Source organism: Narcine bancroftii, chromosome 5 (assembly GCF_036971445.1).
Source record: "Narcine bancroftii isolate sNarBan1 chromosome 5, sNarBan1.hap1, whole genome shotgun sequence".
In the NCBI taxonomy this organism is placed as follows: domain Eukaryota; kingdom Metazoa; phylum Chordata; class Chondrichthyes; order Torpediniformes; family Narcinidae; genus Narcine; species Narcine bancroftii.
This window is the reverse complement of record NC_091473.1, coordinates 63,384,495-63,961,210: the sequence shown is the minus strand read 5'-3', so window position 1 is coordinate 63,961,210 and position 576,716 is coordinate 63,384,495. Positions and strand designations below refer to the sequence as shown.

General features: G+C 43.9%; 8 protein-coding genes and 3 long non-coding RNA genes across 26 annotated transcripts; 6 read left to right on the top strand and 5 right to left on the bottom strand.

The window, feature by feature from the left end:
* Positions 1-49,783: 49,783 nt before the first annotated feature.
* On the top strand, positions 49,784-151,730 carry LOC138763450 (retinoic acid receptor RXR-alpha-B-like). 5 transcript variants are annotated; one of them, XM_069937615.1, is made up of 12 exons: positions 49,784-49,927; positions 50,100-50,163; positions 104,909-105,168; positions 119,111-119,249; positions 124,223-124,402; positions 127,678-127,838; positions 132,136-132,265; positions 135,065-135,197; positions 138,064-138,155; positions 140,442-140,547; positions 143,539-143,623; positions 150,693-151,730. In XM_069937615.1, exons 1-12 carry the CDS (start codon positions 49,799-49,801, stop codon positions 150,792-150,794), a joined length of 1,581 nt encoding a protein of 526 aa, XP_069793716.1. In that variant the 5' UTR covers positions 49,784-49,798; the 3' UTR covers positions 150,795-151,730. The 5 variants fall into 5 exon arrangements, with proteins under 5 accessions (XP_069793716.1, XP_069793717.1, XP_069793720.1 ...); XM_069937616.1 differs by lacking the exon at positions 143,539-143,623; XM_069937618.1 differs by lacking the exons at positions 49,784-49,927; positions 50,100-50,163 and adding an exon at positions 57,530-57,691.
* Positions 151,731-161,221: 9,491 nt separating this feature from the next.
* Positions 161,222-166,939, bottom strand: LOC138763451 (uncharacterized). The gene is made up of 2 exons (XM_069937620.1): positions 166,717-166,939; positions 161,222-163,092 (listed from the first exon to the last, which is right to left on the bottom strand). The coding sequence occupies exons 1-2, from the start codon at positions 166,862-166,864 to the stop codon at positions 162,746-162,748; spliced, it is 495 nt and encodes a 164-aa protein (XP_069793721.1). The 5' UTR covers positions 166,865-166,939; the 3' UTR covers positions 161,222-162,745.
* A 548-nt stretch (positions 166,940-167,487) lies between these two features.
* Positions 167,488-200,940, bottom strand: mrps14 (mitochondrial ribosomal protein S14). Of its 3 annotated transcripts, XM_069937623.1 has the most exons (5): positions 200,629-200,923; positions 196,045-196,212; positions 170,012-170,102; positions 168,979-169,072; positions 167,574-167,638 (listed from the first exon to the last, which is right to left on the bottom strand). In XM_069937623.1, exons 1-5 carry the CDS (start codon positions 200,686-200,688, stop codon positions 167,629-167,631), a joined length of 423 nt encoding a protein of 140 aa, XP_069793724.1. In that variant the 5' UTR covers positions 200,689-200,923; the 3' UTR covers positions 167,574-167,628. The 3 variants fall into 3 exon arrangements, with proteins under 3 accessions (XP_069793723.1, XP_069793724.1, XP_069793725.1); XM_069937622.1 differs by lacking the exon at positions 168,979-169,072 and having other exon boundaries at positions 167,488-167,638; positions 200,629-200,940; XM_069937624.1 differs by lacking the exons at positions 167,574-167,638; positions 168,979-169,072; positions 170,012-170,102 and adding an exon at positions 190,580-191,229 and having other exon boundaries at positions 200,629-200,758.
* Positions 200,636-201,536, top strand: LOC138763453 (uncharacterized). The gene is made up of 2 exons (XR_011357571.1): positions 200,636-201,209; positions 201,393-201,536. It is a non-coding gene; the product is annotated as an uncharacterized lncRNA (long non-coding RNA).
* Positions 201,537-205,143: 3,607 nt separating this feature from the next.
* Positions 205,144-235,142, top strand: LOC138763449 (ankyrin repeat and SOCS box protein 12-like). Of its 5 annotated transcripts, none has more exons than XM_069937611.1 (3): positions 205,144-206,056; positions 212,898-213,006; positions 234,962-235,142. In XM_069937611.1, the coding sequence occupies exons 1-2, from the start codon at positions 205,237-205,239 to the stop codon at positions 212,999-213,001; spliced, it is 924 nt and encodes a 307-aa protein (XP_069793712.1). In that variant the 5' UTR covers positions 205,144-205,236; the 3' UTR covers positions 213,002-213,006; positions 234,962-235,142. The 5 variants fall into 5 exon arrangements, 4 of the variants coding, with proteins under 4 accessions (XP_069793712.1, XP_069793714.1, XP_069793715.1 ...); XR_011357570.1 differs by lacking the exon at positions 212,898-213,006 and adding an exon at positions 233,602-233,726 and having other exon boundaries at positions 205,145-206,056; XM_069937613.1 differs by lacking the exons at positions 212,898-213,006; positions 234,962-235,142 and adding an exon at positions 213,174-213,274.
* A 35,815-nt stretch (positions 235,143-270,957) lies between these two features.
* On the bottom strand, positions 270,958-389,312 carry LOC138763448 (uncharacterized). Its single transcript, XR_011357569.1, has 3 exons — positions 389,093-389,312; positions 272,743-272,957; positions 270,958-272,634 (listed from the first exon to the last, which is right to left on the bottom strand). It is a non-coding gene; the product is annotated as an uncharacterized lncRNA (long non-coding RNA).
* LOC138762698 (uncharacterized) lies at positions 326,344-331,471 on the top strand. Its single transcript, XR_011357062.1, has 2 exons — positions 326,344-327,236; positions 329,762-331,471. It is a non-coding gene; the product is annotated as an uncharacterized lncRNA (long non-coding RNA).
* On the bottom strand, positions 361,855-363,411 carry ier5 (immediate early response 5). Its single transcript, XM_069936291.1, has one exon. The coding sequence runs from the start codon at positions 363,209-363,211 to the stop codon at positions 362,456-362,458; it is 756 nt and encodes a 251-aa protein (XP_069792392.1). The 5' UTR covers positions 363,212-363,411; the 3' UTR covers positions 361,855-362,455.
* LOC138763447 (syntaxin-6-like) lies at positions 382,009-430,223 on the top strand. 2 transcript variants are annotated; one of them, XM_069937608.1, is made up of 9 exons: positions 382,009-382,178; positions 389,198-389,509; positions 392,424-392,593; positions 402,551-402,645; positions 405,882-405,944; positions 408,017-408,139; positions 409,084-409,190; positions 414,872-414,966; positions 418,955-419,169. In XM_069937608.1, exons 2-9 carry the CDS (start codon positions 389,475-389,477, stop codon positions 419,035-419,037), a joined length of 771 nt encoding a protein of 256 aa, XP_069793709.1. In that variant the 5' UTR covers positions 382,009-382,178; positions 389,198-389,474; the 3' UTR covers positions 419,038-419,169. The 2 variants fall into 2 exon arrangements, with proteins under 2 accessions (XP_069793709.1, XP_069793710.1); XM_069937609.1 differs by lacking the exon at positions 418,955-419,169 and adding an exon at positions 424,127-430,223 and having other exon boundaries at positions 382,013-382,178.
* On the bottom strand, positions 405,815-576,137 carry kiaa1614 (KIAA1614 ortholog). Of its 3 annotated transcripts, none has more exons than XM_069937605.1 (7): positions 575,098-576,137; positions 574,150-574,222; positions 559,322-559,462; positions 546,326-548,232; positions 534,903-535,128; positions 427,026-427,103; positions 405,815-406,167 (listed from the first exon to the last, which is right to left on the bottom strand). In XM_069937605.1, exons 1-4 carry the CDS (start codon positions 575,993-575,995, stop codon positions 547,281-547,283), a joined length of 2,064 nt encoding a protein of 687 aa, XP_069793706.1. In that variant the 5' UTR covers positions 575,996-576,137; the 3' UTR covers positions 405,815-406,167; positions 427,026-427,103; positions 534,903-535,128; positions 546,326-547,280. The 3 variants fall into 3 exon arrangements, with proteins under 3 accessions (XP_069793706.1, XP_069793703.1, XP_069793704.1); XM_069937602.1 differs by lacking the exon at positions 405,815-406,167 and adding an exon at positions 410,548-410,890; XM_069937603.1 differs by lacking the exons at positions 405,815-406,167; positions 427,026-427,103 and adding an exon at positions 513,992-515,610.
* Positions 470,428-496,693, top strand: LOC138763446 (uncharacterized). Of its 3 annotated transcripts, XR_011357568.1 has the most exons (4): positions 470,428-471,615; positions 476,846-479,418; positions 495,614-495,681; positions 496,524-496,693. XR_011357568.1 is itself a non-coding variant. In XM_069937607.1 (2 exons), the coding sequence occupies exon 1, from the start codon at positions 471,816-471,818 to the stop codon at positions 473,058-473,060; it is 1,245 nt and encodes a 414-aa protein (XP_069793708.1). In that variant the 5' UTR covers positions 471,624-471,815; the 3' UTR covers positions 473,061-475,947; positions 476,852-479,362. The 3 variants fall into 3 exon arrangements, 2 of the variants coding, with proteins under 2 accessions (XP_069793708.1, XP_069793707.1); XM_069937607.1 differs by lacking the exons at positions 470,428-471,615; positions 495,614-495,681; positions 496,524-496,693 and adding an exon at positions 471,624-475,947 and having other exon boundaries at positions 476,852-479,362; XM_069937606.1 differs by lacking the exons at positions 470,428-471,615; positions 495,614-495,681; positions 496,524-496,693 and adding an exon at positions 471,624-475,947 and having other exon boundaries at positions 476,846-479,362.
* Positions 576,138-576,716: the final 579 nt, after the last annotated feature.

The window sequence follows — 576,716 nt, the reverse complement described above, 5'->3', positions numbered from 1 at the left end:
CTGCACTGCAGTTGCTGAAGCTTTTAATGCTCAGCAGGATGTAGAGCATGCCAAGCTGCCTTTGCATCGCAATGCCGTTAAAGGTGCTCTCCATTCCCAAGAAAGCAACATATCCCCGCCATCCTGGCCACCGACTGCATTCTTCTTCATTCAACCAGCAGATGCTAAGAAGAGAAAGCCAATGATATAATCAGGAAATATTTTAGAGGCATGACAATGTCACCAAAAGCTGTCCACATTCTGTCACTGAAATGATAATGAGTTTATTGTCATAGACATTGTACAAAGTACTGATGTACTGAAATTTTTACCTGTTGGACCTGAACTGGTGCTTTGGAAATTTACAAATGACAAAAGTATAACTAATTAAATTAAAAATATACAATAAATACAAAAGATGGACACTTTAATCAGTAACGTGATCCATCACTGCAATGACTTGCACGATCCATCACTGTAATCAGTAACTGTAATCACAATAAGTAATGGGATCCGTCACTGTAATCAATCGCAATTTGTCACTGTATTCAGCAACATGAACCATCACTGTAATCAATAACTCGATCCATCACTGTAATCAGTAACGTGATCTGTCACTGTAATCAGTAACGTGATCTGTCACTGTAATCAGTAACGTGATCTGTCACTGTAATCAGTAACGTGATCTGTCACTGTAATCAGTAACGTGATCTGTCACTGTAATCAGTAATGCAATCCGTCACTGTAATCAGTAACGTGATCTGTCACTGTAATCAGTAATGCAATCCGTCACTGTAATCACAATCAGTAATGGGATCCGTCACTGTAATCAGTAATGTGATATGTCACTGTAATCAGTAATGTGATATGTCACTGTAATCAGTAATGCAATCCGTCACTGTAATCACAATCAGTAATAGGATCCGTCACTGTAATCAGTAATGTGATATGTCACTGTAATCAGTAACGTGATCTGTCACTGTAATCGGTAACATGATCTTGGGGTACATGACCTCACACCCGTGAACCTTCTTCCTGATGGGAGGGGGTGAAGTGAGCGTGGCTGGGGTAAGAATAAGTTTTGTAATATATTGGTAGTTTTTCCAAGGCAGCAGGAGTTGTCGATGGAGTTGATGAAAGGGAGTGGGGTGTGTGTGATAGTCTGAACTGCATTCATAATGTTCTTCACTTTCTTGTGGTCTTGAGCAGAGCACTTCCCATCCCACTCAGTGATGAACCCTGACAGGATGCCCTTGACAGTGCACCTGTAGAAAGGGTTGAGGGACACAGGTCACACACCAAATTTCTTTTGAGGCTGTCGAGGTGCCAGTGTGCTTTCTCAGCCATTCCCACAGTTGGACCAGGACAGGTAGTTGGAGATGCCTGAACAGGTCATCCCCAATCCGAGGTGACCCTCAGTGATCCATGGCTCCTCCTTTGGGACAAGGAGCTGGAACATAGAGCAAAAGAAAGAACGGGTCAAGATGGGGCCTGCTCACAACTTCCATTCTCCAGTATGTCACTGCACAGGGGCAACATTTCCCTGGGAAATTATATTGTAGGGTTCAGAGAAGCTAAACAACCTACCCTGCCACCTCCCGGTGCTCGTGCTGAGGACCCTCTTCCTCTCAGCACTGAGGGAAGCCACTGTTTCCTCCCAAATATTCTGGGCAGGGTGATTCATTAAAGAGGGAGACCACAGGTAATCTGGAAGGGGTGGTGGGGAAGGAGGAGGAGATTGCACAGTGGCCAATCCCCCCTCACACACACACACACACACACTCATTCAGCACCCCCTCCCCCACTCAGGGCCTCTTCTGATTGAAGAGACTCAACACAGTGATCCAGTGGCTGCGAGGAAGAGGCTGTGTCCAGCTGCAGTCAGGCCTTGCACCACAAGCAAGCAGCAAATGCTCCTTCCCACTCCTTGCTGGGGTCGAGTGGCAGGTGAGTGGGGGATGTACTCGTGCTCCATGGACACGAGGACCGACTTCCACCTAGGTGAGTCCCGCTTGCTTAACTCTTTGATTCAGTGTTTTCTGGTCCCCAGCGTTTGCATTTTTGTCGGGTTTGTAGTGGTATGTGGGGAATGCATGAAGCCTGGCTCTGTGTGTGTGTGTGTCTGTATATGGTTGTGCATATGTGTGAGTCTGTATGTACATACGTGTGTATGTGAGTATGTGTGTGTGTGTGTGTGAGTGTGAGTGTGTACATGTTATATTTGTGTGAGTGTGAAATGAGTGTCTGAGGGTGTAAGTGTGCATGTGGTGAGTATGGATATGTGAGAATGTGTATATGGGTGCGTGAGTGTATATGTGTATGTATGTGTACAGGTGTATATGTGAGAGAGTGTACATGTGCGGCTGTGTATATGGGTGTGTGATTGTGTATACACGTGTCAGTGTATAAACTGGTGTGTGAGTGTGTATATGAGTGTGAGTATATGAATGTGTATGTGCATGTGGGTGTGTATATGGGTGTGGGTATGTATACGAGTCTGTGGGTGTGTACACAGATATGTGGGTGTTTATACAGGTGTGTGGGTGTTTATGGGAGTGTGGGTATGTATAGGTGCATCTGGTGTGTACAGGTGTGTGGGTGAGTATAAAAGTTTGTGAGTGTGTATACAGGTGTGTGGGTATGTATCTGGGTATTTAGGTATGTATACGACTGTGTGGGTGTGTATACAGATGTGAGAGTGTGTATTTGGTTGTGTAGATGTGTATTGTATAGGGGTGTTTAGGTGTGTATTCAGGTCTGTGGGTGTGTATCTGGGTGTGTAGATGTGTATTACGAGTGTGTGGGTGTGTATCCAGGTGCGTTTATCAAGGGCACATCCTCTCGGCCACACAAGTGCCGAGGGGGATGGGTTCAGGCATGGCAAGGCCCAGCATCATCAGTGACCCCTGAAACATCCATCCCCCACCCCCCCCACACTGGTGCAGTTCCATCATGGGAAAGAGATGCTCATTTGGAGGGAAAGAAGTGTTTGCTAAGGTGCAGTCAGGCGACTCATGCTCTTTCTCCACTTTAACCCTGGCCCCAATGGGTTAAGTACACCTGGGAATGTGGAGATCCAGCTTGTTCCCGAAGCCAATTGACTTGGCTGGGCTCTCTCTCATACACAAATATGTTAACTCAGACAAACATATACACACTCATTCCCACATACACATGCATATCCATTTCATATTCACACACTTGTCTACACACTCACATGCCCGAATATATGCACACACATGCACACACGTACACACTCACATATTAACGCTCACACGTCTATTTACATTCTCACACCCTGTATACACACTCACCCCCCCATATACACATTTACACACACACGCACACGCACACACACACACACACACACACAAATTTTAGGGTGGCAGTTAGCATAACGCTTGTACAGCTTCAGAGACCCGGGTTTGAATCCAGAATTATCTGTAAGAAGTTTCTACATTCTCCTCGTGCCTATGTGGGTTTCCTCCAGATGCTCTGATTTCCTTCCATGTTCCAAAATACATACTGGGTTGTAGGTTAACTGGGGTATTTGGGTGGTGCAGGCTCATGGCCTGGAAGGGTCTGTTACTGTGCTGTATGTCTAATGTTTTTAAATGTACGCACCCACATTTGAATCTTTGGCTTGGCTTCGCGGACGAAGATTAATGGAGGGGTAATGTCCATGTCAGCTGCAGGCTCGTATGTGGCTGACAAGTCCGATGCGGGACAGGCAGACACGGTTGCAGCGGTTGCAGGGGAAAATTGGTTGGTTGGGGTTGGGTGTTGGGTTTTTCCTCCTTTGTCTTTTATCAGTGAGGTGGGCTCTGTGGTCTTCTTCAAAGGAGGTTGCTGCCCGCCGAAGTGAATACACATTGAAGAAAGGAATGATGACGGATAGCACAAAGGAGGCCGAGGTGGAGAGAACAAGGGAGAGAGGGTTGGGAGGCGAGGTCAGAGCCTCCGAAATTAGCTTTGTCACACCTGAGACAGGCTGCAGTTTGCCAGTGATAGGCAATGTGCCTGAGCTTCTCATCAGTGAGAAGAGGTTGTTCAGCTGCCTTAAACTGTCTGATAGAGGTGTAAATAGAAGGAGGTGAATAAGCAACCCCTCAGTGAACAATGAAAAGAAATGGAAAGACTCATCATACTAAAGGACCCATCACACTTTACTCCCTCCTCCTGAAAGGGAGAAGGCACGAGAATGTGAAAACTCTCACCAACAGGCTTAAAGACAGTTTTATCCCTGCAGTCATCAGGTTTCTAATTAAGTCCACAACAGTGCTCGTATGCTGGCCTTCCATTGTACTAATCTGAGGCAGAGCCAGGATCACAGAGTATCCGTGCCTGATTTGTACGTAGAAAAATGCCACCAGTCCTAAGTGGACAATAGGTACACCATCTGCGATATTATTTTATAAATTTACAGACTACCATATTAGTTTGGGCATAGACAAGGGAAATAGTCGTTTTTCTCCCATACACCACCCGCCCCCCCCCCCTCCCCGCCCCCCACCAAGGTCAGGGAATCTAAAACTAAAAGGTACTGATTTAAGGAGAGAGGGAAAAAGATTGATAAGGGACCTGAGGGGCAAATTCACACAGAGGGTGGTGGTGGGTGTGTGGAACAAGGTGCCATAGGAAGTGGTGCTTTTTATGCCTCAGCAATTGTGGCCATTTAAATGTATACTCTTGGTGGTGCATCATGGGTACCTGTGGGGCTACAACAAATAAGATTATCAGTGAATCTGTGCATTGTACTTTAGGTATTTGACAGTGAGTGAACTCTCATTGATTTTGAAATGGGCAGGCCATGCCCCCCCAAATGAATTATTGTGCCCCCCCCATCCACCCACAGCCCTAGGGTCACTAGCGTTATGTGGTTTTGTCTCCATATGTTTTAAGCATGCGCATTTGACTGTTACCTCAGAGGGAGGGGGAAGTGTGCCGGTGGCGCACAGAGGTGGTTCGTGGTAGGTATGGCACCTGCCCCCCCCCCCCCCCACCATTGACTGAGTTTTCGAATGTCAGTTTGTGCTCTCCATGGTTACTCTAATGCCCCCCCCCCACCCCACCCCACCACCCAATTAGACGTTCTGACGCTGACTCTGGAGATGGATCTAGCTTGGTCAGCAAGGCCAAGATAGGCTAAAGGGCCACTTCCTATGCTATAGAACTCTATGACCATGACTAATTGGCCAGGACCTGAGGGATTTGTGCCTGTGCCTTCAGAGGAATCAAATCAAATGAATAATTGATAGCGGTGCAGCCAAGACACAAGTTGGCAGCTATGAGTGCAGTTGTACAGACAGGGTGATTGTACAAGCTGGATGAGATACTGCATAATCAATGAGCAGACAATGAGATTGTGTTGACAGTGAGTGGGCAGTGTGAAAATAAAATCAGTAAGTTGACACCGTGATTATTGCACTGACAGTCTGATTGTGCCATCAGTGAGTGGAAGAGTGATTGTACAAGTTCTGAACTGGAAGTGTGATTAGTGAACAGTCAGTGTGATTGCACAAGCAATGAGCAGATGGTGTAATGGTACAGAGATGGTGTTGAGAACCCTTTTGCTCTCCATGCATTTCCTGATGTGTTGGTGCCACAGTTGTCATTGGACTAGCTCACCAGAGACTTGAGTTCAAATCCCACCATGGCCGTAGGGAAATTTAAATTCCCCTAATGATCTGGAGTTTGGATCACTGACTCATCTTCAAGAAGAATACGAGGATTAATAAAAATGCATCTTGTTTCCTAATGACTGTCCAGGGAAGGGAAGCTACTGTCATCCTCCAGTCTAACCTGTCAGTGTCTCCAGAGGCACAAAATTGTACCATTCCAGCTACTGTGCAACATTCAGTAGAAGAACCCCAGTAGTTGGTGAAAGCACCTCACCACCTCATCAACAAAGGCAGGCATGAACAATAAATGCTGCCCTCACTGCTGAAGGCATGAACCCAAAATAATGAGCACAGCAGTTGGGATATCAAGGTACAACTGTAAAAGCCCTTGGTGAGACCACACAGAGCATTGTGCATAGTTCTGGTCACCCAGCTGTAGCAAGGTTGTCACTGTGCTGGAAAGGGTGCAGAAAGGGTTCACAAGAATGTCACTGGGACTGGAGAGCTTGAGTTATAAGCAGAGACGACATAAGCTTGGGGCTCTTTACCTCCAGACTCGGAGGATGGGAGATGATTTTATTGAGTTTTGTAAAACCATGGAAGGGTTTGAGAGGAACACAAATAAGTTGAAGGCTACGAGAGTCTGAAACTAGAGGGTATCAATTGGAGGAAAGAGGAGAAAGATTTTAAAAGGACCTGAGAGGTACCTTTTTCACACAGAGGGTGGTGGGTATGTGGAATGAGCTGCCAGAGGAAGTGGGATAGGTGGGAATATTGTAATGTTTAAAAGACATTTAGACAGGTATATGGATAGGAAAGGTTTAGAGGGATATCAGCCAAATTGCAAGCAAATAAGTCCAGCTTCGTTAAGCACCTTGGTGGGCAGGATGTGTTGGGCTAGAGGTCTGTTTCTGAAGTTTTTAACTCTTATTATTCTATTTCTACACATTGTTCCCTGCAAGAGTTTTATGTGAAATTCAGAGATACTGCAAGTTAACAGGTAATTCCAGTTAACGAGCCCCTGCCACCCAAAAACACCCATGTGACCAATTAACCCACCAACCCCGTAATCTTTGGAGCATGGGAGGAAACTGGAGCACTGGAGGAAACCAATGTGGTCACGGGGAAAACATACAAACTCTTTACAGACAGTGCTGGATTCGAACCAAGGTTCCTGGTACTGTAATAGCATTGCACTAACTGCTATACTAACCGTGCTGTGTTCGCTGCAATATACCATCTGCTGATTTCCTTTCCTTTCACCTGTCTCCACTTCTGTCATCTCCCTGACCACGTGGTTGATCTGTGTTAATCTCTTTGCAAATTCTTCAAATCATTTTCTACACTTAGGTTTGTGTCCTCAGCTAAAGAGTACACCATTCTGTCCTATTAATCAAGTGTCAAATGATGAGACTCTAATCCTGATCTTTGAGATGTCTGATAGAGGTATACCAAATTATCAAGGGAATGCAAGCAGACTTTTTCCACTAAGGTTAGGTGAGACAAGAACTAGAGGACATGGGTTAAGGGTGAACGATAAAATGTTTAAGGGGAACATTAAAGGGAACTCTTCACGTAGAGAAGTGAGAGTGTGGAACGAGCTGCCAGTGGAGATGGTGGACTTGATTTTGACATTTAAGAGAAGATTGAATAGGAACGTGAATGGGAGAGAAATAGGACTATGGTCTAGGTGCAGGTCAATGACATGAAACAGAATAAATTGTTTAGCACGGACTGAATGGGCCAAAGGGCCTGTTTCTGTGCTGCAGTGTTCCATGTTCCTGTCCAATAGCAGGCTGACATTCCTGTCACATGGTACGCAGCCTCACAATCCCATTGGAAGCAGGGGGCTGAAGGCAGTAGCTGACAGCAGATTTTCCAGTGTACGTGCCAGGGAATCTCAGCAAGCTCCTGCTCAAGTGGAGACAAGTGGTGGAGCACAGCCAAGAAATGCCCATTGGAGATTCTCCAACAGGCTTGGGATGATGCCAGCATTTATTCTGAGAAATCTCCTGGGCTGCTGGCAACAAAATGACAGTCCAAGCGGATGGAACCTCTCACTCATGGATCTGGAGACCCCTGTTTGATCCCAGCCTCTGGTGCTGTGTGGGTGGAGTTTGCCTGTCCTCTCCGGTCGGTGTCTTCCCATATCCAAAAGATGTCAAGGTTGGCTGGTTGATTAGCCACTGCAGGTGCACTGTTAGGTTGGTGATGATATAGAACATGGAATATTACAGCACAATCCAGGCCCTTCAGCCCACAATGTTGTGTCAACCTGTGTGTACCTACCCTACAACGATCTAACGCTTCCTTCCCTCATACCCATGCGAGTGGGTGTGTAAGGGTGTATTGGTTACAAGAAACCAAGCAGGGGATTGAATTGATGCGATCAGTGATGAAGATGGCATAAACTGAAAGGAACGAGGCAAAATCCACAGGCCAGTCCAGCTTTCAAAGAGACTGGTCATTACCTATTAATCAATGGTTTCACAATTGGCTCTTCCAATCTGATGGGTCTGATCCAGAGTCTCTGAGGGGTCTTGACAGAGTGGATGTGGAGAGAGAGTTTGTTTGCGTAGGAGAATCTCAGAGGAGGAGGGTCACTGTTTTAAGGATAAGGTGTTCCCCATTCAGGACTGAGAGGAATGGAAATTTCTCTTCTCAGAAGGTGGTGGATCTTTGGAATTTAAAGTAGAGGGGAGAGGTGGACGGTGGGGGAGGGGGAGTCTTTAAATATAATGAAGACAGAAGTCATTAGATTCTTGGTAAGCAAGTAAGAGAGTAGATGGAAATGTGGGGCTGAGGTTACAATTACTTGACACATCACATCATAGAGTTTTACAGCAAGGACACAGACCCTTCAACTCACCTCTTCCATGCTGACAAAGTTGCCTAAATGAGCTGGTCCCATTTGCCTGTGTGTGGCCCAGACCCCCTATCCATGTACCTGCCCAAATGCCATTTAAATATTATCATTGTTCCCGCTTCTACCACTTCCTCTGGCAGCATGTTCCACACACCCACCTCCCTCTGGGTGAAAATCCCGGCCTTTGAATCTTTCCCCTCTCATCTTAATTTCTGCCCAAGAGTTTTAAACTCCCCTGCCATGGAAAAAAGACTAACTGCCTTACCTATGTCCCTCAATATTTTACATACTATTAAGAAGCCCTTCTTCCTACAATCTAGGAAACAAAGAACTAACTTTTAAATTTAATTTTTTTATGTTTTAATTTATTTTTAAATATAAATTTAGACATTCAGCACAGTAACAGGGTGCTTCGGCCCACGAGCCCATGCCATTCAATTTACACCCAATTGACCTACAATCCCTGGTACGCTTTGAATGGTGGGAGGAAACCAGAGCCCATGGGAAAAACTCATGCAGACACAGGGAGAACGTACAAACTCTGTTCAGACATCACAGGATTCGAACCCCAGTGCCAATTGCTGGCACTGTAATAGCATTTCACTAACCACTATGCTTGCCAAGCCACCCTCAATTAGCCTTTCCTTAAAACTCAAGCCCTACAGCCCTGGCAACATCCACGTGAATCTCTCCTGCACCCCTTCCTGTTTAATGACCTTCTGCCTGTAGCTGGGTGCCCAGAACTGTGCAAAACACTCCAAGTGTGTGTCCGCACCAATATTTTGTAACATCATGTCCCAATTTCTACATTTAATGCCCTAGCCGATGAAAGGAAGCATGCCAAAAGCCATCTTCGCCACCCTGTCTACTGTGTCATCACTTCATGGATTTATGCACCTGTACACCTTGGTGTCCCTGTTCTACAACAACACCCCCACCCCCCATTCAGGGCTCTGTCAATTACTGCGTAAGTCCTGGCCTGGCTTAACAAAATTACATCACTTCACATTTAGTTTTAGAGACATATAACATTGTAACAGGCTCTTTTGGCCCACGAACTCAGGCCACCCAAGTACATCCTTGTGACCAATTAACCTACCAACCTTATAGTCTTTGGAACATGGGAGGAAACCAGAGCACCCGGAGGAAACCCACGCAGTAATGGAGAGAACATACAAACTCCTTTCAGACAGCGAGTGATTTGAACCTAGATCAGTGGCACTGTAATTGTGTTGTGTTAACCACTACACTAACCATGTTGCCCGCTAATTGGATTAAATTCCATCTGCCATTCCTTGGCCCAATTTCCCAACTGATGTAAGTCCTGCAGTAACCTTAAATGACCTTCTTCACTGTTCATTATTCTGCCAATGTTGGTGTCATCTGCAACCACCTAATCATGTCAACTACATCTTATCAAAACCATTAATATAAATGACAAAAAACAACAGTGGACCCAGCAATGATCTCTGCGGCACACCACTGGTCAAAAGCTTCCAACCTCCACTACACCCTCTTTGCCCTGCCACCAAGCCAGTTCTGTATCCAATTGGCCAGTTCACCCTGGATCCCATGTGATCTGACTTTTCGGACAAGCCTACCATGATGCTGGGCTTGCTAAGGTCAATGTAGACAACTTCCATTGCTTGTCCTCATCAATAACCCAATCAAGTATCCTACATGATCTCACTGAATGGGCCAAGTGGCCTTCTCCTGCTCCTAATCCAGATGTTCATATCAAAGATTGCTGCAAACATATCCATTATCTCTCCAAGCACCTCCTTATAATGATTGGCCAGATGATAATACAATGATTGGGTGATGTGATGATATCCCTGTTCCCTGTGTTGGAGCCGCTTCATTTTACTTTGTATATAAATTATTTGGATAATGGAATAGATGGCTTTGTGGCTAAATTTGCAGATGATATCATAATAAGTGGTAGGGCAGGTGGTGCTGAGGACATGAATAGATTAGGAGAATGGGCAAAGAGGTGGCAGCTGAAACACAATGTTGGAAATGGTACGGTCATACACTTTGGTAGAAGAAATAGACAGAGAGACTATTATTTAGAGAGAGAAAATTTAAAATTCCAGGATGCAAAGGGACTTGGGAATCCTCATGCCTAAATTTTAACCTGGAGCTGGTGCTGAAGAAGGTGAATGCAATGGTTGGCATTTATTTCTAGAGGAATAGCATGTAAGAGCAGGGATGTACTTGGGAGACCTCAGTGGAGTACTGTGTACAGTTTTGGGTGCCTTATTTGAAAAAGGATGTGTTGGTGTTGAAGAGGGTTCAGAGAAGAATGATAACAAGAATAAAATGGTTAGCATACAAAAAGGAGGACAGAAGGATGAGGGGGGGACCTCACTGAGACATTTTGAATGCTGAAAGGCCTGGATGGTGTAGATATTGCAAGGCTGTTTCTCAGTGTAGGGGAGTCTAGGACAAGAGGGCACAACATCAGAATGAAAGGGCATCAATCTAAAACAGATTATGCACAGAAACTTCTTCAGCTGGAGGGTCGTGAATCTGTGGAACTTGTTGTCACAGGTGGCTGTGGAAGTGAGATTATTGGGTGTATTTAAGGCAGAGATTGGCAGATATTTAATTAGTCAGGGCATCAAGGGTGATGGGGAGAAAGCAGGGTTGTGGGGCTGAGTGGGAGGATAGATCAGCTCATGATAGAATGATGGAGCAGACTCGATTGGCCTACTCTGCTCCTGTATCCTGTGATGTTCTGATCAATAATGATTGGATGATATGATAGTACAATAAATCAGTTGATGTTGATGAAAGTTTATTGTCGTACGTATAAGTTAAATGTTCAAATGCACTGGAATTCTTATTCACTGCACGTAAGCTACTCTAATAAACAATCTGAAAAAATTGAATACGAAAGAGAAAAAAGGGACAATAAATATAAAAGGATAGATACATATTCCCAGCTGCCATTAGAGCAAAAACTATGATGTTTCAATAGTGCAGACAGATATTTTTCGTCGTCCCAGAGTAGTGCTTGGATGTTATATACTGAGGAAACTTGGGACTATTTTATGCTAGAACATGAACACTAACACTGTAAGAGCCACATCATGCTTAGAGTAGTGCAAGCGTGGTTAGACACATTGTATCTATACGCGACCCAGGAGCTGGATGTACTGTTAAACTTACATGCCTTTCTAGTGTTTATTAAGATCTCTGATGGTACAACCCAGACACAATATGGTGGCAGCGATGGGATCGATCAAAACCCACACCATATAGAAAAAAATTTGAAATAGACACAGAGAGAAGGAAACAAATAAAAAGCAACATTATCTGATTACCAGTGCCAGAAAAGAAAATGGCTGCAGCAGCAGTGTTGCACTCAGTAATGGACGGGGAAGCTGACGACATCATAGAGGCTTTCAAAAAGTTCAAGCAGGAGTGCAACCTGGCATTCAAAAGTCTCCTCAAGGGAGCCACACCAGAGGAAAAGGTTAGTTACATCCTTCTTTGGATGGGGGGAAGCGAGGACTAGACCTGTTTACTGGCTGGGAGCTGGCTGAAGAGGAAGAAAATAACCCAGAAAGGATATTTGAAAAATTTTCCTCTCATCTGGAACCACGATCCAACCATAGAATAAAACGATACGAATGCCAGCGATTAAAACAAGAGACTGATGAGTCAGTAGATAATTACCTCACAAGACTAAAGAATATTGCTGCGAAATGCAAGTTCAAAGAAATCGAGGAGAGAATAGTTGACCAACTAATCTGGGAAAGCGCTTGTCCTGAAGTGCAGAAAGCCCTCATAGAAAAAGAAAGTTGACTAACATACAAGAAGGATGTCATCAACATTACAACAAACATTACCAGAACTCTTCACAGGACAACATGTGTATGTTCAAGAGCCAGCGATAAAAATGTGGAGTCCAGCAAAGATTGTTGGAAAAGCTGAGACGCCAGGGTCATACATCATCGAGACAGAATCTGGCAGGTAGCTGAGACAAAACAGGACCCACATTCACCCAACACCAGATCTGACACAAAAAAGTACCAGAAACATCAGCAGCTTCTGTAATTCTAACAACTTGTGAGGGAACGTGAGGCAAAACCCCAACCAACAACACTGCAACAACTGCACAGCAAGAAGCAGGAGAACCTCAGAACCAAACAGTTGCAACAAGGTCTACAAGATGGAGAAGCAACATCCTACCACCAGTGCTGAAAAGAATATAGAACTGGAAATGTGTAAATAGAATAGTTAATTCTTAATTGCAATTGCAGATAAAGAAGCAGTAACAATTTATTTTTAAGAACAATATAAAAGCATAGATACATATTCCCATTTCCCATTAGAGCAAAAACTGTGATGTTTCAATAGTGCAGACAGATATGTTTGGTGGTCTCAGAGTAGTGCACAGTGATGGTTATGGTCATACAGGGAGGTTCACAAGCCTGATGGCGGTTAGCGAAAAAACTGTTCTTGAGCTAGACTTGTTTGTCTTCAGGCTTCTGTACTTTCTGCCTAAAGGTAGCAATGAGAAGAGGTTGTGGTCAAGGTAATTGTGATCCTTCGTGACATTGAAGACATTGAGGTGCTTCCTGAGGCAGCACCTCACATAAATGAATTCAGTAAATGAGTGATTGGTGCCTGCGATGGGCTTGGCACAGGTTTGTCACTTACTGAAACTTTCTGCTCGAGTTTCCAAACCAGGCCCTGATGCAATGAGTCACATATTGTGTGTTCCACAGTGCGCCTGTAGATGATCGATAAAGTATTCAGCAACATGCCGAATCTCCTCAGACTCCTGAGCAAATAGAGAGTAATGCATTATTTTGGAGCTATGTATCATAAACAAGGCCAACTTACCAGGCTTTAATGCATATCTTCAGGTGAAAAGAGGCAGGTCTCAGGAAGGTATGGCAGAGCTCAGGGTCTAGGCTATTGGTGAAGCCAGTGGTAGAGCAGACAAGGTAAACTCAGAGCTCACAGTTTACTGAGGTTTCTCTTTCCTCTATTGACAACATTCACTGAGATCTTTATTAAAATAGGGCACAAAGAATTATCGAGGACCCTTTACATCCTATCTTTGACCCACTACCATCAGGAAGGAGGTACAGGAGGATCAAAATCAGGACTGCCAGGCTGGGAAATGGCTTCTTCACACAAGATGTGAGATTAATGAACAGTATCCTGTAACCGAGTAAATAATTGCAAGACTGATTGCAAGATATATATAATATACACACACACACACACACACACACACATATATCTAAATATAATTGTGTTGTGTATTGTGTGTGTAGGCATGTGCACTGTAATCTGAAGAAACCTTGTTCTGTCTGGTTGTATATAATACAGTCAGATGATAATAAACTTGAACTTGCTGAAGGAGAAGTGAGGATGAGTCTAAACAGTCACAAAACATAGAGGTTCTTAAAATCCAAAACCTTAAAAAGCCATGAATAGTTGGGAGTTTGATACAGGTCTGCAGTGGAATTAATGAATGTAGGTACTAGCAGTAACCTCAAGCTTACAGAGAGCAGGGCCATCCCCAGCCGCATCTAGTTCCAGCCACCTACTTCGATGCTCATTTTTCAGTCAATCTACCCTCCCTCCTTCTCCCACACCACAGTCCCCCTCACCTGTCTCTCCACCTCTCTACTGAGGCGGTCAAGACAGGTACTATTGCAATGCTTGCACCCAATCCAACAGCAATATCCCCTCACCCTCTGCCCTCAATGGTGCTACTGGATCCAGTTTGTAGCTTCTCTTCTGGACGTGTTCAAGTTTAGGAATCAACTTTCGAGTCCCTAGCTGGCCTGTGCCTGGGATTTAATCTGTGGTGCTTCATCACCCCCCCTCCCCCATCCCCGCCTCCACTTGGAGCAGTCAAGGGCTACCACAATGTTCAACGGAAACTTCTTTTGATGTGGGAAAATACCATAGCAGCGCAACACAATTAAGTCTAGGCTGTTAGACAAAGCATCATGCACCACAACAATCAATTTGCAAGTTAATGAGGCCTCCACACACCTTGGTAATGACTCTGCTAGTTCAGTCAGGCCTTGCAACCAGTGAATGCTTGGTGTGGAATATTCCACTGCTTTCCCCCTTGGATGCTTGCCCTTCTTCCGAGCTAGGAGGATTAGCATGGGGCCATGGGATTTCATTCAAACTGTTCCCACGTGCTGTGCTCAGTGGTTGGGATATTCCCTTCCTCTTCCCCAGGAAGTCAGAAGAAAAGATCTCTGATTTCTGATCTCAGTCAGCTGATCTGAACACAGCTTTCAGTTCAGGAAAGGCCTCGGGGTTGGAAAAGGAGAGTTTACGACCACTTCTCCACAAGCAGGTTATGCGTAAAGGTAAAGGTTCCATCATTGTCATGCAATACGACATTTAGAATGTAGCATACATGAAATTCTTTAACTTTGTCTACCATAAGGAAGACAGAGAGTCACCAGTTTGTCCAGTGCCCCTCACAGAAATGAGACCCTAGCAAGGAACCCTAGCAAGGAACCCAGTCTTCTAACCACTGAGCTATCAGAGCCTCTTGTCACTCTGCAGTCTCCTGTTTGTCTCCACTCACGTGTGCCACTGTGGCAGTTCCTCTATATCTTTATGTATATATGTGAATATTTCAATCTTCTTCAGCATGATGCTGAACCAAGCCATGAAAGACCTCAACAATGAAGATGCTGTTTACATCCGGTACCGCACGGATGGCAGTCTCTTCAATCTGAGGCGCCTGCAAGCTCACACCAAGGCACAAGAGAAACTTGTCCGTGAACTACTCTTTGCAGACGATGCCGCTTTAGTTGCCCATTCAGAGCCAGCTCTTCAGCGCTTGGCGTCCCGTTTTGCGGAAACTGACAAAATGTTTGGCCTGGAAGTCAGCCTGAAGAAAACTGAGGTCCTCCATCAGCCAGCTCCCCACCATGACTACCAGCCCCCCCACATCTCCATCGGGCACACAAAACACAAAACGGTCAACCAGTTTACCTATCTCGGCTGCACCATTTCATCGGATGCAAGGATCGACAACGAGATAGACAACAGACTCGCCAAGGCAAATAGCGCCTTTGGAAGACTACACAAAAGAGTCTGGAAAAACAACCAACTGAAAAACCTCACAAAGATAAGCGTATACAGAGCCGTTGTCATACCCACACTCCTGTTCGGCTCCGAATCATGGGTCCTCTACCGGCATCAACTACGGCTCCTAGAACGCTTCCACCAGTGTTGTCTCCGCTCCATCCTCAACATTCACTGGAGCGCTTTCATCCCTAACGTCGAAGTACTCGAGATGGCAGAGGTCGACAGCATCGAGTCCACGCTGCTGAAGATCCAGCTGCGCTGGGTAGGTCACGTCTCCAGAATGGAGGACCATCGCCTTCCCAAGATCGTGTTATATGGCGAGCTCTCCACTGGCCACCGTGACAGAGGTGCACCAAAGAAAAGGTACAAGGACTGCCTAAAGAAATCTCTTGGTGCCTGCCACATTGACCACCGCTAGTGGGCTAATATCGCCTCAAACCGTGCATCTTGGCGCCTCACAGTTCGGCGGGCAGCAACCTCCTTTGAAGAAGACCGCAGAGCCCACCTCACTGACAAAAGGCAAAGGAGGAAAAACCCAACACCCAACCCCAACCAACCAATTTTCCCCTGCAACTGCTGCAACCATGTCTGCCTGTCCCGCATCGGACTTGTCAGCCACAAACGAGCCTGCAGCTGACGTGGACTTTTACCCCCTCCATAAATCTTCGTCCGCGAAGCCAAGCTAAAGAAAAAGATTGCTTGGCCCTGGATCGCGATGACTCCTCGCGAGCTCTTGATGCAGCCTTCACCCAGGCAAGTCTTAAACGCTCCTGACTTGTGGATGGTGGGAAGGCCTTGTGGTGTCAGGAGGTGGGGCATTTTTCACCTGCCTCTGTCCTGAGGCTGGTCTGACTGAGCTCTGGTTCACAGTGACTGCAGGGAAGAGGATGCCATTAAATATCAGGCATTCCTCAGGAGTTTGCGGAGGAGCTAGTGGAGTTGTTCAAGTGAAACGGTACGGACTTGAAGGGCCGACATGGCCTGTTTCCGTGCTGTAAACGGTTATATGGTTATGGTTATAAGTAATTAAGTTCTCCTTTATTGAAACTGCCCATGGTCTGGCATTAGGTCATGTGAATGCTACAACTCTGGTGTATGAAATACTGATTGACGACATTTCTTGATGTATTGAAGCTGTCGCACAAATAAGGAAGGTGACTAATTGCTCTCAAGGTTACAACAGCTATCAGGTTTTCGAACCTCCCCTTACAACCTTACCATAAACAAAATATCTTATTTGCACGATCAAAACATTACTTTTTCTTGCATCAAAATGCAACTGTAAATATTTATCTACCTACCTTTTTATTTAATAATTATTTCTGCCATATCTGTGTGGCACCAGCAAATAAGAATTTTGGTGAATCTGTACATTGAACTTATGTATATGACAATAAGCTGATTAATTTTATCAATAGAAGTTTAAAGCTGTCACATTACACTTGGTCAAGTGAGAAAAGTTCTTGTGAGCAGACCAGCAAGTCAACTCGAATGTGTATACACCTGCGCCATACAGAGTAGAAGAGCAAGAACCTCCCCATTTCTGACCTTCCGCTGGAAGGTAGGTCATTAATGAAGATGCTGTAGATGGTTGGGTCTTGGTAGCTCAGGCCCTGGGGCTGGAATGGTCTCCAGCAACCACCACCATCTTTCTTTGTGGGAGATATAACTCGTGCATTCACCGTCTAATGCGGCTATAGTCTTGCTCTGACAAGATTTTGCTTATGTTTCACAGGCTGCAGGCATCCCTCCCTTGCCTCTAATTGCCCTTGAAAAGGTAGCAGTGAGCTGCCCTTCCCGAAGCAATCTGGTTCACATGGCAAAGGTGTTCCCCTCAGCTAAGTTCAGTGGGGAGATCCAGGATTAAGACCTGTGGTGGGGAATCTGCCTATCCACTTGTTCCCCTTGCCCTCTGTGTTCAAAGAGGCAGAAGTTCCAAAGTCTAATTGAACTTGTAAGAAATACTTTGTCGGACTGCCGATGGGAACTAGAGCATGGTCCTCGAGGGATCGCTTCCTGATTTTTCTCCCAATGCTTTGCACTGACAAAGGCACAGGACTCAGGACCAGCTATTTAGAGCAACCCAGCAGCCAGAGGAGAATGTCAGACCTGTCAATACAATGTGACTCACAGTCTTTGAGTCCTAGCTGAAAGCTTACCTGTGAGCCAGGCTCATGCATGCTTTAACTGAACAGAGGTATTTATTGATTGATCCTGCTGGCTGACCTCCCCTGGCTCATCCCCACTGTAGTCAAGGTTGCAGACAGGATGAAAATTTTACAAAGTTATCACAGGTTGACAATATTTCCTTTAGTTGTTACACCATGCCACGTAGGCTATGGAACAGTACAGCAGAGGAACAGGCCTTTCAGCCCACATGTCTGTGCTGAAAATCATGCCCAAACCAAACTAAAACTCTGCTGCTTGCACCTGGAAGATATTCCTCCATCCTCTTCAGAGCCATGTGTCTATCAAGAATCCTCTTAAACTTTACTATTGTTTCAGCTTCCACTGCTACACCTGGCAGCCCTTTCCAGGCACCTATCATTCTCTGTTTAAAATATTTGCCCCATACATCTCCCTTAAACGTCCTCCCCCTTACGTTAAATTCACTTTCCTGTGTGTGATGCTTTTTCCTCGGAGAAAAAAATCTATGTCACCCTATCAGTGCCTCTTCTGATTTTATAAACCTTTACAGGTGTCCCCTCAGTCTCCATGCTCCAGAGAAAACAACCCATGTTTGTCCAATCTCTCTCAATCACTCATACCCTCTAATCCAAGCAGCACACTGATGCACATCTGTACGCTTTCCAAAGCCTCCTATCCTTCCTGTAATAAGGCAACCAGAATTGCACACAGCATTCCAAATGAGGGCTAACCAAAATTTTATATCGGTGCAATGTGACATTCCTACGAAGAAGCAGGAAACAGGAAGGGTTCATGAGTGGTATATGGAAGCCAGGAAGGAGCTTAAAAAGAACGGACTTAGGAGAGCTCAAAGTGGGTATAAGAAAGCCTTGGCATACATGATTAAGGAGAACCCTAAAGTGTTCTATGTGTATATGAAGAAGAGAAAGATGATGAGAATGAAGGGGAGGGGAGCTGCTAATGGATAAAAGAAGCAATATGTGCCTGGAGACGGAGGAGGTCCTAAATGAATGCCGTGCTTCAGTATTCACAAGAGGTAAGGACCTTGATCAGGGTGAAGTCATAAGAGAACAGGCTTGTGTTTTGGACATTGGTGAGATTAGGAAAGTGTTGGATCATCTTAAAAACATTAAGATCGTTAAGTCCCTGCGGGTTAGGAATGCAATATACCCCAGGATGCTGTAGGAAGTGAGGGAAGAGATAGATGGGGAAGTAGTTAAGATCTTTGAGTCCTTTTTGGCTGCAGGGGAGGTGCTGGAGGATTAGAGAATGGCAAATGTAGTCTCCTTGTTTAAAAAAAGTAATAGGGAGAATCCTGGGTATTATAGACCTGTGAGTCTTAACGTTAGTGGTGTGCAAACTACTGCACAGGATTCTTAAGGATAAGATCTATAAGCATTTGGAGAAGTACAGTCCACTCAACGAAAGTCAGCATGGCTTTGTGAAGAGAAGGTTGTGTCTTATGAGTCTAATTGAGTTTTTTGAGGTGGTAACAAAAGAAATTGATGAGGACAAGGCAGTAGATGTGGTTTACATGGATTTTAGTGAGGCATTTGACAAGGTCCCCAATGAGAAACTCATTCACAAAGTCTTGAGGCATGGGATCTATGGAACCTTGGCTGTGTGGATAAAAAATTAGCTTGCAGGTAGAAAACAGAGAGTAGTAGTGGAAGGAAAATATTCTGCCTGAAGGTTGGTGACTAGTGGAGTGCTGCAGCAATCTGTTCTGGGACCCCTGCTCTTTGAGATTTTTATAAATAACCTGGATGAAGAGGTGAAAAGATGAGTCAGTAAGTTTGCAGATGATACAAACGTTGGAGGAGTTGTGGATGGAGTTGAAGGTTGTCAAAAGTTATATGAGGATATAGGCAGGATGCAAAGTGGGGCAGAAAAGTGACAGATGGAGTTCAATATGGATAAGTGTGAGGTGATGCATTTTGGAAGGACAAGCCAGAAGGCTGAGTACAGGGTTAATGGTCGGCTACTTAAGAGTGTGGATGAACAGAGGGACCTTGGGGTCCAAATCCATACATCCCTCAAAATCACTGCATAGGTTGATAGGATAATAAAGAAGGCCTATGGGGTGCAGGGCTTCATTAATAGGAGGATTGAATTCAAGAGTAGAGGAGGTCATGTTGCAACTCTACAAATCTCTGGTAAGACCACACTTAAAGTATTGTGTTCATTTCTGGTCACCTCATTACAGGAAGGATGTGGAAGCTATGGAGAGGGTGCAGAGGAGATTTATCAGGATGTTACTTGGATTCAAAAATAAGTCTTATGAGGCAAGTTTAGCAGAGCTGGGAATTTTCTATTTGGAGCATAGGATGAGAAGAGACTTAATAGAGGTCTGCAAGATTATGAGAGGCATAGATAGGGTGGACAGTCAGTGCCTGTTTCACATGGCAGGATTGGCAAACACCAGAGGACATGCATACAAGGGGGAGGGAAGTTTAAGGGAGGCATCAGGGGTCAGTTTTTTATGCAGACAGTTGCCAGAGATGGAGGTGAAGGCTGAAACATTGGGGGAATTTCTTTGGCTTGGCTTCGCGGACGAAGATTTATGGAGGGGTAAATGTCCACGTCAGCTGCAGGCTCGTTTGTGGCTGACAAGTCCGATGCGGGACAGGCAGACACGGTTGCAGCGGTTGCAGGGGAAAATTGGTTGGTTGGGGTTGGGTGTTGGGTTTTTCCTCCTTTGTCTTTTGTCAGTGAGGTGGGCTCTGCGGTCTTCTTCAAAGGAGGTTTGCTGCCCACCGAACTGTGAGGCGCCAAGATGCACGGTTTGAGGCGATATCAGCCCACTGGCGGTGGTCAATGTGGCAGGCACCAAGAGATTTCTTTAGGCAGTCCTTGTACCTCTTCTTTGGTGCACCTCTGACACGATGGCCAATGGAGAGCTCGCCATATAACACGATCTTGGGAAGGCGATGGTCCTCCATTCTGGAGACATGACCTACCTAGTGCAGTTGGATCTTCAACAGCGTGGACTCGATGCCGTCAGCCTCTGCCATCTCGAGTACTTCGATGTTAGGGATGAAGTCGCTGCAATGAATGTTGAGGATGGAGCGGAGACAACACTGGTGGAAGCGTTCTAGGAGGCGTAGGTGATGCCGGTAGAGGACCCATGATTCGGAGCCAAACAGGAGTGTGGGTATGACAACGGCTCTGTATACGCTTATCTTTGTGAAGTTTTTCAGTTGGTTGTTTTTCCAGACTCTTTTGTGTAGTCTTCCAAAGGCGCTATTTGCCTTGGCGAGTCTGTTGTCTATCTCGTTGTCGATCCTTGCATCCGATGAAATGATGCAGCCGAGATAGGTAAACTGGTTGACCGTTTTGAGTTTTGTGTGCCCAATGGAGATGTTGGGGGGCTGGTAGTCATGGTGGGGAGCTGGCTGATGGAGGACCTCAGTTTTCTTCAGGCTAACTTCCAGGCCAAACATTTTGGCAGTTTCTGCAAAACAGGACGTCAAGCGCTGAAGAGCTGGCTCTGAATGGGCAACTAAAGCGGCATCGTCTGCAAAGAGTAGTTCACGGACAAGTTGCTCTTGTGTCTTGGTGTGAGCCTCAGATTGAAGAGACTGCCATCCGTGCGGTACCGGATGTAAACAGCGTCTTCATTGTTGAGGTCTTTCATGGCTTGTTTCAGCATCATGCTGAAGAAGATTGAAAAGAGGGTTGGTGCGAGAACGCAGCCTTGCTTCACGCCATTGTTAATGGAGAAGGGTTCAGAGAGCTCATTGCTGTATCTGACCCGACCTTGTTGGTTTTCGTGCAGTTGGATAACCATGTTGAGGAACTTTGGGGGGCATCCGAAGCGCTCTAGTATTTGCCAAAGCCCTTTCCTGCTCACGGTATCGAAGGCTTTGGTGAGGTCAACAAAGGTGATGTAGAGTCCTTTGTTTTGTTCTCTACACTTTTCTTGGAGCTGTCTGAGGGCAAAGACCATGTCAGTAGTTCCTCTGTCGCAAAAGCCGCACTGTGATTCTGGGAGAACATTCTCAGCGACACTAGGTATTATTCTATTTAGGAGAATCCTAGCAAAGATTTTGCCTGCAATGAGAGCAGCGTGATTCCCCTGTAGTTTAAGCAGTCTGATTTCTCGCCTTTGTTTTTGTACAGGGTGATGATGATGGCATCACGAAGGTCCTGAGGCAGTTTTCCTTGGTCCCAGCAAAGCTTGAAAAACTCATGTAGTTTGGCATGCAGAGTTTCGCCGCCAGCCTTCCAGACCTCTGGGGGGATTCCATCCATACCTGCTGCTTTGCCACTTTTCAGTTGTTCAATTGCCTTATATGCCTCTTCCCGGGTGAGGACCTCATCCAGCTCTAGCCTTAGGGGCTGTTGAGGGAGCTGGAGCAGGGCGGAATCTTGGACTGAGCGGTTGGCACTGAAAAGAGATTGGAAGTGTTCTGACCATCGGTTGAGGATGGAGATCTTGTCGCTGAGGAGGACTTTGCCATCTGAGCTGCACATGGATGGAAGGAAAATAGAAGGTTAGGGGGAAGGGGGGGTTTAGTACCTTTTTAAAGGCATATATGGGACTGCACCACTTTGAGGGCCAAAGGCTGTGCTATGTTCTTTGCCACCCTGTGTAATTGTGTGGATACTTTCCATGAGCTATGATCCCTCTGCACTTCAATACTTTTAGGAGCGCAGCTATTTACTGTATACTTTCCTCTTTTCTTTGACCTCCAAAAATGCATCACCTCACACTTGTCCAGATTAAACTTCATCTGCCATTTCATTGCCCATATCTGTAACTGATTTACATCCTGTTGTATTCTTTCATAACCCTCTACATTGTCCACAATTCCACCAATCTACAAATTTACTAACTGAGCCTCCTACATTTTCATCCAATTTATTTATATTTGACAAACTATAACAAGGATACAGGGCATGCAAAAGCCAAATGTGTGCACTTACCTTGTGAGTTGGCATCCCGGTGTCCGTAGGCTGGGTGCAGCTATCTTGATTCCTGTGCGCTGCACAATACTTCGGTTAGTGCAGGTGCGGTGCGTTCGCGTTTTGGAGTTTGGTTGAGGATGTGTGAGAGTTAAGGGTGCGAATTCAATATCGTTAGGGCACTTAACTCTCACACATGTGCCAACCGAACTCCAATATACGAACCCGCTGTGCATGCTCCAACCAAAGACTCGCGCAGTGCCAAAGGAACTTTGCAGGTGTGCAAAGGAATCAAGATGGCCGCACCCAGCTTACGGACCCTGGGACGCTGACTAACAAGGTAAGCATAGACCAGAATGTGGAAAGATTCGCCAAGGTTGATTGACAAATTCAGGAAGCTTTAGGTCATTATTGTCAAATCTATGATGAAAAAATATTTGATAAAAAAGTTTGCTGTAAGATTTCGGTACTCCGTGCGTGTGGAAAAAAAATCTGACTTACATCCATTTTGAGATACGTCCGATCCTTCTCAATTACCGTTGTAAGTCGGGGAATGCCTGTATCACAAACAGCACTAATCCCTGTGGAACACCACTGGTCACAGGGCTGCAGCCTGAATAACATTCATCCATCACTTCTATGGACCAGCCAACTTCATATCGAAACTTACTATGGATCCCATGCGTCTGCACCTTCTGAATCATCCTACCATGAGGGACCGTGTCAAACAAGCACCTTCCTAAATGGGAACGTCTGAGGCCAAAAATTCCTCTCACAACTGGCAAACAGATAACTCGAGAGATTCACGGTCAGTTAATATCAAGAGAGTATTATATATGCAGGAGAAACACAGCTAGGTCTGTCACAGGCTCTGACCTCCCATCCATTGCAGACATTGAAGTGAGATGCTGCCTCAAGAAGGCAGCCACCATCATAAAGGACCCCCATCCCCCAGGTCACAACCCCTTCTCACTGCTACCTTCAGGCAGAAGGTACAGAAGCCTGAAGACCAACACCTCTGTGTCGAAGAAAAATTCTTTCCAACAGCAATCAGGCTCTAAGTAAAAACACAAAAGTACTGAAGGAACTCAGCAGGTCTTGTAGCATCCAGAAGAGGTAAATATATCCAACTAACTTTTCGGGACTGAGCCCTTTGTCAAACTATTAGGCTCTTGAATGCTCTTACCCACAGAAGGACTTTTTTTTGCACACAGCTCAGATAAATAAATATTTATTATCTGCTTTTTTTTTTGTATTTATTGGCTCTTTTTAATTCAGTTGTGTTCAATTGTCTTTTTTTTTGTCAAAGTACCTGCTCGACTGCTTCAAGAATTTTGGTGCATGTCTGCATTGGACAAGAAACACGTTATCGTTACCCCCTAGGCATTCCTGACCAAGGAGCTCACTTCTGAAACGCCGACTGCCTTTTACTTCCTCCAGATGCCGAGCAGTGAGACGCCTGGCACTCACTGGACCCCAGAATCTGCAGATTTCCCTGAACAGTGAAAAGATCCCTGAATTCAGCATCCTCTGTTCTGAGTGAACTCAGCAACAACCTCTGGCGGGAGAGACAGAATTCCAAAGATTCTCCGGCTTCTGACCGAGGAAATTCCTCCCCCGTCCATCTCAGTCCCAAGTGGCCTGGCTCCCCTGCACTGAGATCCCAGGCTCCACAACTGGGCAAGTCCTCGCTTCAACAGCTGGACGAGCCTGTGGGTTGTGAATTGCTGTGTGCTGCCCTGTCACGGAACCACAGTGTTAACGGCCGTGAATTTGTCGGCCGCAGGCTATTTCCGCTGCCTGTTGCTGCATAGACCTCTCCTGAACGGAGACTGCCTCGTAGCACTGACCGATAGGACGTTAGCCCTTCAGAAGCGGTAATTACCAAGCCGGAATATCTGCTTAGATAGCGCCCAAAGCCGGGCTTGGAGATAAGGCAGCCGGTGCTCTCTAGGGCCGTGCTCTCTCAGCACGGATATGAGAGAGAGAGCAAGACAAGGCATCCCGAGATGGGGTGGGAGAAACTGGTTAACATCGCAGAATTGTCTGCTCCTGCTGCCGTGGGTTCGTCGGAGTGACCGTCGTGGTATTCATGAAAGGTGGGGAGAGTTGCTGCTGGCTCAGGGCAGGAGGCAGTGGGTGGACTTCGGGGTCTAAGAGTGCTAGCCCCACACACTCCACACCCAGGCTCTCTCCACACACACACACACTCTCCATGCACACGCACTCTCCGCACATACACATCCCAGATGTTACAGCTACATCTGCTGAAGATACGAGACTAATGTTTAAGCCTTTAATTACAGAGCTTTTGACCTGGAGTGGCAGCTAATCCTGTAGCTAGCACAACACGGGAGTTATTAAATCGTGAAAGCAATTAGCATTTCCGTTTAATGTGGATCTTGTTTTCCCAGGGATTAGCTCCTGCTGATTGGATCAGCGTGGAGGGCCACAGCTGGATCATGAGAGACCCCTGCCCTGTCAGGACCATAGGACCTTACAGCACAGTCAGACATTTTGGCTGACCTATTGAAACCTCATCCACAGCAATCGAATTTTTCCTACCTCACACTCCTACCCCTCCAATTTTCTTACTTGCATTTGCCTACAGAAGAGTCCGGATCGCACCAACCCCCACCACCACCCCTGGCAAGGCATTTCAAGCACCCGCCACTCCCCATGAAAAAGTTTCCCCTAAACTTTCCTTCATTCCCCTTAAACACATGTCCACTGGTATTTGATATTATCTCCCTGAGAAAAAAAAATTGAGCTGCCTGTCCACCCAATCCATACCTCTCATCATCTAATATACATTAAGTCACTTTGTCACTTCAAAGAGGAAAGCCCTAGCTCTGTCAACTTTGCTTCATGTGACATGTTGTCCATCCAGACAACATCCTGGTAAATCTCCACTGCACCCTGTCCAAAGTATCTACACCACCCCCACCCTGCAATGAGATGACCAGAACTGAATGCAATACTCAAGTGTGGTCTAACCAGAGTTTTATGGAGCTACAACATTATCTCACAGCTCTTGAAATCAATCCCCTGACGACTGAAGGCCAACACATCATAGGCCTTTTTAAACACATGTCATCTCCTGCCTCCTCTTTCACTTGAGTCCAATGTACACACTCTGATCTCTTATCCAGGAGTGTGCTAGATACTGCAGGGCCAGCATTCTCACTGTGGAGGCTAAGGTGCAGGCCAACAACCATGAAAGGAGAGCCCATTCAGCCCCTGTAGTCAATCCAGACAGTTCCCACCTGGCCAACATCCCTCCCTTAAGTGGCCCCACCCATCTTCTTCCTTCAGCCATTTCCACCACCTGTTTGCCTACCTCTTATCTCCCAGCCACCTCTCCTGCTCCCCCACCTGGCTCTATCGGTCCATCATCATCATTAATCCACCAATCGCCTGCCAGCCCCTTCCCATTCTCCTTGTTAATTCCAACCTACTTTCCCCCCCATCCTTTCTCAGTCCTGACACAGAAATGCTTACTAATCACAAAGTACCTATGGCATAGGGATTACTTGAGGTGGTATGTGAGTGGAAACAAAAAAATTGAAAACCACTGGTCTAGGGGAATCTCCTTGAAATCTCCTGAACATTAAATGGACAGAATAAAGTGGACTTTGAGACGATGTTTCCAGTAGTGGGAGAGTTCAGGACCAGAGGGCATAGCCTCAGGATAAAAGGATGTCCCTTTAGTTCAGAGATTAGGAGAAATTGCTTCAGCCAGAGGGTGATGTATCTGTGGAATTTGTTACTTTCTTTGAACTAACTGCAATTGTGAATACTTATTTATCTATCCTTGTGTATTTATTATCTTTTTTTGAGATCTGAGTGCATTGTGGTAACTCAATTTATACTGTTGTTATTAGAGCTGCAACCAGAATTTTGGTACATCTGTACAATATACTTATGTACATGACAATAAACTCATTCCTTCATTCTTCATTCATGTAGTGATTAAGAAAAAGGAAGTACTGGAGCTTTTGAAGCATATGAAGGTGGATAAGTCTCCAGGTCCCAATAGAATTTTCCCCAGGACTTTGAGAGAAGTTAGTGAGGAAATAGCAGAGGCTCTGACAGTGATTTTTCAAATGTCACTAGAGACGGGTATAGTGCTGGAGAATTGGCGTGTTGCACATGTGGTTCCTTTGTTTAAAAAGGGTTCGAGGAGCAAGTCTAGCAATTATCGGCCTGTAAGTTTGACGTTGGTGATAGGTAAGTTAATAGAAAGCATTCTTAGGGATAATGTATTTAAGTATTCTGAGAGACAGAGTTTGATCAGGAATACTCAATGTGGATTTGTGCGTGGAAGGTCACGTTTGACCAATCTTGTTGAATTTTTTAAGAGGTGACTAGGAATGCTGATGAAGATGGATCAAGCATAATGGCAGACCTGGTTTAAATATTTGAATGGGCTCTTATCTTTCCTATGACAATTGGACCCTGGTGTCTTCCTCTTTCCTAGCTCAGGCATTGTTTAGACTCACTGGCCCAATGTAGTTCAATTCATTGCGCCATTTGGAGCACACAGAAGTGTTCAGGGAATGGCAAAAGACTGAGTGGGAGTATTTATAATCATTCATTTAATTATTGGACAGCTTAAATAAAAGGGTGGAACCTACGTCTTGAAAATATCAACACAATGACAGGCAGTGAGTATCCGGTGCCCAGCAGCTGTTTTACATCATGTTTGCTGGACAGGCTTTGTATGATTTTTCACAAAGCCACTCAGAAGTTAAGAGCACAGTAATGGGCTGTTCCTAGAGCCTGGGTTACTTAATGCAATGACAAATGGAGGGGCTACTTCTCAACATTCAGGGAAATGCAATTGTGTTTAAGGGATATCACATGGGTCCATTGAGGAGAAGATTTGCAAGAGCGAAAGGCATTTAATGTCATAGTTCTACAGCACAGAAACAGGACCTTCAGCCCAACTTGTCCAAGCTAGTCCCGTTTGCCTGCATTTGACCCATATCCCTCAAAACCTTTACTATCCATGTACTTGTCTAAATATCCATTGATCTTTACAATAGCTGGGTGACCAGAACTGAACCCAACACTCCAGGTGTGGTCCCACCAATGTCTTATACAGTTGTAACATAACATCCCTGCTCCTGTACTCAGTGCACTGACCAATGAAGTCAAGTGTGTCAACCACTTTCTTCACCCCCCTGTCAACCTGTGTTGCCACTGCCAATGAACCACATGCCTGTACCAAAATCTCTTTGTTCTTCATAACTCCACATTTATGTACCCCATATCTAAGGAAGGATGCGCTGCCATTGGAGTGGGACTAGAGGAATTTTACAAGAATGATTCAGAGGATAAGAAGTGTTTGATAGCTTCAGGCCCATACTCCCTGGAGTTCTGAATGACAGTGGGGTGGGGGGGTTCTCATTAAAACATTCTTAATGTTGAAACGGCTGCATCAAGTGGACATGGAGAAGATGCTTCTCATAGTGGGAGAGTGTGGGACCAGAGGGCACAGCCTCAGAATAAAAGGACTGTAGCAGCAGCTACACTGATCCTGAAAGAACACACGCAACCAGACGGGTTGAGCTCAGTGAGCAGACTAGTTTATTGCAGGCTGCTGGACTGTACTTATACTCCCAGCCTGGACCTGGCTGAGAACCGCTCTGGAGAGCGCTGACGTCACCTGGGCATCACGTGGTCCCCCAGCATAGGCTTCTGAGCCCCGTGCTGGGAGGAAGGGAACACCCCCGACAGCGCCATTTTGGCCTGCTGCCCCGCCGCGTGGCTTACAGACGGGGCTGGTTCACCCGCCTAGTGGTGAGCCGCCACACAGCTCCCCCCCAGAACCGGCGCCAATGTCCTTTTTCACCGGGCGGCCTTACTTCTTGGGCTGTGCTATGACCATGGGCTCAGTGGAATCGAGCTGTGCTGGCTTCAGCCTGTCCATGGTAAACAGCTCCCGCCTGCCGCCAATGTCCAGCCTGAACGTGGAGCTGGAATGCTGTACAACCCTGTATGGCCCCTCGTATGGTCGCTGCAGAGGTGCCGCGGTTGGGCCCCGCCGAACTAAAACGTACTCCGCGGAAAGCAGTTTGCTGGGAATGTGAGACGGGTGGGTGCCATGCCTGGGTGGCGGTGGGGGTTCGAACGAATCCAAGCGTGCCCTGAGGTGAAGAAGTAGTTCATGCGGTGACCGTTGGGGATTGTGAGGTGCATTGACGAACTCACCAGGTAGTGCCAGCGGCGGACCGTAGACCAGCTCAGCAGATGACGCCTGCAGATCTTCTTTGGGAGTGGAGCGGATGCCCAGGAGCACCCAAGGCAGTTCGTCATCCCAGTCGGGACTGGTGAGGCAGCCATATGTGCTGACTTAAGGTGGCGGTGCAGACATTCGACAAGTCTATTGGTCTGCGGGTGGTAGGTCATGGTGCAGTGTAGCTAGATCCCCAACCTGTTGGCGAGCTATGCCCAGAGCAGAGATGTGAACTGGGCGCCCCAGTTACTGGTGAGGTGACCCAGGACGCCGAACCGGGTGACCCAACCATGCAACAGTGCTCGGGAGCATGAGTCAGTGGAGGCTTCTGGCATCGGGATCACCTCAGGCCAGTGAGTGGTGCGATTCACCATCGTAAACAGGTAACGGTTGCTCCGGGAACTGGGTAAGGGCTTGTTGATGTCCACGTGAATGTGGCTGAACCGTTCCCGGACGTGCTCAAACTCCTATATGGGCGCCCTGGTGTGCCTGTGCACCTTGGACGTCTGGCAATGGATGCATGTTCTGGCCCAGCCTGTGATCTGCTTCTGCAGCCCATGCCATACGAACTGTTCTGCCACCATCCGGACTATGGACCTGATGGATAGATGTGAAAGGTCGTGGATGTGATGGAAGACCTGCCTGCACCACTGCTGGGGAACCACTGGTCATGGGGTGCCCATGGAGATATCGCACAGGTTGGTGCCTTCACCGCTCGGAGTCGGGAGGTCTCGGAACCGCAGGCCCATGATGGTGGTCTTGAAGGCCTTCGTCTCCTCATCAAACTTCTGGTCCCAGCGAGCTGGTCGAAGTTGAGGCCGGGCATCAGCGCGCAGATGGCCGGTTGCAAGCGTGCATCAGCAACCACATTGTCCTTCACCGCCTTGTGCCGAATGTCGGCAGTAAATTCCGACACGAAGGAGAGGTGACATCGTTGGCGGGCTGACCAGGGATCCTTTGCCATCGCGAGCGCCTGGGTGAGGGGCTTGTGGTCGGTGAAGATGGTAAAAATAGCGGAAATGCCGCACTGCCAGGTACATGCCCAGTAACTCGCAGTCGAAGGCACTCTACTTGCGTTCCAGTGGGCGGAGCAGGTGGCTGAAGAATGCCAGTGGCTTCCAATGTCCATTCACCTGCTGCTCCAGGACAGCACCGACGGCTGTGTCAGAGGCATCAACAGAGAGTGTCATATGTAGGTCGGTGTGCGGGTGGGCGAGCATGGTGGCCTTCATGAGGGTGTTCTTAGTGGCCTCGAATGCGGTGCAGACTTCTAGGTTCCAAGCAAGTGTTTTGCGCTTGGCTGCGATGAGGATGAATAGCGGCTGCATGATGCGCACAGCTCCCAGGATGAAGCTGTTGTAAAAGTTGACCATACCCACGAACTCCTGCAGCCCCCTTGAGGCTCTCTGGGTGTGGGAACTCCCTGATAGCGGCGACCTTCGCAGTGGTGGGCATGGCTCCTTCGGCCGTGATGGTATGGCCCAGGAACTGAATGGACTCTTTCCCGAACTGGCACTTGGCCAGGTTGATAGTAAGGCCGAAATTGGCCAGCCGGGAGAAAAGGGCAGGTAGGTGGGCCTTGTGATGCGCTTGGTCCTTGCTGCCATCGGGGGTGTTCCATTCCTTCCAACATGGGGCTCAGAAGCCCGCGCTGGGGGACCACGTGACACCCGGGTGTCGTCAAAATAAATAAAGATGAAATCCAAGTCCCTGCCCACAGAGTCCATGAAACACTGGAAGGTCTGAGCGGCGTTCTTGAGCCCGAACGGCATGCGCAGGAATTCAAACAATGCAAAGGGGGTGATGATAGCCATCTTGGGTATGTCCTCAGGGTGGACCAGGATCTGGTGATATCCACGCACCAGGTCAACCTTGGAGAAAACCCTTGCACCGTGCAGGTTGGCCGTAAAGTCTTGGATGTGAGGGATGGGGTAACAGTCAGGAACTGTTGACTCGTCGACGAGCAGGGATGCCGGCCACCGGAGGCTTCCGGGACTAGGTGGAGCGGCGAGACCCACAGGCTGCCCGACCGCCAAATGATCCCCAGTTCCAATAGGTGCGAAAACTCCTCCTTCGCCACCTGGAGATTGTCAGGCAGGAACCGACGTGCCTTGGCATGAACCGGTGGGCCCTGGGTGGGGATGCGGTGGAACATCCCATGGCCCGGTGAGGCAGCGGAGAACTGTGGCTTGAGGAATGTTGGGAACTCGTCCAGGATTCGCTGGAACTCGTCTCTTTGACATGCTGATCTTGGCTATCTGCAGTTGCTCCAAGTGGGAGGCGTCGAGGCAAACGGCCTGGAAGGTACGAACGTCCACCAGGCGCCTACCTCGGATGTCCTCGAGAAGCCCGTGAGCGAGGAGGAAGTCTGCACCCAGGATGGCAGTCAGGAGGGACGAGACGGTGAACCTCCACGCGAAATTACGTTGGCTGATCTGGAAGTGGACTGTCTTATCTCCATACGTCCGGATTTCTGTTGCGTTGGCTGCACGGAGGGGAGGTCCACGAGGTTTGTTCCTGGACTCGGCAGCCGTGGCCGGGATGATGCTGAACTGGGCTCCAGTGTCAACGAGGAACCACCAGCCGGTGACTGAGTCCCATAGGTAGAGGAGGCTGTGTCCTTGGGCAGCCACCGCAATCATTAACAGCGGCCGGCCTGGTCGTTTCCCTGGACACTTCCGAGCCCTGGCTCCCCAGCACTGGTGGTAGAAGCAGAGGCCTGGAGTGGGTGCTGTGGCCTTGGTTATGCTCTTAGGGGCCCTTGCAGGGGCCGGATGCTCTACCGCAGCGCTAGGGGCGGGCTTGGCGTGGTCGTGCCTGTACCTCGTGACCTGCTGGACCGCTGAGCCCTCCGGGAATCGTCCGAGCTATAGCTCTTGGTCCTTCTAGGTGACCTTCCTTGGGTTGGTGAAGCTCTCCTGGACCTGCAGCAGCCAGATGTTCCCGGGCATATGGTCGAGAAAAATGCACTCGAAGAGTGGACAGTTGGTATGATCACCCATGAGTCCGAGCATCTTGTCCATCAGCTCCATCAGGGACCTGTCACCCAGGGCGTCGAGGTGCTGCATCTGAGCGACACGCTGGTGTCTGGGTAGTCCAAGGGACCCGGTAAGCACTCGCTTGATGGTCTCGTATTTGTCTTCGGCAGGTGGGTGCTGAACAAGGTGCGGTACGTCTCTGGCAGTGGCCTGGTCCAGGGCAGCGACTACATGGTAGAATTTGGTCATGTCGGACGAAATCTGGCGGAGGTGAAACTGAGCCTCCGCGTGGCCAGACCAGGTCTCTGGCTCCTGAACCCAGAATTCAGGCAGTTTCATGGCTATAGCGCTGATCCCAGGCTCGCTCATGATGGGTTCAAAGATGTTTGAACCAGTCGGGGTCACCAATTGTAGCGGCGGCTACACTGCTCCTGCAATAACACACGCAACCAGATGAGTTGAGCTCAATGACCAGACTAGTTTATTGCAGGCTGCTGGGCTGTACTTATACTCCCAGCCCAGACCTGGCTGAGAACCGCACTGGAGGGTGCTGACGTCACCTGGGCGTCATGTGGTCCCCCAGCGTGGGCTTCTGAGCCCCGTGCTGGGAGGAAGGGAACACCCCGATGGCGCCATTTTGGCCAGCTGCCCCACCGCATGGCTTACAAGTGGCGCCAGTTCGCCTGTCTAGTGGTGAGCCCCCACAGGACATCCCTTTCAAGCAGAAATGAAAAGACATTTTTTTAGGATGATGAATCAGTGGAATTCTTTGCCGCACATGGCTGTGCAGGCCAAGTAATTAGATTTAAAGCAGAAGTTGATAGGTTCTCGATTAGTAAGGATGTCAAAGGTTACGGGAGAAGGGAGAAAAGTGGGGTTGAGAGGAAAAATATATCAGCCATGATTCAAAATCTGGAGCAAATTTGATGGGCCAAGTGACTAACTCTGATGTGTCATATGGTCTCGAGTAAGAGAAGATTTATTTTCTCTTGCTTCAATGTTGTGTTTAATATACCTCAGATGCTACAGTAAGACTACCATTACATCTGTACATTGTACGTATGTACCTAACAATAAACATCATTCATTCAAAGAAAGGAGGGGGACCAGGTTCGTCAATAACACTGGTCAGTAAATGTTGAATGATCAATGTCCATGGCTTAAATTTCCCATCAACATTCCATTGACAAAGCGTGACTGATATCCAGAATGTGCTGCCAGAAGTGGTGGAATCAGATACAATGCATTCAGTCAGGCACTCGAATAGGCAGAGTGTGGAAGGAAGCAACAACTGGGATATGTTAGAGGGACAAAACAGACAGCAGGAATGCAATGGGCTGAAGGGCCTCTTTCTGAGCCCTGACTTTTAAGAAATCCTGGCTAATTTGTGCCCAAACAGGGCATCAGAAGTTCCTGATGAATATCCACCCCTTCATTGCCCTGCACCTCCACCCACTCCGGTGAGGAGAGCCAACACATGCTGTGTTCCTGAACTCCTCTGGGATCCTTCAAACATCCCTCAGAGCTAAATATCAGAGCCTGGACCGAAATCAATGCCCAACTAACATCTGTACTCTGCTTGTGGGCCAAAATCTGAACTTTCTCCAACCGACTGTTTCAAGTCCCTTCAACCATTCCTACAGTAACACGTCTGTCCTCGGCCTCATCCACTTTTGGGGTGAGGTCAAATGCAAACCTGTGCAACAACACATCATATTCCTCCTGACAGCCATAAACTCAAGTGCATGAAGCTCAATTTCTTTAATTTCAGGTGACCCCCTCAGCCCCATCTGAATCCACTGCTTCTAAATCTTCTTTAACTACTCCTGTACTATTTTTTCTCTTTAGCTAACTTCCCTAATGGTTTTGTCCTTTATCTGTCTCTCCACCTTTCACACCTTCTGACCATCACTTCTAGATCCCTCCCCGAGCTTCTTCCTCCCTTTATATGTGTAATTTTACCAATTTTATCTTATTTTATCAGGGTTCCAATCTGAAACATTGACTGACCATTTCTCCCCATGGATGCTGCCTGTCCTGCTGAGCTCCTCCAGCAATTCTTTGTCAGCTCAGGTTAAGACAGTCTCTCTCTGTAGCAACCAAGGGCACAGCAACTCAGGCGATGATGTAATGAGACTTTCTTAACGGGACAATTGTTCCCTGCCAACTATGCTTTGTCGTAAAGTTTTCCAAGCCATGAACTTTCTCTAAGTGCTCCACTTGTTTCGATTCTTGAGTCATTCACTAGCACGTAAAATCTGAATCTGTGTAGGATGAGATTCTGTTGCTTCCACGACCAACTGGAGATCTTTCATTCAACTTTCAACTCGAGTGCACGCCCTCTCTTTTTCAGGGCTCCTTACTTGAGAAACAATATACTGTCCTTGGAGGTGGTACAGAGAAGGTTCACCAGGTTGATTCTGGAGATGAGGGGTTATATTATGAGACTGAGACACCTAGGACTGTACCCAATGCCGTTTAGAAGGATGAGGTGCTCCAAAAATTCTGATAGAAGCAGGGAGGTTGTATTCATTGGCAGGTGAGACTAGAACTAGGGGACAAGATTCTGTGGGGGGGAGGGGGTTTGATTCAGGAAGAAGGGCTTGATATTGCTATGAACTTACTGAATGGCAGAGCAGGCTTGATGGGGCAGATGGCTGACTCCTGCTTCTGTTTCTGATGTTCTCTGACAGCTTACATTATACCACCACTCTCACTCTCTCTTCTCATCAGATTCTAATCCCTGGCAACCTTTATCTTCACTTCACACCCTCAACCTTGTGTGACTCCTCTTCCATTTGATCCCCCCCCCACCACCACCTTTGTTTGGCAAGTGCTAATCAACTAACTCTGTTCTTCATCTTTCACCCCTCCCTGTTTCATCAATCCCCTGCAGGCCCCTATCCTACCCCTCCCACCCTGTTCTCTATACCAAATACCTCCCCTCTGCACTCTCGCTCTTGATATAGGATTCCGGCCCAAAACATCAACCGTTCTTTTACTGCCCATGGTCCTGCTCAACCTGCTGAGGTTCCTCCAGCAGGTTGTTTGTTCCTCCAGGAACAAAAGTTCAAGGGGATCTCAGCAGGTTAGACAGCAACCAGAGAAAGCAACAGGCAGTCAACATTTCAGCCAGGACCCTTCATCAAGAGTGCCCAAAATCAGGCAAACACAAATAAGAAGAGGGGGGGGGGGGTGGAACACAGGTTTGCAGGTGGATACAGGTGGGAGTGGATGAAAGGGGAAGGAGCTGAGAGGTGGTGGGTGAGAGACCTGAGAAAGGTGATCTTCGACAGGAGGAAGGAAGGGAAGATGTGGGGAGCTGGAGAAAAGAAGGTGTGGCTGACGCGCAGAGGAAAGAGAAAGGAAGGAGTCAGAGGGACTGGAGAGGGGGTACCAGAAATTTGAGTAGTCAATATTGATGCTGTCTGGTTGGAAACTGCTGAGATAGAACATCAGGTGTTATTCCTCCAATTTGCGTGTGGCTTCAATTTGGAAGTACATGAGGCCATAGGCAATGTGGAATTAAAATGATTGGCCACTGGGGGATCCTTGCTGTGGCAGCAGACAGAGCAAAGGTGCACAATATTAGTGTCTTGCTCCAGATTCCAGCATCTACAGTCTGCTCTGTGCCACCGTTGTCTTAGACAAAGTAGTGAAGAGATTAAAATGGGACTTCAGATTAACAAACAGGGTGAGTATAGCATCTGCAGAGAGAGAAAGAGCTGACCTGATGAGTTTACCTGAAGACAACAATCTATTTTTTCCTGATTTCCAACATCTGTAGTATTGGTTATCTTTTAAAAAATTGTTCACTTCAACACCTCTCCCCCACCACCTAAGTAGGTATCACTGACAACAGTGCAGCATCTCCTTGGGTCTGCTCTGAACTGCCAGTCTACAAGTTCAGACTTTACTGATGAAATGTTCCAGCCTGAAAAGTTGACTGTCCATAATAAACTACATTTTTAATTTTTTAAAAATTTAGACATACAACAAGGTAACAGCCCTTTCGGCCCACGAACCAGTGCCGCCCAAATACCCCAATTAGCCTATAATCACTGTAGAAGGGTAGGAAGAAACCAGAGCACTCGGTGCAAACCCATACAGACATAGGAATAACATACAAACTGCTTACAAACAGCGATGGATTCAAACCCGGGTTGCTGGCACTATCAGCAACTCGTACCTGATTGACTTGTTATGTGTAAGGTTTCATCACTCCAAAGGAAATGGGCCAATGACAATTTTTCTCAAACAAAATATTTCAGTAACATTTGGTTCTGGAGTAGTGATTCTCAACCTTCCCTTCCCACTCACATACAAGCAATCCCTTACTAATCACAGCATCGATGGCATAGGGATTACTTAAAGTGGTATGTGAGGGAAAGAAAAAGGTTGAGAACCACTGTGCCACACTAACCATGCTGACCATAAGGTACATATTCGTAGAACAAAATAAAGTGACTTGTAATAGTGCAAACAGTCCTTTTGTGTTATTGGAGAAGTCCATTTTTTTCCAAAAATATACTTTATTCATAATAAATTATTTACAAAGAAAAAATCTATTCAAGACTTTTTACACTCATGTCAGTCATATCCATACATTCTCATCAATGTTCTCTCAATACTCTGTAACCACCACTGTGGCACCTTGTCATTTCTCCCCCCTCTGTTGGTTGAGGGGCTTCCCCTCGGTCTCAGCACCTCAGTGCCCGGTAATGGGAGGACTCTAGACTGATGTCCTTCTCCGCAGTGCCCTTGTGTTAGCTGCACCAAGCCTCAGTGCATCAAGCCTCAGTACATCTCTCAGCATGTACTCCAGCAGCCTGGAATGCACCAGTCAGCAGCATTCTCAGACCAGACATTTCAGTATGCTTAGAGACTCACAAGTTTCACCGAGTTGATGGTCTTCCAGCAGATCTACATGTAGGACTCCGAATGTGTCCCCGGAAAGAGCCCGTAGATCAGAGAGTCCTCTGAGGCATTGCTGCTGGGGATAAACCTTGACAAGGACCCTGCATTCTTCTTCATACATCTTTGCAAATCTGCATTCAGCAAAGAGATGGGTGACTATTCCACCACAGCCATCCCGAGGACAACGTGCATGGAGGGTGATGTTCCAGTTGTGCAAGAAGGATATCACTGGGAAGGCTCCTCTCAGTGCCAGCCAGGCCAAGTCCTGGTACTTGTTTGTGAGTCCTGACGATGAGGCATTCCATCACATGACCAGGAGAAGTCTATGATTAGTGGAGCAAGGGTTTATATATTTCATTGAAGGGGCTGGACAAGATGATGTAGAGTAGATGTTTCTCTTCCCTACAACATACAGTCAGAGAGAAATGCAGTACAGAAACAGGCCCTTCAGCCCACTGAATCCATGCTGGGTATCAACAACTCACTGACACTAAACCTACTTACCCATTTTATTCTCCTCACATTCTCATTAACTCCAGATTCCACTCCTCACCTACACACTAGGGGCAATTTATAGTGGCAAATTAACTGACAGACCCACACATTTTCAGGATGTGGGAGGAATCCAAAGTTCTTGGGGTGGGGGCAATGTAATCGCAAGGAGAACGTACATATTCTGCACTGACAGCACCAGAGGTCTGGATCGAATCCGGGTTCTACGGTGCTGTGAGGCAGCAGCTCTACCCAGTGCACCACTGAGCCACCCCAAGGTCATGGTCTCGAAATAAGGGGTCAATTATTCAGGATGGAAGAGGGAAAAATATCCTTCATCCGAAGCAGATAACTCTGATTAGACTACACTTGCAATATTATATTAGTTCTGGTCATCTCATTACTTGAAGGATGTGGAAGCTTTGGAGAGGGTGCAGAGGAGGTTTGCCAGGATGTTGCCTGGTTTGGAGAACATGTCTTATGTGGCAAGGTTAACAGAGTTAAGGCTTTTCTCTTTGGTGCAAAGAAGAATGAGAGATGACAATACAGGCCAACAAAATTATGACAGGTATAGATTGGGTGGACAGCCAGCACCTTTTCCCCAAGGCGACAATAGCAAATACATCTGTATAAGTTGAGGGAAGGAAAGTTTAGGGAAGACATCAGGGATAATTTTTTACACAGAGTAGGGAGTGCCTAGAATGCACATAGGTGGTGGTGGAGGCTGACATTTAAAAGATTCGTAAATAGGTTCATGAATGTTTGTATGATGTTATGAGCTGTATTTATCACCTTTTGCAGCTTCTTCTGATCTTGAGCAGAGCAGCTCCAGTCCCATCCTGGGATACATCCAGGGAAGTCTGCTTTTGATAGCTCACCTGTAGATGTTGTTGAGGGACAGGGGTCATACTGAACTTCCTTGGTGTACTGATAAAGTAGAGGTGTTGGTACATTTTCTTAACTGTCGTGAGAACGTGTTGTCCTAGGTCAGGACATTGGAGATGTTTATTCCTGAGAACTTGGTTCAGTGATGTAGATTTGTTCAGTACACAGAGCTGTCTTCAATCTATGGAACTAAAAGCAGAAGGCAGTGAATATTAATAAGGCAGCCTGTCAACATTACCCTGTGTATTCCTCACTGTTTCCCTGCCGACCTCTCTCCTTCTGTGATGTATCAGACGACATCTGGGTGAAACAGAAGCCGCTCTGTTACAATCCCTGGCACGTTCAGAGACTAGGCCTGTGATCGTAGTGGGAAGACATCAGCACTGACCTTTCCAAGTTAGGCCTTGGTGCCTGGGAACAATTAGCCCAAGGAAAGGCACAGGTCTCCATTCACTGCCTGGGTGGGGATTGGGTCTTCACTGTAGCCGAGTGATATCACAGTAGTGTGGGTTAGGTGGGGCCCATAGTGAGCAGAGGGAACAACTGCCACACCATCCCCTTCTCAATCCTACTGCATTTCCCCCTCCCCAATCCCACCCCCTCCCAATCCCTCTCCTACTTCTCCAATCCTACTCCCTTTTGCTAATCCCATCACCTTCACCAATCCCAAACTAGCACCTCTTCAATCCTGCTCTATCCCTTTCTCCAATCCCACTTCTCCTGAATCCTATCACTCCCCCAATCCTAATCCTCTCCAATCCCACTCCCCATCATCAATCCCAAACCTTCTCCTCCTCAATTCCACTACACCCCCCTTTCTAATCCCACAGCTCATCAATCCTATTCCTACCCATTCCCATCCCCCTATTCTCTCTCCCAAATCTTCACCCCCTCTCTTCCAAGTCCCACTCCTCCCCCTCTTCACTCCCACCCCTATCCCCCAAACGTCCCACTCACCATTTCCACCTCCCTACACCCCACATCTTTAATATGGGAAACACAGCTAAATCCTTCCCCAAAAGAAATCACTCTCCCCAACATTAACCCTTGACCTTACCTCTCCCTAAGCACCAACCCACCCCAACGTCTCCCAGACCCCATCCTTCAACAGAGCCAACCAGACCCACATCCCGCATCATCACTTCTTCCCTACACCACTGATAGAATATTCCCCATCACAACCAACCCCCCACTTCTCAACACACCTCTATCCATCATCCACTCATTTAATGCCACTCCCCTGAACACAGACCCAACACAAAGAAACAGACTCCAAAGATGATTAAGGGAACGGTTGAATGTTGATATATGTTCACCATGAAGAGTTGCCTTTGTATAGCATCCTAATAGACCTGGGAAGTGTTTTGTTTAAGTAGTTAAAGAAGGGAATCTGCAGATTCTAGGGTCAAGTGCTGGAGTGTGCTTGAAAAACTCAGGTCATGCAGCATCCAGAGGAAATAAAAAGTTGTAGTGTACGTGCTATGACAAGTGTGGAAGGAACACACACACACACACACACACACACACACACACACACACACACACACACACACACACACACACACACACACACACACACGAGGAGTTGAAATTGAAGACTGCTTTATTGCACTGGCAGTTCTACTTATATGAGCCCGTGGCACTGACATCTGAGCACCCGACCTCGGGTGGGCCAGCTTTGCCACCAGAGTTCCCCGTTTTCCCGCCGTGCGGAGGTCACCTGGAACAATGGCTGGTGTCACCCCCAGGTCCACATGGTAGCCACATTCATTGGCCATCTTGCGGGCCGCTACATGGTAACCAAAATTTCAGGCCTGAGCCCTTTGTCATGAAATAAGGAAATAACCTGAATAATAAGCTGGGGGAAGGAGTGGGAGGAGAAATGGGGGAGGGGGGAGGGGGAGGAGGAGAGGAGTGAAGAAGGGCAAGGGTAGGAGAGGTAAAAGGTAACAACAGGTGGATACAGGTGGGAGAGTAGAAGAGAACAAAGTGATAGGGGAGAGGTCAGAGGGTAGCTCTCTGGTCAGAGACAGAAGTGAAGGGGTGGGGAGCTGGAGGGGAAAAAAGACAGAGGGATAGGGAAAGAGAGAGAGTGGGGGAGGGGGGTTAACAGAAATTGGAGGTCGATGTTAATGCCATCTAGTTGGAGAGTGCCCAGACAGAATTAAAGATGTTCTTTCAATTTGTGGTTGGCATCAGTTTGGTGGTACATGTGTCCATGGACAGACATGCAGAATTAAAGTGGTTGTTTAAGCAATACTGCTACATGCTTGTGACCTTAAAGAGTAAGAGCCTTCAGGAATATCACTCAAAATGTCAGGAATTGCTGAAAGATTGTCAGTACTTGGCCATTTCAGATGGTGTTTGGATTCATTGATTCCTATGACTCCTCAAAGCTAGTTCCCATGGTGATCTGCATTCACTGTTCAACAGAATGGTACGCGGAGGAAGAATCTTCGATGGAGCTTAGGAGACATAATGGTGCTTTCCATTCTGTCTGGAGGGGATCACACACTAGTCACCAGATGTGCTTCCAGTGCAACACATCTCACCATGGTCAGAGAGAATTTACATTTTCCTAGCAATATACAGAAGTGCTAGAGGAATTGAGAGGGCAAGCAGCATCGATGGTCGGCAATAGACATTTGATGTTTCAGGTTTGGACCCTTCATTTAGAATATTGAAGGGTTTTGGCAAAAAAATATTGACTATTACCTTCCATCGATGCTGCTTGACCCAGTGAGCTCCTCCAGCACCTCTGTGTATTGTTCCGATTCTCCAGCGTCTGCAGACTTCTTGTCACCCACATTCACAGCGCCTACCATGAAAGTGTGGAGCATCATTGCATTTTTAACAACATCCAAATGTACAAAATACTGCTTCCAAAGTGTACATGTTAAGATCCCACAGGCAAGTATTAAGTACAAAACCTTTAGGCATTTGTAACCTTTTACATATCGTAGAACATTTCACGCGCCTCCCCACCCCACCCCAATCACCCTGTAGTCTCTGAGTGAAAATGTGAACAAGATTGTATATGCACTGAACCACAACTCACCTCACTTGATTGCCTACTGAAGTCAGAGATAATCCACATAGAATCAGGCCCTTCTGCCCATCTTGTCCAAGCTGACAAAATGATTCCCCACACTCTAATCCCACCTGCCTGTGTTTGGTCCATATCCCTCGAAACTCCATCCTATCTAAGTATCCATCCAATTATTTTCTTAAACATTGTAATAGTATCTTCCTCAGCCACCTAGTCTGTGGCTACCATACACCCACCACGCTCTGTGTAAAAAAGAAAGTTATACCTCAGGTTCCTGTTAAATCTCTCACTTGCTCACCTTAATTCTATGTGAAGGTGAAAAGAACAGTGGCACTGCTGAGCTGCTGTAATGGCAGTACTGCCACTGGTGTGGACCCAATGGAAAGTGAGGAGTGAAGTCTCAGCACTCCCCTCGGGAGCCCTACTGCCCAGTACCTCTGCACTGGCCGTGTACAAGCTTTAAACAGTCATTTAAAGGAGACAACAGTGGTTTTAAAATCCCATGACCGCGGGGTATGGTCCGAGATAACGGTGCCTATGGAGCAGCTACGAGGGGTTGAAGACTCGAGGGAAGCGGAGGACTGATGCAGGGCACCGGAAAATGGGAAGGAGAAGCAGATGAGATAACCCACGGGTTGGTGACCTTGGCGGTGGACCAGTGAGGGGTTCTGAGGCTGAAGAACGCACAGGAGGTGGGCTATTGGTGACTCAATGAAAGGTACCCAAGTAGGATGTGAGCTGCTGGCGACTGCAGTTAAAGGACTCACATAAGGCTGGAGTCTGGCTTGGGACTGGTTGAACGGATATTAGGTATTAGAACCAGAATGTGAGAGGGTGCTGAAGGCTTCCTGATCATGGCGAAGGTGTGCATCTGGAGCTCTCGTTGCTGATCGTTCAGACTGGAGGCTCTGTGGCTGTGAAGGCTGTGGGAGCAAAGCCATGGACATTCAGTGACCCTGGTTGGAGTGTGTCCAGACTGAAGGTGTTGTTCCTCCAATTTGTGGGTGGATTCAGTCTTGCCATGCATGAGACCATGGACAGACATGTCAGCAAGGGAATGGGAAGGGGAATTGAAATGGGTGGCCGAGATGCTCACAAAGCGATCTCTAAGTTTGCGTCCAGTCTCTCCGACGTAGGGAAGACCACAACAGGAGCACAAAATCAATTCTCACCTCTCCTCTAATTAACACTCCTCCCCCTGCCAGTCTTCAGTCCTTATTCTTATGTCTTCCTGTTCTTTGCTCATTCCTTGAGGAAGGGCTCAGGCCCAAAATATCGGTAATATATCTTTACCTCCTAAGGACGCTGCGAGACCTGCTGAGATCCTCCAGAATTTCTGTATGTTTTTAACCTGTGTAAGAGATTACTCAGCTCACTGACAAAAGACAAAGGAGGAAAAACCCAACCCCAACTAACCAATTTTCCCTTGCAACCGCTGCAACCGTGTCTGCCTGTCCCACATTGGACTTGTCAGCCACAAACGAGCCTGCAGCTGACGTGGACATTTACCCCTCCATAAATCTTCGTCCGCAAAGAAGAGATTACTAGCAGGTGCATACCCTTATCAAATGTAAATTGGATCAGCTCAAGTTTCATACATTAACTAAATCATTACTCCAGTATCTCATCTCTAGACTCCAGAATTAGTGTGCAACTGTATGGTGTCTGAATGTACAGCATGTCATCTCACCAAAGGCAGTTAATGTATTTTTTTATTCCAGCCTAAGCACCTGGAGAGATAAAGTATGAAACAGGCCATTCAGCCTACTAAATTTATCTCTTAAGGAATTTGTATGTTCTCCCCATGTCCTCATGGGTTTTCCTTGATGTTCCAGTTTCCTTCCCCCTGAGCATCAAGGGAATTAGAAGGTTAATCAGGGGATTAGAAGGTAAATTGGATGTAATTGGGCAGCATGAGTTTCATGGGCTGGAAGGGCCTTCTACCATGCTGAATCGTTAAAATTAAAATATTAAAATTGAACAGCCTCTTGAAGTCAGAATCCAAAATTTTTGAAAACATGGAATTCAGGAAAACTAGCAGAAATGTTTTTTCAAATGCCTTTTTATTTGCTGCCTAGGGAATCAAGGAAATTAAGCTGCGGCTATTAGAAATTTCAGGGAAACCCTGCAAGTTCTTGCTTCTGGCACAGATGGAGCTCCCACTTGATGGAGATAGGAGTAAAAAGATAGTGGTGACCACACATCAGAGCTTCATTACCCTGGACCTATGCACTGGCTGCTCCATAGAGAACTAATGGACCTGCTTCTCCACTCTCCCCTTTCTCTCTCTATCTATCTGTCTTTGTCCTTCTGACATTCTCCCATTTCTCCCTTCCTCCTCTTCTTTCCTCTCTCCACTCCTTCCTCTTCCCCTGCTCCCTCTGCCTCTTTCTCCTCCTCCCCTCCTCCCCTCCACCTCTCTCCCCCTCTGTCATTCTCATCTTCCCAGTTCTCCCTTTACCACCCTCTTCCCTCCCTCCCTCCTCAATCCTTCTCCTCCTCTCCCCTTCTCCTGACCTCCCTCTTCCCTCTTCCTCTTGCTTTCCTCACCCTGTCCCATCTACTTCTTACTGGAGAAGGACTGTCCTTTGCCACTGTGGACCAACGATCCAATCTCAACGGACTGTCACTTGTTCAGTGAGCATGTTTTTCAGTCAATTAGCTTTATTGTTACAGTCCTTCAAGAGAAGGTCACCTCCTCCAGCTGCAGAGTTCTGTGCCAGCAAAAATCCTGTGCAAGGTCATCAGTCCGCTTAGAAACAAGCTCAGACCCCTTTGTTCAGTGACACTCTGCTTGGCCAAATTTGCTTTATATTTCCTACCATTCAGGTAAACACAACTTTTTTCTAGCTAGAACACTCAGCACCAGATAACTCATGTCATCTTACATTCTGATATTTATTTCTGAGGAAACTAGATGAGGATTTTTGCTCTGCAGCCAGCGGAGGTGACCTTCTCTTGAAGAACCCAATCCACTGAAGCACACTATCACTCTGTTAGTCTATTGGGATTGGATCATTGATATACAATGGTTAAGGACAGAGAGTCTCCAGTGAGAATCGAATGGAGGAAGAAAGTGCACCAACAAATCGACTTCCTCAGAAATCTGAGAAAATTCGGCATGTACTCAAGATCTTTTATCAATTCTTACAGAAGCCCCTCAGAAAGTATCCTGTCAGGGTGTATCACTGCTTGGAAATGGAAATGTTCCACCCAAGACTGCAAGAAACAGCAGTCACAAAGGCAGCTTAGACCATCACACACACATCAACCTCTCATCCATGGACTCCGACTACACCTCCCACTGTCTCAGGAAAGCTGACAACATATTAAAGGAGTTAAGCAGGAAAGTCTGCACAGCTGGGATACACTCTGTCCTCTGTAATAACAGGGACCTCCAAGTGGCCAATCATTTTAATTCCACACACCAATCCCAAACTAACATGTCTATCCATGGTCTCATGCACTGCAAACTGAGGTTACCTGCAAGTTGGAGGAACAACACTGTCAGCTACTGATTGGCAGGTATGATGTGGTGGCCATCATGAAGTAATGGCTAAAGGATAGATGTCATTGGGAGCTGAATGTTCAAGGATACACAGTGTATTGAAAGGATAGGCAGGTAAGCATAGGCGTTGACCTGGCTCTGTAGGTAAGGAATAACATTAAATCATTAGAAAGAGGTGGCATAGGATCAGAAGATATAGAATCACTGTGAGTTGAGTTAAGAAATGGCACAGTTAAAACTACACTGTTACCAGTTATATGCAGACCTCCACACCATAGCCAGGATGTGGACAACAAATTACAACATCAAATAGAAAAGGTGTGTCAGAAGGGCTGTGTTATGGTAGTCACGGGGAATTTTAACAGGTAAGAAGATTGGGAAAACCAGGTTGGAACTGGGTCTCAAGAGAGAAAATTTGTAGAATGTCTATGGGATGGCTTCTTAGAATAGCTTGTGCCTGGGTCGACCAGGGAAATGGCAATTATGGATTGGGTATTGTGTTCTGAATCAGAGCTGATAAGGAAGCAGAATGTAAGGGAACCCTTAAGGGGTAGTAATCATAATATGATAGAAATTGCCCTGCAGTTTGAGAGAGAGAAACTAAAATCAGAAGTGTCATTATACCAGTGCAATAAAGGAGACTACAGACTAATGAGAGGAACTGGCAAAAGTTTATTGGAAAGGCACACTAGCAAGGAGGATGGCAGAGCTGCAATGGCTGGAGTTTCTGCAAGAAATAAGGAAGGTGCAGGACAGGTATGTTCCAAAAAGAAAAAAAATATTTGAATGGGAAAATGGCACATCTGTGGCTGACAAGAGATAATAAAACCAAAATAAAGGTAAAATAAAGGGCATACAAGGAAGCAAAAATTAATGGGAAGACAAAACCTTTTAAAAGCATACAGAAGGAAGGAAAAGATTAATTTTGAAAGGAGGCTGGAAAATAGTTGCAAAAAGGATCCTAAAAAGCTTTTTAAAGTCTATTAAGACTGCAAAAGAGGCAGAGTCAATATAGGACTGATAGAAAATGATGCTGGATAAATTATAATAGGAGAGAAGGAGATGGCAGAGGAACTGACTCACTGGACCTTCATGGGTGTCAGGGAAGAGAGGTAAGTATAGTCATGATCACCAAAGAGAAGGAGTTTGGGTAGCTGAAAGATCTAAGGATAGATAAGTCTCCTGGACCAGATGGAATGCCCCTTTGAGTTCTGAAAGAAGTAGCAATAGAAATTGTGGAGGATTTTCCAAGAATCAACAAATTGTGGTATGGTTCCAGAAGACAGGAAAATTGCAAATGTCATTCTGCTATTTAAAAAATGGAAGGAGGCGGCAGAAAGGAAATGATGGACCTCGTGGTTGGGAAGTTGTTAGAGTTGCTTGTCAAAGATGATCATGTCTGGCATGGTTACAGAGTACCTGGAGGCAAAATGTTCCCTCTAATTTTTAGCAGTCAGCGTGTGCAAAAATCTTACGTTGTGAATTTTTTTTTTCCAGTGACCAAAGTATGTGGGTACTGCATGCTTGTGGATCTGTAAACTTGAAATTGTTTCAAGATAATTTTGGCACAGCCTCTCACTCGTGGCTAATAAAACTGTATTGGTGTGTTTTAATAAAATACAAGCATGATTCCACTCAATGAAGCAATGGATTTAGTTAAGATTTTATACTATACTTTGAACTAAGTCACTGACTTTTCATGCGCACATTAATTTCCTTTGTGCGCTGGTTGCAAAGCATGTGTGCGCACACATGCACACAGCTGAGAGGGACTAGCACCTGGAGGTACATGGACAAGATAGACCAAAGTCAGTCTGGTTTCCTGAAGGGTTTCCTGTCAAACCTACTGCAATTTTTTTTGGATGAAACCACAACCAGGCTAGACAAAAGGCACAGTCAATGTTGTATATCTGGATTTTCAAAAGGCCTTTGACAAGGTGCTGCAAATGAGGCTGCTTAACAAAATGAGAGCTCATGGAATTATAGGAAAGATACTAGCATGGGTTGAGCATTGGCTGATCGGCAAGAAACAGAGAGTGAGAATAAAGGGATCCTATTCTATTTGGCTAAAGGTGACTCGTGGTGTTCTGCAGGAGTTAGTTTTGGGCCACTTCTTTTTACATTGTACATCAATAATTTGGATTACAGAACAAATGGCTTTGTGACTAAGTTTCCAGATGATACAAAGATAGGTGAAGGTACAGGTAGTAAGGAGGAAATGGAAAGGCTGTAGAGAAATTTAGATAGATTCGGAGAATGGGCAAATAATTGGCAAATGAAATACAATGATGGAAAGTGTACAATCATGCACTTTCATAGAAGAAATAAAAGGGCAAACTGTTATTTGGATGTGCAAAACCAGAGGTGTACGATCCAGTGATCATTGAGGGATCAGAGGTGGAGAGGATGAGCAAATTTAAGTTCTTGGGAGACACTATCTCGGAGGATCTTTCCTGGATCAAACACGTGTGAGGAAAGCACATCAGTGTCTCTCTTTCCTTAGTGGTTTGTGGAGGTTTGGTTTGATATCAGAAACCCTGGCAAATTTCTACAGACGTGTGCTGGAAAGTGTGCTGATCAGCTGCATAATGGTCTGGTACGGGGAAACCAATACCCCTAAGCATAAAGCCCTGCAAAAGATGGTAGACACAGCCCAGGACACCACATGCAAAACTCTCCCCACCATTGAGAATATCTATAGAGCTCTATCTGGTGGCTCTTTGCTGGGACCTCAGGCTGAGAACCCACCTTCGTTCCGGTGAAAGGCCACTCAACTCGGCACTGGGTGCTTCCAGCAGGAGATCACCCACCTCTGCCCCACCCAACCTCCTCCCCCTTCTTGTCTGGCGTTCACGGAGCCTCCCCCAGCCCCAAGTTCCCCCAAAATGGCTGGTCAGTGTGGCTTGCTCTTTCTCTTCCCACCTTCTTTTTTCTCTTTCTGCAAAGGCGTTTCCTCATTGTGGAACTGGGAATTAGTGATCCATAAACTGGCATCATTTTAGCCTGTGGCAGTTTTCCATTACTTCTGCACTTTTATCTGCCCTTTAGAAGACTCAGTGTTCAATGACAATGTGTAAATATTTGTTAATGATCATATACTGTACATAAATGGTATCCAGATGCAGCAACCTTTGTTTTGGTTTATAATGAGGTTCCTCAGAGTCACAGGTTCCCACCATCATATTGATGGTACCCTCACTTCATTGGGCTTCTGTGGAATGCTCTGCCCAAAGAAGCAGCAGAGGGTGCCTCGTTTAATGGATTTAAGACACAGATAGATTGATTTTTGCATAGTTGCCAATTAAGGACTATGTGGAACAGGCGGGTAGGTGGAGCTGGATCCAAGTTCATGTCAGGAATGATCTTATTGAATGGTGGAACAGACTTGATAGGGCAAATGATCAGTTCCTGCTTCTGTTTCTTATGTTCTTCTGTACTAGTCTTATGAACAGGGGTGCAGTGCTGCATGAGCTCACCAGAGCACCACTCTGGCACCTCTCAGGGCCACTTCATGATCTCTACGGAAGCACTCCGGCATGTCACGGCAGCAGTACCACCCCCCTCCCCCCATTGTCTGCATCCCCCCCATTGTCGGCACATCCCCCCCCTCCCCTCCTCCCGTTATCAAGTCTTGACAAACCTGATTCTTTTATAATTGGTCACTCTACTTTGTACTCCTACAGGTCTCTGTAAATTATACAGCGGCAAATACAAAATGGTGGCCACCAAGGCCAGGTCTCGCACGACCTCCTTGTCGCCATTTTGATGAGCTCCAGCTCCTAAAAATTTGCCACTTCACCCCTGTGATAGTACAGATCTATCACCAATGTATATAGTGTATATAGTTACTGTATCTAGACTGTGCTTACAGTGATTGGCTGAGAGCTAAGCCACGCCTACTGTCTGGGCCTTAAAGGGTTGTGTCCCTAGCCAGTTCGGATCATTCCGGACTGGTTGGCCACCTGTGAAGAGCTCCTGTCTTTTGCTAATAAAAGCCTTGGTTTGGATCAACAAGTCTTTGGTTCTTTCGACGAGCTCTACAACCCCTGGTTATGAAGTAGCAAGATTATTGAGGGAATACTGATTTAGGCAATCTTAATCATGGAGAAAGAAGGAGAAACTGTTTCTACTGTACTCAGAGGGCTCTGAGGAGACGAGAGTCAGAGGACTGATACAGCAAGGGAACAGCCCCTATGCCAACCATCAACCACACATGCACACCAATTCCACACTGACCCCATCATATTCTCAACATCTTCCTCCAGATACCACCTCTCACCTACAAACTAGGAGGAAATTTACACAGGCTGACTAACCCACCAACATGTACATCTTTGGGATGTGGGAGAAAATGGGCACCCACAGGGTCATAGGGAGAGCCTGCAAACTCCACACCGACAGCACTGGAGGTTAGGATCAAGTTTGAGTCTCTGACAGATCACTGGCAGCCACTCTTCCCACTGCTCTTGCTGGTCTTGCCATTGGCAAGAAACCAAGGAGAAAATGAAAAGAACATTTGGACATAGTTCTGCCAAAAAGGTTGATGTTAGCAAATTCAACAGCAGTTTTCCAAAGGGAGATGGACACGTTGTTGGAATGGGCATGGGCTTTGAAGAAAGAGCTGGAAATTTGAGATTGCTTCACCAGACAGCTAGCAGAAATGGAATAGGAGTCCCTAGCTCTAGCTACACAAGCCCCTCCTTTTAAGCAGCTAAAATTATGACAGAAGAAATTCTCAATGGCAAATCCATCCCCTCCCCCACTCTTAAGCCATCCTGTTAGCTCATGTCAGAAGATCCCTGGGAGCTGAGATTCGAGAAGTCACATCATGCTTTAATGTAACAAGATCTCCCAAACCTTTTTATAGTTTGAGCTGCTTTAGCATGCATTGCCCAATGGAAGCGGGGAGGGAGGGGTGGCACAGGGAGATAGTCGGGTGGGAAGGGGACGGGTGTGGGATGATGCGGAGTTTGGAATAAGAACGCAGTGGGGAGGTTGTTGAAATCCGAGGCTGTTCATACACTCAGCACATATGCAGCCGGCTTAATAATTGACCACGGGCGAGTGGGAGTTGAATATTGCGTGTGGGCTTTGATTTGTGGCAGTGGAGCTAATTAATGGATTTGTACGGAACACTGAGAGCCTGGATCAAGGGACTCAGTGCATCGGTCTACAGTTTCTTCACACACACCACCACCACCCCCCGCTCACCCACCCCAGAGCATCATCTGGTCTTCTGGAGGAAGGTTGGAGGGGTTTGAAGTGTGATCTGCTTTCTCTACGTGTCTATGACCTTTGCTCAAAGCTCTTCAGCCTGTTGGGACATATGTTTTCTTTCATTTTGTGCACGCAACGTCTGTGACCAAAGCTTTTCTTTTGCCACCCTTTCCCTCCAACCACACCCCCCTCACCAAGCAGTCTGAGCTACCGGTATCTACATCAGTGGCGATGGAGGACTTCTGGACCCCACGAACCTTTTACGGTAAGACCCTGCCCCACCAGAGGTGCGCTCACAAGGAGCAGGTGCTGACGGCTTGTCATTGGTTTTTACTTAATTGTTTCAAAATAGTCATTATTCACAATAAAAAATTATGCTTATGCCTACAGTGAAAAGTAATTTCCCATTCTGAATGTGATTTCAATACCCTGTTCTCTCCTTGCTCCTTGATCCTTTTAACCATCCAACTCGTTTTTGTATTTATCTAATGAACCAGTCTCCACACCTTTATGAGGCAGGAAGTTCTACAAGTTCACAGCTCCCTGAGTGAAGATGTTTTTCCTCATCTTAGTCCTAAATGGCTTCCCACTTATCTACAGATGGTTACCCCTTATCTGGGCTTCCCAACATGCGGACATACTTCCTGCTTTTAATCTCTATAATCCTGTCAGAATTTTACAGGTCTTATGATAAATTCCAGGTATATCCAGTCTTTCATTCGTCAGTCCTGCCATCCAGGAAATCAGACTGGTGAACATTCACTACATTCCCTTAATAGCAAGAATGTCCTCCCTCAGATTAAGATCCCAAAACTGTTCGCAATACTCAAGGTGTTGCCTCACAAAGGCCTCATACAACTGCGTAAGACCTCCATGTTCTATATTTAAAACCATTCACTATAAAGGCCAACATGCCATTCACCTGGGTGCAGGAAAGGTTTGATAGTTGTCAACAACTTACCTGTAAGTAAGTTGGTAAGATGGGCAGAAGGGCCTCATACTGAATATTAATTTTCTGCATGAGAGAAAGGGGTTCATGCCTGTAAGGACTTGCATAGATCAGAGGCCACACAGCTGTGGTGGGAAGCATTTGTTGGTCCAAACTGGTGCAGACATAAGTCTTCTTGAGATGGAGCTGTCTGATATCAGATTAATTGGCCGTGTGAATAGGGGAACAGGTATCCACTTTACCTTATGGATACCGTGTGACCTGCTGTGTTTCTCCAGCACATATGTGCATTGGTACAATAGGAATGTAAGGTCCTGAGTGAACATGGGTAGGTGAGGTTGGACATTCTTTGCCAAATCAATGCACGACAGATTAAAAAATCTTAACAAACCAGGCAGCATCTGCGGAGAGACAAACGATGTGATACCTCAAGTCCTGATTTGTTCATTCTGTTAACTCACTCTCTCTATCACTCTCCCTATATATATAGATAGATATCCATAGGGAAAAAAATATCCAAAGGAAAAAATATGCCAATGCTGCTAGAGCTGCTGTAACAGCAGTGCTGCCGCTGGAATAGAGCTGGGAAAGCAGAGATCAGAGACACGATGCTTCTCCAAAGGGTTCAACTGCCTACCCTGTTATCAACAGCTCCATCCAAGCTTTAAACAACCTGTTAAAGGAGCCAATGGTGTTTTATTTTAAGATCCTGCAACTGCGGGGTCTGCGTCCTGGCAGCATTATGAGGAAGCAGTGGCCCAGCACAAGGCATTAGAAATGGTGAGAATACCCTCCGTTGAGAAGGAGAAGATGAGGAGACAACCCTAAAGGTCAACCCTACTGGTACTTCCTGACATGTGGAGGAATTCTAGTGCCTATCGGGGGGGGGGGGGGGGAGGGGGGGGGAAGTTTGCTTTGGAATGTACAGCACACTTTATCTCCTTTTCTTCCTCCTCCTTGTGTTGTCACTGATTAGTTGTGCTTTTGCTTTGTTTGGTCTTCCAGCTCCCAGCACTGACTCAGTGGATTTAGAAGGTTCAAATCCCACTCCTGAGAACTGAGCATAGAAATCTTGAGTGAGGGAGCTGGTCTGCTGAGAGTGTCTTCATTTGTAAAAGGGTTCAACTAAGACCCTATCTACTCCCTCATATCCATAAAAGAATGCTCTGCCACCATTTCAACCCATGTGCTTCCTTCTGCATTATGGCTCTCAGTGAACCAACTAAGCTGCAGTTATGTTCCCATTCTCAGGAAAACACAAGAACTGCAGGTGCTGGAACCCTGAGTAAGCAGTGAGAAGCTGGAGGGGCTCAATGGATCAAGCAGCATCGTGGGGATAAGTGTTCAGTCAGCATTTCAGGTCAAGACTGGTGGGACTCAGTGGATCAGGCAGAATCAGTGGGCAAAATGGCCAGTCAGCATTTTGGGTCAGGACTGGAGGGACAGTGGATCAGGCAGCATCTGTGGGGAGAAATGGTCAGTCAATGATCAACCCTTTAATGAGATTAAGGTAGCAAGGGGTGATATCAGAGTATAGGGAAGAAGCGGGAGAGGGACTAAGAAGGCATTGGACAGGAGAGTTAGAGAGACAGAGAGAGAGAGAGAAAGAGGGAGACTGGAAGGAGACTCATTGCAAAATGCTAAGCTTGTAAGTGGTGCCATAGAGCCACTAAACTTTCTGTTCCTTCTTTATTACTTTCTGCTTGGGTAACAGCAGAAGTGGGATTTGAATAGCTATAATCCGTGTCCTGTATACGATTTGTTGGTCTGTATGTGTGCTATGTTTAGTTGTGTCGTTGGACCGAGGACTGGAGTACACTGTTTCGTTGGGTTGCACTTGTACAATCAGATGACAATAAACTTGACATGTGAGCATGATTGTTGGCTCCTTATTTGTATGGTGCTTGTCGTTTACTTCCAACACAGTATACAGCTGAGGGGAAAAAGAAGGAACGTTGCCACATTAGGTCCACTTTAAATGCTGGGCGTCAGTGCTCCATGTGGGACTGGGAGCAAGGATTCACCTCCAGTGTGCAGGATTCTACACACAGTCCATAGTGCTCTATAGGTTTGGGTTGCATCTCACTGGGAGCTGGGTACAAGAGCTAACCACACATACCTTGAGACCAGCTGGGGATAACTGGGGTCATAAGAGACAGAAGAGGCTGCTCTCTGGAGCTGAGGTCAATCTGCTGGAGGACATCAGCAGGCCAAGCATCATCAGTGAGAGTGAAGGAGGTTCTGGCCCAAAACATCGACCATTCCTTGCCCTCCTGAGTTCCTCCAGCAGGTTGGGTGTTCCACCAATTGGAGGCCTCTTACCTAAATGGGTTCCTGCGAAGGCTGATTAATCCTTAGCCCGCTGGAACCTGCGGAGAGCAACTGACTTTGCTGCCCTACCCTGTTTACAGTGGAGATTGGATTGTGTTTTCAAAATCGTGTCCTGGTTGGACAGCCATTGTGGCAGTTGTACTGCCCGGACAGTGTTTCGTGTGCAAGAGAATCAGGGAAATTAGGAGAGACTGAATAGGCTGGGTTTTGTTTTCCTTGAAATGCAGGATGGAAAGCAAGATTCTGTTGAGGTTTTTTTTTCCAAAATTAAGAGGGGCATAACCAGGGAATACAGCAAAAATCTTATACCCCTAGCAGAGGGATCTAAAATAAAATGGCAAAGGTTGAAGGTGGAAGGTCAGAATTTAGAGGGACAATTTCTTTCACCCAGAGGGAGAAGGCACTGCCTGAGGCTTGGTGGAGACAGAGACTCCCTCAGCATTTAAGAGAACATATTGAGGACAGCATAGCTGGCACAAGGCTACTGCAGGGCAAGCAACTCAGAGTCAAATCCACTGCTGTCTATAAGGACGTTGCACATTCTCCCTGTGTCATTGTAGGTTTCCCTCTGAGTACTCCGGTTTCTTCCCCATCCTCCAATGTACGGGGTTAGTCAGTTAATTGGTCACACAAATGTATTTTGGCAGAACAGGCTTGTGAGCCAGAAGTCCCTGTTACTGTGCTGTACAGATCTCCAAATTAAATTATAAATACCAACAAGGTACACACCAAGTGCTAGGGAATGAGGTTAGTATGGATGGGAACTTGATGGTCAGCATGAACAAGGTGGGCTGAAGGGCCTATTCAGTGCTGCTTGGCTCAATGACCCCTTGAGGAGTGTTGGCTGGGCATTACAATCCACTCTTTTGAGTGCACTGGGCTAACTGTTGTCAACCTTGATGGAAGCCATGTTGTAGCAAGGGCAACATACCCAATGGTCCAAGGTGAAAGTTGAGTAATTTGGGAGTACTGAATGGATTGGGGGAGTTGAGAGGAGGAGAAGGGTGTAAAGAGTTGGGGGAGAGGAGGAGAAACAGGACTGAGTCTTGGTGGTGCTAGAGAGAAAACTCAAGGGACTTGGGTCTGTGAGGGGAGCCAACTCCAGCATCACAGGGCCCCTGGGGTCAACATTTGGGGCCATGTCTCAACAAAAGGTTCTGGCCCGAAAAGTTGACCATTCCTTCTGTCCCACTGACACTACTCGACTCGCCGAATCCTTCCAGCAGATTGTGTTTAGTCTGTGAGCAGTTTTGATTGTTTGGTCCTTAATTCAGTAACTTTGAGTTGCTGCCAAATGCCATCAAGGACAGAGACATATTCCAAGAGTGCAGCTGGTCTTGTGTGTTTTGTGTGATTCTGTGTAGTCCATGCTGACTTAATGATAATGATAATGCGTTTATTGTCATATACATAAGTACAATGTTCAGATGCACAGAAATCATTACTTCCTGCAGCAGAACAGGGACGTCAGATACACCAACTGCCAATTAAATTGCCTCAGTATAGAAAGATGTTGTACATATAAAGGAAAGATAAATATTCACAGTTACAGATAATGCAAGAGAAAATGTGACATTTCAATAAGGCAGACAGATCTTTTGATGGTCTTGGAGTTGTTTATTGTTGGGGTAGTACAGGGAGGTTCAAGAGCCATTGGAAAGAAACTGTTCCTTGAACCTAGAGGTGTTGGTCTTCAAGCTTCTGTACCTTCTGCCTGAAGGTAGCAATGAGAGGGGATTGAGATCAGGGGGATGGGGGTCCTTATGATGTTGGCTGCTTTCTTGAGGCAGCACCTCATGTGGATGGGAGGTCATAAATGTTCAGAGTTCAAACCTTCACCCCAGAGCCCTGCAACCTCACTGGTCCATGGTCTTCAGCAGGCTCTTCTGACCATTGCTGGCAGTCTCAGTGACTCAGCCTCAGCGTCAGAAGACTGGAACTTTTGTCTCCCATGCAAGAATCCTGTGGTGTCATTCTGACTGTCAGTCCTGGTGCAGTTGCTGTTGGAAGTTTATTCTTCTGATTGCATGTTAAACCATGTCCTATCAATAATATCCAGCTTTCAGAAAAGTGGAGGAGAATTCTGCAGTCCAAGACTCACTCTGTCAACATTCACTCATCCTTTCTCACCCCTTAGTTACCTACCCCTGTGACCACAAGAAGTGTGACATTTTCATCTACACTTCCACCCTCACCACCATTTGTGGCCATAAATAGTCCTTGCAAGTGAAGAAACACTTCACTTGTGAATGACATAGAACATCTACTGCATCTGGTGCTCTCGATGTAATCTCCACTATGGACTGGGATCATTTCATTGAGCACCTTTGCATGTCCGCTGCAACAGCAAGGACCTCTCAGTGGCCATCCATTTCAATTCCACACACTATTCCTATACCAATAAATCTGCCCATGACTTCGTGCACTGCCAAACCAAGGTCACATGCAAATCGGAAGAGCAATATCCTATATTCCATCTCTGCATTCCCCAACCAGAGAGCATAAATATCAACTTCTCCAGTTTCCATTAAACTCCTCCCTGGTCTCTCTATTTCCCTATCCCTTGTCTCATTTCCTCCAGCTCTCCAACCCCTTCCCTTCCTTCTCCTATAAGAGAGCACCCTTCACATCCTTCTACACTCTCCCCCTATCACTTATCAGCTACTTTCTCTTCTACCCTCCCACCTTATTGTACCTATGAGCTTGTGCTCTTACCTGCCCCTTTCTTCCTCCCCCCCTCCCCCCCCCCACCTTTTAATTCAGGCACCTGCCTTTTTTTGCTTCTACCTGACCAAGGGCTCATGCACAAAAGATTAATTATCCTTTATTTCCTTTAGATGCTGTGTAACCTGCCGAGTTTCTCCAGCACATTTGTGTATCACTTGACTCCATCACCTGCACCCTTTCTTCATTAACTTAAAAAAAAGGCTTTTAGTTCTAAATGTTCTGAACTGGTATCCACTTAAGTTACAATCAAGTGATTTGTAAACATAAGTATGACCTTCTTGGCCTCAATGCAATGAACTTTATGAATTTTATAACAGTAAAAATAGAGTAAATACAAGTAGGCTTTTTCCATTGAGGGTAGGTGAAAGACAAATCATAGAACATGAATTAAGGGTGAAAGGGGAAAAGTTTAGGGGCAACTTGAGGGGGACCTTCTTCACACAGAGGGTGGTGGGAGTATGGAACGAGCTCCCAGCTAAAGTGGTAAAAATAGGTTCAATTTTATCATTTAAGAAAAATTTGGACAGGTACATGATGGGAGGGATGCAGAATGGGTGCAGGTCAATGGGATTAAGCAGAATAATATTTGGCACAGACTAGAAGGGCCAAATAGCCTGTTTTCTGTGCTGTAATATTCTATGATTCTAACTTCCATGAAGACACGAGGCGGGATTATATAGAGGACCTTTCCCCCTTAATACAGACTACTCCCAATTTAGAGTCATGAGAGGTATGCTTTTCTCAGATTACCTTGACAGTAAAAGTAGACGTGAGTAAGTAGTTTGTAACTCCATCACCACAGTGCCAGAAGATTAGTTTACACTTCATTACTGCAACTTGAAATAGCCTCAATTAGCTTTAGAAAGCAACCCACTCTATCTTAAGACCCACAAAGCATCAGTTAAAGAGTTATCATTGCAAAAAAAAAATTGTGTACATTTGCCAAAAATAAGCTTTTTGAATTTTGAAAGAGTTGGGGGGGGGGGGGGTGGAGGGAAGGACTTGCTGCTCACCAGGAGGGGAACTGTATGATTGTTCAAAGATTGCTGACACTTGGTGCCTGCCCTGAGATATCCTTCAGTCGGTGCTGGTACAAGTGTGAACTTCTGGCATTTTCATCCTGATAAGAACATAAGAAATAGGAGCAAGAGCCAGTCATCTAGCTCGTTGAGCTGCTCCACCATTCAACAATATCATGGCTGTTCTGACCATGGACTCAGCTCCACTTACCATAACACCAGTTCTCCATAACTTTTAATTCACCCAATGTGTAGAATCATAAATTCATTTAATGAGGCAGCCTTTACAGCTTTCTTGAGCAGTGAATTCCACAGATTCCCTTCTGTCTGGGAGAATCAGTTCCTCCTCATACACTTCCCCGAATTAGAGAGTGTGGACGGAAGTGGGAATTCTATCACTTTGAAGCTGCCCACCATTTTTGTCACCATTAACTGACCCTACAACTGCAGCTGTGTCATTGAGAAGAACAACAGTCTTCGTACTCACTTCGTGGAATGATGCAGTGCAGTCTTTAATCTACAGATGGAAATAGTTCAGTGTCCTTTCGGTTCTGTGTGGGGTTTGATGGTGAGTCATTTCATTTGATTCAGGGGAATGTGAACAGGACATGGTTGAGAACACAAGATATAATACGACTGGATCCATTAAGCTAATGAAAGTGAGATCTCAACTTCACTGGCTCTGTATAATGCTGCCACTGGAGCACAGTCGTCAGGCATTGCTAAGTTGGAGAGTCATCCAGATATGGCCCTACTCACCAGCCTGGGTGAGTCCCATGTGCCTACATTTGTGTTGTATCACTATAAACCTGTCCTATCCATGTACCTGCATAAAAGTATTTTGTTAACTTTTTTTCTCTCAAGTGGTAATTTATATTTATTGTTTTGTTGGTGTTTCACATACTTTTGGGGCTATGGCAAAAATTTTTAGTGCATCTGTACATTGTACAAATGCAGGTGACAATAAAATTCCAACTCATCAGCATATGGATATGTTTCAGGGAAAAACCTCGGATAGAACAGAATTTATTTTCTTTATTATAACAACAGACACAGTCAAAAGCTATTCTGGCCCATGAAACTCATTCTGCTTAATTGTACCCAATTAACATACCAACTCCTGAATGTTTTTTGGAGAGTGGGAGAAAAACATAGCACCTGGAGAAAACGCCCACAGGTCACAGGGAGAAAGGGAGGAACAAACTCCTTACAAACAGTGATGGGTACATTGTTTGTGTGAGAGAAGGTGGGGGGAATAGTTTGATGGGAGATGATAACATGGGCTTAAAAGACCAACTTCTACCTTGTTCATCTGAAATTCAGAGCATGTTTTCTATCTCTTTGGCTCCCAGATCCTGGTATTTTATACTTGTTTTCAAGACCCCAATAATTTTGTGTAGATAAGATGCAATTGGAGCAATGATTGAGGTTTTTACAGTGGCTGAAATTTGTGCAAAGCAGCTTCCAAAACTCTTAATTATAGAAGGTTTCCTCCCAAGAGCTCAAAGAGCTGCCTTGTCAACCCACCCATAAATAGTCTTCCTGAAGAATGCATGGAAGGGGAAGGTTTAAAAATTCAGATCCACCTGGGACAATTTCTCCACATTTAGTTCCCCCCCCCCGCCATTCATTGTTCCCTAGGCCAAGGTCATTTCCCCCCCCCCCCCTCCCCCCCTCCCAATACTCTTGCTGATGTTAGGGAGAGAGACAGTGGGAGAGAAAGCTGAAAGGAGAAAAGCAGGAAATGGGGTGGGAGAGAGGAAGGAAGGATAAGGAGAGACAAAATGGAAGAGAGTGAGTAAATGAGAAAGAAAGTGAGAGGAAGGGATAGAAAGGAGAGAATGTATGCATGTTTTTGTGTTTGCATGCGAGTCATGTGTTTCTGGCTGCTTTTGTTGTGTTTGTATCTCTGCATGTGTACGTGTTAGAGAATCAATTATGGTTTTTAGACTGCAATATTGGAAAATCATGGAAAAAATTAACATAATTTCTGCCCATGTGGTCATTCATACTGGGCACCTTTTTGACTGCAAGTACCTGAGTACAACAGTCCCAGTGGTTGGACATGCAGTTGAGTGGATGACTGACAATGAATTTTTCCAGTACGATTTACACTGCAGGCTTCCTCCAAAAAGTTGTAGGGGTCCTACAGAATTGATTCAAAATTCCTGCACATTCTATGTAGTGGAAAAATTCCCTGATTGTGTCATTACATGCCTGCAGTCTAAAAGCCATAATTGATTGAGAGAGAAAAAAATCAAGGGATAGAATGAGTGATAAAGTGACAACTAGACAGTGAAAGAGGTAATGGGATAGAGAATGAGGGAGTGAAAGAGAAAGCGAGGGAGGGAGGAAGGGAGCTTGTGAGTACTTTGAAAGCTATGTGATAATCCAAGCTACGGGAAAGCCTGAACTGACAGATCCTAGAGGACAGCTTGTTCCATTTTTGGACCCACAGTCTATCAAGCAAAACAATCAATTTTTGGATGCACTCATTCATATTTACTTTGAGACCAAATGCCCTCTTCTGATTAATCTGGCTTTTACATTTGTTGTTCTTGTCTTTCCATATGGCAACAGGTGCACATGTTTTATGCATTGTGTGTGGTTGCATGCATTGCCATGATGAATGGGTGTCTCCCACTGCCCAATGGGTGTCGAGGCATTTGGGGGCGAGAAAGCTGCAATTTAAATCTCCATGTTGCACCAGGATAACTAGTCATATCATAGAATTCTACATTCACCAAGCCACTTATCTGCATCTATATATCTATCTAAATATCTCTTCAACATTTCACTTCCTCTGGCAGCTTGTTCCCCACACCCACTACCCTCTGAGTAAAGAAGCTCCCCTCAGGGCAGCATAGTTGGCAAAACAATTAATGCAACACTATTACAACACCAGCGACCTGGGTATGAATCCATTGCTATCTGTAAGGGCCTTGTACGTTCTCCCTGTGACATGCATGGGTTTTCTCTAGGAGCTCCGATTTCCTCCCATGCTTCAAAATCATATGGCAATGGTAGGTTAATTGGGTGTAATTGGACAGCTCGGGTTTCATGGGCTGAAAGGGCCTTCAACCGTGCTGTATCATTAAAATTAAATTAAATAGAATTTCCCCTCTCTCCTTAAATGTGTGGCCTCTGGTTATAGATTCCTCTAGTTGGGGGTAAGGACACTGATAATTCACCTTATCCATGAACTTCATGATTTTATAAACCTTTATAGGTCCTCACTCAGCTTTGTACACTCCGAGGAGAAAACTCCCACTCTATTAGCCTCCCCTTATAATCCAAGACTTGATAAGATCTTTATGATTTTTTTTTCCGCATTGTTGTTAGAATCAAGAGTCACCTGACCTACCACTCCTCCTCTCCCCTCAAAATCCTACCACCCTAGCCAAGACAGAGGATTACTGAATGGCAATCAGCTGAGACCCATTTTGCGTTTAATAGTGGAGCCTTCCACAGCCAAATATCTTCCCGAAACTCGTGTGAAGAATGTTTTTGCGCTCAAGAATGGAATCCAAATAAAATGATTTGGATTTCTGTGATGTCTTTTATGTTCTCTGGCTGTTCCAAAGCAGAATGAATATTGATGGAATCATGGAGTCAAAAAGATAGAATCTGGCCCTTGAGCCCACACTTTCAGGCTGGACTTTAATCACCCAGCCATACCAATCCCACTTTCCAACAAGTCTCATAATCATCTACTCCTTGACAATTCAAATGCTCGTCAAAGCACTTAACTGAGTGAGATTTTCTGTCTCCATCACTCCCAATGAAGTGTTGTCACCACTAAAATATAGGAACACTGTGATATGTGTGGAACAAGTAACAGCACGTCAATAAAGACCAGATAATCTGTTGCAATAATCTTGGTTGAGGGGAATTTATGGAAAGTATAACAGTAAGCAGGTCATCCTGCTACAATATAAAACATTGATTAGGCCGCACTTGGAATACCGTGTGCAATTCTGGAAGGATATGGGGGCTTTGTAAAGGGGACAGAAGAGGTTCACCAGGGTGTTGCCTGGTTTAGAGGGTTTGAGTCAAGAGTTATGTGGTGGACTGAAATATAGATTCAAAGAATCTTAGAACATCCCTGAAGAGTTTCAGTGCTGGGAACAGCAAGCACTGGATCATCCCATGTGCCGTAAAAAGTGGTGTTTGATCGTGTGAGGAAGTAAGAATGGAAGAATCAAAGAGGAAAAGAGAATGTCAAGAATGAAGAACCACTGATCCCACAGCAATGCTGAACCCCAATGTATTTTTAAGCCAAGATGGTTGTAATCAGCCACCTTCATACACATCACATCACTAAGATTATATGTCATGGTGTTAATCTAATAAAACAGCAATATTCCAGGAAGAGATCAATAGATTTTTGTACATTAGAGGAATGGAGTGAGGGGGAGTTAGTGCAGAGAAGTTACTGAATGTCTGGTTCCTGTTTCTATTTCTTGAGCTCTTTTATTCTGACATGGGAGCAAATTTCTTGGCCATTCAATTTCATTATCACAAGTTACCAAGATGCAGTGATGGAAGTTGCTTTGCAAGCAGACCAGTTAGGCATTCATACATCGTACTGCAGGTGAGACACAGCACAGAAATTCAGAGTTGTAGAGAGAGAGAGATCAGTTAGACCAAAGGCAGCCTCATTTTACTGGTGTGAGGTTCATTCAGGAGTCTGGTGACAGCGAAAACAAAACCTGTCCTTGAGTCTGGTGGTCCATGATCTCGTACTGGGTGGAAGGGGGTGAGACTTTGACTGTGTTGGCTTTCCAAGGCAACAGTTGGAGACTAAATAAGCCCTTCTGTCTCTGGGTCTATTTTTCTTTAATATTCACCAAGTGACAACAATTCAGATGACAGAGAATGAGGTGCCAACAGTTCAGTTGTTAGGGCACATTGCAGAGTGATGGGGCAAACCAAAACTCTGAGCCTTCAAGAGTACTGGGCACAGAGCTGAGGTTGGGGCAGATTAGGCACGTTGGATGGTGCCAGCGCGTTCTATTCCCTTGAAGTGAGCCTTCCAACGGCATGGTGGTTGGGTCAGTCACCCCGAAGGGCCGAACGGCAGGTCCCGCTGCCGTCCCGCCCTTCTCCTTTAAGAGCGCGGCAGTGCGCAGCGAGGGGAGCGTTGTCAGCAGAGCTGAGTGCGGGCGGAGAGACCGGCCGCTGGCACATGTGTGGGAGCTGGGCGCGTTTAAAGCGTCGGGGAGCGGGCAGTGCGTCCTCACATGTCCGGGAGCCGAGCTGGCGGCGAGCAGCCGGCCGGAGACTCGGCTCCGAGCGGCAGAATTAACCGCCGCAAGCTATGAGACGCCGGTAGAAGGGAGGCAGCGACATGTACGGCCACTATCATCCCCTGGTGAAGCTCCCTGTCACCTACAGTGAGTAGAGTACAGACCGGCAGTTCCACATCTCCACTCCCTAATCCCACATCTTTCTCTATTTCTTCCCCCGTTCTCTCCCTCTTTCATCGATCTCTTTTAACATTCTTCTCCTTACCTCTTCTCAACCTTCAGCACTCTTTTTAAGCCTCTCTCTCGCCCCCTTCATACTCCCGCAATCTCCCGTACCATATTCTTCCAGTTCTTCCTACTCACACCACCCCTCGCCCCCCCCCGCGCACGCCCCCCGGCGCTGCCAACCCCCCCGCGCTGCCAACCCCCCGCGCTGCCAACCCCCCGCGCTGCCAACCCCCCGCGCTGCCAACCCCCCGCGCTGCCAACCCCCCGCGCTGCCAACCCCCCGCGCTGCCAACCCCCCGCGCTGCCAACCCCCCGCGCTGCCAACCCCCCGCGCTGCCAACCCCCCGCGCTGCCAACCCCCCGCGCTGCCAACCCCCCGCGCTGCCAACCCCCCGCGCTGCCAACCCCCCGCGCTGCCAACCCCCCGCGCTGCCAACCCCCCGCGCTGCCAACCCCCCGCGCTGCCAACCCCCCGCGCTGCCAACCCCCCGCGCTGCCAACCCCCCGCGCTGCCAACCCCCCGCGCTGCCAACCCCCCGCGCTGCCAACCCCCCGCGCTGCCAACCCCCCGCGCTGCCAACCCCCCGCGCTGCCAACCCCCCGCGCTGCCAACCCCCCGCGCTGCCAACCCCCCGCGCTGCCAACCCCCCGCGCTGCCAACCCCCCGCGCTGCCAACCCCCCGCGCTGCCAACCCCCCGCGCTGCCAACCCCCCGCGCTGCCAACCCCCCGCGCTGCCAACCCCCCGCGCTGCCAACCCCCCGCGCTGCCAACCCCCCGCGCTGCCAACCCCCCGCGCTGCCAACCCCCCGCGCTGCCAACCCCCCGCGCTGCCAACCCCCCGCGCTGCCAACCCCCCGCGCTGCCAACCCCCCGCGCTGCCAACCCCCCGCGCTGCCAACCCCCCGCGCTGCCAACCCCCCGCGCTGCCAACCCCCCGCGCTGCCAACCCCCCGCGCTGCCAACCCCCCGCGCTGCCAACCCCCCGCGCTGCCAACCCCCCGCGCTGCCAACCCCCCGCGCTGCCAACCCCCCGCGCTGCCAACCCCCCGCGCTGCCAACCCCCCGCGCTGCCAACCCCCCGCGCTGCCAACCCCCCGCGCTGCCAACCCCCCGCGCTGCCAACCCCCCGCGCTGCCAACCCCCCGCGCTGCCAACCCCCCGCGCTGCCAACCCCCCGCGCTGCCAACCCCCCGCGCTGCCAACCCCCCGCGCTGCCAACCCCCCGCGCTGCCAACCCCCCGCGCTGCCAACCTCCCATCTACTTGAACCCCATGTCCCCTCTCAAAGGACCTCCCTGACCACCCGTAACACTCAACTCAACCTCTGCAACCCCCCTCCCGCCGGCGAGCCCTCCCGCCGGCGAGCCCTCCCGCCGGCGAGCCCTCCCGCCGGCGAGCCCTCCCGCCGGCGAGCCCTCCCGCCGGCGAGCCCTCCCGCCGGCGAGCCCTCCCGCCGGCGAGCCCTCCCGCCGGCGACCCCTCCCGCCGGCGACCCCTCCCGCCGGCGACCCCTCCCGCCGGCGACCCCTCCCGCCGGCGACCCCTCCCGCCGGCGACCCCTCCCGCCGGCGACCCCTCCCGCCGGCGACCCCTCCCGCCGGCGACCCCCCCCCATGATGCCTCCAGTGACCCCCATCTGGTGTCCATCCCCTTCTCCGATGCCCCCCTTGAATATCCCCCTTTCCCAATTTTTCCCTCAAGACACTCTACTACTCCATCTTCTGCTTTCTTGCTCTCTCATTCTTTCTTTGTATTTTTTCTCTCTCTCTCTCTCTCTTTCTCTCTCTCTCTCCCTGTCTCTCTACTTCTAAACTCCTCTTATTTTCGCATCCCAACCCCCTCCCCCATTTCTCCTGTGTAGGTTTCGGTTTGTGATTGTTTCTAGTTTCCTTCATCCCTATTTTGCGATAACGTAATGTTTTTAATGAAATCTTTGCACCTACTTGTTTCGTGTAAGAGAGGACTTCCTCTCCCTTTTCTCTTTCAGGGTGTGTCCCCAGACAGGATTCAGGTGGGACCTTAGCATGGGAAAGGGGATGGTCACTGGAACAGGGAACTGTGGAGTCTCAGCACACCATTAGTTTTGAATTCCTGCCGCTGTTTGGCCATCCTGCTCAAACATGCCATGAATGTGTTGAGACTGGTGTCCAACACCAAAGTTCCCCTTCCAGCATCTACTCACTGCCTCCTCCTAACTTTGTAAGGGTGAGATGGGTTGGGATAACTTGTACTTCTCTCAAGAGAGACACCTCAGCCCATCTCATCATGGTTGAAATATTGGTGTCACATGGTTCTTCCTGGGGAAGAGGGTCTTCAACATAAAGTTGGACATAGAGCTGCTCCCATTATTGGAAAAGTACCAGAGTGAAATCTGGATGAAGAGTGCAACCTGAACTGAATATTAACCTGCAGCAGAAAACCATGGACGATGCTGTATAAAGGGACAGCACATGCCTGACTTACTGTATGCACCACTTCCTCTGGTGAGGCATGCACCTTTTTAATTAAAGGACAGTTGACCAGTAGGCAATATTTCTTAACTTAATGTACTAAACCTGACATAGCTGTAGCACACTGCATTGTCATCCAGCAAACATTCAGTTTTATGAATATCTGATAATCTGGCAAGCTCTGCACCTTGATGACAAACTCACCAATTATTCAGACCTTTGGGTGTTATTTATATAACACATTTAATGTTATTTTATTTTAAACGTCAACACAATAGTATACATTTTCAATTGATCTCAGTAAGTCTCAGGGAAGTGAGACTCTCCAGAAAATTTCAGGGGAGAGGGGCTCCCCAGGGAGTTTGTGGGGAGAACCGGTAACATCACCTGATGAGCCACATCCTGAAACGTCAGGATTTCCAAATGATTGGATTGCAGGTTATTTGGAGTATATTTGTACTCTGTATTATGCAGCGGGTTAGTGTAACTCAGGGCCAAGGAGACGATAAATTTCAGATTAAATCTCCATTTCAGTTGAAGTAATCTCCATTTCATGTTCATGGAAGTAAGTTACAGACTGGAGTCGACTCCAAAAGTTCAGAATAGGTGTATATATGCTTTGGTAGGTTAATTGTCTAGTGCAAGTTGTAGTGAGTGGTAAAATTTTGTTGAGGTTATTGATGGGAGTTTGGATAGATTAAAATAAATTGGTATTATGTGTTTCTGAAGGAGCTGCTTTCATGCTATATTATTCTATCAGGTCTAAAACTTACCTAGGTTGCCCTGTGGAACTGAACTGATGGGACGAATGATTTAAATGCAGAATGATAGACACACAGTTACAGGTGAAAGGTTTTCAGACTGAAATATTGACTGTCTTTTGCCTCCCATGAACGTTGGCTGACCTGTTGAGTTCCTCTAATGCTATGTATGTTTCCGTGTCCAGTTAATTTGTACAAAGTCCCAACACCTTGTCCTCTTCACTCAAAGCCTTAAGGAGTGGGAGGCCAGGGGCAGGGGATAACCACACCACACACTTTTCCTCAGTTCCTCACTTATTGTTGCTGCACTGACCGTGATTATAGGATCCTGCTTTCCAGACTGAGCATGGTTACACGTGATGTTCTGGACTATTCTCTGGCTAAAATGTGGCTGTGTGTGATTCCGTCTGCCTCCAAAGCCAAAGGAGATAAATATGATGGAATTCTATGACTCTCCAGATAATTTGTGCTCACAGGACATTTAATTGAACAAGATTTGTAAACGGCTGCATTATGCTAAACTCCAGTGTACCCAGTCTCAGAAGTTTTAAACATCTGCTCTGAGATTTGCCATTCCACAACTTGCAGGTTATGAGGAGGGAATGTAGCAGGACTTCAAAACTGCTTCAGTGGGCTGACAAGGGACAGATGAAACTTGATTCAGAGAGGAGCAAGTGAAATGTTTTGGCAGAAAGAATGAAGGAGATACCATTGCTGTAAGAGAAGCGCCTAAACTTCAAGGCACTGAAATCTTGACCAAACCATGACCTGCTAGAAGGACTCAGTGAGTCAGGCAGCATTTGTGGGGAGAGATGGTCAGTCAACATTGTGGCTTAGGACCTTAATGGAAACTGAAGAAAAAAATGGGGATAATACTACCTTAATGGGGGAAAGAAACTGGGGAGAGACCAAGAGATGATGGGATATTAGACAGTGGGAAAGACAGATAGAGGAAGCAACAGGTGGGAGTGGGGTGGGGGGGGCATGCCATTAGGCTTAAGGCTGTCCAGGAGGAACATTACTGGACAGTATAAGCCCTTTAGGTCATGATGCTGTGCTAACTAATGTAAATCTACTCCACACACCCATAATTGTCTTTTTTTGGATCTATGTGCCTACATAGCCTCCACCACTGACCCCAGCAATGCATTCCAAGCACCCACCACTTGCTGAGTAAAAAAACTTAGCTCTGTCATTTCTTCTAAACTTTCCTCCACTCAAGTTTCTCAAGTTGACGTTTGGCCTCACTCTGGCAATTGATGAGGCTGAGGATGGACATGTCAGTATGGGAATGGTGAGGGGAGTTGAAATGATCGGCTACTGGACCATGTAGGTGTTGGGCAAAGCAGTTGCCCAATCTCTGCTCAGTCTTAGAGAGAACACAATGCATGTCTGTGTCCATTTTTTGAAAAAGCACTCATTAAGTATCTGGGATGCCAAACATCATACAGAGAGTCCAAAAACAGAAAATGGAAGGGAAGATCTAGTGTCAGATGCAGCAGAGGTATTTTGGGATGGAACAGAAAAGATTTGCTGGATGTACAGTGGTACAGTTCAACAGGGTAGGCTGGCTGTCCTTCGGATACTGGAGGTTGTCACAAGATTTGGCCATGCCGTACAAGATCACGGAGGACTTGTAGTCAATAGAGAGGGAGTTGCTCCCTACAGCAGATGATGCAAGGAGGCACAGGTTCAAGAACAAAGTGTAGAGGAGGGATAGAGCCATACAAAATTGTGAGGGATAGAGACAGGGTTAAGGTTGGGTGAGACAAGAACTAGAGGACATGGGTTGAGGTGAAAGATAAAATGTTTACAGGGAACATTAGGGGGTACTTCATCACTCAGAGAGGGATGAGAGTATGGAATGAGGTGTTAGTAGAGGTGGTGGATGTGGGCATGATTTTGACATTTAAGAGAAGATTAAATAGGTACATAGATGGGAGGGGTATGAAGGGCAATAGTCTGGGTGCAGGTCAATGGGATTAGGTGGAATTTAAAAAGTTCAGCACAGACTAGATGGTCTGACGAGGTAGTTTCTGTGCTGTAGTTCTGTGGATGTGGGAAAGTGTGCCTGAGATGTGACATTGGGGCTGGTGAACAGGTTCATTCAAGACTTTCGTTTGAAATGTAATAATTAGCAGGGCTTCAGAGAAGCAGCAAGAGAATGGTATATTCCCAAATACTTTGGAAGAATGCAGCATTTTTCTCTGGCTTTATTGTACCTTTTGGAAACACAGATTATAGGATCTTGTGAGTTTTAATTTTAATTATACTGTATGGTAGAAGCACCTTCCACTCCATGAAATCCATGCTGCCCAATTAACCTACTAACCCCATGTGTGTTTGGAGGGAGGAGGAAACCCACGCAGAGAGAACATACAAACTCCTTACAGATAGCAGCGGATTTGAACCTGGTTCGCTGACTCTATAATAGCATTGTGCAAACTGTGCCAGCTGTGAAAGACAAGACCACTGATTGAGATTGATGGGACCTGCTCGATGAGGAACAGGCAAGGAATTGATGGGCTGAGTAGTCGCAAGTATGACAGGGTGAAAGTTAAACTGATCATGACCACTTCTATCCATGGATGCTGTTTGATCTGCTAAATTCCTCCAGCAATTCTTTGTCTGCTTAATGGTAAAGTAAATGGATGCAAAGCTCCTCTAAATGGGAGCAGAGTTGGAGGAGGCTCCTGTCCATCCCCATCTGGCCTTTGCCCTCACTTATCGCAGGCTTGGTCAGTTCTACCTGGTCGCTGTTGCGTTGCTGTTTTTGGAACTTGCTGCTTTTGGAACTTGCTAACTAGTTTCCTGGACATGGCAGTGGCTGCTCTTTAAGTCACACAGAGCTGAGCATGAAGTGCAGAAGGAGACTGTGAGGAGGGTTGCAGGCCCTAGTCCAAAGCAACCTCTTTCTGTCCCTGAAAGGCATCATCATTTTGAGTGCTGATGATAGAAGATGTACACCTCCAGTACATAGATATATCACCTGCAACACTTTAGATGTGTCCTGAATTCAGTCATCAAGCCTGACTTTTCCTGAGGAGGCTGGTACTTAGATAGATACCAATAAGTTGAACTAGGTGTCCTGGTACATAGGTCACTGCACACACAGGATAGTGTTGGACAGTGGTTGTTGCCTTGTGTATGGCACCACATTGAGGCCTAGTCTCCAGCTTGACACCATCTTTCCCATTGCTTGGTGACCAACACTAAACATACGACTCCAACATTGGTTGATTGAAATGTGTGGTGTTTGCGGTCATCGTAGTTTGTGCACATTGACACTGACTAGCTACTGCACAACAAATGTTTCCAGAATAGTGATGTAGTTTAATTAAGGCTCCTGTTGGCAATGTTAGTGTTTAGCTCACAGACGTGAGTCATGCTTTTCCATAATGATGCTATTCCGGCAGCAGTCATTGCAAGCCTAAAATCAGACTGGTGTTGCATAAATAACTTGTGCAGGAGCCTTCCCTTGTGGAAGGGACCCTCTGCACTTTGAATCTGGTGTGTTTGTTGCCCACTCCCAATGTTGGATCCTATAGATTTGTACTGAACAGTGGTGTAGCCTTGAAGAGCTGAATGGCCCACTCCTGCACCTATACTCTGTGAATCTATGATCCCTGTGGAAGTGAGTCTTGCTGGTTGCTTGGCTGAGGGAGTATCTAGCTGAACAGGCACCTCACACATCCAGTATCACACACATGGACAGATAAATAAAAGAGCAAAGGTTGGCCCCTGGGGTCTGATTGCTAACATCCATTCTGCTATTCTGTCTTTCCCTGGTTATCTTGCTCAATCTTCAAATAAAATATATTCAAAGACTCTGTGCATCTCCATCACCTTTTTTGGGAAAAAAATTTCCAAAGAATAACCATTCTCTGTGAAAGGAAAACAAAATGTGGCTCCTTGTATTTAAACAAGGACCTGGTCTTGTGTACTTCCTTCGTGTCTCCTCTCACACTCTTCTAAGCTCAGGGGGCACATCTTTCATCATGGGACAAGTGCCCATCTCAGGCATGAGAACATGGAATCACACAGGAGGACAGCACCCCCCCCACCCCATTCCACAATGTCAAATTGAACACTCTGCACCTTGAATGTGCTGCATGTCCCTCTTCTCTCTGCTTATCCATGGAGAAGTCTCTTCAATTCTATCTGCTTCTACTAGTACTCCTGGTTGCCCTTTTCAACACCCACTACTTTCTGTATACAAAAGTAAACCTGACCCAAAGTTTCCTTTGAACAATCAACCCCACCCCACATCCTTGTATCCTTTCCATTGGGACAATTTTACCTGGGGGAACAGATTCTGACTGTCACCCCTCTCAATTCCTCTCGTGATTTTGTAAACATCTATCAGGTCTTCCCTCAGCCTTTAATGCTCCAAAGAAAACAAACCAAGCTTGTCCAGCCTTTTCCAGGCCACACCCTGGGAAATCTCTTCTATACCCTTTCTGCAGCCTTTACTTCTTCCTGTAGTGGGGCAGCCAGAATTGCACACAGTATTCCAACTGCAGCATTAGTCTAGTAAATCTTTAAACATCTTTCCAAAGATGGGGAGACCCATCTATGTTCAATACTCCAGGTGTGGCCTCCCCAGTCTCTGAAATAACTGAAACACGACCTAATGTTTGTGTTGGCCTGAGCGCGAGTGAGCCATTTGTTCTGCAATGTGGTGAAAACTGCAACCGATGAGACGTGTTGCATTGAATTGCAATGGGATAGCAACTCCTCCAAAGGTTGCCCACCAAGCCATTCTGGTGACCTCTGCCAGCAGGGTTTGTGCAAGAAGAAACAATGCCTTATTGATTAATGTGCCTGTTGATGATTCTGAATGAAATTTCTATTTGGATCAATTTTTCCTGACGCATAACAGGTCTGGTTTCAGAGGTTCTCACTTTGCACTTCTCTGAATACTGTAGACTGAAAGTTGGGATTACAGTACAGTGCCCATATCTGAAACGCTTGGGGCCAGATGCATTTCAGTTTTTGGGTTTTTTCAAATCTTAGAACAATGAAACTAGCGGCACAGTAGCATCAGTAGAATACCTGTACCAGCGGTTAACAGCAACAACAAACAAAGGCAGGCTTTTTGAGCACTGACATGATACCACAAGTGGAAAATTCACACGAAATAATGTTTAGTACTTACCAAAAACAAAAGTGATCTCTGCTTACAAAAGAAGACCACCTCCCCAACACTGCCAGTCCCCAACAACACCTCCCCACTGCTGGTCCCTGCTCCTGTTCGGGGGCCCGAGATCCCCACTCCCGCCTGGGAGCCTGAGGACGGCACCGCACCTGATGTTGAGAATGGAGTCACCAACTCTAGCTGCAACCGATGCTGAAGTCTCAGATCCAGCTCCATTTGGCATTTTCCCCTACAGAGGCAAAGATTTCATTATATAAAAAAAAAACTGCTATTGTAATCAAACTGGCGCCAGCAAAGCGTCAGAGCTGCACATGGACAAGTCAGGTGTTGACATTTTTTCCCCCCCACTTGTGATGTCATTGTCAGTGCCTAAACGAAATTAGGTTTTTGGATCTTTTTGGCTTTCGGATCTTCAGATACCGGGTTCTCAACTTGTATTATAGCACAGAAACAGGCCTTTCCACCCATTGACTCCAACCAGCACCATACACTAACCATATATTGATCCCAAGCAAAAAAAAATGATAAATCTGTTGGAGGAGCTCAGTAAGTCAACAGCATCTGTGGAGGGAAAGAAAATGTCAGTAATTAGTGTTGAGACCCTGCATCGCCTATCCTGATGCATCAGAACAAGGGTAAAGTAAGTAATCCTTGATCTTAAGAGGCTACCAAAGAAGGATACTATAGAATGTTACAGCACAGAAAAACAAGCCATTCGACCCTTCCGGTCTGTGCCGACCCATAAAACTAGCTAGTTCCACTGACCTACTCTCATTCCATAACCCTGAGACCTCTGGTATCCATGTATTTACCAATTTATTTTTAAAACCCCAGATTGAATCTGCATTTTCACAACATCAGATGGCAGCTCATTCCCCACTCCTACCACTCTCTGAGTGGAACAACTTTCCCCTTGCACCTCTCCCCTTTCAGCCTAAGGCTATGACCTCTCGTATTTATCCCCCCAATCTAAGTAGAAACATCCTACTCACATCTACTCTGTCTATACCCCTCATAATTTTATAAACCTCTATCAAGTCTCCCCTCATTCTTCTTCATTCCAAGGAGTATAGTTCTAACCTGTTTAATCTTTCCCGGTAACTCAAATCCTGAAGACCCAGCAACATCTTTTTAAATCTTCTCAGCACTCTATCAATGTTATTGATATTTTTCCTGCTGCTGGGTGACCAGAACTGTACAAAATATTCTAAGTGTGGCCTCACCAACTACTTGAATAACTTCAACATTACATCCCAACTTCTATACTCAATACTTGGCAAAATGGTGAGGAAAGCTCACCAATGTCTCCAGTTTCTCAGAATAAGTTAGTTCACCATGTCCCCCTTGTACCTCAACAACACCTACAGGTGCACCATCTGGGATGCATCCCAGTGTGGGACAGAAGCTGTTCTGCTCAAGATCGGAGGGTGCTGCAGAAAGTGGTGAATGCGGATCAGAACATCACGCAAATGTCCCTTCCTTCCATGGACTCTGTCTACATCTCTCATTGCCTGGGAAAGGCAGCTGACATACTGAAAGACTCATCACATGCCAGACACACTCTCTTCTTCCTCCTCCCATCAAAGGGAAGACAAGAATGGAAAATTGTGCACCAACAGACAGTTTCTTCCCCGCAACCATCAGACTCCTGAACAAATATACTGAAACCTGTATTCCCCTGCACAATGCTGGAGTACTTTGAACAAATGGCTTCACAGCTCCCAGGTGTTGCATGGTGCAGCTGTGATTTGTCCCTCATTCTGGACAATGATAGTCACTCATGGAACAGTCCCACTCAGAAGCAGGCCTTTAACCTGCCCAGTCTCTGCCAACCATGAAGTCAATCTAATTATTCCCATTACTTGCACTTGGCCTGTATCTGTCTGTCCCTGCCTATTTACCTAACTGCCTTATAAATCTGCTTCCACTAACTTTCTTGGCAGTACATTCCAGGCACCTACCACTTTTTAAAAAATAAAACTTACCCTGCATATCATTAAACTTTCCCCTTTCACCTTACAAGTATGTTTTCCAGTTCTTTCACCCTGGGAATAGATTCTGACTGTCTATCTAAGCCTCTCATAATTTGATGGGTTCTGTCAGATCACCCCTCAGCCTCTGATGCTCCAGAGTAAACAATCCAAGTGTGTGCAGCCTCTCTTTGTAGCTACTACCCTGCATTCCAAACATCTTAATGAGCCTATTCTGCACCCTCTCCGAGTCCTCCCTGTAATGTGGAGAGCAGAACCACACACAATACTCCAGATGTGGCCTAACCTAAGTTTTATGCAGCTGCCGCATGACTTCCTGACTTCTGTATTCAGTGACAATATTAATAAGTGGTGGGGTGGGGGGGGGGGGGTCCTCACTGGTGTCTGATTGTTCCAGTGACGTGCAAGACTACATATTCAACTATAGGTGAAGCATTCATGTTAAAAGCCCTTCCTACTTCTGCTTGATGTCATGCATGCCTGTCCAAGGAAGTATCAGAAGAATCAATTACCCCAGTGGCAAACCTTAAATCTCCAAGCAACACCTTTCTTAATCTTGCTTCTATTCAAAATATGTGCTTCAGCAAATGCCTTTAATCTGACCCATTAAAGCAAAAAGTACTTCACAAGTGGAGCCTTGAACAGCTGAACAATGTTAGTTCTTTGCGAATTATTCAATTAAAATCAAACCCTGTTGTCAACCAGCCATGATCATGGAATGGTAAAATTTGGGATACAAGATATTAGATTGAGATCTAACCTTGTTTGATATGTAGTCCTATTCAGGATGCTGGGTTCTAATTTGAAAATAAACATCAATTTTTTTTTTCAGCCTCAAAACTGTTTAGTCAATGGATAGCAAAAATGAAAAAAAAACTGCTATAGGGTTAGGCAGTATCTGTGGAAGGAAAGGGAGAGGCGATGTTTCGGACTGAGACCCTGCATCAGATCTCTGACCTGAAACATCATCCCTTGGCCTCCACAGACGGTGCTCACTGAGCTCCTCTGGAAATTTGTCTCTCGCTCCAGATTGCAGCATTGGCAGTCTCTTATGTCTCCTCTCAATCGAAAGGTCAATGATTTTTACTTATTCAAGTTCAAGGTTACTATCATGTGAATCAAGGTGCAGCCAGAAATCTTGTTTTGCAAGTGGATCAGCTGGATATCCTGTATGCAGAGCAGTAAGGCTTGCTTATGAAGCAAGGGTTGAGTTAAATTACCACAAGACAGAAAACTAGTTGATGCATATGTAAGAATGATATATAAATAATCATAGTTGTAGTCGGTGCAAAAAAAATGGTTTCAATTTTGCAGATAGATCTTTTGGGGATCCTGGTTATGATTTGATAACAAAAGAACAGTTCAAGAGCCTGTTAGATGTTGGGGGGTGGGGGGAGAAACTGTTCTTGAATCTAGGGGTGATGGTCTTCAGGTTTATGTGCCTCTGCCCAAGGGTAGCAGTGAGAAGAAGTTGAGACCAGGGTGATGAGGGTCATTAATGACATTCTGTGCCTTCTTGAAGCAGTGCCTCACATTGATGTCTGCAATGGATGGGATGACAGAGCCTATGATGGACCTTGCAAAGTTTGTTACTTACTGTACCCTTTTGCATTCACTTAGCACTTGAATTCCCAAGCTTGGCCATAATGCAACCAGTCATAATTACCTTCCAATAGTATACTTGTTAAAGTTTGATAGAGCATTCAATGAATATCCTCTGACTCCTTGGAAGTAGAGGCAGTGGTGTGCCTTCCTTACCATTGCATTGATGTGCTGGCTCCAGAAGAGGGCTTCTGAGGGGAGTGGTAGTTAAAAGGGAAATTAGGGGATTGTTCTTCACTCAGATGGTGATGGCACAGAAAAGGAGCTGCCAGATAAAGTGGTCGAGGCAGATATATTAGCTTCCTTTAAGAGAAACTTGAATAACCATGGATGGGTGGTGGGGGGGGGGGGGTGGGGTAAAAAGGTAAAGGTTCTATTATTGTCATGTAATACTACATTTAGAATGTAACAGACATAAGGATTCGAGGGATGTGGCCAAAATGTGAACAAGTGGAAGTAAACCAGGAGGGCTCGGTGACGACATAGACAAGCTGGGCCTGTGGATTGTAGGACTATGACTTCATTACTTTAAGCCCTTGCCTGGGTGTGCATCCTCTGCATATCAAGCTGCATTAAAGACACAATGCAAAAGTAAAGTGGTTATAATAAAGGGTGAGAGGTCAAATAAAGGTCCCAGCCTAGTGTGCACCTCCTTCTGTGTAAAGATAATTAATTGATAAACTGACATCTTAAAAGCAGAGAGCAATCATTATCGCACTGGCTGCAGTCAAATAAGGGGCTGATTGACTCCAATTTGTTGACATTCTTGTGATTGGTTAAGGGTTTAATGGTGGGGATTACAAGTGAGCAGGTGCCAGATTTGCCTCATAATCCAATCAGTGGCCTTTTATTACCTGATGATGTAATTTTTGTTCTGGATAAATTTTGTGCCTGGGGTTTGAGTTGAATAGAGAACACCCCCTCCAACTGCCCCTCTTTGTCATAGAACCCAGGCTGGCCGCACTAAATGCTGAGCTTCTACTACATGGGAAAATGGTTACAATGTGGCCCTGGAACATCCATATGTACACTTGCGTCCCTGCCCGTGCACACTCCTGTGTGATGAACAAGTGGGACAGTCAGTCTTTTACAAAAGGTTGTGCTGAGTCACCTGGGATATTAGCCAAGTAGAATACCCAAAATGTGCTGGTGAAACTCAGCAAGTCAGACACAAATTGCTGGTTACCCTTTTACTTCCCATGGATTGGTGAGTTTCTCCAGCACGTTTGTGTATTGCACTCAATTCCAGCATCTGTAGCCTTATTCAAGAAATACAGGCACGATTCCCTGAAAGTAGTCACAGGTAGAGAGAAGTGTAACAAGAACTTTTGGCACATTGATCTTCATATATCGAGTTGGTGTAGGAGTTCGTTGGTATTTCTATGGTGAAATTGTGTAAGATATTGGTGAGGCCAAATTTGGACTCAAATTTTTGTCCCTTAACTACAGGAAAGATATCAAGATTGAAAGGGTGCAGAGAAGCTTTACAAGGATGTTGCTAAGATTAAATAACTGAGTTACGGGGAAAGGTTAAACAGGTTAGAACGTTATTCCTTGGAGCATAGAAGAATGAGGAGAAATTTTATAGAGGTATACAAAACTATGAATGGTATAGATCAAATAAATGCAAGCAGGCTTTTTCCACTGAAGTTAGGTGATTAGAAGGAACCTCCATGCAGAGAGCAGTGAGAGTGTGGAAAAGCTGCTTGCTGAAGTGGTGAATGGAGGCTTGATTTTGACATTTAAGAAAAATTTGGTTAGGTGTGGAGATGGAAGGGGTATGGAGGACTGTGGTCTGGGTGTAGGTCAATAGGACTAGGCAAAATAATAGTTTGGCACAAATTAGATGGACCAAAGGGCCTTTTTACTGTGCTGTAGTGTTCTATGGTTCTAACTCCCTTGGCCAAGTCGTACTTGGGATTCAGGAAATGGTTGATTCAGTTGGTTTCCATTGCCATGGCACTGCACAAATTGGTCTCACCAATTAGACCATCTGATTGTACTTTGTACAATTGGTCTACCCATTATAAATCTGTTTTGAGACAAACCAAGTTTATCTGGACCTCGACAAATGATGATGTTTTCTTGTCTGTCGTAGCTAGTATCTGGCAGTTTGCAGGGAGCAGTCAAGTAATTCAGGATACAAGCCTTCTGATGCAGAGCACGTAATGCACAATTCTCTACCCGCACTGAAACTTGTGTATTTCTGCATGAATTTCTGATTTAATTTTACATTTTTATTTCTGCAAAATGGCTTAAATTTATTGACGTTTGGGACCCTGGAGAAATCACAATATAATATAGCCTCTGATGAAACTCTCTGATTAGCGTTTGGGTTTTCTTCCATTCCAAATGAACATAGATATTGAAAGTGGATCCAACAGAAAGGCTGGAGTGGGAGTTGAGTAGTTGATGGTTTAGTGTGTTCGTAGCAAAGTTTCAAAGACCTAGGGTGTGAGAAGGTTGGTTGCTCACATGGGTGTATTTGGATGGTGTGCGCTCGAGGGCTAGAAAAGCCTGTTACCGTGCTCTCTCTACATTTTTACAAAGCAGCCATTTTGTCAACAGTGCCACAGGACTCCTCAAGCTTTTCTTCAGCACATGCTCAGGATTGAGCCTGGCTTGACAGCACTTCAATTCTGACACTGTGTGCTATTCCCACCCCCCCCTCTCCCAGCGAAGTTAGCCACGTCCCAACTCTGCTCTGAGTGGTCACGGGGCCAGAGGTTCTCAGGAGCATCAGGGATGGTACCTTTCTTCAGGGAGGCTTTGAGCATGTCCTCGGATAATTTCCTTTGGTAACTTGGTAATCTCTGCCTGCAACAGAGCTTGGAATGGAGCATCCATTGTGCAAATCTAGTGTTGGTCGTGAAGCATTTGGACTGCTGACCAAATGCGACTGGGACCTCGGTGCTGTGGACTTTGGCCAGGGAGCGGAAACAGACATTAGCTTTGTTTTTCCTTTCAGTGAAATTGGAAGAATTTTGTGCATTTGTGTTATTTTTCCATTGCCCAGAGCTGTTTGCTGTCAGCAGCCCAGGTTCCAGAGGCATACAGGAGGATGGGGATCTCTGCTGTCTTGTAAAACTCTCCTGTGTTTGAGGCCTTGATCTCAAATGCTCTCTGACTTACATTGCTAGCGTATGGAATTTTGAATGTCCTCACTGTTGTTCACCTCACTAAGAACTAAGAAACTGTTGACATTTTCCAGGACCTTGTTGTGAACCATTATAGTGAGAGGACTGTTTTGTGCAATTTGAGTTTGAGGGTTTATAGTCACACACATCATAAAGTGTACAGATGCACCCAACTTGCTGCAGGCATGCAGGTACTTAGGATAAACCAACAACAATAATATAAATTAAGTCACCATAAAGCGCCAAGAGATGTAAAAAGGATCAATATAAAGGACAGATAAATAAATATTCACAGTTGCAGTTAGTGCAAGACAATACTGCATATAGATCTTTAATCCGGAGTAGTTTATGGCTAGGGTGAATTTTAAATTTAAACATACAGCATGGTAACAGGTCCTTCCAGCCCATGCTGCTCAAATTCAAGATTATTTTATTGTCATGTAATAAAACTTGTAATGTTACACAAAATTGACTTTAGTCTGCCATAAGACAAAAATTCACCATCAGCAGAAAATGGCCAGCATCTTTAATGGTCAGAGAAAGAGAAGTATGAGAATCCCTGTGTCCATGGATTCACCTCCAACACTCCCATAGCCTCTGCATCCACACTGACTCCAGTCCAAACCACTGGCAATGTGAGCTCCAGATCCAAACTTCGAACATGATCAAAAACCTTCAGTGCCCTTGGCACTCTCTCGCATTCCTGTTCCAATATCTGATACCCCCTCAGCCAATATTGAGCCACTGTCCAGCAGTCTGTAGCCTGGTGTGAGTCCTTTGACCGCAGTCACCAGCAGACTGCATGGGTTCCTCAACTTGAGTCGCCGGCAGCCCCACTGCCTGTGTGTTCTTCAGCCACAAAGCTGGCCTGCTGCCACGTTTACTGTTCTATAGGGTCATCTCCTCTGTTTCTCCTTCTCAAATGGGGGGGGTTTCACCCCATTTTCTGGTCCCCTGTGCCAGTCTTCAACATCCCTGTAGTCGGTAACCCCTCAAGACTGCTGCTAAATACAGGCTTCTTTAACAGGCTGTTTAAATCCTGTACAATGCCATTGGTAGCTGGACTAGAATCCTGTGAAGGAGCACTGTGTCTCTGCTCCCTGCTCTCCATTATCCATGCCTCCACAGTCTCTACCTCTATTACTTTCAGAACCCAAGGGTGCAATCCATCTGGTCTGGGATACTTATTTACCCTTCGACCATTCCACTTACTGAGCATCTTCTTCCTTGAAATTGTAACTGTATTTACTTCCCTTCCCTGATCCCTTTGGACATATGGCACACTGCTAATGTCTTCCACAGTGAAGACTGATGCAAAATACTCATTTATCTCCTTTTTAATCTCCTTATCTCCTATTAATATTTCTCCAGAGTCATTTTCCAGTGGTCTTCTATCTACTCTACCTCTCTTTTACTCTTAAATGCCTGAAGAAGTTTTTGTATCCTCTTTGATATTATTTGCTAGCCTACTTTCATACTTTATCCTTTACCTCCTTGTAAGTTTATTTAGTTGCCTTCTGCAAGTTTTAAAAACTTCCCAATCCTCTATCTTCCCAATAATTCTTGTTTCCTTGTATGCCCTCTTTTGCTTTCAGGAAGCTTTAGATCCTGGTATGGTCTGGAGGATTGGAAAATCACAAATATCACCCCACCATTGAAGAATGGAGGGAAGCAGCAGAAAGGAAATTACAGAAAGGTTAGCTTGACATCAGTGGCTGGGAAGATGTTGGAGTTGATTGTCAAAGATGAGGTTACAGAGTACTTGGAGACACTTGACAAGATAGGCCAAAGCCAGCATGGTTTCCTTAAAGGAAAATCTTGCTTGACAAAACCTATTGGAATTCTTTGAAGTGACAGACAGGCTAGAGAATGCAGTGGATGTTGTGTATTTGGATTTTCAGAGGGCCTTTGACAAGGTGCCGCATATGAGACAACTTAATAAGTGCCCATGGTATAACAAGAAACATACTAGTGTGGGTAGAGCATTGCTAATTGGCAGGAAGCAGAAAATCAGAAAACAGGGATCATATTCTGATTGGCTGCCAAATGCAAGTGGTGTTCCACAGGGGTCGATGTCGGGCGCTTTTTTATGTTGTGCACTAATGATTTGGATTATGGAATGAATGACTTTATGGCCAAGTTTGCACATTATACAAAGGTAGGTGGAGGAGCAGGTAATGTTGAGGAAACTGGGAATCTGCAGAGCGACTGAGTCAGATTAAGAGAATGACCAGAGAAGTGGCAAATGAAATACAATGTCGGAAAGTGTACGGTCATGCACCTTTGGGAGAAGAAATAAACGGGCAGAATATTTCCTAAATGGGGAGAAAATTGAAAATGTCCTTATGCAAAGGGTCCTGAGAGTCTCGTGCTGCATGCCTTGAAGTAAACTTTCATGTTGAGTCGGTGGTGAAGAAGACCAATTCAATGTTGGCATTTCAAAAGAAAAGGAGCATAAGAGGAGAGTGTGATTTTTTTAAAAAATAATCCTTTATTTATCGCACTATGAACCATATCAACCAATATATTTACAGATGTATCTCTTTAAATATTCACAGTGAAATTTTCTCTTTTTTTTCCCCCCATCCCTCCTTCCTTCCCACCCACTTCCAAAAACAGTAGATATTGGAGATACAAAATACAATAAAACAATATCTTTATACAAAAGGAATACAAACAAAAAAGATGTATCATCTACTTATTCACATTAAATCTGATCGTGTTTATCTTATCATTTTAGGTGGTGGAGGTCTGAGGCCTGCTCTTTCTGTTATGTTCCATAGATAGTTTCCAGGTTTTTTCAAACATTGTAACTTTGTATTTTAAATTATATGTGATTTTTTTTTTCCAATGGGATACACTTAAACTTGGTTATATATTCCATTAATGTTTATAGTCATGGTCCAACGTAGCCATCTTATTTTCACTTTTCTGCCTCTTCACCACCTCCATCCCCTTTTTTTCCATTACTGCTTTTTAAGTTTTCCTTTTTAATCTCAATATATGACAACGCATTAAAGACATGAAATACCCCAACAATCTCCACAAGCAATAACCCTTTAACCCCAAATGAACCTCCCCTTCTTGGATTGCCTCCTGTCCTTTGACGGCAACCACAACTCCCCTTTCCATTGGGTTTGCGAAAGGAGAGTGTGATGTTGAGGCTTTATAAAGCACTGGTGAGATCTCACTTGGAGTGCTGTGAGCAGTTTTAGGATCCTCTTTTAAGAAAGGGTTCACAGGAGGTTCACGAGGATAATTCTGGGAATGAAAAATTTGACAGCTTTTGGCCTGTACTCATTTGAATTTAAGACAAAGGAGGAAGGATTTCATTGAAACATTTTGTATGTTGAAAGGAATGGACAGAATAGACATAGAAAGGTTGTTTCCTATAGTGGGGGAAGTCTTGGACAAGAGGGCACAACTTCAGGACTGAAGGGTGTCCACTTAGAACAGAGTTGCATAGGAACTTCTTTAGCTAGAGGATGGAAATCTGTGGAATTTGTTGCCACAGGCAGTTGTAGATACCAGGTCAATGGGTGTGCTTAAGGTTCTTGACTAGCCAGGGCATCAAAGGTTATGGGGAGAAGGCAGGGCAGTTGGTCTGAGTGGGAAAATGGATCAGCTGTTGACTGAATGGCAGGGCAGACTCAATGGGCTGAATTTCTGCTCCTATATCTTATGGTCACACATCTGTAGAAGTTTGCCAAGGTTTACCGAACCTCCACAGACTCCAAAGGAAGTAAACACGTTGTCATGCTTTCTTCACAATATCATTTATAAGATAGGTCCAGGAGAGGTTCTCTGAGATAATGACACCTAGGAATGTGAAGTTGCTGACCCTCTCCGCCTATGATCACCCAATGATTACTGGATCATATACCTCTGGTTCACTTGGATATTTTGTACCTAGCTGAGAGGACCCCTGGTTTAATCTATCAGTCAAACCACTACAGTTCTCCCTTGGGTTTTGTCCTGCATCGTGCCAGAGAACTTGTGAGGCATTTTAAACCCCATCTTCTAGTACGAAGTGCATCCATTGGTTGTTTCAGGTAACCATGCAGCTTTCAGTGAATCAGAAAGATGGTGAGCCTTCACTCAGGATCTATAGCCCAGATATTATCTGTAAGCATCAGAAGGATCAAGTTAATTGGAGCAGACAGCAATGATCTGTTGTAAAGCCTCATCACAGGAAATGAAGAGGGATTTAATGTTTCCTGGTCTTAATGCTAGCTGTCCCTCAAAAAGACCAAGAATTATTTCACTGGACTTGCAAGAAATATAAGTCTACATGAATTAGATATGTGTAAAACCCAAGAAACACACTGGTTTTCTTAAAAGGGTGGTTTCAATTTTTTTTTTGGGGGGTGGGATTCTCTGAGTCAGTGGCATAGTCAATGTTTTGTGCTCACTCCTTGTTGCTCTCTCAATAGAGTGGCTTGATAACCTGTTACATGGGGTGTTTCAACAGTAAGACTGGAGTCACCAATGAAACATAGGATGACGGGGTGGTGGGGAGTTAGAATGCATGCAAAAGAGATTAGGTTGCAGAAAAATGAGCAGGGGAGTGAGATTGATGGGATTGCTCTGAGGGCCAGGGTAGGCTCAGTGGACCAAATGGCCTCATTTGATGTAACAATATAAAAATAATTTTCTATAAAGATGTTGCTGAAATGGGTGGGTCTTTCTGGCAATCAAGAAGTTATTCTGGACAAACATTTCAATGCAGAGAGAAATTTGTGAGCTCGAAAGGGGCCCAATGAAATTAATTGTCTATTTTGTTCTTGCATTGGACCTCCCAAAGTGCAGCACCTCATCCTTGTCCAGATTAAACTCTATCTGTAATTTCTCTTCCCATTTCTGCAACTAATCTATATACTGCTGTATCATTTTATAAACTTCTACACTTGTCCACAGCTCTGTCAACTTTTGTGTCATCTACAAACTACCCCAACCTCCTACTTTTTCATCCAAAAGGCAGGTTCCATTGGAGTCAACTGCGGCAGAGGTAAATGCAAAAAACCCGGTCTGAAAGGGAATACTTACTGAGGGATATCTACAATTGATGCCAGGTTTCTTCTCCCACAAAAACACACAACACACCGTGCATAACAATCACAAAACTAATCAAGATAAATTTCTATTCATATTTGGGATGATTTTCATGGTTACAAGATACTGTTATCAGCCTCACAGCCTGTAGGAAGAAGTTATTCCCCAGCCTGGCAGTCCTGATTTTCAATCTCCTGGACCTTTTCAAGGTAGTGGGTTGAAGATACTGTCTGCTGGATGGAAGAGGTCTTCAGCAATTCCTTGAGCCTGAGTGTTCCCAGTATATGTCATTGAAAGAGGAAAATGAGACCCCAGTGATCCTCTTCACTTTTTTAATGATCCTTTCTATTGACTTCAGCTCTGATGCTGTGCAGCTTCCATGCCAGTATATAGAACACTCTAAATTGTGCTCTTGTAAAAGGTTGTCAAGATAGGGGTCAATAGCCTTTCCCTCCTCAACCTCCTTAGGAAGTGTAGGTGCTGCTATGCTTTCCTGACTAATGAAGAGGTGTTATGGGTCCAGGATAGGTCATCCCTTACATGCACACCAATGAGGCCAAGTATTATTGTGTCATCTGCAAATTTGATGATTCTGTTGGAGTTGAATCAGGCAGCAGCATGAACAGTAGGTGCGCCAGAACTCAGTGTGATGGGACAAGGTTTTGCTACCAACCCAGACAGATGGTGGTCTTTCCATCAAGAAGTCCAGGATCCATTTGGAGAGTGGTGTGTTGAGTCCCATTGAAGACCATTTATCTGCAAGCCTCTGAGATATTATCATGCTAAATGGCATGCTGAAGTCAATGTACAACAGCCTGGCGTATGAGGCATCTGTAACTGGCTGCCCCAAATGAGATTAAATGTAAGTAGGTGAGCACAGGCTTGATAATGTAGAGTTGCTGCAGCTTAATAATGATAACAAGTTTATTGTCATACGCATTGTACAATGTACACGTTCATCAAAATTCTCACTATCTGAATAAAAATTTTGTGGGGGATAAAAACCTTCAGCAGCATACAAAAAAGTGATGGAGGAGAAATTTAGCAGGCCTTGCAGCATCCATTGGAAGTAAAAAGTGATCAATATTTTGGGCTTGGGCCTTTCGTCAGGAATCCTTTTGAGTGGCTTTTGATGAACAATGCTGTTACAGTGCCACTGACCTGGGTTCGAATCCCCCACTGTCTGTAACAACTTTGTACGACCTCCCTTTGCGTGGGTTTCCTCCCGGTGCTCCAGTTTCTCCCACTTTCCAAGGACAACCGTGGTTAATAGGTTACTTGGTAACATGGATGTAGTTGGGCAGTGTGGGCTTGTGGGCCGGAAGGGCCTGTTACCATGCTGTATTTCTAAATTTTAAATCAAATTAAATACCTGTTTGCTTGGCCAACACAATATCTCATGATGTGTCTCAGAGATTAATCATAAAATGAATTATTCATGTTCATCAGCTCTCAATGTTAAACATGTCTACAGTTGTGACTGTACTTTACACTATAAATCATTAGTAATTGATTTGACTTGTGCTAGTCAAAAGGGGTGGGCTTGAGAATGCAGCAGAATATGTTGAATGGGAATTCTCGCAGCACTCCATCAGTCCTGCCCTTAAGATACATACATCACAAGAAGTAGGTTTTCTAAAAAGGTTTTAAAGTTGATACTTGGCATCAATGCCTCTTGTTCGTTCATTGGAGAATGAGTGAGATGTGTACTCACAAGAGCCTTCTGTAATTGTGTTCAGTTCTGGTTGCCTCATTACAGGAAGGATACTTTAGAGAGGGTGCAGAGGAGATTTACCAGGGATTTGCCTGGACTGGAAAACATGGCATATGAAGCAATTCTCCAGAGCGATAAAGGAAGAGATGTATATAAGATTATGAGGGGCATAGATAGGGTGGACAGCCAGCACTTTTTTCCTGCAACAACAGCAGCAAATGCCAGAGGACATCAGTTTATGGTGAGTGGAGGAATTTTTAGGAGAGATTAATCAAATCAGGTTTATTGTTATGAACGTGTCACAAAATTTATTGTTTTGCAGCAATTGTATTGTGTGTTACTTATGCAAAAATTGCAATAAATTATATTTCTGTAAATTTACTATTTCAAAATAAAGGAATTTGTGTAAAAGAAGAACAAAAAAAGTGTGGTAGTGTCTGTAGTTCATTGTCCATTCAGAAATCTGATGACAGAGGGTAAGAAGGTGCTCTTGTAACATTGGTCATTCATCTTCAGGCTCCTGTACCTCCTTCCTGATGGTAGCAGTGAGAAAAGGATATGGTCTGGGTGATAAGGATCCTTGATGATGGAGGTTGCTTTCTTGAGAATCCACCTTAATGGAAGGAAGATTAATGCCTGTGATGATGGCTGAGCTCCCCGCCCTTTGTTATCTTGTCCTGTCCTGTGCATTGGCACCTCCATACCAGGCAGTGATGCTACCAGTCAGAATGCTCTCCATGGTACATCTGTAGAAATTTGCAAGATTCTTTGGTGACCTGCTAAATCTCCTCAAACTCTTAATGAAATATAGCTCCTGGTGAGCCTTTTGCATTATTGCATCGACATGATGGCGCAAGGATAGATTTTCTTTTCTTTTACATGGAGTAGTGAGTCCCTGGTAGTGGTCAATATCGTTGGCTCTCCACTCAGCACTGGATCATCTCGAAAACAGCAATTCATACATACGGCTGCTCTTCATTGACTACAGCTTTGTCTTCAGTACCATTATTCCGTCAGTGCTGGTCAAGAAGCTGCAACCTCTAGGCCTCTGCAACTTGATCCTTGACTTTCTCATTAGAAGACCGCAGTGAGTATGAATTGGAAACGACTTCTCCTCCTCACTGATTATCGACACAGGTGCACCTCAATGATATGTGCTACTCGTTATGCACCCATGACTGTGTGGCCAGGCACAATTCCAATGTCATCTACAAGTTTGCCGATGACACCACAGTTGTCGGCAGAATCACAAACTGCAATGAGGGAGAGATATCAGCTTATTGAATGGCGTAACTCCAGCAACCTTGTGTTTAAAATCAGCAAAACTGAGGAGATGATTGTGGATTTCAGGAGGAGGCCAGAGACCATCAAGGACTCAGTAGTGGAGAGGGTCAAGAACTTTAAATTCCTGGGTCTCAACATCTCTGAGGATCTGTCCAAAAGCCTTCATGTTGATGCAATCATAAAGAAGGCTTGCCAGCAGCTATACATTGTGAGGTGTCTGAGGAGAGTCAGTATGTCACTGAAGACTCTCGTAAACTTTTACAGGTGTACCATGGAGAGCATTCTGGCTGGTTGCATCACTGTCTGGTATAGAGGCACCAACTTTCAGGACAAGAATAAACTCCAGAGGGTTATTAACTTAGCCTGTAACATCACAGGCACAAGACTGCACTCCATTGAGGACATCTACATGAAGCAGTGTCTTTTTTTTAAAAAAAAAGGCAGTCTCTATCTTCAAAGACCCCACCACCCAGGCCATGCCCTCTTCATTCTGCTACCATCGGGGAAAAGGTACAGGAACCGAAAGACGAACACTCAGCAGCACAAGGACAGCTTCTTCCCCGCTGCCATCAGATCCCTGAATAATCAATGAACCAAGGACACTGCCTGACTTTTCGTTCACTATTATTTTAATTTTTTTTACAGTAATGTTGTAAGATTGTTATAATATGAATGTTTGCACTGTGATGTTGCTGCAAAACACCAAATTTCATGATTTGTTCATGTCAATAAATTCTGATTCCGATTGTTGTGTAGTAGCTTTCCATAGTTTAGCGCAACATCATGGGACAAAGGGCCTTTTCAATGCTGTAATGTTCTATGTTCTTATGCTGGCATACCCCGAGGGATGCCATCCTCTTCCCCACCCCCCCCTCCCCCACCCTTGCATACTGATGCACTCCCTGACAATCACTTGTAACTTTGAGGCGAATTCTGTGGTATCTTGCTGCTTTGGCCTTCCAGAGAGCCATACTGCTTCCTCAGATGGCCAAGGGAACCATTGGAGTCAGTACTGGTGACAGAGAGGACAATGGAGCTTGAGGGTATGAGGATGCCCAGACTTCAGAAGCTTGCACTGTTAATTAATCAACTTCATTCTGCCTCCTTAGTAATTGATAGCTCATGATGACCTGCTTATTGTCATACACATTGTACACCATACATATGCTCTGGAATTCTTACTTGCTGCAGCTGAATAGGGGGCTTTGTAAATAAATAAAGAAATAGATAGATAGATAAATAGCAACAATAACATTCCTTAAATTAATTAAAAGGAGATATTAAATACAAAAGATGAAAAGTTGATAAATATTCACAATTATGTAAAGGGTGTTGCATTGTTAAAATGGTGATCATTATTATAGTAAAATTACGTTGCCTTTGCACTGGGTACCAACTGATCTCTCTCTCTCTGTAATTTCACTGAGACATCAATATCCTATGCTCGAATTTCTTTTGGAATAAAGACTAACCCACCATTTCCCTTCCCAACTTCTTGCTGTAATTTCAGAAGTAACATTCTGGTACAGCGGGCCAGGTCTCCAGAGAACGAGGTCCCATCCTGACCCCTGGTACTGTCTGTGCATGGAGATTGCACATTTTCCTCATGATTGCATGGGCTTCCTCTGGACCTTTGGCTCCTTCCATGTCCCAGGGAATGTCCTTGTTGGTCAGTTAACTGGCTGCTGCTGTAAGTCCCACCTAGTGTGTAGAATCTGGCTGGGGGTGGGGAAGGTGCTGGTGGAAGAATAAAATAGGACTCTGGTAAACGAGTGCTTGTACAACCTTTGGAGAGTCATTGGTTTTTGCCTGACCACTGAAAGCTGTCAGTGAGGCACTCGGATATAACCATTGCCACAAGCCAATATCGGAACAACATACAAGTTGGCCTTCCTGGGTTCTCTGCAAAATGGCACTCTCAACAATTTTATTCCCCGCTCTATGTGCTGGGGATTGGGGTGGGGGGGGAGGGGGGCATTCTTTTTAAAAGGCAAAGCAGATAGTTATTTTTCCAATGTTGCCTGCTTTAAGTGGTTTCCTTGGAGACGTGACATTGCTGTTCAGTGATGCCAGCTTCTCCATTGCTTGTTCTCTGACGATAACTCTGCACAAGGATGAGACATCACTAATAAGCGCTCGTCTGATTTTAACCTTGAGCTCCACCAGAAAAGACCTGTGGGTGGGGATATGTGATCTGACATCTTGTTTACACCTTGTAAAAAGCTTATAGTGAATGAATTGGAATGAGGCACAGTCCTTCTGTTGTAAGGGCAGATCCGTCTGTTAAGTAACTGGGAAAGGAGAGGGAATTTGAAGTGCGGGGGGGAGAATTTGGCTGGAGATCTGAGACCGGGAGCAAGGATTGATCTTGGGGTCAGCAGCATCCGTAGGAAGCAGCGAGTGGCAGGAGTTTTGGGTGGGAGAGCTCCATTGGGTTCACTAATGAGAGGCTCCCACCCACGATGCCACTCAACCTGCTGAGACCTCTCCAATAGTTGGCTCTTCAATCCAGACACCAGCAGCCTCCCGTGAGTCTGCAGGTCGATAGGGATTTGGTCAAATTCCAGATTCAAAAGGTATGTAGCCTGGACTCCACTACAGGGGTTGCACTGGATTAAGTTTGCCTTTCTTCTGTCTGCCGTTTCTTGTGGCTGCAGAGGGCTGTGAGCACCCCAGACTGTCACACAAACCTCCATCCCTTCCCATTCAGTGACTCAGTCTACACCTTCCGATACCTAACCAAAAACAACCAATGGGAGTCATCCCATCACAGCCACACTCTTCTCAGCACCTCCACCCCCCCCCCCCCCCCCCCACCTCTCCAATCGGGAAGATGACTTAAGGGTGTGGGATCACGCACCACCAGATTCAGGGATCGTTTCCTGCTCTTGAACCAACTTTACACCGGTGAAATAACGATGTCCTTACTCTGTTCAAACTGATCACATTGTAGCCTGACTCTGTACTCAAATCCTCACATCACAGAGTGCGAAAACAGGCCCTTTGGCTCAACTTGCTTGGGCCAACCAAAATGTCCCACACATACAAGTCCCACCTGTCTGTGTTTGGTCCATATCTCCCTAAACCCATCCTATCCATGTATCTGTCCAATGTTGCAATAGTACCTTCCTCAATCACCTTTTCTGGCAGCTTGTTCCATATACCCATCATCTTCTGTTTAAAAAAAAAGTTACTCTCAGGCTCCTGTTAAATCTCTTCCCCTCACACCCCCACCCCCGGCTAAACCTATGTCCTCTAATTACAGATTCTCCTACTCTGAGCAAAAGGCTCTCTGCATTCACCCAATCTGTTCCTCATGATTTTGTACACCCTTGTGAGATAACCCCTCAAATTGTGTTCTATTAACAGAAGGGTGATGAAAGTGAAGGTAGGGCAAGGATAAAGGAGGCAACATGTGCTTGGAGGCGGAGGAGGTTGGGGAGGTCCTAAATTAATACTTTCAGTATTCAGCAAAGAAAAGGACCTTGGTCAAGGTGAGGTCAGAATAGAAGAAGCTTATATGGTGGACTGTGCTAAGATTAAGAGGAGATGTTGGATCTTCTTAAAAACATTAGGATTGATAAGTCCCTGGGACTGTACAAAGTGAAGTGAGGAAAATTTAAGGAGACATCAGGGGTAGTTGTAGGTGCCTGGAATGCATTGCCAGGGGTGGTAGTAGAGGCTGGAACAATAGGGGCATTTAAGAGATTCTTAGACAGGCACATGGATGAAAGAAAAATAGAGGGTTATGAGATAGGGACGGTTCATTGTGTTTTTATTGATAAGTATATATGGGCTGGCACAATGTAGTGGGCTGAAGGTCTGTACTGTGCTGGGATGTTCTATGTTCAGTTCTGCTGTATTTATGGATGACTTGCTGGATAACATGCAAAATGAACCTTTTCACCATACCTTGGCAAACTTGAACCTGAGCTGGCGTCCATGGGCTCGGGTGATGTGCTCAGTCTGCTGGGAAGCAGATATGTGAACGGGGGTTCCAATCCCTCATCACCAGTTTGCGTCTGGTTAATTGAACCATGTTGTACTCCACACACCAGAGCAGTAGAAAATGGGTGCAGGAGTTGGCCACGGGGCCCCTTATCCCCGAACAACTATTCATTGTTTAAAGAGGCCCTTGAGGGACACCTTCTCAACACAGAGGAAGCAGTAGAGATGGGGACACTGAACTTGCAAAGTATGAGGTGGAGTGTTCATTGAGACCTAACAGATCATTTTAAACCCTTGTATCTCCTCATGGCTAATTTACATTTTAACAGCTGCTGTTAAACATGCCCTCCCACAGTTCAGAATCAATATCCTGTCACTTTTCTGTCATTAAACAATGTTGTCAGCCTGTGCCAAACATTATGACTCATCAAGAGCACGGAGAGCTGGAGAATGTCAAGGTTCCATTATTGTCACTTAATACTACATTTAGAATCCAACATACATGAAATTCTCTAACTTTTCTCTACCGTAAGGCAAACAGAAAGTCACCACAATGTCCAGTGCCTGTCAGAAATCTACAGCACCTGGTGTTCCTAGGCAGTCTCCCCTCCAAGCTGACCAGTCGTGTGCCTGCTTAGCTTCTGAAATCCGACAATCCCAGGCATATTCAGGTGTGCTGTGGAGGGGCTGGAGATAGGGTGGGTGGAAAGGAGGAAATCAAGAGGTGTGTGCCTAGAACTAGGGAGGGTGTGTGGGAATCATGCAGTGGAGGAGTGAGAGACAGAATAGTGAGTGGAGTCAGAAAGTCATACAGCATGGAAACAGGCCCTTCATCCCTCCTTGACCCTGCTGGATGTTGCCTGTCTCATTGGCCTGCTTTTGGCCAATATCGCTCTGAACCTTTCCTATGCATGTATCAGTTAAAAATGTTGCAATTGTTCCCTTTTCCACCCCCCACCACTTCCTCTGGCAGCCCATTTCACACACCCACCATCCTCTTTGTGAAGAAGATGCTCTTCAGGTTCCCTTTAAATCTCTCCCCTCTCATAAGAACATAAAAAGCTGGAGTAGGAGTTGGCCGTCTGGCCCGTCGTGCCTACTGCACCGATCTGTGATGCTGGCTGATCTGAACAAGGACTCGGCTCCATTTATCTGCCAGCTCCCATAACCCTTAATTCCCCTACTGTGCAAAAATCTATCTACTTGTGTCTTAAAAACATTCAATGAGGCAGTCTCAATTGGTTCAGGCAGATAATTCCACAGATTTATGACTCAATGGGAGAAGAAGTTCATCTTCATCATCCTAAATCTACTCCCCTGAATCATGAGGCTATATTCCCTAGTTCTAGTCTCACCTACCAGTGGAAACAACTTTTCTACCTCTATCACAGCAGTTCTCAACCTTTTTCTTTCCACTCACATGCCACTTTAAGTAATCCTTGTGCCATTGGTGCTCTGTGATTAGTAAGGGATTGCTTAAGGTAGTATGTGGGTGGGAAGGGAAGGTTGAGAATCACTACTCTAGATCCAATTGTAACTGAAATATTTTGCTTGTCATTGGCCCATTTCCTTTGGAGTTATGAAACCATGCACATACTGAGTTAATTAGGTATGATTGAAACAGTGGTTTTCAAACTTTTTCTTTCCACCCAGATGCCACATAATGCAATTCCTTACTAATCACAGAGCACCTATGGCTTAGAGATTACTTAAAGTGGTATGTGAGTTGAATGAAAAAGGTTGAGAACCACTGGTCTATCATATCTATCTCTTTCATAATTTCATGTTTCTATAAGATCCCCTCTCACTTTTCTGAATTCCACCGAGTCCTAGGCAACTCAATCTCTCTCCTCATAGGCGAACCCCCTCATCTCCAGAATCAACCAGCTGAACTCTGCACCATCTCCAAAGCCAGTAGATCCTTTCTCAAGTAAGGAGACCAGAACTGTGCCCTCTATTCCAGGTGCAGCCTCACCAGTACCCCATACAGTTGCAGTAGAACCTCCCTGCTCTTAAATTCAATCCCTTCAGTAATCCCATTTGTCTTCTTGATTACCTGTTGCACATGCAGACCAACATTTTGCAATTTAACCCTAAATCTGTACCCTATATTTCTAGAATCCTCTACCTTGGGGGGGGGGGGGGGGGAGGGGGGGGGAAAGACTCTGTCTGTGCTGCTGGCCATTACAAAGGTGCCTCATTCAGTGTTAATGAGAGGCTGGTACTGTCAGGACAGAAAGCGGCAGCAAAAGGTTTCAGGGGAGCTGGAGTGTACCCAGTGGCTTTAAGTGATTGTTGATTGTTACCATGTTGTATGTACAATTCTAAACTTTGGGTACCCGTTTTATACTGTGCTTTAAATAGCTTTAAGTTAAGATATAATTTATGATCTGTACAGCACTTTGGTCAACATGAGTTGTTTTAAATGTGTTATATAAATAAAATAAAATAAAATAAATGCAAGGCCTGTGACTCCCCGTCTTCACTGAAGCTGGCAGAGTGGATAGATCTGCTAAATGATATTGCTAACCTTGACAGAAGCAGAGATGTGAACTCCCTCTGTGGACATGCTGGATGAAGTCCACCCTGATAATCCCTCTCCGATGCCAACCCTGATGCCAGTCAGGTCCATGACTCTACTGAGGTCGCTGACCCATACATCATTCCAGACCTGCAGAGGACAATGCTCCTCATTAATTACCAGAGGCTCTTGGCCAAATGCAAGCCTCTCGATTTTTTTACAAGCTGATCCAATCCTTCCTCAGACACAGAAGGGGGCCATCCAACCCATTGAATGCATGCCAGCATCTTGCAGCGCCATTCACTCACTTCCATCGCCTTCTCTGTTTCCAGAATGCTGCAGATGTTTTGCCTTCAACTAATTATCCAATTTTTTTTTTAAGCCACAATTGGCTTTACATCACGAGTAAGAGTTTGAGCAGTGAATTCTCCATTGTAATGATTCACAACTTCCAAGAATAAAAACCCCTTCCTTCACATTCCCTCTGGACCCTTTCTCTGCTCTCTGATTGTTGACTTCTCTGCTCTGTTTGTCTCCATTCTCATTGCCCCAAGTCCTCTATTCAGAAGCTGAGTGGTCACATACCTTTTCTCATTGATGGGATAGCAATGGAGAGGGTCAGGACCATTAAGTTCCTGTGGTCATGTCATTAAGTTCCTGTGGTCCATGTATTGGGGGACCTCTCCTAGAGCCAGCACATTGTGAAGAGGAGATTTGGCACTCTATTAAACTTCCAGATGTGTACCCTGGAAATTATACTGACTGGCAGTATTACAGTTTGGTAACTTGAATGCCTAGGAACACAGAAGGCAACAAACATAACCAGGTCTGTTACAGGCTCTGACCTCTTGTCCATTGCAGACATTGATGTGAAACACTGCCTCAAGAAGGAAGCCAACAATATAAGGAATCCCAATCACCCTGGTCATAACTTCTTCTCAATGCTACCTTCAGGCAGAAGGTATAGATGCCTGAAGACCAGCACCTCCAATGGCTATCAGACTCTTGAACCTCCCTGTAGCACATCAACTATTAACTAATCCAGGACCACCAAAAGATCTCTATACACCATTGAAATGTCTTTTTTTTTTGCACTAACTGCAACTATGAATATTTATTTAGAATATAGAGCACTACAGCACAGTATAGACCCTTCAACCTTTTATGTTGTGCTGACCCATATATTCCTTTTTTTTAAAATGAAACCCTCCCTACCCTGTAACCCTCCATTTTTCTTCTATCCATGTGCCTGAGTCTCTTAAATGCCCCCAGTGTTTCACCCTCCACCATCACCCCTGGCAAAGAATTTCAGACACCCATAACTTTGTGTTTTTAAAAAAAAAACTTACCCTGATGTCTGCTCTAAACTTCCCTCCCCTCACTTTGTGCTGGCTCTCCACCCTATCTATGCAACTCATAATCTTATAGACCTCTATTAAGTCTCCTCTCATCCTTCTATGCTCCAGAGAGAAAAGTCTCCTCTGCTAACCTTGCCTCATAAGACTTGTTTTCCAATTTAGGCAACATCCTGGTAAATCTTTCCATCCACTTCATAGCTTTCACATCCTTCCTATAATGAGGTGACCAGAACTGAACACAACACTCCAAGTGTGGCCTCACCAGAGATTTGTAGAGTTGCAACATGACCTCTCTACTCCTGAACTTAATCCCCCTATTAATGAAGCCCAACATCCCATAGGCCTTCTTAACTATCCTATCAACCAGTGGGGGACCCCAAGGTCCCCCAGTTCATCCATATTCCTAAGAAACCAACCATTAACCTTGTACTCAGCCTTCTGGTTTGTCCTTCCAAAATGCATCACCTTACACTAATCTGAATTAAACTCTATCTGCCACTTTTCTGCCCAATTCTGCATTCTGTCTATATCCTTTTGTAACCTGTGACAACCTTCAGCACCATCTAGAACTCCTCCAACCTTCGTATCATCCGCAAATTTACTGACCCATCCTTCCGTGTTGCCATTTAGGTCATTTATAAAAATCACAAAGAGCAGGGGTCCCAGACCTGATCCTTGCAGCACTCTACTAGTCACTGTCCTTAAGGCAGGATACTTTTCTTCCACTACTACATTCTGCTTTCTACATGCAAGCCAATTTTTTATCCACACATCCAAGGTTCTATGGATCCCATGCATCATGACTTTCTGAAGGAGTCTCTTGTGGGGGACCTTGTCAAATGCCTTGCTAAATTCCTAATAGACTACATCTACCACTCTACGCTCATCAATTTCCTTTATCTCCTCAAAAAACTCAATTAAGTTCATGAGGCATGACCTTCCCTTCACAAAGCCGCGATGGCTATCCTTGAGTAGACTGTACTTCTCAAATGCTCATAGATCCTCTCCAATAATTTGTGAACCACTGATGGTTCTGTGAACTCACAGATCTATAATTCCCAGGAGTTTTCCTATTAACATTTTTAAGCAAGGGGATCATATTTGCTATTCTCCAATCCTCTGACTCCTCCCCGTAGCCAAAGAGGACTCAAAGATCGTAGGCACCAGCTATCTCTTCCCTCACTTCCTACAACAATCTGGGGTATATCACGTCCAACCTTGGAGACTTATCAATCTTAATGTTTTTCAGAAGATGCAACATTTCCTCTTCCTTCATCTCCACCTTGTCCAGCACACAAGCCTGTTCTATTCTGACCTCACCCTGATCCAGGTCTTTTTCTCTTGTGAATACTGAAGCCAAGTATTCATTTAGGACCTCCCCAACCTCCTCCGCTTCTAGACACATGTTGCCTCCTTTATCCTTTAACGGCCCCACCTTCATTCTTATCATCCTTCTGTTTTTCACATATGCATAGAACGCCTTGGGGTTCTCCTTAATCTTATATGCCAAGGCCTTCTCATGCCCCCTTCAAGTTCTCTTAAGTCCTTTCTAAGCACCTTCCTGGCTTCCATATACTTCTTATGAGCCTTTTCTGCTTCCTATTTCTAATGTATGCTTCTTCCTTTGATATTTATTACCCCCTTTTACATAAAATACACTAATGAACACTACCTGTGCAGCCACAAGCAAATAAGAATTTTGGTACACCTGTGCAATAGAGTTGTTCACATGACACTAACCTGACACCTTACCAGTATGGAACCTGCCATAACCATGCCCACCTCTCAATCTTTCCCAAAAGACGATCCCAAGCTGAAATCCCTCCTTCCTTAAAGACTCATGAACAATTCCTACACTCTCACATAGACTTTTAACCCCTCAATAATTTGGGTGCTGGACCAGGAGTTCATAAGAGTCCCACATAATTTTGTACCTTTATTTCGGAACCCAGGCTAAACACCTTTCTTGCTGTGTATCACTGCCATCAAGAATATTTGCACAGCAACACTCTGACGCTCCTTTTAAAAAATGTACCTGTTTTAGAATCCTACTTCCTCTCCTTCCCAGTTCCTTCCTCCCTTAGAATCTCACTGAAGAACACTTCACTTGGGATCCAGCTTGACACGGGTGGGTGGGAGGTGAAAAAACAGGAGCAATCTGTTTCTGATCTAATAAACGGAGACCAACATTTCAGGCCTGGGCCCTTCATCAGGTATTTTTTTTAAAAAGGCAGATGTCTGGAAAAAAAGGTGGTGGAAGGAGGCAGCAGGAGAGAAGGGAGAAAGAGGCATGGGGAGGAGCACAAACTAATAGGCAAGAGGTTATTGGTGGATGTAGGTGGGAGAATAGAAGAGAAAAATACTGAAAAGTGATGGGGAGAGAACAGATGGCTGAGAAGTGTATCTCTGATAGGAGAGCAACAGGGTGGGGAGGTGGAGAAATGGAGATAGGAATAGCGGGATTGAGAATGAGAGAAATACTATGGCCGGAGTTAACAAAAGCTGGACAAACCAATGTTATTGCCATCTAGTTGGAGACTGCCAAAATGGAATTTTAGTTGTTGTTTCTCCATTTAGAAGGTGGCATCAATTTGGCAGAACATGAGGCTTGGACAAACGTATCAGTGTGGGAATGGGGTGTGGCAATTAAATGGTTGGCCACTGGGAAGACCTTGCTGTTGCCGTGGACAGAGCAAAGAAGCTCAACGAAATGATTTCCCAATCTGCCTGCAATCTTCCCAATGAGGAGGAGGGCACATCAGGAGCACCCGATACAGTAAATTAGCTCTGCAGATTCACAATTGCTTCACTTGAAAGTGTGCTACTCCACCTTCATCTCCCCTCCTCCCCACCTTTTTATTCAGGTGCCTGTGTGGTTTTATTTTTTCTTATACCTGATGAAGGGCTCAGCCCGAAACGTTGGTCACTCTTTACTTCCTATGGATGCTGTGTGACCTGCAGAGTTTCAATGCACATTCAACCCCAACATCTGCAGACTTTCTTGTTTGCCCAATTCTGAGTTTGCTAGACCAGTACTCATGCACTTCTTGCCAGAGTATTGGGAGGAGTTATTTGGCAATTGGGATTGGTGGAGGCCACATTTCCTCTATTTTTAATTTAATCAAAACCACCACCTCCTCTCTAGCTGATTGGTTGGATAATCCAGGGATCTGTGGAAACTAAACTGGATCAGGTCAGTGATTCTCGGTGCTGATAGGAAATTCAATCCATGGTCCTCTCTGATCTTCCTGTTAATCTATTGGTTTTTTTTTTGCTCCGTTTCTTTGCAAGAGCTTTTAATTCCCACAAGGAACTGCTTCCAACCCTGGAAGTGCCTTGATGCAAAAGCAAAAAAAAAAAGAAAATGCAGAACTTTGGCCAGTTTATTGATCCATATCTGTAAATGTATAACTTCATCAGTTACGGTGTTCATTATTAACACAGTAACGTTGGAGCACTATGTAACAGAATTAACACTGTTGCATTATAATGAGGTGGAAATTTATTGCACACAAAATGCTGGAGAAACTGCGGGTCTGGCAGCATCCATGGAAGGCAATAAATAATCGATACTTCAGCCTGGAACCCTTCGTTATGCCTGGTGATTCCTGTCTGTCCATTGCCTTCTGCAGATGCTGCCTGACCCACTGAGTTAGTCCAGCAATTTTCATGTGGCGGTTTTCCAGCATCTCCAGACTTCTTGTTTACTTGGAGATGTTTATTATCATACAATGTGCTGATGTGTCAAAATTCTTGCTCCCTGCAGCTACACACATTATGTATCTTGCATAATAAGCAATCAGTATACATTTAAATTACCACACAGGAATAAAAGAAGATAGATAAATATTCCCAGTTGCAGTTAGTGCACAAAAATAACTGTGGTGTTTCAATAGTGCAGGTTCTTGAGGAGTTTAGGGATAGAAGACCTGCTAGTGGTTAGGGAAAAAACTGTCTTGAAATATTTGGGGATGTTAAGGGATGTTTTAAAAAGTAATTGTGATTAATCATTCAATTGGGAAAAAAAACAAATTGTAAGTTAACTATGGTTTTAATCATGCCATTGTAGCGGCGGCTACACTGCTTCTGCAATAACATACGCAACCAGACGGGTTGAACTCAGTGAGCAGTCTAGTTTATTGCAGGCTGCTGGGCTGCACTTGTACTCCCAGCCTGGACCTGGCTGAGAACCGCACTGGAGGGCGCTGACGTCATCTGGGCATCACGTGGTCCCCAAGCGCGGGTTTCTGAGCCCCAAGCTGGAAGGAAGGGAAAGCCCCAATGGCACCATTTTGGCCGGCTGCCCCGCTGCGTGGCTTACAAGCGGGGCCGGTTCGCCTGCCTTGTGGTGAGCCACCACACAGTAATATTTGTGAACCACTTTCCCCACCCACCTAATAGTGCATACTTATTTCAGTTCTTTGCAGTGAATATAGGTTTCTGGTGAATGTACTAAGGTTTCCAGGAAGTGTTGACGAAGTGCCTCATCAAACTAATTGCAGAAACTAAAAGCTCATGGTGTAGGAGGTGATGTAATGGCATAAGTAGGAGAATGGCCAGGTAACTGGAACCAGCCACAGGCATAAATAGGAGGCACACGAGAGACTGCAGAAGCCAGAATCTGGAGTTAAAATCAACCCACTGGAGGAACTCAGCAGGTCGAGCAACATCAGCAGGAGAGAAAGAACGGCCAACATTTTGAGTCAGAGCCCCACCTCAGCACTGTTTGTAGGCAAATATCAGACTGGTTGGCAGGTGGTGAATTAAAAGGATCAGTACTGGGGCTTCAATAGGCTTATAACCTATGTCAATGGCTCAGATGAAGACAATAGTTCTTAAGTTTGCTGATGGTACAAAGTTGTGAAAACCACACAAGGTTTCAAAGTACAACTAAAAGTTAGGTTAATGATCACATGGAATATAATATGGAAAATGATCCAATTTGATTATAAAAATAGGAATGTAGTTTTTGTAAAGACATCATTAAGCCTGAAAGGGAATGGAAAAGATTCACAAGGACTGGTGGTGGGGGTTGGCGTGTATTATAAGCAGAGGACTGAGCCTTTTCTCCCTGGAGTGTCGGAGGCAAAGGAAGGTGGGTGGGGTAGTCATGTAAGCACAAGAACATAGATAAAGTGAATGGCCATAGCCTAGCCTAGTCCCCAGGCTAGGGAGTCTCAAATCTGAGGGCAGAGATTTGAGGTGAGGGGGAAAGATTATTGTAAAGAGATACAACATGGAAACATGCATAGCCCCATTATACCCTTGTGACCAATTAACCCTCTGGATCTCTTGAGTCTTTTGGAATGTGGGAGGAAATTGGAGCACCCAGAGGAAATCCCCACAAACTCGGAGAGAATGTACAAACTCCTTACAGACAGAGGTGGGATTCAAACCTGGGTCACTGGGGCTATAATAGCTAACCATACTTAAAAGGGAACTGAGGGAATAACATTTTCACATTGTGGATACAAGAATGAGCTGCCAGAGGAAATGGTAGAGGCAGGAGCCATTTAGACATTTAAGAGCAGTTGAGACAATTATATACATTTTGGAGAGATATGGGATAAATACATGCAAATGGAACTAGCTTTTAGCTGACATGGATAAGATGGGCCAAAGGGCCTGTTTCCTTGCTTAATAAATTGGAGAGACTGCACAGATCTGAGTGGCAGAGGGATCTGCGTGTACAGTGCATCATTTACAAAAGACTCAGTAATTCCTGGAGGTCAGTGACTAGTGGAGATCTGTCTGGGACCCCAGCCATTTGTGATTTTTATAAATAATCTGGATGAAGAGGCGGAAGGATGTGTCAATAAGTTTGCGGATAATATGAAGGTTGGAGGAGTTGTAGATGGAGCTGAAGGTTGTCAAAGGTTACAAAAGGTTATAGATAGGATGCAGAGTTGGGTGGAAAAATGGCAGATGGAATTCAATCCCGATAAGTGTGAGCTGATGCATTTTGGAAGGACAAGCCAGAAGGCTGAGTAAAGGGTTAATGGTCAGTAACTTAGGTGTATGGATGAACAGAGAGACCTTGTGATCCAAATCCATTCATCCCCCAAGGTCGCCACACATGTTGATGGTATAGTTAAGAAGGCCTATGGGATGCTGGGCTTCATTAATAGGGGATTGAGTTCAAGAGCAGAGAGGTCATATTGAAACTCTAAGTATGGTCTCACCAGAGATTTGTAGAGTATTATGTTCAGTTCTGGTCACCTCATTACAGGAAGGATGTGAAAGCTCTGGAGAAGGTGCAGAGGAGATTTACCAGGATGTTGCCTGGATTGGAGAAAAAGTCTTATTCAAAGGAATATATGGGTCGGCACAACACCTTGGTAAAAATGCAGAGAGGGCTTTGATATTACCATATCTGGAGTTCTGTGTATAGTTTTGGTGACCTTATTTCAGGAAGGACATTGAAGTTTTCGGAGCTGTTCGTAAGAAGTTTAACTGGCTAACATTAATTTGTCTCTTGGGAGGAAAGACTAGACAGGCTACATTAGTTAATGCTGGAGTTTGGATGAGTGGGAGGGTGTTAGATTGAAACAAGAGTCTCGACAGGACTGATATTTTTAAAGCAGAGGTTGGTGGATTCTTGATGATGAGAGGGGGGAGAGAATGAGAGAGAGAGAGAGAGAGAGAGAGAGAGAGAGTCATGGGGCTCCCATACAACTCTGTACTGAAGGCACAACAGGTCAGATTTCAGATTTATTGTCAGAGAACATACATGACATCACATACAACCCTGAGATTCCTTTTTCCTGCAGTCACAGCAGAATTACCACTAATTGGTAGTGCAAAAAAAACACAGCGAGAAACATAAACAAACAAATACTGTAAACAGATAACCCTCAGACATCGGTTGGGTCCTTTGTTGTTCGTCATTTATATTAATGATTTGGATGACGGGGTGGTAAATTGGGTGAGTAAATATGCGGACGATACAAAAATAGCGGGAGTTGTGGATAGTGAGGAGTGAGGAGGCTTTTCATGGACTACAGAAGTATTTGGACTATTTGGAAAATTGGGCTGAAAATTGCACGTAAATCGGTGCAGACTAGAAGGGCTTAATGTAGATAAGTGTGAAGTGCTTCATTTTGGGAAGAATAATCAAAATAGGACATATGCAGTGAAGGGGAGGGCATTGAGGAATGCTGAGGAACAGAGGGATCTTGGAATAACGGTTCAGTGTTCCTTGAAGGTGGATTCCCATGTAGATAGGGTGGTGAAGAAGGCTTTTGGTATGCTGGCCTTTATAAATCATAGTATAGAATATAGGAGCTGGGAAGTGAGCCTGTTTAAGGCATTGGTAAGGCCAAGTTTGGAGTATTGTGTGCAGTTCTGGTCTCCAAATTACAGGAAGGATATAAATAAAGTAGAGAGAGTGCAAAAAATGTTTACAAAATTGTTGCTTGGATTGCAGTATCTTGAATACGAAGAAAGATTGAGTAGACTGGGACTTTGTTCATTGGGGCTTAGAAGATTGAGAGGGGATTTGATAGAGGTATTTAAAATTATGAAGGGAATAGATAGAGTAGATGTGAATAGGCTCTTTCCCCTGAGGGTGGGGGAGATTGGAAAAAGGGGTCATAAGTTAAGGGTTAGGGGGAAAAACTTTAGGAGTAATATAAGAGGATGCTTCTTCACTCAGAGTGGTGACTGAGTGGAATGACCTTCCAGAAGAGGTAGTTGTGGCAGGGTAAATTCTGTAATTTAAGAGGTTAGATGAGTACATGGATGTGAGAGGGTTGGAGGGTTATGGGCATGGGAGTGGGTAGGTGGAACTTAGTGGAGTTTCACGTAAATCGGTGTAGACTAGAAGGACTGATTATGGCCTGTTTCTGTACTGTAAATTGTAATATGGATATATAACGAATGTAAACAAACTGACTGTGCAATACAAAGAGAACAAAAAGAAAATCAATAAGTGCACGAGTAAGAATCCTTAAATGAGTCCTTGATTGAGTTTGTTGTTGAGGAGTCTAATGGTGGAGGGGTAGCAGCTGTTCCTGAACCTGGTGCTGTGAGTCTTGTGGTACCTATTCCTTTTTCCTGATGGCAGCAGTGAGAACAGAGCATGTGCTGGGTGGTGAAGGTTTTTGATGATTGCTGCAACTCTCTGACGGCAGTATTCCCTGTAGATGTAGTCAATAGTGAGGAGGATTTTGCCTGTGATGTCCTGGGCTGTGTCCACTGCCTTATGGAGGGCTTTATGCTCAGGGGTATTGGTGTTTCCACACCAGACCATGATGCACATGGTCATCACACCATAGAACACTACAGCACAGAAAACAGGCCATTCAGCTCTTTTAGACTGTGCCAAAACATCATTCCTTTTGTCCCACTGACCTGCACCCATTTCATAAACATCCAGACCTCTCCCATCCATGTATCTATCCAATTTATTCTTAAAACTTGAGTGATCCAACATTTACAATGTCAGCTGACAGCTCATTCCACACTCCCTCCAGTCTCTGAAGAAGTTCCCCCTAAAGTTCCCCCCAATCCTTTCACTTTTCACCCTAAAGCTATGTCCTCTTGTATATATCTCTCCCAATCCAAGTGGAAAGAGCCTACTTGGATTTATTTTGTCTATACCCCTCATCATTTTGTAAATCGCTATCAAATCTTCCCTCATCATTCTATGGTCCATGGAATAAAGTCCCAACCTGTTTAATCTTTCCCTGTAACTCAACAACTGAAGACTCGGCAACATTTTAGTAAATCTTCTCTGAACTCTTTCAATCTTACTGATATCCTTCCCATAGTTTGACAACCAGAACTGCACACAAGACTCTAAGTTTGGCCTCACCAATGTCTTGTACAACTTTACTATGGCATTCAAACTCCTATACTCAAGACTTTGATTTATGAAGGCCAAAATGCCAAAAGCTTTCTTTACAACCCTATCTACCTGTGACTCCAGTTTCAGGGAATTATGTATCTGTATTCAAAGATCCCTTTGTTCCTCTGCACTTCTCAGTGGCCTACCATTTACTGTGTATGTCCTACATTGGTTTGTCCTTCCAAAATGCAACAGCTCACCCTTGTCTGCATTAAATTCTATCTGCCATTCCCTGACTCATTTTTCCAGCTGGTACAGATCCCTCTGCAAACTTTTAAAATCTTCTTCTCTGTCCTCAATACATCCAATCTTAGCTTCATCTGCAAATGTGCCACATTATCATCCAGATCATTGAAATAGACAACAAACAACAATTGTGCCAGCATCAATCCCTGAAGCACACCACTAATCACAGGTCTCCAGTCCGAGAAGCAATCATACACTACCACTCTGTCTTCTCCCATTCAGCCAATTTTGAATCCAGTTCACAACCTCTCCATGCATACCTAGCATCTGAATCAACCTCCCATGTGGGTCCTTGTCAAAGGTCTTAATAAGGTCCATGTAGACAACATCCACAGCCTTTCCTTCATGTATATTCTTAGTAACTTCCTCAAAAAACTCTTAAGTTAAACATGACCTACCATGCACAAAGTCATGCTGACCCTCCTTAATCAGCCCTTGACTATCCAAATATTTGTATATCCTATCTCTCAAAACATCTTCCAATAACTTACCTACTACTGACATCTGGCTCACCAGCCTGTAATTTTTCTGGTTTACTTTTGGAACTTTTTTAAACAACGGAACATCATGAGCTACCCTCCAATCCTCTGGCACCTCACCCATGGCTAAGGACATTAAAAAAATTTCTGCCAGGGCCCCTGGAATTTCTACATTTGTTTCCCTCAAGATCCAAGGGAATATCATGTCAGGCCCAGGGGATTTATCTACCTTTATTCGCTGAAGACAGCCAGTACCTCCTCTCTTTAATCTCTATATGTTCCATGGCACTACTGTTTGTTTCCCTTCCTTCCTTAAACACTATGTCAATTTCCTGAATAAATAATGATACAAAAAAATCTTAAGATAACCCCCACCTTGTTAGGCTCCACACATAGACGACCCCTCTGATCTTATTGGGGACCAATTTTGTCATTTATTATACTTTTACTCTTAACTTACTTGTAAAAATTCTTCGGGTTTACCTTCACATTATCTGCTAAAGCAACCTCATGTCTATTTTTGCCTTCCTGATATCCTCCTTACATTTTCTAAACTCTTCTAGTAGTTTATTTGCTCCTTGTTTCCTATACCTCTTTACCAGATTGCTAATATCCCTTGAAAACCAAGGTTCCTTATGCCTGTTAACTTTGCCTTTAATCCTGAAAGGAACATGCAAACTCTGCACTCTGAAAACTTCTGATGTTATTACCAAACCTCCACAAACTTCTGAGGAAGTAGAGGTGCTGACGTACTTTCTTCATGATGCCATTGGTGTGTTGGATCCAGGAAAGATCCTCTGAGATGGTGACTCACAAGAACTTACATTTGCACACCCTCTCCACCTCTGATCCCCCAATGATCACTGGATTGTAGACCTCTGGCTTTCCCTTTCTGAAGTCAACACTCAGCTCCGTAGCTTTGGTGACATTGAGTGCGAGGTTGTTGTTGGTGCAAGTTTTCAACCTCCACCCTGTACGTTGAATCATCACCTTCCTTTATACAACCCACTACTGTGGTATCGTCAGCAAATTTGTAGATGATGTTATTGTCATACTGTGCCACTCAGTCGTTGGTGTAAAGTGAGTAGAGCAGGGGGCTAAGAACCAAGATCAAAATCAAGCTTGGATCTTGTATGGAGGAGAGAGCAAAGAGGTCAGCCTCCACACTATTACGGGGAGGGTGTACAGACCTGAGGAAGGCCAACAGGGTCCATTCTGGAAAGGGGATGAGAGTGTATGGTTTTTCTCAATCAGTCAGTCTGGTCCCACATCAGTGTCCAGATGTGAAGATATAGCATTGCCAGTGTATGATCCCCTTTAAAGTCATTGTGGGAGCTGCAAGCATTTCTGAGCTGAGGGAGCCATGTGACTAGGGAATGGTTGAAAGGTGAAGGCAAGGTTGGACCAGACTGTGTGGCTGGGCCTAGAGCTACAGGGAGGGGCTGGATGGGCTGGGTCTTTATTCCCTGGAGTGCAGGATGCTGGGGGGGGTGGGTGGCCTTGTAGAAGTTTATAAAATCAGGAGTGGCATAGGTAAAGTGAATGTTCACATTTTTTTTTCCAGGGTAGTCAATTCCAAAACTAAAAGGCATAGGGGAGAGAGGAGAGATTCAAGAGGACCCAAGGTACCACACTTTCACTAAGAGAGTGGGCTGTATCCAGAAAGAGGTTCCAGAGAAAGCAGGTGCAAGTACAAGGCTCAAAGGATATTTTTGATAGATCTATGGACAGGAAGGGAATGCAGGCAAATGGAACTGGCCCAGAATGCCAGCCTGGTCAGCACAAACATGTTGGCTGAAGGGCCTGGTTCTGTGACTACAGAGGATCTTATGCAGCCCATGTGTGCAAAATACACACAGTCCGATGGGAAGCAATTGGACCATGACCCAGTGTGGAGGTGGTAGCATTTATGGCTCGTTGAACACACTGCTGATCGAGAACTTCTCTCTCCCCGCAGACTCGACAATCCAAGTGAACTCCACGTCCACGAGCTCCTCGTCCACGCACCCATTGGTGAATTCAGTGGGTGGCCATCAGTCGATGATTGGGCCCTCGATCAATGCTCCACGTTCTCTCACCTCCCCCATGGGGAGCCTGCCATCCTCAGTCAACGGACTAGGCTCCCCATATCCTGTCATCACCTCATCGATGGGTTCCCCCTCGCTCTCACTGCCACCCACACCGGCCGTTGGATACCCACAGCTCAGCAGTCCACAGGTGAAGCCTCAACCTGCTCAAGTATTACCTTGGTCAAAGGAAAGAAGGGGTGTGGTGGAAACAAGTCCAGTAGGGGTGGGAAGATGTTGAGCCTCTGGCTGTCAGCTCTAGAGACTCTCGGGGTTTGATCCTGACCTCTAGTACTGTCCATGCATGGAGTCTGCATGTCCTCACTGTGTCCATGGGAGGTGGGTTTCACCTCAACACCCCACTGATATGCAGTTGGTCTGTGCTAATTGACCAAAACTGTGCCGTCACATCAGCTGTTTTGCTCTGTTTGCCTTGTGTTTGTAACCAGCACAGACAGAATAGTCCTTATTTTCCACTTCATGAGATTTACACAGCAAGGTAAAATCACTCATGGCAAAAGGTTAAAAACACGCTTTAGATAGTTCACACATTTTGTTTTAATTTTGATATACAGGCCTTTCCAACCCATGACCATGGTCTACCCAAATACACCCATGCTCCTGGAGAGAAAGCCAAACAAGTCATGTGGAGATTGTACAAACTGCTTGCAGACAGCAGGGGTTTGAACCCAGGTTGCTAAGTACTGTGAAACTTTTGCGCTAATGTGCCACCTTATTTGTTATTCATTGTATTCATTTATGTTGCAAAGTTATTATCGAAGCAAGGTAGCAAAATCACTGGGCATAGGTGTGTCCTTTGCCCAGTGAGACACACCTTCCTGAAGCTATCAGGTGTGCAGGGGAGTGGAGACGAGGAGTGAAAGGACAGCAAGGATAAGTTGAGAAGGTGGGAGACAGCAATGGGCTGTGATAACCAGGGTAAGGGGAAACAGAATGACACAGGAGGCAGTTCCTGGGAGCATGAACACTGTCGCAGAATGATTCAGCTCTGTGGCTTACCTCTGATATCAAATACTGTGCAATCACAGAAAAATGGAGGACAACTGCAGGTCAGGAAATTGGAAATGAAAACAGCAAATGCCAGACCACTTAGCAGGTACCTGTGGAGGGAGGAGCAGGGTTAGTGTATCAGGTTCAAGGACACACACACACACACACACACCCATTTCTTCAACTTAAAATGTCAGAAGCCTCTCGTACTTTTATCATTGAAACATCCTTGTGAGGTTTAGTGTGTGCAGGATTTGCAACAAAAATGGTTCTGCCATTTTGAGAGAAATGTGTGGGGTACATTTTTTGTACATAAGTGAGTGGTGAATGTCTGGAATAGGCTTGCAGGAGTAGTGGTGGAAGTTGATAAGATAGAGGCTTAAGATAGATGCATGAATATAAAGAGAATAGAGCGATTATGGATCATTTGTTGGCAGAAGAGATTGAGTTTAATTTGGCATCATTTTCGGCACAGACACTGTGGGCCGAAGGGCCTGTTCCTGTTCTGTATTCTAACATGGATTTCCCCCTTCTTGATCACTCAAATCACAGTACTGGTGATGCCACAAGCTGGTCACGGCACCAAAGTAATTTATGTCAATTTTATGGCAGGGTGTCTTCATGGCTATTGTATAAATGATGCAGAGAAGCTCTCAGGTCTGTCTGTAATTTAACATGAGCTGTGGTCCGTTGACGTGAGTGCACTGTACACCAGTCACTGTGCCCAAGGCCATTTGGCATTGGTCCCAGCAGCTGAGGCCCCAGTAATCCTATTAGACAAACACAGTATTGCTTAACACCCAGAATCTAAATGCACACCGTGTCCCACTCACTCATCACACTCACAGATCAACGCTGGCTTCTCGTTTGATAGCGCCTCTATTTTCAAGCACACAGAGTAGTGTTGCAATCTCCTGCTTATTGCTGCATCCCTCACCCTACCAAACTTGGTCTCTGATCTCTCTACAGTAACCCATTCCCTGCCTCCTTCCCAACACGCTTCCTGGTCTCCATATCCCTCCACAATAACCCATTCCCTGCCTCCATCCTGACACTCTCCCGACCTCCATATCCCCCCACAGTTACCCATTCCCTGCCTCCATCCCTGCCTCTCCCAGCCTCCGTATCCATCCACTGTAACCCATTCTCTGCCTCCATCCCTACACTCTCCTGGCCTCTGTATCCCTCCACAGTAGCCCATTCCCTGCCTCCATCCCTACACCCTCCCTGGGCCCTGTATCCAATCACAGTAATCAATTCTGGCTTCCATCCCTAAACCCTCCAGGTCCCTGTAGGCATCTATTGTAACCCTTTCCCTGCCCTCTCCCAGTTTCCTTTCCTCCATTGTGGCTATGAGATAGAGAGAGGCAGCACAGAAATGGGCCTTCTGACCCACCAGGCCTGAGACAAATTTCAGCCACCCATTTACTCAAACCCTGCATTGATCCCACATTTCCATTAACTCCCCCCTCCCCAGACTCTGCCCCTCACCCAAATACTGGGGTAGTGACCCCACCAACCCTGTGGAATTCTGGGCCCCATGTGCATTGTATTCCTATGTATGACAGTGCTCTGTCATTGCTCATGGCGTTCTTCATTTCTGTAGCCTTTGCCTTGACTGGTAATGAAGTTAATTCTGTAAGTGAGCTATGGAGTGGCAGACGTTGCTGCCCAATCCCAGCACTGCATCAATCCTCAACCCTGTGAAAATAAATCAATAGTTAACGTGAAAACTGTCACGGGATGGGGGTGGGGGTGGGGGGGGGGAATCTGCCAATGATGCGGTCGTCACTGTAAATATTTATTAAACACCCCCTTTCCCAGAACCCACCAGCCCTGCAGAACTCTGGGGCTGGAGATCTGAGGAGGGTGAGGGACCCCAGCCAGTGTTCCCACCAACCATCCCTGAGAATCAATGGGAGTTTTTTTTTGTCCTATACATGAGTACAATGCACTGACAAACTGATGTAGAAGCACAGAACAGTGCAGCACAGAAACAGGCCCTTCAGCCCATCTAGTCTGTACCAAACTATTATTCTCCCTTTATAGTTGAAGTGAACCTTTAATTATTTTTGTTTCTAGTAGCAGGATCATGGAAATAAAGGGCTGGTCATCCAAGGGTTACAAAATATTCTTTCATTGCTTTTATTCATTGTACCCTAATAGCATTGAGGGCCAAGTACAGGCGGGAAGTTGAGAGTCATTCAGTCTGGTAAGAAGAGCCTTTCCAGTTGGCTGGGAGGAATCAAGTTGCTGATGCATGTGTGGAGAGGGTGGACACGGAGGGGGGGTGGGGGGAGGGCGGAGAGCTCTGATGATGCATTAGGTCCTGTGCAGGCTGGGGTGGCAGGCAGCAGCAGATCTGAGAATAGCGAAGGAAGGCCCACCATCACGGCAGGTGATTGCAAAGTAAGGTGGGACATTCTCTGGGACCAATGGTGTGTCGTGAAACACGAAAGTCTGTAGACGCTGTGATTGTAGTAAAAATACAGAAGTGCTGAAGGAACTCAGCAGGTCTTATAGCGTCTGTAGGAGGCAAAGGTATATAAGTGACATTTTGGGCCTGAGCCGTTCTTCAACATGTAGTTAAAACACAGGAAACACAGTGCTGCGTCTCTGGACTCGGTGCTGGGTCCACATTTGTTTGTTGTCATGGTAGTGGAGTTGATCTAATTCATAAATTTGCAGATATGTTGTTGTGGACAGTGAGGAAAAACATCTAAGTGCAGGATCTAGATCTTTTGGGGAGATGGGCCAAGGAGTGCCAAATGGAATTTAATTCTGACAAGTGCAAAATGTGACACTTCGTTAAGTCAAACCAGGGAAGAACTTGCACAGAGAATGAGGAGGCCTGAGAGAGTGTTGCACAACAGAGAGGCCTTGGGGTTCAGGTCAGACGTGACTCAGGTGGAAGAGATGGTGAAAAAGGCATTTGGCAAGCTTTCCTTCATTGGGTGGGGTAATGAATACAAAAGTCGGAAACATGATTCAGCTGTGCAAGGTGTTGATGAGACCACATTTAGAGTTCTGTGTGCATTTCTGGTCAGCAAGCTGCAGTAACGACATCAGAAACTTGAAAGGGGTGCAGAGGTGACCACCAGGAAGTTCTTAAGACTGGAGGAGTTGAATTATAAGAACACAAGACACAGGAGCCGGCCATCTGGCTGTGCCATGCAATAAGATCATGGCTGTTTTACCCGCCCCTTCCCCATCACCCTAATTCCCCTGTTCTTCAAAAGTGTAACTGTGCCGGAAATACATTCAATTAAGCCTCTACTGCTTCCTTGGACAGAAATTCACTACTCTCTAGAAGAAGCAGTTCCTCCTCATCTCCATCATAAATTTAGTTCTTCAAAACTTGAGACTGCTTTCCCCCCCCCCCCCCCCATTCTAGTCTCTCCTCCCAGGAAAATTATTCCTCTCATAATTTTATATGTTTCAATAGGATTGCGCCTCATTCTTCGAAACTTCAGTGGGTACAGTGCCAGGCTGCTCAATCTCTCTTCATAAGATAACCCCATCATTTCCAGAATCAATCCGAGTTATAAGGAGAGATTGGATGGGTTATGTAGGCCTTTATTCCCTGGAGCACAACAGGCTGAGAGATGACCTTGGAGGATTATAAAATCATGAGGGGCATAGATAAAGTGAATTCTCAGTCTTTTCCAGAAGTAGATGATTCCAGAACTAGAGGCCGCAAGTTTAAGATGAGAGCATTTTCACTCAAAAGATGCACATATTTGGATTTAGCTACCAGAAGAAGCTGTTGAACTGGTACAGTTACAACAAACAACATTTGGACAGTTATGTGGATCAGGAAGGGTGTAGAAGAATATGGGCCAAATACAGGCAAATGGGACTTTCCCAGAATGCCAATTTGGTAGGCATGGATGAATCAGGCTAAAGATCCTCCACCATCTCCCCTCTTATACAGCTGAGTGTTCAGCGGGTTTGTCTCTCTCTCTCCTTTCACTCCAAATGACTTCTTTTCATTGACAGTCAACGAGTCAAAATTCAGAATCGTGGTAAGGCTGACTTTGAAGGTATCACCCAAGAACCAGCTCAAGTTAATTGGAAAAGGTTGAAGGAAGATGAACGTTAGGAAAATGGCATGATTTAAAAAGTGTATTGACAAGAGTCCAGGACATGCACATTCTTCTAAGAGTGAAGAGTCAGATATGCAAGCATCAGGAAGCTTGATGATGAGGGATATTCAGGGTCTGGTCAAAGAAAAGAAGGAGGCCCGGGGCAGGAATAAGCAGCTGCAATCAAATGTATACCCGGGGAAGTTTCAGGAGCTGAGGAGCAAGCTAAAAAAGAAAATCAGGAGGGCAAAAAGGGGATAAATAACTTTAAGGATAACCCCAAGAGAGTTTATCATTGCATAATGGATAATCAGTGAAGAAATGGACCCCCCCACCCCGAGAAATTAATGCCATCAATTTTGTGTGGAGCCACAGGAGATGGGCAAGGTCCTCAACAAGTACTTCTCTGTTTATACGATGAAGGAAGACATGAGGACTGGGGAACTTAGGGAAGTCAATTTCACTGTCTTGAGGCAGTCACTATTACAGTTGAGGAGATGCTGAAGGTCATGATGTGTATGAAGGAAGACAAATCTCCTGGACCTGATCAAATATAACCAAGAACACTGTGGGAAGCTGGAGACGAAATTTCAGGTGTCCTGACTGAGATTTCAGAGTCAACATTAAGTACAGGTGAGGTGTCCAAAGACTGGAGGGTGGCAAACATTGTGCCTCTATTCAAGAAGGGCGACAAGCAAAATCCTGGGAACTACGGACGGTGAGCTCAACATCTGTGATTGTTTAGATACGAAAGAGCATTCTGAGGGAGAAAATATATGTGGACTTGGATGGACAAGGGCTGATTAGGGATGGTCTGCACAATTTTGTAACTGGCAGGACATGAATTATAAATCTAATTGAGCTTTTTGAAGATATGACCAAGAAGGTTGTTGAGGCAAAGCTGTAGAGGTTGTATATATGGATTTCAGCAAGGCATTTGATAAGGATCCCCACGGTAGGCTGCTCTGAAAGGTTATATCACATGGGATCCAAGATGAGATATCAGAACATATAGAAATTTAACTTCATGTCAGAAAGCAGTGTTGAAAGGTTATTTTGCAGACAGGAGGCCTGTGACAAGTGGAGTGCCACAGGGTTCAGTGCTGGGCCCATTCCTGTTTTTTTCATCTAAGTCATTGATATAGATGACATTAAGATGGCATTATTAGCAAGTTTGCAGATAATAGTAAAATGTCTGGTAATGTCGATAGTGGCCAAACATTACAACGGGATCGAGATTATTTGGGCAGATGGGCAGAGGAAGGGTTGATAGAATTTGATGCAGAGAAATGTGAGGTGTTGCATTTTGAGAAATCTAACTTGGATAAGATCTATACAGTGAATTATAGGGATCTGGAGAGTGTTGTAGAGCAGTGGAATCTAGGAGTACAGAGTACCTTGAAGGGGGCATCACAGGTAGATAGAGTGGTCAAAAAGGCTTCTGGCATCATTCACAGTCCTGAGTATAGAAGTTGGGAGATTATGTTGATGTTGCACAAGATATTGAAGAGGCCCCATTTGGAGCATTGTGTTCAACTTTGGTCACCGTGTAATAGGAAATATGTTGTCAAGCTGAAAAGGGTGCAGAGAAGATTTATGAGGATGTTGCCTGGACTTGGGGGGCCTGAGATATAGTGAGAGTTGAGCAGGCTAGGGCTTTATTCCTTGGAGATCAGGAGAGGGATATGGGCCAAACTTAGGCAGAGAGTCAAGTGTGGGTGGGTTTTGCTCAGCGTGGACAAGTTGGGCTGAAGGGCCTGTTCCCCTGCTGTATGAATCTGTGACTGTTGGTCACCAGTCCATGTGTTCAGAAGCTGGAGCAGCCCCACTGCGCATGTGCCAACATCATCCATTCCAGCTCATCAGCCCATACATAGTCCTGCAAAAGGAACTGAGCACAGAACTACAGAGTGGGATCAGGTCGAACAGAGCAAGGGCAACATTATTTGACTCTTGTGAGGATTGTTCAGGAGTCTGATAATGCTGGGAAAGAAACTGTCCTTGAATCTGGCTGTGTATGATCTCACACTCATGAAGAGGGTGGGATTAATCTTTTAACGTGTCAGCTGCTTTTCCAAGGCAGTAGGATTGTGGATGGAGTTGATGGAGGGAAGCCGAGGTGTATGTGTTGGTCTTAGCCATGTTCACAACCCTCTGTGGTTTCTTGCCATCTTGGAGGGAGCACTTCCCATCTAATGCATCTGGCTCATCAAAGCATCTCACTAACAGGCCAAATGTGGGTGAAACCAATGAGGATAGATGGCCAGCATGGAGGTTATGGGCCAAGGGGCCTGGGCCTGTGCATCCTGACTCCACATGATGAATGACACACTCTGCTTCCTGAGCAGAAAATTAAGACTGTTATTCTTCATGTCACTGAGAGATGAGGAGATGGAGACGAGCTCTACAAAGTTGCTGGCTGCTCAGATCATATTTCAGCCACTGTTGAAATAAGAACAGTGTGACAAGCCCATGCTTGAGATGTGTTCAATTCAGCCTGCGAAGGCCCAACCTGACTTCCCTGCCTTGCAATCTGAACAGCGCAGGTAGCATGGTCTGTGGTACCCACCTCCCCCACTGTTAACCTCTAGTCCTCAGCTCCTACTCTGGGTGAAGGATCATGCCTGTTATGGCACCCTGGAGGCCTTGAATTATGAGTTGGAGCTTTGGAGGTTGAGGGTTCACCTTGTATTGTTTTAGAAAACCATGAGTGGCATGGATAAGATGTTTTTTCCCAGGGTAGGCAATTCCAATCCAGAGGCCATAGGTTTAAGGCGAGAAGGGAGAAGATTTAAGAGGAACTGAGGGGCAATGTCCATATCTGGAATGAGCTACCAGAGGAAGCTGTAGAACTGTGTGTGAAATTACAACATTCAAAGGACTGATCTATGGATAGGAAGGGTTTTGAGGGATATGGACAATGCAAGCAAGTGGGACTGGGCAAGAATGTCATCTTGGTCAGCATGGATAAGTTGGGCTGAAGGGCCTGTTCCATGCTGTCTGACTCTAAGACAGTGAAACAAGGGGTTATGGAAATTTGCCACTGGTCATCACCTTGTTTCCTGCATTGAGTCCAGGGGAGTCCTCCTGCTGACCTCTTGGGTCATCCAACTGCACACCAATGTTGCAGTATTCTCCTCTAGTCCCAGGATAGAAGATCACTCCCACCCCGCCCCCCCAAAAGCCCAAAGCAGCACCCCAGGTGAGGCTGCCTCTGGCTGACCTGAATCCCTCCCTTTTTTCTGTGCAAACTCTCCCAAACACTGTTCTGGATTTGTTCTGGTTGGGATGGGGCTTGCGTTTGCTACCACAACTGGAGTTCAGTGGCTGAAGCTACTTTGTCTCTGGGCATACAGAATAACAAAGCAGTCAGCTTGGGTAGGCAAGAAAGTCTTCAGATGCTGGCGTCTAGTGCAGTACACCAAAGTGCTGGGGAGGCTCAGCAGGTCACACAGCATTCGTGAGAAGTAAAAGGCCCTCAATGTTTGGGCCTCAACCCTTCTGGCATCAACTTGTTCTACAACATTCCTGTCATAGAGGCCATGCCCCAAACGTCCATTGCCTTTTACTTCTCAAGGATCTGCTGAGTTTCTCCATCACTGAAGGATGCAGATTGAGGCAGAGGGAGGACTCAGATATTCAGTGGGAATCCAGTGACAGACCTTGGTGGTGTGAAGGGTGTAGAGAAGATTCACTGGGATGGTTCCTAGGGCGGAGTAGTTCAGTTATGAGGACAGGCTGGGTCTGTTCTCCCTGGAACAGAGGAAGTTAAGAGGAGACTTGAGTTGTGGACAGACTGCAAGAAACTTCTCCCACATATCATGGGTGAGTGAAAATAAAGAGCAGTTAAACAAGAGAATCTTCGGATGCAGGGGTCGAATGCAATGCACAAATGCACTGGAGAAACTCAGCGGGTCACATAGGATGAGGGTAACGAACATTAAGCCGTGAGACCTTCATCAGGAATCAGGAGAAAAAAAAACAGGTAAATGATAAAAAGGTGGGAGGAGGGAGGAAGGGGAAGGGGGAACCATAGGTTAATAGGTCAGAGGTGGATACAGGTGAGAGGGTAGAAAAGAAAGGTGAGGAGAGGGCAGGGGGCTAAAAAGGATAGCTCTCTGATAGGAGAAGGAAGGGAAGGCAGTGGGCAGCTGGAGGAAAAGAGACGGAGGGATAGGGAAAAGGAAAGTAAAGGGGAGGAGCTTATCAGAAATTGGAGAAGTTAACGTCTGATTGAAGACTGCCGAGACAGAATGTAAGGTCTTATTCCTCCAATTTGTCGGTGGCATCAATTTGGACATGCATGTTGGTGTGACAATGGTGTGTAGAATTACAATGGCTGGCCACTGGGAGATCCTTGCTGTTGCAGCAGACAGAGGTTTAGATCTGAGGGGGACCTTTTTCACCCAGAGAGCAGTGGATACCTGGAACATACTGCAAGTGAGAGTGGTGGAAGCAGAGTCACTGACATCTTTTATGGAGTCTGGACAAACTGCCTCAGCACAGAAGGCAAAGATGGGAGCAGCACAGGTGGATGTCCATTGCCCAGCATGATCATGGTGGGCTGAATGGCCTGCTTCCATGCTGCATCACATTGAGGAGCAAAAGTGGTTAAGTTCAAGTTCATCTGATTCTACCTATGCAACCAGACGAAACAGAGATTATCTGGACCACAGTGCACACAAAATAATCATATATATATATATATATCTGCGCGCACACACACACACACACACACACACACACACACCAACACACACACACACACACACACATAAAGATATGATTTAAAGTAAATAGATATAAATATTTCAGGGTGATTTATTCAGTAACAGGACACCGTTTATCAATCTCACGGCCTGCGAGAAAAAGCTATTTCCCAGCCTGGCAGTCCTGATTTTGATGCTCCTGTACTTCCTTCCTGATGGTAGGAGACATTTACTGGAAGCGTTGAAAGTTGCAATGGGATTTGATGGAAAATTACAGTTCCTAATGTCAGCAGGGTTGGCTTTAAATTACCTTTTTGTTCCTTTTTTAAAAAAAAATCTGTTGATCTTTTTGAGTGCTGGGATGAGTGGATTGTGATTTGTAGTGAGGAATGTTTAGCTCACTTTATTTTGGCCCTTGAATAGCATTTCACTTAATGTCGTGGGGGCACTATGGTGAACTGTGGCCTTGTTGGTCAGACCCATGACTGTGAGGACAAAGGGCAAGGATTTTACACATTTGACCGAAGCATTGCTGGGGCTTTGTGTTGATGGAGATGTTGGAATATTGTTTCTATGTAGAGGATCAGAAACGCATGGCCTGGAAAGGCAGGGAAAACAGATTTAGTAATATCTTTTATCATCATGTAGGTTGAATTAGAGGCCTCAGTTCCACCTGTAGTTTAACCCCTTTGCCACAGGGAGTGATTGGATTAAACATCCCAAATCTGGCCACTACCTCACGCATTGCCCTTTTGCCACAGGGAGAGATGGGGGTTAAACATTCCAAATGCGGCCACTACTTCAGCCATTTCCCCTTTGCCACAGGGAAAGATGGGGTTAAACGTTCCACTACTGGTGCCTGCGTTACCAGGAAGGTGACCATCACTTTCTATATTTAGGTTGTGGCCAAGGTGTTGCAGTGAACAGATAGGATACTCTGTGGGCCAATGCTCCTCAGCCATCTGGGTAATGTGCTGTGACAGCACTGGCCTCTGGGAACCAGCATCTGAGCTGCTAATGGAACTGGATCCTGGACTCGTTGCCAGCCGCACCTCCATCCATCATCCCTGTATCCAGCTCATGAGAAGCCCTGGATTAACTCCTTCAACTCTTTGCATCCATTGCTCACTCGTGCAGTTACGAATATTAGAGATAGCCTGCTAGATTACTTGCAAAAGAACCCTTATTGGCACATAAACCTCCTTTAGATGTCCGCTAACTGAGATCAGCTTGGTTTATTGAAGCACATGACTAATGTAAAGAGCACAATTTAAAGTGCGCAGTTACAATGGAAAGGAAGATCCATTAGCACGAAGTAAGAGCAGCGTTAGAGTACGGTTGTTGTGTTCATTTCAGGAGCCTGTTGACTGCAGGGAAGAAATTGTCTTTAAGCCTGTTGGTGCATGTTTTCACAATGAGAAGATACAGGTGTACAACCATAAAATGCCAGAAACACTCAGCAGGTCAGGCTGCACCTGTGGAGAGAAACATATACAGGACCTGCCAACAGATCCAAAATGTTCATTGTCTTTCTCTCTCTCCCCCTTCATAGATGCTGCCTGACCTGCTGAGTGTTTTGAGCATTCTCAGATTTTGGTTTAGATTTCTATCGGCTGCAGTTTTTTTCTTTCATTGACAAGAGATCTAACTTTTTTCTCCTACTGAACATGCCACATGAAGCAGACTAAGAACATTTAAGTTTATTTGTCACAAAATGGTGCGTCTACAGTAACATTCATATAGCCATGTAAAGGCCACAACTTAGAATATAGGATTACAATAAAAAGGAAGATCATTTAGCACCAAGCAAGAGCAGCGTGAGAGCACTGATGTCAGGTTAATTCAGGAGCCTGATGGCTGCGGGGAAGAAGCTGTCTTTAAACCTGATGGGAAGAGAGAGAAGAGTGTCTGTCCAAGGTGACATGGGTTTAGTATGTTGGCTGGCAGTACTTGGCAGGGTACTGAAAATCTGCACCAACCAACTAGCCAGAGTGTTCACAGACATTTTCAACCTCTCATTGCAGTAGTCAGATGTTCTCAACTGCTTCAAAAGGGCATCAATCATCCTGGTGCCCAAGAAGAGTAGTGTGAGCTGCCTCAATGACTATCCCCAGTCGCACTAACTTCTACTGTGATGAAATGCTTTGAGAGGCTGGTCATGACCAGAATTAACACATATCTAAGTATAGATCTGGAGCCATTGCAATTAGCCTATCATCACAATTGCTCCACACCAGATGGAATATTGCTGGCTCTGGATCACCTTGAAAACAGCAATTCATACATATGGCTGCTCTTCATTGACTACAGCTTGGTCTTCAGTACCATTATTCCCTCAGTGCTGGTCAAGAAGTTCCAAACTCTAGGCCTCTGTACCCACCTTTGCAACTGGGTCCTTGACTCTCTCCTCTGAAGACCACTGTCAGCACAAATTGGAAACAACGTCTCCTCCTCACTGATTATCTACACAAGGGAACCTCAAGGGTGTGTGCTTGGGGCACTGCTCTACTCATTATATACCCATGACTGTGTGGCCAAGCACAACTCCAATGCCATCTACAAGTTTGCTGATGACACCACTATTGTTGGCAGAATCACAAACGGCAATGAAGAAGCGTACAGGGGGTGGGGGGGGGGGGGGTGATAGATCAGCTCATTGAATGGTGCAATGACAATAACCTTGTGCTCAATGACAGAAAAATCAAGATGATTTGTGGACTTCAGAGGAAGTTAGAGGAACACGACCCAGTCCTCCTCAAGGGCTCAGTAGTGGAGAGGGTCAAGAATAGTGGAAGTCAACATCTCCGAGAATCTGTCCTGGAGCCTCCATGTTGATGCAATCACAAAGAAGGCTTGCCAGCAACTATACTTTGTGAGGTGTCTGAGGAGATTTGGTATGTCACTGAAGACTCTCATAAACATCTACAGGTGTACCAGGGAGAGCATTCTGGCTGGTTGCATCACTGCCTGGTATGGAGGTGCCAACTCTCAGGACAAGAATAAACTCCAGAGGGTTGTTAACTTAGCCTGCAACATCACAGGCACCAGACTTCACTCCATTGAGGACATCTACATGAGGCGGTGTCTTAAAAAAACAGCCTCTATCCTCAAAGACCCCCACCACCCAGGCCATGCCCTCTTCACTCTGCTACCATCAGGGAAAAGGTACAGGAGCCTAAAGTCGAGCACTCGGTGGCACAAGGACAGTTTCTTTCCCACTGCCATCAGATTCCTGAATAATCAATAAACCAAAAACACTTCCTTACTTTTTGTGCTCTATTATTTTTACTTTTTTACAGTAATGTTGTATGATGGTTTATAACATGAATGTTCGCTGCCATAAAACAGCAAATATCATGACTTGTTCATGACAATAAATTCTGATTCTGCCTTTCCTGGGCAATGGAAGACGTAGCAGGAATCTAGTTATGGATTTAAGTATATATGGAATCTAGAGGATGGATTTTAGCTGTAGATATGGCTATGTATGAGTCTAGCTATGTTGATAGGGGTCTATGTTAATGGGGTCGATGTAGGTGGAGTCTATGTAGATAGGCTTTAGCTATGGGTCCTTTTAAGCTGGCCTAACTCTTGCCACTGTGCTGCAAAGATTACCTTGAAAGAATTCCCAGTGAATTTTCGAAATCTGTACTACCATTCCACAGAACGAGGAATGATGCCAGTAGCATAACCTTGGAGAATGAAGAGAAATTTCTTCAGCCAAAGGGAGGATGAATCTGTGGATTCCATTGACACAGATGGATGTGAAGGCCATGTCATTGGGTATATTTAAAGTGGAGGTTTTAGAGTGGACCAAGTGCACTCTCCCCCTTCATTCAAATATCCTGTTGGTTGGCCAATCTTTTGTCCACACTTGTTTATTAGCAGCACCTCTCCAAGGGCTTGCCATGTGCAGGAACTTGCTTTTGGCATCACCCACAAAAGCACTTAGATGTTTGTCGCCTGTGATTGGGTGAGTGCGCACTGTGATTAAGGGATTGACATGGTGAATGGGAGATAAAATGGATAAGGTGCATTGTGATGAGGGAGATGAACATGGGGAATGGGAGGAGAGTAGCTAGGTGGACTCTGTGATTGGGGAATTGATGGGGAGTGGGAGGGGATTAAATAGGTGGGATCTGTGAGGGAGTGATATGGGAAGGGAGAAGGGATTAAATGGATGGGTTCTATGATGGGAGTGATGAGGAGAGTGGGAAGAGTTTAAATGGTGGGTGGGTATGTAATTATGAAGAGCTGTGGTGTTACAACTTATGCTTTTCTTTCACAGATCAATGCAGGGAACAATGTCAGCAGCACAGAGGATATTAAGCCCCCCCCTGGCTTGACTGCATATGGAAACTTGAACTCTTACAGCCCCAACTCAATGGCCAAGCACATCTGTGCAATATGTGGGGACAGATCCTCAGGTGAATCAGACTAACCTACAACATATTGTGTCGAGGGTTATAGTCCTCACTCATTTCACTGCCTTCTCACGAGGAAGCCTGTTATTCAGGACAAGTTCAAGTTTGTTGTCACATGTATTGAAAACAGTGATAGAGGTTGTTTTGTGAGGAGACCAGTAGACATCATATACCAGCAAGTAAGGTACAGTACAGGAGTGCAGAGTTGCAGAGAGAGATCAGTGGTACAGAGAAAAGAGAACATAATTTTACCAGTGTGAGGTTCATTCAGGAGTCTGTTAACAGCGGGAAAGAAACCGTCCTTGAATCTTATGGTGCATGGTCTCACACTCGTGAATTTTCTTCTTGATGGGAGGATGGTGAAGAGAGTGTGGCTGGGTGGGATGGGTCTTTTAATATATCAGCTGGTTTTCTAAGGCAACAGGAATTATAGACATCATGGAGGGAGGCAGGGGTGTGTGTGTGTGTGTGTGTGTGGGGGGGGGGGGGGCGGTATCTGAGCTACTTTCACAACCTTCTGCAGTTTCTTGTGGTCTTGGAGCAGTTCCTGTCCCATATAGTGATGCGTTCAAATGTGCATCTGTGGAAGCTGTTGAGGGATGTAGGTAATATGCCGAATTTCCTCGAGTTTCTGCTTGTGTTCATCCACCACTCTGAATGTATCCAGGCACCTGTCTGTTTCTGCTTATACTTAATGAAGGGCCCAGGGTGGAGATGTTGGTTACCCTTTACTTTCTATGAATGCTGCGTGAGCTGCTGAGTTTTTTTCAGCACTTTTGAGTGTTGCAACATATTTTACCCATTGGCCACATTGGAGCATGAGCTTTGGCAACATTTACTGTGCAGATCATGGTCAAATGAAGGACTGAATCCTGTGTGCTGTGTCCCAACCATCTCAAAGACCTGTCCAGTTCACTCACTCCTCTCCTCATTTGCCCTTTTAACTCTTTATCCAGTTCAACTTTTAAGTATTTAGCGTTGTTCCACCTCTCCCTACACGCTGGAACACTACTTTCCTCCAATGCCAATTCCCATAAACTCGTATGTCATATGAAACGCAGTTGGCAGAGATAGGGCTTTTTTCTCTTTGGAGCGACGGAGGATGAGAGATGACTTAATTAAGGTATATAAGATTCTTATGAATTTAGATAGAGGACAACCAGCATCTTTTTTCTGGGGTGACCAATACAAACACCAGGAGTCACATGTATAAGGTGAGTGGAGGAAAGTTTTGAGGAGATGTCAGAGGTCAGTTGTTTTTTTACAGCCTGGAATAGATGACAGAGGGTGGTGGTAGAGGATTGTACAATATGGACATTCAAAAACTTTTAGACATACATATGTACAAAATGGAGGGTTATATTGTTGTGGAGTAGGTTTATATAGGTCAGCACAACATCATGGGTGGAAGGGTCTGGAATGTTCTATGCTCTACATCAGGGGTGGCCAAACATTTTTGGTTGTGGGCCACATATAGAAAAATATATGGAGTCACGGGCCAAACAATATTAAGCTCGGCAGTTTTCAACCAGTTACACTGCTATAAACCCCTCTGCCATTGAAAATTCATTTTCTATCAAAATAACTAATGACACTACTGAACAGTTCAACTGTTGACATTACTGTAGTTTATTTGCTGTGCTTACATATTGCAGTAGGAATTTCTGTATCTGCTGATCTTAAATTTAATTTAAATGAATACAAAAATAACTTCAAAACTCCCATTTTAAAAAAAGCAGTGCAAAATAAAAAGCTGGGTGCAAAATCAGAACAAGAGAAAAGATCAAGGAACAAAGCAGTCTCTAATATTCCTCCATAGTTCATGGCCTAAGAGTCCACCTCAATGATTATGATGCAATGTGTAAATCTGTAGGCTATTAAAGATTCCTTTGAAATAAAACAAGTACACGTTCCATTGACTTCTGTGAAAAATTATCCATTTTCCCACCGTGTGAAATTTTCGCTATTTCCTTGCTTTTTTCTGTCTTTTCCACCATGTTTAATCAACTGAGGTAAACATTTTTATCGATGCAAAAAGCAGGTCTAGTTGTTCAAAATGGCAGTGACATCTAGTGTTGAAACTAAGAAGTGTAATGTTCATACAGTGCAATTTATATTTAGAGACTATGTTCTGATGAGCCATATTCCATTTTATTTTTAAAATTCACTCTGGGCCACTTAAAAATGGGCAATGGACTACAGTTTAACCACCTTGCTATATACATCCTCTGGGTCCTTTGAAAGCAGTTTTTCCCTGTATCTAAATTTTTCCAGAATGTGCACATTTCTTTTTCAATCTTACTGGAAACCTCCTCTGCTCCAAAGCAGATCACCCATCTCAATCTTGGTGGGCATTCCAGTGTCTCAGCCTCCTCCCCTGAGGGCTTGAGAGCCTTCCTAAAATGTCACACTGAATTTAATAGCATTGCCTCGAAATTGAACCACATCTGTTTTTTTTTGGTGTACTTTACCACTGTGGTGTGTTTGCCACTTCCTCTGGCAGCTTGTTCCTCGTACCAACCACCTTCAGTGAGAGGAAGGTGTTCCTCAGGACCCTTATTTCAGGTGTGATGTCAGTGGTGGGTGCCTGGAATGTATTGCCAGGGATGATGGTGGAGTGTAGTACAAGAGAAACATTCAAAAGAAGATGAATTATAGGAGCCAGGCAGCAGCTGCAGAAGGCTGCCATGGAGTCAGGGGTGGGAGTGGGGAGGGCGAGTGAGTGTCACTGTATGTATGGCCACTTCCTTCCAAGTAGTACAGAGGGAACCCTGCACTGTGGGAGAGGCAGTACTGTGCTATCCAAGGTATAAGCAGAGAGTTGCCATTCTGATACCACATTGAACCAAGACCTGTTCTCCCTGTGGCTGGCTCTCATCCCACGCCTCCGTGGCAGAGGACTGAAATACTCAGGTAGACCCTGACTCATGTTCATCACCCATCTGAGACACACAGGTGCTGAGGTAGATGCACTGATCACGACAGTTGGATGTTTGTGGGATCTTCCTCTGCAGTCATTGGCTGTAGAACAGTGGCTGCATGGTGGAATATTGAGCTGGTAGCAGGATACTTCAGAAGGGAGAAATGCAATCCCTTTCCTTTCCCTTTTAATAGAAATGAAAGCACAGTAGATCTAACCCAAGCTTTGAGATGTTAAATCATTTATGAACCCAGCAATTACATTCCAAGTTGCTGCATTATGGATGCATTAATTAGGGTGCACTCTGCATTTGTGACTGGGGTGATTAGTGAAGCCCACCAGCACAGGGATCAACGTCATCTGACTTTAGGATCACTGGCTGCACAGTCTGATCCTGTCATCAACAGCGAGGCCATGTCATGGGCTTTGGGAGAGGATCCCCAAGTCCAGACCCATGAAGCAAGTGATCTCACCCTCCAGGAAGGTGGGGTGGGAGAACAGAGACTCTGATAACTGGCTGCTTTAGTGTTGGCAGGCAGTTCAGCCTATCTTAGCCCCTTGCAGGTCACTCTATTCACTCTTATTTATCGAATCATACAGGTCGAAACTGGCTCTTCAGCCAAACCCTTCATGATGGCCAAGTTGACATTCTGAGCTTGTCCTATTTGCCTACAATTGGTCCATGTTCTTCAAACCTTTCCTAACCATAGATCTGTCCCAGCTTTCTCTGGCAACTTATTCCAGATATGGCCCACTTTCTGAGTGAAAAGTTGCCCCTCAGACCCTTATTAAATCTTCCCCCTCCTACCTAAGTACTCTGGTTCTGGAATCATCTACCCTGAGAGCATTCACTTTATCAATGCCCATCATGAGTTTATAAACGTCTGCAGGGTCAGTACTGAGGGAGTGCTCTGGATTTAAAGAGTGTCTGACTTTAACTCAGGTCCTCCAGTCCCAGATTCTGTTGAATCTCTCCTTCATCTTTTCATTCATACCCTTCCTATAGCTGGGGGACCAGAACTGCACACATTGCTCCAAGTGTTGTCTCACCAATGTCTTGTGCAGAGCTGTCCCAATGTTTGTAGTCAATGCCCTGCCCAACGAATGGCTTTTTTCTTCCCTGCACATTATTTGCCTCTGCTGTGGGCAGCCACCACATCAGGCTTCTCTCTCATTCCCAATGATGTGCCTTGAAATCTTCCACGTGGCCCAATCTCCAATCCATCCCACTGTTGTAGTCGAGTGATGGGGGGTTGAGGGAGGAGCTTATAGAGGTTTATGGAGGAGGGAACACAGATGTGGTAAATATATGTTCTTAGTCTTTATCTCAGGGTAGGTTGAGTCTACAACTAGATGGGGCAGATTTAAGGTGGGAGAGGGAAGATTTACAAAGGACCAGAAGGGGACTAACCACACAGAAGGAGATGGGTATGTGGAACGAGGTGCCATAGGAAGTGGTGGAGGCAGGGACGTTTGTGACATTTAAAAGATAGGTACATGAAGAGGAAAGGTTTAGAGCATTTGGTAAGCATTTGATTAGCATGGTCAATTTGGGCCAAAGGGCCTATTTCCATGTGGTAAAACTATCACTCTTTGATTGAACGGAGATTTTTGTGATAAATGACACTCTGGTATTTCCACAGGAAAAATCATAAGCCAGTAGATACATGTCAGACTTCCCTAAATCCAGAAAAAAAATATTCAGGGAATGAACCTTTACCTAGAAATGGGATCTCAGATGTTGCTGTGGATCAGGTGAACAGCAGACATGTTGGCTGAGGATGAGAGAGAGAGAGGGAGGGAGAGAGGGGAAGGAAGAGAGAAGGGAAGAAGGAGGGAGAGAGAGAGGGGAAAGAGAAAGGGAAGGAGAGTGAAAGAAGAGGGGAGGAGAGTGAAAGAAGAGGAGAGTGAGGGAGAGAAAGGTTCTGAGGTGACCTGCTCTATTTGTCATCCTGCCAGTGTTTCCCGGCCAGTCTCTTGGAGCAGTCAACATCTTCTCAGAGCAGTCAACATCTCCTCATGATGTGGTCTCTGAGCTCTCGTCTCTACTTTGTAGGGAAACACTATGGGGTGTACAGTTGCGAGGGGTGCAAAGGTTTCTTCAAACGGACCGTGCGCAAGGACCTCACCTACACATGCCGGGACATCAAGGACTGCATGATCGACAAGCGCCAACGCAACCGCTGCCAGTACTGCCGCTACCAGAAGTGCCTGGCAACAGGCATGAAAAGAGAAGGTAGGTCGGCTCTCCTGGAACAAGTGCCTCACCATCAGGGGCAGGGCAGAGCACCCTCTACATTGACCTATCACACACTCACATGGTAGGGACAAATGGGCTAGAAACAGTGAACCTCCCTCTATACCACTTTTTCAATTGTGTGCCATATACAGAAAAATATAAGGAGTCATGGGCCTAACAGTATTAAGCCTGGCAGTTTTCAACCACTGTTAGCTCCTTTAACAGGCCATTTAAAGCCTGTACAGAGCCAACGGCAGTTGGACTGGGTGATTCGACCCCACATGGGAGTGCTGAGACTTCGCTCTCCACTCTCCGCAGGTCCCCACCAGTGGCAGTGCTGCAGCTCCATCATTTTCTTTCAATAGACAATAGACAATAGGAGCTGGAGTAGGCCCTTCGGCCCGTCGAGCCAGCACCGCCATTTTACAGATCATGGCTGATCACTACCATCAGTACCCCTTTCCAGCCTTATCCCCATAACCCTTAACACCTTTGCCCACTAGAGTTTTATCTAACTCTCTTTTGAACATAATCAGCGAATCTGCCTCTACCACCCTCTGTGGCAGAGCATTCCACAGATTCACACTTCTCTGGGTAAAAAAATGTTTTCTCATCTCCGTCCTAAAGTGCCTACCCTGTATTCTTAAACTATGCCCTCTAGTCCTCGTCTCCCCCATCATTGGGAACAAGTAATCCGACTTCACCCTGTCTATCCTCCTGATAATTTTGTATACCTCAATCATGTCCCCCCTCATCCTTCTAAACTCCATCGGATACAAGTCCAGTTTTTCTAGCCTTTCAGCATATGTCAACCCCGCCATCCCTGGAACTAACCTTGTAAATCTGCGCTGCACACCCTCTATAGCTAGTATGTCCTTCCTCAAAATTGGAGAGCAGATCTGGACGCAATACTCCAGGTGGGGTCTCACCAGGGCCCTGTACAACTGCAAAAGGGCGTCTCTGTTCCTATACTCCAATCCCCTCTTTATGAAAGCCAACATGCCATTTGCCTTCTTCACAGCTTTCTGAACCTGTATGCTAGTCTTCAGTGACCGGTGAACAAGTTCTTCCAGATCCATTTGCTCCTCCGCACTCCCTAGCTTGTCTCCATTTAAATAATACTCAGCTTTCCTATTATTTCCCCCAAAATGGATAACCTCACATTTGCTTACATTGAACGTCATCTTCCATTCAGCAGCCCACTCCCCCAACCTGTCCAAGTCCCTCTGCATTTTCCTGACATCCTCCTCACACCCCACACCGCCACCCAGTTTCGTGTCATCTGCAAATTTGCTCAAGTTATTAATAATCCCCTCATCCAAATCATTTACATAAATTACAAACAACTGAGGACCCAATACCGATCCCTGCGGCACGCCACTCGTCATATCCTGCCATCCTGAAAAAGACCCGCTTACCCCAACCCTTTGTTTCCTATTTCTTAACCAATTTCCTATCCATGTCAGCACCTTACCTCCAATACCATGCTCCCTGATCTTGCCCACTAGTCTCCCGTGCGGTACCTTATCAAAGGCCTTCTGGAAGTCCAAATACACCACATCCACTGGCTCTCCCAAGTCCACCCTCTTTGTCACATCCTCGAAAAATTCCAGAAGGTTAGTCAAGCATGACTTACCCTTAAGGAATCCATGCTGACTAGCCCTTATACTATTATTTCTGCCTAAGTGTTCTGCTATTACTCCTTTTATGATAGACTCCAATATCTTCCCCACCACTGACGTCAGGCTGACCGGTCTATAATTTCCCGTTTTCTCCCTCCCTTCCTTCTTAAAAATCGGCACCACATCAGCCACTCTCCAATCCTCAGGGACCTCCCCCGAATCTATGGAACTTTGGAAAATGTCAACCAGTGCTTCCACAATTTCCATAGCAACTTCTTTAAGCACCTTGGGATGCAGCCCATCAGGCCCTGGGGATTTATCAGCCCTCAGTCCCAACAATTTACTCACAACCTCCTGTTTCTGGATCCGGATATCCATTAGATCCTCTACTTCCCCAGGAAAGTTCCCCAAGTCTCTTGATACCGCATGACCACTACCCCCTAACTGACCATAACCTATATCCTCCTTGGTGAAGACAGTTGCAAAGTATTTGTTAAATTCCTCAGCCATCTCCTTGTTTCCGGTAATAATTTCACCCTTTTCCATTCTTAATGGACCAATTTTAGACCGAACCAATTTCTTCCTCTTCACATATTTAAAAAAGCTTTTGCTATCCTCCATTATATTATTTGCTAATTTCCTCTCGTACTTCATTTTCCCCTCTCTTATGACTTTCTTAGTTACCCTCTGATGCTCTTTGAAGGTTTCCCAATCCTCTAACTTCCCACTCCGCTTCGCTATCCTATACTTACTCCCTTTGGATTTGATATTACACTTGATTTCATTAGTTAGCACGGCTGCCATTTGCATCTCCTAGAGCCTTTCCTCCACTTTGGAATAAATTTGTCCTAAAACCTGTGAAAAATGTCCAAAAATACCTGCCATTTTTCCCCAGTTGTCCTCCCAGCTAGTGTATCTTTCCATTTTATTTTGGCTAGCTCCTCCCTCATAGCTGCATAATCCCCTTTATTTAACTGCAGTACAGATGCTTCCGACTTCCTTTCTTTTTCCCTTTCTAATTGCAGCTCAAAAGTAACCATACCATGGTCACTATTCCCTAATGGCTCCCCTACATCGAGGTCACTTATTAACTCTGCATCACTGCACAGCACCAAGTCCAGAATCAACTTCCCCCTGGTAGGTTCCTCCACTAGCTGCTCCAAGAAAGTATCTCGTAGACATTCAATAAACTCAGTCTCTTGTGCTCCTGCCCCCATCTTATTATCCCAGTCCATCTTCATGTTAAAGTCCCCCATAACTACTGTATTGCTACCACTTTGACATGCCACTCTTAATTCCTGATTTATACTTCTACTGATATCTAAGCTACTTTTCGGAGGCATGTAAATGACCCCCATTATGGTCCTCATGCCGTTACAATTTCTTAATTCTATCCAAACAGACTCTACCCCACCTGTTTCAATGTCTTTCCTTTCAAACGCCTGAATTTCATTTCTTACCAACAGAGCTACCCCACCTCCTCTTCCTAACTTTCTGTCTTTTCTCTGAGGCCTGGCACAGGGATCTTAGTCCCAGAAGTTGGAGCAAGCAGGAAGTGGGGCACCTGGATGGCTGGGTGGAGAGTGGGGGGGGGGGGGGGGTGGACAGGATGGATGAGATCTCCTCTTGGTCATCTTGCTTCTCCTGCAGCTGTACAGGAGGAAAGGCAACGGGGGAAAGAAAGAAGCGACAATGAGCTGGAGCCCAGCAGCAGCGTCAATGATGACATGCCAGTGGAGAAGATTCTAGAAGCGGAACTGGCTGTGGAACCAAAGACAGAGACGTACGTGGAGGCCAGTCAGGGAAATTCGGTGTGTAGCACAGCTTCTCTTCCACCTTTATGGACAAGTGCATTCTTTTAGCATTTCATCATGGTGCATATTCTCTCTCCCCCTTTCCCTCTTTATCTCTCTCCTGTTGTACCAGCCTCCACGTCACCCCTACTAATGCATTCCAGGCATTAACCCAAGGAGTGACCTTTTACACGGAGGGTGGTGGGGGTTATGGAATGGGCTGCCGGAGGAGGTGGTTGAGGCAGATACTATTACAATGTTTAAGAAACATTTGGATGGATATAAGGATAGTTTGGGTTTAGAGGGTTGTGGGCCAAACACAGACAGGTGGGATGGGTGTGGGTGGGACATTTTGTGCAGGTTGGGTCAGAGTGTCTGTCTCCATGCTGTATGAATCAGTGACTCCAATTGTGAGAGTCTCGATTGTATTGGTGCAAAACAGACAGCTTTGTATTATGCATTCGACAATCACATCCTTGATGGTCTTTCCATTTAAAGCACACAAGCCGAAAGGCCTGGTGAGATTACAAGGAGCAACCATGTCCTGTCAAACCCAAATTTGGAAAGCTGTAGTTCCATGCAAAGTGTTTGTGGGCAAGAGGCTGTCATTGTGAGACTCATTCCAGGATTCACATGAGCAGAATAAGTCAGTACTGGGTTTGGAACAGGTTCAAGTGATTGACGGAGAAACACAAAAGCTGCAGATAATGGAATCTTGAGCAGTCATATATTTGCTGGAGGAACTCAGCACGTCAGGCAGCATCCTTGGGTATAAATGGTCAATGTTTCTGGTCGAGACCCTTTATCCAGATAGAATGGAAGTGGCTGTCAACTGGAATGGGGGAGAGGCAGGAAAAATCAGGACAGTGAAAGGAGACCTTCATGATTGAAATGATTATTTTTAAATTTAGAGATACAGCATGGTAACAGGTCCTTCCGACCCACAACCCCATGCCCCCAAATACATCTATGTGACCAACTAACTAACTAACCCCGTACATCTTTGGAATGTGGGAGGAAACCGGAGAACCCGGAGGAAACCCGGGTCATGGGGAGAATGTTCAAACTCCTTACAGATAATGGGGCATACAAACTCGGGTCACTCGGGCTGCAATGGTGTGGTGCTAACCCCTAGGTTAACTGTGCTGGTCCTCAATGATGGGAGTAATGTTGATGATAATGAAAGTTTATTGTCATACACATAAGTCCAATGCACAGGTTCTTTCTTGTTGCAGCCACACAAATAAGTTAAATGCACTAACAAACAGTAAGTATAAATTAATTACTTCCCAAGAATTGAAAAAAAATAATGAATGTAATAATACAGTTAAGTGCAAACAAAAATGTAACGTTTCAATAGTGCAGATAGATCTTTGGTTTTGGACTAATCTCTGGTTAGGGTTAGAGCAGTAAGTGGAGGTTCAAGAGCCTGTAGCCATTGGAAACTGTTCTTGAACCGAGAGGTGCTGGATCTCTGGCCTCTGTACCTTCTGCCTGAGGGAAGAGCCTGTAGCCATTGGAAACTGTTTTTGAACCGAGAGGTGCTGGATCTCCGGCCTCTGTACCTTCTGCCTGAGGGAAGAGCCTGTAGCCTTTGGAAACTGTTCTTGAACTGAGAGGTGCTGGATCTCCAGCCTCTGTACCTTCTGCCTGAAGGTAGCAGTGAGAAGAGGTTGTGACCAGGGTGTTGGGGTCCTTTATGATGTTGGCTACCTTCTTGAGGTAGCGACTCACATAGATGTCTGCAATGGATGGGAGGTTGGAGCTGGTGATGGATCTGACAAGGTTTGTTTGGGAAAGGGAATACTTGTTTAGAATGGCAGGATACAGGTGTTTGGGGGGGGTGGGTGGGGGGGGGGGTGAAAGAAGATTGTGTGAGAGTGTTTGAGGGGTTAGAGAAAATCAATATGCCATTGTGAGTCCGAGGAGCTACTGAACAGGAGTAAGTGAGGGAGTTTGTGCTGGGGTGATAATTAAGCATTATTTAGAGATCTGTCCTAGCAGAAGGAGCTAGGACAGTTTTTGATTTTCAAACTTTCAGTCACAATGGGACACTGTGTAGGAGGAACTTGTTTGAAATCTAACTTAAGACTTTGGATTTGAAAATTGAGACGTTTAAACTGGCCAATTTGTAAATGCGTCTTATAATTCCAAATGTGTTACGATGGTGGGAGAGACCAGTGTATGTGTATGGGAGGTGCACTGAGTTCCTCCAAGGGATTGTGTTTTGCTCCAGATTTCAGCATCTGCATGTGTGTACATGAGCGCACGTGTGTGTGTGTGTGTGTGTTTGTGTGTGTGTGTGTGTGACCATGGGTATGTGTGCTCATAGGTGTGTGTCTGTATGTGCATGCATGTGCGTAGATCTATGTGTGCATGTGTGTGTGCACGCATGTGTGAGTGCATTCTTGGTGCATGTCTAGGTGTGTGTCGTGCACATGTGCAGATTACAGTATGTTGCTGCCCTCTGGTGGCTGCTAAAAGTGTCCCGCTGAAGCTAATGGGAGATGTTGCTTCTAGTTAGACCAGACACAGTTTTGTGCAGAGTTCATTGAGTGTGCAATCTGCTTGTAGAAAGGGCTCTCCTCACACAAGCTGGAGCTCTCTAATCTTTGGATGGACGTGTCAGCCACTGTTCAATCTGCTCATTTGTAGTTTATATTAAAGATTGTATCATTCCTCTGAATGTCCCTGAGAGCTTTAAGTCAATGACATATACTGTCAGGAGTGTTGCAGTGTTGGAAACGCAAGTTGCCTACGTGAGGCAGTTCCATTTGCTGTGTTCAGCCCATATCCTTCTAAACCTTTCTTATCCTTGCACCTGTCCAGATGTCCTTTTGAACAGTACAATTTTGCGGCCTCTACACTTTCTCTGGAAGCTTGTTCCATGTATCCACATAACTTTGTGTGAAACACTTGTCCCTTTAAATCTTTCCCTTCTCACCATAAACCTATGCCCTCTAGTTCTAGATTCCCCTACCCCAGGAGAAAGACTGACTAATTCACCTGATCTATTTCCCTTGTGAATTTATAAAGTCCCCACCTTAGCCTCCTATATTCCAGAGAGAAAAGTCCCAGCCTCTCCTTGTAACTCAAGCCCTTAACGGCCCCTGGGAGTTTATTTGCTGATGGCCACATTTCCCTCCTACTCCTCCCCCTCTGGCTAATCACTGCTGTTCCAGCACCTCTGAGGTCACCACCAAGAGAGCCCCACAAGGTGAGGGGCCTCAGCAGTTCTGTACTAGGGAACGCAGACGGTGCTATGAGAGATGTTTGAGCAGCATGCAGTGAGCAGGGAAATCCAGAACAAGGGCTAATAGTCGAAGATCAGGGATTAGCCACTTAGGACTGAGAATGTGAAGAATTCCTTCACTCAGAGAATTGTGAACTTGTGGAACAGAAAGCTGTTGAGGTCGGTTCGTTAGATATATTCCAAAGGGAGTTAGAGGGGTATGGAGAGAAAGCAGAAATAGGGTACTGAGGACACATGATCAGTCAGGATTAAGAAGGCCTTCATTAACTGTGAGATTGAGTTCAAGATCTGTGAGGTAATATAACGGTTGTATAAGACCTTTTTTAGACCCCACTTGGAATATTGTGTTCAGTTCTAATCGCCTCACTACAAGAAAGATGTGAATACTATAGAGAGGATGCAGAGGAGATTTACAAGGACATTACCTGGATTGCAGAGCATGCCTTATGAGGATCGATTGAGTGAACTTTGTCTTTTCCTCTTGGAGGGATGGAGGATGAGGGGTGAGCTGATAGAATTGTACAAGATGATGAGAGACATTGGTCATGTGGATGTTTAGAGGCTATTTTGTTGGCCTGAGATGGCTATTGTGAGGGAGTAGAGTTTTAAGATGCTTGGAAGTTGGTGCAGGGGGAATGTAAGAGGTATGCTTTTTTCCCCACACACAGATTGGTGGGTGTATTGAATGCCCTGCCAGTAATGGTGGTGGAGGCAGGTACATAGGACCTTTTAAGAGACTATTAGATAGGTACATGGAACAGAGGAAAATGAAGTTATGCATTAGGGAATTTCTAGGCAGATTTTAGAGGTTATTAGGTTGGCACAAAACTGGGCTGAAGGGCCTGTATTATTCTGTAGATTTCTATGAATGGGGGAACAAGCTCACAGGACTGAATGGCCTCCTCCTTTTGCTATTCTTTCTGATTGTGTGACTCCCTGAGGCTGCAGCAGAATTAAAGCACATTGAGCTAGGGTCAGTGACAATCATTTGTTTTTTGCTTGTGTGATCTGCCTTCTTGCTGTCTAATGCTGGTATCTGCTCCTTCTCCCATTCCCCTGAAGTCCAACGACCCAGTCACCAACATCTGCCAGGCAGCAGACAAGCAGCTCTTCACGCTGGTGGAGTGGGCCAAAAGAATCCCTCACTTCTCCGACCTGGCCCTCGATGATCAGGTTATCCTTCTTCGGGCAGGTGAGTGGGGGAGCTCAAATCATACTGCAAGTCTCGGGAGCAGATAGAGACTCCGCAGAAGAAGGAACACAAGCCAGCAATTGGCAGAATGGGGGCGCGGAGTGTGTAGGAGAAGAGGAAAGGAGACTGGGTTACACTTAGGACCTGGAAACCAAGGTGGGGCAAAAAGACTCCAGTGCTAAAGACTCCAGGTTTCTCAGGTTTATGCATACAGAGATTATGTTGTCACTTGTTTGCCCATAGAGACCCAGAAAGTGATGCCACTCATCTAGCACCCTGATCACAACGAGAAGGAGAAGCAAAAGAGAGTCCCCTTGGAGACACCGAGCATCTGCGGATCCTGCCACTTCTTCTGATGCCGCCGCCTTCTGCGCTCCTATAACCTCTGATGCCGCGTGGCCTCCTGTTCGGCCCAGCGGTGAACCTGAGCTCCAGCCATCAGTGCCTGAAACCTTTGGGAGCCCCTGCTCACATTGGCACTCTCATGAATCCTGGTCCCAACACCTGGTTCCCATGAACAGGTCTCTGAAGCCCATGGCCTGGTGCGAGTCCTCCTTTACCCCTCACTGGTCCACTCCCGTGGTCTCCTACCTGTGGGGTCCTCTCCCAGGCTTCTCATTCTTGAATGGGGGGAAAGAGTGCTCTCCCCCTCTGGTGTCCTGCACCAGAGATGAAATTGAATGCTGCAATCAGCGAGAGTGCATGTGAAGAATCAAATTGAACTGTTTATCATCATGTGCACTGAAATGCAATGAAAAGATTTGTTTTGCATGCTCTCGAGGCAAGTCAACCCACACTGAAGTACAGCAAGCAATGCAAAAAATAACATAGCAGTGCAGAGTACATTGTCACAGGAAAAAAATTCAGTTAAAACAGGCAAGGATCATGGTTTGTGAGATCAAGGTTAGTCTGTGAAAATTTGGCCCAACACCAAATCCTCCCACCACTTACAGATGCAATATGCAGAATGTCTTGTCCAGATGCAACCCTGTGTAGGATGGGAACTCCTCTACCCAAGACCACATAAACTGCAGAGAATGGTGAACGCAGCTCAGTCCATCACACAGACCAAACCTGCCTCCATCAACTCCACCATTACCTCCCACTTGTCAGAAAAGTTGCCAACATATTAAAGAACCCATCCCATCCCGGTCACACTTTCCTCTTCCCTCTCCATCGGACAGAGGATGCATGTGCTTGAAAACTCCAAACTCAAGGATAAAACTCCTGTTATTCTTCCATGGACTCATTGGTGAAAGATGTTGCCTTTGCACTGTTAACTGTATTTTCCTCGGTACCCTGCACTTTGCTCTACCTGCTGTACAACCCTGTATGACTTGGCTTGCCTGGATAACATGCAGAACAAAGCTTTTCACTGCATTATCGGTATACCTGACAATAAACAGTTCAACTCAACTTAATATTTTACAAATGAGAGTCGACTCAAGAGTCTGATAACAGCAGGAACGAAATTGCCCTTGAATCAGGAGGTTGGTGTTTTCAACCTCCTGCATCTTCAGTCCTTCAGAAGGGGGGAGAGAAGAGAGTGACTGGGGAGGGTGGGTTCCTTATATATATTTGGTTGTTTTCCTGAGGCAACAGGAAGTATAGATGGAGCTGATAGAGGGGAGGGGTGCGTATGATGACCTGAATCACGTTCACGACTCTCTCCAGTTTCTTGCAGTCTTGGGCAGAGCAGTTCCCGTCCCACACAGTGATGCACCCTGGCAGGGCACTGGCCTGTTTATCTAAATACCTGGTGCAGTGAGAAGGGTTTTTCTGTGAACAGACCAGCATGTTATCTCTAACAATACAAACAGCTGCATGAAGAGAACCATTTACAGAGTTTGAGATTACAGTGAAGATCACAAGTAAAAGAAAGGACAGCGGGAGAGCACTGTTGTGGACTCACCCCTCTCCTGAAGTCAATAATCATCTCTTCCATCCTACTGACATTACGATTGGTGTCACATAGAACATGGAACATTACAGTAAAGTTCTGGCCCTTTAGCCCACGATATTGTGCCAGCCTATGGAAACCTACTCCACACCCCTAACCCACTATTCTTTCTTAAATCCATCTTGATGTCTAAGAGTCTTTTGAATGTTCCAATTATTCTAGCCTCAACTACCATCCTCAACAGTGCATTCCAGGCACCCACCACTCTCCGTGTAAAAAAAAAAACTTATCTCTGTCATCTCCCCTAAACTTTCCTCCCAGGTGTCTGATGTCCTCTGGTTACCTTGGTACCATGTCACTGTACACTAGGTCTCCTTCCTATGTTCCGTCTCATCGTTATTTGATCTCCAACTCATTACTGTGAAGTTGTCAGGGAATTTGAAGATGGAATTGGAATAGTATTTAGCTACACAGTAGTGTGTGCAGAGGGAGTAGAGCAGGGGCTGAGGACATGTCCCTGAGAAGTAGTGAGTGTAATTGTGGAGATGTCCTTATCCATCTTCACTGATTGTGGTCTGTTGGACAGCAAGTCAAGGATCCCATTTCAGAGGGGGTGCTGGCTGTGATCTGGAGGTTTGAAGCCTACAATGTAATTATGTGGGTCCTTGTAATGGGATGGGTTCACCCTGTGCCTTCAATGTGTGAGTGACTCAGTGTGGGAGTTCTGGGAGGGGTCCATGCTGTGTTGATGTGTGAGTGATTCAGTATGGGAGCCCTGCAAGGGGCTTATGCTGTGTCGATGTGTGGAAGCCCAGGGCGGGTTCATGCTGTGATTTCAATGTGTGGGTGACAGTGTGGAAGCCCTGGGAGGGGTTCATGCTGTGCCTTCTCTCCTGCAGGCTGGAATGAGCTGCTCATTGCCTCCTTCTCTCATCGCTCCATCTCCGTGAAGGACGGTATTCTCCTAGCCACAGGTCTCCATGTTCACCGCAGCAGCGCCCATAGCGCTGGGGTGGGCTCCATCTTCGACAGGTACACAAGCCCCTGGCTGGGTCCGTGCCCCATCCCTCCAGGCAACCTATTCTCCTCACTCCACCTGCCCTCCCAACCCTTTCACCATCTTCAGCCCTCACACGAGATATTCAAGTTCTTGTCTGAGCTCAACCTCTGACCTTTCAATTTCAAGAGTTGTGTGCAGTTTTGGCCACCTAACTACAGGATCAATAAGATTGAAAGAGTGCAGAAATCATTTACAAGGATGATGCCAGGACTTGAGGAACTGATTTCAGGGAAAAGATAAAGAGGTTAGGACTTTATTGCTGCGAGTGTAGAAGAATGATAGATGTACACAAAATTAAGATGGGTATAGATAGGGTAAATGCAAGCAGGTTTTTTTTCCATTGAGATTGGGTGAGACAAGAACTAGAGGACATGGATGAAGGGTGAAAGGTAAAATATTTAAAGGGAACATTAGGGGGAACATCTTCAGGCTGAAAGTGGGGTGAGCGTGGAACAAGCTGTCAGAAGATGTAGTGAATGCGGGCTCGATTTTGACATTTAAGAAACATTTGCATGGATACATGGATGGGAGAGATTATGGACAGCTGTGGTCTTGGTGCAGGTCAATGGTACTAGCCAAACTGAAAGATTAGCGCAGACTAGATGGGCCAAAGTGCCTGTTTCTGTGCTGTAGTGTTCTATGGTCTAACATTCTGGCTCAGGAAGACTGGTATAATAGAGATTCAAGATTATTTTCATGTCAGGTAGTAAAATAGAAAACGTAATATTACATGAAATTTGCATTAATCTACCGGAAGGCAGACAAAGAATCACTATCATCAGGAATTGCCCAGTGCTCCTTGCAGCCAGAGAAAGAGAAGCAAAAGCGAGTCCCCCCAGAGCCACTGAATGTCATGGCTTCATCTCCAGTGCTCCTGCAGTCACACAACCTTAAATCCAAACTATCAGCAACATGAGCTCCAGATGCACACTTCGAACATGATCAGGAAGCCTCAGCACCCTCTCTCATCTTGGTTCCGATACCTGGTACCCCTTCAACCAGTCTCCAGCAGTCTGCAGCCTGGTGTGACTTATTTGACCACAGTCGTCAGCAACCCACAGCCTGTATGGGTTCCTCGGCTCAAGTCACCAACAGCCTGCCGCCTGTGTATTCTTCAGCCTCAGAGCACCTCGCTGGTCTGCCACCGTGGTCACCATCCCGTGGGTCGTCTCCTCTGCTTTTCCTTCTCAAACAGGGGATGGTCTCCCTGTTTTCTGGTGCCCCGTGAAAGTCCTCTGCTTCTCTGAAATCTGCAACCTTTTGTGGCCGTTGCTGATTATAGGCACCACCTTCTTGTGCCCAGGCACCACATTGCAGGATTTTAAAATAAACCACCTACGCTCCTTTAACAGGCCATTTAAAGCCCGTACAGAGTCGACAGCAGTTGGTCCTTGCAGGGGAGTGAGTGACTTCACTTGCCTCTCTCTGCCGGTCCACACCAGAAATGTATGGCCGCAGGTTCATTCCTCCATGGTAGTGATGACTCAGGTAGACAGGGTAGTGAAGAAGGTGTGGAAAGATTCACAAGGATGTTACTGGGACTGGGGGGCTTGAATTATAAGGAGAGGCTGGATTGGCTGGGACGTTTCTCCCTAGAGTGTAGGAGACTGAGGGGGGAGTTTTAGAAGTTTATAAAATCATGAGGAAAATGGATCGGAAAGGTGAATGGTCACACTGTCTTTTTTCACAGGGTAGGGGAGTCTAAAACTGGAGGACATAGATGAGAGAAGAAATATTTAAAAGGGAACCTGGGGTGAGTCTTTCTTCACCCAGAGAATGGTGGGTGTGTGGAAAGAGCAAGTGGTAGAGGCGGGGACCATTGTAACATGCAAAACGCACTTAGACCAGATCATAGATGGGAAATGAGGGATATGGACTGAATGCAGACAAATGGATCTAGCTTGTCCAACATGGTATTGACCCTATCTCTCTCTGCCCACTGTCAGGTGCCCTTGGTTAAGGTTAATGGTAACTCAATCATAGGCTTGCTGATGGGTGTGTGTGACAGGGTTGTAGGTGAATGAGGAAGAATGGGACTGAAAGAGATTGCTGGGCTAGGATCTGGCAGGGGCTCAATGGATGGAATGGCCTCAAGCCAATTACTCTCCAATAAATGGTCTTTTACATGTTCCGATTCTGCATTTCTGCCCTTGGATGTAGGGATCCTGCTGTGCCCCAGTCCAGGAAGTTAGTATTCTGCTGAGTCCTAGTCGGGGTACATGGGATGCTGCTGTGCCTCAATGTCCAGGAAGCTGAGATCCTGCTGTGCCTATGCACCCAGACACACCTGATGTGCCTACACATGGGATCTTACTGTTCCTGACACTTGATGCCCCTTATATCTTCTACAGGTCATCTACCACCCAGAACTCTGCGTTGATCTCCCCAGTGCAGGGAAACTGGTTCCCCTCACTGCACGGTCTGACAGACGACTAGATGGAGGTCAAACCACCCAGTTCTGCCCCAGTCTCTAATGCCCAATTTAACCCCCAGCCTTCACCACCCTGCAGCAGCTTACCCAGGGAGGGAGAAATATCAAAGGTCTTGGGCCATAGCAGAATGACCTTTGCACAGATTAACCAGTACTTCTTGGGTAAGGTGGTTGTTCAGAGGACGCCTCGGGTGGACGAGAGTGACCTGGAGAGATTGCGGGAAGCTGGACCACAGGTTTTGGAGCTGCGTGGGAATCAAGGGGGTGGGACAGATCCCAGGCGGAGGGGACAATGGCAAATTTTGAACACTGAGGCATGTAGGCCAAATGTAGACGAGCGAGCATGAGATGCCATACAAATACAGCTTTGTGACGTGTTTTTTTTCTCCTCTTTCAATCTCTGGCAGGGTCCTGACAGAATTGGTATCGAAGATGAAAGACATGCAGATGGACAAGACAGAGTTGGGCTGCCTGAGAGCCATCGTCCTCTTCAATCCAGGTAAGGCCTGCGCCCCTCAGATAGGAAGGTCTTGGTGGCAGGTTTGATCATGAAGAGGGAAAAAAGGAAAGCTGGAGGGACTCAGCAGGCCAGACAGCATCCATGGATGGAAATGGTCAGTCAATGTTTTGGGTCAGGACCCTTTATCTAACAACAAAAACACTCTCCTAGTAGATGCAGTGATTGTGAATGAACGTAGACCGCATGATCTGTAAGTTTGTGGATGACACTATATTGTTTGATATTGTAGATAGTGAAGTCAGGCAGGTGGGCAGAGAAATGGTTGATGGAATTTAATACAGAGAAATGTGATTGAGGTGTTGCATTTTAAGAGGTCTACTATGGGTAGGACCTACACAGTGAATGGTAGGGATCTGTGGAGTGCTGTAGAGCAGATGATCTGGGAGTACAGGTTTGTAGAACCTTGAAATTGGCATCACAGGTAAATAGGGTGGTCAAAAATACTTTCAGCACATTGGCCTTCATTGATCAGTATCGAGTATAGAAGTTGAGAGGTCATGTAGCAGTTGTATAAGATGGTGAAGCCCCATTTGGAGTATTGTCTTCAGTTTTGGTCACCATGCTACAGGAAAGATGTTTTCAAGTTCAAGAGGGTACAGAGAAGATTTACAAGGATGCTGCCTGGACTTGAGGCCTGATCTATAGGGAGAGATTGAGCAGGCTTCATTTCTTTGAGCACAGGAGGGTGAGGGGTGATCTCATAGAGGTATACAAAATCATGAGAGGATTGTATCAGGTGAACGCAGGGAGTCTTGCAGTCCCAGCAGAATCCGGGCAAATCTCCTCTCCACCCCTGCTAATACTTCAAAAATGTACTGGGGTTGTAGGTCAATTGGATTTAATTGGGTGGCACGGGCTCTCAGGCCGAAAGGGCCTGTTATCGTGCTGTATGTATGTATGTGTTATGTCACTGAGATCCATCTTCTTGCTGGGTGACCAATACACCAAATGTGATCTCCCCAACACCTTGTACAACTATAACATGATGCCCCTTCTCCTGCACTCAGGCCCCTGACTGATGAAGGCAAGTGTGCCAAGTGCCGCCTTCACCTTCCTACCTACCTGTATCGCCATTTTCAGGGCAATCTGCACGTGTTCTGCCAGGTGTCTTTCTCTCTCTGCACTGCCATCAAGTGGCCGAACTAAAGATATTGCTAGTTGAATACTGCATTAAGGACACTTTTCATAATCCTATATTGTACTGGTAGGAATTCTGTTCCTTTAGGGATCCATACAGTTAGACTGAGTGGAAAACAGTTTGATTCATTGAGATTCCACATATTGGAAGGAATTGTGTCATTAAAGAGGGCACAGGGTTAAAGTGAGAGGAAGGGTTTTTAAAAAAAATTTTTAAGAGTGTTTGATATCTGCCAGAGGAGGTGATGGTATCTACTATGTTTAAGTTTACAAAACCATGAGAGGAATAGATCATTTGAACACAGAGAGTCTTTTGCCCAGAGCAGGGGAATCTGTAACCAGAGGACATAGGTTTAAGCAAGGTCATACACAGAGAGTGTATGGAACTGGCTGCTGGAGGAGGAAGTTGAGGCAGGTATTATTAAAATGTTTAAGAACAAAGTGGACAGAATCTTGATAGGATAAGTTGAAAGGGATATAGGCCAAACGTGGGCAAGGTGGGACTTGTGTGCGTGGAGCATTTTGATCAGCATGGGCAAATTTTCATTCTGTATAACTCCTTTGGATTGACATTTCAATTGGTGGAGCAGAAGATGGAACTGATGCAGGCAAATCGGTTTTATGTAGATGGCCCAAAAGGCTGTCATCATTGTGATGGGCTGAAGGGCCTGCTTCTGTTGCTGTACAACTGCACTCTTGTCAATAAAAGGGGGTTTGATTCATTGAATTTCAACACACTGGGGTTTGGTTAGGAAAGTCTTAGTGGCAGGATTCCTCCAGAAGAGTGAACAAAGGAATGTTGGAGGGATTCAGAAGAGAGATGGAAGTGGTCAGTCAATACTTCAGATCGGGACCCTTTATTGAGACCCGAGACATTGAACATTTCTTGTCCCGTAGGTCCCTCCAGCTTCTCTCTGTTCACTCAAGATCCCAGCACCTGCTGCTCTTGTCTCCTTTGATCAGATGAAAGGTTTGGCTGACGGGAGTGAGCGGAATTTTTGGGAGCATCGTGAACAGCAGCACTGAATGAGTGTCGGCAAAATGTTTCGGTTGTCTAGTCTGTATTCCTCTCTTTTACCTCCAATATTATAGACTTAAAAAATGGATATTTTTCAACATGCTGTTTAGATGCAAGAGGCTTATCAAACCCAGGAGAGGTGGAGTCTTTGCGGGAGAAAGTCTATGCATCATTGGAAGCTTATACAAAGCACAAGTACCCAGACCAGCCAGGCCGGTAAGGAATTCTGCATCATTTTTATTTGCTCAATTTGTGGCTGGTTCTACTGATGGCTGTGTTCTTGTTCCAAATCTAATTCAGTGAGTTACTTCCCTATCAATCTCAATTATCAGCAGAGATTGGTGAAATCCATGAATATCAGATTGGTTCTGTCGAACCATGGGACGCTACAGCACAGGAACAGGCCCTTTGGCACATCTAGTCTGTGCCAACTAATTATTCTGCCTTGTTCCATTCGCCTGCACCTGGACCATAGCCCTCAATATCCCTCCCATCCATGTACCTATCTAAATTTTGCTTAAATGTCAAAATGGAACCCGCAACCAACACTTCAGCTGGCAGATCATTCCACTTTACCACTCTCTACATGAAGAAGTTCTCCCTAATTTTCCATTTAAACATCTCACCTTTCACCCTTAATCCAAGTCCTCCAGTTCTTATCTCACCTAACCTCAGTGGGGGGGTGGGGGGGAAGCCTGCTTGCTTTTACCCTAGGTATAGATCTGAAAAGAGAGAAAAGTGCTCAGCTGTGCTAGAGAGTTGAACTTGAGACTTAATCCCCTCAAGTACAGGTTCTGCCTGAACCAGGTCAACTATATTCATCAACTTTTCACAAGTGAAGGCCTCAAAGCTGACCCCCTCCAAAACAAAAGCAATCCATGAAATGCCAGTCCCAGGAGATGTCCCAGCTCTCCAAAGATTCCTGGGGGTAGTCAATTATCTTGGAAAATTTATTCCAAATTCCAGTCAGCTGATGCCACCACTGCGACTTACTACTACACAAGGACAGCTTTGAAGCACCGGTTCTGCCTTATTACGACGTCAGTAAGCCAGTGACACTTTCCAGTGATGTTTCACAGTATGGACCAGGTGCAGCCTGTTTGCAAGAAGGAAAACCCATAGCCTATGCTTCACAAACACTAACTGAAACACAAACCAGATATGCTCATATTGAAAAAGAGCTACTGCCAGTGGTTTTGCATGTTCAAAATTCCATGATATTTACAGTAAGCCAGTGACCATAGAAACGGATCACCAGCCCCTGGTCATTATACTGAAGAAACCCATACATGCAGCACCAGCAAGACTACAAAAGTACAGCATCACCCTCATGTATAAAAGCAGAAAACAAATGTACTTGGCTGACACTCTGTCTCGAACTCCCAGGAGTTCTACAGTCCAGCAAGCTGATGAGGAAGAGAGGAAGACAACTTTGACGTGATGACAGTCAATTACATATCCTCTTCTTTTTGCTTGGAGGAGTTAAAGAGACGCAGAGCAGATGGCACAACCCTGCAGACACTCAGCATTGTCATCAGACATGAGTGACTCAGCAAACTGCATAGTCTTCCACGTGCTGTTCATCCTTATTTTCCTTTCAGAGACTAACTAACTATTGAACACAGGGTCATCATGAAAAGGCCAGAAAGCCATAATTCCTGGATCACTACAAAAGAAGTACAACAGCATTATACACAGAAGGAATCTTGGTGCAGAAGCTACTAAAAAGAGAGCAAAAACCATAATTTACTGGCCTACCATGACAGATGATATCAACAAGGAGATACAGTCATGCTCTGTATCAGCAAAAGGAACCATTCCTCCTTCATCCAGTTCCAGACCTGCCTTGGTCGACCGTGGCAATGGATATCTCTGAATGGCTCTCTCAGTAGTATTTGGTGTTAGTGGACTCATATTCAGGCTGGTCTGAGGTTGACCTGCTTCATGATGTTACCTCAGTAACGGTCATCACAAAACACAAGAGACACTTTTCAGTTCATGAAGCACCACATGTCCTCTTATCAAATAATGGCAGACAGTTTACAAGCCAGCGATTTAAGGACTTTGCCATACAGTGGGACTTTACTCATGTTACCAGCAGCTCAAAGTATCCCCAATCTAATGGGTTAGCTGAAGGAGCTCTCTGCAGTGCTAAGCAACTCATGGAGAAATCTCAGAGATAGAACTGATGTTTTCCTCAACCTCCTAAATCTCAGAAATGAGCCACAATGCTAGGGTCTACTGCACAAAGACCAATGTCAAGCCACACTACTCTCCCTGTCTCAAGGAAGATACTTGAACCTCATATGAGTAAGCCACCAGAGACAAGATAATAGTTTCTCAGTAAGAAACTGTCACAAAAGTTGTGCTATGACAGGTCAAGCCAACCACTTCAGACCCCACAAGGTTACAACCGGACAGGCACAGTAAAGGAGAGTTGCAATGAGCCCGGATCTTATCTTGTTCACTCAGAAGACGAGTCATACAGGAGGAACCGCCAACGCATACTACCTGTAGATGAACCTGCGCCAGCCCAGCCCAGGTGACACTGACTATCAGGACCTGGACCTGGGTCAAAATACTACAACACTCCCACGAGAGTAGGATCGGACACTGAGTGGTTTCAGGTTGAGGTGCTTCCAGCTGAGCCATCCTCAGACACAACTGAAAATCTCTATACAACACGCTCAGGTTGTGCTAGTAAGCCAAATCCCAAATATAGAGACTGAGTTGTATTTTACAGTGTATATATTTGTTTGGCTATAGTAATTGATATTCATATTGTTTACATGTAGCAGAGCATTTTCTTATGTTTCTCACCTACTATACTTGTCATTTTAGTTACTGAATGTGTCTGTTAAATATTGGTCATTCTGTGACACTGAAGTTTAACAAGGTAATTTTGTCATGGTATGAAGCATGAGTTAAAGAAAGAGATCAAGATCAGTCACTGTGTTCATATCCTGTATATCCGGGTTACTGGGGTTCTGGATTCTTTATGCTGACGCACTCCAATGGCCATGTTCTGTAACTTTGCATCCTCAATGTATATAGTTGATAAACCAGGTCTGATGTTAATCCACTTTCTTTCATTTATCTAAACTATATACCCATCATAATTTTCTATACCTCTATCAAATCTCTCTTCATTCTTCTGTACTCCCAGAAATAAAGTCCTAATATGATTATCCTTCCCTTCTGACTCAGTTCCTCAAGTCCCAGCAACATCCTTGTGAATCTTCGCTGCACGTTTTCAATCTTAGAAGATTCAGGAAGAAGTGCTGAAGTGCAGGTGGTTATAATCTTATTGAAAGAGGGTGTTATATAGTCAGGATAATGTGAACTATTTTGTAACTGTGTAAGAATACACCCTTCTCACTGTAGTGCACCACTGTGTGAACAGTTTCTTGAGATGGTGGAAGGTATTAGTAAGTAAAGTTTCTTTTGTTATTTGAATCTTGCATCTAAGTTATTTAAGAAGCCTTCCGAGTAACACAGAGAGTAACATGGTGGCAGCAGTATAAATGAACAGGAATAAAGCCATACATTTGATTGTAAGTCACTGAAATATGAAGGGGAAGAAGAGAAAAAAACATGACTGAAAATAAATGGCTGGAGCAACAGCAGTTCACCCAGTGACGGACGGGGAGGCTGAAGACATTGTTGAATAATTTAAAAAGTTTCAGCAGGAGTGCAATTTTGCATTCAAAAGCTATTTAAAAAATGCAAAAGTAGTGGAGAAGGTCAGTTATATACTTCTCTGGACAGGGAAGCGAGGCCTTGACTTATTTAATAGCTGGGAGCATACAGAGGTGGAGAAACATGATCCAGAGCAGATATTTGCAAAGTTTGCTTCTCACCTTGAAATTCATGGCGTTTAATTCTATGATTAGAGCTGGTTTCAAGGCTTAATGCAAGAGACTGATTAATCTGTTGATAACTTCCTCACTAGACTAAAAATTGTTGCTGCAAAATGCAGATTTAAGGATATAGATTAGTTGATCAACTAATATGGGGGATTGCCCATCCCAAAGTGCAAAAATCTCTTATAGGGAAGGATAGATTGAAGCTGGCTGAAGCAATAGACACAGCCAGAGCCTTCGAAGCCACGAGGATGCAAACCCACCCATAGCAAAGAGAAGGAAGGGGTGATGCTATAAAGAACACAGACAGAAAAGTGCAAACCCTCAAGACCTGCAGGAAGTGCAGCAGACAACTCTCCTTTGATGACAAACAAATGCCCTGCATACGGTTCTGAATATTGAGCCTGTGGTAAAGCAAATCACTGGGCAAAGATGTGCAAGTCTGATATGAAGAAAGAAGAGAAGAAGAAAATCCACCACATAAAAGGAAACAACAATGAGGACTCCGACACCCAGATACTGGACATAGAATCCATACATGTTCACGAGATGCTGGGTGAGATGAAAGAAGGAGGTGAGTTGCACACAAGGATCCAAATACAGAGGATAATCCAGAGCAAGCCTACGAAATTGAACCGAAAGGTGAAGCTGGATCACAAAGCAACATTCTTCCACTCAGACTCTACTGCCAGATGTTCCCAGAGAACATAATGAAAAGGTATCCAAAAGATGGTGCATTGGAAGCAGCAAATGTCACAGTAACGGCCTATGGTGGACCCATGATCAAGCAGCTAGGGAGAGCGAAGATCAATGGCTGCCATAAGGGAAAGAACATCCTCTGTACATTCTATGTGGTAGATGCAGACGGACCAGGAATTCTAGATCTAGATAGCTGCTGGGAGCTGCAATTGATCTCTTTGGATATTTCTTCATCTGGATCTCACAATTGACAGAGATCAACAGAGACACTCCATTGGAGAACTGACCTCCAGTCACAAAGGCTGAGCTCATGAGCATGTACCTGGAATGCCTTGATGATTCAGTTGGATGCTTCAGAGACTTTGAATATCCCATCGGCCTAGATCCAAACTGCAAACCAGTCATCCCTCCTCCAAGGAAAGATCCACTAGAGCTTAAGAAGAAGCTAGAGCAAGAACTAAAGGACATGAAAAGGATGCAAGTCATGGCCAACGTGACCGAGCCGACTGACTGGGTAAATTCCATAGTGGTCAAATAAAAACCAAATGGCCACTTGAAAATATGCCTGCACCCTAAAGACTTAAATCAAACAATAAAAAGGGGTCACTATCCAACACCGACACTGGAAGACATCACAGTGGATGCTAAGAATGGATACTAGAATGTGAAACTAGATGAGGAATCAACACTACTAACAATGTTCAATACTCCATTTTGTTGTTACAAGTTCCTGCGACTACTTTTTGGCCTAAAGGTGAGTCAGGACGTGTTGCAACAGAAGATCGATGACACCAACAGAGGGTGTAGAGGTGCTGTTGGCATCGCAGACAACATCCAGGTTTTTGGCAGAGATGGAAAAGCTCATGATCTTCATCTACATGAAGCCATGGAGAGAACAAGAGGAGCTGTAATTAAACAATGCAGACAAATTCATTATAAAAGAGAAGGAATGCCAATTCTTCTGAATGGTGCACACTCCTGATGGGGTAAAGCCAAGCCCAGAGAAAATAAAAGCCATTGCTGAGATGGAGCACCCAAAGGACAAAAAATAACTCAGAAGTTTCCTTGGATTGGTCCGATACATGTGTTCCTTCATATTACAGATGTCAGACTACACAGCAAACATCAGAGAGTTGCTGAAGAAAGACGTGGAATTTCAGTGGTCACCATCAGAGAAGTGTTGACCAGCTCAAAGAAATAATATGCAGAGAAGTGGAGTTGAAATACTATGATAGAGGAAAAGCCCTCACTCTGCAAGTAGATGCATCTAACAGAGGTCTTTGTGCAGCATTGGTACAAGAAGGAAAACCAATAGCATTTGCCTCAAAAGCACTAACAACAGCGGAGACAAGATATGCCAATATTGGTGTTGATGGTCGTATGCAGATGTGAGAAGTTTCACAATTTTTTGTATGGAAGAAAGTTTATAATGGAAAGTGATCATCGCCCATTGGAACACATCCAGAGAAAGAACCTAAACAAGGTACCATCTGGACTGCACAGATTACTTCTATGACTTCGTCTTAAAATACATACCAGGCAAAGAGATGGTGCTTGTTGATACCTTGTCAAGACTTTCCCCGAATGGAAAAATATGAAATGGAAGACATGGGGATCAAGATGTATCATCTTGTCAGTGTGACCAGTAATAAATTAAGCAAAATCAGAGAAGAAACCAGTAAGGACAATGTGTTGCAAATGCTTTCTCAACAAGTGGCCAGAGAGGATAAATAAGATACAGCCTTCAATACGTTAATAATACAGACACAGAAGAAGACCAAAAATTTCAAAGAAAAGGAGAAGGTAAAATAGAAGGACAAAGTTTACATAAAGCCTTTTTCAAAGAACAAATGAGGTCATTAAAAGAATGGCTATCATTAGAATTTAGTTCAATCTAAAGAAAAATGAAAAGAACTGAAGACAGAATGCAAAGCTTAGAGTTGGTCATGACTGAAATAGGGAAAAAGAGTAGAAAATGTGGAGGAACGAGAAGCTGCTGTAGAAATGGAGATAAATGATTTAAGAGGGAAGTTGGAAGAAAGCAAAAAAAATATTAAAGAGACACAAGATTTATTGTCACAAAAAATTGACGTATTGGAAAACTACAGTAGGCGAAACAATATAAAAATAGTGGCCCCGAAAGAAGGCAAAGGGTCAGGTATGAAGGAATTTATAAAAGGATGGATCCCGAAGGTGATGGGAACGACAAATTCGCATGAAGAAATAGAAATCGAAAGGGCGCATAGAACGCTAGTACCGAAACCACCACCACATCAAAAACAGAGACCCTTATTGGTAAAATTTCTAAGATATACAACAAGAGAAAACATACTGGAGCAGGCAAGAAAGAAGGGTAGAGAAGACAATAAGCCGTTGGAATATAAGGGACAAAAAGTATTTTTTTATCCGGACATAAGCTTTGAACTTTTAAAGAAGAGAAAGGAATTCAACATGGCAAAAACAACCTTATGGAAGAAAGGGTATAACTTTATATGAAGACATCCAGAAGTACTGGAGAAATCCTGGGGAACATAATAGACTGTTCTCAGACCCAAAGAAAGCCCAAGAATTTGCTGAACATTTGCAGGACAGGAGAAGAGAGGAGGAGGAGTGACAAGTCGGATGACTGCAAGAAAATATACAAAAATATGTAAAAGTATAAAGTAAAGATAATGTATATATAAAGATTTAAAGATGGATAAGAGAAGGAGAAGAAGGGGGAAAAAAAAGAAAGATTTGTTATAAGTATAGGAAAATAGTGTTCTCTGGGGGGGGGCGGGGGTGGGAGAATAATGGTCACTGCAAAATTGGTTGACGCTTGTGAGTAAGTTCACAAACAAAATGGAAAGGGGAGTTGTAGTTGCCGTCAAGGGACAAGGGGCAATCCAAGGAGGGGGAGGTTCATTTGGGGTTAAAGGGTTATTGTTTGAGGGGATTGTTGGGGTAATTCATGCCTTAAGTCCAATGTCATATATTGAGATTAAAAAGGAAAACTTAAAAAACAGTAATGGAAAAAAAAGGGGATGGAGGTGGTGAAGAGGCAAAAAAGAAGTGAAAGATATAAGATGGCCACGTTGGACTATATGACTATAAACATTAACAAAGTTACAATGTTTGAAAAAAACCTGGGAACCATCTATGTAACATAACAGAAAGAGCAGGCCTCGGACTACCACCACCTAAAATGATAAGAAGATAAACACGATCAGATTTAATGTGTATAAGTAGATGACACATCTTTTTTGTTTGTATTCCTTTTATATAAAGATATTGTTTTATTGTATTTTATATGTTCAATATTTACTGTTTATGGAGGGGAGTGGGAAGGCGGAAGGGAGGGATGGGGGAAAAAAGAGAAAATGTCACAGTGAATATTTAAAGAGATGCATCTGTAAATATATGGGTTGATATGGTTCATAGTGCGATAAATAAAGAATTACAAAAAAATCATTAATATTGGTCTATCAGAGACGACCTATTGTTGGAGAATGGTGTTCTGCTGGCTGGATCAAGACTGATTATACCTGAAACAATGCAGAAAGAGATACTCCAGAAAATACATGAAGGTCACATGGGAAAGGAGAAATGCAGAACTCAGAGCGAAGTCAGCCGTATACTGGACTGCTATATACAAAGATATCGAAAATATGGTGGCTACATGTCAAATATGCCAAAAGTACAGAAACACAAAACAAAAAGAGGAAATGATTTCCACAGAAGTACCTGCCAGGCCATGGCACAGTGGGAGCAGACTTGGTATTTAATAGTAGCCTGTTACTATTCTGTTTCCATTCATCAAAAGAATGAAAGACCTGAGAGCGTCAACTATCACCTCAGAAATAAGAGAGCTCCTTGCTGAATAAGGAATACCCGAACAAGTAATATGTGACAATGGAACACAGCTCATGTCACAAGAATTCAGAAAGCTGGCTGCAGAATATGGGTGTATTACACTACATCATCCCCTTACTACCCCAAAGATCATGGGTTCATTGAAAGACAAGTGCAAACTGTGAAATGCACACTAGTTAAGTGTCACAATATCAAGTGAAGAGACCACAACCACTAATACCGAAACATCAACATAGCAGTTGTCAGGTGAAGCACAACGAGCTACATCACCTACACGTGTACCAGCAACACAGAGCCAAATCCACAAGATGGCAAAGGAACCTACTGCTGCCGGTGTGATATCGATAAGAACTATTTAAAAAGTTGTGTAAATAAATTAGTGGACAAGTTTGGTTACTTAAGTTACACTGGAAAGAAAGTGATAAAGAACACTAATTGTTTCTTTATCTTGAGAAGGAGGGATGCTATATAGTCAGGATAATGTGAATCTATTTTTTAACTGTGTTAGAATACACCCTTTTCACTGTTGTAACTGTAGTGCACCACTGTGGGGCGTATGTATAAGATGGTGGAAGGCATCAGAAAGTAAAGTTTCTTTTGTTATTTGAATCTTGCATCTCTAAGTAATTTAAGCAGCCTCCCAAGTAACACAGAGACAACAGAGTGAATGAGAGGCTGAAAGATGCCCATTTGCTTCCACTTATTAGCATTCTCTTAACAATGTGGGTTTTTTTTTTAATTTAGAGATTATAGCACAGTAACAGACTGTTCCAGCCCATGAGTCCGTGCCATCCAAATATACCCATGTGACCAATTAACCATTGAATCTCTGTATGACTTTTGGAAAGTGGGAGGAAACCGGAACACCTGGAGGAAACTCACATTAATCAATGCAATCACTCTTTCTGTGAACTTTAGAGAACCTGACAAGAGGAAGCGACACCACGCTTCACTCCACTCCTCAGCACTTAATACATGACAAATTATTCAGAAGCCTTGAATGCAACAGATCTAATTTGCATTCAAGTTCATTATCATCTGACTGTATATATGCAACCAGACAAAATAATGTTTCTCCGGACCACAGTACACACACATACATACACAATACACAGCGCATAACATAATAACATCTATACATAACAATATAATCTAATTTTAAAATTTAATTTGGCAAATTAATTTAGAGATACAGTAACAGGCCATTTCAGCCCACGCGTCCGTGCTGCCCAATTTATACCCAATTAACCTATACCCCTGGTATGTTTTGAATGGTGGGAGGAAATCAGAGCCTCTGGGGAAAACCCAGACAGACACAGGGAGAATGTACAAACTCCTTACAGATAGCGCAAGATTCAAACCCCGGTCCCAATTCTTTGGCTTGGCTTCGCGGACGAAGATTTATGGAGGGGGTAAAAAGTCCACGTCAGCTGCAGGCTCGTTTGTGGCTGACAAGTCCGATGCGGGACAGGCATTGTAAAGGCTAACCACTATGCCAACTGTGCCACAAATTAATATGTATAAATATTGCATAGTAATTTACTCAATTTCCTTTATGAGAGACCCAAGCTTAAAGGATACCATTCATTAATCTCACAGCCTGAGGGAAGAAGCTATTTCCCAGCCTGGCAGTTCTGATTTTGATGCTCCTGTACCTTCTTCCTGATGGCAGTGGGTCAAAGATACTGTAGGCTGGATGGAAAAGATCCTCGATAATTCTTTGAGCTCTATTTAAGTAACTCTTCCAGTGAATGTCATCAATAGAGAAAGGGGAAACTATCTCTTCCCCACCCCTCCCCCACTTACAAATCAAATGATTTAAAACTGATTGCTTTCACTGCCTGCTTTCAAAATGGTTCCAATCATTAATGCTGGTTCCCCCACTAACATGTGTTAGCTTCTCTGTTGCACACCACAGACTGACGGGATTTCCCTTTGTCCACCCAGGTTCGCCAAGCTTCTCCTCCGATTACCTGCTCTCCGATCAATAGGCCTCAAGTGCCTGGAGCACCTGTTCTTCTTCAAGCTGATTGGAGATACACCCATTGACACCTTTCTGATGGAGATGTTGGAGGCTCCTAACCAAATGACATGAATCCATGCCCCCTCCTTCTGAAAATGTCAAAATTTGTACATATTTTCATTAATTGTGTGAATAGAATCAAGATCGTGCCATCCATCTAACTTGTAAAACAACATGTATTTTGTACCTTGAACAAGCAGTGTAGCTATTATTGGATAGCTTGTAACAGGGATTTTAATAGGAGAAGAAAATAGTTGTTAGAAGAATTTTAGATTAAAGTTCTATTTCGAAGAGATGAAATCAGGTTTACAAATAGGTACTTTCCTCACTTTAGCTTGCTGTTAGCTGGTTGTAGTCACACAGCCTTCCAAAGGGGTGTAAACATGCAGGCTGCAGAGGCTGGAGTTCTAGAGCAACACACTGCAGTGCTGGAGAGAAACAACAGCATCCATGAAGGAGGTCCAGTCTGAAACGTGACTGCCTCTCGCTTTCCATGGATGCCACACGAACCTGCTGAGATTCCCCCAGCGCTCTTGTGTGTTTCTCTTAGGTTTCTGCATCACTGCGACCCTACATAGTTCCCTCCCCATGCATTCCCAATGGGCACCTCACCGTCAGGAGGAATCCCCCAGCAAGCCCTTCCGTGTGACATTGAAGCCCCCACCCCTCCTCTTCCCTCCCATCCTTTGCCTGCCTATCCTTTAGTGGTTGTCAAGACAACTTGGGGCCACAATCCCCCTCACTCTACTGTGCATTGCTCCTACTATTAGGTGGAGTCAAGATTTTTAAACATATGATTGATTATTAAAGCAAACTTTGAACCTTGGTGTGTTGATCCCTCAAGGTTGCCACGCAAGTTGATAGGGTAATTAAGAAGGTCTTCATCAATCGGCTGATTGAGCTTAAGAGTCGAGAGGTAATGTTGCAGTTCAATAAACTGTGGTTAGACCACACTTAGAGTATTATGTTCAGTTCTGGTTGCCTCATTATAGGAAGAGTGTGCAGAGAAGATTTACCATGATGTTGCCTGGATTGGAGAACAAGTCCTTTGAAGGAAGGTTAAACAAGTGCTTTGGAGTGTTGAAAGATGAGAGGCAACTTAATAGAAGTGTATAAGAGGGGCATCGGAAGGGTGAACATCAAGCACTTTTTTCCTCGGGTGGCAACGGCTAATACCAGAGGACATTTGTGTAAGGTAAGAGGAGGAAAGTTTTCCAAGAGACAATAGGTGCAGGAGGAGGCCATTTGGCCCTTTGAGCCAGCACTGTGATCATGTTGATCATCCATGATCAGTACCCTGTTCCTGCCTTCTCCCCATATCCCTTGACTCTTGTATCTTCCTAACTCTTTCTTGAAAGAATCCAGAGAATTAGCCTCCACTGCCTTCAGAGGCAGAGCATTCCACAGATCCATAACTCTCTGGGTGAAAATGTTTTTCCTCAACTCTGTTCTAAATGGCCTACCCCTTGTTCTTAAATTGTGGCCTCTAGTTTGGGACTCCCCCAACATCGGCAACATGTTTTCTGCCCATAGCATGTCCAATCGCTTAATAATCTTATATGTTTTAATCAGATCCCCTCTCATCCTTCTAAATTCCAGTGTATATGAGTCCATTGTATACAAACCCAGTTGCTCCAATCTTTCAACATATGACAGTCCCTCCATCCCGGGAATTAATCTTGTGAACCTATGCTGCACTCCCTAAATAGCAAGAATGTCCTTCCTCAATCATGGAGACCAAAACTGCACATAATACTCCAGGTGAGGTCTCACCAGGGCCCTGTACAACTGCAGACATCAGTGCTAGGATTTTTACATAGAGTGGGCACCTGGAATGTATTGGGCGGTTTGCTGGTGGAGGCTGGTACAAGATTCAAGATTCCTTTATTGTCATGTAATAAAACAGATGTAATATGGCAGATTTACCATCAGTTGAAATTGCTCAGCACACGTTACAATCAGAGAAAGAGAAGCAGAAGGGAGTCCCCACAGAGTCATTGAGTGTCTGTGGATTCACCTCCAATGCTCCCATAGCCACACAGACTTCAGTCCAAACCATCAGCAACCTGAACTCCAAATCCAAACCTCCCAACATGATTAGGAAGTCTTCAGTGCCCTCGGCACCCTTTTACATCCCGGTTCCAATACCTCAAACCCATTCAGCCAGTATCAAGCCAGTCTCCAGCAAACCCTCAGCCTGGTGCGAGTCCTCTGATTACAGTCGTCTACATCCTGCGTGTGCTCCTCGCCTCAAGTCATCAACAGCCTGCTGCCTGTGTATTCTTCAGCCACGGAGCCCCTTATTGTCCACCACTGTGGTCACTGTTTCCTTCTCCTTCTCAAACAGGGGTACTCTCCTTGTTTTCTGGTGCTCTGCACCATTCATTTGCTATCTCGAGTCTACTGCAAAACACAGGAGCTGCCACCTTGGGCCCAGACTCTGCAGTCGCAGGATTTTAAAATAAGTCACTGTCGGCTCCTTTAACAGGCTGTTTAAAGCTTGTACAGAGCCATTGGTGGTAGAATCCTGTGGAGGAGCACTGTGTGTCTGCTTTCTGCAGGTCCACACCAGCAGCAAATGGTGCTGTTAAGGCAGTCCCGACATTTAAAAAAATTGACAGGTGGGCACATGGATGCAAAAAAAAAAGAGGGTTATGGGTGAGGGAGGTAAGAGTTAGATAAATGTGGAGTAGGTTAGGGTTAGGTCAGCCCAACAGCGTGGGCTGAAATGCCTGTTCTAGGCTGTAATATTCTATGATTCTTCAGTGCTTTGTTCTGAGAATGCAGTCACTCAAAGAGAGTAAGGATGCTTCCATTCATGAGAGGATGGCTCCAATAAGGCAACACAATTGAAAAACCCTACAAAGAGAACTGAGAAAGGGTTTGAGTGGGAGTCTTCTGGTCAGAGTCTCACAGCACGCAAATAGGCTCTCACGCCCTTTTGGTCCACCCTCCTACTTTAGACCCACTTGATCACATTAGGCCCAGAATCCTCCAATCCCCTTCCCTCCATGGAGTTATTGAAAGGAAGCTAACGTACCTGCCTCCACCACTTGTTCCATGTGAGTGAAGAAATGTCCCCTCATATCCCTTCTAAATCCAACCTCTCACTTCAGAGAGATCCCCTCTCATCTTCGATTCTGCTACTCTTGGAAACAAAATGTCACTATTCACCTATCAAAGCTCTCATGATTTTATAGACAAGATTCCCTCTTCAGCCTCCTATGCTCTAAGGAAAATAGGCCCAGTTTTTCCAGGCTCTCATGATAACTTCCCTAATCCTGGCAACAACCTCATAACACTCTTCTGTATTCTTCCTAACTTTATGTTATACTTCCTATAGCTAGATGACCAAAACTGCACACAATGCAGATGCTTCTCAACTTACAATGGGATTACATTGTGGAAGACCCATCGTATATCAAAAAAGGATACTACACCTACCATTTTTTATAATTACGTTTTGAATACCTTTATTCCACACTGAAAAAAAACCATTAACAGACTCAGCTGAAAGCACACTGGGCATGAAGAATGTTTGAAGCATTGGACTAAAATTAATTGCTGGCTGGTGAGGAGACACACATGGGCATTTAGTAGACGTGATGGGTTATTTACTCATTCATGTGATCACCAGAGACTGTGAGCGTGGTTGAGTCAACATCGCGCGAGAGTATGCTGTATGATATTCTCAGAGAGTAACGTACTACATATTACAAGCGCGGGAACAGATAGGATTTCAAAATTTAAAAGTACGGATTCGAACCATTGTAATTTCAAAAAATCATAAGTTGGACCATCGTAAATAGGGGAGTACTTGTGTGACAAGTGGGCCTATGATATGCATAACCTCAACATGGTGTCCAAAGATTTGTATTCAATGTTCTAACTAATGAAGGGAAGGGCTTGGAACTCGAATAATTGGGAAGATCTGAGGCAGTCTGTCAATATTCTGAGTAGCCTTTTTTTGTTGCCCATCCCAGAGAGTGTTGATACAGCTCAGTTTTTTACTTCTAGAGTCAGTCAGGCATGGGGCCACAGTTGTGGTAAACAGCAATCCCTTGCAAAAGGGCTAACGTGAGACAAGTTTCATGTTTGCAATCATCTAACACACTGCCTTTACCAGCTACTTCTGTTACATGATTTCCTCTCAGCCGAGCCAACTATAAGCTGCTGCAAGGACTCAACAAGTCAGTGTCCTGGAGGAGAGATGGTCAGTCAATGATTCATGTTGGGAATCATCCAGACTAAGGTTAAAAAAAGGTGATATTACATATCTGAAGGGGTGAAAGAAGCTGGGGAGTAATCAAGAAATAATAAGGTATTGAACAGAAAGTTTATGTTCATTTTGTCATTGACTATAATGAGAAGGGATCTTCTAAGAATAGACTATCAGGTTATCTCTAACATACAGCCATGAAAAGAGCACAATTTACAGAGTATAGGATTACAATAAAAGAGAGAACATTGGTGTGGGGTCCATTCAGGAGCCTGATGCTTGCAGGTAAGAAACCATCTTAAAGCCTGTTGGTGCACACTTTCCCACTCTTGATCCTTCTCCCTGATAAGACGAGTGAGAAGAGAGTGCATCTGGGGTGTGATGAGTCCTTCATTATGTTGGCAGTCATTTTTTTATGAAGTCCGTGGAGGGAAGGAGGTTTTGCGTTGCATTCACCAGGTTCGATAGCTTTTTTCCGATCTTGAGCAGAGCAGTTTCCGTCCCACACTGGGATGCAGCCTCCAAGTTTGCTTTCAGTGATGTACCTGTAGAAGTTGTTGAGGGACAGGGGGCATGCTGAACTTCCTTAGTCTTCAAAGAAAGTGGTGGTGTTGGCCCACTTTCTTTGACTGTCGTGTCCCAGGTCAGGTCATTGAAGATATTTATTCCTAAGAAGCTATCAACTCTTTCAACTTCAGTACCATATCTTATTGACATTGAAAGGTTGTTACCTTGGCACCATTCTGCGAGATTCGGTCTCTTTTGTGTTCCACCTCAATGTTATTTGATACCCAGCACCAGGTACTGTGGTGTTATTGGCATTATGGAAGATGGAGTTGGAACAATAAGTAGCTCTACAGTCATAGGTGTAGAAGCAGAATAGTAGACAGTGACCACATCGGTGTTGAATGTGATCATTGAGATGTTGTTTCCCTATCTTCAGAGATAGTGGTCTGTTAGTCAGGAAGTGAAGGATCCATTTGCAGAGGGAATGCACTGAGGCCAAGAGGTGGAGAGGCAAGTTGAGGGAGAGACTTCTGGGTATGGGGAAGAGGTTAAAGAGAAAGGGAAGTACAAATGTAGATAACAAAAATATAGAAACGTTAGAACCAAATGGAAGTAGGGTACCATCTTCTGTCCAGTACCCTATCCCTTCTTGGCCCTTCCCCAGCTACTTTGCCTCTTCATATACATAATATCATGTCCTTTTAACTTTAATTTCAATAAAGGATCTTGATCCAAAACCTTGTTTGACCATTTCCCCCCCCCCCCCCACCCCCGCAGATACTGCCTGAACTGCTGAGACCCTCCACCATCTCACTGTTTGCTTGGGATTCCAGCATCTATCATTTTTAAGCTTTTCCTCTGATCTTCTCAGCTGAATCCAGTCTCTGAACCTACCGTGCTGGGAATGAACTCTCCTTCCTTTCTTGGTTTACTGAATGTGAATAGCAGCATATTTATGCTGGAAATCAATGGTCATCTCAGTAAGATCACAAGATAAAGTAGGCCATTTAGCCCATTAAATCTGCTCCACAAATCCGCCCTGAGCTAAACTGTTCTCGTATCTAATTCCAAGTTCTAGCCTTTTCCCCATATCCCTTGATACCTTGACTAATTAGATACCTATCAATCTCCCCTAAAACTCTCCTAATGATTGGGCCTCCACGGTTGTACATGGCAATGAATTCCACAAATCCACAACCCTCTGGCTAAAGAAATTTCTCCTCATCTGTTTTCAATGGGTACCTTCTAATTCTAAGACTGTGCCCTCTTGTCCTGGATTCACCCACCAAGGGAAACATCTTATTCACATCTACTCTGTCCAAACCTTTCAACGTTCAAAATGTTTCTATGAGATCCCCTCTCATTCTTCTATACTCCAATGAATAAAGTCCAAAAACTGTAAATATTCCTCATATTTCCAGCACCATCCTCCACATTTTTCCACCCTGCTTTTTCCTTCAATCTCACTGTGTTGACCAGCATCTTTAATCCCTCTGAACTGACTGGCTCTGACTATCTCCACCAAATCATTGCAGCTCAGAGAGAGGTCTTTCAGCTCATCACTGTAGAAGAACCTTGTCAACCCAGCATTTCTTTCTAATAGTGCAATACATAAATATGCTGGAGAAACTCAGAAGGTCATGCAGCATCCCTGGGAAGTAAAGGGTGACCAACTTTTCAGGTCTGAGCTCTTTGTAAGATATGTGCAAAAACCTGAATAAAGTTGGCGGAGGAGCAGAGAGGAGAGGAGAGGAAGGAGGAAAGGGCAATGGGGAGGAGCACAACCCTAGTATCTACAGACTTCCTTCTTTGATTTCCTTCTGATAATGTTCCCCTCCAATCGCTGTCCTATTCCCAAAGCCCTGATGACATTTCCACCTCCTTTCAACACTGTGCTATCTGGATTGTGACCCACATTTTTGTGTAAAACACACCTGTTTCTCCTCCCCCTACTCACTGTCCTTAAGCTGTAGTGCTACAGCAACTTGCTCCAGGCCCTCAATCTTCCATGTGCTGCTTAATTGGAATAATTGGGCATGGAGACAGCCAATTGTCACATTGCTTCCAACATGGCCCAGATGTGTGCGAGTCCCAGCTGGAATCTCATCAGCAATGGCCAGCATGGTAGCACATCCAGTGGGGCAGCTGTCTCACAGTCCTGGTAGTGCTGGGTTCAATCTGTCCACATGGAGTTCTCCCTGGGTCTCCCCTCACTTCCCAGCACTTCCTGTGGGATGGCTGGTTAATCATTCCTGGGGTGCAGGTGAGTGGCAGAATCTGGGTGGGGAGCAGTTGATGGGAATTTAGGAAGGATAGGTTAAAGGGAAAATGACATACAAAGTTCGAAAGTGTGGGAATATAGGAGTTTAGATATTTGTGTAAGTGATAGTGTGGCTTTCGCGCAAACAGAGGAACTACTGACATGGTCTTTGCCCTCAGACAGCTCCAAGAAAAGTGCAGAGAACAAAACAAAGGACTCTACATCACCTTTGTTGACCTCACCAAAGCCTTCGACACCGTGGGCAGGAAATGGCTTTGGCAAATACTAGAGCGACTCGGATGCCCCCCAAAGTTCCTCAACATGGTTATCCAACTGCACGAAAACCAACAAGGTCGGGTCAGATACAGCAATGAGCTCTCTGAACCCTTCTCCATTAACAATGGCATGAAGCAAGACTGCGTTCTCGCACCAACCCTCTTTTCAATCTTCTTCAGCATGATGCTGAAACAAACCATGAAAGACCTCAACAATGAAGACGCTGTTTACATCCGGTACCGCACGGATGGCAGTCTCTTCAATCTGAGGCACCTGCAAGCTCACACCAAGACACAAGAGAAACTTGTCCGTGAACTACTCTTTGCAGACGATGTCGCTTTAGTTGCCCATTCAGAGCCAGCTCTTCAGCGCTTGACGTCCTGTTTTGCGGAAACTGCCAAAATGTTTGGCCTGGAAGTCAGCCTGAAGAAAACTGAGGTCCTCCATCAGCCAGCTCCCCACCATGACTACCAGCCCCCCCACATCTCCATCGGGCACACAAAACTCAAAACGGTCAACCAGTTTACCTATCTCAGCTGCATCATTTCATCGGATGCAAGGATCGACAACGAGATAGACAACAGACTCGCCAAGGCAAATAGCGCCTTTGGAAGACTACACAAAAGAGACTGGAAAAACAACCAACTGAAAAACCTCACAAAGATTAGCGTATACAGAGCCGTTGTCATACCCACACTCCTGTTCTACCAGCATCACCTACGGCTCCTAGAACGCTTCCACCAGCGTTGTCTCCGCTCCATCCTCAACATTCATTGGAGCGACTTCATCCCTAACATTGAAGTACTCGAGATGGCAGAGGCCGACAGCATCGAATCCACGCTGCTGAAGATCCAACTGCGCTGGGCATGTCACGTCTCCAGAATGGAGGTTCCTCGCCTTCCCAAGATCGTGTTATATGGCGAGCTCTCCACTGGCCACTGTGACAGAGGTGCACCAAAGAAGAAGTACAAGGACTGCCTAAAGAAATCTCTTGGTGCCTGCCACATTGACCACCGCCAGCGGGCTGATATCGCCTCAAACCGTGCATCTTGGCGCCTCACAGTTCGGCGGGCAGCAACCTCATTTGAAGACCGCAGAGCCCACCTCACTGACAAAAGACAAAGGAGGAAAAACCCAACACCCAACCCCAACCCACCAATTTTCCCTTGCAACCGCTGCAACCATGTCTGCCTGTCCCGCATCGGACTTGTCAGCCACAAACGAGCCTGCAGTTGACGTGGACATTTACCCCTCCATAAATCTTCGTCCGCGAAGCCAAGCCAAAGAATAAGTTTCTTGATTAGAAGGTTTTCTGGAGAGATCTTTGATAGTTTTCTCTTCTTCCCCTCCTTTCATCTCCCAAGTTCCATTTCCCCAAGTTGAATCTAGGCCTCAGTGGTGGCAGAGGGTCAGCAGTCAAGTCTGATCCCAGTCACTCCACCCACTTGCCATTTGCACAGCGTGTTACCCAGAACATCTCACTGACCACAACCCACTCGCTGTAGCACAACCAGAAGGTCATTTCACATGTATGCCTGACTGCTATTTTTGGTAACTGTGCTATTTTTCTGCCTGTAATATTTTATATTTATATATACTTCTGTATACATATAGTGTCTAGTTTATTATTCATAATTGAAATGTAATCTCAAACAACCCACTGCACGTCATCCTAAAATCTATTATACATCATACTCATTTTTTTTCATTACTATATCTTCAAATACAAGCATCAAACCTACAGGTAGTAGAAATTGTTCAACAAAGAAATAAACTATGCACGATATACATGTATATATGTCTACACCTATTGTATACATACTCTATACATGCTTACGTACATACATTTTCCTGCTTTGTTTAAATGGTATAAAGTATGAAATACTTAGGCCGTGAATAGAAGCTACTCTAATGCCAGAGCGGGGCAGGAGAGTCTGTCCCTCATTCAGTGCCCACCTTTGTGTCCCAACCTGTATTCTTGTTTGTCGTACTATCCCTGTACAGCTTAACTGAGCACAGCTCTCAAAATAAGGGGCTGCAGTCCTAGGTGTTTAGCATCCATTCCCTTTCACCCAAAAAGAATATGTCATAATTTTGTCCTGCTCAAATCAGAGGGAATGAGCCATTTACTGCCAATTAGCTCCAATATATAGCCCCAGTCAGCAGGTATGAGATATAGTGTAAAGCTTTATGTCACTATGTATCTGTTCAGAGTATTCTGTACCCATCTGCCTTGGAACTCCTCTGCAGCAGCTTTTCAGCTTTGATATGCATCATCTTTTAGCCACAACATCAATTTAAACTCTTCATCTATGCCCATTTCCTTTGTAAATACACTGCTTCAATTCTGTTTTTGTGTGCTATCATTGTTCTTCAACAGCCCAAGAAGTGACCACTGACGGCAAACTGTATATCCAAATTGTTCCAGCCTGTAAGAGTGTCTAACCACTTTTTCCGTTACGGTTTATTCAGTGCTGGGACTGTGTGTGTTTGGAGGGGCAAGCTATTGATCCACAGGAACCTACATTCATTAGGCATTCTTCCCCAAAGGTGTTTTGCAGGCTCACCAAGCTTAATTTGATTACAAACCACTCAGTAAGATGTATGATTTGACTAGAAGCTCAGTCATAAACATAGGTTTAAAAGAGCTTCTTAAAGGAGAAAGCTAGATAAAGCTGTAGAAGAGGGTAAAGTTTGACATTTTAAATTTGGTCAGATTTATAGCCAGCACTCTTCCCCAGGGTGGCAGTGGCCATGACCATTTTCTTACAACCATGTGCCTATCTAAAAGTCTTTTAAATGTCCCTATTGTATGAGCCTCCATCATCATCCCCAGCCATGCATTCCAGGCACCCACCACTCTGAATTTAAAAAAAACTTACTTCAGACATCTCCCCTGAACTTTCTGCTACTCGCCTTAAACAGACGTCCTTTGGCATTGGCTGTTGTTGCCCTGAGGAAAAGGTGCTGGCTGTCAGCTCTATCTAATCCCCTCATGATCTTATACACTTCTATTAAGTCATATTTCATCCTATGTCACTCCAAAGACAAATATCCCTAGTTCCATCAACCTTGCCCCATAAGGGATGCAAATATGTCAGTGAGCTTGCACACCTGCTGGATCCTGCACCCGGAACTGAGAGAATGCCCAAAGTAATCTCCCATAATAAGCATTGGCTAGCACACAAGGATAAGCAGGCAAAGGTTTTATTCCTTTCACAGGGGAAGATGAGCGATGATCTTATGGAGATGTACAAAATCATGAGATGAATAGATCAGTTGAATGCAGGGAGTCTTTTGCCAAAAGTAGGGGAATTGGTAACCAGAGGACTTAGATTTAACAGGAACACTAGGACTAACTTTATTTTACACAGAGGGTGGGTGGGTGTATGGAATGGACTGTCAGGGGAGGTGATTGAGACAGGTACTCTTGCAATGTCCAAGAAACATTTGGATGGATACATGGAATTAGAGGGATATGGGACAAACACAGGCAGGTGGGACTACTGTGAGTGGGACATTTTGGTCGGCATGGGCAAATTGGGCCACGTGGCATTTCCCACACTGTATTACTCTATGACTGTTCCCAGCTCTCTAAAAGTGTGCCATGGAACCTTTTATCACTACCTTAAAAAGAACGTAGGAGTTATGGTCAACAACTCCTCTGAAAAGTGAAACCTGCCACACTGCTGCATTGCCTGTGGAGTATAGGGAAATGGTCTGTCATTCCCTGAGGGAAAAAGATCCTGCATGAAGGGAATGGATACAGTGAATGCTTACAGTCAATGCTTACAGTCTCTTCTCCAGGGGTTTAAGAGGAAGAGGGGAAATTTAAGAGAAAGCTGAGGAGCAACTTCTTCACTCAGATATATGGAATGAGCAGACAGAGGAAGCAATAGAAACGGGCACCATAACAACATTCCAAGGTCATTTGAACAGATCTATGGATAGGAAGGGTTCAGACCAGAAGATACAGGAGCAGAGTTTGGCCATTTGACCCATCAAGCCTGTTCGACCATTTGAGTAATAGCTATGTATTTTTCCTCTCAATCCCACTTTCCTGCCTTTTCACTTTTCATAGTCAGATATTTTATTGGATAGAGACATGCAGTATGGAAGCAGCCCTACGGAAAAGTTGGCCCACAATGACAAAAATGGCCCACCCGCACTAGTCCCACCTGCCTGCATTTGGCTTATATCCCTCCAAGCCCATCCTATCCGTGTATCCATCCAATATTGGGCGGCACGGTTGGTGTAGTGGTTAGTGCAACCCCTTTAAAGCACCAGCAATCAGGACTGGGATTCTAATCACTAGCTGTCTGTAAAGGAGTTTGTACCTTCTCCCCGTGTCTGCGTGGGTTCTTTGCCAGGGGCTCCAGTTTCCTCCCACCATTCAAACATACCGGAGGTGTAGGTTAATTGGGCAGCGCAGGCTCATGGGCTGAAATGGCCTGTTACTGTGCTGTATGTCTAAATTAAAACTTTAAATATTTACTTATGGATTAAATGCATGATCCAATTCAGTCGGCATGGACAAATTGGGCCTGTTCAGGATTGCATGACTGCACTGGGGAGGTGGCAATGAGAAGACACGGGGGCACTGGAGACTGCAGATATTATCACAAGCAGTGGAGGTGACTGGCCACCCTCTGAGAAGGGGAGTTGGGAAGGTGGGGAAGATTTTGTCCAGGTAACTAGGGAAGTGATTAAATTTGTCAGGTGAGGTCAATGGCACACTCATACCAGGTGTCAGGTCCACAAGTCACAGAGGAAGGGCCGATCATCGTGAAGCCAGCTTTGGCATAGAGGGGCAGGATGTGCTGGTGGCTAATAAGACTGACCCTTCTGGCAGTGGGACAACTGCAAGCTACCACCTCCAGAAAGTGCCTAAGTAGGCTCAGGGCAATCCCACAGTGGCGCCAGGCCTGATCCACGCACACCGAATGAATGCAAACGGTCGTCCCTTCAGGATCATGATCTTCCAGGCATCTCATTGTGTAGTGGTCAACAATCGATCGAGTCGCACAAATATATCCCACCAGCTTTCCATTGATAAAGTGTCCTTGGGAGAAACAAAATGTCAGTTTCACTTTCCTGTGCTCCTATTAATGTAATGATCTGCTAGGCCTCATGTATAACAGAGCAGGATTTGCCAGAACTATAGGGAGAGGTTGAGCAGGGTAGGACTTTATTCTTTGGAGCACAGGAGAATGAGGGTTGATTTCATAGAGGTGTACAAAGTAATGAGGGGAATACATCAGGTGAACATAGAGACCTTTTTCCAGAGTAGGGGAATCAGTAGCCAATGGACATAGGATGAAGGTGAGGGGGGGAAATATTTAACAGGAATCGGAGGATAACGTTTTTTACATAGAAGGATGTGTGTGTGTTTAAAAATTAGATGGATAAAGGGAAAGGATGGGTTCTGAGTGATGTGGGCCAAACGCAGGCAGGTGGGCGAGGCATTTCAGTTGACGTGAGAATGTTACTCTCTGTCTCCCCCACAGTCTGGGCTGAAGGGCCCCTTTCCATACTGAATGACTCTATACCAGGACCTACAAAACAGTCCATCCTCCTGACATCTCTCCCCATCCCAAAAATATGCCAGTTGGTCGGTCAAATGCCCACCATCAATTACCTCCTCGTGCAGATGATTGGGAGAATCTTGAAGGAGAGTATGGGGCAAATAGGTTGCCTAGAGTTAAGGTGATGGAGAAAGATTTAAAAGGGACTGATGAGGAACTTTCTGCCCAGAGAGGGTGGTGGGTATTGGAATGAGCTGCCAGAGGAAGTGGCTTTTGCACATAAGCAGTTGTTCTCAACATTTTTTTTTCTCTACTCACATACCACTTTAAGTAATCCCTTACTAACCACAGAACACCTATGCATATTCCGCCTCCTCTATCTGTGGTTAGTAAGGGATTACTTGAGGTGGTATGTGAGTGGAGGAAAAAAAAAGTTGAGAATCCCTGGTTTAGAGGGATACAGGTCCAACACAGGCCAATGGGACATCAGAAGAGGTTTGTGAGAATTATGAGGTTAACCCATGAGAAACATTTCATGGCTCTAGGCTTGGACTCACTGGGCATACATGTAATTAATAATCAGTATACAATAAAATAAGTATTCAAACAAAAGAAAAAATTTATTCATTACCTGATGGTTATAACCCCTCCCCTTCCTTTCTCAACCTCTCAACCCCCTTCCCCATTAAAAAATAATATATGCATATAAAGAATTATATATAGTATAAAAAAGAAAAAGATGGAAGAAATGATGTAAAATCTTGCATTGTCTGGAGTATTGCCTCCCTGGAATTCAACAGGTTTTATGAGAACAATTTCATTTTTATGAAAGAAGGTCTTAAGAGACAGGAAGAACATTTCTACATATTTATACCCAAAATGTGCATATTTGGGCTCCAAATTCACCAAAATATAGGGTATTTATTTCTCAAATTGTATGTAATTTTCTCTAAAGGAATACAGCTTTGGATTTCTGCATTCCATCTTCCCATATCTATATACATCCGATTTCCAAGTTACTACAATACATTTCCTCGCCACTCCCAATGCTATTTTAACAAATTTAATACATTGACAATTTTAGTTTAGGTCTTGTTTCTTCTGTGTTTCCCAATAAAAATAAATCTGAGTTTAATGGTGTACCTGTAATTTGTTCTAAAAAGTTTTGTAATTCCAGCCAGAAAGGTTTTACCTTAGGACATGAACAAATTGAATGCAAAAAAAGTACCTATCACCTCACCACACTTAAAGCATTGATCTGATATATCTGATTTTATTCTATTCAGTTTCTGTGGTGTTAAATATAACTGATATAAAATATTATATTGAACCAATCTACATCTTGCATTAATAATGTTTGTCATACTATACTGAAAAAGATCTAACCACCTTTGACATCAATTGTATTATTCAAATCCAACTCCAATTTCTGTCCAGGTTCATGCACTCCTTATTTAATCATTTATTTTTGCAATAAAAGGTAAATTGCTGAAGTAATTTTTTTTATATTTCCTCTCCTAATAAGGATTTCCACCTCGCTACAAATGGATAATCACATTTCTAAACCTAACTTATCTTTTAAATATGCTCTCAATTGAAAATAACAGAACAAAGTGGTACGAGTATTCATTCAATTGTTAAAATGACATTAATTGACCTTATTTTTAATACCCTTACTAAACCAGATAGTTAAAAACCAATTATCCTTTGAGAAAGGTATAAGTTGATTTTTAATCAAAAACATCTTTGGTGATATTTCCATTTAATCCAGTTTCCTCTTTTTTATTGTTCCAAACAATAATCAAATATTTCAGCAAGTGATTCTTAGTAATTTTGAATCCCAATTATATATAAATTCCTCTGCTAATTTCTTTCCTATTTTATCTAACTCTATTTTGACCCCTGCACATTTTTCTACTGCTTCAAAAAGAGAAGCAAGAGATCTCGATTGATCCACTTGATAATAATACTTAAAAGTTAGGGAGTTATAATCCTCCCAATTCATATTTCTACGTTAACCTTTTTATAAAAACTCTTACCATTCTAAAGGAATTTGTTGTTGTTGAATTATTGTTGAAAAAATGTGTTAGTAATATGGGTAGAGATTGAAAAAGATACTGAATTCTTGGAAATATATTGAGCCAACCTATTAATGTTGTAGGTAGAGTCATCGATTTTTAAAAATCTCCTTTAACTTTTTTTTTTAAATAATGGCAATTTATACAGGTTTTTAAAAAAATATATATATTATATATACGAATCCCTAAATATTTAATCCCATCCTTTGGACATTTAAATTGAGTATTTTTTGACAATGACTAATCTCCTTCCGTAAGAGGTATAGTTTCACTTTTATCCCTAATTTATCTTATCCCCAGTGATCTTTCCATATTCTTCCAAATTAAAATGTAATTTCCAAAGGGAAGTCTCAGGTTCTGTCAAGTATATTAAAACATCATCTGCAATAAACTAATTTTGTGTTCTTCTTGACTAACCTGAAATCCCTTAATTTCCAAATCACTCCTCATGACTTCTGCTAATGGTTCTACATGAATATAAACCGTGCAGGAGATCTCGTCAATTGACATGAAGTCGATACTTCTCCACGAGTTACGACTTCAGCACATCCTCGTCACCGCTTTTGGTGAGCTCCAGCACCTAGAATATTAGCACTGCACCCTGGACGCTGAGACCAACTAACATCTCAACACCCGTCCGTCTCCCTCGACTAAAATTGGGACGGGGACCAATTTGGGAAGGCACTGCTCAACCCCAAAGGGTTCGTTATGCCCATTCTTGGGGATTCATTCAGATCAACATCTGGACGAGAGTGTGTGTGTGAAGGTATTGGGAAGGAAGGATTGGAAATGGGTATAATCCAAGAATGCCAACATGGTCAGCATGCATGAGTTGGACCGAAGGGCCTATTTCGTGAGTTAAGGCTTTATGACTCACTCAGACCCAACCTCCTGCCCGAGCTTGATTTTTCTTGATTCTACACAGGATGGCAGCAGCGGAGACGAGTCAGAACGGACTAGAGACTGCGGCCCGTCTACGCGAGCTGCCCCGATTAGGATCCCGACAAAGCCTGTTGACAGTCCGCCCTGGCCAGGTTATGCAACGCCCACTCTTCTCAAGCGCCGGAGCGAGCATTCTCTCACCCAGGAACAACTCCCCCGCTACTCTCTGCCTGTACTCCAGCTTCGCCAAACTGGCCGCTTCCTCCGCGGGATACCCGGCCACTTCAAGGGCCCATGCAGCTGACACCTCTCCTCGGGACAAGGTCCGAATCTCTCCCTCCGTTTGCATGTTACCGCCACCGACGAGGCTTCCGCACCCAACTCCCGGCCGCCCGGAGTGGGCGGAACAGAGGGGAGGGGGGGGGTGGTTGGTGCCTCTCTGTGGCATCCACTACAATCCCATCTCACACTCCATATTCCTTCAGCCCTCTTACCTCCACCCAGCATCTCATCCGCTTTGCCTTCTCAATTCCACGGTGTTACCGCATTCCCTCTTGTGCTGCAAACCGCAGTCACCCGTGGTTGAAGTGAAACACAAGGCTGGACAACGCGGGCCAAACAGGGTCCATTATTTAGCAAAGATTTAAAAAACCCAACGTTTCCATTCATCAAGGTAATGGGGAAAGGGATAGGCGTCCAAATAAAAAGGTAAGGGGAGAGGCGTGGTCCCAAAGGCTGGAGGGCGGGCTCAGCAGCAAAGGGTGGGGGGTAGGTGAATACAAAGAGGAGACCAGAGGGGAAAAACCAGGGAAGGATGGGGGGAAAGGAGAGCAGGTTAGAAGAAACCGATCTTAATGGCATCTAACTGGAGATGTTGTTCCTCCAATTTACAGGTGGTCGTGGTGGGACAAACATGTGACTATGGGAGTGGGGCATTGTAGCTCAAATAAAAGCTCTCACAACTGGAGGGAAAACAAACGTTTTTATTAGCTTACAACTATGGGTAGGTTTTCCCAGAAGGATTCTGGGTTTAGGCAGGAAACCAGGGTTATAGGTGAGCAGATGGGGGTGGAGCCAGCCATCACACTACCAGTGAATCCCAGTTCACTGCATTCACCCCTTCCTGTCGAAAGAAGACAGAGAACGTAGGTTCAGCAAAAAAGTTGAAAAATATACAGTTATTTACAAATTTGCAGATTTAAGTGGTCTGTGGGTCTGGAGATCCTGGTGGAGGGCCTGAGCACCAGGGGGCTTGGACTCCTTGGGTCTCTTGGTCCCCTTGTGAGGGAGGAGAGGTGGGCTGGGTCTCCAACTCAACGGTGGAGGGGGATGCACTTTCCTCCTGAACTGGATCCCCTGAGGCCCTGACTGGGGGTGGCAAGAATGAGCTCCGTGGCTCACAGGGCACTTGAGGCAAAGGAGCCTCTGTTCCAGTGGGTGCCAGGGTACTCCACATAGGCGTACGAGGGATTGACATGGAGCAGTTTCACCCTTTCCACCGGGGGGGTCGGTCTTGCTTCTCCTCACATGCTTCCTGAGAAGGACTGGACCAGGTGTGTTGAGCCAGTTTGGGACTGTAGTCCCCAATGCTGACCTTCTTTTGAAATTGAATAGGAGATCGAGAGAAGTAGTGTTGGTCACGGTACATAGTAGCAACTGGATGGAATCGAGCGCCATGGGGAGAACTTCTTGCCAGCGTGAATCTGGAAGGCCTTTTGACCTTAAGGCCAGTTTGACAGCCTTCCAGACTGTGGTGTTCTCCTTTTCAACCTGCCCATTCCCCCGGGCATTGCAGTTAGTAGTCCTGCTGGACATGATGCCCTTCGACAGCAGGTACTGATTTAGTCTGTCACTCATAAAGGATGAGCCCTAGTCATTATGAATATAGCCATGATACCTGAACAAAGTGAAAATGGAATCTAGGGCCTTTATGACTGACAGAGTGGGCTTGTCTGGACATGGAATGGTGAATGAGAAGAGGGAGTACTCATCAATGAGAGAGAGGAAGAAAGTGTTTGCTTTGTGGAGGGGAGAGGTCCCTTAAAATCAACACTGAGCTGTTTGAGGGGCCTGGATGAATTGATCAGGTGCGCCTTTGCAGGGTGGTAGAGGTGCAGTTTGCACTTCACGCAGACCTGGCAAGTCCTGGTCATTTCCCTGACATCTTCCATGGAGTAGGGCAGATTGCGCACTTTGACAAAATGAGCCATGTGTGTGACCCCTGGATGGCAGAGCTCATTATGCAGAGACCGCAGTTGGCCGGTGTGTGCAGAGGCACAGCTTCCTCTGGATAATCATTTGGAGGGTTATAAGGGCTCCTGACCAAGAGGCAAATGTCATAATTGAAGGTGGAGAGCTCGATCCTCCGCCTAGCAATTTTGTCATTCTTGATTTTGCCCCTCTTGACATTATTAAACGTGAATATGACAGAGTGCTGGTTAGTGAGGAGCGTAAATTTCCTACCAGCCAGGTAGTATCTCCAGTGCCTCACAGCTTCTACAATGGCTTGAGACTCCTTTTCCACCAATGGGTTCCAGAGCTCGTGGCCTTGTAATGTCTGAGAAAAAAATGCAACCAGCCTGAAGGTAGTTGCCAGAACTACGTCCGAAGCATTGCTTTCCACTTGGAAAGGTACATTCTCCTCTACCATTGCATGGCGACTTTCGTAATGTGGTTCCGGAGGTAGTTAAAAGCCGTGTGGCTTCAGCTGAGAGGGGGAAATTAGTGGCTTTTAAGAGAGGGTGAACCTTATCAGCATATTGAGGGATCTACTAGGCATAATATGAAAAAAACCCCAAGCATTTGTGGTGTTGGGATCGGGGAGCTCTAACAGGGGGTGCATCCTATCGGGATTGAGGCCAATGATGCCATTCTTCACCACATAGCCAGACGTTTAGTTCTGAACATGCACTTGTCAGAGTTATAAATGAGGTTCAGGGCTTTTGCCCATGGAGAAAACTCTGGAGGTCTTCCAAGGTGTGGCCACAGATGGTGACATTATCGAGGCAGGGAAAGGTAGCCTTCAACCCATACTCATCCACTATTCTGTCCATCTGCCTCTGGAAGATAGAAACTCCATTAGTGATAAGGACCCTCCAGAATTGATAGAGACGACCATTAGCCTTAAATGCCATATAAGGATGGTCCTCAGAATAGATTGGCAGCTGGTGATAAGGAGCTTTCAGGTTGATGGTCGAATGGACCCGATACTGCGCAATATCATTCACCATGGGGGGGGGGGGGGGGGGGGTATGCATCCAGGAGCGTGTACTGATTAATATTTTGGCTATAGTCAATTACTAGCCTAGAATTGTTTTCCCTTTTACCACTACCACTTGCACTCTCCACGGGCTGGTGCTAGGTTCGATGATACCTTCATTGAGCAGACGTTGTGTCTCAGACTTTGAAATAATACCTCCCCAAACACCGAGGATAAATCTTAATAAAAAAACTTTATAAAATTCTACCGAAAACCCATCATCACCTGCTGACTTACCATTAGGCATTTCCAACATTGCAGTCTTAATTTCTAGGTCTGTAAATGGAGCTTCCAAGTCTATAATATCCTCCTCTTCTAATGCTGGTAACTTTAATGTAGATAAAAAAGAATCGATAGATCCATTATCCTGTCTCCTCTCAGAAATATATACTTATAAAATGAATAAAACTGTTCATTGATTTCCTGAGGTTTAAAGGTAACTGTTGAATTCTTTTTAACAGCATTAATAACCCTTGAAGTCTGCTCCTTCTTTAACTGCCACGCAAGTACTTTATGCGCCTTCTCACCCCATTCATAATATCGTTGTTTAGTTCGATTAAGTAGACATTCAAATTGATAGGTCTCTAACGTATTATATCACAGTTACAATTTAGTCAAAGCTATTTTCTGATCTTCTGTCACTCCCTTCTGAAATTCCTTCTCCAGTTCATCAATCTGCTTTTCTAATTTAAGACTTTCAGCCATATACCCTTTCTTAACTTTAGTAGCATAACTAATTATTTGTCCTCTTAAATAAGCCTTTAACGCATCCCATAATACAAAAAAACTTTTAACTGAATTAGTATTTTCAGTTAAGAAAAAATCAATCTGTTTCTTAACAAAAGCAACAAACTCAGGTTTTTTCAGCAACATTGTATTAAACCTCCATCTATAGGATGAACGTACCACCTCCGAACTTTCACAAGAAAAAATTAATAAAGAATAATCTGATATAACTCTACTCTTATACTCTACCTGCAATACCTTTCCTTGTAAATGTGCCAATATTTTTTAAAAAAAATCTATTCTAGAAAAGGTATCATGTTGGGAAGAATGAAAAGAGAAATCCTTCTCTGTAGGGTTAATCCTTCTCCAAATATCTACCAAATTTAAGTCTTTCATTAAAGCCCCAATTTGTATCGCCATCTTTGATTTTCTGATACATTTTGCGGATTTATCCATCAATGGATCCAAAACACAGTTAAAATCTCCCCCAACTAGAATATTTTCATTAGCTTGACTTAGTAAGAAAAATGCATCTGAAATAAAACCTTCATCATCTACATTAGGTGCATAGATATTAAGCAAGGTCCAAAATTCGTTAAAGATTTTACAGTCCACTTTTAAAACCCTCCCAGCATTCCCCTCTACAGTCTGTAACTCAAAAGATAAATTCTTATGAAATAAAATCGCTACACCTTTTGCCTTAGAATTAAATGAAGAGAAAAAAAATGACCAACCCAATCTCTTTTCAATTTCAAATGCTCTTTTTCAGTCAAATGTGTTTCTTGTAAAAAAGCAATATCGATTTTCATTTTCTTAATAAGCTAAAACTCACTTTCGCTTAATTGGATTATTTAATCCCTGAACACTAAAAGTTGCAAATTTCAAACTAGACATTTTAATAAACTAACAATATAGGCACTTAATACAAAAAGTCGCTCTCCTACTAATAAACAATATCTACTCTCCCTCCCCTAATATTATAAAAAAGTTGATATAAAAAGGAATACAATTAATTCCCCCCCAAAAAAACCACCCAAAGGTAGTAATTCCCTAAAAACTGGATGTGGTACACCCCACCGGTGGCAGATGACTATCAAAGATATCAGTGCCATCCACCTCCCCCCAGCCAGAAATACAATATAATGTAATTCAACATCATTGAGATATTCAGCCCTGGGACTCCAGTCCCAAAGATTGGTTCGAATCTTCAACATCACTAAGACTATGTGTCAAAGCTTCCTTCTTCCCATCTTTCCCATTCTGTCCATTTCCATGTCCATTGGCCCTTCTTTTAGGTGACAACAGCGAGACTCTTCCCTGACCACGTAGATATGGTAACGAATTAGCAAAAACTAATGCATCATTATCATTCTCAAAAAATTGAGACTGAAAATTGCCATAAAAAACCTTCAACACAGCAGGGTATTGAAAAGCAAATTTATATCCTTTCCGCCGCAGCACATCTTTGGCAGAATTAAACTCGCGTTGACGTCTAATAATTTTTTGACTCAAATCAGCATAGAAGAAAACTCTATTATTCTGACTCATCATTGGAGATTGACTTTGTCTTGCCTTCTGTGCCACCAACCGCAAAACCATTTCTCCATCCTTATAATTCAGGCACCAAATTAAAACTGCTCGTGATGGTTGACCCGGTAACGGTTTCCTCCTTAACGCTCTATGTGGCCTTTCCAATACTAAACCACCCAGAAAGAACTCTTTACCCAACATCTCAGGGATCCAATCCTTAAAAAATTTTATTGGATCCGCGCCTTCCATATCTTCCGGAAGGCCCACAATTTTTACATTATTTCTCCAGCTTTGATTTTCCAATGAATCAATCCTCTTCAATAGTTCTCTCTTCTAAATTCCCAAATCCACAAACAAATCTTTCACTTTCTCTATTTTTTCGCTATGCACATGGTAGAGGAGAATGTACCTTTCCAAGTGGAAAGCAATGCTTCGGACGTAACTTGCTCTTTACATTCAGAGAAAGCTGTCTCAAACTTTTTAAAATTTTCCTGTACTACATCTACTGAAGTTAGGCATTTATTAACATCTCTCTTAAGAGTAGGTAGATCTTCAGACATTGTAGATTGCATTTGGGTCATTTAATGAGACATATTATCCATATAGTAAGCAATCCCTTCCAGCACAGTAAAATAGAATTCAGTCTAGATTCCAATACCACATCTTGAAACCCACCTTCTTCAAGGTCCTCCTCCAGTTGTTCCTGTGAACTAGCTATGAAAGGTAAGTCCTCTTCTTGTTCCATCATTGTCAGGACTTTTCCCGTGCGGCTGTAGGTCTGGACACCCGATGACAGCACCCCAACCACATCGGGGCACCGCCACTTGGGTCCCCCCACAGCCCACACCCATTCCAATAAATCGCGGACCCTGGGAGCACCGCACATGCCCAGCAGAGCCAGGGTCTGCGCAGGGGCGATCTCCAGCATCTTCCTGCGCATCCCTGACTCCCCCGATGGCAGCGCGGGCCCAAGGGTTCTCTGTTCCATTGGATCACCCGCGCGCCCGACATCGCGAACGCGTGGGTCAACGTCAGTCGATTTCTTCCACAAGCCGGTGCCATCTTGCGGAGACAAGACCAGTGCCGGCGTAATGTTTAACCTGGCTGGAGTTCTCTGTGGCTTGGAGGTTCCAGACGGCAGCTCCGTTCTTCAGCACTTTTAAAAAGTAGTTTTTTCTGTAGTTGAGCTTTAGGTTTTTTAATATTAGCCGCCATCTAATATATTTAGAAACAGAAATATAACGTTTATATACTTAGATTAAAGTTTAAAAATGGGTGTTTAAAAAAACTGGCTGGGAAGGATTAGGACCGCTCGTCTGCCCTCTATGCCATCTTGCCATGCCCCCCCACCACAGAGTTACTTAAACAAAAGTAGTTTTTAATTATAATTGAACAAGAAAACAGAATTAAACTCTAACTTATTACTTAACCTAACTAACTACTTAATCTCCCCTCTAATACTAAACACGGGTGTGTGTAATGAATATTTAAGATTAGAAAAGTTCTTTGGTTCACAATCCAATCTCACTGGTTGCAGACTATTCTTGTACTGTGTACAGAAGTTAGCATTAACAAAGTTCACCAGTCTTTGGTGCTCAACAGGCAAATGGTTTCCATTCATGAGGGTTCTTGCTGATTTTCAGAGAGAGATTCCTTTTCCAGGACTTTGCAACTGATTTCTTCTCAATTAGTCTTGCTGACAAAACTTTCCCCCTTCAGGGTTCTCCAGGTGATCCTCTTTCTTTCAGGTCACCTTCCAAAGTTTGCCAGCTTGTCCTTCTAGAACTGATTTATGTCTCCTCTCTCTCTCTGTTTCACACCCTCCCTCCCTGAGAGCAAAACTCTTCTCTGCCTACAAAGATCGCATGCTCTCCCAGGCAAGCTGCTGTGGATACTTTGTTGCCTTTGTCATGATAATGAATATGCATGATATGTATTAACCTGACCTGAAGTCAGATGGTATGCACTGGAGGTAGGGGGGCGCGAAATGGTGGAATAATGGAAGCAGGAAAATAAAGACACGGAGATGTTCAACTGGTAAAGCATGTGGTGATGGTGTTATTAATTTCACATTTTGGGTCACAAATGTGACATTGGCGACGAGGATAAACATTTTGGATTTTAAATGTGATAAACATTTTGGATTTTGAATCGGTGGCTTTGAGCTGGAAGGTTTTCTTCATGGCAGTCACAGGAGCTGAATTTCTAGCACTTCGAGGTGTTCCTCATTTTGACCCAACGGGTGATGCAAGCACTGTGAGTGTGAAGTGGAAGGCATGGCTGGAAGAATTTGAAGCCTACGCCGACAGTCGTGGCCTATTTCTCGATAGCAGTACAGAGGAACAGAAAGCGCAACGGAGGGCGTTACTTCTCTTCACCGCAGGACCCACTGTTCGGGAAACTTTTAAGACGCTTTTGAATACTGGAAGGAAGGAGGAATACCAGAAAGCCGTAGATGCATTGAATGCACACTATGTGGTGACACCGAATGCTACATTTCAACGCCATTTGTTTCGCAAAACAAAACAAGAAGATGGAGAAACGGTTGCCCAGTACGTGATGAGATTGTGACAACTGGCTGTTGGATGCAATTACGTGGCAACTGATTTGGACAACCAGTTATTGGATAAAGTTGTGCAGCACTGCAGATCAGACAAATTCAGAAGGCGACTGCTGGAAAAAGGGGGTGAGTTGAAACTTACCAATGCTTTAGCAATTGCTGCTGCATTAGAGGCTGTTGAGGGGCAATTTCATACCATGAAACTGAAAGACAACTCAAGCCAGCCCAGTAAAGACAAAGTTGGTCAACAAGTAAATAGGCTCTCACATAGCCATAGCCAGCCAAGAAATATGCCAACACATGACTTGGAACGTTACAGATGTGGAAACAGAGGTCATTTTGGAAAAGACCCATGCTGCCCAGCAAAAGGCAAAGTTTGTAGAAAATGTGGAGATAAGGACCACTTTGCAAAGAAATGCAAAAGTAAGTCAAATGCAAACCAGAATGGGAAGAGTACAGCTTCTAAGGGCAAAGCTTGGGGGAAAGGAAAGTATCCTGGAAAGAAAGGCACTATTCGCCATATAGAAAGTGACCCAGAAAGTGACGATGATGATGACAACCAGGATGGGCAGAAATACTATCAGTTTACATTGAATGATGTACATCATGAGAAGGTCCCAGTGATAATTGGTGGTGTGACAGTTGTAGACTGTAGACTCAGGCAGTGACAGTAATGTAATTGACCGACATTTATGGGAAAAATTGAAAAGAAAAAAAGATCATTTGTACATCAAAGAAGTGTTCAGAGAAACTGTATCCATACACAGCAACCAAGCCATTGCAGACCATTGGATGTTTCACTGCGACTGTTGAAGCTGGTGACAAGTACACCGAAGCAGAGTTTGTTGTCATAGACGAGAGGGGAGAACCATTGCTGAGTAGACGCACGGTGCAAGACCTGGCAATACTTCATATTGGAGCTCGTGTCAATTCAGTTCAGTCATACAAGGATATGAAGCAAGAATTCCCCGCAGTTTTCCAGGGAGTAGGAAAGCTGAAAGGTCGACAACTAAAGCTAGCAGTGGACAAAACGGTCAAACCCAAGGCGCAACCAGTGCACAGAACTCCATTTGGACTTGGTGGGAAAGTCGAGACCAAAATCAAAGAGTTGATCGAGCAAGACATTATTGAACCTGTAGAACATTCAACACAATGGGTCAGCCCAGTAGTGATCGTGCCCAAACCAAATGGTGACATAAGAGTGTGTGTTGATATGAGGATGGTCAATGAAGCTATAATTCGAGAACGACACCCCATACCAACAGTGGAGGAAGTACTTCAGGAGTTAACTACCGGTCAGGTGTTCTCAAAAATTGATTTAAAATGGGGCTATCATTAATTAGAGCTGGACCCAGAATCCAGGTATGTGACAACATTTGTGACTCACTGTGGACTATCGTTCGACATCAATGCAGCTCCTGAGATTTACCAGTACGAAATCCATCGAGTGATTCAAGGCATTCCTGGAGTTGCCAACATTTCTGATGACATCATAGTCCATGCGGCTACACAGGAAGAGCATGACAGACGGTTGAGGATTGTGCTATCCAGACTTACAGGGGGCAGGCCTTACCGTGAATGGAGACAAGTGCCAGTTTGGTGTGTCAGAGATGGACTTCATGGGACACAAGCTTACACGGGAAGGACTGAACCCAGCTGATGCCAAGGTGAAAGCTGTTGCAGATGCACGTGAACCCCAGAATGCAACGGAGGTGAGGAGTTTCTTGGGATTGGTTAATTATTGCGCAAAGTTCATCCCTAATTTTGCTACACTGGCAGAACCACTGAGGAAACTAACCAGGAAAGGTGTACCATTCCATTTTGGCTCTGAGCAGAAGGAAGCATTCACAGCTCTGAAACAAGTTCTGACGAATGCCGATACTCTTGGGTATTATGATCCGGCTGCACCAACCAAAGTCATAGCGGATGCTAGTCCTGTTGGTTTAGGAGCCGTGTTGGTCCAGATGCGTGATGTGGGACCAAGAATCATTGCCTATGCCAGCAGATCTTTGACAGATGTGGAAAGAAGATATTCTCAGACAGAGAAAGAAGCACTCGGACTTGTATGGGCCTGCAAGAGATTCCATGCATATTTGTATGGCATTGAATTTGAACTCATCACGGACCATAAACCATTGGAGGTGATCTATGCCGCCAGGTCCAAACCGTGTGCCAGGATAGAACGATGGGTGCTCAGACTTCAACCGTACAAGTACAGAGTAGTTCATATTACTGGGAAAGCAAACATTGCTGATCCGCTGTCCAGATTGTTGAAAGATGGATGCCCACAGTCCAAGTCAGAATTGGGGACAGAAGCAGAGAGCTTTGTACACTTCGTAGCTATTCAGTCGACACCGGAAGCTGTGACAACGAGGGAAGTCGAGAGAGAGTCCGAACATGACCCAGAACTCATGGAAGTTAGAGAATGTATCCAAAGTGGACAATGGGACAAGTGCATTCACAAGGCATATATTCCCATTAGAGACGAACTTTGTTGCATCGGGCAGTGTATTGAGGGGGTGTAGATTGGTGCTACCACAGAGGTTGAGACCAAAGATCGTATCATTAGCTCATGAAGGACACCTAGGTATTGTTGGTACCAAGCAAAACCTCAGGAGTAAAGTATGGTGGCCAGGTTGTGATAAAGATGCAGAGAAATTCATCAAAACCTGCCATGGGTGTCAACTCACAAGTAGGAGTAATCCTCCAGAGCCAATCTGGAGTACGCAACTCCCGAGGACCATGGATCGATGTAGCTGTTGATTTTCTCGGACCTTTACCAACTGGTGAGTCAATCATGGTAGTGGTAGATTACTACAGCAGATACTATGAGTACTCTGTGATGAGGTCAATGACCACTAAAAAAAACAATACAAGCATTGGCAGAGATCTTCGCGAGATATGGATTGCCTGTTACGCTGTACTCTGACAATGGTCCACAGTTCATTTCAGAGACGTTTGCCGAAACATGAGGACCACAGGTATCCACCATCATAAAGTAACTCCTAAATGGCCGCAAGCCAATGGGGAAGTTGAGAGACAAAATCAGTCCATCGATAAACGATTACGGATTGCTCATGCAGAAGGACAGAACTGGAGAGAAGCATTGCTATTCTATGTAGCTGTCTATCGGGCAACGCCTCATGCAACCACAGGAAAAAGTCCAGCAGAAGTACTTTTTGGGAGGAAAATCCGCACAAAAATGCCCGAAATAAAGGAAATCAGGGACGACCAGGAGATGAGGGACCACGATGCTGAAAAGAAGGGAGCAGCAAAGCTGTATGCAGACTCGAAGCATGGGGCCAGGTACTCAGACATCATGCCTGGAGATAATGTTCTGGTGAGGCAAGGGAATGGTGGTAAGCTAGACACACCTTATTACCATCAACCCTACACTGTTGTATTCAGAAGCGGCAGTATGGTGACAGTCAAGTCTCCAGCTGGAGTCCTGTACAAAAGAAACGTGTCTGGTGTCAAAAAGTACCAATCCAGAGCGACACCGAGTGAAGTGGTTGGAAGTCCAATATGCGATGCTCAACCTGAGGGACCAGATGATGTTCCAGAGGTAGTTACCAGCATTCCCGATGAAGTGGCCAGAGTACCAGAAACACCAGAGGCCACAGCAAGCAGTGTTTCCGGTGCTGAGGGTGAACAACCAAGTTGCGACAGTAGCATTGCAGGAAGGCTGAGACGGGACAGGAAACCACCTAAGCGATATGAAGATTTTGTGCCATATTTCTAATTGTGCCCGCATTATCACGAAAGTGAAAGTTTGCGATAGTTGGAATGAGTTTCAATGAAGCGCAGTAATGTTACTCACCAAGGAAGAGAAATGATAATGGGAACATTTGGACAGTGATTTGATCAATACATCATAAAGTACATGTATGAGTGCTGTATGAATTGCATTTTTGTTTAGTCGACTATTTGGTATTAAATGAAAAAAAAACCAAAAGTATTGGAATTTAAACATGTGAGGTGTATAAATTTAAATGTTTACATTTTGCATATGAGGTGAGTATTGTATTAGTATAATTACAGAAGAACAGTTGAGCTATTATATTACATTTGGTTATAACATGTTTATGTTACATTTTGTGAAGAGGGAATTTGAAGTTGTTTTGTTAGTTCAGAAGGGAGAAAAATGCTATTGATAGTGTTAAAGTGTTTACATTTAAACATAAAGATATAAAGTTTATTTCTGGTGAAAGGAGGGATGTCATGATAATGAATATGCATGATATGTATTAACCTGACCGGAAGTCAGATGGTATGCACTGAAGGTAGGGGGGCGCGAAATGGTGGAATAATGGAAGCAGGAAAATAAAGACACAGAGATGTTCAACTGGTAAAGCATGTGGTGATGATGTTATTAATTTCACATTTTGGGCCACAAATGTGACAGCCTCCTGCAAAAAGCATACTGCAAAAGTCCTGTAAATATTCTGTGTTTTAAAATGTGTGTGTGCAAGCTGCTCTAACAATTCCTCCCAAACCACCTCTAAATACTCTGTCACAAGGCAATTTAATTCATTTCGCACAGCTAGTGATTCCCATTATCGCAACAACATGGGTACCCACATGTGGTTACCTACAGACAAGGTCATTTATTCTGAGATAGCAACAACAAGATGTTCTTATTTATCTTAAGCAATATACGCATTACTCTTGTCGCCATTCTGTGGGAGTTATCTTCCCTTCTTTCCTTTATCATACTATATCCTTGGTGGTTTTAATCATTATCACACAAGCACAGAAAAAGTTAAAATGCACAGCAGTTATGTTTTTACTAAATCATTAACCCCTTGCTGTACATATCTTTCATATTCATTTTATGATTTCACATTCATTTTATCATTTTATGATAACCTCAGACAGACAAAAGACAGGATTGTAACTTTCAAAAACAAGATAATAACAGTGCTACCAGTAGAATTATTGCCTTTGCACATATTCCCTGGATACCAGCCCTTGAAAGGCCACCAGTAGGGTAATGGTGGGTTATAATTGTAAAATTGTTTTCCTAGGTCATATACATCTTGTATTTGTTCCTGTATATGGTAGGCCAAATGAGTAATATTTTTGGAGGCATCAAGGATCTAGCTACAACACTCCTGTCCCACTACTGAACATATGCCAACGTTCTAGCAAGCAGAAGATCTAAAGATCATCCCACTACCTCCAGACTAAAGGAGTAGCCATGGGTACCCACATGGATCCCAGCTATGCCTGCCAGTTGGTGGGTTTTGTGAAGCAAAACATACTACAAGCCTACCCAGGCAAGACCCACAACTCTTCTTCCGGTACATCGACGACTACATCACCCGCGATGAGCTTGTCAATTTCATCAATTTCGCGGCCAATTTCCACCTGATCCTCAAACTCACCTGGTCCATCTCTGATAACACTCTCCCTTTTCTGAATCTCTCTGTCTCCATCTCTGGAGACAAGCTTTTCAAAGACATTTACTATAAACCCTCCAACTTCCACAACTACCTGGACTACCCTTCCTCACACCCTGTCCCCTGCAAGGACTCCATCCCCTTCTCTCAATTTCTCCATCTCTGCCACATCTGCTCCCAAGATGAGGTCTTCCAGTCCAGTGTATCTGAAATGTCTGCCTTCTTCCACAAACGTGGCTTCCTCTCCACCACTATTAACTCAGCCATCACCTGCACCTCCTCCATTCCCCCATCATCTGCCCTAGCCCTCCCACCCTGAGAAACAATAAACACAGGATCTTCCTTGTCCTCACCTACCACCCCACCAGCCTCTGCATCCAACACATTATCTGCCGGAATTTCCAGCACTTACCACAGGACTCCACTACCAGACACATTTTTCCTTTTCCTCCCCTCTCAGCCTTCCATAGGCACCGCTCCCTCCGTGACTCCCTTGTGCACTCTTCCCTCCCCACCCATCCCTCCCCCCGCCCCCTCCCCCCCACCGGCTCCTTCCACTATGGTTTTAGAAGGTGTAATATCTGCACCCACACCTCCACCCACACCAAGGTCTGAGGTCCCAAATAAACCTTTCAGGTGAAGCAACACTTCACCTGTACCTCCAAAGAACTCATTTACTGCATCTGGTGCACCCTCTGTAGCCTTCTCTACATCGGAGAGACCAGTCGCAGATTAGGAGATCACTTCGCCCAGCACCTCTTCACCATCCGCAACAAAAGCAACCTCTCTGTAGCCAACCATTTCAATTCAGTCACACTCTCAAGCTCACATGTCTGTCCATGGCCTTTCACACTACCCCACACTAACCACCCGCTGATTGGAGGAACAACACTTCATTTTTCATCTGGGCACCCTCCAACCCCAGATCATGAATAATGAGTTCACTGCATTCAACTAATAAGCTTGCCTTTCCCTCCTAACCACCCCCCCTTTAACTAGTTATTCCAATTCCTACTTCCTTTCTTTCTCCACCTAGCCTAAACTCCTCCCCCCCATGTATCATCTCCCACCCTCCCCTCCCCCCTTTTGTTCAGAGATCTCTCATGTTCTACCTCCACCAAGCCCAAAACACTGGTGATGTATCTACATAAAGGCTCTGTTTGACCTGCTGAAGTTTCTCCAGCATTTGTGTGTTTTGATCATAAAGAATCGTTCATTTTCAGAAATAGCTCATTTCATTCTTGCTGGGATCATTGGATGATCAATGATATCAACAAAGCGATGGATAGCAGCAACCACATAAGTTAGATAATAACACCCCTGCCAATAATAGGGCAACTAGGGGTAAGCTCTTACTCCATCACAGAGGTCTGTTCCATTCAGAGCGCGCAAGTTTTGAGTAGGTACCTGGGCTTGGTGCAGGAGATTTATCCCAAACTGAGTGGTAACATTCGTACAATAATCAATCCCCATCCATATTTTATTCCTTCTACAGGTCCATGTCTCAGCTTTGGTAAACTTGCTTAACTTGATGTAAGAGGGCGAACCAGACAAATTTTATTTGGGCTTATACCAATTATGAAGCAAGTGTCCTGCACGATGGCAATAGCCCACACCCACAGTTGTGGTAGTTTAGTTATTATGGCATCTGTAAGCTTGAAGCTCTATCTCGCAGAATAGCAGGGCCCTCATAGGCATTCCCTGATCGCTATGGGGTGGTAATTGAGTGCATAACTAACAGTGACAAACATAAGTTGTTTTTGCATACATCAAGGACATTCAAAAGTACATATTATCATGCCACTCCCACTTCAACTTGTGTGGATGGTCCCCCTATCTCTGATCATATGATACATGACCAACAATCTGAAGCCAAAACCCTACATTCCAATTAATTCATAAAATGTTCATAGTGTCCTGTTTGCAGGTGATTTGATTTTGGTGACATCATGTGTTCTCCTTTCTCTCTCCAATCCATTTACAATTTGTAAAGTGTATCCACAGGGATTGCCCTTCATCTTTTACTGCTGTGGGTGTAGTAAGCAATACTACAGTTGGCACCTAGGTGCCAACTTCTTCTGCTCCCAGTTCCTGACCAAGACATGATCCCCTGGCAGGATACCCAGTAGCATTGTTTCTAATTGGGTTTCCTTCCTTTGAGTGTTCTGGACCTGACTCAAGAATTCCAGTTAATTGTTGTTCATAACTAATTATCTTTTCATTCAGGGCACGTGGATCCAAACTTCTACAGTTTTATCAGCTGCCCAAGGAGAATGTAATGGTTTTCCAAATAGAATTTCAGCTGGCGTTAATGCTGTACTAAAGTGAGGTGTAATTCTCATTTCAAAGAGAGCCAGGGGAATACCTTTAACCAACTCAATCCTGTTTCCTCAGCTAGTTCAGCAAGTTTATTTTTTAAAGTTTCATTTGACCTTTCCATGATCCCAGCAGGCTGTGGGTGGTGGGCGCAGTGAAACTGCTGTTTAATCCTAAGGTGTCTGCATAATTCTTCGTTTATTTTAGCAATAACATGCAGCCCATTATCAGAGCTGATAATGGTTGGGAATCCAAACCTTGGTATTACGTCCTGCAGAATAACCTCCACTGCTGTTTTGGCTGTGGTGTTCGCAGTTGGGTTGGCCTCTATCCATCTACTGAAGAGATGAAGTATCACCAGAAAATATTTATAGCTATGTACTCTAGGTAGTTCAATAAAATCAATCTGTATGCATTCAAAAAGGCCTGTAGGCATTTGTGTCTTTCGTGGCACACATTTAACAGCTTTACCAAGGTTATTTTCCTGATAAATAATACTTAGATGCCTTTTTCTGTGCTCCAGCATTTAAATTAGGGTGCCACTATGTCTGCAGTGCTACTTTCACCATTTCCTCCTTGCCAAGGTGGGTCATAGTATGTATAGAGTTAAACGACACAGGTGAAAAGGCATCAGGTACATAAACTTGTCCAGCAGGGGTGGTCCACGATTGAGTCTCTAAATCTCTGATATTTCCATAGCTTAATTAGTTTCACAGGGGTGTCCTCCTGAAGTTTTGCAACATCCCACCATTCTATTTCCAAGTTCTTTATCGCTTTCTGAATAAATGGTGAGGGGACCATTTATAGTAGCACCTTTTGCAGTTGCGCGGGCATTCTCAAGGGATAGAGACCTGTGCCTTGCAAGGTGGTTAGGATGGGAGAGGGATGCCAGCAGGTTGGCAACAAAAGTGGCGTTCTTAATAGGTGTCTCCTAGCCTCTTCATCCTGCCGTGTAAAATGGAGATTCCCAGGAAATTTTCCTCTCGTAAACCAGTGGTGTGAAAAATGTGGGCCTAAGGAAATTACCTGGGCCACCCTCTCCCTGCAGCCTGAATCAGCAAATAGCTGAGCAGGGGAAGTGTCATGACATTATCGCTTGCATGCTGTGTCACCACTTGCATGGCTGCATCATCATGTCATCATTTCAGTGTGAACTGTTAGTGCAGAGAGAGGGGGAAGAGCGCCGGTCTGTGTAATTATGAATGCCAGAGGATGCACAATTAATTGTTAAAGGCTTGTGGAGATGCAATTATAAGTGTGATAAAACGTATAGTGAAATCAAGGAAGAGGTAATATGTGGCAGAAGTGTTTGAGCAATAGGATTGTATTACTCAATTTATTTAAGCATATAGGCATTAGTTTTATTAATTCTTGGAAAAACCTCGTCCGCTATTACTGTGCAATCCGACTTCTGGTACAATTTCCTATGAGTGCATAATGCGTCATTCACTACGTCATTGCTGGGGGCCAGGACCCTCCTAAATTGCCAGGGAGGGAAAATTACAGGGAATTTGGACTGTGTTGTGAAAGGCCCGGGAAGTCCTGCCTTCCCAGGAATTTCACCCAGGTCCAAGTAGGGTCACTGCTCACCCGCAGAGTGAAAAGGCCTCCTGAGGATATCAAAAACTCACAATGCTGCCATAAGGTTCCAAAATCATGCGCTACACCAAAAGCATCCCGAGAGTCAGTATGAATATCAAGTGACATTCCAGTCTCCTTTATGCATGCTCTAGTAAGGGCAAATAATTCAGATTGCTGCGCTGACAACAGATGGTGGAAAGCTGATGCCTCTATTACTTCATCTATATTTTGGACAATGGCATAACCTGAATGGCATTGACCTGTATCATCAACAAAGGCTGGACCCATCGAGAAACCAAGTCGTGGCTCAACCAATGGGGCTGTCTTTTAAATCTTGTCATGCTGAAGTCAAAAATGATAACGCTGCAATCGTACACTGGTTCTTCAATTTAATCTGGTGTCAATGTTAAAACGGCTGCCAGACTGATGGTAGTACAGTGATGAGAAGTCAAATATGGGTTCACTAAGAGTTCATAGCGGCTTCAACGTGCTTGTGTCACATGGCATGTTTGATTGGGCTTGAGGAGACCTGCCACTGAATTTTGGGTGTAAACTTGAACCGGCTAATGCAAGGTGGTATTTTCCGCTGCATAGACAATTTCGTGTAACGCTGGCAACATCTGTGTGCCACTGGGTCTAGTTTGATGAAGAAATAAGCTACCGGCCTGCGAACTGGACCATGGCATTGGGCAAGTACCGCAGTGTCACAATCTTGAGCGATTATTACAAAAAGCTGGAACAGGCGATCATAGACAGGTTGCCCCAGGGCTGGAGGGGCATGCAATGCCTCCTTAAGTCCTTCAAAGGCCTTAAATTGCTGAGGTGATGGTGCATTAGCGGATGTCAAGGGCAACAGCTCTTTAGTGTGGATTGCCATATTAGGAACCCACTACCTACAGAAATTAACTAATCCCAGAAAGGCTCGCATTTGTTTGGGTGACTGGGGAATAGGGATTGTTTGTGCCATGCTAAGCCTGATTCCTAAGAACTTCACTCCTTTTTGTCTTTGTGTGATTTTTCTTCTTGGAATTACATATCCCCAGCTGTGTAATGTTTTCATTAAAGTCTGTTTTTTCTGGTAAGCATTGCATGAGGATTGCATTAAATTGGGCCAAGAGCTGGCTATTGTTACATGCCTGACCTCCAGCATAAGTCTGGTATGCTGTGGTAAAATGGTCCCAAAATTCCTGTGCCATTTCTTAAGAAAGAGGCTAACATTACAGGACTTTACTCATATCGATGGATTACTTTTAGCATCTGCTTAGGTCAAAAGCTGATCAAGTTCCTCATACGTCTGTATAGGATTTTGAGGCATTCACATAGCTGCTTTCCACTTCATACCTTCCTCTGGACTTTGAATCGCATGGTACATGGAATACAAGTCCTAGGGCTGAGCCCCATACATAGTCTGAGTTGATCTGATAGCGTTCACAAACCCAAATGCGTTATTATTTCTATCGGCAGCATGGTGGGCTATCAACATTTCTTGGGGTATATACAGTCATTACAGAATCTTGACTGTCTTAATGTCCTCAGGGATTCGGGTCTACTCAAAGGGTAGACATACTTTATACTTATTCTTTTTTCCTCTTTACAGAGGGATAATTCTATCTTTCCTCTAGGGCAGTGGTTTTCAAATTGTCCCCCCAAACTCACGTTCCACCTTAATTAATCCCTATGTCATAAGTGCTGTGATTGGTAAGGGATTGCTTAATGTGGATGGGAAGGGAAGGTTGAGAATCACTGCCCTAGACCCAATTGTTACAGAAATATTTTGCTTGAGAAAAATTGTCATTGGCTCATTTTCTTTGGAGTTATGAAACCATGCACACAATGAGTCAATTAAGTACAATTAAAACAGTGGTTTTCAAACCTTTCTCTTTCCACTCACATACCACCTTAAGCAATCCCTTACTAATCACAGAGCAACGATGACATAGGGAATACTTAAGGTGGAATGTGAGTTTAGGGAGGCAGTTTGAAAACCTCTGTTTTAGCGTTTGCTTTTACTACTTCTGCTATCCCTCTACTAAAACCAGCTTCTTAATCTGATTCTGATCAAGTTGGGGTTGTTGGTTGCCCTGGGAAACATATGGGGTGGCCAGCCCCAAAGGGAATCTTCCTCATCATCTTGTAAAGAGTCACCATGCCTCATAGTGGGTCCACAGGGTCTTCTTTTACCACCTTCCGGTTTATTTATCATTTGGCACCTGGTTCAGCTCTCAGCCTCTCTGTTTTTTTTCCTGGTTATCATTGCCACTCACACCCAGCCTTTAAAACTTCCCAATCTTTGAATGCACCCTCCTTAGTATATAACACTATCCCCCTACAACTTGCATTTCTCCTCCCACTCCATCCTTTAGATTTCTACCATTCTTTCCCGTTCCTTCCATTCCCATATATGCTTTTTCCATTTTTTTCCTATGTCTTTTTCCTTCAGTAATTGTTCTGCTTTTTCACTTCCCATACAGACCATGTTCTTCAGAATGGTCATTCCTCATTACCCAACCGTTTTGTTAATGCTGCCGAAATTCTTTACCAGCAACACGTGTTGCACCGGGGTGCCCTCTTCCCTTTTATCTATTTGTTGTCCCATATTTCCTGCCTGCCTTTCAAATTAATCTTTTATCTGGGCCTCTCTGGCTAACCTGTCAAATTAAAATTTAACCTCAGGCAACCTCGTATCCATATATCCACTGCAATCGAGTGACCTTAAACTGTATAACATATATTCCACTGACCTGTATGCTTTGTCCTCTTGTCTATCCTGGTTCTTTTCTGCATCTTGGCAGGGAACCAGGTCAACCTCGGATAAGGGACCACAGTGTTCCAGGAAACCTGGTTGGGAGTCAGATACAATGGATCTGAAAGGGCCTTTCTAATTCTCCCTCCAGCAATCCGAACACTAATGGCTTCTTACTTGATCCAAAGTAACTACTGTCCTGGCGAGATCCTGCTGACTACACTAATGTTAAAGTCGACCCACACTGTAATAAAACAAACAGCAGAACCAAAGAGGGTACAATCACTTCTTTATTGTCTTATGCTAGTAGAGTGAGGAGTACAAAGAAAGAGTAAACGGTGTAACTCGTTCCCTGCACAGAACCTCAAAAATAGAGTATTCATCTCCTTTTTATAGTTATTCAAGCAAGCTTCTACAGGCGATTTAATTAGTTTTGCACAGCTGGCGATTATCGCAGCTACATGTCCATGTGGTTATCTACAGACAAGGTTGTTTGTGCTGAATTGGCAACTACAGGATGTTCTTACTGATCACATTATTCTTGTTGCCATACTGTGGGAGTTATCTTCCCTTCCTTCCTTTGTTTATCATACTATATCCTTGGTGATTTTAATCATTATCACACAAGCATAGAAAAAGTTAAAATGCAAAGCAGTTGTGTTTTTACCCAAATCATTAACCCCTTGGTATACATGTTCTTTCACAATGCTATCTCTCACAGGAGGTAGGAGCTTCTTTCTCTCCCCACCATCCCTTCTGTGTTTAACCCTTACATGCCTACAATCTGTGTGGCTTATAGCTAACCTTTCACAATACAACTCTCCACCAAAATACCTCTATAGTTGTCGCTTGAGAAATTAGATTTGCCAAAAGACCCCCACCCCATTTGCAATACAACTCCCTTGCATTCCCTTGGTTTCTTTAGCCCCATTCATCTTCTCTGTCCCCCCCCCTCTCTCTACCTGCCCGTTAACTTGCACCTTCCTCCCTTCAGTTTCTAACCCCTTCCTATCAAAGAGCACCTTTTTCTCTACCCTCTGTGCTATCTTCCTATCATCCCTCATCTTTTTGCCTTCATTTCTTCTCCTTCCCACTTATATTTATCCATCACCTACCTGCCCGTGCTCTTCTCACTCCCCTCAACAATCCTTTAATTTGGGCATCCGCCCATCTCTTGTTATTCCTGATGTACCATTTTGGCCCAAAACATCAACTGTATCGCTTTCCATGGACGTTGCCTGACCCACTGAGTTCCTCCAGCTTTTAATGTTACCAAGATCCATTTTTTCCCCATTTGCAGAGTCTCATCTTTTACTCGTTCCATGAGCTAAACTACCAAGTTCGAGAAAACAATGGGATCAGTTTAATAGATCTTTGGTTATTCTGGAACTCACTGACTGGAAGCAATATGCAGCCAAATGTACTTTCTGAACATTCCTAAATGCACTGATATGTGCTCTTGGCTTTAAATAAAGTTGATCTGTATGCCACTTAAAGGCAAAGAAAGCTTTCTATTGGCCAAAATTAAGAGATGTGTTCATGCTCAAGAGTTACCCATTGAAGCTGAAAGCTACATTTAGATTAGTGAACTGAATCCAGGACTGTGCTGAAATGTCAGTTTGGATGTCTCTCAACTCATACACCCTAGAATTCTGGACCTGAAAGGATAAGCTGAGACAATGGAACTCTGCACTTCTGTGCTCTGCCTTACTTGCCATTCTATGTATGGGATATCTGGCTGGATTGCTCGTAAAACAAACTTTCTCACTGCACTTTGGTGCATGTGACAAAAATGAACAAAATCATTGTGGGATTAATATCCATAACTCTAACCAGCGTAAATCATTTCACATGCACCATAGAACATCAAACAGCAACAGGTCTTCGGCCCTCAACGTCTGCACTGAACATGATGCCCAAATCAAACCAAATTTCTTCTGCCTGCCCATGATCCCTACCCCTCCTTTCCCTGCATATTCGTGGCTGAATCTCAAAACCATATAACAATTACAGCACGGAAACAGGCCCTTCTAGTCTGCACTGATCCAAGTACCCTCCTCTAATCCCACTTACCAGCACTCTGCCCATATCCCTCCATCCCCCTCCCATCCATATACTTATCCAACTTTTTCTTAAATGACAAAATTGACCCTGCCTTCACCACCTTTCCCGGAAGCCCATTCTACACAGTAACCACTCTCTGAGCAAAGAAGTTCCCCCTCATGTTACTCCTACACCTTTGCCCGTCAACTCTCAACCCATGACCTCTTGTATCCATCTCTCCTACTCTCAATAGGAAAAGCCTTTCCACATCAACTCTATCTATCCCTCTCATCTTAAACACCTCGATCAAATCCCCTCTCAGCCTTCTATGTTCCAAGGAATAAAGACTAATTTGCTCCATCTCTCTTTGTATTCCAGATGCTGAAACCCAGGCAACATTTTTGGAAATCTTCTCTGCACTTTCTCTCTATCTTGTTAATATCTTTCCTATAAGTCGGTGACCAGAACTGCACACAGATACACGATCATTGCATCTGCTTCCACCACAACCCCCTGGTAATCAGTTCCTGGCACCCACCACTCTGTTAATAAAAAACTTTCCTCTCACATCTCCTTTAAAATTTTCCTTTTCACATTAAATGCAGATCTTCCAGCACTTGACATTTTTAACCTGGGGGGAAAAAATGATTCTGTCCATCCTCTCATAAATTTATAAACTTTGTCTACAATTTCTCATGGGAGAGAAATGATAGACAAAAGAGACATCAATCAAGCTCTTACACTTGACTGAGGGGTAATGAACATCTCCTAGAATAGTTTTATTGAAATCAATTAAACTTGCTTCAAAGCAACTTAATGGCTTGAACCCAACTTGACCAGGTTTCCTGCTCCCTGTTCCATCTAATGATCCCCTTTGAATGTATTGATGAAGATGTTACGGGTTTCCTGGACACAAGCTCTGTACTCTTGTGCTTAAATTATTCTTTGGATAAATTGTTAAGAGACTTGTTACACTGTATGAATGGAAGAAGAACAAAACCTTAAATTGTTGGGAACCAGGTTAATAATGGGGCCATTTTAGAAAAATAATTTTAGAACTAAAATAAATGACCGCAGACTTTGATTTAACCCAAGCCACAGCATATTTGAATAGCAAGGGCTTGGTTTTATTTTAAATGGACACAAAATAGATGGTGCAAATAGAGAAGCCCAGGAGATGGCCCTACAGGGTAGGAAATGCAGCAACATTCCAGCAAGGTGCTCAGTGGTTAAAGGTCCCACACCAGGCTATGGGCTACTGGAGACTGGCTCATAGGAACAAGATGTCAATAGTGAACAGGGCTCCCAAAAGGCCTTGGCAACTTTCTGATCGCTTTGGGAAAACAGAACTAGGAGGCAGAAAAGAGTGACTCGGTACCCCGGAGTTGGGGTTCACCACCGAAATGGAGGAGAGGCCGTGTGACTTCAGAGATTATGCATAGGCGTTGGTGAGATCTGTGCACACTCGATGTCTGAGGGAAGATGCGCAGCATTAGGCTTAGGCTTTCATCAATCCATGTTATAAAACCAGAGGATGGTGAACAGACTTGTTGTGTTCCTTTGAGCTTTACAGACAATCCACCTTCAAACAAAGATCAAAAAGTAAATATTTGTCTTTGATTCTGGTGATTATTTCCATGCAGAGAAAGATAGGTAGACACAACCCAATCCTTGGGATGTTCAAGGGAGACTTGGAGTGAACGACACAACTTGGCCATACAGAATGATGCAGATGCCAGATATCTCATCAAATGCAAGTCTTAAAAAAAGCTTTGTGCTGCCCACTGCCCACAAGATAGTTTTCTAACGTCAGCAGTACTTTTTGCTCAGACTTTTCAAACACTACAAGCCAGAATGTAAATCTTCCTTTAGTAATTTCAATAACACAAAGCTTTAAACCCAGCTTCATTCACTTTTGCTGTTTATTGATGCACAAAAAATAAACAAGATTGTGGTATCCAGAACAGGAACACTTCCAAAACAGGGAAATTAAGCCCAAATGAAACTCAAGCACTACAGGTAAGAGAGAAGCACTGGGACACCTCGCACAAATAGACACACAGAGTGCTCCCCCTCAGTGAAACAGCTTCCAACACTGATATTTCAGCAAAGAGACTATTCAGGATCATTCTTAGGACCACTTGCCCCTGTCACCAAGTAGGAAGAATATGTGGGGTCTGCTCATATTTAATCAAAGAAATAACAATGTGACACTGCACATCATACAGCCAGTAATTGCTTCAAGTGCTAGAGGTTATCCAGTTCACCTTCTGGTTCCAAAAAAAATCTGGCAGGTGGTAGCTTCAGTGACCACTGCCCAAGTCTCATTGCCGGAGGGTCCTCAAGCTGAAGCCTGTTGAGCCACTGGTGCCTACCACATGGCACGCTGGATCCCAGACATCTGGTTGTGGTCGGCAAGGTGACGGAACATGATGCGGCTGAGCCGCCACCTGCGCTTGACGCCCCGCGGCCGTGAGGTGAGAACGCAGCGGTTGTGGATCCGAACGGGGCAGCTGTCTCTCGGCAAGCCTGCAATCTCCTGGTCAGCAACCTCCTGCAGGAACACACCAGCAAGATGAGTAAACGACCTTATACTGACCACTTACTGCAGCTCAGAGAGGTCACACTGTCCTCAGCTTGAAATCCTGTGTTGGAATCTAACCCCTCCCTCCCCAAGCTTGTACTGCAAAACCCTCTCCAGCACACAATCCTCACTGCTCTTCCTACTTCTGTACCCTGATTCCCTAACAGCGCCAGCCTCAATGTCCCCGACCCTCGCCCCGACCCTCGCCCCGACCCTCGCCCCGACCCTCGCCCCGACCCTCGCCCCGACTCCCCCCGACCCTCGCCCCGACTCCCCCCGACCCGACTCCCCCCGACCCTCGCCCCGACCCTCGCCCCGACCCTCGCCCCGACTCTCCCTGAGTTAAACAAGAAAGTCTGCAGATACTGGCTTCGTGTGCACTACACAAATGTGCTGAGAAACCCAGCAGGTCATGCAGCATACACAGGAAGTTTACGATAACCAATGTTTCGAGCCTGTGTCCTTCCTTAATCTTGGCTTCCACGTCCCCAATCAGATGCTGGTATCCCACTCGGACCAAGCTTTTGATCACTTGCTGGAATATCTTGTGTCAAATTTGCCAGACGACACTCGTGTAAAACATCTTGGCAGGTTTTTGAGAAGTTACGAGGAAAGTTGATGAAGGAAAGGCTGTGAATTTTGTCTACATAAACCTTAAAAGGTCTTTGACAAGGTCCCACATGGGAGGTAAATCAGGAAGGTTCAGTCGCTCAGTATTCATGGTGAGGTAGTAAACTGGATTCAATATCGGCTTTGCAGGAGAAGCCAGAGAGGTAGTGGATGATTGCCTCTCAGACTTGGAGGCCTATCTCTAGTGGTGTGCCTCAGGATCAATGCTGGGTCCATTGTTGTTTGTCATTTATAATCGATGATCTGGATGATAAAGTATTAAAATGGATTAGCAAGTTTGCAGATGACACAAAGATTGAAGGTATAATGGATATCGAGGGAGGCTTTCAAAGCTTGCAAAGGGATCTGGACCAGCTGGAAAAATGGGTTGCAAAATATCAGATGCAATTCCATGCAGAGGTGTTGCATTTTGGAAAAATGGCAGGGCACTGAGGAGTGCAGTAGAACAAAAGGATCTGGGTCTACACATAAATTAGTCCTTGAAAGTGGCATCACAGGTAGATAGGGTCATAAAGAGAGCTTTTGGCACATAGGCCTTCTTAAATGAAATTAATAAGATTAGGAGTTGGGATGTTATGGTAAAGTTGTAGAAGATATTGATGAGGCCATATTTAAAATATTGTATGCAATTTTGGGCAGGAAACTTAGCAATAAGATCAAAACAGTGCTGAGAAGATTTACCAGGATGTTTCCAGAACTTGAGAAACTAACTATAGGGAAAGGTTAAACCAGTTAGGACTTTATTCCTTGGAGTGTAGAAGAATGAAGGGAGATTTGATAGAGGTATACAAAATTATGAGGGGTACACATAGAGCAGCCAAACTCATATGGCCCCCAGCGGGCTGCAGCATATTTGTTTCCTTTTTGCCTCACATAATTTTTTTTATATATGTTGTTGGTAGGAGAGAAGTACAGAAGAAACCAACATTTTACTGCTTCACGGGGAAAAGGGCCCATAAACTTTGAGCAGATTCCTAAGGAGGGGCAGATCCAAAAAAAAGGTTGAAAGAATGGCTGAGATAAGAGTAAATGCTTTTCCCACTGAGGGTAGGTGAGATACAAACCAGAGAACATGGTTAAGGGTGAAAGGAGAAAAGTTTAGTGAGAATGTTAAGGGGAACTTCTTCACACAGAGTGTGGTGGGAGTAGGAAATGAATTGCCAGCTGAAGTGGTAAATGCAGGCTCAATTTTAACAATCAAGAAGCATTTGAACAGGAACATGGATGGGAGCAATATGGAGGACTATGGTCTGGGTGCAGATCAGTGGGACTAGACAGAATAGTTCAGCACAAACTAGAAGGCTGAAGGGCCTGTTTCTGTGCTGTAATGTCCTATGGCATTATGGTTTTCTGTTTGAAGTTGGCAGTTTAAACACAGGTTGAGTTCTGAAAAAAAACTGGAAAATATCAGCTGGGTCTGCTCCCTGTGTGACCACCTGGATCAATCTGCTCATCTTTTCAAGACTTCCTCTATTGCAAGTGGATCCTTCTCCAGGTAGGGAGAGCAGACAGATCCACAACTTTCCAGATGCAGAGTCATAAGGGCCCTTTGGAACTGGAAAAATATGTACCCAGCCTTGTGCTCTACTGATCCTACAGTAAAGATAATACACTAATTTCCTTCCAATTGGCTTTCTGTATCCGTTACGTCAACTTCCAGGTGTAGCCACGACTCTTTTTATGACTTAAATTTTATTGAGTTCTTTAAAAAGTTTCCTCTAACCCTTTGGTCAGTGTCAAAGTTATGTAAATCATGTTACAAAACAAACTTATCCATAAAATAGAAACAAAAAAATGGCAGTAAAATATTTCAATATAATTATCTTGTGTCTATTTAGACCTCTAATAACAGAAAAACTGCCATTCATTAATATGTTTCACCACAACATCCACCGCTATTTCCCTCCCCCCGAAACCATATAACCATAACCATATATGAAACCTCAATATTTGCCCCATTTTTGTGCATCGATGTCCAATTTATCAAACTGTTTGTAAGACGTGCGTTCAAATGCTGCCACTTTCGCCATTTCTCAGGTGCACTGCACTCCTGAAATGATGGTCCCCAAATTCTTCCAACTTCAAAGTCTAATTTGTCTTCTTACTATTATACTTGTCTGAATCCAATTTTGAGAGTATTTATCCCGAAATAACCCAAGTGTGTCTCCCAAGACAAAGAACCTGAGGCAAAAAGGAATTTAAATACTTGAAACTTCATCAATATACTTATGTATCATATTCCAAAATTCTTGAATTCTGGGACAAGACCAAAGCACAAGTATTAAATCCCCTTTATCCACCTCACACCACCAACATTCGGGGGTATTTTTCAACCCTAATCTATATAACCTTGCTGGAGTCCAATAAAAACAGTGCAGAATTTTAGGTACATTCTCAGGTCTCTTGACTTTATTTTGATATTTTTACAGATTTTGTCCCATTCTTCCGACTCAAAAACCACACTCAGGGCAATTTCTCATGCTCTTTAAAGATCCAACAAAAGTTTATCACCTGAGATTTGTGTTTAATAAAATGAGGCTCTGTAACCTTTGCTATATGCAGCCAGTACGGTAGACAGTATCGTAGGAACTTGTGGGGGTTGCTGTGTAGAACTAAAAGTTGAGTGAAGTACATGACGTAGTTGAAAATATCTCCAAAATTGTGACCTGGAGATATCATACTGTTGGATTAGTTGATTAAAAGATTTTAAACTGTCACCATTATAAAGGTTTCCCAGTTTAATTATACCTTTCCCTTGCCATTCCCTCCAGAAAAAAGCAGACTTATCATTACACAAATATACAAATATTTGAGGTTTCATTCAAGTATGAATTACATTTAAATAATCTGGCTAATTGGGTGAGATCTTGCCTCAGGAGGTTACAAACATTGTAATGGAGGGATAGGAGAAACAGCAGAACACTCAAAATGATATCAAGGAGGTACTCTCTCCGGAAGAAGAGACCAATGTGCTAAATGCTTAAGAGTAAAAACATAATAATAGTATATTAACTTTGACAAACCACAGCCCCCTCTTTCAACTGGCAATTGTAATTCATCAGGTTTCAAGCATTTACCATCCCAAAATAAAGCCTTAATTATTTTATCAAATTGCTTAAAATGTTAATGGGATTTGCACTGGTAATAAATGGAATACTATTCATCTTCAAAGCATTTACTTTTCACAACATTGATAAGTACAATGAAGACCATCCATCTCCATCACATGAATCATCCATCATAATGGATCAAAATTTACTTTTACTAAATCCTCAGTTGGTGGGAAAAATACTTAAATAATGTCTACCCTTCTTTGGCCAATGAAACTGGCCTGTATAACCAGGACTCTTAACATCAACAGACTCACCATTTTAAATAATAGTTTTAAAAAAAAAAATCTGACAATGCAATGATCTCATACTTCCATATACATGCCACATCCTGGCCCACTCACTTAACCTGCCTCCATTACCCAAAGTCTTTCTGCATCCTCCTGACAGTCCACCCCCCCACCCCAGTTTTGTTGTCAGCAAACACTGATCGGTTCTGACAATGGGTCTTGAACTTGAAAATTTGAACTCTCTTTAGAGTCAAATTTTTACAGCACAGAAGCAAGCCTTTTGGCTCAACTCATTCATGCTGACCAAGTTGTCTTTCCAAGTTGGTCCACTTCCTACCCACCCCACAGCCTGCGAGAAGCTACCCCCACCCACCCTCCAGCCCGTGGAAGAGGCCACCACCCCCAGCCAAAAAAGAGACATTTCCCATGCTTGGTTATTGTGGACTTTCTAAGAGCAGTGTGGGAGAAGCCTCAATGCCAAGGCAGCGTCATTCACAACATTCTCAGTGCAATAGAGCACAGGCAAAGTCAACTATGCTTCCTGGATCCTATGTGTAGATGGGCAAAAAGAACAACATGGATATGGTGGGGTGAAAGCCCTGTGTCTATGCTGCAAAACTGATTTGATGACAGGATGAAAGTTTTAGTCATGCACTGTTTAATGAATGTCTGAAGTAACTGTCACTCTTATATGGGATCATGTTAAAACATTACTTTGATTCACCTTAATTTGGTTTCCCTAACTTCAGAAACTCAGCAAATGGCACAAGAATTTCTTCATGCATGATATTTATTTCAGTGCACTGTGACCATACCTGCAGTTCTTTCGGTAAGATAGTGTTTTTCCGTATTGCATTGAGTCGCCGTCTCTCATCTGCATACTCGAAAGCCATCTTCCTCCTTTTCACGTCCCGCAGCATTCGCCAATCCACATAGTAATTCCGAACAGGTCCCACATTTTCTCTGGGAACCAATGACAACAGCTACAAAGGAAGAAATACAGGCATTTGTCACTGCAAATTATTCTGCTGCATGGAGCCAAAACAGAAAGAGGAACTTTTATTGAATTTCTAATTATTTGCATTAACATCAGAGCATAGAACATTACTTTGGCCCACAACTATCTAATTTTTTTCCCTCAACCTCACAGCCAGAACCATGTGCCCATCTAAGAGTCTTTTGAATGTCTCCATTGTACCAGGCTCCATCACTAGCCCTGGCAATGCATTCCAGGCACCTACTACTCTCTGAATAAAAAAAACACCTCTCATATCGCTCTTGAACTTTCTTCCATTCACCTTAAACAGACGTGCTCCAGTATTTGCTGTTTACACCCTGGGATAAAGGTGCTGCCCATTCTATCTAACCCCTTCATCAATCTCTCATCCTTCGTCATTCCAAAGAGAAAAGTTCCAAATCTGTCAACCTTGCTTCACAAGACGTTCTCCTCTGCACCCTCTCCAAAACAACTACATCCTTCTGATAATGAGATGAGGAATGAATGCAATGAACCAAACGCAATACTCCAAGTGTGGTTTAATCAGTTTTATGGAGCTGAAACTGGAAGACTGCCATACAAGCCTATCCTCCTCAGATAGTTGAACTTGAAAAGGGAACCTCCACAGAGCAGTGGGAAAGAGTGAAATGGGACTGAAGGTGAACTCTCAGGGGTAAAATCATCTGATTATATACAATGCCAGCAAGCTTGAGAAGATCAATAGATGCTAGAACTGAGCAGATAAGAGATGACAACAAGCACATGAAGGTGTGTGTGTGTGTGTGTGTGTGTGTGTGTGTGTGGGGGGGGGCGTAAAGAGACGCCGGGAGAGGGTGTGGTAGTAAAGAGATGCTGGGGAGGGTGGGTGTAGAGACGCCAGAGGGGGGGTATGGGGGTAAAGAGACGTCGGGGGGGGGGTGTGTGGGGGTAAAGAGACGTCGGGGGGGGGGGGGTGTGTGGGGGTAAAGAGACGTCGGGGGGGGGGGGTGTGTGGGGGTAAAGAGACGCCGGGGGGGTGTGTGGGGGTAAAGAGACGCCGGGGGGATGTGTGGGGGTAAAGAGACGCCGGGGGGATGTGTGGGGGTAAAGAGACGCCGGGGGGATGTGTGGGGGTAAAGAGACGCCGGGGGGATGTGTGGGGGTAAAGAGACGCCGGGGGGATGTGTGGGGGTAAAGAGACGCCGGGGGGATGTGTGGGGGTAAAGAGACGCCGGGGGGATGTGTGGGGGTAAAGAGACGCCGGGGGGATGTGTGGGGGTAAAGAGACGCCGGGGGGATGTGTGGGGGTAAAGAGACGCCGGGGGGATGTGTGGGGGTAAAGAGACGCCGGGGGGATGTGTGGGGGTAAAGAGACGCCGGGGGGATGTGTGGGGGTAAAGAGACGCCGGGGGGATGTGTGGGGGTAAAGAGACGCCGGGGGGATGTGTGGGGGTAAAGAGACGCCGGGGGGATGTGTGGGGGTAAAGAGACGCCGGGGGGATGTGTGGGGGTAAAGAGACGCCGGGGGGATGTGTGGGGGTAAAGAGACGCCGGGGGGATGTGTGGGGGTAAAGAGACGCCGGGGGGATGTGTGGGGGTAAAGAGACGCCGGGGGGATGTGTGGGGGTAAAGAGACGCCGGGGGGATGTGTGGGGGTAAAGAGACGCCGGGGGGATGTGTGGGGGTAAAGAGACGCCGGGGGGATGTGTGGGGGTAAAGAGACGCCGGGGGGATGTGTGGGGGTAAAGAGACGCCGGGGGGATGTGTGGGGGTAAAGAGACGCCGGGGGGATGTGTGGGGGTAAAGAGACGCCGGGGGGATGTGTGGGGGTAAAGAGACGCCGGGGGGATGTGTGGGGGTAAAGAGACGCCGGGGGGATGTGTGGGGGTAAAGAGACGCCGGGGGGATGTGTGGGGGTAAAGAGACGCCGGGGGGATGTGTGGGGGTAAAGAGACGCCGGGGGGATGTGTGGGGGTAAAGAGACGCCGGGGGGATGTGTGGGGGTAAAGAGACGCCGGGGGGATGTGTGGGGGTAAAGAGACGCCGGGGGGATGTGTGGGGGTAAAGAGACGCCGGGGGGATGTGTGGGGGTAAAGAGACGCCGGGGGGATGTGTGGAGGTAAAGAGACGCCGGGGGGATGTGTGGGGGTAAAGAGACGCCGGGGGGATGTGTGGGGGTAAAGAGACGCCGGGGGGATGTGTGGGGGTAATGAGGCGCCGGGGGGGGGGGTGTGTGGGGGTAAAGAGGTGCCGGGGGGGTAATGAGGCACCGGGGGGCTGTGGGGGTAAAGAGACGCCGGGGGGGTAATGAGGCATCGCGGGGGGTGGGGGTAGAGACGCCGGGGGGGTGGGGGTAGAGACGCCGGGGGGGTGGGGGGTAGAGACGCCGGGGGGGTGGGGGTAGAGACGCCGGGGGGGTGGGGGTAGAGACGCCGGGGGGGTGGGGGTAGAGACGCCGGGGGGGTGGGGGTAGAGACGCCGGGGGGGTGGGGGTAGAGACGCCGGGGGGGTGGGGGTAGAGACGCCGGGGGGGTGGGGGTAGAGACGCCGGGGGGGTGGGGGTAGAGACGCCGGGGGGGTGGGGGTAGAGACGCCGGGGGGGTGGGGGTAGAGACGCCGGGGGGGTGGGGGTAGAGACGCCGGGGGGGTGGGGGTAGAGACGCCGGGGGGGTGGGGGTAGAGACGCCGGGGGGGTGGGGGTAGAGACGCCGGGGGGGTGGGGGTAGAGACGCCGGGGGGGTGGGGGTAGAGACGCCGGGGGGGTGGGGGTAGAGACGCCGGGGGGGTGGGGGTAGAGACGCCGGGGGGGTGGGGGTAGAGACGCCGGGGGGGTGGGGGTAGAGACGCCGGGGGGGTGGGGGTAGAGACGCCGGGGGGGTGGGGGTAGAGACGCCGGGGGGGTGGGGGTAGAGACGCCGGGGGGGTGGGGGTAGAGACGCCGGGGGGGTGGGGGTAGAGACGCCGGGGGGGTGGGGGTAGAGACGCCGGGGGGGTGGGGGTAGAGACGCCGGGGGGGTGGGGGTAGAGACGCCGGGGGGGTGGGGGTAGAGACGCCGGGGGGGTGGGGGTAGAGACGCCGGGGGGGTGGGGGTAGAGACGCCGGGGGGGTGGGGGTAGAGACGCCGGGGGGGTGGGGGTAGAGACGCCGGGGGGGTGGGGGTAGAGACGCCGGGGGGGTGGGGGTAGAGACGCCGGGGGGGTGGGGGTAGAGACGCCGGGGGGGTGGGGGTAGAGACGCCGGGGGGGTGGGGGTAGAGACGCCGGGGGGGTGGGGGTAGAGACGCCGGGGGGGTGGGGGTAGAGACGCCGGGGGGGTGGGGGTAGAGACGCCGGGGGGGTGGGGGTAGAGACGCCGGGGGGGTGGGGGTAGAGACGCCGGGGGGGTGGGGGTAGAGACGCCGGGGGGGTGGGGGTAGAGACGCCGGGGGGGTGGGGGTAGAGACGCCGGGGGGGTGGGGGTAGAGACGCCGGGGGGGTGGGGGTAGAGACGCCGGGGGGGTGGGGGTAGAGACGCCGGGGGGGTGGGGGTAGAGACGCCGGGGGGGTGGGGGTAGAGACGCCGGGGGGGTGGGGGTAGAGACGCCGGGGGGGTGGGGGTAGAGACGCCGGGGGGGTGGGGGTAGAGACGCCGGGGGGGTGGGGGTAGAGACGCCGGGGGGGTGGGGGTAGAGACGCCGGGGGGGTGGGGGTAGAGACGCCGGGGGGGTGGGGGTAGAGACGCCGGGGGGGTGGGGGTAGAGACGCCGGGGGGGTGGGGGTAGAGACGCCGGGGGGGTGGGGGTAGAGACGCCGGGGGGGTGGGGGTAGAGACGCCGGGGGGGTGGGGGTAGAGACGCCGGGGGGGTGGGGGTAGAGACGCCGGGGGGGTGGGGGTAGAGACGCCGGGGGGGTGGGGGTAGAGACGCCGGGGGGGTGGGGGTAGAGACGCCGGAGGGGTGGGGGTAGAGACGCCGGAGGGGTGGGGGTAGAGACGCCGGAGGGGTGGGGGTAGAGACGCCGGAGGGGTGGGGGTAGAGACGCCGGAGGGGTGGGGGTAGAGACGCCGGAGGGGTGGGGGTAGAGACGCCGGAGGGGTGGGGGTAGAGACGCCGGAGGGGTGGGGGTAGAGACGCCGGAGGGGTGGGGGTAGAGACGCCGGAGGGGTGGGGGTAGAGACGCCGGAGGGGTGGGGGTAGAGACGCCGGAGGGGTGGGGGTAGAGACGCCGGAGGGGTGGGGTATGGGGGTAAATAGACGCCGGGGGTGGGGTGTGGGGGTAAAGAGACGCCGGAGGGGTGGGGTATGGGGGTAAATAGACGCCGGGGGTGTGTGTGGGGGTAAAGAGACGCCGGGGTAAAGAGGCGCCGGGGGGGGTAAAGAGGCGCCGGGGGGGGTAAAGAGGCGCCGGGGGGGTAAACTCCATCCCCGTGTCCCCGTTCCCTCACCTGTCGCCCTGCTTGACGCAAAAACCGGCCCGTCTGCCCACAGACCAGGGCCAGCGCCATGTCCACGGCACCACGCTCGGGTCAAGAAGCGAAGAACTTCCTCCAAACCGACCAATCAGCTCTTCACTGTTAAACATAAAATCCGGCATTGTATTCGGGGGTCAGTCGGCGGATCGGGCGGTCCCGGAGCCCGGATCTCGGAACCTGGAGTTCGGGTCCCGGTGCGCAGACTTCGCATTCCCTTTGTAGTTCGGGTTCAGTGTCCGAAGGGAGGGAGGATACTGTGAGTTGCATCTACAGCACAAATGAAAGCACAGCCTGCCTTTATCCTTCACAAAGCAAACCTAGCCAGTCCCATCCTTCGCAGACGGTGGCAGGCAGCATCACCCTCTTCTCACTGCTCCCTTCGGGCAGGAGGTGCAGAAACCTGAAGAGCAGCACCTCCAGGTTCAGGAACAGCTTTTCTCAGTCATCAGGCTCTTTCTTGAGCCTCCCCTTGTCACACGAATCGGGGACTGCTCTGACACCACCAAAGGACTACTGCAAGTCGCTTTTTTATATCCTGAGATTACTGTCAATAGGTATTATCTATCTTTTGCATTTATCGTCTCTTTTAATTTAATTCAACTCGTTTACTGTTATCGTTTTTCTTTTCAAGTACCTGTTGAGCTGCAGCAAGTCTGAATTTTGGTGTACAATGTATATCAAAGTTCAAATTTATTGTCAATAATTCACATCCAACCCTGATATTCTTTTTCCTGCAGGTCAGGCAGGATTTCTTCTTATTGGTAACTCTAAACTGTGCTCAAGAAAGAAGATATGTATACAAAAGAGAGAATGTAAACAAATAAAGAAATAGAAACAAACTGACTGCAAGACAGAAAAAAATAAAATTCAGTCATAAATAATGTGTAAGGGAAGAGTCCTTAAATGAGTCTCTGATTGAGTCTGTTATTGAGGAGTCTGATGGTGGAGGGGTAGCAGTTGTTCCTGAATTTGGTGGTGGGGGTCTTGTGGCACCTAAACCTCTTTCCTGATGGCAGCCGTGAGAACAGAGTATGTTGTGGGTGGTGTGGATGCTTGATGATTACTGCTCCTCTCTGCTGGCACCGTTCCATGTAGATTTTATCGATGGTGGGGAGAGTTTTGCATGTGATGTACTGGTTTGTGTCCACTACCTTTTGCGGAGTTTTCCACTCAAAGGTATTGGTGTTCCCATACCTGGCCATGATGCAGCTGGTCAGCGCATTTTCCACCACACATCTGTAGAAGTTTGCCAAGATTTCTGATGTCATACCAAACCTTTGCAAATTCCTGAGGAAGTAGAGGTGCTGACGTGCTTTCATCAAGGAAAGGCCCTCCAAGCTAATGATCCCGATGAATTTAAATTTGCTCACCCTCTCCTAATTTCTGATCCCCCAATGATCACTGGATTGTACACCTCTGGTTTTCCCTTCCTAAAGTCTACAATCAGCTCTTCAGTTTTTGTTGTTCGTGCAGCCAGGTTTTCAATCTTCCTGGTGTATGGTGACTCATCGCCCCTTTTTATACAGCCCATGATCATGGTCTCATCCACAAATTGTAAATGATTGTCATACCTGTCCTGGGTAAACTTGCACCTCTCACTTTGTTCGTTTTAGATTGGTCACAGTGTTTGAGCTACCGAAAGAAAATAGACACACACACCGAGAGCAGTTCAGTTTATACAAATGTTTATTACAAATTCAAAAGCTGATTTCACACTACAATATGCAAGCCCTTCCCAACTATACTTATCAACGCTTGGTCTGGTCCCAACTGCCGAAACGAGGCAACGACCGCACACTTGTGGTAGTTTGTCGGGGCCCCGGTAGCAGCTTCTCCACCTCCCCTGACCTGGACGTTGGCTGGACTCTAGAAGTTCTTCTTCTTGCTGAGAGATGTTGCCACCTCTCGAGAGTCTCAAACTTCAGCAGTGGGTCATGGCTTACCCAAGCACCTATTCCCAGCACAGCAAGAAAGATAAGCGAGCAAGCTAGCATGCTAGGCTTCTATCGAATAACATAATTTTCAGCTTATCACTTTGAATACAATGGTTTATTTTGCATCAGGGCTAGGCTTCTGACAGTCTGTGATCAAAACAAGCAGGAAGATTAAATGTTCTTGGTACACAGATGTCCTTTCGTCAGATAACAGCATCTCTGGCCCCTCGGTGGAATTTAGCTTATGCCTGCTGATTCTAAAACACAAGCAGGTTCTCAGCCTTGCAGAAGCAAAGGCTGCAAAAGTAAGAAACACGGTTAGAATCTTCCATTACAATACCGAATCACATACTCATAGGTGTAAAGTGAGTAGAACAGTTCAAGGGGCTAAGTACGCAGCCCTGTGTTTCTCTAGTGGTGATGGAGATTGTGGAGATGTTCTTACCAATTCTCGCTGATTGGGGTCTGGAGGTGTGGAAATCAGTGGGGTGTTGAGACCCAAGTCTTTGAGTTTTCTAATTAGTTTTGAAGGACTGATGGTGTTGAATGCCAAACTGTAGTCGATAAAGAGTATCCTGATGTTGGCATCTTTTCTGTCCAGGTGTTCAAGGCCTTTGTGAAGAGCCAGAGAGATGGGATCTCTCTGACCTGTTACTATGGTAGGCAACTTGGAACAGATCCATGTCACCATTCAAACAGGAGCTGATATGCTTGAAGAGTTCAAGCCCAAAACATCAGTAATACATCTTTATCTCCTATGGATGCTGCAAGATCATCATTTAGACAGGTTACCACACTCTTTTTGGACAACAATATCATTGAGGCCTGTTTGAAACAGGTGTGGATCACGCCCTGCCATCCAGACCAGATGCTTTTCTTGGATTCGCTCTCCTGAAGACAGCCTGCATGACATCTTCGGATACTGATGGTAGAGGATCATCAGGAGACATGGGGATGCGCAGTTGTTCTTCCTTGTTCTGATGCTCAAATTGGGCATAGGAACCATTGAATTCATCTGGGAGTGAAGCTTTTGTATCTCCTATTGCACCAAACTTGGTTTTGAGGCAGTATGGAAAATAAACCACATGAACTACCATCCATTACTATGTAACAATTTACAAACACTATGTTGCAAAAGTAATAATCCATTATATATTTACTACAGAAGGCCACCGTAATGAATAAAAGGCAGCTGGTGGCTAGATATGATGAAACACGTGGTTCTAAACATGGTTAGATTAATGGGTGGAGAATAATAAAAATAATTGTTGTGAGCTAATGGATGACGTCCTGTTAAAATATGAGGTTATGAATGATTGGGTGCAGAAATGTGATTAAGTCAGGGCTCACTTTCACTTTGGCTTGGCTTCGCGGTCGAAGATTTATGGAGGGGTAAAAGTCCACGTCAGCTGCAGGCTCGACTGTGGCTGACAAGTCCGATGCGGGACAGGCAGATACGGTTGCAGCGGTTGCAGGGGAAAATTGGTTGGTTGGGGTTGGGTGTTGGGTTTTTCCTCCTTTGTCTTTTGTCAGTGAGGTGGGCTCTGCGATCTTCTTCAAAGGAGGTTGCTGCCCGCCGAACTGTGAGGCGCCAAGATGCACGGTTTGAGTCGATATCAGCCCACTGGCGGTGGTCAATGTGGCAGGCACCAAGAGATTTCTTTAGGCAGTCCTTGTACCTCTTCTTTGGTGCACCTCTGTCTCGGCTGTCCACTCCAATCCCCTGTCCTTTATTTCCAGTCCTGACCTCTCTTCACCCATTCCTGCCCCCAAAATTTCTGGTTTCCCATCTGCTCTCCTTCACTCCTTCCACACACCTGACCTCCATATATCCAATGCTGTGTCCTCATTCAATTTTCTGACCTCACCTTGTCCAATCCCTTGTTCCCTTCTCGGATCCTGTCCATTCCCTTCATTGTCCTTCCTCACCTCCTAATTCCTTGTCCCTATATCTTGACAGTAGTGCCTCTTTACTGGGTGAACAAGGGAAAGCACCATTTTTGTGTATTTTGTGTACGCAACAGCAAATGGGACATTAATCTTAATTTAGATGCAGCACGATAATAGGCCCTTCTGGGACCATGCCCCTTGAATACACCAATTAACCAATTAACTTTTAGGAGGGTGGAAGAAAACCGGAACACCTGGAGGAAACCCATGCAGACAAGGGGAAAATGTATAAGTTCCTCACACACAGCACTGGGTTTGAAACCAGGACTGTAATTGTGTTGGGCTAACCACTGACATTGACTGTGCCAACTTAAACCTCAACTTGGATCTTCATTTTGAAAGGACATTTGGACAGGTACATGAATAGAAAAGGTTGAAAGAGAAATGGGCTAAAAGTTAGCAAATAGGACCAGTATGGTAGGCGACTTGGTCAGCATGGATGTGTTGGGCTGAAGGGCCTATTTCCATACCATATAAGTGTGACTGACTATTTGAAATTGGCAGCAGAAGAAATTATCAGTGGTGTTTCTTGTGGTACATGAGCTGACCAATGAAGGGGCACAATACAACACTCTGCTTGCCTGACATCACAATGGGTACTCTGTCACATCACTGACAATGTCAACTTGGCCCCCAATGGAGCAACCAGCAACATCATGAATATCTCTATGTGATCCATGATATAGAACTCAGTGCCATGCTGAAAGCGGAGATCTTGTCCTCGATAAAGATGAGCCTGATGGACGTCAGCAAGATTTTCTCCATGCTGCAGGCTAGAAATCAGGACGAGGATGCAGAGATAAATCACATCACTCAAGCGGTCTCCAGAAATAACTTTGCTCTCCTGGATGAGCTCTTGTCCCAGGAACGTTATAGTCAGTTCATCAATGACCGGAGTGGCTGGGGTATCCCTGGTACCCCCCTCCGCTTAGCGGCCTCAAAGGGTCACCTGAGCTGCGTGGAAGTGCTCTTGAGACATGGTGCTAAGGTAGACAGTTTGGATGTTAAGGCTCAGACCCCTCTGTTCACAGCTGTTAGTGGCAGGCACTTGCATTGCGTCCAAACTCTACTCAGGGCGGGGGCTAATCCGAATGGAAGCATCTACAACAACTGCTCACCTTTACTTACTGCTGCTAGGGAAGGGGATGTGGAAATCTTGAGAGCCTTGTTGGAGCACGGAGCAGAGGTCAATGTGCGCTCCAAGGTACCAGATTGGGCTTCCAATGCTTGTGCCTCCAGTGGCCCCCTCTACCTTGCATCGGTGTACAGGCACTATGAATGCTTCAGGCTACTCCTTCTCTATGGGGCAGATCCTAACTACAACTGTACAGATCAAAGAGTTTTGGCAAGAATCAAACAACCAAAGACAGTTCTGGAGATGTGTCTTAGGTATGGTTGTGGGCCTCAGTATATCCAACTGCTGGTAGACTTTGGGGCAAATCTTTACCTGCCTGGCCACATGCCAGTCAGAAACACACAGCAAAACAAAGCTGCAGAACTCCTGGTCCTCGCCACAGGTAAGAGCCATGCACCTGGATGTTGCTTTGCTGTGTTTTAACACCATTCAAACAGGGTTGTGTGTCACCCTGACTGGCTCTCAGCTTGGGAAGGGGTGTAGAAAAGATTCACAAGAAGGGGGTGGGGATGAATTGCAAGGAGGATAGACTGGAGCTTCGCTCCCTGGAGCATAGGAGATGAGGGAGAAGTTTATTAAATCATGAGGGGTATAAATAAGGTGAACAATCCGAGGGCAGGGAAGTCTCAAACTAGAGGGCATATCTTTAAGATGAGAGAAGAAAGATTTAGGAGACCTGAGGGGCACCCTTTTTGTACAAAAGGGATTTGATATGTGGAATGAGCTGGTTGAGGTATAATTGCAACATTTAAAAGACATTTAGACAGGATAGTAAAGGTTTGGAAGGATATAGGCCAAAGGCAGACAAATGGAACTAGCTAGGGTAGACAAATTAAACAAGATGGGCTGAAGGGCCTGTTTCCATGCTGTAAAACTCTATGATGCCTCACTATATGCTTTAAAAAAAATGGCAGCACTGCCTGAGCTGTTATAATTGCAGCACTGCTACTGATGCAGACCCGGGAGATAGAGATACAGAGCTGCTCAACAGGATCCTATTGACCAGTCCTGATGCAAACAACTCTGTACAGGCTTTAACATCCTACAATTGCAGAGGTCTGTGTCCATCTGGTGGGCAGCATACCTTGAGGAGAAGCAGACTCTGGGGGAGCAGCGGACCAGCGCGTGACACCAGAAACAGGGAGAACAGCCCCCATTGAGAAGGAGAAGCAGGAGGATGGTGGCCACGGCAGCAGATCAGTGAGGGGATCAGCAACCGAAGGACAAACACAGGCTGCAGGCTGTTGGCAACTTGCAGTCGAAGGATTCACACCAGGCTACGGGGTGCTGGAGACTGGGTCATGGGAGCCAGGTATTGGAATCAGGATTTGAGAGGATGCTGAGAGCAAGAAGGGCCTTGGATGCTGAAGCCTTCCTGATCATATTGGAGGTTTGGATCTGGAGCTCAGGTTGCTGACGGTTTGAACTAGAATCTATACGGCTGCAGAATCTGCAGGAGCACTGCAGGCGAATCCGTGGACACTCAGTGTATCTAAAGGGAGTCTCTTTGCTTCTGTTTCTCCTTTTATTAGGGGTGCTGGAAACCCATTGGCGACAAAAGTTGATACCATTGTATATTACATTTTTAATGTATTATTAAGTGACAATATAAGCAACATTTTAAAAGTTACACAAAGATTTTGCTGTTCAAGAGCAATCATGATGGGGTTTTCCTGTGAAACTATAATCTACATCAGTTTCAGCACAAGTTAGTCCATTGCAAGTTCTATTGCTGGCACTTGGCTTTGTAGCTTTGACCTCGGCATCCAAACCTGAAAGGGACATGCCACAACAGAAGCAGCACACTTCCAGCTGCTGGAATGTGCTGACACTTTAAAAATGGATGCTTTAATGAAGGTAATAGAGTGGGAGAGTGCCCAACCAATCAGCAAGATCTGAATAGGCTATTGTTTAATTTTAAAAAAAATTGCAGTATGGTGCCTTGCACAGGGATTTGGGAATGGTTGTGAATAAATTGCAAAAAATTAGTTTGCAGATGCAGGGGGTAATCAAGAAGGTAAATAGAATATTGGCATTCATTGCTAGAGGGATTGAATTTAAGGGCAGGGACGATACACTGCTACTGGTAAGGCTGCACCTGGAGTACTTTTTGTAGTTCTGGTGTCATTACTTGAGGAAGGATATACTGACTTTGAAGGTGATGCAGAGTCGGTTCACCAGGTTGATTCCAGAGATGAGGGGTTTAACTATGAGGAGAGATTGTGCAGCCTGGGACTACAGTTAGTGGATCTTAGAAGGATGACATGGGGCCTTCTAGCAATATAACATTATGAAAAGAATTGATAAGAGAGAAACAAGTGACTTCGACTGGCAGGTGAGACTTTAATTCAAAATTCAAGTAGTAGATTTAAGACAGAGATGAGAAATTTTGTGACACATCAGATTCAGATTTCAGATCTTTTCAGATTTCAGATTTGTTGTCAGAGTACACACATAACATCAACCCTGAGATTCTTTATCCTGAAGGTGATGCAGAATTACCACTTACTGGCAGTGCAAAAAAAAATAGACTCAATGCACACATAAATAAATAAGAAAATATTAAAAAACTGATTGTGCAGTACAGAGATGGAAAAAAATTAAAGTACAAAAGTAAGAGTCCTTAAATGCAATAAGTCCCAGATTGAGTTTGGTGTTGATGGTGGAGGGGTACCAGCGGTTCCTGAACCTGGTGATGTGAGTCTTGTGGCACCTACACCTTTTTGCTGATGGTAGCAGTGAGAACAGAGCATGTTCTGGGTGGTGTGGATCCTTGATCATTGCTGCTCCGAGGGCAGCATTTCCTGTAGATATTTCCCATAGATGGGATGGGTTTTGCCTGTGACATCCTGGGCTGTGTCCACTACCTTTTACAGGGCTTTAAGCTCAGGGGTATTGGTTTCCCCATACCAGACAGTGATCCAGCCACCCAGTACACTTTCTAGGAATTCAGGTCAGCACCACATATCTAGAAATTTGACAGTGTTTCCAATGTCATACCAAAACTCTGCAAACTCCTGAGGTGCCTTCTTTATGATGCCATTTGTGTGCTGGGTCTCGGAAAGATCCTCACACATGTTCGTGACAATAAATTCTGATTCTCAGGAGGAACTGCTTCTTGCAGAGACTTGTGAATCTGCAGAATTCTCTGCATAGGGAAGCAGTAGAGGCTGCCTTGTTAAATGTATTTAAGACAGATGGATTGATTTTTGAAGAACAGAGGAATAACGGATAATGGGGAACAGGTGGAGCTAAATTTACGGCCAGATCAGCCATGATCTTATTGAATGGAGAAACAGGCTTGATGAGCCAGATAGATAACACCTGCTCCTGTTTCTGATGTTTTATGAACAGATTGATCATAATAGCATGTTCTTTATGCAAGTGATCACAAATATCCTCTCTAGAAATAGTTGAAACTTGGCCTCTTTTCATCACAGCTGTGAGAGGAATCTTTAGGCAATGGAAGTTTATAATAGTTTAATATTAAGTTGGAGGAGGGAGCTATGAAATCCAGAGGTGCATATTTCCCAGATCTCCCAATTGATCAAGAAGGCTGGTTACCCAGGGGTTTGATGGACAATCACCTCCACTGGAAGATATCAGGGTTCTGGTCACAGGGCAGGAGGTGGAGTTGCTCTGGTCAACCAGAAGGATCTTATTTTGTTGAGAACAAGTAGTGGCTGGAAGGAATCAGTCACAGGAAGGAGAGGGTGGGGTTTAATCATAGTCAGGGAATAATAAAAATCTGGAGCTTCCTCTCAAAAAATAATGGGGGCAGAAGTTCATTGTCACATTGCCATCTGGTACAGTGAGAAGGATTCACTTCACAAGCAGTCCTCAAGTCAGTTCGAATGTGCATACAGTAGGACAAAGTAGAAGAGCAAGAGCACCACTGTGTGGTGATACAATGAAAGATTAATTAGCACCAAGCAAGGGCAGCAAGACAGCACTGTTGTGAGGTTCATTCAGGAGCCTGATGGCTATGGGGAAGAATCTTTCTTTAGGCCTGTTAATGTTAAAAACTTTTAACACTTTTGAGTCTTCTCCCTAATAGGGGGAGGGTGAAGAGAGAGTGAGATGGGTCCTTCAGGATGTTAGCTGCCGTTCCCAGGCAGTGTTACATGTTGATAGAATCCATTGAGGGGAGAGAAGTTTGCATGATGTTCTGAGCTGCATTCACCAGCTTCTGCATCTTCTTCTGGTCTTGAGCTAAGCAGTTCCCGATCCACACAGTGATGCATTTAATGGTGTAATTAAAATTTCAAAACTACGATTGTTTAACCTTTTGCTGTGTGAGATCTTATGAAGAGTCATGGAACCAAGATAGTTGACTAAATTGGCCATTTATATGGTGGAACAGGTTTGAGAGTCTTAACGGCCTCCAACTCAGTAAAATAAATAGGGTGAAACAACTGACCATAGCACGACTACCTCAAGTATGTCTATAGCACATCTGAACACTCAGCTACAGTGTGAATAGGAATCATCATTATCAAAGACGCTGGAAAAATTTTAAATTTTTAAAAAATAAACTTCATTCACAACAAAAATGTTTATATAAACAGCTCAAGGCCTTTTCACATTCATAATCTCATTTTCGTTTGTACATTCTGCTGTTGTACATTGCGGCTATTCATAGCACCATTGCCTCCCAAGATTACTTCCCCCTTCTATTGATTGAGGGGTTTCCCCTCTGATCTCAATGCCTGATAGCAGAAGGACTTAAGGCTGTGGTCCTGCCCAAGAGCACCCTCGTGTTGGCTGTGCAAAACCTCAGTGCATTCCTCAGCTCATACTCCTGTAGCCTGGAATGTGTCAGTCTGCATTATTCCCTCAACAACATCTCAGTATGCTGGAAGACCAATGTTTCGGGCAGGCCAAAGAGCATCTTTCACTGAGTTGATGATCTTCCAGCACCTCTGTCTCTGCATGCATCCCTGGGAAAAGTGGTAAATCAGAGAGTCCTCTGTCTCACTGCTGCTGGGGATAAACCATGACAAAAACCCTTGCATCCTTCTCCACAGACTCTTAGCAAATCTGAATTCTGCAGAGAGGTGGGCAACTGTCACTTTCCCATCCCAGTCAGCTCAAGGGAAAAGTGAGTTTGGGATGATATTCCAATTGTACAGGAATTATCTAACTGGGAGGGCTCCTCTCACTGCCAACTGGGCAAGTTCTGATGCTTGTTTGTGAGCAGTGGCGTTGAGGCATTCCACCAGATGACCTGTTCAGGGAACCATTCCACAGTATCCATTGAGTCCTTGTCCCTTGGTGACTGGAGGACATTCTGCACTGAGGATGAGATCAGATACTATTCATTACCATAAAATAAAACAGAAATGTAATACAGTAAAACCCCTGGTATCCGGCACCTATGAAGATTGTTAGATGCCAAATAAGTGAGTTTTCTGGTGGCTTGATATGTACTTTTACAATGCCTAACTAATTCACTTGCATTAAGAATAAGCAGTTTAAAAGACAAAAATATGATACTGTACTTGCTGAACAAACTTCACTTGCATGAATATATAAACCATAAAGCATTTTACTTTATTTTCAGTCACATTATTTGAAAACATTTAACCATTGCTGTATCTGCAGGTTCCTTTCCCTCCACTGAACCACCCAAAAGACAAACAATAACATTAAACATTACAGCTCTTACAGGCCCTTTGGCCCTCCATGTAATGCCAAACCATATAAAAGTGCTAAACCTTCCATACCCTATAACCTTCTACTTTCCTTTCGTCCATGTGCCTATCTAATAATCTTTTTAAAGGCCCCTAATGTTTCAGCCTCTACCATCACTCCTGGCAAGGCATTCCAGGCCTCAACAATTCTGCGTAAAAAAAACTACCCCTGATGTTTCCCTTATACTTCCCTCCCTTAATCTTATACACATGCCCTCTAGTGTTTGTTATTCCCACCGTAGGAAACAGGTATTGTCCAACCTATCTATGCCTCTCATAATTTTGTAGACCTTGATCAAATCCCCTCTCATCCATCTACACTCCAAAGAGAAAAGTCCCAGCTTTGCCAACCTTGTCTCATAAGACATGCCTTCCAATCCAGGCAACATCCTGGTAAATCTCCTCTGCATCCTTTACATAGCGTCCACATCCTTCCTAAAATGAGATGACCAGAACTGGGCACAATACTCCAAATGTGTCTCACCAGAGACTTATAAAGCTGCAACATGACTTCTCTAATCTTATACTCAATCCCCTGTTAATGAAGCCCAGAATCCCATAGGCTTTCTTAACTATCCTATCAACCTGAGCAACTTCCTTGAGGGATGTATGGACACGAAGCACAGATTCAGCCTGTCCGTTGGTCTCGTGATCCTCTGTGACTTCCGAGGCACTGGGCAAGGCCCCTGTTATTCCTGTGTTGAGCTGGCAGGACTGTGTACTTGTGTGGGTGGAATTTTGCTGCCTGTTGGGGCGGGCTCCTTGCTGGCGAGGTCTCTGTGGAATTGACTGCCACTGGTGCTTGACTGGTGACTGGAGCTGGAGAGTGGGTGGGGGGTTGTACGGTTATCTGAGGGGGCAGGAATACATCAAAACTCTGGGACATGGATGGGCGCTGTGTCGATTGACCATCTGGTTCTTCTGGGGTCACCTGATCAGTATTAGTATACCCTGCCCGGACCAGGTCTCGTACTGACACCATGTCCTCCCTCCCGCCCTGGTAATGCACAGATGCACTCTTTCCACCAAGGGATCTGTCTTGTGGGGTCTAATATATCTGTGAAGAAGTACTGGCCCCAGTGTCATCAGCCAAAATGGCATAGTGGTTCTGAATGCCAACCTCCTGGGAAAAGAAAAGTGTCTTTCATGGGGGTGGGATTCATAGCTGTGCACAGCAGGGACCTGGTAGCATGCAGCATGTCCGGTAGTACCACTTGCCACTGGGAGATAGACATCCCTTTTGATGTGAGGGCCAACAGGATTGCTCTCCAGATTGTACCGTTCCTACTCTCCACTTGCCCATTCTTTGTGGCTAATAGTAGTGGCTTTTTGGTTTATGGCTAGTAGTTCTGCTCGTGGCTATCCCTGCCGCCTATAGCTACTGTTGCAGCTCCTGACTCATGAAGGAGGAACCTCTGTCACTGTACATGTAGCTGGGATATCCAAACATAGTGAATCTATTCACAGTCTGGCTGTAGTCTATTACCATCTGGTTCTTCTCGCTCTGTAATCGGAATTCTACCCATACAGGTACACAGTCCTGCAAGGAACAACAAGGGCCTCGCCCAGTGCCTCAGAAGTCACAGAGGATCACGAGACCACTGGACAGGCTGAACCTGTCATGGACACTATGAATGATGTATATATGTAATAAATTACAGTATGTGCTCCATGTCGCCACATCACCCCTCCGTGTTTTATCTCAAAGAAGGGGTGAATGTGGTGAAAGGCATTTGCATAGATGTATGGTCTGGTCAGTCTGAACCATCCTGATCTTCCTTAACTCCTCCCTTGGCTCCTCCGCAGATTTCCCAATAAAGGCTGGCGTGCTCCGATTTTCCCCCTCTTGCTCGCACATGACTGGGACCAGAGGTGAAGTTAGCGATCGCTGATCCAAAGCCAGAAGTGACGTAGGCGATTGTCATCTTGGTGACCGCTCCCCCAAGATGGCGACCCGTCCCTCGGATTGCATGTAGCACTTCTGATAGTGAGCTGCCCCTGGCACACCTTTCTTTTTGCAATTTGAGCACACTGCATTCCTGGTCGGGCAGGACTTCCGGAGGTGCATGGCCAGCCCACAGAACCCACACTTGCCAGTCCCAGACGCCACTGCCGGCAGTGCCATATCCCAACAACATGGCAGTGCCCTCGTTCCCCATGTGGATGCCAGACCACCTCATAGCTTTGCACCACAGTTTCCATCGCCTCCCCCAAGTCTAGTACTTCTTGCAACATGCAGTTACCTTTTTCCAGGAACCTTTGACGGACCTGGGTCGATAACGTATTTGTCAGCAGTCCATCCCAGATCAGCTCATCGGAATACTCAGAGGCACTCATCCTGGTACAGCCACAGGCTCTGACCAGCTCTCTCATCGCCTATGCGAATTGTGCGAAGAGCTCCCCAGGGGCTTGACGCTGAGTCATTAATTTGTACCTCATGAACATTGGGTTTGTTGGGGTCCCGTACTGCTTCTACAGCAGGGCCATCACCTCATCTTATGTTTGGCGGTCTATAATTATTCGAAACGCCCGATCACCCACGGATGTACGAACAGGAGATCATACATATCTTCAGCATCACTTAGGTTGTTGCGGCGCATGAACGTCTGCATCCCTTGCAGCCATCTCTCGAAGGTAACGTCTGCGTAGGGTTCCCTGGGTTCAACTGTGAGCGTAGTCGGCCAGCAAACTTCTCCTATTACCTGCTGTAGAGTTGATGTAGACCTCAGCGCTGCTTCCTTTACTGCACCATGTGGCAGGTTCAACTCCACCGTCTGTGGGCTGGATGACCAGGCATCTTCCCAATCACTGCTGCCTTATCTTTTATGCTGAGTTTCCATGGCATTTGTTTTGGTAATTAAATAGTGGAGCACACAATAATCATGTTGACATGATGAAGTGATTAAATGGCTTTAATTACCAAAAACCTGAACATTATTGATACACTACTTGGCCAGGTTCCAGGTACAGGAACAAGAGGGGGCAAGCCAGGCACACCAGCCTTTATTGGGAAATCTGGGGAGGAGCCAAGGGAGGAGTTAGGGAAGGTCAAGGAGGTTCAGACTGGCCAGTCCATACATTTATGCAAATGCCTTTCACCACATTATCCTGTTTTTCCCCCCTTACCTCAGATTCACCTGTGGACTATTGTGTCTACCGGCTATTGATTGTAAGCTATTAAAAGCGTGTTGGTACTCCTCACTTGTCTCTGAGTGCAATCAGTCACATTGCACTTGGATACCAGATAACAGGGGTTTTATTGTATTACAAAAAATTGCCTTTAGTCTGCCAAAAGGCAGACAAAGATTCACCATTAGCATTGACCAATATCCCTTACAGTCAGAATAAGAGAAGCAAAAGAGATTGAGTCACTGAATGTCCCTGGATTTGCATCCAGCACTCCCACAGACTCTGCAGCCACACAAATCTCCAGTTCAGTTCAGACCATCAGCAACCCAAGCCCAGTTCCAAAGCTGTGCCATGATGAGGAAGTCTTTAACACCCAGGGCCCTTCAGTGGCTTTTCTTGCCCTCAGCACCCTCTTAAATCCCAGTTTTGATACTGGGGCCTCATTTCTGTGAGGGGCACTGGACAAAGTGGTGATCCTCTGTCTTCCTTATGGCAGACAAAATTAAAAAATTTCATGTATGTTACATTTTAAATGTCGTATTATGTGACAATAATGAAGCATGGTTATGAGTCCCTTGACCTCAAGTCACCAGCACCCCGCAACCTGTGGAGGGTTCCTCACCTGTAAGTTTCCAACAGCTTGCCACCAATGTATGTCCTAATGCCACAGAGCCCCTCTCTGGTCTGCCACCAGGGTCACCATCCTTGGAGTCATCTCCTCTGCTTCTCCTTCTAAACAGGGGGTGTCCTCCCCATTACTGGTGCCATGCACCAATCTGCTGTTTCCCTGGTGTTTGCAACCGTCAAGTCTCCTGCCAATCACATGTGCTGCCACCTTTGGCCAAGATCCCATGGTCGCAGAATTTTAAATAAAGCACTGTTATCTCCTTAAATAGGCTATTAAAATCCTGTATGGAGCCTCCAGCAGGAGGACTGGGCGTTAGACCCTGCAGGGAATTGCTGAGTCTGTTCCCCACTCTCCCTGGGTCTGCACCTGCGGCAGCACTGCTGTTACAGCAGTCTCAACCATGCCACCATTGTTTTGTGGAATTATGATCAAAGGTTTTTTCTTGGGAAAAAATCTTTCTATAAAGGAAAGGTATGGTATGGCAAAGTCCAATTGGCTGTAGTATTACACAGGATCTGTGAATGACCCATGTTCCAAACTGCTGCTGTCAGTAAAGAGTTTGTATTTTCTCCCCATGACCTGCAAGAGTTTTCCCCAGCTGCTTTGATTTCCTCCCATCCTCCAGAAACATAGGAGCTTTGGGTGTAATTGGGTGACACAGGTTTCATGGGCTGGAGTGCCTTCTAATGTACTGCATCATTAAAATAAAAAAATTACAACATTGGCATCTGGGCTGGAGCTGATATGGGCAGCTCTGCTCTGGGCCAAGACAGCATTGAGTCATTCTCCAGCACAATGGTTCTCAACCATCTTTCAACCACACACCACCACCAACATTTCTTTACTTACCACTCGCAGACCATGAGTGGGGAAGGAGGGGGCCGAGCTCGAGTCCAGGCAAAACTTTATTTTGATGTAAGAGTCTTTTTGTGAATTTTCTATTTTCTTGTCACCATATTTACATGTTTGGCTTGGCTTCGCGGACGAAGATTTATGGAGGGGTATGTCCACGTCTGCTGCAGGCTCGTTGGTGACTGACAAGTCCGATGCGGGACAGGCAGGCACGGTTGCAGTGGTTGCAAGGGAAAATTGGTGGGTTGGGGTTGGGTGTTGGATTTTTCCTCTTTTGTCTTTTGTCAGTGAGGTGGGCTCTGCAGTCTTCTTCAAAGGAGGTTGCTGCCCGCCGAACTGTGAGGCGCCAAGATGCACGGTTGGAGGCGATATCAGCCCACTAGCGGTGGTCAATGGGGTAGGCACCAAGAGATTTCTTTAATCAGTCCTTGTACCTCTTCTTTGGCCCACCTCTGTCTCGGTGGCCAGTGGAGAGCTCGCCATAGAACACGATCTTGGGAAGGCGACGGTCCTCCATTCTGGAGACGTGACCCACCCAGCGCAGTTGGGTCTTCAGCAGCATGGATTCGATGCTGTCGGTCTCTGCCATCTCGAGTACTTCGATGTTGGTGATGAAGTCACTCCAATGAATGTTGAGGATGGAGCGGAGACAGCGCGCTTCCTAGATATTTACATATTGCTTGTTTATTTCACATCAGCAGAGTCATATTTGCCTTTGGTGTCTCTCTACGTGCCTGTCATGACCAACCGCAGGTTGAGAAACATTGTTCACAGATGTTACAGTTTCCGTCAGTCCAGCAGTTTTAGATTGCCAGGTAGTGACTCCAAGTCAAGCTGTGTGTGAGTGTCATATTTGCTTATAAAGTACTTGCCCACAGCCAACTCTTCCCTTGATACCTTGCCAATTCACCACCGTGTCTTTGGTTTCCAGCCCAGCCAAGATCCTTGATGTCACTCACTAGACTGGCCATTCGCAAGTACCTCAAGCTCATGAGCAGCCTGCGTTCTATTGACCAACTGAATGTGCCACCAATCCTGAAGAAGTACTTGAACCACCAAACCTGAGGGGATGGGCATGTTTCTGTGGATCATAGTTGGATGTCGCTGCCTCCCTCCCTTGCAAAGGAATTGCAACAGGGTTTAATCCCACCTAAACATTTGTATCTTGCAGCTTGGTTGTATTTGCCTCAGTCATCTGATTACAGGTAGAATTCCTTGAATCTACTCAATGTAGTAAATCCTTCCATGAGTAAAGGAAGATGTTAAAACATGTAAATTTCAAGAGGCTTTGAAAGATTATACATAGCAAAGAGTAAACTGTCCCAAGGCATTACTTGGGGTTTGTGAATGAGCCTGTTTTATTTGGAAACACACGTGTGTTGAGTACAGGAGCAGGGATGTTATGTTACAACAGTACAAGACATTGGTGAGACAGCATTTGGAGTATTGTTGTCCAAATATACAGTGTCATTAAGCTGGAAAGTGTATAAAAGATACATAAGCATGCTATCGGGAGTGAGGGGGATAAAGTTGGGAGAGGCTGGATAACGTGATATTTTCTTCCCTGGAGCATAGGAGGCTAATGTTTGTAAAACCATGAGAGACATAGATAAATACTCAGTCTTTTCCCCCAGGGTAGAGGAATCTAAAACTGGTGGGCATAGATTTAGGGTGAAAGGGGAAAGATTTAAAAGAGACTTGAGGGGCACCATTTTTCACACAGAAGGTGGTGGGTGTGTGGAAAGAGCTGGTGGTGGAGGAAGTGGTGGTCAAGGACAGTTACAATGTTTAAAAGACATTTAGATGGGTACACAGATAAGAAGGGTTTAGAGGGATATGGGACAGGCAATGGGACAGGCTCAGGTAGCCGTGTCAATCTGGGCCAGGTGGCCTGTTTCTGTGATGTCAAACACCATTACAATGAGAAATTAGAGCTCTATATGGAACTGTTTGTTACCTTAAAACATTGTGTAGTGCCAATGCCAAATTAGTTCCTTCAAAGTGGCTGGAAAGTTCCTTCAAAGTGGCTGGAAAGTTGGCAATATACAGTAGCAAAAATTTGGCTTCTAGCCCAGAGGTGCATTATCATGATCCCAACAGATTCCAACAGCAGCACCTCCCATTTTACCACAGTTGTCCCTGCTCTCCTTAAAGGTGCAATCTATCTGGCAGTCACTCTGTAGTGACACACTGTGACGAGCATGTAGGAGAGGGGGGACATGGCAGGGGGACACAGTGAAGGAGAGAGAAGCCACACAAAGTGAACCATGGCTGGAAAAAGAATCATGGCATTTTGACATTTTCAGATCCCACTTTTGTGTTGAATTATCACAAATCTGTCTTGACTCCAATGTAATCAAAAACTGAGTATGTTATGTACAGAATTACACAAAGAGAAAACGTTCAATGTTCCAAAAAAGGAAAAAAATTAATTGAGCGAGTATCACATAACACACACTGTAACTAGATACAACAAACACAATATATATTAATCTTTAATACAGTCACACACACACGCGCACACACACACACACACACACACACACACACACACACACACACACACACACACACACACACACACACACACACACACACACACACACACACACACACAAGATAGTTGTCCATCAAGACCAACATAAATGAAACCAATAAATATCTGAAAACATAGTGTCGGTTGCTTCACAGAGACCAAAAGTGCCAGGGTTGGGAGAGAAGATACTCAGACAATGACTCACAAGTTTGTAGGGCCTAGTCTCATCTTCATGGCAGAGACACCACTGCAACACCCATTATGGGTCTCATCAATGACTATCCATGGCTATTCCATAATTGCTAAATTCTCCAAGCACCTCCAATTGGCGTTTGACCAATGTAAGTCATCAGGAGAGGTCTGAGCATCTCCAGTGGTTTTCAGAGGTGTTTGAGTCATGTTCTAGGGAAGCCAGTTCTCCCTTTGAGTTCAGCAGACTGCTTCAACTTGCTTGTGTGAAGTTGCAAAGTGACCATGGTGCTTTGCCATACCTAACATACTCCAGGTTATGTGTGGAAGCTTTCAAATATTAAGGGTGATGGACTTCATGGAATCCCCTCCTAATACTCTGGAAATCTTAGACAGGGTATAATGGATTTTTGCGATTTCATCTGGAAATTATCACTTACACCATTTACACTGGGTTACATGGATCTGGAATCCTACTGCAGTGAGAAACCAATATCTAGATGTTCATAAGAATATAAGAACATAAGACTAAGAGCAAGAGCAGGCCATCCGTCCAATCGAGCTTGCTCCGCCATTCAAAGAGATCATGGCTGATCTGATGATAGGCTCATCTCCACCTCCTTGCTTTTTCCCAATATCCATTAATTCCCTTGTGTAACAATCTATCCAGCCTTGTCTTAAATATATTCACTGAGGTAGCCTCCACTGCTTCAATGGGCAGGAAAAGCAGTTCCTCCTCATCTCTGTCATAAATTTACTATCTTGGATCTTGAGGCTATGTCCCCTAGTCACTCCCACCAATGGGAACAACTTACCTACCTCTATCTTACCTATCCCTTTCATAATTTTATATTTTTCTATAAGATCCTCTCTCATTCTTCTAAATTCAAGTGAGTACAGATGACTCTCCTCATAGGCTAACCCCCTCATCTCTAGAATCAACTTGGTGAACCTCCTTTGGAACACCTCCAAAGCCAATACATTCTTTCTTAAGTAAGGATACCAGAACTATACACAGCACTTCAGATATGGCTTCACTTGTACCTAGTACAGTTGTTGTAGCGACTTCTATTCATAAAAAGCCGCTTGGAGGCTAGGTGGGGCTCCTGTTTGTGATGCATTTCAATTTAATTAATGACTAAGTGCAAATGAGTCTTTAATGATTTATTGATAAACACAAAAGACTTGTCGTGATCTATTATGACATAATGTTCCAATAATTAACAATGATAATAACAAGAACAGCTTTTGTAATAACATTCAACAAAAAATATTTGAGCCCTACTTACCCTCCTAGTCTTTAACCCATCATTCCAGTTGACAAGCTAATGAACTCTAAGGAATTGCACCCAATCACCCGTGCATGCACCAAAAATCCCCAGTACATGAAACCCACTGCATATGCACCATTCATTCCCAGTATACGAAACCCAACATGCATGCGCCAACTGTTCCCAGTACATGAAACCCACCATGCATACGCCTACTGTCCCAGTACATGAAACCCACCATGCATGCACCAACTGTCCCAGTACATGAAACCCACTATGCATGCCCAAATGTCCCCAGTACATGAAATCCACCATGCATGCGCCAACCATCCCCAGTTCATGAAACCCATTGTGCGTGTACCAACCGTCCCCAGTACACGAAACCCACCACACATGTACCAACCATCCCCAGTACACAAAACCCACCGCACATGTACCAACCATCCCCAGTACACAAAACCCACTGTGCATGCGCCAACCATCCCCAGTACACGAAACCCACCGCACATGTACCAACCACCCCCAGTTCACAAAACCCACTGCACATGCCCCAAATGTCCCCAGTACACAAAACCCACTGCACCTCCGCCAAACATCCCCAGTACACGAAACCCACTGTGCATGCACCAACCGTCTGAAGAGAATAGCGCACACGTGGAGGCAACATGGTGCTGGAAAGGGGCAGCGCCAACATGAATAGCCAGTGAAACGACAGCAGCAACTGACATCGCAGCCCTTGGACCCTGGGACAGCACCGACGCCCACAACCAATCCAATAAAGGTAAGCAACAAACTTATGGCCCCAACAATACCAGCCCCTAATTATTATAATGAGACATAATGTCTTGAATAATAATTACACATTGTACAATCAATTATAAATAACAATCAAATACATAACATTCATATATTATGTAGATCTTTATTTATTCTTCATAAGGCCAGAGGTTACTAGGACATAGGCTTGAAAAAGAGTAATCTTTACCACCACTCTGGACCTGTCTATAATCTGTGTATTGGGCAATGGGCAAGGTCCAAAACACAATAAAATCAGTTTGGATTGTCAAAGTTTCGCCATCTCCTGTAGAAGGCAGACTTTGTTGTGTCTGATGTTAGATTATTTCTGTCCTGAGTTTTAAAGTCTTTTTGACAGTGTCTTAACCACAAATGATCAGTTTCTTCAATAAACACCAGTTTGCAGTTCTCAATACAATGTAGCTGATCAGGGGAACACTGCTCCAATTCAGGTTCCAAGATTTCAAATAGCACTCCTCCGACTTTGTGAATAGAGTCCACATTATTGTGAAGAAATCAAATGCACTGTTCAAATAATGACATCATTTTTGGAAGAAAAACAATCTTTGATCCAGAGTACATTTGCATCTTTGAGTTAAAACGGCAACCAGTAAACCTCAGATCTTCCTCAGACACAGCTTTCCCTTTGGGTGGTGATAATGTTGTAAAATCCATTGAAGGGAGAGATCTGTGGTGAGGCTGGATAAGTGACAATTGAATATCTGGCAAGATTGGTACCACATCAATGACCCCCCCCCCCCCGCCTCCTTTTGGATTTAACATGAGGCACGTCTTCAGCATGTTGTTTGGGTTTCTTCCTTTCTTCAGCATTCTACTCCTCATAGGAAGAATTTGAGCTCTCAGAACCAGATTTTGAAAGAGGTTTATCTGATTCTCTTGATTTTAACAGATGAATCTCTAACTTCCCTACCACAGATTTGCTGATCTTTTTCTTTATTTTCTGTGGTTGGTCATAGATGAGGTAAGATTCAAACGACATTGGTTATTCAAACTCATCAACAGCCATGGCATTTGTAGAATCCTCTATAAAGAAGCAGGCAGACTCCACTTATGACTCCTATGGATCTCTTCAACTAGAACTGCAGCCTTTTCAGCCATTCTGGCTTCTATTGCCTTTTCCTGCAATTTTGCAACTTCCAATTCAGTCTCATTTTCTGACAGTTTATTTTGAAGCCTTTTAAGAGATTTTCTCTCTGCATTCAACTCTTTCTCCCATTATCTTCGGAGAAATTAGTAACTTGACCTGGAGTGAATGGTACTTCTGCTTTCTGCTCTATTGTAAACTTGAAGTGTCTGAATTTCTTCATCTTGCTTCTTACATTGGTGCAGTGTTATTAGTTGGGTCTTCAAGATACATTCTGGATTGTTTTCTGTAGCTGTGTTATTAACCAATTATTATTTTCTTTCAAAAGACGAATCTCCTCCTCCAACTGCATATATCTTGATAAGGCTGAACCCCTTTCCTCAATAACTGCATTAATTTCTTCAGCAGTTATTCCGTTCTTTAGTTCTCTGGCCTTGCGAATTGTATCTACGATTAAATCTCCATTTTTGTCAACTGCTCTTTGGCCTTTCTCTTGGTCACTTTCAAAACTGAAGAATCATTAGATTCATTCCCATTTTTCTGAAAATCAGTTTTGTTTCAAAGTACAAAGTTTAAATCTTTCTGGTTATTGTTTTCATGATCATCCAATATTTCCAAGTCCCTTTTCAAAATTTTGTTCTCCGAAGGCAGTGACACCAGTTTTGCAGCATGCTGTGAGATTTTTTTCATTGACCTTGTTTACTGTAGCCTCTGGGCTACAGAAGATACTTTCAGATTTGTTCTCAGTCATTTGTTTTAGTCCTGCCTCAAATTTAGTTTCATAGGAATAATCGCCAACAGTATTTGCACCATGATTTTCATTATTTTCACATCAATCTGTTTTTTTTTATTTAGAAGTAGCTTTCTTATTTATAGTCTTTTGCTGAAGTGTTGACTTATCCTTAATATGTGCTCTGGACAGAGGATCCCCAGAAGAATCGGAATCCATCTCAACGTAAACTGAAGGAACATCTATTTTCTGCCTTTTATTCCTTTTGTTCTCATTGTTTCAGGTATGAATATTTCTCCTTTCTTTAAAGGCAACCCAATGCAACAATGTCCATCGACTAGCTTGACAGATTTTAAGATTACATCCAAGGACTAGTCTTCTTTTGAAGGTTCTTGGACATCACTGAGGCACTCAGAAATGTCAACTCTGAACTGCTATTCCCACAGCTCATCAAATTTCACAATCGATATCCTGTTGACACTGGTCGCTGTCTGCTCTTGAGTAATATAATTATTTCCTCCTAATGGCCTATTAATCATCCAACCAAGGAGGGTTTTGACAGCGCAAGGTCTATCTCCCACACTCCATATTACATCTAGTGGTTCCAGAGACTTTGGTACATCAGAGCCAATCGGCATTTCTATCTCAGAGCCAATTCGCCATCTCTATCGGAGAGCCAATTTCAGGTAGATGAACATCCCTCAGATGATACCACCGATCAATATTGTTTTGCTGTGGGATGTTTTCTTTGTGCACTGGCATAGCCTTCTGAGTGTATATGCCTGGGAGATCACAAAAACCACTGCTGTCCAGTCCAGCGACCTCTAAGCCTGAAACAATACTGATTTCAATGACCTTCCTTTGACCCATAGTTATCAATAGAATCCTTGACCTTCTTCCCTGAAGATTAACCTTATTCTTTACCCCCACTGTGCAAAATGATGCAGTGCTACCTTGGTCAAGAAATGCATAAGTATGTACTGTTGTATTCCCCTTCCTGGCCTTGACTTGTACAGGGACTATTGAGAGTTTGCAGTTATCCTCACAGTCCCAGTAAGTCCATTTGTCTGAACTGAGGTTATAGGACTTCAACTGCTTCCTTTGTTTCTGTTTGGTCATGTTCCATTTCTTTCTTTGGTGAATATGAATAATTCTGAGTCACTTCCTGTAATTTTTGCTGATGTACCCTTTACTCAGACAACCAAAACACACTCCATTTTCTTTTAGGAAAGTGACTTTCTCGCTACGCGTTCTCTTTTCCAACCGTGGGCACATCTCCAAAACATGTCCACCTCCACAGAACAAACAGTTCTTCACAACAGGCAAGCTCTCCCTTTCCTCAATTCCTTTATTATTTTCCTTATCTGCAACTGTCACCGTAGTAGCAAAGAAACTTTCTTTTAATCTTGGATGAGGCTGTGACTTGGACCCCCTTACATTTTTGGTCACTGTTGGAGTGTCTTTGATACCGGCTCTGTTGCAATCCTTAATTGCCTTTCAAGGAAACCCACCATTTCCTTAAAGGTAACTTTTCAATAGTGTTTTTTTTCCTGGAATTCACAGACTTCAGTTCTTCACATATCCCTCAGTCGATATGGCACCTTCCTTATGATGACTAGTATATTAGCAGGCACTTTAAACTCATGCATGTAGTCGATATCTTCTATGGCATTAAAACATCCTCTTAGAAAGAGGGTAAATGCTCGTAGAGCCCTTGTGTCTTTTGGTTTTATTGATGACCACGATGACCTTTCTTCACATAAGCTGTAGCAATTTTATTCTCGTTGCCAAAATGCTCCTTTAGTAAAGGTTTAGCCATTGTGAATCTTCTGTCCGAAGCCATATGTAGATGTCAGTTCCCCTGGCTGTCCATATGTAGACGTCAGTTCCCCTGGCTGTCCACTTCTGTGTTGTTCCGGATGATAGAGACAATCTCTGTGGTTTTTGTTCTTGCTTTCATTATTGTGTTCAAAGGATTTAATGAACATTTGGTACTGAAGTGGGTAACGATCAAAGACTTGAACCTCCTTTCTTGAGTATGGAAGAGAAACAGTGTAGCTCAATTAATGATACAGTGATTTAATTTTGCCTTTCCATTACTGAGAATATGTTGCACTGCTCATCATTGCTTGTAGCAGGTAATGCATCTGGAGATGTCACATGTGCATGTTCGTCTGGATTTTTAATGCTTGTGTGGAGTATCGTGGGAGCTGTGATGAGAGTTTGGATTTGAGCTATGGCTCTGTCTGCAGTTGTTATTATTGGCATTTGTGGACTGGTAACACAGTGCTTTGGGAGGATTTGTCTCTGTGTATGCATGTCTTGTAACAGTGGTACAAAAGGATCTGCCTTAACATTTTTTCTTTTCCTGTTTTCCTTTCTCAATATATGACTCAATACCATCAGTCACTTCAGATAAGTTACTTTGAACACTGGTTCCCTTTGAGGCTGCTAGTTCCCTCGCCTTAGCCATATTAACAGCATCCAGCTCCAGCTCCTCTTTTTTTCCTCCTTAGCTGCTCCTCTTCCCTCCTTAACTGCCCCTCCTGCTCTTCCTCTTATTCTTCTAAGGCATATTTACCCTTAATCAATTTTTGTTGAGTAGCAAGAGCAGCGCTTCAGCCTGAACTTTTAAACCTGCAGATGTTGTACTGGAAACTCTGGAGCTCAATCCAAAAGAACTTTGTTTGCTTCTCCTACTTTCAATATTCGACATAGTGTCACCTGGTTGTATTCCATCATGCATGTCAGATGTTGCCTTAATACTTGACTCTTTCTCCAGTTGGAATTGGAGTCCGGCTGCAGTCAATAATATGGCTGTTTCTCAGGAAATGGCTCTACCAACATGTCTATTAGATGTTCTGCTCTAGGATTAGAAGCCCTAGATCTCTCTGTGGCCAAAACTCAGACCCTCAGTCAATGGAGTGATAAGCAGCCTGCACTCAGCGTTTCCAATATGGCTGCCATATTATTTTCAATATCCTCCAAACCAAGGATGTTTGTTTGGACTGTTTCCCCTTCAAATGTTCCAAATCCTTTTCTGTTCCAACTATATCATTTTTGTTGTCTAAATGTAGTGACTTCTATCCATAAAAGGCTGCTTGGAGGCTAGTCGGTGCTCTTGTTTGTGATACGCTTCAATTTAATTCACTACTAAGTCCAGATGAATATTTTAACGATTAATTGATAAATACAAAAGACGCAGTGATCTATTATGATGTAATGTTCCAATAATAATGATAACAACTGTTGTAACAACATCCGTAGTAACGATCAACAAAAATTATTCGAGCCCTGGTCACCCTCCTAGTCTCTAACCCATTACCCCAGTTGACAGCATGACGAACTCTGAGGAATTACACCAAAACTCCCGTGCATGCGCCAAACATCCAGAGAGAAAAGCACATGCACGAATGCAACATGGCACTGGAAAGGGGTGGCATCAATAGGAAGAGCTGCCAAAATGACGGCAGGAACCAGGCCTTTGGAACCCAGGACGCCACCAACACCCACAACCAACCCAACAAAGGTAAATAATGCACTTATGGCTCCTATAACCTCCTTGCTCCTAAATTCAATCTTTCCAGCAATGAAGATCAACATTCCATTTGTCTTCTTGATAGCCTGCTACTCCTGCAAATCAACCTTTTGTGATTCATGCACAAGCACTCCCAAGTCCTTCTGTATGGCAGCATGTTGCAATCACTTTCCATTTAAATAATAACCTGATCTTCCATTTTCCCTTCCAAAGCAGATAACCTCACATTTACCAACATTGTACTTCATCTGCCAGACTCTTGTCCAGTCACTTAACCTATCTATATCTCTCTGCAGACTCTCCGTATCCTCTGTACAATTTGCTTTTCCACTCAATTTAGTGTCAACTGCAAACTTAGATACATTACACACTGTTCCCTATTCCAGATTGTTTATGTATATCATGAACAGTTGCAGTCCCAGCACCAACTCCTGAGGTACACTGCTCCACACTGATTGCCAACCAAAAAAAAATCCCTGTATCTCAATTTTCTGCTTCCTATTGGTTAACCAATCCTCTATTCCTGCTGATACATCATCCCCAACTCTATGCACCCTTATCTTATGTACAAGTGTTTTATGTGTTATCGAACACCTTCTGGGAATCCAGGTAAACAATGTCCATTTGCTCCCCTTTATCTACCGCAATCATTATATTCTTGAAAAACTCTAGTAAGTTCGCCAAAAAGGATCTGCCTTTGCTGCATCTGCCTGATGGATCTATTTCACTCCAGCTGCCTCGCTATTTCTTTTTTCTTTTTAAATTATTTATATTGAGTTTAACATATAAATCCTACATACAAAACCACTTGATGTAACAAACAGCCTATAATTCCCTGGCTTTTGCCTTCATCATTTTTTAAGTAGTGGCGTGACATTCGCTATCTTCCAATCTGCCAGGACCTGTCCAGAGGCCAGAGAATTTTGGTAAATGATCACCAAAGCCTCTACTATAACTTCTGCCATTTTTCTCGTTATCCTGGATGCATCTATTAGGACCAGGGGACTTATCTATCTTTAGACCCTTTAGTTTGCTGAGTACTTTCTCTTTAGTGATAGCTATTGCATCTAGGTTCTCACTTCCCACCATATCCATAACATTTGTCTTTGGCTTTGTAGAAGTTCCCTCCACCATGAAGACCGACATAAAATAGTCATTCAAAACTTCAGCCATTTCCTTATTAGCCAATTCCCCCTTGTCATCCTCCAAGAGACTAACCTTCATTTTAGCCACCCTTTTGCACTTTATATAGTTATAAAAGCTTTAACTGTCCTTTTTTATATTTTGTGCTTTTTTTTTCATAATTTACTTTCCCTCTCTTTATTGTTCGCTTGTGGTTCTTTGTTTTCCCAATTTTCTAGTTTCCCACTGCTCTTGGTACACACGAGTTTTTAGTTTGATGCCTTCCTTTATTCCCTGAGTTATCCAAAGCTGGCTGTCCCTGCCCTGACTGTTCTTGCTTTTGAACCGAAATATATCTTTGTTGAGCACCGTAAAAAAAATCTCTTTGAAAGTCTTCCACTGTTCCTCAACCATCCCTCCATATAGCCTGTGTTCCCAGTCTACCCTGTCCAACTCCTCCCTCATCCCTTGTTTAGTAATAATACACTGGTTTTAAACCGAACTATTGTACCCACTCAGAAACTCAGTCATACTATGATCACTCTTAAGAGGATCCCTAACCACAATGCCAATTTTACCCATTTCATTGCACAGGGTCAGATCTAAGATAACATGTTCCCTTGCAGGTTCAGTAACATTCAGTTCAAGAAAACCATCATCTATGCATTCTATGAAGTCCTCCTCAATGTTGCCCTGACCAACCTAGTTCATCCAGTCTACTACATGTTAAAGTCCCCCCCAAGATGACTAGTCTTCCATCCTTACATACCTTCGATATTTCTTGGTTTATTGCCTGTGGCACTGTAATGTTATTACTGGGTGGTCTATAGAAAACTCCCACCAGTGATTTTTTTTATCCCCATGGAGAGGTTCACTAGAGGCTTAATCGAACTGGCTCAGGAGGTTCTGAGTGACGCAATGATGTCATTTGGAATGTGTGAGGTTTTAAAAGCTGCCTGTGATTATTTGAGTAAATGACTTTTACTGAACTTTGACTCAGCAACGTCTGATCATTTTCTCGTTCTTCATTTCACACTGTGACACAGCTGCTACACCTTCACTATTCCTAATCTCAATCCAAATTGATTCAACATTTTGCTCCTTAGATCTCACAATTGCCCTTATTTCAACCTTAACTAAGAGCACTATCCCTCCTCCCTTATCTTTCCTGCCTTTCCTAACTATACTATCGCCAATTACCTCTACATTTCTCTTCTCTCCCCTCCCTTGAATGGCTTCCTGAACCATGGTGCTACAGTTAGGTTGCTCATCCTTCCTACAGACCCCACTCTTATATAAAAAAGGAGTAAGAATCTCTGTAATACCTGATACCATAGGATATTTAATTTTCATTTCTCTCCACCTGCAGGTATGTTTCTGTAATGGCCACTAAATCATACCCTTTTGTACTGATTTGTGCTACAAGTTCACTGACCTTGTTTCAAATACTATGGACATTCCGATAAAGTGCCCTTATACTTATCGTGCCTTTAAAATTTGGTTATCTTTGCCTCTTTTGCACTTGACTTTTAACCCCTCTCTTATTTTTCTCTTTTTTAACTTTTGCTTTTTCTTAATCCACACACTTCTCTTTAACCTTATCCATCCCTCTCCAATCTGCTGAACCCACCCCCCCCCCCTACTATTTAGTTTAGAGCCCTATCCACATACCTAGTTATGCTATTCGCCAGGATCCAGGTCCCATCATGGCTCAGATGGAGTCTGACCACTTTGAATTGTTCTTTCCTTCCCCAATACAGGTGCCAATTTCCTTTGAATTGGATCCCACTTCTCCCACACCAATCCTTGAGCCACGCAATTAACTCTCTAATCTTCAGGACCCTGTGCCAATTTGCACATGGCTCAGGTAGTAATCCAGAGATTACCATCTTTTTGGTTCTGTTTTTTAATTTGGTCCCTAGCTCCTCAAATTCCCTTAGCAGAACCTCTTTCCTGGTTCTACCTATGTTGTTGGCACCCACATGGACCATGTCAACTTGATCTTTCCCTTCCAAATGTAAATTCCTCTGCAGTTCAGATAAGATGTCCTGAACCCAGGCACCAGGCAGGCAATATAGCCTTCAGAACACTCTATCCCTGTGATACAGAACTTTGGCTATTCCCCTAACTATACTATCCCTGATTACCACTGCATTTCTCTTCTTTCCCCTCTCTTGAATAGCTTCCTGAACCACAATTAGGTTGCTCATCCTTCCTACAGCCCCCACTCTTATCCAAACAGTTAAGAAACTCAGACTTGTGAGTCAACATCAAGGGCTAAGGCTCCTCCAGCACGGCCTTTTGGATCGTAGTCACACCCTCTTGTTCCTGACCATAGGCTGAATTTGAGGCAGCTATTCTAATGGCGTGACTCCCTCCTGAAGCAAAGTGCCCAGGTAGCTCTCCCCCTCCCTGATATGTCGCAGTGTTTGAAGCTCAGATTCCAAGTCACCAACTTTGAGCCTGAATTCCTCGAGCAACCAACACTTGCTGCAGATGTAGTCATCAGGAACTACAACGGGAACCTGTCCCACATCATGCAGCTACAACACATCACCTGATCCTGCATGCCTAATTTATTTAATTACCTCTTCTTTGGTGTTTTTTTTATATACCCACTTTAATATCCTTACCTACTCCTCAGCTGACCACCTCACTGAAGCCTTGAACCAAAGCCCTACCATTCTGACTCCTCCCATTCCAACGATTGCTGCTCCCTCAATGATTTCATGGTAAGCGTTACTCAGTTACCAAAGGTGTGGACTCTGCTGTGATTCCTTGGTAGGGTAAATATTGGTGAGTACTGTTGACTAGCTAATTTGTCAAACATTAATAGAAAAACATGACCCACGGGAATTGTGCTGACAGGAATCATGGAATTTTATGGTGTCAGGGTCCAGGATTTTTAGGGTAAATATGATTTTACCCATATAAGGTATATATATATCTACAGTTACCTTAAAATAGTGAAAATTAGTGTTATTTTAAAATAATGCTAGGTAGAGATAGATCCAGTGACCTTGACATAGAAGGCTTTAGAAAATAAGGATAATTTAGATAAGGGGTCAACGTGATTCAGGAACGATAGATGTGAGAACATAAGAGTATAAGAAATAAGAGTCGGCCATCTGGCCTGTTGAGGCTGCTCCATCATTCAATCTGGGTGTGGATGCAGCTCCATCCACCTGCCTGTTCCCCATAAACCCTCAATTCTCCAACTGTACAAAAATATGTCCATCTGTGTCTGAAATATATTTAATAGGGCAGTTTCCACTGCTTCCTAGGGCAGAGAATTCCACAGATTTAACACTCTCTGGGAGAGGCAGTTCCTCCTCATCTCTGTCCTAAATCTACTCCCTCAAATCTGAGGCTATGCCCCTAGTTCTAGATTCCCCCACCAGTGAAACAACTTTCCTGCTTCTATCTTATCCTTTCATAATTGTACATGTTTCTATAAGATCTCCTCTCATTCTTCTGAATTCCAGTGAGGATAGTCTCAAGACGACTTGTCTCTCCTCATCCACTAGAGCCTCCCCCCCACTGGATTTTGTGTGAGTTCAGATGCGGGGGGGGGGGGGGGGGGTGCATTATAATGACAACAAAAGAGATTACAAGAAGCTCAGAAGAAAATGAGATAGTTTTTGCCACAACTAAATAATCTGATGAAAGTTTGTTAATTTTGCTTTGCTGCAGAAATTTGACTTCCTTTCCATGCTGACATACTCAGACTGAACAAGGATCTCCCCTTCCCTACCACCTCACCCTCTTGACCTCTCTGACCCACTCTTAAACTATAACAAAACCATCTGTTAGAGGAACTCAGAGGGTTGAGGAACTGTAATAATATACTGTACATAACTGAATTAAAAAGAGAGAATACAAAAGATAGATAATAGATATTCACAGAAATCCTGGTGCAAAAAAAAAGTGACTTTACAACAGTGAAGGTAGTCCTTTAATGGTATCGGAGCAATCCCTAATTAGTGTCACATGGGGAGGTTGAATGGGTTAGTAAGAAACTGTTCTTGAACTGAGAGGTGCTGGCCTTTAGGTGTTACATTGAAGTGAGTATTCCTCTAAACGAGCCACAGTGGTAAGTGAAGGGGCTATGATGCACAATTAACTCAGATCCATCTGACCTGAAGCTTGTCCTCCCACTTAATTATCAGTCTCACAGCATGCAACAGCCAGTACTAATGAGAGAGAGAGAGAGAGAGAGAGAGATGCTCCTTCACAGTGGTCCAGATATTGAAGGCTTTGCTTAGTCCATTGCAGCTCTCCACAATATTTCCTGTGCCTCACTATAAAGGACGGGGAATCTAAAACTGAAAAAGGTGAGAGGGAAAAGATTTGAAGGTGACCTGAGGGGCAACTTTTTCACAGAGAGTGTTAACACAGTGGACAGAGCTGATTGCTGCAACAGAAGTGACGTGTTAAACAGGAAAGTCTGCAGATGCTGTGATCATAGTGCAATACACAAAGGTGATAGAGAAACTCAGCAGGACGTGCATCATCTTCAGGAAGTAAAGGGTAAGGAATGTTTCAGACCTGAGCTCTTCATCAAGGCGTGAGCAAAAAGCAGGCAGGTACCTGAATAAAAAGGTAGGAGAAGGAGAACAGAGGATGGAGGAAGGGGCAGGAGTTGGAGTACAGGCTAAGAGGAAAGAGGTCACATAGATGTTTATGAGTGGGAGGGCAGAAGAGAAAAAAAGCTGAGGTGATATATCTCCTCCCTCTATAAATGAAAAGGAAAGGGAAGAGGATGAGGAGCTGTAAGACAGAGGGATAGGGAAATATGAGGGTAAACTCAGTTTGGCAGCGCATGTGGCAATATTGTTGTGGGAATGAGATGTGGAATTAAAGTGGTTGGATACTGGGCCCCTGTTATTGCACAGAGCAAAGGAACTCAATAAAACTATCTCCCAGTTTGCATCCAGTCTCTCTTGTGTGGTGGTACACCTCCGGCCTACTGCAGGGGGAAACCTCTGTACCTGCAGGAGTGTAAGGGGACAGGACAACACCTGGCCAGCTGTCAATCAGTCGGCCTGAATGGAACAAGCCCCACCCGGTTGGGTGTCAATCACCCTCCAGGATATAAGCCTGTGCCAGCCACCCGAGGCCTCACTCAGAGTTGCTGCAGCTACAGCCAGCCTGGCTCTGTGGAAGTCTTTGTGGATTAAAGCCTGTAGTACAGTCTTTACCTTTGTGTGTGTCTGATTCTGGCTAACGGTGCACCACACTCTAACATAGAGGCGGCCATGACAGGAGCAACGAATGCAGTAGATGACTGTTTGGGTCCCCGAATGGTGGTGAGAGAGGGGGGTGTGGCTGCAAATGTAGTATGTATTGTGTTGGAAGTGGCAAACATTGTGGAGGATAATATGCTGGAATGCAGAACCCGGTGGGGTGGTAGGTGAGAACAGGGGAATCCTGACCTTTTTCAACTCTGGACAGAGGAGCCCAGAGCAGATAGGCGAGAAATAGAGAAGATGCGGGTAAGGGCTGAGTGGATGGTGGTGGAAGGGAAGCCACATTTTATGAAGAAGGAGGACATCTTAGATGCTCTGGAATGGAATGGAGCAGATGCAATAGAGACAGAGAATTTTTTTAAAAAAAGAATAGAATCCTTGCATGGGACAGAGTATGAAGAGTTGCAGTTGAGGTGCAAAGATTCCTTGAGTGTCTTGAATTCTCCTTTGGTTTGGGCTAACACATGATTTGGACTGTAAGGGGTGGAATTCCTCCTTGTCAGTGCAACATGTGAGCAACCACCAATCTCACAGCGTGAGAAGACCTACATTAGTCATGAAGCCCTGTTCCCCTTCTTAGGGAGATTAACCTTTTCTTCCATAGGGAGAAACTGCTTCCTAGGAGCTTCCTAGCTCCTGTGGATTAAAGCCCATCATGTTTCTGAAAGGAGCCAGGGGCAGCTGCAGATCTGTCATATCTTCCCTCAGTCTGTCTTTGGAGACATTGCTCCTTCAAGAGGTTCTGAGAGGACCTATGGTCCTTAAATTGGCAGATTAAGTTTTCATGGCCAGACCCTCTCCTGCTGCTCCTCCTACCTCCTTCACTGCTTGACTTATATGGACTTCCCTCTCCCCTATCCCTGCTGGAAATTCAGCTCAATGGATGTCAAAGCCTTTACCACCAAAAAGGGATCCCCGGAGATCCGGAACAGAATCAGAGTCAGAACTTATTGTCATGTACAAGTCATGAAATTTATTGTTTGTGGCAGTATCACAGTGAAAATGTTCATATAAACCACCTTACAAAAATAAATAATAATAGTGCATGAAAAGTCAATGTAAGGCACTCTTTGGATCATTGGTCATTCAGGAATCTGATGGCAGCAGGGAAGAAGCTGTCCTTGGAAGAACCTAACACTGGAGAGCACACACCGGTAGTCTTTGTGTAGACGGCAAGGGCAATGCACGCATCAAATGACCTCTGCTCATTCTCAGGTAAAACTATTCACAGATGCTTTGTTGTGAGGGAGGTTTCCACTGCTGCCAAACATCCGGTTTGGGGGCTGGTACTGAGGCCCAACTGAAATCAAATTAGAATCTCAAAAGGATGGATGCTACCGGTAGCCTGCTCTGCACATATTCAGTGTGGGCACAGAGCACACTCTAAAAACGTATACCCCATCTGAAAACTGGCAGCACATCAACGGCTGATATATTGGCACCACGACATCCAAGTTTAGTCCCCAGAATCTTAAATAAAAAGTGCTCAAGGGAAATTGCAGTGATGACAGCAGACACTAGGTGTCACCCTAATTGCACTGGCAGTATACTCTATTGATCTCATTGTTCATTAAACTCAGTAAAGCCATGATGAAGGGTTCTGGTTGGAAGTATTGACTATTGTTTCTTCCACTGATGCTGTTCGACCTGCTGATTTCCTCCAATAAAAAGTGCTTAGCTTCAGATTCCAACATCTGCAATTCTCCTGTGTTACCCCAGTGCATTGAACCTGCCTGTGGAAAGCCTTTGGTTTAGTAATGTACTTTATCCGAGATGGAAGCATGCTCTAGTTAATAGGTTCTTGCAAAACTGTACTAATCAAACATTCCAACTACACAGCAGAATAAACAATGAACCTCTGGAAGGACTGAGCATGTCAGAAGTATCCAAGGGAAGAAATAGTCAGTCAACATTTTGGGTTGGGATCCTTTATCGAGACGAAAATTGCACAAGACTATCAAGTATTTATTATCTACCTTATGCATTTGTTTTATTAATTCAATTATGCTTCCTGTTTTTTGACATGGTCAGCATAAAGATGAGTGTGACGCTATTGCAGCACCAGTAACCCAAGTTCAAATTCGGCACTGTCTGTCAGGGGTTTATACATTCTCCCTGTGACCTGCATGAGTTTCCTCTGGGTATTGTTCGTCAAATCTATGTTTGACCTCACCCTGGCAATGGATGAGGCCAAGGCCAGCCATATCTGTGTGGGAGTGGTGAGACAAGTTAAAATGGTCAGCTACTACGAGTTTGAGCTCAGACCCACAGACAGAAACCAGGTGTTCAACGAAGCCATCACTCAATCTATAAACAGTTACAATAATTCCCTTGGTTACATCATATGGTTATAAACTCACTCAAGGATGCACAAAACAAGTAGAAAAAGAAGGTGAATTCTGATACAAAGTTGTTAACCTGAAATGTTAACTGTGTTTCTCTCTCCACAGAGTCTTCCTGACCTGCAAAGTGTTTCCAACATTTTCTGTTTTTATTGAACATAAGATACAAGAGAATTCAGTGGAGGAAGATGGAGGCTATGTTTAAACTGTTCTGGTGCAACCAGTTCAAATTTGGAATTGAAATAATTTCACCAGCTGAGAGAAAAAACGCCCTTTCTATTTTGAGCTACTCTTTGGTTATATTTTTCCGTTGCACTTTCTGGAGTGACTAAGTCACTGCTCTTCTAGTTGCAACTGACAGCCTCTAGAGCAGAAATAGTGTTAGACCACACCATATCAAGAAGTGAGGTTATAAGCATAATTCTGTAGGCAAACCCACCCCCCACCTCCACTATCTTCCCCTGTCCCAGGTTATGTCAGGCATGGACCATTCTTTCCTATCTCAACAGCAATACAAAACCTAACCTACCAGCCCTCTATCTTTCTTTTCAAATATTCACTGAAAAGGTATTCCCTCAATCAATCACTGTCACAAATCATTCCTCTAAGTTCTCTCATTTTCTTAAAGGTGAAACTATAGCTTGGTTGGAGAACTCTTAAGTTTGTTCCAACTGTGTACTCAACAACTCCTTTAGCCCTACAAGTTCTTCCTTTATTCCCTCTTGAATGGTATGCCTCATCTAATCCCACTACTGCCACTCACCTGACCATCACCCCATAAGAGATAAGAGCAGAATTTGGCCCATCGAGTACTCCACCATTTGAATCATGGCTGATGTATTTTCCCATTCCATCCCACTCTCCTGCCTTCTCTCTGTAACCTTTAATGCCCTTACAGATCAAGAACCTTTTAACCTCCACTTTAAATCTACCCAATAACTTAGACTCCATAGCCATCTATGGCAATGAATCCCACAAGCTTCTCCACCCTCTGGTTGAAATAACTTCTCAACATCTGTTCTAAAAGAACATCCTATTATTCTGAGGCTTTGCACTCTGGTCCCAGACTCTACTACGTCTGGAAATATCTTCTCCATGTCCACTTTATCCAAGCCTTCCAATATTCAGTAAATTTCAATAAGATCTCCCTTATCTTTCTAAATTCCAACAAGTACAGGCCCAAACGCTCCTCATGTGTTAACCTTCTCATCATTCTTGTAAATCTACTCTGGACCCTTTCCAAAGCCTTGGATATGGAACCCAGAACTCCTCACAATTCTTTAACTGTAGTCTGACCAACATCTTATAAAGCCTCAGCATTACATCTTTCCCTTTGAATTCTAATCTTCTTGAAATGAATGCTAACATTACATTTGCCTTCCTTACTACTGACTCAATCTGTGTTAAATCATGTCCAACCATGTCAATCATAAATGTCTCTGGATGCCCCCTAATGTCCAGTAAACAAGGTGTACGATTGTTTCGTAGCACTCTGAAGGGGTGGCCCGTGTGTACCTCTGTGCACATACTCAAACTCATAGTCCCAGAGGTCCTTTAAGATGAAGGGTATTGTTGTTCCATGCCTTGATGTGGGAACTGGAGCCAATTTTCCAAGCCGCTCCTGCAGTCTGCCTAAGACTTCAGTCAGTGGCACCTACTGTCCATCTGCTGCGGGCATGAATTCCCCAGGTACAATGAATGGGGCTCCATGAACCAACTCTGCTGATGAGGTGTTGAGATCCTCCTTGGGTGCCGTTCTTATTCCCAGGAAGATCCAGGGCTGCTCGTCTGCCCAATCAGGTCCTTGGAGGCGGGTCATCAGTTCAGCCTTCATGTACCTATGGAACTGCTCCATCAAGCCATTTGACTGTGGGTGGTAGGCTGTCATGTGATGGAGCTGCATTCCCAGCAGCCATGACAAAACATCCCAGAGTGTGGAAGTAAACAGTTGGCCTCTGTTGGAGGTGACTTGTGTGGGTAGGCTGAACTGAGATATCCAGACAGAAATGAATCAGTCAAGGAGTCCGTCTTGGGAACCGCCTCCAGCAACCTAGTGAATCTGTTGATGACAATTAACAAGTACCTAGACCCTCATGACACCGGAATCAGGCCGACAATATTGACATGCTCATAGTTGAATCTGCGCTGCGATAGCTGGAAAGGCTGAAGCGGCTCCTTCACGTGCCTTTGCACTTTTACAGATTGGCAGTCCGTGCACATCTTTGCCCAGAATGTGACCTGCTTTTTGAGTCCATCCCATACAAACTTGTAGACTATCAAGCTGACCGTCGCTCGAGTGGAGGGGTGGGATAGTCCATGCATGGCACCGTCCATGTAGCAGGGACGATAACGCGAGGATGACCTGTAGAAACGTTGCACAAACACCTGCATCTCGAGGATGTAGCCCAAAAGGCTACATCCTCAAGTTGCAGGCTCGTGACAGCAGTTCTATAAGCCGGGAGATCGTTGTCCTAGTGTGAGCTTTGGTGTGTGTCACCGGAGAGAGGGCACGTACTGCTTGAACGAAGAAGCAGGACAGGGTATCAGCCACCACATTACTCTCAAAGATATGTTTAATCCTGATTGAAAACTTGGATATGTAAGATAGGTGGCATTACTGGCAGGCTGACCAGGGATCTGATGCCTTCGTGAAGGTGAACGTTAGCGGTTTGTGGTCAGTAAAAACTGTGAAGTCCCTGCCTTCTAAAAAAAAGGCGGAAGTGTCTGACCACTAGGTACAGTGCCAGCGGTTCCCTATTGTATGTGCTGTATTTCGTTTATGGAGGGTGGAGGTCCCTACTAAAAAATGCTAGAGGCTTCCATTATCCATTGCATCAAGGCAGTTGGTGCATCCATTTGTGGATGGACCAGCAATGTTGCCTTTGTTAGGGCATCTTTGGTCTGCTGGAATGCTACCGTTGTCTCCTTTGTCCACTCGAATTCTTTGGCATCGCTGGACATGAGGTCGAAGAGGGGTTTCATAATATGAGCTGCAAAGGGTAGAAAGTGACGATAGAAATTGACCAATCCCACAAATTCCTGGAGTCCTTTGGCCTTGTAAATTTGAGGATGGTTTTCACCTTACTAGGCAATGGAATGACACCCCAGCAGTTGATCTGATGTCCCAAGAACTCAATAGAGGACTGCTCAAATTTGTACTTGGTACGGTTCACAGTGAGCCCGAACTCTTGTAGGCAGTGGTAGAGTAAACGCAGATGTTGCAGGTGCTCTTTGTGGGAGTGGCTGGCAATGAGTATGTCGTCCAAGTTATGAAAAGGAAGATCATGCCATGCCCCACTGCATCCATCAGTTTGTGCAGCATTTTTGAGCTCAAAAGGCATTCTCAAAAATTTGAAGAGGCTGAATAGTGTTATGATGGTGGCCTTGGGCACATCCTCCAGGATTACTGGTATTTGGTGGCCCCATGAAGGGTATCAGTCTGCAGTGGTAGTGCTGTTGAGATGCCTGTAATCCCTGCAAGGTCTCCAGCCTCCCATGGCTTTAGGTACCATATGTAGCGGGGAAGCCCACGGGCTATCAGACCTGCATATGATTCCAAGTTCCTCCATTTTGTGGAACTCTTATTTTTCAAGCTGCAAATTGTCGGATGGCAGGTGTCAGGCTCAGGCATGTAGAGGAAGTCTTTGGGTGAGGATGTGATGTGGAATGCCATGTTTGGTTGTGGCATTGGAGAACTGGGGAGTGACAATGTCTGAAAACTCCACAAGAAGTTTGGTGAATTCGTTGATCGAGTACTCCACAGCATCTAGGTATGGAGCAGGTAGTTTGGCTTTTCCAAGACAGAAAGTCTGAAATGTTGTGGGATTCACCAACTGGCGCCCTTTTAGGTCCACTATCAATGAGTGGGATCTGAGGAAGTTGACACCCAGCAAAGGCCGGGACACAGCAGCAATGTTAACTTATTGTCACTGAATTTCAGGGGTATAGTCAGTGTGCTGTATGTATGAATCAAACTGTTATTCACCACAGAGAGTGCTGGACATTAACCTCCACACCCGCGTCAACTAGAAACTTGTGCTTGGAGAGTTCGACCCAGATGTAGAGTAGGCTGTTACATTGGCCAGCCACCATACCCATTGTCATGGAGTCATGTTTGTCTGGGGGAACATGGACCCTCACCACCGGTACTCGTGGAGCCTGAGCCTTTAGGTGTGATGCACCACTAATTGCTGTGGGCCTTGCACCTTGCTGTTTCATGCGCCATAGAATATCTGCATGGGTGGTCACTGTTCAAGGGTTATCAAAGTCCTCCTCAGCCAACATGAGGTGGATGCCTTCTGGCATATGCTCTAAAAACTACTTGAAAAGCAAGCAAGGCTTATGGCCGTCTGCCAGTGTCAACATGTTGTTTATTAACTCCAAAGGGGCGCGATCCCCCCCAGGCCATCGATATAGAGGAGCCATGCTACTCGCTTGCTTTGTGAGAGACTATAAATCTGGAGAAGGAGGGCCTTTAGGGTTTCATACTTGTCGAGAGCTGGTGGATCCTGAAGAAAATCCTCTACTTGACAGCTCATGTCCTGGTCGAGGGCACTTATTACATGATAGTACTTAGTGGCATCTTCTTCTATCTTACAGCCTGCCTGAACCAAACTTCAGGTTGAGTGGTCCAAAAGACAGACAGTTTGAGTGAAACCGGGGGTGGGGGGGTGGGCGTGGCATGATGGCGTAGGGAGAAGACATGGGAAGACACCTCCCCCTAGCAGAACTATTCAAAACCCATCTAAAAGTTTTTAAAATTTTTTTTAAACTGTTGATTACATTGTAGAAGTACTCCACAAACAGCTATGAGGAAGACTTAAGCTCAACCAGCAAAGAAAATATCTACTAAACAGTTAACAATTACTGAAGAATCTTGGCCTACCTTGCAAATGGGACCTCCAGAGTCGATTTCTACTCAGCCCTGACTGCAACGCCAGTCCACTAGTAAGATGCACACTACACCAGCACCAACTTCATGTAGTGCTTTGCAAGATGGCGCCGGTGCCCGACGTTGATCTCCTGACCGGGAAGATAAACTGCACATGTGCAAAACTCGCGCATGCACGTTACACTCATAAAGGCCTAGGCTGCAGGGGGATCTGACTTATAGTACAGATTCTATCACCAATGTGTATATGTACAGATTGTAGTGTGGGATGACTGTGATTGGCTGAGAGCGTAGCCACACCTACTGGCAGGTCTTAAAGGATTGCTCCTAGCCAGACCAGGTCATTCTGGACTTGTCGACTTACTTGTGATGTGCTCCAGTCTTTTAGTTAATAAAAGCCTTGGTTTGGATCAACAAGTCTTTAGTTCTTTCCACGCATTCAACAATTTTATTAACTAAAATGTTTTGAAGGGATGGAGCGTATGCTACGGCTGGAACACCTCGACATCTATTCAGTCAGCTACAACCTCACCCCTGGCTGGAAGCCTGTGGCCACCAAAAGCTGGCAATATAGTTATGAACACAGGAAATTTATCATAAATGAGATGCGCAGACTGCTGGACGAGGGAATTATTGAACCTAGCTTGAGTCCCTGGAGGGCCCAGGTAGTGGTTGTTAAAAACGGGGAGAAGCCACGGATGGTGGTTGACTACAGCCAGACAATCAACCGCTTCATGCTTCTGGATGCGTACCCCCTTCCACGGATCACGGATGTGGTGAATCAGATTGCCCAATACCGCGTATTTTCCACCATTGACTTACGTTCGGCCTATCATCAGCTCCTGATCCGCCAAAAAGATCGACCTTTCACAGCCTTCAAAGCAAATGGGCGGCTGTATCAATTCCTCAGGGTACCCTTTGGGGTCACAAATGGCGTCGTGGTCTTCCAGCAGGAAATGGACTGGATGGTGGACCAGAACGAGCTGACTGCTACTTACCTGTATCTGGACAGTGTCCCCATCTGTGGCCATGACATGGAGGATCATGATGCCAACCTTGAGAAATTTTTTTAGACTGCAATTCGGCTGAACTTGACCTACAATTTCGACAAGTGTGTCTTCCGGACCACTCGGCTCGCAATTCTGGGTTGTGTGGTGGAGAATGAAGTGGCCATGCTGGACCCTGACCGCATGCATCCCCCATAGACTTGCCCCCCCCACCCCCCCCCCCCCACACCCAAAAGGCACACAGACACTGCCTGAGCTTTTTTTCCTACTATGCCCAATGGGTTCCACACTTTGCCAACAAGGCACGACCACTCATCAAGATCCACTTCCTTCCCCCTGTCATCCGAAGCCAGAGCATCCTTTGACTGCATCAAATTGGTCATCGCTGCTGCAATGCTGCACGCCATCGACGATTCCATCTCGTTCCAAGTCGAGAGCGGTGAGTCCGACTTTGCACTGGCAGCCACTGAACCAGGCCGGCCGGCCGGCCGGTAGCCTTCTTCTCGAGAACCCTCCAGGGTCCTGAGAGCCGACACTCCTCTGTCGAGAAGGTGGCCAGGCCATAGTCGAAGCAGTACGTCGTTGGAGATACTACCTCACTGGCAGGCGTTTTACACTGCTGACCGACCAACACATGGTCTCCTTCATGTTTAGCAATAATACCCAGCGAGGTAAGATCAAGAATGACAAAATCGCAAGGTGGAGAATCGAGCTCTCCACCTTTAAGTATCAGCCTGGTAAACTCAACGACCCGCCAGATGCACTCTCCAGGGGGACCTGCGCCAACATACAACTGGACAGGCTGCAGAGACTCCACAAGGAGCTCTGTCATCCAGGGGTCACTAGGTTTGCACACTTTGTCAAAGCTCGCAACCTGCCCTACACGGTTGAGGAGATTCACTCCATGACCCGAGCCTGCCCGGTGAGTGTAAGCCCCACTTCTTCCGTCCGGAGAACACCCACATCATCAAAGCCACCTGCCCCTTTGAGTGACTCAGTGTGGACTTCAAGGGGCCCCTACCGTCGACCAACCATAATACCTACATCCTTACAGCCATCGATGAGTACTCCCGCTTCCTGTTCGCTGTGCCCTGCTCAGACATGACTGCCTCCTCAGTCACATGAGGCCCTGCACAGCATCTTCGCCACCTTCGGGTACCCCAGTCACATCTACAGTGACAGGGGGTCTTCGTTTATGAGCGCAGAGCTGTGGCAGTACCTTTTGGAGCATGGTATTGATTCAAGCAGGGCCACCAGCTATAACCCACGCGGTAATGGGCAAGTAGAAAGAAAGAATGTCAACGTCTGGAAAGCGGTTACGCTTGCCCTCAGGTCCAAAGGTCTCCCCACCTCTCGCTGGCAGGACGTGCTCACTAGTGCCCTACACTCCATCCGCTCCCTCCTATGCACTGTGACCAATGCCACCCCCCATGAAAGGATGTTCTCTTTCTCAAGGAAATCTGAATCGGGAACAACCATACCGGCGTGGCTCATGGTTCCCGGGCTGGTCCTCCTATGACGCCACATCCGGTACTTAAAGAATGACCCCTTGGTTGACCGAGTTACTCTGCTCCATGCGAACCCGCATTATGCCTACATTGAGTACCTGGACGGGCGGGAGGACATAATCTCGGTAAGGGACCTAGACCAAGCTGGATCAGGCGCAGTAGTGCCTTTAACCCAACCTCCCCCAATTCCTTCTCCCCCAGGTCATGTGTTTGAACAGAGGGACCAGCACCACCCCACCAGCTCAGGCCAGACTGTTGGCAACGCCGTTGGGGAATTGAGTGAAGCAGTGGCTGCACCCTACGAGTCTGCCGGTGACACAACTCCAGCGACCCCAATCCCGGCACTACGGCGGTCACGCCAGATGGTCAGGCCCTAATCTCCACCAGGCCCCCTTTATTTTCTTTTCTTTTTTTTCTTCTTCTTTTTACAGCCCTCCATCCACCCTGGGGTCAGTTCTCAAAGAAGGGGTGAATGTGATAGTACAGATTCTATCACCAATGTGTATATGTAGCTTTCAAAACATCCTATCAAATGAACCTACATCTATTTTCAAAAACAACTGTATTTGATCCTGGACTGAAGGGGGTGGGGGGAATCCGCACCCATAGACGGATTGATGCAACCTCCATATCAACGGAGGAGGATGAAGACATCACTGGATTGGAAGAAGAAGAGGAGCAACCTATGGAAGAAGACACAGCTATATTTAAGGGTAGGCCTGTGGTGAGGCAGACTTTTAAGTTCAAGTCTGACCCTCATCATTCAGATCCAACCTCACCTGTTGATTTGTCTAAACAAATGGAGAATTTGGCTGTACAAATGAGTTAAGGATTTTCAGTTATGAAGGGAACAATTTGCTGAAATGAAGCGAGAAATATCTTCTATTAAAATGGATGTAGTAAAGTGTCTGAAAGCAGTGGATAAGGTTCAAGATAAATTTAAGAAGAAGCATTTATTGATTGTAAAGATGATGTGGACTTAACGTAAAGAAAGGTTGGGACAGATGGAGGATTCGTTCACTGGTTGGGAGTTTCAGAAAAGTCATTTGTTAAAGATTGATCTTGGAGAATCAGAGTCGGAGAAATAATGTTAAAATTGTTGGCCTTCCGGAAGATTTTGAAGGTCTAGATCCAGTTCATTTTTTTCAGAAGTGGATCCCCGAGGTCTTGGGAACAGCATATTTCCCAAATGGTCTGGAATTGGATAGAGCTCATTGAGCAATAAGAAGGAAGCCATTCCCTGGTCAAGCTCCATGTTCTGTTTTGATTTGATGTCTGCGCTATCAGGACAGAGAATTGATTTTAAGACTTCTTGTACAGAATGCCAGAAGTAATCAGGGCCTTTTACTTGTTAAGAATAATGGAGTATTTTTCTATGCTGATTTGAGTTAAACATTGTAAAGAATTTAATTCAGCTAAAGCTGTTCTGTGGAAGAAAGGATATGTTTGTTTTTTGTTACCTGCTGTGCTTAAAGTTTTTTATGGAGATTATCAATCTCAGTGTTTTAATGATGACGCTGAAGCCCTGACATTTGTTAATTCTTTACCTGATAATAAACAGGGGCAAGGTTATTTTGGTTCCGAAAGGGAAGAATGGGAAGCGAGAGATGAAAACTCAACAGTTGATTGATATTGGAATTGATGATCACGTTAACCGAGATTTGGAAGAAGTATATCGTACTTGAACTGATTCTTCTGTTTTATTTTTTTGATTGTTCTGTTCAGGAGGATGGTTCAACTGCCAATCCTTCTGAAGTCGTTGGCCACTTTGTGGCATTTGTCACTCTCGTATAATTGAGGGGGGTAATACTACTATACTATTCTAGTATTAGGGTTTTTTTCTTTATGGGGTTTTCTGTTTCTTCTTTTCTTTGAGGAGATCCTTAAGTTTGTTTGTATTAGCGCCGCGGGGAGGTGCTTCGCCATTTATGGTGGGAAGTTTATAGTGATGCTTTATGGCTAATTTAAATTTTGCTACTTTTAATGTTAGCAGTCTTAATAATCAGATTAAGAGAAAGAGGGTATTGGCATATATTAAAAAGTTGAAGGTTGATGTTGCTTTTTTACAAGAGACACATTTGACAGAAAAGGAACATCAGAAATTAAAAAGAGATTGGGTTGGACAAGTTATAGCATCTTCTTTTAATTCTAAAGCAAGAGGTGTTGCTACTTTGATTAATAAGAAGTTGTCTTTTAAGTTGGATTCAGCTTTTGAAGCAGCTGGTAGATTTTTGATTGATAATTGTAAATTTTTTTTCTGAATCCTGGACTTTAATTCATGTTTATGCTCCTAATATAGATGATGAGCAATTTATGATGGATTCTTTTTTTTAATTTAAGTCAAGTGTATGATAAAATTATGGTAGGGGGTGATTTTAATTGCTGTTTAGATCCATTATTAGATAAATCTCCAAAATCAATAAAACTAAAATGGTTAAACAGTTAATGGTACTAATGAAGGATATGAATTTGGTAGATATATGGAGGAAATTAAATCCTAAGGAGAAAGATTTTTCATTTTACTCATCTCAACACGATACTTATTCAAGAATAGATTTGTTTTTAGTATCAGCACAATTACAAGGGTGAGTTTTTAAAGGTAAATATAAGAGTAGGATTTTGTCTGATCATTCTTTGTTGTTAACTATTTGTACCAGTTCAGAGAGAGTGGAGAATATTTATCGTTGGAGATTTAACCCTATATTGTTGAGAAATCCTGATTTTCTTAAATTTATAAGGGATAAAATACAGTTGTTTTTGAAAATAGATGTAGGTTCATTTGATAGTAAATTTGTTTTATAGGATGTTTTGAAAGCTTATTTGCGGGAACAAATTATTTGTTATGCTGCTAAAATTTAAAAAAAAACAACATATGGTTGAGACTAGTAAATTGGAGAAGGAGATAGAGATTTTGGAAAAGGATTTGCAGCAAGATTCTACGGAAGTTAAGAAAGCTAATTTAGTTAATTTGAAATTACAGTATAATTTGTTACAAACTTATAAGTTTGAGAAATTATTGCACAGAACTAATCAGCGATATTACAAGTTGGGTGAGAGACCTCATAAGGTTTTAGTATGGCAGTTTAAAACAGATCAAGCTTCTAGAACAATAAATTTTATTAGACATGATCCAATGATTACATTTTAACCTCAGGAAATTAATGATGAGTTTCATACATTTTATGAGAGATTGTATACTTCTGAAGTATTGGAAGATAAAGTTAAAATTGACAAATTCTTGTCTGATATAGTTTTACCTTCTTTGAAGGATACAGATATTAAGGACTTCTGGAGGTTTTGCAGGGTCACCACAACCTTGAACCTTTGGTTTTGAGCTGATGTCATAACCTGCTCACTTTTGTTGAAAGTGACCAAATAAAACCAGTGTGGCAACAATTTGAGGGAAATGAGAAGCAGCTTCTTGCAACCAGTGGGCAATGAACTAAACTCTCCTGCCAATATCCCACTTCACAGCCCCTCTCTGCAGAGTTTGCTCTTTTCCCAATAATGACGCAACCAGCATTGGATGCTTAAACAATGCCAAGGATCCCTTTCAGCCCCACCCCATTCACTCGATATTGGCCTTCTGATAGATTCACCTTTGCTTACAGCCTTGCTAAACCAAGAAGTAGGTGAGTGACTTCCTGTTACTGAGTGGACAATTAGTTGAACAAAGCTCCTGCATTTGGTGTTTCTGGTGTGGCCCCCCCCAACATTTCTGAGTGATCCCTTTGCAGAACACCATTGCTCTGAGTGTTGGTCTATATTTCAGCTTCCTGCAGCCGACTATTTTAACTCCCTTCACCATTCTTACAGTGACTTGTCTGTCCTCAGTCTCATTCATTGAGGCCAATCATAAACTTGAGGAGCAACATGTCGTATTCCTCCTGGACAGCCTTCAACTCTATGGCAACAACACTGATTTCTCCAATTTTAGGTAATCCTCACGCTATAACCATCTCTTTTCTACTTGTTCCTGTGCTTACCCATTTCTCTCTCTTTTTTCTTCCAACCCTCTTCTGAGTGGTTGTTCCCCTCTACTTGTCTCCTCCCCCACACACCTTTGTACCCTACCCCACCCCTGCCCCTTCCACAGATTCAGTCTTATAATCTGTATCACTGGGTCCCTCCACCAGATTCTCTCTCCTCTTATATATATAATTTCACCCATTTTATCTTAGTCCTGATAAAGGATCTCAACCCAAAACATTGACTGACCACTTCTACCCATGGATGCTGTCTGATCTGTTGAGTCCTTCTAGCAATTCTTTGTCTGCTCAACATTTATATCAAAGTCATTTTTAATGTATTACATCACATTTCTTTTGTGTATTGGATGTCCCTGGGCACAGGAACTATCTATGGAATCCTGGAAATATATATAGCATAGAAGGAAGCCATTTGGCCCACCATGACTAAGGTGGCCACAAATGGAGCAGGTTACATTACCCTTTCATGTGTCAAATGGAGGATGTGGCCATCATTCTCTGGCTCTGGCAACTTCTTCATCATTCTCTGCACACCCTCTAAAGATATCACTTAGTGTGGTGAACAGAACTGTCCACTCCACTCCAACTGCACCTGCCTAAGGTTCTGGCAAGGTCTTGTTTTCTTGTGCACCAATTGTAAAAAGACTATCAGGCAGGCACAGCAAGTGGATAACAAGGCAAGTGGCAGATTGGCTTTCATTGCAAGATGTTAGAATTATATTAATGACAATGAGTTTATTTGTCATTAGTCAATGTACATATGCACCAAATTTACTGCCTGTGAAGCTTTACAGATACTTCATGAAACAAAAACAATGGTACTGTGGTGATACACCCCTAGCCTACTGCAGGGGGTGACTTGTGTACCTGCAGGAAGAGCACTGGAGGACAAGACCACACCTGGCCAGCTGTCAATCAGCCGATCTGAATGGACCAAGCCCCACCCGGTCGGCTGCCAATCAACCACCGGAATATAAGCCACATCCGGCCCCTCAACATTAGACACTCAGAGCTACAGCTAACTACAGCAGGGACTTTAAGTGGATTAAAGTCTATTGATCAGTCTTTAAGTTTTGTATCTGCTTTTCTGTACGACAGCGCAACACAGTACTCATTAAATTAAAAATAGATAATAAATACAAAAGGTAGATAATATTCAAGAGAAATAGATAATAAACAAGTATTGTATAATTGTACATAGTACTGGTGGATGAATGAATAAACGATTTGTCAAATACTTGAGTATAGTAAGATAGAAGCAGGGAGGTTGTTTCCACTACTAGTGAAGACGAGAACTAGGGAATGTTGTCCTAAGATTCGAGGTAATAGATTTAGGATGGAGATAAGGAAGAACTCCTTCTCACAGGGAGTGGTAAATCTGTGGAATTCTCTGAGGGGCTGCTTCACTGAATATATTTAAGACAAAAATTATATAGGAGAATTAAGGATTATAAGGAACAGGTGGATGGTTGGAGATGAGATTATAGCCAGATCAACCAATATGTTATTGAATTGCAGAGCAGGCTCGACAGGCCAAATGATTGATTCCTGCACCTATTTCTTATCTTTTTATGTTCTCACATCCCTCTTCCATGAATCATATTGGTCCTTCAACAAACCATTATTTCTACCCTCCTCATTATACCAGCTATCTCCTCTCTGCACTCTTGGTCCTGATGAAGAGTTCCAGCCCAAAATGTCATCCATTCTGTTGCTCCTATTGAGTTCATCCAGAAAGTTGTTTATTGTTCCAGCACCCTGCAGTGTCTTATGTGACTCCTAATTTGCAATTACTACTTCCCACTGAGCCCATTTTTAATCTATCTTGCCATTTCCCTTGATTACAAGAGCTTTTACTTTCTGTTTAATTTGTTGTTTGCAACTTTTTCTGAATGCCTTCAAAATGCATACAGAGGATGTAGTCAGACCTGATTCTCCCTTAAATCTATCCTCTCCTTGTTTAACACTGTGTTTTGGCTGTGCATCTCCAAATGCTGATTTATATTTCCTTTCAGACATATTTGCAATGACCTGCCGGTCACCAATGTTGGATTTGTGAACTGTTTACTTGTTATAAATTGTGGTATCACATTAGTTGGCTAGCAGTCTTCCAGAGCCTTGCCTGCAGCCAAAACAAGCAGTATAGTTATCGTCCGTGTCCACTATTTTGTCTAGGAATCTTTTAAAAACCTGGGCCATATATTCTGTGGATCTGATGATTTATTCTCCTTTTTGGTCAGAAAGGCTTTTGGCACATTGTGTATAGAAATTGGAGGTCATGTTGCAGTTGTATAAAATGTTAGTGAGGAACTTTTGAAGTATTGCGTTCAGTTCTGGTCACTATGCAATAGGAAAGATTTTGTTTAACTGGAGAGAGTACAGAGAAAGTTTATGAGGATGTTACTAGGCCTGAGCTATAGGGACAAGTTGAGCAGCCTACAGCTTTATTCCTTGAAGTGCAGGTGATCTTATAGACATGTACAAAATCATGAGTGGAATAGATTGGGTAAACCCAGAGAAATAGTAGGGGGGTGGATTCAACAGATTGGATAGAGATGGATAAATTAAAAGAGAAGAGTGTGGATAAAGTAAAAGCAAACGTTAAAAAAAAGAGAAAATAAGAGTAGAGCAAATAAAAGTCAAATGCAAAAGAGGCAAAGATTACCAGATTTTGAAAGCTCAATGGGTCTAAGTGCACTTTATCTGAATGGCTGTAGTATTCAAAACAAGGTCAGTGAACTTGTGGCACAAATCAGTGCAAAGGGATATGATTTAGAGGCTGTTACAGAAAAGTGGTTTCAGGGTGGACCGGATTGGGAATTAAATATCCAAGGATATCAGGTAATATGGGAGATGAGTGTGGAAGGCAAGGGTGGTGGGGTAGCACTCTTAGTAAAGGATGAGATCAGGACAATAGTGAAAGATGATGTAAGATCATCTTTCACTAAGGGGCAAAATGTTGAATCTGTTTGGGTAGAGATAAGGAATAGTAAAGGAAAAAAATAATTGGTGGGGGTGGTCTATAGGCCAACCAGTAATAACATTATAGTGGCACAAGCAATAAACTAAGAAATATCTGAGGCATGTCAAGATCGAACAGCAGTTATTGTGGGGGACTTTTGGCATGCAGTAGACTGGGTGAATCAAGTTGGTTGAGGAAACCTTGAGGAGGACTTTTTAGAATACATACGTGATGGCTTTCTTGAACAGAATGTTACTGAACTGAATTCACTACTGATGTGATGTCCTAAGGACTGGTCCTCCCTCGACTCCACCCCTGCATATCCCGATATAAACGCTGGATCTCTGCCAAAACCCCAGTTCAGTCCAAAGACTATTGTGTGTTATTCTTTCTGCATAAAAGCGTGTTGTACTCCCTCTGATCTTGAGTGCTCTCAGTTGTGCTACAATTTTATTCAGTAAAGAAGAGGATGGAAGCTCTATTGAAACCAGCGATGCTCCTGATCAACCCTCTGTCCCCAGACCTGGCTGGAGTGCTTCCAAATGTATCTGGCAGCCACACAAATGGTGTACTCCATGGATGAACTCATGCATCAGACCTAAAGGATTCCTGATCGTCAGGGACTGCACTTCTTAAGAGTTGGCCATCAAAAGACCGAAGGCTTATGACATGAGGCCACAAAATGTTGTCCTAGCAAGGCATCAGCTCTCGTAATGAAAGCAGCGGCTTGGTGAGTCCATTGAAGATTTTGTCCTCATCCTATAAACACTTGCGAGGAAATGCAGGTATGAAGACGGCATGGCCCAAGAATGAGAAGACGACCAGAACCAGGATGCTCTTGTTGGTACCGTGAGATCCAAGTACATCAGACAAAAGTTGCTGGAGCATGGCAGCACGGCACTGTCTGACAAGGTGCAACTGGCCAAGTCACTGGAGATGTCCTAACTGGGAGTTGATAACCTGGAAGACACCCTCCAGGATGATCTGGCTTCCAGAGCGGTTCCAAACATGGCAGCGGCCCTGATGACGGTGGCCTCCGGCACCAAGGGATGCTTCTTCTGTGGTTGGCAGCAGCATCCAAGAATTCGATGTCCTGCTAAAGACTCCATCTGCTCCATTTGTGGTAAGAAGGGGCACTGGGTGAAGGTCTGTAGGGTGAGGGGGCATCATACATCATGTGAATGACTCGTTTTGTCAAGGCACGCAATTTACCCTACTCAATTGAAGATGTTAGGGAAATGGCCAGATCTGCGCTGAGTGCAAGCCGCACTTCTACCACCCCAGCAAAGTGCTCCTGATAAAGGCTTCCCAGCCCTTTGACTGACTCAGTGTCGATTTCAAGCGGGAACAAGTAGTTCCTCACAGTCATCGATGAGTACTCTCATTTCCCGTTCACCATTCCCTGCTCGGACATATCCACGTCACCCATCATTAGGGCTCTAGACTCCATTTTCTCCCTGTTCAGATATCCTGGCTATATCCATAGTGACTAGGGCTCATCATTTATGAGTGAGGAGCTATGTCAGTTCCTGCTGGTAAGGGGCATCCACCAGGACAACCAGCTAAAATCCCTGGGGGAACGAACAGGCTGAGAAGGAGAATGCTATGGTTTGGAAGGCCATATAATTGGCTCTCTGGTCCAAAGGACTTCCAGACTCACACTGGCAGGACATCCTACCCATGGCACTCCACTCCATTAGATTGCTACTCTGCACTTCAACCAATGCAAATCCTCATGAGATGATGTTTTCTTTTGAGAGAAAGTCAATGTCAGGGACCACCTTCCTAACTTGGCTTACAGCACCAGGTCCAATGCTGCTTTGAAAGCATGTGAAGAGGAGCAAAACTGGCCCCCCTGGTTGAGAGAGTGCACTAACTCCATGCCAACCCCACTTATGCCTATGTGGCATACCCGGATGGCAGGGAGGACACTGTCTCGATCAGGGTCCTGGCACCAGCCGGAACTGAAGATCCATCACCTCAAGGGGGCCAGGACCTACCCAGGGTTCCCTGGGAAACACCTAGGGGCTCTAGCCACTCCTCAGCTAGAACTGGATCACCAATGCCCCAAGGTCATGGAACCACAGGAGGATCAGGAAGTCCAGAGCCTGCCTGCACTACAGCGCTCTCCCCGCATCTCCAGACCTCCTGACAGGTTGAATTTGTAAATATTGTAATTTTTTTTTCTATAACTATACTATGTTTTCTGTTTCACCTCCAGGCTTCATTCTGAAATAAGGAGTGAATGTAGTGAACTGGGAATTCACTACTAATGTGATGTCCTAAGGATTTGCTCCTCACCCGACTCCGTTCCCGCATATCCCAATACAAATCCTGGATCCTGCAAAAACCCCAGTTCAGTCCAAAGACTATTTGTGTGTTATTCTTACTGAATGAAAGTGTGTTGTACTCTCTCCAGTCTTGTGTGCTCTCAGTTGTGTTACAGGGATCCTCTTGGAAAGAGCAAACACAGTTTGATTGAGTTACTCACACAAATGGAGGGTACAATCATTCAGTCTAAAACTAGTGTGTTATGCCTAAACAAAGGAAACTGCAAGGGGATAAGGGAGGAGTTGTCCAGCGTAGACTGGGAACACAGACTATATGGAGGGATGGTTGAGGAACAGTGGAAGACTTTCAAAGAGATTTTTCACGATGCTCCACAAAAGTATATTCCAGTTAAAAGCAAGGACAGTCAGGGCAGGGACAGCCAGCCCGGATAACTAAGGGAATCAAGGCAGGCATCAAACTAAAAGCTCGTGCGTACAAAGTTGTCAAGAGCAGTGGGAAACTAGAAGATTGGGAAAACTTTAAAAAGCAACAATGAATCACAAAGCAAATAAGTTAGACTATGAAAAAAGAATAGCACAAAATATAAAAGTGGACAGTAAAAAGTTTTTATTATTTATATAAAGTGCAAAAGGGTGGCTAAAATTAAGTTTAATCCCTTGGAAGATGAGAAGGGGGAATTGATAATGAGTAATGAGTAAATAGCTGAGGGTATGAATGACTATTTTGTGTCAGTCTTCACAGTGGAGGACACATTGAACATGCCAAAAACAGATGTTATGGATGTGATGGGAGGTGAGCACCTGGATGTAATAGCTATCATCAAAGAGGTAGTACTCAGAAAACCTGAGGGTCTAAAGATAGATAAGCCCCTGGTCCTGATGGAAAGCATCCTAAAGTATTGAAGAAATGGCAGAAGATATAGTCGAGGCTTTGGTGATAAATTACCAAAATTCTCTGGTCTCTGGACAGGGGTCCCAGTGGATTGGAAGATGGCAAATCTCATGCCACTGTTTAAAAAAAGGATGAAGGCAAAAGGCAGGGAACTATAGGCCAGTTAGTTTAACATCTGTAATTGGCAAAATGCTTGAAGCTATCTGAAGCAAAATGGATCCATCAGGCAGACGCAGCACGGATTCAGCAAAGGCAAATTTACTGGAGGATATAATGACTGCAGTAGATAAAGGGGAGCAGATGGTGTTATTTACCTGAATTTCCAGAAGGTGTTCGATAAGGTGCCACATAAAAGACTTATACAGAAGATTTAATCCATAGAGTTGGAGTTATGCATTAGCATGGATAGAGGATTGGTTAACCAATAGAAAGCAGGCTGTTTTTCAGTTGGAAATTGATGGTGAGCGGTGTGGTGCAGGGGTCGGTGGTGGGCCTGGATGGGATGTAGTGTATCTAAGTTTGCTGATGGAGTGTCTGCAGAGAGATATAGATAGGTTAAGTGAGTGGGCATGGATCTAGCAGATGGAATACAATGTTGGCAAATGTGAGTTTATCCACTTTGGAATGGAAAATGGAAGATCAAAATATTATTTAAATGGAAAGCGATTGCAGCATGTTGCCGTGCAGAAGGACTTGGCAGTGCGTGTGCATGAATCACAAAAGGTTGGTTTGCAGGAGTAGCAGGCTATCAAGAAGGCAAATGGAATTGGCTAGTGGGATTTAGGAGTAGGGAGGTTATGCTGTACAAGGTACTGATGAGTCCACATTTGGAGTATTGTGGGCAGTTCTGCTCTCCTTACTTGAGGAAGGACGTAATACTGGGTGTGGAGGTGGTGCAGAGGAGGTTCACCAGGTTGATTCCATAGCTGAAGGGGTTAGCCTATGGGGAGAGATTGAGTTGTCTGGGAGTGTACTCACTGGAATTTACAAGAATGGTAGGGGATCTTATAGAAACATATAAAATTATTAAAGGCATAGGTAAGATATAGGTAGGTGCATTGTTTCCATTGATAGGTGAGTCCAGATCCAGGGCCCATAGTCTCAAGATTCAGGGTAGTAGCTTTTGGACAGGGATGAGGAGGAACTGCTTTTCCTAGAGGTTGATGATCTGTAGAATTCGCTTCCCATTGAAGCAGTCAAGGCAACCTCAGTAAATATATTTAAGACAAGGTAGGATATATTTTTACATAGGATGGGAATTAAGGGATATGGGGAAAAGGCAGGTTGGTGGAGGTGAGTCTATCATGATCTCATTGAATGGTAGAGGTGACTTGACAGGCTGGTCCTGCTTCTATTTCTTATGTTTTTATGGGTTTAGAAGGAAAGGAGCTAAACTCAGACAGCCAGGACAAGTGGGGTGATGTATTTTGGTCAATGTTGGGCCAAAGGACCTGTTTGCTCATTATGTATTTTATGACTACATGAAGATATTAAATGTCCCCCAGCAACAGGTTGAAGATTTTATATTCTCCCTTCCTAAGCCTTATTTCTGTAAAGTCAGATATAGAGCATTTATTTAGAACTCTAAGTCCCTCCCACCTCCAGATTGATTTGCAATGGACCCAAACTTTCTTTTTAAATCTTTTTTGCTTATTATGTGCTTAATAAAAATAGCGAGGCTTTCCTTGATTTTATCAATCAATATCTTTTCATACATCTTCTCTGGCTTTCAGATTTCCTTTTTGATTTCACTCTTGCACTTTTAAGCTGCTGAAGGATTTGTCATAAAGTTCCTTTCTTTATGTTGTCCTCTGTATCTTGGCAAACACAGAGGACTTGATTTAAGAGTTTCCATTTGTGCTCATTTGAAACATATTGTCTCCCTAAGTGCCTGCCACAGCTGAAACTCTGCTTCAACTTCAAGTTGCTGATCAATTCCCTTTGGAGCAAGCAAACTTTAGTGACCTACCAAAGTTCTGAGGAATAAACATGTCCAATGACCTGACCTGGAGCCAGCACAATGTCAAGAAAGCGCACCAATGCTTCTACTTTCTCAGAGGATTAAAGAAGTTCAGCATGTCCTCCTGTCCCTCAACAACTTCTACTAGGTGCACCATCAAAACCACTTCATGAATGCATTGAGGAATGGGAGCGACTCTGCTCAAGATCAGAAGAAGCTGAAGAAGATAATGAATACTGCTGAATGATGCTCAGAACATTAGGCAAACATCCCTCCCCTCCATCCTCATCTCCTGCTGTCTGGGAAAGGCAGCCAACATAATGAAGGACCCATCACACCCAGGACACAGTGATTTCTCTCTCCTCCCATTGTGGAGAAGGCTTAAGAGTGTAAAGTGTGCTCCAACAGGCTTAAAGACATTTTCTGCCTCATAACTATCAGGCACCTGAATAAACCCCATTATAGTCTTACGCTGTTCTTGCTTTGTGCTAACTGATTAATTTTTATTATAATTTTATTCTCTGTAAATTGTGCTCTTTACAAGGCTGTATGAATGTCCAAGATAACCTGCCCATCTGCTTTTGTAAGAACCCTTCTCACTGCATTAGGTATCTTGTATCAAATAAGCTTAAACTTACAAAGACTCGACCCCCCCCCCCCCCACCACACATCCTCATCAGCTACCCATGTGGCCATTTTTTTCCTTCCAGGGTCCTGGATATAGAGTTCAGCATTACATTCACCCTGTATTCAAGTAGCCCCAATGAGCAAGGTTCAATCATGATCTGTATGTGTGGAGATTGTGATCGGGTGGGTTTTTATCAGATACCCTGACATCCCACAAACGTACAGGTTTGAAGGTCAATTATCTGCTGTAAATGCTCCTTGTGCATGGATGAGAAATTCAACCAGATGAAACTATGTTTCTCATTGGTGTCACTGGGAGGTGAGGGGGGGAGACTGCACCAGGCGACATCATCAGAGGGGGTGATACAAAAATAACTGTCTATAAAATTTTTGTGTTTCTGCAGAAATTTATTCTTTATAAAATATCCCTGTAGATAGTTATAACAACTAAAATATTTTTTTTGTAAGGCCAGCTTACATGCATCAATATACCTACAAGGCTAAAACTCAATGATAATTTACTTCCTGAACTTCTAATTCATCCAATCAGAGCTGTCATTATTACCCAATTACAATGACGCTTCGAATCACATGGTTTCGTCTGCACGTGCTACAAGCACGCACTATTGTTTTCGTTGGTGCTGGTGTTTTTATTGTCGGTGTATGGGATAAGATCCATGGGGGACACCAACCCTAGTGACCCTGTTTCTCCAGACGACGGTCCACACACATATACACACAATAACATCACATAAAAATCACATATATACATAAAAATATAAAACAAATTTTATATATATAAATATAAATAATTCAGAATATTTTTCTTGCTTCATTTAGAAGAGATCCAGGTTACAGGATACTGTTCATCAATCTCATAGCTAACAGGAAGAAGCCATTTCCTAGGCTGGCGGTCCTGATTTTGATGCTCCTGTACTTCCTTCCTGATGGTAGTGGGTCAAAGATACTGTGTGCTGGATGGTAGGGGCCCGCCATAATTCTACGAGCCTATTTAAGCAAATGAGATATTAAAGGTCCAGAATGTTTTTCAGTGGCTGCTGAAGCTACAGTTCACCCTTGTCCTCAGGAAGCATCATGACAGATCATTTCCTAGGCAGGCATGGAGAGAGGTTTGTAGAATACTCCCTGAATTGAAAGGCTTCAGCTAGAGACACATCAGAGGGGCTGGAATCTGGAGCAACATACAACCTCCTGAAGGAACTCATTGGGTCAACCAGCATCAGTGGGAGAAAGAGAACGATCGATGTTTCAGCCCAGAGCCCTTTATCCAGTGGGCGAGATAGCTGATATCATGTGGAGAGGGTGGGAGGGTTGGACAAGAGCTTGGAGGGCATTGGTGAACCAGGGAAGGGTGAAGGATGACAGACAAAGGCAGTTGATTGCCAAGCGCTGGGCAAACAGAGAGAGGGATGAGGGATTTAAAAAAGGGTCAGGACTGAGTTGAGTCAGGATTGGTTCACGGGTGGGGGTTGGGGGAAACTGGGATTACTCTCATATGATCAAAGAAGGTTGAGAGGAAGTTTATTAGTGGTGGCCAAGATCACAATGAGTCAGGAGGGGTGTAAGTAGAGCAGTGTTTCCCAAACTGGGTTCCACAGAAGAAATGACAGGGAGAAATAACGATCTATCATTTTTATTTAAATTACTTTTTACCTCTGTCTTTCATTCAATTTATATTGGGGAAGACAAGATGGCAGGGGAAAGGGGGAGCCAAACAATCAGGAAATGTAGGGCACTTGGTCTTTTGAAAAGTGACTGGGGCAAACATCACAGAATGCCAAACAGCACAGCAGCCAGTTTCATGGTCACCAGAAATACCCAGAAACCCTACGGTGAGAATTCATCTTATCTTTGCTGAAGGAGCCAAGGGACCAGTCGTGACTTAAGGATCATAGCGGTGTTCTCCAACACCCCGATTCTGCATGGGTGAAGCTGGTGACTGTGGGCCAGAGTCGGTGCCTTGCCGTTGTTGGAATGACACACGTGGTGGATCTGGGACCATGAAGATTTGCAGCGTGTGTGAGGAGGAGCCCTGTCAAATGTGGCAAGTGAAAAACAGGAGGGGTGCACAGCTGGTGGTGTCTGACCGATGGTCAGTACAGTTAAATGAGAGGCCTGTAGCGAGTGGTGCCCAGGTAACCAGGCCATTTCTGAGAAGCGAGGGTTGGCGGGGGCAGCCTGGGCAATGGCAGGGAGCAGGGGTGGCAGTGGCAGCTGGGGGTAGCCTGGGCCTGTGGCGGGGCAAGGTTAGGGAAGGCCTTACTAAAACTCAGTCTAGGGCCTGGGAGGTAGTTAATCTGCTACTGGTGAGTTTATTTACTTTCTTACTATGCTTGTACCAGGTCTTTTAAACTGTAATTGATGATTGGAGTTCTGTGATTTATAAGGAGATTGTGTATATGAGTAATAAACAAAAGGTGGTAGTTGTGGGGATTTCAACTATCCGAATATTAACTTTTACGCCCATACAGTAAGAGGGCTGGATGGGGTAGAGTTTGTTAAGTGTGTTCAGGAAAGTTTTCTTAATCAATATGCAGAAGAACTGATTTGAGAGGGGGCTGTATTGGATCTCCTATTAGGGAATGAGATTGGTCAGGTGACAGAGGTTTGTGTTGGGGAAAACTTTGAGTCTAGTGATCACAATACTATTAGTTTTAATCAGGTAATGGAAAAGAATAGAGGGGGGCCAAAGGTTGAGATTCTTGATTGGAAGAAAGCAAATTTTGGAGGGATGAGAAAAGATTTAGAGGGTGTGGATTGAGATAAGCTATTTTCAGGGAAGAATGTAGCAGATAAATGGAGGATATTCAAAGGAGAAGTTCTGAGAGCACAGAGTCAGTATGTCCCCATGAGGATTAAAGGAAAGGTTAGAAACTGTAGGGAGCCTTGGTTTTCAAAAGATATTGGGAACTTGGTTCAGAGGAAGGGGGATGTGTACAACAGGTATAAACAGTAGGGAATGGATGAACTGCTTGAGGAAATTAAGTAGTGTAAAAAAAAATCTTAAGAGAGAAATTAGAACAGCTAAAAGGAGAAATGAAGTTGCTTTGGCAGGAAAAGTAAAAATAAATCCAAAAGGTTTCTATAGGTACATTAAAAGTAAAAGAATAATGAGGGATAAAATTGGACCCCTTGAAGATGAGGGAGGTAAGCTCTGTGAGAAGCCCAAGGAGATGGGTGAAATTTTAAACTATTTTTTTTTCCCTCAGTATTCACTAAGGAAAAGAATATTGAGCCAGATGGTGAAGAAATATGGTAGGGAGCTTAAATTATAGGAAAGATATAAACAAAATAGAGAGAGTGCAGAGAAGGTTCACGAGAATGTTGACAGGATTTCAAGGTTTGAGTTACAGGAAAAGGTTGTGCAGACTGGGGCTTTTTTCTCGGGAGCGTAGAGATTGAGAGGGTACTTGATAGAGGTGTTTAAGATTTAAAAAGGGATAGACAGAGTAAACGTGGATAGGCTTTTTCAATTAAGAGTGGGGGAGATTCAAACTAGAGGGCATGGTTTAAGATTGAAGGGGGAAAATTATAAGGGGAACATGAATGGAAATTTCTTTATGCAAAGGGTGGTAGGGATGTGGAATGAGCTTCCAACAGATGTGGTCGAGGCGGGATCATTGGTTACATTTAAGGAAAGACTGGATAGTTACATGGATAGGAGAGGACTGGAGGGGTATGGACCGGGTGCTGGTCAGTGGGACTAGGAGGGTGGGGATTTGTTATGGCATGGACTAGTAGGGCCGAACTGGCCTGTTCTGTGCTGGTTATATGGTTAAAGATAATATAAGAATTAATGAGGAGGTAGTGTTGGCTATATTGAAAAGATCAAGGTGGATAAATCTCCAGGTCCTGACAAAATATTCCCTAGGACCCTCAGGCAGGTTAGTGAACAAATAGTGGGGGCATTGTCAGAAATATTTAAAATGTCACTGGCCACCATGGAAGTGCCAGAGGACTGGAGGGTGACTCCTTTTCAAAAAAGGATCCAAACATCAACCTGGCAATTATGGGCCTGTAAGTCTGACATCAGTGGTGGGTAAATTAATGGAAAGTGTTCTTAGAGATGGTACAGATACACAATCCTTTATCCGGCATCTAAAATCCAGAAAGTTCCAAAATCCGGCAAGTGGGGAGAGAGGCGGCAGCACGAGTTGGATGCTGAGGGACCAGCAATCGGGGGAGGCAGCCAGAGGGGCGAGGGACTGGCAGTCAGGGGAGGCAGCCGAAGGACTGGCGGTTGGGGGAGGCAGCTTGGCGGTCAGGGGCGGTGGCTGAGGGACCGGCGGTCAGGGAAGATGGGCGGGCGGCTGAGGGACTGGCGGTCGGGGGAGGCGGCCGAGGGACCAGTGGTCAGGGGAGACGGCCTGGCGGCCGAGGGACTGGCGGTTGGGGGAGGCGGCCAAGGAACCAGCGGTTGGGGGAGATCATGTTTTTCAAGGAGATTACTAAAAAGGTTGATGAGGGGAAGGTGGTGGATATTGTCTATTTGGACTTTAGTAAGGCTTTTGACAAGGTTCCCCATAAGAGTTTAGTAAGGAAGGTGGAAGCATAAGCATTTAATGAAGTAATGAAATGGATTAAACAATGATTGGATAGGAGATGCCAGAGAGTAATAGTGGAAAATTGTTTGTCAAATTGGAGACTGGTGACAGGTGAAATGCCTCAGTGATCAGTACTGGGTCCACTGCTGTTTGTCATATATATTAATGATCTAGCAGATAGGGTGGCAAATTAGATTAGTAAATTTGCAGATGATACAAAGATTGGTGGTGTTGTAGATAGTGAAGAAGATTATCAAAGCTCACAGGGTGATATAGGACAGTTGGGCTGAAAGATGGCAGATGGAGTTTAATACTGATAAATGTGAGGTGCTACATTTTGGTAGGACTAATCAAAATAGGACATACACGTTAAATGGTAGACAATTGAGGAGCGCGGTGGAACAAAGGGATTTAGGAGTCATGGTACATAATTCTCTGAAAGTTGAATCACATGTGGATAGGGTGATGAAGAAGGCATTTAGTATGTTGGCTTTCATAAATCAGAGTATAGAATACAGGAGTTGGGATGTTATGTTGAAATTATATTAGCCATTGGTGAGGCCAAATTTGGAATATTGTGTGCAGTTTTGGTCACTGAATTACAGGAAGGATATAATGAGTTTAGAGAGAGTGCAGAGGAGGTTTACGAGAATGTTGCCGGGATTTCAGGGTTTGAGTTACAAGGAAAGTTTGAGTAGTCTGGGATTTTATCCCTGGAGTGTAGAGGATTGAGGAGTGATTTGATAGAGGTATCCAAAATTATAAGACAGATGGTCAATGTGGATAGGTTTTTCCACTAAGAGTGGGAGAGATTCAAACAAGAGGGCACGAATTGAGAGTAAAAGTTTAAGGGAAACATAAGAGGGAATTTTTTCACACAGAGGATGGTGAAGGTATGGAATAAACTTCCAGCAGTGGTGGTAGAAGCGAGATCGATGTTAATATTCAAGGAAAGGTTGGATAGGTATATATATAGGAGAGGTCTGGAGGGTTATGGGCCAAATGTGGGTCAGTGGAACTAGGAGGGAGAAGATGTTTGGCACAGACTCATAGGGCCAAACTGGCCTGTTTCTGTGCTGTACATGTTTATATGGTTATATTTCCAAGTGCTCCCCAAAAGCATTCATGAACTAAAAAGTTGAGAAGCCCTGAGATAGAGAGAAGCTTTTCCCTTTGAAAGAGATTAAGGATCAAGAAGAACAGGCTCAAAATAAGTGTTGCAATAGGCAGATGGTAACAAACATTCAGGGATCCATAAAGGGATACTAATTTGCAGGGCAATGAAAGGGAATGGGACTGAAGAGACTAATCTACCAGAATGGGCTTGATGGGCAGAGTGGCCTTCTTCATTGCCCTATCAGTTTGATGATGGATGCCTGGGTTAGTGGGGTTGAATGCACCAAGCCTGTGTGAGGCCCTTTATTTCCTCAGAGAGAACTCCAGTGCCACTGTATTCACCAGAGGGAGGCATTCAGCAACTCATTGAACAATGAGCCCACAGAACCTAACTCGCCTCCCCTTCCCTCCTCCTTGTGGTCAATCCATGATTCAGCCCTGAGTCACGGTGAAACTTGAAATAAAATGAAGCCACTTCCTCCATCCGGGAAAGAAAACAAAACTCTGGTTTTTAAGAGGTGCTTTTTAAGATCAAGATATCCCACAGTGTTTGATGACTGATGAGGCACATCGCTTTTGAATCATTATTGCAATGATTCAAGATTCCTTTATTGTCATGTAAATAAATACACCAAATGTACCAACTTCTGCCTGCTGTAAAGGCACACAGAGGCATCCCCACTCATAAGAGAAAGAGATACAAAAAAAAAGTCCCTTCAGAGATACTGCACGCTGTGGTTTCGCCTCCTGAGTTCCCATGACTCTGACCTGCTGTGTTCCGCCAGCAGTTCTTTGTCTGTCCATCTGTCCTTGCCTATGTTTCACTCTTTGCAGCTCCGGTAGATACAAGCACAGCCGCTCCAACCTGTCCAGGCAAAGCAACCTGCCTATTCCTGTCAACCTCTAAAGCCTCTGACAACAGTGAGACTGTGTGCTGTTCACCACTTAGTCTGCACAGGCTTGGCAAGAAAAAAACAGTAACAGGAGAGAAGGAGGGTCAGAAAGAGAAGGAGGGAAGGGGGAGAGGGAGGAAGGGGAGGGAGAGAAAGAGGGGACATGGAAATGAGGAGAGGGTGAGGGAGAAAGGAGGGGGGAGTGAAAGGGAGGGAGGTAGGTAAGAGGTGAGAGATGGAGAGAGGGAAGGGGAGAGGGAGACATAGGGAGAGAATGAGCAGGGGAGAGCAAGGGGCGGGGGAGGTTACAAGGAGGAGAAAGGGGAGCAGCAAGGAGAAAGGAAGAGGTAAAGATTAAGAAGAAGAGAGGAAGGGGAGGAAAGGGAGTGGAGGGAAAGATGGAGAGGAGGAGTGGGGGGAGGAGAGGGAAATTGAGAAAGGGAGGAAAGGGGAAGGAGGAGGGAGAGGAGGGAGGAGAGAGGAAAAGAGGGTAGAGATAGTGTGATAGTACAGATTCTATCACCAATGTGTATATATACAACTGCGCTGGGTAGGTCACGTCTCCAGAATGGAGGACCATCGCCTTCCCAAGATCGTGTTATATGGCGAGCTCTAAACTGGCCACCGAGACAGAGGTGCACCAAAGAAGAGGTACAAGGACTGCCTAAAGAAAGCTCTTGGTGCCTGCCACATTGACCATCGCCAGTGGGCTGATATCGCCTCAAACCGTACATCTTGGCGTCTCACAGTTCGGCGGGCAGCAACCTCCTTTGAAGAAGACCGCAGAGCCCACCTCACTGTCAAAAGACAAAGGAGGAAAAACCCAATACCCAACCCCAACCAACCAATTTTCCCCTGCAACCGCTGCAACCGTGTCTGCCTGTCCCGCATCGGACTTATCAGCCACAAACGAGCCTGCAGCTGATGTGGACATTACCCCTCCATAAATCTTCGTCTGCGAAGCCAAGCCAAAGAAGAAGAGTGTAGAATGACTGATTGGTTGACAGTGTAGCCACACCTACTGGCAGGTCTTAAAGGATTGCTCCTAGCCAGACCAGGTCATTCTGGACTGGTCGACCGACTTGTGATATGCTGCAGTCTTTTAGTTAATAAAAGCCTTGGTTTGGATCAACAAGTCTTTGGTTCTTTTGACGCGCTCTACAGATAGTACAGAGAGAGGGGCGAGGAGTGGGACAGAAAGGAGAGAGGGGAGAGGGAGTGAGGGAAGGAGAGAGGGAGACACATAGGGAGAGAATGAGCAGGAGAGAGCAAGGGGAGGGGGAGATTGCAAGGAGGAGAAAGGGGAGCAGCAAGGAGAGGGGGAGAGGTAAAGATTAAGGAGAGGAAAGGGAGGGGATGAAGGAAAGAGGGAGGGGAGGAAAGGGGTAGAGGGAAAGTTGGCAAGGAGGAGTGGGAGGGGAAGAGGTGGAAAGTGGGAGGGGGAGGAGAGGGGAAGGAGGTGGGAGGAAAGAGGGAAAGAGGGACGAATGAAAGAGAGGGCGTGGGGTAGAAAGGAGAGAGAGAGAGTAAGAGATCAGCGTGTGTGCGTGTGTGTGTTTATGCATTTGTGTGTATGTGTGAGAGAGAGAGAAAGAGGAGAGAGGAAAAAACAGACAGGCAGAGCATGCCATGGGGATAAAGGAAGTGAGGGGGAGGGGGAGAGAGAGAAATTATGAGATGCACAGATGAATGAAAGACAGGAAGGAAACATGAGATCCATCAGCAGAAGGAGAAAGGATGGCCACTGCTGCCAATAATATTGAGAGGACTACGTTAACCCATCGACAAAGGGAGAACACAATGTGACCGGCCACTTTCAGCAAAAAACCCTGTGGTGATCCTCAGTCTAAAAAAAACTGTGCAGCAGGAAGCTGAGGTATTACAAATGAGGAAGAAACCTCCCCCTCAGGTTGAAACACAACCTGTCTCGGTCCTTCCTGTCCTGTATCTCATGCTGACGGAACACACAGTTGCCCACCCCTGGATTGATGAGATTTCAGACTTTGTTTTCTCTGTGCCAATTTAAGAAGGGGGAGGGGACAATAGTGGGGAGGTGGGGGTGGTGGGGGTCAGTGCAGGTCAGGAGAGTTCTCTGTGATGGAACATCCGATCATTTAGAGAAGGAAAAATGTAGAGAGAGGTGTGAGAATAGCACTCCTCCATGGACTCCCAAACATTCCTGAAGGTGAAACCTCTCTATTTCATGCTGACACAGCACTCAATATCCCTGTGATTCTCAGGTTCAAGTTTCAAGTTCAAGTTTATGTTTGTTGGGAGGAGGAATTTGGATCAGGAGGAATTTTATTAAGATGAGGTGGAACTGCTTACAGAGTAATGAATCTGTGGAATTCTTTGCCCAAGGAAGCAATGGAGTCTGTCCTATTAAATGTATTTAAGGCACAGATGGATTAGTGTTATGGGGAGCAGATGGGTAGTTGGAGCTGAGTCCATGGCCAGATCAGCCATGTTCTTATTAAATGGTGGCGCAGGGTCGATGCACCAGATAGCTTACTGCTTCTATTTCATATTATGAGGTACAGAGAGAAGATTTGTATTTCTTGCTGTCCAGCAAGTTTATCTCTATGTAAGTAGAGCACAATTATGTTTCTTCATTTCTCCAGGATGTATAAAATCTCGCAGCACTGAAGGTTAATCTCAGTATAAGTAAACCAGAAAAGCAAAATCTACCCTTCCCCACCCTTCAGTGGCACCTCTTCTTATCAGATTCCAACACTGGCAGTATTTGTCTTTGAATCATCCATTCCCCTCTGGGAGACTTATTTTTCTCCATCTGACCACTCTCTCACTTTGTCTGGTTTCTGCCTCTGTCCATCCATAGAACCATAGAACATTACAACACAGAAAACAAGCCATTTGGCCGTTCTAGTCTGTGCTAAAACATCATGCCACTAGTCCCACCGACCTGGACCCATTCCATAACCCTCCTGACCTCTCCCATCCATGTATCTATCCAGTTTAATCTTAAAACGTAAGAGTTAGCCCACATTTACCAAGTGAGATGGCAACTCGTTCCACACTCTCACTCTCTGAGTGAAGAAATTCCCCCAAATGTTCCTTCTAAACCTTTTCCTTTTCATCCTAAAGCCATGTCCTCTTGTATTTATCTCTCCTAATCTAAGTGGAAAGAGCCTACTTGTATGTACTCTGTCTATACCTCTCATAATTGTGTAAACCTCTATCAAATCTCCCCACATTCTTCTACATTCTAAGGAATAAAGTCCTAACCTGTTTAATCTTACCCTGTAACTCAACTCCTGAAAACCCAGTTACATCCTAGTAAATCTTCTCCACCCTCTTTCAATCTTATTGACATCCTTCCTGTAGTTTGGTGACCAGAAATGCACACAGTACTCCAAATTTGGCCTCATCAATGTCTTATACAAAACCTTGTAGCGTTGGCTAACAGCAGCGCGACTGAAATGAGAGATGTCCACACAGCACAAGGTTAACCAGTAACAACTTTATTTTGAATTCCTCATGCTACTCGAGGAGACTGCCTACTTCCTGTGAGGAGTGCGCTGGCCTTAGGAAGTGATGTCAGTGCGTCACGGCATGCACACAACATGCAACGCATGTTGCCAACCGCGGGCTTCTCCTCGGAAGGGAAGGGTGCCAGTGCCATCTTGTGTCAGACAACTGGGGCAGTGATTTGGCCTATTTAACTGTGCGGTCGCTCAGCCCGCTACACCATACTCTGCAGAATCACTGCCACCCTTTAAGCAAGTTACCATACTGTCCTTGGGTGGGTGGCCTCTGTGTCTGACCTAGGCATCCGAGACAGGTTGGTCTGAGTTGAGATGCACTGCTTTGAGGTGGTCATTGGTAAACCTACCCTGCTCCCTGCCAATATCTAAAGTGAAAATGGCACCATCAGGCTGCAACACCTTAAATGGGCCTTCATAGTGTTAGGTCTGCTTTGTTCATGAATGAGTGAGACAAACACCAGGCTGAGTCGAAATCAGGGTTCTTTGTTCTTTATTACCGGATTGTAACACTTGCGACCAACCAGGTTAGTCGGAGAATGCATTCTGCCGTTATCAGCAAAATGGTGATTTTTTATACCCTTGGATATGTGCTTAGAACATCATCATATCATTACTTGTCCAATGACTAAAACTGTTGCTATCCTTTCCCTGCTAGCTTCCTGCCTCTCAATCCATCAATGTCTCTCTTATCTTGTAAGTACAAGGATGCATTCACATCTTGTTACTGCCCCGTACATTCCCATCTCATTATGTTTTACCTAACAGGAGTACAAGGACACCTCCCCTTCTTGTTACAGCCTTGTACAGGGTAACTCCCTACACATTCCCATCTCATGATGTTTTACCTTACAATAGAGGCATTTTTGGGTGACCCATGCTGTCCTCTCCACATGAAAACAAGTTTGGTGGACTGCAGGTTCACTGGGATGTGGCAGGGTGGAGAGTTGTGTCAGGAAGGTGGCAGAGGTTTCTGTTTACCCATTTGTTCCCTCAGTCGCTGGATAACATCTAGAGCATTGGGTTGTGGGCTGGGAGGTTTGAAGTGAATGTTTCCTAGGATGGTAAGTGGGGAGCCGTACACCATCTCGGCTGATAATGCTGGTAGGTCTTCTTTTGGTGCTTTGCGAATTCCTAACAGCATCCATGGGAGTTCATCCATCCAATTAGGGCCTTCAGGTGGCGGTGGAAATGTTCGACAAGGCCGTTTGCCTGAGGATGGTAAATTGTAATTGGCTGCCTCAGAATATGGCTAGGTTGGCCCAGAGCGAGGCCGTGAACTGGGCTCCTCAGTCCGAGGTGATGTGGGTTGTGACTCCAAAGCGTGCGACCCAAATGGACAAGAAAGCTCTGGTGCAAGTCTCTGTGTCACATGTGGGCAGGGCTATCTCCCTTCTGGCCAACGGGTAAAACATTCGATTACTGTGAATAAATACTGCATACCTTGGTTCTTGGGGAGCAGGCCGATGATGTCCACAAGCACATAGTCAAAACAGCACTGTGCCGGGTTGAAGCTCTGGAGCAGGGCCTTGGTGTGTCTGTGCACTTTGGTGCATTGGCAGTCCAAACAAGTCTTAGCCCACAGGGTTACATCGTGGTGGAGGTTGTGCCACATGATCTTGTCAGACAGCATGGACCTTATCGAAGGATGTGACAGACCGTGTATTTGGTCAAACACCCACCGTTGCCAGGTGACAGGTAGGAAGGGTCTGGGGAAGCCTGTGGATCTGTCGTACAGTAAAGTTGGGCTCCCTGGTGAAGGACAGAAATTGCTAACCTTCAGGCTGGTGATGGCAGTCTGGTAGGTCTAGGTGTCCATATCCTCTGCTTGGTCGTTGGCCAGCTGAGCAACATCAAGCCCTCATAAGGAAACGGTGATAGCCGACCACCACATTGGATTTGCCTGCGATGTGGCGAATTTCCGTTGTATACTCGGAAATGTAGGAGAGGTGTCGTTGTTGCCTCACCGACCATGGGTCCGAAACCTTGCTGAGTGCATGGGTAAGGGGCTTGTGGTCTGTGTAGGTGACGAAAACCCTTCCTTCTAACATGTACTCCAAATGTTGTATTGCAGTCGAATGCGCTGTTCTTGCATTCTGGTGAAGAAAGCCGGGAGTGCCTCTGTTCATTGATCCACTGCTCCAGCACCGCACCGACCGCTCTGTCCGATGCATCTGTTGTAAGGGCCAGGGGGGGAGGAAGAGTCTGGATGGGCCAAACGTGTGGCCTCCGCCAATGCCGTTTTTCTTGCCTGAAATCCTTCAACAGTTTCACATGTCCACTGGAGCACCTTGTCATCGAGTTTGATGAGGTTGAATAGGGGTTGCATGAGGGTAGCCGCTCCCGGGAGGAAACGATGATAGAAGTTCACTATCCCTAGGAATTCTTGTAGGTCTTTGATTGTGCTTGGCCTGGGAAAACGTTGGATGGCTTCCACCTTATCCAGCAGTGCTGTGGCCCCCCTCTCGGGTGATACGATGTCTCAGTAAATTGATAGTTTCCAAGCCAAACTGGCACTTCTTCACCGTGAGTCCGAACTCCTGCAACCTGTCAAAAAGGCGAGTCAGGTGTGTCCTGTGTGTGTTGGCATCAGGGTCCTAATTGGATGTCATCCAGGTAGACAAAGATGAAATCAACGTCTCTACCAACCTTGTCCATGAGATGCTGAAATGTCTGGGATGCAATTTTTAGACCGAAAGGCATTCAAAGGAACCCAAAAAGGCCGAAAGGTGTAATTATGGCTGTTTTCAGAATGTCGTTAGGATGCACCAGAACCTGATGGTACCCTTTGACGAGGTCCACCTTGGAAAAGATCTGGCAGCCCTGGAGCCTCGTAGCCACATCCTGGATGTGTGAAATGGAGTAACTATCTGGGACAGTGGCATCGTTGAGTCACCTGTAGTTCTTCTGGACCATCTGCAGTGGGAACACCCAGGGGCTGTTTGAGCAGCAGATAATACACAACTCCTCCATGGCAACGAACTCAGTCTTGGCTTGGAAGAGTTTGTCCTGTGGGAGGCACCATGCCTCTGCGTACATGGGGGCCAGGTGGTCTGGATGTGGTGCTCCACACCATGTGCTGGTTTAGCATTTAGCAACAGCGACAGGTACTTGGCCAGTAGGCGGGCATATTCATGGATTCCTAATGGCAGAAAGGAACGTTACCATAGAGTGAGGGGGTATGACTGAATTTGGTAGCGTTGACCATATGGCATCTGTTCATGTGCACCTGGAGGAAATCTGCTCCGAGTAGGACTTGTCCCACGGACGCAATCATACACTATCAATGGAAAACCATTGTGACCAGGTGGATGCCAAAGCTCCATTGGCTGCCTGTAGGGGAAGGCCCTTGGGATTGTGTTTGAGTTTGAAATAAGTTGGTGGAATGAGGCTTATCTCTGCGCCTGTATTGACTAGGAAATCCCTTTTCATTTGCTGGTCCCTGAGGTAGAGTAGGTCTTTATGTGTGCCAACTGCCGAGGCCACTATCGTCAGCTGACCTGTCCATTTCCCACCATCACGCTTGACTTGGCATTGGAGTACGAGCATAGAGAGATGTACCGCCAGATGTTACGGACCCATCTGTGGTGTAGAAACAGTAATTGCTCTGTTTCTCTGAATGCTCATTACATTAAGACTGGGCCACAGCTACAGCTGGGGGGGCCGAGCTTGTGGGGGGCGACTGAACTGGCACCGCCGATGACATAGATCAGTTGCACATGTATGGAGCTCTGTTTCGGGCTGCAGAAAAATCTGGCTGCTTCTTTGGCTACCAGGTGTGGGGCGCTGAAATCCATGTTGGATATTGCCAAGGAAACATGCACCAGTAGCTTGGAGAGGAACAGGAAACAGTTTGTGTGTCTGTCCGCTAAGGCCACCATTTCATGCAAGAGCTTGGAGGGGTTCCTATTGCCCAGGCCTGCGTATTCAGGATGCGGACGGCATTCTCACATCAGCTGAGTTCCAGGGAATCGAGGAGATAACATCAGAATTGTTCGTACTTACGCTCCATAGGAGGATTTTCCATGAAGGAGCTTACTTTTGCTGTGGTAGCGGTGTCCAGGTCGTTGATTACATGCCAGAACTTGATATACTCTGAGACAATGCCTCTGATCTGGAACTGTGACTTGGCCAGTTGTAACAAATCCCTGGGCTGATTTTCCCAGAATGGCAGCAAATGCACGCCCACAGCATTTCTCCTCAAACTGCCCATCACCTTACTAGCCTCTGCCTCAGCTCTCCCTCTACCCCTTCATCCTGGCTACATTCCCTCGATACTCCTGCTACAGGGTCACCATCCATCCTGCTGCCTTCACTGATACTGCCTGACCACCCTCCCCACTCCAACACCCATTCCCTACCCCCTCCACCACAAGTTTCTCCTGTAGTTTGTTTCAGCTCCAGATTCCAGCATCTGCAAGATTTTATGTTTATAACAGTGATTTATTTTCAAAAATAAACTTTATTCACAATAAAATGATTTACAAAAGAAAACTGTGCAAAGTCTTGTTGCATCCTTAATGTTATATTCATATATTGCTGTACTTGCTACATTCATTTTCTATTTAGCATCATTACCTTAGAGTGACCCCTTGTAGTTACCCTTCCCTCTGTTGTTTGAGGGACTTCCCCTCAGCCTAAGTGCCTCAATTCCTGGTAGTGGAAACACCTTAGATTATGGTCCTTCCCCACAGAGCCCTACTGTTGGCTATGCCAAGGGTCATAACATCCCTCAGCATATAATCCTGTAGCCTGGAATGTGCCAGATAACTACATTCCCTCACCGATATCTTCATATGCTGGAAGACCAATATGTTTCAGGCAAACCAAACCAAGTTGATTACTTTCCAATATCTCTGGATGTCTGTTTCTGCATACATCCCTGAGAACAGCCTGAAAATTAGTAAGTCCTCTGTCACACTGTTGCTGGGGATGAACTGTGACAATCTTTTTCTACACTGAGAAAATCCACATTCTCCAAAGTGGTGATGGTGTGGTGGGGGGGGGGGGGGAAGTGATGCCTGATAGAGAGGAAGCTGCTCTTAGCTGTGCAGGCTGGGAGATCTCTTTGCCAGGATATTGTGAGAGCAAGAGATGAGATTTAGGTGGAGTTAGAGAGGAAGATCAGGACAGGGAGGAGTCCCACTCCGGGTTGGAAACCTGTTTGTCCACTGCCATTTAAATGAAGGAAAAGGAAACTGTGACTGCTCTAGGAGGCGTTGGCTTCAGTAGAGGATCTCATGCCTGCCAGTGGATGGGTGGGGTAGGGAGTGCAGTAGTCAGGGACACATCATCCAGCACAACTCTAAGAGAGGGAGGGGAATCTCTAGACCAAGCTTTTCCAGCTCCATAGTTCCTGAACCCAGTAACATTGTTGTCACTCCACCTTTGCTCTGGCTCTAACAAGAGAACAAGCTTTAAAATTCCATCTACATCCCACCTGATGTGGCTTGGAGTGCAATCTGGTCTGATTTAATTACTGAGAATTGCCTCTGGATTTACAGGATTCTGTATACATGTTCCTAACCGTGGGAAATTTCAAAACCCAGAGCTCAGAGCCAAACACACAGTGGAAAAGTAAAAGCATCTAATAGAACCTGTATAAAATAAACCACACCAAGACTATGCACACTGGAATACTGTAAGAATAGAACAGGGGTTAAGAACCAGATGCAGATAATGACTGGTGCTATAATTATAACGATAGTATACTCTGTGTGAATCTCACTGCTTGCATTCTTCAGAAATAAACAACCATGGCAGAAACAATTTTGAAGGATGTTTTCCTCCCCCCCACCCCCCCCCCCCCACACACACCCGATTAAACCACCCTTCCTCACCCAAACACTGTGGTGCGCTGTCGGTCAGAAGCAAACAAACAAAACCAAAAGTCTGTACCACAGGCTTTATTTGATGTAAACTTCCACAGAGCCAGATGTGAGGAGAGCTGCTGTAAACTCTAGGAGTGTCTTCGAAGAGCCGGCTCAGGGTTATATCCCAGAGGGTGATTGACACCAAACCGAGTGGGACTTGGTCTATTCAGATCGACTGATTTACCGGCCAGGTGTTCTCTTGTCCCCATGCTCTTCTGCAGGTACAGAAGATTCCCCCTGCAGTAGGCCAGTGATGTACCACCACATAGCGCCATTGACCCAGGTTTGAATCTCCAGCTATCTGTGAGAAGTTTGTACGTTCTTCCCATGTTCATGTGGATTTTCTCCAGATGCTTCAATTTCCTTCCACATTCCAAATCAGGTGGGGGTTAGTAGGCTCATTGGACCCATTGGAGCATTTAGGGTGAATTCACCCCCCTCACTCACACAGCCTGGATGCAGACTGGGAGATTGTTCCATTTAGCATCTTTGCTCTGTCTGCTGCAATAGTGGGGATCTCCCAGTGGCAACCCATTTCAATTCCCCACCCCATTACCATGCCAACATGTCTGTCCATAGTCTGTCAGACTGAAACCACCTGCAAATTGGAAGAACATATTCCTCATATCCCATCTGGGCATCCTCCAACCAGATGGCATTAACATCGACTTCTCTGGTTTTCATTAGCCCCCACCTCCATCTCTCCCATTCCTCTATCCCTATTTCTCCTATCCTCTAGCTCTGTCTCTCCCTCTTTCTCTTTCCCTCCATATCCTTTCCTCAGTTCTGCATTCAGTTCAGTTGTCACCTTTCCTCTCCTGTCCTTCTATCCATGTCCAATTTTCACCTTTTGTCTATTGGTCTGTGCTCCTCTCCCTACCCTTTCTTCCCTTCTCCCCAGCTTTTTTATACTCATTCCTTGAAGAAGGGCTCAGGCCCAAAATGTTGATTATATATCTTAACCTCTTATGGACACTGCGAAACCTGCCTAGTTCCTCCAGAATCTTTGTGTTTTTACCATGAAATCACCCACCTCACTGTCACACTAATTCTGTCACTTGCACTCTCACCCCAGCAATTCCCTTCCCATCACACACTCAACCTTCTTCTAGATTGACACAACATCATGGACTAAAGGGCCTGTATTGTGCTGTAATGTTCTGTGTTCTATGTTATCACTTGCTCTATCCAAGTTTAAGTGTGCTTCTTTCTCTTCAATTGCCTTCCCTTCTCCCAATGCCAATTCTCTCATTCTTGTCATCCTCTCAGCTAATTCATCATTCTTCTCATCATCTTAATTCTGGTCTTTTGATTTTCTCTGCATCATTCTCTTCTTTTATTTTACACTTCTCCCTGCTGCTCCTTACCTGCCTGTTCCCCTCATTCACTGCCTCTCTTTGGTTTGATAATGATAATGAGTTTGTCATATACTATGTTCAGATGCATCGTAATTCTTCCTGCAGCCAAACAGATATTAGCCTAAATAATACATCATGGGTGACACAGTTAGCATAGCAATTAGTGCAATGCTAATACAGAGCAAGAGACCTGGGTTTGAGATTCTCGCTGTTTGTAAAGAGGTTGTACGATCTCCCCGTGACCAATGTGGATTTCCTCTGGGTGCTTCAGTTTCCTCTCATCCTCCAAAATCATACAGGGTTTCAGCAACATGGGTTTCATGGGGTGGAATTGACTTCTACAGTGCTGTAAATACATTTATATTTAAAAAAAATTAAAAACAACTATAATGTATACTGCAATTAAATTAAAAAGAAATAATAAATACAAATGATCATAAAAATTCACATTTACCATAGTGCAGAACAAAGTGCTATTACAATATTGCAAACAGCTCTTTTATGATATCCCCTCCCTTCACTCTCTTCAACTTCTATCTTTGTCTTTACTCCCTCTCATCCATAGCACTTTTTCCATCTCAGAGTTTTCGATATCTCCTTCTGCCAGCCACACTCCATTGCCTCTCTTTTTTCCATCTTTCTTTCCCTTCATTTTTCTGTCCTTCTTGTCTGTAATGATAATGATAATCCTGACCACTGGAGGGAGTAGGAGATGAGTTGTTGCAATTAGTAGATTCAAAATGGATGTCTTCACGAGGCCGTGAGTACTGTAGCTAATAAAGTATAGTTGTTATAAAAGAACACAAGTTTCTTTATTACAATAAAAGAAATATCACATGGTACCAGGAGTAGAAGAAACACCAGGAGTGTGCAGAGTGAGAATCAAATGATAGCAGCAGAAAACATGGAGAGTGTAAAGAATCCTGACTCTGTAAATTGGACTGTAAATGTTGACCATGAGAGGAGGTTGTTCAAACAATGATTTATGCTGTACCTGCAAGCCACTGGACTTGATAGCAAACCTGATGCACAAAAGATTGCTCTGCCTCAAGCACCTCAAGCACTGGAGGTTTTCATCACATTTGGCAGCTGACAAGGGCAATTTCAACAAGATTACTGTTCACCAAAGAAAAGTGAAATGTTCAAGAGGCAAGTGCTTTGCTCATACATGCAGCTGCAGGGAGAAAGCTTTGATACTTTATTTAACTTGAAATTAAAAGCAAGTACATGCAATTTCAGACTGCTGCAAGATTCAATGATCCGTGATCAAATTGTGTTTGGGATTATTGATAAGAAAGTAAGAGAGAGGTTGCTGTGAGAGACAGAGCTTACCTTAGCTGGAGCTGTGAAGATATGCCACCCCAGTGAATTAGCTCTGCAGCACATGAAAAAGGTTTGGTGATAGTGCAAAAGCTGGTGAAAATGAAGGCATAGTTATAGCCACAGTGTCTGGACACACACACAAACAAAAAACGAGATACGAGAAACGACAAAAAGGTGGAGAAGCATTCAATTGTAAACAATGTGGCACTCAACATGCACCAAAACAATGCCCAGCCTATGGAAAAGTCTGTAATAAGTGCAAAGGCAGAATCATTATGCAAAGCAATGTTTCTCCAAAGGGAAACAAAACAGAAGTGAAAGTATGCACACTATACACACTATAGAAGAAACTGCTCTCAGTGATGCACTCTTTAATGGCATGTGTTACGAGCCCAGAGGACCCATAAACCCAGCAGCAATAGATATTCACCAAGACAAATGGTTACTTAAACAAATATTGCTTTTAATTATCTTTAAACATGAAAACAGAATCAAACTTTAACTTATCTCTATTGACCTAACTTAACCCCCTTCTAATTCTAAGTGCATGTGTATGTAAGTTCAGAAAAGTTCTTTGGTTCACAGTCCATTCTCGCTTCTCATTCCTCCAAGTTCACTGGTTGCAGGCAGTTCTTATACTATGCACAGAATTTAATATTTGTAAAGTTCACCAGGCTTTGGTGTTTGAAAGGTAAATGATTACTGCTCAGGAAGGTTCTTGTCGGTTTTCAGAGAGAAATTACATGTAATAGCCCTTACGTAACAGTGGCATCACAGAATATATGCTATTAATTTTAAAATGCCTGTACAAGACATAGTTGTTAAGATCCAATAGACTCTAGTGCTGCCACTTCTTTTAGGTCGTGTGAAGATATTCGATACAAACTCATGTTTTTCATCACTACAACGTTCAATAATGTTTTTCTTTTTTAACACCATGATCTCGACATATATAGCCTCCGTCAGTTGTGGTCTGTGTATGTGTGTATATATATATATATATATATATATATATATATGTATGTGTATATATATATATAGACCCTTCCTCCTTACCAGAGGGGATTTCTGAGGATCAAATTCAATTTTATAGCCTATCGCTGTCTTCCAATAGAAGCATTAGTGGTAATATTACACCATCTGTCATAGAATAGCATTAATCGACCACCAACCATTAAAGCCTTTAATTATCAAGTGCACTCAACTGTTTTTGCTTCATGTTCAGTTCCTTGACACGCCTTGTCTGTGGGCTAGTGCATTCTGGGCCCACCTCCGCGAAGCACTTTAAGCAGGAAAATTTTGCTGCCGCTGTCTCCACGTCGCTGTCTCGACGTACTGAGGTCCAATCACCTTACATCATGCAGCTCAACTCATGCAATGGCATAATGCCTGTTTTTTGAGACCCTGAATTCAACGAAGCTCAGCGAAGATAGGTCTCTGTCACTTGATCCTACCCCCAGCGAAGGTAGATCAGCATTGCTGCTATTGATTTCAGACCCTAATTTCAGCAAAGCTAGGTCAGTACAGCCAGCCTTGGGCCCAACCTTCAGCGAAGGAAGGCCATTGTCACCTGATCCCACCCCCAGTGCAAGTAGATTGGCCTTGCTGCTCCTCAACTGGGTCACTGTGCCCCGGCAGGCCTGCTGGATTTTTAGCACTATAGTTACAGAGGTTCTTCTTGGAGGCCTTCCTCCTCAGGTTCTTGCCACCTAGCCTCAGCCTCAGCACCTCATCGGGACCTGGGAACCTCCCACCAGTCATCGCAGACCTTTTCCTATTCACCTCCACTTCCAGAGGGCTACCTCGGGGCCTCCCCTCATCGGGACCTGGGAACCTCCCACCAGTCATCCCAGAATTTTTTCTGCTCACCTCCTTCTCTGGACGGCTTGTTCAGGGATTTGGTTCCATTTGGGAATCGTCCTCCTGCGATCTTACACTATTTTAGCGCTTTTTCGCTCCCGTGTGAAAAATGCGTGCTGCTCTCCACAACTCAATGGATGTAATGGTTGCACATGCATGAATGGGATCTCATGTTGGTGAACACTGTGAAGAATAATACACTGTTTGGCCGATACTCCTGTTGGAGGATGTCTTTTGGTATTTCCTCAGCTCCAGAAGTGCTCCACAGGACAATGGAGCACATGATAGAAGGCATAAATGGGGTGCGTGTATATATGGATGACATGATCCTCTGGGGATTCAGACAAGAACAACAAAACAAAGGCTCATCAAAGTGCTACAATGCATCCAGGTATGAATTAAAGTCAAACAATAAAGCAGAGAAAGAAGTTTACATAGTTAAACAGTTGCTCAAGAAAGCCCAAGACAGTGGGTCAGATCCTTATCCAGCTCTATGAGAAACAAAAGCATCTGCAATTGAGACAAAGAGCAAACTATGACAAGTCAGCAAGAAGCTTAGGGTCACTGGCACAACATGACACAGTGAGACTCGGAGATTCAAACACTTGGGTCAAAAAGGTTACTGGAGGAAGTAAATCCAAGATCCTACACTGTCAGAGCAGAGCATGGTCAAATACTGAGGAGGAATCGAAAGAGCCTGCTGAAAATGCAAGAGACACTACAGGAACAGATAAATGCAGAGGATCCAGCCCACACAGCAACAGAAGTAACACCGCCAGTGCTAGTCAGTAGTGGACCAGCAGAGCTGACACAAGCACCTGTGTTAAGAAGATCCACACGTGTTATCAAAGCACCTGACAGACTGAATCTCTAAAAGAAAAAGAACAGCACACTTAAATAATTTGTGCTGCTGATGTTTGTGTTTACATTTGTGTTGAACTTTAAATTGAAATGAATACTGTATAGCTTGTCATGTTAGACTAAACTTCTCGAGGAAAGAGAATATAATGGTAGAGTGTTGGTGATAATCTTGACCTGCTGAGGGAGTTGAAGATGAATTGTTGCAGCTAGGAATAGATTCAAAATGGATGCCTCCTTGAGGTTATGAGTACTGTAGCTAATAAAGCATAGTTGTTATAACATAACCTAAGTTTCTATATTTCAATAAAAGAAACATCAGACTGTCCATTGATTCTTCTTGTTCTCTCCGATTTGGTGAGCCCTTGGTTCTCTCCCACCAATGTCTAACTGTTGCACTCTACCATTCTGTAGGCCTTCATTCTCACTCTTTCTCTCAATTTTACTTTCTCTGTTCCCATAAGAGAATACATCTCTCTCTCTTTCTCTCTCTCCTCTTTTCCACTTTTGCTCCCTCCTCTTCCTCCTCCCTCTCTATTACTCTCATTTTCTCTGTCTCTTTCTTTCTCCCTCTCTCTCCCCTCTTTTTTTTGAAAATGAATCATGTCTAGATGAATGAAAAGAAAAATCTTTCTCTGTAGGATATACTCTCCTCAAAACATCAATTAAATTCAAATCTTTCATCAAAGCTCCTATTTGTATTGCCGTCTTTGATTTCTTTATACTTTTCAGAGATCTATCCAATAAAGGATCTAAAACACAGTTAAAATCTCCCCCAATCAAAATATTTTCATTAGCCTGATTTAACAATAAAAAAGCCTCCGACATGAACCGTTCATTGTCTACATTAGGTGGGTAAATATTTAACAAGGTCCATGATTCAGCAAAAATGTTACAATTCACCATCAAAACCCTCCCTGCATTTCCTTCAAATAATTCCAATTCAAATGGTAATTTCTTATTAATTAAAATCACTACACCTCTTGCCTTAGAATTAAAAGAAGAAAACACATGACCAACCCAATCTCTCTTCAATTTCAAACATTCTTTTTCAGTCAAATGTGTCTTTTGCAAAAAACCAATATCAACTTTCACTTTCTATTCGTAAACCAATACTCATTTACACTTAATGAGATTATTCAATCCCTGAACATTAAAAGTTGCAAAACTCAAATTAGACATTTCATTGGTAATAAACTTCACACTACTATAAAATTGCTCCCCTTTCTAATCCCCTTAATATTCTGAACCCTCCCCCCTATTTAAAATATACTACCCCAAACAAACTACTAAAAAGTAGTAGCTCCCTAAAAATCTGGGTGTGGTAAAACCCACTAGTGGCAGATGAGTATAAGGTCTCAGTGTCATCCACCCCCCTAGTCAGTCAGACTTCACAAAGTACATAATCACATATATTCAACCCAATGATTCCAGTCCCAATGATTGTTCCGGGTCTTCAATGTCAAGAAGACTTTGAGTCGGAGGAGTCACGTGACGGAATCATGGCTGGTAGGAGAATACCAGCCTTCTCCCGAAAAGAAGGAAAAAAGTGAAGAAAAAGCAAAGCCCAAGACACACAAATCACAACAAATAAAAAAATAAAGTTGTGGAGAAAATGGCACCTTAGAAAAGCCAAAAACAATGGGAAGAAAAGAAGAAAGAAAGACACCGGAAGAGAAAGGTGAAGGCCTTACCTGCACGAAAAAGCAGGGACCCGCCGTGGAAAGAGGAGCCCACTCCCTGAGGTTAGTGGAGACCCTGCAGGGTCGCGACCCACCGACTGCAGGACTGCAAAAATGGCTCACAGAGCGAAACAGGGGTGCACAACTGCGCATGACAAGGAGAACACCGACGGGAGGGGGGACCAGCTGTGGAGTGAAACTCCACAGCACAAACAGCTGAGAGAGGCTCGACCGCAGGGCTCTCAGCTGGAAGATAAAGAAAGCAATGGGAACGGGAGGAGTGAGAAAGAAAAAAGGAAACTTGAGACACAACAGATAACCAGCCCAGAAGAAGAGGACCAACATCAAGAAACCATGGAAAAAAAAATACCCAACAAACTGAGACAAGCAGCTCAACAAGAAAGTCAGAAGAAACACAAATACAAGGAAGAGAAATAGAAGACACAATCCCAAGAGCAGACACAGAAGAAGAAGAACACCAAGCTCTGCACAGAGGAATAGGAGGCAAAATGAATGGACAGTACATAGATTTAAAAAAATTTCAAGAGCAAATGAAAGCATTAAAAGAATGGCTCACACTAGAATTTAGTGAAATGAAAAGTACAGAAGAAAAAGTGAGTAGAATAGAGCTGGTCATAATAGAGGTAGGGAAAAGATTAGAAAATGTGGAAGAACGTGTAATGGCGGTAGAAATGGAAGTGAACGACTTAAAAAGAAAATTGGAAGAAAGCAACAAAAAAGTTAAAGAAACACAGGAGTTGTTAGCTCAGAGGATGGATATAATGGAAAACTATAGTAGGCGAAACAATATAAAGATAGTGGGCCTTAAGGAAGATGAAGAAGGCAAAGATATGAAAGAATTTATAAAAGAATAGATCCCAAAAGTCCTGGGAATGCCAGAAATGCAGGAAGGAGTGGAAATAGAAAGGGCACACAGAACATTAGCCCCGAAACCATCGTCACAACAAAAACCAAGATCCATTTTATTAAAATTCCTGAAATACAGACAAGAGAAAATATATTGGAGAAGGCAATGAATAAAATTAGAGAAGACAAAAAACCACTGGAATACAAAGGTCAAAAATTTTTTTTCTACCCAGACATAAGTTTTGAGCTCCTAAAGAAGAAGAAGGAGTTTAACACAGCAAAATCGATCCTATGGAAGAAAGGCTATAAATTTTATGTTAAGATATCCAGCAGTGCTTAAAATAGTTATCCCGGGGCAGAAAAACAGACTGTTCTCGGATCCTGAGAAAGCACGAGAATTTGCAGAATGCCTGCAAGACAGAAAGAGAGATGAAGAGATGTAACAAGAACAAAGAATGACGACAAACTACAAAAAAGAAGTAAAAATAATGTGTAAGTAAGAACTAAAGGAGGGAAGTAAGGAAGAAGGGGGGGGAGAAAAAGAGGACAGGTTAAAAAAAAGAAAAAAGAAAAAGAAAAAGAGAAGAAAAGAGGGGAAGCTTTGTTATAATGTGAAGATAAAAGTCTTTTTTGGAGGGGGTTGGGTGGGAGAGAATAAGTTACTGCGAAATCAGTTGACACTTGCAGTCCAAATAGAGAGGGGAGTTGTGGTTGCCCAGCAAGGGATAAGGAGCGACTCAGAGAGGGGGTGGACACTTGAGGTTAAGGGAATTTTAGATGTGGGAATTAATGAAATATTTTATGTTTTAGAAGTGTTGTCATACAGTGCATTCAAAAAAAGAAAACTGAGAAATGGAAATGAGGAAAAGGGGAAAGGTGGTGGTGAGGAAGCGGAAATGAGATGTAAACAAAGTATGAGATGGCCATGTTGAACTATATGACTATAAATATTAACAGAATACATAACCAAATCAAAAGGAAGAGGCTATTAAATTTACTGAAAAAAAAAGAAAAAATAGATATAGCATTGGTGCAGGAAATTCATCTAACTGAAGTGGAACACAAGAAATTAAGAGAGACTGAGTAGGGCATGTAATGGCAGTATCATATAACTGAAAAGCCAGAGGTGTAGCTATATTAATCAATAAAAATGTACCAATCAAAATAGAGGAGGAAATAATAATCCAGCAGGAACATGTCAGATATATTCAGAACTCTGGAATTTGGTCAATATATATGCACCTAATGAAGATTGTAGATACAAATGCACTATACCCTGACAGATACTAGAAGGTGATAAGGAAAGATAGAGAAGGAGAACAGGAGGAAGGTTTCTAGGACTGAGTAAGGAAGTTAGTATTATGCAGAGAGAGAGAGAGAGAGAGAAAGTCCTTGAGAGCTCAGGAAAGAATCCATTTGGTTCATGTTAGGAATCAAAGCAAGCAGCTGTGACATTGCAGAAGATTTTCAATGGTCTGCAAAATAGTGAGAAGGTGATAGAGGAGAAAATCTCCAGTAAAATTACAAGAACTACAGGCAGTAATCTTGGGGAATTCCAGCCATGGCAAGATCAATTAGAAGAGAGTCAATCTTCTGAGCTATTCGTTTGAACCAAGGGTAACTTGGTTTATGGGTTCTTGGATGGCTGATGAAACATATGGGGTGGTCCTTGATGGGGCAGGTGAGTGGGTTGTTCAGGAGGTAATGTGCTCCTTTGGCCATTCCACTTGTACTACCACGTACCCAATGAAGAGAAACAAAGAGTTCACCATCATCCTGAAAGCCCCTTCTCCATTTTGAAATCTCATGAACCAAGGACACCCATAAGTCAGTTGAGAACATACTTTATCTGGTAAGCTTTGAGAACATCCTTGAAATTTCCCCAAGATCATTGTCCCGTAGTCTTGTAATTTTAATGGAGATTTTCTCCTCTATCACCCTCTCACTATTTTGTAGACTATTGAAAACCCTCTGCAAAGTCACAGCTCCCTGCTTGTGACAGAATAGGAACCAACTGGATTCTTTTCTGAGCTCTCAAGGTCAACCTCTTTCTGGCACACTAACTTCCTTACTCATTCCTGGCAACCTTCCTTCTTTTATTCCTTCTCTATCTTCCCTGAACATGTCCACTTCATCTCTTTGTATTACAGAACTCAGAATATAGGACATCTTATGAGGCCTTGGGGATGTTGGCCTGGAACTAATTTCATTTGACCAGCCAATGGATTTGGACACATCATTAGTGATATCTCTCCAGAGCTCTGAGGTGCTTGCTTTAGGAAGTCATGCTTCAGAAGCATACACGATGGGGGGAACACTACTGCCCAGCACACCATGAGCCTTGTGCTGATTTTGGAGTGTTGATCATAAAAGACCTGCTTATCTTGAATGGTCAATGTCTTCCTTCACTGAGTTGTGGCTTTACAAGGTATGAAAAGGGATCCACATTTGCTGTGGATCTTCATTATTGGAAGCACATGTTCCACAGTTTGGGCAAGTTGGATGGACAGCCCATTGTCTTATGTGCTCCAATGAACAAGTCAACGATGACTTAGGAACTTGGCATCTGGGCACGTGCAAGCACTGGCGTCATGAAAGAGCATAATGCAGCTCAACGATTGGAGTGAACTTGGCTCTGGAATGGTGGCTGGTATGTAGATTTCTTCTACTCTTGTGTGAAGTTTTTAGAAGATAAGAACATAAGAAATAGGAGCAGGAGAGGCCATCCTGCCTGTCAATCCTGCTCTGCAATTCAAAAATTTGGCCATGGACACAACTTCACCTACCCACCTGTTTCCCACAACCCTTAATTTCCCTTATCACTAAAAATGTGTCTATCTGGTGCCTAAAATTCATTGAATGAGACAACCTCTAATGCTTCTTTGGGCAGTTCCTTTTTTGTAGTGTAGGATGACTGTAATTGGCTGAGAGTGTAGCCACACCTACTGACAGGTCTTAAAGGATTGCTCCTAGCCAGACCAGGTCATTCTGGACTGGTCGACCTACTTGTGATGTGTTCCAGTCTTTTAGTTAATAAAAGCCTTGGTTTGGATCAACAAGTCTTTGGTTCTTTCGACGTGCTCTACACCCCCTTAATCCTAAACTCCTGCAAGTACAGTCTCAGACAACTCAATATTTCCTCTACACCATCTCTAAAGCTAGTCTATCCTTTCTCAAGTAAGGAAACCAGAACTGCACACTTTACTCTAGGTACTTCCTCTACACCAGCTCTAAAGCTAGTCTATCCTTTCTCAAGTAAGGAAACCAGAACTGGACACTTTACTCCAGGTGCGGCCTCACCAATGTCCTGTACAGTTGCAGCAGAACATCCATGCTCTTAAATTTAATCCCTCTGGTAATAAAAGTCTTCTTGATGTTGCACCTGCAAACCAACCTTTTGGGATTCATGCACAAGCACTCCCAAGGCTCCCTGCTCTTGCAATTTTTCACTATTTAAATTATAGTCACATTTATTATTTCTCATTCCCAAGTGGATATCTCACATTTCCCAACATTGTACTCGATCTCGCCCATTCACTTAATCTATCTATCCCCCTGCAGAGACAAGGTGCAACATTTATTTATTATTCTCTCATGCGTCTAGATACAATGAGAAGTTTTGATGCCATGTCACAAAAAAAAGGAAAGGAGCGAAAACAAATTTGCCTTCAAAGACAGCTGAGTAATCGAGAATTACACCTTTTTCAACACAGCTTGTTCCCATTGTTCCTACATATTGTTTCTGGCCATCCTGAATCTTCTTGCCACCAAACCTAGGCCACACTCAGTCAAGTTCTCAAGGTAACTGTTGTGTAATGGCTGCTTACCATCAAAAGAAACCTCACACAGGCAACATCCACTCTTTGACGACATTGGGGTTCTCTTGGTCATCACCAACATAAATGCCAATTGGTGGAAGGAGTCAGAGATTGGGAGTAAAAATTTGCTCTCTGATTGGAGTTCTGTGACCAGTGGTGTGCCAAAAGGGTTGGAGCCAGGTCAACATTTGTTTTTATCTGTATTAATAATTTTAGGCAGTCTACTAAGTCAATGTCACCTAATAAACAACCATTGCACTATGATCTGGATGATAATGTGGTCAATTGGATCAGCAAGTTTGCAGATGACACTAAAATTGGAGGTGTTGTGGACAGCAAAGAAGATTTTCAAAGCTTGTAGAGGGATCTGGGCTGAAAAAATTACAAATGAAATTTAATGCAGACAAGTGTGAAGCATTGTATTTTGGAAGGACAAACCAAGAAAGGACATATATAGTAAATGGTAGGACACTGAGGAGTGCAGTAGAATAAAGGGATCTGGGAATATAGAGACATAATTCCCTGAATGTGGTGTCACAGGTGGATAGTGTTGTAAAGAGAGTTTCAGTGCCTCTGCTGTCTGGAGGAATCTCTCCAGGTTGGCATCCTGGTCCTGCTGGTCGTGGCCACAGATGGTGACATTGTCCAGGTACAGGAAAGTATAGGTTGTGCCGGTCTACCATGCGATCCATTCCACTGAAACACGGAGACTCCATTTGTGACCCCAAACGGGATCTGGCAGAACTGGTAGGGGTGCCCGTTTGCCTCAAAGACGGTATAAGGTTTATCCCGGGCATGGATGGGGAGCTGACGGTAGGCCAACTTCAGGTCAGTCATCGAGAAGTCTTTGTAGTGGGCTATCTCATTGACCATGTTGGCGATGAGAGGCATTGGGTAGGCATTCAGCTGGGTGTACCGGTTGATGGTCTGGCAAAAGTTGATGACCATCCTTAGTTTGCTGCCCCATTTTATGACAAGGATCTGGGCTCTCCAAGGGCTGGTGCTGGGCTCTATAACTCCTTCTGGCATAAGCCATCTCACCTTAGCCTTGATAAAAGTCCTGCCGGCAGCACAGTAGCGCCTGCTCTTGGCAGCTATAGGCTCACAGTCTGCTGTCAGGAAGTTGAAGTGAAATGGAGAGCCCACAGGTGGACTGGGGGCGGTCGCTGGATTTTGTGCTGCGGATGGTGAGTGGGGGAGTAGGCCACTGAAGGAAAGAGTGAAGCTGTGGAGGAAATACTGGAAGTCTGGCCCCAGGGTAACTGGGACACAGAGCTTGGGCATGATCAGTAGCCTAAACACTTGATATGTTCCACCCCTCCCCCCCCACCACTGTCAAGTTCACCAAGTAGCACCCTAGTGCCATGATGAAGTGGTCCTGGGCCCCGAAGGCATTAGCGAAGTTCGCTGGGTATACTTTGAGTTTCAGCATACAGACCACATTTGGGTGCACAAAGCTCTCAGTACTACCGCTATTAGACAGACATTTTATTACCTTCCCGTTGTCAGCAATGTCCATCATTGAGCACCTGAGTCTGTGGGGAATGTCCTCCATTAGCGTGGTGGATGCTAAGACTGCCTTGAGGTCTGAGTCACTGTTCCCTGACAGTTGTGGTGAGTAGTGGCCAGTGGGTGCCATTAGGAGCATGGGATACAGCAAGTTTTGCACACTTGCGTATTGACCATGTCATCTAGTCAGCAAGTCAGGCAAGTTGGGGTGGTTGGGGGTTGGGTGGTCCATGATGGTGGCGCTCAGGATACGCATATGGTGTTAGCATGGTTGAGCAACTCAACTGGAAATGGTGTCAGAAGTGATGTCGTCAGTGTGGGCGGAAGTGATGTCACCAGTGTGGGCAGAGGTTGGACAATGAAAGATGGCGGCACTCGTGGTGAGCACATGACAATGGCATGGTTGGACGGCCGGGCCAGAAGTGACATCGTTGGTGCGGGCAGAAGTGGCAGACGGTGTAATGATGCTGCCCAGTATCCACATGTGAGAGCATCCAGCAAGTCGGAAGGTGCTCCTGATTAGTCGTGGAGGGCCGCAGTGCTCCCGGTGGGTTTGGAGAGGCACACTTTAGCAAAGTGGTCTTTCTTGCTGCATCAGGAGCAATGAGAGTTCCTCACAGAGCAGTTCTTTCAGAGTGCCTGTCTGACCTACACTGGGACCCACAGTATTTACAGCAGCAGTCTGAGTTGGCAGCAGTGGTCATCTCTTCCACATGGGCCCCTCAGCAACTGCTGTCATAGGCGTCAGCCAGGCTGGAGGTTGGGGGAGGTGAGCATCAAAGGCCTCCATATGGTGAGCTGCAGCTTCTAGGGGGCGAACTACCTCCATGATCCTGGTTTGGGAGACATTATTCTCCTCCAACAGTTTCTTTCAAGTTGCCCTCGATCACAACTCGGACGTGTTGCTCCACCTCCCCAGCAATCACCCCAACTTCTATTGTGCATGGGTGTGCTAGTTCTCGCAGTGCCCCTAGGTAAGCGTCTGCTGTCTCACCTGGCTGCTGTACCCTGATGCTGAGCAGGTACTGGGCGTAGATTATGTTCGTCAGGGGCCAGTACATGCCTTCCAGGACAACCATCACTGGTTCGATATCTATGCAGTCTAGGATAGCCTGGAAAGTGCGTGGGCCCAGCTTAGTGCTTAGTACCATGAGTTTCTTCTGGTTAGTGTTGATGAACTCAGCCTATGTGTGGATGATCGCCTCAATCGCATGCTTCCAGATCTCAAAGTATGCTGGGGCTTCCAGGTGTTGAGGGTCGGTATCCAGCCTCTCAATGGTGAGGAAATTCTCCATGGTCCTTTTAATTTTACGCTAATTAAATTGTAAACGCTGCGGTGCGAATAATTCTGACGCAAAGTCCACAAACTGTACAACAGGCTTTAATTAGCTTAAACTTGTACAGACCAGTCTTAATAACTTTGCTGGCTCCACGTGTCTGACTGTCCCTGAAGGAGTCGGTTCAAGTCTTTATATGGGCCCATGATTGACAGCGGCAGGTGGGGCCAGCCTCCCAGGTTCCCTACCTGCGGGTACAATCGTTGCCCCCTGCAGTGGTAGGAGTGCAGCCAGTGTAGTGGTTGTATCACAACACTGGTACAACCACTATACCTTCTTTTTAAGGGTAGGAAAAAACTGGAGCACCCAGAGGAAACCCACACAGACACAAGGAGAATGTAGAAACCCCTTACAGACAGCAGAACTGTAACAGCATTGCACTAACCACTACGCTAACCCTGCTGGCCTTTAATTATTTTTTATTTACAGCACAGTAGAAGCCAATTCCGGCCATTTAAACCCCTGCCACCCAATTACACCCAAATCAACTTACAACCTGATACATTTTGGAAGGTGGGAGGAAACCAGAGCCCCCAGGAAAAACCCAAGCAGTTATGGGGAGAAAGTACAATCTCCTTTGAATCCGTTTTGCTGCTGCTGTAATAGCATCACACTAACACTACACCAATCTTTAAGCTACACATAAAAGTGGTTGAGGGGAGGGGAAAAAAAGATTAAATGGATGATGGCACAAATAGTCACGTGGTTAGCATAGAGTTAACACAACACTATTACAACAGCAGTAACCTAGGTTCAAATCCCCCACTATCTGTAAAAGTTGTATAATCTCCAACGTGTCCGTGTGGGTTTCCTCCAGGTGCTCCAGTTTGCTCCTACCCTCCAAAGTTTACAGGTTTGGTAGAGTAATTTGGTGTAATTGGGTGGCACTATGTTTCATGGGCTGGAAGGGCTTCCACTGTGCTTTATCATTTAAAAGATCTACAGATTGTGGAGTTGGAGGAGGTCACAAATGTGGGACGGGAACCTTCATGGAGAACAGGCAAATCAAACAGTGTCAGATCAAATTCTAAATCTGTTTCTTGTCTTTTGGGTCAGAGAATCAAGCTTGGGACTTTTGCCCATTGATCAACAAGAGCTGAAGTGTGAAAGTACTGAAGATGAACTTTGTGTGCCAGTATTTGGGCGGAATCTATTCCGAGCAGTGGCCACTTCCCAAAAAATATACAGGGGAACTTTGGACTGTTAGTGAAATGATTCATATGCGAATTCTGCCAAAAAAGATAAACATATTATAAAGGTAATTAACCATTTACAATACTGATAAAAAATACATCTGCTTCATACATTTAGTTTCCCAAATGTTTGCTGAATATACGGTGAATCATAGCTATTTTTAAACATAAACAAATGCACAAGAAGTCTCACCAGTTACAAACTATCTGTTCAATATTTTAAGCAAGACTACAAGATGGAAAAGTGGATTGAGGCCATTTGGCCCATCAAGTCTGCTCTGCCATTCAAATCGTGGCGGATGCATTCTTCCTCTCATTTCTATTCTCCTGCCTTTGATAACCTTGCTGATCCAGGACCTATCAACATTCATTTTAAATCTACTCAATGACTTGGCCTCCACAGCCATCTGTGTCAATGAATTCCACAGATTCACCCCACCCCCGACTGAAAAAGGGATGTCCCTTTATTCTGAGGCAGTGCCCTCTGTTCCTAGACTCTCCCACTACTGAAAACATCCTCTCTACATCCATTCTATTCAACCACTTCAAAATTATTTCAATAAGTTGAATGAAGTACTGCACATTAATCCAGATTTATGCCAACAGTGCAAATTTAATCTGGACAGTACAACTCTAAAAGAGACAGATTATCGACCAGCCATGAAGTTATCACCAGAGGGGCACACAGTCTTGGTAAGTCACCCAAATTGTAACAGTGGACCAATTGTTTCTCCATGGAAACCATCATAATCCTGCCAGGGTATACAGAAATACTATTAATTAATTAATTAACCCCAAAGACATCAGTGATTAAAGAAAATTACTGACTCTCCCAGGGACTTTGTAATGATAATACAGTAAAATCCCTGGTATCCGGTAGATGCTGGATAAGTTTATTTTAAGGTTGCTTGAGATTCACTTTTATAATGACTAACTAACACACCTACATGAAGAATAAACAGTTTAAAAGAATAAAGACAAAAATACTACACTGTACTTACACTGAACAAATTTCACTTGCATGAATATATAAACCTTAAAGCATTTTACTATATTTTCAGACACATTCTTTGAAATTGTTTAACCATCACTGCATCTGCATGCTCCTCCCCCTCCACGGAGCCGCCCAAAAGATGAGCAATAACATTATAAACAATTAACCCCCTCCCCCTTCCACCAAGTTTACCGATAAAGCCTCCAACTAGGATGACTCTTACTTTAACCCTTTGGATTCCGTGTCCTGGTTTTGCGGGACTATCAACAAGCACAAATACTCCATGTCCCAGTTATCTGGGACTGGTTTTATATCCAACCACCAGCTGGTTCATAAAGGTGTTTATACTGTAAAGGTTTACCCATAGACCCTATCCAGAGCATGGTATATATTATGAAAGGTTAAAAATGGCCACAGTTCACAGGATTAAGAGAGTCACCCCAATGGCAAGAGGCATCAACCAGACCTTCATCCTGGACAATACTATTTATTCAAACAGCTTCTACGAGCAAACTATGACTAAGGCACACCATGTTTGCTCTCGTCTTCATCAAAGATTTGTGTTACTTCAGAGAACATTTAGTTTTAAATTTTTTAAACTTACTTATTTTTACCTATTATTTTATTCTTTTTTTAATGTATTTTCCTCAATCATTTTGCTGGTTGCTTGAGGCTGCCAATTGCATGAATTCTGGATACCAGGGGTTTTAATGTAATAACTTTATTGTCATATACATTGTACAATGCATATATGCACCAAAATTCTAACTTGCTGACACTTGTGACAGATTATGTTATATTTTATATTGTATATAGATATGTTTTAAAGGAGATAAATTGTGGCAGGTTTTTTAGTGTAGGTCACATATAAACACTCCAAAACAGATCTCATTTAAAATGCCAGAGCTCTGCTCGAGCCAGACAGTCCAGGCTCCGAGTGCCTTTACAAAAACTTTGAAGGATGCCTATAAGGATTTCACAAGTAGGTTTTAATTGGACATGCTGTGGAGTAATGGATTATTGTTTTGGAAGGTAACAGATGAACAAATTCAAAAGATTAGGTCCAGAGCTGCAGTCTGTCTGAGTGCAGTTTGCTCTTCTAAGAGGATCATGTGGTTTTCTGTGTGCGTGCGTGTGTGTGTGTGTGTGTGTGTGTGTGTGTGTGTGTGTGTGTGTGTGTGTGTGTGTGTGTGTGTGTGTGTGTGTGTGTGTGAGAGAGAGAGAGAGAGAGAGAGAGAGAGAGAATTCAGTTCTACAGTTCAGCAGCAGCAGCTGGGACTGGAACATGATAAGCTGGCAAGCTTGTGGAAAAACCTCATTTTGAAGATGGGTTGTGAGTTCTTAGTTCAGCCTGGTCAAAGTCCTTGTTGTCCATAGAAGAGGAGAGGACTGGCTGCATAATGTTTCACTTGAAATAAGGGAAACGAAAAGGATCTCTGTGGTGACCTGAAAGAAAGAGGCTATCATCTGGAGAATTCTGATGGGGCAAGTTTCTTCAGCAAGACTGATTAGAAGAAATCAGTTTGTGTCCAGCGAACAACAAATCTCTCTCTGAAAACCGACAAGAACCTTCCTGAGTGGTAACCATTTACTTTTCAAACACAAAAGCCTTGTGAAATTCATAAATGTTAAATTCTGTGCACAGTATAAGAATTGCCTGCAACCAGTGAACGTGGAGCAGTGAGAAATGAGATTGGACTATGAATCAAAGAACTTTTCTCAACTTACATACACATGCGCTTAGAATTAGAAGGGGGTTAAGTTAAGTTAATAGTAATAAGTTAAAGTTTGATCCGGTTTTCATGTTTAAAGATAATTAAAAGCAACTTTTGTTTAAGTCACCATTTGTCTTGGTGAATATCTATTGCTGCTGGGTTTTTAGGTCCTCTGAGCTCATAACACACTGAACAGGTACTTTGCATTAAAAAAAGAAAACAACTACTTAATTAAATTAAAAAGAGATAATAAATACAAAAGATAGATGGATAATAAATATTCAGTTATCCTTATGTTAAAAAAAGTGTTTTAGCAATAGCCCAGAAAGTGCTTTTGTGGTGTCAGAGGCATCTCTGATATGTGTTAGATGTGTGCATGTTACCTTTATGCTTCCTTCACTCAATAGACATTTCAATTGGCACCTGGTGCTGAGGACCTGCAAGTCCATATGCAGTGATCTGCACTGTCACTGTTCAGATGAGATTGAGGTAGAGTCCAACTAATGTTTGCTAGTGGTTCAACCTGTCTGCTCACTTCCCTTGCAGACTCCAAGTGAAGACCCAACCTGCTGGATTTCCCCAGACTGCACAGGATTCATGCACCCTATTAACTTGAATGAGAATTTGATACGTAAAGACAAAGGAGAGGTCATCCTTTTCAAAATTATCTTGCTTAATTTTAACTTCAATATGCTTATTTATTTGTTTGTCTTTTATTTTTAAAATAATGAATACTTTTCAGAATTTTCCCCTCTTTAGTTATTTAGAAACATAGGACAATACAGGCCCTTCAGTCCACAATGTTATGCTGACCTAATAACCTACTCTAAAAATTGCAGAGAATTTCCCTACTGCATAACCTTTCATTTTTCTCTATTCCATGTAGCCATCTAATAGTCTCTTAAAAGATCCCAAAAAGTAAAAACACAATGCTGGAGAAACTCAGCAGGCCAAAGAGTGTCCTTAATGTAGTAAGGATAAAGGTTTTGGGCTAGAACCTTTCATCAAGGTATGTAAAAATGTCAGTAGGCATCCAAACAAAAAGGTTGGGGGGACATGGGGGCGAGGGCCATGGTCTCAAAGGCAGTCAGTAGGATTGATTTACTGCATCTGGTGCTCCCTTTGTGGCCTTCTCTACTTCAGAGAGACTGGGCACAGACTGGGAGATCACTACATTGAGCACCTTTTCTCTGACCACACCATTGACAGGAACCACCCAGTGGCCAACCATTTCAGTTCTTCCTTCAGCTCCCATACTTACATGTCTGTTCATGGCCTCATGTACTGTCCCACCAAGACATGTAAATTGAGAAACAGCACCTGATTTTCCGACTGGGCACTCTCAACCACTCTGGTTTCTGTTAACCTGCTCGCCTTTCCCCTCACTTCCCTTCCCCCTGTCTTCTTTCCCCCAGCTCTCAAACACCTTCCCTTTCTATTCACAGAGCCATCACTCCTCCCCCTGCTTGCTGCTGTGTCATCCCTCCCTTTTTCACCTATTACCTTCTGCATTTGGAGTCATGCTCTTCCCCCCCACTCACAGCCCTACCTTTTTGTTAAGACACCTGCCAACATTTTTCCATACATTGATGAAGAGCTCAAGCCTGAAACATCGGTTATGTGTTTTATCTTTGCTACATAAAAGACATTGTTTGACCTGCTGAGTTTCTCCAGCATTGTGTTTTTACTTCAACCATGGTGTCTGCATATTTTACTTAAAAGATCCTAGTATACCTGCCTCCACCACCATTACCGCCAGCACATTTCAAGCACCCACCGCTCTCTGTGATAAAAATTTGCCTCATATCTCCCCAGAACTTAGTCCCAAACACCTTAAAACTATGCCCCCTCTGGGATAAAGCTCTGGGAATCCACATGATCAATGCCTTAGTGTAGCTGTTAGCGCATTACTGCACCAGTGACCCAGGTTCAAATGTGGCGCCATCAGTAAGGAGTTTGTACATTCTCCCCACTGCATGGGTTTCCTCCAGATGCTCTTGGTTCCTCTCACCCTTCAAAATGGTACGTTAATTGGTTTAGAATTAATTGGGCAACGCAGGCTCATGAGCTGGAAGGGCCTGTTACTGTGCTGTATCTCTAAAATTAAAATTAAAAATCATCTTGAACACCTGCATCAGGTCACCCAAGGAGAAAAGATCAAGTGCACCTAACCTATCTTCATAAGGCTTGGTCTCTAATCCAGGCAACATCCTCATAAATACTCTCTGCACACTCTCTATAACATTCACATCTTTCCTGTAGTGAGAATCAAAATTTATTGTCATGAGAGTTCACAACTATCTGTAGTCTTTCCTGTCCTGTCCAATGGCACGTCCAATTCAGAAAGTGTGACAATCAGTCAGAATGATCGCCAGAGGAGACCTGTAGAAATTTATGAGAGTCTGGTGACATATCAAATCTTCTCAAACTCCTCATAAAATATAACGGCTGGTGAGCATTCTTCATGATTGCATCGACATGCAGACCCCCAAGATAAGTCGACAGAGATACTGACTCACCAGAATTTGAAATTCTTAACCATTTCCACTGCTGTCCCCTTGATGAGGACTGGTTTATATTTTCCTGATTTCTCCTTCCTGAAGTCCACAATCAGTTCCTTAGTTTTGCTAATGTTGAGTACAATGTTGTTGTTGTGACATCACTTAACTAGCTGATCTATCTCACTTCTGTACACTTTCTCATTGCCGTCTGTGATTCTGCCAATGGCTATGGTGTAATTGGCAAATTTGTAGATGGCATTTGAATTGTGCATTACATACATTCATGGGTGTAGAGCAAGTAGAGCAGTGGGCTAAGCACACATCCTTGGGGTGTGCTTCTGTTAATTGACAGTATGGACAATTTCTTTTCATATGGACTATGGTCTTCTAAAGAGGAAGTCAATGATCCAGTTACATTTGGGGGGGGGGAGGGGATGGGGTGCAGAATCCCAAGTTTTTAAGCTTGTTGACCAGCACCGAGAGCATGTTGTGTTGAAAGCTGAGCTACAGTCAATGAAAGGCAGCCTGATTTTCATGTTGGTGTTGTCTAGGTGATCTAGGACTGAGTAGAGAGCCAATGAGATTGTGTCTGCTGTGATGCAATTGTGGTGGTAGCAAATTGCAGTGGGTCCAGATCTTTATTGAGGTGTGAGTTAATTCTGGCCATGACCAACCTCTCAAAGCATTTTATTCCAGTAGATGTGAGGACTACTGAGCGATAGTCATTGATGCAGATCTCGCTGCTCTTCTTGGGCTCCAGTATGATTGATGTCCCTATTAAGCAGATGAGAACATCCAACTGCAGCAATGGGAGATTGAAAATGTCTGTGAACATCCCAGCTAGTTGGTTGACACAGATTTTCAGTTCCCTGCCAGGTATGCTATCAGGGCCTAACGTTTTGCGAGGGTTCATTATCATGAAATTCGTTCTGATGTTGTCCTCAGAGTCACTAGCTTCTGCAAAGATTCTCATTGGTATTATTGAAACTCCTTTTCAAAGCAAGCATAAAAAGTCTTCAGCTCATCGTGCAGTGAAGCATTACAGCCATTTATGATGTTAGACTTTGTTTTGTAGGATGTAATGGCCTGCAACACCTGTCATAGCAGGAAAGTATCCGTCTCGGTTTCTAGCTTCCCATGGGATTGTCTCTTTGCTGCTAAGATAGCCTTCCATAGGTCATACGTAGACTTCCTGTAGAGATCTGGATCACTGGTCTTAAATGCTATCGAATCGACATCACCCTCAGTGGGTTGCAAATCTTTTGATTCATGCATGGCTTTTGATTGGGGTACTCAGAGTGGGTGCACGTGGGCACACAGTTTTCCACATAGATCTTGATGAAGTTAGTGACAGCCATGGCATGTTCATTCAAGTTTGAAGATGAGTCCTTGAATATGGGCCAGTCTACCGATTCAAAGCAGTCCTACAGGTGCTCCTTCACCTCCCTCAATCATACTTTCACCATCTTCACTACCGATGCTGAGTCCTCATTCTCTGCTTGTATGCTGGGAGTAGAAATATAGCCAGATGACCAAACTTGCACAAGTGAAGGCATGGAATAGCTCAGTAAGCATTCTTGATGGTGGTGTAGCAGTGGTCAAGTGTGTTGGTTCCCCTGATTGCACTGGTATATGTTCGTGATTGTTTGTCAGAGACTTCTTCAGGTTGGCCTACAATGATCGGCAAGGCATCAAGGTGTACTCTCTCATGGCTACTGATTACAGTGTTCAGCCCCTTTACTGCCAAGCTATGATAGCCTGGGGTGGAATGTACACATTGACCGAAATGATGGTGGTGAACTCCCTCAGAAAATAGAATGGATTTCACTAAATCACCAGATGTTCTATGTCAGGGTAGCAGAACTGGGACGTAGCAGTCTCATTTGTGCACCACAATGAATTGATGATGACACAAATGCCGCTTCCTCTGCCTTTACCTGACTCCTGAGTCCAGTCCAGAACCAGAACTGAACACAATATTCCAAGTGGGGTCTAACTAAGGTAATATTACCTCACAACTCTTGAACTCGATCCCACAATTAATGAAGGCCAACAGTTCATATGGTCTCTTAACAAGATTATCAACGTGCAGCAGCTCTGAATGTCCTCTGGATACCAATATCTCTCAGTTCTTCCACACTGTTTAGTCCTCCCATTCAGCTTTCAAATTTAACCTGAAGTAAAACACAAAAGTCTGCATTCACCATGTTGATCTAAAAACACAATGCTAGAGAAATATGATCTAACAAAATGACTTTACTTAATTAATTTATTTAAATGTTAGTAGGTTTTGAATGTTTCTGAGTGTCAGACATTTTTTATAAAGTCATTTTCAGCTTTTATAGCCCCAGCTAAGCCAGCTGTCAAAGGCTATCAGTTGTGTTTGGAGATTGTAGCCTCTCAGAACATTGCCAACTATGACTTAGTCATGTCCCAGAATTCTGCACACCACTGTGTTGATGGCTAGAGAGACAGGCTCTCTGCATCAGGACAGCTGCGTGGGGGTGTGAGAAGGCCACCAGTGGTAGTTCCAAGAAACAGGACAGGACATAACACAATCCAGCCTCCTCAACTAAAGTGAATCTGATCTCTCAAATGAAGTAAAAGATCTCAGGAGAAGGGGCAAGGAAGTGCTCCAGGTGCCTCTGTTATAACCACTCACTGCCTTCCTTTCTTCTCAAATTCCACTGTCTCCACTCATCACCTTCCAGATTCTGTCACAGTCTCCAACATTCCCTTCCTCAGCTCACTCCATCTGCCCATCAACCTCTCTTCACCTATCACTTGCCAGCTCCTTCCTCACCCTTCCCCTACACATCTTCACACTGGCTATCTTCCCTCTGCTCTCAGTCAGATAAAGGGCCTCAACTATCCCTTTCCCTCCATGAATGCCGTCTTACCTGTTGAGATTCTCTAGCTGCTCGTTTGTGCTCCAGACTTGAGTATCTGCAGTCTGTTGTGTCCTCAATTTGGATCTGTTGTGCTTACTTGCTCTGTAGAAATTTGGTTCTGTGTCTCCAACATTATAACACGGATGACACTACACTAAGTAGTCAATTGGTTATAAAATGTCTTGGGAAGAATCTGAGGTCATGGAAGGTACCAAACAAATATCTTCTTTCTGTGTTTGGAGAGACAGCATCTCCGAGTGTCAGTGTCCCCCAACTATAATTGCAAGGGTTCCTCGGAGCAGTTGGCACAACATCCATCTGCCTCTCTGTAGACCTACAGTCTTTGAAGGCATTCACAGATAGTGCTTTTGGTTGTGCCAGCACTTCTGAACATCCTCTGAGTAATTTTCAGCAACTGAATTACTTCTGAGGAAGCACATATTTCTGGCTTGTTTCATTCAGTTCATTTCATTGATATTTGGAGCTTCCATTCAAGTTAACTATCTGCCCAAACAAAGGAAGTTGAATGCAGGAAGCAGCAGTCAAAGTGCATAAGACTGTGTGCTAGCTGAGCTGGCATTGGTTGTTGCTCCCTCTGTTCTGGCAAATAGCACCAGCATTGAGGTCTTCATCTAGAACCTCACTGGCTCAAATGCAAACATCTGAATTACAACCTTAGCACTAAGGCAGGAAAAGGAAAGATTGTGGGTACACCAACCCCTCTATCACTCTACTAGCTTTAATAATGAATGCTTATTCAATATTTTTGAGCACACCAACAACCTTAAGTCTATCTTCCTAGACTAAGCAGATAGGAAAGTCCTCTGTTGGCTCAATTGACAATTATCTAGGCTACCATACAAAGAACGGTTAATCCGACAGAGATTATATCTCCAGTTATTCAGAGCCAGAGAGTGAATGAAGGGATAGGGCAACCATGAGCTCAGAAGATTCAGAAGAATTACTTTCTGTCATGAGCTGCCAGGGAGCTGGCTACCTATCTGCCTAGTATCCTGCAGCACTAGGCTTCAACTGGAGAGAGAGCAGGAACAGAAGGAGATTTGAGGTTCAAGCTAGGGTGCCACATGAAGAGGGAAGATGATGTGGGGAATAGACTCTACAGAGATCAAGGAAGGGGCCCCATTGAGGAAGAACTGAGATCTCAGAAGAGAAAAGAATGATCAGAAGAAGGTAGGAGATATTGGAGATGCAATGCATAAATGTACTCGAGAAACTTAGTAGGTCATGCATCATCTACAGCAGGGGTGTCAAACTCAAATTCACGGAGGGCCAAAATTAAAAACTTGGACTAAGTCGAGGGCCGAACTAAATATTTATTGAAAATTTTCAACAACATCTGCATGTTTTCTCTTCTTTCAACATATGTAATGTTAAACTTTTTCTTATTAAAATAAATGTTTAATAATAGTTTTGGATAAACTCTTTCCAGAAGCATTAACAAATGAGAAATAAAATATTCAATAAATAATATTTCTCTATAGAGGATTTGTCAAATGTTGCTAGTGTGCAGTCGAATAGTGAAATCTGAGGGCTATTGAGAAAGTGGGAGAATTACATGATTCCTGAAACAATCAAATGGGTGACTGATACTGTGACATGAAACTATTGGAAGATCGTTTTATCCTGAGATTAAAGTTCATAATACTTACTCAGGCCTGTGTGCGGGAGGGCGGGGTTTGCGGGCGATCGGGTTGGACAACGACAGTGCGGGGGCATCGGCTCTCGCTGCAGGGCGGCATCTCGGCGGATCAGCGGCCCCGTCATCGTGAGTCGCGGGTCGGCCTGCGGCAGGGAGGGGGAGTGGGCAACGGTCCTGGCGAGGTAAGGCCCCCCCTGAGTTTCTGCCGGACCCCCCTTGATCTGCTGAGTTTCTCCCGGATCCCCCTTGACCTGCTGAGTTTCTCCCGGACCTCCCTTGACCTGCTGAGTTTCTCCTGGACCCCCCTTGACCTGCTGAGTTTCTCCCAGACCCCCTCCCTTGACCTTCTGAGTTTCTCCCAGACCCCTCCCCCTTGACCTGCTGAGTTTCTCTCGTACCCCCCTTTGACCTGCTGAGTTTCTCCCGGACCCCCTTTTCTTTCCATGCCGGTGTCCCAGGACCTTTCCAGTGCAGTCTCTGCACTCAGGACCGCGCTGGGATCGCAGTCAGCGGTGGAGGAGCAGGTGAGTGTGGCTAATCTCGATCCGAGATTGGCGGGGGGTTCCACCCTACCTGCCTGACCAGCCTCGCTCTCCATGTGTACTCCGGGCACCCGCCGCTGGTCCGGTGGGAAGGCGCAGGGCGGCCGGCGCCCCCATCGCCCGGCGGGGAGCCCCAATGTTCCCTCCGGCATCCCGACTCCATCTGCAGCTCAAAGAAACGCTGTGCCACTGGGGTTCCGGGCACTGGGAAGCGGCCTTGGCTTCCCCTGACACTGGCCAGGCCGCGCTGCGGTGGAAGGGTGGGCGGGGGGACATGACAGCGTGTTTATAAAACCACCCACCACTACTTTTCAAGGACCAGGATTTTTCTCTCTCTCTCTCACCCTGGGACACAGTGGTTACTGTGCATGCGCTATACTGGCGCGGCGGCCAGCGGGCCACCTCTAATACATTTTTGATATGATCTTGCGGGCCAAATATAATTATATCGCGGGCCAAATTTGGCCCGCAGGCCAGAGTTTGACATGTGTGATCTACAGTAACTAAAGGGTAACCAATGTTTCAGGCCTGGGGTTTTCATTAAATATTATTGAAAAACAGGCAGATGACTGAATAAAAAGATATTGGAGATGTTATGGATTTGGGCAGGAGAGAGGATTGCCATAACTCCAGAGAGAGGAAGGAACAATTGCAGGGTGGTGGGAAAGAGCAACATGATTGGGGGAGGCAGGATTATATTACAGGGAGAGGAAAGATTAAAGGAAGGTGAGTGAGGATCAAGTGGTGCTCCTAGAAGACATACAAGAGGCTTGGTGGTGCTGCGAAAAGAGCAAGAAGACTGGGGAAGAATCTAATTGTTGAGAGGAGATCTATCACTTCCTAGTGAAAAGTTCTACTATTGTTCCAAGCAACAACCCTCACCTCATTTTAGTTACCGAAATTCCCACAGATAATACTTTAGAAGCCAAGATTCCCCTTGAAACCCCAGAGCACTTCTGGATCCCCACAATCTCCCATCACAAACTTAAAGATCTTACATCTGTGTAGTAGAAACACATAGCCCTGCATTAGAATTATACATACTCCTCAAATGGAACCCACTAAATCCCATTAGTAACCAGTAGTGTTTAATTAGATGCAACGGCTTTCACTAGATGTCTAGAGCAACCTCCCCCACCTTCTACTTGAATCTTAAACTTTACCAGAAGTTGAGTATCTCAAAACTGCGAGAACCATGAGATTTGATGAAGTGTCTCCATTCCCCATGGATTAATGCCCAAAGATTCCTGCACTGATGCCAATTTTTTTTCCTTCTCCAGTTCAAAGAATTTCTGCTCCTCCCTCAGGGATTGGAGTTCTCCAATCCTCAGGCTAAGCATTTCCGACAACAGAATATAAGCATTATCTCCACGGCAACAGGCCTAACATTTCAGCTACTGCTAGTTGTTGCTAGCTCAGTTTCTCCTAGCAACCAAGGAAATATTGTACCTGGAGAACAGTCTATATATAGATAAATGTAAACTACTCTGCAATTTAGTAGTTGATTTGTTCTTATTCTCAACACTCAATATTTCTAATCTATCTGTTATCTCCCTCCACCCTTGTCAAGATATAATCTAGAGGGCTCTGTAAGTAGGACCAAAAATTACTGCAGCTTTTACCAGGAATGTCCCAGCCATACCAACAAACCTGTCAAAATCAGAAAAAGATATACAGCAGCAGGTGTATGGTGTATGCAGGTTTTAAGTATATAATTTTAAAATTATCCTGAAGAACTGCAAATACAGCTTAATTTTACAGCATGGTCTATAGCCTTCAGCAAGTACAAAACAACTTAATAAAATTAAATTGTAAAAGTATTAATTATTGAAATATATTAATTACCTATCTGCTGTACACAAAGAGCTGAAGAAACTCATCAGGTCACTCTAGCTAGAACTATAATTAGATATAACAACCCATCTTTTACATTTATTATCTTTTTAATTTAAGGTATTTAAGTACCTGTGTGGCTGCAGCAAGTAAAAAAAAATTCAGTACATCTGTACATTGTACAATGTCTATGACAATTAATTCATTATCATTAATCAAGGTGGGCATGAGGGGGACAGGGGTAGTTTGACTGACAGTCAAAATTCATCGAAAAGGATCACCAAATGAAAGCTGGACACACTGTGAAATTTGATTTGTCAGCTGGCCAAAAGCAGATAGGTGTGGGTGGCTGCTAATTTGAGAGCATCTCATTCACTCTCCAGGATTTAAGAATCCAATTAGGAAAATATATTTAAACTAAACAGTATATGTAAAATAACATAATGGGTTAATCCTACTTTTTAAGATTAACCCTGGTCTGATTTCAGAAGACCTCTCCTGGAGCCAGCACATCGAGGCAATCATGAACCCACACCTCCACTTTCCAAGGAATCTAAGGATTTAGAAGGTCATAGTCCAAAGGTAGTCAAATGGGATTAGCCCAGACATCCAGATAACCACCAGCATCAGGCTGGAACCAAAGCCCCAAGTACCACTATATGCTGAGGTTCTACCTGTCCCAGATATTGCAAAGGATGGGCCTGGCCCCATTACAGCACAATGTCCCAGTCAACTGGACTTAGCCACACTACATAAACTTTTTGGAAAAGTTTTGAACCTTTGAACATGTCCATCAGACAATGGTCAGAATGGAATATACTGCAGACATTGAGATACAAGGACTCAATGGATACTGTGGGTGGTTCCCTGATCAGATTGTCTAGGTCATCTTTCAGAATGCCTCATCACCTATGCTCAGGAACAAGCACCAGTTCTTGGCCTAGATGGCGACAAGAGGAGCTCTCCCAATCAGATCTTTCCTGTACAATAAGAATATCACCCACAATGCATGTTGTCCCCAATAATGGAGACAACCTCCCACCTTTCTGAGGAAGGTAGATTTGCTAAGGGAGTGTAGAGAAAGTTGCAAAGGTCCTTGTCACGCTTTATTCCCAGCAGCAGCATGACAAAGGACTCTTTAATTTATGGGCTGTTCTTTTGGGTGCACAGACAGACTTCCAGAACTGCTGGAAAATCATCAACTCAGTGAAATATGCACCTTGGGCTGCCCAAAACCTGTTGGGCTTTCAGAATACTGAGATGTCACTGAGGGAATGCTGCCAACATTCCAGGCTACAGGAGTATGTGCTGTTGGACACACTGAGGATTGAGACAGCTAACACGAGGGTACTATCTAGAGTCTTTCTGTAACTGGGCATTCAAGGGCTGAAACCAGGGGAAAGAAAGCTCCTCAAACAACAGAGGGAGGAGAAATGAGAAGATTCCACAGTAGTGGCAATGGTGTAAATAGAGAACATATTGTTCGATAATGGGAATGAACGGACATTGACACCAAGGATGTGAAGATATTTTGAATGATTTTGAACAGTTTTCTTTTTTTGTATATAATTTAATGAGAATAAAGTCTATTTTTGAGAGAAAAAAATTGAATACCAAAAGATGTTCAGTAAGATGGTACATAGGAGATCTCTCCAGAAGATAAGGGTTTATTGGATTAAGGGTGGTATCCTATTATGGATAGAAGCTTGGATAGCAGATGGAAAGAAAGAAAGAGATAAAATATATTATTTTAAGATGGCAATATGTGACTTTCTCAAAAATTAGTGCTTCATATCCTGGTATCTACAAACACCCTTTAGGGTGTTTTACTTATATTTAAATTGTTTTTTACAAAACTGGGAAGCTGCATCCAATAAGTCTTTTATTGCCTGTGCTGGGCTCTTCTATGGTCTATGTCCAATAAAATAAAAAGCTGAACACCCTACAGGACAAAGGATCCCACTTGAATGGTGCCCCCTCCATCACCAGCACCCAACAACTGCAGTGTGCCCCATCTGTAAAAAGCACTGCAGTCACTCACCCGAGCTTCTATATCTGTACTTTCCAAACTCCTCAGCCTCTGACTATGAAGGGCAAGGCTAGCAGGCATATAGAATCATTACAATTTGTGGATTCCCCTTTTGGTGACAGTCCTGACCTGGAAAATATCACAGTGACCTTTCATCATCACTAGAACTCTGTACTCAACAACACTGTGGGAGCACTGTTTGGCAGCTCTAGGATTGTACTTGTTGGAGTGTAGGAGAGTGAGGGGGGATCTCATGGAGACATTTTGAATATTGAAAGGTTTTGGCAGAGTGAATGTGGATAAGATGTTTCCCTTGATGGGTGAGTCAAGGACAAGGGGCCATAGTCTTAAAATTAGAAGTTATCCAATTAAAACAGTGAGGAGGAAGAACTTCAATAGTTAGAGGGTAGTGGATCTGTAGAACTCACTGCTGCACAAAGCATTGGAGGCCAGATCACTAGGAGTTTTTAAACAAGAAATGGATAGGAATCTCATTAGTAAGCATATCAAGGGATATGGGGAAAAGGCTGGTAATTGGAACTAGGGATGAGTTTAGTTTAGGTTAGTGCACAGCCATGGAACAGACCCGATGGGCCTTGTGGCCTGCTTCTGTTCCTTTATCTTGTGATCTTGGCAAGAATGTCTATAGTGATAATAACAAAAAAGGATAATGTTTTGGAATTTTATATTTTTTTCATTCTTTAAAAAGAAATGAAATAACCAGCCTCATAAAAATCTTTTATTGTTTTAATTCCTTTCTGATTCCATATTTTCAAAAACTGATTATTAAAAGTAAAGGGAAAAAGTTTATTCTGATATAGAGGTGTTTTAGCTGAAATTTTCCCCTGGGTATCTACCTCTTCATTTATTGTATTCCATAACTCAACTAGATGTCTCAAAATCGGTGGACCATTATTAGTAACTTAGTGTTCCATTTATAAATAAATTGCACCAAATTTTTCTCACCAAAATTAGATAATTCAATATTATCCCATACTAATGAATTATCCAAATCAAACATTCTATTATTAAACCTCAATTGTGCTGCTTTGTAATAATTTTGAAAATTTGGAAGTTGCAAACCTCCCAGTTCATATTTCTGTTAATTTTTGTACAGAGACCCTAGCCATTTTACCTCTCAACAAAAACTTTCTCATTATAGAGTTTAAATCTTTGAAAGTTTTTAAAGGAATCTTACAAATAGATTGAAAAAGATACTGAATTCAATGAAAAACATTCATCTTAATACAATTAACCTTATCTATTAATGTTATAGGTAAAGGTATTGTTATTGGATAATTTTGGGCATACTTTGAGATTACCAAGACAATCAAGTTTTTGAAATTTTACTTACAGAAGGTGGTAAAAAGAAATTTATTTCTGAAATGTATAAATTGTTACAAAGTAAGATGCCTAAATTAGATATTCATAAATCAGGATTGAAATGGGAAGAAGATTTGGGAATTATAATTGACCAAGATGATTGGAGATCTATTTGTTGTGAATGTGCGATAAAGATTGGTCCACTATAATTTTATTCATCAATTATATTTAACTCTGGAGAAATTGAATAAATTTAAATATGTTACTTCAGATTTATATTTTAGATGTCATAAGGAAGTCAGAACCTTCTTACATTCGGTTTGGCTATGTGAGTCGGTTAAACCTTTTTGGGATAAAATTTTAAAAATTTTTGGAAGTTATGTTTAAATTTAAAATTCTATTTGACCCTATGATATTTTTATTGGATGATATTAAATGATTATGTTTAGAGTTAAAGTTAGACAAATCTCAAATTGCCTTTTTGAGGCTGGCTTTAGCAGTAGCAAGGAAATGCCTTGCAGTTACATGGAAGAATAAGATTAAATTGAATATTCAAGGATGGCATGCGGAGATGAGTTCATGTAACCCGTTAGAGAAGATAACATTTAATTTACAAAATAATTATCCCTTTTTTGTTAAAGTTTGGAGCCTGAATATGGATTGGATGCATTCCAATTGTTAAAATATATTCCCATACAGGGGTGGTGTGGTCCCAAACCGTGACATATACTTGAATGTATTGCTTTAATTGCTCTCCTCCATTCTTTCTTTTCCTTCTTTTTTTGGGGGGTAGTTTAGTAGTGAGTTGGGTGGGGTGGGAGGGATAGGGATGTGAAGTGGGGGGTTTTATGAGATAAAATATGTATTGCATTGTATTTTGTATGTATCATTTATTATCGATTATAAATAAAGTTTTCAAAAAAAGGAGATTATTAATGTTCAATATAGATTAGTTATTATAATTGTTTGCATCAATTGTATTTAACTTCTCAGAAATTAAAGTATAATTTAATTTCTTCATATTTATATTTTAGATGTTTTAAAGAAATAGGTTCCTTTTTACATTCAACTTGGCTATGTGATGAGGTTAAATTTGTTTGGAGATAGCTTAAGGAATTTTTAGAGAAAGTTTTAAAGATTCAATTACCATTAGATCCAACATTGTTTTTATTAGGTAATGTTAAAAGTTTGAGTTTGATTTTTGTAGTTGACTAAGTATCAAATTGCATTTTTAAGGTTGGCAATGGCTGTAGTAAGGAAATGTACAGATATTACTTGGAAAAATTAGATTGATTTAGATTTTCAGAGGTTGCATATGGAATTGAGGTCATGTATTTCGTTTGAAAAAATAACGTATAATTTGCGTGATAATTATCTTCTTTTTTCTAAAGTGTGGAGTCCTTAATTGGATTATATGGGTTTAAAATGTTGAATTCTCTGAAGCTCATTGTGGTGGTGTTGCTTTGATCCATCGTGGTTTATTGTATTTTTGATGTTAGATCTCCATTTTCTTTCTTTTATTTTCTTTGGGGTCTTTGGGGGTGGAATGTGGGTGGGTTATGGGGGTTGGGGAAAGGGGGATTATTCATTGTATATTCAAAATTTTAAATGAAGTATTCACAAAAAAAGAATGTCTATAGTGGTTCAAGAGGGCAGCATACCACCACTTCTGAATGGCAATAAATATTGATTTTTTTTTATACATTGACAATCACAACCGAAAAAGTTAATTTAAAAAATTGTTCAAAACTGCACACAACAATGGAAAATGTTTCTTAACTTGTCTATTGTTTAATCTCTTCTCTCCTCATCCCCTTCTACTGCATCTCATAAATGGTAATATAAAATAACAATATACACACAGACAAATTCTAGTTGGACCGACAGTTTGTTTCAGCACTTTGGAAGACTACACAAAAGAGTCTGGAAAAACAACCAACTGAAAAACCTCACAAAGATAAGCGTATACAGAGCCGTTGTCATACCCACACTCCTGTTCGGCTCCGAATCATGGGTCCTCTACCGGCACCACCTACGGCTCCTAGAACGCTTCCACCAGCGTTGTCTCCGCTCCATCCTCAACATCCATTGGAGCGCTTACACCCCTAACGTCGAAGTACTCGAGATGGCAGAGGTCGACAGCATCGAGTCCACGCTGCTGAAGATCCAGCTGCGCTGGATGGGTCACGTCTCCAGAATGGAGGACCATCGCCTTCCCAAGATCGTGTTTTATGGCGAGCTCTCCACTGGCCACCGTGACAGAGGTGCACCAAAGAAGAGGTACAAGGACTGCCTAAAGAAATCTCTTGGTGCCTGCCACATTGACCACCGCCAGTGGGCTGATAACGCCTCAAACCGTGCATCTTGGCGCCTCACAGTTTGGCGGGCAGCAACCTCCTTTGAAGAAGACCGCAGAGCCCACCTCACTGACAAAAGGCAAAGGAGGAAAAACCCAACACCCAACCCCAACCAACCAATTTTCCCTTGCAACCGCTGCAATCGTGTCTGCCTGTCCCGCATCGGACTTGTCAGCCACAAACGAGCCTGCAGCTGACGTGGACTTTTTACCCCCTCCATAAATCTTCGTCCGCGAAGCCAAGCCAAAGATTTTTCAATTTGTTGGGTTAATTAACTAGCAATCAATTTTAAATTACTGCAAGTTCAGATTTCTTTCTCAGAAAACTTAAACAAAAATCACCACCTTTCCTTTTATTCCTCTGATAATTACCTTAAAATCTCACCATCTGGTTAGGAACTTATCTATTTGCAATCTCCTGGGGAAATTTTGAATGATTTCTTTGCCTTGGTATTCACTAGGGAAAAAAATATTGAACCAGTTGAAGTAAAGAAAAATAATGGGGAGGTCATGAAGCATATAAGGATAACCAAGGAGGTAGTGATGGCTGTGTTGAAAAAGATAAAGGTGGATAAATCTCCTGGACCAGACAAAATATTCCCAAGGACATTCAGGGAGGCTTGTGGACAGATAGTGGGGCCATTAACAGAGATATTTAGGATGTCACTGGCCACGGGGGTAGTGCCAAAGGATTGGAGGGTGGCGCATATGGTTCCGCTGTTTAAGAAGGGGTCCAAATGTAAACCTGGGAATTATAGGACCGTGAGTCTGTCGTCTGTGGTGGTCAAGTTGATGGAAAGTGTTCTGAGGGATGGTATTTACAAATATTTGGAGGTACAGGGATTAATAGGGAGTAATCAGCATGGTTTTGTCAGGGGTAGATCATGCTTGACAAACCTGATTGAGTTTTTCGAGGGGGTTACAAAAAAGGTTGATGAAGGGAATGCTGTGGATGTTTTCTATTTAGACTTTAGTAAAGCTTTTGACAAAGTTCCCCACAAGAGGTTAGGAAAAAAGGTGGAGGCATTAGGTATAAATAAAGAGGTAGTGAAATGGATTCAGCAATGGTTGGATGGGAGGTGTCAGAGAGTAGTGGTAGAAAATTGTTTGTCCAATTGGAGGCCGGTGACTAGTGGAGTTCCTCAGGGATCGGTCCTGGGTCCACTATTGTTTGTTATATATATATTAACGATCTGGAAGTAGGGGTGGAGAATTGGATAAGCAAGTTTGCAGATGATACAAAGATTGGTGGTGTTGTGGACAGTGAGGAAGATTACCATAGATTAAAAGGTGATTTAGGAAGGCTGGAGGTGTGGGCTGAGAAATGGCTGATGGAATTTAATACAGATAAGTGTGAGGTGTTACATTTTGGAAAGGCAAATCTAAATAGGTCATATGCATTAAATGGTAGGCTATTGAGATCTGCAGAGCAACAAAGGGATTTAGGAGTGATGGTAAATAGTACCCTCAAGGCTGATACTCAGGTAGATGGTGTGGTGAAGAAGGCATTTGGAATGTTGGCCTTCATAAATCGGTGTATTGAATTCAACAGTAGGGAGGTTATGATGAAATTGTACAAGGCATTGGTGAGGCCAAATTTGGAGTACTGTGTACAGTTTTGGTCACCAAATTATAGGAAAGATATAAACTAAATAAAGAGAGTGCAGAGAAGGTTCACGAGAATGTTGACAGGATTTCAAGGTTTGAGTTACAGGGAAAGGTTGTGCAGACTAGGGCTTTTTTCTCTGGAGCATAGAAGATTGAGGGGGGACTTGATAGAGGTGTTTAAGATTTTAAAAGGGACAGAGAGTAAATGTGGATAGTCTTTTTCAATTAAGAGTGGGGGAGATTCAAACTAGAGGGCATGGTTTAAGATTGAAGGGGGAAAATTATAAGGGGAACATGAGGGGAAATTTCTTTATGCAAAAGGTGGTAGGGATGTGGAATGAGCTTCTGGCAAACGTGGTTGAGGCGGGATCATTGGTTACATTTAAAGAAAGACTGGATAGTTACATGGAGAGGAGAGGACTGGAGGGGTATGGACCGGGTGCTGGTCAGTGGGACTAGGAGGGTGGGGATTTGTTACGCCATGGACTAGTAGGGCTGAACTGGCCTGTTCTGTGCTGTAAGTGGTTATATGGTTATATGGTTAAAGCTCATCTTGTGTCAAAGTAATGCTACAGAAACAACAGAAAAAAAGATTTTACTTGGGGAGTCACGTGATGGAGTAGTGGCCAGTCGGGAAAACCAGCCCACTCCAGGAAAATAGGAAAAAAAGTTAGGAAAAAGCAAAGCATAACAGAAATAGAGTACAAGAAATAGAAGATAAAGATGCAGAGAAGAGAAAGAAGATGGCTTCCAAGAAGGAGAAAGTAAGAACAGCTGGAAAAAAAGAAATAAAAAAGTCACCGGAGAAGAAGGTAAAAGGCCTTACCTGCAGGAAGGAACAGGACGCTGTGGTGACGAGGAGCGCCTGACCCTCGAGGTCAGAACCTGCCCTACAGAGTCGTGACCCACCAGCCGGTACACTACAAAAATGGCTCTTGGAGCCAACCAAAAGTGCGCGAGAAAGAGGAGAAAGAGGACACCGGCGGGAGGGGGACTTAGCAGAGGAGCGGGCTGTCACAGACAGAGCAGCTGAGAGATGCCCGACACCAGGGTCCTCAGCTGGAGGATAAGAAAGATAGCAGAAGAGAGTGCGACGAAACAGACATGGAAGACAGACGGAGGGAAGATCGACAAGAAGACTAACGTCAAGAAGCACAACAGATGAGCAGCCCAAGAGGGGAGGAACAGCAACAAGAGGCCCAGCAAGAAGAGGCCCGACAAAGAGATACAAGCAGCTCATCAGGAAAAACAGAAGAGGCACAGACACAAAGAGAAGAAGACACAAACACAGATACAGACTCAGAAGAAGAGGAAGAAGAAGACCAAGATCTTCACAGAGAAATAAAAGGTAAAACTGATGGACAAAGAGAAATAAAAGGTAAAACTGTGAACAGAATATAGATAAAGTCTTTTTTGAAGAACAAATGAGATAATTAAAATAATGGTTTTCATTAGAGTTTAATGCAATTAAAAGAAAAATGAAAAGATAAAATGCAAAGGTTAGAACTGGTAATGACAGAAATAGGGAAAAGAGGAGAGAATGTGAAAGAGTGGGAAACGGCTGTAGAAATGGAAGTGAATGACTTAAGAGAAAAATTGGAAGAATGTGACAAAAAAATTAAAGAGACACAAGAGTTGTTATCTCAGAAAATTATAGTAGGCAAAACAACATAAAAATAGTGGGCCTGAAGGAGGGTGAAGAAGGCACAAACATGAAGGAATTTTAAAAAGGATGGATCCCGAAGGTCCTGGGAATGACAGAAATGCAGGAAGTCATAGAAATAGAAAGGACACACAGAGCATTAGCTCTGAAACCACAGGCACATCAAAAACCAAAATCCATCTTAGTAAAATTTTTGAGATATATGACAAGAGAAAATATACTGGAACAGGCAAGGAATAAAATTAGAAAAGATAATAAACCATTGGAATACAATGGTCAAAAAATATTTTTTTACCCAAACTTAAGTTTTGAATTTGGAGAGGGCTGAATGGAGGGGGAATAACCATCACTGCAAAATCAGTTGATGCTGCGAACAAGATCGCAATCCAAATGAAAAGGGGAGTTGTAGTTGCTCGGCAAGGGGTATGGGGCAACTCAGAGAGGGGGGGAACTTTTGGGGTAAGGTATTAGTGGATGTGGGAACTGCGGGGGTACTTTGTCTTAAATGTGTTGTCGTACATTAAGTGTAATAAGAGAAAACTAAGAGATGAAAATGGGGAAAAAGGGGGTGGAGGTGGCAAAGAGGTGGATGCAAGATATAAGATGGCCATGTTGAACTATATGACTATAAACATTAATGGAATGCATAACCAAATTAAAAGGAAGAAGCCACTAAATTTATTGAAGAAGGAAAAAACTGATATAGCATTTGTGCAGGAAATGCATCTAAATGAAGCAGAACATAACAAACTAAAAAGAGACTGGGTAGGACACATAACAACAGCATCCGATAATTCAAAAGCTAGAGGTGTAGCCATACTAGTTAACAAAAATGTATCAATCAAAATAGAGGAGGAAATAATAGATCCGGCAGGGAGGTATGCAATGATAAACTGTCAGATATACTCAGAATTTTGGAATTTGCTCAATATATACGCACCTAATGAGGAGAATCAAAAGTTTATGCAGGATATTTTTTTTGAAGATTGCAGACATACAAGGAAATATATTAATAGGAGGGGATTTTAACCTTAATTTGGATCCACTGTTAGATAAAACTGGATAAAAGACAAGTAAAAAGAATAAAGTAGTCAAATTTATGGTTAAATCAATGCAGGAAATTAAACTTATGGATATATGGAGGAGGTAACACCCAAGAGAGAAGGAATTTTCATATTATTCGAGTAGGCACAAAACTTACTCAAGGATTGATATGTTTTTGTTGTCAGCCCATATTCAAGGGAGAGTTAGAAAAACTGAGTATAAAGCTAGACTACTATCAGATCATTCACCCCTATTATTAGCAATAGAACTGGAGGACATCCTACCAAGAACATATAGATGGAGGTTAAACTCCATGCTACTTAAAAGACAGGAATTTAGGGAGTTTGTTGAACACCAAATTAAAACATACTTTGAAATAAATACAGGATCAGTAAAAGACAAATTTATATTATGAGGTGCAATGAAAGCCTTCATTAGAGGGCAGATAATAAGTTATGTGACTAAGATGATAAAGGATTACAATCGGTAAATAGACCAGTTGGAAAGGGAGATAGTAAGTACAGAAAAGGAATTAGTAAAAAGGACGATATAACGGAAAGGAGAGAATTGGCGGACAAAAAAATTAAATACGAAACAAAGTGGAGAAGAACGTAATGAAAACCAAGCAAAAGTATTACGAACTGGGAGGAAAAAACACATAAAATATTAGCCTGGCAACTTAAAGCAGAACAAGCTAAAAGAACGACATTGGCATCAAGGAAAAAGAACAAATAAATTACATATAATCCAAACGAGATTAATGAAAATTTTAAGGAATTTTATGAACAATTGTATCAAACTGAGAACAAGGGGAAAGATGATAAAATAGAGGAATTTTTAGCTAAAATTGAACTGCTGAAATTGCAAGAAGAGGAACAAAACAAACTAATAAAACCATTTGAAATAAAGGAAGTACAGGATACATTAAAAAAAACTGCCGAACAATAAAACTCCAGGAGAGGATGGATTTCCAATAGAATTATATAAAACATTTAAGGAGTTATTAATTCCTCCTCTCCTGGAAGTAATGAACCAGATAGAAGAAACACAAAACGTGCCAGATTCATGTAAGACAGCAATAATTACAGTAATACCAAAGACGGGGATGGATCCATTAACACCAGCATCATATAGACCAATATCTCTACTTAACTCAGATTATAAGATAATAGTGAAATTATTAGCAAACAGATTGCCCAATTGTGTACCTAAAATAGTAAAACAAGATCAAACTGGATTTATTAAGAAAAGACGAGCAGCGGACAATGTCTGCAAACTTATTAATCTAATCCATACAGTTCAAGGAAATAAGAAACCAACAGTGGCTGTTGCGACTGTTATGCAGAAAAAGCCATTGACAGAGTAGAGTGGAATTACTTATTTAAAGTGTTACAGAAGTTCAATCTAGCAGAAAAATATATAAATTGGATTAAAGCATTGTATAATGGACCGTTGACGAAGGTAACAGTAAATGGATATGTATCGAGTCATTTTTAATTAAGTAGGTCAACTAGACAGGGATGTCCACTATCCCCTTCATTGTTCGCCTTAGCAATAAAACCTTTGGCAGAACTGATAAGAATAGAAAATAAAAGGGATAAAAATAAAGGAGGAGTATAAAATCAGCTTATGTGCAGATGACATCATAGTATACCTAACAGAACCAGAGGTATCAGTAAAAGAATTACATAAGAAATTGAAGGAATATAGAGAAATATTGGGGTACAAGATCAATGCAAATAAAAGTGAAGTGATGCCAATGAGTAACGTAGACTATACAGAATTTAAAAAAGAATCACCACTTAAATGGCAAGCACAAGCAATCCGATACCTAGGGATCAGGTTAGATAATAACTTAAGCCACTTGTACAAACTAAATTATTAGCCACTAATAAAGAAATTGCAGGAAGACTTAGAACAATGGAAAGAATTACCACTAATGTTGATAAGGAGGGTAAACTGCATTAAAATGAACATGTTCCCAAGGATACAATACTTATTTCAAACATTACCAACTCCCTTAACAGAAAAATTCTTTAAGGAACTAAAGAGAATAATAATGAAATTCTTGTGGAAAGGGAGGAATCCAAGGGTAGCATTAGATAAATTAGCAGAGAGGTATAATCAAGGTGGTTTACAGTTACCAAATTTTAGAAATTATTATAGAGCCGCATAATTGAGGTATTTATCAGATTTTTACCAGACAAGGGAAAAACCAGACTGGACTAAGATAGATCTAGATAAAATAAGGGAAAAGATACCGGAACATATACTTTATAAGTGGGATGAAAAGCTGGTGGAATATAAAAACTCACCATTACTGAATCGTTTACTTAATACATGGAAGAAGATCCACTTAGAAAGTAAAAAAAATGAATGATCAAATACCAAAATTACTATTGACGTAAAATCCGCAAATCCCTTTTACAATAGACAACCTTTAGAGAATGGGAGAGAAAAGGAATCAAAAGAATGGAAAACTATTTTTTGGGAAATAATTTATTAACATTTGAACAGTACAAATATGGAGTAACTCATGTTTGCATATCATCAATTGAAATCTTATTTAAAAGATAAATTGGGAAACAGCTTGAGATTACCTGAAGGAAGCAGCTTTGAATACGTGATTACAGACACAATGATAATCAAAAGATTTATAACCAACATGTACATTAAGCTGCAAGATAAGGAAAATGAAATAAACTATAAACCTAAGCAGAAGTGGGAAAAGGATCTAAACATAAAGATAAAAAATGAAGTATGGGAAAAGTTATGTTCTGGAACTATGAAGAATACAATAAACACAAGGTTACACATGATACAGTATAATTGGTTAAACAGGGTATATATTACTCCTCAAAAATTTTTTTTAAATGGGATTCAATATTATCAGATAGATGTTTTAGCTGTAAGAAGGAAATGGGAACAACATTACATGCAACTTGGGCATGTACGAAAGTAAATACATTTTGGGAAGAATTAAATCAGATACTAAATAAAATTACAAAAAATAACGTATCAAAAAACTAGAGATATTTCTTTTAAGTAACATAAGGAGTAGAGAATTAGGCCTCAAATTGGATAAAGTGCAAAAAAAATTCATTATGATACCCTTAGCGATAGCAAAAAAATGTATAATGTCAACTTGGAAAATGGAAGAGAGCATGAGTATACAGCGATGGTACATGGAAATGAATAAATGTATTCCATTGGAAAAAATAACATAATTTAAAAAATGAAGTCACAATGTTTGTACAAATTTGGGAAGCATACATGGAACATATCAGAGAGAGCTTGCCTATGACCTCCATCCCCTAAAATGAGAATGAAAATGATAAGAAGACAAAACGACTAGATTCAGTGTGTAATAAATAGATGACGCATTTTTCTTGTTTATTTTCCTTTGTGTGAAAATATTGTTTTATGGTTTTATTGTATTGTATATCTTGAATATTTATGGGTATTGGAGAGGGGTGGGTAGAGGAGAGGGAGAGAAAGGGGGGTGAAAAGGGGAGAAAAGACCAGTGTGTAAATTTAATGAGATACATTTGTATATATTTTGCTTGATATGGTTCACAGTGTGAAAAATAAAAAAAATTTAAAAAAAGATTTTACTCAAAACATGTTGAACATGTTTTGATGTGTTCCTGAATAGCCTAAGACAGTCATATTGATAACTAAGACTCAAATTGTACAATACAAATTCAGAGAGTTGCTGCCTCTAGCCCTAGACTTTTTAGAACCAGAACCAATTAGCTTTCTATCTGATTTTTTTCACCACTGAGAATGAATGCTTTTCTTATCCTGAGCAGTAGTTGTGATCATTAATAGGATGGCTATTATTTCTTGTTCACCACAGATAGCCATTTGGTGCAGTAAGCACTCTTCCTCCTGTCCACTGCTGTTTATTTGGTCTGGGGGCTTCCACAGAGAGTAGCTGGATTTTAATCATGAAGGAACAGTGGTCGTGTTGAATTCCTTCCTCTTTTTTAAAAGTTCGAAGCTTATGTCCAGGTAAAAACAAATTTTTTGTCCCTTATATTCCAATGGATTATTGTCTCCTCTAACATTCTTTCTTGCCTGCCCCAGTATGTTCTTTCTTGTTGTATATCTTTGAAGTTTTACCAATATGGATCTCGGTTTCTGATGTGGTGGCAGTTTCGGTACTAGTGCTCTATGCGCCTTTTCGTTTTCTATTTCTTCATGTGAATCTGTCATTCCCAATACCTTCAGGATCCATCCTTTTATAAACTCCTTCATATCTGATCCTTCTTTGCCTTCTTTCAGGCCCACTATTTTTATGTTGTTTCGCCTATTGTAGTTTTCCAATACGTCAATTTTTTGTGACAATAAATCTTGTGTCTCTAATTTTTTTTCGCTTTCTTCCAACTTCCCTCTTAAATCATTTATCTCCATTTCTACAGCAGCTTCTCATTCCTCCACATTTTCTACTCTTTTCCCTATTTCAGTCATGACCAACTCTAAGCTTTGCATTCTGTCTTCAGCTCTTCTCATTTTTCTTTTGTTTGAACTAAATTCTAATGATAGCCATTCTTTTAATGACCTCATTTGTTCTTCGAAAAAGGCTTTATCTGAACTGTCCTTCTATTTTATTTTCTTCTTTCCTTTGAAGTTCTTCGTCTTCTTCTGTGTCTATATCTATGTCTGTGTCATCTTATTCTCTTCTCTGTATCTGTGTATCTTCATCCTTCTCTGATGAGCTGCTTCTGTATCCTTACTAGGCCTCCAGCTGCTGCGTCTCCTGCTGTTGGGCCCCCGCTGCAGGGCAACCCACTCCTGGGCCTCCTGCCGCAGGTCATCCCCTTCCCGATAGCCCCATTGCCGCTCATCCTCTTCCAGCCCTTCATTCTCTTTCTCACCACTATTCTTTTCTTCTTTCTTGCTTGCTTCCCTCAGACGTATGCCCCGATGCTGGGCATCTCTCAGCTGGCCGCTCCTCAGCTGAGACCCCCTCCCGCCGTCGTTGACCTTTTCTTTTACTTGCGCACTGCACATGAGCAACCCCTTGCACATGCGCATTTGCGCACCTTTTCTTGGCTCTGAGAGCCATTTTTGAAGTCCACTGGTCGGGAGGACACTGCTCCTCCGGGGACTCACCACCAACATCGGAGATCGGCCGCTCCTCTCCACAGTGGCTCCCTGCTGCGACGTGCAGGTCTCCAGTGACTTTCCTTCTTCCCTTTTCTCTGTTATACTTACTTTCTCTCTTTTGGGTGCCATCTTCTGTCTCTTCTCTGTAACTTTATCTTTCTCTTCCTGCATTTTATGTTTATTGAACTCTGTTTTTTCAAACTTTAATTTTCTTTTCTCTGGAGAGGGCTGGTTCTACTCGACCAGCCACTACTCCATCATGTGACCCCTCTCAGAAAGAAACAATTCTTGAACCTAGAGGTGCTGGACTTTAGGCTTCTGTACCTTCTTCCTGAAGGTAGCAGAGAGAAGAGGTTTCTTTCAGGGTGATGGGGGTCCTTTATGACATTGACTGCTTTCTTGAGGCAGAGCTTCACACAGATGTCTGCAATGGATGGAAGAAGTCTTGGTGACTTGTTGACAGAATCTTGCAGATGCTATATCTGATGGACTGCAGTCAAGTGCACTGTGGTGGAAAGAGATGCTGACAAATACGCACATGGCTGACCATTCATTCTGAGGACTATACGTCAGTCTAAGAATTGCAAAGGGGTGGAGTATTGGCCTCCATTGCAAATAAGGGATGTCTTGCTTCAATTTTCCAGGCTATTGGTGAGATTGTGCCTGGAATACTGCATAAAAGTTTAGTTTTCTTGTTTATAAAGTTCACTCATAGATTCCCAGACAAAGGCTTGTCTGAGGAAAGGTTAAGCAGGGAGTGTCTGTATGCATTGAAGGTTATGTAAATGAAGGGTGATTTTTTTTGAAACTTATAAGTTTCTAAGAAGACATGACAAGTTAAATCATAAGAGAATATTTTCCCTCCTGAGGGAATTTAGAACCAGGGGAATGCAGTTTGAGAATGTGATTGCTTCTTTCAAAAGGTGGTGAGGACGATTTTTTTTTAGAACCATAGAATACTATAGCACTAAAACAGGTCCTCCTGCCCATCCATTTTGTGAATAGTCACAAAGATTCATGAATCTTGGGAGTTATCTGCCCCAGAAACCTGTGGAGATGGAGTCATTGAAGATATTCAAGAGTGGAGTTGAAGCCAAGATCAGATCATCTAGGATTCAGCTGAATAGTGGAGCAGACTCCAGGAGTTATAGAGCTATTGAACTTGTATGTTCTCATATGATTGGAATTTTTTTATGCATTTAGAAAAACCTGAGATTCTACTTAAGTTGCAGTACAACTGGGTTCAGGTGCAGAAATAATCCTTTCAGCTCAACAAGTCCTGCAGCTAAATAGATAAATGGCTCCCACAATGCAAATCTGAAAAAAAAGGTATAACAGAGCCTCAAACTGATGGCAGCAGTGCAACAAATTACAATAGTTGTAATAACCATGTTGATTATAGCAGCCCTAGTTATGAAAGGAGATCTCAAAGGAGATCAAACAATGGAGCACATTGTCAAAGACTCTCCTCCCAATCCTCTCCAGCACATGTGGCACATGTTCAATGGATGCACTTGTTTACCATTTCTCCCCTTAGGAATAACCACATGGTGCCGAAAATTCTGACCCTGCTTATTGTCAGGTAAGGAATTAGCAAACTCCAGGGCCTTTGCATCATCTGAAAAAAATTGAGATTGATAATCACCATAAAAAAATCTTTAAAGCTGCCGGATAATGGAGGCTGATGGATACACCGTCCTTGCTGGGACTCAACGCCCCTCTCTGCAACTGGTTTCTGGACATCTTGACCAAAAGACCACAGTCAGATTGGGTTGATAGTGAAATCACGAGTCCCATCACACTGAGCACTGGCACCCTTCAGGGCTGGGACACCAGATTCTTTTCAAACAAAATCATCAAATTTGCAAATGATACAGCAGAAGGTGGACTCATTGGCAACAATAATAAAGTTGGGAAGCTCATTAATTGGTGGAAGAACAACAACCTGAGTCTCAACATTGACAAGACAAAAGAGATGATTTCTGAACTTCAGGAGCATGAAGTTTGATGACTCTCCATTACACATCAATGACTCTGTCGTGGGGAGAGTGATGAGCACAAAGTTCCTTGATGACCTATCCTGGACCCACAACACCTCCTCATTTGTCAGAAAGGTGCAGCAGCACCTACACTTTCTATGAAGATTGAGGATGGCAAGGCTATCAGGCTCCATTTTGACAACGTTTTAAAGGAACACATTTGAGAGTGTCCTATCAGGCTGCATCATTGTGTGTGGTAACTTCAAAGCATTGAATCAGAAGTCAATAGACAGGATCATTAAAACAGCTGAGAAGATCACTGTGGTCTTGCTTTCCTCTGTTGATGACATTCACTGGGAGTGTTGCTTAAATAGGGCTCAAAGAATTATTGAGGACCCTTTCCATCCAGCACACAGTATCTTTGACTCACTACCATTCGGAAGGAGATACAGGAACATCAAAATCAGGACTTCCAGGCTAGGGCATAGCTTCTCCCACAGGCTGGGTGATTGATGATCAGTAACCTGTAACCTTGGGTATCTTATAGATGAAGCAAGTAAAATATTCTTAATTATTTATATATATATATTTTTATTTATGGATAGATCTACTTATTGTGGGCTGTGTATTATGCATGTATGTGTGTTCACCGTTGTCTGGAGAACTGTTGGTTGTATGATTACAAATGGGTCTCACACTGACTGCAACAGTAGATTATTATAATTCTGCAATGGATTATAACTGATTCTCACAAAAGTATGCATATGGGGCAGGTGGCAAAGCATACATTCCTCTGAGAGTGATTGAAATTAAAGTCCTGCATACAGGTCGTATCCAGGTAACAAAGGTGTCCTGTTTTAAAAAACATTCAAAAATTAATTTTGTCTACAAGTTTATTTGTCACATTATATATATATATATATATATATATATAAGCGTATACAGAGCCGTTGTCATACCCACACTCCTGTTCGGCTCCGAATCATGGGTCCTCTACCGGCACCACCTACGGCTCCTAGAACGCTTCCACCAGCGTTGTCTCCGCTCCATCCTCAACATCCATTGGAGCGCTTACACCCCTAACGTCGAAGTACTTGAGATGGCAGAGGTCGACAGCATCGAGTCCACGCTGCTGAAGATCCAGCTGCGCTGGATGGGTCACGTCTCCAGAATGGAGGACCATCGCCTTCCCAAGATCCTGTTATATGGCGAGCTCTCCACTGGCCACCGTGACAGAGGTGCACCAAAGAAAAGGTACAAGGACTGCCTAAAGAAATCTCTTGGTGCCTGCCACATTGACCACCGCCAGTGGGCTGATAACGCCTCAAACCGTGCATCTTGGCGCCTCACAGTTTGGCGGGCAGCAACCTCCTTTGAAGAAGACCGCAGAGCCCACCTCACTGACAAAAGGCAAAGGAGGAAAAACCCAACACCCAACCCCAACCAACCAATTTTCCCTTGCAACCGCTGCAATCGTGTCTGCCTGTCCCGCATCGGACTTGTCAGCCACAAACGAGCCTGCAGCTGACGTGGACTTTTTACCCCCTCCATAAATCTTCGTCCGCGAAGCCAAGCCAAAGAAAGAAAAAAAAAACCTGGTATATTGAGAAGGGTTCTTCTGTGAGAAGTCTAATGCACTAGATATAACACTCATACAGCATGTAAGGTGTAAGAGCGCAACTTCCAGAGTATAGAGTTACAATGCACAAACATCAATCGGTACCAAACAAAAGCAGCAATGAAAGAGAAATATTAATGATATAGGAAGTGTTACAGTGCAGGGAAAGCAGAATGGAAGTTTTATTTATTGGAAGAGAGGAAGTGCTAGAAGGGAGGAAAAGTGTCCAACATATTAAAAGACTCATCTCATCTAGTCACACTCTTCTTAGATTCACGAGTGCAAGATCATGAACCTCCAGATTCAAGGACAATCTCTTTCAAGCCATTATCAGATTTCTGAATGAACCCCAAAATAGCAAGATTTCTTTGCTTCTTTGGAACTGATTTCTCTCTGTAATCCTGAACTTCTGTACTATCCTTCATAGCCCTCTGATTCCCGCCCTCCCCATCACTTATTAGCTTCTTTCTCTTCTACTCTCCCAAATGTATCCACCAGTTACCTCTGTGAGAGATAAGTAAAACTGATATAAAAATATGAAGATGAGGAAACTAGTATAGATATATGTGTAATAAATAAAGCCAGTATGAATAAGATAAGGATAGATAATAGAATGTAGGAAGTAAAGTTAGTTTGGATAAGATAAGGGTCTTCTAGCCTTAGACAGAATTAGCAAGTTCTGCATATAAGAAGGTTGTAGCCCTGAGAGTCAGGAAGGTGTGAATTAGAACAAAGGCAGGTTTGTGAATAAGGACAATAAGAACAATGACATGATAGGACACCGACAGGATACCCCCTGGTCCTCCAAGTTCACAGAAACAGCACTTAGGCAGACAGGATTGCCTCATGCCAAACTCATCCAGGAGGCAGAAGAATGTAAGGGGGAGGGTACTTCTATACTGAAATCAACTGTATAAAAGTTGGGTGAGCCCCAGGATATGTGTGTATTCCCAGGGTAAGGGGATGCACCCAACTTTGCATTGTTGTATAATAAATGTTCTTTGTTCTCAATTTTTGTCTCAAGCAAATTCTGTGAAGGTACTTCTGTTTCTCACAAATGGGGGATCGTCCGGGATCCCACTCCCTCCACTGACAGAGTGCCCGATGACGGGGATAGGTGCACCCCAGCTGATTCAGCTGGACTTACGGACGGCGGGTGACTGGTCAGTAGATGAAGCGAGTGATATCCGAGAAGAGGCATTGAGAACAAATGACGGGAGGATGTTAAGGAAGCACGCTAGGAATAGCTACTGGATCCCAGTAAGAGGAATTTTACTTACCTCTTAGTGTGGGAGGTGTGAGTAGCAAGGGAAATAGTGCTAAGGAAAGACGGGACAATCAGATAACTAACCAAAGTCCGTTAGGATTAATGCTATCTGATTAGGGTGCCGGGAAAACCCGTGGGAAAGACAAACAGACCATGGTCAGGTATTGCTGTCTGGAATGGGTTAAAAGTCCGATAAAAGGGAGTTCGGTATATTGGCCAAAGCTCGGATCCGAGGATGACTGGATGTGTCAGGCATTGAACATCTGGCTCTATCAAAACCAAAGAGATAATATTGAGAGCAGGGAATATGCAGCCTGCTGGCTCAGTGGATCGGTTGATCAACTGATTTTGAATGAAAAGGAATGTAAGGACAAGAAGGATGTCCCTTTGTCCCTGAAACACAATTCCTTTCCTCCACCTTATGCTCCTCCTATGCTGGCTCCTATCTTTCCCCTCTCTCCTATGCTCTACCCTTCTGCATCTTCCCCTCCTCCCCCACAGCTAAAGAAAGGAGAAGAAAGTAGGGATGGTATGATGACCTGTTCACAAAGTACTAAATTACCACCTCAATTGACAAGAGAGGGAGGAGACTTTGATTCAAAACAGTGTGAGACCCTCCGGGAGGGAAGGGCAGAACCCTTTGATTCATTTCCCGGAGAGCAGGAATCTAGACATTATAAAGGAGAGATGCCAGAAATTAACTGGATGAGACCTTTACGGGAAGTTCCCATGGGAGGGGGTCTCGGTTTTGTAAATGTGCCCCTGACTAGTACGGAGGTGCGTAATTTTAAGAGAGAATGCCCAATAAACAGAAAGGAAAGGTTAAGATTTTGATGCAGGCAGTCAAGGAAGTCGTAGAGGGACAGCAAGGAAAGGATAGGGGCTGTGTGCCAGCTCCTGGACATTGGGAGGAGCTCCGGAAGTGGGAGAGTAGAGACCAGAGCAGGGGCAAGGGTAGAGGGGAATTCCGGGGACGACGACTGTTCCCGGGACCTCGTGGTAATCCCAGTAGGAATTGGGAAACAGGAGCATTAGTTTGCTACCATTGTAAAAAGAGGGACATTTTAAGAGAGAATGCCCAATGCGAGCCAGGGAGACACGACCTTACGCACTGATGTGTTGGAATATAGGGATTAATTAATCATAGAAAATATGCTTTTAGAATATATGCTTCAGTTTGTATACATGAATCCAGTACTATGTAACAATTTAATATTTACCTCATGGTGAAGGGAAAGAGTAATGTAAGTAAGGGGCAGCCACAGTATGTAGCAAAGTTGGCTGATTACAGTAGGTTTAGAATTGCCTGTTCCCAAAATACAAAAGAGAGGATATGTATGAAACAATTTAGTAGGAATGTTAAGGCAAAAGGAGGTGTTGATTAGCACAAACAAAAAGAATCTGACAGAGACTGTCAGAAACAAAGAGAATGGAATCAGTAAGAAGAAGAAGCAAGACAGAAGGAGGTGTTGAGTAGAACAGAAGAATATGGCCAGATGAGAACAAAGAAATAATTAGAAATATCTGGGGTATGAATTGATACTGATCAAAACAACAGGATATTCTGACCTTGAGGATTAAGATGGGAGCTCTACACCCCAGATAACTGCAGAGCAGGAAATTACTTGTGATAAATCTTATGCAAGAAATCTAGCAAAGAAAGCCAACTTTTGTTCCTGTATGATAATGAAATCTAGCAAAGAAAGCCAACTTTTGTTCTGTATGATAATGAAATCTAGCAGAGGCAGCCAACTTTTGTTCTGTATAAGGTTGAGCTATATAAACTGTAGAGACTGGACAGTAAAGGTCAGTCTTGAGGAATAGCTCACTGTGCAGGTGACCTATGAACTAACGACTGAACCAGAGCTCTGTTAAGCTTTATTCTTATGCTGTGTAATAAACTGATTTTCCTATCACTTCATTTAACGAACACGCTGGACTCAGACGACACATAGACTAAATTAAGGGTAGGGTAAAGCCAGAGTCCGACAGATGGAAGCAGATTATGAATGGGGGGGGGGGGGTCACGGTTCTCAGTCAATACATACCGTGGGGCTGCACGGAGATCCATTGGTAAATTTAAGCATAGGACTCCACAGTGACATGATGGTATTTTTAGTAGATTCTAGGGCAGCCCGGTCTAGTATTTTACAACCACCCGAGGGTGTTAAGGTAGAGGGGACAGTGATGATTTTGGGAGTAGAAGGAAGAGATTTTACGGTCCCAGTATTAAGGGATGTAAGAATACAAATGGGAGAAAAGATAATAACAGAGGATATTTTACTAGTTCCCCAAGCTGGAGTTTGTTTGTTAGGATAAGATTTACAGGACCAATTGGCTATCGGCACCAGACCACAGGAATCAGGTATCGGGGGGTTCAATTGTATGTATTAAGCGAGGAAGATCAAGAACTAATAAATCCTGGAGTATGGGCAGAAAGAGGCAATAGAGGAGTGTTAGATATTCCTCCCCTGCAAGTTACTCTAAAAGATCCTGAGCAAGTAATTAGACGAAAGCAGTATCCAATTCCGATGGCTGGCCGAAAGGGGCTGCAGCCAGTAATTGACCAGTTGGTGAAAGATGGTATACTCGAACCTTGTATGTCACCTTTTAATACCCCAATTTTACCTGTCCAAAAACCAGACGGTACCTATCGATTAGTGCAGGACTTGAGGGAGCTGAACAAAATTATTCTCACCCGTCACCCGGTTGTACCTAATCCCTATACAATAATGGGTAAAATCGATCCCCATAGTAAATGGTTTAGTGTGATTGACCTCAAAGATGCTTTCTGGACCTGTCCATTAGCAACAGAGAGCAGAGACATGTTTGCCTTTGAATGGGAAAATCCTTTTACTGGAGGCAAGAATCAATACCGGTGGATGGTCCTTCCCCAGGGCTTTACAGAATCACCAAATTTATTCGGCCAGGTCTTAGAACAAATATTAGATGAGGCTCCTCGGAGAGAGAATTGCCAGATACAATATGTTGATGATTTGTTAATTACGAAAAAAAAGTACGAATTAGTTAAACAGTATACTGTTGAACTTTTGAATTTTCTGGAGAATAAGGGTCTCAGGGTGAGTGAATCCAAATTACAAATTGTTCAATCAGAAGTTAAATACTTCGGTCATCTGGTAAGTCAGGGAACTAGGAAAATAAGTCCAGAGAGGATACGTGGTATTCTACAGATCCCACCTCCCAAGAACTTAGGAAATTCCTTGGTTTAGTAGGATACTGTAGAATCTGGATTGAAAATTATTCTAGCCTGGTCAGATTTCTCTATGATAAACTCACGATTCTAGGGGGCGAAGCTGTTGTCTGGACAGAGGAAGAGATTAAAGATTTTAACTTGGTGAAACTGCGCCTTATTAGTGCCCCAGTGTTGGCTTTACCCAACCTAAATAAGCCATTTGACCTATATACCAATGCAAAAGGAGGTGTAGCCACCGGAGTACTAACACAAGAGAGGGTAGGCTGTAGACAGCCAGTTGCTTTTCTGTCAAAAGTTTTAGACCCTGTTTGTCGTGGTTGGCCAGAGTGTGTGCAAGCCATCGCAGCCACTGCTATTTTAGTTGAGGAAGGACGAAAGATTACGTTTGGTGCCCCGATGATAGTTCACACCCCTCACACAGTCCGCAATATTCTCTTACAACGTGCTGGAAGGTGGCTCACAGACTCTAGAATTTTAAAATATGAAGCGATCCTAATGGGTAGGGATGATTTGACCCTGATTATGAATAAAGAACACAATCCAGCAGCTTTCTTGGTTTCTCCAAATTCTGACAATACCATAAATGAGTTTAAAGCATGTATGTTTAGAGGTAATAGATTTACAGACCAAAATTAAAGAGGATTTAAGCGATGAGCCTTTACAGGAGGGTGAAAGGTGGTTTATTGATGGATCTTCCCGTTGCATTGATGGCACTCGCTATAGAGGGTATAGTGTAGTGGATGGGAAAGAAGGAGTGGTGATTGAAGCCGGTAGCCTTCCTGGTCATTGGTCAGCACAATCTTGTGAATTGTATGCCCTCTGTAGAGCTCTCCAGGGTCTAGAGAACAAGGTGGGCAAGATCTACACAGACTCAAAGTACGCTTTTGGTATAGTGCACACCTTTGGGAAGATCTGGAAAGAGCGGGGAATGATAACTGGAAAAGGACAAAAGTTGATCCATGAAAACTTAATTGTCAAATCTCAAGATGCTCTTACATTACCTGAGGAAATAGCTGTAGTTCATGTACGAAGCCATCAAAGTGGTGACAGTCCTGAAGCATAGGGGAACACACAGGCAGATGCAGCTGCCAAACAGGCTGCGCTCACGGAGAAAATAGACATGCAGCTGTTACTCCCCACCCCTGGAGTATCCTATTCATTCTATTAAACCTGGTGATTGGGTATATGTAAAAGCATGGCAAGACCACCAACTAAAACCTGTCTGGGATGGCCCCTTTTGTGTACTTTTGATTACAGACACTGCCGTGCGAACGAAAGGGATGGAGCCACATCCAATGAATTAAACGAGCTGCTGAACCACAGACTAACGACATTGATAATCTGCCCTCCACCTGGCATGCAGTCCTTCATCCTTCTGATCTGAAAGTTACACTACGCCAGGAAAAAGTGCTGTAATGTTGTTTTTACCATTTGCTGTTTAGTTTACTTGTTGGTTCCCAAATTTTGGGAAATCACCAAATTGCTCACAATGTATTAAGTCCTCCTGGAATTGGGGCAGCAGAGGTGACAATTATTTACCTTTAGAATATAGACAGGGCACAGATATAAAGTATAGTCATAGTGGGGTATGGGTTAATATAGGATCCCAACATGGACCAGGGGAACAGAACGGCTCTAGAGGAGTAGATTTGATTTGTATTTTGGCCTCTACAGGTATTAAAAAGAGGAGTTTTAAAGGGATAGCACAAAGAAGATGGTGGGACAATGACAGACAGAATGTTAGTCAGGATTGTACATGTGGCAGAGATACATATGCTAATGTTCACAGACAGGCTGCAACTCACAGGTTCAGTGATACTTATGCTAATATTCGCAGACAAGCTGCAACTCACAGGTTAAGTGACAAGAAACACCCCTCCCCAACTTGGTCTCCTGTAAATCATCCTTTGGGTCACACAGACATTTGGAACGTTAAGAACCACCACTGTAAGGGGAGTTCCAGTTGGAAACGACGTAAGCTGCTCCAGAACACCACAGCTGCTTGGCATTTAAATCGTTTAATCAGACTCCAGCCTTGGAGATCATCACTGAACAGACAGTGATGGCCCTAAATTTATAGGCTGAAGAAAGATGACAGATACGAGCCACAGTTCAGCAAAACTGCCTGGCTCTCGATTACTCGTTGGCTGCTGAAGGCAGCGTTTGTGAAAGACTGGTTAATTACAATGCTCACAACGGTCAGGCGATTAAAGACACTTCTTCAGGAGTTCAAAAATCTTCCCATGCTCAGGTTCAGACTTGGCAAACTTGGTCCGGTGTGGGATGGACTATACTTTTTATTGGTAACTGGAGTCTGATACCCACAGCCCTTATAGCAGCTGGACTCGCTATTCTGGCCATTATGGTGCTCCCCTGCCTAAAGACTTGTGTGCAGTATTTAATTCAACGGACCCCTCGTCAGAACACTATAACCCAAAGGATGTATGTTTCCCTAATTCTGTCTGATGATGCTGAGACTGCAGTTCGTTTACTGACCAGCTGGGAAAAAGACCAAGTTTACAAGTAATACATTCCAGTTGAGAAGTCACGAAGCGTAGCTAAAAGAAAAGTGAGGATTGTGAGAGATAAGTAAAACTGATATGAAAATATGAAGATGAGGAAACTAGTATGGATATATGTGTAATAAATAAAGCCAGTATGAATAAGATAAGGATAGATAATAGAATGTAGGAAGTAAAGTTAGTTTGGATAAGATAAGGGTCTTCTAGCCTTAGACAGAATTAACAAGTTCTGCATATAAGAAGGTTGTAGCCCTGAGAGTCGGGAAGGTGTGAATTAGAACAAAGGCAGGTTTGTGAATAAGGACAATAAGGACAATGACATGATGGGACACCGACAGGATACCCCCTGGTCCTCCAAGTTCACAGAAACAGCACTTAGGCAGACAGGATTGCCTCATGCCAAACTCATCCAGGAGGCAGAAGAATGTAAGGGGGAGGGTACTTCTATACTGAAATCAACTGTATAAAAGTTGGGTGAGCCCCAAGATATGTGTGTATTCCCAGGGTAAGGGGAAGCACCCAACTTGCATTGTTGTATAATAAATGTTCTTTGTTCTCAATTTTTGTCTCAAGCAAATTCTGTGAAGGTACTTCTGTTTCTCACACCTCTTACCTGTTACTCTGTGCTCTTTACTCTCCCCTCACCTCCTCCCCCCCCCCCACCTTTTTATTCAGGTGTATACCATTTTTTTGCAGATTCCCGATGAAGGGTCCAGGCTCAAAATGTTGGATTTTACTTTACTTCCCATGGATGCTGCATGACCTGCTGAGTTCTCCAGCATGTTTATGTATTGCGCATGTTCCCAGCATTTTCTTGTTTAACATCTGTACTGTTCCTTACTTGTTGTACTATGTATGATATGTCAAACTGGTCTGCTCGCAAAACAAACTCTATCACTGACTCTTGGTGCATGTGATAATGAACCTGAACTTGAATGAAGAGCTCACAGGATTTCACCGTGCTTCACTGGCATAAAACATGAGAAATGGTTAGCTAAGAAAATGGACAGAGAGCGGGGGGGGGGGGGGGCAACTGATTCTGATATTTATAACAACAAACATTGAGACAAAGTTCAAAGTTCAGATTGATTTTCATAGTACATACATGACATCACACACAACCCTGAGATTCTTTATTCCTGTGGGCCAGGCAGAATTTCTACGTATTGGTTGTGCAAAAAAAAAAACAGTACTCAAGAAAAGATATGTATACAAAAGAAAAAAATTAAACCTACTGATTACAATACAGAAAAAAAACTCAGTAATAGGTAATGTGCAAAGTAAGAATCCTTAGACTCTGATTGAGTTTAATATTATTATGGGAGCTTGTTGTACATAGGGTGTCCATAAATTGGGCATTGTTAACCCAGGAATGGCCTGTACTCTGCTGGCCTCACTGATAATAACTGCTTCTCACTGACAGTGACTTTTGTCTGTGGAATGCTGCTTGCTGTGAGCTCACAGGCAGTGGGCGTGGGTATCTGTATAGTCAGTGAACATGTTTGGACTTGTCTGCTTCTGATCTCAAAGCTTGCGCTGTCTGGAGCCACATCTTGCCTATTCTTGCCGTTTACCCTGCATTCTGAAGTTACATTGGCAGATCCCAGCTGCTGACTGGGAATTGAAGGGTAATCTGAAAATTGCTGCTTTCAGGAAAAATAACAGCATTAAAGTGTGTATATTGTTGTTTTAATATTTATTAATCTTTAATAATATTAATGATTTGGACATTAAAGATTGATTGATAGTTTATTTTCACATATACAAAGATGCAGTGATGGAGCTTGCTTTGAAAGCAGGCCAGTTTGACATCTCATATACTATATAGTTCAACAATTGAGATGGTACAAAGGGAGATCAAAAGATACAGAGTGTGAGAGATAATAGAATATAGGAAGTAAAGCTAGTATGAATGAAATAAGGAATACTGGACTGGACTAAAGGAAGTTAAGTAAGTGCTGAGTAGGGATGAATTCCGATAAGAGTGTGAGGAAGGGTTACGCAAGTATAATAGAATAAGGGTCTTATAGTGATAGAAAGAATTAGCAAGTTCTGCATATAGAATAGTAAGTCCTGGGGGGGTTGAGATGTGTGAATAAGGACAAAGGTAGATTCATGAATAAGGACAATGACATGATGGGACCCAGACAGGATACCCCATGGTCTTTCAAGTTTTTACAGAAACTGCAGGTAGGCAGACAGAATTACCAAATGCCAAACCAATCCAGGAGGCAGAAGAATGTTAGGAGGGGGAGGGTACCTCTACACTGAAATGAACTGTATAAAAGTTGGGTGAGCCCCAGTATGTGTGTGTGTATTCCCATGGTAAGGGGAAGCACCCAACTTTGCATTGTTGTACAATAAATGTTCTTTGTTCTCAATTTTTGTCTCGAGCAAAATCTGTGAAGGTACTTCTGTTTCTCACAAATGGGATCTCGTCCGGGATCCCACTCCCTCCACTGACAGAGTGCCCGACGACGGGGGTAGATGCACCCCGGCTGATTCAGTTGGACTCCCGGATGACAGGTGACTGGTCAGTGGACGAAGCGAGTGATATCCGAGAAGAGGCATTGAGAACAAACGACGGGAGAACGTTAAGGAAGCGCGCTAGGAATAGCTACTGGATCCCAGTAAGAGGAATTTATTTACCTGCTAGTATGGGAGGAGTAAGTAGCAAGGGAAACAGTCCTGAAGAAGGACGGGAAGATCAGATACCTAAACATAGTCCGTTAGGATTAATGTTATCTGATTGGGGTGTGGGGAAAACCCATGGGAAGTATAAGCAGACCATGGTCAGGTATTGTTGTCAGGAATGGGTTAAGAATCCGATAAAAGGGAGTTCAATATATTTGCCAAAGTTCGGATCCGACGAGGATTGGATGTGTCAGTCATTGAACATCTGGCTCTACCAAAATCAAGGAGACAATACCGGGAATAGGGAATATGCAGCCTGTTGGCTTAGTGAATCATTTAATCAGATGATATTGGACGAGAAGAAAGATACAAATAAGAAGGATGAGGAACCTTCTGCCCCCGAAGTAAAGGGATGGGATGTGTTACATTCCCTTCCTCCACCTCATGTTTCCCCTGTGCCGGCTCCCATCCCCTCCCTCTCCCCTACGCTTTACCCTTCTTCACCTTCCCCTCCCCTTCCACAGTTACAGAAAGAAGGAGAAAGTAGGAGTGCACAATTACCGCCTCAATTGACATGAGGACTTGAAGGGCCTGTTTCCGTGCTGTAAACGGTTATATGGTTATGGTTATATGGTTATGGAGAGGGAGGAGACTTTGATTGTGAAGGTCATTCAGAAGAACAGTATGAGACCTTTCGGGAGGAAAGGGCAGGACTCTTTGATTTGTCTCCCAAAGGGCAGGAACTTAACCATCATAGAGGAGGAGATAAGCCAGAAACTAACTGGATGAGACCTTTACGAGAGGTTCCCTTGGGAGGGGATGCAGGGGGTCTCGGATTTGTAAATGTGCCTTTGACTAGTACTGAGGTGCGCAATTTTAAGAAGGAAATGACCTCTCTGATAGAAGACCCTCAGGGATGTGCAGAACAATTAGATCAATTTTTGGGACCTAATATATATACCTGGGATGAATTAATGTCTATCTTTAAGACTCTATTTACTTTGGATGAGCGTGGAATGATCCGCCAGGCAGGGATAGGCAACACCAGGGGGGGGCCAGAGGCGATACCTGGAGAAGCTAAATTTCCCCTGGTAAACCCAAATTGGGATAAGACTACTAATGATGGTTGCACGCGAATGGATGAGTACAGGGTTAATCTAGTAAAAGGAATGAAGGAGTCTGTTCCAAAAGGACAGAACTTTAAGAAAGCATTTGAGGTTCCCCAAGGTCCCGAGGAGACCCCCTCTGCATTTTTGACTAGATTACGTGCGGCCATACAGCAATATGGGGGGTTGGATATAGAATCCCCAGCAGGTGAACAGTTGGTATTGACGGGCTCTGTTACTAATTCAGCCCCAGATATCAGGAAGAAATTACAAAAGACAGAGAATTGGCATGAACAAGGAATAACACAGCTTTTACAGATCGCACAAAGGGCATACGTCCAGAGGTCTGAAGATAAACAGAAAGGAAAGGCTAAGATTTTGATGCAGGCAGTCAAGGAAGTTGTGGAGGGACAGCAGGGAAATGTTAGGAGCTGTGTGCCAGCTCCTGGACGTTGGGAGGAGCACCAGGAGTGGGGAAGTAGAGACCAGAGCCGAGGCAAGGGTAGAGGAGAATTCCGGGGACGACGACCATTCCCAGGACCTCGTGGAGACCCTGGTAGAAATTGGGAAACAGGAGCATTAGTTTGCTATTATTGTAAAAAGGAGGGACACTTTAAGAGGGAATGCCGAATGCGAGCCAGGGAGACGCGATCTTATGCATTGATGAAGGCAGATTATGAATGGGGGGGGTCACGGTTCTCAGTCAATACACACCGTGGGGCTGCACCATTGGTAAATTTAAGCATAGGACCTCACGGTGACGAGATGACTTTTCTAGTAGATTCTGGGGCAGCCCGGTCTAGTATTTTACAATGGCCCGAGGGTGTTAAAACAGAAGGGACAGTGATGATTTTGGGAGTGGGAGGAAGAGATTTTATGGTCCCTATACTAAAGAATGTAAGGATACAAATGGGAGAAAAGATAATAACAGAGGATATTTTACTAGTTCCCCAAGCTGGAGTTTGCTTGGTGGGACGGGATTTACAGGACCAATTGGCTATCGGTACCAGACCACAGGGATCAGGTATCAGGGTTCTAACAGAGGAGGATCGGGAACTAATAAATCCTAGAGTATGGGATTAAATGCTTACTCTAAGCTTTAATCAGGACTCGCACAGCTCCTCGTAAGGACCTTGCTGTCTCACCATATGAAATGATGTTTGGTCTTCCTTACATGGGATTCCACACTGATACCCCTACCCCTGAGGCTAATGACCAGTACATATATAAATATTTACAGGGACTTTCTACTTCTCTGTATGACTTAAGACAGAAGGGTTTATCAGCTCAAACCCCACCCCTGGACTATCCTATTCATTCTGTTAAACCTGGTGATTGGGTATATGTAAAAGCGGGGCAAGACCATAAACTAAAACCGATATGGGACGGCCCTTATTGTGTACTTCTGATTACAGACACTGCAGTGCGAACAAAAGAAAAAGGGTGGACTCACATACAACGCATTAAACAAGCTAATCCACGAACTAAAGACGTTGATAATATACCCTCCACCTGGTGTGCAGTCTCGCATCCTTCTGGTCTGAAAGTTAGGCTACGCCGGGAAAAAGTGCTGTAATGTTATTTTTATTATTTGCTGTATTGTTTTTCTGCTGATTCCCAGTTTTTGGGAAACCACCCAATTGTACACAATGTATTAAGTCCTCCTGGAATAGGGGCAGCAGAGGTGATAATTACTTTAAGAAATGGACAAGTTTACCTTTAGAATGCAGACAGGGCACACGTATAGAGTGTATTCATAGTGGGGTACCTTATTTAGTATGGTTTAATTTAGGATCCCAACATGGACCAGGGAAACAGAACTGCCCTAGGGGAGTGGATTGGGTTTGCGTCCCGGCCTCTACCTATATTAAAGAGGTGAGTGCTAAAAATATGGTACAAAGAAGATGGTGGGAAAATGATAGGCAGAACATTAGTCAGGGCTATACCTGGAGTAGGGATAAAGGGGGTATATGTGCTAATGCTCGCAGACAAGCTGCTACTCACAGGTTAGGTAACAATAAATGCTCCCCCCACCAACTTGGCATCTTGTAAATCATCCTTTGGGTCTCGAATACATTCAGAAGGCTAAAGGCCATCACTATAGGGGGGATTCCAGTTGTAAACGGCTCAAGCTGCTCCAGAGTACCACAGCTGTTTGGCATTTAAACCGTTTAATCAGACTCCAGGCAGTTTTGGAGATTATCACCAAACAGACAGCGACGGCCTTGGATTTATGGGCTGAAGAACAACGACAGATACGAGCTACAGCTTATCAAAACCGCCTGGTTCTCGATTACTTGTTGGCTACTGAGGGCGGCGTTTGTGGAAGATCGAATGATGACAACGGTCACAATGGTCAGGCGGTTGAATTTTTTACTGGTGACTTATAGCAGTTGGACTCATTATTTTAGCCATCATGATACTTCCCTGCCTAATGACTTGTGTGCAGTGTTTAATTCAACGGACCCTTCGTCAGATCACTACAATCCAAAGGATGTATGTTTCCCAAGCTCCGTCTGATGATGCTGAGATTGCAGTTCGTTTACTGACTCGCTGGGAAAAAGACCAAGCTTCCAGTTGAGAATTTACTAAGTGTAGCTAAAGAAAAAGTGTGGATTGTGAGAGATAATAGAGTATAGGAAGTAAAGCTAGTATGAATGAAATAAGGAATACTGGACTGGACTAGAGGAAATTAAGTAAGTGCTGAGTAGGGATGAATTCCGATAAGAGTGTGAGGAAGGGTTACACAAGTATAATAGAATAAGGGTCTTATAGTGATAGAAAGAATTAGCAAGTTCTGCATATAGATTTTAGTAAGTCCTGGGGGTTGAGATGTGTGAATAAGAACAAAGGCAGATTCATGAATAAGGACAATGACATGATGGGACCCAGACAGATACCCCATGGTCTTTCAAGTTTTTACAGAAACTGCAGGTAGGCAGACAGAATTACCAAATGCCAAACCAATCCAGGAGGCAGAAGAATGTTAGTGGGGGGAGGGTACCTCTACACTGAAATGAACTGTATAAAAGTTGGGTGAGCCCCAGTATGTGTGTGTGTATTCCCATGGTAAGGGGAAGCACCCAACTTTGCACTGTTGTACAATAAATGTTCTTTGTTCTCAATTTTTGTCTCGAGCGAAATCTGTGAAGGTACTTCTGTTTCTCACACAGAGCAAAGGCAAGGCATAGGATATCAGGGGACTACATGCATGGATGCATTGAGCAGATAATGCAGAATTCCAGGGACTGGGCACTTGGAGGTAGAGGGTCATATGGTTAAAACTTCAGGAATTCTACAACCCTATCCATCACCACCTTCATTTTCCTGGAGACTCACTGCAGACTGCTGATACTGGAATAAGAGGCAAAACACTGCTGGAGGAACACAGTGGGTAGAGTGACATCAGTGAGGGAAAAGGAATGTGGTGGAGCATGGTATTGCAGGCACGTGCCCCACTAAGCTGGGCAGGCTGGTCCGACTGCTGAACCGGTAGCCCCTCCCCTTAAGACCCCTAATAAAGGCCATGAGCCATAGTCTCTTCCCTCATACCTGACCTTGGACTTGAGCCAGCAGCATGCTGAGGCATGCTTGGATCTTTAGATCAATAAAGCCTTTGACCCTTACTTCGTGTCTGTAAGTGGTCATTGATTGCGCTACAAGGAACTTTTGAAAATTCAAGCTGAAACCCTTCATTGACATCAGCATAAAAATAAAAACTAAAAAATGTTGGCATTTTTTCATCCTTTGATGAAGAGCTCATACCTGAAATGCCAGTTATGTATCTCTACCTTTGCTATATAAAGAAGACTGTTTGACCTGCTGAGCTTCTCCAGCATTTTATGTTTTTACTTCAACCACAGTGTCTACGGATTTTTGTGATTTACGACCCGCTGAGTTTCTCCATTTGACTGTGATTACCTAAAACCACATTCAGCAGATCCTTTCTTTTAACTGATAGGGCACTGGTTTATGGAGTTATCAGGAGGGAGAGTGGGAGGGAAGCTTGGAATGGATGTATCGTAGCCTGATGGTAATCAAACTGCCAGTGACAAAAGCTACCTTTGCCCATTATGCTAATGAGCATGATGACAAGGAAAGCTCTGGGTTGGTGTTTGTCTGATTCAGGGATTGGTTAGGAGGTTGCCTCCATCCCAACCCTCTAGCACTGGCTGTCACAGCTCAAACCCAAGGTGACTTTGCTTCATTGGTGAACCTCTCACTCTCTAACCACCCACTCTGCCACTTTCAGACTGGACTGGACCATTTGCTTAGTCTGCCATCTGTCTATCATATTTGGGCTGTAAGTGCACATTGTGTGACTATTTTGCACACTGACAGTGCATTGGAAACGCATTACTCATCCTTTGCTCCCTGATGTAGAAATGAAATGCAAAATACATGAACGCTTGGGAATTTTTCACATGGAGATAAAAACCCATTGACCAGATGTCCATTCCACACATTGGAGCTCAGTGAATTGGGAGCTCTCTGGATAGTCAACTATGGTGAGAGAGTATCATTTCAAGTTCATTGTCACTGTTGTAAGATGCTGTGAAGAAACTGCTCTTGAAGCTGATGGTATATGATATTATATGATGTTAATCTTGCTCCTGATGGGAGTATGGGGGTGGGGTGGGGGTGTGAAAAATGAATCTTTTAATATGTTGGTTGCTTTGCACAGGTGTCGGAAGTTGATAGATGGAGTTGATAGAGGTGTGCGATGGTCCAAGCCACTTCTGGACCTGTTCTTGCCTTTACCTAGTGACCACCAAGGTTGCAACCTGCACCCCTCATCCACCTCCATCTTACTCGTTCCATTACTGAGATTCAATGTGGCATGTGGTTAAGATAGCCAGGACAGGGTCTGTGTAATGGATTTTAGGCAGGACTTTGAACTATATTGGCAAAGCTGGATCCGAATAATATCTGCTGGAAACCAACAATAGATTGCTGGAAAAAACTACATCTCAAGAAAACAGGCTCTATCCTCAGGGATCTTCACCACCCAGCCCATGCCCTCCTCACACTGTTGCCATCAGGAAGGAGGTACAGAAACTTGAAGATGAACACCAAATGGTACAAAAACAGCTTCTTCCCTGTGACATTAGATTTCTGAATGGACAATGAATCACAAATACTACCTCACTTTCTCTTCTTTTTGCCCTAATTTCTTTATTTTAAGAAACGTAATTTATAGCAATATTTCCACCTGTGACGCTGCTGCTAAACAATTAATTTTGTGACATGTTCATGACAATTAATTCTGATTCTGAAAATGACCAAAATGTGACCTCAGTCACAGATTCCCATCAACCCAAGGGTAGACACTTCACTCTTTTGCTTATCATCTCTTCATCCATTACTGCATCAAATATATTCAGACTCTGCCAGCAGAGACTTCCAAAGAATCATGACGTCTGAGAGAAAAGATTTACCTTCATCTCGAACTTAAATGTGTGGGACCTTATTTTTAAACAGCAATTCCTAGCCTTAGATTCTCCCACAGGAGAAAATGTTCTTCTCAATATCCTCCCTGTCCCATGACCCTTCTGAGGAAGGAATGGGGAAAGAGAGAGAAAAGGATGGAGAGAGAAGTGGGGAGGGGGAGAGAGCGAGAGAGAGAAGAAATAAAGAGGTGGTGAGAGGGAGTGGGAGAATGGGATGGGGAGGGAGGGAGGAGAATGAATAGAGTTGAAAGATAAGGAGGGGAGGGGAGAGCAAAGGGAAGAGGGAGGGAGAAAGTGGAGAGGGGTTTATTTTCTTATACAAAATACAGTTGCAATAGAATTCTTGTTTGCTACAGCTGCATGGATACGTAAAATACACAACTACTAAAAGTATGAATTAAATTAACAAATACACCACAAAAGAAAAATCCAATAAATATAAAAGGATAAATAGTTGCAGAAGACCAAAATGCTATTCCAAAATGCAGACAGATTTTTGATGAGCTTGGAGTGGTGCTATGGTTAGGATAGTACAAGGAGTACAACCTGACAGCTATTATAGTGGTCATGTTTAAAATAGGATCTTGCATATGTTCCTCAAGTCTTAACTCCAATAGATACGATCCTAGCTGAACACATCTTTCACCAGAAAAAATTCCACCCATGCATGCTGTTAGTCCAGTAAGTCATCTCTATGTAGGTCCATTAAATAAGGAGTCCAATCGTGTTCTAAATACTCCTCGCACTTTGTATTGTTGCAATCAATCCTCTCACAATAAACAAAGTTCTGTAAACTTTCCTAATAACTCTCTGTACTGGTGTGCTAACCTCCATGAATTGTGCACTAGGATACGAAGAATTCTGCATTTCAGAGTTCTAATCTTTCACCATTTAAATAATATACATCTTTACTCTATCTGTCAAAATTAACAATTTTGCATTTCTCACTGCACAATCCATTTGCCAGATTCTCATCTACACACTTAATCCATCCATATTCTTTTGTAGTGTCCTTCAGAACTTACTGTCTCACATCCCAATTGTGCATCAACAAATTTGGTGCATTCAGAGAGGAAGAATATAAAACAATCATTATTACAAGAGAAAAAGTTTGTGTCAGGTAAACTAATGGGATTAAACATAGTCCCTTGCATCAAAGGAACTGAGAAAGATATTCTGCAAAAAAATGGAGACATATTTTATGATATCGTACAAACTTCTGAAAAACAGATTGGAAAATCTCAAATATAATCTCAAGACAACAAGGAGGCAGAACATTATTGACCAGTTTGCCTGAGATCTGAAGAATATATGAGAGAAACTCAACAGTTTGCATAGCATCCAGAGGAAGTAAAATGCAGTTAATGTTTTAGAACTAATATCTTCATCAGGAAGAAGGAAAACCATGTAGATGTGTGAATAAAATGTTGGGGGTGAGGTAGGGGAGGAGAGGAGAGAGAAAGGGGAAGGGGCTTTTTAGAAGCGTGGCATTTTTATGAAGTGCCAGACATGGCAACTCGAATCTCAAATGGACTTGGCCCATTCATTCCCCTCTTCATTTCATCTCACTTCATTAGATTCTGAACAGTATGGAGGAACCAAGAAATCTTGGGATCCAGGTCCATAGATCCCTCAAGGTGGCCATGCAGTTTGATAGGGTAGTTAAGTTGTATGATTGACCAACTCAAAATCGAATTTTTATCTTTTACTTCATTGATAGCCAGACCTGAAATTTTGATTGGAAACATAACATTCCACCTGCACATGCACAATGGTTCAATTATATTATGTCTTGTTTCAGTTAGAAAAAATTAGATATGCCATTAAACATTCAAATACTAATTTCATAAAGAAATGGGGCCCTTTTATAGATCATAATCTAAAGTTTTAGGGTTATCTTACCCTTTGATATGCTGTCTACTTCCGTTGCCATCACTTGATATCTACGCATTAGTATTTTTTCCAACCTTAGAGTGTGATAGGGGCTTTGAATTATGGGGTTTTGTTTGTTTTTCTTACAATTTGTATTCCTTACATAATTGTACTGTTTAATTTCTGTACTATTGTAAACCTCAAAAAATATCTTAAAAAGAAAGAAGAAGGTCTATTGTATGTTGGCCATCATTAGTCAGGTAATTAAGTTCAAGAACCGTGAGGTAATGCTGCAGCTCTATTAAACATAGCTTGACCATACTTGGAATATTGCGTTTAGTTCTGGTTGCCTCATTACAGGAAGTATGAGAAAGCTTTAGAGAGGGTTGTGACAGATTATGTTGTGTTTGTATTGTATATAGATATGTTTTTGGGAGATAAACTGGGGAAAGTTTTTAGTGTAGATCACATACAAACACTTTTAAACAAATCTTATTTAAAATACTGGAGCTCTGCTCATGCTAGAGAGGCCGGCACCAAAAGCCTTTGCAAAAGCTTTGAAGAGTGCCCAAGAGACCACTAATGGATTGTTGTTTACAAAAAGGCAACAGATGAAAGAACTTGTCAGCACCACAGGCTATCTGGAGTGGAACTTGCTGATCTAAGAGGGACGTGTGGTTTTGCAAGCAGAAAGAGTAGAATAGGCTTTCTCTCTGAAAGAAAGAGAGAGAGAGATCAGTTCTGTGGTGCTACAGTCAGCAGCAGCAGCTGGGACTGGAACAGGACAAGCTGGCAAGCTTGTGGAAAACCTCCATTTGGAAGACGAGTTGTGAGTGCTTAGTTCAGCCTGGTCAAAGCCCTTGTGGTTCATACAAGAGGAGAGGACTGGCTGCCTAATGTTTCACTTGAAATAAGAGAAGCAAAAACAAATTCTGCGGTGACCTGAAAGAAAGGTTATCATCTAGCAAACCCTGATGGGGCAAGTTTCTTCGACAAGACACTGAAGTGGCTGGTTACAAAGAATCAGTTGTGGGTGTCCAGTGAACAACAATTCTCTCTCTGAAAACCAACAAGAACCTTCCTGAGAGGTAACCATTTAATTTTCAAGCACCAAAGCCTGGTGAACTTCATAAATGATTAATTCTGTGCACAGTATAAGAATTGCCTGCAGCCAGTAAACTTGGAGGAATGAGAAGTGAGATTGGACTATGAATCAAAGAACTTTTCAGAACTTACGTACATATTAAGTACATATGCACTTAAAATTAGAAGGGGGTTAAGTTAGGTTAGTTAAGTTAATAATGATAAGTTAAAGTGTGATACTGTTTCCATGTTTAAAGATAATTAAAAGCACCATTTGTTTAAATAACCATATGTCTAAGTGATATCTATTACAGCTAGGTCCTCTGGGCTCGTAACAGGGTGCAGAGAAGATTTACCAGGATGTTGCCTGGCTTGGAGAACATGTCATATGAACCAAGGTTGTCAGAACTCAGACTTTTCTCTCTGGACCAATGAAGAATGAGAGGAGACTTAATAGAGGTGAAGATTATGAGGGGCTTAGATAGGGTGGACAGCTAATACCTTTATCCTGGGGCAACAATAACAAATATTAGAGCACATTGGTTGCAGGTGAGTAAAGGAATGTTTAAGGAGATGCTTGAGGTAATTTCTTTACTCAGAGAATGGTGGATGCCTGGAATGCATTGCCTGGGGTGGTGGTGGAGGATAGTACAATAAGGGAATTCATTCAAAAGTCTCTTAGATAGGCAGGTGAATGTAAAAAACAAATAGAGGGTTATTGGTGTGAGGTAGGGAAAAATTAGATTGCTGTGGGATAAGTTTCCATTGGTCAGCTGAAGAGCCAGTACTGTGTGGCAATCAAGTACCAAATCCAGATATGGATTTTCCTTTTCCCCATGAAGTCGTATTTTTTCTGCATTGGCTAAAGTAGTTGTTCCCATCTTGCTATGAAACCCTTCCCCTACAGGAGTCCTACAAGACTCCTACCTTTTGTCCTGTACACTCCTACTCTACCCTCATTCTTCCCACTCTTTCTGTTCTTCTACTTCTCTTTTCTTTCCCTTCATTTCCTTGACCAGGGCATTCTGATACTGCCTCTTCTCTCCCTCATATCTTGCTTTCTCCTATTCATTCCCCAAAGGCAAGGAGTTCTGAATGCAGATCAGAGCATCACGCAAACCAACATATCTTCCATTGATTCTATCTATATATCATGCTGTCACAGGAGAGCTTCCAACATATTAAAGGACTTATCCCACCTTGGGCACACTCTCTTCTTCCCACTTCATTCAAGCAGAAGATTCATAGGATTGAGAACACCAACCTCCACCTTTTAGGAGAATTTCTTTCCCATTTATAGGACTCGTGAATGGATCTCTCATTAGCAAAAGGTATCGCCCTTGAACTATTTTAACTGCTCTTTTCTCTGTTCCCCGCACTGTTTAATGATGTTAGCACTGCTCTCTCCACTGTTGTCTTATTTGTTTGTTACTATTGCACTGCCTGCTACATGATTTTACTTGGCTAGATTGCATGCTTAACAAAGCTTTTCACTGTGTCTCGGTCGGTACACATAACGATTCATTCATTCATCATCATTCTATACCACCAAGTGCCTCTCCAGTTCACTCTCCTTTTCCTTCTTCCTCATATTCTGATGACCTGAATCATCAACTTTTGTTTCACACTCCACTGCACACAGCCTTCAATGTTTCCATCATTTTATACTTTTATTTCAGATTTCTGGCATCTGCAGGTTTTTTTGTTATTCTTTGATTCCATTTTTACTGATCCCCAGTTCCTTCTCATTTTTTTTTTCAGATGTTTACTCATGTCCCCTCTCTTCACATTTTCTGGAGTCCAAAATTGCTCAGCTCTCTGGAACACTATGAACAGATCACAACTGTGCCTCTTTCTCAGCACCTTTATCCTTTCACACTTCCCCATGAACCTATCCCTCTGTCCTATTCAATGCCAACAGAAACTGGCCATCAGCTAATTCATTTAATCTCATTTCAAGTTGTTGAGTGCACTAGATACACAAAAGGCTATATGAATTGCTCTGACATTCACTCCATCCACTACTGTCAATGAGAACACTGCAGCACTACAACTCACCAGGGGTTCAACATCAGACCTTCCAAAATATGTAACAGCTAACACCCAGAAGGAAAATGGCAGCTCGGACTTGGGAAGATACCACCTCAACTCTGATGAGTACTCTCACAACCAGGTAGGAATTCGAGGATTCTATCAGCAACAGACCAGAGGTACTCCTTTCTGGAGGTCCTCAGTTGTGATGATTGAATTATAGGTGTAACACTAAATGACTACCAACTAGTGGCACTCACATTCAGAGATGAAGTGTTTTGAGGGGCTGGTGCTTAAGTATATTAGTTCCTGTCTGAACAGCAACATGCATCCATTCTAATTTATATACCACTGCAACAGGTCTATGGCAGATGCCACCTCACTGGGTCTACACAAAGTCCTGGAACACCTTGACAGCAAAGACATATACATCAGGATGCTCTTTATCAACTACAGTCTGGCAGTCAACATCAATGTCACCTCAAAATGGATCAGCAAACTTCAAGACCTGGGCCTCAGTATCTTACTGTGTAATTAGTTCCTGGACTTCCTCATCTCCAGACTACAATCAATGAGGATTGGTGAGAACATTTCCTCCACAATCTCATCAGTACCAGAGCACTATAGGGCTGAACTCTTAGCCCCCTGCTCGACTCACTTTACACCTATGTATTTGTAGCTCAGTATAGTAATTACACAATTTACAAATTTGCTGTTAATACCAGGATAGTGGGCTTTATGAAAAGGAGTGATGAATCAGCATACAGGAGGAAGACTGAAAACGTGGCTGAAAGGTGTACTAACAGCAACCTTGCACTCAATGCCACCAAAACCAAGGAATGATTGTGGAGTTTAGAAGGGGAAAACTAGAGCTGTATGATCCAGTGATCATTGGGGGAATAAGAGGTGGAGAGGGTGAGCAAATTTAAATTCCTTGGAGTTTCTATCTTGGAGGACAATGAAAGTCATTATGAAGAAAGCATGTCAGCATCTCCTCTTCCTCGGGCGTTTATGGAAGTTTGGTACGACATTAGAAACCTCGGCAAACGTCCAACGTCATGGAAAATGTGAAGACTGCCTGAATCAAGTCCTGGGGGCACCAATACCTATTAGTGGAAAGCCTTGTAAAAGGAAGTGGACAGAGCCCAGTACATTACAGGCAAAACTCTCTCCACTATCAAGAAAATATACGTGAAACACTGCTGTTGGAGACCAGCAGCGATCATCAAGTATCCACACCACACAGGCCATATTCTGTTCTCGCTGCTGCCATTAGGAAAAAGGTACAGGTGCAACAACAAGACTCAACCACAATATTCAGAAACATTTGCTACGCCTCCACCATCAGGCCCCTAATTAACAAACTCAGTCAGAGACTTACTTAAGGACTCTTACTTTGCTCATTATTTATTATTGAATATTTATTTTCATTATTGAACAGTCAGTTTGTTTACATTTCTCTCTTCGTATACAAATCATTTGAGTACTGTCTTTTGCATTATCAATAAGTAAAAATTCTACCTGGTCTGCAGGAAAAAAGAATCTCAGGGTTGTATGTGATGTCATGTATGAACTCTAACAGTAAATCTGAACTTTGACTGATTGAACATCTTCAACAGGAATACTTTAAAAAAAATTTAGGCATACAGCATGTTAACAGGCAGGCCCTTCCATCCCATGAGCTTATGACACCCAAATACACCAATTAACCTATAATCCTTATGTGTTTTTGAAAGGTGGGAGGAAACCAGAGCATCCAGAGGTACCCCAGGAGACACAGGGAGAACATACAAACTTCTTACCAACAATGCCAGATTCGTACCCAGGTCGCTGTATTAGTGTTGTGTTAACCGCTATGCCAACCATAGGTCAACTATGCCAACTTTCCTTGTTGGGATATGGCCTTGTCTACATCTAATTGGTCAGTAATCATGACAAGGTGGACCCAAATGGGCTGCTAAAGTTATGCATTTGAGTCAAAGAGAAGCTTTGTTTAAGGAGTTTTTAGAAGTGTTTCTTCCAGAGCTGAAGACTCTTGATACGATTTCCTCTATTGTTATTTTTCATTGGGTGAGGCCTTGGATGTTTAGAGCAATAAATGGGTTTAAAAGGGTGAAAAATCTCTGCACATCTGACTTGCTGAAGCCTCTGTGCCTTTTCCATCTGTTCTTTGGGTCATATATTTTCTGCTAGACCTCTGCCTTCAGTTGCCTGTAGAGCAGTTTCTTTTCCTCTGATGAGCGGTGGAGCTTACAATCCAGGAATGTCTTGATTTGCATTTAAGCAGTTTCTCAATCTCATGATCTTTGCCATCAACCACTCTTGGTTCATCTTGTTAAGAAGCCAATAGTTTTCACAGGTGTCAATCATAGTGGACTTCAGGGATGCTCATACACTGTTAGCACCTTGGAGCTCCTGTTGACTAGGGAGATAACAGGTCATCCATGAAGCATTGAAAGAGCTCCAATTTTGGATAATCTTTGCTTCCTACAGATGTTACGTGACTTGCTGAGTTTATCCAGCACTTTTGTTTATTGCCTTTAGGCTGTGGCAGGCACTGGTAATACTTTAACGCATACACAGACCCTCCACACTTACACCAGTGCACATTTATATTAACTGCAAAAATAGAATCAGAAACTAAACAAATAAACACCACACAAATCACACACTCAGGCATAAAACAACACACATCTGATAGATGCAGAAGCAATCTACACTGCTCATGCCAACACCAAACAGGCAATGTACACATCACATACAGAGACACAAAGTCAAATATACACAGAGCCATTATACTGACCACACAAGCGCACGCGCGCACACACAGACCACAAAACACTCCAGATTCATATGCACATTTACTGCACACAGTCACATTTAACAGACATTACAGATTAACGTTCCGTATATTGACACGTGTATACACAAATACATCACAAACAAAAAACAGACTACACAGAAAATGCATTCTCTTTCCAAGATGGCAATTTCCTCACTCCAAGGTGAAAATGTGAATGCCCACCAGGATTTCTCCACTACAGTTAGCATCAGAGTTTAGAGTTAACTGACTATAGTTAACTATGCAATGCAAACAGCAGTCTGAGTCGGAAATCTGTGGCTGATTTCCTGAACTGAGATGTGTAATGCAGAAAGAATTCCAAGAGCTGCATTCCTTACACTAGTCTCCTGCCAAATAGCAAATCCACTCAGGAGAGCTTCCTGTCTGACCTGCTTTGTGTGTGGGAGGATGGCACAAGTCTGAGCATGGCCAAAGTAAGAATAAAGTGCTGACAGGTAAAGTATAGGAACTTTCAGGATATGAACTAATTAACTATTCATAGGTTTGTAACCATGCCCTCAACTGATCCTCATACTTCTGAGCAAGGGTGATAAGCAGTGGAGAATTTTTTATATTTTAATTTAAAATTTGGCCATACCACTTGCTCTCGAAATACAAGAAGGTGAATGGTGGAGAGTGTTACGCATTTGAAATTGGGAGAGGCCATAAGAGAGGAACATTTGTGGAGTGCTGATGTCTTGTGGTGATTCACGTGGGAATTCTGTACATTAATAGAGATTGCAGAATATGTCTAACAAAAATATGCATTAGTATCCAACCACTTGACAGAAAGAAAGAATAACATCAGTACCTCCACCCTCTAGTCTTGCCTTGCTCAGAGCTCTCCCAACCAGCCTCCAAAATTGTATGTTAAAAAAAAACTTGAGAGAGTCAACCAGCATGAAGCATGCTCTTCAGTCCAACTCATTCATGCTGACCAAGTTGTCACGTTGGGCTAGTCCCATTTGCCTGAATTTGGTCCATTATCTTCTAAAGCCCTTCTTATCCATATATCTGTCCAAATATGTTTTAAATGTTGTAATTATAACTGCTTCTATAATTTTCTCTGGCAGCTCATTCCAGATACAGACCACACTCTGAGTGAAAAATTTGCCTCTCATGTACCTTTTAAATCTCTCTGCTCTCACCTTAAAGCTATGCCCTCTAGTTCCAGAATCATCTACACTGGTATAGACAGTTGCTTTCATTGGCTGCTCTGCACCCACTGCAATTACGTTGCAGCCACCGTATTCGCCACAACACTACTGCGCAAGTGTGAGTCCCCACGAGGCACAGTAGTTAAAAACGGAGCTTGGCTGATAGCAGACAGCATTACAAGAAGCTCCCGTTGTACATGTGTTGTTTGAGTTTAACAGTGAAGCATTGACTAAGGTTACCATTTGTGTCTGGTTATTCGGTGCAATAAAAAACATGGTGTCAGAAGTGGGAGATCACGTGCATCCCAAGCCCTGAAACCTTCAAGTGAAAAGTGAGTAACCAATGCCACACTTGCAACACAATTGTAACTGCGCCATAATTGCAGATGGATTGCTCATGTTTGAGGGTAATGTGGCCGGGAATTGGTGCATATTTGAACGAGAATACGACATTTTCATCGTGATGGTGCTTAGTGATGTCTTCCAAGTCAGAGCATACATTTTATTAAATTTGGCGGGCCTCGAGGCCATTGAAAGAGAAAGGTCATTCATATACGCAAATGAGGTGCATGAAGGGGGTATCGTTATCAACCCGGCTGAGTCAAGAGAGGACCCCAAGTGTTTAAAAAGAAAATTTTGAGAAATGTGCAATTCACAAAAGAACTTAATGATGGAAAGGCACAGATTTAATACCAGAAACCAGAGACCTGGCGAGTTGATTCACTTGTACGTAAGTGACCTAAAAATCAGGGCAAAGACTTGTGACCTTGGAGTGCTCTGTGAAGAATTGATTTAAGACAGGATAGTCAGCAGCATCTGCGATGAAGATATGAGAAAGGCACTGCTGCATGACAGTGAACTAATGCTCGCAAAGGCCATCTCCAATTGTCTGGCCTATGAAGCCATGGAAAAGAACACCAGAAAGTTAGCTCCTCCACAGCAGCAAGGCTTGAGCGTAGGTGCAGTGGGCGGAATCCAGAAGAGGAAACCAACCAAGCCCTATTACACCCTCACGCAGGACTGAGTGCAGTAACTGTGGCGGCAATCATGTGGTAAGGCGAGAGATGTGCCCAGCATTTGGCCAGCAGTGCAGAGCCTGCCAGAAATAGAACCATTTTAGCAGATGGTGCAGAGCTAGGCAGAACTCACCCTAAAATCCAGATGCAGAAAGATGATTAACCAGTTGGAACGTGAGCAGGGACAAACCAACTTGGGTGACGGCAGGAGACCCAGCAAGAATCAGAAGGAACAAAGAAGCATTTGTAACAATGAAGATTAATGGTAAAGCAGCAGACATGATAGTTGACACGAGAGCCAAGTGCAATGTCACGTCACAAAGAACATTCAACTGACTGAGGAAGTCAGAACAGATCATACCGTGCACCAAATCCACAAGCCTAGTGGCATACGGGGGCAGCAGAATCAGAACCAATGGGACTGCGACTGCAGTGCTACGTATAAAGGTGGCTGCACATACTAACTTTTCTCGTAGTTCAAGAAGACGTCATGCCTCTACTGGGCCTGAGTGCAAGCATTGACATGGGACCTGTTTCGTTTACTGGAGAGGTACACCAGATAAGAATGGCCAAAGATAATGCAACTCTCATCTTTTAAGAGTACAGTGACCTTTTTACGGAGGAATTGAGGAAACTGCTGGTAACATAATCCATGAAGCTCGACGTGGTTTGTCCAGCAATGAATGTCAGGGTTAAGGTCGAGCTGGTCAGGATTCAGGACCCAATCTTTGAGCCCACTGAGTGGGTGTCCTCCATTGTGGCTGCTAAATAAAAGACAAACAGGAGATCTGGATCTGCATCAACCCGAGAGACCTCAATACAGCTTTAAAAAGGCCACACCATCCAATGGTGCTGTGGAGGAAGTTGCTGCATAGATGGCCAGCGGAACTTTTTTTTCGGTCTTGGACACAAATAATTCCTTATGGCAAATCAAACTTGACTAGAAGTTCTCACTGCTGACCACATTCAGCACGAGATTCCTGAGAATGCCATTTGGAATCAATTCAGCCAGTGAGGTATTTCAAAGATCAATGGAGCAAATCTTTGCTGGGTACCCTGTGCCATCATTGTCAATGGCATACTTGCAAGTGGCAAGGACCTGGAAGAACATGATGCAAATTTAAAAAAGGTACTCGACAGAGCCTGAAAGGTAAACCTGAAGATCTACCCCCGGAAGTGATGATTTCAGCTGAACCAGGTCGGTTACCTAGGCCATATTTTCACAGGAGAAGGCCTGAAGGCAGACCCTTCAAAGACCAGAGCAATCAGTGAAATGCCAGTACCGACAGACATGACAGCATTACAACACTTCCTGGGCACGGTCAACCACCTGGGCAAGTTCATACTGAACTCCATTGATCTTACCGCTCCACTGAGACAGCTGATGCACCAAGACCGAGCATGGTCCTGATACGAACAGCAACAAAGCGCATTCGACGCATTAAAAATACATATGTCATGCCCACCTGTTCTATTGTACTACGATATATGAAGACCAGTCATACTAACCTGGGTGCAGCATGCCTGCAAATCAAAAAACCAGTAGCTTACACATCCAGATCACTCACTGACATGGAGACAAGGTACGTCCAAATCGAGGAGTTGTTGACAATAGTTTTCACCTGCTTAAAATTTAATGACTACATCTATGGTAGGCCAGTGATTATAGAGACTGACCACTTACCTCTGGTCACAATTATGAAGAAGCCCATTCATACAGCCCCTGCATGATTACAGAGAATGATGCTCAGTCTTCAGAAATACAACCTGACTTTAGTTTACAAGTGTGGAAAAGAAATGCACTTAGCTGATGTGCTATCCCATGCTCTTAGAAAATGCATGATCCAGCAAAATGAGGTAGAGAAGACTTTTGATATAATGACAGTAATGCACATTTTTCCCTCCCATTTGGAGGAACTGAGACAGCACATGGCTGAAGATGCAAATTTGAGGACCCTGGACACTTTTATCAAGGGCAGCTGGCCAGACAAGCAGCGCAGCCTACAACCTGAAGTACAACCCTACTTCCCGTTCTGGAATGAATTATCAATCGATGATGGAATCATAATGAAGGGCCTGAGAGCAATAGTCCCGAGTTCACTGCAAAACATCTATTTCAGCATCCTGTACAGAGGGCACGCAGGGGCAGAAGCAACCAAACGTAGAGATGGAGACATAGTTTTTTTGGCCAGGGATGACCAAAGACATAGACCAGGGGGTACAAGCTTATTCGGTGTGCAACAGCACCAGGCCACACCATAGGAAAGAGCCACTGCAGCTCCACCTGGTGCCAGACCTCCCCTGGTCAACTGTGGCAACAGACATCTTTGAATGGCATGGTCAGAAGTACTTGGTACTTATCGATTCATAGTCTGGATGGTTTGAGATAGACCTTTTACCTGACATCACCTCCTCAGCAGTCATTACTAAGTTGAAGAGACACTTTTCAGTGCATGGGACACAGATTACCAGTGGAGAAATCAGAAGTTATGCAGCAACATGGGATTTCAACCACATCACTAGCAGCCCAGAATACCCACAGTCACACAGGTTGGCAGAAAGAGCCATGAGGAGCTTGAAGCAGCTCGTGGAGGTCTCACAAGAAGAAGATGGATGTGTTCCTCAATCTGTTGAACCTAAGGAACATCCTTTGCATTGCCGCATTGGGCTCTCTAGCGCAAAGACTCATGTCGAGGCAGACATAGACAACCCTGCCAGTGGCAAGGAGGCTTCTGGAGCCCCAGCTAAAGGACCTACAAGCTGCTAAACTGGAGACTAACACAGAAAAGGTGCTACCACAGAAACAGCCGACTGCTGGAGTCATTAGCAGAAGGGCAAGTCATAAGGATACAGACCCACAAGGTTACAACCCGCGGGCATAGTTGAAAGGAGCTGCCAAGAGCCCAGGTCATACCTGGTAAAATCAGAAGGAAGGGTGTATCAGCGAAATCATTGACACATCTTACCTGTAAGGGAGCCACCCCCATCCCAAACCATTCCTGATGAGACTAAACACCAGGATCTGGAATGTGAACCTAGGGTAGGCTGAGCTCCCTCAGGAACAACCCATGAAACAAGTGGCCAAACCCAAGACCACAGATGACATATCCCCACAGGCAGAAGAACCCCAAGCACCCACTTCCACCAATGGCTACTGCGTAACACGCACTGGGTGTATTTGTAAGCCAACCCAAAACATTGGGACTAAACTGGACTGACTGCTCATTGCTGAACTGTATCTATTGTGATGTACAGCACCACATGGATTGTGCTGTATGGATAGATTGCTCAAGAAAGGGGATGTAGGAGGTCACATGATGGTGAGAATTTAGGAGGTTGCAGATCCAAAGAGCTCCCAGACCTAGACCAGAAAACAGCATTAAAAATTTAAAATCCAGGTCAAAAAAGGGGAAAAAATCCTGCCTGAATACAAGAAAAGGATGAGGTAGCTTTAATCAACAAAAAAAAGAAAATACAGCGATAAATGGGTGACCCAACAAGGATCAGAGGCAAAGTGGAGGAATGTCATGTCAGGAGTAATGGCGATGCCGACCCGAAGCCATCGAGGATAATACAACCCCCTTCCCTCCCGACCTCAGTATCAATGGGTGTTCCACAAGCAGGTGGTGCCCGGAGCAGAGGAATGGCCCCGAGTGGCAGTGAGGGCAGTAAAAGCCTTGGAGCAGATGAGCAGGAGTGAGGGGGGACAGCTGCCTCTCTCTCACAGCTCACAGGTTTGCATGCCAAGCAGCAGTCTCCCCAATGGCCGGGGGTCCGCTGGTGATGTATTGAGTTGGAGTGCAGTGGGCTTGAGTGGAGCCAGCGTGAGCTCGGGAATAGCGAGCTCCGACAAGGATGCAGAGGAAGTCGATCAGGACAGCGATCGTGAGGGCTGTCGAGACGGAGACGAGGGTCGTGGGGGGACAGCGATGGTAGTAATGGCGGCGGTCAGGTGTGTGAGGAACCCAGCCATGAGGCCAGGAGAAGCTGGAAGGCCGGGCTGCAACAGAAAAGGGAGGAGGAGGGCCCGGAGCCCGCCTTAAGAGACATTTTACAGACTCTGACCCAAATGGAAAATAGGTTGGAGAAGATAGTGGACAGAAGAGCCAGAAACATGTCAGAAAAATTAGACAGGATGGAGGGGCCCTGGTGAATATAACAGGCAGGGTGACAGAGGTAGAGGAGAGATTGGGGGCAGGGGAGGATAGAATTGAGATGAGGTATGGGGGAAGCTAGACATAGGAAGTAGGAACAGGAGTAGGCCAAAAATGGCCCATCGAGCCTGCTCCGCCATTCAATACGATCATGGCTGATCTAATTTATGACCTAACTCCACCTACCTGCCTTCTCCCCATATCCCCTAATTCCTCTATCATGTAAAAATTTATCTAACCGAATTTTAAATATGTTTAATGAGGCAGCCTCAACCACTTCCCTGGTTAGAGAATTCCAAACATTCACTACTCTCCTGGAGTAGTGGACTTCCTGAAGAACTTCACAAAACGCTGCAACATTAAAATAGTGGGATTGAAAGAAGACTCCGGGAGTGGGGGGGGGGAAGTCTTACAGAGTTCATAACTAAATGGATCCCCAAAGTACTAGGAAAGGAGGTGCTGGGAACCCCATTAAAATAGAAAGAGCCTTTAGAGCCCCAATCCCTCAGGCAGGACTGGGACAAAGACCCCGGTCGATTCTTAGAAAGTTAAAATATTTTCAAGATCGTGAGAAAATTTTAGGGACAGCGGCAAAATGAGCAATTTAGAGGGGAGCTCCCTTGGAGTACAGGGGGTAGAAAGTGTTCTTTTATCTTGATATTAGTGCAGCTCAGCTCAAGAAGCATAAAGACTTTGAACCGGTTAAACGATCGGCAAAGCAAAAGGGGTATGATTGTGTTCTACATTATCCTGCTACACAAAAGAGTCTGGAAAAACAACCAACTGAAAAACCTCACAAAGATAAGCGTATACAGAGTCATTGTCATACCCACACTCCTGTTCGGCTCCGAATCATGGGTCCTCTACCGGCACCACCTACGGCTCCTAGAACGCTTCCACCAGCGTTGTCTCCGCTCCATCCTCAACACCCATTGGAGCGCTTACATCCCTAACGTCGAAGTACTCGAGATGGCAGAGGTCGACAGCATCGAGTCCACGCTGCTGAAGATCCAGCTGCGCTGGATGGGTCACGTCTCCAGAATGGAGGACCATCGCCTTCCCAAGATCGTGTTATATGGCGAGCTCTCCACTGGCCACCGTGACAGAGGTGCACCAAAGAAAAGGTACAAGGACTGCCTAAAGAAATCTCTTGGTGCCTGCCACATTGACCACCGCCAGTGGGCTGATAATGCCTCAAACCGTGCATCTTGGCGCCTCACAGTTTGGCGGGCAGCAACCTCCTTTGAAGAAGACCGCAGAGCCCACCTCACTGACAAAAGGCAAAGGAGGAAAAACCCAACACCCAACCCCAACCAACCAATTTTCCCCTGCAACCGCTGCAATCGTGTCTGCCTGTCCCGCATCGGACTTGTCAGCCACAAACGAGCCTGCAGCTGACGTGGACTTTTTACCCCCTCCATAAATCTTCGTCCGCGAAGCCAAGCCAAAGAGAAGAAAGAGACATTATCCTGCTACTTTGAAAATTTTGTTGGGGGGGGAGGCGAGGGAGGGAAAGGAATTTATTTACAGAAAAGTGCATCAGTTTATAAATACTCTACTGGCACTAAATGGAGGACCAAGTGGAAAAGAATAAAAGGGGCAACAAGACTTTTAAAAATTATTAAAAATTATAGATTTGGAGGACTTGGATTTCTGTGCTATATAAAGAATGGGATTTTGGCTGTTTTCTATTTTTAAAAAATGATGATAAAAGATGTTATATGTAAGGGTCTGGGGGGGGGGAGTTCTAGGACTGGATGGGTGGAGGTGCTGAGGGTGAGAATGGAGAGTCATGGTGACCACATGGTAAAGGGTAATGGCAGTAAGAGGTAATGGCAGTAAGAGGAGGAGGGTGACCGCCAGAGGTGTGAACAGAGGGTGGCTGAGACTCGTGTGTGATATGTGTTCCCTTTTATTATTTGGAGGGGTATGGTTGTGAGTGGGTATGTATGCTGTGGTATTGTGGGCAAATGGGTTTGTGGCATCCTTTTTTTCCCCCAGTGCCTGTTGCGACTTGGATGGAGTGGAGCAACAGGCAGATGGTAAAAGATTGGATCTGCGGGGTTGTGGCGGTGAAGATGGAGGGAAAACATTTAGGGATGGAGCCCTGGTGTAATGGCTAAAAGGGTAAAGTATGCTACTTTCAATGTTAATGACTTAAAAGGGTCTTGACGCACATTCAAAAGATGGGGATAGATCTGGCCTTCCTCCAAGAGATGAATTTAATTGATGAGAGCATCAGAAGCTAAAAAGGGGATGGGTGGGTCAAGTCATATCCTCCTCTATTGACTTAAAGGCAAGGGGGGTTAGCAATTCTAGTGGGGAAGAATGTTCCAGAGCAGGTGCAGAGGGTTATTACAGACAAAACGGGAAGATTTGTTTTGGTGCACTATCAGACATATTCAGAATCCTGGACCCTAGTGAATGCCTATGCCCACAATTATTGATAAAAATTTATACAAGACTTTTCCCTATGATTGGCAGAGGGAAATTAAAATATTCTAGTGGGTGGGGGGGGGTAACTTTAACCTATGTCTGGATCCGGTGCTGGATAAATCCACAAAATGAATAACTAGGACTAGGGCAGCAAAAGCCACCATTGACTGCATGAGAAAGGTGAATTTGATAGATGTGTGGTGGAAAAAGCATCCAAGAGAGAGGGATTACTCATTTTACTCAAAGCAACATGATTCCTACTCTAGAATAGACTTTTTTCTGGGTTCAGCCCATGTATAGGGTAGGATCATGGAAGCTGAGTACGGCACAAGGCTTCTCTTGGACCACCCCCGCCTGATTTTGACTATAGAATGCCAAGTAAGCAGGACACAGCATACAGGTGGCGTCTTAACACTTTGTTGTTGCCGGAGTTTTGTAGCTTTTTAAGAGCCGAAATAGCCTTGTTTTGTGAGACCAACTGCCCCTCTACTACAGAAATTCTTTCTGTGGGTCACCCTTAAGGCATACTTGAGGGGCCAGATAATTGGGTACACAAAGATGGTCAAGAAAAATGATATGAGGGAAGTGGAGGAATTGGAAAAAGACATTACCCAATTAGTGAAGGATTTTCAGAAATCAGGCTTAGCAGACCACTATAGAGCTCTTACAAACAGAAATTGGAATACATTACTCTTCAGACATATAGTATGGAGAAAGCCCTTATGAGGTCGAGGCAAAAGTATTATGAGTTGGGCAGTTAAGGGCAGAACAAACGTCTAGAACAATCAATGCAATACAAAATGGGAATGGCCAGATCTCATATAAACCAAAAGAAATTAATAAGACCTTCAGAGAATTATATGAAGGACTGTATAAATCTGAATTGACTGGGGATTCTAATCAAATGGGTAAGTTTCTGGCCAGATTAGATCTCCCAAACTTAAAGCCAGAGGAGCAGGAGGGGCTAGACCTTCCTCTTACAGAGGAAGAGCTGGGGAAAGCATTGAATACACTACAAGCTGGCAAGTCTCTGGGGAGGACAGATTCCCACCTGAGTTCTATCGAGAATTTAAGGATTTACTAATGCCTCTGTATATGGAAGTGATGGACCAGGCATAGGAAACACAGACCCTCCCAGAATCTTTCACAATGGCGATTGTTACAACGATCTTAAAGAAGGGCAAAGATCTGCTTTTGCCTTCTTCTTATAGACCAATTTCCCTTCTGAATACCGATTATAGGATCCTTACCAAGGCCCTGGAAATGCAGAGCTGCGTTCCCCTGGAGAAAATAACTTATAACCTGAGAAACAAATATGGTACCTTTCGTAAGATCAGGCAGCCACACGTGCACTACATAGGCACATAGTGGTGATCGGTTTCCCCTTCCTTACTGCAGCTTCCTCTGCCTTCCATTGATCCTGATCAAGGAAAGTCAGGAATGAATATCGACCCAGAGGCTGCCTATCGAGCTGCGACAATCCTTGTCCCTTATTTATTATTTATTTTCCTACTGTTAAAGTTTTTTTTGTTGTTGGTCGAAATTTGAGTGTGTCTTCTTGATAGAGACACAGGTTTGTATATATAGTCATAAAGAAAATGAATATATGTATATTTGAATGTGAATTGCCATTGTTGGCATGATGCTGTATATGGTTGTACAAGCTTGTGTGACAATATAAATAAAATATTAAAAGTGGGGGATGTAGACAGCCACTCCCATCAGCAGCTCTGCACCCACTGTATTTGCGTTGCAGCCACCGTGCTCATCACACTACTGTATATGCACAAGTCCCCTCAAGGCACGGCAGTTAAAAATGAAGTTTGGCTGATAGCAGATGCCATTACAAGAAGCTCCCATTGTACATAGTGTTGTTTAGAGTTTAACAGTAAAGCGCTGACTAAGGTTACCACTTGTGTTGTCTGGTTATTTGGTGCAATAACATACACCTGGGAATAACACTGAGCATTCACTTTGCCCATGCCCTTCCTGATTTTGTAGATGATCATCTTTCACCCTCCTTCATTCCAGGGAATAAAAACACATCCCATTTAACCTCTCCTTTAACCCCATCCCTTCAATCCCAGCAACAACCTCATTAAACTCCTTTACACCTTTCACAATTTATTGAAGTCCTTCTTTTAGCTGAGTGACCAGAACTGCAGAGAGTACTCCAAGGACGCACACAGGCTGCGGGATGCTGGAGATGGCTCAAGGAAACCAGGAGAGAAACATGGAAGTCTGCAGTCACTGTGATTTTAGTAAAAATACAGAAATGCTGGAGGAACTCAGCAGGTCCCACAGCGTACATAGGAGGAAGAGATATATAACAAATGTTTTGTGCCTGAGCCCCTTCAAGGTATGAGAAAAAACAGGCAACTCCTGAATAAAAGAATTAGCAGGGGGAGAAGTACAAACCAACAGACAAAAGTTGATAATTGGAAATGAAGAAGAGGCCAGGAGAAAGGTGAGAATTGATTGGGGGGGGGGGTGGTGTTCTGTGGACAAAGAGCTGGGGTAAAGGAGGCAGAGCTACAGGAAAAGAGACATGGGGGTGGGTTGGCCAACAGAAACTGGAGGTCAATGTTAATGCCAAGTGGTTCGAGGGTGCCCATATGGAATATGAGGTGTTGTTCCTCTAATTTGCAGGTGCTCTCAGTCTGGCAGTGCACGAGACCATGGACTAGACATGCTGGCAAGGGAATGGGACAGAGAATTGAAATGGGTGGCCACTAGGAGATCCCACTATTGTGATGAACAGAGCTGAAGTTCTTAACGAAATGATTTCCCAGTCTGTATCCAGTCCCTCCAATGAAGAGGAGGCCACAATGGAAGCACTGGATGCAGTAGATGATCCCTGCTTCCCTGTGAAGGATTGTTTGGGGCCTTGAATGATAGTGAGGGAGGAGGTGTGGGCACAAGTGGAGCACTCCTGTGGTCACAGAGGGAGGTGCCAAGGGGGCAATTAGTGGGAAGGGAGGAGTGGACTAGGAACTTATGGAGGGAGCAGTCCCTGCAGAAGATGGAGAGAAGCAGGGAAGATGGTGGTGAGATCATGCTGTAGGTCTCAGAAATGGTGGAGGATGATATGTTGGATGTGAAAGCTGATAGGGTAGTAGGTAAAGACAAGGGAAATCTTGTCCTTGTTATGAATGGGGGTGGAGAGGGACAGGGCAAATATGAGGATAATGGAGTATATGTGGGTGAGGACCAAGTTAATGGTGGTAGAGGAGAAGCCACGTTGTTTGAAAGAGGAGGACATTTCTAATGATCTAGCATTGGAGCAGGTACAATGGAAATGGAAGAATTGAGAGAAAGGAATGGAATCCTTACAGTGGACAATGAACTAGGTAAAGTAACAAAGATTCAAAAATGTGCTGAGGGCAACAAAGGCTTCCGAAAGGCCTCAGGAACTGAAGGCTTCCAGCTCATATTGGAGATTTGGACTTGGAGCTTGAATTGCCAATAGATGGAACTGGAGTCTGAGAGGCTGCAGAAGCACTGGAGATGAATCCATGGACAATATATATTTTTAAAAGGATTCTCTTTTACTTCTATTTCTCTTATTGTTAAGGGTGCCGGACAATGCTTGTGGTGTCTCTTTGCCTTGCCGCAGGCAAAAGTTGGTGTATCATGTACATTTTTGTATTATTACATGACAATAAAAGGAACCTTGAACAGTGGTTAAGGTGGCGGCAATGCTACCTGAGCTGCTTCAATGCCAGTGCTGCCGCTCATGTGGACCCAGGGAGAGGAGACTCTTCTACAGAGCTCTGCTGCCCATTAAAACTACTGACACCTCTGTACAGGCTTTAAATGTCTTGTTAGAAGAGCCGACTGTGCTTATTTAAAAATCTTGAGACTTGAGGTTCTGGGCCCAAGATAATGGCGGCTGTGCTTGGCAGCAGCCTTGAGGAGTTGCAGACTCCAGGGAAGCAGAGGACTGGCACAAGGCTCCAGAAAATAGAGTGTCCAATCCTCATTTGAGAACAAGAAACAGAGGAGATGACCCTATGGGATGGTGACCACAGAGGCACTCTGTGGCTGAAAAATGCACAGGCAGCAGGATGTTGGTGACTCGAGGTGAGGAACTCAAACAGGCTGCGGGCGACTGCAGTCAAAGGACTCACACCAGGTTGAAGATTGCTGGAGAAAGGGTTGAAACTGGCTGATGGGGTACTAAGTATTGGAACCAGGAGTTGAGAAGCTGCTGAGAGTGTTGAAGGCTTCCCTGATCGTGTCAAAGGTTTGGATCTGGAGTTCGGTTTGCCAATAGCTTGGACTGTAGTCTGTGGTGTGGCTGCAGGAGTGCTAGAAGTGAATCAATAGACACTCAGTGCATCTGAGGAGACTCTCTTTAGCTTCTCTTACTCTGACTGTAAGGGGCACCAGGCAATTTCTGCTAATGGCGAGTGTTATGGCAGACTAAAGTCAATTTCATGTAATATTACATCTGTAATATTATATATAAAAGGAACTTTGAATCTTGATCTGACCAATACCTTGTACAGCTGAATATTGAGGTCTCGGTACCCCATCAAATAAAAGAAGCATGCCAGACATCTTCACCATCTTATCCCCCTGAATGCCTCTTTCAAGGAATATGCAGCTGCACCCCTAAGTCTCTCTGCTCTAACTCTCCAGGGCTCTACCATTGACCGTACAAGTCCTATCTAATTTAACACTCAGTGAGCCTGAGCAAAATGAGTTAATGTGACTCACACCATTGCACTCACTCTCCAATGTTGCCTCCAGGAACATAATCAGTTTGAAATCTCTCACCCTTGCTGACAACTTTATGAGATGTTGAAATGCAGGAACTTGGAAATTTTAAACCCTTTCCACTGCTGACCCCTCGATGAGGACCAGTTCATGTTCTTCTGATTTCCCCTTTCAGTGCAAGTTGTTGTTGTGGTATCACTTAACTAGATCTCTTTCCCATCACATATCACCTTAAGAAATCCCTAAGTCATTGGTGCTCTGTGATTAGTCAGGGATTACTTAAAGTGGTATGCAGGTGGAAAAAAAAATTTGAAAACTGTGGCGGCGCACTCTCCCGTGGCGAACCAGCCCCGCTTATAACGCCACAAGGCGGGGCAGCCATGAGAAGATGGTGCCGTCGGGGGTTCTCCCTGCCTCGTGTTTCGGCCCACCGCGTACCTGGGGCAGCAGTTATAATGTCATCATGCACACAGTGACCGAGCTCACGCTGCCTTTAAATGGACGTGCGCTGGATTTGAATAGAAGTCATTAACGGCATCCACCGTTGTGGCTGTGTGTTTCTTAGCTGTAGCTCACGCTACAAATCCACATTTTTAATTGTATCTAATTGACTCGTTATGTGCACAGTTTTATAGCTCTAAAGGAAATGGGCCATTAACAATTTTTCTCAAGCAAAATATTTCAGTAACAACTGGGTCCAGAGCAGTGGTTCTCACCCTTCCCTTCCTACTCGCATACCACTTAAAGTAATCCCTTACTAATCACAGAGTACCTACGCCATAAGGATTACTTAAGGGGAAATGTGAATGGGAAGTTTGAAAAACACTGAACTAGATTATCTGTCCTGCACACTTCCTAACCATCTGTGATTTTACTGATGATCATTGTGTCATCAGCATATTTGTAGACATCATATTTGTACACAGGCATATGGGTGTATGGCGAGTGGAACAGTGGGCTAAGCACACATCCTTGAGGTGCACCTGTGCTGATCACCAATGAGATGACACTGTTTCCAATTCGTACTGAATCCAGTTGCCAGGTGAGGGGGATGGTACAGAGGCCCAGGATTTGGAGTTTGTTGACCAGCACTGAGTGTTGAAAGCTGAGCTGTAGTCTATGAAAAGTAGCCTGATGTATGCACTCTTGTTTGGATGATCCAGAGCTGAGGGGAGTGCCTGTGATATTGCATCTGCTATGGAGCAATTGTGACAGTAAGCGAATTGCGGTGAGTCCAGATTTTTACTTTAGTGCAGGTTAATTCTGGCCCTGACCAACCTCTAAAAGGATTTCATCACAGTAAATCCAAGGGCTACTGGGCAATATTCATTGAGAAAGCTCACCTTGCTCTTCTTGGGCACCAAGATGGTTGATGCCCTTTTTAAAGCTGGTGGGAACCTGCGACTGCAACAAAGTCTAAGTTTGAAAATGTCCATGAACATTCCAGCTCGTTGATTGGCACAGATTTTCAGTACCTTGCCAGGTGCATCATCAGGTGCCTTGCTAGCATTCACCCTCTTGAAGGATGTTCTGACATTGGCCTCAGAAACAGATATCAATGTTGTCAACTTTTGCAAGGACTCACAGATACAATTTTCTCCTTCACAAAGCAAGCACAAAAGGAGTTCAGCTCATCAGATAGCAAAATGTCACATCCATTTAAAGTGTTCGGCCTCACCTTGTAGGATGTAATGGCCTGCAATCCTTTCCAGAGCTGGTGAGTATCTGTCTCTAGTATCCCTCAGAATTGCCTCCGCTGCCATGATGGCATTCTACAGGTATTACCTGAACTTCCTGAAGAAATCTGCATCACCAGCCTCAAATGCCATTCATCTCGCCCTCAGCAGATTTGAGTCTGAGAGGAAGTCCTTCAGAGGGGAGAGTAACAGCAAGGTGCCATAGTGGTGTCAATGAGACATAATGTACATTGATGGAAATGTAAGTTATTTACACTAAGAATGTGAAAAGAGTGAACATACTTCCTTTGTAATTAATTTGTGAAGGAAGTTTTTTTTGGGGGGGGGGAAAATTCACAAAAATAACAACATCAGCAAAACCAAGATGATTGTGGACTTCAGGAGGAAGTCAGGGGAACATGATTAAGTCCTCATCGAGGGCTCAGTAGTGGAAGGATTTGTCCTGGAGCCTTCATGTTGATGCAATCACAAAGAAAGCTCACCAGCAGCTATACTTGGTTAGGTGTCTAAAAAGATACGTTACATTACCAAAGATTCTCAAGCTTCTACAGGTGTACTGTGGAGAATATTCTGGCTGGCATAGAGAATTGAGGTCTTGTATTCCATTGGAAAAAGTAATGTATAATTTACCACTGATATTTTTTTTTAATTGCAAAGTTTGGATCCCTTATTTGGATTTTATGGGATTAAAATTGCGAATTCTCTGACCATGCTGTGGTGGTGCTTTTCTAGTCCATGGTACTTAATTATGTCATTGTGGTTTATACCTCCTTTTCTTTCTTTTTTAGGTTGGGTATGGGTGGGAGGATATGGGATAGGTAAGGGGGAGGTATGGGGTTAGAGCAGGTAGGATAGGGAGAGATTTATATATACCATGCATTTTTATTATTGTTTGTAATGTTTGCTTTTTTCATTATATGTATCAAGGTTTTCAAATTTGGAATAAAATATTTAAAAAAAACACTCTGGCTGGTTGCATCACTGCATGGTATGGAGGAACCAACTCTCAGGACAAGAATAAACTCCAGAGGGTTGTTAATTTGGCCTACATCACAGGCACCAGACTTTACTCCATCGAGGACATCTACACAAGGTGTCTTTAAAAAAGTAGCCTATATTTGCAAAGACCCCCACCATCCAGGCCATGCCCTTTTCACTCTGCTACAATCGGGGAAAAAGGTACAGGAGCCTAAAGACGAGCACTCAGCAGCACAAGGACAGCTTCTTCCCCGCTGCCAAATTTCTGAATAATCAATGAACCAAAGTCATGCCTTACCTTCCGTGCTCTACCATTTTATTTTTATAGTAATAAGATGGTTATAATATGCTTGTTTGCACTATGACATTGCTGCAAAACACCAAATTTCACGACTTGTTTATGACAATAAATCCTGATTCTATTAAGCCCTTTTTGCCTATTCTGACATTCAACAAGATCATGACTAAAAGATCTGCTACTTTCTTGTACAAAGCCATATTGCTTGATTCCTGGTTATTTAAAAAATAATTTTCCCTGTCTTAAATATTCTGAGATGGCAAAGCCTCTCAAGCCTTCCAAAGATTCATAGTCTACTGGAAGAAATTTCTGTTCATCTTAGTCCTAAATTTAAAAACCTTGATTTTGAAACTATCGACCGAGGATGCATGTCCTGTCAACTATGTTTCTTTGGAAGAAGAATCTATAGAATTTTGGGGAGATACCAACCAGTGTATTGATATCTGCATCTTGTGCTTTTGAGAAAAAGACTTGGGGATTTATCTCCTTTCAGTCCTATTAATTTCTCCACCACTGGAGAACTGCTAATTCCTTTGACCCTCTCATTCACTTACTAGTGATCCTCCACTATTTCTGGGATGCTGAAGATGCAAATTTTGTTTGTCATTTCATTATTTCCTGGTACAACTTCTATCACCGAAGTTACCCAAATTAGATTCAACTAAGTTTTCCTTTCATATTTTATAGTTTTCCACCTTCTATATCAGTCCTCTGAATCGGTTATCAAATTCTGAAATTTTAAGATAACCCTACCTTTATCTGATTTCATTTCTTTTACCTCCTCCTGTTCCAATGGTCTCACTGCCTCTCCCACCTTCTGATCAGTACTGTGACATCTTGCCCACCACCATTCCCCCCCCCAAAAAAACCCACCAGGTTCATTTTAGAGGCAGCATGGTTAGCAGCGCCAGCAACCCATTTCAAATCCAGCACTGTAAGGAGTTTGTATGTTCTTCTCATAACTGCACGTGTTTGCTCCAGTTTCCCCTCTCATCCCAAAATGTACAGGATTTGTAGGTTAATTGGTGTAGTTCAGCAGCATTGGGCCCATGAGCCTGAAATAATGCATCTCAAAATTAAAATACACACATCAACCACTTTTTACTTCATTTCAATACAGTCCCAACCTGAAACATTAACCTTTTTGACCCATGGATTCCAAATGACCCACCGAGTACCTCCAGCAGCTCAAAGAATAAAGCTGCTGAGTCTGGACAAACAATGGAGTAAAATTGTCAGACACCAGTAATTACAGTCAACAGATTTCAATAGTGGCTTTGGGCAATATGCCAAGGAGCCTCAGCAAACCTTGATTTAGCCACCAAAGTTGGTAAATTGCACCTGTTCTTCAACATCAAAACATCAAACCAGGCAGTGGATCAGGCACCTCTGACCTCTATGTGGGGACTGGAAAAATACCACTAAGAATCAAATACACAATCCTGGCCAAACAACGCCGCACCACTAACCACAACAAAATTTAAAAAGCCCTCACTTGCAAGGGTTGTCACACTTGCAGGAATTTTCATTGACTTTAAAAATGAGCTAATCTCATTCTATTGCAGACCCTATTACAGGAAATCAACAGCTTCAGCTAGTCATTTAGGAAACCTGATGATTTCTCTGGACCATCTGTAGAATTATGCCATAAATTCCCTTACATGGATTACAATTCAAAAACATTTCATCGATCATGTCTAGGACATCAGTTCAAGTCAATGATCAGCAGCACAGAGACCCTTCAAATCACCATCACACTGACCAACTATCCATTTACATTAAAAGTGCATTAATCCTTTGATTCTCTTCATATTTCACTACTCACCCATACACTAAGATCAGCATTTAATTAATCTACTATCCCACACATCTGAGTTGTGGGAGAAAATTAGAGTACCTGGGAGAAAACATGCAAACTTCACACAGACTGGACCATGCAGGTCTACTCACTGTGACCCTGTGCTAGCCCATCAGGCAAGCACATCACCTCAAAGCATTAAGACATTATTCAGATTTAACATATGCCAACTCCCAATTAGCCACGTAGTTTCATCTACTAGTCCCTTTAAACATTAAAGCTAGGACAAATCTTGCCCAGTTTCTGTCCCCCCACCCCCACCCCCTGCCAAGTGTGATTATCAACAATAGGGGCATAAATAGGGGCGAACAGTCAGCACTGTTTAGGGGAAGAGGTCAGAGGTAATTTTTATATAGAGAACAGGGATGGTTGGAATGCATTGCTAGGGGTGGCTGTGGAGCCTGGTTTAATTGAAACCTTTAAAGGATTCTTAGATAAGCACATGGATGCAAGAAAAATTGTGTTATGGTGTAAGGCAGTGAAGCATTAAATTATTGAGTAGGTTACATAGGTCAACCAAAGGGACTACATTATGCTGTGATGTTCCAACTGAAAAATGATTCTGAGCAATCCAATTAGAGTTTCAGGCTCACCAACCAAAGTTTTATTTCCTCAAAACATTTGATTCTGTGCACATCAAATTTCCTCATGGCCCCTCAAGGCCTTATCACAATTAACTCACCCAAGATCGAAGCCTCAATTTCTTTACAAAGGAGGCATTTGGTCCAGTGTCTTCATCATTTGCTCTTAAAGCAATCCCACCCTCCATTTCCTTTAATTTTGCTTGGTCATGAACTCACCTGCCACCCACACACCAAGCTAAATCACCCTGCCTATTGACTAGCTGAGATGAGAGAACTGTAGCACCCAGAGAGAATTCAGTCCTGAGATCTTCCAACAGACAACACTGGAGGTCAGGTCCAATCCTGGGTTGCTCCAACTGCTGTGCACCCTAGACACCCATATTGTAGTTCTGTATAATGTGCACCATTACTTCAAGGTATTGCAGCATATAGTACCTTAACAGTCAACAGAATATTCAGTGACAGACATGTAGTTTATATGCTCTAAAGAAATGCAAAGATCAAAAGAATCATTAAGATCTCATTAAACCAATGATTCACAGCATTTACCAGCTCTATACACAGGAATGGGAGGCCAACTTAACCCCTTGTATGCATCCTGCCTAATTCCATTTCCTTCACTTTTAAATGTCAAACTCAGAAAATTTTAAGCTTTACTTTCAAATATAATTGGCTTACATTCGTTTCCATACATGACAATGTTTAACTTTCCAGATTAGTGCAAAAACATTTTTTTGCAGAATACAGATGGTGAAAGCAGAGCACCCTTCCCAACTAAAGTCTTGCATAGTCCAAGTCACTGGTGCATCGAGTAGGTTGATCATTTTAGACCAGTGTCAAACTTGATCCAGCAAAATTAACACCCAAGTTAGGATACGAACTAAAAAAGGTAGCAACTCAATTTGACAGAAGCTTGCATATTTTGGGGCAAGTTCTCTTATAATCCTGAATACTTGTAACTGATTGGCACAGCAGTAGAGGAAGCATTTTTTTTTGTTACAAGATCCCAAACAGGGCAATATGGAAAGGGGCGGTGAATGTTGCAAACTTCATTGCAAAAGCCATTAGAGAAAGCCCATTTCAAATTGGGAAAAAATGCCAACCCTGGGCGGGTGAATTGGTTTTAAATAAAAAGTTGCGGTTGGAACTTGGTGAACTTTACCCTACTTCAGCCGACAAAAGCAGCACTGTCTCTTTTAAAGAACCCAAACGCATTCCTCCCAACAATAGCCACAAAGGAAACTCCCCTCCCCCAACCAGTACAACAGCAGCAGAATTAACCCATCGAGGTCGAGTTGCGTAGTGCGTGAAAGCAAGCTCAAAAAGCAAATTAATTTAAAATAACCTTTTAATTCGTGTAAATTACACCATTCATACAATGAAAACAGTATTACAAAAACGGCTAATAATCGAACACATTTTCATGTCTTTATAAAACAAAGACGGTAAATTAACGTACACAAGTGTGTCCAAATTGCTCAGTACGAGTCCAATGCAAATTAACACCTGCGAAAGGGCGTAGAGCAGACGGGGGAAAAGGCAACCAACTCAGCAAGTTGTATTTGGTTTCAAGATAAAAATCAAACTTCAAAGAACCGAATACCCTTGCTACCTTTCAACGTTACGTCGGGTTGAAAAGCTACACAATTAAACCAAAAAAAAATCCACAGGAACTCCCAACTCAAAAGAAATGTCCTCCGCCCCAGTCTGATCACGCCTTGTCAGGGCCCGCCTTTCCTCTCTCCATTTCCTCATTGGGGGTAGTGAATGAAGCTGTTCACCACGTGGTGCGGAGGGCGCCTTCTGAGAGACGTGTAGGATACTCCGAACCCAACCGCCCTAGCCGTGCGTACTCCAGTACCGAGAACCAAACTCGAAGCCGACAAAAAGTCCTGGTCTCCATCGTTCTCGTCCCAACGGGGCAAAAAGTTTCAGAAGGCGACAATCGCCCTGTTCCAGGACCCCATGTTCCCCAGCACTTGATCGCAGCAAATCTGCCCGCTTTCGCCCTCACTCTGCTCTTTGCTCAGGAGCCCAGAGAAACTGGAGCCAAAAATGTTGATGAGATTGGAAACGTTGGAAGTCTCCATCTCCTCTTCTTCTTGGTGGGTGGTGGTCGAAATGGTCATGGGTTGCTCTGTCCTGGGTCTTTTGAGCGGACTTTCGGGTTCGCCACCCCCTTGCTCGCCACTTCTCCTTTTCCGGCCGCAGCACGCTTTGGCTGAGTCACAGACTGACGGGGAGCCCCTCGACTCCAGTTGCTGGGCACACATCACCGCAGGCGGGCGGGAAACGGCGCTCTGTTCCTGGATGGCCTCCGGCCCTTGATCCTGGGAGGTCGGGCACATAGTCCTTTCCACCTCAACCCAGCTCGGGCCCTGCTCCTGGGGTTCAGTCCTCTCCGCCTCAACCCGGCTAGACCCTTGATCGTTCGGGGTCTGGTAGGCAATCCTCTCCTCCATCTCGGCCCAGTTGGGAGATTGTTCGGCGGCCGTCGGCTGAAATTGCCCTTGTGCTTGTAGGTAGAGTTCTTCCTGCTCGCTCAGGTAGACCTGCCGGGCACTCCTCAGCACTAACGATACCAGAAGATTCTTGTGTAACTTGATACCTCCGCGCTGTATCCTGGATGAGTAGATCTTACCGAGAGAAATGGTCATGATTCGGTGCGCCTCCACCTTAAACTCCATGATCCCGCTCGCAACACTTGGTGACCGGTAACTGAATGGGGATTTTTCCCCCCCGAGGTACGAGCCGATTTTTTTTCCCCCACTCGAATGGGATGGGTTAAGAAACTATCGCCAGGGGAACTTTCCCGGGTGATCGAGACCCGTCTTTAGACAGTTTTCCACCGCAACATTAACGCGGCGCTCCGGAGAAAAAAAAGTAACCGTTTAAAAATAGCACGGTATTTATACAGCCCTCGCCACCAGACGCCAGCCAATCACCGTCGCCGCAAGAGGTCCCAAGACACAATCCCCGCCCACCGCTGGGACAGATCTCAGCCAATAGACATCCGAGCCCGCCACAGCTTTATTTGAATAGGAGCCGTCATCAAAAGCTCTCTTAAAGCGGTACGGTATCTCTCAATGGCGACATCAAGAATTTTAGCGGCTCACCTTAAAATACCACGTATCCCCATAAGAGGGAAGGCTTCTTTTTGTTTTGCCCCGTTGATGGGAAAAGCCATTCTCCTGTAACGGCCGTGCTGTACACAGCTCGGCAATAATGAGGAATCCGTGTCAATTTACTTGACTTCAATTCCAATCGCAAAGATAGATCCTTTTGTGGATCGGTCCACTGCTCGGTGGCGTTGCGAAGAGAAATACAGTTATGAATGATAAACTCAAAACGTGTCATGATTAGTAAAAGTAGGGTTTCTTCCAGATAATAAGTTTGCTTTTAGGTATCAGCGTCACCATTGTAAAAAAGCATTAGAGGCCTAGCGAGAAACATTTCCAGATTGGCCAAAACTCAAATTCTGTTTACATTGAGATCTTGCAATCCTGATTTTTGAACGCCTTGGTCGGGTAGTCAAATTGAAGAATCTCCTTGCCAGACCTAGTCAAAGGTGTCAGTATCAGGTCCAAGCAGTCGACAGTAGGCTGAGCTTAAGTTCCTGCCTCTCTTCCAAGGCTAAATTTGCAGCCAGCTCAGCCTGGAGTCAGCATACATGACTCCATTTGCAGACTCAAGGCCTTCCATGACTGGTCGGTAGAAGTAGGTACAACTTCAATGTTCAAAAGAAATTGAGACAGGTAAATGGTTACAAAAGGATATGAGCCACACACATAATAGGATTAGCTCACATAGGCAACTTGGTTGGTATGGAAAGATGATCCAAAAGGCCTGTTTCAATGCTCTTTATGTCAAGTGAATTGGATGGTAAAATAAACTGTTTTGTTTTAATTCTGAAATGGATTACAAAAAAATTAGAATTTATTGTCATGAACAAGTCATGAAATTCGGTGCTTTGCAGCAACATCATAGTGTACACATAAATATAACGTTCTTACCACATTATATATAAAAATATAATAACAATAATAGTGCACGAAAAGTAACCCAGTGTCTTTGGTTCATTGATTATTCAGGATGGCAGCGGGGAAGAAGCTGTCTTTGTGCCACTGAGTGCTCATCTTTAGATTCCTGTACCTTTCCCCGATAGTAGGAGAGTGAAGTGGGGGTCTTTGAGGATAGAGGCTGCGTTTTTAAGACATACCAAATCACCTCAGACTCCTCACAAAGTATAACCACTGGCAAGGCTTCTTTGAGATTGCATCAACGTGGAGACTCCTGGACAGGACAGATCCTCAGAGATGTTGAGACCCAGGAATTAGAAGTTCCTGACCCTCTCCCCTACTGAGCCTTCGATGAGGACTGGGTCATGTTCCCCTAACTTCCTCCTGAAGTCCACAATCATCTTGGTTTTGCTGATGTTGAGCGCAAGGTTGTTGTTGTTACATCATTCAATGAGCTGATCTATCTTCCTCTTGTACGCTTCTTCATTGCCGTTTGTGATTCAGCCGACAACTGTGGTGTCATCAGCAAACTTGTAGATAGCATTGGAATTGTGTCTGGCCACACAGTCATGGGTACATAATGGGTAGAGCAGTGGGCTGAGCATGCATCCTTGGGATACGCCTATGTTGATGATCAGTGAGGAGGAGACATTGTTTCCCTTTCATACTGACTGTGGACTTCCAATGAGAAAGTCAATGAACCAGTTGCAGAGAGGGGTACAGAGGCCTAGAGTTTGCAGCTTCTTGACCAGCACTGAGAGAATAATGGTATTGAAGGCTGAGCTGTATGTATGAATTGCTGTTTTCAAGGTGATCCAGAGCTGAGTGGAGAGCCATCGATAGTGACAATAGGTGAATTGCAGTGGCTTCAGTTTTAATTAGATATGTGTTCATTCTGGCCATGACCAGACTCTCGAACCATTTCATCATAGTAGAAGTTAGTGCTACTGGTCGTAGTCTCTCTGAATCGTAATTGTTAAGCAGTAGACCATTATTGAAATAAAGGAACATTGCTGTGGACTTCAGCAACAGATGAATTAGGCCAGGGATGGGAGAGGTATTACTATAGGGAGCTTGGAGAATGTCCCCTTGGTAACGTGGATAAAATATGTTCAATTCAAGACCAATAACAAATGCAAAGGAGTAAGATGGCTGAGAAATAGAGTGTATGTTATTTGGGGGAGATTTCTCTTCATGTGACATTGATGGCAGAAATGCACTGTGACCAGATAAAAATAATTGGTTGTGCGTGGCCCACCTTTGACAGGATACAGAAAAGTTTAAGAGAATGGGTCCAGGAACATGAAATTTTGTGGTTACACTGAATTGGCTGAGGATGTTCTAAAAATGAGGTTGTGAGGGAATTTCATAAGAGGGTTAGAAAACCATGATGGGTTTACAAAGAGAGAAGCTGTTCAATTATCAGGTAATTACATATTATGAGACACCAATTTAAAATGGCAGGAAAAAGATACACCAGGATGTAGGGAATATTTTTGTACTTGTAAAATGTTGTTGCCACCTGTAAGGATGATGGGGAGAGAAATAATCAAGGTTTCAAAAGGGAAATGTACAGGGGCTGGGGGCTCTGGAGAAATGGCAAGGGTGTGAAATTCACTAGTTTGAACTAAACAAGTAAAATCACATTCTTCTGTGACATAAGAATGCTAAGAATAGAATAGACTCATGTATGGGACCCACCAGTGTATTTCAAATGATGCCCACAAGGATTAGCAAGTATTTGTAAAACAAAATGATAAGGGATGAAGGACATCTCCTTGGGGGTTTCTTATTGAAAGATGGTTGTAAGGAAAAGTGAACAGATATTTGAAAGAAGACAACATGCTGACCTATGGACAGACGACTATCACTAAGTACCTCCAATAAAATGAAAAACAAGAGCTAGAAATGGTTATTAGGCCAGGCTGTCGCGAGTTGAATGAGACATTAAAAGGAAGTATGTATTAGAGTTAAACTGTTCCAGAATTCTTGCAAATAGTTATCTTACAACAAACATTACTAAACAAGTTGTATGCTTATTTTTACATTTGCTTCTAAGAAATTATTGTATAATTTGTGTTTTGGTCATTAGAGGAAAAGAGTAAACATTATGTTGTTTTGCTGCAAAGCAAGTTAAGATGTGTTGTACTTGTTAAAGGAATTATGTAAATATAAATGAATTCAGCGAGCAGTTGACATGGCATAAAGTTAATTTTAAATCTGACATTGATTTTTATAAAGGTACATGTGACACAATAAGGATCCCTTTGAGTTAGGAAACAGAACTCCTTATACAAATCCTTGGTGACTCTACTATTTATTCAACAAAATAATATTTAATATTTGTATATACGTACTGAGCACACGATTCCTTTGTGTGTAATCTATATGTGTACTTCCAGTGTTTTGCACCAAGGACTGGAGAACACTGTTTCGTCGAATTATACAATTGGATGATAAATAAACTTGAACTTGAATCAGCTAAGATCCTGGTGAATAGCAGTAGATTTGAAAAGGCTGTCTCGATGACTCGTGTTCCTGGAGATATCACTGCAAATGCTGCAATCTGGAGCATTGTATCTTTTTAAATTCGAGGAGCTTGTGCCAAGCGGGTCACCACGACCTCTACAATTGAACCTTCACAGGTTCAATCTCACGTGCACGCATGTGTTCACCGTACCCCCCCCCCCCCCTTTGTTAACGATACCCGCTTTAAGAGTAGTGTATTTTGAGGAAGAATTTCCGCTGATGTAATGTTTATTGTCAGTTTCAGTCAGTCATGTGCTAGGGAAGAGGAGGAGCTATTTATTTTTGTTCTCTTACCTAATAAATAAGATTAATTATTACAGTTTGTTAAATATATCAAAGTACCACGCCTAAAAGACTCAAAATCCACAGCAGATCAACACGAGAGTTCGTATTTTTTTAATAAAAGTGTCCATTTTATTTCGGATAGTATATCACACAACAAATTAATTTGAATCTTCAAACTTGATACTTAAGTCAACCTACATCAGTTAATTTAGACACTTTCATGATTTTGTAATGCCCACGAGAGTATCAGATCACCTTGATGGTTCTACATATTGAAAGAACCTTTAAACGCATTTCAACTCTGGCATAAAAATTTCAAATAGATTTCCTTGTTTGCAAAGGAAGGGCATAGACGTGTATGAATCTGGAGTAGGAGGGGAAAAAGAAACATCGGAAAGAGTGGGGTGGTGCCTGTGTATAATTCATTGAAACTAAACTAGGCGGATCCTCTCTGGCGCCACATCAGCTGATGCGGATTAAATATATGATAAATACAATGTGGGGTTGGAAGATCCTTTCCATCGTCCTAACGTCAAGATAAAACAGACTGAAAGGCAAAACTTTCCATTATTTACCACATAAGAGTGCCAAAACCCATTGGGAAAATGTACGCGATTATCTCCATTGCAGAGACTTAGTCAGTGCCATATACAATAACAACAATTTGTCGTGTAATTAAAATACACATGTATCCAATAATTGTGGAGTCGTCCTTAAATAACTCTAAATGACAATGTACATGTTAAGGGTTCATTGGTAAGCAGCTGGACTAGAGTTCATTTACTTGAGTCAAATGAGGTCACTGCTCGTAGGCAGGAGCTTGCCAATCATATCGTGAGACGTTTTGGGTGTCTGCTTCTGTTCAAAGCTTACAGACACACACATAAAGACAAATGCATTCCTGATCAACAACATAGATGCGTTGTAGTACTGCTCCCGCGCAGTACTAACCGCTCTGCGTTAAGGAAGAGGTCATTGAGGTGAAAAGGACGCAGAAAAGATTCGTGAGAATATTTACGGGATTGGCAGGTTGTAGTGATAAAGAGAGGTTACTTGTAAACACACAAAATGCTGGAGAAGCTCAGCAGGTCAAACAGTGCCCTTTATATAGCAAAGGTAAACATACATAACCGATGTTTCAGGCATGAACCCTTCATCAAAGTACACAAGTACTAGATTTAATGTGTGAAGGGAAAGATTTAAAAGAGACACCTAGAGGGTGGTGGTTTAATGGAACAAAATGCCATAGTAAGTGGTTGAGACAGGAGAGTTGTAACACTGAAATATATTTACACAGTGGAGAGAGCGTCGAAATAACCAAAGACTTGTTGATCCAAACCAAGGCTTTTATTAACTAAAAGACTGAAACATATCACATGTAGGTCGACCAGTCCAGAATGACCTGGTCTGGCTCGGACAATCCTTTTAAGACCTGCCAGTAGGGGTGGCTACGCTCTCAGCCAATCATAGACATCCTACATTACAATCTGTACATATACACATTGGTGATAGAATCTGTACTATCACATTCACCCCTTCTTTGAGAACTGACCACGGGGTGGATGGAGGGCTGTAGAAAAAAAAAAGGGTCCAGTGGAGGTCAGGGGCTGTACCAGTCAGGGGGCCTGACCATCCGTCGTGGTGTCGGGATTGGGGTTGCTGGAGTCGTGTCGCCAGCAGGCTCGTCGGGTGCGGCCACTGCTTCGCTCAATTCCCCAACGGCATTGTCGACTGTCTGGCCTGAGCTGGTGGGGTGGTTCTGGTCCCTCTGTTCAAGCACATAACTAAGGGAAGAAGGATTTGGGGGAAGTTGGGTTGGAAGCACTGCTGGGCCTGATCTGGCTTGGGCTAGGTCCCTTATCGAGACTGTGTCCTTCCGCCCGTCCGGGTACTCGATGTAGGCATAATGTGGGTTCGCATGGAGCAGAGTCATTCGATCAACCAAAGGGTTGTTCTTTGAGTACCAGATGTGCCGTCGTAGGAGGACTGGCCCGGGAAACATGAGCCTTGTCAGTATGGTTGCTCCCCATTTGGATTTCCTCGGGAAAGAGAACATCCTTTCATGGGGGGGTGGCATTGGTCGCGGTGCATAGGAGGGAGCAGGTGGAGTGTAGGGCACTAGTGAGCACGTCCTGCCAGCGAGAGGTGGGGAGACCTTTGGACCGGAGTGCAAGCGTAACCGCTTTCCTGACAGTGGCATTCTCTCTTTCGACTTGCCCATTACCGCGTGGGTTATAGCTGCTGGTCCTGCTTGAAGCAATACCACGCTCCAGAAGGTACTGCCGCAGCTCTGCGCTCATAAACGAGGATCCCCTGTCACTGTGGATGTAACTGGGGTACCCGAGGATGGAGAATCTTTTCTGCGTCCTTTTCACCTCAATGACGTGGGTGTTCTCTGGACGAAAGAGGGGGTTGCACTCAGCACACACCGGGCAGGCTCAGGTCATGGAACAAATCTCCTCGACCGTGTAGGGCAGGTTGTGAGCTTTGACAAAGTGCGTGAACCTAGTGACCCCTGGATGACAGAACTCCTCGTGGAGTTTCTGCAGCCTGTCCAGTTGTATGTTGCAGGTCCCCCTGGAGAGCGCATCTGGCGGGTCGTTGAGTTTACCAGGCCGATACAATATGTCATAATTAAAGGTGAAGAGCTCGATTCTCCACCTGGCGATTTTGTCATTCTTGATCTTACCTCGCTGGGTATTGCTAAACATGAAGGAGACCGCGTGTTGGTCAGTCAGCAGTGTAAAGCGCCTGCCAGTGAGGTAGTATCTCCAACGACGTACTGCTTCGACTATGGCCTGGGCCTCCTTCTCAACAGAGGAGTGTCGGCTCTCAGGACCCTGGAGGGTTCTGGAGAAGAAGGCTACTGACGGGCCGGCCTGGTTCAAAGTGGCTGCCAATGCAAAGTCGGATGCATCGCTCTTGACTTGGAATGGGATGGACTCATCGATGGCGTCCAGCATTGGAGCGGCAATGTCCGATTTGATGCGGTCAAAGGCTGCTCTGGCCTCGGTTGACAGGGGGAAGGAGGTGGTCTTGATGAGTGGCCGTGCCTTGTTGGCATAGTGTGGAACCCATTGGGCATAGTAGGAGAAAAAGCCCAGGCAGCGTCTGAGTGGCTTCTGGGTGTGGTGGGAGGGGGGGAAATCCATGAGGGGACGCATACAGTCAGGGTCTGGCATGACCACTTCGTTCTCCACCATGCAACCTAGAATTGTGAGCCGAGTGATCTGGAAGACACATTTGTCGAAATTGTAGTCTGAAAAAATTTCTCAAGGTTGTCATCAAAATCCTGCATGTCATGGCCGCAGATGGCGACATTGTCCAGAGTACATGTCCATACTTAAGACTGCATCCTCCATTGTCTCTGCAATCCGGATCATGTCTTCTAGGTTTTCTCCCCCGTGCTATAGCAGGCGCTGCCTCACCTCATTCGATCGAACCCTGGTCACATAGGCATCCCGAATGAGATCATCTGTGGTCTCCGCAGCAGTTCTGTCTGTGCAGGCACACTCCCTGCCCATTGCCCTTAGTGCTTGAATATAAGCTCTACAGGACTCAGTGGGCTGCTGCCTTCTTGTCGCAAGTTTGTACTGAGTATAGACCCTGTTCACTGGTCGCTCATAGAGCCCTTTCAGTACCTTCATGGCTGCGGCATAAGTAGTCGCATCCTGGATGCTCTAGTAGACTCTTGGGGACACCATAGTCATCAATATTATTAGTCGATGGCTGTCCTCTATCACGGCAGGGTCAGAGAGCTGCAAGTATGGTTCGAAGCACCTCACCCAGTACTTAAAGTCATTCGAGGCTGTAGCTGACTGTGGGTCGATGTCAAGGCATTCCAGCCGTAGCATACGCTCTATCCCTTCAAAACTTTTTAGTTAATAAAATTGTAGAGCGCGTCGAAAGAACCAAAGACTTGTTGATCCAAACCAAGGCTTTTATTAACTAAAAGACTGGAGCATATCAGATGTAGGTCGACCAGTCCAGAATGACCTGGTCTGGCTAGGAGCAATCCTTTAAGACCTGCCAGTAGGCGTGCTATGCTCTCAGCCAATCACAGTCATCCTCCACTACCACTACAATCTGTACATATACACATTGGTGATAGAATCTGTACTATCACACACAGGTACATTGGTTAGAAAAGGTGTAGAGGAAATATAGACCAAATAAATAGGCCAAAGGTAGATCGTAGGATTAGACAAGTTGGGCCAAAGAACCAGTTTTTGTGTTGTAAAACTCACATGACTTTTATGATCTTTAAAGCACAACTTTGGAATGAGTAAGATTTGTACCCCTACCCCAAGTTACAAAACCTTAAATGTTAAAAGATTAGCAAATTGTGTTTTTTTTTAAAAAATGCCTTTATAACTACAAAATATTAGACTTAGGAAAATTGCTGATTTAGGGAGAGATAATGTACAAGACCCAACTGCCCTGGGTGGGTCACGTCTCCAGAATGGAGGACCATCGCCTTCCCAAGATCGTGTTATATGGTGAGCTCTCCACTGGCCACCGAAACAGAGATGCACCAAAGAAGAGGTACAAGGACTGCTTAAAGAAATCTCTTGGTGCCTGCCACATTGACCACTGCCAGTGGGCTGATATCACCTCCAACTGTGCATCTTAGCACCTCAAAGTTCGGCGGGCAGCAACCTCCTTTGAAGAAGACTGCAGAGCCCACCTCACTGACAAAAGACAAAGGAGGAAAAACCCAACACCCAACCCCAACCAACCAATTTTCCCTTTCAACCGCTACCACCGTGCCTGCCTGTCCCGCATCGGACTTGTCAGTCACCAACGAGCCTGCAGCAGACGTGGACATACCCCTCCATAAATCTTCGTCCACGAAGCCAAGCCAAAGAAAAAAAGAAATGTACAAGAAACTTACAGAAATATATCTGACTTGGCAGTCAAAGCTGGTCATCTTCCAGCTCATCAAATATCTGATTTGTCAGGTAATTTCCATATCCACCAATGTGATTGCACTGTCATTCGTTCCTGCTCAGGAGGGACTGTTCCCTCTTGACACCAAACCCCACTTGCACACTAATGATATGGGATAATTCTTCATTGTTCAAGGGAAGGGAGATTTAGTATGAGCACCAGAGTTTATTGTCATATATATAAATAAGTACACTGTACAGGTGCACCAAATGCTTGCTTGCGTGGCCACACACGTACATAAAAGAAACCAATATAAATTAAATTACCACAATATGCCATGAAACATGGGTGACATGGTTACAGCATAGCAACTAGCACTACACTATTATAGCGCCATTGACCAGAGTACGAATCTGGTACTGTAAGGAGTTTATACATTCTCCCCATGTCCTCCAACTCTTCAAAACATACAAGGGTTGTAGGTCATTTTGGTGTAATTGGGCAGCATGGGATTCAATGGCCAGAATCGGCTTCTGTGTTGTAAAAATGTAAAAAATTAAATTTAAAAATAGATAATACATATATTACAGGAAAGATATAGATTCTTTAGAGAGGGCACAGGAGAGATTTAACAGAATGTTGCCTGGATTGGAGAACATGTCTTATGAAGCAAGGTTGACTGAACTAGGCCTTTTCTCTTTGAAGCAATGACATAATTAGCACAGGGGTTAGCTTAATGTTGTTACAGCACCAGTAACCTGGGTTCAAATCTGGCACTGTCTGAAAGGAGTTTGTATGTTCTCCCAATGTCTTCGTGGATTTCCTCCAGGTGCTCTGGTTTCTTCCCACCCTTCAAAGCTTACAGGGATTGTAGGTCAATTGGTATAATTGGGTGGCACAGGCTCATGGGCCAGAAAGGCCTGTTACTGTATGTCTAAATTTTAAAAAATAAAACATTTTAAAAGATTTAATAGAGATAATTATGATTATGAGGAGCTTAGATAAGGCAGTCAGTAAGCACCTTTTCCCCTGGGGTGACAATAGCACATATCAGAGAGCATTTGTTTAGGGGAGATGTCAGAGCTAAGTTTCTTTGCACAGAGAGTGGTGGCTGCCTGGAATGCATTGCCCAGGTGGTAGTTGAGGCTGGTACAATAGGAACATTCAAAAGATTCTTGGTTTGGCACATGTGTGAAATTAAAATAGAAGGTTATTGGTATGTGGTAGGGAAGGGTTAGATTGTGGTGGAGTAGGTTTATATAGGTCGGCACAATACCGTGGGCCAAAGAGCCTTTACTGTGTTGTAATTTTCTGTTCTGTCAAGATGGATAGATAAATATTCCCTGTTGCAATTTTTTTGTGATTTCTGAATTAAATGGTGACTATTCATTAGAACATAGTTTCTATATATTTTTTTTTTAAAGGACCATTCGGCCCATCAAGTCTACGCCAGCTCTCAGAGCATTCCTATTCCTCTAGCAATTTTTCTTCTTTGCCCCAGATTCTACCCCTCACCTACGCACTTGGGGACAATTTACTAGTGGCCTTAGCCTTCCAAATAGCTCATCTTTGGGATATGGGAGGAAACCAGAGCACCCAGGGGAAACCAAAGGGGTTACAGGGAAAATGTGCAAACTCCACACAAACAGTACTGGAGGTCAGGATTGACCCAGGTTTCTGGAGCTGTCACACAGTGGATTTACTAGCTACACCACTATGCTATCCAATTCAGATAGGATCCAATGGGATTGAATTGGATAAATGAGGAAATGAGGAGGGAAAATAAATCCTTGAAGTTTCCCTGCATTTGAGATGAACTGTTGGAGTATCTATGCGTTGAGTGCTGACTAGCTGAGGAACAAGATGAAGTAAGGGCTCTAAATCCAAGGAGGTTCAGATATAGATCAGAAATAATCTAATGTAATGGGAAGACAGGCTTAACGGTCTAAACCATTCTTTCACATTATTCAGAGAAAACCACCATGTTCTGATGTTAGAAAATTCTTCATCTGAAGAGCAATTATCAATATTCCTAATGGACTTCTTGATGGAGTAGCAAATACCGTGAAGCTATTGATTACGTAGGTTGTATACTCTAATGTGGAGTGCCAGAGGGTAGTGGGTAACATGGTCATTTTGATGGATAAAAAAGGTAAGCCTTTGACCTTCTTGCCATAAATAGTCTTTAACAGTCCCACTTTCCCATAATTTTCTCTGAGATACTGAGAAAATTATTTTGACAAATTTTATCATTTTGAATTAAAAAGTGTCTTTTGTTTCACAAAAGAAGAAAAATCATGCAGTCACCTAATGGACCTTCATGTTTTCCTGGATGACTCAAAATTGCTTCAACACATAATGCCAAGAACACATATTTGTCAATCATCATTTACAATGAGATAATACATATTTGACACGATTTTTAAAAAATCATTACAAAATTATTTTTGAGTTACCATTGTGGTAATGAAGGAGTTTATGCATCTATGAAGAACAGAAGGCAGAGGAGGTTGTGGAGATCCTAAATTAATACTTGGCTTCAGTATTCACAAGAGAAAAGGACCTGGATCAGGGAGAGGTCAGAATAGAACACGCTTTTGTGCTGTACATTGTTGAGATTAAGTAAGAAGTGTTGGATCTTCTTAAAAACATTAAGATTGATAAGTCCCCGGGGCTGGACACAATATAACCCAGGTTGCTGTGGAAAGTGATGAAAGTGATCATAGCAGAGGCTATGATCTTTGAGTCTTCTTTGGCCACAGGAGATGTGTCGGAGGATTTGAGAATGGCAAATGTGGTTCCCTTATTAAAAAAGGAAATAGGGAGAATCCTGGTAATTATAGACCATTGAGTCTTATGTCAGTGGTTTGTAAACTATTGGAGAGGATTCTCAAGGATAGGATCTATGAGCATTTGGAAAAGTGGTCTACTCAAGGATAACATGGCTTTGTAAAGGGAAGATCATGCCTCATGACTCTGATTGAGTTTTTTTTTTAAAGTATATAAAGGAAATTTATGAGGGTCGGTGAATAGATGTGGTCTGTATGGATTTCAGTAAGGAATTTGACAAGGTCCCTCATGAAAGTCTTGTTCAGAAAGTCATGAAGTATGAGATCCATGGAACCTTGGTTGTGTGGATAGAAAAATTGGCTTGCATGTAGAAAGCAGAGAGTAGTAGGTGAAGGAAAGAATTTTGCCTGAAGGTCAGTGACTAGTAGAGTTCTGCAAGGATCTGTCTGGGACCCCTGCTCTTTGTGATCTTTATAAATGACCTAGATGATGAAGCAGAAGGATGGATTGGTAAGTTTGTGGATGAAATAAAGGTTGGAGGAGTTGTGGATGGAGCTGAAGGTTGTCATATGTTACAAAAGAATATAGACAGGATGTAGAGTTGGGCAGAAAAGTGGCAGATGGAGTTCAATCCAGATAAGTGTGAGGTGATGCATTTTGTAAGGACCAACTAGAAGGCTGAGTATAGTTTTAATGGTCCAGTTCATTAGGAGGTTGGATGAACAGAGGGACCTTGGGATCCAAATCCATACATCCCTCAAGGTAGCTGCACAGGTTGATAGGATAGTTAAGAGGGCCTATGGGATATTGGGCTCCATTAATAGGGGGATTAAATTCAAAAGGCGAGGTCATGTTGAAACTCTACAAATCTCTGGCAAGACTACACTTCATTATAGGAAGAATGTGGAAAGCTATGGAGAGATGCAGAGTTTTACCAGGATGTTGCCTGGATTGAAAAATAAGTCTGTGGACTTTTCTCTTTGGATCGTAAAAGGATGAGAGGAGACTTAATAGAGGTCTACAAGATTCTGAAAGTCATAAAGAGGGTGGACAGCCAACACCTTTTTCCCAGGGCAAGAATAGAAAACACCAGAGGACACATGTTCAAAGTGAAGGGATGGAAGTTGAGGCGAGACAGCAGGAGTATTTATTTTATATAAACACAGAATTTGTGGGTGCCTTCAATACCTTGCCAAGGATGGTGGTGGAGGCTGAAACATTAGGGGCATTTAAGAGACTCTTAGACAGGCACATGGATGGAAGAAAAAGAGAGGGTTACAGGGTAGGGATGGTTTGGTATTTTTTTTTAAAGGAATATGGGTTAGCAGAACATCAAGGGCTGAAGGGCCTTTACTGTGCTGTAGTGTTCTATGTTATTTGTTCTAAAGGATATGCAACATACAATTTATGCAAAGCTTGTGACATGGCAATCTGTTTTACTGATTGATAATGGATAAATTACAGCTGCGTCTCCAGAATATCTTCCCAGCTCCTTTTCGGAAAATACTGCTGAAGGATCTCTTACTGGCATCTGAACAAAAAGATAGGACCTCAATTTAAAGTCTTCTTTTAGCCCTGATAGTCCAGCAGTTCCTCAGTACTAAAATGTACTACAATATGCTCAAGTCTCTGGCCTGAGGCTCTAACTAGTAACATTCTGATTTAAAATGCCAAGCTGAGAGCATAGTACTTAAGAAGAATTCTTCCTTTCTTCATACTAAAGTGTTCAGCTAAACTGTGCTCTTTAAATTCTGGTAAATATATAGGTAACCTCTTGCAAGCAGTTCAATCACCTTGTTGAACAATAGCAGATTCTAACCCATGAACTCTATGTAACACCAATTAGATCAGATACAAGTAAATAAAATTACCAACACATGAAAACCTCTTGTGGTGTGGAATGCATTTAGAGCCATCGTAGTCTGTCAAAAAAGAGGGATGGTAGATGCCCAGTATCGGGGCGTTTGGCTGGGGGAAGTAAACAAGAAAGAAGTGGTGAGAAAGAGAATGAAGGGCTGGAAGAGGGTGAGCGGCAATGGGACGACCGACATGGGGACGACCTGCGGCGGGGGAGGCCAGCAGGCAGGTCGACCTGCGGCGGGGGAGGCCAGCAGGCAGGTCGACCTGCGGCGGGGGAGGCCAGCAGGCAGGTCGACCTGCGGCGGGGGAGGCCAGCAGGCAGGTCGACCTGCGGCGGGGGAGGCCAGCAGGCAGGTCGACCTGCGGCGGGGGAGGCCAGCAGGCAGGTCGACCTGCGGCGGGGGAGGCCAGCAGGCAGGTCGACCTGCGGCGGGGGAGGCCAGCAGGCAGGTCGACCTGCGGCGGGGGAGGCCAGCAGGCAGGTCGACCTGCGGCGGGGGAGGCCAGCAGGCAGGTCGACCTGCGGCGGGGGAGGCCAGCAGGCAGGTCGACCTGCGGCGGGGGAGGCCAGCAGGCAGGTCGACCTGCGGCGGGGGAGGCCAGCAGGCAGGTCGACCTGCGGCGGGGGAGGCCAGCAGGCAGGTCGACCTGCGGCGGGGGAGGCCAGCAGGCAGGTCGACCTGCGGCGGGGGAGGCCAGCAGGCAGGTCGACCTGCGGCGGGGGAGGCCAGCAGGCAGGTCGACCTGCGGCGGGGGAGGCCAGCAGGCAGGTCGATCTGCGGCGGGGGAGGCCAGCAGGCAGGTCGATCTGCGGCGGGGGAGGCCAGCAGGCAGGTCGATCTGCAGCGGGGGAGGCCAGCAGGCAGGTCGATCTGCAGCGGGGGAGGCCAGCAGGCAGGTCGATCTGCAGCGGGGGAGGCCAGCAGGCAGGTCGATCTGCAGCGGGGGAGGCCAGCAGGCAGGTCGATCTGCAGCGGGGGAGGCCAGCAGGCAGGTCGATCTGCAGCGGGGGAGGCCAGCAGGCAGGTCGATCTGCAGCGGGGGAGGCCAGCAGGCAGGTCGATCTGCAGCGGGGGAGGCCAGCAGGCAGGTCGATCTGCAGCGGGGGAGGCCAGCAGGCAGGTCGATCTGCAGCGGGGGAGGCCAGCAGGCAGGTCGATCTGCAGCGGGGGAGGCCAGCAGGCAGGTCGATCTGCAGCGGGGGAGGCCAGCAGGCAGGTCGATCTGCAGCGGGGGAGGCCAGCAGGCAGGTCGATCTGCAGCGGGGGAGGCCAGCAGGCAGGTCGATCTGCAGCGGGGGAGGCCAGCAGGCAGGTCGATCTGCAGCGGGGGAGGCCAGCAGGCAGGTCGATCTGCAGCGGGGGAGGCCAACAACAGGAGACACAGCAGCTCACCAGAGAAGGATGAAGATACAAAGATACAGAGAAGAAGATGACACAGACATAGATACAGACACAGAAGAAGAGGAAGAAGACCAAGAATTTCAAAGGAGAAGGTAAAAAAGGACAAAGTTTAGATAAAGCCTTTTTTGAAGAACAAATTAGGTCATTAAAAGAATGGCTATTATTAGAACTTAGTTCAATCAAAAGAAAAATGAAAAGAGCTGAAGACAGAATGCAAAGCTTAGAGTTGGTCAGGACTGAAATAGGGAAAAGAGTAGAAAATGTAGAGGAACGAGAAGCTGCTGTAAAAATGGAGATAAATTATTTAAGAGGGAAGTTGGAAGAAAGCGAAAAAAATTGAAGAGACACAAGATTTATTGTCACAAAAAACTGATGTATTGGAAAATTACAGTAGGCGAAACAACATAAAATAGTTGGCCTGAAAGAAGGCAAAGGGTCAGATATTAAGGAATTTATAAAAGGATGGATCCCGAAGGTGCTGGGAATGATAGATTCACATGAAGAAATAGAAATCGAAAGGGCGCATAGAGTGCTAGTACCGAAACCGCCATCACATCAAAAACCGAGTTCCATATTGATAAAAATTCTAAGATATATGACAAGAGAAAACATACTGGAGCAGGCAAGAAAGAAGGTTAGAGAAGACAATAAGCCATTGGAACATAAGGGACAAAAAATATTTTTTTACCCGGACATAAGCTATGAACTTTTAAAGAAGAGGAAAGAATTCAACACGGCGAAAACAATCTTATGGAAGAAAGGGTATAACTTTATATTAAGACATCCAGCAGTACTCAAAGTATTCATTCCTGGGGAACAGAATAGACTGTTCTCGGACCCAAAGAAAGCCCAAGAATTTGCTGAACATTTGCAGGACAGGAGAAGAGAGGAGGAGGAGTAACAAGAAGGAAGACCAGCAAGAAAATAGACAAAAATCTGTAAAAATATAAAGTAAAGATAATGTATATATAAAAAATTAAAGATGGATAAGAGAAGGGGAAGAAGGAAAAAAGAGAGCTTTGTTATAAGTATAGGAAAATAGTGTTCTCTGGGGGGGCTGGTGGGGGAGAATAATGGTCACTGCGAAATCAGTTGATGCTTGCGAGTAAGTTCGCAAACCGAATGGAAAGGTGGGGGGGGGGTAGAGTTGTGGTTGCCATCAAGGGACAGGAGGCAATCCAAGGAGGGGAGGTTCATTTGGAGTTAAAGGGTTATTGCTTGTGGGGATTGTTGTGGTATTTAATGTCTTAAATGCATTGTCATATATTGAGATTAAAAAGGAAAACTTAATAAAACAGTAATGGAAAAAAGGGATAGAGGTGGTGAAGAGGCAGAAAAGAAGTGAAAATAAAGATACAAGATGGCCACGTTGGACCATATGACTATAAACATTAATGGAATATATAACCAAGTTTAAGTGTATCCAATTGGAAAAAAAAAAATCACAAATAATTTAAAAGACAAAGTTACAATGATTGAAAAAAACCTGGGAACCATCTATGGAACATAATAGAAAGAGCAGGCCTCGGACCTCCACCACCTAAAATGATAAGATAAACACGATCAGATTTAATGTGAATAGATTATACAAAAGGAATACAAACAAAAAAGACGTATCAAGATATTGTTTAATTGTATTTTATATGTCCAATATTTACTGTTTTTGGAGGGAGGTGAGAAAGAGGGAGGGAGAGATGGGGGAAAAAGAGAAAATGTCACTGTGTATATTTAAAGAGATGCATCTGTAAATATATTGGTTGATATGATTCTTATTGCGATAAATAAAGAATTTCAAAACAAAGAGGGAATGGTTAGGGAATTACTGCTACAATATTATTGCCCAAACATGAACTTTACAGACATGTCTGCAAGACAACAGGAAAGGGCCTATACGTCTATTTCCCTTTCAGTGACTTGATCTAATCAATGTTAGTTTATTTAATTATGCCAGGCCAGATACAATATTAAGCTATCTTCTCCCAATTTCTACATAACATTATCACCTAATAATTGATTAATCTTATTAGTACAAAATCAAATGAGAAGCTGTTGCCTAATTATTCCAAAGCAATGACCTACTCAAATAAGTGCACTTCTTAAACTCATACTCCAGAGGATTGCAGTGGTGAACTGCCTCCAGAATTGTAGTCAAGTCCAATCTAGTCAAGTTTATTGTCATCTGATTTTACAAGTGTGAGCAATTCCTTTGGTCGTTCAGCATTCTCACTGCCTGTGGGGAAAAGCTATTCTTTAGCCTAGTGTTGTTGGCTCTGACACTGATAGTATTGTAATAAAAACACACAAGTGCTGCAATGTTCGGTGCTCCACCTTCCAAATCAGGTATTAAATCTGTTCTTCATCTCAGGTGGGAAAGTGAAAAAAACAAATCCCACAGCAGCTATTCGTAGAACAGCATATAGTGAAACAAGAAAGTCTGCAGATGGCATGATTGTAGTTAAGATACAAATGTGCTGGAGAAACTCATCAGGTCCTAAATGTTGGTTATTTATCTTTGCCTCTGGATGGTGCCGGACCTGATGAGTTTCTTCAATACTTTCATTGTATAGCACGTGTCCTCTTACAGCAGTGGGTCTCAACCTTTTTCTTTCCACTCACATACCACTTTAAGTATTCCCTATTCCATAGGTGCTCTGTGATTAGTAAGTGATTCCTTAACATGATATGTGGATGGAAAGAAGAATTTTGAAAACCACAGTTTTAATCGTACCTAAACGACTCATTATGTGCATGGTTTCATAACTCCAAAGGAAATGAGCCAATGACAATTTTGCTCAAGCAAAATATTTCAGTAACAATTGGGTCTAAAGCAGTGGTTTTCAATCTTCCCTTCCCACTCACATACCACCTTAAGCAATCCCTTACTAATCACAGAGCACCAATAACATAGGGATTACTTAAAGTGGTATGTGAATGGAAAGAAAAAGGTTGAGAACCACTGGATTAGAGGAAGACCTATCAATCATTAGATTAAAACAACAGTTAAAATCTCCACCATAATCAGTATATTGTAACATAGAAACATAGAAGATAGGAGGAGGAGTAGGTCATTCGACCCTTCGAGCCTGCTCCGCCATTCAACGAGATCATGGCTGATCTTAAAGTTCAGTACCCCATCCCCGCCTTCTCTCCGTAACCTTTACTACCCTTTTACTGAAGAAATAGATCTAATTCCCTCTTAAATATATTTAATGAACCTGCCTCTACTGCCCTCTGTGGCAAAGAATTCCACAGATTCACCATCCTCTGGGTAACGAAATTCCTCCTCATCTCGGTCCTAAATGGTTTGCCTATTATCCTCAAACCATGGCCCCGGGTTCTGGATTTTCCCATCATTGGAAACATCCCATCTGCATCCATTCTGTCCAGTCCTGCCAGAATTTTATATGTCTCTATGAGATCCCCTCTCAATCTTCTAAACTCCAGGGAGTACAATCCCAATTTGCGCAATCTTTCCTCATAAGTCATTCCTGCCATTCCAGGTATCAGCCTGGTGAATCGCCTAGTAGTGAGTGGTTCAGTGAATAAAGCATAACAGAAGTTGTATGTGAGCTGGACCAACAGAACTGTTTAATGGAATCTTCACAGGAGTTTAAATATTTACAGTTGGTGCCCTATCACAATCACCCAACCTCTGAAGTCATGCACCTGCCAGAGTTCTTTGTACCCCTCGGCCACCGGGAACTCCTGATCCTGCAGAGGCCCATAACTACAGACTTCAGTTTGATAATGGAGTGGCACAGTTGACCACATAATCCCCCCGACCTCTGAACCAGAGTTTGGAGATGACACTACTGTCTCACCTATGTGGCTATATGGGCCTGTACTAGCTGATCCAGGTCCACATGTGCCCACTTAAGGTAATCTACCAAAACCATTTCTTGCCTGCCGCCAATGTTTATAATAAATGTGGGGCTGGAATGAAATCCCCTGGGACTGTAGGGGGGACTAGGTAAACCAATTCTACGGAGGACATAGTTAGATCTTCCTTCTGTGCAGTACGGATACCTAAAAGTACCTAAGGCAGTTCATCTATCTAATCTGGTCCCTTAAGACCTTCCATGAGAACTGTTTTCATATGACGGTGAAAATGTTCCACTAAGCCATTAGACTGGGGAGGATAGGCCATCGACTGATACAGTTGCATGCCCAGCAATTGTGGACCATAATCCGGATGTAAACTGAGTTCCTCTTTCAGGGGAGATGTGCATGAAAGTCCAAAACGCACTATTCAATTGGTGATAAGGGCTCTCGCACAAGCTGAGGTAGAGGTGTCAGAGAGTGGGACAACCTCTGGCCATCTCATGAACCTGTCTACTATTGCGAGGAGTTGAGTAGCGTCCTTGGATGGGGGCAATGGGCCGATGATATCCACATGGATGTGATCAAACCTGCATTTCATGGGTCCAAAAACCTGTAGTGGTGTTTTGGTGTGGTACTGAACCTTTGAGGTCTGGCACTGGATGCATGTCCTTGCCCAAGTGCTGACTTGCTTGCACAGGCTGTGCCACATGAATTTGCCCACCACAAGCCTTGTTGTCATCCTAATCGAAGAGTGAGCCAATCTGTGTATGGGATCAAACACCCGACATCGCCACGCAGTTGGTACAATGGGCTTCGGTTGGTCGGTGGATACGTCACAAAGAAGGGAGGCATTTGCTGGAATTAAACTTAAGTCTTCCAATTTCACTCCTGATATGACAGTGCAATAGACGCCCATCTCTTCATCTTCCTGCTGAACGGCTGCCAAAGTCATGTAGACGATACCGGGAGCAGGCGAATGGAGAGAAGCAATGGCGGTGCAGGATAGTGAATCAGCGACTGGATTGTTCTTCCTGGTGATGTTTTATCATAGTCATAAACTCTGAAATGTAGGAGAGTTGTTGTTGTTGTGCTGACCATGGATCTGACATCTTGGTGAAGGTGAAAGTCAACAGCTTGTGATCCAAGTAGACTGTGAACTCTCTGCCCTCTAGGAAATAGCAAAAGTGCTGTATGGCCAAGTAGAGGGCAAGGAGCTCCCTGTCAAAAGTTCTGTATTTTTGCTCCAGTGGTCTCAAATGATGACTAAAGAAAGCTAAAGGTTTCCAGATGCTGTTGATGAGCTGCTCCAAGACACTGCCTATGGTAGTGCCTGATGCATCCACTGTCAGAGGCACTGGCACATCAACCCTCGGGTGCACGAACATAGTGGCTCTCGCTAGCGTTCTTTTGGCAGTCTCGAATTTGGCCGTGGCTTCGTCATCCCATTTCAATTCCTTATGACGTCTGGACAAGAGTTTGAAAAGTGGCTGCATATCTTTGGCTGCAGCTGGTTCAAAACAATGGGAAAAACTCCTGCAGGCCTTTAATGGTGGAGGGTCTTGGAAATTTGCAAATGACCTCTATCTTGGAAGGTAGTGGATCTGCTCTGTGCTGACTGATGCGGTCCCAAGGAAATCGATTGATGTGAGGCCAAACTGGCATTTGGCCAGTTCGGTTGCTAACCCGTGGTCATCAAGCCGCTGATATAGTTAAAAGAGATGGGCCCGGTGCTGCTGCTGCTGAGAGTGGCTGGTGACAAGGATGTCATCCAAATAAATGAATACAAAATCCAGGCTCTGGGTAATGTCTGGGCTATGTATTTTAAACCGAAAGGCACATGGAGGAGTTCAAATAGCCCAAACGGGGTAATCGAGGCAGACTTAGGATTGTCGTCTGGATGAACTAGGATCTGATGGTACCCGTGCACCAGGTCAACTTTTGAGAAATCTCCCACAGTGTCTTGGCCAGCAGTACAATGATATAGTAGTACTTCATTGTGTCAGTGGTAATTTGGCATAAATGGAACTGGGCCTCGGCTCGTTTGAACCAGACCTGTGGCTGTGCGGTCCAAAATATTGGATGTTTGAGAGCAACGGCATTCCGTGCATCCATAGTGAGGTCCAAAATGTCATTTGGACCATCAGGGTCACCAATGTAGTGAGTGGTTCAGTGAATAAGTTGTCTGTGAGCTGAACCAACAGAACCGTTTAATGGAATCTTTGCTGGAGTTTAAATAATTACAGTTGACACACTATGATAATCATCCGACCTCTGAAGTCACACACCTGCCAGAGTTCTTTGTGCCCCTCGGCCACTGGGAACTCCTGATCCTGCAGAGGATCAGACACCAGTTTGATAATGGAGTGGTGCATTTGGCCACAATATATTCATTTAGATTTGGTAAAGAAGCAAACACCTTAAAAAAAATCTGGATTGTCAACATTAGAAACATATATATATTACCAAGGCTACTTTTTTTTAAAAAATTCAATGTACCTGTAACTATTAAGAATCTACCCATGTGATCCATGATCATTTTGCAATAAAGATAGATATACCTTTAGAGGCAATAAAGATAGATATACCTTTAACTTTAAACTGAAACAGGGAATGAAATTCCTATCCTCTCCAGAACTTGACAAACCATTTTGTTGTCCTCTTTGCCAAAGTGCATCTCTTGTACAAAGATAATATTGGCCTGAAACATTTTAAACAAATCTTTTTGTTTAATTGTATGGTTCAAGCCATTAACATTCAAAGAAACAAAATTATAATTTTTTAAATCCATTTAGACTAAAGATTTCTGTGTCTGCATGGACCACATTTGGAAGAGAAACCAAAAAAATGGCAAAGACCAATATACATTTATGTTTAAGAATCAACTCACAGATACAATAAAATGAATCTAGCAAAGTCCCCACCCTCCTCCCACCGCTGAACAGTTGCGCAATAGAGCTGCATACTAACCTACACCTAATCTAATCCCTGGTCTCAAACTGGCAAGTCTGCAAAACTATATTTGATTCTGACTCTCACAGCAGAGAAGAAAAAATAGAAGACTATTCCGCCCTTTTAACTTGACTCCATAAACTTAAAGAGTAAAATAATCTAGTTAAATGGTTGCTTACTGTACTTGTATGTTAACATTCAATATCTTGTATATACATAAACTGGGCCCTTTTCATCGCAAGACCATAAAATACATGAACAGTAGGCCATTCAGCCTGTCAAATCTGCTCTGCCCTTCCAACACTGGGATTGACTTATGAAGAAAGATTGCGCAAATTGGGATTGTACTCGCTGGAGTTTAGAAGATTGAGAGGGGATCTCATAGAGACATATAAAATTCTGGCAGGACTGGACAGAATGGATGCAGATGGGATGTTTCCAATGATGGGAAAATCCAGAACCCGGGGCCATGGTTTGAGGATAATAGGCAAACCATTTAGGACCGAGATGAGAAGGAATTTCTTTACCCAGAGGGTGGTGAATCTGTGGAATTCATTGCCACAGAGGGCAGTAGAGGCAGGTTCATTAAATATATTTAAGAGGGAATTAGATATATTTCTTCAGTATAAGGATATTAAAGATTACAGAGAGAAGGCGGGGACGGGGTACTGAACTTTAAGATCAGCCATGATCTCGTTGAATGGCGGAGCAGGCTCGAAGGGTCGAATGACCTACTCCTGCTCCTATCTTCTATGTTTCTATGTTTCTAACATGAGCTGATGCATTCTGCCACTCAGTCCAACTCCCTGCCTACTCCCCATAACGTTTGGTACACCTGTCTATTCAGATATCTAGAAATCTGTACCTGTAAGAGTTAAAAATGTGTGTATTTTACAATCTGAAATAAAACTGCAACTTTGCACACATTCCTGTCTGTTCTGTTGCTTGGCAACAACTAGTTACAAGGTCAAAGGCAGTATGCCTTAGATTTCGGCAGTCAGCCAATGTGTGGCCTTGAATCCAGCATGATGAACACAGAAACTAAACAATTTTCAAAGTGATATTCATAAACACTGGAATCATATCCACAGCTGACTTAAAATTGAAAAAGTAGATGAATGTTCCTCCATTCTAAATTAACAAAACTTTCAATACACAAGTCAGTTTAAAAAAGAAAAGAAAGATAAAAGTTTAAAAAAGATGAAAGCTATCTAGTTTCAAATTCTACTTTTCACACAAAATATACAAGACAATGTATATATCAACTAACATCCACAAATTACATTAATTGTAAATAACATCAAGGAAGGGAAAAAGAGAAAAGAAGAGAAAGTATTATGTTAAAAAAAAAGATTACATCAAATCAGGACAGTTCAATTTAAACTGGCAGTAGAGCAACAATGCAATCCGACCTCTGTTTAACAGAATCAGAATTAATTGTCAGGAATAAGTCATGAAATTCGGTGTTTTGCGACAGCATCATACTTGAACATTCAATTTATACCATCTGACTAATCACTGTAAGAAATAATAATAAAAATAATAATAAGTGTGTGAGAAGTACGATAGTGTCTTTGGTTCATAAAATTATTGATTATTCAAGAATCTGATGGCAGCAGGGAAGAAGCTGTTCTTGTGCCATTGAATGCTTATCTTTAGGCTCCTGTACCTTTTTTCTGATGGAAGCAGATGAAGACAGTGTGGTCTAGGTGTTGGGGATCTTTGAAGATAGAGGCTGCTTTCTTAAGACATCTCCTCATGTAGATGTCCTCGATGGAGTAAAGTCTGGTGCCTGTGATGTTGCAGGCCAAGTTAACAACTCTCTGGAGTTTATTCTTGTCTTGAGAGTTGGTGCCTCCATACCAGGCTGTGATGCAACTGGTCTGAATACTCTCCACAGTACACCTATAAAAGCTTACAAGAGTCTCTGGTGACATACCAAATCTCCTCAGACACCTAACAAAGTATAGCCACTGGCATGCCTTCTTTGTGATTGCATCAACGTGACGGCTCCAGGACAGATCCTCGGAGATGTTGAGCCCCAGAAATTTGTAGCTCTTGACCCTCTCAACTACTGAGCCCTCGATGAGGAATGGATCGTATTCCCTTGACTTCCTCCTGAAGTCCACAATCATCTCCTTGGTTTTGCAGATGTTGAGTGCAAGGTTGTTATCATTGCACCATTCAATGAGCTGATCTATCTCCGTCCTTTATGCCTCTTCATTGCTGACTGTGATTCTACCAACAACTGGGGTGTCATTGGCAAACTTGTAGAATGCATTGAAATTGTGCCTGGCCACATAATCATGGGTGTATAGTGAGTAGAGCAGTGGGCTGAGCACGCATCCTTGGAGTGCACCTGTGTTGATAATCAGTGAGGAGGAAACTTTGTTTCCAATTCATACTGACTGATTTTCTGATGAGAAAGTCAAGGATCCAGTTGCAGAAGGGGTACAGTTCGTAGCTTCTCAATCATCGCTGAGGGAATAATGGTATTGAAGGCCTGTAGTCGCTGAAGAGCAGCCGTATGCATGAATTACTGTTTTCAAGGTGATCCTGAACTGAGTGGAGGGACAGTGACATTGCATCTACTGTGGAGCAATTGTGACAATAGGCAATAGATCTTTGGTTAGGTACGTGTTAACTCTGGCCTTGACCAGCCTCTCAAAGCATTTCATCACCATAGAAGTTAGTGCTCTGGTTATAGTCATTGAGGCAGCTCACACAGTATCAGTTTATTAATTATAACAGATCAACCAAGTCAATAGATTCAGGTTGGTTGTAAAGCAAGTTTTTCTTTGAGTAACTTCCATCCAGACTCTGGGGAATTTAACCACATAGGTTGTCCATCTGTAGAAAGATCCTCAAATGTGCAGGAAAGTGGAGGGAAAGTCTGCAGTTCCGTCTGAAGAGTTCAGCCATTACTTCTTTGTATTTGCTTCTTTTATTAAGAACTTCTAGCTGGTAATATTCCATGAAGCGAATAGCAGCTCCTTTAGTTCCACACTTTTGAGGTTCATGGATAACTCGGTCTGAAAATAATGAAAATATATAATATCTGGTCATGATCTCTCTTCAGGAGATGGTTTTTGTTATCTCAGTCCAGGATTGGGGGATTCTTCAAAATCCCCTTAAATATCTCTCCCAGATTGTTGGAAAAATATTCCAGTGGATTGTTTGAATTCAGGTTTTCTGGCAGACCAAAGATTCTCAAATTCAATCTTTGATTCCTGCTTTCCAAATCAATATATTTTTGTTTGTATTTCTCCACAACACTGTAACTTTCTTTAAATTCTTGTTAACTTAGTTAAATTGTTACTACGTATATCAGATACTTTTCCCATTTTTACCACTCTGTCGTCCAAACCACCAAGATACTTTTTAATATCCAAAATCTGAATCAGTCTCTTTAACTGAATCTCTCAAATCAAGCACAATTTTTTCCAAAGTTGGCAGCTTCCACTCGAGACATCGATTCCATAATAGAGAGATACTGGTCCTCGGTGTCCTTTGTCATTCTTTCCATTTTTCCCTTTCTTACCTTTTGCAAAAGATGCACCCTTATTTATAATAGACATTTTCAGAAGTTGAACAAGAGGTCCTTTTTTTCTGAATAAAAGTTACATGGCTGTTCAAAAGTGAAATAGAGCTTAAAAGGTGGGAGGAGTGCCTAAAAGCAATTTACTCCCTGCTCTGCCAGCAGGAGACTCCCGATTGTACTTTTCTTCAGTGTCCCTTGCACTTTGTTTTATTCTAACACCACCCATTATATTCTTGCACTATTTGCCTTACCAGGAATGGGTCGACTTGCCTGGATAGTGTGCAAAGCAACGTTTCTCACTACATTTCGGCACACATGGCATTAAACAATTTAACACTGGAACAAATTGTCGGCCAGATTACAAACTTTAGTCCACAAATACTTCATAAACGAAACCAAAAACTTTCCTTACATTTTGCAAATCAATAGCCCACTTAACATTAATTATGAAGAAGGAGGGTTTTTTAAAAACACACGGACCTTCTGATGGTCTGAAGCAGCTCCTGAGTTCTCAGATATTGGGGATGGAGGTTCTGTCTGGAGGAGAGATCCAAAGTCCTTTCCAATTTTCCCTTCTGCACACAGGCTTCACCAGGGTGGCCTTTGAAGAGCAAGGAGGGCTGAACGAGTCAGAAATCAACTCCCCCCCTCCCCTTCATCCAAGGTGGGTTGGTCTTGTGCTATCCGGGACGAAAAAGAGTCCCCGTAACCCGGGGCAACGGACACCCTCTGACCCGGCAGTGCTTCTTGGCAGCAAGATGGCGGCGAGGAAGGATTGAAGATTGACTCGACTGTTGAGGGGTGGAGCGTACACTGGAATCGTCGCAGCTTCTTGCTAGGTTTACGGTTACCGACTGCCGCCATGTCGATGGAGGATCCCTTTTTCGTGGTGAAAGGGTCAGTAGCGCCTTTGGGTAGTGCGGACGGGGCTTGAAGTAATCCCTCCCGCTCCCACCTTCCCATTCCGCCCCGAACCTCCCCATTCAGTTATCCACACACCGGCTTCCCCACCGCAGCCCTTTCCCCTGCACGCCCTCCCGTCCCCTAACCTTTCCTCTCTAACCATCCCACCACTACCCATTCCTCCACGCACCCTTCCCTCACCCCATCTTTTCCTTTCCCACCACTAACCATAGAACATTATAGCACAGAAAACAGGCCGTTTGACTGTTCTCGTACGTGCCGAACTATTATTCTGCCTGCTCCCAATGACCTGCACCCAGTCCATAGCCCTCATATACCCCACCCACGTAAATGTCCAAATTTTTCTTAAATGTGAAAAAGTTCTTCCAAACGTTTCCCCCCCCCCCCCAAAATTTTTACCCTTTCACCCTTAACTCATGTCCTCACCTATTCTCAGTGTAAAAAGACTACTTGCATTTATTCTACCTAAACCCCTCATAATTGTGTATACCTCCATCAAATCTCCCCTCATTCTTCTATACTCCAGGCAATAAAGTCCTAACCTGTTTATCCTTTCCCTGTAATTCAATTCGTGAAGTCCTGGGATAATCTTAGTAAATCTCTGCCCTCTTTCAATCTTATTGGTCTCCCTCCTGGAGTTAGCTGACCAAAACTGCACTTAATACTCCAAATTTGTCTTCACCAATGACAACTTTTATCATAACATCCTAATTCTTGTACTCAATTCTTTGATTATGAAGGTCAATATGCCAAAAGCTCTCTTTACAATTCTATCTACATGTGACACCACTTCTAGGGAATTGTGTATCTGTATTCCAGATCCCTCTGATCTCCTGCACTCAGTCCCTGTGTATTTCCTTTCTTGGTTTGACCTTCCAAAATGCAATGCCTCCATCTGCCATTCTTCCAGCTGGTCTCAATCCCACTGCAAGCTTTGAAAACCTTTGCTGTCCACAACACCTCCAATCTTTGCATTATCTACAAACTTGCTGATCCAATTTACCACCTTATCATCTGGATTATTGGTATAGATGACATATAACAATGGTCCCAGCACTGATACCTGAAGCATGCCACTAATCACAAGCCTCTGGTCTGAGAAGCAATCATCCACTACACCTCTCTGGCTTCTCCCCCATAGCCAATATCAAATCCAGTTTAGTACTCACCATGAATACAAGGTTCTGAACCTTCCTTTCTAACCTCCATGTGGAAACTTGTCAAATGGATTACTAAAGTTCATGTAGATAACATACATAGCCTTTTCTTCATCAATTTTCCTGCTAACCTCCTTGAAATACTCTAAGATTGGTTAAATGTGACCTGCCATCCTGATTATCCCTAATCAGTCTCTGTCTATCCAAATACTTGTATACCTGATCCTTAAGAAGACCTTCCAATAATTTATCTATGTCAGCCTCTCCGGCCTATAATTTTGTGGGTTACTTTTGGAGTCTTTTTTAAACAATGGAACAACATGAGCAACCCTCTAATCATCCAGCACCTCACCAGTGGCTAAAGACATTTTAAATATTTCTGCTAGGGCCCCTGCAATTTTCTACACTAGCCCTCTCAAGGTCCGAGGGAATATCTTGTCGTGCACTGGGGATTTATCCACCCTTATTTAAGACAGCCTTGCTGCTTGTTTTCCTTACTTCCTTGGACTCTGCCAGTTTCCTGAGAAAATACTGATGCAAAAAAAAACCTCCATACATAACTGTCACTCTGACCTTTAAGGGGACCAATTTTTTAAAAATCATTTTACTTTTAATATACCTCTGATAACTCTTAGGACTTTCCTCAACATTGACTGCCAAAGCAACCTCAAGCCTTCGTTTAGCCCTCCTGACTTCCTCCTTAAGTTTTTTCTTACATTTTATGAACTTCACAAGTACCTCATTTGCTCCTCATAGCCTATACCTGCTATACACCTTAACCAGATCCCAAATATTCCTTGAAAACCAAATTTCTCATTGCTTGTTAACTTTGCCTTTAATACTGACACAAACATATAAACTCTGTGCTCCCACACATCCTGCCCCAATGATCCTCTCACTTACACCCGCTACCCATTGCACCAGCCGCGACCCCTTCGCTGCCCCGCCGCGACCCCTTCGCTGCCCCGCCGCGACCCCTTCGCTGCCCCGCCGCGACCCCTTCGCTGCCCCGCCGCGACCCCTTCGCTGCCCCGCCGCGACCCCTTCGCTGCCCCGCCGCGACCCCTTCGCTGCCCCGCCGCGACCCCTTCGCGGCCCCGCCGCGGCCCCTTCGCGGCCCCGCCGCGGCCCCACCCACCACTGCACTTTTGCCTCTCCATCAGCCCCTTCCCCTCCAGTCTTTCCATCCACACACCCATCTAATTCCCCCCTTCCTTCCCCAGTCACTCTCCCAAATCTCTCCCACTGATGTCTTTTTACCCCACACACCTTTGCTCACCTTCATCCCTGAACCATTAGCCTCCTTTCATCACTGTTGCTTTCTCTTCTCTTTGCCTTCCCAAATTCTCTCCCTTCACAATCTCCCTCCACACTCTCACCACCCTCCCCACTGCTTGTCCTTTGCCCATACACCTTCATCCTACTCCTTACGACTGTCCCATTCCCTATTGTTTTACACTTACCCCTCACTAATCCTTTCCTCCATATGCTTCTCTCCGCTCCCTACCCTCACACTGCCGAAGCTGCTCCCCCCCCTTTGTGCCATCACCTCACTGCACCAACTGTTCTTCCCTTGCTCACTGGTGCCAGTGTGTCCCACATCCCCCCCTACTCCTGCAAGTTCAATTTTACCCCATTTTGTCAAGATTTTTCTCCACTGTGCCCCTTATATGTCACTGTTAATGCTGTGTAGTCAAAACACATCTGTTTACCAATATGTCTTCTTGCAGTGAAGTGCAAAAAGCAGTCAATACTTCCCAAGCGCTGTACCAACGATGGAATGAACTCCTGACTGATCCCTCTTCAGCCAGCAAGGAAGAGTGTGACTGGACAACCAATGAGCTGAGGAACAGTCTTCGTAGTATTGAGTGGGACCTGGAGGATCTTGATGAGACTATTAATATCCTTTAACTGTAGGTGCAGTGCCTTGATATTCCCTTTAAAGTAATTTCTGTCACTCTTCTAATGGTTCTGACTTGTTGACATTGCATCAGCTAATGAGAGGTAAGAGTTTTCAAGGTTTATGTCAATACCATGTGTCCAGTTTGTCCGGTATGCCCTAAGAGTTTCTTTTATCTATAGAGCCGTTACCTGTCAAAACCTCTTCAAAAGCTATTGGTGTAACTTTGTGCTGAATTGCAAATTACTTTGTTTCTGCAGCATATTATTTGTAATGCACTTTAATCATGGAGTTATACGGAATAGAAATGACACTTCCAAGCTAGTTCCATTTGCCTGCATTCTTCCAAACCTTGAAGGTTCAAATACCAGTCTAAATGTCTTTTAAACACATCATTTCCACTGGTGGCTCATTCCACATATCCTCTACCCTCTTTGTGAAAAATTCACCCCTTAGCTTCCTTTTAAATCTTTCTCCTCTTACTTTAAATGTATGCCCTCAAATTTTGGACTCCATTACTCGGGGTGGGGAACTTTAGTTCATCACAGAATTCTATGCGATTTTGATCTCCATTCATTTGGAGGAAATAAAAGTCATTTAGGTGACTCCCTATTCCTAGTTTTTAAGCCTGAAGGTAACACTACATCAGGTGCTCATGCAAATACATTTTAAACATGCTGATGGTTTCTGCAGCACACTCGCTATCTTCTATTGAGTTGCTAGCTGCCCCATGTCTCTGCATATTTCTGTTTGAGTTCGAGAAGTACACTGGTCTCTTCATCAGTCCAAATGAACGGAGGCCCCCCCCACCACCTTTCTGACTATTCCCAAACCAGATGCAGTTGTTCCTGACCATTAAGTGCTTGTGACATTTGCATTATCCAAAGTCAGTTTTGGACCAGAACCCAGTTTGAAGAGCAAGGTCAGGAACACACCAATCAGTGGATTTTTACTGGACTCTTCACCAATCTTACTATATACATTAAATCTATAATTATGAAGCCCTCTACAAAGAGAAAGAGGTCCTTTCTTTTCAGCCTGTCTGGGGTCCTATATTTTTACATATTTCAAGTACAAATATTGTTGTATGGCAGTTATGTTACTGGAATGGCAGCCTGGATGCTGAACCATGATTCAGAGACCTGAGTAAGAATCTCAATAAAACAGATGAGATTTTTTTAAAAGCTTATAACAAGAATCACAAAATTACAGGTTTGTTGTGTAAAATATGTATGGTTCATCCATACCTAGGATGGCTTGGACTTGACACCAGACCCACCAATGTGGTTGACCCTTTATAACAGTTCAGAGGCAAACAGGGATGCACGATTAGTGCCAACCACACAGAACTATAGAACATCAAAGCACTGAAACCAGTCTTCCAGCCCATCTAGTCCACGCTCAACTATTTGTTCCATCTAGTCCCATTGATCTGCAGGAACCATACCTGTCCTGTCTTTGTACCTATCCAATCTTCTCTTAAAAGTTGAAATCAAACCAACATCTACCACTTCTGCTGGCAGCTCATTCCACACTCTCACTACCCTCTGAGTGAAGACGTTTCCCCTATACTTCTATTAAATTTGCCATCATTCTTAAAAGCTCCAAGGAATAAAGTCCTAACCTATTTAACCTTTGGTATAACAGCTCCTTGTGTCCCAGTAACATTCTTATAAATTTATGCTGCACTCTTTCAGTTTTATTGATATCTTTTCTGTAGGTAGGTGACAAAAACTGCACATAATACAGGTACACAATCCTTTATCCGGACATCTAAAATCCGGAAAGCTTCAAAAACCGGCATTTTTTCCTGGTGATGGTACAGCGGAGGGAGATCGAGAAAAAGAGACAGCAGCGCGACTAGGTTGGGTGGGGAAGGGGGGGGGGAGGAGAGACGGCAGCGCGACTTGGGCGGGCTAGGGGGAAAGAGACGGCAATTGGGTGGGCAAGGGGTAGCGACTCGAGTGGGCGGGGGGGAGAGACCCCAGCATGACTGGAAGGGGGTGGATATGGCAGCACAATTCGGGTGGCCTTAAATCTGGAGCAGCTGGCTTTTGTTCTGAAATCCAGAAAAATCCGAAATTTGGAACACACTGTCCCCCAAGGGTTCTGGTTAAAGGATTGTGCATCTGTACTCCAAATATGCCCTCACCATTATCTTATATAATTTCACTTTAACATCCCAACTCCTATATTCAATACTGATTTATGAAGGCCACTGTACTTTCATTACGACCCTATCCACTCGTGACACCGCTTTCAAGGAATTATGTATTTATTCCCAGATCCCTCTTCTATCACACTGTGCAGTGCCCTACCATTTACTATGCTATCCTGGTTTGTCCTCCCAACGTGCAATACATCACACATGTCCTCATTAAATACCATCTGCCATTTTTACAGCCCATTTTTCCAGATAGTACAGATTCCTCTGCAAGTTTGAGAGCCTCCCTCATTGTCCACAATGCCTCCAATTTTTAGTGTCTTTTGTAAACTTGTTGATCCAGTTTACCACATTATCATCCAGATTCTTGATATAGATGTCAAACAACAATGGATCCAACAACAATTCCTGAGGCACACCACTAGTCACAGGCTTCCAGTTAGAGAGGCAATCATCTACTACCACTCTCTGGCTTCTCCCACAAAGCCAATGTTTTATCCAGGTCACTACTTCATCCTGAACGGCAAGTTACAACTTTCTTGACCAAGCTCCCATGTGGGACCTTAATCATGAAGTCAACATCCACTGCCTTTCCTTCTTCAACTTTTTTGGTAACCTCAATAAAAATCTCAGTTCAGTTAGACATTACCTACCATGCAGAAAACCATATTGACTATTCCTAATCAGTTCATTTCTATCCAAGTACCTTCTAACAACTCACCCACTACTGACATTTGGCTCACTGGCCTATAATAATGCAGATTATTCTTAGAGTCTTTATTAAACAACAGAAGAACATTAGCTATCTTTCAATTCTCTGGCATCCCACTTGTTGCTAAGAGAGTTTTGAATACCTCTGCGCGGGCCCCTACAGTTTCTGCACAAGCCTCCCTCAAGGTCCAGGGGATGTCTGAGGATTTATCCATCCTTTACTTCAAGACAGCAAGCATCTCATGCTTTGTAATCTGTATAGGGTCATTTGCTTTTCTTTGCATCAGATTCAGATTTATTGTCAGAGTACATCACATACAACCTGAGATTATTTTTCCTGCTGGCAAGGGAGAGTTACCACTTATTGGTAGCGCAAAAAACTGTAATCAACGCACACGTGTAAACAAATAAAGAAATGTAAACAAACTACAAGACAGATTTTTTAAAAATCAATAAAGTGCAAAAGTGATGAGTCCCTGATTGAGTTTGTTGTTGAGTCTGGTAGAGGGGTAGCAGCTGTTCCTAAACCTGGTGGTGCAAGTCTCATGGCACCAATACTTCCTTCCTTATGGTAGCAGCGAGATCAGAGCATGGGCTGGGTGCTGTGGATCCTTGATGATTGCTGCTGCTCTCCAATGGCAGCGTTCCATGTAGATGTTCATGATAGTGGGGAGGGTTGTGAAGTCCTGGGCTGTGTCCACTACCTTTTGCAGGACTTTACGCTCGGGGGTGTTAGGGGTATCATACTAGACCATGATGCAGCCAGTCAGCACATTTTCTGTCGCACATCTGTAGAAATTTGCCAGGGTTTTTTGATGTCGTACCAAACCTCTGCTTACTCCTGAGAAAGTAGTGGTGCTGATGTGCTTTCTTCACAATGCATTAGTGTGTTTGGTCCAGGAAAGATCCTCTGAGATAAAAAACACCCAAGAACATTAAATTTGCTCACCTATCCAACTATGATCCCCCAATAATCACTGGATCATACACCTCTGGTGTTCCCTTCCTGAAGTCAGCAATCAGCTCCTTGGTTTCGGTGACATTGAGTGTGAGGTTGTTGTTGATGCAACATTCAGCCAAGTTTTCAATCTCCCTCCTGTATGCTGACTCATTGTCCCTTTTTATACAGCCCACTACCATGGTATCCTCAGCAAATTCATCGATGGTGTTGTTGTCGTACTGAGCCACCCAGTCATGGGTGTATAACAAATAGAGCAGTGGGCTCTGGTATTGATGGAGATTGTGGAGATGTTCATACCAGTCCTCACTGATGTAGTCTGGAGATGAGGAAACCCAGGATCCAATTACACAGTGGGGTGTTAACTCCTCGGTCTTGAAGTTTGCTGATCAATTTTGAGGTTGTGATAGTATTGACTTGCCAGACTGTAGTTGATAAAGTGCATCCTGATGTATGCATCTTTGCTGCTCAGATGTTCCAGGGCTTTGTGTAGAGCCAGTGAGATGGCATCTGCTGTAGACCCGATGCTATAGTAGGTGAATTGGAACTGATCCTTGTTGCTGCTTGGACAGAATTTGATGTGCTTCAGCACTCTCATTTTCAAAACATTTCATCACTGCTTACATGAGTGCCACTGGTTGGTAATCATTTAGCCAGGTTACCACACTCTTGGGCACCAGTACAATTGACACCTCACTGCTATAGACTCTGTGTCTACCTCCCAGATAAACACAGATGCAAAAAAAAATTTAAATCTCCCCCATCTCTTTGACTTCATGTATAGATGACCACTGATCTTCAAGAGGATTAATTTTGTCCCTTGCTATTCTTTGCTCTTGTATCTGTCGAAGCCCTTTGGATGTTCCTTCATCTTGTCTGCCAGAACAACCTGATGCCTTCTTTAACCCTCCTGATTTCCATCTGAATCCAATTCAGAAAATATCGCCTTTCTTTCTTTCCCCAAACTAAAGTGACCTCAACCACTTTTACCATTTGGTCAATGCACGACCACCTATACGTCGTCATCTGTGTTAATAGAGTTCAGCAATCCCCATTGGAGAATGGGATGTAGCGCACGTAACCAGACGTATGCAACAACCTCCTGCGCGCAACATATGCATCTCGTGTCTTTTGTATATAAAGGCTTATGTTTGTAGGTACTGTACTTTCTATTTATCATGGCTTCCAAGCACAGTAAAACCAGTGCTAGTGATCACAGCAGCAAGAGGCAAGGAGAAGTATCGATTTGGAAGTGAAACAAAAGTGGAAAAGCAATGACTGCTATTGCTCAAAATGATGATCCTCAAAAACAAAGAAAAAATTCTCCAAGCTGTTAAAGGATTGGTTCCACTTGAAAGCTACAAGGCTAACGAAAATGCAAGAGGGACCTACAGAATATCAGATATGGAGAAACTGCTAATTACATGGATGGAGGATCGAACATAAAAACGAGTCCCTCTCAGCACATTGACAATCACTGCTAAAGCATGAAGCTTGTTCCAGGAAAAAGGGAAAGCAGGACCAGACTATGATCTCGAGTTTAGTATTAGCTTTGGATGTGAAAGTGAGTGGTGAGCCTGCGAGGGCAGCAGAAGTATTTGATGAAACCTTGGATAAACTTAATTGTGAAAGGAGGTTGTTTGCCCCAGCAAATTTTTAATATGGATGAAACCTCCTTATTCTGGAAGCGAATGCCTGAAAGGACCATTATCCATAAGGAAACCAAGTCAGTGCCAGACTTTAAGGCTTTTAAAGACAAAGTGACAGTGTTGTTAGGAGACAATGTTGCTGGGTACAAGTTAAAGCCATTTCTTAGTTGGCTTGGTGAAAACCCTAGGGCTTTTAAGAACATTAACAAACACACCTTACAGGACTGATTTTGAAAAGTCCCGGATGAAACAAATGCTATTTCAGGATGCCCTTCTCAATTGCTATGCCAGTGAAATGGAAAAAAAGAACTGCTTGGAAGAAGGCATACCTTTCAAGATTTTGCTAATTATAGACAATGCTCCAGGACATCCCCCTTTCATTGGTGACCTCCACTCCAACATCAAAGTTCTGTTCCACGAAACACCACCTCTAATCCAGCCATTGGACCAAGGGGTTATTGCAGCATTCAAGACCTACTACCTGAGGAGGACCTTTGCTCAGGCTGATGCTGCAATTGATGACACTGCTGCAGTTCTGGAAGGAGTACAACATTTTGCACTGCATAAAGAACCTTGATGTGACCAAAGAGTGCATGAATAGCATATGGAAAAAAATAATTAAGCAGTATATGCATGACTTTAAGGGATTTGAAAATTATGATGAGATTAATAGAGCTGTTGTCGATATGGTAAACAACAACCCGAATTTAGACATAGATGCTGAGGACATTAAAGAGCTCCTAGAGGTGGTTCCTGAGGAACTAACAAATGAAGAGTTGCTAGAGCAAGAGCTAATAGCTGAAGAAGAGTCAAAGGAAAAAGAAAGTACAGAAGGAGAAGAACAGGTGCAGAAGAAGTTCACTGTTAAGGGGCTAGCCAAATTCTTTGCAGACTTAACAGCTTGTTGAAGAGTTGGACCCAAACACTGAACACTTTTCACTAATAGAAAGGAATGCTTATGAAGTGTTTGCTGCATACAAAGAAATTTATGAAGAAAAGAAAAAGCAAACTAGGCAAACAACACTGGACGTGTTCCTGAAGAAGCCAACACCCAAGAAGAGCCTCAGCCATGTCCTTCAGGCATTTACAGAGTGACAGTTCATCAATGGAGGTTATACGACCTGAAACTTCCAGTGGATCACTGAGGAAGTTGAGAACAGTGATGAGGATGACCCTGATTCTCTTTGCTAAATTGTGTGTGATAAAGTGTTCACGTAAAAGTTTAAAAAGTGAAAAAAAAAGTGACATTTTAATTTGATGTAAGTTTAGTATCCCACATAGTTTTACTAAGTATACTGTATACAGTAATATGGTGTTTGCACAACATCCACATCGCTTAACGCCCAATTCACAGCATATTGTGGATATTAAGCAGTGCATACCTGTATCTATCTGGAAGCCTCTTAAACACTACTATTGTATCTGCTTCCATCACTACTTCTGGCAGCCCATTGCTGGCATCCACCACTCTCTGTGTAAAATATTTGCCCTGCACATCTCCATTAAACTTCTTCCCCTTCACCTTAAACATGTCATCTGGCATATGATGCTCTTCCCCTGGGCAAAAGTTCTGATTGTCCACCCTTTCAATGCATCTCATGATTTTATAACCTTCAATAGGTCACCTCTCAGATTCCAGTGCCTCAGAGAAAACGACCCAAGTTTGTCCAATCTAGCACCATAATTCGTCCCTTTTAATCCAGACAATATTCTGGTAACCCTCTTTTGTACCCTTTCCAAAGCCTTCACATCCTTCCTGTCATGGGGTAACTAGAATTGCACAAAGTATTCCAAGTGTGGCCACCCAATGAAGACAAACATACTGTATACCTTCTTTATCACCCTATCTATTTGCATGGATCTATGGTTCCAGATGCACAGATCCCTCTGCCCATCAATACTTTTAAGAATCCTGCCATTGACTGTATACATCCCCCTTACATTTGACCTTCCAAAATGAAATACCTCATGCTGTCTGAACATAGAACACTGCAGCACAGTACAGGCCCTTTGGCTCTTGATGTTTACCGATCTATATATTCTTACAAAAATAAAACTAAACCCTTCCCACCTCGTAACCCTCTATTTTTCTTTCATCCATGTGTTTCAGAGTCTCTTAAATGCCCCTAATGTTTCAGCCTCCACCACTAACCCGGCAAGGCATTCCAGGCACCCACAACTCTCTTTTTAAAAAAAAACATCCCTGATGTCTCTCCTAAACTTTCTATTCCTGCCCTGGTAAAAAGGTGCTGGCTGTCTACCTTATGCCTCTCAGAATCTTGTAGACTTCTAAGTCTGGATTAAACTCCATCTGCCATTTCTTTGCCCACATCTGTAATTGACCTATATCCTGTCATATTCTTTGATAACCCTCTACGCTGTCCACAATTCCACCAATCTTTATCATCTACAAACTTACTAACCCACCTACCTACTTTTTCACATGTCGTTTCTATCTTCAATAGAATCATTTTTGCTTCTCCTGTGTTACTACATCCTGTAATTTTGTGATTAGAACTATGATGTGCTAGCCATGTGTCAGCCTGGAGATGAAGTTCACTATGCAATGAAAGGTACAAATAAAATATTGATAGGCAAAATTCCCATGTCAGAATTTCCAATGCTAATATTTGAGTAACTGGAATGTTAAAATACTTCTGTTTAGCAACAAACAAATGCAGTTCTTTCTTAGAATTCAGTTGGTGAAAATGTGTGATTTAGGTTTTAGAGAAAGAGGAGGAATGGAGAATACAAGGAATTTTCACTTGACGGCAGAGACCAAAACCTGAAAGCAAAAATAATGGCAATGTTTGAAATTTGAAATTACAACAGAAATAAAAATCTAAAAGCACCTTTCCGCCATTTTCTGTTTTCATTTCATGGTTTCAGCAACATCTGTTGCTATTAAACCACTAAATCCTACCAGTGTTTGGAAAGAGAATTAGAAGCAGCCAAGTTGGCAAACGGAAAAAAATCAATTGTCAGAACAAGCTAATTTTTAAAATTATTTATTTTCCATCAATAAACAAAGAAATAGCATCACAAACTGCTTCAAAATGTACAGATATCCCCAGCAATCTGCATGCATGCGATGTTTCTCCCCCTCCCTCTCAAATCCCCTTAAAAAAAAAAGGGAAAAGAAAAGAGAACAATGTTAACGGTTCCGATGAATGTCCAGGGAGGCCGTGGAGTCACCCCCTTATGTAATTTCTTTTATTAATCTATCTATTTGTAATTTTGTCAGGGTGTGGTTACAGCTGTGCTCCCGCGTACGTCTGATATGACTGCCATATTTTAACAAAGGTGCTATGTCAGTTTCTAAGATTGTACGTGATTTTTTTTCCTTGGGAATACAGCTGTGCATCTCTGCAGTCCACCTACTGATAAGGGGAGGGGAGTCACCGCTCTGCAATTTTTACTATGGACAAAGCAATTAATACAAATTGAATTTGGTTAATTTGTAGCTTATGTCCATGAGGTTCCCAAGGACATACAACATTGGATCTGGCAGAAAGGTTACTTTTGTTATACTGGTTAGTATATTAGCCAAATCTTGCCAAAATGGTCCACCTTTGCGCAGGACAAGGTTGCATGAACAAACGTTCCCAACTCCACTCCACACCTGAAACAAGTCTCTGGCACCTCTGGTTTTGCCTTGTGAATCTTGTAGTGTGAGGTAGAGCTGGTGTAGAAAGTTGTATTGACCAGTCTGTATCTAGAATTAATCATTGTTGTCACAGTGTCTCTACACTAGTCTGACCAGAATCTCTCATCAATTATGATGCCCATCTCTCTCTTGATCTGTTGCTTAGGGACCTTGGAGAACCAAATACATTCTTGAAATAAATTTGGGTGCGTTTCCCAGTTGAAGAATCCCTTCAACCTTGCTAGGTGTAAGCAGGGTCATTGTAGACCCCCACCTATCCCTTAGAAAAGATCTTGACTGGAGGAAACAATAAAAGGTCCCATAAGACAAATTGTATATACCTTTTAGCTACTCGAAGGACACAAGCCTATGCCAAATCTTCAGGATTTTATTGCCATGTTCATGGGCATAAATTCGGAACAAGCTAATTTTATTTAAGGATAAGTAAAAGCAGAGCAGAAATGATATTTGACAATTTTATAAAATTCTGATGGTGGGGTGGAAGGTAATAGGTCAAATTACCCTCTGGCCTTTTGACTAAAAACATGTTTTAAAAGGAAGAGATCACTTTTTGTATCAAAAGGTTGGGTTACATGAAAAAGGGCATGTGTTTCTGTTTAGAGTCTGCCAAGGCTACTATTATGTTGAATTGGAAATATGCCTCGATTGGGGAAACTAAAAAATGCTTCAATGTGAGTGATTAATAATCGCTGAATTTGATTGCCTTCATGCAAGCCACCTTATAATTCACTGCATTAAAGATCACACAAAGCAAGTTGTTGTGGAGTTCTAATCAATTTTGTATGTATTTGCCTTAACTGCAACATACGTATCGTGGAGTCAAACCCTCGCAAGTTTAACCTTGATCCAGCAGAATTGTGTAAAAGGAAAGCGTTCATCACTAGTACCAAAGAAATTGTAAAGGTAAGTCCTGGTGATAGATTTGAAGAAAGGCATAAAAAATGAGAACTTTGTGTGAGCTCTGGTAGTGAGGTCCAGAGCTTTTAGGCTATGGGAAGATGAGGATCCAGTCTCCCTTTGGGCAAGGACATGATGGGGCAAATGAGCAGAAGTTGGAAGATTCTGAGGCGAGGGAGAACAGCTGCTTTGTTACTAAAGGTGTACTAATTTCAGGAATTAATTTGTTAGCATAGAAGCTGAATTGATAAACAGAAAATGGGTTTAAATCCCATGCAAATTAAGATCAATGTGCTGCAGTCAGATTGTAATTAAAAACCAAACTTGTACTGATGCAGTTAAGGGTAGGAAACTAGGTATCATTCATTACTCAGTGTGGCCTCTGCATTGCTAATACCAAGCTTAGACTAAACTTTCACTTTGCTGAGATCCAGGATGGTCATCTGGATCAATCGTTTTATTTCCCCTTCCCACCCGTGTCCAAAGCTTCATCCTTTGCCAGGTTGAGGGCTCATGCGAACTAGGAGGAAAGCACCTAATATTCTATCTAGGTAGTGTACAATGCAATTGCTTGTCGGTTGAATTCACACTCATGAACACATTAGGACAGAAACCTAACAGCCTGAATACACCTAAGATTATCTGATCTCAGAAGCTAAGCAGGCTCAGGCCTGGTCAATACTTGGAGGGGAGACCGCCTCAGATCACCTTGTGCTGTAGGTTTCTTTGATGGGCGCTAGACAAAGTGGCGACTCTGCCTTATGGTAGACAAAAGTTAAAGCATTTCATGTATGTTACATGACAATAATGGAACATTTACATACTCTTCTGTCTAATCCACCTACCCTTCCCCCCCCCCCCCCCCCCCATCCTCCTGTTATCCATTTTCATTCCCCTCCCAATTGACTCCAGCTATCATCACCCACCATTCCTCTCCCTGGTTCCCCTAACTACTCATCCACTGTTCTCATCTGCCCCCTATCCCCTCCTCATCTGATCCTAATCATACCTTCCACTCTTATCAAATTCCATAATCTGTAGCCCTTTGTTACCTATCACTCTCCCAACTCTCTGTTGCTATTTTTACTGTTCCCTCCCCCAGCTGGCTTCATCTGCCCATCAATCTATCTCGCCTTGATCCACCTACAACTTGCTATCTCTTAACCCACGACCCCTCCCCACAATTCTTGCAGTCTAGACAAAGGGACTTGACCTAGAATGTTGACTGTCCATTTGTCTCCACTGGTGCTGCCTGATCTGCTGAATACCCATTTAGGTTTATTTACTCCAGATTCCAGTATCTGCAGTATCTTGTGTCTCCGTCATTATCCTGTGTTATCTGAACTAAAATACAAAAAGCAAGGGCAGGTAGAGCATGGGCTAAATAAACAGCAAATCTCCCTCTGCAATCTTTCATTTCCTAATCCTACATTTCACTCTAAACAGCTCTCTGACTTGTTCCAGCCCTGCCATCAGTTGTCAAGGAAATGAGAACAGATTGGCAAAGTCAAATATGTTAAATGTGAAAGATTTTATTATGCTAATACTGTATGATGTTCTTGACAGAGTTTATACTTTTAATTATGGTATTGCTGATCTCTGTGGAAGAAAAATTTTGAGTGGGTACATAACTCCTGCAAATATGTTTATGACTCGTTCTTTATTGAGTACTGCATGGCCTACCTTGGTTGTTGGCATAGTTTAACTCTTGAATCTGAGGCTATTCATGCTTCCAGTCTTGCTCTTGCTTGGAGAGGTTGAGTGAGTGATATATGTAGACACTATTACAGAACAACTAGTATGGGAAGTGCAAAGATATATAGGGAGAGCTGCTGAAAGGCTTAAGAGGGAGTATTGCTGTGTGTTCAACCCATGCTGTACCTTCCCATCCCTAAGATTTGTAGTACATTACTTGTGATTGGGTCAATCCAGAGTTTGCATTGAAAAGCTACTTACCATTTACTGTATCAATGTAGGCACCATTGGAACAAATTGGTTGGTTAAAGGTCAGTGCAATAGTTAACATTCCTTTTCAAGTTTATTATTGCATTTACCAAAGTACAGTGAGGAAGTTATTTTGCATGCAATCCAGCGAGTCAATTTGTACACAGTTCAGCAGTTAAAAACACAGTACAGACTGTAGAGATACAGAGAGAGATCGATTAGTATAGAGCAGGGGTGTCAAACTCAAATTCACGGAGGGCCAAAATTAAAAACTTGGACTAAGTCGAGGGCCGAACTAAATATTTATTGAAAATTTTCAACAACATCTGCATGTTTTCTCTTCTTTCAACATATGTAATGTTAAACTTTTTCTTATTAAAATAAATGTTTAATAATAGTTTTGGATTGTGGGCATGAACTCTAGCAGGGTTATTTGTCATGCCCTCTTTCCATTGGTACAGATATCCTTTGATTTACACACTTTTCAAGTTTTATGCCTAATGAGCTTGTATCCAGGTGCAGGACCATTTTTAACCAGGAATATATTTATCACTGTGACATGAAACTATTGGAAGATCGTTTTATCCTGAGATTAAAGTTCATAATACTTTATGAACTCCCGCCTGTGTGCGGGAGGGCGGGGTTTGCGGGCGATCGGGTTGGACAACGACAGTGCGGGGGCATCGGCTCTTGCTGCAGGGTGGCATCTCGGCGGATCAGCGGCCCCGTCACCGTGAGTCGCAGGTTGGCCTGCGGCAGGGAGGGGGAGTGGGCAACGATCCTGGAGAGGTCAGGCCCGAGGCCTCCGGTTCCAGGCGCTGGGAAGCGGCCTTGGCTTCCCCTGACACTGGCCAGGCCCCAAAACCAGAGTCCATGGTGAGACCCTGCAACGTAAACAGAGGAGGTGGGGGCGATTAGCGGGCTGACACCAATGCATTCTGGGATTTATAGTATTAGCTGTGCATGCGCTATACTGGCACGGCGGCCAGCGGGCCACCTCTAATACATTTTTGAAATTATCTTGCGGGCCAAAATTGATGTTTTTTTTCAGGAGTCTGATAAAGATGGGAACAAAATTGTCCTTGAATCTGGTGGTGCATGATCTCATGCTAATAAATTCTCTTTTTCATGCGAAGATGGAGAAAAGAATGTGGCCGATGAATTCTTTCGCTTATTGGCTGCATTGCTGAGGCAGTGGGAAGTGCTGATGGAGGGGTGGGTCAGGGTGAAGGTTTGAACTGCGTGAAATTTGCAGATGTCTGCTAAAGCAAAACCTGATCTGTTCATTGTATTCACAGGAAATGAAAGATCACATGTCTAGTTCCTCGATGCAAGCATTGGTGGAGCAGAAAAACCGACAGGTGTGGGGCTTTCATTAGACCTTTATTTTTGATTGTGAAGCCTTGTCCTCAATAGGCAGCGCAGCTAGAATTTTTCCACAGCCTTTGGATACTGTCAATGGGGTAAACAAGCCGCAGCCTCCTAGTGGGTTTCCCTGATGAGATCATTGCCAATGACGTGAGCACTCTTTCAGGATTGTGCAGTTTAGCCTCGAGTTCTGTTCCCTAGTTCGGAATCACTTACCTGGAAAATTAAAGCACTTCTCAACACATCAACCTGCAGGTAGGGAACACATGCCCACTTTATCACAGTTAATCAGAACCCCAAAAAAACCAAATTCTACAGATGCTAGAATTTTGAACAAACAATCTGCTAGAGGAAATCAATAGGTCAGGCAGCTCGGTGGGTAGAAATGGTCAGTCAAAGTTTCAGGATGCTGCCTGACCCACTGAGTTCCTCCATTAGTTAATTGTTTTATCAGAATCACATGTTCCTCAACTAATAGGCTGAATATACCTCAGGACTGGGAAATATTTGAAGGGGAGACTGCCGAGGAACACCAGGTGCTGGACAAGGTGACGACTCTATGGAGACAATTTCATGAATGTTACATTCTAAATTTAGTTTTACATGATAATAATGGAACCTTTACCTTAAAATCACTTCCGCTGAAGCTACATTATTTGCCCCTTCAGAAGGCTTCCTTATTTGAACAGATGCCCCTAATAATATATTACAGATTGGTGAGGAACCAAGGTGTCCAGGCTAAAAGCTTGATGGCGTCAAGCCAAACACAATCTGCTGGATAACTTGGGTCAAACAGTATCAGTGGGAGGGAAAAGATTGTTTAACGTTTTGAACAAAGAAATTTGGCTCAAAACATCATCCTTTCTCTCCCTGTTACGTTGCTTGACCCACTGAGTTCCTCCTGTAGATTGTGCTTAGCTCCAGATTCCAGCATCTGCAATTTTCTATGTGTCTCCAGGATGGTGACTTCATTTGATGGGCTTTTGGCTTAATTGGGATAGTTGGATGGTTGACTCCAGAACCCAAGGAGAGGAAAAGGCTCTTAATTTCTGCCTATAAAACCACAGCTAGGAATTCCATCCCATGGAATGTTGAGGACTCAACCTTTTGGCCCAGTGTTCTGATGCACAAAATGTTCCCCTGGGCCAGCACCGTGTCACTCAGCTGTTGTTCAGTGAGGGCCTTTTTTTTTTTTACAGAGGGTTGTGGGTTATGGAACAAGCTGCTGGAGAGGGTAGTTGAGGCAGGGACAATTGTAATATTTTAAGAAACAGATGCATGGATACGATAGGTTTTGAGGGATACGAGTTAAATGGCAAGCAGATGAGACTAGAATAGGTGTGGTTTTTTTTTTGGTCGGCTTGGCTAAGTTGGGCCAAAGGGCCTATTTCCATACTGAATAATTGTGACTTTATTTGCCTTGAAGGGTAAAGATTGTGGATTCAAATCTCCCTCCAGGATCATCAGCAATTAAACCAATCTGAACTGTACGAGCTTCCTGTCTTTTAGACAAGACGTTAACAGAGAGATCATTTTGCCTCATCCCCGCCCTGTCCTACTCCAGTAGTGTACATAAAAGAACCCACAGCACTATAAAGAGCACGGGGAGTTCTCGCCGATGTTCTCATTAATATTTATCTGTTAACCAGCATCTTGAACTTCCCTTACTGATCTAGTCATAAAGTACTCTGGGTCCTCCAAAATTCCTGTCTGCACTATTGAAACACCACCTTCATTCTTTCCATGAATGTAACTGTACTTACTTTTATTATCCTTTTCTGCACTGAGGGAAATTTAAGGCATGGTATTGCAGTTGATACATCTTGCATACCTGTTTGGCTGCAACAAGCAAGAATTTTGGTGTATCTGTACATTATTCTGGTGGATATATCTATAAACATTATTCCTTACCTCATCAAAACAGCTAATCTGGCTCATTGACATTTGAACTTGGTGGCTTGTATTCTCATGTACTACTTTGGCTGTAGAGCATTCTGTGATTTTCTGTATAACGTAATTCTGTTTTCTTGTGTGGAAAATAGAACTTTTTTTGCTGTTTGTGCAGGCATTGCTAAGCACCAAGGGAAGGCAGAGACCAAGTTCCACTTCAGACAAATATAGCCGACTTGATCAAGAGCTGCAAGCTGTGAATTCTCAGTTTATCGAAGACCAAAACATCCAGCAGCAGGTAACTAAGCAAGGTGAAAGTAGAGTGTTGACGCTTGAAATTATTAGGGTATCCTTTGGAGTGCATGCATGTTGGGGGAATGGTATCGATTTCACTCATGACACCCTCCCAGAAAGGCTTGAGAGGGGAGGTGGTGGTGGAAACATTTGATAGGAGTGTTTTGATCTTCATTGCAAATTTGATTCTAATGCTGTGCTGAGTCCATTGATCTCAGCAGATGCACTGTTAAATAGGTCTTGTTGCATTGGGGGAGAAAATGGAGGGGTGGGGGTGAAATTGACATGGGTTCCAGGTGTGTTCTGCAGTGTGCACTTTTGCAGGTACAAGCTGAGCACTAAGCTGAAGCATGACAGTCACCTTTTAAAATTAAATTTACAGATGCATCACAGTAACCCCATGCCCCCAAATTATACCAAATTGACGTTTTGAGCAGTGGGAGGAAATTGGAGCCCCCAAAGGAAGCCCATGCAGAGACAGGGAGAATGTCCAAACTCTTACAGAAGCACGGGATTTGAACCTCGGTCCTGATCGCTGGGGCTATAATAGCTTTGTGCTAACCACTACGTTAGCTGCGCCACCCCTTTTGCATGAGGTGTCTGAGTTAATGCAAAGATTCAAGGAATCGTGTCCAGCAAAAAGAGAAAAACAGTTTTAACAATATGAGGAGAAGCAGCAGATGATGGAAGAATCACTGCTCACTGGAAATTGATTTGGGTTGTAGAGAATCTTTCTGTAGAGAAAAGGAAGAGTTTGTGGAGACTCCAGAAATGGTTATCGAAATGTAACAGTCTGTGTTGACATGTCATGTTTTAGTGATAGGTGACTTAATGTAGGGCATGACCCTACCTTGGTGAAAGAGAGGTTAATTATGAAGGGGAGGGGCAAGGGACATTTTCTCGTGCTTTTGGGTTGTCAGTTTTTTTTATGCCAATCATTGCACACAGCTGATCGTGGAGCAGCAGGATGATCAGCTGGAGTTGGTTTCAGGCAGCATCGGAGTTTTGAAGAACATGTCGCAGAAGATTGGCCATGAGCTTGACGAACAAGCAGTGTGAGTGTTGTTTCAGCAATATGCTTTCCTTAAACTCCGTTCTTTCCCATTCTGCAGTCCTCACTTTGCTTGACTATAAGGAAGTAAGGTTTGCTTTGATCTCTTTCACTTTTCATTTCTTTAATTTTCACCGACTTGTGTTGAAGTATAGTTGCACAACACTCAGCCGTCTGATGCGAAGTGCCCACTAGATCTAGATAGCAAGAGTTGACAACCAGACTTGGTGCACATGTGTACTTGGTAAGAACAGCAGGTGACTAACTTCAACCCTGAGATTTCGGAGATAACTGCTGAGGGTGGCCACAACTTGGTTAGTGATCTTTACATAAACAAAATAAGCAGATTGCTCTTGTCCCCCCACAAAAACTGTTGATTTTCATTATTGATCAAGAGATGTAGACCAAAGTGATTGGATGGTATTGTGGTACAGACTTTCAATTAAATTGAATTGTGATGGAAGCAAGGAAATTAATGGAATTTCGTCTGTTCTAATGAAGGTTGAAGGAAGGGGTATTAATAATAATAATAATAATAGAGAATATTTAGCTTGGTAATGATTTTGTAAACAAAGGATTAAGGAGAGGAGGGAATGGAGTGGAGTTATAGGGTAGAGAGATCAGGTATTATTTTCTGAGGCAGTACTGTGGGATAAAATGCTTTCCAGCAGATGCAGGCTAAGTTCAGGTAGATATGAATGAAGCTAGACAAAGGTAGAGTAGCAAAATTTTCCAGCAAAACAAAACCCAGGACAGCGAACTCTGGTACTGTTCCTGTGGAGTTTGTATGTTTTCCCCATGTCCGCATGGGTTCCTCCTCCCCCCCCCCCCACCCCCCGTGTGCTCCAGTTTCCTCTCATGTCCCAAAGACACGGTTAATTAGCCGCTGTAAATTGACCCCCAGAGTATTGGTGAGTGGTAGGATCTGGGAGTGGGAGAATTGATGTGAATAGAATAAAATATAGAATGGGCTGATGGTTGCCACGGACCTCATAAGCCAAAGGTCCTGTTTCTGACCTCTATCCAAGGTGAGAGTGATTGTAAGACTCACTATTGCTTTGGCAGCTGGGAATTTAAGTTCAGTTAATTAACTGGAAAGTAGGTGCATACCGGTCCCGGTAACAAGAAACTACAGGATTTTTGAAAGTAATGTTTTTAGAAAGTAAATGTGTCATCCATATTTGTTCTTGATCTGACTCCAGACCAAAGGAAATAAAATTAACTCGTAACTTCCTTCTGAAACAGCCCAGTGAAATTGCAGCATTGAGAGGAAATTAAGGACAGAGCAATAAGTGAGGGCTTTGTCGGTGATATCAGATCCCAAAAATGAATGAATTCTTAAAAAGAAAAGAGAGCCTAGGCAGAATTAGATTTTCAGTTCACCATTTAATGCCTATCATATTGCCATCTGCACACCTGACAGAGTGCAAATTGAACTGGGGAGCCTCTGCATTTGAGAACTAGCAATGCTTTTATTCAAGCCTTTGAGAGTGAGTGTCACTGGTTTGACCTTGGAACTTCTGACCTGAATGGGGGTTGTCCTCTTCCTGAGCCATTTTCCTTGAGCCTCAACAATGATTAATGCTGATTGGGGATTTCCTGCCTTTACAGTGTTCTGATTTTCAGCTCCCAAGGACGAATGCAGTCATCAGTTTGGGTGACGAGACAGGCAGGAATAGAATCTGAGCTGTGACTATGGAACTTCTTTGACAAAAAAAAACAGACAAAGATGTGGAATATACAGAGAGAATTGACGGAGTCTGATATGATTATGAAGAACAAGAACTTCAGAACACAAGTAAAACATGAAAATCTGCTGACACCGTGGTCAAAGTAAAAAGACAAAGCTGGAGAAGCTCAGCAGGTCAAGCAGTGTCCTTTATATAGCAAAGGTAAAAATACATCACCGAAGTTTTGAGCTAGAGCCATTCATCAAGGGACACTGCTTGACCTGCTGAGTTTCTCCAGCTTTGTCTTTTTACTTCAGAACACAAGCATGGCTTACAGGAGAACCATGTTGACCCATATTTTACCTTGACTTTACAACAAGTGTCTGCCATGTCTATGTTTGAGGGGGATGGTAAGTGTGATGGGTTTACTTGTTGGGACTGAAATGTGATGCGTATGTGAGATGAAATGTGCTATTTTGCAATACGCAAATGAGCTGGAGAATCTCAGCAGGTCACGTAGCAACCATAGGAAGTAAAGGGTAACCAATGCCCAGGCATTAAACATTGGTTCCCCTTACTTCCTCCGGATGCTGTGTGACCTGCTGAATTTCTCCAGCACATTTATGTGTTGAACTCAACCCCAGCATCTGCAGATTTTCTTGTTTAACTCCAGATGAACTATATTTGTTGTTGTGAAGGAGAGGGATTTTCTTTGTGTATTTTATACTTGCATTAAAACCAAGAGGATGACTAGGTGGAGGATAGGGCCACTTAAAAACAATGGAAGGAATTGATGATTGGAGATGGGTGAGGTATCAAATAAGTACTTTGAATCAGTGTGGTGAATGTCATGCGTTAAGAGATTTTGATATCAAGAAAGTGGCAAGGTTGAGTCTTTCAATGGATGAGTCATTAAGATGGATGTCCCATTAACCTGATGGGATATATCCCTGGTGATTGAAAGAGGCAAGTAAGGAGATTGCTGGGGCCTTGATGAAGATCTTTGCATCCTCAATGGGGACAGGAGAGGTCCCAGAGGACTGAAGAGTGGCCAATGCTCTACCTTTCACTCAAAAAAGGATAATCTGGGAAATTATAGGCCAGTGAGCCTAACATCAGTGGTAGGGAAACCATTGGAAAGGAAACATTGGGATAGGATTTTTGCACATTTGGAAAGTTCTGGTCAGGTTGGAGACGGTCAACAAGGTTTTGTGAGGGGCAGGTCATGTCACCAATTTGGTGGATTTTTTTTGAGACGGTGATAAAGATGGTTGATGAGATTAGTGGTGTGGATGTTATCTGCATGGTCTTTAGTAAAGTCTTTGACAAGGTCCCACATGGTAGACTGATTTAGAAGGTGCATGGGATCCATGGAAATTTGATAGTTTGGATACAAAATTGGCTGACTCATAGCAGATAGAGGGTCGTGGTGCAAGAATGTATTTGAGTTGGAGGTCTGTGTCAAGTGATATCCAGCAAGGATTGGTGTTGCAACCCCAGTGGTCTGTGATTACAGTATGTGAATGACTTGGATGAAAAAGTAAATGGGTGGATTCGTAAGTTTGAAGACATTAAAAAAAGTTGGAACTTTGGACAGTATACAGGAATTATCAAAGAATACAACGGGATATAGATCAGTTACAGATATGGACAGAGAAATGAAATATGGAGTTTAATCCAGACAAGTGTGAGATGTTGCACCTTGGAAGGGCAAATGTAATGGAAACATGGCTGATTAATGGGTGGGCACTTAAAGGTATTGATGTGTAGATGGATCTGGTCCACAGCTCATGGAAATGACCACACAAGTAGACAGGGTAGTAAAGCATTGGTATGCTTGCTTTTATTGGGTAGGTCATGGGCTATTAAAGTAGGGATATCATGTTGCAACTATAATAAAAGTTTGGTTTGGCCACACTAGGAATACTGTATGCGATTCTAGTTGTCCCATTATAGGAAGGATGTGGTAGCTTGTGAAAAGGTACAGGAGAGGTTTACCAAAATGTTGCTGGCATTAGAGGATGTGAGCTATGGGGAGAGGTTGGACAAATTCAGGTTGTTTTCTCTGAAGTGTCAGAGATTTGATAGTTTATAAAATTATGAGAGGCAGTGATCAGATGGGCATTAAGAATCTCTTCCCCAGGGTAAAAACATCACACACTAATTATGGTGAAGGGGAGGGAGTTGTGCGGGCAAATATTTTACACAGAGTGTGGTGGGTGCCTGGAACGGGCTGCCAAAGGTAATGGTGAAAACAAATACAATAATAATGTTTAAGAGGCTTCAAGGTAGACACACAAGTATGAAGGGAACAGAGGGATATCTACCAGGTGCAATCAGCAGTTTTAGTTTCATTTGAACATCATGTTCAGCATAGACATGTGTGCTGAATGGCCTGTTCCTGTGCTGTACTGTTCTGTGGTCTATCTGTTTGGAGGGAAAGGAATGTGTATAGTGGTGGGAGTATTACTAGGGAAGAAGTCACAGTAACTTTTAGTCAAACAAGGAAGTCTGCAGACACTGTGATTGTAGCTTAATTCACAAAAGTGCTGGAGAACTCAGCAGATCATATAGCATTCTTTATGGCAAAGATACATAAACATTTCAGGCGTGAGTCCTTCATCAAAGTATAAGCAAAAAGTAGACAGGCACCTGAATAAAATGATGGGGGGAGGAGCACAGGCCTAAAGGCAAGAGGTCATAGGGGTATATTGGCAGAATGGCAGGAGCAAAAAGCTGGAAAGCGACAGGGGAGGAGGGGATAGCTCTCTGAATGAAGAAGGATTGGGAGAGAGAGAGACACACACACACACACACACACACACACACACACACACACACACACACACACACACACACACACACACACACACACACACACACACACACACACCACACACACAACAGGAGCCTAACAGAAACCAGAGAAGTCAATGTTAATACCGTCTGTTGGGGAGTGCTCAGACAGAATATTAAGTGTTGTTCCTTCAATTTGTGGGTGGCCTCGGTTTGGCAGTGCATGAGACTATGGAGTTTCTTCAACTGCGGACAGAGCAAAGGTGCTCAACGAAATGATTTGCCAGTCTATGTCCAGTTTTTTGGATGTAGAGGGGGTCACATCAGGAGCACCAGATGCAGAAATTGACCCATGTGGAATCACAAGTGAAGTGTTGATTCACTTGGAAAGACAATTTGGAGTCCAGAATCCGCATCCAACATATTATCCTCCATAGTTTCTGCCTACAATGTGATCCCGCCACCAGACACATCTTTCCCTCTCCCCTTTCATGGGAACCGTTCTCTCTGTGACTCGCTCAACCACTCATCCCTTCCCACTAATTGCTCCCTTGACCCCTGTGACTGCAGGAATTGCTTCACTTGCACCCACACCTCTTCCCTCATCACTATTCAGGGTACCTCCCAGTGGCCAACCTTTTCAATTCTGCACCCCACTCCCACACCAACATGTTTATCCATGACCTCGTCTATTGCCAAACTGAAGCCACCTGCAAATTGGAGGAACAACACCCTATATTCTGTCTGAGCATTCTCCAATATTGATTTTCTAGTTTCTGTTAGGCCTCTCCAGCTCCCTACCCCCTCCCTCTCCATTCAGTGAACTATCCCTTCTCTCACTTCCCAGCATTTCCCCTTCTGCCCTCCCATCCATATCCACCTATGACCTCTTGCCTGTGGGTCTGTACTCCTCCCCTATCCCTCCACCCACCATTTTTTTTAGTCACCTGCTCATACCTTGACGAAGCGCTCAGGCCTGAAACGTTGGTTATGTAGCTTTGCTATAAAAATTGCTGCATGACCAGCTGAGTTTCTCCAGCACTTTTTTGTATTAAGCTTTATTTTTAGAACAGTCATCTTATGTCTAACTGTGTTCCTCATCTGAGAGAAAACTGGAAAATTTTATGTTAAGTGGAGCCAGTAACAAGTTCTGTATATTTAGTGAAATTGGACCCTGCTCCTCAGTTTAAAGTTTCATGTAAGCTCTGCTCTCTCATAGTATGCTTGACGAGTTCTCCTATGAAATGGAAAGCACACAATCACGGATGGATAATGTGATGAAGAAGCTAGCCAAAGTGTCCCACATGACCAGTGGTAAGTTTGAGGAAGGTAGCTTTCCCTGCAGACTGAAGGGCACAAGTTTAATCAGTGTTCTTTGACCTAAAGCCCAAGGAACGACACAGGAATGTTTTCCTCTCTTGAAAGAGAAACTGAGAGGGGAATTATTTAATATGTTGAAATTATGGAAGTTTTTCACTAATTCCATCCAAGTATACTTGCCTACATTGTACAGAATTAAACCATCTGGGTTTGTTTATAAATTAAAGGCAATAACAATGGTGATAATTATGTGACAAAACTAATGCCAATGTTGTAAATCTGACTAAATACTGGAAGGGGATTGCGACTCTGTATCGATGGAGAGAGAACATTAGGGATGATGTTTTAGATAGGAAGGATCATGTAATATCGAACAGAGGCAGCAGGTGCTGGAATCCTGAGTGAACAGAGAGAAGCTGGAGGAACAGTGGCTTGGGCAGCATTCATGGGAGAAATGGTCAGTTAGCATTTTGAGTCAGGGCTCTTTATTGAGACAACAGTGGGAAGAGGAGATAAGGTTGGGAGGGGGAGGGGATGTGATATTGGAAGTGGATAAAGTAGGAGACTGGTGGGGTGGGAGATGAAAGGAAAGTTTAAAGGGAAAAGTGAGACATGAGCAAGTAAAGGAAAGTGGAAACAGTGGAACTGGATTGTGGTAGATTTACCTGACGTTGGAATCTTTAACTCTCCTTCTTAAAATCTACCTCTGGTTAAACATTTGGCCCATAGGGAGATAAAGATACAACTATGGTGTTGTCAGCTAATTTGAAAATGGAGTTAGAACAGTATATAGCTGTACAGTCATGGGCCTAGAGGGATTAGAGCATGGGACTGAGGAGTGTTGAATACAATTGTAGAGCATTTTCACAGATTGTTAAACAGCAAGTCAAGGATCCAGTGGCAAAGTTTTGGAATGAGTTTGCTCTGGACAAACCTGTAGTCTATGAACAATAGTTTAACACAGGGTTCCTTGGCATCGAGGTATTCTGAGGCTGAGTGAAGGGCCATGGAGATGACATCTCAGAAGGAATTAAGACAGTTTCTGTCAATGTTTGGGTCCATTTTGGGTTTTGCTTGGCTTCACACCTCATTGCAGGCTTAGTCTGAACTTGGAACAAAGTCCAGAGGTAAAGTACAGGTGGCTGTAAAAGGCACCATTTTACCAAGTGTGGTATCATGATACAATAGTGGTGTCAGAAGCTTTTGGATGGGCACATGAATACACAAGGAGAAGAGTGGAGAGATTTGGTTTAATTTGGCATCATGTTCAGTGCAGACATTATGGACTGAAGGGCTATACTATGAAGGCACCTTGGTGAAACTAACAAGTAATGAAGGGAAAATACTTCAAATGCTGGGAATTACATCTTGTGCAAAGGAAGGTCATTTTGGGATTTGATGGTGAATTATCCCAGCCCAAGTACTTCACAGTGGGATCTTCTCAGAATAACATCCTGGTGCCAATCACCTTCAACTATTTAATCAATGGTCTCCCTTCTATTATAAGATGGAGGGAATATTAAATAATGATTGTACTTTGTTCAGATCTATTCAAAGCTCCTCAGCAAATGAAGCAGTCCATGTCTTAATGCAGCAAAGCCTGTAGAATATTCTGGCATGGGCTGATAAGTGGTAGTGATGGTCACCTTGCAGAAATGTTGGGAATTGATCATCTCCAATGAAAGAGGGTCTAATCATCTATACTTGATATTCAATGGCATTCATAGCCAAGTCCTCTACCATCAAAGTGTTGAATCTCACCATTAATTGGATGCTTGATTTCCTCACCTCCAGACCACAATCAGTGAGGATTGGTAAGAACATCTCCAAAATCTCCATCAGTACCAGAGCAACACAGGGCTACGTTCTTATCCCCTGCTCTACTTGCTTTACACCTATTTTTGTGTGGCTCGGTACGACAATAGCACCATCTACAAATTCGCTTTTGATATCACGGTAGTGGTTGGTATAAAAAGAGGCAATGGGTCAACATACAGGAGAGAGGTTGAACACTTGGCTGAATAGAAACATAGAAGATAGGAGCAGGAGTAGGTTATTCGACCCTTCGAGCCTGCTCCGCCATTCAACGAGATCATGGCTGATCTTAATGTTCAGTACCCTGTCCCCGCCTTCTCTCCGTAACCTTTAATACCCTTATACTGAAGAAATATATCTAATTCCCTCTTAAATATATTTAATGAACCTGCCACTACTGCCCTCTGTGGCAATGAATTCCACAGATTCACCACCTTCTGGGTAAAGAAATTCCTTCTCATCTCGGTCCTAAATGGTTTGCCTATTATCCTCAAACTATGGCCCCGGGTTCTGGATTTTCCCATCATTTGAAACATCCCATCTGCATCCATTCTGTCCAGTCCTGCCAGAATTTTATATGTCTCTATGAGATCCCCTCTCAATCTTCTAAACTCCAGCGAGTACAATCCCAATTTGCGCAATCTTTCCTCATAAGTCATTCCTGCCATTCCAGGTATCAGCCTGGTGAATTGCCTCTGCACTCCCTCCATTGCAAGAACATCCTTCCTTAGATAAGGTGTCCAAAACTGCACACAAAACTCCAGGTGTAATCTCACCAAGGCCCTGTACAGCTGCAGTAAGGTATCCTTGTTCCTATTCTCAAACCCTCTTGATATGAAGGCCAACATACCATTTGCCTTTTTAACTGCTGCTGTACCTGCATGCTCGCCTTCAGAGACTGGTGTTCAAGTACCCCTAGGTCCCTCTGCACTTCCCCATCTCTTAATCTATTGCCATTCAAATAGTAATCTGCCCTCTGGTTTGTATTACCAAAGTGGATAACCTCACATTTATCCACATTGTAGTGCATTTGCCATGTATCTGCCCAGTCCCTCAATTTATCCAAATCACACTGGAGCTTCCTGACCCCCTCTTCCGTGCACACAACCCCTCCTAACTTAGTGTCATCTGCAAATTTGGAGATATTACATCCAATCCCCTCATCCAGATCATTAATGTAAATTGTGAACAGCTGGGGTCCCAGTACAGATCCCTGTGGCACCCCACTGGTCACCGCCTGCCACTCAGAAAATGAACCATTTATCCCAACTCTCTGTCTTCTACTTGCCAGCCAGTTCTCAATCCACATCAATACTTTGCCCCCAATCCCATGAGCCTTGATTTTGGAAGCCAGTCATTTTTGCGGGACCTTATCGAAGGCCTTTTGGAAGTCCAGGTACACCACATCCACTGGCTCTCCCCCATCTATTTTACCTGTCACCATCTCAAAGAAAGATAGGCATCAAAGATGGTGCATCAACAACAACGTCACACTAAATGTCACCAAAACCAAGGAGCTGATTGCTGACTTCAGGAAGGGGAAAACCAGAGGTGTTTGATCCAGTGATTATTTGGGGATCATAGTTGGATAGGAGAGCAAATTTAAGTTCTTGGTTGTTACTATCTCGGAGGATCTTTCCTGGACCAAACACACTAATGCATTGTGAAGAAAGCACGTCAGCACATCTACTTTCTCAGGAGTTTGCGGAGGTTTGGTATGACATCAAAAATCCTGGCAAATTTCTACAGATGTGCGACGGAAAATGTGCTGACTTGCTGCATCATGGTCTGGTATGGGACACCAGTACCGCCAAGCGTAAAGCAGAGCAGGACTGACCTTTCATCTATCGAATTAAATGTTGGTTTCTTCCTCAGTTTACGCACAATAGCTGCATCTACTAAATGCATTGTATTTACATAGTGGAAACTCCCTTCAGCCTAACTTGCTCACGTTGACCAAAATGTCCCACCTGCCTGCATCTGACCCATATCCCTCTAACCCCAGACTATCCCTGTATCTGTCCAATGTTTTTCTTAAACATTGCAATAGTACCTTCCTCAATCATCTCCTCTGGCATTCCGCACTTTAACACACATTTTTTAGATTTTCTAGTGCTGATGAGGTAACACCCATCTGTTGATGTGAAATCTGTTTCTCTCTTCACAGGGGCTGCCTATCTTGCTGAACATTTTCCCTCCCCCATCCTTTATAGGAAGTCAAACAATGGAAATGGAGAAGTAAAATCCTAGCAAGGATGTTGCTTATTACTAAGACAGAAAGGAAATTTCCTCCAATTAAAACAGGCACCATTAATTTATGCAAGGTTCATGATCTGTGTATTTTCAAACTCATTTTCTGAGAAGTAAACTGATTAATATGAATTTAATATATATTAATATTTATTTTGGGCTGCCCAGATTTCTGATAGTGGAGCCCTCTGAGGTATCCACTCACTCTAAATATATAGCCATCTGGTTGGTTGTACCTAAATATGGTGGGAGTTTTGATTCACAAAACAGAACGTCAGTCTGCAGGAAGTTGTAGAATGGAACAGGAAGTATGGGGGTGGTTGTTTGCTAGGAAATGACACCAGGATGTGTGTGTGTTTGCTTCCTGCCTGGCACCTGACTCATTCATTGTTAAATCCCTGAGAAACTTGCCTTAGCTACAAATTGCACTAAATATCGATGTAAACAGGGGTGTGTGGCACTAGATCCTGGTAACAAAGACTGACCAAGAATAGAATTTTGTATATATTGGTTGAACAATGCCCTCAGGAGCAACATGTCATGTGGCAATGTTATAAGCTTGATTGGGGAGAATGTCCAACTGAAGTTTCCATTCCTGGCCACTGACAAGTGCCTGTGAATTGTGTGGCAAGGCATGGCAGTGTCTCCCTGACTGCACTACCTGCTGTCTCTATCTGTGAGGTCTGTGCAGAGGACAGTCACTTATACAAAATTATTCTGGACTGATTTGGCTTCTGGGGATCAATATTCCACCAGCTCTTGGATGTGGCCGGTGAATTGGTGGTGGGTGGGTGGGGGGGGGTTGGGGGGGAGGGGGGAGGGGGGAGGGGGGGAGGAAGGATTAAGACGTAAAATAAGGGGAGTGAGGAATGACCAGAATCTGCACTGAAGTACTGACATTAAGCTCCAGGAAAACAGGAACGGGAATAAAATAAGAATCTAGCTCCACTGTGGACTTAGAATAATTACTACTGCAGGAGTCCAAGTATTTGCTGACCTTATAAGTATTAGAACAAAGAACCATACAGAACAGGAACAGGCTCTTTGGCCCACAATATCTGCGTGGAACAAAATGCCAAATTAAGCTAAAACTCTGCTGCCTGAAATGATGCATATATCCCTAATCCCTGCATGTTAATGTGTCTTATCTAGAAGCCTCTTAAATGCTCCTGTCATTTCTGCTTCCACCATTAACCCAGACAGCCTGCTCCAGGCACCCACCACTCTGTGGAAAACAACATACCCCTTGTATCTCTTTTAAACTTCTCTCCGCTCTCCTTGAACATGTATCTCCTCTATATGATATTTTTATCCTGGAGAAAAGATGGACTCTCTATCCTGTCTAAGCCTTTCATGATGCTTTATGATAATATGTGCATTTATTTGGTTTTTTTACTGTCATGTGCAGTAAAATACAGAGAAAATTTAGCAAGTTAACCTAATCTTGAGTACAACTAAAGTTGCCCTACAAAAATATTATTTGGGAAGTGGCCATTACTGGCAAATTCAGCATTTGTTGTCCATTCCTAGTTGCTCTTGAGAAGATGGTGGTGAGTTGCACTATCTGCCATAAATTGTCCCAGTCCTCCTGCTGAAGGTACTCCTACAATTGTGCAGGGAGTAGGAGGGGAGTTCCAGGATTTAAAACGGTGATAAATTGTTCATGGCTCACAGGGGACCTTGCTGGCACTGGTGTTCCCATGTACCTTGTCCTCCTTAGTGTAAAGCTTGCAGATTTTGGAAATTATATCAGAGTAGCCGGCAAGTAACTGCAGTGCTTCTGGTAGATGGTGTCACAGTACAGCACCATGGGCCAGATGTCACAATCAAGGGGGAATGCTTTCATGCTCCTTGACAAATGGTGGAAAGTCTTTGGGTGTCAAAGAATGAGCTACTCTCCACAGGGTGCTCTGACATTGGCCTTCTTTTACAGCCACTCAGCTTGTATAGCTACTCTAGTCTGGTGCATGCAAAATCATGCTGGAGAAACTCAGTAGGTCATAGGAAGTAAAAGGTAACCAATGTTTCTGACCTAGGCTCTTCATCAGGTATTAAGTGCATTTGTACATTGTAATTAACCCCAGCATTTGCAGACTTTCTTGTTGGACTGCTGGGATAGAGTTGCAGTTAGTGCAACGCCTTACAGCACCAGTGATCTGGACCAGGGTTCAAATCCTGCACTGTCTGCAAGGAGTTTGTACGTTCTCCCTTTGTCTGTGTGGGTTTTCTTCCACCATTCAAAAACATACAGGGGGTGTAGGTTAATAGGGTGTAAATTGGGCAGCATGGACTCGTGGGCTGAAATGGCCTGTTACCATGTCTAAATTAAAAATGAAAGTCTGATCTTGTCTGGTCCATTGGTGACATCTACCCTCATAAATTCTGGTTGTAGGGGATTCAGTGATGGTAATGACATTGAACATCAAGAGTGGGTCTCAATATTCTGGTTGACTATTGCTTGGCAGTTGTGTAGTGTGAACAGCTTCACTGTTGTCCAGGTCTTGCTTACATATATGTTTTTCTTCATTTGCTGAGAAATTGTACAACTATCAATGAATATCCCCAGTTCTAACCATCCAATGGAAATAAGGCCATTGAGAAGTCAACTGAAGGTGAGTGGGTTGAGGACTGCTCTGTGCAGCACTTGCAATGATTTCTAGGGTTGGATGATTGACTGCAACAGGGTAGTGAGCTAATGGCGAAACGTGGCAGCAGACTGTGATCTTGGGGTGCAGGGCTATTATCAAAAATGGCAATATAGGTCTAATAATCCTTCTCATCCCCACTTCCCCTGCATCCTGCATTCTCCTTCAGCCTGCAAGTTGCAAGAATTTTGGTGCACATGTACATTGTACAATGTATATGACAATAAACTCATTATCTTTGTAGTTTAAAAGTGACTCTCACTAAGAACATTGGAGGGAGGTGCTGGGAGATGAAAGGTGATACCTACCACACAACTTTGTCCCAGAACTTTTCACCTTTAAAACTCCCACCTCATTGCTCTCACAACACAAGGGCCTGAAACTGATGTCCATATTTACACCAATACTTAACCCGACACTTCAGCTACCAGTTTGGTTCCAGGATATTAAGAGGAAGGGATTCATCTGGGTCTGAGTCATCAGTCACGTAGACTGCATCCAAGGCAGAAGAGATTCACAGGGATATTGCCTGGGATAGAATATTTTTGTTATGAGGAGAAACTGGATTGTCTGCGTTTGTTTTTCTTGGTAGGGATTGGGGAGAGGACAAAATTAGAGCATGCAACAGTACAACATCGAAACAGACCTTTCAGCACACGATGTTTGCTGCACATGATGCCAAATTAAACTAAATCTCTTCTACCTGAGCACTATCCATACTCCTCCATTCCTGCATATCCATGTATCTGTCTAAATGCCTGTCTATCAACCATTACTCTGGAGCCCAATACAGGCATCTTTCTCTAGAAAAAAAAAATTGCCTTGTAATTCTCCTTTAAACTCTCCCTCCCCACCCCCACTATAAATCCATGCCCTCTAGTACTTGACACTTCCACCCTGCGGAGACTCTAATTATCTGTGCCTTTCATAATTTTACATTAGGTCATCACCTCAGCCTCAGGCATTCTAAAGAACCCAATCCATGTTTGTCTAACTTCTCCTTGTAGCTATTACTTCCAATCCACATAACATCTTGGTGAATCTCTTCTGCACTATCTCCAAAGACTCCATGTCCTCCCTATAATGTGGTAACAGGAATAGCAAACCACGTTTTATACTGCTGCAACATGACCTGCCAACTTTTCTACTCAAAGTGTAAACCATTGAAAGCAAGAATACCATATCCCTGTTTAGACATCCGATAAGAAGATCTACCTTCTCCCACTACCCTCTGCCTTCTACAGCAAAGCCAATTTTGGAACCAATTTACCAACATAATTCTCTGGATCAGTCTACCATGTCGAATGCTTTATTGAAGTCAACGTGGACAACATCCTCAGTCCGACCCATATCAATCATCTTAGTCACTGTCTCAAAAAACCCAATCAGTTTATAAAATATTACCTACTCTGCACAAAGCCACACTGATAGTTCCTAGTAAGTCCCACACTTGGCCCATATGCGAGTGAATCCTGTCCCTACTTTCACTTCCTTACCATTGACTTGCCAGTCCATAATTTTATTGTTTGTTCCCGTTGCTGACCTTAAACAAATGAACAACAATGAATAAACAGTGAGAAGTTAGAGGGACTCAACAGGTCAGGCAGCATCCACGGGGAGAAATGGTCAACGTTAGGGGTCAGAATCCTTTCTCGGACTGACTGAATCGTTAACTGTCCATTTCTCCCCATGGATGCTGCCTCTCCCAGCTCAGTCCCTCTCCCAGCTTCTTGTTAACCATGTTGAGCTGTAGCATCCTGACCAAGCACCTCTCTTTTTTCATACCCTATTTTCTTCTTTCAGCTTCCCACCCACTTCACTTCCATCAGAGAGCTACCCTTGACCCTCTCATTTGAAAGCAATGCAGTCCTAGTTCATTTCTGATGCACTAAACTAAAAAGTAATGGGCTGCACCATATTAGTCCAAAACGCCACTTTCAATGGCAACTTGTGGCCGAATTCTACATTCTACAAGTTTTTTCTGTTCTACTCTCCCTTCTGTATAAACCTCTTAGCCTTTGCTCCTGCCTCTTCCTCCCTCCTCTTCTCATCCCCCCACCTTTTTATTCAGCCACCTGCCTGTTTTTGCATACACCTAACAAAGGCCCCAGACCCGAAACAATGGTTATTCTTTCCTTCCTGTGGATGCTGCGTGACCTGCTGAGTTTCTCCAGCACGCTTGTGTATTGCACACTTCCACTTCATGGCTTCACAAGTTAGACAAATTCCAAGATGAGGTGGGGGGAAAAAAATTATGGAAAATCACTTCCCAGGCAATCAAAACACTGTGAGAAAAGTCAGTGTTATCCATAAAGATATTTCCCTCTGCATGATGCATTCTTTGTACCTGCCATAAATTGGGCCACCATGGAGAAGTTCCAAAGGAAAATAATACATTTTTTTAAAATTAACCTTTTTCAATGATATTTTGCTTCATCCCACAGACCGGCGACAATGGTGTGGAATCATCGTCCTACTGGTCATCCTCGTTGTGGTGCTGATATTGCTTTTTACTCTCTAAATGGGTAGCCTCTGACCTGAATTGTTTGTGCAAAAGGAGGAGAGAGTGGCGAGAAGGAGAGAAGAGCCCCTTCCATGCTCTGGACCTACAATCTGCGGGTCAGTCGGCCGGGACCTGGAACTTTGGTTGCTGAGTTTGAAGAGTGTCTGCAGCCCTTCTCTCCTCCTAGCAATCACTGTTGCATTTTTCACCTGCAGGGTTTCTGCTGAATGTCCCATGATTTACTTTTCTTCACAAAAATGTCTAAAGGTTTAGGCAGGGCTGCATGAAGGTGCAAGGTTACGCCCAAAGCTCTTCCCCAAAAGATAAAAGAATGCATTATTTTCCTTGAACTGGGGGAAGAGGGATTCAGGCGTTTGGCTTTCTGGTAAGTTCTTATTCCTCCTGCACTGCCCATGATGGTTTGTGAAGATAGTTCCTGGGTACACTTCTGGTTCAGCAGACCCCAGTTTCAGACACTTGTCTGTCCTGTGCCAGTCAGTCACTGTAGAGGTGTGAATCATTGGTCGCAGTAACAGTAAAATCTGTTGGAGTATAGAACCTGTGTGTCATGCTAGGCTGTGCAAGCAATCAGTCACTCAACTATGACAACCCCTGATCTCTGTGACTTTCTCCAACCCCATCACCTTTAACAGGAGTGCGGAAACACAATTGGGTTCAGAACATGAATGATGACATCCAGTGCATTCATATGGGGTGTGGGTTCACAGCGTAGAAACTCTGAGCATTAAACTCTCCTCCAGGAAGGTTGTCGTTGGGAAGCAAAATGTAGAATTCGGCCACAAGTTGCCATTGAAAGTGGTGTTTTGGACTAATATGGTGCAGCCCATTACTTTTTAGTTTAGTGCATCAGAAATGAACTAGGACTGCATTGCTTTCAAATGAGGGATAGTCCCACATTTGTGTGCCGGCTGACCCATCCCAGTTTGTTTCATTATGCACAGGCAAAATGGGTAGGGCTAGTGAGATCACAACCACCTGGGCCATTTACGAGCTGCATTAAAATACTTCTTGGCCTTGGGCCTCTGCATTTTCACCTCTTTCTGCAAAGGTATGTGTGCTCTTCAAAAATATTGTTCTGCCCCCATAAATTTGAACAGCAACAAAATTCTCGTACAGCATACTCTTTAAATTATGTGGAATGAAGTGGAGAAGGATGGAATGAAAAGGAGTCCCAAAAATAAGCAGGTGGAGCTGCTCATTGGAATTTATTAATAAGTGAGCAAAATACTAGTTTTCAGTTAGTTACTCCACAGTAACCTTAACTAAATCTTGTTGCACTTGGTCTCCCACCATAAAACCATCTTTCCCACAAATTTGGATAGACCATGGATGCCTCTGTTCTACTGTTACCCACTCCAACCTTTTAGATGACTGAATGATTATCAAATGTACAAGTACAACATACAGATGCATTGAAATTCTTGCTGTAGCTTCCTAAGTATATAAAATATACAACCATACCTGAAAAGAGAGAGGAAAAAATAAAGGAAGAGGAAAAAATGTATTCACAATTGTTCATTATGTAAGAAAAAGTTATTACAATGAACACAAAATAGTTTAAAGTAAACGTTTACACTGTAGATGGAGCTCTGTAATTGTCATTGCTAAGATGTTTTTCCTGTTAGATTTTAGACTGTGGGTAGAATACTGTACAGGGATACCTTGAGGTTTAACATCATTAATATGTTCCAAACAAGTTCAGTGTTATGAAAAACTGCACTGTTCAAAGCATTATTACAATGTAGTTTGGAATTCTTTTTTTTTTATCATACATATCTTTATAATATCGAATAGCATTTTGCAATTCTTGCTGATTTCTAATGCTTCTGTCGACATTTGTTCTATATCCATAAGATAATCACATACATCATTTATTTTAATGAGAGTTTCATCATCAAATTCATTTGAATGCGAATTAAAAGGTGTTCCATATTTTCCATTGAAGAACTTCTATGTCTAACAATCACTTTTGTCGTACAAGATGCTGTTGCCATTCCATGTTCTTTAATTTTATCTTTATTCTTGATTAGAGTTCAATTCATTCATGCTATTTTAGCAAATTTTAGCAAATGATGCGCCAGCTTTATGTTGCTTAATAATTTCCAGTTTCTTTTCCAATGTTAGTCATTTACATTTATGTGTACAGGTTGGACCTTTATTATCCGACACTCTGTGGTCCGGCACATTTCCAATCTGCCGCCATTAGTTCAAACTTCTTACAGACAGTACAGGACTCGAACCCTGGTCCCGATCGCGGCAGATTCAACCTTTATAGCTCCTCCAGCGATTGGGACTGGGGTTCGAATCCCGTGCTGTCTGTAAGGAGTTTGTACAGACGTCCTGATCACAGGTGCTGTAAAGGCATTGCACTAACCTCTTCGTTAATCGTGCCGCCCCACAGTAATATTTCCTGTTTTAGGCTTTGACCTATCTTTGATATGTTTACTTAGGGGGGTTCCCTTGGGGGTCAATTTCCGGCATTCTCTGTGGTCCGGCACCTGTATCACTTCACCACATTTTCTTTTTCCGCTCACATTGTTTGCACTTTTATACAACACAATTAAAATATTAACAAGCAGCCATGGCCTTCCCGCTCAGTTTAGAGTGATACTAAAACAGTGATACTAAAACAGGTTAAGTTGAATGAACGGAGCTGAGCAGCGAGCATTTTTGCTGACACAGTAAATTATTGCGCAACTGTTGGTAAGGGAATATTAATAAAATTTAACAATTTTTGGTTATAATATATTAAAATTATAAACTACATTATATCAAAACCTATGCTGTTCAAAACTGTGTTATACAAGGTATATCTGTACCTTCATATTGCAGAAAAACACTGTTCCACTCAGCTTGTGCCTTTAGGCAGTCACGCTGTACCAGGGTCTCCTTTTTTCCTATAAGAGAGAGCCAGAGAAAACAGGTCCACTGCCAATAAATGTCACATAACAAGCTCTTTATTTCCTTAACTAAACTAGTTAGATCCATGGGCTTCCCATTCTGCCCATGAATACTTTGTACCAAAACTCTAACCAGCACTGCGCCTCCTCCAAACCCTGTGCACAGCTGAACTGCAGGGAATTCCCAGATTTACATACTGGATATGAGCTTCCATCAATGTAGCATAGAAAGGCTGACATTTGCTCCTGAACTTTGAGGGAAAGGGGGCCAGACAAGCTTCCCCTACAGACAGCAAGCTTATACTGCTGCATGTGTGTAGACAGTGGGTGTAAATGTGCTCAGCTCTGCCTGTAAACCTCAGTGTGATTAGGATTACCCTCCAGTTGACTGGATAATGGTAGCTGCAGTGAAAGGGGCAGCAATTGAAGTTGGTGGCTGAGGAAAGGAGAGAAAGAATTTGAAGGCGAGTTTTCATCTGATCAAAGTGCAAAACAGTTGATGGAGGAATTCAGCAGGTCAATCAATGGGAGGAAAAGAGTGGCCAATATTTCAGGCTTTGTCTTGAAGGGATTAGACCCGAAACCTCACCCAATCTTTTTCTCCCACTGATGTTGCTCAGCCCACTGAGTTCCTCTAGCAAATTGAGTTCAGCTTCAGATTCTCAGGGTCTGCATTTCAAATCCGGTTATCAGACTTTGTGTTGTCTTGAAGAGTCATGCAGTTCAGACACTGATGGAAGCTTTGCAGGAATGAAGCACTGACAGTCAAGCTCACCCTCCAGAGATTCCTTATGCCAGTTGAAGCTTTGGTTGCTTCCTTTGTCAGTGAGATTCAGTATCTGCATGGTGTAGGCCACATCACGAGAATGGAATTTGACAAAATAAAGAATACCATTGTTCATTCTGATACATGTATGTTTTAACCTTGGTCAGCATTTGCCTACAATTACATTTTTTGGGGAGGGTTCACCTACAGTTCTCAAACTAAGGTTGACAGAACAGGGGATTTACTCTTTGAATATCTTTTGCCCAAGACCAGAGGACATCTGTTAAGGTGAGTGGAGTTAAGATTTTGTTTACACAGTGTAGTGAGTGCCTGGAATGCATTCCCAGGGGCAGTGGTGGAGGCTGCTACAGTAGGGACATTTAAAAAATTTAGATCGGTAAGAACATGGATGTAAGAAAAATAGAGGGCTGAAAAAATAGAGGTAAGGAAGTGTTAGAATGATAAGAAGTGAGTCTACATATGTCAGCACACCATCATGGGCTGAAGGGCCTGTAGTATGGTGTAATGTTCTACATTCATCAAATACTCTGATAACTTTTTACTTGTTGAGCTGTTTACTACATTAACGTCAGTCATTGCTCATTGGTGAGGCGGTGGTTTCAAGGGCCATGACAGACCTGAAGTCAGCAAAGCTGAGGGAGGGGCTCCACTGTCGTCACACTGCCTTCTGTCCTCTTGGATAGAAGGTACAAGATCTCACTGCACTGGGGAAAAGCCACCTCACTGGTCATTGTCACATTGCTGATTTGGAATTTTGTGCACACGTTGCTTGCCACATTTCAAACATGACAGCAGCATGTACAGTTCAAAAGTACAGTGCCTCATTTGCCATAAAGCCCCTTGGATTGTGTTTAGGTTAGTGAAAGGTGCTATATAATTGCAAATCTTTACAAGATTACTTTGTGTCCTCTGATTCTCATTTAAATAATGGTATGATTTACAAAGAGATGAAACAAGTTCATATACCCTCTGATTTTTCTTCCAGCTATTCAAATATCCACTTATTTTGACAATCTGATTGCTGAGTCTATATGCCCCAGCTATGAGAAACCAGTCAAGTTTCAGGAATTATGTTTTTCAATGAGTTCATCTCATTTTTCTAAACTCCAGAGTCTCTGCTCAAATGTACTTAATCTCTACTCATACAACAAACCTGTCATCCCAAAAACCATTTTGGAAGAACATTCTTAGGAAGGGAGACTAGACCTGTTGACCATATTCCAGATGAGGCTTCACCAGGCAAAAATATAATTGGAGCAAGCTATCCCTTGTACTTCAGTCCTTGCATATTAAAGGCCAACCTACATTTGCTTTCCTCATTACTTACTGAACCTGCATAATATCTTTAAGTGATTTGTGTACAAGGTCACGGAGATCCCTCTCAAACCTTTTCAATCTACGTAATTTAAAAATGACTCCTATTTTTCCTGTCAAAGTAGACCTTGCATATTTCCACCTAATTTTTCGCTGTCTGCACCCTTCACAATTTTAATACCCTCTATCAGTAGCCCTCAACCTCCTCTGCCTATCCATGAAACAGTATCAACCAATTCCTGAAATCATGGAAGTTTACACACCATTCCTAAAGTGCTATGCCCAAAGTTGGGCACAGTGCTGCTTTAGGCAAAGAGTATTTTATACGTTCATTGTGGCTTTCTTGTGCTCCCTTCCTCCATCACGTAGCCAATATCATATAACTCCCCCATCCCCCCAGTCACAGTCTCTTCTTGCTGCTTCTTTCAGACAGGAGGGAGGGCACCTCTATTAAATACAGGTTTTCTATATTTAAAAAAAAGTGCTGAAGAAATTCAGCAGGTCACACAATGTTCATAGGGATTAAAGATATATAAACAGCCTTTCAGGCCTAATCTTTTTATTCAGGTGCCTGCCTGTATTTTGTTCACACCTTGACAAAAGGCTCAGGCCTGAAACGTTTATATATCTTTGTTTCTATGAATGCTGTGTGACCTGTTGGGATTTTTCAGTACTTTGGTGTATTAAAGTTCAATCACAGCAGCTGCACACTTTCTTGTTTGAGGTTTTTCGAACCGTTCTCAGACTTTCAAATTTTCCTATGCTACCCTAAACAGAAAACTACTCCAGGACCACCAATGATCTGTCCACACTTTTGAAATGGCACATCTTTTTTGCACTAACTGCAAATGTGAATGCTTATCCTTTCATATTTACTTTTTTTTTGGTAATGCATTGTGCTAATTTATGCATTTTGTTAGTGTTTTATGTCCTTGTGTAGCCAACAGCAGGCAAGAATTTTGATGCATCTGTACATTGTACTGAGTTTGTATAACAATAAACTTTCATTATCATCATTTATGAAACCAAAATTCCAGTTGTATTTCTTAAAATCACTTTCTCAGCCTACCCTGTCATTTTCAACAGGTATAAAGGTCCTCATCTCTTTCTTCCTGGTCCCTTTTTTGAACACTGTTCTCTCGCTTATATTGCTTCCCTTTGTTCTTCCAAAATGTTACATTTCAAACTTTGACCACTGAGTTTAATCCAACTCCTCTTTGCCCATTCCATTGCTTGATAATATCCTGGATGTTCATTATTACCCACCTGACAATTCATGACTGACCAACATGTTGGTCAAATTTATCCATTGTGTCCAAACGCAAATATGTCCATTAAAGGAAACAACAAATTTCAAGTTTATTTATTGCACCAAGATGCAGTGAGAGAGGATGCTGTACGACCAGACCAGTTACACATACAGAGCATGACATGTAAGACACTCCAAAAGGAGCTAAGTTTCAGAGAGAGAGAGATCAGTTTGTACAGATCAAAGCCAGCATAACTTTACTATTTTAGTGGCCATTTAGGAATCTGATGACGGGCAAGGAAGAAACTGTCCTTGAATCTGATGGTGCATGATCTCGCACTTGTGAATCTTCTTCAAGATCGGGGGGAGGGGGGTGAAGAAAGTGGCTCTGTGAGTCGTACAATATGTTGGCTCCTTTTCCCAGGCAGTGGGAGTTACAGATGGGGTTGATGGAGTGGAGGGGAATGTGTACAGTGGTCTGAGTCTCTATATTTTCTTGCAAACTTGGGTGAAGCAATTCCTGTACCACACAGAGATGCACCCAGACAGGAGGCTTTCAATGGTTCTCCTGCAGCAGCAGCTGTTCCTTGAGGTACTCCTCCATACACTTCCCTCCAGTCTGAAAAGCAACCATCTACTTCATATCCATTTCCTGTCAACCAACCATTTTTCTTATCAATGCAGCTGTTGTCTATTTTATTCCATGGACTTTATTTCAGTCTGGGTACACCAAACTGATATCTGGAATAGGTTAAACTAGGTTGGCTTGCACCCACAGGAATTTAACAGTGTGAATAGTGAAACATAGAAGATCCTGCAGAGTCTTTACAGGTTGGTGTGGAGAGGATGTTACTGCTTGTTGGAGAATCAGCAATGTGGAGCTGAGTTTACAATCAAATCAACCATGACATTATTGAATGAAAAAGCTGACTTAAATGGCTGCTCCTGTTTCTGACACATATGTTTGTATGTAATCTTAATAATGAGTGATTGACTTCTGGAAATCATTGTGCAGCATTTCATTGACCCTCTGTGAATTTGTCAGAGGATTTTTTAAATCTTAGGTTGATAATGGCAAAGGACAAGGAGAAACCTGGAGTGAAACTGCTCTTGATAAGATGTAAGAAAAATAGAGGTTATGGGTGTGAGGGAGGGGAAGGATTAGGTGGTTGTGGAGTAGGTTTACGTAGATCAGTGCAACATCTTGAACTGTAATATTTTATTGATGAATTGGAAGAGTGGTAGGCTCAGGCATTTTGGAACCAGGTTAAACTGTATTAGAACAGGAGGTGTTTCACTGGCTAGGTATATTCCCACGGAGGGAAATGGCAAAGAAACCAAAGCTAGAGTTCCCTGGGTGAAAAGGATAGCGATAAAGTAATTAAAATTGTGAATGAATGATGTATGTTAAATGAATAATTTCAACTGAGAATTAGGCTTCAACTAGTAAACTGAAAGGGAAGATGAACTGGGAAATAAGGTTGGTAAAAAGAAAATGTGAGAGTACAAAGGCTGATGGAAAAGGCATGATATAACAACATTTTCATTTGTTGTGTAAATACTAAACAGACATTAAGTAGAAATGGTACAATGCACAAAGGTATCACAGCATATCCTCCAATCAGTTGGCATTAACATCCACTTCTCCGCCCCATCTCTTCCCCCTTCCCTATCCCTATTTCTCCTTTCCTATAGCTCCATCTCTCTTTTCCCCTGTCTCCTACTCTCCAGCTCTGCATTCACAGAGCCATCCCCCCTCTCCTGATCAATTCTCACAATTCCTCTCCTGTCCTTTCCTTATCCAATTATTGCCTTTTTTTCTGGGGGTCTGTGCACACTCTATCCCTCCTTTGTCTTTTCCTTCCTTCTCCCCCAGCCCTGCCTGGTAATTTGCATGGGGCCAAGGTTAAACTGATTACAAAGGCCAATGCCCCAAGGCCAAGTACAAAGGAATTTAAATTGGCCAATGGCAAGATGTGCACTAATGGGTGGGGCTGGGCCAGGTAGTGGACATTGCTTCACATGACACCCACGACCCTTCACAATGCAATAGTAAATCTAATATCCTAATTTAGAAAGGGATATGAAGATATTCCAGAAAATAACAGCCCCTTCTGCTAGGCCCAGTGATGATGAAGCTTTGAGAAACAATTTGGGAAAAATTAATGGGCTCTTAGTAGTCTGTTAATAAAGACAAGCAACTGCAGACTTGAAGCAGGGGTTTGATCCAAAATGTCTACTATCAATTCCCTCCACAGATGCTACCTGACTCGCTCAATTCCTCCAGCAATTTATTTTTGTATTAGTATTGAACAAGTGAAGATTCAGTAAAGGTGAGTTTATTTTTTGGTGAGGTAACAGAAGGTTGATGAAGAGAATGGATGAATAGATTTTCGGAAGGTGCACGACAGTCCCAGGTAAAACGTTGTGGCCCAGGGAAAAGAAAATGTCACAGACTGTATAAAAAGAAAATAATATTTAAGGACAATTGGGTGAATGCAGAGTCTTTGCCCAGATTTTTGGAAACCAGTAACCAGAGGATACAGGTTGAAGGTGAGATAGGAGAGATTTAACAGGAACCTAAGGGTAACTTTTTTTTACACAGAGGGTAGTGGGTGTATGGAATGGGCTGCCAGAGGAGGTGGTTGAAGAAGGTACTATTATAAGAACAAACTGTATAGATACATGGACAGGATAGGTTTAGAGGGATATGGGCCAAATGCAGCCAGATAAGACCAGTGTGGATGGGACACTTTGGTTGGCATGGGGAAATTGGACCAATGGGCCTGTTTCCACCGAGGAAGACTTCTATGACTTTGGGAGTGTTTATTACAAACTAGAAATTAAATTCCCCATTGAAACCATCCTGGCTTTAATTTAAACTTTCCCAACCTCCCATTTTCTGTCCAATATCCTATCACCTCTTATCTCCTCGCCCCCACCTTCTCTTCCCCCCCCCCTCCTTTGCCCCCTTGGTATCACCCCCATTTCACTTTAGTCGCGATAAATGAATCTGACCCAAAACGTTGACCATTTTTCTCCACAGATACTGTCCAACCTGCTGAGTCCCTCCAGCCTCTCTTAGTATGCAGTGGCCTGATTAATATTGCCTTTATTGCATCATTTTGGCTTCAACTAAATCTGGCTCATTGCTTTTACTAAATAGTTTCTGGTTGGCCCCCTCAGTGCTCCCAAGGCATCTTGTTACTGAAAGTGTCATTACTTTTCAATGGTTATCTCAAGCTGTATGGAAATTAAAATCCTCATTAAGTCCATTTTGTTATACCTGCTGTTATGCGAAGGTTTCAGCTCGTGAGTAGTCCAGCAGGTCAACTCTAGTGTACATACAGCAGCTCATAATAGAAGAGAAAGAGCACATTACGGTGTGTGGTGTTATTGAGAAAGGATCACAGCAAGGGAAGCATGTTGCTTACTTGGAATTTCAGAAGGCCTTTGACAAGGTGCAGCACATGAGGCTGCTAAACGAGATAGATGTCCGTGGTGTAATGGGAAGGGCTCTAACATGGAAAGATTGACTAACTGGCAGATGAGAGAGTGGGAATAAAGAGGGCCTTTTCTGGCTTGCTGCCAGTGGTGTGTCTGCTACTTTTCATGTTGTATGTAAATGATTAAGATGACAAAATTGATGTCTTTGTGGCCATTTGCAGAGGATACAAATATAGATGAAGGGGCAGGAAGGGTTGAGGAAGAAGGGATTTAGGTTGGGAAAATGGGCAAAGTGACAGATAGATACAGCGTAGGGACATGCACTTTGGCAGATGGAATAAAGACAAATTATTTTCTAAATGGGGAGAAAATTCAGAAATCATAGGTCCAAAGTGCATGATTCCCTAAAGGTTAACTTGCAGGTTGAGTCTGTAGTAAGGAAAGCAAATGTTAGCATTCATTTCAAGAAGACGAGAATATAAAAGCAAGGATGTAATATTGAGGCTTTACAAGGCATTGGTCAGATCACATTTTGAGTGTTCTGAGGAGTTTGGGCCCCACATCTAAGGAAGGATGTCCTAGCATTGGAGAGGGTCCAGAGGAGTTTTATGAGATTAATCCTGGGGATTAGAATGGTAACCTATGTTGATGTCTCTGGGCCTGTACTCACTGGAGTTTAGAACGATAAGTGGAGGGGTAGGGGTGGGGTGGGGAGAGGGAACTCAGTAAAACTGACCAAATATTCAAAGGACTGAACGGAATGGACATGAGAAGATGTTTCCAGTAGTGGGAGAGTCCATGACTAGAGGGCATGGCCTCAGAATAAAAGAATGCTACTTTAGAACAGAGATAAGGAGATATTTCTTCATCCAGAGAGTGGTGCACCTGTGGAATTGGTAGCCTCAGACAGCTGTGGAGGCTAAGCCATTGGGAATATTTAAAGTGGAGATTGATGGGTTCTTGATTAGTAAGGGTGTCAAAGGTCACGGGGAGAAGGCAGGAGTGAGGAAAAAAGTAAATCAGCCATAATCAAATGGTGGAGCAGACTCGGCGGGCCAAATAGCCTTATTCTGCTAGAGCACCATTGTGAGGTTCATTCAGGAGCCTGATGTTTTTGAACCTGGCTCATGGTTTCACAAGGAGAAACGAGAAAAGAGTGTGCGTGGAATGTGATGGGTCCTTCAGCATGTTGACTGCCTTTCCTAGGTAATGGGAGATGTAGATGCAGGGGAGAGAAGTTCTTAGCTGCATTCACCACCTTCTACAATGGTGGCGCAGCTGGGGCGGCTGTAACTGCAGTGCTGCTGCTGGTGCAGACTCGGGAACAGGGGAGAGCGGAGACACAGCGCTGCTCTGCAGGGTCCTATTGCCTGATGCTAATGACTCCATGCAGTTTTAAACAGCCTGTTAGAGGAGTCAACGGTTTGTTTTAACATCCTGGAGCTACAGACGATGGTGGCTTCTGTACTGGCCGTTTCATCGTGAGGGATTGCAGACACCGGGGAGCAGCGGGCCAGAGCAGGGCAGCAGAAATGGGGGAAACTATTCCCCCACCCCATTGAGAAGGAGAAGCCTGGGGGCTCAGTGGTTGAAGGACCCAGACTGAGCTGCAGAGGACTCACCCCGAAGTGCGGGTTGCTGGAGACAGGCTCATGGGAACAAGGTATTGGAATTGGAATTTGAGTTGGTGCTGAGGGCAAGAAGAGCTCTTGAAGGACCTCGGGCATTTAAAGTTTCCTGGTCGTATCAGAGGTTTTGAATCTGGAGTGCAGGTTGCCAATGGATTGAACAGAAATCCGAGAGGCTGGAGACACTGCAGGAGCGCTGAAGGTGAATCCATGGTGTTCTTGTGTTTCTGAAGGGATCCTTTGTTTTTCTCTCTTATTACTGGGGCACCGGGCAATGCTCAGGGTGACTCTTTGTTTGCCTTCCTGATAGGAAAAAATTAAAGTGTATCATGTATATTACATATTTTCTAATTATTACATGACATAAAAAGAACCTTTGAACCTTCTCCAGCTTCTTCCAACCTTGAGCAGTTCTTGTACCAGATTGGGATGCAGCCTACCTGGATGCACTTCTCAGCTTCTTTTCTCTTCTATCCTCCCACCTATTATCTCTTACATATTTGCTTGTGATCCTCTCCCTTCCCCTCTTGCCCCCCTATCTTTTTATTCAGGTGTATGTTTATTTTTGACAGTCCTGATGAGGGTTCACACTGTTTACTTCCTATGGATGCTTTGTAACCTGCTGAGTTTCTCCGGCACATTTCTGTACAAAGGTATCCTAAAATTCAGATACACAACCATAAAAATTGGAATGTTATCTGTATTATTTACTTTTCAATCTCTTGTTAAAATTTAATCAATGAACTGATCTGATTAAGAGCCTTCTGGAACGGAAGCACACCACATCCACTGAATTCTCCTTAACCATCTTAGAGCATCTCCTCAAAGATCTGCAGCAGATTAGTCAAAGAATAATTTTCCTTCATAAATCCATACTGACTGCTCAGCTTTATCAATCTTTCCTGGCTGATCAGCAATTCAACCAGGAAAATCAGAATATAATACCCATTAATCATCATTATGGTATTCAACACCCACAGTCATTTGTGGTCTCTTGTGTGTTACTGAGGAGTAACGTTCATTCACTACCAATTCAGGTAAATACTAATCCTAATTTTTCACAATCAGCATGAAGTACAGTCAAGGCAAGGAGGCCTCCCGAAGGGTCCTGGGTGCTGAAGGCTTCCTCATCATGTCTGAGGTTTGGATCTGGACTTAGGTTGCTGATGTTTTGAACTGAACTGGAATCTTGTGCAGCTGTGGAGGCTACGGGACCACTGGAGGCAAATCCAGGGACAGTCAGTGGGTCTGAAGGATCTGTTTTTTGCTTCACTTTCTCTGACTGAGGGGCACCGGGCAATATTAATGCTCATGGTGAATATTTGTCTGCCAATTTTATGTAATACCTGTATTACATTTCTGTTTTGTTACATGACAATCTTCTTTGGCTTGGCTTCGCGGACGAAGATTTATGGAGGGGGTAAAAAGTCCACGTCAGCTGCAGGCTCGTTTGTGGCTGACCAGTCCGATGCGGGACAGGCAGACACGATTGCAGCGGTTGCAAGGGAAAATTGGTTGGTTGGGGTTGGGTGTTGGGTTTTTCCTCCTTTGCCTTTTGTCAGAGAGGTGGGCTCTGCGGTCTTCTTCAAAGGAGGCTGCTGCCCGCCAAACTGTGAGGCGCCAAGATGCACGGTTTGAGGCGTTATCAGTCCACTGGCGGTGGTCAATGTGGCAGGCACCAAGAGATTTCTTTAGGCAGTCCTTGTACCTTTTCTTTGGTGCACCTCTGTCACGGTGGCCAGTGGAGAGCTCGCCATATAATACGATCTTGGGAAGGCGATGGTCCTCCATTCTGGAGACGTGACCCATCCAGCGCAGCTGGATCTTCAGCAGCGTGGACTCGATGCTGTCGACCTCTGCCATCTCGAGTTCCTCGACGTTAGGGGTGTTTACATCCGGTACCGCACGGATGGCAGTCTCTTCAATCTGAGGCGCCTGCAAGCTCACACCAAGACACAAGAGAAACTTGTCCGTGAACTACTCTTTGCAGATGATGCCGCTTTAGTTGCCCATTCAGAGCCAGCTCTTCAGCGCTTGACGTCCTGCTTTGCGGAAACTGCCAAAATGTTTGGCCTGGAAGTCAGCCTGAAGAAAACTGAGGTCCTCCATCAGCCAGCTCCCCACCATGACTACCAGCCCCCCCACATCTCCATCGGGCACACAAAACTCAAAACGGTCAACCAGTTTACCTATCTCGGCTGCACCATTTCATCAGATGCAAGGATCGACAATGAGATAGACAACAGACTCGCCAAGGCAAATAGCGCCTTTGGAAGACTACATGACAATAAATAATATCTAATTAACTGCAGATTGTAGTTCATGAATTACTTTTACACCAACCACACTAATGCGCAACCCACTGCTCATTTCAGTGGAGTCCATTAAGAAGTATAAATAAAATTACCAAACATATCAATAAATCATTTACATTGCAGGTGCATTAATCACCACTACAGAACATATCAGGTCCATAGTTATACTGCTGTACATAGCTGTGTTTCCAGTCACAATTACAGGACACGGCAGAACAATGTAGTCACAATTACTGTGCAGTACCTTTAAGTGCACTTTGGTTCCCATTAAATAATGATAATTTAGTCCCTGTTGTACAGAGAGGTTTTCATTAATCACTATTAAACATTGGTGTGTTAATTATTATTACTGTGCATGACCTATGCCATTAATTACTTCTACTATACACAGCCATGTTCACTAAGTGCAATAAATATACATAACCTTGTCTATTAATCATTATTGATCTGTACATCCCTGATTTGGAATAGTGCAGTGTCAAGGTAGGACTATATCGCTGAAGGTTGATATTGAGTCCAATAGGATTTTAAAACAAGAATGTCTGATTAGGAGCTAATCTAGGCAAGTGTGCAGAGAAATGATGGTGACTGAACTGAAAACAAACTAGGAACTGGGTAGCAGAGGTGAGGACAGGAGAGCAGAACCTGAACCCTTTTCCTTCAGCTATGCTGAGGAGGTTGAGCAGCTTCCTCACACCAGGAGCACCTTATTGTCATCACAGATAGAAGTTCATGCTTCTTGTGCTCATTTGAACTCACCCATTCTCCAAGAGCCAGTCATTGGAAGTAGGCACAGGAAGAGACAGAGCTGTTGACATCATATCTGAATACTGCAGAGGCTGCAGGTCTTGCCACCTCCTGTCTTCCTCTGTCAGCAATTTAATTTCTGGTCCTATTCTCCTTTGCCTTGGTGTCAGTCTCTGCCTGATTGCATTTGTGTAGGAGTGTGGCACATTAAATGCAAATCTTTAGATTTTACACCATCTACAAATTTGCCGACGATACCACAGTAGTGGGTTGTATAAAGGAAGGGAATGAGTCAGCATAAAGGATGGAGATTGAAAACTGAGCTGAACGGTGCACCAATAACAACCTTGCATATAATGTCACCAAAACCAAGGAGCTGATTGTTGGCTTCTGGAAGGGAAAGCCAGAGGAATACAATCCTGTGATCATTGGGGGAATCAGGGGTGGGGAGAGTGAGCAAATTTAGCTTATTGAGAGTTCCTATCTAGGAGGATCTTTCCTTGACCCAACACACCAATGGCATCATGAAGAAAGCACGTTAGCGTCTCTACTTCCTCAGGAGTTTGTGGAGGTTTGGTATGACACCCATTATCCAAGAAGAGTAGCGTGGGCTACCTCAACGACTACCATGCAGTAGCACTAACTTCTGCTGTGATTAAATACTTTGAGAGTCTGGTCATAGCCAGAATTAACTCATATCTAAGCAAAGATCAGGACCCACTGCAATTCACCTATTGTCACAATGGCTCCATAGCAGACGCAATTATCGCTAGCTCTCCACTCAGCTTTGGATCACCTTGAAAGCTACAATTCATACATACAGCTGCTCTTCATCGATGACAGCTCAGCCTTCAACACCATTAGCCCCTCAGTGCTGGTCAAGAAGCTTCAAATTCTAGGTCTCTGTGCCCCTCTCTGCAACGAGATCCTTGACCACAGTCAGTACAAATTGGAAACAACATCCTCTCCTCACTGATTATCAACACAGGTACACCCCAAGGATACGTGGTTAATCCACTGCTCTACTCATTATACTCCCATGACTGTGGCCAGGCACAATTCCAATACCATCTACAAGTTTACCAATGACACCACAGTTGTCGGCAGAATCACAAATGGCAATGAGGAAGTGTACAGGAGGGAAATAGATTAGCTCATTGAATGGTGTAACAACAACAACCTTGCACTCAGTGTCAGCAAAACCAAGGAGATAATTGTGGACTTCAGGAGGGAGTCAGGGGAACACAATCCAGTCCTCATCGAGGGCTCAGTAGTGGAGAGGGTCAAGAATTAATTATTAATATATTAATAACAAGAATTAGGCTCATAGCCTCTAATAGTTTGAATACAAGTGGGATTGTCTGATCTCAGAAGCTAAACGGGCACAGGACTGGTCAATACTTGGAGGGAAGACCGTCTAGGAACACCAGATGCTGTAGGTTTCTGTGAGGGGTGCTGGACAAAGTGGTGACTCTGTCAAAGAATTTCATTTTTGTTATATTCTAAATGTAGTATTACATAATGATAATGGTACCTTTACCTTAACCTTTACTTCAAATTCCTGGGTGTCAACATCTCCAAGGATCTGTCCTGGAGCCTCCACATTGATGCAATCACAAAGAAGGCTCGCCAGCAGCTATACTTTGTGAAGTTTCTGAGGAGATTCGGTATGTCACCGAAGACTTTTGTAAACTTCTACAGGTGTACCCTGGAAAGCATTCTGCTGGTTGCATCACTGCCTGGTATCAAGGCGCCAAGTCGCAGGACAAGACTAAACTCCAGAGGATTGTTAAGTCGGTCTGTGACATCACAGGCACTAGACTTCACTCCATGAGGACATCTACATGAGATGGTGTCTTAAAAAAGCAGCCTCTATCCTTAAAGATCTCCACCACACAGGCCATGCTCTCTTCACTCAGGAAAAAGGTACAGGAGTTAAAGACAAGCACTCAACGGCACAAGAACAGTTTCTTCCCCACTACCATCAGATTTCTGAATGATCAATGAACCAAAGACACTGCCTTATTTTTCTTGCACTGCTATTTTTTTTATTTATAGTAATGTTGTAAGATGGTTATAATATGAATGTTTGGACTGTGATGCTGCCACGAAACAATGAATTTCATGACTTATTCATGGCAATAAATTCTGATTCTGATTCTGAAACCCTGGAAAATTTCTGCAGAGGTGTGGTGGAAAATGTGCTGTCTGGCTGCATCACAGTCTGGTATAGGGCCACCAATATGCCTGAGCATAAAGCCCTCCAAAAGCCCAGGACACCACAGGCAAAACCCTCCCCTCTATTGAGTACATCTACAGGGAACGCTGCCGATGGAGGACAGCAGCAATCAGCAAAGACCCACACCACCCAGCACATGCTCTGTTCTTGCTGCTACCATCAGGAAAGAGGTACAGATGCCACAAGACTCGCACCACCAGGTTCAGGAACAGCTGCTTCCCTTCCACCATCAGACTCCTCAACGACAAACTCAATCAGGGACTCATTTAAGGACTCCTACTTAAGGACTCCTACTTGTGCACTTTATTGATTTTCTTTGTTCTCTCTGTATTGCACAGTCTATGATCCTTATCTGTTTACAGTTCTTTATTTGTTCACATGTTTATGCTGTGTACAGTTTATTTTTTGCACTACCATTTAGTGATAATTCTGCCTTGCCCACAAGAAAAAGGAATCTCACGGTTGTATGTGATGTCATTTATGTACTCTGGCAATAAGTCTGAAATCTTCAGATACACAATTGTACAAGTGTTAATTGCACAAGGTATTTGGTAGCACTCTTGCTCAAGTCATACTGTTTTAACTGCAGATACTGGAACCCAAATCTAACTTGATGCAATATTAAAGGCGAGGTGAAATGGCAAAATGTCTTCTCTCCAACCCAGCTGCTCCCTCAGGTGGATGTTGAAGCATTACTCCAAGGAGTTATCCTTGGTGTTGGGACAATTCACCAAATCACAACGTAAAATCAAGAGGTCTGCTAATTAATACATTGAAATCTTTGGTTTCATGAAAATTGTCTATTATATTCCTTCAATACAGCAATGAGTACATCTCGCATCTATTTCATTCCTCATTTTGGTGGGTTTAAAATATCTATGCCCTCCATTTTAAAACAAAATAGTTTGTGTGCACCATTTAATAGAATTCACATACTTATTAGTGCTTATGCACACTGAGGTCTTCCTTTTACTCTATTGACAACATTCACCAGAAGCATTGCTTAAACAAGGCTCAAAGAATTATTGAGCACCCTTTCCATCCAGTACACAGTATCTCTAACCCATTGCCATCAGGAAGGAGGTACAGGAGCATCAAAATCATGACTGCCAGGCTGGGAGATAACTTCGCATGTGCAAGATTGGGTCTCTTAAATTAAACAAGAAAGTTATTCCTAAACATTTATATGTATTAATTTTACATTGTATTTTATGTATATTATGTGGAGTGTGTATGTGTGTTTGCCATGTTCTGGAGAAAAGCTGTTTTGACTGGTTGTACATGTACTTTAAATGTATATATAAACTTGAACATGAGCTATCAATCTTCTCTGCAACCTCTCCAGTTTGACAACATCTTTGCTGTTGCACGGTGACCAAAACTGAACATAATACTCCAAATGGGGCTAACAATGGCAACGTGATCTCCCAACTTCTGTACTTAATACTCTGATGGAGGCTAATGTGGTGAAAGGAATTTTGATCACTTTATCTACCTGTGTAAAAAAACATACTGAGATGCTGGAGGAAGTCAGCCGATCTTGCAGCATCCACAGGAGATAAAGATACTGTATATTCCGAATATTTCAGGCCTTAGCCCCTTTTCAAGGAATAAACAAAGATTAAGCAACAACAGGAAATCTCAGAATAGAGACAGTGCTGGCTGGGGGAGGAGTGCAGAGCAATAAAAGCTGTTAATCAGATATGATAAGGGGAGAGGTGAGAATTGATTTTGTCTGTGAAGGGAGACAGGGGAAAAAGAGAGAGAGCTGGGGATGGTGACAGGGGAAGAAGTGGTGGGGGGGGGGGGGGGGGGGTTGGAGGTTTAACAAAACCAAAACCCAGAGAAGTCAATGTTAATGCCATCCAGTTGGAGGATGCCCAGATGGGTGTTGTTCCTCCAATTTGCAGTTGGTCTTAGTCTGGCAGTGCATGAGACCAGGAATAGACATGTCAGCAAGGGAATGGGGTGGGGAATTATAATGGATGGCCATGTTATTGCAGCAGACAAAGCCGAGGTGCTCAACAAAGCGATCTCCCAGTCTGCGTCTGGTCTCTCCAATGTAGAGGAGACCACAATGGGAGCATGAGGTCATCTTCAGGGGTCATCTACTGCATCCAGTGCTCTGTTGTGGTCTCCTCTGCATCGCAGACTGGAAGATCACTGTTGAGTTCCTCGGCTCTGTCTGTCACAATAGCGTGGATCTCCCCCCCTCCAATTCTTCCCCCAGTTGTCTCTCTCCTTTTTCCCTGTCTTCCTTCACACATACAAAATTCTCACCTCTCACCTTATCATATCCAATTAACACCTTTTATTGGTCTGCTCTCCTTCCCCAGCCATCACTGTCTCTATTCTGAGATTTCCTATTTTTGCTCATTCTTTGCTTATTGCTTGAAGGGCCCAGGCCCGAAACTTTGGCAATATATCTACCTCCTGTGTATGCTGCAAGACTGGCATTTCAGTGTGTTTTTACTACAGTCATAGTTTTCGTGTTTCACTCTATCTCTCTGTGCACCTGTTCTCGGATTCCTTGGCTGTTCACACTCTACAGATCCCTGTCATTCACTGTGTAAGTCTTACCCATGTTGGACTTTCCAAAATGCAACACCTCACATTTCTCTGTATTAAATTCCATCAACCATTCCTCTGCCCATCTGGCCAATCAATCAAGATCTTGCTATAATTTTTGGCAACTATCTTTACTATCTACAATACTGGATACTGCAAATTTGCTAATCATGTCTTGTATGTTTTTATCTAAATCATTGATAAAGATAACAAACAACAATGGACCCAGCACTGAATCCTGAGGCACACCGCTGGTTATAGGCCTCCAGTCCAAAAAAACAGCCTTCTAACATCACCCTTTGCTTTCTTTCATGAAATCAGTTTTTAAAATCCATTCTGCTACCCTCTCCTTTGATCCCATGCAATCCAATCCAGAGCAGCTTACCATACAGAACTTTACTGAATGCCTTGCTGAAATCCATATATGTGTCATCCACAGTCCTGCCTGATTCAACCATTTTGGACTCCTCTTCAAAAAGACTGAATTAAATTTGTTTCATACGTTTTACTGAATTTATTTATGTTTTGGAGACTTTGCTTCCAGGCTTTGCCTCTTAAGTTGTTTTAATGTTACAAATGATAACATTATTGATTTTAAAATCTATTGGTCTCTTTCATTCTGGATTGGCAGAATTCAATTACATTTTCTCTCCAAGTTCTTTTACTGATTTTCAAATTACAGTAAAAATCTCCGGTATCCGGCACCTGCAGGGATTGCAGATGCCAGATATGCAAATTTTGTGGTTACCTGAGACACACTCTTACAATACCTAACTAATACACTTGCATTAAAAATAAACAATTTAAAAGACAAAAAGGCAGTACAAAGTGTAAAGTAATTTGAAAAAACATTAGTATTGAATTATGTAAAGTTCATTTAATCAGATAATTTCCAAACTTACAAAATTTAAATTCTAACCCCAGTCCCTGGTGTTATAACAACGTTGCACTAACCTCTGAGAATACCCTGCCGCCATCATAATTAACCCCCCCCCACCCCCCACGTTTACAAATAAAATTGAACTGATAAAATAATATTCTAATAAAAATAAAAATATGCAAGGATAGGAGGACACTTTGGGAGTGTTGGCTCAGCAGTGAGCAGCATCAGTTGGGTCTTCAACACAACTTTATTAAAACTTTATTCAAACAGCTGCTATGGGTGGAGCATGACTGGGGCGCTCCACTAGCTCAATGTTTGCTCCCATCTTCACAAAGTGGTTGGATGTTACTTTGGAGAACATTTACTTTTACAATTTTAAATTTTTATTTAAACTTTATTTAGATTTTTATTTATTTCTTATTCATTCTATTTATTTATTTCCACATTTTCTTTTTTGCCAGTTGCTTCAATTCTGGATACCAGGGATTTTACTCTATTTAATGCTAACTGAAGCTTCGCTTGGAGTACCACTGTCTCAGTCTCATGAAGGGAAACTCCTTATTCATTATACTTGCTGCATTAGAATAGTGAGCTTAGGTAGATACCTGTCCCAGATTGATCTACTATATTTTTGTCTTTAACTTTCTGTATTTAGACATAAAGCACAGTAATAGGCTCTTCAAAAGGAGCAAGTATTTTCCTCCACTGTAGGTGCCACTATTTGAGCATTTTAATGTTCAGGCAGTTATGTAGGAGGTCTATTTCTTAAACATAGTAACCTGACATTGCAGGATTGGTTTGTGAGTGAAATGGATATTAGGTGAAGAAAATGCATTAAATGGAAATGCCTCATATGATATAGAGAGTGACAATGAAGAGTGGCCTGCACGAAAGTGGCGCCTAGTAGAACGAGTGGCTGATGGAGCATCTGAGTATGACAAGGAGATAAGAATAGATCTAATCTAATGTTGGAAGTGATCTATTCTGTCTATACCATACATTGCACAGAATTTTTATAGCGCAGACAAATCAAGAACTTGGGTCAATTTTTGGATCCAATAAAATCTGACAAAGTGGGACAAATTGACTAAAAATATTTTGTGGAATAAATCTCTGGTGCTTTGTGTTGAATATTTCAAACAATGTCAAGATTCAAGATTCAATTTGTTATCATAGTAATAAAACAATGTATTACATGAAATTTCTTTTTGCCTGCTGCAAGGCAGACAGATTTGCCACCGGCAGGAATTGCCTAAGTGCCTCAGATTTAGTCAATATTAGAGTCAATACAAGTGGAGCCAATATTGCTTTGTGTTAATTGTGCAGAATCAGTTCATTTGCTAAGTTTTATTATTATCCTGGGTACTCTGAACTAAAATTTTGCCAATAAAGAGATCAGGCAATATGATATACACTAAAGATTAAAAATTGGTTGTCCTTTCAATTTAAGAATCGGGACACTCATGTTTGCCAGATTATAAGGAGGTAAAAAACAGTTCCTGAAACACTCACCCACCGGGGGTCACTGGAAGTGATGTCGTGTGAATGAGAGGTCAGTGCCATTTTGAACCTCCCCCCAGATCAGAACATTGAGAGCCGAGGAATCAACCTGTTTGTGCAAACAGTCCATTTTGGTGTTATTGAATAGGATCGATGTGAGTGAAAGTCCCTCAGCAGCGTGCGACCGAGTTTGCATGAAGATCCAGCAGCTTGATCTGTCACTGCTGGCATACTCATAGTCTTCCATGATGCCAATTGATGCAGCAATGATCAGGAATATTTTCTGTGGCAGCATTCTCCTGTTGGGGTGGGAAGAGTGCAAAACTTCCTTTCATCTGGTTAGTTGGTGGGTATGAATACATGAAATCTTATGTTCAGCTGGTATTGTGACCCACCACATATCCCCTGGCCTGTGCACTATAATTCCCCCCACTTTTAGGCAGATTTTTTGGATGGTGCACCCCACTCTCCCCGATTCTTTGAAGTGCTAAACCTTCATCTCCTCCAACTTGGGGAGGTCTGAGGCCGCCAGATGGGCATGAGAGTGCAGACCCTTGGCCCCTTTCACCCCAGCCAGTTGGACATGAATTGAGGTTGTCCACTGCCTGCTGCAGCACACTGACCTACCCCTGTAGTGTATTGGTGGGCATCAGTGTGCATATCTGCTCCTTCATCAGACCATTCATTCACTCAATTAAACCGGATGCCTGTGGGTGGTAGGGAATACGCAACAGCCTCGAGATACTGGCCTCTGCCACCCAGTCTTGTATTTTTGCCCTCATGAAGTTTGAGCCCCGGTCAGACTGTACCTCCCATGGTACTCCTTAAATGGAAGAAAGGTATTGTAGTCCTTTAATGGTGTTGCCCTGGTCAGCCTGCTGACCTGAGTAGGTATTGACTATTGTGACCATGTATTGTTGTTTATGTTGGTGTGGGAGAAGACTGATATAGTCAACCTGCCATAACTGGCCTGTTACCGTGTCCTAGTGAAGGACCTGTCGGCCATTCCCTTGGCTTCACCTGTTGACAAATTGGGCAGCTGGAAACCATGGTTCTGGCTTCTTCATGGGTGAGTGAGACCCCAGTCCTTCTGCCCACTGTATCGAACCATTGGCCCCCAGATGCCCACTTTTATATTGCGCCAATGATGCCAAGGTGCTGAGATTGCTCTTCACGAGGTGAAACAGCTCTGTCCAGTGAGGCATTGTGGGCAACTTCAGTAGTGTCCCAGCAGGTATGCACGTCCATGTGGTTTTAATTTGGCTACCTCCCAAACAAACTGCCAGTGCTGCTGTCCTCAGAGCAGTCGGCTGTGGATCTGCCACTCCATCTCCTGCCTCCAGGCCATCCACACCGCTATGCTATTTACAATGGTCCAGGTATCCATGTAGATGCAGACTGGCCCAGTAGTTTCCTTTTGGGTGAATGCCATAGCTGCCAGCTGGGCCATCTGACTGGACCCCCCCCCCAACCCTCTTGTGTAATTGTTTTACCCATGGTGAGGTGGAGCACTGCTGCCTTCCAATGTTATTTGCTATACTTCCACCAACTGGAGTCATCAGTAAACCAAGTTTCCCACTGCTGATCGAGGTCTAGGCTTATTACACATAACAAACAGCGTATAATGGCCTATAATTCTTGGTTTTTAAAAAAATCTTTTAATGTAGTATCATGTTTATTGAGATAATGGTACACATATATCCAAACAAATTATCTCGCTTTTACGCTGATGTTGATCCACTATGTGTGAAATGTAAAGTTTTTGAAGCTTCACTGATCTATATGTTTTGGGAGTATCCACGTTTAGAGAGATTCTGGAAAGACTTTTTCCAAACTTTATCAATGATATTTAAGATCAATTTTGAACTTTGCCCGTCAATTGCTTTGTTTGGTTTTTCTCATGATCTAAATAATCCTATATCGGCATCTCAGGAAAACGTTTTAGCTTTTACCACGTTGATAGCCAGACGAGCAATTTTATTGAAATGGAAAAATGATTCATCCCCTACTCATACACAATGATTATATATCATAATGTCCTATTTAAATTTAGAGAAAATTAGATACAATATTAAAGATAGAATGTTTCAATTTATGAAATAATGGAGCCCATTCTTAGAATTTTCTTTTCTACTTGGAAGAATTAACAATTACTGTATGTTCCAGTGGTTCATTGCCTGTTCTCCGGGGGTCGCCAGTGGTTCCACATTATTAATTTTTTAAAATTAATTATATAAGATAACCTTGATTAGAGGGAGGGGAAAAGTTAGATGTGGGTTCAATTTTTAGTTTTTAGTTTTTTTCTTTTACTTATTCAAGTTATTTCAATAAATGGGTTGAACATGGTTGCATAGATTATTTCAATTAAATGATTTTGAGGTATTATAAACAATTATTGATGTAGTTTTATCTACTTTTTGCTTTTGTATACAAATAAATTATTAAGTATGTATGCTTATATGTTAAACTCAATAAATATATTTTAAAAAGAAAGAAAAGAGATGATGAGTATATTGTTATCAGGCTTATTTTTATCTCAAAAACAAATCTACTTCCAAAAGTCTATAAAGAGTTATATCCCAAATTTCTTATTTCTTAATTTCGCATTCAAATAATTTTGTTTTTTTTTATTTTTACTGTAAGAAAAGCATCTCATAGAAGCTTATGCTGTCAGCCTTCTCATTGCACATCAGAAGAACCATCACACAGTGGAGAAACACTGATCAAGCCATGTGCCCTGAAGATGGCTCAGATTGTGCTTGGAGAAGAAAGTGAAATGAATTTGAAAAAAAAAATCCCTTGCTAAATTCTATAGGGTGAAGGAGGATTGTTTTACGTCTAATCAAATAAAAGAACAAGTGATTGCAGAAATCAAGGATGTATGGTGGCGCACATTCTCATGGCAAACCGGCCCCGCTTGTATTGCCATGTGGCAGGGCAGCCATGGGGAAATGGCGTCGTCAGAGGTTTCTCTCTGACTCCAGCATCCCTTCCAGCGGGCACCCTGGGCAGCGATTATGATGTCACAATGCACCAGGTGACTGAGCTCATGCTGCCCCTAAAGGGGCGCGCTGAAATTGAATAAAAACAGTCGTTAACGACCATCAGTGTGGCGGCAGTGATTTCCTTCAGCTCCTGCAATCGCCACAGATGCTACATTTGGATTGTTCACAATTCAGCTGGATGAAACGACAGATGTTTTGTCTTCTTCCCAACTTATTGCATTGTTCGGTATGTGAAGGGGGAATCCATCAAGGAAGAAATACTATTTTGCCATTCACTGGAGTCAAACACCACAGCCATGGATATGAAGGAAAAGATATCAGAGTTTTTTGACCGTGAGAGTCTGAACTGACACAATCTGTATGGAGTGTGGAACGACAGCAGACGTGCCATGATAGAAATGAAAAGTGGCTGAACAGGAAAAACACTTTGATAAAGATCTGTGGGTATTTTGCCTTGTCTACCTTGTGGATATTTTTGATCAATTAAACAAATTGAATCTCAAGCTTTAAGGTGAGGACACAAACAACAGTTTGTTGATGATCTCAGTGCAATTATACAAAAACCTGAACACTGGAAACACAAGGCTGGGGGAGGGAACTTTGCATAGCTTATTTCAAAGCATGTATTTTTGAGGTTATGCACAGCAGTTTGATGGAAAGTAATAAAAGCATTTAATATCTGTGTACAATATTTAATTGAGAGCTTTCTTGCTCTGTTTAATGACATTTTATGTGTTCGCTATTTATTTAAGTATTTATATTTAATGAACATCTGTATGTTCATTATTTAATCAACAATATATCCTTTCTGATTACAATAAAAATTCTGGGAATTTCAAAGACAGCAGACACAGTAGAATCAGCATTGCAAGGGTTAAGAACGAAATGATTAAGTACAGTCTCTGCCAAGGACATTAGGGCCTGAAACAAAAGTTCTTTTTGTAAAATGTTGTTCCGGATTTGCACAGGCTCCTTAATCCCTCTGGGCAAGATTGGCAGTCAGCAGCTGGGGTCCAGGCAAGAGAAGTCCCCTCCTCCCACCACATTGCAGATCTCTGGAGAGAGCATGCCAGCTGGGCTCATTAGCATTGCAATGGCTGTGGACCTCAGAGGCTCAGGCTGAAAGATATTGGTTAAGTGGCTTTTCACTGATGACCCTGCGGTTTCTGCCAATGCCTGTTTCTTCCAAACACCTGATCTCCTCTCCACGTCTCCCCTACATCTCCTGCTAACAAAAGGGATGTCATGCTGAACGGAAAACACACCCTTTAAAACAGAAATAGGAGGACAGAAACAGGTCACAAAAATATACTTCCAAAATGTTGTTTTTATCTTGCACATGAAATTCCTTACACCTCTCCATGTCATCCAATCAATATACCCTTTTCTCCCAGTTACTAATAAACATCCTCATAATTCACCAAGTTACAGGTTTCACTCTCTGGGTAAAAAAATGTTTCTTCTTGCTTCTTGCCTACGTTTTTGAGTGAGCCTTTCATGTTAATGGCTCTGGTTTTGAATTTTCATAATGGCATAGAACATAAACCATTACAACACAGTACAGCCCTTCAGCCCATGATGTGCTGACCTACAGTGCCCTCCATAATGTTTGGGGCAAAGACACTTTTTTCCTTTATTTTCCCCTGTGCTCCAGTTTTAAATTTGTAATCAAGCAATTCACGTGATTAAAGTGCACATTCCAGGTTTTATTCAAGGTTATTTGAATACATTTTGGTTTGACCATGTAGAAATTACAGCATTTTTTATACATAGTCCTCTCATTTCAGAGCACCATAATGTTTGGGATTTTTGGCTTCACAGGTGTTTGAGTACTTCCTTGGGGCAGGTATAAGAGATTTAGGCTTGTTTCTAAGCTTTTGATCACATTTGGAGTCTCTAGTTGTCACTTTTCAACATGAGAACTGTGAGAGATGAGTACAACTGATATAAAAATATGAAGATCAGGAAACTAAAATAGATACATGGGTAAATGAATAAAGCCAGTATGAACAGGATAAGACATGGATATTAGAATGCAGGAAGCAGAATCAGTCTGAGTAAGATAAGAATCTCCTACCTTTAGACAGAATCAGGCAAGTTCACTGTATGAATGAGATAAGGATAGACAATAGATAATAGAATGTAGGAAGTAGAGTCAGTCTGAATAAGATAAGGGTCTTCTAGAGCTAGAATTAGCAGGTTTGCATATGTAATTAGTAAGCCTTAGACAGTACATATGAAGGGGACACAGCCCTGAGGGTCGGGAAGGTGTAAATTAGAACAAAGGTTTGTGAATGAGGACAATGATGATAATGACATGATGAGATACCCACAGGATACCCCTGGTCCTCCAAGTGCACAGAAACAGCACGTAGGCAGGCAGGATTGCCTAATGCCAAACCTCTCCAGGAGGCAGAAGAATGTAAGGGGGAGGGTATTCCTATACTGAAATGAACTGTATAAAAGTTGGGTGAGCCTCAGTGTATGTGTGTATTCCCAGGGTAAGGGGAAGTGCCCAACTTTGCATTGTTGTATAATAAATGTTCTTTGTTCTCAATTTTTGTCTTGAGCAATTTCTGTGAAGGTACTTCTGTTTCTAACAGGACCAAAGTTGTGGCTGGAAAAAGGTCTTGTGGACAGATGAAACCAAGATTAACCTTATTATGTCTCTGAGTTACTAGGGAGGCTTCTTAAATAACTTAGAGATGCAAGATTCCTCCACTGAAGTACCTCCTAGGCCACAGCACACAGTGGGAGAAGACCTGTTCACCGAGAATCAAAACTAGTATTTAATAGTAGCCTGTTACTACTCGAAGTTTCCATTTGTCAAAAGGATGAAAGACCTGAGAGTGTCAACTAGCACCTCAGAAATAAGAGAGCTCCTTGCTGAACAAGGAATACCTGAGCAAATAACATGTGACAATGGAACACAGTTCCATCACAAGAATTCAGAAAGTTGGCTGCAGAATATGGGTTTGTTACACTACATCATCCCCTTACTACCCCAAAGGTCATGGGTTCATTGAAAGACAAGTGCAAACTGAAACTCACACTAGTTAAGTGTCGCAAAACAAAGGAAGACCCATACCTCGCTCTTCTATCATTACGAGCAATATTTTTAAGGGGTGACATGAAGTAGCTGGCAGAACTTCTAAATGGCAGGAGATATAAAACAACTCAGCCAAGCAAAAATACACCCTCCAGAAGACAAGGAGGAAACCAGAAGAAGACTGGCTGACACGCAAGAAGAAGGATCCAGGATTATAATAAACATGCACAAACATTGCCAGAACTCTTCAGAGGTATGTGCAGCATGTGCATATTCAAGAGCCAATGTTGAAAACATAGACCCCAGTAAAGGTCATCAGAGAGGCTGAGACACCAAGATCATACCTTGTCGAGACAGACTCTGGCAATCAGCTGAGGAGGAACAGAATTCACTTCCAGCTGACACAAGATGTGATGAAGCAGAAAGCTTTAATACCAGCAACACCAATATTAAGTGAGGTATCAAGTGAAGAGACCACGACCACTAATACCGAAACATCAACACAGTTGTCAGGTGAAGCACAACAAGCTACATCACCTACACGTGTACCAGCAACACAGAGCCTAACGGTCGCAGCCAAATCCACAAGATGGCAAAGGAACCGACTGCCGCCAATGCGATATCGATAAGAACTATTTAAAAAGTTGTGTAAATAAATTAGTGGACAAGTTCAGTTACGTAAGTTGCACTGGAATAAAAAGTGATAAAGAACACTAATTGTTTCTTTATCTTGAGAAGGAGGGATGCTATATAGTCAGGATAATGTGAACTATCTTGTAACTGCGTAAGAACACACCCTTCTCACTGTAGTAACAGTAGTGCACCACTGTGGGGTGTATGTATATGTATATGAATGTGTGTGAACAGTTTCCAGTGAATGAGGGGTCATGTGATGTTGGGCACTACCAGATGCCCCAATAATTACAAGGACAGAGACTGAGGGGAACGATAGGCTTTATTGTACAGAAGACTTGAGTTGGCCCGGATCCAAGCAGGGAAGTGCAGGGAAGGGAGAGGTGGCCCGACCTTTATGGCCTGGGTCCCAGGGGAGGAGTCCAGGTGAGTGTGTCATTGGGGGGGCGGGCCAGCCTGAGCCAATTAGCACACACAATCCATACCATTACAATGAGTTAAGGGTTAGAGTACAAATGTTTAGAAGTAACTTGAGAGGGAGCTTCTTCACCCAGAGAGTGGTGGCTGAGTGGAATGACCTTCTAGAAGAGATGGTTGCACCAAGGTCAATTTTGTCATTTAAGAAAATGTTGGATAGATGCATGGATGTCCGGGGATTGGAGGGATATGGGCAGGGTGCAGGTAAGTGGGACTCGAGGAAATTATTTAAAATCGGTTTGGGCTAGAGAGGCCGAGATGGCTTATATAACAAACCTGTATCAGAGTGATGGCAAGAACAATGTGTGGAGGTGTAAGGTAATGTCCAAGATCCAAAACATATCACCTCATCTGTGAAACGTGGTGGTGGGGATGTTATGGCCTGGGCATGTATTACTGCCACACTTATCTTCATGGATGATGTAACTGCTGATGGCAGTAGAAAAATGAATTCTGAGGTGCATAGAAATATCTTAGTGGCTCAAGTTTGACCAAATGGCTCCAAACTCATTGGTGGTGCTTCATCCTATTGCAAGATCCCAGAAATACTGCTAAAGCAACAAAGGAGTTTTTCAAAGCTAAAAACAGAGAAATTCTTCAATGGCCAAATCAGTTACCCGATCTAAATCCAATTGAGCATGCCTTTCATATGCTGAAGATAAAATTAAGGGAATAAGCTCCTGAAACAAGCAGGAGCCACAGTGGAGGTGTGGCAGAGCATCACCAGAGAAGATACTCAGAACCTGGCAATGTCCATGATCACAGACTTCAAGTAGTCATTACATGCGAGAGATATGCAACAAAGTACTAAACATGTCTATTTTAATATCATTGTTATGTTCAAAATATTATGCGGCCCTGAAATGAGGGGACTATGAATAAAAAGTGCTATAATTTCTACATGGTCAAACCAAAATGTACACAAATACACTTTAATAAAATCTGGGATGTGCAACTTAATCACGTGAATTGTTTGATTACACCGGCAAATAAAGGAAAAAAAAGTGTTTTCATCCAAAACATTATGGAGGGCACTTTATGCAAACCTATTTCACAACCCTTCCCTACCACATACCCATAACCTTCTACTTTTATTACATCTGTGCGCCTGAGTCTTTTGAATGTCCCTATTGTACCCATCACCCCCAGCAGTGCATTCCATACACCCACCGCTTTGTGGAAAAATAAAATTACCTCTGACATCTCCCCTAAACTTTCCTCCACTCAACTTAAACAGATATCCTTTGGTATTTGCTATTGTCACCCCAGGAAAAAGATGCTGGCTGTCCACCCTTTCTATGACCCTCATAATCTTATATATATCTACTCAGTCACCTTTCATCCTCTGTCACTCCAAAGAGAAATGCTCTAGCTCTGTCATCCTTGCCATCTTCTATACATTGAGCTTTAACCTGGCTCCTCTCTTCCCTTCCTCTCTTTGGCACCATCTGCCCATCATCCCCCCGCCCCCCCCCCCACTCACTTGGTTCCACCCATCACCAGCAAGCCCCTGCCTCTGTACTGGCTCTCTCCCCTCTCCACTTTCTGCCCTACTGCAGGCCCTATCCTGAAATGTCAACCTACCTAAGTTCCACCAGCAGATTATTCCTTCTCCTCTGGTTTCTTTCACTTTCTTTTCTCCATGTTTAAGTTCAAGCTTATTATCGTCTGACTATCCATACAAACAGATGAAACACGATATCCTCCAACCACGGTCCACATACATACATGCACATTTCTGATAAATCACATAGTAGTTACATGTATACATAAAACTATGTATAAATATTTCAGAATAATTTACTCACTTGATTTATAGAGACCCAAAATTACAAGATATTGTTCATCTATCTTACAGTCTGTGGGAAGAAGCTATTTACCTGAATTTTATGCTCCTGTACCACTTTCTTGATGGTCATAGGTCAAAGATTCTGTGTAATGGCTGGAAAGGATCCTAAATAATTATTTGAGCCCTATTTAAGCAACACTCCAAAAGAATGATGTCATTAGGGGAAAGGGAGACCTCAGTGATCTTCTAGCCCAGTGGTTCTCAACCTTTACTGGTCTAAGGCCCACATGATTTCCAGCCTAACATGCCATGGCCCACTAGTAGTAATGACTGAGGAATATTTTCAAGTCAAAGGCAGCTGTGCAAGAAACACATCTTGATCTAAAAAAGTATTTTATTTAACATTTTTAAAGAACTAAAAATACCGCAAGCATACACTGAACATAAAAAATCTCAATCAAAATCAAAGTTCAAGTCACTTTAATGAGACCTCTGTTAATGAAGTTTCTTTGCCAGTTTCTACATCTTTGGTTCTGTAGTAGATAAAACACACCTGAGATCTGCCTCCACATCAATGCGGTTTCATGCTTTTGTCTTCAATTGCAGCAGCATCGAAAAGCCTGATTCACTAAGATAAGTGGTTGTGAAGGGCAGGATCTTTTGAAGATGCTCCTTTGTAATGTTGGGGTAACTATCCATCATTTTTGGCTGAAATTCAGAGATAAATGAAGTCTCAAACACATTTCTGCATCCAGAATCATTTTGAAGGTCAATGAGTTCATCTTGCAGGATCATCAGGGACTTAGTTGACTTTAACAAGAAAGGGGTTCCTCACCAGTGCCAGCCATTTGCTGATTTCTGGGAAGAAGTGCAGGAATTCTTCTTGGAGGTAGCTAAGATGTGAGACAACTTACTTGCAACATCAGCATCCATCCATTAACAATTACTGCTGAAAGAGATTCAAACCCGTGTAGTACAGGAAGTGCTCTGTTCATGTACACAAGAAACTGCGGAGAGTTGTGACCGTGACTCAGAGTATCATGAATGCTACTCCATCCACAACTCCTGCTACCTTGGAAAAGCAGCCAACATATTATAAGACTCATTCCACCCTAGCCACTGCTCTCTTCCACTCCAGGTCTGTAAGATTCACAAGCGTGAGATTACACACCACCAGATTCAAGGACAAATTATTTCCCGTTTGCAGTGAACTGGAATTCACTATGTATTGTTCAGATGGCTGGCTCCTCCCCTGGCTCCACCCTCACCTCCCCCAATATAAACCCTGGGAAAGACAGACCCCTAATATAAACCCTGATCAAGACGGTGCACCTGCTGAATGCCAACCCAATGTATGCCTACATGGAATAACCTGACGGCAGAGAGAACACCGTCTCAATCAGAGACCTGGCAGGAACTACTGAGTATCCCATTCAGGATCCTGGAGGACACTGCTTGGGATGTGGTCCAATCCACTCAGCGACCAGAGCCGGAACCCTCAAGACCCACTGACCCTGTACCACAGGGGCTCCAGGAGGTTCAGGAAGTCCAAAGTCCTCCAGTACTGCGGTACTCAACCAGAATTACCGGACCCCCTGACAGACTTAACTTGTAAATATTTGTAAACGATTCATTTTTTCTTTGAATGAATGGTCTCTGTTTTACATCCACAGGTTCTCTTCTGAAGGAAGAGGTGAATGCAGTGAACTAGAATTCCCTGTCTATGTATTGCTCAGATGCCTGGCTCCACCCTCACCTACCCCAATATAAACCCTGGGTTTCCCACCTTACCTCAAATTCACCTGAGGACCATTGTGTCTACTGGTCATTGATTGTAAGATATTAAGAGTGTGTTGGTACTCCTCACTTGTTTCTGAGTGCAATCAGTCGCGTTACACCATTGTTATCAGACTCCTGAATGAATCTCAAAATAGTAAAATGATGTTGCCTTTGCTCCGTACCAAATGATCTTCCTCTGTAGCTGCACTTTTGTGCTTGTTGTACAGAAGTGTCTACTTGCAAAACAACCTGTATCACTGCATTTTGGTACATGTGACAATAAACTTAAACTTGGCAATTTTCATAATAATGTCAACAAAACAAATAAAATTTCCCTTTCTTGGCAGAAATCACAGTCAACAGATGACTAAACAAAGCTTCACATTTCAAAATTATTAATCAGATAAGGCAGAGATAATCCAAATGTGCAAATGTGCAAGTCAAGAGCTTCAGTTCCTGGAACTCGAGCATATTCAAATATTTACTTCAGTGGTAAAGGAGAAATCTAAGCTAACATTAATTCCACACAACTAGTATACTTGAACAAGCTTGCAACTTAAGATAGCTGTCAGACAAACTCAGTACATCAGCAATAAAGAAATGAGGTTAAAAAATCCAAGCGTGAAACACAGAAGTCTGCAGCCACAGCGATTGACAAAAAACACAATGCTGGAGAAACTCAACAGGTCAAACAGTGTCCTTTATACAGCAAAGATAAAGAAACATAACCAACGTTTCAGCTTGAGCCCTTCATGAAAGTATGAGCAAATTTTAGGCAAATATCTGAAGAAAATGGTGGGATGTAAGGGCAGGGTGAGGAGAACAGGCAAGAGGTCATAGGTAGATAACAGAGGGAGGGCACAAGAGAAAACAGGATGGGAGAAAGCTCTGAATGGAGATGGTAGGGGTGGAAACTGGAGGAAAGGAGACAGAGGGATAGGGGAGAAGAGGGAGTGGTCTAACAGAAACCAGAGAAGTCGATGCTAATGCCGTCCGGTTGGTGACTGCCCAGACAGAATATTGTATGTTGCTCCTCCAACTTAAGGGTGGCCCTGGTTTGACAGTGCAGCCTTGGACAGACGTGTCAGTGCAGGAGTGGGGAGCAGAATTGAAATGGTTGGCCATTGGGAGATAAGTAAAAACACTGAATGCTGGAAGAAATCAGCCGGTCTTTTCAGCATCTATAGGAGACAAAGATACATTGCTGATATTTCGCGCACAAGCCCTTCTTCAAGGAAAAATCAGAAAAGGCAGAAGCAGAAAGTCTCAGAATTCAAACAATGGGGAAGGAATCCAGACCAACAAAAGGTGTTAATCGGATATGATAAGGGACTAGGATCATATCTGTTCCAAAGGATACAGGGAATGGAGTCAACAGGGAAAGTGGGGGGGGGGAGGGGTGCACAGGTAGGGGGTTTAATGAAAATCAGAGGTCGATATTAATGCCATCCAATTAGAGGGTGCCCAGTCAGAAGATGAGGTGTTTTTCTCCAATTTATAGGTGGTCTCAGTCTAGCAGTACATGTGTCCATGGACAGACATGTCAGCAAAGGAGTGGGATGGAGAATTGAAATGTGTAGCCACTGGGAGATCCACGCTATTGCAGCAGACAGAGCTGAGGTGCTCAACAAAGTGATCTCCCAGTCTGCATTCAGTCTCTCTGATGAGGGGAATATGTGTCTGGTGGTGGGATCATGTAGTAGGTGGTGGACATGGTGGAGAAAGATGTGTTGGATGTGGAGGCTGTTGGGGTGGGGTGGTAAGTGAGGACAAGGGGAATCCTATCTTTGTGGGGGCAAAGAGGGTCAGGGCAGATACACGGGTAATGGAGGATATGCAAGTGAATGCCGAGTTAATGGTGGTAGAGGGAAAGCCGCATTGTTTAAAGAAGGAGGACATCTAGCTCAAGTACAATACAATAAACGTATAGAATGGAAAAATGATAACAAAATCTAAGCAAAGGTACTATGAGCTAGGGGAAAGATCCCACAAGGTCCTCTCTTGGCAGTTGAAATCAGAGCAAGCGTCAAGAAAGACAAATGAAATTAAGTCAAACGTGGGTAGGATCTCCTATAAACCAAAGGACATAAATGAAGCCTTTAAATAATTTTATATGAATTCATAGAAATCTCAATCATTTGAATAAAATAGAGAGTTTCTTGTCACAATTGGACCTTCCAAATTTGAATTTAGAAAAACAGGGGGGTTTAAACTCTCCCTTTAATCAAGTTGAGATATGGGAAGTATTGTTATCCTTGCAAGTTAATAAATCCCTTGAAGAAGATAGGTTCCCACCCAAATTTTATAAAGAATTTAAAGATTTATTGATACCTCTACTTATGGGGATACACTCCTGGAATTATTCCCAAAAAAGATAGGGACCCATTGAAACTGTCAACTTATCGACCTATATCATTATTGAATACGGACTATAAGAACGTTGCTGAAGCTTTGGTAAATAGATTAGCAGCATGTTTGCTTGAATTAATAAATGTAGATCATACAGGTTTCATTCAGAAGAGGCAGTCTGTGGACAATGTTAGCAGACTGCTCAGTATTATCCATCTGGCACAAACAAGAGATGAACTGAGTGTTACCTGGCCCTAGAAGCAGAGAAAGCTATCGACAGACTGGAATGGGACTCTTTTGGGAAAATTTGAACTAGGAAAGGTATCTATTAATCAGGTTAAAGCTCTATATTATGAGCCTAAAGTGAAAGTAATCATTAATGGTCAAATCTCATTGGTGTTCCCATTGAACAAAACAAGTAGACAGGGTTGGCCATTATCTCCAGCCCTATCGAATCAATAGCAGAATCTATCCACCAAGTTCCAGACATAAAAGGCTTCAGAGTTAACCAGGAAAAACATAAAATCAATCTATTTGCTGATGATGTTCTGATATATCTGACAGACCCAACGAGTTCATTACAAAAATTGCAGTCTAAATTGGAATTTTTTGGGACTTTCTCAGGCTATAAAGTTAATTGGGAAAAAGTGAAGTAATGGCATTTACAGGTGGGAATTATGATCATGTTAAAAGAGACTCTCACTAAGTGGCTGCTTAATGGGATAAAATATTTAGGTGTTAAGATAAATAACACAGAATTTATATAAATTTAATTATCTTCCCTCGCTTTGGAAAATTGAGGATGATTTAAATAAATAGATAACTCTTCCAATTACTTTGGAAGAGCCATTTGTATAAAAATGAATATATTCCTTAAATTACAATATATTTTCCAAAATGTACCTGTTTTAATACCACAATGATTATTTCAGAATTTAAATAAATATATTATTATTTAAATAAATATATTAGGAAGGGTAAATTTCCCAAAGTCTCTATGATAAATTAATCTGGAATTATGAACTGGGAGGATTAAAGGTCTCAGACTTTAAAAAAATATTATTGGGCAACCCAAATGAAGTTCGTCACCTCTCTCTTTGACGGAGGAGACAATTCATCTTGGGTAAAGTTGGAACTGCATAAGGTTGGTAAGAAGATAGCAGAAAATTTTATGAATAAATGGAATTCTAAATTACTAACTGGTCCTAAGGAAGCCCCCTTACTAAAACATATTATTACAATTTGGAATAAACTCAATGGTCAAATTGGTGTTAGGAGAGGCCTTTCATCCAAAACAACCCTTGTTCAAAATAAATTAATTCCATTAACAGTTGATAATAAAATTCTAGAAAATTGGTCTCAGAACAGGATCAAATATATCGAAGATTGATTTGAGAAGGGATATTTGAACAAATCAGGAATAAATTTGGAGTTTTAAATACATCCTTTTTCTGCAATCTTCATTTAAGATCTTATTTAAGGGATAAATTAGGTCCAGCACTGATCTTACCACAATGTACTGAAATAGAGACTCTGGTTCAAAAGGGGATCGCAAAGAAATTTATCTCAAAAGTGTATTTCTTATTTAAGGTGGAAGCCCCTAAGCAAAGGATAGATATGTCAAGAAAGAGATAGGAATCAGATTTGGGTATAGAAATTGATCCATTTTGTTGGTCTGACCTATGTTGGGACAGTGTGAGCAATACAATTAATGTAAGGTATCAGCTGGTGCAATATAATTTTTTGCATCAAAAATTAAATAAATTAAATAAATTTAAATCTGAATTATCCAATTTATATTTTTGATGCGGTCAAGATTCAACCTGGTCATGGCCTAAGGTGGGATCCATCTGGGAAGATTTTGGGAATCTCCTGGGAGAAATTACTGGAATTTGATACCCTCAGGTGCCAGAATTATTTTTATTGGGGAAATTAGCAGCTATAAAATCTAAAATGAAGCTGTCAAAATATCAATTGAAATTTGTTAAACTCTTTTTAGTGGTGGCCAGGAAATACATAATACACTCAATTAAATCTGACCCACTGGATGCATAGTTGTGTTCCCCTGGAGAAGATTACTTACAACCTCAGAAATTGATACAACATGTTTTTAAGAATATGGAACCCATATTTAAGATACAGAGGTGATTTCCCCCCTCCGGTCTCCAATACCACTAACTCCAGTATCCCTACTGATGTCTGTGTCAAGATATTAATCCCTTAAAGGAGGAAGTAAGCTCTAGATGAATGTTTCATCTGTGTGTAGTTAATGCTTTTGGAAAACAGATGATTTTATGACATTATATGGGAGAATTACCTCTTTTTCTTTTTTCCTTTTCCTCTGGGGGAAAAGGGTCTTTCTCTTTTTTCTCTTTTCTATTTTCTGTTTCCTACTTTACTTTTAAGGATTGGCACGGTGTGTAATTTTGTATTTATAAACAATAGTGGAGAATTTGATAATTGTGATAACGTGTTGATTCTTCCTTTTTTGTACATCAACATATAGTTCAATTCTGGTATTTTATTGTACATATCTGTAACGTTTCTTTGATTTTGTTTGTTTTGTAACTTCATGTTGACTGAGGGAAAAAAAGAGTTTCTTGTCATATACATAAATAATCCTCAACATGGTTATCCAACTGCATGAAAACCAACAAGGTCGGATCAGATACAGCAATGAGCTCTCTGAACCCTTCTCCATTAACAATGGTGTGAAGCAAGGCTGCGTTCTCGCACCAACCCTCTTTTCAATCTTCTTCAGCATGATGCTGAACCAAGCCATGAAAGACCTCAACAATGAAGACGCTGTTTACATCCGGTACTGCACGGATGGCAGTCTCTTCAATCTGAGGCGCCTGCAAGCTCACACCAAGACACAAGAGCAACTTGTCCGTGAACTACTCTTTGCAGACGATGCTGCTTTAGTTGCCCATTCAGAGCCAGCTCTTCAGCGCTTAACATCCTGTTTTGCGGAAACTGCCAAAATGTTTGGCCTGGAAGTCAGCCTGAAGAAAACGGAGGTCCTCCATCAGCCAGCTCCCCACCTTGACTACCAGCCCTCCCACATCTCCATCGGGCACACAAAACTCAAAACAGTCAACCAGTTTACCTATCTCGGCTGCACCATTTCATCAGATGCAAGGATCGACAACGAGATAGACAACAGACTCGCCAAGGCAAATAGCGCCTTTGGAAGACTACACAAAAGAGTCTGGAAAAACAACCAACTGAGAAACCTCACAAAGATAAGCGTATACAGAGCCGTTGTCATACCCACACTCCTGTTCGGCTCCGAATCATGGGTCCTCTACCGGCATCACCTACGGCTCCTAGAACGCTTCCACCAGCGTTGTCTCCGCTCCATCCTCAACATTCATTGGAGCGCCTTCATCCCTAACATCGAAGTACTCGAGATGGCAGAGGCCGACAGCATCGAGTCCACGCTGCTGAAGATCCAGCTGCTGCGCTGGGTGGGTCACATCTCCAGAATGGAGGACCATCGCCTTCCCAAGATCGTGTTATATGGCGAGCTCTCCACTGGCCACCGTGACAGAGGTGCACCAAAGAAGAGGTACAAGGACTGCCTAAATAAATCTCTTGGTGCCTGCCACATTGACCAATGCCAGTGGGCTGATATCGCCTCAAACCGTGCATCTTGGCGCCTCACAGTTTGGCGGGCAGCAACCTCCTTTGAAGAAGACCGCAGAGCCCACCTCACTGACAAAAGACAAAGGAGGAAAAACCCAACACCCAACCCTAACCAACCAATTTTCCCCTGCAACCGCTGCAACCGTGTCTGCCTGTCCCGCATCGGACTTGTCAGCCACAAACGAGCCTGCAGCTGACATGGACATTTACCCCCTCCATAAATCTTCGTCCACGAAGCCAAGCCAAAGAAGATGTTCAGATACTGATGCAATCAAAGTCTTACTTGCTGCAGCTTCCAAGGTACATAAAACAGACCAGTGACAATTTAAGTATAATTAACATGCAAGAAGGAAAAAATTATGATAAATATAAAAGGAAAGAATATAAAATATTCACAGTTGGTACTTTGATCACCAGGTCTGGTTTGTTCCCCAATGTAACATCTGTTAAGCCCCATCTCCAGTTGGATTTAATTTAGCGATACAGCATGGTGACTGGCCCTTCCGGCCCACGAACCCCGGTGCTCAATTACCCCCATGTGACCAATTAACTTACTAAAACCATATGTCTTCGGTATATGGGAGGAAACTGGAGCACTCAAAGGAAACCCACATGGTCATGGGGAGAATGTACAAACTCCTTACAGACAGTGGTAGATTTGAACCCAGGTCACTTGTGCTGTATTAGCAATGAGGTAACTGCTACACAAACTTTGGTTATCTACACATTATTTCAAGAAATGGTTCTGGATGCACCCAACAAATTCTGTCTCATCAAAGCTGCAGGCTCTAAGGAAGTCTAAGACACTACTTGGGAAGTTAAAAATCAACCATTACAATAATCTTGTTGTTTTCACATGTTATCTGCACATCTTTCTCGAGTTCCTGTTGGCTATTGGGTAGCCTACAGTATGAACTCATTATAGTGATGGCACCTTTTCTATTCCTGAATTCTACCCATATACCCCTGCTGGGTAAACTTATCAGGATGTCCCTGCTTAGCAATTATTGTTTTTAGACACATAGGATGGTGACAAGCCCTTCCAGCCCACGAGCCAGTGCTGCCCAATTATACCCAATCGACCTACACCCCCCACATGTCTTGAAGGGTGGGAGGAAACCAGAGCACCTGGAGGAAACCCATGCAGACACAGGGAGAATGTACAAACTCCTTATAGACAGCGCCAGATTCAAACCCTGAAACATCATGAGGCGGTGCTTACAAATAAGGAAACAGAAGAGAAATAAAATCTATCATTGCCTTTGCTCTCATGATTAACATTAAGCTGCCCTTGTTGGTGAAACAGTTTGGTGATTGGATTAAGGAAACATTTAGAAGTGGAGAATAAATCTTAAAGACAAAAAAAAAATCTGCTGGAAGAACTCAGCTGTTGAGCAGCATCAGTGGGAGAAAAAGAATGGCCAACATTTCAGGCTGGGATCCTTCCAGTGTGGTTCTAGAAAATAGGGGAGTTTTATTAGTGGACAAAAAGGGTAGAAGAATTTGACTCTAATTAATTCAGAAGGGAGTTTGGAAGAAGCTTCCTTTACTTAAAGAGCATTGAGAAGACCGCAGATGAAAAGGTTGATTCTGTTTTTTTTCTCAACAAATGGTGCCTGACATACTGAGTATTTCTAGAATTTTCTGTTTTTGTTTTATTTGGGACCACATGGCATGTTTGATCAATAAAATGTGACCTTGTTGGAGACAACCTTAATTGCAGTGCATATTCTGGAGAGACTGTGCAATCAATGCAGTTTGGATGTTGGTGGCAGGGTCACAGATAATTGTTTAATCCTGATTGTCACTGCGAAGGTGGTGATGAAGGGATTGTAGCGGTTTGATATGTCCAAATTATTAGCAAGGATCTGATTTCAGTGATAATTAATGTAGCCTAATATCTGACGGTGCAAGTGCTGTACAACCTGACGAAACAGTGTTCTCCAGTCCTCGGTGCAAAACATGCAAACACACAACCAGACACAACACACATACAGACAGATAATACACATGCAGGACAAGTACTTCATCTACACAAATAAGTAAATAAATATTGCTTTGTGCATATGAGAGTCTCAGATGGCAGTTCCTTTGGTCGTTCAAATTATGGAGTCTAACATCTCTTTGTGAATGTTGAGATGTCCAGAAAGTTGGAAATGTCAATGGCATCATTTCTATTCCAGACTTTGGAGAGGACAGGTCATTAGCCCTGTAAGGATTGCAACAAAACAGCAGACTAACCAATTCTTGAACTCTCTTATCTCGACGCTTAAGCAAATCTGTTGCGATTGTTCTTTTATTTCTTCCTTGTTACTTTGTCTGGTTTGCATTCTATTCCACTTGTTCTTTGGAAAGAGCCACAAAGTCAATTATCTCATCAAATTAATCCTAACAGGATGGAGGATTTGCATTTATATCAAGTGAAGTCAAGTCAACTTTATTTCCATCTGATTGCTCAAGTACAATATAACAAAACAGCATTCATTCTCTGGTCCTCTGTGCAATTCACACAACCAGACAGATCATAAATTTAGACAAACAATACACATGCAGGACAAGTATTCATGTATAGAAACAAATATGGTTTCATGAATACGAGAGTCTCGGAGTGTTAGTATGAGCAGTTCCTTTGGTCGTTCAGCATTTTCACCACCCACGAGAAGAAGCTGTTCCTCAGCCTGGTGGTGCTGGCTTTGATACTTTCCCAACATGAGTAGCTGGAAGATCCTGTGTCCAATGTGGAAGGGGTCCTCATGATTTTGCAAGCCTCTTCAGACAACGATCCTGGTAGTTCACGTCGATGGTGGGAAGGGAGACTCCAGTGATCCTCTCTGCCACTCTTATGGTCCTATGGATTGACCATTTGGTTTGCTGCAGATATTTCTCTGCAGTAACTGTACAAGTGAGGAGATTTCGTATGTTCTCGATGTGTCACAAGTTAAGTGAACTCCGAGGAACTTGATGCCCTCCACTCTAGAGAGAGTGATTGGTGTGTAGTGGAGGGTGGTCATTCCTGGTCCTCCTCAAGTCCACGATCATCTCTCTCATCGTGTCCATGTAAAGACTCAGGTGTTACTCTCACCCCATATCAAGAGACTTTCCACCTCTTCTCTGTATTGCGACCAGTTGTTGTTGCTGATAAGGCCAACTGTCGTGTCATCTGCAAACTTGATGACACTGTTGGAGGTTGATCTGGCAATGCAGTCGTGGATCAATAGCATGAATAAGAGTGGACTGAGCACACAGCCCTGAGATGCGCCAGTGCACAGCATGACAATATTTGACATTCTGCTACCAACCCGGACAGACTGTGGTCTTTTCATTAAGAAGTCCAGAATCCAGTTACAGAGAGGGGTGTTGAGTCCCAGTGAGGGTAGCTTCTCCACCAGCCTCTGGGGAATGATTGTATTAAAGGCTGAGCTGAAGTCAATGAAAAGCCGTCTAGCATACCAGGCATCATTCACCAGGTGATTCAGGACAGAGTGAAGGGACAAGGCTATAGCATCATCTGTGAAACAGTTACTTCCACAGGTGAATTAAAATGGGTCCAGTGTCTCTGGGAGGTGTCCTTTGATGCGTTCCATCACCAGATGATTGAATTATTTCATAATGGTGGAAGTAAGTGCTGCAGGGAGGTAGAAATTGATGTCTGTTATTATTGCCCTCTTTGGTACCAGGATGATGGTGGCTGTCTTGAACTCTGTGGGAATGATGAACTGTTGCAGTGAGGTGTTGAAGATGTCAGTGAAGACATATGCAGCCTTTTGAAACATTAGGACTTTGCAGGCCACATTTAACAATGTTCCACAAGATAACTATTTTGATGTAGAAAATCAGCAAGTTCTCACCAATAAAGACGATTTTTTAAAATGTGGTGTCGATTGTAGAATAAAGTTTTGCCATGTAACTGGAGGGGCAGGGGTATGGGAAGAGAGGAAACTTACTCCTCCAAATGGTGACATAGGATCTTTCGCATCTGGGAGAAGGATGCCATTCAATCCATCATGTCTATGCTATCATTTAGAAAGTGCTACCCAATTAGCAAATAACATCCTTGGAGAGAAGTAGACTGTCAACGTTTTGGGTTGGGTTAGCTGTAGGTGAAAACATTTGTAAAAGGTTTTTAAAACAGAGGCCAAGTCTTTGGATATATTTAAGATAGAAGTGGATAAGTTCTTGATTAGGAAGGGAATCAAGGGTTATGGGGAGAAGGCAGGAGCACAAGGTTTGAAAGGGTAGTAAATCGGCCATATGGAATGGCGGGGCAGACTCGATGGACCAAATGGCTTCGTTCTGTTCCTATGTCTTGCGGTTAATTGAATCCCAAGATGGAGACAGAGATTGGACTTATTTGAGAGGTTGAAATGAGTCCAACAAAATTTGAGGGCAGGTTGGATATTACGGCACTAACAATCCAGGTTCGAATCTGCCACTGTCTGTAAGAAGTTTGTACATTCTTTCCGTGATCTGCATGGGTATTCCTCAAGTGCTCTGGTTTCCCTCCACCATACAAAAATGTACAGGATTAGTAGGTTAATTGGTCACAAGGGTGTATTTGGGCTGAAAGGACCCTGTTACCGTGCTGTATCTCTGAATTTAAATTGTACTGCTGGATGATCTCACTAACTGCTATTGAAGAATCAACACAATGTTTCCACATCAAGCTCAGCAATAATGGCAAAAGTTGTGACAATGCTTCTAGAAATCAAAGCTTTAGAGCAGTGGTTTTCAAACCTTTTCTTTCCACTCACATACCACCTTAAGTAATCTCTATGCCATAGGCATGCTGTAATTAGTAAGGGATTACTTAAGGTGGCATATGAGTGGGGAAAAATGGTTGAGAACCACTGCTCTAGACCCAATAGTTACTGAAATGTTTTGCTTGAGAAAAATTGTCATTGGCCCATTTCCTCTGGAGTGATGAAACCGTGCACATAACGAGTCAATTAGGGACAATTAAAACAGTGGTTTTGAAATGTTTTATTTCCACTCACATACCACCTTCAGTAATCCCTTACTAATCACAGAGCACCTATGACATAGGGAGTGATGAAAGATAAGAAGTGACTTCATGGAGAGAGAGAAGATTAAGGGAGGCTTAGATTATCCTGGGGTGATGTCTGTTTAAGGTGAGTGGAGGAAAATATAGGGAAGATGTCAGAGGTAAGTTTTTTACTCAGAGAGTGATGGGTGCCTGGAATGCATTGCTGAGGTTGGTAGTGGAGGATGGTACAGTAAGGATATTTAAAAGACACTTAGACAGACACATGGATGCAAGATGTGTATAAGGTAAAGAAAATTTAGATAGCTGTGATAGTAATTCTGACAGGAGGAAAACTTCAGGGTAGTCATCCCTTGAAGAAACTTTGCAGTGGAGCAGTTGACTTCTTGTTTAACTAGATTGTTGTGGAGTAGGTTTCCATCGGTAAGTAATTCATTGTTGGCTGAATGGCCTGTACTGTGCTGTAATGTTCTATGTCTCATGTTCCAAGAGAGTGTCCTTATGAGTCACGTGATTCCCCCATTTAGTTAAAAAAAAGCATTTCCCTTCAAATGTGAATAAAAAAATCCTCTGAGCTATCACTTAAAAATCAGGTGATTGTTTTAATGCCAAGAGTGATGTGGAGCATGGAAGTCAGTCAGATGTCTCATCCCAGGGCAGATTTACAGCAGTGCCTCAATAGCTCAGTAGAAACTGGAGAATTGTGAACAGGCTTCCTAAGCACATAATGCTACTGTTTATCTGTGGTTTTAGTTCATGCAACTGCTCCATGGTTAACCATTCCACTGACTTCCATCAGTTTAATATCACTTGCCTGACCTCAGCACTTTCCTGGGAATTGCAATGACAGACCTTGCTCAACAGCAAAGGGAGTTTTTAAATGCAACCAGAAGTAGGTTGGCCTTGGGTGTAGTAACTGTCCAACTTCATTTCTTATCCATCTTTCACAACCTCAGCGCATATCAAAACAACTTTAAACTCAAAAGACTATTTTCAATGTGTGGTTGCTGTTGATGTGATACTTGTGTGGAGTAAATTCCAACCAATAATGTGAAAAACAACGAGAAAACTTGCCTTTTCAGTGCTGTTGTTGAAGGATAAATATTGTGGAAGAATTAAAAAACAAATAATTGGAAGCAGAGTGAGACGGGCACAATTTTGCAGATCATGAAAATCAAAAACTTAGTTTACAGGTACAACTAATATAGTAAATACACTGGTATAAACTCGACCAATGGAATGTTGTTCTTTATTATAAGGAGGTACAGTGTACAAAAGTAGGGAAGTGCCAGTGCTTATGTTTATAAACACTAGTAAGATGAATCACGGATGGGTGTGTAGGGATTTGGTCTCCGCATTTAAGGAGAAATGTACAGGCATTGCAGAGAAAATTCATTTCAAGTTTATTTATCATCCGATTAAACAAGTACAACCTGACAAAACAGTGTTCTCCGGTCCTCAGTGAAAAACACTGCAAACACACATACAGACATAACACACATACACACAAATGGAACATATGTACAATACCTAGATACAAGTATTAAAATAAATAAATATTCTTGGCTTGGTTTCGCGAATGAAGATTTCGGAAGGATCATAGATATGGGCAGGTCCTTTGAGCTTGCGCAATGGATTTTTTTTAGGTGGAGTGCAGTGCACGCAGTATTGGCCCCATCCTTTACACCTGGGATTTATCTGCCATGGCCAAGCAAGCTGGGACAGTGACAGTCAAGTCCTTAGGTCAGAGGTGTTACATCAGAGTGTTCTTCTCCTAGATGGATAGCCTGACAAGGCTAACAAGTCCCTTCTGCCTGGGTTTGTAATCAGTTTTCTTTCTCTTAGGCTGGCTGCCAACCAAGGTTAACAAGCCCAGCCTACCCATCCAGTTATACCGCCAGACAGTCAGTCGTGCCATGACGTAGCAAACTCAGTGAAAACGGGGGACACTAATGAGAAGGTGTTGCTACAGACACAGTAATACAGGAGAGGCCATTTGCAGTGACCTCCTGCCTGGCAAGCCAGACAACGGCCACATGGCTATCACTACACAGAGAAAGATATATTAATATGAACTTTCCCTGGGTGAGCGGGACATCAGGGCCAGACCACACCCACCCCTATTGTTAAATAAATAGTAGAGTCACGAAGGGTTTGCATGAGCAGTTCATCAATCATTCAGCAGACACACTGCCTGTGGGAAGAATCTGTTTCTCAGCCTGGTGGTTTTGGCTTTACTCCTGTATCTCTTTCCAATGGGCATAGTTGGAAGATCTTGCATGCGGGGTGTAGGGGTCCTCACTAATTTTGTGAGCCCACTTTAGGCACAGATCCCAGTAAATCATGTCGATGGGGGAGAGTAATACCTTAGTGATCTTCTATGCTGCTTTTATGATCTTGTGGATTGATCTCCGATCTGATGCTCTACAACAACTGTACCATAATGTGATGCAGCCAGCCAAGATACTTTCAATAGAGCTTCTGTAGAATGTTGAAAGGATGGTAGCTGGTAGCCTTGACTAATAAGTGGACTCTGAGGAACTTGGTGCTCTCTATACTCTCCACTAATGAATTATTAATGTTTAGTGGATGGTGGTCATCCCTGGTCCTACTGAAGTCCACAATCATCTCCTTTGTCTTGTCCACGTTGAGAATCAGACTGTTATTCTTGCACCATTCCATTGGATTTTCCATCACTTCTCTGTTGTATATTGTTGTAACTGATGAGGCCAACTATTGTTGTGTCATCGCTAATTTGATGATTCTGTGACAGTTGGTTCTGGCATTGCAGTTGTGGGTCAGTAGTGTGAACAAGAGCAGGCTAAGCACACAGCCCTGAGGTAAGCCACTGCTCAGAGTGTTGGTGTTCGACGTTCTGCTGCCAACCTGGACTGACTGTGGTTTTTCCATTAGAAAGTCCAGATTCCAGTTACAGAGAGGGGTGTGGAGTCCAAGCGAGTCTCCACGACCTACTGGGGAACGATGTATTAAATGCTAAACTGAAGTAATTGAACAGAATTCTGGCATATGAGGCGTCATTCTCCAGGTGGGACAGGATGAAGTTGAAGGACAAGGCTATAGCATTATCAGTGGTACGGTTCCATTTGCAGGCAAATTGAAATGGTTCCAGTGTCTCTGGGAGGTGCACTTTGATGTCAGGAATCAACCAATCACTTGATTGATTTCTGACATGAAGGGGTTAAAGTATGAAGGAAGGTTGAGTAGATTGGATTAAACAAGAAAGCTGGTAGATGCTGGGATCATGCTCAATACACAAATGTCCTGGAGAAACTCTGCAGGTCAGCTGAGTTGACTTGACCTTTTGAATTTCTCCAGAACATTTGTATATCAAGCAGGTTGGGCCATACTCATGGTACTTCAGAAGTGTAGGAGTTTAGAAACAGTTACTTTTTGATTATTGTAGGAGTTTAGAAACAGTTACTATTTTAATGGAACTGAGAAACAATTATAGAAGGTAGAAAAAGCAAGGAAATAGCTAAAATGTTCTTTGTGTAAAATGGCGCATGAAAAAGTAGAGACAAGATAACAGAGGAATTTCAGCAGATATAGAAATATGCATGTACACACAAAGGGCTTGTTTAATAGGGGGTGTGGAAAGGAGGTATGAGTACGGGATAGGAGAAAGTCAGAGTCAGTCAAGAGTCAGGCGAATAGGGAAAAGTGCCAAACCAATCCAAGAAGGATAAATGTAAGAAAAATGTAAGGGGAGGTGAATTGAAAAATGTATAAAAACAAAGAAGCTTCCCGCCCTCGGTGTACTTTCCCGAGGTAGGGGGAGAGTACCCAACCTTGCAATGTTGTAAATGTAAATAAATGTTCTTTGTTCTCAACTTTTGTCTCGAGCATATTTTGTGAACATGAAGGCACTTCTCACAACTTGGGGGATCGTCCGGGATCACACTCCTTCCACTGACTGGTGCTTGTCTGAAAGGGGGTTGGTGCACCCCGGCTGATTTAGCCGGACTCCTGGTCATCGAGTGTCCGGCCAGTGGACGTAATGAGTGATATCCGAGAAGAGACGTTGAGAACAAAGGACGGGAAAGCAGTGCGAGTGACGTGCTGGGAAGGCTCGACAGTCGGGTAAGACTGATTTATCCACCATGGGTGGGGGAGGGAGCAAAAAGAAAGGTCTGAGAATAGGACCGATTGATAGAATTCCCCCGGGAAGCCCATTGGGGAGGCAACTTTAACCACCATGGGTGGGGGAGGGAGCAAAAAGAGGTCTGGGAATAGGACCGATCGATAGAATTCCCCTGGGAAGCCCATTGGGGAGGCAATTGATGAATTGGGGTGCAGGAAAGACCCGCGGGAAAGATAAAAAGAAAATGATCCAGTACTGTTGCCATGAATGGCCTGAGAATCCAATTAAGGGGTATTCAGTATTTTGGCCAAAGTACGGTTCGGTTGAGGATTGGGTATGCCAGGCGTTGAATACCTGGCTTTATGAGCATAGACCCGAGGACTCCGAAAGTAGAGATTATGCTGCCTGCTGGTTGTTTGTAGAATTTGACCAGATGGTGATGAATACAAGGGATCCGGCGAAATCTAAGGAACAGGAGCCTTTGGCTCCTCTTCCTGAAAATTGGGACCCATTGCAGGCATTACCTCCACCATATCCTGAGCCGGCTCTTCCCTTGCCCTCTCCTCCCCGCCCACTTTATCCTCCCCTTCCTATGTCTGCCACTCCAACCCCTCCGGGACTCATTAATGAAAATGAACAAGAAAACACGATAAGGACTAAGTTACAAGCTAAGGGTCCTCCGCCGCCTCTTACCCCCCAGGTATATAACCCAGACTATATGGGATTATTAGAAGAGCAGTGTGAAAAACTTCATGAAGAGAAGGCTGGGGAATTTGCTTTGCGTCCCAGACATCATAAGGAAGATCCAGTTCCATCAGGAGCCTGGGGACTGGATCCTTCTCAGGTGCAAATGTTTCCCCTTCGCGAGGTACCCTTGGGAGGTCCAGGGGGTGGAATAGGCTTTGTAAATGTCCTCTTGACTAGCACAGAAGTGAGAAATTTTAAACGGGAAATGAAGTCTTTAACTGAAGATCCTCAAGCCTGTGCGGACCAATTAGATCAGTTTCTGGGACCTAACATTTACACCTGGGATGAGTTAATGTCTATATTCAAAGCTTTATTTTCTTTAGATGAGAGAGGAATGATTCGACAAGCTGGAATTAGGGTGTGGGATCGGGAACACCAGGGAGGTCCAGGAGCAGTTGCTGGAGAGGACAAATTCCCTCTGGTCAATCTACACTGGGATAAGGGGACAGTAGATGGTCGCACCCGGATGGAAGAATACAGGGTGAACCTAATAAAGGGAGTGAGGGAGTCAGTACCAAAAGGACAGAATTTTAAGAAAGCATTCGAGGTTTCCCAGGGCCCAGAGGAAACCCCCTCAGCCTTTTTGACTAGACTGCAGGCAGCAATACAACAATATGGAGGATTGGATATAAAGTCACCAGTTGGGGAACAATTAGTTTTGACAGGATTTGTTACAAACTCAGCCCCAGATATATGAAAGAAACTTCAAAAGACTGAAAATTGGCATGAACAGGGATTAGCCCAGCTCCTACAAATAGCCCAAAGGGCATATGTCCAAAAGAGTGAGGATAAGCAGAAAGGAAAGGCGAAGATATTAATGCAGGCAGTAAAGGAAGTCGAAAAATAGACAGCAGGGAAGTCAAAGATGCCGGACCAATGGTCTGGGTGGATGAATGGGAATGAGAGAAAGAGGAGGGCCAGGATTTGAAGGATGGGATGAACCCCAGGGTCCCCGACCACGAGCGGGGGTTCCAAGAGGTGGTCCCAACAAAGGATGGCAGACAGGGCCCAAGGTTTATTACTATTGTAAAAGAAAGGGACACTTCAAGAGGGCCAGGGACACACGATCCTATGTCCTGATGGAGGAGGAAGATTAGGGGAGTCAGGGTTCTCTCGTAAAGAATGCCTTGGGGCAGCATGGAGAACCATTGGTAAACTTAAGCATAGTACCCCACGAAGGAGATATGATTTTTATGGTAGACTCAGGAGCTGCTCGTTCTAGTATTTTAACCAAACCCTAGGGAACAGTTTTTAACGGGAGGCTGATTATTTCAGGGGTCGGGGGATCTAACTTTGAGGTTCCTGAATTAAGGGGCCTTAGGATACAAATGGGGAGAAAGGTGATAAGGGGAGACATTCTACTAGTTCCTCAGGCGGGAGTTTGCCTATTGGGTCGAGATTTGCAGGATTCGTTAGGCATTGGGACTCGGCCCCAGGGGAAGGGGATCGGAGTCCAGTTCTATACATTGGCACAAGAAGATCATGAGTTGATTGACCCCAAAGTGTGGGCGAAGAAGGGAAATAGAGGGGGGTTGGATGTTACCCCACTTCGGATCACGTTAAAGGATCCCAATCAGACAGTTAGTTGTAAACAGTACCCGATTTCTATGGATGGAAGGAAGGGATTGCAACCCGTAATCGATCAACTACGACTGGATGCTTTGCTTGAACCCTGTATGTCCCCCTTTAACACCCCAATACTGCCAGTACGAAAACCAGATGGTACTTATCGGCTGGTACGAGACCTATGAGAGTTAAACAAGGTAATTTTGGCCCGATACCCCGTTGTACCTAATCCATGTACTATTATGGGAAAAATAGATCCAATTAATAAATGGTTTAGTGTGATAGACCTGAAAGACGCCTTTTGGGCTTGCCCTCTGGATGAGGGCAATAGGGACATGTTTGCCTTTGAATGGGAGAACCCGTATACTGGACGAAAGAACCAGTATCGCTGGACAGTTCTTCCGCAAGGCTTCACAGAGTCCCCTAATCTGTTTGGCCAGGTATTAGAACAAGTGTTGGAAGAAGCTCCAAAAAGATTGGATTGTCAGCTTATACAATATGTGGATGACTTATTGATTACGGGGGAAGGACAAGAGTCTGTTAAACAATATACGGTGGATATGTTAAACTTTCTGGGAGAAAAGGGGTTGAGAGTAAGTGAGGCAAAATTGCAATTTGTGCAGCCAGAGGTAAAATACCTGGGCCATCTAATTAGTCAGGAGTGTCGGCGAATAAGCCCGGAGAGAATACGTGGCATTTTGTAGGTCCCACCTCCCAAGGATGCCCGAGAGCTCAGGAAGTTCCTTGGTCTGGTGGGATATTGCCAAATTTGGATAGAAAATTATTCTAGTTTGGTAAAATATTTGTATGATAAGTTAGCTGGCCTAGATAATTCTCTTGTTGTCTGGATAGAAGAAGAAATGGAGGGATTTAAGAGGATAAAGAGTTGTCTCGCCAAGGCTCCAGTGTTGGCATTACCTGATTTGAATAAACCATTTGACTTATTTACTAATGCAAAGGTTGGGGCAGCTATGGGTGTATTGACCCAGGAGCGAATGGGGCTCCGGCAACCAGTGGCGTTTTTGTCCAAAGTATTGGACCCAGTTTGCCGCGGATGGCCAGAGTGTGTCCAGGCTATTGCTGCCACCGCTGTCCTGGTAGAAGAGGGTCGAAAGATTACCTTTGGCGCACCCATGACTGTCCATACCCTGCACACCGTCCAAACTATTCTGTTACAGCGTGCGGGGAGGTGGTTGACTGATTCGAGAATTCTAAAATATGAGGCAATTTTGATGCACCGAGATGACTTGACACTGGTTACTAATCGGAACCAGAATCCAGCAGCATTCTTGGTATCTCCGTCAAGTGAGACAACTTCTGACCAGTTAGAACACGAATGTTTGGAAATAATAGATTTGCAGACTAAGATCCGGAGCGATCTAGGAGATGAGCCTCTATGTGAGGGAGAAAGATGGTTTATAGATGGTTCTTCTCATTGTATAGAAGGAACCCGTTTCAGTGGATATGGCATAGTGGATGGCAAAAACGGTTCCGTGATCGAAGCTGGTTGCCTCCCCGGTCCATGGTGGGCTCAGACATGCGAGTTATATGCGCTGCATCGAGCCCTCCAGGGACTACAAGGAAAAGTGGGAACAATTTACACAGATTCTAAATATGCTTATGGGGTTGTACATACCTTTGGAAAAATTTGGAAGGAACGGGGGCTGATTACAGGAAAAGGCCAAAAATTGGTTCATGAAAATTTAATAATTAAATGCTTGGATGCTTTAATGCTGCCTACGGAGGTTGCTGTGGTCCATGTGCGGGGACACCAAATAGGGGAAAGCCCCGAAGCCTGAGGTAATAGACAGGCAGATGAGGTCACAAAGGAAGCCTCTATGGGAGAGACTATACAAATGCATGTGTTGTTACCTGTACCCCAGGAGTTACAGAAAAATCCTGTTTTTACCGAGACAGAGCAGAGACAGATGGAGACACAGGGGATGTATAAAACCCGAGATGGATTGTGGTGGACAACAGACGGGTTACAAGTATTAAATCAGGCCGTAGCAAGACAGGTTATAACCGGACTCCATCAGCAATCGCACTGGGGAATGCAGGCATTGGTTGATGCCTTTAGTAGCCGATACTATTGCTTTGGTATTTATACCCTCGCTAAGCAAAGTGTTCAGGGGTGCCCCCTATGTCAACGAGTTAATAAAGCCTCTATGCGTAAGTCCATGAGTGGAGGTCGGGACCTGACTGTGTGCCCTTTTCAGCACATGCAGGTTGATTTCACCGAATTACCCAGGTCCGGTAGTTATAAGTACCTGTTAGTAATGATTGATCATTTTACCCGTTGGGTTGAAGCCTTTCCTACTTCAAATGACCGAGCCGGAACAGTGGTTCGATTAATTCTAGAACAGATAATCCCGCGATATGGCATTATCGAGACTATTGATTCGGATAGAGGATCCCATTTTACGTCCCGTGTGTTGCAGGAGGTCTGTAGATATTTGGGTGTAGATTGGCAATTGCATACCCCATGGCACCCTCAGAGTTCAGGATGAGTTGAGCGTATGAACCAAACGCTTAAACTTCAACTTACCCACCTGTGTGCTGAGACAGGTCTCCCCTGGCTTAAATGCTTACCTTTGGCTTTGATCCGTATTCGTACTGCTCCCCGCCGGGATATTGCCGTCTCCCCATATGAAATGCTGTTTGGCCTCACTTATTTGGGTTCACATGCAGACCTCCCAATACCGGAGGCAAATGATCAATTTATATCCAAGTACTTATATCCAAGTACTTAATCCACCACATTGGCTGATTTGAGAAGGAGGGGAATTCTAGCACAGACACCACCTTTAGAATTCCCCATACATACCATTCAACCCAGTGACTGGATATTGATAAAGTGTTGGAAAGATGTTAAGCTGACGCCAACCTGGGATGGTCCTTATTGTGTCCTTTTAGTTACAGACACTGCTGTTCGGACCCGAGAGAGAGGTTGGACACATGTACAATGAGTAAAACGTTTTTGTCCTCCCCCTGAAAATTGCAAGGACTCCAAAGGCTCAGAATGGCAATCTGAACGACATACGATGGACTTAAATTGACTTTGTGGAAGAAGAATCTAAGAAAATGATGAATATGTATCTTTTATTTTGTGTTATTGTAACGAGATGTTTCTTGATTAATGTTACATCACCAAATCTTACTCACTGTATTAAGAAAAAGGGGGAGAAGGAATGTAAAAAATCTGCCATACCTCCCTGTTCTCAGTTTGGTTGTGTGAAGTCCTATTGGAGAAGGGGCCGCACTAGGAAAAGATAAAGGGGAAGTTTGGAAAGTTAAGTATTTTGAGGAGTGGTCAGGTACACAGGCAGGATGCTTAATTCAACAGGAAAGTCTGAACTGTTTGTTCCCTGAATGTTCCTGGTGTGGGAACGAGAATAAAATTTATACTGTCCACCAGAGTACAGGGGAGGGCTCTAAACGGAGTAGGTCTCCATCTTGCCCACCTATTGGGCCAATATGCTTAGCTCAATTGGGAAAACAGGGGGAACCCCTTGTCAGATCATCATGGTACCTTGGTCAGGATCTCTCTAAAGTGGAGCGCCAGAATACAACAGAGAGGCCTCAAGATACGCCTGCTCTGCCACAAGGGGATCCAAAAGATTCATACGAAAGGGCAAGAAAACAAGCCAACAAACGTAGGCTCGGGGATAACCTATGGGTCGATTTGCATCAACTTACAGTCCAAGAGCTTGGTGTTCGCAACTATTGGATTTGTAGCGGACCAACCCGGGATGGAACTTGGCCATGGAGAGGTGAGCCATTAGATGATCGTACACTCCTTGCCTCCAATATTTTTACTAGCGCTTCTGGTCGATCCCGTGAGTTTTGGAAGTTGGAAAATCATCCACAAGGCTTTGAGTGCTTGGTAAAAGAACATGGCAGGTACCCAAAAGGCGATTTGGCTTGCCGGCTCTGGAAAAATATCACTAGTGGAAATTGGGTTCCTGCCCCGTCTACCAGATTCCTGTCCCTTTCTAATCGATCAGATGTTCCCTGTGTACCCTGGTTCCCATTAATGACACATCTGACCTTGCCGACATTGGGTTTTGGAATTGCACTGGTTTCAACCCTTATCAGGCAATTCCTGCGCTGAAATCCTTCTGGGAAAATTCTAGTCCTTCCGGCTATGCACCCGACGGGTTATATTGGATTTGTGGTAATATGGCTTATACATACCTTGAACCCGACTGGAGTGGAACTTGTTGTATTGGAATGATACAACCACATTTCCATCTTCTTCCTCCAGATTCTGATAAACATATTTCCACTCGACTACATTCCCCCATACAATGCTGTTCAGTTGGGGATGACTGGCCCCCTGAACGCATAATTTCATACTATGGACCAGCTATGTGGGCACAGGATGGTTCATGGGGGTACCGAACTCCAATCTACATGCTCAATCGTTTAATCCGTTTGCAGGCTGTCCTAGAAATAATTATTAACCAGACAGCTACTGCTTTAGATTTATTCGCAGAGGAACAGCAACAGATACGAGCAACAGTTTATCAAAACCGCCTGGCCTTGGACTATTTATTGGCTGCAGAAGGTGGTGTGTGTGGCAAGCTGAATCGTTCTAATTATTGCCTTAAAATTGATGATAATGGACAAGCTGTTAAAGACATCTCTTCAGGTATACGGAAACTCTCTCATGTTCCGGTGCAGACATGGCACCCCGCCATTGACTCATGGTTTTCTAAATGGTTTAGTGGTTCCTGGTCAGCACTTGTCTTTGTTGCCTTTATACTTCTTGTCTTAATTCTAATCCCTTGTATTCTTCCTTGCCTCCTGTGTTTTGTTAAACGAGCAGTCCAACAAATCAGCCCCATTATGGTTCTGCAACAACAGAATTATGCTGAAGCAGCAGAGAACCTTCTGAAACTATGGGAGATAGATACCTCTATTATTTAGACAGGTTTGAAAGCGTAGCTCTTTTTAAGGGGTGAATTGTAGGAGTTTAGAAACAGTTACTTTTTGATTATTGTAGGAGTTTAGAAAAAGTTACTATTTTAATGGAACTTAGAAACAATTATAGAAGGTAGAAAAAGCAAGCAAATAGCTAAAATGTTCTTTGTGTAAAATGGCGCATGAAAAAGTAGACAAGATAACAGAGGAATTTAAGCAGATATAGAAATATGCACGTACACACAAAGGGCTTGTTTAATAGGGGGTGGGGAAAGGAGGTGTGAGTACGGGATAGGAGAAAGTCGGTGTCAGTCAAGAGTCAGGCGAATAGGGAAAAGTGCCAAACCAATCCAAGAAGGATAAATGTAAGAAAAATGTAAGGGGAGGTGAATTGAAAAATGTATAAAAACAAAGAAGCTTCCCGCCCTCGGTGTACTTTCCCGAGGTAGGGGGAGAGTACCCAACCTTGCAATGTTGTAAATGTAAATAAATGTTCTTTGTTCTCAACTTTTGTCTCGAGCATATTTTGTGAACGTGAAGGCACTTCTCACAGAAGGATGAAGGTAAAGCGGTGAACTTTTTGAACTTATAGGGCATATGTTGAGAGGATGTCTCCCCTTGTGAGGATATTCAGAACTTGGAGCCAAGTTTCAGGGTAAGGGTCACTTGTTTCAGAAGGAGGAATCTCTTCAATTAGAGGGCTATGAATCTTTGGAATTCTCTCCTCAGAGCTGTGGGGGGGGGGGTGGGGGGGCAAGATGGAGGGTTGTAGACATTAAAATGACAAGGGAATCAATAGATGTGGGAAGAGAGCCAGAAAGTGCTGCTGAGGGTAGGGTTGGATCAGCCATGGTTTTATTGGAACAAAGATGAGAGATTGAGTGGGCCTATCTCCGCTCTTTCCAATGGACATACTACCCTATTTTTTAAAAGAGTGCTGTGCATTTTTACAAATAAGGTGGGTGGAGATGGGGGAATCTTGCCCTCAGTTTATTACATCTCGAAGGAGTCAAAAATACAAAAATCATAGTACACTCTTCGTTAAATTAGTATTTGTGGGAATTTTCAGTGCACTAATAGGCCCAACATTTTCTATAAGATTGAATATATTTCACCAGCTGTAAAATGGTCTTGGACATTCGGTTGTGAAAGCTGTTATTTAAATAGGTATTGCATCTTTTGAGGTCAGATGGAGTCCAATAGCTGCTAACCAAACTCAGCCAAAATGAAAAGAACAAGAAAAGGCTGACATTGTCATACTGAATCATACCTCACCAGCTGCATAAATCAGATGTCTGCAGATTTAATTTTAAACCCTCGCTTTTGTGCACATTTACCACCCTTAATGGTATTAATGATGAGCTTTTCAATTGGTCCAGTTTTCACAGAGAAAGGATCTGCAACTGTTGGGTGGTGCACAGTCAGTGTGAAAGGGATTGACAGAACGGAGAGAGACATTGTGCAAGGGAGCACATTGTGTACCTACCAGTCTTCAAACAAACCAGACAGTTCAAATCTCAGCCTCATTTTAGGACTGCAATTTGGAGACCAGTCCTGTACTGACAATAACCACAACAGCAGTGCGAGTATAAGACAGCTTTAATAAACTAATATGTACACTAAGAGGTCTTGTCTCTCTGCAAGACAAACCTGGAAGGCTAGACTGTAGCTCTGGACTGCTTTATATATAAGGTCACCGGGACGACCCCTGGTGGCCAAGTGGTGTAATTACATATCACCACAAGTCCTATCTTTTTTCCATGGCTGTCTTGAAACTAAAAGAGGTAGGGTCATGTGGATATTGAGAACTCCTGCAGACTTCCCAGTTCTCAGGCTGAGAGATGGTGAAGGGATCAGGTCTGAATCATTGGTTATATTTAAGTTCCTATGTATACAGTGTGATCTGCAGAGTTTCTCCAACATTGTTGTGCATTGTAAATCCACCACTGAACTCGCATTAGATTAAACCCAGCTCATAAACAGCAACTTCTTTGACAGCAATGGGAAGTAACTGCAAAGCAGAACTTTCATTTTTAGTCAGTTAAAATGCATTTTATTGACTTAATGTTTGTGAGTAATTTTTACTTTTTATTTAAGTGAAAATTGTAGTTTTTTTATATTTTTAAGTAATTCCCAAGTACTTTTTAATGTTTGTCTACCTTAAGGACAGTGAGAGTTTCTATAGTTGACAAGTTTGAGGCTAGGGCTTTACTGGCTGACAAATCCTTTCTGCACAGATGTATCTAAGGCATTTTCATCATCCTCTATATTGGCTTCTAATCCAATGCTTTGGCAGCTATCGTGCCACACAATGATGTAGGCAGACAGGACAATCTCAATTGTGCTCTTGTAAAATCACATCAAGATTGAGGCCAGCAGCTTTGCCCTCCTCAACCTCCTTAGGAAGTGTAGGCGCTGTCTAATAAGAAGTTGTTTTGTGTCTGGGATAGATTGTCTGTTATATGGACACCAAGGGACTTTGTGCTCTCCACACTCTCTACAATAGAGCCATTGATATATAATGGAGATTGGTTGACCTTCATCCTCCTGAAGTCCACAATCATCTTCTTTGTCCTATCCATGTTGAGACTCACGATGTTGTTCTCACACCATTTGACAAGCCTCCCATCCTTCTCTCCATAAGCTGACTCATTATTGTTGCCCATGAGGCCAACTACTATTGTATTATCTGCAAACTTGACGTTTCTGTTTGAGCTGAACCCGGCAGTTCAATCATGAGTTATCAGCATGAACAGTAATGAGCTGAACACAGAGCCCTGAGGTGCGCCAGTGCTCAATGTGATGGGACTTGAGTTTCCAATTAAGTGCAGAATCCAGTTGCAGAGAGGGATGTTGACTCTATAACCCTATCTAAAAGGTTACATAAAATCTCTGTTCTCTTTCCTCATGGAAACATTTAATCTTTTCCCACAACAATTGTGGTTTACAACTTTGGCATGATCTGAGTGAATCCATGTTGCATACTCTCCATGACATTAAAATCCTTCCTTCGATAGAACATTGAAAACTGCAAACAACCATCTACCCCTTGCTTGATAATTTGACACACACTTGGCATTAGCTAGGGCCCAGGCTACCCATGGCACCTCCCGCTCCCCACCACAGGCTACCTGCCACTCCTCACTCAATGCCGCGACCTGGGCCACCCCCCGCTTCCTGCCGCAGCCTAGGCCATCCCTGCCAACCCTTGCTCCCCAGCAAGGGCTTGGCCACCCGAGTGCCACTTGCTACTGGCCTCTCATTTAGGAATGTTTAGATTTGATGGATGTTGGGGGGTTGGGGGTGGGAAGGAATATAACTTGTTAAATGTTGATTTCCCTGTACTGTATTACCAATCTTGAAAACATTGCAGCCAAGTCTATTGGAAAATCTATGCAGCTGGTCATCATTAGCTACACAACTGCAAATATCATCATTTAAAAATAAATGCTCCATTCTTGCAGAAACATCTGGAGACAGTGAATGCAAGTCACAGATCCATTGGCCACAGCAGCCACCTGGTGGTCTGTCAGTGCCTGATCACCAAACAGAACCCCAGCTGCTCCAACTCCTACCCTTCCCACTATTCACGTTCCCCCAATAGAAAATGCATTCGCTGCTCACAACCCGGTGACTCTACACACACATTCTTAAACACTAAGATACTGCTGGCTGCAGACCCCTCCCATTGTTCACTTACCTCCTCAGGTGACAGGCTGGACACCAGTACTTTGGAGCCCCTTCCTCACACACACCACAAATCTTCCTGCCGCCGCCGCCAGCTCCCAGAAACCACTGCGCACATCATTCCAGCAATGACGTGACACTGACTCTGGCCCACAGTCACTGGCTTCACCCCCGTAGTAAGTGTGAAACAATAAACCGAAACCAGGCTACCTTTTACTAAGTAGGCTGAAGCCTAGGGCCCCCATACCCGCCAGGTGCCTAGGCTTCAGTCTACTCAGCCTAATTGTTAATTTGCCACTGTTCGGCCCATGATGCCTCTCATAAACTTATAGACCATCCTTTTTCACTCCAAAGAGAAAATCCATATCTCTGTTAACTTTGCCTTATCAGACATACTCTCCAATCCAGGAAACATCCTGGTAAATCTCCTTTGCACCCTCTCTAAAGCTTCCACATCCTTCTTGTAATGAGGTGACCAGACTGAACACAATATTCCAAAAGTGTGGTCTAACCAGAGTTTTATAGAGCTGCAACATTACCTGTCAACTCTTGAGCTCAATCCCCCTACTAATGAAAAACAGCATACCATAAACCTTCTTAACTTCCTATCAATTTGGGTGGCCACTTTGTAAATGTGAGATCTATGTATTTAGATGCCAAGGTCCCTCTGTTCTTTCACTCTTAAGAATCCTGCCATTAACCATATGCTCCACCTTCAAGTTAGACTTTCAAATATGCATCACTTCACACTTATCTGGATTGAATTCCATCTGCCACCTCTCCACCCAACTCTTCGTCCTGTCTATATCCTGTTGTAACATATAGTAACTTTCTATACTATCAACAATACCTCCAACCTTCGTGTTATCTGCAAACTTACTGACTCATCCTTCTAATTACTAAATCTATGTTCACCACATCTATATTCAATTTCTTTTGTTACTTCCTCAAAATGGGACTGTTGCTGGTAGAGGAGGAGCTTCAGACTCGGGAGAGCTGTGAGTGTCGGGAACCAGCTTTTGTGTGTTTAATGAAAGGAACGGGGCAGGGACTCAGGCAATTGCAATTTTGGGGCCGTCAGTGGAAGAGCAGAATTGTGGGACTCGGGAGAGCTGTGAGTGTATTAGAGTAACAGAGCATGGATCAGTATGTGGAACTTCGATTTGTGGCTATTTCAGAGACTTGGATGGAGGAAGGGCAGGATTGGGTGATGCAGGTATGTGATTTATGAGTTTTAAAAGGAATAGGATGGGAGGTAAGAGAGGAGGGGAAAGGGGAGTAGCAGCACGGCTAAAGAAAGGGAGGATGCTGATGAGCGAGTGTCTGCTGAGATAGAGTGGATAGAAGTCAGATATAGGCCCCCAAATAGCCCTCAAGACACTGAGGAGTAAATAAGCAGGCAGATTTTGGAATGGTGCAGGAAATAGAGGGTTGTTGTAATGAGAGACTTCAACTTCCCTAATACTGACTGGCACCTCCTGACTGCAAGAGAGATAGACGGGGGTGAATTTGTCAGGCATGTTCAAGAAGGATTCCTGAAGGTAACAGTATGTGGACCAAACAATGAGAGGAGAGGCTGTACTGGATCTAATTCTGGGTAATGAACCTGGTCAGGTGGTGGACCTCTCGGTGGGAGACCATTTTGGTGAGAGTGACCACAACTTCCTGAGCTTTAGCATAACCATGGATAAGGATAAAAGCAGACAAAATGGGGAAGGGCTTAATTGGGGAAGGGCTAATCACAATGGGATGAGGCAGGAACTAGCAAGAGTACATTGGAAACAGATCTTCAAGGGAGAACGTACAGAACTAATATGGAGGATGTTTAGGGATTATGTGCTAGGTTCATAATAGGTTTGTTCTGCTGGGACAGGGAAAAGATGTAGGGAAAGGGAACCATGGTTGACAAAGTAGGTGAGGCAGTTAGTCAAGAAGAAGAAGGAAGCTTATATTAGTTACAGGAACCAGGAAGGGCTCATGAGAAGAATGTAAGCCAGGAAAGAGCTTAAGAAAGGACTTAGGAGAGCTCAAAGGGGGCATGAGAAGGCCTTGGCATGTAGGATTAAAGAGAACCCCAAGGCATTCTATGCATACATGAAGAACAGAAGGATGATGAAAATGAAAGTGGGGCCACTAAAGGATAAATAAGGTAACATGAGCCTTGAGGCAGAGGAGGTTGGGGAGGTCCTAAATTAATACTTTGCTGCAGTGTTCAGAAGAGAAAAGACTGGGATCAGGGTAAGGTCAGAACAGAACAGACTTGTGTGCTAGATAATGTTGAAATTAAGGGATTTTCTTAAAAACATTGGTTGGACGCAATATACCCCAAGTTGCTGAGGAAAGTGAGGGAAGAGATAGCTGGAGCTGAGGCTATGATCTTTGAGTCCTCTTTGGCTCTGGGAAGTGCCAGAGGATTGGAGAATGGTAAATGCAGTCCTCTTGTTTAAAAAGGGAAATGGGGAGAATCCTGGGAATGATAGACAATGAATCTTACATCAGTGGTCTGCAAACTATTGGAGAGAATTTTCAAGAATAGGATCTATGAGTATTTGGAGAAATACAGTCCACTCAAGAATAGTCAGCTTGGCTTTGTGAAGGGAAGGTTGTGCCTCACGAGCTTAATTGAGTTTTTTGAGGTAACAAAGGAAATTGATGAGGGTAGGGTGGTAGATGTGGTGTATATGGATTTTAGTAAGGCATTTGACAAGGTCCCCCTTGAGAGTCTTGTTCAGAAAGTCATGAGGTATGGGGTATGGGACCCATGGAACTTTGGCTGTGTGGATTAAAAAAAAGATAGCTTGCATGTAGAAAGCAGAGAGTAGTAGTGGAAGGAAAGTATTTTGCCTGGAGTTCCACAAGGATATGTTCTGGGACCCCTGCTCTTTGTGATCTTTATAAATGACCTAGATGAAGAGGTAGAAGGATGAGTCAATAAGTTTGCAGGCGATACAAAGGTTGGAGGAGTTGTGGATGGTACTGAAGGTTGTCATAGGTTACAAAAGGATATAGATAGGATGCAGAGTTTGGCAGAAAAGTGGCATTCAACCCGGATAAGAGTGAGGTGATGCATTTTGGAAGAACAAATCAGAAGGCTGAATACTGGTTTAATGGTCAGTTAACAGTCGGTACAGGGTTAATGGTTGGAGTGTGGATGAACAGAGGGACCTTGGGGTCCAAATCCATTCATCCCTCCAGGTCATGATGCAGGTTGATAGGATAGTTAAGAAGATCAATTGGATGCTGTGCTTCATTAATAGGGGTGGGGGGTTGAGTTCAAGAATTGAGAGGTCATGTTGCAAATCTACAAATCACTGGTGAGACCACACTTAGAGTATTGTGTTCAGTTCTGGTCACCTCATTATAGGACGTAGAGGCTATGGAAAGGGTGTAGAGGAGATTTATCAGGATTAAAACATGAAAATTTGCATACATCGTGGTTGCAGTAAAACACAATGCTGGAGAAACTTAGCAGGTCAAACAGTGTCCTTTATATAGCAACGATAAAATTATATAACCTGCATTTTGGGCTTGAGCCCTTCATCGAGGTATGGAAAAATGTCAGTAGGCTTCTGAATAAAAAGGTAAGGGGGGAGGCATGGTTGTATAGGCAGGTGATAGGTGGAGAAGGGAGGGAAGGCCCACCAGCAAGTAAAGGGAGGATAGATGGCTAGGTGAATAGAGAGAGAAGGGAATGGAGCATTGACAGGGGGAAAGAAGGGAGGGGAAAAGGAGAGCAGGTTAGCAGAAACCAGAAAGGTTGATGTTAATGCTATCCAGGTGGAGGTGTTGTTCCTCCAATTTACAGGTGGTCTTGGTGAGATAGTACATGAGGTCATGGACAGACATAAGAGCATGGGAGCGTGACTCAGAACTGAAATGTTTAGCCACTGGGAGGACTCTGACACTGTTTCAGACAGAGTGAAGATCCTCAGCAAAGTGAACTCCAAACCAGCAATGTAGAGGCCTCAAAGGGAGCACCTGATGTAGTTGCTTCACTTGAAGTGCCTGTTTGGAGTCCGGAATGTGGTGAGGGAGGAGATATGGGTGCAAGTGTGAACCCTCCTGCAGCCGCAGGGGAAGATTCTGGGGGTGGGGGGAATGCGATTGGTGAGGAGGGATGAATGCATGAGGGAGTCATGGAGGGAGCATTCCCTACAGAAGGCAGAGAGGGGAGAAATGGGGAAGATGTGTCTGGTCATGGGATCCTGTTGTAAGTGCCAGAAATTCCGGATGATAATGTGTTGGATGTGGAGGCTGGTGGGGTGGTAGGTGAGGACAAGGGAAATCCTGTGCTTGTTGCGTCTGGGGGCAGATAGGGCCAGGGCAGATGAGTGGGAAATGGAGGAGATGTGGGTGAGGGCTGATTTGACATTTGTGAAGGAAGGCAGACATTTCAGAAGATCTGGACTGGAAGACCTCTTCTTGGGAACAGATGTGGCGGAGACAGAGAAATTGAAAGAAGGAAATAGAATCCTTGCATGGGACGCGGTGTGAGGAAGTGTAGTTGAGATAGTTGTGGGAGGTGGTGGGTTCGTAATAGATGTCAGTGAAAGCTTGTCTCCCAAGATAGATACAGAGAGATCCAGAAAGGGGAGAGTGTTGTCGGAGATGGACCAGGTGAGTTTAGGATCGAGGTGGAAGTTGGCTGCAAAGTGAATGAAGTTGATGAGGATTTTGCCTGGATTTGAAAATAAGTTTTATGAGGCAAGGTTAGCAAAGTTGGGACTTTTCTCTTTGGAGTGTAGAAGGATGATGAAAGGAGAATTAATAGAGGTCTACAAGATTATGAGAGGCAGACATAGGATGGACAGCCAGCACTTATTTCCCAGGGCAGGAATAGCAAACACCTTTGGACATATGTACAAAGTGAAGGGAGGAAAGTTTAGGGGAGACATCAAAGGTAAGTTTTTTTTATATGCACAGAGAGTTGTGGGTGTTTGGAATCCCTTGCCAGGGATGATGTTTGAAGCTGAAACATTAGGTGCATTTAAGAGAATCTTAGACAGGCACATGGATGTAAGAAAAATAGAGGGTTACGGGATAGCGGGTGTTAGTTTTTTTTTAAGGAATACAAGGTTTGGTACAACATCAATAGCCAAAGAGCCTATACTATGTTCTAAAGTTCTATGTTTTATGTAAAAACTCAATTTGACTCAAGAGGCACTCCTGTCCTTCACAAATCCATGCTAACTATTCCTAAGGAGACAATGCTCATAGATCCTGAACCTGAGAATTCTCTCCAATAGTTAGCTCACCACTGACGCAAGACTTGCTGGTCTATGTAGCACATCAAATGACTCAAACACTGGTTGACTCAATCCAAGGCTTTAATTAACAAAAGACTGGAGCGTAGTACATCGAAGTCGACCAGTCCAGACTGACCTGGGTCTGGTTAGGAGCAGGCCTTTAAGACCTGACAGTAGGCATGGCTACGGCTTTCAGCCAATCTCTATTACTATATGTAAATATATACAAATATATATTTTGGTGATAGTATCCTGTACTATCACATTCACCCCTTCTTCAGGAACTGACCCCGGGGTGAGTAAAAAAAGAAAAAATGGTGCGGGGGGGTTATAGCATGCAGTGTTCACGGGTTGTGTAATGGTCGGGAGGCCTGATTGTCTGACATGATCGCCGCAGCGCCGGGATCAGAGTAGCTGGCAGAGTATCATCGGTGGGGTCCCTGGGTGTGGGCGCAGTTTTGACTAGTCCAGTCGTTGTTGCCCATGGGCTGGTCCGATCTGCTGCCATTGTCATCCGCAAGGTGCTGCTGGTCCTGTTGTCCCGGCATGTAACCTAAGGGAGGATTGGATGGAGTTTGGGGTTGGAACGTGACAAAGTCAGACCCAGCTTGGGTCAGATCCCTTACCGAGACCGTGTCCTCCCGCCCATCCAGGTACCTGATATAGGCATAGTGCGGGGTTGCATGTAACAGCATTAGCCAGTCGACTAGGGGGTCGTTTTTCGAGTAGCGGACATGACGTCTTAGCAGGATGGGTTCAGGAACCATCAACCAAGCCTGTGTGGTCAATCCTGTTTCAAACTTCCGTGGGAATGAGAACATACTTTCGTGCGGGGTAGCATTAGTGGCAATGCATAACAGAGTCCTGATGAAGTGTAGGGTGTTTGGGAGGACATCCTGCCAGTGAGTGGTGGTGAGGCCTTTGGACTGGATGGAAACCGTGAATGCTTTCCAGATAGTGGTATTCTCCCTTTCGACCTGCCCGTTACAGTGCAGGTTGTAGCTAATGGTCCTGCTCAAAGCAATACTGCGCTCCAGAAGATACTGCCTCAGCCCACCACTCATAAACGAGGACCCACCCCCACCCACAGTTACTGTGGATGTAACTGGGGTACCCGAAAATGGTGAAGATGCTGTGCAGTGTGTTATTGACTGAGGAGGCAGTCATGTCCGGGCAGAGTATAGTGAACAGGAAGCGTGCATACTCGTTGATCACCATGAAAATGTAGGTGTTATGGTTCGTCGACAGTAGGGGCCCCTTGAGGTCCACACTGAGACGTTCGAAGGGCCGGGTGGCTTTAATGACATGGGTCTTCTCGGGCCGGATGAAGTTGGGCTTGCACTCAGCACATACTGGGCAGGCTCGGGTCATGGAGTGGATCTCCTTGACCGTATAGGGCAGGTTGTGGGTCTTTACAAAGTGGCCGAACCTGGTGACCCCCGGGTGACAGAGTTCCTCATGGAGTCTCTACAGCCTGTCCAGTTGTATACTGGCACATGTCCCATGGGAAAGGGCGTCGGGTAGGTAATTGAGTTTGTCAGGCCGGTACAGAATTTTGTAGTTGAAGGTAAAGAGTTTGATTCTCCACCTGGCAATCTTGTAGTTTTTGATCTTACCCCGCTGGTTGCTGCTAAATATAAATGAGACCGGCGTTGGTTGGTCAGCAGTGTAAAGCACCTGCCAGCGAGGTAGTGTCTCCAACGACATATGATGACCTGGACCTCCTTCTCGACAGAGGAGTGTCGGCTTTCTGGGCCCTGGAGGGTCCTAGAAAAGATGGTGACAGGACTAACGGCCTGGTTTAAAGTGGCTGCCAGTGCAAAGTCAGATGCGTCGCTCTCCACCTGGAAGGGTATGGATTCATCTCTGGTGTGCAGAGTGGCCGCAGTAATGTCCGACTTGACGTGGTCGAAGATTGCTCTGGCTTCCGCTGACAAGGGAAAGGAGGTGGACTTAATGAGTGTCCGTGCGTTGTCAGCGTACTGTGGGACCCATTGGGTGTAATCGGAAAAAAAATCCCAAGCAACGTTTGAGTGCCTTCTCGATTTGGGGTGATGGAAGGTCCATGAGAGGGTGCATGCAGTTGGGATCTGACTTTACCACCCCGTTTTCCATCACACAACCTAGAATTGTGAGGCGAGTGGTCCGGAGAAACACTTCTCGAAATTGTAGGTCAGATTCAGCTGTTTCGCCGTTTGGAAGAATTCTCAAGTTTGGCATCGTGGTCTTGCGGGTCGCGGCCACAGATGGTGAAATTGTTCAGATATGGGAATGTAGCTGTTAGGCCATTCTGGTCTACCATCTGGTCCATTTTCCATTGGAAAACCACGACATATAAACACAAGCTTTGAAGGCCATGAAAGGGCAGTCCTCCGGACGGATCGGGAGCTGGTGATAGGCTGATCAGAGGTTGATGGTGGAAAACACATGGTTTGATTCACCATATCTGTGATTCACGCAAGAGGGTAAGCGTCCAAGAGCGCGAAGCAGTTGACTGTTTGGCTGTAGTTAACCACCATCCGCAGCTTCTTCCCGTTCTTCATAACTACCACCTGCACCTTCCAGGGACTTGTGCTGGGCTCAATGATGCCCTCATCCAGCAGTCTGCACACCTCTTTTAATAAATTTCCTATCCCTGAAGCTGTACTGCCGGCTTTTAGTGACTGCGCGATCGATTCCTCGCTCTCATTGGATGAGAGTTCCGAGGATGAGTAATTTGAATTTGGGGAAGTCGGTTGGGCCTCGCACGAGGCACTTTGCTTGGCGATGGCCATTTTGGACTGGCAGACGATGGCGAAGTGGGCATTCTTTCTGCACTTCTGGCATCAGGCCTTACTTGCCGGGCACAGGGATTGACTGTGCTTCTCCTTCCCACAGAAATAGCACTTCAGGGCCAATTCGAGTACCGTGGCAGCAGCAGCGAGGCCATCAATGGAACATGGGGAGGCTTGGTTAAATGCAGGCATTCTACTCACATCGTAATGGTGTGGGGGGGGCAGCCCTATGTGTTGGCGTCCATGCTTAGGGCTGCAGGCTCCATCATTTCAGCAATTTGAACAGTCTCCACCAGGCTGTCTCCCTCATGCTCCAGTAATCATTGCCTCACTTCATTGGATTGGACCCCAGCCACATAAGTGTCTCGGATAAGGTCGTCGGTGATCCCGGCCACCGTCTTGTAGGTGCATGCACAAGCTCTACCCAGTAACCTCAGTGCCTGGAGGTAAACGCTGCAAGACTCATGGGGCTGCTGCCTCCTGGTCCCCAGCATGTGCCTGGCATAGACCTTATTCACAGGCCACTTGTAGAGACCCCTCAGCACATTCATGGCAGCCATGTAGGAGGTCGCGTCCTGAATGTTTTCATAGACCCTCGTGGACACCATGGACATCAGGACTAGCAGTTTATCTGTCTCTTCCTACACGATGGGGTCTGATTGCTGCAGGTATGCCTCGAAGCACCTCACCCAGTGCCTGAAATCACTCTGGGCAGTAGCTGACTGCAGGTCGATGCTGAGGCGTTCTGATCACAGCATTCACTCCATCCATTGAAATTTTTGTTAATAAAATTGTAGCGCGTCGAATGACTCAAAGACTTGTTGACTCAAACCAAGGCTTTAGTTAACAAAAGACTGGAGCGTAGTACATCGAGGTCGACCAGTCCAGACTGACCTGGGTCTGGTTAGGAGCAGCCCTTTATGACCAGCCAGTAGGCGTGGCTATGGCTCTCAGCCAATCACTATCGCTATATGTAAATATAAACAAATATATACATTGGTGATAGGATCCTGTACTATCACAGTCTATAATTCCCAGGATTTTCCTTAATTTTTTTTAGCAAGTGGACTACATTTGCCATTCTCCAATTCTCCAGTATAGCTCTGTGACAAGGGAGGACACACAGATCATTGCCAATACCCCAGCAATCTCTTCCCTCATTTACTCCAGTAACCTGGGGTATATCTCGTTTGGTCCTGGGGAATTATCATTCCGAATGTTTTTTAAGAAGATCTTGCACATCCTCTTTCTTAACCTCAACATGCTCCAGCACATAAGCTTGTTCTATGCTGACCTCACTTTTTCCTAGGTCCCTCTCTCTGGTGAACACTGAAGCAAAGTATTCAGTTAGAAACTCCCCCTACCTCCTCTGCTTCCAGGCACATGTTGTCTCCTTTATCCTCAACTGACCTATCTTCACTCTCATCATCCTTCTGCTCTTCATCCTACTTGCCAAGGGCTTCTTGTGCCCCCCATCTCTCTCCTATGTCCTTTCTTAAGTTCCTTCCTGGCTTCCATATAATTCTCATGAGCCCTTCCTGTCTTTTGCTTCCTAAACCTTCTGTAGGCTTCCTTCTTCTTCTTAATTTGTGGTCTCACCTCTTTACCTCTTTTGTCAACCACAGTTTCCTTCTACCATCTTTTCCCTGTCTCAGTGGGACAAACCTATCCAGAACCCCACAAAATTGGTCCCTAAATATCCTCCACATTACTTCTGTACTTTTCCACATGAACATTTGTTCCCAATTTACTCTCCCCAGTTCCTGCCTCATCCCATCATAATTAGCCCTTCCCCAATTAAACACTTTACCATTTTGTCTGCTCCTATCCTTATCGATACCTATCCTTATCCATACCTATACCTTTACCTATGCACAACATCTGACCAGGTATTGTGAGTGAGGAAACAGGTTTGGCAGGTCTCAAAGACAAGGACTCTGAACACAGTTTTGATGTAGGGAAGGATTTTATTTGCAGAAGGCACTGATGCAGAGCACACACACACACACACACACACACACACACACAATGATCAGGGAAAAATCACTACAATGACCCACCACCCCCCGACAGGCACGGTTCTATGCTACAACGGACACTAACGCTCCCAACCCTTTTAACAGTGCACATCTTACCAACAGTTTGTCCAGCACCCTTCCACATTTCTTGGCCTAGTGTGAAGCAGGGTTGTCCCAAACTGGCAAAGAGAGAGAACAAAGAGCACATGGCACCTTTATAATACTGGAGCGACAAGCCCAGATCATTTACAGGGAACCAATAGCTCAGTGATAGGAGGGTTAATCTAATTACAACAGCCAATGGCCCAAGGCCAAGTACAGGCAGGCTGGAGAGTGCAGTGCAGGTAATTTACATGTTGCCAACAGCAAGGTATGCACTAATGGGTGGGGCGGAACCAAACCTTCCCAATACACTAGGCTCATTACCCAGTATGGTCTCTCCTCTAGTCGGCTTGTCCAAATACTGTGTCAGGAATCCTTCTTAAGACACCACTGACAAATTCTGCCCTATCTATCCCTCTTGCAGTAAGGAGGTCCCAGTCAATATTAGGGAAGTAAAAGTCTCCCATAACAACAACCCTGTAATTTCTGCACCATTCCAATATCTGCCTGCTCATCTGCTACTCAGTGTCTCAAGGGCTATTTGGGGGATTATAGCCAATAAAGTGATCATTCCCTTCCTGCTTCTGACTTCCACCCACTTTGACTCAGTAGACAATCTCTCCACAGTGTCTTCCCTTTCTGCTGCAAAATCCTGGATTAGTAATGCTACTTCCCCCTCTCCTCCTTGCTTTTACCTCCCATCCTACCCGTTTTCAACATCTAAACCCAGGTACATTCATCAGCCAATCCTGTCCTTGAGTCAGTCAACCCTCTGTAACCGTCACAACATTGCAATTCCATGCTCAATTTTTCTCCTTCATGAGCTTATCCAAAAAGTTTTTTGTTAATTAAATTTAGAGATACAGCACAGTAACAGGCTCTTCTGGCCCATGAGCCTGTGCCATCCAAATACACACATGTGACTACCGTAAATATTCACGTATAATGCAAAAATGTTTTGAACTGAAATTTGAGCTCAAAGTAGGGGGGGGGGGGGTTCGCATTATACACGAGGTTATAATTAAAAAAAAATTCTGCCAGGTTTAACGATAAGTAAGATTATCAACAAAATTATCAGTAAATCATTGACTGATTTACCACGTGATTTTGTTTACATTGGTGGTACATGGTCACATGAAACCAAGATTTTTTTTTAAAAAGACACCGATTACTCGCTTATATAAATGGACGTTAAACGGGAAAATAAAGTTATTCTAGATAGGCGTGTCTTGCAGTAGTTCTAATTTCTATTCATGATGTGTTCTCCTGGAACGAAGAGAAAACTCAGTGCTTATGATGCATCATTTAAGCTGAAAGTGATCAAGTTTGCAGAAAGCAATAACAACTGTGCAGCCTCCTGAGATTCAACGTTGCTGAGAGTAACGTCAGGCTTTAGAGGAAGCAGAAATCAGAGATAGCCAAGTTGCCCATGACCAAAGGTACTCATAGGGGAAAGCAGGCTCTGTATCCAGATCTGGAGAGGGCACTGGTTGACTGGGTAGAAAGGCGGAGAAAGGATGGCTACATTGTCACCTGTTTCCATATCCAGCTTCAAGCTAGGAAACTGCAGAAAGATCACAAATATGGAGTGAGTGGCACATTCAAGGTGTCAAATGGTTGGTGTCAGAGGTTTATGAAGAGGCACTCCCTGGCCACACGACAGAAAACCAAGAACCACAGAAGCTTCCCAGTGATTTAGATGACAAGATAAAATTAGGTTTCAGAATTTTGTGATTAAGTTAAGGACAGAGCATGATTTTGATATGAATAATATCGGCAATATGGATGAAATTCCGGCTCAAGCCTGAAGGGTTGGTCACCCTTTACTTCCTATAGATGTTGTGTAACCTGCTGAGTTTCTCCACTGTTTTTGTGTATTGCACTACAATCACAACATCTGCAGGCTTTCCTGTTTAACAACATGTGACCAATTAACCTATTAATCTCCGTACATCTTTTGAATGTGGAGGAAACCCACGTGGTACAAGCTCCTTACAGACAAATTTGAAACCAGATAGCTGGTGTTGTTATGGCACTGCAACATCTGTAGCCCTTGAAATGTCTGTGCCAGACCTGGTTCAGAGTATGCCACATTTTCTCCTCTCTCCAGGTCTTCTGATTCTTTTATTTTTTTGTTGTTGGTGACACAAATGGCTACCCAAACATTAAAACACTTTCCTGAATCTGCTCTTCCTTAAGTCTTCATAATTTTAAAGATTCTCAACAAAATAAAAATAAAATCTAGTGGTGCAAGATGGCCTCATTTCCTTGATGACTCAAAGACAAATAGGAAAGTGATTTTCAAAGAGGAAAGCCTTTGAATTGTGTTGATTTTTTTTTGCTTGAGGAGCTTATGGCTTAGAGTCATAAAGTAATAGAGCGTGGAAGCAGGCCCTTTGTCCTATATTGCCCTCACCAACCAAATGTCCCACCCACACTAGTCCATCTGCCAGCATTTGATCCATATCCATCTAAACCCATCCAATCCATGTTCTGTTCAATTTTTTCCTAAAATATTGCAGTAGTACTTGGCTCAACCACCTCCTCCAGCTGTCCATTCCATAACCCCACTGTGGTGCATTATCGAACAGAAACAAACACACAAAACATAAAGTCTGTTCTTCAGGCTTTATTCAACATAAACTTCCACAGAGCTGGCTGTAAGAATGCTGTTGCAAGCTCTGAGACTGGCTTCAAAGGGCCGGATCTAGTTTATATACCGGAGGCTGATTGACAGCCAACCAGGTGATGCCTTGTCCTCCAGTGCTCTTCTGCTGGTACCCAGGTTGCCCCCTGCAGTAGGTTAGTGGTGTATCACCACATTCACCCCCTTCTTTATAATTGTCCCCCAGGGTGGGGGGTGGGGGGGGGAGGTTGCAGTCCATGATCTACCAGACCCCCAAAACATATATACATTATTTACAAGTTTAGATGGTCCTGCGGCTGTTGGAGTCTCTGCCACCGTCGCAGGGTTGGCACCTGGTCACAGGTTGGCAAAGGTAAGCGGGGAGCTGGTGGTGGAGGCTGGAGAGGCTGGCGTGGTGCAGCACGGTGGGGTGGCCAGGGTTGAGGTGTGTGTGATACATTGGAAGGGTGGGGGTGGCAGGTTCGTCCCCAATGGTTGGAGTAAGTCCTGGGTGCCCGGGGAGGTCTTGAGTGTCCCATAGCTATCTGGAGTCGGGGGAGCGCGTCAGGCCAGCGTGATCCTGGGATAAAGGATTCTGTTGTGCTGTGGTGAGTGCTCCTGCTGATGCCAGATCCCTGGTTGAGACAGAGTCCTCCCTGCCGCTGCTGAACCTAACGTAGGCGTAGTTATGGTTTGCATGTAGGAGGAACACCTGCTCAACCAGGGGTTTGGCCTTGTGTGCCTGCACGTATCTACGCAGGAGCACCAGTCCCGGGGATGCGAGCCATGCTGGGAGAGATGTTCCCATTGCCGATTTCCTGGGGAATGAAAACAAGCGTTCGTGAGGGGTTTGTTGGTAGCCATGCACAGAAATAACCTAATGGCGTGAAGCACCTTGGGGAGGGTGTCCTGCCAATACTCTACGGACCACCTCATAGACTTAAGGGCCAGGAGGACTGCATCTAGATTACCCCGTTCTCACGCTCCACTTGTCCATTACCTCTCAGGTTGTAACTAGTCATGCGACTAGTCGCAATGTCCCTTGCTGTCAGGTACTGGCACAGTTCCTCATTCATGAAGCTAGACCCCTGGTCGCTGTGGATAAATGCGGGGGTAGCCGAACATGGTGAAGATCTGTTTCAAAATAATCCTATTAAGCGTAAGAAAGTACTTGCTTACTTAAAAAAATTAAAAGTTGATGTGGCTTTTTTGCAGGAAACTCATTTAACAGATAAGGAACATTTGAAACTTAAACGTGAATGGGTTGGACAAGTTTTCTATTCTTCATTTAATTCAAAGGCGAAAGGAGTGGCAATTCTGGTGCATAAGAATTTACCATTTCAGTTACAGAATGAAGAGAAAAATGGAGGAAGATTATTAAAATTGAATTGTACAATTCTTAATGAGGCTTGGACTCTGCTTGATGTTTATGCTCCAAATGTTGAAGATACAGCTTTTATTGTAGATGTGTCTTTATTACTTGGACAAACAAATTCCAATGTGATGATTGGGGGAGATTTAAATGTGGTATTGGAGCCTTTATTGGACAAGTATCCAAGAGTAATTAAGAAATCTAAGATGGCAGTACAAGTGACTAATATGATGAAAGATTTGAATTAAGTTGATATTTGGCGAAGACAATCCTACAGAGAAAGATTTTTCTTTTTATTCTTCACGTCATAATTCCTTTTCAAGAATTGATTATTTCTTAATTTCAACACATTTGCAGGATAAGGTTATATCTGTGGATTATAAGGCGAGGTTGGTCTCAGATCATTCATTATTATTATTAGAATATCAGAGTTCACAAGATGTTCAGAGAACCCCAAGATGGAGATTTAACACTGTTATTACAAAAACCAGAATTTATTAGTTATTTAAAAAAACAAATTGAGGATTTTATTAGTAATAATTTTAACTCTGTTTCTAGTCATTTTGTTTTATGGGATGCAATGAAAGCTTTTTTACGAGGTCAAATTATTAGCTATGCATCTAAAGTAAAGAAAGAGAGAATTAGAGAGATTGAAGATTTAGAGAAAAAGATAACTGTTAGTGAAAAATAATTTCAAAAAAATGCTACTGAATGCAAAAGAACCAGTTAACTAATTTAAAATTAAAGTATAATGAATTACAAACATATCGATTTGAATGTTTAATGAATCAAACTAAACATAAGTTTTATGAATGGGGTGAGAAAGCTCATAAAGTTTTATCATGGCAGTTAAAAAAAGAACAATTATCTAGGATTATACTAGCAATTAGAAAAAAATCGGGTATTACTTTTAGACAAAAAGAAATTAATGAGGAATTTTATAATTTTTATAAAAAATTATATACGTCTGAGTGTAAAGATGTAAGTGAAGATGCAATAGATTCTTTTTTGAAAAATATTAATTTGCCACAGTTGAATCAAGAAGATAGACAAGAGTTGGATAAATCTTTTACAGAGAATGAAATTGAAATGGCCATAAGAGATATGCCAAATGGAAAGGCATCCAGTGAAGACGGGTTCTCTATAGAATTTTATAAAACTTTTTATGTTGATATATCTTCTATTTATAAGAATGTAATACAGCAAATTTATAAAACTTTTCAATTACCTGAATCTTGTTCTAATGCAATAATTACGGTTATACCAAAAAAAGATAAAGATCCTTTACAGGTTTCTTCTTATCGACCAATATCATTGTTAAATGTAGATTATAAAATTGTAGCTAAAGTTATGGCTAATAGATTGGCCCAATATTTACCTAAAATAATACATAAAGATCAAACAGGATTTATAAAAAACAGATATGCGTCTGATAATATTTTGCGACTAATTACTTTGATAAATAAATTTAAATCTCAAATGAATTATCCAATAGTGGTCTCATTAGATGCAGAAAAGGCTTTTGATAGAGTGGAATGGAAGTTTTTATTTAAAGTACTTGAGAAATTTTGTTTTGGTTCTTCGTTTATTGGATTGATAAAGGCTTTATATAATAGTCTGAAGGCTAGAGTTGCTACTAATGGACAGATTTCAGAATCTTTTGATTTAACAAGGTCTACTAGACAAGGATGTCCATTGTCACCTGCTTTATTTGCTACAGTTATTGAACCTTTGGCACAGTTAATACGTCAAAATGAAAATGTTAAGGGTATGAGAGTTTTGAATGAGGAATATAAGATTAATTTATTTGCAGATGATGTTTTATTATACCTGGTAGACCCTGATATTTATTTACCAGCAATTCAAGAATCTTTACAAAATTATGGTCAATTTTCTGGCTATAAGGTAAATTGGGCTAAAAGTGAAATTTTGTCAATTTGTAAAGATGAGTATTCAATTTATAAAAATATTACGAAATTGAAGTGGACAAAACAAATTAAATATTTGGGAATTAATGTCAATACAGAATATCAAGATCTATATTCAATTAATTACCTTCCTTTAATAAAAAAGATTAAACTAGATTTGATTAGTTGGAAGGACTTATCTTTAGGTTTATTGGGGAGGATTAATACTATAAAAATGAATATTTTTCCTTGGATGCAATATTTATTTCAATCAATTCCTTATTTTCTAAAAAAAAAGTTTTTTTAAGGATTTATATAAAGCAGTTAGAGAATTTTTATGGAAGGGAAAATTTCTGAGGGTAGCAATAAAAAAATTGATGTGGGACTTTCAATTTGGAGGTTTGAGATTACCTAATTTTCAATATTATTATGAGGTAGCTCAATTTAAATTTCTTAGTGCATTAATGAATATGGAGGATCCGCCCAGTTGGGCAAAGATAGAACTGGCAGTTATTTTAGAAAAATCTCCACATGAATTTTTGTTTCGATGGAATAAAAATTTGTTACGAACTTATGATGTACCAATATTGAAACATTTATTGAATCTATGGATGAGTAAACTTGATAAAATGGGGCTTAAAAATAAATGGTCTGGGCGATTGCCATTATATAATAATCAACTTGTTCCTTTTACGGTCTCCAATATCACTTTGAAACAATGGGAAAGGAAAGGAATAAAAAACTTATCTGATTGTTTTTTTGAAGGACATTTTTGTTCTTTTGAGGAATTACAAAAGAAATTTGGTATTAGTGGAAATTCTGTATTTGTCTACTATCAGTTAAGATCATTTGTAAAACAGATATGTGGTTGGCAAATGACTTTATTGCCCGAAACTAGCTTTGAGTAATATGTACTTTCAATACCAGAAAAGGGGTATATATCTGATTTGTACTGTATTTTACAAGAAAATGAAAGTAAGAAAGATTGGGATAAAGATAAGTTGAAATGGGAAAAAGATTTAGGTTCTACAATAGCTAAAGAAGCTTGGATGGAAATTTGTCAAAACAGTATTCGGAAATTGATTAATGGTCCCTGCTGACAGCAGAAAGGAATGGGAGATAGGAATTGCATTGTTGGGGGGAAATGTCGATGATTTGCACAGATCACTCTCCATTGCCTTCGATGATCTGCACAGATCACTCTCCATTGCCTTCACCTACCTGCTTCCTCATCCTGTCTCCATCATCTCTCCCACCAGGTACGAACTGCGACGGTTCTTCTTACTCTGAGTGTGAAATATGTGCATAGATGTGGCTTTCCTCAGCTGGGCTAAAGGGGACACCTACCAGGTGATAATGTCAAAACTCAGTCACACCGTCAACATATCCAGATTTCCAAATGTTGGCTCTGACTTACTTTGGGTTACGTACAAACAAGATAAACAATGCTTTTTTCCAGTCGATTGTGAAACCAACCTCTGGATAATCCCATTTTCTCTCGGGGTACTACTGAGGAGTGAGACAATTAATGCAGCAACCCTATTATGGTGCTAGCTACCCTGGTTAAAATCCCCCTCTGTCTGTAAAAGATTTGGTCAATCTCCCCATGACTGTGTAGGTTTCTCCAGGTTAATTAGTCACAGGAGTGTAGTTGGGTGGCGCAGGCCCATGGGCCAGGAAAACCTGTTACTGTGTTGTATCTCTAAATGAAAATTAAATTCATTCTTTGGAGTAAGCAAAGGATAAGAAAATTTACATAGTACTGTAAAAAAAAGGTAGCAAATCATGATAATTTTTTTACTGTACTAATGTAAGTCCTGGTGAAAGGTTGACCATTATTTTTACTCCACTGACCATACTGGACCTGAAGAACTCTTCCAGCTGTTTGTGCTTTGTTCATCATCCTTCAAGGGAATTGTGTGATACCCAAGTACTATATTTGACAGCATACAAAACAGATTTTATTCCCAAAAAAATTGGTTCAAAAATACCACACACCCCTCGTCCCCCACCCTGCGAAGTTGAAATTGAGCAGGTCGCCAGCTACATGCCCAGGTTTAAGAAGCCCATGGTGGTGCTGCGGCTGTCCAGAAAACAGGCCTGCAGCTTCGCAGGCCACCAGAGGGAAGGTAGCCCATGCTTTCCAGAGCCGCCGCCTGGACTGCTCCATTTCTCCAGGTGAGTAGGCCGACCACGGCGGCCCCCGCCAGCAGCACAAGACCGTCTAGAGCCGCCGCCACTTCTCACTCCCCCTGGAGAGAAAGTCGACCACAGCAGCCCCCGCCAGCAGCGCAAAATGTGCAGGAGGAACCCGTTCGCCAACTTACCCACAAATACACTATGAAAAGTTTCATAATATTCCCTGCTGAAATTAGGGGAAGGGAGGGGGTCTTATATGCCTTCAAGTACAGGTATATATTTTGCAATATATGAGTGAATATTCTTACATTTCCCAGCTGGTGGCGCTGATGTACTATTGATACCATTCATTCAATGCTTTGAATGTAATAGGATGACATGTTTAACAGAAATCTCCACAAATATTCCACCTATACCTTCCCCAAAACAAGTTCATCCAACCTGAGTGGTGTAGCCTTCTATTCCCTCCATTGATTTATATATTAATGGTATTCATCTCAATTAAGAAAAACAAAATAATAAACAAACTTTATTTTCCCACTGAATTTATTAGTAACTATTAAAGGCAGTAAATTGAGTTAAAATTCAGATTGTCTAGAATCCAAATTAATGACAAAGTAGGACTACTCCAAAGTCCTGGTTCATATTTACACCCTCTGGTTTTCAGCTCCCTCATCAGAAGAAACATTTGCCCAGAAATCAAGAGCTCACCTTCTGTCATTGTCCTTAACATGTACTGTGTTTATCACTAATGCCTGCTCAGATCTCCCTCGTTCCTCCACCTCAGAAAAAAATCACAACATTGGGTAAAAGTATGTGAAAGTTTTGGCAGCTATCACAGGGATTCATGCAAAGAGCAGTTCCAATTGGGAGCAATATATAGAGCTCACATCTGCCACGTTGAACATAAAAAATAGGAGCAAGTTTTGGCCATCTGGGCCGTCGGGCCTGCTCACCATTCAATAAGATCTTGGCCATGGACTCAGCTCCATCTACCTGCCTTTTCCCTGTAACCCTTATTTCCTCAACTATGCAAAAATCTATTTAACTTTGTCTTAAATATATTTCAAATTGGTAGCCTCAACTGCTTTCTTGAGCAGAGAATTCCACAGATTCACCACTCTCTGGGAGAAGCAGTTCCTCCTCATCTTCATCCTAAATCTACTCCTCCAAATCTTGAGGCTATGCCCTCAAGTTTTAGTTTTACCTGCCAGTGGAAATAACTTTACGACCTCTATCTTGCCTATCCCTTTCATAATTTTACACGTTTCTAGAAAATCCCCTCTCGTTCTTCTTGAGAAGATTTACTGACTACCAGGAAGGTAGTCACACTGAAATGAACTCTCCATGTCAGCCACTTACTGTGGAAAAGGCTGCTGTGAAGGTGATGGAAATTGTGTGTGTGTGTGTGTGTGTGTGTGTGTGTGTGAGTGAGTGTGTGTGTGTGTGTTTTCAGTCATCATGTCATTTGGTGGTCTTCACAGCACTTCTGAAAATGGCTGCTACCAACAGGTGGGTCTTCATGTAACAACAAAGGATGAATTGGGCAGAGGAAGCAAGTCAAAGGCCAACATCATAACCAGGACCCTTCAACTCTGAACTCTGTGACAATCAGCTGCAGAGTTCCACTAGCAGCCTCAAGGACCCCTACCACCCAGGCCATACCCTCTTTACACTGCTACCATCGGGTAAAAGGTACATGAGTCCGAAGATGAGCACTCATCAGCACAAGGGCAGCTTCTTTCCCCTGCGATCAAGCCTCTGAATGAACAATGAACCATAGACACTGTAATGATAGTGATCGTTGTTGCAATGCAACTAGCAATGCCTTACTATTTGATAATACTTGGTTGCCATCAGGGACTGACACAGAGCAAGAGACACAGTATCTGTAATGGAGGCTTGCAGCCTCATGGCATGCCTCATGTGCTGTTTACAACAACTTTAAAGTAAAGAATCTTTTCCTTTGTCCATGTGTTGTCTAAAAACTCACACGTATGAATAGAAGATGAAACAAGCACTAGCTTAAATTATCTTTTTCTTTTTCTTGCACTAATTTTATTTATTTCGTAATGTGGTTTATATTAATGTTTGCACTGTGATGCTGCCACAAAACAACAAGTTTTGTGACATGTTCATGACGATAAATTCAGACTCTGATTCTGCTGCTGAGAGTTCAAGCCCCAATTCTCTGTAGTGCAATATAACAAAACAGAGTAGGCCCAATGCTATGTTTTAGTAACTGTAGAAATGGCCATTGCGTGTTGTGCTACATGACTGAATGTTAACTCAGCTGAGAGGAAATCACACATCAAAGTACTGGCCAATTTCTCCATGGGAATTCATGCATGAAACTGGGTCACTCTATTGAAGCTCTTTAGAACTAGCTTTAGAAAGTCACCACTCAACATCGTAAACTTAAAGTCCTGTATTGTGCTGTGATGTTTGTGATGCACTGTAGTGACAGTAAGCAGACACAAGATACGAAAGACTGAACAACAAGATTTATTCTACTTAAGGTCTCTGCTGCAGTTAGCTGCAACTCCGTGTGACTGGCCTCAAGGGACCAGATGTGGCTTATATCCCAGAGGATGATTGGCAGCCAACCGGGTGGGGCTTGGTCCATTAAGGTTGGCTGATTGACAGTTGGCCAGGTGTGGCTTGTCCTCCGGTGATCTTCCTGCAGGTACACAGGTCGCCCCCTGTAGTAGACTAGTGGTGCATCACCACATTCACCCCCTTCTTTAAAATTCTCCTGGGGGGAGGTTACATCCAATGTTCCACAAGCTCCAAACATATCTACATATTTACAAATTTAGACGGTCCAGCTGCCATCGGAGTCTCTGTGACTGGGGTTGGCTCCTGGTTAAGGGTCGGTGAGGGTAACCGGAGGCTAGTTGGGGGGTCTAGGGGAGGGGCCAGAGTGGCTGGCGTGATGCAGTGCAGTGGGGTGGTCAGGGTGGCCAGAGTTAGAGCATGTGTGAGGCATTGGATTGGTGGGGGGGGGGGTGAGGTCGCCCCCACGGTTTGACTGTGTTTGGGGTGGGGAAGGCACAGCAGGCCAACGTGGTCCTGGGTGCCCTACAGCTGTCCGGGGCAGAGGAGGTGTGTCGTGACGGCTTGGTCCTGGGGTGATGGAGGTTGTGGTGCTGCAGTGGGTGCTCCCACTGGTGCCAGATCCCTGGTTGAGATGGTGTTCTCCCTGCTGCTGTGATACCCTAATGTAAGCGTAGTTGTGGTTGGTGTGTAGAAGGAACACCTGCTCGACCATGGGGTCGGCCTTGAGGGCCCGCACATGTCTACACAGAAGCACCGGTTCCGGGGACATGAGCCATGCTGGGAGTGAGATTCCAGCAGGCGTTCGTGAGGGTTCTCATTGGTAGCCGTGCACAGGAGTGACCTGACAGCATGGAGCACCTCAGGGAGGGCATCCTGCCAGTAGTCTATGGACCAGCCCTTGGACTTAAGGGCCAGGAGGACTGCCTTCCAGATTACCCCATTTTCGTGCTCTTCCTGCCCATTACCCCTCGGGTTGTAACTAGTCAAGCATCTAGTCGTGATGCCCCTTGCAGTCAGGTAATGGCGCAGCTCCTCGTTCATGAAGCTGGACCATCGGTTGCTGTGGATGAACGCAAGGTAGCCGAACATGGTGAAGATCTACATCAGCGCCCTGATGATGGTGGCTGTGAGGGTGTCTTGGCACGGGATGGCGAAGGGAAAATGGGAGTACTTGTCTATGACCGTGAGGTAATAGATGTTCCGATTCGTGGAAGCCAGGGGGCCCTTGAAGTCTATGCTGAGGCGTTCAAATGGCTGGGTGGCCTTTACAACGTGGGCCTGGGGTGGGCGGAAGAAGTGGGGCTTGAATTCCACACAGACCTGGCATGCCTCAGTCATGGTCCTGACGTTCTGGGTGGTATACGGGAGGTGTCGGGTCTTGATGAAATGATAAAGGCGAGAGACGCCCGGGTGGCAGAGGGACTCATGCAGGGCCTGCAGCTGGCCATCGTGGAGCGACACACAGTTCCAGGAGAGGGCGTCGGGGGAGTTGTTAAACTTCCCCGGACGGTACTGGATGTCGCAGCTGTAGATTGCCAGCTTGACTCTCCAGCACAAGATCTTATTGTTCTTGTCCTTGCCTTTGTGGGTGGTGCTAAACATGAATGCCACTTCACACTGGTTGATGAGGAGGGTGAATCTCCTGCCAGCCAGTTAGTGGCGCCAGTGGCAGACCACTTCCACGATCGCCTGGGCCTTCTTTTCAATGGCGAGTGCCTAGCTCAGAACCGTGGAGGGTCCTGGAGAAGAAGGCAATAGGGCACCCCTCCTGGTTAAGGGTAGGGTGAGAGCCACATCAGAGGCATCGCTCTCCACCTGGAAGGGGAAGTCTTCATCCACAGCATGCATCATGGTGTCCACGATGTCCTACCTGAGGTGCGTGAAGGCTGCCTGTGCCTCAGGTGGGAGAGGAAAGGTGGTGGCCTGGGCCTGTGAGTGGACCTTGTCCGAAAAGCAGGGAACCCTCTGTGAATAGTACGAGAAAAGGCCAAGGCACCTGCAGAAGGCCCTGAGTGTGTGGGGGAGGGGTAGGTCCATTAATGGCGCATTCGTTCTGGATCCACGCCAATGACCCCAGGATGGCGAGGCAGGTGGTACTGAACATGCACTTCTCTTTATTGTACATGACGTTCAGCTCCTCGGCCGTCCGGAGAAAACTCTTAAGGTTGGCATCATGGTCCTGCTGGTCATGGCCGGAGATGGTGACATTATCCAGGTATGTGAAGGTTGCCTTTAATTTGTGCCGGTCTACCTTGTGATCCATCTCCCTCTGAAAGACGGAGACCCTGTTAGTGACCCCAAATGGAACTCGGCAGTACTGGTAGAGGCGCCTGTCTGCCTCGAAGGCAGTGTAGGGCTTGCCCTGTGGGTGGATGAGGAGTTGGTGATAGGCCGACTTCAGGTCAATAGTGGAGAAGACCCTGTAGCGGGCGATCTCGTTGACCATGTTGGCTATCCTTGGTAAGGGGTAGGTGTCCAGCTAGGTGTACCGGTTGATGGTCTGACTGTAGTCAATGACCATCCTCGGCTTACTGCCCACTTTGACCACCAAGACTTGGGCTCTCCATGAGCTGTTGCTGGTTTCTACGACACCTTCCGCCAGAAGCCGCTGCACCTCTGCCTTGAAAAAGTCTTTGTTGGCTGCGCAATAGTGCCTACTTCTGGTGGCTATCGGCTCGCAGTCTGGCATGAAGTGTGCGAACAGGGCGGGGAGGCAATACCGCAGTGTGGAGAGGCTGCAGGTTGGCCAGGGCTGGTTGGACGGTGCACTGTGGAGCGCAAGTGCGGGTTGGGGCCCCCCCAAAGGTGAGGGTGATGCTCTGCAGGTGACAATGAAAGTCTAAGCCCAGGAGAACTGGGGCGCCGAGTTTGGGCATGACCAGGAGCCTGAACCCAGTGTATGTCTCCCCCCACTCCCCCACAGTCAGTGGAGCAGCACCTTAGGGTCTTAATAGTTCGGTCCTGGGCGGTGAAGGTGATAGAGAAGGTAGTGGGGTGGAATTTGAGTTTCAGAGAGCGGACCACGTTCGGGTGAATGAAGCTCTCGGTGCTGCCACTGTCGAGTAGGCATTTTGTTACCTGCCCATTGATCTCAACGTTCATCATGGAGGGCTCAAGGTAGTGAGGGATGTCTCTGGACAGTGTGGTGGCTGCTCTGTCCATCTCTGGGTCCAGGCCACAGTTCCCTGACGGTAGAGGCAAGTTGAGGCCGGTGACATCCTCTGCAGGCAAGGGGTGCGTCGAGAGAGGTGAGTGTTGGCCTGCAGCATTCTCCGTAGGTATGGGGTGCGATGGGTGGCAATCGGCAGCGTCCGCAGGCGTGGGGTGCATTGGGAGGGCAGCCTGGTCAGTGCCCATGTTGACCACGTCATTGTCGTCTGTGCTGGTGAGGTCGGCAGTGTGTGCAATGTTGGCCTGGGAGGCATCGAGTGGCTGTGGAGCCTGTGCCCGCCGGCCCAAGATGGCAGCGCTGCATGGGGGTGCGTGGCAATGGCATGGCTGGCCTTCTACTTCAGCTGCGCTGGTTGCGCCGGAGGAAGTGATGTCGTTGTGGTCGGTGGAAGTGACGTCACTCCGTGGAGCGGAAGTGATGCCATTGTAGTCCGCGGATGTGGCGCATAGCGGAGCGGTGCTGGCTTGGCCCGGGGCTGGTCTGGATTCATGGTGAGCACACGGTGATCATTGCTGGCGAGGCCGGAAGTAGGGCTGCCAAGGCTGGGGAGGCCGGAAGTTGCTGCGGGGTCAATAGTGTCGCCCGGCAATTGCACGTGGCCAGGGCCGGGAAGGAGGGGATTTGGTCATATAGGGCCGCTGATCTACCGGCAGGCTTAGAAAGGCATACCTTAGCATAGTGGCCTTTCTTTCCGCATTTCGAGCAGAATTGGTTCCTGGCCGGGCAGTTTCGTTGCCATCGCCGATCCAACCTACATTGTGACCCACTGTACTTACAAGGGTGTGGGGTGCCCGATGCAGTGATGCTCTCGTCCACCAGCTGGTTTTGGGCCATGGCTGCAGTCTGTGCTGTCCACGAGGAGACCTGTGGGAGTCTGGAGTTGAAGGCTTCGGTGTGTTGGACTGCTGCCTCCAGGGCTCAGAGTATCTCCACAGTTTTGGCCAGGGAGTAAATATTGTCCTCCAGTAGTTTCTGCCTGACGGCTCTCGAGCGCAGACCTCGGATGCAGGCGTCCCTGATCAGCTGTGAAAAATGGTTGAAGTGATTAAACTCGCACCATTCTGTGAAAAGTGATGGAATGCAAAGTATGTAGATTAGAGCTTGAGAGTAGACAGGACTAGCTAGTGGACCCCTTCTTATCTCAAGCCCCAAGGATGCAAGGATCTGGTTCAGGCTGGTACAGTGACCCAAGGTAGTCTATAGCTAGTACTGCGCTTGCTTAATAGAGACATGGATATTAACATGGAGGGAATGAGCTAATTAACATAACATGCGATGTATGAAAAGGGAGGTACTGAGTGATACTAGATTGATGGAAGGGAGAAGGAGAATGTTGTAATATATTGGGATTCTGATCGGAAGAAGGTAAATGAAGGTGGGGTGATGTTGAGTGTGGGACTGTACAAAGGAGTGATGATTCTGAACCTCCGGTGTGTCTCCAGACCAGGGACACCCGACTCTGCAGACTCGAAATAAAGCTGAACCTGTTCTCCAAGACTTTGTCTCCAGAGTAGTGATTGCGAACACTTTATATTTCACAAGCTTGGGGACTCGTCCGGGATCCTCAACTCCCACCGCTTGGTGACTGGCTATCGAAGAGCGAGAAGGTGCACCCCACTGATTTCAGTGGTCTCTGATTTCCTTGCTTGCCATCAGCAATTTGAGTGAGTGATATCCGGACAGGAGACTCTGGAGAACAGGACCTAGGAAAGCTCCGGTAGAGGGAGTGGAACAGAACGAAGGGACTCCGATAGGAGGAGTGGTTTGGTTGGGCCAACTCTCGTGCATGAGACCCGGGTAAGAAAAATTGACTATTAAGTACTACTCGGGCGACCGGGATTCTGTCAGGAGTGAGTGATCTGACAGGGATATGGGTAATTAGAGTACCCGAGAGAAGAAGGGACTCCAGAGTGGAGGTCCCGGGATTGACATTCCGCCCAATAGTCTGATGGGGCGGATGTTAGGAAACTGGGGTCGGGGAAGGAAACAGGGAAAGACTAAGGAAACTATGGTAAAGTTTTGTTATTACAAATGGCCTCAAACTCCGATTCTGGGTCTTTGGTTTGGTGGCCCCGACTGGGGTTAGATGAAGATTGGATATGTCAGAAATTAAATTTATTCGTAAATGAAAGAAGCCCTCCAGACCCAGAGGAGTCAGATTATGCAGCGTGTTGGATCGGAGTGACCGAATTGTTTAAGGTTGCTGTGAAAAAAATAAGGAGGAAGACTTACCTCCCTGGAATCCTTTGAAGCACCTGCCCCCGCCATATGACAGTCAGAGGGAGGGGAGGATCACCAGGATGCTGGTGATATTCCTCCCGAGGAACACCAACAGGTGAGAGAGGCCGTGTGGGGGGTGGGGGGGGTACTCATTAAAGAGCTCATTGGAAAGTGGCGCCTGTTAGCACAAGAAAGAAAGGAGATAGGCTTGCAGTTTGCCAAACTAATGCTGTAAAACTGGCAGAAGGGGCGACAGTAAACCTATGGATGTCCTCCAGAAAGAATGTGCACATAGAAAGGAGCAGGACAGGAAAAATCAGGAAAGGAAAAAAAGCAAAGGCAGGAGAAGCCTCCTGAACAGGAGGATAAACAAAGACTACCTAGTCAAATGGAAGTCCTAAGGCTGATGGAGGAGGGAGAGACGAGTGACCCCGAGTACTCCTCGGACCACCACTAGCATATCATCTGCCTGTATCTAGACCCCTAGCCACCAATACCCAAAGTATTTTCGGATACTGTTAGTGCTCGAACCTAGAGCCATGATAAATCATCCAGCCACTGTAACAAAGAAGTTAAGATTTAAAGTCTGTGGAAAATTCTAGAAGCTTTTGTTAAAACACGTTTGTCTGCATTTGCACAATTTAAAAATTAAGCTGTTCTCAGTGAGGACAGCGAGAACTCAGCATAAAAACATAAGATACCAGTCAGGCAAATTGGTGGGAAGCCCAGAAGAAGAGATAACTCAGCCAATTTGTGCAGAATACTACAGAGCAGAGAACGAAGACAGCCAGGAATACTCTTAAAGGGGCCACACAAGATACCAATTTGTTTGCAATTTAAAGTTGAGGATATACCCATGATAAAGATGTGATTTCTTAACTTAATGAGGCAGCAGATAAAGAATCTAAAGATTGGGACTCCAAAGATTTAGTTCAACATGATTCCTCCTCAATGAGCCTTCTACCTTCCATCCAGGAGATTAGATTCCACCAGAGGGACGCCTCTGATAGAGAAATTGTCCGGTTGTTATTATGTTGATGTACTTGAGTTTTGGGTTACCCCAGCAGGCAGGGTGTTACTATTGTGGGAAAGTGGGACATTTCAAACAGGAATGTCCCAAATTAAAGAGGGAAAGGGATGTTATCCCTCGGATGACTTTTGGGGAGGATTAAAGGTATCAGGAGTTTCTTCCAGGTGGGACCCAACAAAGAGGATGCTGTTTTTCTGGTGGACACAGAGGCCACTAGATCATCATTAAACGTTATACCGGAGGGAGTTAGATTCACTAGTCCACAATTAAAGGTATCGGGAGTAGGGGGGAGAATCATGAAGACCCTTCTGATCAAGGGGGTCTGTGTGAAGTATCAACACAGGGAGGCAATTGAAGACCTGATTCTGGTTCCTCAAGCTGGGGTGAATCTCATGGGATGAGATCTGCAAATTAAACTAGGAGTTGGTACCACTCCAGTGGAAGGATGTATAATGGTGTGAAATTGTACCCGTTGAGGGAAGAGGATATCCAGGACATTGGTGACTGTGTCTGGGCCGGAGAGGGAAACAGGGGAGGACTGCAAATAACCCCACTCAAAAGGAGGGGTCCCAGCCAGTATGGGTGAAACATTATCCTATTTCGGTAGAAGGACAAAGAGGCCTTCAACCAGTTATGGAAAATTTGCTGCAAAATGGAATGCTAGAAAGTTGCATGTCCCCTTATAACATCCCTGTCCTCCCTGTACGGAAAACGGATGGGACTTTCCACTTGGTCCAGGATCTACGAGAATTAAATAAGATTGTTCAGACACGACATCCAGTAGTCTCAAACCCCTATAACATATTGAATCGAATTCCCCCGGAACACGAGTGGTTTAGTGTTGTAGATTTGAAAGATGCTTTTTGGAGTTGGCCCTTGGATGAGAATAGTCGGGACTTGTTTGGAGGACCCTCACTCGGGAAGAAAACAGCAGTATCGATGGACAGTCCTCCCCCAAGGGTTTACAGAATCTCCCAATCTATTTGGACAAGTTTGAGAGCAAGAATTAGAAGAACACCCAAGCACTCCGGGAACACAGTTAATACGGTATGTAGACGATCTGTTGATTTCAGGAAAAAAGGAAAATGAAGTTCATGAATCCACTATTGAGTTGCTAAACTTCGTGGGAGAGAGATGGTTAAGAGTTTTAAGAACAAACTGCAATTTGTTGAACAGGAAGTAAGGTATTTGGGACACTTGATTAGCCAAGGGAAAAAGAGAATCGGACCTGAATGAATTGCTGGTATCACCGGTCTGCCTATACCTAAAAATCAGAAGGAGATAAGGAAGTTTCTCGGATTAATTGGGTATTGCCGACTGTGGATAGATAAATACACACAGAAAGTCTGATTCTTATATGAAAAACTAGGAAGTGAAAAAGAAAATGTGGAGTGCAACCTGGAGGAATAACAAGAATTTAATCACTTGAAGAAAGACTTGATTAATGCTCCGGTCCTGGCTTTGCCTGATGTTAATCAGCCTTTCCACTTGTTTGTCAATGTGGAAAAAGGGATAGCTTTGGGAGTGCTAGCTCAGAAAAGAGGAGGTCAGAGGCAACCTGTGGCATTCCTCTTAAAAATGTTGGACCCAGTGTCACGAGGGTGGCCGGAATGCATTCAAGCAGTAGCAGCCACGGCAGCATTAGTGGAAGAAATCCGAAAATTTACCTTTGGAGGGAGTCTGGTTGTATTCACTCCCCACACTGTCAGAACCATTTTAACTTAGAAGTCTCACAGATGTTAACAGACTCGAGAATTTTAAAGTATGAGGCAATCTTAATGGAAAAAGATGACGTAACGATTTGTACAGATAAAAGTCTGTACCCTTCACAGTTCCTGTACTCGTCAGGAGAAGATAAAGAACCAGAAGACTCAGGGCACGACTGTAGTGAGGTGGTCGAGCTGAAAACAAATAGTCAAGATGACTTAGAAGAGGAGCCCCTCTCGGAAGGACAACGGTAGTTCATAGATGGATTGTCAAGCTGTATAGATGGGAAGAGATACATTGGATATGCTATCATTGATGGAGTTACCAGAACCAAAGTGAAAACTGGGCGTCTGCCCAGCAGCTGGTCCGCTCAGTCCTGCAAGTTGTATGCTCTAATGAGAGCCCTGGAACTGTTGGAAGGGCAGGAAAGTACCATATATACAGATTCAAAATATGCATTTGGAGTGGCACACACATTTGGGAAAATTTGGAAAGAACGAGGGATGATAACAGCAAGAGGAAAAGAACTGGTTCATAGGCAACTAATTGAAAAGACTTTAGAAGCATTAATCAAACCAGAAAGAATTTCCATAGTACATGTACCAGGACATCAGAAGGGGAACTTACTGATAGCTCTTCTCAGAATTCAGACAGCCCTACGACAAGACATTAGAATATCCCCTTACGAGATGTTATTTGGACTCCCATATTTGGGGCGGGTAGAAGGAATACCTATAGTCGAAAGTAATGATGTGTTTTTAAGGAACTATTTATTGGCAGTCTCTCGTTCTCTTGCAGATTTAAAAGCTAAGGGGTCTGCTGGTGCAGAGCCCTCCTCTGGATTTCCCTATCTATTCTGTGAATGCTGGTAACTGGGTCCTGATCAAGTTGTGAGAAGAAAAGCTTCAGCCCTGGTGGAACAGACCATACCTAGTACTGTTGACCATAGAAACAGTGGTCCGAACCAAGGAAAAGGGGTGGACACATACTTCAAGAATAAAGGGACCAGTGGACCCACCACTATCCACAGAAGGAAAGAGGAGTAAAAAGGGACAGAAAAGAAAACTACAATAATGCAACTTTTACACTTAATATTTCAATTTGTACTTATATATATCATAGCTTTGTGTGTTGAACCTAAAAATCATTTTATCTCTCTATGTACTAATTATGCTAAGAACCAAAATCAAACAGATTGTTGGGCATATGCGAAAATACCACACCATGGCAAGTCAGGAGTCCCCTTAGTAGCAGTCCTTCTCTCCCTATACGAATTATTTGATATATATTCCTTGCCAAGCAACAGTGATCCAACCACTGAAGATAAATACAAAGGGTGATCGATATGACCAAAACCAACAAAGTCACCAACGACTTAGTCTGGAGAGTTGCTTCCTTTTGAGGAACCAACTAGGAGTTTCCAATTGCATGCAGAATTGGACCATCACACGACTGTGAATCCCGCACCCTGTAAATGGCACATATTGGGTGTGTGGACATAAAATTTATTCATGGTTACCTGGGGAAAAGGAATATTGGAATCAGACAAAAGGGTTTAAATTGACCTTTACACCTAAAGGTTGGAGTGGATGTTGTTACCTGGCCTACTTAATTCCCCATGTCCATGTTCTTAACCAACTACCTGTACTAGTCTCGTCCTATGGGCAAAGCAAAAGAAGGGTGACTGAAGGTGATCGTCTCATGTGGATGTTTTTCCAAACATATGGAGCCACACGAGCTGGGGTTGAGATTCAAGAATTAGCAGCCACCCTAGATGAACTAGTAAATGATACGGACCTGGCACTTGGGGAAGTCCAATCCCAAATCCAGATAAAAACTACAGAAATGGCCGCCATGCAACTTACAGTCCTCCAAAAACATATGGCCCTTGATTTTATTTTCACAGAGAGAGGGGGGACGTGCTTTAATTGGCTCTGAATGTTGCACATACATGCCAGATGAATCAGCTAATATCTCGGATTTGGCAGTCCATATTAAAAAGTATAGAGAGAAGATCTGGGAGGCTAGAGACAAATATAAAAAAGGTATATGCGGTGATTGGACATGGGGAGATTGGAATTTCGGAGGTTGGGGGCCATGGTTAATGCACCTTGCTATGTGTGGTTTAATGATTCTAGTGGGCTTATTTATTGGATTAGCCATCCTACGATGTATTATCACTAGATTAATTTGCTCAGCTATGGAGCAAAGCAGATGGTATTAAAAAACCCCATGGCAGATGAACAACAACAAATTCAACTCATGTTACAACAATTTGAGAAAACAAAAGGTGAACAATAATGCAGTTTAATCAGAAATACATGGTAAAGAGAAAAAAGGAGGAATTGTGAAAAATGGTTGAAGTGATTAAACTCGCACCATTCTGTGAAAAGTGATGGAATGTAAAGTATGTAGATTAGAGCTTGAGAGTAGACAGGACTAGCTAGTGGGCCCCTTCTTATCTCAAGCCCCAAGGATGCAAGGATCTGGTTCAGGCTGTACAGTGACCTAAGGTAGTCTATAGCTAGTACTGCGCTTGCTTAATAGAGACATGAATATTAACTTAGACGCCTCTAAGGAGGGAATGAACTAATTAACATGACATGCGATGTATGAAGAGGGAGGAACTGAGTGATACCTGGATTGATGGAAGGGAGAAGGAGAATGTTGTGGGATTCTGATCGGAAGAAGGTAAATGAAGGTGGGGTGATGTTGAGCGCGGGACTGTACAAAGGAGTGATGATTCTGAACCTCCGGTGTGTCTCCAGACCAGGGACACCCGACTCTGCAGACTCGAAATAAAGCTGAACCTGTTCTCAAGACTTTGTCTCCAGAGTAGTGATTGCGAACACTTTATATTTCACATCAGCCTTTCGGCTTCCTTCTCGGCCACCCGGGTTCGGCCATGCATGGTCGGGCCAACTCATGCAGGGGTCCCAGGTAGGACTTGACTGTTTCTCTGGGCTGCTGGGCACGAATGCTTAGGAGGTACCAGGCGAAGACCACGTTCGTTGGGGGTTTATACATGGTTTCCAAGGTGTTCATCCCCTCCGGGTAATCAGTTTAGACTTTGAGTGCCTGGAAGGCTCAGGGACCCAGCTTCGAGCGGAGCAGGACGAGCTTTTTCCTGTCAGAGTCTAGGATATCGGCGTGTGCCTCGATGATTGCTTTGAATGTGTGCCTCCAGATTGCGAAGCACACTTGAGCTTCCGCATGACATGGGTCGACTTTGAGGCTCCCAGCGCTTAGGAGCTTCTCCATAGCAGCTTAAATTTTAAGTAGAATAAATTGTGATGCACTGTAGTGACAGTAATCAGACACAAGATTCAAACGCCTGAACAACAGGCTTTATTCTACTTAAAATCTCTGCTGTAGTTAGCTGCAACTCCGTGTGACTGACCTCAAGGGGCCGAATGTGGCTTATATCCCGCTGGATGATTGGCAGCTGACCAGGTGGGGCTTGGTCCATTAAGGTCAGCTGATTGATAGTCGGCTAGGTGTGGTCTGTCCTCCGGTGATCTTCCTGCAGGTACACGGGTCGCCCCCTGCAGTAGGCTATTGGTGTATCACCACAATGTTTGATGTTTTTGCTGATACCCCAGGCCCAAAATGTTAGTTACCCTTTACTTCCTATGGCTGTTGCATGACCTGCTGAGTTTCTCTAGCACGTTTGTGTGTTGCCCTCAACCTCAGCATCTGGAGATTTTCTTGTTAACTTTCTCTTTTATGGAGTGAAAAACTCAAGCCTAGTCATACATTCATAACAATAGAACACTTTCTCTGTTTTGGTATATTTGTGTGAATCTGAAATCTTACTCCCTTGGCAAGCTTCCCAAATGGAGCAAAACATAGAGTACTCAAAGAGGGCAATAGTCCTGATTTTACGTTTTTAAGATAAACTCTCAACTTTTAAAATGACTCCCCTGGGGATTGAAGCCAAATAACTGAGACCATGCACCAGCTGTAGGGATTGTAGGGAGGGAATCTTCCTCAGCTTTGGTCTGATCTTCTCACATTTCAGCTCCCAGGACTTCTTTGCAGAGTGGCTGTTAATCTGCTCCATACTGGACGATCGCAGTCTGTTCAGTTTGCTGACCGTATGGTGTCCAATTGCCATAAGGAAGGCCTTCATGAAGGATCGAGACTTGGGTCGGCATTCATTGATGTCCTGTGATCCAGAACTGCCTAGAGAAAAGCTAGATGAGAAGGTAGAATGTCATTCCGACAGTGCTCACATGTCGCTCACTCTGTACTTTATATTGTGGGCTATGGACTCGTTTTATGCATGCATTTGGAGTGGATCAAAGCACAGATCACCCTGGAGTTTGGGTTGGGATGTGTGCCAAAGAACAAAGTGTTCCTATGGGGGAGGAAGGGTGGAGGTGATGAAGACACAGAGAATGAGTAAGACACAGAGACCTGGAAATTCATTAGCTCCATATCAAATGCAATGAAACAATGACATTTCATTGCTTATATTAACCCTCTGAGACCTTATTATTTACAGTATTAAATAAGAATTATTTATTTTTATATACAGTATGTATGGCATATGTTTGTATATGTATTATGTCTGGTTGTGTGTTTGCATGTTTTTGGACCGAGGACTGGAGAATACTTTTTTGTCGGGTTGTACTTGTGCAATTGGATGATAATAAACTTCAACTTGTTTTCCCTGTGCTCTTCTGTTCTACAACATAAGGTAGCCATTTTCAGCCACAAACCTAGTACAGTGCAAATACATTTTCCTGTGCCAATACTTGTGAAGGCAGACTGCATTTGTGACGATTATAATTAAATCAATTTCATTTAGCTCCACTGCAGCAAGTTAGGTAATTAATAAGCACCATAAAAGGCAGAGCCCACCTCACTGACAAAAGGCAAAGGAGGAAAAACCCAACACCCAACCCCAACCAACCATTTTTCCCCTGCAGCCGCTGCAACCGTGTCTGCCTGTCCCGCATCGGACTTGTCAGCCACAAACGAGCCTGCAGCTGACGTGGACTTTTACCCCCTCCATAAATCTTCGTCCGCGAAGCCAAGCCAAAGAAGAAGAAAAGGCCAGTCCACACCATACTGATGTAGGTGTTATAGCTGAGGGCATGGTGAAGGGACAAGGTAAGTAGGCCAAGGAAGCAGGCACTTGGGCAACTGACCAGCATCTCAAGATGTTGATCAACTTCCTTTGGCCTGTATCTTCAAGAACCACTAGTTGTTCCAGTATGAGAGTTAAAGAGGAGAGAGGCTATACTGGATTGATCTCTAACAGCAGATACCTTATGCACAGGGTTGGCGCCAGGACATATGTTAGAGGGGAGCATTAGTGATTTAGAGTGGGGTTCATTCAGCATGGGGGTGGGGGGTGCTAGCAAGAATCTGCCTGTTGATGGGGGGCGGGGAGGGTGCTAGTCGGGACCTACCTGTCGTTAACACCATCCGCCCCTCCAACATGGAGCATGACAATGCTCTTTTTATTGCTTGATGCTTGACGCATGCTGGTGATGCGGCTGGGGGTGGGTGGGAGTGAGACGGGTCTGATGGCCTGGGATGGTCACAACTGTTTAGGGGGGCACAGCATCTCATTTGGGGGGCACAGGACCTCGTTTGGAGGGGCAATGGTTGTGGATGCCCCCCTTGGTGCTGACCCTGCTTTGAAAATGTCTGGGTATGGGTTGTCAACACTTTCTTACGCACATGACTCTGTCACGGTGACCAAAGACTGAAGAGCTAACTGTCCAAATTACACTACAAGATGCCAACAAAGGGCATTGCATAAGGATAAGCATATTTTGATGTTAACTACACAAGCAATGTTTACACCAGCAAATTGGCTGCTCTGGGTCACAGTTGCATAAGGCAACAGCCCATTCAGGCTTCCGGAGGAACATGAAACAAACAGGAAACCTCATTATTGCATCTAACTCTGCTTTCATTTGTGTGGTCCCGAAAAAAACTTGAACCAAATGTTTCTGGTTAGGGCAGCAGAGCTAGCGCAGCAGTTAGTGTGACACTGTTATAGTCCAGTGGGCCCACCTCACTGACAAAAGGCAAAGGAGGAAAAACCCAACACCCAACCCCAACCAACCAATTTTCCCCTGCAGCCGCTGCAACCGTGTCTGCCTGTCCCGCATCGGACTTGTCAGCCACAAACGAGCCTGCAGCTGATGTGGACTTTTACCCCCTCCATAAATCTTCGTCTGTGAAGCCAAGCCAAAGATTATAGTCCAGTAACCTAGGTACAAATCCCTCACTGCCTGTAAGGAGTTTGTACATTCTCCCCGTGTCTGCATGGGGATATTTGGGTGGCACAGGCTTGGGGGCCAGAAGGGCCTGCTACTGTGCTGTATACCTAAATTTAAATTTAAAAATTTTAAACGTGTGCATATTGAGGGTTCATATCCAGATTACGTGTGAAAGACAGGGTTGTGGACTGTGCACAGATGGCCTCAAAGTTAAAGGATTTGATAATTTAAATTTTCATTTACTGTCCTTAATTGTGCGTTATCAAAGGCTGGAATTACAGAACAATAGGCTTTTGTTTACAATAAACTTGAAGGTCATCCTGTGCTGTGATCCAGGCTTTCTGGAGAGGGCTTCTGGTGTTGGAGCCTTTATACAGGGTTATGGGGGAGGAGCCACAGGTACAGTCACAGAACAAGGCGGAGCCAGATTAAGGAGTGTACAGCAGTTCACCACATTCATCCCTTTTTTTTAAATTTTGTCCATCGGGGTGACGTGTGGCACAAAATCTTACAGGTCAAGTCTGCCAAGTGGCCGGTTCCTCCGTTGTGACCGGCAGAGAGCCAGTTGCTGTGCTATAGTTGGGGCCGTTGTTGAGTCCTGAACCTTCAGCGCTGTATCGACCTGCTGGGCGCGTGGCTGCGGAGGGAGTGGGGTTAGGGAGCGATTGTATCTAGTGTTTGTCCATGGAAGGCGGGGTGCTGTTTGGTAAGCTCCTTGGGTGCCCCCACATGCATGAGGTCCCGGATGGAGACAGTTTCCTTGCACCCAGTTTCCAGGTAGGCCACATACTCATGTTTGGGGATCCTATGGAGAAGCTGGAACCTTTCAACCAGTGGGTCAGTTTTATGGCCCCTCACCTGCTTCCATAGCAGGACTGGCCCTGGGGATGTCAGTCAGGATGGTAGGGTGGTCCTCGACGTGGATTTCCTGGAGAAGAAGAAAATTCGTTCATGACCTGATTGCATGGAGGGCCTCAGGAAGGACCTCCTGCCAGTGAGAGACTGGCAGGCCCCTGGACTTAAGGGCAAGGATGGTGGCCTTCCACATAGCGCTATTCTCCCTCGCCACCTGGCCGTTCCCTCGGGGGTTATAATTAGTGGTCTTGTTGGTGGCGATACCTCTGGCTAGCAGGTATTGGTGCAGCTTGTCATTCATGGACACAGACCCCTAGTCACTGTGGACATAAGATAAGTTCCCGAACAGGGTGGACAAGTTGTACAGTGCACTGATGACCATGGTGGTGGTCATGTCCGGTCAGGGGATAGCAAAGGTGAAACGTGAATACTCATCAATGACTGTGAGGAAATACACGCTGTGATTGGTGGAGGGAAAGGGGCCCTTGAAGTCCATACTCAGTCATTCGAAAGACCATGTAGTTTTTACCAGGTATGCCCTTTCTGGTTGGCAGAAGTGTGGTTTGCTCTCACTCGGCAGTCCCTAGTCATGTCTCTGTCCTCCCCAATGGAGTACAGCAGATTAAGAGATTTGATGAAATGGAAAAATCTCGTGACACTGGGATGGCAGAAGTCATTGTGGAGGGTTTTGAGGCGATCCATCAGTACGCTGACACATGTCCCTCGGAACAGGGCATCTGGTGGCTCGTTGAGCTTCCCTGGCCGATACAGAATGTTGTAGTTATAGGTGGAGAGTTCCACCTCAAAATTTTATCCTTCTTTATCTTATCCCACTGTTTGTTGTTAAACATAAATGTCACGGCCCGTTGGTCCGTGAGCAAGGTAAAACGTCTGCTGGCCAGTAATGCCTCCAGTGTCACATTGCCTCAACTATTGCCTGAGCTTCCTTCTCGATGGAGGAGTGTCAGACTTCAGGGCCTTGGAAGGTACAAGAGAAGAAGGCCACGGGCTGACCTGATTAAGGGTAGCGGTGAGGGCGAAATCAGATGCATCGTTCTCCACCTGAAATAGGGCAGATTCATCCACCACATACATTACGGCCTTAGCAATATCTTCTTTTATGCAAAAGAAAGCTTCCCAGGCCTCTCTTGTCAGGAGGAAGGATGTGGACTTGATTGGGGAGTGGGAGGTGTGGCAGGCTTTGTCCGCATAATTAGGGACCCACTGGGTGTAGTAGGAAAAAAACCCAGGCACCTTTTGAGAGCCTTAGGCTGTTGGGGTTTTGGGGGGGGGGAGGGGTGGGGAGCTCTAGCAGGAAGTGCATGCAGTCAGGGTCAGGGCCAATGACTTCATTCTCAACAACATATTCAAGGATTCCCAGGTGGGTAGTGTAGATGGCGTCATGATCTTGAAGGTCATGCCCGCAGATTGTGATGTTATCTAGGTAGGGGAAAGTGGTGCATAGATTATCATCTCCTGCTGGAAGATGGAGACACCATTGGTAACACGGAAGGATACCCTGAGGAAGTGGTAGAGGTGGCCATCTGCCTCGAAGGTGATGTATTGGCAGTCTTCGGATGGATAGAGAGCTGGTGGTAGGCGGATTTCAGGTTGATCGTGGAGAACACACAATATTGGGCAATTTGATTGACCACATCCACTGCGTATTGCAGTTAATATTCTGGCTATAATCAATTACCATTTTGTGTTTACCCCCACCCTTGATCACCACTACTTGAGCTCTCCATGAGCTGGTTCTGGCCTTGATAATCCCCTCACTCAAGAGTCACTACACTTCCACTTTAATTAATGTCCTAACCCTTTCACTGTTTTGCCTGCCTTTTGTAGCGACTGGTTTAAAGTTTGGGGTGAGGTTTATGAACAGTGGTGGTGGATTGATTATGGAGAGTAGAGAGGCACATATCAGTTGGGCTGGCAGGGGATGGGGGTGGTGGGGAGGGGGAGCATTACAACCGGCTGACAAACTGCAGGTTGCCGACCATGAGGTTGGGGAGAGGACTATCATATTGCATCATAACACTCTTGAGGTGGGACTGAAAGTCCAACCCCAGCAGCACTGGTATACAGAGCAGTAGCTTGATGGAGAGTTTAAAGTCCTTGAAAGTTGTGCCCCACACAGTCAGCATCATGGTGGTGTAGCTGCAGATCTCAGCTGAGTGGGACTTTGAGGCCAGGGCGACTTCATAGCTTACTGGCTTTGATTTAAGGGAGTAGTGCTGCACTGTAACAGGGTGGATAAAACCCTCAGTGCTCCCGCTATCAAAAAGTCATCTTGTCGCCTGATCGTTGATCGAGATGTCCATCATAATCTGGGAGAGTTGTTGCAGGCTGATTTGATACAGTACCATGGAGACCAATGTTGGTTCTCAGTCTGGTCTGTGCTGACTCATAGTCTGGGAGCATAATGGTGGTGCCCTTGAGGTGGCGTGGTTATCCCTGGAAATTGATGGTGTCCAAGATGGCGGCTCCCATGTTATGGCGTCATCATCTCAGGAAGATGACGGTGGCCAAGGTGGCGACCCCCCCATGCTGCACGCAATGCAGTACTGGGACTGGAAGGTGACTGTGATCAACATACCTTCACGTAATGTCCCTTCTTTCTGCACTTCGAGCATGTCCCATCTTTCGCCAGGCAGCGTTTTCAGGGGTGCTTTGGATGGCCACAAAAGTAGCACTTCGGGAGCTCCTGGAAGACTGTTGGCCTGTAAACCCGCATCCCAAGATGGGTGCCCCATGTGGATCATGCGCCATTCGCTGCATAAGCTTCCATGTTACAGAGGGTGATCTCCAGCAATTACTCAAGGCCAATCATCTCTTTTAAGTCCAACTTACTCTGCTCGAGTAGCCTCTGGTGCATGTAGTCTGACCTGGCACCTGTGACATAGGCATCCCGGATCACGTCCTCAGTGTTTTGGGCGACCAACACTGACCTGAAGTTGCACGCTCGTGCAAGTCCCTGCAATTCCCAGAGAAACTCATCGCTTGATTCACCTGTTTGCTGTCTGTGGGTGGCCAGCATGTGCCTGGTATATACTTGGTTGACTTTCTCCCTGTACTAGTCCTTGAGTATGTCCATTGCCTCCCTGTATGTTGAGGCATCACTGATCATTGGGAGCACTTGATGTCTGACCCAGGAGAAGAGTAGGTGCAGCTTGTTTGCCTCTATGGTCACAATTGTGGATGCATTTTGCAGAAAGACCTCAAAGCAGCAATAGCCAGAGTTCAAAGCAGTCTGAGGCTTCTATGAATTGTGGGTCAATCTCCAGCTTATCAGGCTTCAAGAGTTGTTCCATTGTTGAAAAAAATATTGTAAATAAAATCGATGCTCTATCAATAACTCAAAAGACTTGAGCTACAGAACAATAAACTTGAAGGTCATCCTGTGCTGTGACCCAGCTTTCTGGGGAGGGGTTATGGTGTTGGATCCTTTATACAGGGTCAAGAGGGAGGAGCCATGGGTACAGTCACAGAGCGGACACTCAGTGTTTCTGAAGAGTCTCTCTTTTGCTTCTCTTTCTCCTATTTTTAGGGGCACCAGGCAATGCTCATGGCGAATCTTTGTTTAGACAAAGATACAGACAATATCTATGTGGAGACAAATGCCTCAAAATTTCTGGCAGCAGCTCAGATATTGTTGGGTCCATTTAGATTACGCTGAACACCATCTAATGGAGGCCTAATTGAATGAGGCAAGTTTGTGAGTCTCATCAGCACTAGGCAATTATGCACATAAGGCTTCATTGCACAGAGGATCAGAGATTGTGAACAAACTAACCACCTCCTTTCTCATCTGTTACAGGGTCTGCAGGTCTCACATTGGCTTCACCATTAAACTCAAGGAGCAGATTGGAAACCAACTATCCTAGATCCTGAGACACTGACTTAAACTAGAATGGGCAAAAAACAAATACATGGATGGTATGGGTTGAGAGGGATGGGCCAAATGCAGGCAAGTGGAACTAGTGTGAGTGGGACAATTTGGTTGGCATGGGCACGTCGAGCCAAAGGGCCTGTTTACATGCTGTATGACTCTAACTAGGAGCTGGCATGAGATAGTATATGGGGTTAAGTAGAATAAGAACATAAGAACATAAGAAATAGAATCATGTTGAAAATTATAAATCATCCCTACCATGTTAGGTTCTAGATCTTCAGGGAGCTTCAAAATTAAAGAATTAAAAAAGTTATATCTAGGTATTTTAAATTTGGTGAATAATTGTTCAAAAGAAGCAAGATTTTGGTCAGTAAAAATATCTTGAACTGATGGTTAAAAAAAACGGAATTGTAAATGATATAAGACTAATTAATAAAAATCAATGGTACCCAAAACGTTCCCTAAATTGAAACCAAATTCTCAATGTATGTCTAACAACAAAATTATCAGTTAATTTGGATGCTAAAAAAGGCTCCAAGTATCAAGAGAAGAGGAGATTAAATTTCTAAATTAATCCAACTTGAGTACCTAAATGTTCCTAATTATAAACGGGTGGTATCTGCCCTTTTTACTTTTAAATTCTAGGGAACAGAATTAAAAAATCTATGAGAACAAGATTTTCAATAGCCATCTTGTGAAACTACATGGAATTCTATTCTGAAACGAGTGCATTCATCCTCTCTTTGTGCTAAGCACTCATTATTACAATTTAAGGGAGTACACTAGGCCCACTATGACGAAGTCCAATTGGCTAAATTCTATTCTAATCTAAATGTGATAAATGTATTACTGAAGAAGGTTCACAGCATCACATGTTCTGGTTGTGTTCTTCTCTTTCCAATTTTTGGGAAGGGTATTTTGTACCTTGTCTTTAGTTCTTAATATTAATTTGAATCTAAATCCTTTTATTGCTCTCTTTGGAATAAGTAGGCCAACTGGTTTAATTCTGACTGCTTCACAATCCCATGGAGTTTCCTTTGCTTCCCTTATCACAAGAAGGGTCAGTTTAATGAGATGGAAAGATGCTGTCCCTCCCACTCAATCAATGATTGTCCAATATGATGGCATGACTGACTTTGGGAAAAATTAGATGTTCCGCTACTGAAATGAGTCTTAACTTTGTTTTTTTATGGGGTCATTTTCTTAATTACTTTCAACATTTGTAAGATTAACTAATTTTTGGTTTTTGATCCCAATATTTACCTTCCTTTTTTTATTATTAGTAGTGGGTTGTTTGTGTTAGTCAGTAACCTCCGAAGGGAAGGGATTGAATTAGATATTTTTTAATGTATCATTTGTCTCAGTACTATTTGTACTGATATACAAGATTTGTTAATACTTTATTTTATTGTTATGTACCTGTGGAACATTTATTTGATAAAACAAATAAAAACATTGCAAGAAAAAGAAATAGGAGCAGGAAGAGGCCATCTGGCCCATCAATCCTGTTCTGCCATTTAATAAAGTCATGGCTGATCTGGTGGTGGACTCAGCTTCATCCAACTTAGATCCCCTACTATGAAAAAAATCCTATCTGTAGCTTCATTATATTTGATGAAGCAGCTTCCACTGCCTCCTGAGGCACAGAATTGAAATAGCCAAATATCTCAAATTTGCACGTGGTAAAACAAGGAAATGTTTTGATTTGTCATAGAGGTGACAAGAATTTTAAATTTAGACATCCAGCACAGTAACAGGCCCTTTCGGCCCATGAGCCCGTGGCGCCTAATTACACTCAATTGACCTAAAATCCCCAGTATGTTTTGAAGGGTAAGAGGAAACTAGAGACCACGCAGACATGGGGAATATGTACAAATTCCTTACAGGCAGCGTGGGATTCGAACTCTAGTCCCAATCACTGGCACTGTAACAGCACTGTGCTCATCACTACGTTAGCCTTGCCGCCCCAGATCAAGGTTTTTTAAGCAGCAGATAATCTGTGGCATGGGTAGAGTCAGATAGTATCAAAGAGGCAAAAGTAGTGATGGCATAGATATGTGACCCAAGTAACATCAAGGTAAAGTTGCCATCATTGCCTCGTAATACTACATTTAGAATGTAACATGCATGTGAAATACATGAATACAGAGAGTCACCACTTTGTCAAGCACCCCTCACCGAAATGAAGCCCCAGCAAGGAAGAAACTCACAACCTCTGGTTTGCAAGACCAGTGCTCTAGCCACTGAGCTATCAGAGCCTCAAACATATAGTTAACAGTGAAGCAACCTTGTGAGAGATGGGAAAATTGATCTAAAATTATGAACATGGAAGAAACTAAAGTTCATCAGTTAATGGCTGTAACCAGTACAAACAGGATAAGCTTGGGGGTTAGGATGCAGGAAAGCAGAGTCAGCACGATTAACATAAGAATCTTCTAGTCTTTGTGACAAGACCATAAGACTAAGAAAAGGAATGGGAAGGTACAATAGAATGTAGGAAGTTGAGGTAGTCTGGATCAGATAAAGGTCTCCTAGCCCTGGACAGAAGTACCAAGTCCTACATATCTAATTAGCTTACCATACACAGATTTATACATATGAAATTAGCCAACCCTAGATAGAATGAGTCAACTCCGCATACCAAGAGATTGTAGCCCCGAGAATCAGGAAGGTGTGAATAAGGACAATGACATGATGGGACACCCACAGGATACCCCCTGGTCCTCCAAGTGTACTGAAACTGCACGTAGGCAGGAAGGATTGCCTATGCCAAACCCATCCAGGGGGCAGAAGAATGTAAGGGGGAGGGCACTCTGATACTGAAATTGACTGTATAAAATTTGGGTGAGCCCCAGTATGTGTGTGTATTCCCAGGGTAAGGGGAAGCACCCAACTTTGCATTGTTGTAGTAATAAATGTTCTTTGTTCTCAATTTTTGTCTCGAGCAATTTCTTTAAAGGTACTTTAATTTCTAACAAATGGGGACTCGTCCGGGATCACACTCCCTCCACTGACAGAGTACCCCAACGACGAGAGTAGGTGCACCCCGGCTGATTCAGCTGGACTCACGGGCGACGGGTGGCTGGTCAGTGGAAGAAGCGAGTGATATCCGAGAAGAGGCATTGAGAACAAACGACGGAAGGAAGCGCGCTAGAGCATTGCTACTGGAACTCGGTAAGAGTAATTTTACTTGTTTATAAGTATGGGAATAATGAGTAGCAAGGAAGAGAGTCCTGGTTCAGGATGTGAACGCCAGATAGCTACGTACAGCCCGCTTGGGTTGATGTTATCTGAGTGGGGCACAGGAAAGACCCGTGGGAAAGACAAACTGACAATGGTCAGGTATTGTTGTAGTCCTGGTTCAGGATGTGAACACCAGATAGCTACGTACAGCCCGCTTGGGTTGATGTTATCTGAGTGGGGCACAGGAAAGACCCGTGGGAAAGACAAACTGACAATGGTCAGGTATTGTTGTATTGAATGGGTTAAATACCCGGTTAAAGGGAGCTCCGTGTACTGGCCAAAATTCGGATCCAAGGATGAATGGATGTGTCAAGCTTTGAACCTATGGCTCTATCAAAACCAGAAAGACAATGTTGAGAGCAGGGAATATGCAGCCTGCTGGCTCAAGGGACCCATTGAACAACTGGTTTTGAATGAGAAAGAATTCAGGGATAAGAGAGAGGAGGAACCTTTTGTCCCTGAATCACAGGGTTGGGATGTGTTACATTCCCTCCCTCCACCTTATGTTCCTCCTATGCCAGCTCCTATCTTTCCTTCCCCTCCTATGACCTACCCTTCTGCACCTTCCCCACCTCCCCCACCACTAGAGAAGAGAGAAGAGAGCAGGAGTGGTATGATAACTTGCTCACAAAGCACTTGATTACCACCTCTGTTGACAGGAGAGAGAGGTAACTTTAATTCAGAACAGCGTGAGACTCTTCAGGAAGAAAGGGCAGAACCCTTTGATTCATTTCCCAGGGAGCAGGAACCCAGACCTAATAAGCCAGAAACCAATTGGATGAGACCACTGCGGGAAGTTCCCATGGGAGAGGGTCTCGGTTTCGTAAATGTGCCCCTGTCCAGTACTGAAGTGCGTAACTTTAAGAAAGAACTGACCTCCCTGATAGAAGATCCCCAGGGATGTGCCGAACAGTTAAGACCAATTTTTGGGACCAAATATATATACAATATGGGGGTCTCGACATAGAATCCCCAGCAGGGGAACAATTGGTACTAACAGGTTTTGTTACCAACTCAGCCCCAGACATTAGGAGAAAATTACAAAAGACAGAAAATTGGCATGAGCAGGGAATAACCCAGCTTCTACAGATCACACAAAAAGCATTTGTCCAGACATCTGAGGATAAGCAGAAAGCAAAGGCTAACATTTTGATGCAAGCAGTTAAAGGAATAGTAGATGAGTAACATGGAAAAGGCAGGGACTGTGTGCCAGCTCCTGAATGTTGGGAGAAGCGTCGGGAGTGGGAGAGTAGAGACCAGAGATAATTTCATAAATCACGACTTCCCACTTCAGTCACTGACCAATATTGATTAAAATTCATGCTAAAAATTAAATGTCATAAATGATCGTTTTTCAATACTGTAGAATTAGTGAATTTAACTACCAGTTAATTCCAATTTATGAAATAAATTGTATTCAAATGTGATTTTGCACAGGGAGTACCTGAGAGTTGTGATGTTATAACATTTGCAGGGAGAAATGTTTGCGCAAATAGGGTGAGTTCTACACGTCTTATTTTAAGTGTATGTAAGATAAAGAAAGGATCTGATGTGTAAAGTGGCTGGATCAGCCAGTTGAAGGGGGAGTGTGCATGTCCCTTTAAGTGCACTGTGGCACTTGAAATTGAGGCTTCAGGCTCTTGTCTTGCAGTTAGAGGTATTTCTTCTACACATTCAGCAGTCAAGGTCCGTGAGTTTAAAGATCACCCACCTCTGGAGAATAAAGATACCTCTGGGGATTCCTATGGGGATTCCTATAAGTTTAATCATTCATTTCTCTGGTGCATTTTCCTCCGGAGTGAAATTAATGCCTCAGCACAATTTCTCTGTATTGCCGCTGTTATTTAATTCATGATAACTTTCCCCCATTCATCAGGTTTATATTTAAATCCGGTAGTGCGGAAGTTACATTGTAAATGATCACGGAGGTAAACCCTGCGCGAGTGGATTCAGCTTAATGGAGAAATAAACCTGCGAACTGGTCTATGGTGGTGTGTGAGTACTGCAATAGGTGGAATATGATTTAAATTGGTGGCATCGTTCAGAACAATTGGGCGCATAGGAATAATAGCATTAATTACTCACAGATCTTGTACCTGATACTATTCACTACGTCCCGGCTTCAGGACTGGGAAATTGGCATGGTACAGAGAAATTGGCATGGCACCAATATTTCTTGATTCACTAATGACTCCACAAGCTCCAGGATTCATGCAGCAAAACTTTAAGTGCAATATTATAGAAACTAGCCGGTACTTAAATGATTGTGTGTGCAATCAACATTGGAAAAATATGAAAGGTAATACAGGTGCTCCCCTACTTATGATTTTACGATGACACAATAGCATGACTGTCATTTACTTTCATATAATGTGTTAAAGGTCATCACAAGCATCATTGATTTCCTCGTTGGTTAATCACATTTTCGGAAAGCTTACAGGGACTGTTGGGAGAGAGCAAGGTAGTGGGATCCGTATGGGGACTGATACAGCGCTGTCGTTAGAGAGTGGGGCAGCGGGATCAGTATGAGGACTGATACAGTGCTGTCAATGTTAGACAAGGTACGTCTCCAATTAAGATTTTTTTCAACTTATGCTGGGTCTGCTGGAACGCAACCCTATCGTAAATTGAGGAGCACCTGTGATGTTCTTCTATCTAAAGCCAGCTTTAGATAAACTCTTATCATTCTGACAAATCCAGGTCTAAGTCTAATTTTCCTCCAGCCTTTGAGCAAGCACTTCCACTGCTGCATCTTACTGATCACCTCCTCACCAATGAATCAGAAGACCATGGTGTATGGCACTCACTGCACAAGCAGTCTGAAAATGTGTACAAGCCTGTTCAACTTCATTTTACAAAATCAACAATCGGTTCCAGGCTCCCCAATGCTCTCTGTGGAGAGAAAATTGCCAGATTTTTACCCTTTTAATGCCCTTGGTTATGTTTGCCTCTTCTCAAAGATTACATGGCTGCACAGAGGAGCAAGGCTGAAAGTGCCTTGAAGTAATCTGTTGGCTGCACTTGTGACCTTTAGTCAGAAAATGCATGGGCTCTTGTCTCACTTTGGGTAGTGCAGCGGTTAGTTCAACTATATTACAGTGGCACTGATGAGTACATGGATGTGAGGGGGTTGGAGGGTTATGGGCAGGGAGTAGGTAGGTGGAACTAGTTGGAGTTTCATGTAAATCGGTGCGGACTAGAAGGGCCAATATGGCCTGTTTCCGTACTGTTATTGCTATATGGTTATTATATGGAATATGGTTGTGAGCTGTGGCACAAGGCATTTTACTTAAGGCAGAACTAAAGGTTGAATATGTTTCAAGTTCTCTTGCAGAGGCTCTTGTGCTACAATGTCTGTTATGTACTCTAACAAATTGGAGGGTTGTGCCCCATACAGACAAGCAGCTCCAACTGCATTTTAATAAGGTCTAACATATTCAAAACCCATGCAAATATGGTTTGTGTTTCATTTTACAATTTTTACACTAACACAAAGGAAAGTCAGATTGTTATTCATTTTATTAAAATCTAGTGATTGGTTATATGTAAAAGCATGGCAAGAGGATCAACTAAAACCTGCCTGGGATGGTCCCTGCTGTGTACTTTTAATTACAGACACCGCAGTAAGAACAAGAGAGAAAGGCTGGACCCACATTCAAAGAATTAAACCAGCTTCTGAACCACAACATCACGACACACAGATTCAACCCTCAACCTGGCGTGCAGTTCCTCATCCTTCAGACCTGAAACTTACACTGTGCCGTGACAAAGTGCCGTAATGTTACATTTATTGTTGTATTTTTTTAACTGTTTATACATTTATTGTTGTATTTTTAATTGTTTATTCATTTATTGGGGTATTGTTTGTTAACTCTTTATGTCACTTCATTACTCGCTATGTTTTAAGTCCTCCTGGAATAGGGGCAGCAGAGGTTACAATTGTGCTCCTTTAGAATGTAGACAGGGCATAGATTTAATGTATAGTCATAGTGGGATATGGGTTAACAAGGGATTCCAATACGGACCAGGGGAACTGAACAGCTTTAGTGGAGTACATCTAATTTGTATCTTAGCCTACACAGGTATTAAAGACAGGAGTTTTAAAGCGATAGCACAAAGGACATGGTGGGACAAAGACAGACAGAATGGTAGTCAGGATTGTACATGTCGCAGAGAGAGAGAGTTAATACATATGCTAATGTACACAGACAGGCTGCAACTCACAAGTTCAATGATACCCATGCTAATGTTAGCAGACAAGCTGCATCTTCTTTCTTTTCTTCTCTTTGGCTTGGCTTCGCGGACGAAGATTTATGGAGGGGGTAAAAAGTCCACGTCAGCTGCAGGCTCGTTTGTGGCTGACCAGTCCGATGCGGGACAGGCAGACACGATTGCAGCGGTTGCAAGGGAAAATTGGTTGGTTGGGGTTGGGTGTTGGGTTTTTCCTCCTTTGCCTTTTGTCAGTGAGGTGGGCTCTGCGGTCTTCTTCAAAGGAGGCTGCTGCCCGCCAAACTGTGAGGCGCCAAGATGCACGGTTTGAGGCGTTATCAGCCCACTGGCGGTGGTCAATGTGGCAGGCACCAAGAGATTTCTTTAGGCAGTCCTTGTACCTTTTCTTTGGTGCACCTCTGTCACGGTGGCCAGTGGAGAGCTCGCCATATAATACGATCTTGGGAAGGCGATGGTCCTCCATTCTGGAGACGTGACCCATCCAGCGCAGCTGGATCTTCAGCAGCGTGGACTCGATGCTGTCGACCTCTGCCATCTCGAGTACCTTGACGTTAGGGGTGTGAGCGCTCCAATGGATGTTGAGGATGGAGCGGAGACAACGCTGGTGGAAGCGTTCTAGGAGCCGTAGGTGGTGCCGGTAGAGGACCCATGATTCGGAGCCGAACAGGAGTGTGGGTATGACAACGGCTCTGTATACGCTTATCTTTGTGAGGTTTTTCAGTTGGTTGTTTTTCCAGACTCTTTTGTGTAGTCTTCCAAAGGCGCTATTTGCCTTGGCGAGTCTGTTGTCTATCTCATTGTCGATCCTTGCATCTGATGAAATGGTGCAGCCGAGATAGGTAAACTGGTTGACCGTTTTGAGTTTTGTGTGCCCGATGGAGATGTGGGGGGGCTGGTAGTCATGGTGGGGAGCTGGCTGATGGAGGACCTCAGTTTTCTTCAGGCTGACTTCCAGGCCAAACATTTTGGCAGTTTCCGCAAAGCAGGACGTCAAGCGCTGAAGAGCTGGCTCTGAATGGGCAACTAAAGCGGCATCATCTGCAAAGAGTAGTTCACGGACAAGTTTCTCTTGTGTCTTGGTGTGAGCTTGCAGGCGCCTCAGATTGAAGAGACTGCCATCCGTGCGGTACCGGATGTAAACAGCGTCTTCATTGTTGGGGTCTTTCATGGCTTGGTTCAGCATCATGCTGAAGAAGATTGAAAAGAGGGTTGGTGCGAGAACACAGCCTTGCTTCACGCAACACACAGTTAAATCACAAGAAACAATCCCCCCCCAGCTTGGTCTCTTTTCATCACCCCGTGAAGGGGAGCACCATTTACCAACAACGTGAGCTGCTTGGCACTTTAATATCAGGCTCCAGACAGCCTTCGGAGATCGGTGGCCCTAGGGTTCGGGGCTGAAGAGGACATCAGATACTAGCCACAATTCAACGGAACCGCCTGACTACTGCTACTCGTTCGCTGCTGAAGGCAGCGTTTCTCACAGACTTCGTCAGGACAATGCTTACAAAAGTCGGGTGGTTAAAAGACACTGCTTCAATGTTTCAACGTGAATCTGCCCATGTTCAGACGTGGCAACTTCGGACTGATGTGGGATGGACTAGACTCTTTACTGAGAACTGGAGCCTGATACTCGCAACCCTAATAAGCAGCTGGACTCGCTACTCTGACCTTCATGGTGCTCCCCTACCTAAAGACTTTACACAGAGATTACAATTCGGTTATTGACCAGCTGGGTAAAACAACACCTTACACTTGAAAGATCAGTATTACTGATCTAAAAGAAAAGTGAGGATTGTGAGAGATGGGAAAATTGATCTCAAATTATGAACATGGAAGAAACTAAAGTTCATCAGTTAATGGCTGTAACCAGTACAAACAGGATAAGCTTGGGGGTTAGGATGCAGGAAAGCAGAGTCAGCACGATTAACATAAGAATCTTCTAGTCTTTGTGACAAGACCATAAGACTAAGAAAAGGAATGGTAAGGTACAATAGAATGTAGGAAGTTGAGGTAGTCTGGATCAGATAAAGGTCTCCTAGCCCTGGACAGAAGTACCAAGTCCTACATTCTTCTTTCTTTGGCTTGGCTTCGCGGACGAAGATTTATGGAGGGGGTAAAAAGTCCACGTCAGCTGCAGGCTCGTTTGTGGCTGACCAGTCCGATGCGGGACAGGCAGACACGATTGCAGCGGTTGCAAGGGAAAATTGGTTGGTTGGGGTTGGGTGTTGGGTTTTTCCTCCTTTGCCTTTTGTCAGTGAGGTGGGCTCTGCGGTCTTCTTCAAAGGAGGCTGCTGCCCGCCAAACTGTGAGGCGCCAAGATGCACGGTTTGAGGCGTTATCAGCCCACTGGCGGTGGTCAATGTGGCAGGCACCAAGAGATTTCTTTAGGCAGTCCTTGTACCTTTTCTTTGGTGCACCTCTGTCACGGTGGCCAGTGGAGAGCTCGCCATATAATACGATCTTGGGAAGGCGATGGTCCTCCATTCTGGAGACGTGACCCATCCAGCGCAGCTGGATCTTCAGCAGCGTGGACTCGATGCTGTTGACCTACATATCTAATTAGCTTACCATACACAGATTTATACATATGAAATTAGCCAACCCTAGATAGAATGAGTCAACTCCGCATACCAAGAGATTGTAGCCCCGAGAATCAGGAAGGTGTGAATAAGGACAATGACATGATGGGACACCCACAGGATACCCCCTGGTCCTCCAAGTGTACTGAAACTGCACGTAGGCAGGAAGGATTGCCTATGCCAAACCCATCCAGGGGGCAGAAGAATGTAAGGGGGAGGGCACTCTGATACTGAAATTGACTGTATAAAAGTTGGGTGAGCCCCAGTATGTGTGTGTATTCCCAGGGTAAGGGGAAGCACCCAACTTTGCATTGTTGTAGTAATAAATGTTCTTTGTTCTCAATTTTTGTCTCGAGCAATTTCTTTAAAGGTACTTTAATTTCTAACAACCTGGTTCAGTCCCAGACAATTACCAAGAAGAGTGAGATGTTCAAGTCCAAGCCTTACCTAGCTCTTATTTGAATGAGTTCTCTGACCTGCTGCCCAGTGGATAGCTGCCACTTCTTTACAGAGAACAGTGCAATGTGTGAAAATCAAGACATCTGAAATAAAAACAGGAGATGCTGGAAACACTCAGCAAGTCAGACAGCATTGTGGATAGAGGAGCAGTTAACATTTCTGCTCATAAACCTGCCTTTCTGGGTGTGGTTGTTTGTGTTTTCCCTCATTTCATAGGTTTCGTGTTTCTTTGGTCAGATTTTCTCTCTCTCCAAGCACCCTCATCAACCTAATTGCCTTGTTGACAGCATATCCTCATGTTATCCCATCCCCCCCTCCCACTTTTTGTCCTATTCACTTCTCTCTGCAATTGAAAACCAACTTCTTTTTCTCTCTTGCCCAGTTCTAACAAAGGAATTGTCTGACCCATTGAATATTCCCAGCATTATCTGTTTTGTTTGTCAGCATGTAACCTCACTTTTAAGCTTAAAACAGTGGCCTAAATATTCCTTATCACATTTAATTAAAACAAACCATTTATTTGCACATTATCTATTTCCATCATCATGTTATAATCTCAATCAAATTACTCTGATGTCCATCCTTCTTAATTAAGTACAGACCTTGGTAAAGAGAATTGTCTGATCATTTTCCTTTGCACCTTTCCAAAGCTTCAGTTTCAACCAATATATGAGGGTAAAACTGGCACAGTATCCCAATTGTTGTCCAAGACTAAAATAATGTGCTAACCACAGAAGGTACAGGCTATATGATTCTCAGTCTCAGAGGGAGGAGGTGTCAGCCATATTTCTCCTGTGGCTCAGAGGAAGGAGATGTGCATCATATGAATCTCAGTCTTGGAGGGAGGAGATCTCAGCTATATTGCTCCTGCGACTCAAAGGGAGGAGATGTGGGTCATATGACTCTCAGTCTCAAAGGGAGGAGATGTGGGTCATATGACTCTCAGTCTCAAAGGGAGGAGATGTGGGCCATGTTACTGCTCTGCTCAGAGGGAGATGCAAGTCATATGACTGAGTGAGGCCATTCACAGCCCATTAAGCCTTTCTCAAATTTCTATTCTAAAGAATTAACTGCTGCCCTTTTCCTTTAACTTGTGTGATATTTTCCTTTGCAAATATATATTAATTTTTCCTTTTAAAAGTTAGTATTGAATCTGGCTTTTAGGCATTGCTTCTTACCTACATCATAATAGTTTGTGTTGAACAATCTTCTTCTGGTTCCTGACTCTCCTGTCAATGGGACTTTTTTAAAGTGTACTATCCTTTCCACTTTTTCTGCTTTCCGATCTAACAATCCTTGCTTTCTTTAGTCATGCAATTAAGCTGTAATTTCTGTATTTTCCCTTTCTTTGGAGAAGAAGGCTTACTTTTTCTGCAACATATATCATAATTTCAGATGCCTAACAGCCAATTACATCTGTTGGACATAATAGTTTCAATACGGGTGTGAGGAAATAGAACAGCCAAAATGAACATATTAAAATAACACAAACAATCAAGTTACTTTTATGTTGGTTGTGGGATAAATATCACTTTCAAAGAACAGTTCCTTTGAAAGATCTCACATGGCAGTGAATTATTTCCTGGATTATGTGCTCAAGTTTGGGCAAAGAACTTGAACACCCAGTTTGCTGGGTGCACTCCTCAGCCTTCCAACTCAAAAGTAAATGGAAAATGTGTTTTCAACCAATCCACAGCTGGCGTCTGATGCCTTGTAACAGATACCCTCTAATTACAGGCTGCATCTACCCTTCTCATCCTACCTGTAAGGGCATTCGAGATGAATCTAGACAACCTTTTAGGTCAGGGCTGTGAAGATTAGCCATGAACCTCAGCTGATATGTCTATTTTCTTTATCCCTTCTTTCTGATTAGCCCAGAATTAATATGCCCTTTGCTGATTTACCATGCATCTATCCTGAGACTTCCCTCTCCACAAAGTGACCAATTTAGTCAGGGAAATGTTTTGGAAACTTTAACTCACAGAGAGAGCTGATTGTCATCTGAAGGTTTGCTGGCTAGTTGTTGAATGGGCCTGCCTCTGCAGTTTGCTGTCCTAGTCCCTGACCACAGTGGTTCACAATGGCTGACTCCTGGTTGAGTAGGTTTAGGCAAACCACTGTCTCCATCCTGGACCAAGGGCGAGATGGGTGTCAGTGCCTCACAAGTGATGTTTTGGGGCTGTGTCTTCACTGCTGCATGCTGACTTTCTGTGAAAAAGGGGAGAATGTGTCAATTTGTTCAGACATAAAAGCATACAACAGCCCAAGAAAATAGGAGCAGGAGCAAACCATTGTCCCTTCCAGTCTTCCCCAACATTCTGTATGATCAGAGCTGAACTTACCCAGACCTCATCGCTTCTATGCTAGTTCCCCATAGCCCTCAATACCGTGATCTTTCAGCAAAGTTATTTATCTGCACTTCAAATAATTCCAATGATCTGTCCTCTGCATCTCTTTGAGGTGAAGAATTCCAAAGAAATTTCAATATTCATAAGTTTTAAACTATAACATCAGCAAATAAAATTTTTCAAACTATGTCTGAATAACACCCAATTCTGAAGATAAATAACATGTCTATGCTTCTAACTTGCATTCTTTTTGAACATAATCTTACATTGGGGTTCTCATTAATCATATACAGTGCCCTCCATAATGTTTGGGATAAAGACACTTTTTTCCTTTATTTGCCCTTGTGCTCCACAGTTTTAAATTTGTGATCAAACAATTCACATGTGATTAAAATGAACATTCCACATTTTATTCAAGGTTATTTGTATACATTTTGGTTTGACCATGTAGAAATTACAGCACTTTTTATGCATTGTTCCCCCATTTCAGGGCATCATAATGTTTGCAACATAGCAATGGTATGTACAGGGATAGCTTGTATAACACGGTTAATATGTTCCAAACAAGTTCAGTGTTATAAAAAAATCACACCATTATTACAATGTACTTTAATGTAAGAAGTTCCAATCCCATAAATATTTATTTTTTTACCTAGAACTCTTATGCAAATATGTGCATAAAATATTTAAAAGGGATATTTAAAATGAAAAATGACAAAGATTTTTATTAGCAATAAGTGAACATTGTTTATTTAAGAAAATATTTGTCTAATGTACAGTAGTTTGTACTTCTTTAGTTCCAGCTGCCCCACAACACTCATTGTGTGTGATCTGTCGGGTGAGGAGGGGGTGGGGGTGAAGGACGTTTAGGGGCTGCAGAGATACAGACCCAGGTGATCATTGGATGCCTGCCTTTGGCTCGGGATGGTGACTGCCTGCCTGGGACAGTGACTGCCCATTCAAGATGGTTACTGTCCATCCAGGACGGTGACTGCCCGGGATGGTGACTGCCCGGGATGGTGACTGCTCACCTAGGACAGTGACTGCCCAGTCAGGTCAGTGACTGTCCACTCAGGTCAGTGACTGTCCACCTGGGACTGTGGCCACCTAGAACAGTGACTGTCCACCCAGGACAATGACCACCCACCCGAAATGGGAACTGTCCACCCGGGTCAGGGACCGCCTGCTCAGCACAGGGACCACCGAGTTATATCAAAACCCACGCTATTTAAAATCGTGTTATACAAGGTATGCCTGTATATTAAAGTAGTCATGATTAGCACTTTGTTGCATATCCCTCACATGCAATGACTACTTGAAGTCTGTGTTTCATAGACATCACTCTGGTGATGTCCATCCAGACCTCTACTGCAGCCATCTTCAACTCCTGCTTGTTTTGGGGGCTTGTCTCTTAAGTTTTCTCTTCAGCATATAGAAGGCATGCTCAATTGGATTTCGATCAGGTGACAGACTTGGCCATTCAAAAATGTTTCAACTTTTAGCTTTGAAAAACTGATTTGTTATTTGGGATCATTGTCTTGCTTTAAGGTGAAGCACCATCCAATGAGTTTGGAGGCATTTGCTCAAACTTGAGCAGATAAGAGGTTTCTGTACACTTCAGAATATATTTTGCTACTGCCATCAGCAGTTACATCATCAATGAAGATAAGTGCACCAGTACCTGTGGCAGTCATATATGCCCAGGCCATAACACCCCCAACATCATGTTCCATAGATGAGGTGGTATGCTTTGGATCTTGGGCAAATCCTTTACACTTCCACACCTTGCTCTTGCCATCACTCTGATGCAGGTTAATATAGGTCTCATCTGTCCACAAGATGTATTTCCAGAATTCTGCAGGCTCTTTTAAGTACTTCTTGGCAAACTGTAATCCAGCCATCATGGTTTCTCTGGCTAACTGGTGGTTTGCTTCTTTCAGTATAGCCTCTGTATTACTGTTCATGAAGTATTCTGTGGACAACACATCCACACCTGCCTCCTGAAGAGTGTTTCAGATCTGTTGGACAGGCTTTTGGGGATTTTTATTCATTATGATGAGAATTCTTGTCATCAGTAGTGGAGGTCTTCCTTGGCCTCCCAGTCCCTTTGTATTATTAAGCTCACCAGTACATTTTTTCTTCTTAATGATATTCCAACAGTTGACTTTGGTAATTCTAATGTTTGGCCAATGTCTCTTCTGTTTTAATCTTGTTTCTCAGTGTCATTATGGCTTCTTTGACTTTCAATGGGGCACAACTCTAGTCCTCATGTTGAAAAATGGAAACTACAGACTTAGAAGCAAACCTAGCTCTCTTATACTTGCACCAATGAAGCAATTAAACATACCAGAGTAATCACAAACACCTGTAAAGCCAAATGTCCCAAACACTTCAGTGTCCTGTACTGGGGGGGGAGAATGCATAAAAAGTGCTGATAAGAGGAGGGGACAGAGGGCTGAGAAAGATACCCTCTGATAGGAGAAGAAAGGGAAGGGGGTGGGGAGCTAGAGGAAGGGAGATAGAGGGATGAGGGAAAGAGAGAGAGATGGAGGGAGGCATGCTTAAAAGAAATTGGAGGTCGATGTTGATGCCATCTGTTTGGAGACTGCTGAGATGGAACATAAGATATTGTTCCTCCAATTTGTGGGTGGCCTCATCCTGGCAGTACATGAGGCTATGGACAGATATGTTGGTGTGGCAATGGGGAGTGGGATTGGTGGATCCTGCTCTGTTTGACATCTTCCTGTTGTCTCTCCCTCATTTTCTCCAGGACCTGCCAGTCCCAAGTCCACCCTTCCCAATGTGTCCATCATCCTTTACCAGTCCTCCAATCCCCTAATGGCTCCCTGTCCTACTTATCCCACTCTTTCTGCATTACACTGGCTGTTTCACCTGCACTCTCAGGCTTGATGATGGTTCCCTCTCACTAATACTGCTTGGATTGTTTGTTGCTCCAGATCTATTCAATGCTTGTGACCTGACTGCTTGTAATGATATGGATTGTATATAGTCATTGGCCGGTAAAGGCACAGTCTGGCCCACCCCCTGATGACACTCTCCCCTGACCTTCTCCCCTGTGGCCTAGGCCATAAAGGTCGAGCCACCTCTCCCTTCCCTGCACTTCCCTACTTGGATCTGGGCCAGCTCAAGTCTTATGTACAATAAAGTCTATCGTTCCTCTCAGTCTTTGGCCTTGTGATTATTGGGACAACTGGTAGTGCCCAACAATTTATTGTACATAAAATTTTAATGTCTCTGGTAATGGAGAAGTTGCTGTGCCCTGATCAGCTAGAGGGGGATCCCCAAGTCCCGGGTGCATCAAAACTCTTTGGATCAGTTGTTTTAACAACTTTCTGGAGGCCGCTGCTGGAGTGATCGACTCGGATGAGAAGAGGCTGAAAGTTCTACAAGCAAGAGTCTGCCAGAGGGCTTTCCAGGCCATCAGAAGCTGCATGACCTACACCGAGGCGATGGCAGAGCTACAGGTGCTATACAAGTCCAAGATCAACGAGGTCTACTCCCTTTACCTCCTGGCGTCCAGAAAACAGAAGCCTGGTGAGTCAGTAGAATAGTTCATCTGAGCCCTGATCATACTGGGAAAGGATTGTTTGGGGAACCACTATCGAAGAGGCCGGGGGCCCAGTGCATGGAAGACCTGGTCCGGGACGCTTGCGTGTCGGGGTTGAAGTTGGACTATATCCAACAACATCTCCTCGAGGAGGATCAACTCCCATTGAAATGGGTGATCCAATTAGCCAGGACTTTAGACTCGGCCCAGCGCCACACAGAGTTGATCACGGGCAGAAGCGGGCCTATCCAGTATGCACTGCCATGAGGGCTGCCATCCTGGGAGTTGGCGTCGGGGACAGTCGACCTGACTGCGGCTGCAGTGGTGCCAGGATCCACGAGGTGCCACTTCTGCAGGCAAGCAAGACACCTACGACGTCTCTGCCCCGCAAAAGGAGCTACCTGCTTGGGCTGTGGGAAAAAGGGCCATTATCAACTAGTCTGCAGGTCCAGAGCCCCATCCCAAAGCAGCAGGGCGTACATGGCTGAGGAGCTTCCGGTGGCGGCCGCGGGCGCAGTAAGGGGGGTGCCATCTTACTCGCTGCCACTCCCATCCTCTACATCACACACGTCAAACTCTGGCCCGCGGGCCAAATTAATTATAATTATATTTGGCCCGCAAGATCATATTAAATATATATTAGAGTTGGCCCGCTGGCCGCCGCACCAGTATAGCGCATGCACACTGAAGGTGAAAATGAAGACGCCGGAAGTGTGGAGGGATCTCAGAGTCCCGAATCTCGGGGATCAGAGCGCATCACTCAGCCTGCCCGGCTCCCGGACACACAGACGTGGCTGGAGCTGGGGACCATCCTCGCTGGGTCTGCGCTTCAGCGGCGACGCCGGACCGAACGTCTCGTTGGCGATGCCTTCCCCCTCGCTCCGTGCGCGGCGGACCCTGCCTCCCGCTCCTTTTGTTGGAGTCGAGCCCGGCGCCGTGAGATCGCAGTTTAATCCCTCTCCAACCATGAGAGGGGGGTGGGAGCAACGCGCTCTTCTCAGCCAATTCCTCCACCGCCCCGGACGCCAGCGTTTCAACGGGGGGTTCGAGTGCCTTCGTCAGGCGACCGACCTGTTAGTCCAAGACAAGGGGAGAGCGTACAAACTCCACACAGACAGCACCTGAACTCGGGTGAACGTGGAGCTGCGACCCCACATTCCACATCAGGACTGTGTGTAAGATTGGGAGCAGTGAGACGGAAGCTTATTTTGTTCCTGTGATTTAAGCCTTTCTTGGGGTGGGAGGGGGTCCTTCTCTGACCACTTGCCTAACAATTAACTTAATCAGATGTGGAGTTACCACAATACGACAGTTCTCAACCTTTTTCTTTCCACTCGTGTCCCTGTGCCATTGGTGTTCTGTGATTAGTAAGGGATTGCTTAAGGTGGTCTGTGGGTGGAAAGAAATAGTTTGAAGACCATTGCTTTAATCATCCCTCATTGACTCGTCATGTGCACGGTTTCAGAATGCTAAAGGAAATGGGCCAATGACAATGACAATGAAAGAGTTTATCCAAAACTATTATTAAACATTTATTTTAATAAGAAAAAGTTTAACATTACATATGTTGAAAGAAGAGAAAACATCCAGATGTTGTAGAAAATTTTCAATAAATATTTAGTTTGGCCCTCAACTTAGTCCAAGTTTTTAATTTTGGTCCTCCGTGAATTTGAGTTTGACACCCCTGCTCTACATGGAGGAAGCCCTCGGCAACGACATCACTTCCGCCCCTGACAACACCACTTCCGCCTTCTTAATCGATGTTGGCAGCATGGTTAACATGGAGGCCACCATCTTGGACATCGGATCTCCCCACCAACGACAAAAACAACCCACCCATCCTGTCATCGATCACCTTGAACCAAGCCAGCCCTCACCCGATCACAAACTCCATGATGTTGATCGAGGTGAATGGGGACAAGTCGAACTGCTTCTTTGATATTGGCAGTACTGAAAGTTTTATCCACCCTGAGATGGCCCATAGACTCTCGATCTCCATTTGGCCGATGATCGATCGGTATCAATGGCAGCAAAAGACCAGCAAACCTGTATCCAGGGGTACTGTGTGGCGTCTCTGACGTTGGTGGGGGGAGAATGTTATAATGACTTTTGGTTGTTGATCATGCCCCAGCTCTGCACGCTGATCCTCCTGGGCCTCAACTTCCAGAGTCAGTTCAGGAGTATGACAATGGCTTTTGGGGGCCCACAACCGCCACTCACCATTTGTAACCCACAGCTTACGGACCCCCCCACCCAACTGAGCACCCAGCCTCCGGCACCGACTTGCAGCCTCACCACCCTGTGGGTGGCCCCTCCGTCACTATTTGCGAACCTCACCCCATATTGTAAACTGATCGCCACCAAGAACAGGTGCTACAGTGCTGAGGATATGGCATTCATCCAGGCCGAGGTTCAGCGACTCTTGGCGGAGGGGATCATAGCCCCTAGTTCCAGCCCCTGGAGGGCACAGATCCTCATGGTCAGAGGGACAGGCAAGCCAGAGATGGTGATTGACTACAGTCAAACCATCACCGCTTCACCCAGTTGGATGTGTAGCCTCTACCCCGGATAGCCGACTTGGTCAACAAGGTCATGCAATATAGAGTCTTTTCAACCATTGACCTCAAGTCAGCTTACCATCAACTCCCCCTCCGCCCGAGCAACCGGCTCTACACAGGCTTCGAGGCCGATGGCAAACTGTTTCACTTCCTGCGGATCCCTTTCTGAGTTACAAACGGTGTCTCTGCTTTTCAGAGGGTTATGGATCGGATGGTGACGGCAACGTTCCCATATCTTGACAATGTCACCATTTGCGTCCATGACCAGCAGGACCACGACGCAAACCTCGCAAAATTCTTACGTACGGCCAAGTCCCTCAACTTGATGTACAATAAGGACAAGTGTGTGTTCAACACAGACCACCTGGCCCTTCTTGGATGCGTCGTGGCACATGGTGTCATTGCCCCGGACCTTGACTGCATGCGACCTCTAATGGAGTTCCAGGTCCCAAACACCCTAAAGGCAATGAAGAGGTGCCTGAGGCTGTTTTCCTATTATGCACAATGGGTGCCCAATTACGCCGATAAGGCCCACCCCCTGATTAAGTCTACAACTTTCCTGTTATTGGCGGAAGCCCAAGCTGCATTCTATCAGATCTGAGAAGATATCCCAAAGGCCACGATGCTGCCGTGGACAAGTCCATCCCGTTCCAGGTGGAGAGCGATGCCTCTGATTTCACACTGGCCACCACACTTAACCAGGCAGGCAGGCCAGTAGCATTTTTCTCCTGCACCCTGCACGGGCCCAAGGTACGGCACTCCTTGGTCGAGAAGAAAGCTCAAGCGATCATTGAGGCGGTGCGCCACTGGCGATATTATCTGGCCAGTAAATGGTTTACCCTGCTGACAGACCAGAGGGCTGTGGCCTTCATGTTTAATACTAAACAGTGGGGTAAAATAACAAATGACAAGATTCTTAAGTGGAGGATTGAGCTCTCCACTTATAATTACGTCATCTTGTACTGACCAGGTAAACTCAACGATCCACCAAGATGCTCTATCCCGGGGGACATGCGCCAGCGCGCATCTCACCTGCCTCCAGGCCCTTCATGACAGTCTGTGCCACCCTGGAGTCACAAGGTTATACCACTTTATCAAGACTCGTAACCTTCTGTATTCCGTTGAGGACGTCAGGTCCATGACCAGACTCTGCCAGATCTGCACTGAATGTAAGCTGCAGTTCTACCAACCCAAAAAGGCACACCTTATTAAGTCCACACACCCTCTTGAATGGCTCAGTGTTGATTTCAAGACCAGCAAGGGCCGGAGATCCCAAAACAGCCCCGTCCACCATTGACCACCCCACACTGGAACTCAATACTAGAGGCCGAGCTGCTCGGGTCTCCTCTCCAAGAGTCGGTCCCCTGGGAGACATTAAACCCCCCCCCCCCCCACCAGGAGCCCTCAGTCATCACCCCAACCCCAGACAGTTCCCCCCTGGGACAGCTTCCCCACCCGAACAGCAGAGCATGGACACATCTGCTCCCCATCGGTCCTGCAGAAGGAAGAAGTCGCCGGTGCGACTGAACCTCTAGTTAGATTTTTTAAAAATTGTTTTTGGTTGTGTAAAAGGGGACGGAGGTTCTGTTTAAAATGAGGGACGGGGGTTCTGTTTAAAATGAGGGGGTGAATGTAATGATATGGATTGTGTATAGTCATTGGCCAGTAAAGGCACGGGCTGGCCCGTCCCCTGATGACACTCTCCACTGGATTCCTCCCCTGTGGCCTCGGCCATAAAGGTCGAGCCACCTCTCCCCTCCCTGCACTTCCCTAGCTTGGATCTGGGCCAGCACAATAAAGTCTATCATTCCCCTCAGTGATTGTCCTTGTGATTATTGGGGCCACTGGTAGTGCCCAACACTGCTCAAACATTTGAGTCTGTGGAGGGAGTATTCTCCACTTGCTTCAATATGATTCTCATCCACATCAAGGATGAAGCAGACACCTTGACTCACCTATCACCTTAACAATTCATTCTGACCATATGTGTGCTGTCACCTAGGAAATGCACTGAAGTGATGTGACAAAGCTTCTTTGATTATGCCTAGCACATCCACAATCACTGCCAACTAGAAGGGAAAATGTAGCAGGCACATCAAGCTGCCAAGTTCCTATCTAAGTAACTTATTTTCCCAACAGCTACATATTGCTAATCCTTCATCAGGAAACACTGGAACCTTTTGTACAGCAAAACTATTGATTCCTGCAGACCCAGTGAGTCCAAGCTCAGAATGGGTGACCACTTCGCCAGACACCAGTCTGTCGGTCTAAGCTAGAGGTTCCAGTGCCCAACCATTTCAATTTCCATCATCGATCCCACACAGATATATGTGTCCTCAGCTAGGGTGAGACCAAACACAAACTTCTCAGGAACAACATTTTAATTTTTTTAAATTTAGACATTCAGCACAGTAACTGGTCATTTTGGCCCACAAGCCTGTCCTACCCAATTTACACCTAGTTAACCCCCCAGTACATTTCAAATTCGACCGAGGCCGGGGCCGCCGTCTCCCCCTTGCTCCTGCCCGTATCGGGGCCGCCGCCGTCTACCCTTCGCCCGGACCGGGGCCGGGGCCGCCGCTGCTCTCCCTGTGCCCGGACTGGGGCCGCCGCCTCCCCCTTGCTCCTGCCCGTATCGGGGCCGCCGCCGTCTACCCTTCGCCCGTACCGGGGCCGGGGCCGCTGCTGCTCTCCCTGTGCCTGGACTGGGGCCGCCGCCTCCCACTCCCTGTCCGGACCGGGGCCTCCGCCTGCCTCACTCGACCGAGGCCGGGGCCGCCGTCTCCCCCTTGCTCCTGCCCGTATCGGGGCCGCCGCCGTCTACCCTTCGCCCGGACCGGGGCCGGGGCCGCTGCTGCTCTCCCTGTGCCCGGACTGGGGCCTCGGTCGAGTGAGGCAGACGGAGGCCCCGGTCCGGGCAGTATGGACCGACCTAGGAGGGGAGGCAGGCCCCTCCAGCCCGGGTAAGAAACCTGCATAGGAGAAGGCCACTCCGATATAAAACCTACGACCCAAGGACCTCGCTGCCACGTCCCAGCTTGCTTGGCCACGGCACACGAACCATGGGTGTAAAGGGTGGGGCCAGTACTGCGCGCACTGCACTCCACCTAAAAGCTCCTTTGCGCAGGCCCGAGGACAGGTCCACGTCCTCCCCCTCCACGTCCTCCCCCTCCACGTCCTCCCCCTCCACGTCCTCCCCCTCCACGTCCTCCCCCTCCACGTCCTCCCCCTCCACGTCCTCCCCCTCCACGTCCTCCCCCTCCACGTCCTCCCCCTCCACGTCCTCCCCCTCAAAAGATGCTAAGACCGCAGAGCCCACCTCACTGACAAAAGGCAAAGGAGGAAAAACCCAACACCCAACCCCAACCAACCAATTTTCCCTTGCAACCGCTGCAATCGTGTCTGCCTGTCCCGCATCGGACTGGTCAGCCACAAACGAGCCTGCAGCTGACGTGGACTTTTTACCCCCTCCATAAATCTTCGTCCGCGAAGCCAAGCCAAAGAAAAGAAACATTTCAAATGGTGGGAAGAAACCATAGCCCCCAGGGAAAATACATAGAGAGAACATACAAATCTCCTTACAGACAGCGTGGGATTCGAACCCCAGTTCCAATCAATGGCACTGTAAAGGCGTTGCACTAACCGCTATGCCAACCATGAATATAATAAGAAATAGAATATAAGAATAAAATAAATGCTATGCAGAATATTCTTTCTGCACAACCTTTGCAGAATGTTTATTTTTCTAATTTTAGGTTACCCTTACTTCTAACTGGTTCCATGGTTTCCATCTCTTCTTTACCTATCCCATTCTGGCTTTGTTTCCTAATCTTCCTCCTTCCCAATCTACCTGTCTCTCCACCTCCCCCATCTTAATTCCAGTATCTCTTATTCCTTCTTCCACATCTTCCTTTCTCTTTTTTTCCCACCTTGATATGCTTGATATCACTTCTTCCCACTTTAGCCTCGATGAAGGGTCCAATCTAAAATATTGACCAACCATTTCTCTCCACAGATACTACCTGATGGACCGAGATCCTCCAGCTCCTCATTGTTTCCGTGAAATTCCAGTACCTGAAGCCTCTGCAAGACTGTTGGAATACTTTGAATGGATAGAAATGCTGATCTGCTGAGTTCCTCCAGCAATTCTCTCTCTAGAATATTGTCTCACCCTCATCCCCTCAAGGGTTATTAGTGATGGACAATAAATTCTTGATATCAGGAATTTATCCCGGAAGAGAATGAGAAAGTCCAATTTGATTTCCCTGTTCCCAGTTAGTCTCACTGATCACACTATCAGAGAACACAAAATGTGGTGGGTGTATGGAACGAGCTGTCAGCTGTAGTAGATGCAGGTATAATTACAACTTTTAAATGATATTTGGGAAGGTTCATGGATATTAATGGTTCAGAGGGATATGGGGAAAATGTTTCTAGTTCATGAAGGTACCTTGGTCAGCTTGGAGGATTTGGGCTGAAGTGACTCAGTGGCTCTATGGAGTGAGTCTTTTGTTTGTATTTGGAGTTGAGCGAATGCTTATATCAAATAGTGCCCTTAGACAACTACTGTCCTGCCTAAGATACTGTGATGGATGGCAAACTTCTGGCCACGAATGTGTAAGTTCTTGTTGTCTGTTCTACTGGAGACTGCCTAGCACTGAAAAAAAGAGCAGTTTGCATTCAGGTGAAAATTTAGTTAATGTGAAGCAGGTTGCAGACAAAACATTCAGTCATTGATATCAGTCACCTACCTCCCCCATACCCGACCCCCCTGCCAACCCCTACTTGAGAAACACAAGCTACAGATGATAGAATCTTGAGCGCACAGAGAATTGCTGGAGGAATTCAGCAGGTCAACATTTCTAGCCATTCATGCTGTCTAACCTTCTGAGTTCTTCCAGCAGTTCTTGGCTTGCTTACCACTCGCGTACCTGCTTTGTCCTTCTGTTTTTCTCTGCTCTGCATGGATGAGGAATCATTTGCGCCACTTTCGTCAAAAAGACAACTCTGGCCTTCTGGTAAGTTTGATGGACGTCCTTATGCTCAGGTGACAACAGCCCCCATCACTTGTATCCGTGAGCTGCCTTAGGTGTTTCTGACTTTTCCCCATCTTCTGATCTGTGACCCCTCTGAACTATGTTTGCTGCCACTTGGCTGCTGAACAGCGGAACTCAGAGGGAACTGGCGTAATAGCAGAGTGGTCATTTGGCAATTGTTGGTCAGGACCACTTGGACTCTGTAGAGGTTGAAGCAAAGGCTTCTCTGCAAAGATTTTTGAATAAGATGATCTTTCATTATTCTCCTCTGGATTTAAAGGAATGAGCCTGTATTGAGGGGGACAGGGATCCAAATGTATTAAAACACTGTCCTGGGTTACTACCGGTTTGTTTTTTTGGGAATTGGCCAGGTGTGTCATGTGGTCTTCATTGATCATTGGCCTCTTGGGAAGAGTATCTTGACCCAACCTATTTTTTTTAAAGTCAGTGGGAAATGATATGTTCAGCAAATGAGAGTTGGGCACTCTGAATCTCCTCTGGAAATTTGAAGAAGGAATCTTCTTGACTTGACCAATTTGGAGAGAGCTTGTGCACTTCTGGAGGGGGAGTTGTGAGCAATACAAGATGGGATTCTCTCTATTCTGCTTGGAACTTTGAATTGGTTTCATGACAGGAAAAGAGGAAGGATGGAGCTGTGTTGATGTGGGGGAAACTTCCGCAACTTGATCCCTTTGTTCATGACTACGCTTTGATATTGAAACACTGCCCTCTGGCCAGTCAGCCCAGTCTCTTGACTCTGGAATGCTGCAGAGTTGGCGGTGAGCTCTTTGGTGACCTTCTCCTTGTCTCTCAATGGCTGTTCTTCTCGACTTTGATTTGTCCTCTGTCACTATGCTTCTTGGTTCCCAATGCCTATGGCATTCAGTTCAATACTGCTTGCAGAGCTGTCTTTGGTCTTTGGCATTATGGCAGAACAGCATGTTGAGATCTTAGACTCTCTGCAATCTTTCATTTCTTGAAGAACAGTGTTGGCAGCATTACCTTCAGTTACTGATACATCATCAATGGAAGTGATCTCCCCGATATAAGTTTCCTTTATCGGTTCAATTTTGATTCTGTGCTGTGAAGGGAGAACCCAGAAAGGTATAATTCTGGGAGCAAATGCTCCCACATCTGGAGCCTCCACACCAAGGTTGGTCCCTACCTCCACTGCATTAGATGCAGGGAACTTGTGATGGCTGGGTCTTTGGGGTTCCCTGCCTTGGTGTAGGGTACTAGCATCTGGAAATTCATAAGAAGGTGGGTCAATGCAAATGGCTTTGGCGGCTGAAATTATATAAGAGCCACAGCAGCTACACTTCCCATCAATACAGAGTGCTGCATTAAAATGAGTGCCCTTGGCCTTGCCAAATGTACTTTCTCCAGCTTTGCCAGTGGCAAGTGGATTCACTCCACTTTTCCAATTCCAGTTCCTGATCACTTCAGTGTCCCTATGGAAGGGTTTGCTAAGGTTCCTCGACTCAGATCCCAACATGTATTCCTTCTCAAGAATCCTATCAGATGGAAGTCCAGGTTTATGCTGCAATGACCCCGGGATGCTTCGAATGGAAGACTCAAGGCCACCCTTCCTGCGCAATTGGTAGCGGACTGCAGCCTCCAGGGTGGACTCGTCCTCAAACCTTACGTGGCTTGGAAACTGGGTTCGCTTCTTGTGTGGTCCACCATGCGACTCACCATTGGGGGAATCACTGAGGTTGTAGCTGTTTTGAGCACTCAATAAACATTCTTCCATGGAGAAAGGGCCTTTGTTTGGTGATGAAATGACATTGGTGGATATATCCCTGCAGAAAATGAAGATATGAGTTGTTATTTCACAATTCATGTTGCTACAAATTCAGAAATCCAATCTGGTAAAGTAGCTACAGAGCAAAGGCTTTCCCAAAAAGCAACAGTAGTTGACTTGGCCTTGTTACCCACTGTCAAGTTCTTCATTCTTCCTTGGACAATCATAGGTCACGTGAAACTCAGGCTTCAACAATATTAAAACGTAGCCTGGATGTCACTGTTTATATTAGCAATTAATAGTAGTATTCCCTCAAGACATTTTAGAGAATAGCAAGATCCTTCTATCCAATGTCTTGATCAATATTTTTTCTCAACCAAAATCATTGGGTACGATGTTTAGCGCAATAATATTACAGTGCCAATGACCCGGGTTTGAATCTACCACTGATTGTAAGGAATTAGTACATTTTCCTCATGACCTGTGTGGTTTTCCTTTGGGTGCTCCAGTTTCCATCCCACCCCACCCTCCAGAAAGGATAGGGGGAAGCCATTTACAACTGAGATGAGGAGAAATCTCTTCACTCAGAGAGTTGTAAATTTGTGGAAATCCCTGCCACTAAGAGTTGTTGAGACCATTTCATTAGATACATTTAAAAAGGAATTGAATGGTGGCTCTTATGGCTAAAGGAGAGAAAGCAGGAATAAGGTTCTGAGGTCGTATAGTCAACCATGATCATATTGAATGGTGGTGCAGGAGCAAAGGCCTTCTCCTGCTCCCATTTTATATAATTCATAAAATGTCAGATGCATATAACATTTATAACCATTCACATACAGCACTTTTATAGCAAGATTGTCTTCATTGTATTGGGAGAATTTGCTGTATTTTTCATTTCCCCTACAAAGTTGAGTTTGCCATGTCTCAATGTTGTTCTGTCAATAATGTCCTGCATTTTGTGTTCTGTATAATTGTTAAATATATTTAAACATGAATATAAAATATAAAAAAATAAATTCCCTTCACTGAATCAAGCTACATTAAGCCAACTGTCTAGATTTGCAGCACATCCAATTTACTTCAATGGATGCAAAGGGACTTTCCACCCTTGGAATTGGCATTAAGGTATTGGAGAATAAATTAACAGCATTGGAGAGGAGTGTCAGAGCAAGGAGACTACCTGCATGGTTTCCAAATGGCTCTAAATATTCATAAACATTTTAGGGCTAAATTACTTTAAGTAGGGAGAATTTTTTTAAATATTTAAAAAATAAGAATATAATTAATAAATTGATTAAAAATTGGCAAAACTTGAATATTTTAAAAAGAATGTATGTTTTTTTTTTAAAACAGCTAAATTTTATTTTTGCCCCTAATTTCCAAATCTGTAATTATTATCAAATGAATGGTATTTACAATATGAGCCAGACTGTGGAGGCCTGTTCTCCATTGTAATGGTTGGAAAACTCACGAGAGACTGCAGATGCTGGAATCTGGAGCAACATCTGGAGGAACTCAATGGGTCCCTCCCTGATGCCTTACATGACCATGGCTAATAATGCTGGGAAATTCCATCCACGATGATCATGTCAGTGGACTCCTCGTGGAAATTTGCAAAGGAGCAGAGTGATGCACCAGTATCTGTCACTCAGCATGACCCAAACCTACAGCAGGCCCATGCAGGTCCAGGATAGATTTACGCTTAGGGTGGAACATCAGAAGTTCATCTTCAAACTGCTGGCTACAGCCAACATACTTTAGCTCAGATTGTGTAACTAGACACCAGGCTTGCCTTTCTTTTTTACTCCCCCATCCACCTCAATGCGGCTTTACAGTAGACCTTGGGGTTCAGTTATCTCAGAATGCAAATGGGTGAGGAGAGTGTTGAATAGCAATAGGTGAGCATTTCCACCTATTTTTAATTTTAATTCTCTTAGTAAAAGTACAGGTAAGGACTTCAGATGGTCATAGGTTGTACTTGGAATGGAGTAAAGCTCCTCGCTTAATTAGTCATTCACTAAGAGCGCTGCAATACAGGATCAGAATCAGAATTTATTGTCATGGACAAGTTACAAAATGCATTGTTTTACGGCAGCATCGCAGCACAAACATTTCTATAAACCACCTTACAAAATAAATGAAAATAGTGCAAGTAAAAGTCAAGTTAAGGCAGTGTCTTTGATTCATTGATCATTCAGGAATCTGATGGCAGTGGAGAAGACGCTGTCCCTGTGCTATTGAGTGCTCCTGTACCTTTTTCCTGATAGTAGCACGGATGGCAGTCTCTTCAATCTGAGGCGCCTGCAAGCTCACACCAAGACACAAGAGCAACTTGTCCGTGAACTACTCTTCGCAGACGATGCCGCTTTAGTTGTCCATTCAGAGCCAGCTCTTCAGCGCTTGACGTCCTATTTTGCGGAAACTGCCAAAATGTTTGGCCTGGAAGTCAGCCTGAAGAAAACTGAGGTCCTCCATCAGCCAGCTCCCACCATGACTACCAGCCACCCCCACATCTCCATCGGGCACACAAAAGTCAAAACAGTCAACCAGTTTACCTATCTCGGCTGCACCATTTCATCGGATGCAAGGATCGATAATGAGATAGACAACAGACTCGCCAAGGCAAATAGCGCCTTTGGAAGACTACACAAAAGAGTCTGGAAAAACAACCAACTGAAAAACCTCACAAAGATTAGCGTATACAGAGCCATTGTCATACCCACACTCCTGTTCGGCTCCGAATCATGGCTTCCACCAGCGTTGTCTCCGCTACATCCTCAACATTCATTGGAGCGACTTCATCCCTAACATCGAAGTACTCGAGATGGCAGAGGCCGACAGCATCGAATCCACACTGCTGAAGATCCAACTGCGCTGGGCAGGTCACGTCTCCAGAATGGAGGCCCATCGCCTTCCCAAGATCATGTTATATGACGAGCTCTCCACTGGCCACCGTGACAGAGGTGCACCAAAGAAGAGGTACAAGGACTGCCTAAAGAAATCTCTTGGTGCCTGCCACATTGACCACTGCCAGTAGGCTGATATCGCCTCAAACCGTGCATCTTGGCGCCTCACAGTTCGGCGGGCAGCAACCTCCTTTGAAGACCGCAGAGCCAACCTCACTGACAAAAGACAAAGGAGGAAAAACCCAACACCCAACCCCAACCAACCAATTTTCCCCTGCAACCGCTGCAACCATGTCTGCCTGTCCCGCATTGGACTTGTCAGCCACAAACGAGCCTGCAGCTGACGTGGACATTACCCCTCCATAAATCTTCGTCCGTGAAGCCAAGTCAAAGAAGAAGCAGTGTGAAGAGGGCATGGCCTGGGTGGTGGGGCTCCTTGAGGATAGAGGCTGCTTTCTTAAAACACCGCCTCTTGTAGATGTCCTCAATGGAGTGAAGACTGGTGCTCGTGATGTCATAGGCTCAGTTAATAATCTTTTGGAGTTTTTTCTTGTCCTGAGCATTGGTACCTCTGAACCAGACAGTGATGCTATCAGCCAGAAAGCTCTCCACAGTACACCTGTAGAAGTTTTCGAGAGTCTTTGGGGACATACTGAATCTTCTCAAACATTTCACAAAGCATAATCGCTGGCAAGCCTTCTTCGTGATTGCACTTCGTGACCATCAAGTTAAACAAGAAAGTCAGCTGATGCTGGGGTCTTGGGCTGTACACAAATGGGCTGGAGAAACTCTGCAGGTCACACAGCATCCACAGGAAGTAAAAGAAAACCAACATTTCAGGCCTGAGCCCTTCGCTGAGTACAAGCAAAAACTGGCAGGTGTCTGAATAAAGAGGTGGGGGAAGGGGAGATGAAGAGGAGAGAAGATGGAGGAAGGGGTAGCGGGAGGAGCACAGGCTAATAGGTAAGAGATCATGGATGGATATAGGTGCATGTGTGTGGAAAGTGGGTCTAGCTGCAGCTCCTGCCTGACAATGCACAGATGGGACTGTAGATCAACTTAGTATAAAGTGTCCATGATGCTCCATTGACAACACATTTAGTCAGCTGGTCATTCCATGACTGTTGACTGCAGAGGCAGAAATGCAATGGGTGACCACTGGGTAAGGCAGTCAGCTCAGACAAGCAGGCCATTCCTCCACTCAAACAGTAAAAACACAGAAATGCTGGAGGAACTCAGCAGATCTCACAGTGTTCATACAAGATAAAGATATATAACCAATGTTTCAGGCCTTAGCCCTCATACCTAGAAGAAGGACTCAGTCCAAAAATGTCGGTCATATATATTTACCTCCTATGAATGCTGCGAGACCTGCTAAATTCCACTGGCGTTTCTGTGTTTTTACTACTTTCACTGCATCTGCAGACTTTCATGTTTCACCCCTCTCAAACAGATACGCCTCAATGGATACAGTTGGAAGAGACAGCCCAGAAGAAACCCAGCATTGACAAGTTCATATCATCACAGGGTAAGAGGGTCAGAGCGGGAAGTCTCAGCGGTTGAATTGTCAAGGGGGTGGACTGGCATTTTTGTTATGTCACTTTAATTGCCATGGTATAGAAGGAACACCCAACTGCCAGTTAATGTTCCAGATAGAATCTTTTGAAAGAGCAGGGGAAATAACAACTTCATCAACTTCTGGTTGAAAAATGAACAAGGTCATTCTTGTATAAAATGCAGTGAGCAGAGGCCAAATACATTATATGCATAAAACATATTCAGTCATTCAATATGCATTCCTGAGTGCCACAATCTGATGCATTTAATCTCTGCAGTACTTGTTCTTCAGTGTTCTAATGACAAAATAGACTGAATTGGGATAATGATAGGCTTGAATTGTGCTTCTGCTGTGTTAATCTAAATATCTGGTGACACTTAAAAATATCTTATTTAAAGGGGCTATTTTTAAAGCAGATTCCTATCTTTGTCAATGGTTACATTGTGAGATAAGGTGAGAAGATCACAATATTGACAATGAAGTGTGAAAATTACCATTAGCATTTAGCCCAATTGTGCTCTTGAAAACATGGACAAAAATTAACCAAGACCACAAATGGAACTGATAGATCATCGATGAAAGACACCCTTTGGACTGCCCAAACCTTGTTGGTCATCCAGCACACTAAGATGTTGGGGTGAGGGAATGCTGCTGACAGGCACTTTCCAGGCTGCAGGAGTATGTGCTGAGGAATGCTGAGGAACTGAGGCTTGGCACAGCCAACACAAGGGCACTATGGAGAAGGAAAACATTCTAGAGTTCTTGCTTTACTGGGCATTAGAGCTGAAACCAAGGGAAATTTCCTAAAAAACAGAGGGGTAATAAGTCCAAGATTCCACAGTGGTGTTTATAGTACTAAATATTGTAAAACTCCCAGTATCCAGCATCTATGGGGATTGATAGATGCCGAATAAGTAAATTTGCCAGTTGTGTAGATGGCGAACTGACTGCTAGGGCCACCAATTTTAAACTTTATTTTTTACCTATTTATTTTCTGCAATTTTTTTCTGGTTGCTTGAGGCTGCTTGTCGCTTGAATTCCAGATAATGGGGATTTTACTGTAGAAAACATATGTGACAATATACACTGATGGAAATAAATGCATATGACATTATGGATATGAAAAGATTTTTCTTCTTCGATTAATAAATTCTTTTTTGGAAAAAAATTATACATTGGATACCCAAATGTTAAAAGGACAAAATGACATTTGGGTTGGTGAGCATGGAGTTATTAGAATTAAAGGGATTGTTTACTCAAAACTAATGATATTTTTCATGGAGGAGAAACTGAATAGAGATCCATAAATTATGTTCCTAGATGAGGAGTCAGAACATTTTAAACATTTGGAACAATCTACTAGATATAACATCAGGGTCCTTGACAAGTTAGTCAAGAAGGTTCAGTTGCTCAGTATTCAGGATCAGATCGTAAAATGGATTGGACATTGGCTTTGTGAGATCATTCAAAGAGTGGCAGTAGGTGATTGCTTCTCCATTTGGAGGCCTGTGACTAGTGGGTGCCTCAGGGATTGGTCCATTTTTGTTTGTCATCTATATCAATGATCTGGATGATTATGTGGTCAATTGGAACAGTTTGCAGATGGCACAAAGATTGTGGATGTAGTTGCAGTAGCATCTGGAAAATGGGATGCAAAATGGCAAATAGAATTTAATGCAGAAAAGTGTGAGGTATTACATTTTGGGAGGACTAACCAAGGTAGGACTTACATAGAAAATGACAAGGCACTGAGGAGCATGACAGAAGGATCTGGAAATATAGATATATAATTCTCTGAAAGTGGTGTTCCAGGAGATGGGGGTCATAAAGATGACAGGTGTTCAGGTGTTATGTTGAAGTGTATAAGACATTGGGGAGGCCAAATTTGGAGTATTGTGTGCAGTTTTGGCCACCTACATAAAAAAAGATACCAATAGTATTGAAAGAGGGCAGAAAAAAATTTACAAGGATGTTTTTGGGACTTGAGGAGCTGAATTATAAGGAAAGGTTAAATAGGTTAAGACTTTATTTCCTGGAATGTCAGAGAATGAGGGGAGATTTGATACAGGTATTCAAAATTGAGGGGTATAAATAGGGTAAATGCAAGCAGGGATTTTCTACTGAGGTCGAGTAAGACAAGTACAAGAGGACATCAAGGTGAAAGATTAAATGTTTCAAGGGAACATTAGTGGAAACTTCTTTACTTAGAGAGTCGTGGGAGTGTAGAATGAGCTGCCAGTTGAAGTGGTGGATGCAGTTTTGATTTCAACATTTAAGAAAATTTGGATAGGTTCATGGATGGGAGAGGTATGGAGGGCCATAATTTGGGTGTAAATCAATGGAATGAGGCAGAAAAATAAGTTGGTAAAATTTGGAAGAGTCCAGATAGGCTAAAGTGTCTGTTTCTGTGCCATGGTGTTCTCATTACAAATCCTAAATATGGGATTGATACATTTAAATTAAAAAGGTATTAAAGGAATTGAGAAAAGTTTGTTAGGTGACAGATCAATTAGATTCCATGAATGGTGGAATACTCTTGAAAAAATAAATGGGATACTTCTATTCCTAATCTCCGACTTTCTATTCTGAAACTTCTTAACCAATAAGCCAACACTGATTCTACTTTCAACTGGCTCATATTAAATCTGCATGAATAATGAAGTTCACAAGGTTTGGCCTCACACTTCTGGTCACAACGTACAGACAGCACAGCGTCAAAACCTACTTTGATTCTGCCAGCTGGAATTGGGTTACGTTCTGGTAAGAGAAATTGGTCACACACAAGGAAGTTTAATGTCACAGGTGCCGTTCACTGCAGTTGCACCAGCAGATTACTCACCCACTAGACAATTGCTTGACACGGAGCAGTACAGATCTGCTGAGTTCCTCCAGCATTTCTGTTTATTTATGACAGAGCAGTCACCTTCAGTTCTAAATGAGGCTTGCTCCCCATTGTTCCACTTATTTAGCACTTTGCAGTGGTGGTCCCATTTGGTGTGCTGCTCATGTGTGGAGTTACAGGAAAGGTGTAGTAGGTAGGGCAGGTATGTTGTCCAATCCCTGGAGAAGGGAGGAAGGGGCAGTGAGTGTAGGTGCTATACCCCTAGTTCAAGGAGCCATGTTCCTAACTCTAGTTCTTTAAAGAACAGCATACCCAGTATGAAGGTTTATTTTAGGTCAGTGGTGACAGAGATTTGGGGCTTTCTTTTTTAAAATGTCATTTCCATCACAGTAGAAGCCAATTCTGGCCAATGAAATCCGTGCTGCCAAATTTCACCCAATTAACCAACAAACCCAGTACATTTTGAAAGGTGGGAGGAAACTGGAGCACCCGAGGGAACTCATGCAGGTCATGGGGAGAAGTACAAACTCCTTACAGACAGTGCCAGATTCAAACCCAGAACACTGGCACTGTATTAGAGTCACACTAACCACTACACTAACCCATGCTGCCAATTGGCAGAAGGAGAAGCGTTCCTGGAGAACTACATCTGTCGACTCAAGCTTATTGTGGAGGAAAGTTTATGGGGGACATTGAGATAAGTTATTTACACAGAGTGGTGGGTGCCTGGAATGCATTGCTGGGTGGTGGTGGAGGCTGGTTCAATGGAGGCTCTTAGATAGATATGTGCATGTAAGAAAAATTAGGAGTTATGGTCTGTGAGGTAGGGAAGGCTTAGATTGATGTGGAGTAGGTTTATATAGGTTGGCACAAAAATGTGAGCTGAAGGGCTTGTACTGTACTATGCTGTAATGTTCTATGTTATTGTATCCCTGAGCTTCCTAGCCTCGGGATCATAATAGATGGTGAAAGTGGATATAAAGCATATACCTCAGTTTACTTTACACAACAACGTAAAATAAGTAATTGATGCTCTCTGCAGCAGGAAAAGAGACATAGATCTTTTGAGGATGGTGGAATTTTTAAAGGTAACAGACTATAATTGTGTGACATTCCAAAATATCCTCTGAACCCAGAGCTCTCTTGAATGTATAATTTACAGTCAATCCAGACTTACTAGGTGAGTAATCTGTATGGGTTAGTAGGTTAATTGGTCATATGGATGTATTTGGTCGGCGCGGACTCGTGGGCCAGAAAAGCCTGTTGCCATGCTGTATCTCTAAACTAAAAATTAATTAAATTAAATTAAAAATATTCTTTGATAGGTTGAATTTCACCCACAGTTCCACTCAGAGAGATGAATTTTGGAGGACAAAGGCTATTAATGAGGTAAGAAATTGTATAGTGGCCGAGCTGGTAGAGGCACTGGTCCAATGACTTGGGTTCATTCTTAGTCCCCATGTATGCTGGATGTGGATCCTCCCTGTGACCACATCAATTTTCTCCAGCTGCTCTGGTTGCCCACAGCAACTGCCCTTAGAGTTGTTGGGAATATAGGGAGAATACAGAGACTGCATTTCCTCAGAAGGCGGAGGCAGGCAAGGCTATTGGCCACCATTATGACAACGTTATACAGGTGCTCTATCAACTGTGTCCTGGCAGCTGCATCATAGTGTGTGGTATGGTTGCTATAGAGCAGTGGTTTTCAAACTTTTAAAGTGGTATGTGAGTGGAAAGAAAAAGTTTGTAATCCCTTACAAACACCTATGTGCACCTATGCCATTGGGATTAGTGGTATAATGGGTGGAAATAAAAAGTTTGACCACTGTTTTAATTGTACCTAATTGACTCATTATGTGCACAGTTTCATAACTCAAAAGGAAATGGGCCAACTATTTCAGTAACAATTAGGTCTAAAGCAGTGGTTCTCAAAACCACTGCACAGAGCATTGGACCATAAAAGCAGTAGAGAGAATCACTGTGCTTGTCCTCCCATTTGAGATTTACCAGGATCATTGTTTAAACATGGCTCGCAAAATCAGGGACGATCCCTACCACCCCACACACAGCATCTTCCAGCTACTCCCTATAGAAAAACGATAGAGAAAAATCAGAATCAGAACCATCAAGCTGAGGACCAGCTTCTTCCCAAGGGCAGTGAGACTGCTGAATAACTACTAAAACAACTCTCTGTAACTACTATTTATTAAGAATATTTATTTTTAATAAATATACATATGTACTATGTATATGTATCGTTTGTCTATATGTGTTATGTCTGTATGCATGTTTTGCATTGTTCTGTACTGTGGACCAGAGAATGCTGTTTTGTCAGGTTGTACTGGAATGATCGAATGACAAATAAACTTGAACTTGAGAATAAGTGTAGGATTGGTGTAAAGGTTAAAACCTTGTGTTTTTGATTCTTAGTTAATTTTGCGCCTGTCTCTTTAACAGAATTATTGTTTATAATGTTTACTATGATGTAATATGTCATAATATCCACCCAGACTAAGTGTTTGCTCTCATATTCTACAAGATGTGAAGGAGGCATGAGAAATTTTTCTTTGAATTTGTGTATCTCTAAAAGCTTTTGTATCACTTAAAGATTTTGCATCTTCATATACTTTTTATATCTCTATACATCTTTGTATCATTTTACAGTAAATGCTTTGCTATTCATCGGTATGAAAGTCTTGTTGCGAAGCTATGCAAAATGTTTATCCGTTCTATCAACAAATTAAAACTACATAAAGTAACAGCCACAGATTATAAAGAAATCAAAATTTGGAATATTGCAACTCATGATTTGGAAGATGGTACTTTGAAATTAGGACATTAGAGTAAGGAAAGTATCGTCTATAATTGGTGCTTAATATTTGTTATGGAATTCATGGGGTAACAGGCCTTTCCCGTACTGTGTGGCTCCATGATTTCTCAGCATTTATTGTGTTCTGACAACTGTAGACTTGCACTGTTACAATGAATGCCACAGGATCAACTAGTGGTGACATGAAGACACCATTCCATTGCCTATTCTTCTCCATGAACCCCTTGCAGTGTTATTTTGCATGGCAGAGCTAAAGTAGTAAGGGATTCCAGGGTAAGGGGAGCAGATAGGAACTTCTGTAGTCTCAAACGGCGCTGTGAGTTAGTTGTTGCCTCACAGGTCAAGAGTCAGGCATATCTTGAAGCAAATGCAGGGCATTCTGAAAGGGAAGGGTGAACAGCCAGTTGTCATGGTGAATGTAGGTACCAACAATATAGGAAAAATGTGCAATGAGATCCAACAAGCTGAATTTAGGGAGCTAAGGTATAAAGAGTAGGACCTCAAAGTTGGTAATCTCAGGATTACCATCTGTGCCACATGCTAATCAGTGTAGGAATCGCAGAGCAGTTAGGATGAATATATGTCTTATATATTTAATAGCTTTTCCTTCCTGTTCAAGTCTTGATAAAGGGTCCAAAGAATCACTGAACAGTTTTTTATAAAAAATTTACAGCATGGTAGAAGCCAATTCCAGCAATTTAAACCCATGTTGCCCAATTACAGCCTCATACATTTTAGAAGGAAACCAGAGCACCTTGGGAAAACAACACAGACACGAAGAGAACTTATAAACTCCTTACTGACAATGCTGGATTTGAATCTGGGATACCAGCGCGGTAATAGAATCGCGCTATCCCACTACACTAACTGTGTCTCTCTCCACAGATGCTGCCTGACCTACTGAGTCACTCCAGCTTCTCTTTGTTTACTCAAGGTTCTAGCATCTTCAGTTCTTGATTCCCTCTGTTGTTCTATTAGTGGTGATAGAGGAAAGCTATGAGCAGCACTTACGCAGAGCTCTTCACCATGGGCAGAATGCTGTGGTCGGCTTTGAGGGGGCTAGCTCGGGCCTTCATCCGTGCTCTCTCCAGCAGCAGTTTTGCCAGCTCATGCCTGGGACTCAGTGGTAGCTGGCTGGAGGACACAAAGGCTCTGCCAAGTAAATAAAGAACAAAGGTAGGTTAAAAGCAAAATGAAACTACAACACAGCACATTCACACACATACACACCTATATGCAAGCAAGTGCATGCACACACACACACACACACACACACACACACACACACACACACGTATATAAACACTCACATACATGATTTTAGTAAGCCCTTTGACAAGGTCCCACATGGGACGTTAGGAAGGTTCAGACACTAGGTATTCATGGTGAAGCAGTGAACAGGATTTGACACTGGTTACATGGGATAAGTCAGAGAGTGGAAGTGGATGATTGCTTCTCAGACTGGAGGCCTGTGACTAGTGGTGTGCTTCAGGGATGGGTGCTGGGACCATTGTTGTTTGACATCTATATCAATGATCTGGATGATAATGTGGTAAATTGGATCAGGAGGTTTGTAGATGACACTATTAAAGGTATTGTGGACAGCAAAGAAGGTTTTCAAAGCTTGCAGAACCACCTGGACCAGAAAGAAAAATGGCCTGTGTAGCAGCACTATAGATAGACTACAACTCCCAGAAGTCTAGCGAACCGGCAAGGGACATCATAATGCCATGACATCATGATGTGGTGATTCAGTGTTTTAAAAGAATACACGTGCAACTTGAGTAAATGAGTTCTGGTTTACCTGCAACTGCGTGCATCATTATTTTGCATTCATCAGCCACAACTGCATTTTCAGTGGCTACAAATGGTGACCCCAACAGGTCCAAAATGAGCTTTTGGACTATGTGAATACTGCAGCTGTTGCTGTTAAGCTACCGCCTTACAGGACAGCAGAATCAGAGATGAGGTTTCGACAGGCTGAGGCACAATTTCATCTCAGGAAGCAATTCACTATTATCACCTCGTCAGTGCCTTGGACCAAGCCACTGCCAAGTGAGTCGATGATGTCCTGCATGATCTATCGGAGCCTGGAGAGTGAAGTATGACACTCTAAAAGCACTCTTGCTGTGAATTTACGGCATATCTCGCAGAAAGAGGGCCGCTAGACTATTACACATGGAGTTGGGGGACTGCGCCCTGTCCGCCCTGTCCAGCCAACAGACAGATATGTTATTCGAACAGTTCTTCCTGGAGAGGATGCCAAAAGATATCAGATTTATTATCACAGAGTTCTTTCAAAGATCCCAGGACAGTAGCTGCAGAGGCAGATGTCTTGGAAAAAAAACACACCAAAAGGTCTTCAGATAATGTCACTGCGTCACAGCTGTCTGCACCCAGCACTTCCATTGTTGACACTACTTCCCAAGCCAATGGTCTCAACACACCAGCTCCTATAATGAGGCAACATCTCAAGTCAGGCAGGCAGCCAGTCGACACTTCAACCTGGTTTTACCACTGGCGTTGGGGAGTCAATGCATGTAGGTCCCTGCCACCCTGTGTATTCTTAGGAAACACCCTGGCCAACTGTCATTAATGGCTGTGATGGTCAGCGAAAATCTACGAGCCTTCTATATGTTTGGGACTAGGTATCCCAACATAAATTTTTGAGGACACAGAATCAGAGATTGATGTTTTTCCACCAATTGGTTTAAATACACATTATCCTATCCCCAATCTCCAACTCACAGCAGTCAATAATTCCAACATACCCATGTATGGCACCAAAAAAATGAATGTTCAGTGCGAGGGGAACATTTACACATGGCCTTTTATTATAGCAGCAGTGTCACAACCGTTACGCAGTGCCGATTTCCTTCGAGCTCATTCGCTCTTGGTAGACTTAAAAGGGCATCAGCTGGTGGATGGTACCACCTTTCAAACTATTCGCCTGGCAAAATCGCATGTTCCTGCACTCTACCTTCAAGCCTTGTGTAAGATTGTTAATAAGATCTCCAGACTTGTAGAAAAGTTTCTTGAAATTACAACTCTGCAGTTTTCGACCCCCACTGTAAAACATGGTGTAACTCATCATATTTCTACCAGGGGTCCTCCCATTCATGCTAAGACATGTTCTTTGCCTCTGGAGAAACTGCAATTAGCTAAACAAGAATTCCAAAAAATGGAAGAGCTGGGGGTAATTCACAGGTCCAACAGCCCATGGGCATCTCCATTACATTTAGTCCAAAAATGCTCCAGAGGGTGGAGACCTTGTGGAGATTATAGACGGCTCAATCATGCCACTATACAGGATTGCTACCCTATTCCACATATTCAAGATTTTTCAGTGAATCCACATGGGGCAAAAATCTCTTCAAAAGTGGGCTTGATATGAAGATATCACCAGGTGCCAGTGGAACCAAACAACATCCCAAAAACAAATTGTTTGAATTTTTACATATGCCTTTTGGGTTAAAAAATGCAGCTCAGACCTTTCAGCAAGTTATGGACACAGTAGGGCGTGGCATGGCCAACATCTTCATTTATCTAGACGGCATATTAGTCACCAGCAAAACTAAAGAAGAGCACATGGAACACCTGTGTACACTTTTTAGACGTCTGCGAGAATTTGGACTGACCATCAATCCAGATAAATGTGTTTTTTGGACATCAGTCCATAGAATTCCTGGGGCATACAATCACCAAAAATGGCATGGTTCCACAGCCTTCTGAGATAGATGGCATTACTGAGTATTCCAGACCAACCACTGTTAAAGGTCTGCAAGAGTTCTTGGGCATGGTTAATTTTTATGGTCAATTCTTTCTAGCAGCAGCTCATGTTATGAAGCCTCTGTTCAATCTGCTGTCTGGTCAGGCCAAATCTATTCAGTGGACAAATGAAAGTCAAAATGCTTTCATTAAGTCAAAGGAACTATTAGCTCAAGCAACCATGCTCAGTTATCCAATCATAAATGCTGTCACTGCCCTTTCAACAGATGCATCTGATGTGTCCATAGGGGGCACTCTGCAGCAGTATGTCGATGGACAATAGAAGCCATTGGCATTCTTTAGCTGCCATGTCCATGAGGCCGAGAAGAAAAATACAGCACCTTTGATAAAGAGCTTCTAGCCATCACTTCTGTTACTTTTTGGAAGGCAGACACTTCATCATATTCACAGACTATAAATCTTTGACCTTCACATTTTCAAAGGAGTCAGAGCCTTGGTCAGCTTGGCAACAGCACCAGTTATCCTTCATTTTGGAATTCTCTACCAGAATAATGCACATTTCTGGATAAGGCAATGTTGTGGCTGATGCACTTTCCTGTTCAGTAGGGACCACAGTGTTGACTACACGGCTCTCGCTGCTGTCAAAGCGCAAGGCGGTGAGATGGAATCGTATCACACCTCGATAACCAAGCTACAATGGAAGGATGTGGATATCAATGCCGACAGCAAGCTGCTCTTTTGTGATGTGTCAACAGGACGTCCATGGCCAGTGATTCCAGCTTCATGGAGATGTCACATTTTTTAATCTGTCCATAGTCTTTCTCATGTATCCATCAGATTGACCATTCATCTGATTTCAGACAGATTTATTTGGCATGGACTGAAGAAAGATGTCACGCAAATGGCCAGGTCTTGTGTAGCTTGTCAAAAAGTCAAAATCTATCAACTGTGAAAGCACCACTATGACCCTTCCCACCAGTAACTTGTCGCTTTGACCATGTCCATGTGGACACTGTGGGACCAGTTCCAGTTTCACGAGATTACCACTATCTCTTCACAGTGATTGACAGGTTTACAAGATGGCCTGAGGCAGTTCCCATGCCAGATACTTCTACAGACTCTTGTGCACGAGCATTCCTTAATTCCTGGGTGGCTACTGGCATACATCACTTCTGACAGGAAATGTTAATTTACATATTCATTATGGACGGCCTTATCTCAGCTGCTTGGCTCTAGGCTTCATCATACAAGCATCTATCACCCACAGTCCAATGGGATGGTTGAAATATTCCATCGTCACCTTAAATCAGCCTTAATGGCCCGTTTGCAAGGTCCCAACTGGGAAGACAAATTACCATGGGTGTTGCTCAGCATTAGGACAACTCCAAAAGAGGATCTTCACACTTTATCTGCAAAGCTTGTATATGGTGAGCCTTTGGTGGTCCCAGGGTAATTCATTCCACATGGATCCAGTAAAGATGAAGATCCCAAAGAGCTGCTGAGCAGACGAAGGGATACCATAGGCAAATTATCCTCTGTACCACCATCATCACAAGGGAAGCATGTTTATTTTGTACCACACAAACAGAAGGACTGAAAATACGTGTTCGTACGTAGAGGAACACATGGACAGCCCTTGCAGGTGCTATACAAGGGACCATACAGGGTGATAAGACAAATGAGGTCAACCTGAATCTTGAACATTACTGGGCAGCCTCTGACATTCACAATTGACAGGCTCAAACCTGCCTATGTTGACAAATCTGCCCCTATTCAACAGCCAGCAGCCTGACACAGGGGTTGACCTTCCAAAAAACTACCAGGTGAAAGTGCCATTTCTGGGTGGGGGTCGGGGGGGGGGGGGCATGTAGCCACGCAATAGATAGACTACAATTTCCAAAAGTCTAGTGAACTGGCATGGAACATCATAACATCATGACATGACGCGCGTGTTCAGTGTTTTAAAAGATAATGCGTGACTTGAGTAAATGAGTTCTAATTTACCTGCAACCGTGTGTATCATTATTTTGCCTTCATCAGCCACCACTGCATTTTCAGTGGCTACAGCTGCAAAATGGCAGATGGAATATAATGCACAATATAATGCACCAAGAAAGGACGTATACGGTGAATGGTAGGGCACAGAGGAGTGCTGCAGAACAGTGGGATCTGTAAATATAGATATATAATTCTCTGAAAGTGGTGTCTCAGGTGGATAGGGTAGTAAAGAGGGCTCTTGGCATGTTGGCCTTCATAAATGAAAGTATTGAGTTTAGGAGTTGGGATGTTATGGTAAAGTTGAATAAGACATTGGTAAGGATAAATTTGGAGTATTGTGTGCAGTTTTTGTCACCTAACTACAGGAAAGATATCAATAAGACAGAAAATGCAGAGAAGATTTATTTGCGTTACAGGGAAAGGTTAAACAAAATAGGACTTTATTCCCTGGAGCATAAAAGAATGATGGGAAATTTGATAGAGGTATTTAAAATTATGATGGGGATATACAGAGTAAATGTCAATAGGCTTCTTTTTCCCCACTGAGAGTAGGTGAGATACAAACCAGAGAACATGGGTTAAGAGTGAAAACAGGAAAGTTTAGGGGGATCATGAGGGGGAACTTCTTTACACAGAGAGTGGTATGAGTGTGGAATTAGTTGCCAGCTCACAAGATAAAGGAACAGAAGTAGGCCACTTGACCCATCGAGTCTGTTCTGCAACTCCACCCCAAGCTGAACTATACTCACAACTAGTTCCAATTGCCAGCCTTTTCCCCATATCCCCTGATGGCCCAACCAATTAGATGCTTATCATTCTCCTGATTAAACTCTCGCAGTGATTGGGCCTCCACCGGTGTATACAGCAATGAGTTCCACAAATCTACCACCCTCTGACTAAACAAGTTTTTTCTCATCTCTGTTTTAAATAGATAACTTCTAATTTTAAGATTGTGCCATTTTGTCCTTGATTCAGCCACCATCTTATCTACATCCACTCTGTTAAAACCTTTCAAAATTCGAAATGTTTCTGTGAGATCCCCTCTCATTCTCCTGTACTCCAATGAATACAATTCAAGAGCTGCCAAACGTTCCTCATACATTAACCCTTGTATTCCAGGAATCATCCTAGGAAATCTCCTCTGCACTCTCTCCAACATCATATTCTTTCTAAGATAGGGGGCCCAAACCTGCATAGAGTACTTCAAATGAGGTCTCACCAGTGCTACATACAGCCTCATCAACACCTCTTTACTCTTATACATTATTCCTCTTGAAATGACATTTAAAAAGAATTTGGACAGGTACATGGATGGGAGAGGTATGGAGGGCTATGGACTGGGTGCAAGTCAGTGGGATTAGGCAAAAAGAATGGTTCGGCACACACAAGAAGGGCCAAAGCGGCCTGTTTCTGTACTGTAATGTTCTATAGTTCTATACACACTCTCTCTCTCTCTCTCTCTCACACACACACACACACACACACACACACACACACACACACACACACACACACACACACACACACCCATGCATTCAAACGCAGCCACACACACATGTACACTCTAACACCCCTACACACGTACATTCATTCACACACACATACACACATACACGCAAATGCAGATCCACACACATTAACACACGAGCATAAACACACAAATACGCACACACAAATACAATCTCTCGTTGTGTTATGGCCCAAGACAGCCATTGAAATGATAGTGTGGGCCTATTGCAGAAATTGAAGAATGATTTCATTAGGAAAAAGGGTTATTTATTCAAATGTTTAAAAAAGCAAACATTCAGGCCCCAAGAAATTCAACATTCTATTCATCTACCCTTCAGCATCACTGGCACTCGCTATTCCAGTCCTTATCAGCCCTCTGCTGAATCTTTGTAAAATAGAATGGGCAGAAAGGAGCAGATGGAGAATTGCTGGAGGGACTCAAAGGGGCACACAGCATCCATAGATAGAAATGGTCAGTCAACGTTGTCAAGACAAAGATAAAATCTTGAAATTAAAGGGGAAATTAGCTGGGGAGAGTGATAGAGTATAGGTTAGATGTGGGAGATGGACAGACAGGTGGAGGGAGAAAACTTTGGGAGGAGAAGAAAAGTTAGAGAGAAAAAAATTAAGACTCGTTGGTCTTCCCTCCCAACCCACCCTTCTACCTGCTTAGGCACTGTGGTAAACCATTGTTATACTGTGATTGGCTGCTGCCAGCTGGATACACCTCCTGACACCGATCCTATTCATAGCATTTTGCATGCTCCACATTTCACTCAATGAATTGATCAATCAATGAGCTTGATGGCTGTTCCAGTCTATAGTTAATAAAAGCCTATTAGTTTCACAACTTCAGTCTTTTGTGAATATTGATGGTGGATCAGGCACTTCATGCTGCAACTGCAGAAAGTGCAAAACCTGTTCCTGCATCTCCTCCCTCTCCACCATCCAGGGCCACAAACAGACCTTCGAAGTGAGGCAGAGCTTTACATGCACATCGTCCAACCTGATTTACTGCAGTCAGTGCACCCGGTGTGGCCTTTTCTACATCAGTGAGACCAAACACAGATAGGGTGACAGGTTTGCAAAATACTGATGTTCTGTTTGCTGGTCTAAACCTGAGCTTTCTGCAGCTGATCATTTCAACCTCCTCAAGCATTCCTACAGTGACATGTCTGTCCTCAGCCCTATCCATTTTCAGAATGAGGCCAAACGAAAACTTGAGGAAAAACACATCTCTCCAATCAGATGGCATTAGCATTGACTTTTCCAGCTTCTGCTAACCTGCTCTCCTCTTCCCCCTCCCTCCTTCCCTTCCCTTTCCAGTTCTTCTCCCTCCCTTCCTCTCCCTTTACCTAGCCATCCCTCCCCCCTTTGATCGCTGCTGTCCCCTCCCTCCCTTCTCCACCTATCACCTCCTGGCTTCACAGCCACACCTCCCTCCCCCCTTACTCTTTTGCTTGGATGCCTGCTGACATTTTTCGACACTTTAATGAAGGATTTAATGTCGGTTATGTATTTTTACCTTTGCTATATAAAGGACACTGCTGAGTTTTGCCAGCTTTACACATCACATTCCTCTTCTCCAGGAATATTTATTTCTCGGGGCTTGGCCATGCTAATAAGCTGAACAGGTGTTTTGAAAGAACAAAAAGTATTAAAAAGACGGTTTAAAAACTCAAAACCAGAATTTTATCATCAAAAGTGGATAAAACTGGTACTAATGACTGAGGCAACAAAAGCAAAAACTGAAGAAGTAACAGCTCAGCCAAGAACATCGCATGGAAACCTGATGAGGTGTGACTCAGCGGGGGCTTTGGGACTGGCTGAAGCCAGCAGAGCTGGGGAGTTGGCCCAAGATGTAGCCTCCATCCTGAACATGATGGAAAGTTTGTGCAGTCATTTTAAGAGTATGGAATCAGCGATGAGAGATATATCAGAGAAGGTCAAGGAAATTAAAGAAGTTGTGGAAGACGTAAATGAACAAATGACTTATTCAGAGGCTGAGCTAGACAAAGCAAAAGACAGGCTGAAGGCACTGGAAGAAAAAGCGAAAATATGGGACATAGAAAAGAAAGGACTGATGCACAAGATCAACCATTTGGAAAATTTTAGCAGATGTAACAATGTAAGAATCATTTGGACTGAAAGAAGGAATAGAGGGAAAAGACCCGGTGAGCTTCTTTGAAACATGGATCCTACAAATGCTGGGACAAAATAAGTTAAATGCAAAGCTGCAAATTGAAAGGGCTCACCGGACCCTCAGATTCAGAAAAACCGGCGAACAATTACTGGGAAAGAGATGCAATCTGAGAGCAGAGTATGAATATTAAAAAAATAATAATGGTGGGGGACAATGCAAAAATAATATTTTTCCAGACCTCAGCCCTGCCTTGGTCAAACAAAGAAAGGAATTTGGCAAGTAAAGAATCAACTGCGCTCTAAAAATATTAAATATTCAATGATTTATTCAGGAACACTGAGGGTGGACGTCTCAGAAAGTAATCAACAAATTTTCAAAAATAAAGAAGTGGAAGAATATTTAAGAAAGTTATGAAAAGATTAAAGTCGCCAGCTGAAAGTACTGGAAAGACCATTTCTAAACGGGACTAACTGAAAGATGTATCTTTTTAGTACTAAGCCTTTTTTTTCCCCCACTGTTAAAAGAAAAAAAACCAATTGATTCATATGGAGATCTCCGAAAAGACAGAAGGGTGGTAAGGAAAGCAGCAAAGTGGGAACTTTGACTTGGGTGGGGGGGAGAAAGATGGCACCAGGAGAGGAGTGATTTTAAAAGATGCGCCAAAGGGAGGGTTTCTTCTTCTTCTTCTTCAGAAGAAGAACCTGAAGGCTTCCAAGTACTATTGTCAATGTCACTGTCAGAACTAGGGACATGTGTGTGTTTCTTACAGGGGAAAATTATGTGTTGCAAATGTCTTTTGATAGGGAAATGTTACAACAGAATTTAGAAAATTGGGAAGATATTATTGTTATATAATATGTGTGTGAAAACTGATATGATAAAACACTAAAGTTTAGTAGTTTTAATATTAATGGGAAAAACAGGGAGGTGAAGAGGAAGAGGGTCTTGGCATACTAAAATAAATTAAAAGTGTATATAATCTTTTTGCAGGAAACACATCTTATCAAATTGAAACATGATAAATTAAAAAGAGGATGGGTGGAACAAATAATATCATCTTCATTTTAATTCTAATTAACAAAAATACACCAATGTTAATAGAAGATACCTTGATTGATCAAGCCGGAAAGTATATAAAAGCACACTGTAAAATTTATGGAGAAGCATGAACATTTATGAATATTTAAGCCCTGAATTATGATGATGAAGCCTTTATGAAGGACATCTTCTTAAAAGCAGCAGAGGGATGACAAAATATATTAGTTGGAGGAAACTTTAATTTCTGCTAGGACCCAACACTAGATAAATCGGCAAGAACAATAATGAGAGTGAAAGCAGCAAAAGCCACAATTGCATAAATGAAAGATCTAAATCTTATCAATGTATGGAGGAAATTAAATCCCACACAAGGAGACTACTCTTTTTACTCAAGGGTGCACAACTCCATACAAGGATTGACTTGTTTTTAATGTCTACCAAGTTAAAAAGTAGAGTGATAAAAACAGAATATCGAGCAAGGCTTCTATCAGACTATTCTCCATTAATATTAACTATGACAACAATGGAAAAGCAAGAAAATGTACACAGATGTCATCACAATACTACATGGCTTAAAAGAACAGACTTCTGTGAATTTATAAAAAGACACATAGAAATATTTTGTGAAACAAATCTGCTGTCTACTAATAATAGTTTTCTGATATAGAACATGCTTAAAGCATGTTTAAGGGGACAAATTATATCCTATACGAAAATCTTAAGAGGGAACATATGACAGAAGTAAACAGTTTGGAGAAGGATATTAAAGAATTAGAAAAAAATTAAAGGACAGGACTACAAGAAGAATACAGATTACTGGAGAATAAAAACATAAGATATAATACAATACAAATATATAGGACAGAAAAAGCTATATTTAAAAATAAACAATACTATGGGTGAACGGGCGCACAAAGTTTTAGCTTGGGATATTAAAACAGAGGAAACATCAAGAATGATAAAAGCTATAAAAACAGAAACAGACACTCTAGTAGATAAGCAAAAATAAATTGAAGACACTTTTAGATAATATTACACAGTGCTATTCAAATTAGAATTACTAGGAGATGAGAATGAAATGGAAGCATTTTTGCTGAATGTTGAACTTCCAAGGCTGGAAGAGAGAGAAAGGATAAAATTAGATACTCCCTTCGTAAAGGAAGAAATAGAAAAGGCCCTGGGCACCCTACAGGCTCATAAATCATCAGGATGGATTTCCACCTGAGTTTTCTAGACAATTCAAATAATTATTAATTCCTCTTTTAATGGATGTTCTTGACCAAGTTGTGGAAACACAGACCCTCCCAGAGTCATTCTCAACTGTGATTACTATAATATTACCAAAAAAGAATAGGGACCCACAAAAACTTCATCATACAGACCAAAATCCCTGATAAATGCTGATTATAAGATACTAGCGAAAGCATTGGCTAATAGGTTAGGATAATACTTGCCAAAACTAATAAATACAGACCAAGCAGGATTTGTTAAAGGAAGGTATTTCTTAAATAGTCTAGGAAGACCATTTAATATAATGCACATGGCTAAATCTGAACAAAATCCAAGTATTACAGTCTCCCTAGATGTGGAAAAAGCATTTGGAATGGCCTTTTTTATTTAAAACACTGGAACAATTTGGTATAGGAAGAACATTCATAAATTGGATAAAAACTTTATATTATAAACTACAAGCTAAAAAAAAACCAAATATTCAGATATTGGTGGTGTTCCCCTTGAGTGGATCGAGCAGACAGGGATTCCCCCTGTCCCCAGTGCTTTTTATTTTAACGATCGAAATGTTGGCAGAGACAATAAAAAGGGATTTGGGTATAAATGGCTTCAAAGTCGGGCAAGAAGAACACAAAATCAGTCTATTTGTCAATAATGTGCTATTGAATCTATCAGAATCAGCTAAAACTTTGGAAAAATTACAAGTAACACTAGAAAAATATGGAAGAATATCAGGCTACAAAATAAATATGGATAAAAGTGAGATAACACTATTAATAAATTTTGAATTTGAAAGATACCAAAAAGGAAATAAATTTAAATAGAAGACAAATGGAATACATATCTTGGGAAAGTAACTAACAATAACTTGCAAAATCTGTACAAACTAAATTATGTTCCTCTTCTTGATAGAAAGAGAGCGACAGAAATGGAGTGACTCACCGATTACTTTGGTGAGAAGGGTTAACTGCATCAAAATGAAAGTGATGCCAAGACTGCAATAACTTTTTCGATCGTTGCCTATTCCGTTACCTAAAAGCTTTTTTAAACTACTAAACAACCATATTAGACACTTCCTATGGCATAATAAGGTACCAAGAATTGCATTGGAAAAACTGACATGGGACTACGGGCTGAGAGGTCTGAGACTTTCAGATCTCAAAAAATATTACCTAGCTGCATAGGCTAGATTTCTCACAGCCTTCTTCACTGAAGACAAACCCCTCCACCCTGTCTTGGGTTCAAATGGGAATGTACTCAATGGAGGAGGGAGAAGCAAAGGACTTTATCTATAAATGGAGTTTCAAATCACTAAATAAAAAGACAATAACCCCATTCTAATACATATGATTAGAATGTGGCAAGAAATTAATGAATGTATAGAGAAAATGTAGGGATATCAATAAAAGCACCATTGTGCAAAAATGTGTTATTGCCTATGAACATGGGCAATAGAATATTAAATTTGTGATATGACAAAAGCATAAAATATATTAAGGACTATTACATGGAAAGAACTCATGTCCTTTGAACAATGAAAATACAAATATAGAGTGACCAATGAGTCCTTCTTCTGTTTTCTCCAGCTTAGATCATTCTTAAGAGAAAGATGGGGACCAACATTGACCTCACCTGAAATTAGTGAAATAGAACAAATGGTCTGGATGGGGAATACACCCAAATTTATAACAAAAATGTACTATGCTCTCCAGAGCAGAAGTGCAAAACCAGGGTTGCAGAGGTCAAGGAAAAGATGGGAGTCAGACTTGGACATGGAGATTTCAGAAATAAGCTGGTCAGATTGGTGTAAGGAGAGCATGACATCAATTATAAATGCAAGACATGGACTGGTTCCATATAATTTTTAACACCAATTATATCTTACCCCACAAAAGTTACACAAATCAAAAGCTGAAATTTTAGAGATGTGTTTCAGATGTGGAACTGAGACAGGAACTTTTTTGACATGCCATATGGTCGTGGATGAAAGTGAGGCCATTTTTGAAAGAAATCACAGAAAAATTAATCAGGATAACATGAGTGGCCTTTACAGGCATCCTGGAGCTATATCTATTAGGTAATTTCATGGAAATAAGTGACCAAATATCAAATCTCATTTATAAGAATAGCACTGGCAGTAGCGATAAAATGTATCACGATCACTTGGAAATCCAATTATCCTCTACTTATAGCATGATGGACTGCGGAAATAAACAGTGTATACCTATGAAAAATATAACATAACATAACATAACAATTACAGCACAGAAACAGGCCATTAGGCCCTTCTAGTCCGCACCGAACCAAACACCCCCTTCTAGTCCCACCTCCCTGCACAATGCCCATAACCCTCCATCTTCTTCTCATCCATATACCTGTCCAACCTTTTCTTAAATAATACAATTGACTCCGCCGCCACTATTTCTCCCGGAAGATCATTCCACACGGCTACCACTCTCTGAGTAAAGAAGTTCCCCCTCATGTTACCTCTAAACCTCTGCCCCTTAATTCTTAACTCATGTCCTCTTGTTTTAATCTTTCCTCCTCTTAACGGAAATAGTCTATCCACATCCATTCTGTCTATCCCTTTCATAAGGGATATATCACATATAACAAGGAATATCACATATCACATATAACAAGGAATAAATATGAAACTTTTGTTAAGGTCTGGCAGCCATATATGGACCACTTAGGGGCCCAGCTACAGTAATAAAAAGGAAGAAAAAAAAAGAATATAAAAGTATCTATTATATATAAAAATGTAGTTTCCCCAACTGTACTCTATACACTTATGTTACGAGCCCAGAGGACTCCAAAACCTAGCAGCAACAGAAATTCACCAAGACAAATGGTTACTTAACCAAAAGATGCTTTAAATTATCTTTAAACATGAAAACAGGATCAAACTCTAACTTATTGCTATTAACTTACTTAACCTAACTTAACTCCCTTCTAATTCTAAGCGCACATGTATGTAATATGTGAGAAAGTTTAGAAAAGTTATTTAATTCACAGTCCAATCTCACTTCTCACTCCTCCAAGTTCACTGGTTGCAGGAAATTCTTATACTGTATACAGAATTTAACATTTATGAAGTTTACCAGGCTTTGGTGCTTGAAAGGTAAATGGTTACTGCTCAGGAAGGTTCTTGTCCATTTTCAGAGAGAGATTTGTTGCTTGTTGGACACCCATAACTGATTCCTTCTGCTCAGCCATGTCAGTGTCTTGCCAAAGAAACTGGCTCCATCAGGGTTTTCCAGATAATAACCTCTTTCTTTCAGGTCACCATAGAGTTCCTTTTTGCTTTCCTTATTTCAAGGCAGCCAGTCCTCTCCTCTTGTATGGACCACAAGGGCTTTGTCTGGCTTGAGCAGAGCTCCAGTATTTTAAATGAGATCTGTTTTGAAGTGTTTGTGTGTGACCTACACTAAAAACCTGACACAATTTATCTCCTTTAAAACAGATCTAGATACAATATAAAATACAACATAATCTGTCACACTTAAAATATATGTAAGCTCTGAAGGTGAATGGATCTGTATGTATGGAAAGGGAGGAGGGAGGGATGGAGGGAGGAACTGTTTTGTTTTTATTTTTGTTTGTTGTGTTTGTGAGAAAATGTTTTAATATATTGTATATTTAAAATGTCACTATATATAATTTTTGAAAAAAAATGAAAATAAAATATTCAAAAGAAAGAATATTTATTTCTCAGTTAGGTAACCCTTACCCCAACTGATTTTATTGTTTCCATCTCTTCCTTTATCTACTTCAGCAGTTAATTTTTTCTCTCTCACTAACTTTTCTTCACCCACCCCCTTCCAATGTTTCCCCCTCAACCTGTAACTCCATCTCTCAGACTTTCTCTCCCAGGTTATTTCTCCCATCATACATATAATTTATTTTTGTCTTAATAACGGATTCTGACTTGAAAAGCTGACCAATTATTTCCACCCGTGAATGCTGCCTGACCTGCTGAGTTGCTTCAAGAATTCTTTGTCTGCTAAGGAGAATTCTGGAGCAAAAGTAGGGATATGAGGACCACAGCAGGCTCACACAGCTTATAAAATTCTTCTGGTTCTATATATAACTCTGATGCCAAGAATTTGCCATATGTCAGAGCAGAGAGTGGCTCAGCCATGAAACACCGCGAAACCCAAGGACAAGTCAAAAGCAGAATATGTCTCACCTCATCCTGTGACCAGACCCCTGAAGTGAAATCCCTGAATTCCAGTCACTGTCATCTTGGTGTATCCTGCAGCCTAGGAAAAGGACACGTAAGAAAATAAATAGTTAAAACTGTGGCTTGGGCTTGAATTTAAATAGCAGAATTTAGAGACAAAACAAGGTGGTTCTAGTGAGTGGCACATTTAACATGACGGTTAGTGCAATGCTGTTACAGCACCAATAACCAGGATTTGAATCAGACACTGTCTGTTGTTTTACAATGAGGTTTTCACTTGTTGATGGTGCATAAAACCATTGCTGGGGAACCAGTATTTTTCTGATTTTAATTTCAATAGTCAGCCCAGTTGTGAACTCCTTCTTGAATACTTAAACCCCTTGAGGGATTTGCAGGTCAACCCAAAATTCCAAATTGGCTAAAAGACAAAGCCTTAAAGTAAAAAGAGACTCAAAAGACCGCAGATACTGGAGTGTGGAGTTAAAAAAAATCAAACTGCTGGAAGAATTTGGCATCTGTGGAAGCAAAGCAATGGTCAACAACTCAGGTGGAGAGCCAATATTAGGGCTCATGGAAAATATCTCCATACCTCAATTCTGTAGTTCAGTCACATCAGGGCCCTCCAAACTTTTGACAACTTCCAGTTCCCTGGCCTCAATCATCATATCTTTGGCATTGACCTCCAGTTTATACTCCTCTGTCCCCGATCAGTTTCCAGGTCCTCCTTTCAGCACTGATACAGGATGTTGACCAAAACATTTTCCATCACTTTGCCTCCACAGATGCAGCTAGACATGTTGAGTTCCTCTAGCAGTTTGATTCTTGCACCTCAAAGTGAAGGGTTTCCTCGACAGTGTCAAGTAAGGAAACACACAATAATAACACATGCAAAAGATAAAATATAATAGAAATGAATCTCTATAACAAATGGGACCTTTGGCAAAAAGAGTTTACCTTGCTTGTTGTATTTGTTTCTGGGGAAGCTGTCATTCACTGGGTTGGATTGGAACTGGCAGCTGGCTGGTGCAAGACTCTGCTGAGGCAGGCTTTTAAAGCCAATGCCAGGTCCTTGTTGAGGTGGAGAGGATGTCAACATTCGTTTAAGCTTTGTGCGGTTAAGTTCAACGTTTTCTGTCAGAGAGAACAACCTGGCATTGCTGACACTCTCCCAACTATCTGTTCTCCAAAAACCCCCAAAATGGCCAAGCTTGTGTGCATTTTCCACAGACCACGCTCCGCTCTTCGTTGCTGAATTGTCTAAAACATGAGCTTTCGGAAGGCCCTCGGATAGACTCTTCAGACAACTGCTGGAAATCTCTGATTCATTAATATTCCAGACCTCGTTTGGGAGAATCATATCATCACATTTCTCTGCACTACTAATTACTCCTACATTTTCCATTCCAAATACTTTCCAAAATTCTTTTGGAGACCTCCAGTCCTTTGTGTTGCATTTGTCAGGATTCTCCCCTTTTAGTGAAGGAGAGGTTTTCAAGTTGATTGTATCCATCATCCTTCTTGACAGATCCTGGTTGATGCATTTACCCAAGGGTTTCTTGCCCACATTGAACTGGCCCTCCTCATGATCAAGGATGTTGTCTGTTAAGTAAGTGTACCTACATGAACCGGTGCTCACCTTTTCTTCATGTGGTTTGTCCTCAAAGCTACCTTCCAAAGGAATCCAGTCTCTTGATTTGTTCTGCTCAGTGCCGGCTCTATTCATAGACAATTGGCTATCTTGTGACCAATTACCTTTTAGGACCTGCATCTTATTCTGGAGGGTAAGAGCATTCAGATTTTGTATCCCATGACAGATTCTGGGATACTTTTTGGAAAGTTCATTTCTGTCCATTATACAAGCTGAATTTGTGGCACCCTTTCCTTTGGAGGGAGCAGCACCAATATTATAATGATAACGAGGTGAGTTGAAAGCTGTCTGTCATCACTTCCTGCCATCTTGACATCCCACAGCCACTTCCAATTAATGGTGTGCAATGATTCAAATGTACCTGATAAAGATACAGACGCAGTTAGGGATAGGAAATGGAAAAAAAAGCACTAAATTGTTAAAAGATTTAATTCAGCATCCAAAACACTGAATATAGGCCATACCACCTGCATTAAAATGAGGTGAACATTTTTTTTCATTATTCATTTTTTTTTCATTATCTACAGATTAGAGATTTTTTATGATCTCAATTACATACATTTCCTAAGACGACTATGTGGTGAGACAACCACTACACTGACCACACTCCTACCAGGGGGCAATCACTGTACCTGCAGGTCGGCAACCTGGGAGGCTGGCCCCACCAGCCTGCTGTCAATCACCGGCCCATATAAAGACTTGAGCTGGCCCCTTTTGGAGTAGTCAGACACGTGGAGCCAGGAGTGTACTGAGACCTGGTGTGTACAAATTTAAGTTAATTAAAGCCTGTTGTACAGTCTGTGGACTTTGTGTCAGAGTTAATCATGCAGCAGCAGCGCTCACAGACTAATAAGAATTTAATTGATGTAACTTTTAATTTACAACCTTTGTATAATGGTTCAAAATCTAATATTGATGATATGTT

What these genes read in the sequence shown, in the direction of transcription:
- mrps14 (XM_069937622.1), bottom strand. Translation starts at nt 200,688, where the DNA reads ATGGCGCTGGCCCTGGTCTGTGGGCAGACGGGCCGGTTTTTGCGTCAA. An exon ending in TGCGTCAAGCAGGGCGACAG is followed by an intron (nt 196,213 to 200,628) that starts GTGAGGGAACGG and finishes CTTCCTTTGTAG; the next exon opens with CTGTTGTCATTGGTTCCCAG. An exon ending in TCTTACCGAAAGAACTGCAG is followed by an intron (nt 170,103 to 196,044) that starts GTATGGTCACAG and finishes TCTACATTAAAG; the next exon opens with TTACCAGCATTAGAAGAGGA.
- LOC138763447 (XM_069937608.1), top strand. Translation starts at nt 389,475, where the DNA reads ATGTCGATGGAGGATCCCTTTTTCGTGGTGAAAGG. An exon ending in GTACCAAAGAAATTGTAAAG is followed by an intron (nt 402,646 to 405,881) that starts GTAAGTCCTGGT and finishes TTGTATTCACAG; the next exon opens with GAAATGAAAGATCACATGTC. An exon ending in GAGCTTGACGAACAAGCAGT is followed by an intron (nt 409,191 to 414,871) that starts GTGAGTGTTGTT and finishes GCTCTCTCATAG; the next exon opens with TATGCTTGACGAGTTCTCCT.
- kiaa1614 (XM_069937605.1), bottom strand. Translation starts at nt 575,995, where the DNA reads ATGGACAGAAATGAACTTTCCAAAAAGTATCCCAGAATCTGTCATGGG. An exon ending in AAACAAATACAACAAGCAAG is followed by an intron (nt 574,223 to 575,097) that starts GTAAACTCTTTT and finishes TCCTTTTCCTAG; the next exon opens with GCTGCAGGATACACCAAGAT. An exon ending in CCCATGGTGAAGAGCTCTGC is followed by an intron (nt 548,233 to 559,321) that starts GTAAGTGCTGCT and finishes CATTTTCTGCAG; the next exon opens with GGATATATCCACCAATGTCA.
- ier5 (XM_069936291.1), bottom strand. Translation starts at nt 363,211, where the DNA reads ATGGAGTTTAAGGTGGAGGCGCACCGAATCATGACCATTTCTCTCGGT.
- LOC138763446 (XM_069937607.1), top strand. Translation starts at nt 471,816, where the DNA reads ATGAATTGGGGTGCAGGAAAGACCCGCGGGAAAGATAAAAAGAAAATG.
- LOC138763451 (XM_069937620.1), bottom strand. Translation starts at nt 166,864, where the DNA reads ATGCAAACGGAGGGAGAGATTCGGACCTTGTCCCGAGGAGAGGTGTCA. An exon ending in AGCGGGGGAGTTGTTCCTGG is followed by an intron (nt 163,093 to 166,716) that starts GTGAGAGAATGC and finishes GTTTCTCCCAAG; the next exon opens with GACACTTTATCAATGGAAAG.
- LOC138763449 (XM_069937610.1), top strand. Translation starts at nt 205,237, where the DNA reads ATGCTGAAAGCGGAGATCTTGTCCTCGATAAAGATGAGCCTGATGGAC. An exon ending in ACTCCTGGTCCTCGCCACAG is followed by an intron (nt 206,057 to 216,907) that starts GTAAGAGCCATG and finishes TTTGGTTTCCAG; the next exon opens with CCCAGCCAAGATCCTTGATG.
- LOC138763450 (XM_069937615.1), top strand. Translation starts at nt 49,799, where the DNA reads ATGGATTTGTACGGAACACTGAGAGCCTGGATCAAGGGACTCAGTGCA. An exon ending in AGGCCAGTCAGGGAAATTCG is followed by an intron (nt 127,839 to 132,135) that starts GTGTGTAGCACA and finishes ATTCCCCTGAAG; the next exon opens with TCCAACGACCCAGTCACCAA. An exon ending in GAAGAAGTGCTGAAGTGCAG is followed by an intron (nt 143,624 to 150,692) that starts GTGGTTATAATC and finishes TTGTCCACCCAG; the next exon opens with GTTCGCCAAGCTTCTCCTCC.